We start from the raw sequence: 576,716 nt of genomic DNA on the forward strand, positions 1-576,716 counted from the left end.
CAGGTACAGTATCTTCCTGGCCAAAGAAAACCGTAGGCAGTAGTATCATTAAAGGGCAAATGGATATACCTAAGAAGACATTTCTGTTTATTTAATTTAATTGGCATACAAATATTTAGGAACAAAAACACACACACAAGAATTCCACACAAACTGTTTCTCCTTATGATATCAGACAATCAGGAATGGGAGAAATTCTTGGAATTTCACAGAGTGCCTTTGGAGACTCTGCAGGTGTCAGGGAGGAGGTGCAGTACTAATTCTGGCTCTCTCTTAGCTAAGAGAGGCTCTAGTGCCTGCATGGCAGAAATGAGACACACAATGCACTGGCAGCCAGGATGTAACGTAGAAACCTGGTTTACTTCATTGCAAACAAATGGACAATATATATTGTACAATATATAATAAAAATACAGCTGATACAAGTGCCACTAATTAACAAAAAAACTAATGTTAAGACTTAAAAATGCTCATTTTTTAATATATACACTGCAGTAATAAGCCACAATAAATACATCAAATTTCATATCATTCATAATAAATACCGAAAATATAAATACGGAAGAATACAGTTAATTTGAATAAATTATTACAACGTAAGATCTAGGTTAAGTTCTGTTGAATATTATTGTAGCTTATATTACCCTTTGGCATCTTTGATGTTACAACTTGTTTAAAAAAAGAAATAAAGCAAATGTGTAGTTCATGAAGCTTAAAATTATTTCCATATACAGATTTTAAGATGAACTTTCCCTTTGCTTCTTCAAACAGTTTAAAAGCAGCAGTCCAATTAAATATCTTGCTTAACTGTTGAGACCTCCATAATTTTAGTATGCAAGATCATCTGTAATGGAAAATGTTAAGTATGTAACATAATTATTTTTCTCAGAAATCAGTAACATTAGAAGTAATGTACAAATTTTAAATGAATGGCTGCAATTACACATTTTTACTAGTCCCAGTTGAATGGATTACCTGTCTGAAAGACCATCAACTTAAGTGCTTCTGAGTTTATGCCACAGTATACTATTTACCACTTGCCAAAACAAATTTCAAAAGAAATTTTATATTCTTGTGGGGATATCTATATATATATGTATGTATACAGAGAGAGATGAACCTGCTAAAAGACAGGGCTGGACTAGACAGTGTGAATGTTAATACAGTCTGTTAATACAAAACACTTTAAACATATAAAAAGTAATGTGTTGGTTTTGTTTTTTTACAGAATCTTTACTAGTTGTAGATTGAAACAAATCAAAATAACAAATTGCCATGTTTTATGTTAACAGGTATTAACCAGTACATTTGTATTAATAATTTTATTTGTAAAAGGTTATTACACCAGAATGCAATTTAACTTAAAAGATCAACTTTACTAAGACAATATTACAGGCTGAGGATCTTAGGAACAGTTTTGTAATCTACAGATTTTGACTATTTTTGCACTGTTAAATGTCTAGCGCTTATTTTACATCAAACACTTTTAAAACATATTTCACAAACTACATTTCAGACGTATTTCCATAGAAGTGCCTACAATCAGTCAATTTAAAAGAAGTGCCCAGCTATTAAGCCTTGTTTACATGGGCATTTGAGACCTGAAGTTGTGGTATTTGTGTGAAATGGCTTGAAAAAAACCAATATGCTTGCTTCTGGTTTTAAAAGAACCAGCTGCCAGTGCACATGATGATCTTTTCAAGAAGCTGAAAACTGGTGCTGAATCTGTATCTGAGACCCACAAATGGTTCTTTACAGTGATTCCTCCATTACCCCAGCAAGGCTAACCTCCATCCACAATCCAACCCAAAATATAATTCTTAAGAACTTATTTTAGAAGATGGAGAAACCTAAAATAATTACCTGCCATAATGTACTAACCTGCAATTGAAAATGCCAAGATAAAATGCTGAAAAAAGGATATTTTTTCTTTACTTTTAGCATCTCTTGCTAGCTGAGAAACTGAGTGTAGGAGAATATGTGCCTGGGAGCAGAGTTAACTAAAATGATTCTGAACTTGTCTTTGAAATTGCCATCAGCAAAGAGTGATATGGTAGCAATGCTTCTAGGGTGTTGCTTTTTAGTTTTTTTACCTCATGCATTTGGATAAGTCTTTTATTTAATGGCCACCCGTATAACTCTGGTCTGGAAAAAATGTCAATTCCAGTTTCCACTCAGTTCATGTTTGGTTACAATATATTGTATTACAGAAACAATATTATGGTCTAACATGGGCAAGCTTGTAGTGAATGTCAATATACTTTTCCATCCATGTTCTGAGGAGATCTTAATTTGCATTTTTCCTTCTGTTGGTTTTTTTTTTTAATATGCTTTATTTTTCCCTTTAGAAGAAAAAATAATCCTCATCAATCTGCCTCCTGCCTTCATCTTTCTTTTCCTCTAAATTGTTCTTCCTATCCTCCCTGCGCTCACTCAAGTGTTTGAAGACAAAGGATGATCTTGATCCTTATATTAGAATAATGATGTGCATTTGTACCTTCCACCATTTTCCCTATCAACAAAAGCTAATCCCATATTCATGGTTTGTTGGAAAAGGAAACAGAACAATGTACGTGAGACAAACTTTTTTTGACTTTGGTCTACTGGACATTCATTTATTAAACAGAAGTGACATGGCTAAGCTCCAAATTAAAATAATTGTATTAATAAAGTACAAAATCTACCTTTCGACTTTTTTTTTTGTTCCACCTCCAGCCTTGGATGAAGGACTATGATCTCAACTGTGAGAAGGTGCAACACAGAGCACCAGGAATATGGTTGTCCAGTCTGTGGGACCTTCTGAACAGGGGGTGTCTGCCTAACCTTAAGACAGCAGTAGGGCAATACGTATTTCAACTCTTAGAATCACAGAATGGCCTGGTTTGGAAGGGACCTTAAAGACCATCTAGTTCCAACCCCCCACTAGTTCATATTGTTCAAAACCCCACCCATCCTGTTTTCAAGATATCATTGTCAGCACAAAGTACAGCAGAGTTGCCCTTGTGCTTGAATTTAATGAAATGCCTTACTTTACAATGGAGGGAGGGAGGGACTAAGGCTGCAAAATAGGTATTTCATAAAGTGGATGTTCAAATAGGGTAGCAGAAAAGTTCTCAAAAGATGTTATAACTTTACTCCTTAAGTGGAAAAATCTGGTACATTTATTAGCCAGAATTAAAAGCTGCCTTGGATTTAGGGGAGGGAAGAGACAGTGAAAAGGAAGAACTTGTGAGTTCACTCAGACATCTTTAAAACTACATTGCACTTCATCACTTGACAATATTTATACTTTGGATTTGACACTTCTTGGAGAAAGTAGACAATAATTTGCACATGGACAATGATTACAGAGAATAGTAAAATTAAGGATAAAAAAACCCCCTTGAAACAGTGAAAAGGCCAATGCTGAGATTTCTCATACCAAGGAACAAGTAAGTGAACTAGACTCTTTTGAAAATAACAGCTTTCTACCATTTTAAAAAAATAGTAATCAGATTTAATATTTTAGAAATAAATTCTATAGAATATATTCTCTTAGTTAATTCTAGATTTTCAAAGTATTTTACATCAACTGTTCTGCAACCATTATAAAGCAGATGATAGAATTACTCTTTAGTCTCAGCAGGAAAACGTAACACCCCCAAATGCTTAAGGATTTTCTGTATCATCCTCTTCTGTTCCTGACTGTTTCAGGAAGTAAAACAACTGGCACAATGAACATCGGTTTATAAAAGTCACGAGCTGTAACAGTGGAGATCCTTATTTAGCAAATGCCTTTTAAAAGGATATCATGGGTCTGTCTTGCTTTATGTTTAAGTAAGGACACCTGCATTGCTACAGGAACAGCCTAGAGAAAAGGAGTTGCAACTGAGAATTCAGCTGGTAAAAGAACACAACATGCAGAAGAGTAAGACTGTCTGTCGCTGCCAAGTATGGTGTTGCAGGAAAACTACAATCTTGCTGCTCAAATGTTAAGCACTAGACAGGTAAATGTTGTATATTCAACACAGCTTTTATTCTAATTTTTCACTGTGAAATTTACTTTTTAGCTTCTGCCCATTAATCCAGTCCAAGGAAAGGAGAGCTCATTTCAGCTGTGTTTCATGTTAGTGAAAAATTTCTGGTCACTTCTGAGCTGGGCTAGGCTTCATTTGCAAAGTGGCATAGTCTGCAGTAGAAAAATTTACTTATGATGCCAAAACACGAGAATAAAATGGTATTTTACCTGTTCTACAGAATAATGTTTTATCACAGTATCTCCAAGTACATAACAAACCAGAGCACAGAGAACGCAATGACACAATAGGACAAAGGCAAAGTCTCCTCTGCCTGAGCCCAGTACTCTCTATCCAATGTATCACATTTCTGTCAGGAACACCTGAACTAATAGAAACCTTTATACATGCTTAGTTTTGCATGTATATGTCTTTTAACAAAGCAGCTGTGTTTGTGAAGGTACTGCCTTCACAAAGGAAGGCAGGGAAAGCAACATGATCAGTTTATTAGCACATTTACTGAAATAAAACATCCAGATCAGGTTAGAAACTGGATCTGGACAGGGATCAGTCAGCAGTCTAGTGAGTAACAGTACCACCAATACCTCACAGGAATCCTGCAGCACTTGGACTAAAGGCAGGGTCCCACTATTAACAGCAGGGGAGCAGCTGAACCTTATCTATAGCAAGTGATAGTTACTATGGAGTGGAACCAATGACCTTAAAATAAACAAATGTCAGCTCCAATCATGATTCACTAGCAAGAACTTAAGTAAATGAAAAACTGTAAAGCTTTACAAATCTAGAATTTTCTCATCTAAGTAGCATACAGCTCAACAAAGAATATTTGAAACTTCTACTGACCAGCTTTTAAGGACGTTTCAATGGACATAAGTTAGAGCTCTTAAGCAACAATTGCAATTGCTGTAATCGTGCCAGTGAAATTCTAATTTCATGTCTACCATCAATTAAAGCTTTATAAATATGTAACAATTCACCTTTTTCCAAGAAAGGTGAAGTTCACCTTATAAGCAAAAAGGCATCTGCTTTTAGGTCCTGTTCCAGTAACAGTCTGTGTGAAAATTCCAGTTTGTTTCAAGAAAGGGAAATGCTTTTGTTATGACTCATTTTTGTGAACGATGCAATATAATCACAAATATATACCAGGCTTCTTAGAAGTGTTTATCAGTAGCCAGATATCTTAGAAATAAAGCTGATAAAGACTATCAGTAAAGTAGATATTTTCACAAATAATACACTGTGTTGATACAGAAGCAAATACTGCTGGTTATCATTTATAATACTTTTATCACATAGAAACAGCCTACCCAAAATGAAAGGACTGGTAATCAACATGATTCCCAGCTGGGAAATGGGACACAGCATGTATTATTATATACTAGCCCAGAAAATAACACTAAAATATTTTCCATCCCATGACTTAAGCTTGCTTTTACTTAAATGAAGAGTATGGTTTTTGTTCCAAGAAATAAAAAAAAAAATTAAAAAAAATCAAAGTTTAATCAAGTGATGGGGAACTTGACTCTCATGTTTTTTACATCCTACTCTAGATTTCAGCTAAATTTACCTACCTGTTTTGGTCAGGATTTAAACTATTTTTTTTTTCATTCTAGTCAATGCTAGAAAAGCGTTTAGCTTTGTTATTTACTGGCATGGATTTGGCTGGGCAACAGGTTTAACCTGTACTGAAAAAAAGAGAGGTTACTGGGTTTTTTCCTCAGTACATCTCTGTTAGAAGGCTTGATAGTACTATTAATAATAGCTACCAGAAACTCTTCATTAATTATAATGTCAAAAAGACTTGACTTTATAACTTGCTGTAAGAACTAAAGACTTTTTTACTTTGTATCTTGAGATCAAATCTTGATCACAAAATACCGTATTGCATCAACAGTATTATTACCTACATTATCACCACCTAGCCAATTAGGAATATTTTTTCAACTTAAATCTTTACTTTTTTGACTTCAAACATGGAAAAAGAATGTATCACAAATGCTTTATGTAGTCCCTGCTCCCTCTACCTCTCTCTTACAAGGTACTGCCTGTTACCCTACGCTGCAGACTTTAGAGAATTTGGCTGTATTCACCCCTGATGCCCCAATGGCAGGGAACATACACGTCCAAATACTCAGAAGTTTTTACAAATGCTATTATTACAGAGGACTGGGACCAGATATCTGTGCCAATGGAAATAGTTATAACCATCATCTCAATATCTAAAGCTAGCTGCAAAGTATATTTTATAAAGTTAATCACTTACTGTGCTTGCTGACATTATTAAAGATATTTTTCATGTGAAAGCACAGGGGCCAAGAAAATAATTTCTTATTGCTTAGTAATGGCATGAATAACAAAGCAAAAGATTTCACTTAACTTTCCCCTGAGAGAAATACCCCAGTAAAGTGTGTGTGGTTCTCCAACACACTCTGAAGTTAAAGAGCTGCTACTGATGCTCATCTACGTCCCAGCTCAAGCAGAAGAGATTTGTGCTTTTGGTGCTGGTGTGAAGGGAGAGTGCCCAATTTAAGCCCACTGTTAAAGCAAGACCCCTTTATACACAGGGGTATGTTACATTTGCCCTTAGAATATCTTGAACAGAAAAATTCATTCTTCAGTGCAGAGCTTTAAGGGCTAGCACATTTCTCTTTAAAAATCATGGGCATTTGCTGTATGGCATTGGAGAATACAGGCACTTACCTGGCTACTCAGCCTTAGAGAAAGAGACTAGAGTGGTCTGTGACTGCGAGGAACAGAGGCTGTGGAATTTCTGAGCCAGATAACCAACATGAGTGCGCTTTCCCAGGAGATGGAATATGTTGCAAGTTTGGAATCCAGTCCCTAGAGAGCTAGACTTTTCAATGCAGTTCATATAAAACATGTAGGACTTCTTGTGGAAACAAGTAAATAAAAAAACCTTTCCAACTACTACATGGAGTAAAAATATTTTGCTAATTTAGCATAAATATGAGAAATCACTTTGCCCAGATTTCATACAAAAACAATTAAGTTAGCTCTTTTTTTTGAAAAGCGTATTTTACATCGGCAGTTTTTCTACTGGAGTACTGTACATGATGTTTTAAAGAGCTTCTAACCAGAAGAGTCACTGTTACAGAGATAAAATTTACACTGTGTTTACATGCACACTGTTAACCATCTAGATCTGACACAGATAAAAACTAAGATGCTGATTCTTATTTTGACAAACAAGACAGGCCTATATTTCAACTACTTGATGTATAATAAATGAAATTTCAGTATCAGAAGAATAAAAATGCTGAAATAGATTTTGAAATCAAAATAAGGCAGTGCAGAATTACCAGTGCAGAGAAAATCTGGTTCCTATGCCTCCTTTTCTAGACAAAAGCAACATTATTTAATAAATGTACTTTCATTCCCATTTCACTTAAAAACAAGTGGATCACAAGGTAATGGAAATCCATATGATGCACATGTTCTTTTGCTTGCAGACTTTTGCAGATACAAAATTGCTGAAGCTATTTTTCCTCACTGAATGGACTGTTTCCTAATAAGACCAAATGGTACTAAATTTGATACAATCAGAAGTCCACAATAGCCAGTCTTGTATTTCATAAAAATTTAGGCAATCTAGACACTTCCACATTTTTTTTCCATGCTTTATTTAAACTTTCATCAGTAAGGCTCTGCTTTTATAAATTGCATACTGACATATTCATAAACTGGCTTGGGAAAAACATACAGGTTTTGTTACAGTGAATTTGAAGATCTTACATTGCCTCAGGATCTGTAGCTATGGCATTTCTCCGAGAGGTTCACAGTTCCCACAGTTCGTACAGTACTGCAAAGTGGCACTAAAGTGCGTAAGTATCTGAACGGTGGCTGGGCTGAAGGTGCTGTGTGAGCTTAAGCTACTGCTTTGCCATTATATACAAGATCATTTTTCTTTGGGAAGGGGGTACTAGTTCTGGAATGCCACTGATTTTAGTTTTAAATGGAGGATTGTCTACCATTCTCTATTCTAGAAGATGTAACTGCCCCCTTTCTGACTCTTCTGTTTGTCAAGAACAGTAAAAGAGAAAATAGTACACTCTAAAAATATGTTTCAAGATGATTTATCAGAAATGGTATTAAGAAAAAGATAAGAAAGAATACAAGGTACTCCAGATGAAAAATGGACATGCTCTTCATAAGCAGCTATGGGTCTTCTGCTCAAATGAACATTCTGTTCATTTTTATCAAAACATGAATCTTAAACTACCATAAATAAAATACATACAGTACAGAACAATTAAAACTTTTTTTTTTGTACAGTAGTTACTTTTACATTAAACTTACCATCTTTTCAGATATGTTGAAAATTAGGACTCTAAACATGATTATTTCAAAGTATCATTTTTAACAATCTTGCACAGGCCCGACAGTCAAAAACATGAAGCTTTGATTCAGATAGCTTGGCAGGTTTCACATACTTTCATAGGTAGGCTACTTTGAAATATGTTGGGTGTGTTTTTTTAATCATCTATTTTATTTTTATCAAAAAAAGTATTTGATTATTTTTATTTAAATCTTTACATGAACTGGTTTTGTGCAATATCACTGCCAGTGTAGCTTGAGAAAACAAAATGTGTCTGGAACATTGACTATAGTCCAAGTGCTGTCTACCTCTTAAAAAAGTACGTTTCTAGGAAAATCCAATGGGAGTGAATTTTAACACAGGAAGTCAGTCCTAGAATAATTTTAATATTAAACAGGTACTGTCTCTACCACTGGTGATTTGATGCACTCTTCGTGCAGTCTGCTCTTTTCTGGGAGGTTTAGTGAATTCTCAGCAGGGTGTTCTTGCACATGACTGTCACCATTCAAAGCTGAAACAAAGCCATCTTGAGAAGGACCTTTCAAGTATGAGTGAAATTCCACTGGCGGGTGACTCGGCCTATGCTCAGTGTATAAACTGTTACAGGGAGCACTGCCATCCCCTTCAGAAGATGAGCAGCAAACAATCACTGAGGGGTTTGCAGAAGGGTAATGAGGGCTGCTAAAAGTTTCCTCTGATTGCCGTGTGTAGTCAACAAACTGTTCTGAAGTCATGTTGTAAGGCACCAGAGAAAGACTACCGTTCTTGACAGCATCCCTTTCTGAGTAAGTCTCACCGATCTGGTTAGCAGTGCCAGCAACGTGGTTCTCTATTTGGTAATACAGAGCTGAAGAGTTAGTATAGTATGAAGCATTTTTAGAGTGGTTTTCATGCACAGCAGTTCCATCAGAGTAGCAAAGGACAGAAGGAAGAGGCACCATATCAGCATGGGAGCTCATACTTTCTACAAAATCATCTGCTTTTTCTTCCTCCTCATCTTCCTCCTCATCTTCCTCTTCCTCTTCATCATCATCTGATTCACTAGGGGCTAAACTCTGTGTACTAGAATCTGTAACTCCACTACAAAAGCTACTCCCATCTTCCTCTTCCTCCTCTTCCACTGGGCAGTCCAACTCCTCGGCTGACTGGGAATGCATAACTGCAGCCGGGGTTTCAGTTTCAATCTCAAAATTTTCTGCAATTGAATATTCAACTGGATGGGGTCCTGGACTCATGGAACTACTGTGTGCACTTATCTCAGTGTGACAGCCATTGAGTGCTGGAACTTGCTGCTCTCTATTTTTCTCCAATTCAAGTTTCATTATCGTGTGCAAAAAGTGAGTCCGTACACGGATAGGGTTAAATTCGATTCTACCTGCTGTATTGCTACACCCTTCTTTAGTGCAACCGCATGGAAAAGACATACGATCCACCTTTTAAAAAAGAGAATACAGATTAACAATGAGAAGCAAAAGCCTCGTGACATGACAGAGCCTAGACAGCCTAGAGAAATATAAAGGTGAGGTGGGATGCACCTTGAGAAATGCTGGTAGAATTAGTCAAAGCAAATGATCATTCAGAGAGTCAGCCCTGGAGTTTAGCAGTACTGAGAGAATAGCAAGGGGCCTGGACATGCTCCACTATTTCAGAGAAAGGAAAAAATTATTCTGTTCCATAGGTGAAAGTATTACACAGTGGAACAAATAATAGTTAGTTTTTCAATTTCTTGATCTGCTACAGCTTTACTTCATTTTGTACCCAAATCCAGGCAAAAGCATTACCAGAAACACCTTAAAATTTGGTAAAAATCATGGAAACTAGACACTCATTGAAACAAAATTAATAATATACAGAAACTTTTATAAAGTTACCAATGGGGACAGCTGATCTCAGAAAACAGGAGCAAAAACTTAAGTGCATTTTCAAAGATAATTGAGTCAATTATAGATGCAATACTGTAAGCCTAACAGACTGGGCACAGAACTTCTACATCTGATATCTTAAATTTCTGAAAATGTGACTGAACCCATGTATTGGCAAGCTTGATTAGACAGCCTAAGGTCTGTGACTTTCATCTGCACCGTAACACCTGAACATCAAATATGTACAGGAGAACTGCACAACACAATCCAGTACATCTTCCCCACAGGTGGAGATGAAAACAGGAATAGCAGAGAGAATGTATTATTTAAAATAGCAGAGAAAGTTTAGCTTGGATTCATGAGATGATGAAAAACACATTCAGGAAGAAAACTCAGCTGCACAACAGCAACTCAGCAGAACTAGCAGAAATATCTTTTAGGGAACATTTTGGGACACGTACAGCTGACGCTATGTAGATGTACAATATGAAATACCTCTTCAGTCTGCAGAGGAAAAACTTACCTGCTATATTAGCAGATATCTTTTTACTGCCTACATGCAAATTTGTCATGCATTGATTTTTAATTATCATGCATGTTACATAAAGGACATTTTCACAGAATATAATTTATTTATTGTATGGAGTTTGGACTATAAATCACATTTGGAGTGTTTGCTTATTGTTTCTAAAATAAAAGGTAATATCTCTTCAGAAATCTGCGGGCTACTTATTCTTCTCTTGTCTGTATCTGCCTATTTAGATAAAGGCCTGAAAGAAGTATAGGGAGCAGAATACTTGTGTAGGAACAAAAAAACACCCTAAGCACTGTATGTGCCTAAAATACCACTAGAGATATTTTAGGAGATTGTATTGATTGCCCACTATATACCCTTAAAACGGGACCTTACAAAACAGGTTGGACATCCACAAGTGTTATTGCCTAATACTTAATTTCCAATAGTATAGCTTCAAGAACAGAAAGTACACATGTGAGCATGGACTCACACCCTCCCCCCGCCAAGACAATTAAATAATGACAATAACATAGACATTTACCTGACATTTTATGCCTGCAAGACTGCAGGTGCAAGTTTCTGGGTCGCAGAACACACGGCAGTCACAGCCACAATCCTCTCTGGACAGGCGGATGGCTCGCAGCTCGTGCTTTTCTTCCACATCAATCTTCTTCACTCCAGAAGCTCGCAGCAATGCCCGCCGCTTTTTTGTAGGCAGGGGTTGGAGAAAAAAGTACTCATCTACTTCAGTGTTGTCTAGATCAATATCATCATCAGAAATGTCATCCAGAGTCAGTGTATTGGCTTCCTCAGATTCCACCGTACCATTCTTCGTCATCTGTTGCACAGAAGAATTAACAAAGTCCTTAAATGACAGTCACACTGAAGCCATGTCATAGACATCAATATGTGAAATGCATTATCAATGTAAAAAGCTGTATGAAAAAATGCTGCATTACTGCCAGGAAGTTCCAGAAATTGTCAAAGATAGGGTGACCAGGCATTTCTTTCACATTCAGCATATTAATTAAATACACTTTTTTAATACCAAGTTTGTAATGAAGGTAAGAAATTACCTGTTCATTATTTACCTAAATTTACTGCTTGCCATTAGCTGCTAGATCTCAACGCTTTTCTGAAATTCTGGTCTTTTCCACATTGTTTGACAAGATCATTTTTGAGACCTTAATTGATTCCTGTCTTTGAGTTCTCTGAAATTCTTAAATATCCCTTTTGAGAGAGCAATGATACCACTGACATGGGTTCAGACCACGATGTATCACAGGTTTTTAAAATGGTATATTTTATGTACTGCTCTGTTTTCTGACACACATTTCACATTACACCGGTAAAAGGGGGTAATAGCTCCCTAAACAGTTCTGCCTGGCCCTGGGACAGTGGGAAGATTATTTACACCAGGTATTTCAACATATTAGTTCAGTAAGGTAGAATAAGCAACATTAGAAGTCATCCTTTTTCCTGCACATTCTACAGAGAGAGAGGTAAATCCACACAGGGATTAAATGCATCTTGAATTAGCTGCCCGAAGCTAATACCTCACCATACACACAACTCAGCCTGAATATTTTAATCCAGAATGGCTCTCTTGGTTGTATCATTTCATTTTACGTTAGCAAGGTAAAACTAAGTAGATTGTATTTTTGTTTCTTTGATTTCCTTGTTTGTTTGTTTAATATGTAATAGGGGAATGACCTACCTAAGAACTGATTTCTCTAGTTTAATATACACAAGGCTCAATCCACTCCTTAAGCAGATCACTGTTACTTAATCTAAGTTAATAGGGAGGGAGAAAAAAATAGGAGGGAGAAAAATTCTAATCTCTGCTTCTGTAATTAGTTTACTATTTTATTCAATTCCTGTTTAATAAAAAAAAAAAAAAAAAAAAAAAAAGCTTTTAGGGCTCTTACCCATGAGGTGGATGCTGTAACTGGTCAGTACACAAAGGCACCTACAGAACCATCCCAGTCCTGTCATGCATTTCTCCTCCTCCTCCTCCCCCTGCAAATCTTAACTAAGCTTCACAGCAGTAGAGCATGAAGGACTGGCCTCCAGTGATGTGCTGAATGCCACATGCATCCAGCAGGCTGGAACATCAAACGCATGGCATCAGCCAGCAGTTTGCCATTTCAAAGCACCTCAGCTCCTAACTCCTTTGCAGGATGATTTCCTTGTTGTCTCCTCTAATTTTTTTTCCTCCATTTTGATACACAAAGAACAAATAAATTACTAAAAGGAAAGAGTCTAACATTTCTCAAAAAAGTAACTGGGAAACTACAGAGAGACTAAGATTATCAAAAACCACCAAATACATTTTCCAGAACTTCAGGGGAACATTAAGCTCTCTTGATTGTCATAATACTGCTCATCTGAATTAAACTTGATATGTAAATGGGTACATTTCCTCATAAATCTAAAGGTTAATGTCATAAGCACAGAACAAAGGCCAATGAATATGTGAAGCCTTTGGGTGAAATTCAGTCCCACTCGGTAAAACAGGAAAAATGTAGGATGGACACCTCTGCCTTACCCTAGTTGGAAGTTATTCCTTATGACTTCCTGCAAGGGAACCTACTGTGTCCACAGACCAAGGAGCCTTAACATCACTGGTCTCGTGCTAATAATGTTAATTTCAGGAGACATCATGAGTAAGCACTAAGGTCTCTTTTAGATATTTTTTTCTGCTTACTCATGTTTTCTCAAATGATTACCTTGTACCTGTCACTTGATAAGATGCCTTTTACATCCAGGATTTTCACACTCTGCTTCTAACAAGTGTTTATGCTCCTGTCAGCAGTGTTTACATCAAAGTACTGGTATGAAATGGCTTAAGTGACTTGAACGTGGTTTCACAGTCTTTATCTGCTTTTAATTAGAGGCGTTTCTTATTTGACCCTTTGCTTTTAGAAACTAAAACAATAAACAGTACCTCATATTATGGAAACTCAAAACATATTCCTTCATTTTTATCTCTTTTAAACAGGTTCTACAGGAGTAAATACTTTCTTCCCACCAATCTGTATATTTTAATGCAATATAAAAATATTTTTTTAAAAAATCCCAGGGAAACTGAAATTAAAAACCACACTGAAAACTTTCTATTTATATAATGTTTTTCAAATAGAAAAACCTCTGACTAAACTTCATTCTACTCCATTTTCTCAATTTCTTCATTTTTCTCTGATGTAATTTTTAGGCAAATCCTGATTAGGACATTTTCATTAAATGTATAATAATTTTGCTGACATAACTGCTGACACTGTCACATTAGAATGCCACATATCCTTTTTTCTTCATTTAGAAACTGTCTGAATGACCAAACAGCTCTTTCATCTCTGTAACGAAAAATTAGCAAGGCCCTGTTTTCTTAAGCAAACAAAACATCCTTGGTGCTTTACAGTGACTCTTCACTAATTCAGCAAGTCCTGAATTTTCTTTTCATGCTTGAAATTCTTTTTTCAAACCCAAGCACATAATTAGGGATGCAGCTAAGCTGAGGTTAATGGACTAGGTAAAACAGGAAGTCTTCTGCTGTCTATGTTTTTATACATGCTCCAGATAAAGAGGAATATTTTACTCTAGTAAAAGATTTAACACCAGTACAATGCAAATAAGGAATGCAAACAAGGCTCTCCTTATTCACTGAATACTTATGAAGAGATCTTGCAGAAACTCAATAATCTTAATAATCATCCACTCAAACAAGTGACTGGGAAAAGCATGTATTTGGAAAACAAGCAGAAGATATGGTCTGTGCCCCCAAAACAGACTGGGCTGAAGTAAAATAAGGTAATAAAGAACAGAGATCCATCCCAGCCAAGAGGAAGGTTAGGAAAGGATGAAGAGCCAAGCTCCAGTTCATAAAGGCTAAAAGGCCTCATCTACTCTTTCAAGATACATAAGATCTGTGCTTTTTCTTGATTTACTTTCTAGCTAAGAAAAGAAAAGTGAAATATTTGTGTGCTTGACTATTCTTTACTCACTCTACTGGGGATTCCTCTCTTTGAGCTGATTCCTGGAAGTCAGCCAAGGGATCTACAGCTAGTCATCAGTTACACAGCACAATTCACACTTGATGCTCTGGAAATCCTCTGATGTGAGATGTTACAGGTATAACCTCTTTCAAGGGGTAAGTCACTAACACCACTTGCCTTTAGTTTCTAGCCTGTCCAAATATCTGTCTTTGATTTGCCTTTGTCCTGAGTGGTTTTATGTTTGTTCTGTGACAGTTCAAATTTTATGACCTTATGAATTTATTTAAGAATCCATTTAGCTATGAAAAAAAACCTGAACATTTAGATGACTGAAAAAAATATATTCCAAACGTGAAGATCATGCACACTTCCTCAGGCCCTGAAACACAAAACTCATGAACTCATGTGTTCATCCTATGGAGAAAATGCTTAAAGGCATTTATTAAACTTGGAGGGTGCCACTGCTCTGCACAACTATAGAAACAGAGATGCAGTATCATGGAAGAAGTGGATGTGCAGTACAGAAGCTCAGTTATAGTTCTAAACATTGTTCACTTTTAATTAAGGATTTATCTGAGAAAGAGTCAAAAATATATGCAACACAATCCATGACACAAAAAACCAGTTCTGTCACCAGTTTTAAAGCAGCATAAGGAGCACTCCTATTCCCTGCTCTCCTTTACTCAAATACAGTTTCTTTCCTCTCCTCTGCTGTATTCAAAAGGACAGCTTTATTGGGAAGCTGACCCAGGAGGGCCAATGGTATCCTGGCTGCATCAAGGAAGTGTGGCCAGCAGGTCAAGGGAGGTGATCCTGCCCCTCTGCTTGGCCACATCTGGAGTATTGTGTTCAGTTCTGGTCTCCACAGTTCAAGAAAGATAAGGGACTACTGGAGAGGGTCCAGTGGAGGCCACAAAGATGGTTTGAGGTCTGAAGCCTCTCTCTTGTTAGAAGAAACTGAGGGAGCTGGGCCTGTTTAGTCTGGAGAAGACTGAAAGGAGATCTCATTGATGCATGTGAATATCTCAAAGGGGTGCCAAGACCATGGTGGCAGACTCCTCTTAGTGGTGCCCAGTAGCACAATGAGGAGCAATGCCCATAAACACAAGAAATTCTACCTCAACATGTGGAAGAACTTTATTACACTGAGAGTGGCAGAGCACTGGAACAAGCTGCCTTGGGGGGACATGGATCCCCTCTCTCTGGAGACATTCAAAAAGCACCTGGACACATACTGGTGTCACCCCCTCTAGATGAACCCTGCCTTGGAGGGGGCTGTTGAGCAGATAATCTCCAGAAATCCCTTCCAACCTTGAAAATTCTGTGATCCTGTGAAAACTAGCCAAGATTTGTTTTGACTAGCTAAACTAATATAGCTGGTTAATTTATCAGACACATTTCTTCTTTAATGGACATTCTTTGGTGAAATAATACAGACACACAATCACTAAAATTGGTATACTAAGAACAAAAACATTTTAGTATCACTGTTTCTTAGTTCTTCCCAAATTCACTCAAGTTGGTTAAGAAAAGAAGTTCTTTCACTTTCTGTACCTATAATGTTACCATTCCTTTTCTAAGACATTGTTGGGCTTAGAAAACTCATTCTCTTCCTGGCACTTCCAGACTTCTGCTGGACACCCTGCTCAAGGCTAACATCCACCACCCTCTGCTTTTATTTTCCTTTCTGTAAAAAACAGAGAGTAAAGAACCTCCCAGTAAAGCACTTGGAGGTACACAGCAATGACAACTACAGGAGCACTTGGTATAATCAAACAAAAACACATCTTCAAAATTAGAAAACCCCAGGAAAACATCCATTTCAAGTGCAAATGGAGCTCATAGGAGGTGATAGATTTGTTTAATGTACACACCTTGGGCCCATATAGCTATGACACTGTTCATTTAAATTAGGACAGAGATCAAAGTCTTAGACAAGTTTTACCTTTAACTTTAGAGAATTGAGTTTTTCCTCCCTTAGATGCTCTCTCAACATCTCTCGATGAAGCCTCTCCTGCTCCATGGCAAACTCCCCCAGTGTATACTGGCGCACACTGTTGTGGCGAGTGGACATTCCCAGTGTGCTTCCTCCTTGGCTGGGAACACTGGTGAAGCCTTGCCTTCTCGTGAAGTAATACACAGTAACACAGTTAAAATGGACATTTTTTGTTCTCTTCCGTTTCTCTCTCTTCAGGATTGAAGATGCTGGAACAGAAGCAGATTTCAGTGTGAATGGTAACTTGCAGTCAGGCAGCAGATGTGTTAAGGTAAAGGGAACTGCACAAGTCAGAATACCTGACTAGACAGACACCACATTCCAAGGTGAGAATAAGGAGGAGAAATATTAGAAATATTTACCACATATGCAACTTACCCACTTAGAAGCCACTACAAACTGTTACAGTGATGGACACTACTGTGTCCTTCAGAACAGAAATACATGGTGAGGAATGTTCTTTCCTGTCAGATCATAAAAATCTTTTATCCTTTTACTGAGGAAGCAACCAAATCCCAGCAAAAGAAACCTCTTTCATTGTCACCACACAGATGATGATCCACTGACTTACACCTCTTCTAAACCCTGCCAACAAAGTGGCACAAGGCAGCAGAGATCCACATTGCTACAGCACTGAGTCACACTGACAGAAAAGATTAGTTTTTCCTATCATCTAATTTTTTATAAATTGATGTTAGAAAAACTGTAAAAGCAGTATGGTTGTATTTCATACAGTTTCATACTGTCTCAAAAATTCATACCAACATCATCACTACTGAATGGTATAGAAATAATTCTGACTAGCAGTCACACACACTTTGTTTTTCTTTACCTTTATCCTTCTTTCTGCTGCCATCCACTGAATATGTGTGTATAGTCTAACATGTAGAATTTTGACAAAAATTTAAATCTCATATTTTCTAACTCTTTTCTGATTCCACTCATACCTGTGCTCAGGTTTTTAAATAAACATATGCAGTAACATATGAAACTTGTTTAAAAACAAATGCCAAATTTTAACTATTAAATATTCTTCTTTTGGTTCTACAGACACTTAGCAACTCTTCCCCATGATACTGATCTATTGTTTCTCACTGATAATTAGCTGCATGCCTTTAGAGGAAACAAAAAAGGACACACAAACCTTAGAGAAAGGTAAGGAACACTCCTTGATTTTTAAAATGAGCAGTCCAATTAATTTGATTTGTTGCAAAATAGCAACAAGTTTAGAACGCAGCTTCTAAGTCATTGCTTTGCAATTTTCATAGGCAACAACTGCAGGTATATGCAGGTATGAATGAGAGACCTCACTGCCAGAATTCAGGCAGTAATATGATATAAATGGTGCCTGACCACTCTTGAATGGCTTTGAATCGTTCTATAAAAGCAGTAAGAGCAACAAGATGTACACTGATTATCTAGAATTCCACCATTTCTAGAGATGGGACACACTTGACCTTCAGGTCTGGTTTTGTAACATGTCTGGTTCATTGTCACAGGTAAAACATAGTTCAGTCTCTATTACTGTTATGTTGTGAAATGTTAATTGCCACAAACATAAATCCACAAACTTCTACATGATGTAAAACTGTCAAAACCCCCAGCATCATCTCCCAAACTGTGTGAAAAACAAGTATTTTAGAAAATAAAGCCCTTTATCCAAATTACTGTGTATCCTACAGATATTACCACAGAACTCTTTGTGGTTCACTGAAACATTGCAACAGGATTCCTAAATACTAATAACCTGCTAAAAGTATGGTTTGCTATATAAAAGGCACTTCAGACCTCTTTCAGGTATGCTGCATTATAAATATAAAACAGATTAATAAGATCAGGTCCTGTTACTCACATGCTCCCAGTGAAGTGTGTTACAAAAAAGGTGTAGGATGTACAGAGGGAAATCAAAAGACAAATTCTGTTACATTAGGAATGTTTAACTTATATCCAAGTTGAAGCAAACCTTATATAAACAGAGCTTGTAAAAAATGTTTATAGGAAACCTTTAGTGAGGGAAGAGGGTATTTCATTAGCAGACTAGTTGATAGGGATATGCTTCAATTTTGCATGATATTAAATATAGTTTTAATGTGCTGTTCTTTTTCATATATACCACAGTTCCAAAACAAAACGACCTTTAATAAAACAAATGTTTTAGCATTTGTAAGATGGGGTAATTTTCATACTGAGACATTCTCTTTCAATGTAACATAAAAGCAAATACTCTAAATCAGAACCTGCACTGCCAATATGCTCTAATACATAAGAAAGTGCATATTAAAAAAACCACTTTTTCTGCTGAAGGAGGTATCTTAACGATACTGGGTTGTATCCAATTTCTGATATAGTATCAATGTTATTTGTATCTCAACTGGGTTACACCTCTATTTCAGAATAAATACTGACAGCTACAGAAAGGCAGGCAGCTTTTTTGCCATATAAATGAACAGTCACAAATGAAATGAGAAATAAAACGATTGTAAAATACCCAAGGAAAGGGAAAGTTGCTCTTGAAAAAAAAAAAATATATATATATATATATATACACACATACGTTTCATGAAGAAATTGAAGGTAATTGCACCTGTAAATCTCACAGGTTAGAGAATCACACAAACCTTTGAATCCTCATCTGTAAACCTGAGTATCTACAAAACAAGGTCTGTGGTGACAGTAATCTGGTTTAGATCTTAGCTGTGGAACTCCTGACAGGGCTACTTTAATAGCAGGAATGACAAATACAGCAATAAAAGCACTTCTGTTTTTTCAAGTCTGTCAATCTCTTTATGGTAGAGATACTATTTTCACACTAATAGCTAAACATAAATAAATTACTCTCAAGTTTTATTTACACACTACCCAGTATCATTAATAGCTAAATGAAGCTAAGCAGAAGAGTCTGTGATCTAGTTACTCGCAGATGAAAAAAAAGGATGTAATCTCTGATAAAAACTAGATACCATGCATGAGCTTTCAGACTACGTGCATTTTTGTCCATGTGTGTGCATCAAAATTTAGAACATGAATTTCACGCACTGCCATACATTTATGCCTAGAAGTTCGGTCAGCAGTCTCACAGTTGAGACTGCAGATGTCATCAGCTGTCTTAAAGAACCCACAAATGCATGTCTTCAATTTTTTACAGTTCTTATCATTTTCAGTAATTGTACTGTCAATGCCATTCCATCAGTGTTGAGTGTTTGTGGAGGGTTTTTTTTGATATACCAGTGATTAAAACTGCGACAAAATAGAATTAAGCTGAATTTCATGAAAATGTTGACATACGGTAACTGCACTGTCACCATCACCATAAATTCAGCACTAGATTGTATGAAGACAATGTGAGAGCTGACAATGTATTTGTTGCAAATTCCATTTTATGACATATGCCATTATATGACAATCTGTAATTAAACATGCATGTAAACATTCAGAGCCCTCAGAATACATGGGATTACTTTTTCTGGAACACACCCTATCTTTTGGTAGAGCTCATTAGAGGGCAGAGTTAAGGCCCTGTGAAGAACCCCATGATCATCTGAATGCTACTGTCAGGAACAGTTAGAATATATTCACATTTATGTCAATGTTGCTTACAAAAACAGATCTGGCAGGAGTTGCAGGAGCTTACAGGGTTGTATTTGATTACTCAAAAGCACAGATTAGAATAGCTGTGGAGACTGTCGAGGAGACGTGAGAACTGTGACCACCTCAGCTACCAAGGATATGGGAAGAAGCACAGTCAGCACTGCAAAGCACTGTGTTCTTGCTCTATTACACTTCCTAAAAATCTGAGCAGAGGGCTGCCTTGATGTGAGCTCAAAAATATTATTAGATATTGAATGGAAATGTTGAACATTTTCCAATGTCAGGGACAAAGTTCTCTATAACTGATTCAAACCCTTTGCTTCAAGCCAAGCATAACAGAACTACCACCTTATCAAGACTCAGGGACATTCGTTATTTTGCATGCACTGTACCTTGCACAGTATGTTAAATCTGCTGGAATCACTGCTAAGGACACTGCTTAACTCAAGATAGAGCAGAAGAACACACAAAATACTATGTTCTGATCTATTAGAAAGTATGAATATACACACAGCAAAATTTACTGAAAATTTGAAAAATTCAGGTTTTATCATACTAGTCATTTCAAGTTTCATTTGTATAAGAATAAATTATAACTGATGCAATAGGTAAGCAAGAGCAGTAATATGCTGGCAGACTGAAAAATTTTCCTGACTTGCTCTCATACATCCAAGGCACTATGCAGCAGCACTGTCCATTTGCCCTTCAACATCCTCATTTTCCAAGCTGGACAGTGGAACTGCAGCAGAGTGAAACCTGTGGAAGACAAAGCACTTCCTTCTGCAGGTTTAGTGGCTGAAACGGAATCCAAACCTCCACTTAAGAAAAGCACCCGCTGAAGCTGTATTCATCCATCAAATGCAAAATCTGCTTCCTAATTTTATACAATCCTGATAGGAATGACATTTTAAGCTCATCATGTTTTTCTATCATTTTTTACCAGAAAAGCAGTAGTTCTTTGATTACAAAACTTAAATGATCTCAGTTCTGGCTGAACTCCAAGACATAAGCACTTTCTTCTGCTGTCTCAGCTATTCTCCTGATGTCAAAGACACATTAAAATAAATGTGAACCATATGGCTCCCCAGCAGATTACTCACACTCCTGCATCAGTGAGGGCAAAGCAATTCATTGTCACCAGCGCAGAAATATCTTAGGCACGTGAAAATTTCAAGAGGCTGGAAAAAACATGTGTGAAGCAACCTTTTGGATTAAAGCTCTATCTTAGACCAGTGGAAATGCTGCATTTCTTACACTCTACTACCCATTGGTCTGCTTTTTTACATACTCGGTGTCATATAAACCATTGTGGCAAGAAGGATTAGCACCATTCTCCACCTGCTCCATGACCTTCCATGCAGTGTTTCATCAAGTCAAACACCACATAACAGCAAAGCCTAATCCCTCCTGGTAATCCAGGTCAGAACACTGCTTATAAAAGCCAGCCTGCTTCCAAACCCTCACAGAAAACAAAATCTAGGAAAAGACTGTATCCAGAAATTGCTTCTACCTCTTACCTCTCCTTCCAAAAGGTATTTTCTAAGCATCTCCATACACTCAATTTACAAGTTTCCAACCCTGAATGATAAAACACTTTTCCTACATGCTGGAAATCTACATTAAGAGGAAATCCTGTGACATAAAATACACCCTCCAAAAGAAACATCTGGCATTGAAGACAAGGGAGGTATTTTCTAGAAGAATTTTGCATCTGTAAGTCTTGAAGGGAACTGCATATTCAGTTGCAAATTAGTGAAAATTTGAGAGAAGAGGGACAATGCTGTGGAACACCACCACCTACCTAGAGCACTTCACTGCTCTATCGTTCTAGTACCTTCCTTTAGGGTAAGCCAATGCTAAATTCACCTCACAGGAGGAGCTGGATGGGAATGCTTGCCTCATGCCAGATTTAATTCACATTTGAAAAGGCTTTTGAAAATTATTAGCTCACAGACAAAACTGATATGAATAGACAGGACTTAATTTGTAATTTAAGCATTTTACCTCACTGTCAAGAGTTTTGTCTGAAATCTCATAGAAATGTTTAATTGTTAGGATGCATACTAGAAACTGTAACTTGACCACTAAAATTTCAGTGAAAGCTTTCAAGTTTACTTCCTTAGCCCCCTCTACCTCCAGAGTGCTTTCCTGTCACATTCATCATATTAGTTCCAGTTTCTCCATTCTGCAAATATCATCAGCCTGTGGGAAGGAGTAGAGATGGTTAAGCACTCTGTGCCTCACCATCTCTTCTAAATGCCAGCTGCTGTTCCACAGATGATTATTCCTGACTTTGGCCCCAGCTTGGTGAGGAGGAAAGTCCTACCAGGGATCCCTGTAGGAACATCCATGCACAACAGCTGCATTCCCTGAGCTCTCCTATGATACTACAGGCAGTCCTTTGTCCCATCCTATGTGTGACTTCTGTTGAAAGGCCATTTCATACAAACACAGCTACCCATCCAGCTGACTGACACTCTGCATTTACAAACGTATTTTATGTATGTATCATGAATATCTTCTGACAAAACAATTTTGTTTGCTCTTTCCTAAGTGAACAAAAACATCATGTAAGGCAAAAACTGTGCCTCTGATTGTATTGTCTGCAAAATGTACTAATTTATAACAGAGGACTTATTTAAAAATATAGAAACATAATTAGTTGCACAAATCATTCTAAAAACTAGTGGGAGCCTGCCTTATAACCTCTCTTCAATTTTTAACAATTCTCACCACGGTATTCCTTATTCCAGATGAAAAGATGCTGTCATGGTACACCCTGATCTGTCATTCTGTGTGAGTTTGAGCAAAGACACTGCACTACATTTCGCTGAATTTATTTGCATTTCTTGCTTTTTAATGCTCAGATGAGCCAACTTATTTTAAAATCAAATACAAGAACCTCTCAACCTGCTAGCATTTCATAACATGAGTCAACAAATCGCAGTAAGAACACATTCTGCATTAACAAGGAAATTCCAAGCCTGGTTGCTGGCAACATAAATAACTGCAAGATGCCATTTAAAAGGAATGCCTGCATTTAGTTACATGCAAGTGTTGTCCCATAGCAAACCAGCACCACCACTTCTAACTCATTTAGATTTCTACCATTAACCATATATTAAACATGCAGCTTATGTTCAAAACTCCAATAGTGTCTTGTGCTATTGATCTTACACCCAAAAAAACGTTATCCTCTATAAATGTAATTCAGGAGAAGCTACACCTTCCTAAGGATTTCCTATCTTCTTTCACATTATGCATGGCCACAGAGATGAGGGAATCTCAGTAAACTAGCAACTCTACAAAATTCAAACAGTGCTTTACGGGGCATATTGAAGGAACTGCAACAGGGATGCATTTGTGTTTTCAAATTCCTCATTATTTTTAACTGCAAAATCAAAAGATGGCAAGAGCACTAAGAGACCAAAGGGTTTCCTCAGAGCCCTCAGTGACCTGCCCCATTCCTAATGAACCTAAGTACATCCAAAAGTACTCTAACTACAGTACCCTAATTAGCAGAATGACGGGACCTATGATAATGGCCGCAGGATAACCTTGCTCATGACAGCAATTCTGTTAATGGCAACAGAGAGATAACTGATAGAGGATAGCAGCCAGACTGTGTAATGGCACCACCTCCTGTTGGTGATAATCACCTCATCAGATAAGATGCTGCTGCTGGCCATCTCATGTGACCGCAGTCAAGGAACAGAAGTAAAGTTTCAGCTACAGGACACTGAAGTTGAAATGGCAGAGGAAAGCAGCAGCTCCTTATGTTTCTTAAGGGGTACATCTGTGATTAATGTGCTATGGGGAGTTATTACCAGCACCAAAGTGCGAAAGACAGGACTTCACAAGGTTCCCAAAGGTCTTTCAATTGTACACGATTCTGTAAGTTAAATCTGAGTTATCATTATGTATCAAAAAAAACCCCACCAAACATTTAGAAGCAGGTACCTCACCAAAGCAGGGAGAATCACAGAATCATCGAATTATTAATGTTGGAAAATACCTCCAAGATCATCAAATACAATTTTTGACTGAATACCACCATGCCCTTCAAACTATATCATGAAGGGCCATGTTTACTTGTTTTCTGAATATTTCTAGGTATGGCAACTTCACGACTTCCCTGGGGAGCTTGCTGCAATGCTTAACTATGCTTTCAGCAAAGCAATTTTTCCTAATATCCAACCTAAACATCTCCTGGCACACTTTGAGGCCACTTCCACTTGTCTTTTGAGAAAATCCTGACCCCACAACTTGCCACAACCTTTCATGGAGTGTAGAGCAATAAGGTCTCCCCTGAGCTTCCTTTACTCCACTGAACACCCACAGCTCTCTCAGCCAATTCTCATAGGATTTATGTTCCAGACCCTTCATGAGCTTCACCACCCTTCCCTGGAAGAGTACATATCCCCCCACGGCTGAGCTGGAATGTGGAACTCAGTGTTCCCCAGTGCACACAATATGGGAATGGTCAGGGTGTTGTACTGCCATCCTCAATAGCAATTCCAGGTTTTTCAGCTTGCTGTGGAGCAGATGAAACACAGCAGTGGGGTGCCAGAACTGAGCAGGGCAATTGGAAGGACCTCAAAAGGCATTGTGAGTGCTCCAGCCCTGGGCTCTGTGTATGCCTAAGTCCTGACTAATACTGTACATGCACGCTTGGACTGCTACTTGAAGATGAACATCCTCCTTTCTGATATGAAGGCAGGGCTGTGAAATGGGACAGACATGTAGACTAGCTAGTAATATGCTCTGGCATCCATTAAAGTAAATCTGCAATGACTAATGACCTGCTGAATCAAACTGAAATTGCTTCAATAGACCAAGAAAGGTAAGTAAAATATACAACAGGGATTATATCCGCCAACCATAATGAAGGTACTACATCACCATTTGCTAAGAGATTTAAAAATATGCACATCTGTAAAAATACACACATCTAATCAAGAAAATGCTAATGGTAAAAGTTGTCTATTCAACTGTAATTAGACTGTAATTTTTATTTACTGATTCAGATGCCTGCAACTTAGGCTAGGGATTTATTAATTTCTTCTTGTTGCCGTCTTTATTTGTTTAAATGGATATATTGTTAAAGAAACTCTGTACCTATCCTTTAACAGTCACAAGCAAAAGCACTTAGGGCCATCTCAGTCATGTGTTTTCTGCCATCATACTACAGGGTTAATTGCTAAGAACAAAGTTATCTTCTGGTAGTTCTCCCCCACCTGAATGATCCACAGTGTCTGTGTGCCTCATTTAGCTGGCAGGTTAAACTAAGACTAATGGAGCAGAATTCTTGCTAGGCTCCTGTTTATCTGACCCAATACATATAGTTTAAATAGTTGTGTAAATAAAGGGATTCATCAGATGTGCTACATGCATTTATATACCAACTGCCTGCTTGCTAAAGTGATGAAGTGGTTGTAGTTACAGGCAATTTAGAATAATCTCTTTGTCAGGTCAATTAGAAGGAAAAAAGAAGGCTCAGAGGACCATGTTAGTTTTTTGAGTTTTTTTAAATTCTCAGTTTAAGAATTAATATATAGATCTTGATGTTGACTACAGGTCACACAACTCTCTCCCTCTTTTCCAGTCAGTAAAAGAGAGTTTGTAGTGAACTTCGTACTCACCTATATGAAAACATACCAGAAAAAAGACAGTACACAGGATCTGACAGTGTCTCACTAAATAGAACAGAAAATGGTATAACATGTCAGAAAATAGCTTAGGAAGATAACCTCCATCAAGGAGGTATTCAGGCATATCAACAGAGGCAAGGAATCTCACCAGCCTTTTTTCTGCACTGGCTCTTTTCAGTCTGCTCACTGAAAAAGTCTCACAGAACTCACCTTATACTGAGATTCAAATATTCAATTTGGAAAAGCTCTTGTCTCTTGTCTTTTATTATGGAAGATGAATGATGATGAAAGCATGAACAGAATACCTTCCAATGTACACTGTTAACAGTTTTTTTAGCATACATTACATGTGCATGCAATTTTCAGGTAAGTATCACTTAATAGCTCTTAAGTAATACAGGGGTTCTGAATTTGATTTGGGCTGGAATTTAGGCATCAATATTAAAGACAATACTTTTTAAAAAATACTATCAATGTACACACTAACTACTTGCACTGTCTATTTCTGTATCACCTATGGATATATACAGATGTATTTTTTAAAAAATGTAATATGTACAATTTCTGTATGTGTGTGAGTGCACCCACAGATAAACATTTATTACTCTGGCCACAAATATCTTGGTTAGATAAATCATTAACCATAACACTGAAATACTGTAGTTTCTCTGAAAGAAAGGTAAGTTCCTTTAAACTAAATTATTTATTATGTCAGCTACAATTAAAGTTTATTGTTAAATGCATGTACTACAACTTCCATGAACCATTCCCTTTCACTGTATCACCTGTGCATGTATTCACACTAAAACTGTGGTCTTCTGTGTGGGTGGGAATGACTGTTTGATGTAGAAAGCCTGTTTTCAGTCTATAATGAATAATCACCTAACTTCTTCAACATATGTAAATGTTAAAAGTAGCAGCATGCAGATATCGTCACCAAGATTTCTAAATACTACCGAAGAGGTTTACTGAGTCACTTACTCCCTTGTGGTGTTTCAATGAAATAGGTCCCAGACTAGAACTGCATCTTAAATATCATACAGCACCTCGAGAGTGTTCCATGTAAACCCATTTCAAAAGTCATGCCTGTCCCTCCTGTGCGCAGGAACGTTCCCTACCACAGCAAAGAGGATTGAGACCCTCACATCCAAACACCCGCACAAACGGACCAGCAGCATCTGCTAGGTAAGTCAGTTGTAAGAACTTTCATATCACATGCTACAAACATGATTTCCAGGCACATCCAAACCACTCAATTACATGGACCACATTCTGTATGGGCAGCAGTGAGGAGCCTCACCTACTCCTTGGCTCACAGTTATAAGGAATAACTCCACAGAGGAGATCTAAATGCAACAGAGTTGAAGGAAGCAACTTTTTAGAGGATGCCATTCACTGTTAGTAAATAATACAACCACCTAAAACAAGTATCATAAACTGCAAACATAAACTGTAAATTCATAATTCCCAGAAATATATGCTACAAATGTAGCTTTGATAACTTAAGACCAAATTCTTATTTTTACACAAAACCATTGTGAAGTAGAGAGAGATATCCTCTGGTATCTGAAAAATAGAAACTATTGAAATAACGTGTACCATACACAACATTCATCACTTCCAAATAAAATAAAAGTTATATTGATTTTAGAGAAGAACTCCCACCAATATTGTATTACAGAGCGTTGGCAGCTGCAATACATTTAGCTAAGGAAAATAAACATGCTAAGCTAAAGCACTTTCCCTAGAGTACCTGTTTGAAATATTTTGAACACAATTCTTAATATTAACTACAAACAGCTACATAATTCAAATAGCAAATAGGTAGGAGCTTCCAAAAGACTACAAACTTCTACAACAGTCAGACAAGAAGTCAAAAAAATGTAAGAGTATTTTTAGTACTAATTTTTTGAGCAAATCACAAACTGAAAATCATGGAGAGGCTGTTATCTGCTGCTCAATTAAAAATCATCATGCTTATCTAACCACAAATATTATTTTATTTTGAAAAACAGGAATAATTTTTTGGATACACAGAGTTGATACTTACGGGTAAAATGATTAGAAGTGGATGGATTTACACTATCACCACTGTCAGCACTTTCACTGCTAGAAATATCATCATCTGATTCCCTCACAGAGGAACAAGGTGAGGAGCCATCAACTTCTTCAAACTTCCTCTTTAAAATTCCACTCATTGCTGCAATGCTGTCACATGTACCTGTAACAGGAACAGAGGCAATGAGACACTGAAACATCCAGCTGCAGAATATGCAATCATAAACTCCAAAGTAATTTTTATTTCAAAATAGCAGTAAATTGCCACGTCTAGTCTTGAATAATCATTTAATATGACACATGACTAATTAGGAGAGTGAAGCCATAGAGAAGAAAAAAAAATCTTAAATCCTCTTCTAACTTGACATGTATGGAGATGATTTTTCCACTAGAATAATCTGTAATAGATTGCTTTCAGGGAGTATTTTCCCATGATGTCAACAGCATTCCTATCTTCTTGGAGGTTATGTTGTGAAATTTCAAACAAATTAAAAAATTACTGACTTGGTCTCTCCCTTGGCTGCCACAGGAGGAAGGAATGTTCACAATCACAAATGAAATTAAGAGGTCATCCTGAACACTACAGTTCCCCATGGTAAATATATGCGATGTAACCAGTGTTCACATCACCCTTTAAGAATTCCATCTGATAATGCCAGTGTTAAAGACAGATAAAAGACAGTGAAGGCACAAAGACTATATATGAATTTGTGGTCAATAAACACCTGGATTTCAGAAGTTACCCACACCAGTTAAAGATACCAACTGCCTCCCAAATGTTCTCCTCTCCCAGCCACCATGAATTTATGAAAGGCAGGTCGCCCTTGATTAAGCTGATCTCCTATGACAACGTGACCTGCCTAGTGGTTGAGGCGAAGGCTGTGGATGTTGTCTACCTGGACTTTATTAAAGCCTTTGACAATGTTTCTCAAAGCATCCTCGTGGAGAAACTGACTGCTTACATCTTGGATGGGAGTAAAAACTGGCTGGGTGGATGGCCCAGAGAGTGGTGGGGAATGGAATTAAATCTAGCTGGTGGCTGGTCACTAGTGTTATTTCCCAGGGCTCAGCTGAGTCCAGTCCTGCTTAAATACCTTTATCGGTGATCAGGACAAGGGGATCAAGTGTCTATCCCTTCAACCAGTTTGCAGACGACAGTAAATCGGGAACAAGTCCAAAGAAGGGCAATGAAGCTGGTGAAGGTCCAGAAAGTGACTCATAGGAGACTCTGGAGAAAAGAAGACTGGGGAGGACCTCATCACTCTCTAAAACTCCCTGAAAGGACTTTTTAGCCAGGTGAGGGCTGGCCTCTTCTTCCAGGTAGCAAGTGACAGGACAAGAGGAAATGGCCTCAAGCTATGCCAGACGAGGTTTAGATTGGATATTGGGAAAGATTTCTTCAATGAAAGGGTGGTCAAGCATGGGAATGGGCTGCCCAGGAAAGTCACCTCAGAGTCACCATTCCTGGAAGTATTTAAAGGACACGTAGATGTGGCACTTGGTATATGGTTTAGAGGGGGACTTGTCAGGTTAATGGTTGGACACAATGATCTTAGAGATATTTTCCAATCTAAATTCTGTGATACCAAAATTAAGAAATGGAATGCCTAATATATTCCTGATGTTGAGTAGAATATGATAAAGCTAAGTATTCAAGCAGAAATTTAGCAGTATGTCCTGGTTCCAGCCAGGACAAGGTTGATTTTTGCAGTAGCCCAGAGGGGGCATGGCCAGGACACAAGGTTATTCTGTACCACCTCCCATCTTTACTGGGGGCAGGGGGAAGGGAGTCTTTTCTGGGGAATAGAAGTTCCCTTATGTCTCCAATTCCAAGCCAGAGGGAGTGGTGTTGTCTACTGTGGGTTTCCACAGTGAGCAATAACATTTCTTTTCTTGTACTCTCTGTCATGAATATTGTTGCCCTTATTGTTCCTTTTCTTATCTCACTGCCATTTCCACTAAACTGTTCTTATCTCAACCCATGATCTTCACCTTTTGTGCCTCCCATTCTCCTCTCCAGCCCACTGCAGGGGAGAGGGAGATTGTGGGAGTGAGTGAGGCATCCTGGAGTTTCTGTAGGAGCACTAAATTGGGGAGTACCCCTCCTAACCCATGAAGCAGCTGAGGTGGAAATATTGCATGTAATTAACTAACTGAGGAGAGATCAAAAACAGCTGGAGCCTGCCCAGAGGATGTACAGCTGCCACCATACTGCCTGCAGCACTGCAAAGCTCCTAACACTAATCCAGGCAAAACGTTTGTCTGGGACTGATGACACACTGTTCTTGTCAGGGACACACAACCCAGCACTACAGACATGACAAAGGGTTCTGCCAAACCCCACTGAAAGGAGGAAAAATAAAAAATTAATTTACATTGCTCATGAAACAGAACTATTAAAATCTCTACAGCTACCTTTAGGATTATCTTAAATCTGGGGCAGCCACATTCTGCTCCTTCCTGGAAGCTGAACTACATACCCTCCAGGACTCCCTTCCAACCAACATTTCTATGGCTCTGCATTTAAAACCCATTTAATATCCAGGAAGAAGCTTGCATAAGCTGGGCTAATTGGCTACTAAAGAAGACAAGGTTAAAGGCAGAGATTCCAGTACTGGCCAAAACGTTTAACAATTAGCACATTTCAGGGTTTTGGCTCAGACCACTTTGCGCTCTCCTGGATAATGCAGGATGGAACAGGTGCCAGGACCATTCCCAGCAGGGAGGCTGGATGAGGGCACCTGGGTTTTGGCAGAGGTCTGACAGCTTAGCCATTGTGGACAAGAGTTGTATCCTGCCACTTGGCAGCAGAAGGCAGAGAATGTTGTCCCTATCCCGTGTCTTTCTTATTTTTTCAATTAAGTACAGGGGCAGTCTCAGGGATGTAGCCGCTGTGTGCTGATCCTGTACAAGCACAGCACTCCGGCAGGTTCTCTGTTATCTTTGCTCACACTCGGCCTCATACTAAGTAGTTACAATGTCTCCTATGTATTCTATAGTTCCCTTCAAGCGCCAACACCAGTTTCTTTCCTGGAAAAAAACAGCGACAGTGTGAAGAGAACTGAAACTTTTCAGCAGGGTATGAAGTCATAACAAGATAAAGGTGGGTATATGAGAATGAGAACTATCAAAAAAAAAAAATTTAAAAAAGAGAGAAAGTAATAAGAAAAAGCGAGTAGGACTCACCAGTTTACAAAATCTTTAAGACAAATTCAAAATCATAATTCTCAAACACTGAAGCCTGTCTATGTGAGATTGACGTGTTGAGGTGGCAAGAACACAGTGGTTTCTTCACAGTGAAACAGAAATTTAGTTCTAATTACTTGTTTTGCTTCGCTGACAAAGCATTTTACCTTGCCAGACAGCTCCTAAGCACAGCAGGAGGGACTTATGAGCAGGTTTAAACTTGCCTTTGTAAGTCAAAACTAGAAATTTCATGTACATTATACAACATTTTTATGATATTATTAAATTACAAGGATTATAACAGAAGTTTTATAGTAAGGGAGTTCATTCACTTCTTAAGAATCAAAAGCTCTAAAAAGCACACATGCGATTGGACCAAGTTTAATATCCTGTCTCCAGCAGCAGTCACTATTTAATGCTTCAATGGACAGCAATGGGATGCAAAATCCAGCCCGAACCACTACAGATACACAGCTCTGCTTCCTCATCCTTGCAACCAATTTCCCCTAAGCATGAGACTGAAATGTTGCTATATGACAGTGCCTAGCCTCTAAGAAATTCACTTGACTTGGTCTCCTGAGTTTCTTATTAGTTTTCTGTGTGAAGGAAAAAAACACAACAAAACACATCTGAAACTATAGCCACACCCCTTCAAAATCACTGTAGTTTCAGTCTACAATATTTTGGACAGTAAGTAGCAAAAAGGCATCAGCATGCTGTACTAGACAGAACTACACAGGTACCCCCCCACAAAGTGGAGACTGCTAAAAAGAAGTCACTGACATCCTGTTGCTGCATTCCAGTGGTATTTCCATTTCAGTGGTGATTACATTACATGGGAGGCAGAGTGCATCTGCTGATCCTGTAAAGAACTAGGAAATGCCTTTGTATCTGGGGGGTATGCAGGGAGGGAACGGCGACGGAAACACAAACGGAACTGCACATGAAGTTCCACGTCCCAAAGCAATGGCTGCAGTTGCTGGAATGTTGGCATGTTCCTGCCTACACTCTCAATCTCACAGCTGTGCAACCCTCAAGAGCCTGCCTCTGGGGAGCTCCCCAGAGCCACACAGCCTCTTGCTGACACTACTCCACTTTCAATGTGGGAACTAAAGCATTCATCAGCAAGAACAAGGAAGAGAAAATGAGCAAGAAACTGTGAAGGTCTGAAAACACTTGAGCACTTGTTTACTATTCAGATTCTTCCCAATTCTGAATTAATGATCCCCAGAACAAGATGCAGATTCCCATCAGAAGTTGTAGTTTGTGAGAATAATGTAGAGGGAGTGCTGGCTGCTAATACAGCCAACACGTGTCTGCTCTGGGAACTGGTGCTGTTATTTCCTAGGGCTAGAAAACAGCAACAGAGGGAGTGATGTGCCATCTCAACAGGTACGCTTTGGCACCTCACAGCCAAGTCTTCCCCCTGCAAGGGCACAGAGACATACAAAGGGCTGATTACTGCCTGGTGACTGAGCAACAGCTGCTTTCACTGGAGTAACTAGAAGCTGAAATTACTCCAACATCCTTGTCATTGGTCATCCCTCATAGCAAAACCCCTCTCCTAGAAGGCTCTGCCAATCTGTTACCAAATTGTCTTCTTCAAAGGCATGTGAGCTTTTCCAGGGACTCACTTTCAAGTTCCCCTAGCATAAAGGCACTTCTGCACATACCCAAAGTTACAGAGATTTGAGATGTCTGAATAAGTTCCTGTTGAGGTCTCCCTGGGAGCCTGAAACTTTGTGTTCTTCCAAGTAAGGTGTCCAAGAACTAAAAGAAAATCTCTTATGAGTGCAAAGCATCTTGGGAAGGAAAAGGGACAGAAAGGCTGACCCATGAGAAATTGTTTATATACCCAAAGGCTAGTAAATACAGTACAGCACTTGGCTGCTACCTGTGCCCACTCTCTCTGGACTATGAATCTGCACCAGTGTGGGTTTCTTAGGTATTCTGCTGTGGAAATTCACAAGAGACCCATTGAGCAGCAGATCTTTACAAGAAAGATGTTTTGAGAGGAAGAGTGACCTATGCTCTGCTCTTGAAAGTCTGAGTACCTCCCTTCAGGAGCAGGCACTGGATTGTGACTGTGCAGCACAGGGAGCTCCAAAGCACGAGCTATGGTTCCCTGCTGAAGGGTAACCACATGGACACTGGGGATCAAAACACTTCTCTCTCCAGCATCTAACCTCACACTGCCTTGCTTCTTACCTCATTAAAGGAATGTGACTTAGAGACTAATCCTGAAACCTTACTCAGAAGCAGAAGACCTCAATGGCCACAGCCAAACTTCAGCACAAGAGAAAAAAGATTTCTGCACAAAGAGCCATTGGAAGGACAGGGAATTTTACAGCCATCTCAACACTGCTAGAAAATACACACTCCTCCATACACTTTGCACCTCTGCATCAGTAACATCACTGTTTTTGCTGGCCCTGTAATTCTGCCTTGTCTTCAAATGCAATGGGATTCTGCTCTATTCTAAAACACTCCAGAAGGAAATGTTTGATACACAAAGCAGATGTAATAAATAATACAATCTCTGGGGGAATGACAGTTTGGCTTATTAATTTTCAAAATTATTTTTATGAACATAAATTCCCCCCTCCTCCCCTCTTCAATAAAAGGCAACTAAATTCCTTTAATTTATCTTCTGGACACCTTAAAATCAAATCTTCTCTCTAAACAGTCTTAATTACATCTTTAAAGTATCACATTTGCACATCCCAGATAACACAACATCAAAATTACAATTTCAGTATCTAGTCAGATATTGAAGTCAGGTGCATTCCCTGTGAGGAGATACACCTTGTACTACACAATGCTTGCTTTAATTGAGAACATTTTAACTCTTGGGATTAGAGTTACACAGTATTTAGTTGTAGCCTACATGCTTTCTTTCAAAAATATTTCCAGTCATTATGACTTCAAATGCAGAGGAAGTATAGTGAAAGTGTCAACAATAAGACTGCCAAGGGCATGGTCGAAATAAATGGCTACAACAATTTAAATGGCTAAACAAATATAGGCTAAAAGTCAAGTCAAGGGTAAAGATATAAATTCATACTGCCTCTGGCAGGAATCAATTATGCTGGCTATTCTGACCTCTAAATGGGCTCTTCTGGAGAGGGAACATGAAAAGCTTGCTCACACTCTCTCTCTCTTTTTACCTATTTTCTCTCATCTTCATTACAAGTTACATATGTATGTTCACATGTCTAAACTTGGCAAAAAATTTTTAAAATTAAAAAGAGATAAACTGTTTTATCTGCGTTAAAAAATTTTGCAACTGCAGTGGTTGAAAAGCATTCTCACTCCAAAGAACATTACTAAAAAGACTTGAAATTCTTAGTAGAGACATTTTGAGAAATGTCAAAGATGTACCTAAAAACATGAAAAATTGCCTAAATTAGTCGGTTCTTGAAAATGGTAATACAGACTGAGTAATACCACAATTAAAGAGGAAAAACTGAAAAAAGACAAAAACATGAGAAGGTCTTGAAGCAAATGGTTATGAAAAGATTCCTTTCCTACAGAACTGGGACTCAGACAAAAACACTGAGTTTCAAATTTCCTTCACTATTTAAAACAAATATAAATGAAATAGCAAAGCCATGCTCTGTCATGATCCCTGGAGGCCAGTTATAAATGAGAAGGTATACAAGGCAGACACAAAAAAATACAGGTGTCCTCAAAGTTACCATTCAGTGGTATTCACCTGTGCTATGTATGTGAACATACAGCTCAGCTCACTTTGAACGTGCAGCACAATCAGCAAAAGCAGATCAGCACTGCTAATATACACAGCTTCTGAGCAGAACTCATCTGTGGAGCAGAATACTGCCCTAACACAGAGCATTTGCAGCACACTTCTGAAATACATCTTTAGATTCAACAGGCATCTCAGAAGTATAAATACACGTGTTTGATATCAAAATAAATAGATGGTAGCAGGTCATACGATGGAAAAATTATGCTATTTAGTAATTATTCTTAACTGCAAATTTTGTTGCCCTTCTAACATAGGTGTTCTTTTGTCATACACCGGTAAAATTTAATTATATATATACATTAAAGGTACATGTTTACTATGCTTTAACAAATATTGGTAATAAGAATTCACCACAGAGGTGGCATGAAAAAGGGTCTTAGCTTATTATGCACCAAATCCTGTGATATTAAAAGACCTGCCTGTGCACAGCCAGCAGCCATTTGCGTTTCAGTACTGCTGCAGCGTTATACAATAGACATGCTCAGCACGTTCCCTAATGGACACTGTTTCAACTTTTCTCAGTTCAGCGTTCAAATTCCAGCTTGGCAGATGATTTTGTCCACCCTCATGCCTTTGCCTTGTCACATCCACTCAAAAATGGCACAGCTACAGGAACACCTTCTATTCCTATGTAAGCACTGATGGATCTGGGTGCTCCAGGAGTCTCCAGGTTCAGTGAGGGAACACATGAAAAACAGTGTGGAGCCCCAATACTTCAACAGTCAGATTATATTCTTTTGACTTCAGTAACAAGACATTTAAAATTCATGGTATGATCTTGGTTCTTTGCATCCAACGAATTATAAGCAACTGTCGTGGCTTTAAAGCAACCAATCAAAAGATTGTTGGCTGATGAGCTTTTTATTTTTTCCTTTACTTTTTTTTTTAAACACCAAAAGCGTAAAAATCTCCCATAACAGCTTGTTTTTATCTTTTTAATAAATGTTGACATTAGAAAGAACATAATTAACCCAATTCTCTAATAAAATCACAGTGCTGTGCACATTTTTAAGACACCAAATAAATATTTGGCACAGTTATTAGTAGTCATGTAAAGCTGCAGACTGGCTTCGCTGGTAGCCCAAAACTCTGTTGCTATTTTGTACTATAAAGCTGAAAGAAAATGGTAGAAGCCAAGAAAATACCAGAAAATGTATTATTTTTGTCAGCAGAACTATCAGATGAAGAATAAAACAGGACCCTAAAATCAAAAATAATTTTGGTCAGCAGGAGCCAACACGTAATTGCCACCAACAAAAAGAATGTAGCTCCATAGCATGACGGTAAAATCATGACTTCATACAAGGCTTGGCCTCAAGTAAAGCCAAAATTAGTAAAATATGTTTAAGTGCATCTTTCTCCCAAGAGAATAAAGTCAATAAAACTATTTTTACTGGAAAATATAAATTATTAATATCTACTGGAAGGCTGTGATGTTTTGAAATTACTATCTTCAAAAATAGCTTTATGGCTGTAATAATTCAAGCTTTCTATCTAGATCAAGGACAATGCACAACCAAAATATAATGCTACAGTCTGCATTTTTCATGCACACCCAAGACAGTCCTAAGAAGGCATTCAGGCCTACAAAAAAATTACACAGAAATAACAGATGTAAAATTGCTATTTGTTTCTAGGATTTGCTTTTTGACTTTGCATCATACATGGTGTATCTATTCAACTCTGAAAAACAATACATTTATTTTTTAAAAACATGGAGATTTTTAGAGATAATAATATTTCACAATTAAACACTGATGAGAGAAATTCAGCAAAAAACCCCACATAACATACACAGCAAATTACTGAATGCAGGAAACAGTGAATTCGTACAACACAGCTGTGAAGTTTTCTGCCACTGACATATATGTAAGAATCAACAATTCACCTTCTCTTCTAAGAAGAGAACAAGGTAAAAATAAGCTACTCAGCTATCAGCTAAAAATTAGGAGAATTTAATTTCAAGTTTACAAAAAAAAAGAAACAATGGAACTTGATTATTTATGGATTTGTCTCTTCTGGATGGATTACCCAAGGCACAGTATGAGGGCCGCTTCACTGATACTCTTCCCCAGGGTCATGGTGTTTAAACTTTCCTCTGTGTGGTTAGTTTGATAATCAGGGTCTTAGTCACAGTGCAAATTTTTCACTGCTGTGAACTAGCAATCTCTCACCATCCATTTGCACAATACTTGAAGAAGATTGACTGCTTCTGCTTCAAGCTCAGCTGATATCAGCTAACAGGTTAAAGAACTAATTAGGAAAATATGATAGACATATTGAACAATACGACAGGCACCGAGAAAGCATAACTGCATAAACCTAATTTCCTTAAGAAATGAGTCAAAAAGATCAGTGACACTAAGATTTCAAAGTTCTAGATTTAGTGACAATGGTATCATAGAATGAGTTTTTTTATGAAGGCAGACAAAATATGTGCATCAATAAACTTAAACGTTTTTCTGCAAATCAGCAGTCTTCTCTGTAATTTCAATAACTGAAAACCTCAAAAAGGATTTTAAAAGCATATATTCAATTACAGGCAAGATTTCCAATAGTAATTTCGTATTTGTAACCAGCAAAAATTACCCATAGGTCCTTACTCACCTGTACATGTGTACCTGTGTATAATCAACACAAAGGCACCCAAAGGAAGCACCTATTATGCTAAAACAGCATGACAGATCACAGTAAGACTGACCTAAAATTACATTCCCAGTTGCGTTAAAATTGAATATTGACTCTCTTCACATTTTTTCATACTAAAATAAATCAAGAGTTTATGCCTGTAGTGACTTGTATACTAGAAAAACATGTCTAAGAATTCTTTTCAGTTCAGTTTATAATTCAAAGCTGAAAACTTCACTAGAAAGCTGACAGAAGAGCTGCAGGTCTAATAGTAAGTACATACCCATCCAATTCCCAGGGCACCCTTGTCACTGAGACAGTGATGAATAGAAGCTGAGCAGTGAGCCCACTGCCATCTCATTGCCTGACTTGTAAGCACCTTATGACCATTCAGCACCACTTCAGCCAGGGATGTCTGCTGGGACAAAATTAATTAGCTGCCCTACACTCTCCTGAAAAGCAGTGCTATGAAGGTACGTGGCTTACTCTTCCAACCTGAGGTGGGTTTTTATATTCTTTGATATATTTTGCTTTATTAAATCTCCTTTTCCAAAGGAGCTAAAAAGGTTAATACTGTGCAATTTCCAGTTTTCCATTTTATTGCTGAAAGATGTTTGTTCAGAAGTAAGAGTGAGTGAGAAGGGCATAATAGTAAACAACTGAGCAACTTAATTGAAAGCTACTAAGTTAAACCTCTAGCTACTCTGAAACTGAATGCTTCAACAAAGACTCTCGTACAACAAGAGAGCAAAACAATGGCAACCCTGCAAGTCAATTCCCCCCTGTGTCGTGGGGTTTCCCTCCTCCCCAAAAATGAAATATTTAAAAGACAAAAACGTTTGCTTGGAAAAGCCTGATCAGCTGTCACAGTTCACGTTGGAAGTAAGCAATGCTACCATTTGTTATCCACACTATAAACAATTAACAAATACATTTTGTGGCTTACAACATTTTTTTTGTTCACCCTATCTAGTAATGGCACAAATGGCATTTACTAGAGATGGCTATCGCTTAGGAAGTGCAACTAAAAACATTTGTAATCCAGCTTCCTTTTTAACATATTCACTATACATTTAAAACAGACTTTGTTCAATAGTGACAGAGAAGAGATTTTAAATCACTGAGCAGTTCATCATCAAATTCACATCCCTATTCAAAAAATCCAAGCTCTTGCTGAAGCCAGCACCATGTTGGCCTGTTTCATCATCCCAGAAGGATCAGGCAGGTGCTCCTCAGGTGGGACACGCCACAGACACCACACAGCCCTGACCCCACTCACAGGCAGCCCGGGAGGCGTGTTTGAAATGGAAGCCTTCTCCCCGAGCTGGGATCCCTAGCAGGGCCTGGGGGATCTGTCACCCTGCCCCTCCAGAGCCGTGCTGGCTGTGCCACAGTGGCTGCAGAGCCAGTGCGGCAGCCCCGGCACCTGAAGGCGGCCGCAGCTCGGGCTCAGCACGCAGCCTTCATCCCCCCTAGCAGCACAGACGGGAAGGATCACTTAGTTATCGGCATGCACAGAAATTATTTGCCAGAACTGAATAAACAAATGTAATGAAGGGGCAGCATGCTAATGGGAGCTACAAATACCACAGAGGCTTATTTACTCTGCAGCCCTCAACGACATAATGGTATCATTGCTTGCATTTCCTCATCAAAATCCAACAACTACGTGAGATGGTGAAGCTACAATCGGTAAATGATGTTGTAGTTCCTGCCCGTATCCCTCAGAACGACTGATGAGGGTCAGGTTCTATACTACGCAGCCCACATTTCCTACTTCACATTAGACAATGGAATAAATATGCAAATCCCTACTGCTTATGAAAGAGGAGGATACAAACCAGCTCCAAAATCAATCAGGACTTCAAGTTATATATTCCATGAAATTATTTATGAAGTACTAAACAAAAGCCATGTTATCTTTTTATCCCAAAGCCTGAATGCAAATGGTCCAATGCATTTGGATGCTTGTTTTTAGGAAGTATTCTTGCTTATAATTTTGCATTTAAGCATTGAAAAACCTTAAAAAACTCAAGCAGCTCCTCTTCCTTTTATTGTTAATTTCACAGTATGAAAGTTGTCCAGTTGCATACATTTAGTGAATTTTCCATCAAATTGTTATGGCAATACAAGCTTTTACTCCTTTTCCCATTTTCCCTATTTTTTTGTGGAAAAATTGTATGAAGTGATGGAAAACTGAAGCAGAGGTGCAAAAAATGCAAACCTCTTTTGTAGGGTGGAGAATAAGACTAGAGCTGTAGGAGAGAATTATATGCAAATGTGAAGGAAGAAAAAGGCCAGAATTTTCCAGTTTGGTTTTTCTTTCTGGTATCAATTACTCACATCTCCCATTTATCACAAGTTTCATTAGAATATTGTATCCATTTCTGTGGGGAGATGGAGAAATTAAAGACATGCTATTTATCTCAAAGCTGTTTTAACCTAGTAAATATTTTCGGCTTCTGTACGTAGACAAATGGGTCGTATCTGTCTTTTATCTACACTCAACCCCTTTTCCAGGGTCAAAAAAGCCTGCAAAAGAACAATGAAGCAACAGTGATCAAAACTCACTGGTAGGACTTCAAATAGCATCAGCATTTTAAAGATGCAATGGTGTTTGGGGATATTTTATTGAGGAAAGGGCACATCCATAATCCACTTTTTCTCATCATCATATCTGGCTCAGAGCAAGGGCAAAAAGAGATACTGACAGACTGCATGTAAAATTATCTTTAAGACATCTTTACCAATGCTGCAATATATTATAGCTGCCTTGCTTCAGCCAGTCTTTCCACCTGCTTGTTCAAAGGGAAATCAACTCTAAACTTCAAGGTTCAGTTATTAGAAATACATTTTAAGAGCAAGTAAAAGTTTTAGATGAGACAATCATCTGTTGCTATCTCAGAGAAAATATTTAAGTTTTGAAATTGGTTTCCAAACATTTGCCACTGTGTACTCTGAACCATGACTTACATGTCTTCAGTTTATAATGAACTTAAACTTCATTTAGTCAACTACTGCATCTGTTCAAAGCAAGATGTTTTACAATAAATGCAAATTTCTGATAAACAAAGGAGACCAAAAAAACTACAATATACAGTAAACACTGCATCCTTAAACCAAAACATTGCACAGCAGATGTGGGCTCCTCAGATCCAGAAGTAAATTAAGACAGTATAATTAACACAAAATTTCAGTAACATGAGAGATCAAAATCATGTCTCTGTCTCCAAAATGCATACATAAAGATTTGTATGATTTCCATTAAAGATTTCCATTTATGATTCTTAAAGAGACTCCACCATTCAAGTTGCAGTATAAAATGTTTACATAAACCACACTTTCAATAGCGTTTAGATGGAGTTAAGAAAAGTATATCTTAAAATTACCATAACTTGGTAGCAACACAAAACACCTTTTTTCTTCAGGTTTTTTTTCTCTAAGCTTTCCTAAGAAACTTGATACTGGAAGTGTTTTAAAACACGAAGAGCCGGATCCACAGGAAAAACGTTTGGGTTTTTTGTTTCCTCCCTATATAAATAGACAAGACAGGTGTATTTCAAAGTTGTGATTCCTTTGTAACTGTGGGAATGCTGTTGTGTAGGGACTCTCCTATTGTTATTTTACTGCACACTGTTAATTTTATCTCTGTATGCACTTACTATCCGTACCTAACTGCCTCATAAATTTAAATTTAAAATCCACTGTACTCATTTCAGACGAATATAGTAATTATATGATAATTGCACGACTGTATACTGCCATATTTTCTCCATTTAAATTAGCATAGAGTGACACGTTCAGTGTTATCTCATCCAATCTTATGGTACATATTGCAGGTGTTACTGCGATATTACCAGGGTTTCCTGTTAAATAAATCAATAGCTGCAAGTATGGTGAAGAAGTACTTTTACATATCCTTTCTGATCTATTGTCTAAAACACGAACAGGCCTGCGTTCTAAGATGCCGAGCTCTATCAGGATTGTAACATAAAATTACCTTTTACAGGAGAACCGCTTAAAAGCAGAGACTGCAAAGCACCTTCGCTTAGGTATCAGCAATATTTGCAACTGGAAAATGATGCCCTTAAAGCCCAAGCACATTTCCGACGGCGAAAGCGCGCGGGCTGCGCGGCCCGAGCCGCAGCGGCCCCGCCCGGGCCCCGTGTCCGGGCCGCGCTCCCGCGGAGGGGCCGCAGCGGCCGCGGGGGCAGCGCCGGGGCCCGGCCCGGCCCGGCCCGCCGTACCTGCCCGCGCCCTCCGCGCCGCCGCCCCGCCCCGCATTTGCATGGCCCGGCCCCGCCCCGCCGCGGGGCATGCTGGGCAGGGCCCCCGCCCCTCGCCCCGGGCCCGCCGGAGCCGGGCGGCAGCGCCCGCGCCCCCCGCCCCGAAACGGGCGAGCGCCGCCCGTCCGCCACAGCGGTTTCCTGGGAGACCCGCTCCCCCCGGCCCGGCTCTGCAGCCGGAACCCGGCGTCTGCGGCCCTTCTCCCCCTCTTTAATTACAGACGGCAGGGAGCGCGGGCTCCGTGTGCGCGCAGCCCCGCACAAAGCGAACCTGGACGGGCGGACGGCTGGAGCATCATCGCTCCAGCCCCGGCGGCGCAGCGCCCGCAGCGCCGGGCCCCGCGCCTCCCGCACGGCCACAGCCACAGAATAAACGTGCTATTTATAAAGCACATTCCTCCCCTGAAATCATAAGTACGCATGAAAAGAGATACTGTCCTCTGCATTTCGAGTTTTGTTTGTTTATTTCCCCAATCGCTTTTCAAGGGTTCCATCTCCTTCCTGAAATGCTGTAATACTCCCCAAAAAATCAGCATATCTAATTTACGATCTTCAGCACTCAGAAAAGAAAGAAAGACACCAAACCCAATACTGTAAAGAGATTTAAGGATTAAAACTTTTACATGGTTAATTTCTACGTGATGTGAAACCACCGAGAATTTGCGCTTCTATCCTCTGTAAGGCAAACACAGGCCACAGGAATCTTTGGGAGCAGTTTTCAAAAAATAAAATAATAATGTATAATTAACTAAGAACAACCATAAGAAATAATTACTTCCTCGAAAAACAGTAACATATTTTGCATTAACAGTAGAATGAAATGCATGCAGAGGGTTATAATGTATCACTCCCATGTGTATACAATTGCATTAAAAATAACACAAAACACCACTTCCAAAAATTTCCAAGAAGAATGTGGAGGAAAAAACCCCATGTAAGTGCACTGTTAAGATATGCTCCAATGTTACATTATTTTTAACCAAACACGACACTACAGATCTCCTACTGAGAAAGAATTAGTCTCAAATACATAGCAGAGTAATAGATTGTTGTTACTAAATATTTCATGATATTGGTAAATGATCCATCTAGAATAAATTTAATTTTACTTGCTATCCCATTTTTCATGCACAATTGAAGTTTGAATTGCATGGGAATAATGGTAAAAACATTTTTACAATTAATTTGATCACAGAACTTACACAATTTATTTAGTTTGGTATCACACTGATGTGCATCCTTCCAATCCCACCTTACAAAATGAAAAAAACCCCAGCTTTATTAACAATAAAGAAATAGCAAAAACCCCATTTATATTTAAAACACTGAAGTGTGTGAAGAATCTATAAAACAACTGACCTGTTCAAATTGTTGTTTTTCCAATCCATGCACTGTTTTTATTAATTAGGACCCAAACCAGATTGATCGTCATTTTATAACGTTTGACATATTCACTGTCTTCCCACTTCCAGCAGAATCTTCTTAAATTTCCCAGCACTGTGTTTTATTGCTGGTACCATATGCTTTATTGTTCAGCCACAAGAGCTTCACTCTGCACAAAGACTCATTACCTACTGCTTGCTGAGCAGCTTCAGGCTCACTGAGGCTGCCTGTGTGATCACATGGGAGTTTTGTCTGAGAAAGCCAGGCATGCCACAGATTTCACCAGCTACGGATATTTTTATCAGCTGAGGTCTACTATGAGGAAGGAATAACAAATTCTAAGGCTTCTTTAGTTCATTAAGACAGCAGTTGTTATGGAAATCCCCTCAACTTTTTTTTTTTTTTTTAATTATTATTATCATTGCCACTGTAGCATTGGTACAAGAAAAAATTGAAGAGATTTGTTGAAAGTAATTTTTTCTTGTGGGGAGTGGCACGAGCCATGCATTGTCTGCATCGCTCTGCACACAGTACACACTGAAATTAATATTCTAAAGAGGTAATATTTTGCCAACACTTAATCTGCCAATGTTTATCTTTTATGTGGAGGACGAGCTTCCAAATGAAAAAGTGTACCTAAAAAATAGCCCCTTAATTTAAATTTGTCTCATCAGTCAAGGGCATTATCCTGTAATCTTTGGTCATAAAATGAGTTTTGCTGGCTTCAGTGAGGCTACTCAGGTGAGTAGGAATTGGCCATTTGAGCAGGGATTACTCTCAAATCCAAATGACAAATTATGTAATACAATGAAGTCTAATCTCTTCTTGGTAGTAATTGTGATGCTCTGGGGTTTGTTTTCGTGTGTGTGTGTGCATTTGGTTGGTTGGCTTGGGTTTTCTTATTTTAAACAAAATAATATAAATTTAAATAAAATATTATAATACTTAATTTAATATCTACCTGATTATTTCATATTAGAATAAGTGAATATCTAAATTCAAATTACAAAAGCCCTTACAGTAAAAGGTAAACATTAATTATTTTTTTCACTGATCCATTATCAGTATCAGGGTTCCATGCTAGAGTATTTGGAGATAGCTTGATTCCTACTGCAGAGTGAATTCCCTGAATATTCTAATTTAAAGCTAGCTTTCTACAAACAGCTACTGATAATAAATGAACATCTCTCCTCCACTCTGAAAACTCGTACCGAACACACAATTATCCATAATATTAACATTGCAAAGATGCAGCTATTCTACAAAACAGTCAATTATCTCTGGAATAATTCAGAGCATTTTGATAACATGAGATAGCAAAAGAAACTGTTTTCTCATTAACATTCCACAAATCAAATACCTCCTTATTCCATTTAAGATCTCTCTCATTAGAATAAATGACAGCTTGTAGCTCATGGTTGGCATTATTCTGGTCCTATCAAAGTCAGTGGAAGTTTTGCTGCTGATTTGCATGGAAGAAGGGACAAGCATGACTAACAGATTCATTCGCCTTACCGTGTCATCATGCAAATCAATGACAAAACTCGTTTCTTTATTGTTCTTGGCATCTTGCTCGGTTTGTATTATTAAGGTTTTGTAACAGTTGATATGCAGTGGCTGTGATTACACTGAATTACACAAGATGGTTAATAAAGGATTCAGAATTACCCACAACTAAATCCAGTAATGAGTATCTTCTACGCTCTCACATTCACTTCAGTTGTTAAAAAATGCCATTATCAAGAGTGAGTGTATTTTGAAGTGCCACCATTTTCATCTACCCAAAGACACGGACTGAGCAGATGTTTTTGTGGCTAAGAACCTTCCATGTCTCTTAGGCAGGAAACACTACTGTGTGTACATTAATGACAAGAAATGAAAGCAGACGACAAGGATTGCTAACGGACAGCTGGTTTAGTTACAGCTATGCATATTTTTTTCCCCTGGCAATACCACTGATGATGTCACAATGCTCATGGAGGAAGACATAAACAAAAGGCAGGCATTTTTGCTGCAGTAGCACTAGGGGAAAAAAGAAAACCCAAACGTTTGACAGATGGAAAGAACAAAAATTGGTCCGGAAAAGAGTACTATTGTCACATTTTTCTGTGTGTTGTTAAATACACTATGGAACAGTCCTCAAATACTGAAAGGTGGTTAGAAGAAAACATGTTCAAGGACATGATACAGTTAAACCAGTTAGCAGCAAAGAATTGTTTCTGCAGGAGACAATAGCAGCAAGCAGTCTCCATGCTGAGAGGCACCCTCAGTTAATCACTTCTTCAAGGTTGGTGGGGGGAGGGAGGGAAGCCTCAATCTTCCGTAGTGGAATTTTGAATTTCCTAAATATAACTTGACATTTTTAGGTAGCTAAATTTTATTCCATCCCATTCTCTCTTCTCACAGGATTATTAAATAGAAGGAAGTCTTTGTCAGAGCCACATTGCTGAATTTCTGCCCAAACATACTATTGAGAAAGGGCATTTTTGCCACCACAAAAGGGATTATAGATCACCCAAGAGATTCACAGGAGCCAAAACCTAGGCCTCCTGTGTCACTCCACAGAAGGAGGAAGTTCAAATGAGACAATACTTCCTGATACCCCTCCTGTAAGAGCCAAGATTTCCTCAAGAGAATACAAATTCGCCTCTCCTTGAAACAAGTGGGAGAATACGAATGCTTAGCAGTTTCTTCCACCCAGGGTCTCCCATGGGAGTCAAGGTAAGCAAAGGCTCTCTTTTCTAAAATAAAAGGTTCTTTGTGAATCCAAATGGAAACAGAATCAAGAACCTGCTGACCACCATCTGCAAATAAGGGTAAACCGTCAGATCCCACATCTACTTCACAAGAAAAACAATTAATGTGCTTTCCCATTTGCTAGAGCAAAAGTAAATGGCTAAGGAAATTTGGACTCTGAGTAATTAATAAGCAATCCTGGTTTATTCTACTCTATATGCATTAAGACTTGAGTACTTTATAATAAAGGTTATATGTGCATGGAAATATATATCTTGGACAGAATTTAAAAACAAAACAAAAACCCCAAACAAAAACCCAAAGACCCACAAAAACTCAAAACCAGCCATACATCACAAAGCACACTAAGTCCATGATTTGAACTTCAAACCATTGCCACCTAATACAACTACATTATTTCATTTGGTATCAAACTTTGTCTGCTGTTCAGTATCCTGTATCACAGTTGGATGAATCAGGTAAGAATCGATTATGGGAAGAGCACCGTTCAATTTCACGAAACAAAAAAGGGACAACTTGCATTCAATGCCTTGTTATTCTAAAGGCTGGAATCCTGTACCTTGCAGTAAAATGCAAGAGGTCTGGTTTCTTCAAGTACACCAGAAACGTAGTAACTCGCATACCAGTTAAGTAAACAGAGAGTTTTGCTGAAACTTTTACGGTCTTCTAGTGACAAAAAAGAATTGAAGTCCAGGATTTATAAAATGTATTCAGTGGACCATGCATGCTCTACTCCAGCTCCTACAAACAGCATGCTTCGTATGCCATGGTTTGCAATTTATGAGCTACAGCAGCAGCAGCAGATCTAAATGCCTCAGCACCGGCTTTCAGGCTTGGAAATGGATGATTTGTGGTTGCTTCTTCAGTAAGATCTATAAACCTTGCCCATGCAAACTCCTCTAAATTGAATTCAGGATGAGGCATAGCTGCAAATTTCCCATGGAACTGTGCTATTACAGAAGTTCTACAGAGTTAAAATAGCTCATCTAAGAGAAAACAGTGTAATATTAATTAATCTAAAGTTACGATCTGTAACACTGAGGTAGGATAATCTTAAGTATAAATTCTACATATTTCTTTCTAGACTAAATATAATTTAATCACATAAATTTCCTCACCCTGGCCCCAAATGTCTAGCTTTCAATCAAAATCAATTTTGATTGTTTCTAGCTAAACAATCACCAAGGAGTGTCAGGTTAGCTATTCAATTCCAAATACTGGGCCTTGATAGATTTCATTAGCCTGCCATGACAGGAGGAATGACATTCTTTGGGTTCCTGAACTGCACAAATATGGAAATATTACTCATTCATAAATGGCATTCTCAACAAAGAAATACAACCATGTTTTGAAATACAAGTCTAGTCAGTGAACTGAATGAAAATACACAGAATCTTTTTGAAAGGTGATATCCTCAAATCAACAGAGGGATGGAGAAGGCAGCTTGTAAGTGAGGGGCAGGCCTGTGAGCAGCTGTTCTGATTTCCGGCACTCCAGCAATCCCCTCACCAAACTTCATACAGTGACTCCTGGTATGTCAGTGTAAGGCTTCCAGTGCTGTCCTTCACTCCTACTTCCAGCACCCTTACCCTGCCATGCCCATTTGAAGGACACCATCTATAGTTTGCTTTTTTTCTGACTCTTAATATCTGCTTGACCAGAGGCAACTTTTTAAATCATGGGGTAAAAAAGTGGCAAAGAGTGAGAATGAATTCTCTTTACACATACTGTGGGATATAGCACATCATATCCCTTCTCAATGATTTTTAGCACAAGTCTTGAAAACAACCTAATTTTTAATCATATATTCTTGCTACATCTTACATAAACTACATTTTTCCAAGATAAAATGATCCTCTTCCAGGCTGATATCCCAGAGGAGAGCACACTTCCTTTCAGAAAACAGCACTGAAAAATACTGTGCTTCAGAAGAGCTACTGTACACAAACAAAAATATTCCTCTGCAGAATTTCTTTTTCCTTTCACAACCTTTCTCAAAACTGATAGTTAAGTACCAAATAAAAGAAATACTAACTTTTGCAGGCAAACTAGTGTACTGAGAGGTATATAGCCAAGTAGTAAAAGAATCTCAATTGCTATTGCTTTAGATGATATAAATAATCAAAGCAAATAATTAGTAATGCAATGCTTGATACAGCCATCGTTTACAATAGCAGAGGTGCACGGATTCTTTCAAATGAAACAAGGTAAGTTCTATTTGAAAGAGCAAAGTGGTTATTCTCTCAAAAAGAAAAAAGAAAAGAAGAAAAGAAAAGAAAAGAAAAGAAAAGAAAAGAAAAGAAAAGAAAAGAAAAGAAAAGAAAAGAAAAGAAAAGAAAAGAAAAGAAAAGAAAAGAAAAGAAAAGAAAAGAAAAGAAAAGAAAAGAAAAGAAAAGAAAAGAAAAGAAAAGAAAAGGAAAAGAGGACTTAGAAGGCAGATACTTGGAGAGAAATTGTCTGTGCTGTCTGGTGTGGCTTCATATGCTTTTCTCCATCCAGTTTCCAGGACACCTCAGACATTCCAACATGACACATGCTGACGAATAATTCAGAACTACACAGAGCTATGCTTGCTGTGGTTGGAATTTGTAAGACATAAACAGAAGAAACAAAGGTGCCTTTTGGCTTATAATTGACTGAAATACTTCTTACTCCATCCCTTTTCCTTACTTGGTCACTAATAACACCATTTCTCATAGTATCATTTTCCAACTTAAAAATTTTACTTGGCTGTTGACAAGTGTCGTGGTTTTAAAACCACGACAACAAGAAAAAAATTCAAATTAAATAAAATTAGAAGATATTTGAAGCAAGCATGATAGCTGGTATTTTCTCTCTCCAACTATTTGGTTCTTCTAGTTCCCTCTGATGTACCGTAGTAAACCGAAAAGAAGTTTACTGAGTCAATGCAGTTGGAACAGGAAAAAAATCCAGACAGAAGCAGACTGCCTTTCCTTACTGGACTTGTCATCAACACACCTTCCTAAAGCACCTAAACCAACAACATTACCTTGTTCCTTGTTTTCTCAGCTTCCACAGTGAAGCAGACAAGCTCTTTAGTTTTCATCTTCCACAGAAAGATGTATTTTTTTATTGTTAAAACCTTCAAATTTGTTCCCATCTACCACAAAAACAAGTATTCTGAGGAGACAGATGTGAAAATATACCAAACACACAAATGCATCTAAGCAGCAACAGGTGTTTACATTTTACAGCAGTTTATGAAGCACTCCAACTTAAAGCACACTACATTGTCAACATATTACTTAGAATAAAATACATTATGTTAAATAGTGGACTTTCACTCTAATAGACAAGAAGTTATCTAAACTCTAAAATAAAAGGTGCCTGCCTGGAATTGCTGAACATCAGCTCAGGATCTCATTCCACAGGAAGTGAATTTGCTACAACACTTATTCCCACCTGTGTACATCCCACATACAATCATTTAAAGCTTGAAAAAGCACTGAATTCTAGGTTGTAAGGCTTTCACTGTTTCAAATAACATTTAAAGAATAGAAACTGATTCTTCTTTAATAATTCTGTCCATTTCCATTTGGCCAGCATTGATTTCTTGTGTATCCAGGAGAGCTTGAAAATAATTTTTATTTACTTCTTTGTTTGTCTACCAGCATCAGTGATAACATCAGCACAGCAATGGGAATTTTATTGCTTATGCTGAGTTTTCTCTACTGGCACAACACAACACAATTCCCCCCCAGATTCCACACTCCCCCCAGATGTTCCATGGCAGCAGCCTACATTAATAATGTATCAGTCTTTTGCAGGTAACTTCCCTTTTCCTATCCTAAAACCACAATAATGATTTCAGTTGCCCTAACATCATTGTTAAAGAAATTAAATGAAAAATCTTTTCATATATTTGAGCATCCAAAATAATTTTCCTAGCATATATACATTTTCTATCAAGCCAGAAGCTGAACTGCTGTACTTTCACAGCACACTTTTTACTATGTCACTGTAACATTCTAAGGTTTCTGAAAGCACATGAGCCAGCAGTGTGCACTCAAAGCCCAGAAACCCAAGTGCACCAAAGAGAAGTGGCCAGCAGGTGAAAGGAGCTGATTCTGCCCCCCTGCTGCCAGAAGAGTCCATCTGTGGAACTGAGGCCAGCTCTGGGGTCCTCAGCACAACAAAGACACAAACCTGTGTCTGTATCAAAAAGCAGATCCTAAGGAGAGACACAAAGATGAACAGAAGGCTGGAGGACATCTTCTGTGAGGACAGGCTGAGAGAGTTGGGGCTGTTCAGCCTGGAGAAGAGTTGACTTCAGGAAGATCTCATTGTGGCCATCCAGTACTTAAGAGGGGCTTATGAAAAAAAGGGAGGGTCATTTTTTACATGGACCAATAGTGATAGGGCAAGGGGGAACTGTTTTAAACTAGAACAGGGGAAATTTAGATTAGACATTAGGAAGAAATTATTCAGTGACAGGGTAGTGAGGCACTGGAACAGGCTGCCCAGAGAAGTTGTGGATGTCTCCTTGGAAGTGTTCAAGGTCAGGTTGGATAGGGCTTTGAGCCATCTGTTCAAGTGGGTAACATCCCTGTCCATGGCAGAGGGCTTTGTATTAGATGATCTTTAGGGTCCCTTCCAACCCAAGTCTATGATTCTATTCTACAAAAGTAAGCCAGTCCAATTCAGAAATATGCTTCCTAAGGAATACTGACTGTCATTTCTTTCATATAGGAAGAAGATGGATAGCAGTATTTAAGTAACTACATTCATATTAGAAAATTGGTGAACAATTCCAGGACTGTCTCTGGTATAACTTCAGAGATCAAAATGGACTGATTTATAATTTGATTACACTGTTTTCAGCTGGTGTTCAAAGTTCAAAACACTGTGGTTTTGGTCTAAGTTTCGAAGAGCATAAAGGATTAAGTGTAGTAGCTACATGCACTGAGACTGTGCAAGGATCAACATTTCTGCAACATCATCAAGTCTGGAAGTTCTTTTGTAGAAGTACTTTTGAGTGACTGTTTTATCTAAGACTTCTACCTAAAATGAATCAGAACTAAATAAAGACTTTAATTAGAGCATTTTTATAGTGCAAACATCTTTCAAGATTTCAGCATTTCAGAAACCATTATGATTTTTTTTTTTTAATTAAACTGCTTGAAACCTACCAGCTGCAGAACTTAATGTTTTGGATAGATTTCTGGTTCACAATATTAAGTAGACACACTTATCACCCTGACAGCAGTACAATGGCCAAGGGTTGAGGATGTCAGACTACAGTCCCTAAAGACTGCAGCCTCTTGTGTTGGTGCACTTGCAGAGGAGAATTTTTTTCCCCCTTTTAAAACCATTATTCAATATATTTTCCAGTGAACACCTTAAAAAAATAAATTAGACTTTCAACTAGGATTGCATTTAAACACTTTGCATTAGGATCACCAGTTTAGGGCACAGACAAAACCACAGGGAACTCTGATATCACCTGATACAAAGTTGCATCATCTGACAGTTTCCTGTGTTGCAGAAAAGAAGCAATTACCAACTCAGTGTGGTTTTTGGCATCCCTGCAATGATTGTGACTTCTCAAAGAGATTAATTCTTTTGGCCTAACATCTTTAGGCACTGAGGATAATATTGCTTCCATCACAATATTTTCCCTTTTAGGAACATGAGGACCATGTTTATTTCTGCTATATTAAGTTGAGACAATACTAGGCTTGTCAGATATTTAGAAATACTGTAGTCAGTGTGTCTGTTTTGACCTTCCAGGTCACAGCAAAGGTGCAAGCTGACAGCACCAGCTGTCATTTGCTGTTGACAGACTTTTACCACATTAACAGCTCCAAGCTCATAGGAAAACTCACCAGGTTTGTGACTGAAGAGCAGGAACTCAAGATCCTTGACTGTCTCTTTCCATCTTCTGGAGTGGGCAGATTTCAGTGACACTAGCACTGTTCTAGCTGCTGGTCTGAAACTGCTTTCTTGCCCTATGTCTACTTACATAGACTCTAGGATACAGGATTTCAAATGCAGACTTCAGACATTTCAGATTTCAAGAAATACAAAGATTTGCCAGTGCCAAATGCTCTACTTTTTCAGAGCAAAAGACATTTTCACTGCCCTGGATGTCTTGGATTGAGAGACAGGAGTGGCCCATTTACATTCAGAAAACATATTTTGTGTCATTTACAATGGCAATGAGTTCATAACTGTGCAGTGTGTATCCTGCAGTTTTTCTTATTATCTCCAGCACTGTGAGAATTCCTGAAAAGCTGTCACATTTAGCTCGCTATATACTTAAAACAGCAAATTGGTACATGCTCTGTGCTGATCTTACTCTTTCCTGTAGTTGCAAAATTGCAAACAACTAAAAAATTGCTTTATGATCATAATAATACAGGAACCAACCCAGATCAGCAACTTCCAGCCTTGTCGTGACATTCATTGTGTCAAGCAATGACATAGGCAGTTTGTAGAGAACAGCAGTATCTTGAAGTAGACAAACTGAGATGAGCAGGAAAACCAAACCCTTTGAGGACATGAGAAAGGGGTCAGAGGCACAAAAGCCTGCCTACTTTTCTAGCTGTAGAAGCTAATCTAATTAAAAAATGCTAATTTCCCCACAAACCTTGCCTGATGCCTTAAATTAGTGTACCACAATAATGACAGCCTTAAAAGCTATATATAACCTGATATATATATACAATCTTAGAAGCTAAGTATCTTAAATGTCAAGCAGGAAGCAACGATGGATTCAAAGACCTAGCATTGCAGAGAAAACAGAGCTACCACTTGTCATCTTGTAACAGTTATTTTTCCATGACAACTGACAATTTTATACACATAATGACAAAGGCAATTTTTAAAAGATAGTTAAAAAAAATAAATATATTTGCAGGAACTGCTCCAAAACATTTGAAACAGCATGGAATTTAAAAATTTTAAAAGTTACAATATTAGTGAACCCTGACTGGTAAGTGGACAGGAAAAGACTAAAAAACTTGCCTCTGTTTCAAGAGGCAGAGACAAAGAATGCACATTTATGACAGTAAAAAGTGATGCTAATGGGGATACAAATAGATTCATCATCAGATCAAATTAACATCACTTTTAAAGCAATATTAAGATATATGAGAGAACACAGCAATAATGCATTTTTTAAGGCCAGGATTTTGTGATTCAGAGATGAAAATTGCTAAAAAGTAATCACAAAATATGATTTTTCCTTTGCTTCCCAGCTGATTTCAGTCAACTGTCTTGGAGGAGAGACAAACTGCTTACTAGAAAACAATCCTACAGTAAAAATCTGAGAAGGGTACATATGTTGTTAGCACAGACATTATACATAAGCTTTTCTTTTTTTTTTAGATTAACCAGAAAAAGTACAGATGGGAATGAAAAGGCCTCTAAAAATATAACTTTATAGAAGGTTGTAAGATATGGAAGGAACAAAGTGACTTTTTAAAAATAAACTGAGTAGCAATTAGAAAAAGAAAAGAACCAAGAGTGGAAAAAAGCAAGCCAACATTTCAGAAGATGAAATACTGTAAATTCTTGAACTGTGAAAGATGAGGCCAAAATGTTTATTTTGAGATCTGAGAAATATATTTTTAGCTAATATACATGTGCTGAAAATAAGGCACATGGGTCCTGAAGTAAATTAATGACAGAGAAAAATTAATTGAATGAGAATACCAGAAATACCATACTGTTGCACTGATGGCAAATTTATGCTAGAAACATAACTCTATCTATTGAAAGAGAAAAAGCAATAAAAAGGAATTCCCTTGCATCCTAACCCTCCAGCAAGCACAGTGGCAAAATTCGCAAAGTGCACTGAACACGAAGTGCAGGATTTGAAAGGTTTCACTCTGCTACAAAAAAACAGAGAATTCGGTGAAAATATACCAGTGACCTCAGACTGCTATCAATGGGTGTGGGAAATGCCAAAACCCAAATACTAGACAAGATGACAGCTGAGTCAAATACAGCATGAACCAGAAATGAAAATTCCTGCTTGTCTGCACAGCCAGTGTTTTGTTCCACGCATACAAATAAGGTGAATCTGCCAGTGGTATCTAGCACTGTGGTCTCTATCCAACACCCAGTCATCAGCCAAAGCCAAATTTTCAGAAAACAAACCCAAATGTTGAGACACCCATATAATAAATGCCAAAAAAAATGCAGAGGAATTTTTAATTAGACAATGGGTAACCAATGAGGACTCTCAAGCCATAGCCAGTCTGCCTACAATTCAGCAGTAGGAACAAAAACTGGTAACAAATAGGATGCTAAGAAATTATTAAATGCTACACTACTCTTTTTTTCAGCATACAGGTGTTATTAACTTTAACTAATGGTGGTATTTCAAAATTTTTCTCTGTATTGTGAAAAGAATATACTGAACTGCTAGCATTGGACTAGAAGTAAATATGTGAAATCAAGTTTGCATGACCAGTTGCATCCTGAAATCCATTTATAACGATGAGTTCTGTGGGACTTTGAGCAGTTTAACTACACCATACCTCGCATCTCCATTTGAAAAAATTAAATAAAATTTAAAAAAACCCAAATCACATATGTTATGGTTACCCATCCCTCAGCTGTTACAAGTAAAAGGTTTGCTTCAAGACCACCAGCTAGAGAGAACCTGTTTCACTGAACAAGTCAAAACAATTAGAGGAAGAAAATATTTTGCACTTTCAGCAATAATAGGTGATGGGGGGAGGGAAATTTTAACTTCAGGTCTGGAAATTTAAGTCTGGTAAGAACTTCAGGATTCTATTTCTAAGTTAGATCAGTAAGTGGATGGGAAAGTACTGTTTCTTCTGATACAGAATGATATCCTGACACATGAATTTAAAAGACAAAATAAATTCTCCAGATGGGAAAAATTTAAAGCATCTAGCAGTATTTTAGTATACATGAAGCAGTTAAAAGCCATTTATTTCTCCTCTCAAAGATAATCCCTACTAATTGCTCTAGTTGTGGAAATACATTTTGTGGGAAAGGATAATGAAGCCTACTTGTCAAATTGCTCATGTCATTATTTCACTGCAGAATGCAAATACTATAGCCAGACCCATTCACAGCATGCTGAATATCAGCCTACAGAAAAGGACCCTTGCATAAGCCACTCTGACCCTTCTTGCTAGTTTCTTCTGACCTTTCTGACCTCATTAGACTGGTATAAAGAAAATAAAGGAGCTGTTGGGTACTCTTGATGGATTAGAAATAACAAGAATGTGTCTAGGACTTACTTAAGTACTAAACCAGACCACTGAATTATAATGCTTTTCAAACAATCAAAAGGATAATAGGGATAGTGATGAAGAAATAGAGGTAGAAAGAAATAGATTCTTAAAATATTGTGAATAGTATGCTTTTTGGAAATTGTTCATCAGCACCCTTAACTACTTATTCTGCTGCCATTTTATAAGGTTGATTTTTTAAGGCCCCATTTGAGTGAGAACAAATATTAGAAATTAATGGTCCCAGCACAATTATTTTGATTAACCATGAATCCAACTTAAGCACCTTGCTGAAAGAAGGCTTTAATCTTCTCTGGTCAGATTTATTTAATGAATTCTTCAAATTCCCAAAGGAAGGAAACTCTAGAGGATAGAATGCAAGTCTCTGAATTCCCTGTGTCACATTTCAAACACTACCATCATACTATCAACAAGAATCTGTGTCTTACCACACAAAAGGGTACTATCAAAGTGCTTATTCTTTTCATAATACATACCTTCTCCAGTGGAACTACCTGGGGTTTTTAAACTGTCTCCCAGCCCTGAAATGGGCAAATCATGCATTTGTATAGCTTACATCGTAAGAAGTACAAAACCTACAAATTAATTTTGCTCTCTAGATAGTGGTTTTTGTCAACCCCAGAAAATAGTTATTTATTTTTAGATAATACCGGCACCTGAGCAAAACCCTCAGAAAGGAAACCACAAGCCTCAGCTTATAACACAAACCCCAAGTACTACAACATAAACTTTACAGCAATTGCAACATGGGACAGATGTCTTTTTAACTTTTTATTCTGTATTTCTAATTTCTAGGGAAAAAAGTGCTATGAGGGAATCTAGTCAGAAATCTTCCAAGTTCCCATATATTACAATTTCTAATTAAAAGCTCTTGAATTTTATGGGAAGAGAACTTTTTCTTTATATGCTCAACTACTACTAAAAGAAGACACAAATAGATAGGCTGACCTCAGCCAAAGGGTTCAGGCTTTATTATGCTATGCATTAAAATGCAGGCACCACCACATAAAATTAAATTATGTCCCTTTTAAAAATAAGACTGCGCCATCATTTGTTCCTGAAATATCCTCTGTTCAGCTGTCCTGCAGTTTTATAGATCCTGACATGGGAAAACTGTTGCATTTGTGATAGTGGTGATTGTTCCCTTCAGAAATTTATAGCCTTTGGTAAATCTATGTACGTCTCACATCTCTCCTGCACCAAGTGCACAATCCAGCCTCAAGCCAGCACCACTGGAGAGGTTGCAAACACTGCATTTGTACAGGAACTCTCATCAGGCTTCATCCCCACAAGCTAAAATGTCTTAAAGCTGCCACTGAATCCAGATACTGTCACACTGCACACAGAGCTAAGTTAGATGACACAGTGGTTAAAAAACAACTTAATCAGGTTGCTAGCACAGATTTCATGGTTGCTGTATCTGGGCAGCTGTTCTAGCACAATTGGATTAGTGATTTATGCTGTCTCTCCACTCTCCCTGTTTTAAAACAATGGGTTGAGATTTGAACATGCAAATTTTTCATCCTCATTACTCTTCAGACCTTGTGAATGCAGCTATTTCAAGACCTGTAGAAAGGTTTTAGTTTGTTTTTTTGTTTGAGGGATTGTTTGTTTTGTTGTGGTGGTAATATTTTTTTCCCTTTGTTGTTAGCCAGAGATTGTGGTGTAAAGATAAATGGTGGACAAGGACCTTGTGTTTGTATATTTAAAATAAACAAACAGCAAAGCCCAACAAAAACCAAACCAAACAAACAAAATCAAAGCAGAATTGCAGTCAGCTCGCAATTCCTTCCTCTTACATGTGATATGGGTAAAACCTGTTTCTTCAAAATTGTGTTTGTCATCTTACATTTCCATAATTTGTCTTCCGTGTAACTGAAAGAAAAATTCAAAAATCCACCTATTTGAGGTTAAATTACTCTTTTTCCACCTTGACATTGTTTTGGACTATGCTTATTCCTGTGAGTTCACTACAGCAGTTAACCTGCCATTTGAAGAGCACATAGAGCAAAACTGCTCTTCACAAAACAAAGGGCAAGGTGAGCAAACACAAAAAACCCACCATGCCTGCTCTTTTATCATTTTATTTATCCTATTATCTCATGTATTAGATAGGTTCCCTATGTTCTTTACTAAATAAAGCCCAGAAAAAGAAACCCTTTAACCTCCTACGTAGACCAGAAACCTAACTCTGAGTACCAGAGGGAGAAGTGGGGAGGGGGTGGTAACTCCTATCCTTCCTCCACACCTCAAATCAGAACAATATGTCAAATTTTCACACTTAGACCCACAAAAATGAGACAGGTTTAATGTCTGCATTTGTATCAAGGTTAACTCCTAAATCAAACAAACCCTTCAGAAGATGGGTTACCTACAGTTGTGCTTTCTGATTTTTCCTTCATCAGTACATGTAACATTTAAAAATAACATTCTAATAAAAATTAGCATTTTTTAATAAAAAACAAATAAAAGATAAATACCCATTTTCCAGTATCCCAGTAAAGCTTATATGAAATTATGAATTAGTTAACGAAGAGAAGATGCTATCATTGTGTTTTTGCTATTTATCAAGCATTTTAAGTTACCTTGTGACATTATTAAAATATTTTATTGATTACATGCAGTTCTCTGAACACATTTACTACTTGAAATGTGTTGGCCAGTTCTTTGTGACTGAATAAATCATATCCCTTACTTCCAGTCTCTAGAAAAAATAAATCACATCATGATGTGACAATTAAAACAAAAGCCTTGAAAGTACCTCTTCAGATAACTTGGTGTTTCCCTTTCCAAAATATTAAACAGCCAGTACTTTTGCAAGCAAGTGACAAAGGATGCAAATATACAATAATAATTTATGTACAAACACACACAGTAAGTTAGGAACATTTTACCTGCATACATCTAATTTCACTGGAAGCTGCCAATATATGCTAATTCAGTTGGTTTCAGCATGAATTTTGAGCATTTTTAACACAGAGGTGCAGCTGGAAAACTGGTTTTTTTTACTTAAGGTCTTCCAAAAGTGCTAATCAAAATCTCTGCAGAGATGTAAAATACAGCATCATGTTTTGTACCATCAAATGGTACAAAGTAAAATTGGACTTGTATAACTGTAGAGATATATGCACATGAATAACTGCTACTGTACTACTGACCTTGTGATCTCAAAGAACACCAGTTTCTCTCAGGAGGTTTTTAGACCTCTGAAATCATGTTTTCAGACTGTAGACATTTCCTTAATCTGTCCTTTAAAAAATGAAATTCATGTCTCATTACTGTTAAAATGATACCAACAAACTCTTAGAATTTCTATCAAAAACAATGTGATGCCATATGCAAACTCACAGAACAAACAGAAAATTTCACTTGTTTACAATGAAGCCAAGTCACTATATTAGGGTGAAAAAAATTCAGAAGAACATACTGATACATTAAAAAAAAAAATGATCATACAACCTTTGAGCACACAGCCAGTATACACACATTCGATTTCTGGTACACATCAGGTATTTCTGCTCTGACACAACAGGAAGTCTGAAAACCTTCCTGTATTTCACTGAACAGGGCAAAATTCAGTAATTGCAAGGACAATTAAACATTAATCCTGCTTACCATGGCAGGTGACAGACTTGCCATCTGTTGAAGTCCTTAAAGTGAGGTTGGATATCTTTCTAAAATACATTTTTGGAAAAGCAGAACTAAAACCAAACTAATATTTAACCCCTACAGTGAAATTGTGGTCATCATATAGAGAGAAGGGGCTGGTGGCACAAGGCAGTGACAGTAGCAGCTTTGCCATTAGAGACGCCTGTTTGTGTCATGGTTCAACCCAGCCAGCAGCCAAGCCCTGGGCAGCCACTCACTCACTGCTCACCAGCAGGATTGCAAAGAGAACCAAAAGGTATAAGCTGCAAAACTCATGGGTTTAATAGGGAAAGCAAAGGCCATGCATGCAAGCAGAGCAAAACAAGGAATTAATTCACTGCTTCCCACAGATAGGCAGTCTCAGCCATCTCCAGGAGAGCAAGACCCCATCAAGGGTAAGGTTACTGGGAAAGACCAAGGCAAACACTCCAGATGTCCTCCCTTCTTCCTTCTTCCCACCCACTTTATACACTGAGCATGATGCCATGTGCTCTGGAATGTCCCTTTGCTCAGCTGGGGTCACCTGTCCCAGCTGTGTCTCCCAGGCACCCCCAGCCCCTCTCCAGTGTGGCCGTACAAGGAGCAGAAAGGGCCTTGGCTCGGTGCAAGCCCCGCTCAGCAATAACAAAACATCTCTGTATTATCAACCCTGTGTTCAGCACAAACCCAAACACAGCCCCCTACCAGCCACTGCTCAGAAAGTTAACTCTACCCCAGCCAAAACCAGCACAGTGTCCCTTTCCATTCTGCCCCCAACACTTGTGATCCGGCTTCAAAAGAGCTTAATTGATCTTAGCTTTGGTACAGACTCCAGTTAGACCTCTGGTGATTTTCACATTCTGCTTCAGCACAGGCCTTAATTCTCTGGGCATACAGCCCTTCGACATTGTCTTAGCTATGATCTTGAGAAGCGGGGCTGGAATGCTTGCTATTGTGGCATTCTGCTTAAGGGATACGTAACAATTTTTAGGATCAAAATGATTTGAGGAAAAAAAGGTTTTGATCATGATATAGGAAGTATAGGTGATAATTAAATTCAGCATCATAAAGGCAAATTACATCAGATCCCAAAAGCATTTAGTACTGGCTGTTTCACACAAGTAATTAATATTTCTTGCTTATACTGCTGGTGCTGTTTGCACCTATCACAGTGTACACAGATGGACACAGAGCATACAACTCCAGCTTTCTGAAGCAGGAAAGAAGGTAATAAACAAAAAACATTTTATTTTTTGAGGTACGCAAAAGAATGAGTCTATACCTAATCTAATAACACATGACTGAAGTGGTGGTGCAAAGCGTGCCATGCAGTATGGATGAAACTGAGTGGGCTGTATAAACTTCAAAGCAATAAACAGGCTACAAAAGACACGTGGGCAGAGAGGAGAAAATGGAAAATATAGTAGACATAGGGAGGTGGTTCCATTATCAGCTGCAGAATGCATATGATGTTGCACATGGGAACAGTGAGGAAGGACTGCAAAATATGGATCTGAATAGATTCACCACCTCAGCCTTCAGCAGTCCCACTAAATGCCATGATAGACTCTCACGGCTATGACAGGGTTTTAGCAATTAGTAGGTGATCCATTACGTTATGAAAAATAAAATTTGTCTCAAAAGCCTCCATTGTAGATTTCTCTATCATTCATTTATGTGAAACTAAAGATTCCTTCACGCTACAAAGCACAATAAACAAATAAAAGTAGAACACTGTACTTACCTGAATACTACCAAAGTCAGCTCAATTTAAAAAATAAAATAAAATAAAAGCCCCTTCTTGAAGAACCTATTTTAAAAAAATGTCATGAAAATCCAGGCCTGGCTCATCTACAAGCCAAAATTCTAGAGAAATCACAACTTTTAAAGACTTCCTTGGGAACATGCTCTGACCCAGTACTTCCCCTTCTGTGTTAATCTTATTTTGAGATATGTATATTTAAAATGCCAACTCAATTTTTATCTGAAATGTCATATTTTGTCATCTCTCCTAGCTGCTCTTCTGTCTGTCTGCAGAACAGTCTAATTTTTTGAGAAAATTCTCACTTCCTTAAAGGCAATGACAAGATGAATTTACTATAGCCAACAGCATTTTTGATGCTTATTCAAAGTCCAAAGTTTGGGTAGCTTTATTCAGACCATAGCCTACTGACTTGGAATGTTAGTGAAACAGATAAATTCACAACAGTGAGTCTTTCCACTGCAACCCATTATAAACCACACACTTCTAGGCATACAAATAATACATTATTTTAATGCAGCTGTAATTAATTAGTTTTACCTTCTTCCTAAGAACATACAACTAGGAATGATACCAAAGGTAAAAATCTCTACTAATTTTAAATAGTCGTGTAACAATGAAATGGCATCTCTGCTCCAGAACGTTTTAAGTCTATTTCACATTAATCACTCAAAATTGGTACTATTTAAGTAAAACAGTATGTAAAAGATGAAATAAAGTAGTCTACTAAATAAAGTAGTCAATGGGTATGCTCCGTTAAAAAAAAACAAAAACAAAACACACATGATCACTTTTTGGTAAAATGTAGGTCACCTATGGTTGCCATAGTAACCACTGCTGAACTAATGCTCTACAGATGACCACTGCCTATGGCTGCTTTCTTTGTGAGTCATACCTCAATTTAAATAAGAATAAGTTTGGAATTGACTTTAGTTTAGTTGCAAACTCCTGCTTAAACACTTTTAAAAGCCTTTCCTAACATCGTTGTCTAAATAAAATACTCAGATAACAAGTTGAGAACACACAATTCCTACTTTTCAGTAGTGAAAAATCTGTTCTTTGTCTTTATCTAAAGCCTGGAGTTTCTGAAATGGAGAGAAACAATTTCACAAGAAGTTGTAAATGCAAAAAATATTTATACAGAGCAATTCACCAAACATCAGTAACTCAGAAATTCAACAAGCATTACCATCATGTTGAACTGTCTCTGATAATCTCACAGCAAGTCCTGTGACAGTGCATTCAGTACCTTCACTGCAAGTGGGGGTTAATGGCTTGGCACATTATTATTTTGCACACAAGCACCCAGTGAAAATGAGTCATGTAACAAGGCTGGAGCCAGGGATAATAACAGTTGAAGCCTCACTTGGGATGAAGTCATTGAGTCTTCAATCAGTTTGATGGTGAAACTCCCTTTCTCACCACTATTACTCTGGGGCATACATAGTTGATGATGAATTCATTAAAATACAAAAGACTCCACATTACAAAAAGAGTCTTAATTGGCTTTGATAGTGAACTGAGAAATAACAGGACGACAAGCCAATGTCCTTGATAACTGCTAACTGGTTTTCCCCTTCAGAACAGTCATATCACTATTATGTAAGTTCAGAATAAATGAGCTGCTTATCTTCTCTCTTTTTTGTTTGTTTTCTCTGGTTTTTTGTTATGTTTGTTTGGTTTTGTTTTTTCTTTTTGGTTGGTTGGGGTTTTTTGTTTGTTTTTGTTTTTTGGGGTTTTTTTACTACAGGTATTATAAAGACTCTGAAATATAAACTTTGAGGTCTGGATGCTAGTCCCTATTATGAGGTGTTATCTGGATGCTATTAGTACTACAAATACATTGTGGTAGAGTAGCATCAGTAGTCACAAATCAGAACACCAAAAATGCTGCATATTTAGTGAACAAAAGAATGATGATCAATATTGTTGAATACCATCTATATGGAATCACATCCCTCACTTGCTTTAAATTCTTGAAAGCTCAAAACAGACAGATGAACAGGTAGATGAACACAAGACACCACAGCAAGACTGCTGGGAAGCCAAATAGACAAACCCTCACGGAACAGAGAATGTGTGAAAGCTTTAGAATCAAACAATTAATGTAACTGGTTTTAATTCACTGAATTGGCAAATTCCAAAGAAATGACAGCTTGTTTACAGTCTCCTAACTGCACGTGCTGAAAACATCACTATAGTATTTTGTAGGAGGGAAAGGATTCATACTTAATTTCTTTATATTCCTGCAGGGATCAGGACCTTAAATACACCTTCTTCACACTCAGTGCACACCAGGGGACTACCCTGAGTGCCAAGACATCTCAGCAAGAATAAAATACATATGGGAGATGGGGCTGGTCTACAGAGGAAAAAGAAAGGAAGAAGTCAATACAGCCTCCAGCAAGCAGAATATTTTTCTTTCTCCTTAATGTTTCAATCAAAGTTCTTGAAATCTTTGCCCATGGGTCAGTAATTTCCATAGATTCATTCCTCTCTGCAGTTTAAGACAGCTACCACATGCATTTACTGTATGTGGTTGCTGTCTTATATTGGAGAAAAACAGTCTGTATTTCCTGTATGCAGATACAGGCTTTCATCTTAAGCAGGTCCAGGACACCAGTAGAGCCAAAAAGTCCTAATACAATACAAACAATGTAAGAAGAAACAGAATATAAAACTCAACCATTGAAGGCTGGTAAGAGTGCAAACAGAGGTAGAATATAGTTGCATCTTTCTTGTAAGCATTAGAATGGTTTCATTACGAAGCACCAAGATAAAACGACTAAGTTCATCTGCTTGTTAATTCTGCTTAGCAAGCAGAACTGCTAGTCTATTAAAACAAATCACAAAAAGACCAACCAAGTCAAACCACACAGAAGGCTGTTCGCCAGCTCAGTGCTAGACTTAAGATCAGCATGTTCATACAAACAACAGCTGTATCAATTGATAGAAAAAACCCCTTTGAGCAGGGACAAGCCCCTGGAAGGAACTTCTTTTAGAAGATCCACTACCAGAAGAATCTGTGCCTCTATGTTGCTGTCCTGACGTTAACTCCCCACGGCCATTCCTGTTGCTAAATCAGTGCTTGGCTACATCAGAGCAAAGAACAGCACAGCAACGTTCAGAAGGGAGAAAACACTGCAGAATGGTGCCTCTATTGAGCATGCTACAGTCTGAAATTAGTTATAAAGGTCACTGTAATGGACAATCACAGAATGGTTTGGTTTGGAAGGTGCTTTAAAGATCATCCAGTTCCAACCTCCCACCCCTGGGCAGGGATGCCACCAATAAAGATGAGGTTGCTCAGGGTCCCATCCAACCTGGTCAACAAGACAATACACTGTCAAAAGCACTGAATCTAATTTAGCTTTAAATTTCGAAACATCTTTAAAACCATGTTTACAAAGACTGGTAGGACACACTGTAGACTAGTACAAAATGAAGAATATGTACTAATCATGGCACCAGATGAGGACAGAGGATATGGCAACAATACTCCTGAAGCTTCATTTGCTTTGTAAGAGCACATAAAGCAATTCAAAGAAAGCTGCTGAAGGCCAATGGGACTCACATGAGGAATTAAAGTGAGCATTAGGATACAGCAGTCAGGAGAAAGCAAGCATGAAACTTTTTTTCAGATAAAAATTAATCTATTCATAGTTATAAACTGGTAACAGAAAAATCCATTTTTCCCTTCTCTGTGATTTGATTCACCAATTACTTCCCTACAAAAGCTAGTGTAAGGGTATCAGGCCACCCACAGCTTTCACTGGTATCCAAATGTTGTCATAATGCTTCCTTGTACCTGAAAAAAAGGACAGCTACTTTTAGTACTCAAGACACCTTAAGGCTTTTTTACCCTTAGAAACACGTTTTAAAATTCTGATCTTATTTGACAAAGACCATGGAGCAAGTCTTCACTAAAATAACTCACCTACTTCCCAATCCTACCATTTCTCCAGAGAAGGATTTTAGCTGAGACTAGTTCAAATCCAAGCTAGAAGTTAGCTGAAAAAAAACTTCTGAAAAAATTTGAAAATCTGTGAGCTTAGGCACATTCATCCCTCTCTGTCAAAAAAACCATGGTCATCATGATTTTGGATTTTTAAAATTATATGCATCACTGGTGAGAGAAAAAAGAAACTTCATATTCTTTGACTTTATAAATGAGACTGTAAAGTTATTAAAATTATTTTACATATTTTAAAAGCACCTAGAGACAGAAACTGCTATAAAAAATCTAAAACCAGTGGCTAAGAGATGATCTGGTACAATTTTAATTCCAGAACAAATCAAGGATAATACCTAACCATCATGTTTAAATTTTATCCAATCTCATAGACAACATTAGATCATCAAATAGAATCAATTCCATACACTGTGTTAGCATCAGTCTGAACTAAGAATTGCTGGCAGAAGATGGTTCCAGACCCACTGACAGTGCACACTCCTGAATACAGACCAGGCCTTATATATGTTCTGAGTGCAAGGTGCTTTTCTCTAATAAATGCAGCACAGATACAGATGTGCTGCAGAATCAAAATCAACATTTCCCAGTAATTTTCTAATTTGTTTTTGAAATATATTCCATATACACCAACATAGCAAAAGAAGATGAGTCACTTTCAATGACTAAGAATTTGCAAACTCCTGGAGCATTAAATTCCTTTGATTTTGATAAGCTGTCTCGTTCTCATTCTGTTCATTAGCCCTCCCCTTTTCCCAGTTTTGAGCCAGCCAATCTGTAGCCCTTTCTGCATGCTGACATATTTACCAAGTAAAATCTGTTACCACTGCTTTCCTGCTCTTACTGAAAAGCACCCTGTTGCTTGTCAAGCTCCTCATCTTGGGGAACCTCCTTCTTTCTTTTCCTTCATACATAACATAGTCCGCAAGCTGCCTTCCCACCGTGACAAGCTCTTCATTAGCTCCTCTCTGTATTTCCCCAGTAACCACAAACTGTTCACCTATACATTCTGTTCATCTCTTTCTTTTTCCACTCCCATATAATGTAATTTCATCATTAGTTCCCAAGTACCATTTTGCTGGTGACTTGCAAAAAATTTCCTAAGAATCTCAGATAACAATCCAGTTGTGTTGCTTTGAACCATGTCTTGGTAAGGGTTAACCTGGCAATGTCAATACCTACATGATTTGAAAAATAAGAATGTAAGAATGTCTTAAATTGTAAGCATAAATTATCATTAATTTTCCAGAAAATTATTTGGCAACTGTAATAGGGCTATTTTCTCATCTGTTCTATCTGAAAAATTAGTGTATGTAGAGCCTGCCACAAGCAGGTATCCACATTTAGACAGCAACTCAATTTCAATACTGATTAGTGAAAAGCATCTTGATATTTTCACTCTACTCCTTTGATGGAAAAATACTTTACAGCTCAAAAAAATCCTTTAGTGCTTGATTCTTTACCAATCAAAAAATCACAGTTGTCATAGAAACTGTAAAAACTGAAGTCAGTCATGACATAACAACAGAGCAGTGGAAAATGTCTGCAGGCTCAGGTTTTTCTGCTGGAGATATTTCTGTAAGTTTAACCATGGAGTCCACAAGTTTCCCAAATCTAACAAAGAATAATATATCAACAGGTATTATTTTTTTTTTAATCTATTCAGAGTCTGGAAAGTAATAGCATTTATCACTCCTGCTCTATACGCTGGCTACATTAACAGCAAACACTCTTCTCAAAACATTCACTGCAAGCTTATGCTGTAAGGGGACTGAATTTCTCTGATTACACATCTTAGATAGCCTGCAGGGGCTTTTGGTCAGTGTTCTCAGCATTCCTGAGATCCCATTTTTGGCATTTCTAAACTGACACAAACCACTTTAAAAATCTATATTGCCATTAGTTTCTGTCTTTTACAAATGCTGTTCAGAAAAAGACTTCTATCTGCAGGCCTCTGCCCCACACAAGATGGTTCAGCTCCATTTCACACATTATTTCTGGCTTTTTCCCTATGACATGAAACTCTGTAAAATATAAGTCTAGTCCTGACTAAGGCTACAAGAGTCTTCCCCTCTCCATCTCCCAGAGCTAAATCATAGACCAACTTCAATTCCAGAGTTCTTCCTGCCTTTTACTGGAACCACTTGACACTTTATAATTACTAATTGACAGGGCCGCCTTACTGCAAACACTTGCCCTTTCAGAGATCACCCTGCTGAAAAGAAAATAGTCATAATACACAGGAATATTACTGGACTGGCCTCACTGCAGGTGAGCAAACTGATTAGCTTAACTACAAATAACACAAAAAGCAGCAATGTGGATGTACAAGTACTCAGATCTTAAAATAACCACCTCAGAAGCCTTGAATTAAGTTTTATGGAGAAATTTAAGGGACTTCTTTTTTGGTTAGCTGTTTTCCTCTCACATATTGACCCTCTGTACCTTTAATTTAGTCTTTCAAAATAACTAGATACACATATTTTGAACAGAGAGCAAACAGGTATTTGGATTCCTTATGCTTTCCTAGAATTGCTTTAAATAAACTCCGTTTTATCATTATAGCATCTAGGACTTTCCAGACCTGCTAAACAACTTCAGATGCTCACACCACACCCCTGGTTCCCATCCTGCTTAAGGATTACATATAATGGTAGGGTGAGCACACGTGGTGTGTAACATGCTTCAGCAGCCTACTGAAGTTTAACTGACTGACATACACAGTGAAACTTTCCAGCTGCACCTAAAATAAAGTTTGAGACAGCAAAATTTGCCTGTTAACTTCCCTAACTATGAGTTTAGGAATTAAAACCAAAGTGAAATCCTGATTCCAGTAAAATAACCAACAAACAACCCATGAGTGAAATAATTTTTGCAAGGAACAAAGGAAAATAAAACACAAATCAAATACCCTTAAAAAGAACAGCTTGATTTATTTGTTTACTGCATTATATGCAGGATACTTATTAGAAGAGTACCTCATCCACACAAATCTGTAAACCTCAGTGGGAGAGAGACAAAAATATTTCTTCTCTTACCACAGTTGGGACCCAAGTCAAAAATATGTATAAAACCCTGTAGCTTCTCACTCTTCAGTTCTATGGCATTCTGTCACAGACTTTACATTTAAAATATCACTCAAGGCTTCTGTATGTCAACAGCACAACTACTGCACGAGTGCATACATATGTACACAAGCACATGTCCATATATGTCACTTGAAAAAGCACATACACACATATACTTATGTTTTTCTCACACTAGAAATGTGTATACCATGCAGGCAGACTTCTACCTTTAATTCTGAAAAAGGCACATTCATTTCGATAGATGCCACTGAGGAAAAGAAAATCAAGATAAGACTGCTATAATCATTTAATTGATTTGGATATGTACAACATTTATTTTTGAATAGGACAGGCTACCACAGGAAAATAAATATAAATATACATATTAAATATATTAAATATAAATATAATATTAACTATTAACAGCAGCCTTAATCTACATGCAGCTTATAAAATACTGTTATAACATTCTACTATCATAAAGACTTACTCTGTACTGATGTGGTTTACTGGAGCTCATGACTTAATAGAAGATTTTTTAGATTGCTGTTGTGTGTCTCAGCAGTCCCTTAGACAAGAAATTAATCTGCACATGTATTGATAAATAAGAGTGGAAAGAATTTATATGAATATTTTTAGATTTTTTTTTGAACAGCAGAATGGCTTTGGGCACACAGTATGAGACCAGACTCCATGGAGTATGCGTACAGAATAAACACATTACTTCATAAGGTAGGCTGAAGGGGTAAGAACTTTACACTGAACTCAGATGAGGCTAGAGCAAACATCTTACATATTCTAAAAGCCTGCTCCTTTATATATATACTCACTACTATAGCATATACTAGTGAGAAGGGAGTTGTCTCCAACAGCAGCAAGGCGTGTTTTCTTGTTTTGCTCCATAATCAAACATTATGCAACTCAAACCTGCAACCTTCTCATGGAAAATATTTGAAAATATTCTTACTGGATGTAAATATTCTTATTAGATGTAAAATTAATATTCTTGCAATATTCATTTTACATCTAGAGATTTCTGACCGTTAATAAATTTGGCATTTGGGTTTTAGAGAAGCTGACGACAAATAGAAAATAACCACAACAGAGGACAGGAATCTGAAAAGCACTACTATCAGAATCTGGTTGTAAAGAGATGTGTTCTAATAGAAAATGAGAAATTCCAGAGCCTCTGAAAAATCTTAAGTAACAATCTGTTACAGTGCTCACTCCAATAAACCCTTTCTTCCTATATAAAACTGTACTGTAGCTATACTATAAATACCCTCTCAGGCAGGATTACAGTTTTTTTCCTCTGTTTACCCCTGTAATGAGTGAAAGAAAATGCCTTAAAGCTGTATGGTTCTATTGGCTTAGGTGGCAGGATGACTGATCAGATTCTGTCACAGACTGTGTACACTATTCTCAACTCTGAACACACAACACCAAGCAGAGGCACTCATTGGCCTCCAAATTAGTTAGTGCCAATATTCCCCCTTCCCACAAATGGAAGACATTCTCCTAACATGTCATACTAACTAGATGTGAATGATAGGGCATAAACATGGAATTTTCTCTGAAACTCACTCTGACATAAAATTTTCACAGAAACAATTACCAGAGGAAATAGTTATTTTTTCAAAAATAAGTACTTCCTCACAGTGCCAGCATTTAAATGTAATAAAGCAGAAAAAATGCTTCAAAAAAACCCCAGATTGCTCTCACTGTATTTCTAATGAGTAAAACAAACCTTTCTTAGCATGTATAAGAAGCAGTATCATGCCTTACACACCCCTCTAGTACTTACGAGAAAAATGATTAGAAGCAGATGGATGGACATTACTTCCACTGTCAGCACTTTCACTGCTAGAAACATCATCATCTGATTCCCACACACACGAACAGGGAGAGGTTCCACCAACTTCTTCAAACTTCCTCTTTAAAATTCCACTCATTGCTGCAATGCTGTCACCATGCACCTGTAACAGGAACAGAGGCTATGAGGCACTGTAACACCCACCTGTGCAGGTTTCCCAATCCACTTATCATGAAAGAGTCCATGCATCAATCAGATACTACTACCTGCAGCTAAATGCGTCCTTAACCAAGAGTTTTGAACAACTTTACCAAGAAGGAATCAAAAAACCCTGCAACCTAACATCAGTATATTTATCATCTCACTGACTTTAAGACAGAAGGTAAATGCTACCTGTATTCTACCAATGCAGATAATTCTATATCCAATCTCATACATAAAAATATATATATTCAGTTATGCAGCAGATTTAGGTCAAGCATAATACTCCAATGTAATTAATCAAATATGGACTTTTATACAACACTTAAAAACATCCTTGGCACCAAGGAACATTACATTAAAAAAAAGTTCCATAATAAATATAGTTCAGAAAAAAACCTCATTGTCTCTTTTGATTTATTTTAAGGGTCTTATTTATGTAATTCTCAGTATTAACAAATGCCCATAATAACAATTAGATTTGAGAGCTGTATGAGACACTTTGCATCTTTCCAGACCAGGTCCTGCGTAAACATTTTGGCTGGCTCATTTTGCCATTTTAATTTACTCAGAAGTTTCTTGCCTAGAATTTTTGAAATTCAGATACGAGTACTGGCACACAAGTAGACTATCTCCATTCACACAAGCATCAAAGGACTGGGTCCATCCTTAAGAACCTGACTTTATAATCACATCGCCCAGCAAAGCCAGAGTCATGTTGAACATTCCTTATTGTTTCCCTTTCATATATACAGCTGATCTTTGTATCTCCATTTATGGAATACCAAGCAGAAAAAGATCAAAATATTCTTAAAGCAATTTTAAGATAATTTTAACACATCTGATAGGTTGAAACAATTTTCCTCTAATTTAAAAATAGTTTACTATCACCCTCATTACTGATTAATTCCTCCTGCAGACTGAAAATTAATTCTAAGATCTTAAAAGTTACAGATAATATCTACACTCTATGCTAATCAGTGAAATTCTGCTGTAAATTGCTGGGGAAAAAAGGCTGCTGTTTGATGCTTTTAAGCTTTTAGTATCAAAAATTCTCATCTGATGCCACTTGCCTTCAGCTTGTTAAGCTGCCAATTCAATTCATCTTATAACATAGTTATTTCTTCCAGTAAGCTTCACTCTACCTTTATGGATGTGTCTAATTTAGAGAAAAGATTTCAGTTTAGATGTGGAATCCTGACATAATGCTAAGAACAGATGTTGCATAAGATGATCTTCAGCACCAAACTTGTTTGCATGCAGAGCACGCTAAAAATTAAATAATAAATACATTAGGCTTCCATACAGTCAGTCACATAGACTGTACGAAATGTGAGCATATATACGAAATATGTGCTCACCATGATGTTCTCCGCTTGTTTTACTATTTATGAAAAAAATGTTTTCTGGAAAGCTATTTCCTCAGGGTAAATGTATGACTCAAACAGAACTTGCTTAGATCTCAACCTTTGCCCTTTTGTCCAAAAATGAATTACTATAAACTGCAAAGAAAGCACTGCATTTTTATTCTGAGGACATGGAAAGGATAATTTAGTATCACATTGTAATAACCTTTGCAAAAATGTAAGAATGAATTTTTATGAACCAGCCTCTAATAAAAACACATTTGCAAAAAAGAAAAAAGAGAAAGAGATAAAAGAACTAAACACACACATATTTAATCACCACAATTTTTAAGTCACCCCCTAAGTACAGGTTCAGAAACAGCTCCTCTATATTGTCCCCCATATCCTCGCTATCTCTTGCCAACCACCTTTTGCATTGTCTCCTGCAGTGCTTACAGCACTGAAATTGTGAAATCACCATTATTTCCATGGCAACAGCCTGCAATATCAAATCCACAGGATTATAGCATGACTGTAGAAGAGGGTAGAGAAGCAGCTGGAGTGTGAGAAAGAAAATGCTTACACTCAAACATCTCAGTGAAGTGAGTGAGAAATGAGCTGACAAAGAGTTTACCGTACAAGTGAGACCCAAGTCAAATCTATGTGTGCACTCATTGAAATTGTGGCTACAGGAGTCATGAAGTTCCAGGTCCAAAGAATATAACTGCACTGCAAGGCAAATCTAGTATCTGTGATCATCGTGAGTGTGCAGCCAGTCACAGAGCAAGAACTCATCTCATACCCTGAGGTGACTTCCAGAAAAAAGCCCTTTGGTCAGACACTGTCTCCCACCAGCAAAAGCACCCGGTGACTGGATGTCTAAATGGTGTCTTACACATCAGCAAAGTTGCTGCACATAGTGAGAGTGTCAACAGCCAGAGCTGTTCCCAGCTAGTAGCAGAAACAAATATTTTTTACACCAAAGGGTTTTAAATTTGCCTGGTTTTAGCATAGCCTACATATGCAACAAGTGCCACAACCTGGGAGCAGCAAAGCCATTTCATTAAGATAATTTGTATCATGAACCATAACAAATGGGCCTCAGGATCCTTGGAAATGACAAAGGTTAGCTCTATCATCTAGCTGATCAAGATAAGGTACAGGAGGTGCAGGGATACTGCAGAACCACAACACAAAGAAAACACAGCTTAACCATTACATATATTGAGTGTGACTGTTGCCTGATTATTGTTCTGAATCTCTTCTAGGAAGATTATTGAGAAGGTTGTTTGATAAAGTAGCTGTGATAAAATTTAGGTGTTGCCACATTCCTGAGATCTGTTGATTCTAATCTCTCTGTAATCAAGTCTCCCCAGGAATATGTTACATGGGGGAAAGGAGACACTTCTATTACTCAAGAGCTTGGCTATCACAGAGAGAGATTAAAGAGTATCTAAAGCTGTTTGTACACACTATGTACCAGCAGGAGATCCCTTTAGAATAACATCTGTATAAACAGATGCCGCTCCATAAGCCAATATTCTTCAGAAAGAAGCACATCTGCACAGTAGTGCACAAGGCATGTTCTTTCTGATAGCCTTATTTACACAGGCACCCTGCAGTACCTGAGCAAGATCCACATCTACAGGAACTAGGACATAACAAGCATGGGACACACAACCCAGTGCTGTTTATGAAAGCATTATTTTGCTCTTTGCTCATTGTGTGATATATCCCAGCGGAAGACACAGATATATTCCAAAGACCAACAGGAATAAGCAACATTCAAACATTCTAACAGCAGTGAGGCCACAAAGTTAGTGATATCACTAAGGGTTCCTAAGTGCACAATAGGGAAACCAGGACAGAGAGTTCATCTGAATTGTTCTCTGTCCTGCACCATAACTACAATTTAATAGGTAAATTCAATTTTGGGGAATCAACTGAAGCAACTGCTGTCACAAAGAAATCGAAATCCAATCTCATTTTAACAGAAGACCCCAGAGGTAAGTCTAATGGTACAAGGCACCAAAGACTTACACAAGTCAAATTTCCAATACATGAATGGAAAGCAGAACTATAAATCCCATAACTGATAGGAGGAATCGTAAGGCTAATGTAACTATGCAGTGATACAATTTTGCTAACACAAGTCACTTATGGTATGTGAGACTACCATTATATAGGATGGGAATACTGTTAAATACACAGAAATAATTCAGCAACAAGTATATTCTGAAAAGAAGGGAGCTAATGTATATAGGTATAAAATGCAGTGGACAGAAGTCCATGTCTGACTATAGGAACCAAACAACAGCACGTGACTAAGAAAAGCAAATGGATGGTCAATCAATATTCTTGGACTTCCACTAAGGCACCAGTGAGGTTCAGCCTTCAGAGGCTGAAAAATAACCGCCAACTACAGGTAAAGAGATATCATACTTACCCATTTGGTTAAAAAGGGCAAAAGTTGGCTGGAAAGGTTCAATTAGAAACGCACCTTTCCAGACGATTACTGAACAGCTGTCTATTAGCTACAGTTGATTTGGAGCAGCATCCTTTCAATTCACACAACTGAACTGAACTGGAATCTTTCCTGTTCATAGATACATCCTTCACAACAAAAAAAATCCTTGCATAGCTATGTGATATATCATCCTCTGCCATCCATGCTTGTGTGGCATTAGTCCAAAGCAAGGCAAAGCAAAGTTAAAACAGAGGGAACAGTATGAAAGCAAGGAAAATAAGCTAACACATTGCTATGAGCTCTAGATTAAACACCAATTACCTAACACAGTTACGGACTCTTCAAGAAAGTGACAACTTGACACAGCAGAAGCATATGATGGCTATGGGCTGTGAGAAGAATGATCTTTCTTACAACACCCCCCATCCATTTTTTCATCCTTTACTTCCTAGTTTCCCTCCACCCTGATCAAACTACTCCTACAATGAGATCATTTAGCCAGCTCTCTAGCTGCAGGTGTGCTGACAGGCGAAGCAAGTCCTCAAAGCTCCATGGCAACAGGCTTTGCCTTCCTACGATGCCAGATAACTGGTAGGCACCCGATATTTAAAAATTTCAGAGGCAATATGTTATTACTAGAAGATAAAAATCCCATGTAAATGTGGGAGATACATTTCACATTGTCATAGTACTATCTGGAACCTACAAAGTAAAATAACATAAAAACCTGGCTGGTTTGACTTTCCCTGGTACTAAAAAGGCTGGAAATTTTAGAAAATTTTGATAACAATCTCATTGCAACAGACCTTTAGAGATCTTCTTTATACAGCAGGTATCTCCAAATCCCAGTGAAAGGCCTAAAAAGAGTGATGTTAGAATTACTGAGTGAGAGGACAGGTGACAGTGCATTCATTACCTGTGCTCCCAGGAGAAAATTTTTCTTATGAGACTGTGGTAACATACACTGCCAAACTTGTTCTACAAAACCTAATAAGTTGCCATATCCTCAGTGTCTTGCTGACACCCACGGGCAGTTTACATACTGGGCATGACATTCTGTGCTGTGGAATAGCACTGCCCCTTTGGCCAGTCTGGGTCAGCTGCCCTGATCATGCCCCCCCTCAAGCTCCTTGTGTAGCTCCTCACTGGCAAACACGGCAAAGCCCTTGACATAAAGCAAGCACCACTTAGCAACAGCCAAACCATCAGTGTGCTGTCAATATCATTTTCATACTGAATCTGAAAAACACAGCACTGACCCAGCTACTAAGAAGAAAATTAACTCCATCCCAGGCAAAACAAGGACAAGTCACAAAGACAAACCCAATTTTCACCCTAGCCAAAATTTTCAAATAAATGTTTTGCAAAATTCACTGCTATAGTATACAGCTCATACAACATCATCTGGGACATTGAACAAGTACGGAGCACGCCTGTGAAGAAATAAACATCAAGCATGTACCATATGCAGTAAACATTAAAAAAATATATGAAATAATAAAACAGAACCTTATTCAAATTATATATCATCATGATTTAAAGAAAAGCCTCACTACAGAAATCAGTTACTGACTAAAGCTACAGAAAAATCAGGAGGAAAAAGAGCTCAAGAACACATTGGCATTTGGAGTGGAGGGGACTGGGGGACAGGGTGTAAGAAATCCAACTACTTATTTCTTTGGTTTATTTATGAAACCTGATTTTGTACTAATTTCCTCTTGAGACTTGATTACATTTCATGATAAAATCTACCTGACTAAAAATTCTCATCTGAAAATAAAACAAAAACTAAACATCAAAGGTGGGCATTAAATAAATAACTGTCCTATGTGTCACACTGCATTTTGCTTGTCTCAAATGCATCAACTGAAAGTACAGAAAAATATAAAGTCTGTAGCAGCAATACAGATTCACTTCTGAACATAAAACACTTCTATGCAAATGACTGCAAACTGAACTGAAGGATACAGAAAACAGATGTTACACATTAAACATTACTGCAAAGTACTCATCACAAACAACTCCCACCCACTGGCCAGTCAGCATGTACTATAACATTCTAGGGAGACTTGGCAAATAATTTCACAGTCAAATCACGAATATTGATGCTCACAAGCCAAAATGTTTGGGTTATTTGTGATTAATAATCTTTCTGAATTTAAGTCTTTTTCTTAGCCTGCGAACAAAGCTTCATTTTTTTTAAAGACATTTTTCTTACCTGTTAAATAAATGCCAGCAGCAGAGATGATTGTGAACTAATCAAGGTAGTTGCTTGGCTCCATATAATGCACTGAATTATTCTGCTCTTTGTGTAACTGACAGTTTTAAATTTGGGAGGGGAGGGGTAGTCAAACCCAAAAGCACCTACAGTGACATCATCATTCACACAAAGAATATTACTTGCTTGTGAAAATGACTATTCACGTAAGGAACTGCATTAATGCAGACAAAAAACCATTTGCATGAATGCTTGCAAACAGTGAACAACAGAGGTACACGAACATGAATCAAACAGCTGTTCAGAATTCAAATTAATGTTTGCAATACATGTTTTGCTGTATTTGGCAGCTCTAATCATAAGCACCAGTTGCCAGAGGTAGGCTCTGGTAGTTTCAATACTACAATCTGTAAAATTTACAAATACATAGCAAGCTAATTCCAGTTAAGAGACTACACTGTATAGGTACAGGGAATACCATTGGAATAATCTGACTGATATATATTTGCTTACAGCAGCAGTCAACTTACACAAATTTAAAATAGGTGAACTCTTTCTCTCCTCATTTGCTTCAGCCTAGCTAAATGCACAGCACCAAGTAAATCCTTCAGGATAAGACTGCACAATTCAACCTGGGGAATCTGTTCTGGCACTGCAAGCCAAATCCTGCCAAGTCTACTCTTTGCAGGGTTTCTATACCATCACTTTACAGTACTCCTGATTTCACACTTGAGTACTAATCCACTAATCTTCTAGACTGCCTACACATTGTTGTACACTCTAACACATGCCACCTAGCTCCACTGGCAATGAATTTAAAATGCAGAAACGATGCTGGCATATGCTCACTGCTCGCATCTACAAGCACTACAGATGCTGATAGATCTGGCTCCTTTATTCTTCCAAAAGCATCTTACATGGTCCTACATGAACCAAGCATGCAAATATCCCCCTCTCCATCACCCAGCACAAGACTCCTACACACAGCAGCAGTGAAATGGCCTTCTAATTCTTAGCTACATCAATTGATGTCAACAGTTGAATGAAATGCTTGTGTAATTCAGGCAACAAAAGAAAATTATGTGCTAGTTTTCTTAAATTTTCTCTCAGCATGCTTCCCAGAGAATAAAGTAAAATGAGTAGGAGGCAGCATTAATTCAACCAGGAAGCCAGGACCTTAGCATTCAGGTCTCCAGCAATGAAGGTCCAAGATGGTAGAAACACATTGAGAGGAATTCAGCAAGAGGGCCCTCCTGTCAACCAGAGATTAGTCCACAAAACCTATTTGAGCTTGTGTTTCATTTATAATAATTTTCTAAGCTTGCTACAGCAAGTCCTAGAGGAAAACAGGAGATTCAGGAGAAAGCCATCCTGAAGCTGGGTCACACACTCAGATTCATAATGCCTAACATCCATGTAAGTCATCTAGGACACTTTTAGCAGCACCTGTCAAAGTCCTTTCCATAGTTTTCAGGTAATGCTACTGAAAACCTGGTACTGGGCACTTCTCTTCCAGGTTTTGAGATTTCATCATGAAATTTCATAAATTAAAAACCTTTCACCCAAAATCTCTGCACGAGACTTTCTTTTACCCTTATTAGAGAAAAAAAGAAATTAATACCTGTATCCTAGAAGAAATGTTGAAGTTTGTATAGATGCTCCCAGAAAAGGCTTACTACTATTGGCATGGACTGTATTGCTGGACTGCTTGCAGCAAAGGTGTGGCCAGAAGTCACAACTGTTTCTAAAATTGAAATGTGAAAACAGAAAATCACTAGTGCCACAGTAGTCTGTCCTGTCTGTTACCTGGAAGACAGCATACTACCAACACATCTTTACTGCACCTCTTTGCAAAAGGACATGCAACATTTGGCTTGCTTAGCAACTTCCCAGCAACTGGAATGACGTTCCAAGACTGGCAGCCGTGTATTTGGCACAGCAGCTTTGCATTATGCTGCTTCCAGCTGCAAAAATGGCAGTAGGGCCCAGCTTGTAATGAAGACTGGAATGCTATCAACTTCTTGAGTGGCCTTTATTATAAATTTTGCCCAGATTAGCCCATGTAGTAATACTAACTGGCTCACTGCAACACCTTTTCATACCATTTCAGTACTGATTTTCCACGCTGCTCCTTCATGAACATCAATCTTGCACCCTGCCTGCAGAGGAATGGCAGAACATGGCAGGGAATCCTGTGTATCTCCTGCCAAAGTACAGCATGGCCATGGCTGGTACAGGTCAAAGGGACCTTTCCCCCTCTCCAGCCCCAGTACACGTCACTCAGCTCCCTGTTACATGCTGCATTAGCACATAGTTCCTTTGGCACTACCATCAAAGCCAGTAGAGAGAGAGAGCATGAATTTAACAGCTCTCCTCTTTTGCTCCATGTTCTCTGCATCTTGACACAGGGGGCTGCCACTCTCTACTCTGAAATACTTAGTGTTTAATAGATTTTCAAAAATACAACCAATGAAAACAAAACAAACAAACTCACAAAAACACTCAACATGTCCAAATTCAGAAATCTGAATTCCAAAAGCAGCAGCATGAACTTGTAACACAAAACTATACCGAACCATATTTGCAAAACTCGCCCTGAACAAGGTTTTCCTCTTTTTTTTTTTTTTTTTTTTCTTCTAAAAATACAGGAACAGATTCTTCCAGTTTAACTGTGTAAGTACTAAAAGGATGTGTGCACATGACCAAGTGGTGACAGGGAAGAGCAGATGCAAATTGTATGTAAAAAATGACCAAATATTTCATACCTTGTTCTGGCCAGTTTTTGACAATAATAGTAATACTTCTACATGGCAAGATAAAAAAAGGACTAACTTTAGAAAATTACAGTATAAAACAAGATGAGTGGGTATGTTGGAGATTTTCTGCAGAGTAGCAAACATGGTAAGATTGTCTTCACCTTGTGGTCTGATATTAACTGTACAGCACAGTATTCTCTTCACACATGAACAAGCTATGCTGAAAATTGCTGGAAAAATCTCGACTGGCAGAATCCTCAGCTCATCTGTTTGCAACTTGCTATAAAAAAAGCCAAACCAAACCAGGAAAAAAAAAAAAAAAGCTGCAGTACTTCCTCCATGTTATCATCACTATCTTTCACAACCTAGACATCACAGGCAATATGTAATAAACTTTCTCGTTACTATTTTTACCAGATGAGAACCTCCGCTTCTATATCCAAAACCCAAAGGATTCATGACAAATTGGCACAACTTGGCTACCACTATAAAATGCAAAGATGCACTTCTAGCAATGTATCACACCTTAACTTCCTCAAATAATGTTTAGATTACTTATTATATCCATAGAATCTTAAACTACAGATACAGGAAAAGGAGGTTTAAATTAAAGCAACTCAGGTTTTTCCACCTTAGTTGAAAACAAATTATTCTCAAGAAGACTCATAGAAAAGTTGCTATAATCCATTTAATTATTTGCTTTCTTAATATGCTGATAGTCTCATATAGAATGAAAGATCTCTTTCATTCCTCATATCCTTTCCTCTCACTTGTTTTGCTGGGTTAAGAACTGTCTGGATGGATGGATGGGCCCAGAGGGTGATGGCAAACACTGCTGCATCCAGTTGGTGTCCTGTCATGAGTGGTGTCCCTCAGGGATCAGTGCTGGGCCCAGCACTGTTTAGTATCTTTACTGATGATGAGGGGATTGAGTCTACCGTTAGCAAATTTCCGGTTAGGTCAGGGTGTCGATCTGCTTGAGGGCAGGAAGGCCCTGGGGAGAGACCTGGGCAGGCTGGATCGATGGGCCAGACCAGGGCTATGAAGTTCACCATGACCAAGTGCTGGGTCCTACACTCAGGATACAACAGCCCCATGCAGTGCTACAGGCTGGGAGCAGAGTGGCTGGGAAGTGGCCCAGTGGGAAGGGTCCTTGGGGCACTGGTTGGCAGTGGCTGAGGGAGCTGTGGGTGTTTAGCCTGGAGGAGGCGTGGGGGGACCTTATCACTGCCTGCAACCCCCTGCAAGGAGGCTATAGCCAGGTGAGGGTCGGTCTCTTCCCCCAGGCAAGCAGCAACAGAACAAGAGGTCACAGTCTTAACCTGTGCCACGGGGGTTTAAGCTGGACATAAGGAAGAATTTCTTCACAGAAAAGGTGACTAGATATTGGAAATGACTGCCCAGGGAGGTGTTTAAGGAAAGACTGGACTTGGCACTTAGTGCCATGGCCTAGTTACCATGGTGGTGTTTGGTCATAGGTTGCATTCAGTAAGCTCAGACATCTTTTCCAACCCAATTGATTCTGTGATTTCAAGTAATCAAAAGCAAGTACTCGCTTTAATTAACCTTTGGCACTTGTGATGCCAGTTAAAAATGGTTTTAGTATTAATTTGCAGAGGATTAATTATTATTATGTGTCACAATACCTTGTAATATTTTAATGCTGTCTTTAAAACATTTCATAACAGGAAAAATGCACTTTTCAATGATGAAAAATGAATCAGCATACTGACTAACATATGCTACCAGAAATTATATACATACACCAAGAAAATAAAAGAATAAGAGAGGTATATTTAGCTCACTAAGAAAATGTTTGTTATTTGTTCTGTTTTCTAGGCACTAGCAGGAAGTCATCCAATGGGAAAGAAGCAGAAACAGAAAAAAACTGGTATTTTTAATTTATACTGAATACCAGCAAACAACAAAACAAGTTATGATATGTGGAAGGGATAAATAATGAAGAACTGGATTTAAAAAAGTAGTATGATAGAATATCCCAGGTTGGAAGAGACCCACAAGGATCACTGAGTCCAGTTGCTGCAGGGAACAGTTATGCATTCTTAACTGAAAATAATTAATTCCTTAAAAGATGAAACTGCTCAGCAATGCTAAGTAATTGAATGCTATTTCTTGCTTGTAACAAAATTTTTAGAGATACAGGTTTTGGCTTTTGCTTAAGATAATTTAATATTTTACTTAAAACTCTCTGCATGATATTTCAGTCATCTGCACATACAACTGATAAGGAAGCATTCACTAATCCAATAAATAAAAGAAAAAAAAATTATTTCATTTGCAGGTTGTTAACTTACAAAGTCAGTGCTTAAGCACACTTTTTCTATTGACTTCCCTGGGACTAAGCCTATATCTTCAAATATTATACAACTCCTTAGCTGCATCACCACTATGAATTTTTTTTAACCAACTTTCTACCTGCTTTCTACTTTATCTAGTATACCTCCCACTCACATGCTCCCTTCTCAGCAGGGTCTCCAACCAAGGCTAATGAGCTTATCTCATTTCCATGGAGCTGGTGAATGCTGGCAGCAGCTGACAGTGAATGCTGGACAGAAAATGCAAATCTGTAGTTCATGTAGAATACCTGAATCATTAGAGAACTTTAAAACTAGTGACAGCACAGTAGTTTTATTCAGTATCTTTCATGCTGTCATTATTAAGCGGTAGATATTTTTAGCCACCAAAAGCCAAATCCATCTGCAGCAGAAGCGTTTCCAAGGAGACAGAATAATTTAAACACATGTGGAACTACATCTCTGTTTTCATCAACTCCTCTCTGTTACTGGAGCATTTCTGAGTCAGATTTCTCATTTGATGAGGGGAAAGCGATTGGAATACATGGATTTGAGACTGTAATTTAACAGTTGAGCTTACGCGTTCAGATACATATCCATTACCTACAAATAACAAATATTAGCATACAACTCCACTATTTTTCAGTCAGTGTTATCTACCAGTGTTTACACTGGTAAACAGTGCCAGTATAACAAAAAAAACCCCAACCCAACAAAAGGTACAGCTCACCAGTCTTCCAGAACAATTTTGTGAATCACTGACATTTGCTGCAAATTACTAATTTTTTTAATTTTATTTTTTTTTTTAGCAAACATACCAGGCTCCATTTTCTGAAGAAACAGCTAGGAGAAAAGGACACCACTCCCAATGATAAGGTACATAAGTAAGTGGACAGTGGACAAAGCTTCTTCCAGTCCTTTTTAGCATTCATAAGAGTTCTATTGACTTGTTCCAGTTTTTTTTTATGGGACAAATTTTTACTAATTGTAGGTCTGCTTTCAGGGAATTCTCTCAGTGAATACAACAAAAATAGATTCATGCATTTACTGATTTTAATCTCTGAAATCTATTAAAACTAAATTCCACCATTTTAGCTTCAAAAATACATATACACTCAAATAAATTGTAATCACAATTTATTTACATCAATTAATATTTTTGCTTCAAACCAGAAAAAGAGAGTCCTGTATAACAATTATTTCCTACATGTAAAATGTAGAGGTAAGTCAATAGAGAGCTGACTCATTGAAATCCTTGCCCCAGTGAGGTGAATAACAAAATATCCTAATATACCCCCCTGTTTAAGTGGGGCAAGGACTTCTTTCTACCTGTAGTCCTATAGTCTCATATAACATGACTTGATAAACAAATCTACTTTCTGTACCAAACAATTCATTTGCTGCCTGCCATCTCTACACTGTGTGAACTAACAGCTGCTGCTAACACAAACTCTGCAGAAGCAAGCTATTTCAACAATTTATTAAAACTCTTACGTAAATGCTGTAGGTACTACAAGATTTATCTGCCTCATACACATAATTATATGCACCTTTTTTTCTTTTATGACAAAGATTATTTTATACCTGAATTATCAACCACATTCATTCCAAACCTAAAAATAATGAAAAAAAGCTACAAAATCCCTTTCAGTAGTTCTGAGGAGCCATTCTTACTGTTTGTCCACCACTAAATAAGACAGTTTCAGAAGCAGTTCATTTTTCTATCCAAACTCAAAGAAAACATTTTCAGATCTTCCAGCACTCTCTTCCTGTTGGTAGCATACACTGTATTTCAACAGTGAGTATTTCCATCACACAAAATGACCTCTTTTCCTACAGCTTACTGAGCAACTTCAGCATCAATGAGATGCAATGCGTATCCTGTCACATGAGAAAGCTGCCAGCATCAGGCATGCCTATGATTTCACTGTTTATGGGTCTCACATCCGTTGAAACCTCCAAGGCAGGAGAAATAATAACGGGAAAAGCTGCTTCAGAGTCATTTGTGAGGAACGAGCAAGATGTTTGCACATGCATTTTTATATCCAAGAAATGTTGTGGCAAGGATCAAGAATAGATATTCATAACAGGAATTTTTTTCACCCTTACCTGTAAATCGGGTTTCTGTGTTTCAGCTCTGTCAGTGCAGAATGAAAGGTTTACTCCCCTTTTTCCATCCATCAGACAGCAGCCATCCAATAACTGAAGTCATCCTGGCATCCTCTGGAACATGCTCTCTCCCTTATTTCCCACTCCCCACCCCCATCTGCATGCCAGCAAAATGGGAAAACAGCAAGAAGAAAACAACAAAAAAGCACATCTAAAAACCAGCTTTAATAAGCTACTTAGTAGTCAGTGAGGACACTCGGTACTAAAAGGTAATGACAAAATTTAAAGAGAAGGAAAAAAAAAAGTCTATTAATAAACCTTCAGCTCCCCTACTGAATAGGAATTCTCCCTTTCAGCTCCTTTTTGTAAGGAAAAAACAAGCAAACAGCTGTAGGAACACAGTTACTGCCTGTATACATTCTTTGAGACTGACTCAGCTATCCAAATCTTCAGTGAAGAGTGCTGCTGTGTATTTAGGAAAGCTTGTGATTATCAAAGCAACAGTGGTGCTTTTTATACAAACAAGGATCTGAAATCTCAATGCAAATTAGAATAATTCAGAGACAGATGCCAGGAATTTCCCACAAAATAAGTGGTTTTTTCTGTTTGAGGCAGTATTTATAAAATACCTCAAAAAGAGTAATTAGTAGATACTTTTTCTTGAATGTTAGCTATGTAAAACTCTACCTGTCTAGCTTGTGCACGTGCATTTATTTTACTGCATTTATAATACAGTAGCCAACATTCAGTGTGCTGCATGAACTTTACACAAAACTTCCTACCTAAATTAAGAATTCAAATGCAGAGAATGACTAGGTGAACAATTTTCAACTTACATGCCTGAAATATACTCCTAACCTCTTTGTAGCCTCTTAAATCTAGTTTGAATTTTTTTTTTCCAAGAATAGAGAATTTTTATTTTCTACCTTTCTATATAAATCAGGTAGGTATCAGCTCAGTTGAAGACAACAGCATCACATTTAGTTTATGACAGTTTAATTACATTTAAAATCAAAATCATACATGAGTCTTCTTAGCTAAGATGTCATTTACTGCCATATCAAAGCATTTGTACTCTGGGATTTCCCTTTTAAAGGAAAATATTAAGCAGCAGAAGCTGACAAATACCTTTGTGTTTACAAATTTTAATCTCCCGCTATAGCTTTCCAATAAAATTAACTGTGAATTCTTTTAAATACAAGCATCTGTTCTCTTCAATGAATTATTGATCTTTAACCACAGCAAGACTATACCAATTAGCATACTTTCACTACAAAGTGATAGCTGATTTAGCTTCTAAAAAATTAGCTGTCAGTCTTATCACAACAAACTGCCAGCAGATCCTGTGCGTAATATTCAGATTCTGTCTTTACAAGTAAAATAGGTGTTTTTTAACCACATTACCTCAGTTTAACATAAAATCTCTTCTTAGATGCCTAGAAAAATGGAAATCCCTTCCTGCAAGGATTAAAAAACTATTAGGTTTCAAATCCAAAAAATCAATACCATTTTCTTTAGTGGGGAAAAAAAGAGAATACTGAGGGACACCTAAAAAGACATTTTGCCCTGATAAGCAATTGGTTGGAAGACTTCAAATTTATTTTCTTTTTGATCTGCAGAAAGAAATTTGGAGTTGAGCACCAATACTTCACCTTTAAACCAGCCTGAGTGCTGAGAGAAATAAACAGACATACAGAACTGTAGTGCCACAACTAGACTTAATAAACATTTTTTAAATAAAGATGCAAGGTGCAGCACTGTTCCATTCCCAAAACACCATCAGAATAGCTAGTCAGAAAAACGGGCAGTATAAACAAGTAAATTAGAACGCCTTGCAAAATCTACTATTAAAATAGGAGAGTATTACCAACAAAAACCCCAATAGCTCTACAACAGTCACAGAATGAAGCAACTCAATACAGACTGTTTCTAAAGCAAAACACAAACAGCATTGCTGGAAATACTGATTAGCATTAAGTAGGCTGCTGATTTTCCCATACTCCACAAGGGCTGCACAAAAAGCCTCCCTAAGCAGCAAGCTCTGTGCAATCTCCAGAACCTTCCCAGTTTCCTCAGATTTCTGTGTAACATCAGACAGTCCTTCCGTGGAACTTGCCCCAGTTTGCACATCAAGAATTGAGGAAAGTGGTTTACATGATAAATGCATTTTAAATGTATGAAATTCACTTCTGCAGGGTGCTGAGGACATTCTCCAGTGCAGGTTGGGGGCGTTTGGCTGCCTGGGCACAACGCCAACCTACAGACAGCACAGCCGGTGGCCCTGAGAGAGGAAGGCAGCAGCAGCCCCTGCCCACCCTTCGCCAGGACCCTTCCTTCAAGTTCAGCCTCTTGCCCCTGGCCCCTGCTGGAGCTGTGCTCCCACTGCTGCAGCCCTGCTGGGACCTGGCCCCTGCCCCCGAGGGATCCCAGACCTGCCTCCCCACCAGGCAGCCTGGCAGCCACCCCCAGGCCTGAGCTGCTCCACACTGCTGAGCTGCCCTCGGCTTCTGTCTCACCTACTCCTTCCAAGCCACCTGCTGCACTGGCTGCTCCCCGGCAGAGCACCTGGACCCGACTGGCCCTTTCCAGAGCCAGCACCTGCTAAATCCTAGCAAAGCTTTCCAACTCTAAGCGCCATCATTGGAGTAATTAACCACATATACACAGAGATGGAGAAAGGGAAACAATCCAGGTTTGTACCTAGTCCCTGCTGTGACTCAAGGAATTACTTTTTGTACTTGTATTTGTTTGGGTATTTCTCCTCTTTTTTTAACTTACCTATACTTGATACTCTAAACAACACATATCTTTTTTCTCCAGAGCTATTACACTGGAAAAAAGGAAAGCTTCACCAGAAAGCAGCAGATTCCAGATTCCTACACCAGAAAGCTGCTTCACCAGATTCCTGCAACAACTGATTATATCTATTGCTACTAAAATACTTATTTTTGTTTTCTCTGACTCTACAAAGAATTAACTTTCTTTTGGTAATCCCTGTAAGAAATAGTTCAACAGGATTGCCTCCTTCCTGAATAAACCTTCAGGCTGGGGTACTGGGTAGCATCTTCTTTACCATCTTAGTTTCTTCTGAAACACAAATCTTTCCAAGCAGGAGAGAAGGTAAAGCAATGGCTAGGAGCAAAATGGTCTTGTAGATGTACATATCTCAAAGAACTCTGATTACTGATAACTAACATCTCTTGATCTCCACTTGATACACTGCACAGGCCCTCACAGCCCCTGGATCCCAGCAGGTATCCTCAGGTTATGTAACCTTATGATAGCTTATCACACAGTCCTTCACTAAAACCAATTACTGTAGATCTCTCCTGTCAAGTGCAAGAGCAGCTCTAATATCCTTCATGAAGGCACGAGTGGAGCTTGATGTTTAGCGAATGCTCCAGGCAGACTTTTGAGACCCGTCACCAGTCTATTCACCAGGCTGACTGCAGGCTCAGGCATTTGCCTAAGACAAGCAGTGGCTACTGGCCAGCTCAGGAGCAGAAAAGCTATCACCTGACCTGTTGTGAGAGGTCAGGTCTCCCACAGCAAAATTGCTGTTCTGTAAGATTGTTCTTTGGATGTTGAAACAAATGTCTCCCATGGGACTACAAATAAGACCCTCATTCATGGTTCTGCAAACAGGACCCCAGGAAGGTGTGTCATGTTTCAGATGTTAGATCTAAGAGATCTCCTGAATGAGAGATAATCCTTGATAAACAAAACCAAGGAAAACCAAACCAAATGTTCTTCTTAAGATATATGTAGAGAGCTTGTGTGAAATCAAGTAAAATTAAAGCCAAAACCAACCAACCAAAAGGAAAAAAAAACAAAAAACCCACACCACAGAAACCTCCGTGAAAATAGTGCCAGGTGAGAACAAATCTCGGGCAAGACTGAAAAACATATTCAAGGCAAACTAATTTTAACCTCTTAGAAATGCATGTTACATAAATTTCAAGTTTCTCAGACTCCCACCCACTTACCAACATTCAATTTATATTCCTTCAATCAGCTCAGAAGTATAGACATCTGCCTTCAGTCAAAACAGAAGTCATATAGCAAATGACACAAAAAGAGACAAAAGGTAAGCAAGAACTTTTGCACAAGAATATACATGACTTTCTATTAACTCATCTGTGACTATCATGTAAAGCAGCTTTCTACCATAGAAATTATTTCCAATTTTGCTTATTTGCATACCGACTTAGTCAGGTAAGCACTTCCCAAAATCCAGAATTGACTTCTCATAACTAGATAACAATACAAAAGCCTAAAACATCAGACCTCAAAAACAAGCTTCTCTTGAACCATAATCTACGCTTCATGAAAGGAAAAGTTAAACAAACCTGAAAAAGTTTATTAACCCAGTTTTTATTAGTGGTAAATAAAAATTCTTGGCTTTCAGCCTTATCTGCTGGAGCACAGCACATTAATGGAAAAGAGGAGGTACTACCCCTTGTTGAACACAGACAGACTGACAGCTGCTAGGTCAGGGAGGAACACCGCTTTTCACTGCTGACACAGGCATCTTACGAGATTTTACTTAGTCAACATAGCTGAGTACCTGAAAGATTAATAAGGGTTCTTTTTCTGCTTATTTTGCAGGCAAGAGTTTCTTCTTTTATTTATATTCCTCCTCCTCTACTAATGCACTGACTTGATGAAGACGTTAAGGTTAATAAAACGTACAGAAACATCAATACATGAAGCCAAATATTACAAGCTTAAGCAGCTGTACCACAATTAGTTACAAACATCTAATTCAAACAGGAGAGGTGGGAAAACATTAAGAACAGGGATAATATATAAATAAATTTCCTCTAAACATTTAATGCTTACCCCAACTCTGGGCATCTCTCATTTTTTTCAAGAGTAAAATTAAAAATCAACTAGATTTAGATAAATTTTATGCTAAATATTATCATCCTGGTTTCAATCACATGATGGATTTCAACCAATCCTCCTAATTTTGTTTTTCCTGGCAAGTTTCTGCCCTCTCTACCCTGCCCAGCTTCATTCATGAGTCTACAACTATCCTATCTTCAGCCTTACCTACTGGTTATTATATTATTCATATTCATTCATGCTGGTCACTAAAAGTAGCCCTTAACCTTTTAGTTTTATTGGGGATTATGGGGCTGCCCACAGTCAGTTCACACAGATTACCAGAGGTCAGAGGGCTGATATTTAAAAGTCACCCTTCTCCTGTAGTAGACTTTGGATTTTGTGCCACATGCTGCATCTATCCATGTGCCAACCAGTGAACAAAAGAGGTATCAAATGGTGAATCAGCTCCTCAAGTACATTATACAGGCTTTATTTTTTTTATAACAATTTCTGGTATAAAAAATGTACATTGTTTTACATTTATACCAATAAAAGTACTACATTTTTAAATACACGCGCAAAATTTAATTCCAGAACTGACTGAAGGAGCTCCTCCTTTACCCCATGTATACTTTTAAGAAGGGCCATGCACTGTTGCTATTGACAATACTCAGTGTTTCTTCCCCCAGTACTGCTGATGCATAGCTCACCAAAAGAGACAAAGAAAGAGACCCAAGGAAATCATGTCCAGTTCACATGGACATGTGACTAACCAGTAAAACCAGCCTTTCATACAACCACTTCCTCGGGGCCATTCTCATGCCTGTTCCATGTATGGTTTTGTCCTAATGTGTGTTTTTCATAACGTAATTAGCTCTTTAAAGAAAAATCACCATTGTACATGAAACAAACGTAAGAAGTTATGCATCACAAAGATTAAAGATCTTTAATCACAAAAGATAATGAGTAGGGCATTAAGTTAAGCTATTGCATGAACAGTAAGCAAATTTAAAGCTTCTAAGTGGCAGAGCTGTTAGAAAAAAGTAGGGAAAAATTATATGAAAGACCAGTTGCTTTTTCAGAAATTCAAAGTGTGTCTAATTTGTCCCCTTGCAAAATGAAAGGTCATCATTTACCTTTTTGCTCCATCATAGCCAAGGTGGAATTCAAAATGTACATAATATTGCTGATAAATTAAAATGTCCTCATTCCCCAAGTGACAGAAATTTCAGCTGCACCGAAAAAAGCAGTGCCCTGCAAAAATCAACTTGTGTCTTCACAAACTGATCTGCAAAAGCATTCTAGAAGAGAACATTCACTTGGCAGGGAACAAGAGTCTAATCCCTATTTCCAAATCAATCTTGCAAACAAAAAAGCCCAGCTATCCTTACACACAAGTGAGTGATCCAGTATTAGAGCGTCATGCCCCATTTCATCTAATATCAACCAAGAGAAATGGCATGCCCTTGCTTAGCACTATCCCCCCCCACATTATTTTCTAGCTTGTTCATTACATTGTATCTCTGAAAGATGCAGGTGTCAATTTCAACACTTTCAGGCCAAGAAGAAACAGTATCCAAGTCTCTCATTTTCTTAGGAACTGCTCTCAACTATAACAAACAAGTATATGTCTATCACTGGTAGAAGAGAAAATCCAATTACATAAAGAGTTCACCCATAGAAAAGAGATCAATGCTTTGGCTTTCCAGTGCACAGAGCTGACTGTACTCTAAAGCTTACAAATTCAGATATCCTACGGTGCTAGTATATTCATTCCAGCAAGGTGGAAGCCCCAGTGAAATGCAGGATGACTGCATTTCTCTTTACATGTTTTGCAGATACAAGTTCTACTGGCTACGTTAAAAACACAGTAAGCATTACTTTAAAAGCTGTAGCTGCAGAGAGACATCAAATGGATTTCCTGACTTGCAAATGCTGTTTTAATCACCATCATTGCAGCAGCAGGCCTGAAAGAAAACGCTTTGCAGAATCAAAAACTTTGAAGGAGCCATACCAACAGGACGTCAGGATTGGCAGTGAAAAGCAAGGTAGTCAAAAACAACAACCAGGAACTAATTTAAACAGCTGTCCTGATTTGAAAGACAGGTGTCTGCTAAGGAAGGTAGGAGCCTCCCTTGAAATGGAAAGTGTAAACCTCGTCCCTCCAAATTACTGCAGTTTTGAAATTAAGGGGCTCTCAGGCAAAGATATTGAGAATAGGAATAATAGCTCTTTACCAGGAAAATTAAAATACAAATGCAGTAGTACAAAAATAAAAAACACTGACAGTCACAATATACCCTGACACCCTGTTGGTCTGGGTGTTGGTAGCAGTCCAATTAAATGGTGGCTGCAGTCCTCCTGGAGTGACAGATGTGGTTCTGTTGAAGCAGTGATCCTGTAGAAGGGTGACGTTTTCCTCTGAAGGTCCCGTGGTTGTGTAGATGGGTGTGGTCTTCCTCTGGGAATCCAGTGGAGAAAGGCTGGCTGTGGTGTCCTGAGTCTCATTGATATCCAGGTAGGAATGCTTGGCTCCTCCCCCTGGGTGGAGCATCTCACAGTAGGATGATGACATTTTATCAGTCATGCTGTGAGGCTCAATGGCCCCTCAACAGAAGATCCTCCCCCTGGAGGGAGGATGGGTTGTAGAAGGGATAAAGAACACTGCCCTACCTGGTTATAACAGATGGCAATAGAATACATACTTTCGCTTACATCCTGCATTACAACCTAAAACAACAGCTTTCTCAAGACATGTCAAACAAGGAAAGACAAAAAAAATTGTCACTGGGCAGAGAAAGCTCTTTTCACACAGATCAGCTTCTGAAGAGAGGTTCTGGAAGAATCCCAAAGTTGTCATTAAAACCAAAAAAGCCTCACTTCTTACACAAATTGTTAAGCCTTAGGCTAGGAACGATTTTCAAAGCAGTGACAGAGTCTGCTTTATTTTGCATCATTGTGAACAGATAATAATTTCTGGTGAAGTTAATGAGCAATAGAAGCTGGAGAACAGGCTTCCCTTCAGTGTTCAGACATACAAAATCAGAGTCATATGCAATGAGAAGTCATTCAAGCTATCCTTTATTTAGAACAAGTGTTTATATTCAGTGTGTTGGCAAGGGAGAGGTGGAGACAATGGTCTCCACAATCTTCCTACTGTATCCCTTACAGATCTTCTTATACAAACTCAATCAAAAATTGTCTGAAAAACCTGTCCAGTCAGGTAGCTTTGTCCCACGATGAGATATGCAGTGCTTAAATGTAACTGGAGGAACTCTGGGGCAGAAGAAATCTGCCTTTGATGATCACATGGTTCCTATCTCACAGGTAGGTGGTGTGATGAAACAAAGATGGCGTCAAAGATGGAACCCTTATTCAGCTACATCAAACAGGGAAAGCACTGAAGGTTGGCCGTTAGACAATTCCTTCAGTATCTCTGCTACCTGCTGAATATGTAGAAATAGAGTGTACAGCACAAGTCAAAAACTTTGTCTTTTGTTAACTTCTCTTATCTATTTAGCGTGACCATTGGCACTTCCCGGAGGGTAAGCTGGAACAGTTCTAAAAAAGGCCTCACTTGTAAACAGATTAAAAGGGTAAAGGGTATCATCCACTCAGTGTTATGGATTAAAATATAATAGGAGAAGTTCAAAATAAACTGGAAGATACAGGAAAGCCATTTCAAATATTTTCATATATCACATGAATGACTCTTTGCTATTTTAACCTACTACTGTACAGTTCTCACCAAACACTTTCACAAGCAACACAAAAAATACCCATTTTGGAACAATTTAAATTTCTAGATGAATGATGATCACTCTATATAGATTGGAAAGACGAGTTCCCTAATAATCTATCACTAAAACTAAACTAAATATGAATTTAGATCTGTTTTAAAAACTTTAATCAATTTTTGTAGTGCATCTTTCTTAAAAATTTAATAATGAGATGTAAGCAATTCAATATATTCTAATAAACATTACATTTCATTCTAGGGGAACAATATGATAAGAGAACAGAAAACCAGGCAGTTTTAGCTATATTCATGGGGCTTTCCTCCTCTTTGACTGACATTTTCAGATTTGATCTTTAACATCTCTTAAAGAAAACAATAGTTTTGATAATAATTAAGTGAATGTACTCATTTTACAGATAATGTATCACTATAAAAACTACAATTTTTCTACAAAACAACAGGAATTTAGGTCACACCCAGGATCAGCAGTAGTACAAGTAGAGCATTTCATTAGTAATATACCAGATGCTGACAAGAAAGCCTGATAGTGATCAAGTCAGGAGCTATTCTAGGTCTTTAAATTATCTTTATTAAGCACAAAACATGGTAGCAATTTTATTTTAATATCAGCATTTTTATCAGACTGTTCCTTAAAAAAAAAAAAAAGACTGAAGTAATTAATTTTATTCATTAGTTATTCTTAAATGTAATCCACATTGCATTCTGGAAACAAAAGTGGGAATTTTCTTTAAAATCCCTCTTCATAAGGGAGGTACCACAATCAAAGAACTCAGCAAGAACATCAGTTCGGCGCAATCAGGCACTGACACCTAGTGAACGCTTGCAGTTAATCCTGTTGGTTATTTCCCCATCGCCAGTGCACAAGTGTTACCAGCACACTCATACTGACAAGATGCTTCAAATGCAACATTTCCCTTGTTCCAATTAGGGGACATCAGGATGTTCGATATTCCTTGTACACGAGCATGAGAAGACACATAAAGCTCAAAACCATGCATGTCCCTGTAAATGAGTTCCTACTTTGTTTTATTTTTCATGCATAATGGCAGCCTAGTGACAAGCGCTCAGTATGGCAGTGAGAACAAGCAGACAGACAAGTTCTTCGAGATGAGATGGATTTTGCAAACCCCCAACTCTACTCAGGGAGTCAGCTGGCTCCACACACAGCACAATTGTTTTCTTTCCATTATGCAGCAGATGGTGCTGGAGATGATCTGAAAAGCCCTTAAACGTGAACGGCACATGCAGAGAAACAGTGGAGACTGCAACCAGAGGATTTATAGCCGAGAACAATCTGGGGTCAGTGATTATGTCATCACATTGTCACTCCTAATGTGTCTCAACAGAGACGCAGAAGCTAGCTGTTCAACCCATTCGTCGAGCTTCATGCAGAATCATCAACCTCACATCCTCACAAGAAAAAACAGAGAGTTCCTGACATTGTTACTGAACTCCTCTTATTCTTTAATTGCATTTAAGGGATTCCTTTTCCCAAACTTTCTTATTTCTTCAGCCTAAAACCCAAGGCAGCAATTCTCTGTTCTCTTGAATTCTCAGGGAGCACTGGACAAATTATTCAGTGAAAAACTGCACTGCCTAGTATTGCAAGCAAAGCCAGAAAAACAAATGCCAAAATAAGCCTTCAAGCTCTTATAAGTGAGCTGAGGTTGTAGGCAGGGGAGGAGGGGCAATGCAATACATTGCCAGATGCTATCCATCACCATAAATCTTTTCAGACCCATGTCCAAAATTCCAGTTTTTACAGCTTGAGTTTCTTGAATTTCCAAACAGAATGTTCCAGAATCACATAGAACATTATGAATTATATACCTCTGCAGCCTGTAAGCATTTTTTCCAATATTAACTCTGAATTTACTTTGGTGGAAGGTAGTTAGAAGAAAAAGTTAAAATTAGTCATTCCAGAACTTCTAGTTTCACTTGAAAAAAATGATGTGTATCCAGGGTATTCATACTTGGCTCTGGGTGCTAGGCTCAATTTCTCTCTCATGTATATGCAAGAAATTTTGTTACAGCTATAAAGCATACAGGTGCTAGCAGTAGTGAAAAGTCTTTAACATTCAGATGAAGTTATTACTAAATACTGGGTTGCTCTTCCCTGTATGATTCTCCTCCAGCAGAATTGCTTGTCTTTGGATAAGTAGCTCTAGTTGCAGAGGTCAAAGCAGTGTCTTTTTCTTTTCATGATTTCATAATCCTGTATATGTGTGTGGTGACAGTGGCAGGGGAAAACAGAGGTCTCCCAACCCAAGACATGAAGATCAGCAGGCCATTGGCAGCTGCCTTTATCTTCCAAACTTGTTTTAATACATCTCCAAATTACCCATGACATGTCTTAAGGATAAATTTCTTAGATGTACTATTCAACATTAAATTATCTAGCTTACCTGCACTGTTTATTTCAGCAGCTTTATAATTCCTTTTCCTTTTTTTTTTTTTTTTTCACCAGTTACAAAACAAAACAACCCAAACTAAACTGTGGGGGCTTTCTTTAGTGAGGCAGGAACTAGACACATCTAAATTACTGGCTTCTTATTTTGGAATGAGTGCTCAGAAGGAAAAACAACAACACAGAAAACCTATCTAACTTAGACAAAATGACCCAAGCAGAGTTACTCTATCAAAGCTTATCTTATAGCTTTACTTGCGAACATCCCCTGAACACCCCATACCACTTGTGCTCATCTGAGACGGTGAGGAACAGACACTGAAAAACACAGAAAATTATTGCTACTGTTACTAAACTATAGTTTGCGAATCGGGTGCAGTAATTTGAGACCCTTCACTTAAAAAATCTAGTGTGAGTCTGTTGAAGAAGTAAATATTTTATGAATGGATCTTGAAAACAAGTTCAAGCCAAAGTAAACTTTAGCAGAAGCATGGCAAATCCTGAGCAACTAAACTCTCCTTACTTTATATAAGCATATACAAATGTTCAAAAATGCATAAACGTTCAAATTTCTAAGTAATATACAGTGTTCTCCTGCTTGTAGAGACTGCATCTGGAAGACAGCATGGTTTTTTCTACGCTATCACAACAGTAAGGCTTGACAATTTTTTCATAATTCCCTATATTATGTTTAAAATTAGAACACGTAATTGTTCTTGTCAAATAGGAATTCACATTTAGGTGCAAACACATGGTCAAAACACAGATGATTAAGGGAGGAACCTGAGGGGGAACAGCAGAGTTCCTGATCAGCTTTCAGTGATCAGAATTTCTTTTGTAATAAAGAATATTTATACCCCCTCAAACCAGTATCCTGCTTTGCAGTTCAAAAATCCTTGTTGCCATGGGAACTGCAAAAGAAGCCAGTTGTGACATAGCAAGGCTATAACAGAAACAAGTCTGCTGTGAAATGACCAACAGTCATTTTGTATAAAAAATGCTTGAGCATTTTCAACCTGAAAACAAAATGCTGCCTCAAATCTTACTTCCAAATCTTTCTTCCACAAATACTTTGCAAATTTTCACTAAAACCTGATCATACATATAGACATTGTTCATACAAAATGAGGTAATTTGTAAAATTTGTAATTCATATCTGCTACATCCAGTGCAAAAATACCTACTTCCATATGTGTCTTTTCCAGATATATTTGGTACAAAGTGTATATTAGTGATTTACATTACTGTACTTTGTGTAGAGGGACTGAGCAAACAGATCTCAAAAAAACAGAAGAGACAAAAGACTAAAGTACACACACAGAAAAAAGAAAAATACTGCATAAGACAAACTATATAAAGGAAGACTCCTAATGCTATTATATAAAACAATATTTCAAGGGTATACATATAATTTGCCCTTTGTATCTGTTCTCACCAGGTAACAAAAAACAGTGCTTGATTACTAAAATAGAACATCATGCCTTTTGAGAAAGCTGTTGGCACTTCAAAGCAAAGTGAAAAGGCAGTGTCAAACCCAGAGTCATGCAGTTCCCACTTGAACACAAACAGTTTGCAGAAGTGTGAATAAAAAAACCCAACAGGCTGATCAAAGGATCCATGTAATAACATGGAATTCATATTTTCAAACATAACCCCTACAGCACCCCATTATAATCTTATTGAGGCAGTAGATTTATTTTCCTGTCAAACATGTATATAATACAAAATGTCTTGAGAACATCACGTGATAAGTACTGCACTAAAATGGTGTGACCTTTAGGTCACATATGCTTATTTGTGACACAATAATGAATTGGAGAGAACTCTGAAGAAAACAGTTTTGCAAAACAGTTACCTACAAAAACTGCTTTCATATGTCAAAGCAGTCTCATATATGTTTAAAATAACTTTGAACATTATAACTACTGAAGTATCAGATTATGACTAATTTAAACAGAATCCCAGGAAACTAGGTACAAGTCTTATCTGTAGACTGGCTCATGGTTCCAGATTGCTTTGCAGAACCATTAATTATGAAATACTTTCTTTTTATCTGTTCTAACAGCACTTGTTTATCAGACAGCACGTTATACAGAATATATTATCACTGAAACCAATTAGTTTGGATTACTTTCATTTCATCCCCCTCCCTGGAGGGCAGATAAGAGCAGCTATCTCCATTTTGGCCATGCCCACTTTCCTTTTTGACCTAGCCTGCATACTCTGGCACAGAACTGCACAGTTGCAAAGTGCTTGTAAGTAACTGAGGATGTAACATCAAGTAACTAGGATATTGAGAGTAATGGAAGGCATTCTCAATGGAGAAAATGGCCTGGGAAATGAGAAGTGCAACAGGCTTTTTTTACCTGTCAAAGCCATGGAGCAAACAGGATGAGGAGATGAAGAGCAACAATATCTGCATCTTTATTAAGGTCTGCAAAAGTACTTAAACTGACCTCAAGAAGTTAAGCAATTTACAACAAAGTCAATCAGTTTAGTAAGAAAACCTTTAAAAGGTAAAATTTTACTTTCAGAATGGCATGGCATTATTCATTTGACAAGCTTTTAGAATTAGCAAAAATATAAGCTTCCTTAAATGGGTTGTGAGGTAAGAAATCAACTAATACAGTATAATGATGCATACTAGAAACAGCAAAAAACAAAGGAAAATATTAAATCTTCTAGATCATTTTACATGCACATATCAGTCCTTCACTTACCACTTCATCTATTTGATGAATCCTTTTTCCTTTAACACAAATGCTCTATTTTTATGCCTTTCATACGCGCATTAGGAAGATGTCTTCACTGCCAGAGACATCTGTGAGAGACTGGAAAGACTGATATCTAGAGAGACTCTGGAGTGCATGTGTGAGGGGGCAGGGGCAGGTCAGGCCTGCTCCATGCCCCCCACCCTCAAGCCTGTGTCCCAGCCCTGCTGTGGCTGCCAGTTCCTGGCACAGGGGAGGCAATACTCCACACCCCACCTCTGGAGCCCCTAACCCAGCTCCTAAGGGGCCAAATGACCAGAAGTCCCACCTGGGGGAAGGGCACAGGAAGGCCAAGGGGTATTTAAGACCAAACACAAAGCAATCAGATGTCTTGACCCTACTTCTTGGAATTTTTATCTGAATACCACTGGAATCCAGGAGTTGGTACTGATATGTGTCCTTTTCTGTATCTTTTCTGTCTTTCTTTCTTCTAATTCCCTCTTCTTGGAATTTTTGAGAACTTAAAACTGAACTGGCTTAGAGTTTGCTAAATTGAATGGGCCAAGTTAATGCTTTGAGAAGTGTTTTATGTTGACGGAATGCTGCATTAAACCCTTTTCAAAGTTTTTTTTATTTTCTAAAGTTGCCAATAAAGTTCTTTGTGCTGTTTTGATGTCTTGAGAATACCTTGTCAGTACTTTTCCTGTGGGTCTAACTTAGAGAACATGAACAAGTGTAAGCCCTTTTCAATGGCTCATCAAGCGAGTTGCTTGGGGCCTTTACAGCATTCAAACCTTCTTATTCTCTGGCTCAACATTTCTCTAAATTATTGTGTGGGGTTTGGGTGGGAGAGAGTTAAATTTCTTCATAGCAGCTTGTATGGCGCTGTGCTTTGGATTTGTGCTGGACACAATGCTGGTAATTCCAGGCTGTTTTTGCCATGTGCTCACACAGAGTCAAGGCCTTTCCTGCACCCACACAGCCCTACCAGTGAGGAGAACGGAGGTGCACAAGGAGCCGGGAGGGGACACAGCCAGGACAGCTGCCCCCAGCTGTCCCCAGGGACATCCCACACCACACAGTGTCACTCTCAGCACACAAACCTGGGGGAAGAAAGGGGAAGGGGGGATGTCTGAAGTGACAGTGTTTGTCTTCCCAAGGCACCGCTAGGTGTGGTGGAGCCCTGGCTGTCCTGCAGATGCTGAACACCGGCCTGCCCATGGGAATGGTGGATGAGTGCCTTGTGTGGCTTTGTTTGTGTGCACAGCTTTTCCTTTACCTACTGAACTGCCTTTAGCTCACCCACAAGTTTTCTAACTTTAACCCTTCTGATTCTCCCCTCTCCCACCGCTGGAGTGAGCAAACAGCTGTGCAGCATTTAGTTGCCAGCTGGAGTTAAACCAATACCATCAGTCACTATCAACCACCTGTAGAATATTCTCCTACAGAAAGGTAAACCAAACCACAGTTCAGCTCCATTCACCCCCCTTCACTTTGAACAAACAGACTGATGTAGTACATCCGTGCAGTAACATCTGTCTGTGGTTACAGCAAGCTGTGCTGCCAGTGTGACAAGTGCCAAACAAGGCTGTCTGCTGATCTGTAGCGTCTCTACAAGGCCATTTGTTTCCAAAATACAACAATTTACAATAGTGAATGTGTGTTGCAATACACATTACAACCTCCTGCAGTTGCTTATTGCTTATTTCCTCCACAGCCATTGCGATGCAATCACAGAGGCAGGAAATAATTTTAAATTGTCATTAGAACAACCTCACAGAAACAAAATCTAAATACTAAGACACAAGACCTATTACAAAAATAAATTCACAGCAAGATAACAGTGTATGCTGCAAACACTTTTCAGACTATTACACAAGTAAGGGTCCTCACAAAGTCAAGAAACCAGTCTACATACAAGTGTTTTATATTCCATATATACTTCCTAACTCGAAATACAGATTTCCCAAGGTTCAACCAAACTTCTACCACATATTGCAGAAACTTCTATTTATTTCATAGTAAAAGCTAAATAGACCTAAAAAGCTTTATGATGTGTAAGAACACTTCAACGCATGCTTAGTCACAAACCATCCACATTTTCTCATTTTGCTGCATTTAACTGCATTCTCTAAAACACATTATGATGAGATTTTTAGTGACCAGTAAGAGATGTCGCTGAGCTAACCTGATCTACTGTTCAAACAATAAACACGAAAATAACATATTGAAACAACAGCCACAGATAAGAAGAGGCATACAAAAGGGGCAGACTTTTCCTTATAATCAACTTTTAAAACCTGTATTTTAGAAACCACTAAAGTGTCTGCTTTCCTCTGACAAGACTAAAAAACACGTAAGTTGTTTTGGAATCGCCCTAGGGTATGTCACTCCAGCACCTCTGCCCTTGGATCTTTATTTACGTTGCCACTTTCCAGGGTAAATATACTGAAATTTACAAATCCCTTGGAGCTTTGTTTCTTCCACATACACTACGCAAAAATGCAATCTCCAATTTGCACACTGATAAGATAAAGGTGACTAAAGCAGATGTGAAATCTTTTATGGCAGACTTTTGTTAGCCACCTTTTCCTAGTAAAACATACCCTCATTCAGAACACTGCAATATATGGTGGGTTTAATTTAATGGTTAACCACCCATTAAGTGTGAAAGAACATGGGAAACTGAGCATGTTTTGCAGCCTGAAGCAATCTGTTTATTATTTAGCTCTACTGGTCTGGGTCAGCCACTGGTTCTCACAACTGTTCGTCTTCCTGTCCACTTAGACCAGATGTTTTAGACAAAGAATGAACTGGAGGTATCTCGCTGCTCCAGAGTTTGCCGTGCTGAGTGGGTACAGAACACAGTTTCTCACACAGGACTAGCAGAGTCTTGCGGCACCACAGGACCCATACAGAACCACAGATTACACAGAAATCCCCTGAGCCGTTTCCCATTATTCGCAGTGCCGGGGACAGCTGGGGCTAGCGCAGCTCTGTCCGTGCCCTCGGTGCAGCGAGGCGGCCGGGCCCGGGCGCTGTGTGCCGGCACCCCCGGCCCAGTGAGGCCCGCCCGGGCAGACACACACACACTGGGAGCTCCGAGCCGAGCTGCGAATTGAAGTGGCAGCACCGAGGGACAGCCAAAACCCAAGTGGGGCACCTCTGGAGCCCCAAAGAGGTGCTGCAGGCCACCTTACCTCGCATCCCTTTACGCCTGAGGTGTCCCAAACGCCAGGAGAGACAGGCGGTCTTACAGGCGGGGATCCAGTAAGCCTCCGGTTTGGGGACGGCCGCTCTCTCCGGGTGACCACAAACGCAGATGCCAGCGGGGTTTGTTCTCCTCACCCAGATCTCCCGGTTCCTGGGCTGGCAGCGGGAGCGCCGGGCTCCACCGCCGCCTCTGCGCCTGCCAACGCGCACTGCGCCTGCGGGCCCTCACCTGAGGCACCGGTGCTCCAGCGCTTCCTGGCGCCTCGCAGGCCCGCCGGCCGGCCCCGCGCCGCCAGCCGCCGCCAGCCGGGACGCCGAGCCCCCGCCCTCCATCGCCGGCAGAGAGCGGCGAGCGGCGCTTCCGCAGCTCCGGGGCGGGGTGACCCCGAGCGGCTCCCGCGGGCCGCTCCGCCCTCCCCGGACCGCCCTGGGGAGCTGCTCGGCCCCCGCCTCCCGCCCGGGGCTGGCGGTGCCCGGGGGGCGGTCGCGCCCTGCCCGTGCCCCTCACCTGCGCTGCGGGCCGGGCCGGGCCGGGCCGGGCCGGGCGCGGGGCCGGGACAGCAGCGAGCGCTCCGAGCCGCACGCACAGCCCGCGGGGATGCTGAGGGGACACGCCTGAGCATCCCAGGTGTCCCATGTGTCTGTCACGGGTGTTTCCAGTACAGCTACAGATTTGTTTACAAAACAAACAACAAAGGAAGGGGTGCCCAAGCAAAACCACAGCTGCTTGTTGTTTGAGGCATTTAATAATTTCTTTCTTTGTGCTAGTTTTCTGGTAAGCACAAACCCCTCTCAGACACATACTGATTATCTTCAGCATAAGTCAGACAAATATATTACTTATGTACCTGCAATTTTTTCAGGACTTTTCCTTCCGCAAAACCAACCAAACTAACATGAAAGTTCTTCTTTAATTACACTGCCTGGATTTTGGATTTTTTGGATCTTGGATTCTCTCATCTCTCCCTATCTCAAATCCTGCCCTGACAATTGTTTTTTTTTTAAAGCTGAAGTGAAAAATCTTAACTGAAACACTGCAGCCTAAGAGCTCACCGCATGAGAGTAGCAATACTCATTTTTAGAGTAAACAACCTCAACAGACCATCGGTGGCTGAAAATGATGGAGAGAGCAGAGGAAAAGCATATGCTATCCTACTGATCCATTGCAAGTGTTTCTCCTGGGGTGCACACCCAAAGCTCGAAGTTCCACATCACAGATCCCTGTCTACATCTGGTTTTACCAATACTCTTCAGAGGATCTGATGTAGGATACATATCTGCACATCTATGATTATTATTAGAGTTTGTGCTTTTAATTTGTTCAGTGTAACCTGCATGGCATTACTTTAAATTTACAACAGAGAAAAGTTCTTTTTAGAAATAGCACTCAAATATGATTGCTACCTAAAAATTTGGCTCTCATGTCTTAGCACAAAATAAGAAATTACACTTAGAAAATAATGAGATAAATATTTTTTTCTTTATAAGACAAAGATAATTCTTCACTTCAAATGTAAAATATAATTAAAATGATACATACATTGCAGCCTTGGTAGCTAAAGACTTCCTTTAATATCTGTTTTTTGAGTTGTCTCAGAATACCTGATATGAAAAAGGGATTGAAGCATCATGAGCTCTTAGACGCTATCCTACTAGAATCCTGAGTAATATTAATAACCTCAAGAGTGTAAGTGCAAATCATGTTTAGATCTTTCAGAAAGGATACAGCTTCCTTTTTTATTTTTTTTTTTTTACTTCTCACAGATCTATTTCTAAAATTTTATATATTTATATTTTATTTTCATAGCACTTCTTGATATCCAATAGTTTTTAGTGGGGAAAAAAATGAAGACAAAACCATAAAATACAATAAAAAATGAAGTCTTTATTCTTTTGGCTCAACTGTAATGTGGTTTACTGTTCTTTATGGTAATAGCATTTTCCTGCATGCAGTTCACCGACACACAAGTCAATATTTTTGTAAAAGGAGGAGTCAACATCGAATTTTTGCTTGTGTAAGAAACACAAAATGTCCTGATGTGATCAATTATACAAGTTTTCTATTTAATTCCTGTGGAAAAAAAAACATTGTGGATCCCATATCATATTTAGAACAGTTCTAGTGCAGCATGAATCAACAAGAATAAGAATAGGCCATGTAAACAAACACTGGTAAAGATTTCATGAATAAAAAGACTACCTTGAAACTTCTGATGCAGGCAGTGCTAGAATTTTAAACAAATCCTCCCCACCACATTTCAATTACAAGTTATATCTATTTGGAAGCAAGTGCATTTTGGACTCAGTTTGAAACTTATTTAACATTAAAATGTGTGCAAAAATACAGTACTAATAAAAAAGCAGAAACCTAAAGCTACCCCATTCTTTCCTTTGTTTCTTATTTTATGAAGTTCTTGAATTAAAAAGTGCTATGGATAGAAAGTAATAAAAGTGACAGTAACATCAACCTGAAGATAAGTCTCATTTCTTATTTTATGTACAAAACGCTGAAAAATAAAATAAAATGGTATTTTTTACAGTATTTATATTTTCTTAGAAAATTCTATCCATGTAGTTTTCAACAGATTAAGCAGTTTGCAACATATCCTGTACAGTCTGACTATGCACTGTACAGTAGTCACTTAAAATTTCAGAATGCAAAGCAAGAAGCTCTTAAATAACTGCAAACTATTGCTTGATGTCGTGAAAGAATGATGACCAATTGAGCAATTTATTTCACTTAACCACTGAGCTATGGCTTCCCATATTAGACTCTTAACAGTGGAAGGAGTAAAATTACAGCAGCAAAGGCAAGATAAACATGCATCAGTGATAGCTTCCAAACTATCTATAATGGTACAGAATACTTCATATTAGCTGTTGAGAACTTGCAAATTACACTTACTGTGGTACATATTTGATGCAATAAATATTGTGCACGTCATTATTTGTTTGCTCAAACATGCACCACGGGATAAAATAACTATTTACATAGAGGGTACTTTTTTAATCAACACATACAATGTCAACCTTGCTGAGAGCAGAAGATGGCTAAATGATACTGCAGGGTGAAGCAGAACAACTTCATAATCCTTATGTTTTGCAGGTTTTTGGTAAACTCAATTTCCCAAGGTCAGGTAAACTGTTTTCCGCAGAAGAATACTTAGAAGTGGACTCTATGTCCCTTGGTAGAATTTTTATGCAGAGATTGTTTAACTATTGTTAAATGACTTATGAAAAAATAAAACATCTGTTCTATTATTGTAGACTCTATGGGACTTTACAGGCACATTAAGATTTGTCTGGATGAGATACTAGATGGATACTGTTATTAAGCACCTCAACATACAGAGCCACCCTGAAACATGGAAGTAGTCAGACTGCTGCTTTGTGCGACGTCATGTTTTCCCATGCATGAACTACAAGTGCAGCATGCCTTCATGCAAATCACTTCTGTCTGTACATTATAGAGAATCCGAGAGTAGAACACCTGGTCCTCATACCCCCTTCCCCAACATAAAACCCATTTACAAAAATAGTCACATATAATAGTAAACAACCTGTGAATTAAAAAATGATAAGTTCACCAACACTGATTTTTGTAAAAATATGGCAAATGTGACTGTTGAAATGCTAACAGTGGATACAATTTTTGTACTGTGTGTTTCATGTTAAACACAGAGATTCATAGGTTTGCACCTTTTTTTTTCAACTGGTCCCTACAGTCTGGTTGGCCATTTTATCATCTCTTCAGCAGTGTCAGCTGGTACTAAAAACAACAACCTCCTGTCAAGATGTTACCCTGTTTTACAGAGTTGCAGTTTGATGACGAGGGGTCACTGTCTTGCTATAGGCACTGACCTTATATATATATAATTATATATATATATATATCTATATATGTAAAAACTGACAGTTTGGCATGTACCTCCTACAGGAGTCCTGTTGACACAAATACATACTTTTTCAGGCTGTAAACAGTTTATTACAAGCAGCGTTTTATGTTACTTTTTACTTTCCCTGCTGTCTTTACCTTTATCTTCTTTTTCTGATTTGTCTTTTTCATATTTATCCTTGTCTGGCTTTGTTACACTGTCGTAAGAAGGTGGGGAGGTTGTAGATGGTGTCATATCTGTTTTTTCTGGAGTGGAGTTCTCATTTAGTTTATCCATAATCATATCTTCTTTTGTGGGCAGATCATCTTCCTCTTTACCTTTATCCTGACTAAATATACATGATACTTTTTTGACTTTTTGCCTTAATAGGTGACGTCTGTAAGCACGCTGAATGATGACAGCAGACACCTCCTCCTGCTTTCGTTTCAGTGTGGTTGTAATTGGTTCATAGGAGACTTTAGAAGGATTGGCTGCCATAAATCGATCTTCCATCTGTATTCTGAGGGCATCCATCTCCCCACTTTCCCCCAGCACACGCTTTGTGAAAGCAAACAAGATGTCAAGGCAGTGAATTCGGTCACCGCTCACCATGGGCAGATCCATTGCAATAAGCTGGACTTTGTTTGGTTTTGCTATGAGAAGAGGTGGATCTAATGAAGCTGCAAAATCAGATAATTTACTGAATTCTATGAATTGTGTTGCATCGGGATCAAACTTCTCCCAAACCTCATAGAACATCTCAAAGTCATCCTCACTCAAGGGTTCAGCACTTTCTTCAGTAGCAACACTGAAGTTCTCCAAAATCACAGCAATGTACATGTTCACCACTACCAGGAAGGAAATGATAATGTAACTCACAAAGAAGAAAATCCCAACAGAAGGGTTGCCACAGTCACCTTTCACAGAGCTCCCTGGATGATCTTTATGGGGGTCACAGTCTGGCTCCCCACTGTTAAGGATTGGGGCGAGCAAACCGTCCCAGCCTGCGGACGTGGTGATCTGAAACAGGCAGATCATGCTGTTGCCAAATGTTTCAAAGTTGAACATGTCATCAATCCCAACTTCCCTCTTGACATAGGCGAAGTTGGACATGCCAAATATGGCATAGATGAACATGACCAGGAAAAGCAGCAGCCCAATGTTGAACAGAGCAGGAAGAGACATCATCAAAGCAAAAAGCAGAGTGCGGATTCCCTTAGCGCCTTTAATGAGGCGCAGGATTCGACCGATTCTGGCAAGCCGGATGACTCTGAATAGTGTGGGAGATACGAAGTACTTCTCAATCATCTCAGCTAAGAACATACCTAGGAAAAAACAAGTTAAATCAGTAAAATTTTTTACATTTAAAAACCATTGCAAAAGATGCATTCTACAAGGATTGTAGAACTTTAGGAAGAGTAGGATAATTAAACAGATTTTTAGGAATTAGCCATTTGGTTTTTTTTATAAAACCTTTGTGTTTAGTATACTTTTTTAGGACAAACTGGTAACCAGAGTATATATATTAGCAAATACTGAGATCAGAGGAATACCCTTTTGTTTAATGGTAGCAAAAATAATCTTAGTTAATCTGAAGAAAAATCATATTCACAGTAGAATTAAAATTCCATGTAATCAAGTTAGGTTATGCAAAAAAGTATGTATATTTGAAGAGAACTGTGACTTCTTAATCATACATAAAATAACAAGAACACAGGTTTATTTCTAATGACACAGAAATTCTGAACATAAACAAACTGATAAAAGGTTTGTTATAGTTCATAGAAGAATGAAAGAATTGAGCATTGTATTATGTATTAAGCCTCAAAGCAGAAAAATAACTTTTTTGATACAAAAATAGAAAAACTGATTTGCATATTAAGGAGTACTTAAAAGTTAAAATAACACAATTTTTACCTGAGTTCTTTCAAGTTTGCTGCTCTATATAAAGCAAAGGTAAGTGGAGTCATTATTTGTTACTACATCTACTTCAGCTCTGATTCTCCAGTGCTCACTCCACCTCAGGCACAAAGCCTCCCAGGATCAAACAAAATTGAAGTAAGCAAATGGTTTAACCCTGCTGTCTGGTGCATGCATCCTACCCTCATAACAGTTCCACGCAGATTTTGTTCTTGCATTTTGTATGTCTGGAATCTTTCACCTGCAACTGTCACTGTAACTTTATATCAAAATTGCCTTTCATGTATGAGTTGGAAACTCTACTGATTTTGGAATAAAGATCTCATTTCAGACAATAAAAAAAGTAGGTGTGTGAAACCTCTTGCTAAAAAAATTCTTACCATACTTTTCAGTTATCCTATGGATAAGACTTTCTAATGATAAAGTTGAACCAAAATATAAATCAATTTTACACACTAAATATATTTCCATTTTCACAGAACTAGACATTTCATAAAAATGAGTTGCTCTTACCTACTATGGAGAGAATGACAACCACAAAATCAAAAATATTCCAACCTATAGTAAAGTAGTAATGGCGAAGTGAAATCAATTTCAGGACAAATTCTCCAGTGAAAAGTACGATAAACACCAGGTTAATCCAATATAAAATGTTTTCCATATCTTCACTTTGATCATCTGTTTCGACCATCATTGTGACCATGTTAAGGCAGATAAGTATCATGATACTGATATCAAATGCTTGTTTTGTTACAAAATCAAAGACCATGCCTTGGAATTTGTTCTGTTGTAGCAGAAGAAAGAAAAAAAAATGATATTTAAGATTAATGAGTCTTTTCTTATATAACACTTTTTTAGCTTACAATTTATTTCAGCCTAAGGCATAATAGAAAAAATACAATTTTAAAATATATTTAAAAATAACGGAAAATATTTTTAGTCTTACTGCTGGTCGAGGTATAGGCTTTTGTGGTTTCTTTGAACCCAATTTTTTCATTGCATTGTAGTATTTCTTCTGTTCTTCTGTCATAAAAATGTCTTGACCTCCAAAGTAAACCCAAGAGACAAAAACTAGTTACAATCATGTATCTTTATTGATTACTTATAAATAATACTAATGATCATTCTTGCTCACATTTTCATCTGTAGGAACAGACATAAAAAATCCTCCTTTATGTTTTTTATATTAAATATTAAGCTTCAGAATGTGTTGAGTTCAGCAGCTGGAAAACTGATACCTTTTCAGGCAGTGTTGACAAAACCCAAAGACTAAAGAGGGCACAAATAAAGATAATACAATGTTTTTTATCAAAGTTCAGAAATCTATACTGCTGAACTCTGTGACATGAAGGTAGTAGAGCAAAGAGTTTTTATAGCTACATTTAGCTATTTCAATGGTTAGCCTTTTGTGAGTCAATTATGGCATCAGTCTCAAATCTATATCTTTACAAAGATGATATTGAGTATTTCACTAACCATGGAGAGTCATAAATGGTCACTTGTCCATCAAACCCTCATCAAGCCAAACCTCAAGCTTTGATAATTTAATGTATTTACTTTGCAGCGCTCTTAATTAATTTGTCATAAAAGAATCTTATTAATAAAGTAGTCATCAGTTGACCAAAAATAAGAATATTTCATGTTCTTTTCAGAATAACAATGAAGTACTTATCTTCTTTTTCTGCTGGTTGAAATTGTCTATGATGACACCAATAAAAAGGTTCAAGGTAAAAAATGATCCAAAGATGATAAAGATGACAAAGTAAAGATACATGTACAGGTTATCTTCATACTTTGGCTGATCCAAAACCTGCAAAAAAAGGCACAGAAACTGCACATTAGTTTAACAGTGAACACAAGATATCTGCTGGATAAAATTTAGGGCTCTATCACTGTGACCTTTGGTTCTTATGATCAAATCCTGACATATAGTCCAGTGATTTTCAATCTACAAGAAGTTACATTCTTGAAAAAAGGCTTTGCTATCAAACCTGATATTTCACTTTTGAAAATGTAACTAGCCTGTACAAATGTAGAATAAATACTGAAAACACAATTGGTTTAAACTTGCGAAGTTCCACCTGAGTGTACAGACAACCAGAAACACCAAGTTTTACATCTGCAGAATTTTCTGTAAATCTTCTGTAAATTTTGTTACAGGGAGGCTGTTGTTGTGGCCTTGTGGAGATTTCACTGCTACAGGCACTTAGGAAACTTCACAGGATTATGGAAGAGAGGCATCCAAACCATGTTTAGACTAAGCATATTTTCTTGGTGTAGCTATCCATTTTCACTCTACAGCAGGCCTGCTGTGATTGCAGCTTACCAAAACAAGATGGAGCTTTATCAGTATAGTTTATTCAATTGATTACGTAGACCTAGAGGAAAACTTGCACCAAGTGAACAAAGCGCAGGCAAAAGGATAAGAAAACACACAGGTCTAATTAAAAATAAATACTGTGCCCTAAAGAAAGGAGTCAGGCACCTTGCAGAGCACAATGGAAGTCTTAAGAATAAATAAGATCAGTATTGCAAAAAAAACCCCACTCTCTCTATCGGTGTCTGTTTCCAAATATAAAGACTGGCTTAATGCAAAATGAGAGGAGGAAAAGGTATTTCATAGCAATAGGTGTGTTGTAGGATTAAGGAATTTTGATTTGTACCATAGAGAACATGGAATCCTTTAGGACTGCTCCTCTGCTTTCCTCATTTCTTGTATTTTTCCCATGGTTTCCATTTTCTTTAACTACAAAATCATAGTAACTCTTTGTTCTTTCATTTTTACTGTAATTTCTGAAAGATGTTGAAATTACAGTCTCAAATCTTTGAGCTCATACAATCAAAACAAATGGAGTCAAGGGACTGTACTTACATTACGAGAATCCACTGCTGCATACATGATATCCATCCATCCTTTAAAAGTAGCCTATAAAAAGAACACAGGTGTTTAGGTCACAATTTCCTGGAAAACGGCTTGTCAGAAGCATTTTTTAGGAGCTGAAGACTAAGTGTCTTTAGTACTCATCATAAAAATCAGCAGAGTGCAATCCTATTAGCTGACTCTTGCCTTCTATTGTATGTTTTATTCATGTACAAGAATTGCAAGCCAGTTCTAATATCTGAATATAGAGGACACAGCATCCATTAAGAACTTTTGTCTATTATGAATAACATCTGATGTAAAGATTATTTTTTCTGTGCATGAGCATTAGGGGTTTACTTGATACAAATTCAATACATCTAAGGTGTATCAGATTTGAATTACACTTTTTTTTCATAGTCAGTATATCCTCCAGGCTTTGTGTTATTTCTGTAGTCATGGATTTATCCCACACTTCATAATTCAAACTAATACTTGAGAGACTAAATTTTTAAATTAAAAAAAAAAAAAGTAAAAATCTTTTTACTTTTACAAGTAAACAATAGAGATATAGAAAGAGAAATAGAAATTAAGGACTGGTGACTTACCACTTGGAGCAGAGAAAGGTAACCAAGGCCTACGTTGTCAAAGTTAACCTTCACATTCTTCCACCTGGCAGTTTCATTGTTTTGTATGAGCTCCTCACATTGACTGAAGTTGTTAATTTGGCTGATATCAAATCTCTCATCAGTTGTAGTGTTAACACAGTAGTAAAACTTTCCAGCAAATAGATTCACTCCCATGATACTAAATATCAGCCAGAATATAAGGCAAACAAGAAGCACATTCATAATAGATGGAATCGCTCCTAACAGGGCATTCACCACAACCTGGGATATAAATGAAATCAAAGAGAGACACTGTAAGAACACAGGCACCAGGATCTTACAAATGCTTCATCAGCCTCTCTCAAATGTGGCATGCTATTATAATTCTAATGCCTGTGTTACACTTCAGTTGTTGAGAGTAACAAATTAGAAAAACAGTATAGAGAAAAGATAGAATGCCAAACTTAATTAGCAGGAAAAAATACAAGTAGTAGGAAATGGTAGCTTTAAAGAATGGGTAAAATAAGAACCAGTAAAATAAACAAAAAAAAAAAAAAAAAGGAAAAATAAGTATTTATCTGTACTTTCTAGAATATTTACTTAATGTATGTCTGCAAATACTCTATGTAATCACTGATTGAATCAAACAAACCAAATTTTTAATATTACATGTTTACTGGATAAACAAATCCAAGTTCAAATCTATTACTGAGCATATTTCTAATTGAAATTAACTTTGAGTCTTTTTGAAAATAAAACCCAGTGATGTATGCATATTCCTTTGGATGTTTACATATAGAATCAGAAAAGTAGAAATGTTCAAACCAGGAAAACTACTGAGTATCTGAACACATCAGAGTTGTTAGTGTTCAGGAAACTGGCAGATAAAGAAGTCTCTTGAAAAAGAGACTTGATTTAATTCCCAACTGAATTTTGGGAAAAATCAGGCTTCAGGAAAGAAAAATGTGAAAATGAGTTCATATGTGTTGATGAGCAACAATTAAAACATGCCAGAATGAAAATAAAACACTAAGGAAAATAAAATTTGGGAGAAAGTAGGTCCATTATGAATGAGAATTATTAATTTAATGATGGAATCAATGATGCTAAATTAGTTAATTCCTATTTTAATTCTCTCTGCAAATAACTTTAAGAATATAATTTTTTTTAAGTAGAGACCACTGCCACCAACTTTGCCAAAACAAATGAATCAGATCCTTAAAAGTAAAGTTTGCTTATTTTTTAAATGCAAAACACTAGCTATTACTTTGATACCTTTTTTGTAATAATTTATTTTATATGATGTAAATACTAGGGCAGATTATCTAGCATGATAAGCTTGTTTTTTCTGTTTGAACTATAAATATGTAGTGAAGGTCTGTGAAGTATTTTGGCATAACTGTAATATCTGCAACTATATAATATCATCCATAGCAGCAATGAATTATAAAATTAGTCACCCAGGTAGATGGGCTTTCATTCCTTGCCTTTTACAGAACAGAAAATAAACCCTTTGAATATTAGGTAAGTGATGAGCCACCATCACATACTATAAAGAACTGGGCTGAAGAAAAGGATAAATTCCTGTTTCACTTTCAGGGCCCCGTTCCTACCAAAATACCAGCTCTTTTGGGTGATACCTACTTTGGACAACATTTGAGAGCCTATAGGACTTCAGTGAAATTCTTGTTATATTTTAATTTAGGAACTGAATTAAATTAAGTTGCTTTCAGTGTAAGCTACTCCATGACTCTGTAAAAGCACAGAATGGTGCATGAAGTCCAAATCTTCCATGCTTTTTTGTTTGTTTGTATCTTTTTCTCCATATATGTTAAATCAAATTATTTTTACAGAAATTTGGAATAATAAATGGCAAGATAATTTTTTTCCCAATTTGGGAATATTTTCCAAATATATTAGTTTTATAAAATTTAAAGTTATCTCAATTCTTATACTCAGCAAATGTAACTAGATTTCTTAAATGTAATAATATCATCCATCAGGAACGATTCTTGAGATATAAAGAGATAGTTAATGAAGTGAAAATATTTGTCCTCAAGCTTTCAGTCTCAGTATACCAAAGAATTCTGTTCCTCTTTCTGCTGCAGCTGCAGGTCCAGTTATGTTCTTTCTTTAATTGCTGGATTTCTACAGCTGACCTACTTTCTCTGGTATTAGTCTGAGTCCCGAAGCTATAAAGAACCAGCTTGTGTTACAAATCATTTGAAGACACTCAAAACATATGGTTGAGCATCACTGGAAACACTGATCCCAAACCTTCCAGCTTCAACTGGTAGTAAGGGTGTGAGAAAAGGGGGCTAGGCCTGACAGCAAATGAAAGCAGGGGAAGCATAAGGAAGACATCAAACTCCTTGTTTTGTAGTTGAAAGAAAAAGGTATTAGTGCTTAGCATCATATAGCAGTGAGTGATACTGCTTGGGAAAAAGGGTGGACAGATTAATTATATTCCCACAGGCTATTTTAATAAAAGTGTCAGTTAAAGTATGACTTTCCTAGCAATGACAGTGGTGGCAAGATGCAGGGAAAAAAACCCCACTTTTTCATAGGGGCAATTTTTTTCTTTTAGGTACTAGTTTGGGCAGGCATAAGTCCAGATCCTAGAGAATGGTACAGTGAGTTAAAAATTTTATATGTATTGAACGGAATTTCCTGCATGTACATGGGAAGTATAATGCTCAACGGAAGTAAATTTATATTATAAGTATAAATTTAAATTATAAGTTTATGCAAATATATGCATTATACTGTATTGCCATATTTTCATATAATAATAATATTATATATACTATAACAATAATAATATTGTCGTATTTTCAGTTCATACATGATAAAAAACAATTGAATGAATATGTTATGGACAGACATCTTGAATTTCCATGTATCAGACCTTAAAATGTTCTTATACTAATGTCTTCATCAACTTGAGCTACTGCATCTTGAAAGACATTAAATTTGGAATTAATTACTTTAAAAGAATCAAAATTCTTTACATCCATTAGACTATTTCAATGGTTAATTGCCTAACCAGTGAAATGATAGGTCACATTTCTAGTCTTAAGTAAACTAACTTCATTTACTACTTTTTATTGGGTTTTTTTTCTAAATTCATAAATCTTTTCCTCATCTGGGTATTGTACAAAGAGACACAGTTGGCAGATCAGGAGCAAATCCATAGGTGAAGTTTACACCAACATGGAAGGCATGGGATTGACAATTATTCATAAACCTTCATGACAAGGTTATTGGTTTTTTCCTTGCAACAATAAACTTCCACTTAAGCAGTTTTACATAAAATTTTAAATATTTTTATTTGGGTTTTTTGTTTTGCTAATCATTGTCATAACAAAAAAACCCAACAGTTAATGTGGTTTTAGTGAAATAATATTGATGCTTTAGAAAGGCCTTACCTCTGATATAAACATTCCAAATTTTAAAATTTGCTTTAGTAAAAGTCTAGAAATTTTTCAAAGGCAAAGAAATGCTATTTCCTGTTTGAATTTGTAACATTTCATCAAAGCCCATTTCCTTTTTGGTTGAAGTCTCTGCTCTTACTTTCCACACACAGAGAGCATGACATTTTCTTCATAAGGTCACCAATTTGTAGTTGACTTACAAATTAGCTAATCAGCTTATCACCTGGGGTGCCAAAGAATAGTGATCGCAGGAGGGAGCATACACAAGGATCCCTTTTAATTATGGCAGTAGGGTTCCAGTTCAGGTGCATCTGCTGATGCCCACTATGGCAGTATGTCCAAGAGAGACAGATGGACCTTGAATGTGTAAGCCAGACATCTTCCCGTGGCTGGAGCTAGAAATATCTACCATATCTGGTTGTTCACTACAACTCCTGGGAGAAACATTTCTAGAATGTTCGAGTCATAGCAGAGTACATTGTGTCTTTGTCCATTTCAGTGCACTAAAGAAGTGATTTAAACCAACCACTTTGACTTTGCACTGAGACAGACTGAATGTGCCCTGCTGAGCAGCTCAGGGTCTCAGCTGTGGTAACTGATACAGTGATAATGAACAGCTGGGGACAGTAACTTCTCAAATATACCAGCAAAAGTCTAATATATTTTCACATTAGTCTTCAATGTTTTCAGGCTGTTTAGTGCTCCATATATCATAATCAACATTTTCCAATCAATATGGAAAGCAGTAAGCAACCAGAATCATAAAGCCAGCTCTATCTCTGACATGCTAGAAAAGTTTTCTTAAACAGAACGCAATGGTTCTAATATGAGAGAAGGTATTTTAATAGAGAAAATTTACTTATTAAAATACAAATTAATTACAAAACTTTTAGTTCTAAAAGACATTCCCAATTTATATATACAGAATACTATGTTAAAAGATATAGACTATGTATGATAGTCTAAACTGGTATAAAATACACATGTGCATGCATACATGGCTGTATGTGCACACTTTTAAGAGAAAGTATTGGAGTTTTTTTAAACTGTTCTGACTACAGCAGGATGTGTTTGTATAGGATAAATTTAGTAATATTGCAGAGATCCATGCAGTTGATAAATCCTTGGGCCCTCCATGAAAATATGAAACATGGTGAAAGGCCAAGGAGCCTCATAATGTGTAACAATATGTGCAATAACACACGAATTCATATAAGCAGATGAAGCCTTTTGCTTATATGTTAGTGATAAATGAGAAATATATAGGATGGTAGTGTAGCATTTCTGCATGGATTGGTCGTTGATTATTCTGCATGCATTGTTTCTGTGGATGCATGCATTATTTCAGATTCTTTCACGTTGTCTTACCCTCATCCCTTCAAATCGCGACAAGGCTCTCAGAGGTCTCAAAGCTCTTAGTGTCCTAAGGGATTTAATCGCACCAAGTTCTGAGTAGCCCAAGGCATTAGCTGTTAAGCTAACCAAAGAGACCTACACAAAAACAGAAAGGCAATATTGCTCATTCATCTTTATATCCTTTTGATAAATATGGTGGGAATGATGTGTGCCCTGAACTTCTCAAGAAGATTCAAGGCTGGACCTCTTTCTCCAGGAAATCCTCTATAATGCAGAAAAATCTTTATGTCAGACAAAGTAGAATAAAAATATATTCTAGGTACCTGTTGATGAAATCATGTTGGTAGAATGGTTTAAAAGTGCCTTCTATATTCACATAAACCAGTCAACATTTGGTGGGATTTAAAGAAAAATGAAGTCACATGCAAAAACAAAACACCCAAAAGCTGGGTGAATTGGAATGGACAATTTAAGTCAGGACTTCCCATGGTATCTTCAGAACTTGATGAGAATGTAAAAGCTCTCAAAAACCACATCCAGACCTTGTTTTTGGTCAAATGTAACTTTCTAGTGTCCAGAAAATCTTATTCAACAGCCATAGCTACCAGTGCTGTTCAGATTTAACCAGACTAATCAAGACTGAGAACCAACTGTTAGACAATGGTAGAAGCTTCACTGTAAGGCATATCCACACTTCATTACATTCCCTGTGACTCCTTTAACCACTTCATCAATTCTGGCTTGCATAACGCTGGTCTGGTCTGCAGGCAGATGAGTAAATAAACTAGAATAGCTGTAAAATAAATAATACAATTATCTTTCATCAATAATCCTTGGAAATGTATTTCTAATAGCCATTGGGAAGGAGTGGCCCTAATAAATCCAAAATAAAACAAATCACCTTCTATTTCTGTCCATTTAATGCCCTTCCCTTCCATCCTGCCTGTTCTCTCAATTCCTTCATTTCCAAATTGTTCTTTTTGGTGTTTTTAATTTCAATTCCCTGATTATAGATTAAAAAGAATGCTTCTCATATTATTTTTTTTCTTTTAAAAATTGCACCAAGGTAGGCATGGTGCAATTGGCATGAAAAACTAATAAAGTTATTTATAAGGGTCACAGAAGTAACTAAACCACAGATTATCAAATAAGAATTAAATATTTGTTGATAAATACAAATTCTACTGGTCATGGCAATTTACACATCGGTTGATTGAGCCAATACATGTTTTATAAAGATACAGACTCAATCATGAAATACTATATGAGCATATAGTCATGTCTTATCAAAGGATTTGGAATGTTGGTCTGGATTTACAAGGTATAGTGTTTTCCAACCTTTTTGTAGTAGAGATCTCATGAGGATCTATCACTGTAGTTTTAGATAGTTATTTAGAAATTTCTATAGAATTCTGGTGCTTTTTATAATGCGCAGTAGGTAGTTTAAGACATACTCTTGGATTCCATGGGAATTACATTTGTGGAACTGAGAGATGCCTATTAACACAAACAGAGGTAAGTCAGGCTATTGGGGATGGAAGGGAAATGACTATCTGCTCTATGGTCAAAGATCTGTAGTTTCCCATTTATGGTACCCAGTACTTTACATACATTGTTGAGCATGTAGACTTGAAATTACAATGCACTTCGCACTAGGTCTCCTTCAGACAATGTGTATCTGCCTCTTGGTAGTGCAGCCTTTGGAAAATCATGTGGGAACCCATTCTAAGGGGGCTTATCTACAGTTCTCTGAAGCGTCTCTTTGAGGTCACCCCCATGATACAGTGAAAAGTGCAAGGGTACTGAATAGTACAATGGAATTGACAATTCCTAGCAGTATTTTCCTTTCATATTGCACAGAGGCAGGACACTTAAAGTATTTGATTAGAATAATTAGAAACAGTTTGAGAGATTGCTTCCATGTACAAAAAAACTGAAGAGGATGAAAGCATCTTTTCTATACCACCAAAGAAAGATAGTAAAAAGCATCATTTCAAGAAAGAATTAAAACTTCATAAAACTAGAGAATTTCAACAAAACATCTCTAGAGAAATAAGTATATCCAAATATTTTTTTCCATTCTGAACAGAATTATAAACCATATCACCACTGCAGTTTAAATAGAGTTGAACAGAACAGAAATCTTATCCTGAAAACATAATATTCTGATTTTTAAAGCCTATCATACAGGATATGAAAAAGAATACATACGTCAACGATGAGGAAGTCCAGCCAGCACCACGCATTAGTGAAATAGGTTTGAAAGCCATAAGCAACCCATTTTAAAAGCATTTCCAGAATGAAGATATAGGTGAAAACTTTGTCAGCATATTCCAGCATGGTCTTGATAGTTTTACGTTGCTCTATGTAGATATCTTCAAATGCCTGTGAAAAAGATTTTTGAAGATATATTTAAAAGTCTTCACAATTTGCAGTGTCGTATAGGAATGGCCAGGAAAAAATTTGAATTGAAAAAGTATACATGATGATAAGGCATGTATCTTTCCCTCAAGCATAACCTGGGCTTTCACCTAATCCAAGCTGGGACCAAACATTGTTCTTTCAGCTGAGCTGAACTTACTGTAAGACTACTCTTCAAACTTCAGTTTGTTTCAAACTTTAATTTGTTTCCATGGATAATGTTTGTGTGACCACGTTTTGGTAATGGGGGAGTTAGAGGGGTGGATTATGTGGGAAGCTCCTCCATGTCCAGCAGATCCAATGCCAGGCTCCAGGACAGACCCACTGCTGGCCAATCAGGAATAAGAGAAACACCTCTGTGCAATATATTTAAGAAAGGAAAAAAAAATATTGCACAGGTAGAATTGCGGGCAGAGAAGAGTGGAGTGAGAATATGTGAGAGGAACAGCTCTGCAGATACCAAGGTCAGTGGAGAAGGAGGGGCACAAGGTGCTCCAGGTGCCAGAGATGAGATTGCCCTGCAGCCTGTGGTAAAGACCATGGTGAAGCAGCTGTGCCCCTGCAGCCCATGGAGATCCACAGGGATGCAGAGATCCACCTGCAGCCCCTGGCAGAGCTCCATGCTGGAGCAGGGCTATGCCCAAGAACAGGCTGTGAATTTGTGGGAAACTCATGCTGGAGCAGGCTCCTGGCAGGGACCTGCAGACCATGGAGAGAGGAGCCCATGTTGGAGCAGGTGGCCCAGGAGGACTTGTAGGACCAGGACTGGATCAGGCTGTGCCTGAAGGCCTGCAGCCCATGGAATAGTGACGCACACTGCAATAGGGTTTTGAGAACTGTTGCCTGTAGGATGGACTCACATAGGAGAAGTCCATAGAGAACTGTCTCCCATGGAAGGGGCCCCATGCTGGAGCAGGGGAAGGACTCCTCTCCCTGAGCAGTGGCAGAAGCACTGTGTGATGAACTGACCCTAACTCCCATTCCTTGTCTACCTACTATTGGAAGGGAGGATGTAGAGCTGAGAATGAGGGAGAGGTGGGGTGAAGGTGTTTTTAAGATTTATTTTACTTCTCATTATCCTTCTCTGATTTTGTTAACAATAAATTCAGTTAATAGCCTTAGGCTGAGTCTGTTTTGCCCGTCACAGTACTTGGTTGCTGATCTCTCCTGGGCCTTATCTCAACCCCGTGAACCCTTCGTGATGTTTTTTATCCCCTGTCCACTTGTGCAGTTACAGAACACCTTTGGTGGGTACCTGACATCCAGCCAGGATCCACTACAGATAGCAAGGGTCTACTGACATAAGGATTTCCTTTGTGGAAGTTACATATTTATATTATAATTATATGAGGGATTTAAAATTACTCTCTGATACAATATTTTTGAGGAATAATTGAAACCAAACTATGTACACTAATCCAGAAAGCAATCCTAAATAGAGAGTACTGTCTTGTCAAAAGAAAATGTACACGTTGACAGTGAATCACTGTGCATTGAGCCAAGTGTACCAAGATTATTATATTCTGTTCCTGCTATGAGAAACTAATTACTTCAATACCTACTCAGTGCACCTGATTTAACACCAATCTCTAAACTATCTAATGGAATTGTTTTGGTACTTTCCTCCTCAGTTTGACAATTTGAGTTGCTGCTGCTAAATTCATAGCTCAGCTGTGTTTTTATTTAAATTTGTATCAAAAAAAAAGCTATTATCATCAATATTAAGACATGTTAACACCAGTCTGATAAAACTAATTTCTTATTTCCATTAACAATATATTTTGAACTTGCCAATTTGGTTCACAGCCCACAAGCAAATTCTTACATGTCCTACAATAGATGCCAAATACTTGCAAATATATGTTTATATTAGAATATTCATTAATTGGATATCAAATTCTAATTTGTTACCTGTAGCTATGTGATTAATTTTAAATAATGCTTGCTGTTTAAAATCACAATAGTCACAATAGTTCCACACTTAATTTACCAGAGCACCGCTGCTGAGAAGAATCATGAAGACTATGAAGGTCTCAAACCAGTTGTGTTCAACAATCTTATAGCAGGTTTTCCTAAGATTCCACCAGATTTTCCCCTTTCCTTCTTCTACACTGACTTGACAGCATTTGAATCTCCGTACGCACCCTAAATGTGATAATAAATTTTGAGATGTCAGAATAAAGTAAATATTATTAGGAATCACAATTTATGGTAATCATTTGACTTATTTCAGTGCTACTGCATTAGATCCTTATAATTCCTCTTTGAGTATTTTTGTTTAGTATTTGAATTTAAAGCTTTTTATCTTTCTCAATACCTTCCAAAGAGAGAGAGCGAGTGTGAGAACAGTAAATCTATGGCAGTAACTCTGAAAGAGTTACTAATACAAACAGATATTACAGCTATAATCACTAAATTTTGTTTTGCTTTTGGATAAAAAGAGAATCCAATCCAAGTCAATACAATTAGGTCTATTTATCTTGCATTTATTTTGCTTTGCCTACCTTCTGTAAAACAAGCTTCTGGCTCTAGAACTTCTTCAGGTTCTGCTTCTGGCTGTTCACCTTCTGGAGGTAGTCCAATATCAACTGTGCTGCCTTCTGATGAACTGGATGCATTCAATTTCTGTGAATGAAATCCCACATAATTATTTTTTTCCAGTTTTATTATTCTGAATAGAAATTTATGTTGGAAACGTATCAAAATATTTTGAATGTATTCAGTGCTGTGATATTAAAATAATTTCTTATCTACAATCTAAAATGCCAAATTGCTCTACTACAGGTGAGGTCACAAGATTAGAAACTACATAATGTACATTTTCCCTATTGAAAATATTTTGATATTTTCATACAAGGAATTGCTGAAATTATTAGAATATTATTCTGTGCCACATATAAGAATTTTGAATTGAAATTTCAGTAAGGTAAGAATGGGTGCTTTCCACATTTTGTACTGTTTAATTATTCCAATCATGTGGCTGCATTTTAGGTTACACTTCAGATAGCATGTGCTAGTACAAATAAATTTCCAACATCATGACCAAACCAACAGCAAGCTGCACAGATGTATTTTCATGTCTCAAGTAAATATTATTCTAGCAAGTCTGTAAAAAGCTAAATCTAAAAAGTTTGAATATAATTTTTTCATTATTATTGACATGAAAACACATGTTATGAGTTTCATAGGATAATTTAGTTATCTTTATTTCCAAAGGAGCAGCACATTACTTTAGGAGCAGTAGCTGATATTTTGCATACTCACTTGCCAATGCATTTTCTGAATTTACTGTGCATTTTGAAACTACTTATTACTTTGGAACAGTACACATAGATGTCCAATTACTATAAAAGGCCAAAAAAATTTTGAATTACTAAAGTAAAAGCAAACGCTTTTAAAACAATACTGAAATAATACTGCACCAATAAATCATACAAATATTATAATCCAAATCTTAAAAATTATTCTTTCACGTCATCATATGATGTTGGCAACAGACAAATATGAGTACTATAGTAAGTAAAAGTAGTTTGATTACAGCATTCTATGACTCTTCTAATGTTATCACTATATGGAGTATAACATCAGTAAAATGGCTGCATTGATAAATAGCTAATCTTACAAAGGGAATGATGTAAGCAGATTTAGAATAGAATCTATAGGGAATTAATATTAGACAGAGATAGTCTATGATAACATTAAAGATAGATATTTTTGCTGACACTTAAATCTGAAGTTAGAGGCATTATTCCTTTAAAACATTTCTGAGTAGCTTCAAAGTCTATACAGTTTTTTGTAAAGGAAATGTAAACAGTATTAGTCTGTGGATACAGAAAGTAACTTGAGACATTAATGGAATTTTATATAGCAACAAATATTCAGCATGTTCTTTGAACAAAAAGAAGATTCATTCCTTTCTCCCCTATTCTGATTCTATTGACTCACAATATATTCTGCTGTGATTCTGACAGCAGCTTAACTTAGATTTTTGCATACCACGGTTCACTATAGAGCACATTTCAGAGGAAGGCCAAACAAATGAAAACCTGTATTGGAGGGTGTATTGTGCACCTAGTTTCAGTGATACTGCACACCCATTTCATCTATGCATTTTTGAAAATCCCAGTTTAGACATTCACGTTCATATTTCTGCGTGAGCTTTAACATCTGTTGAGGTCAGGTCCAATGTACAAAGAGATGGATGCATGCTTTTCTACAGATTAGTATTGACAAATTTCACATTGCAATATGTTTGAACTATAGATAATGCATGGCAGCTTGGTTATTGTGGAATACTGCCTCTAAAATGGAGAAACTGGAAAGTATGGGATAAATACTGTAGTCCTCAAGGACCACAGGATTTAAACATCAGTTTAGATTGGAAGTCAATCATCAGTTTGAGAAAAGGTCAGAAATACCATAAATGCAAGGTACATTGAAAAAAAAAATAATATATTATGTTAAAAATTACCATTTATTAATACAATATATTAAATAATTTTTAAACTGAGAAGTGACTGTTTTTATTGCATAGTGTTTTCTTAAAATGTTGCTTGCATCATTCCAGTCTGGAGAGCATTTCTAGCAGAATGCTGTAGTAGTAGCAGAGCAAACAAAAATTATGAACTGGCTGAACTGTAAGTTTGAAAGACCTACTGTCCATTCTTTAACAGGAAAATGAAGAGTTCAGTGACTCAGATATTATGCAGTTAGTTTAATAAGCACAAAAGGGTAATGAATTCCTATTATCGAAATTACTTAAGACTAACAGTTAACTCAACATGGAAGATTAGATATAGCCACTATAAGAAGAGATCACAAATATCAGATAGAAAGGTAAAAAAATTATCAATAGAACTGTCAATTATCAAGAACATCAAAAAGACGACTTCATTTATGTGGGGCACTCTGTATGGTGAGATGTATCTTTCAAGTCTCTTCTCACTAAAAATCTGGTATGCTTCATTTACAAAGCTGTAACAGTGATCACAGGAGTTAACTGAACAGAAAAATCCTAAATTGAATCAACAACAGCTGATACTTGAAATGCAACAATTAAATGCCTTATCCCACTGAAAACTCAATTACTCTCCTGTTGATGTAACGAAGTATTTCCTTAGCATGCTGCTCTATTATACCCGAATTTAGCCCAAACCAGATTGGTATATAAAGAAAAATATTATACCATTATTATAATTATACAAATTATTCAATAAATTCAGTCTGTAAGAATTCAGCATAATTTGATGAATGAGGGAGAGAAAAAAAAATTTCAACAGTATAATTTCTTTTTAAATTTGTTATTCTTAACATTGAATTTATTGTATGACACTATGTACAAAATTTATAAAATTTAGTATGCATTAGAAACACCTGAGAAGATTTTATGATACAACATCTCAAGATTTTATCAAATCAATTAAGTTCAGTATGCTAGGGAAACTTTTCAGTAACATGTACGTATTTCCACAGAAAAGTTATGCTCTGGTATAAAACAACTGACCCAGGGACTTTGTACTGATTTCTGTGTATTCAACACATGACCTGGGAACGGACCATGTTATTGCTATTATGCTTTTCCATGCCTTTACATAGGAAAACTTCTTCTAGCATTTACTGTGACTTGCCAGTGTTCACTCATATGGAATCCATAGCTGGCTAGCTAAACTACCCCTAACTAAAGAGCCCCTGATACGTTAGGTATGTAGCATATACCCCAGTTCTTTATCTAAACATATCTGAAAGTTACCTTTGTACCTGGTAAATTGCTCTCTGCTTACCAGCATTAAAAAACCTGGATTTAGGCTATTTACTTTACACATATATAGCTTTTTAAAAAAATTAACCTACAGAAAAAGATAATTATCAAACCCATGCATTACCTTTGATCTAATAGTAAGTCCATTTTAAGATTTTTGTTATACCATGATTCTAGATTCAAAAGGATTCAGTCATGCAGATTATAAGAGATGTTTTAGGATCAAGCATTAGACACTCTTTGAAAGTTATGAAGAAAATTTTCTGAATAGTATGCTAAGAAAATTATTCTCAGAGGAATCTGTTTTTCAAAACCTCAGAATGTACATACTCCACCTCCTTTTCGAAGAAAACAATAAGGGGACAAAAGTAGTTACATGTTTCTAAAGCAGCAGTATACCGATTATCATAGAGATATAAATATCTTTTACATCACATGTACCAACAGCCTTGCCAGTCATGCTTTAGTCAGCAATACAGAACAGTATGAGATACAATTTTTAGTTTAGCTTTCAAGATAGGAAAGCAGCTTGCCTATCAGAGAAGCATTGCAAAAAGCAGCAGCAGCCAAGATAGGTCAGGAAGTTTTTGACATAATTACTTTCTGAACCTTGACAACATCACATAGATTCATACAATTCTGCTTCACTTACAGCCAGGCCACTCTTAACTTCTATCATTCCTTTGTTCCAAAGATGATTATCTGACAGTAACTGGACAGCTCTTAGCTTAACATTTTTAACAAAGCCTGAAATTCCATGATTGGCCAGGATACCACTAATAGATGTTGAAATCATGATTTAAGGGACTGAAGGAGCAAAGAGCAGGACAGACATTAGAAGGAAGATGGCGCCAAGAGAAACCACCACTTTGATTTCGATTTCAATTTCCTTTCCTCCCAAACACCCATGAAAACGCTAAATAATGGAAATTAAATTTGTTTTATTTTCTCAGTGCTGTGTGGATGTCAGTATGAAAATGAAAGGTTCTGTGATATAAATGGCAATATTATATGCAAACTATCCAGTCTTTTCCACTATTTGCAAGCTGTATCATCTATAAAATCTTTAGATTAGAAGTGGTAGATAGCATTGTGATTCCACTGGTGTAATTAAGTGGAATCTGGATGTCACTCTTTCTAATGCTTATACAGTTAGGCAGAATATGAGTACAAAAATCCAGAACACTGTAAATCAAAGCAAAACCATTTTGTGGTGATTATTGGTTGCAAATACTGCAAGAACCCAGTATCCCTAAATTATAGTCTGCTCTGGACTTTCTTGATATTCATAATTCCTTTGATCTACTTATTCATGAGAATTTATTAAATGAAAATATTTGCAAAAAAAGTTGTATGAAAGCAAAAGCATTTTAAGTAGCGGTGGAAATGTGCTCCAGTGGGAAAAAGCTCTCCCACCAGAACCTACTTAAAAAGGCTCTTTAATTCATACAAGCAATAGTGAAAGGATATTTCTGAAACGGAGTAAGGGACTGCTGTTTGCAATTAAGCAAACTTCAGTTAACTCTAACAATAACAACTTGATATCATCCACAGTGAATCACAATATTCCAATACAATGTGACCAATTCACAAAACAAAGCCTAAATTTCTCAGACTATCAAAGAATTTTAAATAATGAATATTTTTAAATCAAAATACATCTTATCAGAATAATTATTCTTTACAAAATATAAAAGTAAAAGCTCTGGAGCAAGTATATTTTAATTCTACCAGTTTACAAAACTGGAAGCAGCAACTGTGGCGTTGTAAATATTATGGCATTTTTTAATAGGTGAGATGTAAATAACACTGAAACTGGTGAACTTCTGGACATTTTGATCCAAACTCAATAGCTTACTTACTTATTTGAATGCTGAACTCTATTTATTACCAATGAGATGAGAATAGCTTTAAGTTTCTCAAGGCAGACAATTTTAAATGTTTGGGGAGGTAATACTTTTTTGACCATAAATTAAAGAGCTATATCAAGATTGAATTGGGCCACATCTTGCAATCAGCGCTCTCTTTGCACCTCTGCACCTAAGCATGAGTGTAAGTAAGAGCAGAACTGATCTCTGAATGTTTAACCAGCCAAATAATTGGTTTTTTGTATGAATTCTTTCAACCAAATCATGGTCACATGCTTTGACTTCAGAAATTAAATTAATTTCATGCTTAATGGTGCTCCAAATACTGCATATTAATCTCCAAAATAACTAAATGCTTGCACAAGTACTAAAGGAAAGCACTTCTAAAACAAATGTGAAAAATAAAAACATGACTATGCTGAGTTTGCAGGTTACTTCCATTATAAGTTAAAATACAGTAGTATGAAAGTTTTCTGAAACAGCTAACAGCTTTTCATTATCAACACAATTTACAGATGGACTTATATATAAATATAAGCTTCTGATGAGAAATGTAGCATATGCGTTACATATTCTGCCTTCCCTCAAAACAAAAGAAAACCCTTCAAAAACAGAATTCTGAATTCTGTAACATCAAGATTGGGAAAGGTACATAGCATGCACTGCAAAATACTGTTAGAATATTATGGAGAGTTTCAGAGCCACAGAAATCTTGGGGCTGCCGCTCTTGCCTGACCATGCTGTGATGCGAGTCCCGTGGCTCAGCAGGGAGCAGCTGTGCATGTTGGTATTTATTGCAATGAATGGGACAGGATCGTAGCTGAAGAGCATGCAGGCCAGTCAATATCTGCTAAAGGGTGATTAAGGAGGATATAGAGAGATGGATAACTTGCTTAGGTAACCTGTGTAAAACTGGTGACACGATGCTCTGCCTCGCTAAAAGGCACCAGAGCTGCCCGCTTGACTGATCCAGCTTGGTCCTACTCCTGTGAGAAGTAAGAATGGTAGGAAATGAAGTTCAGGACACAGCACCTCTGGCTTTTTGCGCTGAATATTGCTTAAAGTAAAATATACATTATTAATGTGTCTTCAACAGCATTAGGACGTCCCATTTTTTTCAAAGCATTGAAAAAATATTTTGTCATTGGTATATCTTGATGCTATTATTGGCCTATAAGTTACATTTAACAAAAATTAATTATTACCCGCTCTTATGATTATTTTAAATAATTATTATACAATCATGTACTACAATATTTTCCATATAAAAGATCCTCATAGTACTTAAGAGCCTAAAATGGAAAAAAATATATTTATAGTTTCTACACTAAATAGCAGTACTGCAGCTCAGATCCATAGACCTTTATTTATAGGACAATGTACTCAGCACAGTGGTCCCACAATTATTAACAGCCTACTTCCATGATAAAGTTTTATTTAGTATTTGTTCTCTAATTTCCTTATTATACTGTATTCACCTACTGACATTCTTATGGACAGTTTTTTTATAATTAAATTTATTTCAGGTTTCAGTAACTTTCTAGAAAATTCCTTGTTAATTCACACCTATGAAGCATGTACAACATTATATGCATTGTTTCTGCAAAGGCACAATCTAGTTAACATTTCTATCAAACTACTGGAAGATACATGTGTTATAACAAAGAATTCACCAAACATTAACATGCTAATTAGAGCTTGCTAATAAATAATTATTTTTTTGGAATTCTGCTCATTGCCCTAGACAACAGTGAATGCATACATGTATTTGGTTGTAGACACAGAAGCAAGCAGAAGCACACAGACACACACTCATCAGCATCTGTCTATCTTATGCAGTGTCCTCACAGCACCAGGATGCCTTAGCTGCCTTTCATCTGCAAATCTGCTAATTGAACACAGTTTGATGGCAGCCCCTGACTTAGATTTTTTCATTTGTCGTGTAAGCAATGAAGTGACTGGCATATCAACTTGGCAATGGCAGTATCATATAAATAAGAAAACACGAGAGGCAGAAATGCAAGGCACATGGCAAAAAGAAGGAAGCCTTGTAAAAAAGCCATTTTTTTTAATTTAAAAAATGCCTTCTTTTCCTATGGATCATTTTCATTACAAGAGTGTTTCTCATCTCACTAATAAGCCAACACTCCACTATATGAAAAATATAATGTAATATATAAATAATGTAAAATATAATATAATAATATATGGTGGTTAAGAGTATCTAGTGAAGAGTAGGAACTAGGATTAAGATTTTAATGCTTTTCTGTCATGCTTCTGTTACTCAAATCTACTTGAAATTTAGGCACTTTTATAAGAAATATGCTCACAATCTTTGCCTACTGCTGTGTCTCGAAAAATCCCTTAAACTGATAAGTATTCCCTTCAACTTTTCACCTTCAGCATCTGCATTAGTAAGAAATTTTGGCCCCAAATATGCTCAGCAGAGTTTCAGACTTGGCCAGTCAAAACTGCTTGGCAGTAGCTCATCCCTGACTCAATATGCGTTTCTTTGTCTTATCACTTGATCAGTTTGCAGCTCCTGAAGCACAACAGCATTAAGTGCCTCCAAGAATGCAATGAAGACACTGCTTTCTTTTAAATATGGCAGGTGGAGTAGAAAAAGCCTTTCTTTTATGGTGGAAGCTTAATGACTGGAGTTTGTGCCTCAAATGTGCGATAATCCACTGTAAAACTTTTCCTATAGGAAGTCAGTATTTTTGTCACCTTGTAGAATAACCCAATGAGGATCCTTCCGTGGGAAGAAAAGAAAGATTTGGTTAATGCAAAGAGTCAGCAGCCACATCATGCAGGTCTACAGTGAAGTTAGAGATGCACCATTGTCATACTGAGCCCTGCTAACAACCAGCACAGAGGTTTGTATAAAGCTTATCTTCCACCTCTCCTACTGACAGAGCTCTTGTGCAGTGAAGAACAGAGCAACTGAAGGTTAAACTGCAACAGATTTGTTCTACACCTAAGTACTAGTTTTGAAGGGTAAGATAAATATTAATACAATCAATCTGAAAAAAAAAAGAATAATAAAGACATTTGTGATAAGAAACAAGAAAATACAACTAAATGTGTAATGCAGTTGGTACAAAAAAGAATCTCAGGAGAAAAATTACTAGAATCTTACCCATATTTATGCTCTCAGATTCAAGTAAGAGAAAATCACTAATGAAAGCCTTTATGTTATTTTATGTCTACCCCACAGCATGCAATACTGTTCAAAAATACCCATGCTAATGCTGAATGAGCTAGCATCAGTACTAAGCATTGCACAGACTTACTCCACTTGAGCTGATGTGCCTCCAGCACCCTCAGTTGTGCAGGACAAAGCAGTGGGTTAATAATACACACACAGTAATAATGCCTTGGCATCCACTATAACTCTCAGTGCTAGCTTGGATTTATCCACTTGGCACCACATTGGGCCAGAAAGAGGTACATTTTATTAGTCACAGTAGGTAACAGATTCAAATATCTTAAAGCTTTGAAAATAACAGTGAGTAGTCAAATGAAAGGATTTTATATTGGGATATTAAGCTCTGTAACTTTTTTACCATAAGGCCATTACTTCAGTGGTTCTGCTACCATCAGATGGATTATTAGTGATTTATATGACAACTTCTTAGTGATGCTAGTCCAGTATTCAAATGTACCTACCTATGATGTATATGGATGCATTTTCACTACATAAAAAAGGTAAAAACTTCAGAATGAACTGTTAAAAAAACAGGTTAAAAAAGAAACTGCTCTAATGAAATAAGCATGGAGAAATTTTCACCAGCCATACACAATTTGTATGGCTTCTGGTATCTAGGACTATTAAACTGGTTCCTTTTCTTTTTAAGGAATTAACTAAATAAAATAGACAAAAATACTGATTTTCTAAAAACTTTACTACACATCTTGATTTTTACTGTAAATGCCATATTGTATGACCATCTTCCAAAACTCACAACCTTACATCAATACACCAAAAAAGCATTATGAATTTGCATATGCTGTTGTAAAGGAAGAAAGATTTGAATTCAATGATAATAACCTTGGCAAAAAAAAAGAAAAGCCTCAGAGTATTTTAAAACTAGAAATAGGCTTACCTCTTTGCTTTCTTCCAGGTCTGATTCACTGCTGAACTCCTCTGTGTTTAAATTTTCAAAATCTGATTCTCCAACAGCAATGGGCACTGTCACGGTGAGACTTGGATTGTTTATGAATGACATGTAATCACTTTCATCAACAACATATTTTTCCACACTGCTGCCTATGCCACTGGTAGTTCCATTCCCATCTTTGAGATAGGCAAGGTTTTTACCTATGTCTACGATTGTATGGTTGGAAATACAGCTGTCTTTTTTATTATTTAGGTCTTCAAGAGGCTTGATTTCATCTAAAACTTTCTGCTTTCTAACAAAGGCTTTCTGGATGAATTCCCGCACTTTTCTCTTCACATAATCTATGCCTTTCTGAATCCTTGCCACAGCAATCTGGAGATTGTTCATTTCATTATCATCGTCTGTAGCAGCAAGGTTGTCTGAACTAAAAGAGCTCAGCAGCAAGGCCAGAAATAGGTTCAATACCTAAAAGAACATAAGGAAAAAATTACTCTTATTTTTAAGTCATAAAAGAAATGTCATTATGAGTTTTTCAATATGAGATAATTTTTATTTCACATGTAACACTTTATTTCTACACACCGTCCTGCTATTCTATTTGGTTCATAATCCCTATCCCAAACATTTTATTATCTTGCCAGAAGATAATAAACTTTTAGCTGGTTTAACTTCACTAATACAGGTGAAAATCTGAGCTGTTCATTGACTGTCTCCTCCACAATCTGCACTAGTGCAGGTCTGCTCATCAAAACGGAGAATGACATAACGAGGCAGAGTACAACATAATGTAGTGATTTATGCAAGCTACATCCACTGCAGTGTTCATAGGCCAGGGGAATGTAGGCAAATGCCAGTCTTCTACAGTTGAACAGACCATACTTCTGGTATCTCCACTTCATATTATAGTAAAATTTTGCATTGGCAAGTATATATGAGCCTATCTTGGTTCTGGGCAGGAACACTAGCTAAGATATAAAGTCCACATATGGGATACACCTCAGTTCCAAGAAGTTATTTCAGACTTTCTAGCATGACATTTTATAAACATACAAGAGAAATTTGGATTGTATGCAATTATGACCATGTGAAAAACTGATTAAATATAATTTAATTAAAAATCAGCTAAATTATATTTGTCAGTTCTTCCTGCTCAAACTTGCAGAACATTTTATAATATATGTCACAAGGACTCGCATTAGTCTGGTGAGACATGGCAGTGATGACTGTGGATAAGCATATTTATAAAATTTGTGGATCATACCAAAAAGAGGAAGGATGACAGCACTCAATGATAAAGAATTGCAATTAAACATAACCATAGTTTATGACAAATTGGTGAAATGATTCAAAATCAATATGTTTAATTCTGAAGTACTCTTGTGGAAAGGATTGTGAAGAAATATTAAAAGTATATATACAGAAGGTGTGAAAACTGGCAAGGTGGAAACACTGCAGAAAGGGACACAGAGGCTGCATCACGAAAGCAACGCTGGTACAGAAATTTCATGTGTCATTTGGGCATGTCCTGCAAGCAATGCTGAATGTAAGAAATTAAAGAATCATTATTCCACATTATTCAGTACTTGTGTCTTTATTAAAAATGTTGCTTGGGAGGAATTCAGACACCAGTAGCAAAAGGGATAAGCCATTTACAAATCATCGCTTAGGAGAAAAAGAGTTATGCTTGTTTTGTTTCACAGAGAAATAACTGAAAGTGAAAACAGTAAGCTTTTAAGTATTATAAATATTGTCATAAAGACCAACAGTTTTCCATCAATTTTGAGACAATTTAGTTTACTTGGCTGCAGAAGGTGATTTAAATTAGACTTTTCTTAAAAGGCACTCTTAACTATAAGCATAATTCAGCACTGATCTTACTAAAGAGGTTATTAACTTACTGAGATTTAAAACAAAAAGTAGACAACATTTTTCATAGACAATCTGTATATATTTGAACCTGGTGTACAGAAAGGGCAAGTGAACTACATGATTTCCTGAACTCCTTCTCTACTCTTTGTTTCAGATTTCTAAATCATGAAAAATAGGAGATATGCCCTAAGAGTTATAAAAAATCCCCATGGATTACATACCACCAGGTTTCCAATCACCATGACCATCATGAAGACTGTAAGGCACATGGTTTGGCCAGCAACCTCCATGCAGTCCCACATTGTTTCTATCCATTCTCCACACAGCACTCGGAATACAATCAGGAAAGAGTGGAAAAAGTCATGCATGTGCCAGCGAGGAAGTTCACAGTCGCTGGAGATCTTGCAGACGCATTCCTTGTAGCTTTTCCCAAACAGCTGCATCCCAACCACAGCGAAAATGAACACAATGATGGCCAGCACCAGGGTCAGATTCCCCAGAGCCCCCACAGAGTTGCCAATAATCTTAATCAGCATATTTAGGGTTGGCCAAGATTTTGCCAGTTTGAAGACTCGAAGCTGCAAAACAGAAGAATGGTGTATGGTTCTTCGTTATCTAAATGTAATGAAATTACTGCTATACATTTTATATTTCAGCTACTCTGTGTCTACATCATATCTCTTTAATCTTTAGAAGCTTTAGTTACAAAATTTCTGTTTCCAGGTCTTTGTACAATACTATATATCAGCAGCGTTAAGTCCTGATTCAAGTGATAAGAAATCAAAAATGTCTCTGCTCATTTCAATTACATTGAAATTTTCACAAAGACTCTAATTCAGACTTTGACTCTTTTGGTGACTTCAGGTATTTATAAAGAAGTTGTACTTGTTAAAGAAGTTGGACAAAACAGTCTTTCTCCTCTGAGAAAATATTACTAAAAATAAATTAGCACATATGAAATGAGATCAATTTAACAGGACTGTAAGTGCATAGTCACTCCCAGTTTCTTTCATTGTAACAGGCAGTGAGATGGAGGAAATGATTTTCCTAAAGAAAGAAGCAAGCTAGAGTTGTTAATGACAGACATAGAGGTGATTTGCAAGTATCTTTAACAATATATTTTTCGGTAATTTAAAATAAATGCAATGTGTCTTACAAAGCTTGTTATACAACATTTAGGAAAAAAAAGCAAAGCATTATATTATTAAGTACCACTTGAAGCACACAAAAATTAAATTATTGGAGAGATACAGATTTTTTTCAGACAATTGAAAGAGGACAATAATAAAAGGAATATAAAACTAAATATTATTTCATGTGGTGATTTTATGTTTTATAAAGAAAATACACAAATGTCAAGTTAAAACCAGAATCTACAAATGAGAGAGAAGTCAATCCAGACTGAGATTAGACTTTAGGTAAAGTACAATATAATGCTATGCAGACAACCAGAAAACACATATTTAAAACCCCTTATTTCTTAAAAGGAATATATTTAACTTTCAAGTTAAATATATTTTTTTTTATTTAAGGCAGAAGTTGAGTTTGATGACCAGGACCTTTAGCTTCATATCTCTCACTGTGTAGGTCTTTTCTGAAGAGTGTTTGGACACTGAATTGCATGCTAGTCTAGTCTGAAGCAAGACCAAGGTTTTTCAAGTTCCTATGCATGAAAGAGGTATCTAATAACAGACAGAGACACTGTACTGACTTCTGAGCAGAAAAGCTGTTACACAGCAGACAGACCCTTGCACAGGATAGTAGGAGAAAGCTGGTAGGGATGAAAAGCCCCTGAACAATGAAAAATCTTAACATTACTCTCTTTTAAAACTAAGCAAGAAAGGCAATTGGTAATGGAAGTCTATAAGCTAAAATTGTCAAGAAACTTTTATTAATTAACCTATTATCTACCAAGCAATTCACTAATCTTCAATCACAAGTACTGAGGGCCCTGTGGCTCTTGCTTTTTTTTACTCCCTCATCCAGGCAGACGATGCTAAGAATACTTTTATTATAGAAGTTAATCCTTTAAGCATACTTTCAGCAAGAATAGAATTGATGTTGACAGTATCTTGAAAGAAAAATAGACATTAATAAGATAACATGCAAAACAAACCTGACATAATATATACATGTGCCATCTAGCGAAGATGCAATTTAGCATTTTCTAAGTTCTAAAAAGATCTGTCTCAGCCAAATATTCCATTTGAAAATGAAAAATGCACAAAATATATATGTACAAATAGAAAAATTTAATATAGAAACATATTTTAAATAGTATATTTACCAATCTGAATGATCGAAGGACGGATAATCCTTCTACATTTGCAAGGCCAAGTTCCATTAAACTAAGACTCACAATAAAACCATCAAAAATATTCCAGCCCTCTTGGAAATAATAATAAGGATCCATGGCAATTATCTTGAGAAACATTTCTGCTGTAAAAATTCCAGTAAACACCTGGAAGGAAAATACAGTTTCTTAGTCCAGTTTAGGAAGAAAATATTTAGAAAGTAAAACTAATGGTATCAACATGTGCTAAGATATATTTTCAACAATAAATTAATGATAAATCTGAATATCTTCTCGATATTTCCATACACTGGGGTTAGGAATAAAATTCATATTTGAAGCTCACATATGCATCAAAATGTTTGAGTACAAAAAAATAAGAGGTAAATGGGAAAACACAGTTTTTATCTAACTTGCTAATATATATGTATGCCAATACACAGAATATAATCTGATTTTAATACTCATTTTTGTCTTCTTAGAGCTCATCTTTGCCCTTATACCACCTTTTTACTTCCAGGGATAAAGATAATTGTTCATATTATAAACTTATTTTATTAAGAAAAGAATTATACAGAAAGTTGAGCAGAACTGTTCTTCTTCAGGATGGCCTGTGGAAAACATTACCATTCTCTTTCATCATTTCCTTACATCTGCCATGCTTACTGTGTCTTTCCCCTCTAAAATTCCTTGAACACATAGATCCTTAGGAGGTGCTAGTGAGGAGCAGAACATGTATGGGAATGGATCAGAAAGTTTTTGTTATTTGTAACTATCCATCAAGAAAAAAAATTCTTTAATGAGCTTCAGTGACAGAAGACGAAGATTTTAAAAATCAAAATGCACATTGACTCAGTACATCTTTGCTCTATTAAGGAAGACTGGCAAAATTTACAAATGTCAACAAAAAATTTAGGTTCAATAATCCCAAACCTCTAGTCAACTTTTTCTTTTACATGAATGCGCATAAGTCACAAAAGAACTGAAGAAAAATGCATTTTACATACATGGCACATCATGAAAGACTTACAAGGTTTCCTACTGAAAGCACACCACTGAACTGTTCTGTCATTGGGTAGTGCTCCATGGCCATGAACAGGGTGTTTAGGACGATGCAGATGGTAATGGCCAGATCAACAAAAGGGTCCATCACAATCAAATTTACAATGTGCTTGACTTTCAGCCAGGGAGTACAGCAGTCCCAAATCAAGCAAGTGTTAGCAAATTTATACCAGCATGGTGGACATTTCTGTCTGGATTCTTCCAGTTCTAGAAAGAAAAATGAAAATAACATTTTACACGTATTTCTCTATTCCAGAGTCGCCTGGATATTTCCTTTAAGTCTAAATTCTGTTTTCCAAGGTACATCTCATAAACTGTGTTGATATTTTGAAACTAAGACTGCTTTCAGTTAAAAGAAATCACAAGTTAAAATTACTAAATTATTTAAAATTTAATTATTAAAATTATTTTAAAAAAAACAAACCCAAAAAACCAACAAAACAAACACTAAAAAAATCTCCCGAAAAGCACTCAATACAATTATACTGAAGTTTCAGTAGATAAAAGAACCATTCATGAGCTAATGTTATATAGAATGCAAAAGATAAATTTGTCTTTGAAACCTGTCATAAGGCTGGGTGATGAGGGGGATTGAAAGCAGCCCAGCAGACAAAGACTTGGGGTTATTGGTGGCTGAAAAACTGTGTGTGAGCCAACCATGTCAGTCACAGCCCAGAGAGCCAATATCTTCCTGGGCAGCATCAAAAGCAGCATGGCCAGCAGACTGAGGGAAGGAGTTCTCCTCCTCTTCTCCAGCTGGAGTGCTGTGTTCAGCTCTAGGGTTCCCAGCACAAGAGCAGGTTCAGAGGAGGCCACAGAGATATTCAGGGGCCAGAGCATGTGGCCTGTGAAGACAGGCTGAGAGACCTGGGGCTGCTTATCTAAAGAGAAGGCTCCAAGCAGACCTTATTGCAGCCTTCCAGTACTTACAGGGGGCCTGCAGGGAAGATGGAGAGGGAGCCTTTATCTGGGAGCAAAGTGATAGGGTGAGGGTTTACAGTTGTAAACAGAAAGAGGGTGTGTTTAGATTAGATACTAGGCAGAAATTCTTTACTGTGAGAGCGGTGAGGCCCTGGCACAGGTTGCCCAGGGAAACTGTAGGCGCCCTATCCCTGGACATGTTCAAGACCAGGTTGGATGGGGCTTGGAGAAATCTGCTCTGGTGAAAGGTGTTCCTGTCCATGGCAGGGGCGTTGGAACTAGATGATCTTTAAGGTCCCTTCCAATAAAATATTTTAAAATTTCCTCATGAAAGATAAGCATTTAGAACAAGCCTGAAGTCCAACAAGTATTTAGGCAGCATTATGGTCCACATGTGCACAACTGCTCATTATTACCTTCCAATTTTCTATTTTGGGCATAGCCATTTAAGCCTCAACATACTGCTTCACCCTTTCTCACAAATAGTTGCTTAATTCTATGATTCAAAGTAATTGTATTTAACCTTACAGAAAGAAGAACATGATCCCTCTTTTGTGAAACAGCGAATCTATTGAATTGGTAGAAAGGGATTGTTCTACTTCAAGAAACAGCCATTTCAGCAACCTAAAAAGAGCTTACCCCAAAACATAACTTCACTAGAGAAAGACTACATTGAATAATTGGTTTTGCTTCCATTTAAATTGGAAACTTGCTACTTCTACCTCAAACTTATTAGTATAAGTTGTAAGCTTGACTCTTTTCCCAAATTTATCAGTCCCAAATTAAAAAAAATAAACAAACCACAAAAAATCCCACCCCTAGCTCCATATAGAAATCTCTTCTTGTCTATATCCTCTAGGCTGAAATAGCTGTCTTAAAACATCACTACTGCTTAATGTAGCACACATTTAATAGCAATTTTAAGGCACAGTCATACAAAAAAAACCTGTGTTACATACCTTCCATTGTGTTTGTAAGCATGCTGGCTATACTCATTGCTCTTTGCCTTGCACTAGGGTCTGTTAGGTAGTCCATAGGAACATGGTAAGAACTAGAATGTCTTTTTCTTAAGTCAGTTTCTGTAGTAGTGCCCTGAAAATAAAACACTGATGAAATAGCTAATTGACTGTACACATAATAACACTGTAAGTTACTGTAGGGGTCTACTGATTTAAACACTGCTGTCCCACACTATACTCCAGTTATACTGAGGCTTCCCAACAAACTAAGGCATGCCTGACTGTACAGAAATAGTCAAACACTGCAGTGTATTGCTTGTGTGCCTGAAGAATATGTTTTCAAGTATTTTGCTGGAACAGGGCTGAGATATTAAAGCAGTTTTCAGACTAAAAAATGTTCCACAATGCTTGTCAATGAGCTTTGCTGTAAATATCTTTCCATTTAGGCAGTGAAGTCTTTTTCTAAACATGAAAATGCACAGCCCACACACCTAGTGGTAAAGAAATTAAGCATAAGTGTATTTTCTTAAAATAACTCTTAATTTATAATAAACCAGGAATTTCCTAGCACATTTTTCAAACAAATGAAAAAATATTTAGTAATGTTGATATGAAAAAACCCATTAAAAAATTAGCTATATTACAGGAACACTATCATAACCCTTGAAAATCGTACTACCAGGGTAACATCAAAAGTTTCACGTATGTACAGCAGGAAGCTAAATACTTATTTAATACATTCAATTAAGTAAATGTAATTAATTTTTTTTCCATTTTGATATCCTTTCTGATATACAAGTACAGAACCATCTAGTTAAGTCCAAGCATAATGAATCAATGGGTGTAAGACTACACAAACTAAATTTATTCAGTGGTTTACTATGCTATTCTGTTCCCAGTCAATTCACATGCATTTTCACATATTTTATTAATGAGAGTCGGAAAATTTCAGTTTCTCCTTTAGCTTATAGCTGGAATATATAAAAGAAGCATTCACAGCTTAGCCAGAAAGGTCATCACTGCTGTGTGACTACATTTTGTGGAAACAGTGACTGATCATACAGGGAGAGAACATCATGCCTGAGCTATTGCAGACTTTCTTACATTGCTAGCAGTGGCTGCTTTATCAATCATCACCTCTGGCAGAAGCTGTCCCGTAGGCGATGTCAGAGCTGGTGGCCCACCAACTAAAGAAACCACTCCATTGCAATCCACAGTGCTGTGCATCTTCCCATTTGCTGGAAGTGCAGGTACTGTTCTGGATGACCTACTGGCCTGGCTAATGTTACTGTTGCGCCGTTCACCATGTCTATGAGGAACAAAGAGAGAATCTCTCCTGCTCTCATTGTCTTCAAAGGTGCTGTGCTCATCATCAGCAAAGTCATTCTCTGATCCTACGTCTTTTGCTCGACCTCTGAAGCTGAAAAGACTTGTTCTGCTGTTGCGCCTTGGGGAAAACAGGGAGCCACGAATGCTCAGCAAAGACTGCAGGTAAATAAAAATGATTATTATCAGATGAAAATCCTTTAAAATACAACATTTTCATACAGAGGAAAAATCCACAATGTCTTAAAGGGTAAGGTCATCTACAAAGAAATGAACTGGCACAGTCCCACCCGCCCCCCTAATACACTCCCTTTTGGGTACTAAACAAAGAGCACATAAGTGACAGACAAAGACTAGTTATTTTAGTGCTTTGGATATATGAAATCAATCAGTTTAATTAGAGTAAAAGAAACTGCTTGACAGAATTGTTTCCTCTGCTATTCTGCCTGTGTTATTACCAACTGTTCATAAACTGAATAAGTATATCTGGACACTTTTTACCCCAGTCTGGCATTAGTATGACAGGCGGAGTAAATAAAAATTTAGGCAAGTTTTCTGTGACTCAGTCTGCACACAGAAGTACCTCCCAAATACTGCCTAGTTTAAAAATATACATATCTTTTCAGATATTAATCAAGTAGGTCATAATAGGTTTCTTATATTTTTTTTTAAAGTCTTAGCTATCCTGAAAATGCAATGTTTTGCCTGTAATTTTGTATGAACAGGTTTGCTAATCTTTATCAGTTAACTCATAGGAATAAATTTTCTATCATAGGAGTAAATGATCAACCTGCTATTGGAGGAGCTCCAGTATTAGAGTCAAAATAATGCTCTAATCTTACAATTAATTATACACATTCTTAATTTTAATTCATATCAGTAATTGCCTTGACTGCTAAGTATTAGCACCTGATTTCACCCAAGACCTCTATGAACAGCAGAGATGATACATAATGAAGCAGTGTCTTTGTTTCTCTTCTGCAACTTATTTTTGTGGACCTGAGCCCCATTGTACTAGGGACTGCAAAAATGCAGAATAAAAAGGCACTCTGTAAAGAACTTATCATTTAAATGTAACACAACAGATGGATACATAAAGAGAGGGAATACACAGAGGCAAAATTGATGAGTATGATAAACAGTCATCTTAGCTCACCTGAAGTCACTTCCCTGTCAAGCTTTCTGTAGGCAGCATGGTAAAAGAGAGTTTTAAAGAGGGATTTGAGGAAAGCAATGAAGTGTTCTGTGAAAACTCATGGGAGCTTCTTCCAAGCATGAAGGGCAGCATACCAGAAAGAGCTCAAAGAAACTAGTTTGAAAATTTAACAGGAGGTTATGAATGCTGGTTTGGGTCGGTCAGAGCTGGGACTTGTTTACTGTAAGTAGACAAGGTAGGTTGGGAACTTTAGGTACAGTATATTTTATGATATTAAAAAAAAATAAAATTCTTTAGGTAAATATGTTTACTAGCAAATTAGAGAAAAGCCATGGGATAGGTTAGTGCTCTTTGCAACAACATTCTTGATGAATACAGCAGTAAAGAGGTCCAAGTTAAAAATGATTCACAGTTGTGGGTCCAGATTAGAGTTAAAAAAAAAAAAAAAGAAAAAAGAAAAGAAAAAGAGAGAGAAAGGGGATCTAGAAAAAGACCTTGAGGAAATCCCTTGAAAAACTGTCAAAGGGGTAAAAGGAGCTCCTAAAGCACAACTAAAGCAGGAGAATTGAGAGGAGACAAAGTCATGAATGTTAGGAAGAATAAGATTTCAAGAGGAATAAAATGGTCATTTACATTGAAAGAAAATGAAATGCCAAGGAAAAAGTCAAAGATGATATATAAGCCTGAGTTTTCTCAAGGAAAATGGTATTAAAAAATGGTGAGTGGCACTTCTGTTTAGTGGTTAGAATCCAGAGTGAAAAGGAACTAGGGCTGGAAAACCAAAGGGGAGGTGATTTCTAGACTGTCATAGTCAAACAATTGCAAATGAACTTAGAGATGAAAATGTTAGAAGAACAAGTTGTATGAGGAATGCTTAATTTCTTACAAGATGGATTAATTGAGCTGCAGTTGAATAAGGCTGCAGTTTGAATAAAGAGATAGGCAAGATTATGCACCTAGGGGATCAGATGGATCTTCAACATGAAGTTGAAGTCAATTGACATGTGTGAAAATTCGTATAAGGAACAGAATGAATCATGAACTAAATTCAGTGATGAATCTCACAGAGATTAGTTAGACAGTTAACAACATAAAACGGTGGCAGACCAAGGAGGTGGGGTGGGGGGAAGGATGCATTACTATTGATAAAGGAAATACATTAGGAAGTGAGTGGAAAGAGTGGCAGAAATAGAAAGCCAGAAACAATATATTCCCACCACAGTCTGGTCTAAGGAAGACATTCTTTAGTAAGAAAATATTGGATGAAGAGGTCTGAGCTTCTTTGAGAATGGGAGGCTGGAGAAAACAATACATGAAGAGAGTATGAACACTCATAATCTATTAAGGGATGAAACAGGCTTTCCAGAGACAGAAATAGAAGAGGATTAAAAAGGCAGGAATGAGTTTAGTAATAATGACTAAAAAGAGGGAGAAAGCAAGTCATAAAGACCAGGGAAAATTGCGAAGGTGGAGATAAAAGGAAGAAGCATATTGAGGCACAAAAAGGGGCAGAAAAAGGAGAGAATGTATGCAAGATCTGCATTTGCAGTGCTAAGGGGAGAGTGAGAAGTGGGCAAATGAAGAGGAGCTTTGAAAATTGTAGGAGATAACATTACAAAACTACCAAATGAAATAAATGTCTGGATGGGAGATGCAGATGGCACTCTGAGTCACTGGTGTTTCAATGTAAGAACACATGCAAAGACACATTGTCACACACATTTCCACCTTAAAAAAAAAAACCAATTAATAGTCTCACATCAATTAATTTCTCAAATTTCACATGAGCATTAATGTAATTTCTATTGAGCTTTTTGCTTCCCAAACTTTAATACTCTCCTCATTTGAAACATTACGTTTTGTATGTATGCACCATGTTTTGAAGCTACTCATCATGCTGAACACATCCAACTCTGTGGGGAGATAGGCCCATTTTAATTAAGAAGCTTGAAATAAAGCTCATATTAATTAATATATGTAATTTTGATTTATCACACAGGAATTCAGAGTAAAACCAAAATCTCTCCAATTCTTACAGTTTCATATTTGGCTGCAGTTTTAACTTGGTTAATATTTGATTTAGGGTATTAATGAATCTGTGGTATCTTGCAAGAATTAACCAAACTACCATACAGGGCTTTCTTTATATGATGAGTAGACAAAAAAGGTGTTTAAGAGGTAATAATACTATGGTACCTGGTGTGGGGAAGAGAATCTCTTTTCATATGTCAGTCTATTCCCCTCAATGGAAAATCGGAAACCTTTCTTTTTGATGCTGTCCTCTGATTCAGATTTGTGAAATTCTTCCCCATCCTTCTCCTCGCCTTCAGACTGTTCTTTTTGCTTTTTTTTCTTTCTTCTATTCCTTCTCTCTTTAGCACTCTTTGAGCTCAGTTTTGATGCCTCAGAAGAACTTTCGGAGAATCCACCTATTCCACCTACTCCACTATAATCTCTGGAGTCAGCTGCTGCAGCTGCTGCCGCCGCCTATACATACAAGCACATGTGCAATTTACAGCATTTATACAAATACATACACCACTCACTATTTCACATTTATTGCCACTCTTAAAGAAATTATTATTTTGAAATAAAAGCAATGTTTCCACTTCACCAAACCCAGCATATCATAAGAAGTATAATTTGTGAAATACCACAGGAACCATAATTTGCCACTGCTCCATAAACCAGGAGCAAGAGAAACCCATGGGAAAGCTGTGCTGTCAAAAAACTGAGTTAAAAAGCATCTGTTTCAGATTGAAGCAATATGTCGTGATGAATTTTTCATCTGAAGTACTATGTAAAAATAAAGAATCAAGGCTCAAACAGGTGGTAAAATCCCTGTTAACAGGAAGAAACACTTTCTTACAACATTTTGATGGGTTTTGAATACTCCCTTGTCTATTAAAGATCTTGTGTAATATTGATATCTCAGTTTTGCAAATAATAATCAGAGATTTGTGTCAAACTACACACTATTACATACTTGTTGCTGTTTGATTTTCAAAACATGTGGAGCATTTTATTAACATTTATTTACAAGCTGTGGTAAAAAAAAAAAACAACAAAAAATTCCCACAATTCCCCCCCAACAGGTAGCAATTGACCAATGAAACAAAAAATCCTGACTGCTGACTTTAGTCATGTGCTTATATGGAAGACATAGTTCAACTTCTGCTCTATGTCACCACATGCCAAGCAGACATTATAAATTTTTCTATTAAAGACTCGAGAGCCTTCAAAAAATGAAAAGGAATTTCAAAGCAGTATGTAATCATTACATTTGTACCACAGAAGTGTTTTCTTCGGTTTCTCCACTTTTTCCAATTCTCTTTAAAACTGGAAAGCTATGGCTTTCTGCTGTTAGAGATGGGCAGGGAGTAGAAAAAGCCAAATATTGCTGAAGCACCATCACCTACAATATTTTTGCTTCTGTTACTTATTTAAGTAAAATTACTCTTTGAATTTTTTCCACATCTCCACCTCCATTTCAGACAATCACAGAATGGTTCAGGTTGGAAGGAAACCTCTGGAGGTCATCGTGTCCACCTCTCCAGCAGACAGGGTCACCTAAAGCAGGTTGCTCAAGGACCATATCCAGATGGCTTTTGATTATCTCCACAAGCACTCTGGGTAACTTGAACAAGTGCTCCATTAAAAAGTTAATTTCGATCTCCAGTTTGAAAATCCAGCACTTTAGCTTCTTGGTTATTATTTTTGTCACAAAATTAACAAGTTCACTCAAACCAGCAAAAACAGTGCAGTGGAAAACATTAGAGATTCTTTACAATACGAAGGAATTTACGAGACACAGTAATACATTATTAGGAGTAGGGGAGTAAAAATTATTCTCATGTGTGGACATAAAGCATGACTGTTCACAGTCATGAACTGAAGAAGAAATTTTACTTTACAGGGATACCTGAGCTTCTTCCTGCTGCTTTTTCAGTTGTTCCAGCATTTGCTGAAATTCTGCCTCTTTCTGCTCTGCTTCTTCCATTGTTGCTTGATTCTGTTCTTCATAGGCCATGGCAACCACAGCCAGGATCAAGTTAATCAGGTAGAAAGAACCCAGGAAAATGACCAAAACAAAAAATATCATGTATGTCTTCCCAGCAGCACGAAGAGTCTGGAGAAAAAGAGATAATACACTTTTTTAACAGACTTTAACTACTCTTGAATATTTTTAGCCTTTGCATTATAATCTAGAAATACATTCCAAGATTGATTTATGTTAGCACAAGATTATTTAGTTACTTTTTCCTTATAGAAATTATATTATATTCTGAATACATATGGAAAATTTTTGTGTCTACTCTTGTCAAGGTAAATCCAGTTCTCAATAGTTCAGAACTTGTACCAGTAAGAATCTATACATCTACATAACAGCCTTTAGATTTAACAGTAGGTGGGGCCACTGATCAGCATCTTACCTTCCTGTGTCATCAGTCCCAAACTACACTGCCACATTAAAATAAAATTAAATAGTAAATAGTTTACTATTTAAAATACACATTAAATTACATTAAAATAGTACATTATACAAAATGTTACGGTGGAGAAAATTACAGTCCTTCAGGTAAGGATATGTGTAGTTCAGGGACAAGATGTAACCTTTTTAAACAAGACATATTTTTACTAGACTGCAAATCAATTTAACACAGAATCTACTTAAAGCATGTTTAGATAAGAAACTTTAACAACTTAAATTCTTTTATTCATTGAGGTAAATAAAACCATCTTCATAAAATAACAGCTACTCCTTATAATGTATTTAAGAAGCACATGGTAACCTAAACCATGAATAAGGGCCTTATTGTTTTAGACAACAATTCACATATATGAAATTAGAAATGAATTCTGTTCCAAAGGCCTTAGGGACAAGTGAATGAAAATAACTATGCAAGTACTATGTAGTAATGGTATTGGTGATGGTGCTGTTTATTTTAATAAGTCCTCACCAGCTGGTAAAGATTCTCCCAAAAGTCCTGAGTCATCAATCGAAACAGTGACAAGAATGCCCAACTGAATGTATCAAAACTTGTGTAGCCATAGTTGGGGTTTCTACCAGCTTTCACACATATATATCCTTCTGGGCATTGACTACAAAAGAAGAGGAAATGCTATTTTTAACAACTACGCTATATTACGATATGCTGCAGTAAAACAAAATTGTTCAGGAGTACCAGTTGCTAACGAAATTATGAACAAGTAACATGATATTCTACATACCTAAGATAAAAATATATAGCTTATTATTTTTCACTTTTTAATTCCACTTCCTAATAATATTTCAATGCTTTAATAATATAACTAATAGTATTCTACCCTTCCCCACAACTTGTTATAACACATTTTCATCAGGACAAGAGAAAAACATCAAGTAGCATGGCTGATAAACAGTTGTTAGCAAGTTGGCAGCAACATTTATGCACAGATCACTCATGTGGTTACCTTTACAAAAGTAGCCTAAGAGGCTGATGGAAGTGCCTGTGTAAATTCAAATCACAGAGATGGTTGTATTCAGGTATAGCTTCAAATGCAAAACATTGGTAATTTGCAACTCTACAGTACAGTTGATATTAAAGTTGACTGCCTGAGCTATTCTAAGTAGCTAATTATTTTTCTTTGATGCATAATGAAAAATTATGATCATTTTCTTACCCTGCATCTGAACTATTGCCACACAACAGTGCATCATTTTGTCCTTCCAAGAAGTAGAAATGACCTGTTAAAATAAAAAAGAAAATCAAAAAGTTGATGAGAAAGATAATATTTATGCCTAATGAAAATTGAACAATCATATAGACTTTTATACTTGAAAGAACTTAGCAGAACTAAAAAACTGTTCAACTGCAATATATAGTGGTTAGGAATGAAAAAAAACCATGGGAAGCATTGTTTTGACAAGAAAATTACTTTCTACAGAATCTTCAAGTTAGCCTTTCTTTAGAAAATTGGAAGTTAGTTATGCAGTTAATTCTTAGCAACCTAACCAAATTATAAGATACAAGGGGTGGAATACCAAATTATGTATTTTAGCAAATCAAAAAAATACCAGGAAAAGGAGCTAAAAGATGAGGGCAATTCTGTGCCTTTTTTCGTGCATTTTGATACATAACATTTAGTGCTATTAATTTATAATTATCAATTACATATTTTTTTTATCCAAGTGTTCCTTGAAAAAAACCTGAAATATTAGGGATGAGATTTTTTTTCCCTGTACTCAGCACTGGTGAGGTCACACCTCGGGTGCTGTGTCCAGTTCAGCGCCCCTCAGTTCAGAAAGGACATTGAGGTGCTGGAGTGTGTCCAGAGAAGGACAATGAAGCTGGTGAAGGGTGTGGAGCACAGGTCCTGTGAGGAGCAGCTGAGGCAGCTGGGGGTGTTTCGCCTGGAGAAGAGGAGGCTCAGGGGAGGCCTTGTCATTCTCTACAGCTCCCTGGCAGGAGGGTGTAGCTGGGGGTGTTGGTCTCTTCTCCCAGGCACTCAGTGACAGGATGAGAGGACTTAAGCTGTGCCAGGGGAGGTTTAGGTTGGACATAAGGAACAATTTCTTCACAGAAAGGGTGATTAAACATTGGAATGGACTACCCAGGGAGGTGGTGGAGTCAGCATCCCTGGAGGTGTTTTAGGAAAGACTGGATGTGACAGTCAGTGCCATGGTCTAGTTGACAAGGTGGTTCAGTCATAGGTTAGGCCAGATGATCTCAAAGGTCTTTTCCAATCCCATTGATTCTGTGATAACACAACATGCTCAAGAAATTTCTAATTGGATCTTGATTTGAGGAGCTGGGAGAAAAAGCAAGCATTTGATGTACCTTACACAAAACTAATACACAAAATTCTGTAGCAGGTGAATGCACTTGAACATTTAGGCTAAATATTAAGATGAGGTAAAATGCAATAAAAAGAGACAGAAGGCCTAAAAGCCCCCATCACACTCTTCTATTTTATTTTATTTTATTTTTCTTTCTTTGCTGCAGAAAGGGAAACACATTTTGCCATCAATTCCTAGTTTGCAATTCTTAGGGTAAAATGGGAATCAATAATGGAGATTTTTGGGTCAGGTGGCACATTAAGCTAAAGATGCTAGAACTAGGTATGTTCTGGCTGTTCTCAGGAAACAGATGGTTCCGTGAGATTCACTGCCAGCTGGCATGGACTAGCTTAGCTGGCGTGAACTAACTGAGGGCTAATGCTAAACAGACAAGCAGGGAATTGCAACCAGTTCCTATTGACTGCTTCTACTCTGTCACCACCAGTATAAGATAGAGGCAGCATAAAATCTGCTTATTTTAAACAGAGATAGAAATTATGTCCATAATTTATATATCTGCAATTCTAATAGTCTCAAATATCATACAAAAAATCAGTGTATTTTCAGATATTCTGGTGATCACAGCCAGACTCTGTGAGACATCTGACCACTACTTAAAAATAAATTTAAAGATGCAGACAGGCTCCAAGCAGAACTTGCAAAATTGTCTGTGGGCCTAATTCACATTCTTATGTGGCACAGGTCCACTTTCAATCCACTACTTTGGAAAACAAGTAAGATTTTTTTAGTACAAAAATAATAATGATAAAGTAATAAAAAAATTAAATATGAGTTTGCAGAAAATATGCCGTATACAAAACTATTCCTGTCTTCTGCCAGCTTAATAATGGAACAGTCATGGGTACAAGTCCTATATGACACTTCCAGATACAAATAAAGGAGATATGTTCTGGAAATACCACAAAATACTTGAAAAAAGTTAGCAGAGAGCCGCTGTCAGTGATGCAATGCCAATTCATCAGGGCATCTCTCTGAAGATGTCCCAGGTATCTGTGCTAGACATGGTTTTCTAACAAGTTCCATTACCAATTCAAGACATGAAACAACAGAAAAAAAACCAAGATGCATCAAGTATTCTGAAAACATAAGGTTAGGAGAAAAGGTATCTGAACTTTAGAATGACCTTTACAAATTGACAGGTTTGTCCAAAAGCAATTGGATTTATTTCAATAGAGACAAGCGTCAAATGCTACACTTGACAAGGCAAAATCAAATACGGAAATACAAAATATCAGGATGTGGCTGCAGCCACCACTGTACAAAAAGATGGAATAACTGCTGCAAAATAAAAATTGACTGTGAATCAACAATACAGGGCTGATATAAAAATGAGGTAATTTTGAAATACGTTAATAGGAATGTTGCATATATGGCATGAGGTAAAGATACAAATTAGTAGTAATTACTTGAGGAGTTAGCACTCAATTTGAGGATGTCGTTAAAAACCCATGCAAAAAAAAACCCCAAACCTATAACAAAAAAAGGCAAAATAAAAACAAAAACAAGGAAAAAATGCCAGACTAATTGGAAAGATTAAAAGAAATAAAAAAAAATTGGTATTGAAAATGCAAAAGAGAAAATAGGATTGCTTGGCTTAGGAAAGACCAGAAATGCAGAGGATAAGAGTTTTTAAAGTGTATAAAGACTAATATAAAGTTGTCTATGATTTTCTTGTTTCTAAGTCCACAGCAGATGTAGTAATATATTCAATCAGAAATTAGGAAAATGTAAGTCATGTACTTAGAAAAAAACCCTTTCTATTTGTGTGACATGGTACCATAAACAACTATAGGGAAATAGAATGGATTCTGTTCTTCACGTGGCTTTAAAAATAGGTTATCATCCAAAATTCCTGCATGACATTTGTATATTTCAAGTGTGCTGAGATGATAAGTATATTAAAAGATTATAAGACAATGAGACTTGGATCCAAAAGCATTTCATTCTTCAGCTGAGGTTTCCTAGCTTTCATTCATATAGTCACCAGTTAAAATACATATACAGACTTTATAAAAACCTATATTACTCCTAATTATGAATATATTAAATATAATAAATATAATAAATAATACACTAAAGGAAATAGAAAGGGCTGAACAGATAAATGGGAGAGATTGACAATACTATTATGAAAGACAAAACAGCCATCTACTATAGATATGTTCAGAGTTGTTCTATCTGAATTTTTAAACAAGTTTTGTTAACACAGTACTAACATTAACTACTGAAAATAGTAGAAATAGCATAATATGAGGTACAAAAGAAAAAAAAGTGCTCATTTCTTGATTTTCCAAAGATAAGAAATAAATTAAAATACATAAATATGAAATTTAGTTCTTATTTTTCAAGAAAGAATCTTGGGGTAAATCAGCAATGTTCTCTTAAAGGTGTGTCTGTGCTGTGCAAGGGCATGTGGTGCAGATCCACTCACCCAACTCCAGAAGGAGCACTGTAGCCACATTTATGTGCTCTGGTGGGATTCTTGGGCTAGCTGATGTTCAGATGTGGGCTTATGATATTGGGCACTATCTTGCACTAACCTAGCTACTACATTTCAGATCCCATTTCAGGAGGCCTGAAGCTAGCACAGAAATTTCTGGTTTATGCTGCAACATGATTTTACTCCAAAAGTCATATTCAGTGAAAGAAAAAGATATTTTGCTAATAAGTATAATATAAGTGTTAAATTACATAATGACTGTGCTTTTATTTACTAGAGAAAAATGAGTAGTATTATGTTTCTTGCCATATCACACACTTTTAAATGCAAGGGAAAGATATTAATGTTCTCAAATATGTTTAAATCAAGACCATAAAATCAATGCAGTAGATGATATAATTAACACTTACTTTTGTCTTCGATGTATTCATCCCAGTTAAATGTTGTCATTGTTGCATTAATAAATGTACCATTTTCACCTATAGAGCTATTAAAGATGGAAATAACCGTTGTTTCGAAAGTAGAATTGTCTGGAGGCCACTGCAGGCATTTATTCCTCAGGTTGCCCATGAACAGCTGCAGCCCTATCAGTGCAAATACACTCAGACAAAACACAGTCAGGATCATCACATCCGAGAGCTTCTTCACAGACTGAATCAGGGCTCCCACTATAGTCTTCAGGCCTGCAAAGAGATAAGATTTTTATTATGATGTTAAATAGATACTAAACACACACAAAAATTCGTTACTTTTTTCTTGATAAATATCTCATGCAAAAAGACTAGTAATTTGTGACACAGTAATTTTAAAGAAAAGCCTTATTATTTGGACAGATGAATGAAAATATGTAAGTTTATACTTATTTTATAGTGTACAAAAATAAAAAGTAGATAATACCATTGTTTTTGCCAAAACAAGTGATTTTATTATTCATGCTATATCTCAACCCTACATAGAATAGCAATGTTTGCTTTTGTTGATGCTTCTTGCCCAAACCTTTCTTTTATGAACTTTTGCAATGTATTCTATATTAATGAACCCCACTTTAAAGACATATGTACATATTGAAATGATATAATAATAATCTTGTTACAATATATGAGGGGTGATGGTTTGGAGAAGAAAGACATCTTTAGAACGATATCCCATGCATGGCCCATGCTATCATTTAGAGCTTAATTTTTTTTACATAACTTAAAACTGAATTAATTTGCTATATCAAGTGCCCTCAATAAATGAGAAAATTTGCATCAGTATGAAAGCTTAAAATTAACTTATATTTAAAACATATAAAGGAAAGCTTGATGTTATAAGATGCAAATCACATAGGCTGTTTACTGCAAATATCTCATGCAAGAATTTGTTAAACTCAAAGGCTGATTTTTTTTTAGAAGAAAATACAACTAATACAAGCATGAATCAATTTAAATAAAATTACATGTCTTGATTCCTGCTTTTTTTATTTGCTGACAATGTGTAGCAAACAAGGCTTATGCTTTGAAAATGTGAGTACAGCCTTTGTAGAACAAAAGTCAGCCTCGGTGTTTAACCTCGCTCTCACCTGGAATGACTGATATTGTTTTCAAAGCTCGGAGAACTCTGAATGTTCTCAACGCTGAGACATTGCCCAGGTCCACAAACTCTGTCACATATCTGTAATAGGGGAGTTCACACACAAACACAATGACAGCACACAAATAACAGTTGGAGATACGAGGGGCCTAACACCTTACACCAACTACTTCTTACCTGGAATTACAGAAATAGTTTTCAAAGCTCTCAATACTCTGAAAGTTCGAAGAGCTGAAACATTGCCTAGGTTTACAAATTCTGTTACATACCTGTAGGATTAAATCACAATTACTCAGAATTGAGGCAGATTTTATTCTATTTGCTTGGGTCTTTGAGCAAGACCTTTTCACCGTTCACTGTATTTTGCCTGTGTTATAAATATGCTTCTGGCCATAAAATTAAATTAAGTTTTATCACAATAAACCACATTGACTTGATGTTTGAAAACTAATCTGGTCAGCTATTAGCAGGAAGTCAAAAGGATTCCTTTAATTCTGGTATGCAGAAAGGAGACAGGATATGAACAGTTCAGGGTGATGGCATTCACATTCCTAATGGGCTGGCACACCATGCTGGCCTCCGCAGCACATACTTGGCTAGAAATTCTAAAATGTGTAAAAGAGGTAGAAGAAACATATTGAAACTGCAGGAAGTCCAGGCTCCAAATATTCTGGCTGACAAGACATGAGGCAATTTTTAGTCACTAATCTCATGCTACCAGGAAGAATTTTTATTAAAAAAATAAGTAGAAGACTTACGCAAATGTAATGACAGTGAAATCTAGCCAATTCCATGGGTCTCGGAGAAATGTAAAATCTTCTAAACAGAAGCCCCTTGCAAGAATTTTAATAAGTGATTCAAAGGTATAAATTCCAGTGAATGTGTATCTGAGGAAAATATGCAAGACAGAGTTTATAGATCACGTTATTTTTGCACTTTATGCTTTCGTTGTTTTATTCTAATTTTCTTCTCTTTAAGAGGCATAAGAAATAATGGCAGTTACAACCAACTTCAACATCTGTATGATTTATACCATAAGGAAAGAGGAATGAAATTAGGATTAAAAGACTGATAACTCACATCTTAAATTTAACCTCTATAATCTATGCAATAAAACAGATGCAAAATTCTCAGTTGGTTCATTGGTGCATGTTTAAGACTAGTCTGAATCCATGTTATTAAAAAAAACCCCACAGATCGATTGTGTTAGGGTTTTAGAAGTTACTTGAGGCTAAAAATTCCTTTCTTCAATGTTCTTTTTATGCTGAAATGTTGCTTAGTCTCAAGAGTAGGCAAGCACCAACACTCATCAGTCCTCATTTCTCTGTAACTGTGTTACAGAGTAGATATATCCAGTGCTTCACCTTCAGCAAGACAGATGTACTGGAATCAAACAAGTGCAAGAAAAACAAAAATTATTTACAAATGCCAATAAAATTCAGGTACTCATTTTGACTAAAAAATGTTGCTGAAATATAAATTGAAAAAATATTTAATTCTTCCATTCTGAGTAATTTCAATCTTCTGTGTCCAAATGACGTCATCCTGAAATTTAGTTTAATTTATATCTTCAATGAAAAGGAATTCAAATTAAACTGCTTAAAAAGCTTACTCTAACTGAGCTCACTTGAAAACAGCTTTCTGATATGAAAGTTTTCCATTCAATTACTAAAAGATTTATTTCCTGCAGAATTTTACTCCGCAGATGAGGACATGTGCTGTAACTCTAAATGGCACAATATATGGACATGAAGAAATATTCAAGCAACGAATCTTTATCATAAATATTTACTACATGCTAGATATCCTGAATACATAGATGTTCACATTGAACTCAAAATGGGAATGTCTTTGTTGACCTTAATAGGCCTGTGATTTCACTTTTGATTTCTGAAGATTAAACAGTATGTAATCAGCCCAAGCATTAAGGAATGAAGAAGCAGCAGAAAGAAAGAACCAAGAATAGTGTTTCACACTGTGTCCTGCAGCTTTGGAACTGTTATCGTGCATTGGCACCTCGCAGCTGACATCCAACCGGACCAATTAGCCAAGCTGACATCATATTGCACCAATGATTAGCTAACCATTTCAATACTTTTTAATAGCTTATTTTGCATACAAGTTTTCCATTGCTAGATTGGTTTTGGTAAGAGAAAGCAGCCCTGTGATCAATACAGCCATCCATAAGATGATCCCTTTATCTGTAACGGTTATCACAACAGAGATGAAAGACTGCATTTCCCTGCATTCTTGCACAGATGTGACACAGAATGCAGTCAAAAATATTTATAGTCCACTTTTCCTGTATGATCATAAGAATAGCTTTTCTTACATTTTCCATCTAGCACTGCAAACAGAGGAAGAACTTGTCATGAGACAATTATGTGTATTTAATGTTAGAGCAAATGAAAGAGCATCAGAATAGCTGTTGATAGGATGTCCCAACAAGGTAGCTACTGCCAGTGGAAGCCATCCTAATATAATTTACAGCAGTTTATTTCTGATTACTGGATATTATTCAGAGAAAATCCATTTAACTTACTCTACATTCTTTGTCCAGTCTGGAGGGTTACTCATGGTCATAAATACGCAGTTGGTCAAAATAGTGCACATGATAAGCATGCTGAATAATGTAGGCTAAGAGTTAAGGAATGTAAGCCAGAAAATCTCATAAAAAGAGTATCAAATAACACACTGCTTTGGTAGATTTGCACTATCAGGAGCTATCCCTTCACTGCTCTTTTAATAGCCAGGGAAAAGTCCTGAATATGTTAAAGCTTTCATTCACTGCTTTATAGCTAAAAGAGAACAAGCATACACTAAAAATTATAAAATCTGAAAAGTATTTTAAAAAGCACCCCAAATCTAAATTATTTTTTCTTACTGAACAAAAATGTCAGCATTTAAAGTATTAATTTCATGGAATAACACAAAAACTATTTATTTTAGATGATCCAGACAAATCTGATCTGCTCATGCATGCAAAGCAATGAAAAATACATTTTCTTCACTTTAATATTTTATCATAAAATTAGGCATGTATCAACATTTTTCCTTATCACTATGATGCACTGAAAGCTAGGTGCCACATAGTAGGAGATATGGAAATCATAGGAAAAAAAGTATTTTATTGCTGTTTGTTTTATTATATGACTTCTGTAATATAAATGCTGTTGGGAGGAGAAGGCACATGTGAGTCTCAAAAAAATAAATCCAAATAGAATTCCAGAACAGGTCCAAGTCATAAATAATTTCATATATTTGACCAGAACCACTCTAAATCTACAACCTTTTACTCTCAGCAATGCTGACATTTTTCTAAGATAAAGAAATAAATACAATCACCAAAATGAAAACCATGCAGATGAACCATGAAACGCCCACATGATGGCACCAACACCTAAAGCTTCAGAGAGGACAAAGCTCTAGTTTGAGAACAGCTGCAGGTTCATGTGTTGCTCCTAAATAGAAATCTGAATATAATGGGGTGAGAAGTACTGTGAGGTTCCCCTTGAAAACTTTTCTTTGCATGTCTACATTAATTAAAAAAAGTGATAATGATACCTCTACCTTCTGAACTGTCAAAAAACTGAGGCATTACATTCAACAATTCTTTGGGTTTTCTGCACAATGAATATATTTAAAATCCTTTACTGCGAAACTATCTTTTCTTTATGTAATTCATATATGAACATAGCAAAAGAGAAATAAATATATTTTTGAAACATTAAAAAACCATGCTACAAGTGTTTCACCAACCTGTATTTTACACAGGCTTTCAAAATCATTTTTGATGAAATGTCCACTTACCCTCACTATGCTTTCATTAGTGGAAAGATAACTATAATATACCTCAACATAAATTTAAACAATGTGTTTTAGCATTCTGACTTTGGTGACTAGCCCTTCACCACCACCTCAGTCCCACAATCTTCTATTATTCACCATAACTCAATAATGCTCCAGAATACTGTAGAGAGTGTCATATAATCGAAAAAAAAATATTTGTAGTGGCACCTGTAGCAAGGGAATTGAAAACTATGTGCTAATATGATTGCTTTGGAAGTCATTTGTAGGCCAGCCATTGATAACAACATCCAACACATACCAACTGCTGTAATTATCAGTCTTACAGTAGAGCAAGACTGAAAAAAGTCCGCTCAAGATTTAGTCTGCATAATCTCAGGATCCCTATATGCAATGCTAACACAAAACTTCTTTCAGTGTGCTTATGACTTCTGTAAATACAACTGTGCAAACATCTGTATTTGCTCCTTATTAAGTAAGCTGGCTTTCTGAAGTCAGTGCCCTCATCGCTCATACTGGTATTTGGGATCAGACCACTGGGATGCCTACTATAGTCAGCTATTAAAAAACTGAAAAAAACAAAATAATAGTTAAGTAATTATAATAATTTAGCTTTTCAAATCTCTACCTGCAATGTGAAAGTCTCATGACCTTCTTGAAGACTGAAATTAAAACATCAATAGGCTTATAAGTGTATAATGCAATAATGATCAAGAAATAAAACAGACAGGTGGGATACATACAAGACTGAGAATGTGTAACAAAACAAGAAACCTCAGCTGTTCTATGAATCTATCTTTCTGTTAGTATTATCTGAATCAGAAAATATAAAGGAATAATGAAACCATATTTTCACCAAATACTCATGCAAGCACAGACCTGGGATCAAAGATTTGATTTTAATACAGAGTGTCAGGGAAGAACTTAAAGTATTCCGAGCAATGTATCTGCATATATATTTATGAAAAATGTGGAGGAGGGGAAAAGACGAAAAAAAGATGTGATGATTACAGAAAAAAACAAGAGGGAAGGAAAAATTATGTGGGTGAAGAAAGAAGACACAGAAACTGTAAAGGATGATGACTGGTTGTCTGGCTTCTGGTATTACTATATTAGGATCCAGCAATGAACAGAAATGTAAAAGAAGAAGGAGAAAAAGAACAGAAGACAGAAATAGTAGAGGGAAGAGGGACAAAGCACTACAGATCATATTGATCCTGGGACATGTGCCAGAGAATGATTTAAATACTAAGTAACATCTCATTCATTAGTTCATCAGTTTTAGACTAACCACTTGAAAAGGATATGAATGTACCAAAATCTTAATAGCTATTTTTCTAAGAGGATTGAAAGGAGTTAACATGTACAGGGCAGAGGTGGCACTGAATCGGAATATTGCCTTCCCTTTATTCAATACTATAAAGGTCTGGAAAAAGAAAAAGAGAATGAAAAACAGCATTTAGATGATACCAAGTTACAAACCCTGAATAATTTTCATTTCATCATCAATCATATTTGGTCAATACACTCTTTTGTCATTGACACAATCCCCTTGTCCAGTTCACACATTGTAGAGTCCAGCCAAATTACTATAGATACAAATAAATGAACTTAAATGCATCTATTTAGAAATCAAAAGTAATCCTGATATTGCTAGCTAGTAAACAGAGACAAACATAAAAGTAACATAGGCAATATTTGAAGAATTAGTGTACTTTTTGTACAGTATAATATATACACTCAGGTAACTGTAACCAAAATGAGAGCCATTAAAACTTCTACTTCAATCCCTAAATCAAATAAACAGCATAAATTATCAAATCAAATTACTAAGACAAAAGTAACTCAAAGTTATCTGAGTTTCAAGTGATCATGAAAATACGGAAATCAAGAGTGTTCAATAATCATTTTTTAACATAACACTAGTGTACTCAATTTTTGCTGTACTCTGAGAGTAATGTATTACTCCCCTTTCCAACTATTGCTTGTGATAGTTCTGTACCTGCAAATCTATTTTCCTTGTCATACTTCACTTTCACCTAATACAGAATTCACTGTGTTCACTGCATCCATGTATTTTCACTTTCTCTCCACGGTTTCAGCAATGACTCATGCATATATATCCAACATTTCCAGAAGCATTTCTAAATGTAACAGTGTTTTTAAAATCCAAGAAATAAAGAATGAAACCCGTAAGGTTTTTTTAAAAAAATAATTTTGATTCCCACACATCTGGGGTATGTTCTGTCTATTTCCATCATCCCTTCTTTCTAGACAGGGATGAAAGCTCATGCTTTTTGAAAGGAAGTGGATCTAGACAGCATTGTGGCAGTCCTGGGAAGCCCAAAGGGCACATAAGTCATGCAGACCTGGAACACTGCCAGCAGCCATGATCTGCCTCAACTGAAATCAGAGGGCAGCATTTGTCAAGATTACGTTCTACTTTCTGAGCAGGTGTGGCAAATGGAGCAGCTGAAACCACAATGCCTCTCCCTGCCTGAAATAATAAATTATAAAAATCAGTTCTACCAAATGTAACATGTTTCCATTCTCCCATACTTAATGATTCTCAAGCTGCATTTTGATCTTTTATTGTACAGGAGTCTGTAACATGCTCTTTACTATGAAGATTTTTCAACTCTCCTACGATTAGTCCTGTAGTTAATGAAAACAGGACTTCTAATAATCTTCTAATAAGAGTTCTTATGTTTTCTGCTCCCTTTACTCTGACAAAACTGCTGATGAAGTGGCATTTGTGTTATGCTGACTCATCAAGTTACGTTAAAAAATGAAAACGAAGCCTGACCCAAAAAATTATGTTCAAAAATATGCAAAGAACGCTAAGAAAAGAAAAATAATAGAAAAAATTATGATTGTAACATACAGTTCAAAGTTTTGCTTCTCCTACTGGAAACCACAATGCTTTTGGAAAAGATCATGACAACTGCTATGCATTTCTCAATCAGGAACAATCAATCCAGCAGGATTTTACTTCCTGTCCACACTCAGTTGCAGAATTACTCTTCTAGTTTCCAAAGCATGATGGTACATGCTCTAACTTTACGATTTCTGATGCTGAATTCAGATTTTTTACTGCTACAGAATGTGGAAAGAATTATGAAAAGGAATTGGTATTTGACCCAAATTCCATCTGCCTTCCAGACATCAACAGGGTAAATCACTTCAGTAAAGGGAGCAAAAGATAATTAATTGAAAACTTTGTTTTCAAATTTAACTCATTATTCTCCATACATTAATTCAGTTTTAGAAATTCTGCAATGAACACTTAAGGTACAACTGATTTTTTTTGAGCTCTTCTGCTTAGCTCTTCTTGGTATGCCTATATTGTTATTGTTTCAACATATTACTGATGAGGCATACCCCTAATTCCTGCAGGAAATATCTTCATTTGCATTTTTTCTCTTATTCTGAGTTTGAATCATAACAATTCTTGGAGTTTCTCTTCATTTTTCTTTGAAGCAGTTTCTTCACTTTCATGGGTTTTGTTTTTTAATTCACCTGTTTTTGTTAGCTAGCTAGTTTCCACAGGAAAGAAAAGAAAGCAGGAGAAAAAAAATTATGAAAACAGAAAAAAAAAAAAATTATTTCTTCTTTACTAGTAAAATAACGGGACTGAATAGATATGATGCCAAAATCAAAGGGACTGAAAATCTGGAGGAAACCCAAGGCCATCTGGACACTAGTCTAAAGTTCAACACTTTTGTGCTGGTCACAGCAGTTGTTGTTACTTTAAATCAAAGCAAATATGTGGATCTATTTTTTTTAAATTAACATCTCCACAAGTATTTTTAATTATGTAACATTCTGTCAACACTCCAAGTGCAATTGCTACCTCCTCTTTATTTATGTCCTTTTTTGAAACACCTCCTCTTTGAAAACAATCATGGAACAAAATAGAACTGGATAAGAAAATTTTTTCACCCAGAGTAATTTGGATATATGATGCCTCTACAGAGTAAATATGGATCAGGATGATCATCATCATATCCTGAGAAATTACTTTTACATATTTCCCTATCTTTCCCAGTGACAAAAGAATGCAACCTAAACTTTTCACAACAGTGAAGAAATCTAGTAAGAAGATGTGTAGCTACCTTTGAGATGGATTTCATATTGAAGACCTGCTCCTTTCACAACTGTAGTACAGCAATTAGTAATTATTCTAAAGATAACCCCTATGCTGCTACCTCAATTCTTCTGTGTGTAAAACACTGAAAGTTATAGGTTTTATTAAAATGCCAGGTTTATAAAAAAAAAATAAAATTAAGTGTATATCTACTGATCTATAAGGTCCCAGAAACTTGCATTACTAATTTCTGCTCTTCGAGTGGAGATTTCTGCCAATCACACCATTTATGGGGGAATTATTATATGGAAGCTCTAAGTCAAAAATAATAGAAATACTACATCTTTGAAGGGTTCTTTGTTATTTAGTCTTCTTAAAGTCTTATAGAAATATACAACACACTCACTTTTTTATTGATATAATATGGGTCCAGGTCTTCCAAGGGCTCAGACACCATTCCTGGAGGTATGTCGCCGTAAATAAATGGCAGTGTCTTTCCTGCCTCCAAGTCACTGTTTGGCTTTGGGCCATCTTCATCATCATCATCTTTGCGTTCTTGCTTGGATTTTTTAGCTTTCTCTTCATTGATACGCTGTTCAATAGCTGCAAGTGATTCTCTTGTGAAATAGCGGAAGCTGTCAGGTCCTGGTGGTACCAGCACTGATTGTGCCATCTTTTCATCCTGCACCTCTTAATTACTGCTTAGCCTCTCTCATAAAAAAGTGCTAAAAATATAAAAAGAAAACAACAAAAAAAAAAACACAGAAAAAAATTACAGCAACACAGCTACAATGTAAAGCAATATACCATCAAAGAATTTTTTGTGAGACATCTTGTTAAATTCAGTAATTATCATCCAAGAGGAAACTGTCATGAAATGAATTTTTAAATTTGTTTTTATTTCAAGACAAACCATTTTTGTTTTCGGCTTGCCTCTTAGAGTTGGCACAGAAGTATCAATCCTTAAAACATTTAGTTTAAAGTTCCCTTACTGCTTGTACCAATAGATTTTCAATTCTACAGGCTGGTAAAAAAAGTCATACACAACACAATAACATCTTTTGCCTTTATCAAGGGTAATGTTATCCATTCCCATGAATAAAGTAGGAGATATTTTCCACTACATTCAGGGTGAGGAAGTTCTGAAGTATTTGGTTCAGTTTTGAGGAATGAGACTCCAGACAATGTAGCTCCTTATTATCCTGAGAGTTGCATCTTGGACCAATCTTCCCTCTAGCTATATGGACCAGAAATGACTCTTAGAGTCCACTACTGCCACATAAAGCCAGAAGGATCAGTTGAAAGCAATACAAGATGCTTCTTCACTTCGAGTACAAATATGCTGCCTTTGCTGAACTGCCAGCTCAGGAAACAAGGTTTAGGCATAAGCACCTGTATTCAGATCCCCTGCCTCGCAACACACTGTGCACTGGAAGAATTGCTGAATTAAACAAAACTGATTTTTAATCATTTTATACTGCACTTAGATCTTTTATGTCTGTTATCATGTCAATATTTCACAAATTTCACTAGCAGGAGCAGGACCATCTCTTAATGTCTCCAGGCAGCTCAGTTAAAAAGAACAAGTGAAAAATATTCTCAAGGCAAATACTTTGATCTGAAATCACAAACAGGATATCTGCTGTAGCCTACAAGAATTTTTCTCAAGCATCCTTCTGAGTAAGCACATTTAAAATATTGCAAATGGAATAAAGTAACAAGTTCTGAGTAAGACAATATACCCAGAAATAATTATCAGATTAAAATGATACAACAGTTTGAATACAATTAGCCTGATCCTATTTTACTGTCTCACTTAGCACACATACTCCAGCACAGCCGCAACAAATTAGTATTTTTGAAGGCTGTTAAATAAACTGCAACATGATGATTTCTCCTCCTTTTCAACCATATGCACACAGCCACTTCCACCTACACAAACATCCACACACACATCCCAACTCCTGCAGGTCTCCCTGTGAGCATGCTCTTCCACTGCAGGCAAATCCACCTGGTGCATTCTGTCATGGATGGTCTGTACCAAACTGCTGCTGGAAGCTGCACACACTACCAGCAGCAGAAGCATTCATTAGGAAAATGAAAGTGGTCCTGCAGCAGAATCCTGTTAGATTTAATTTCTAATTATAGAGGGGAGGAAAAAAAAAAAAGCATAATTCTGTTTTAATATTGCAGGAAACAATTAAAAATTCATTACCAGTGAAGAATCTTGCAGTTATGTGGGTTTGGAATGGCACCAGGGAAGACTGCAGTTAAAATTCCATCATGCCTTTTCCTTTTTTTTTTTTTTTTTTTTCTTTTTTTTAAAAGTCTCCTTTTACGGACCACACCTAACTTCCTGCTGGAGGATCCTGGTTATTGAAGTAAAGTCTGGCATTTCCTGTGCAAGCCTACTGAGTGCTGTAACTCTTATTGCCAGTAGATGGTACTGATATATACTCATAAATTCTCCTCAGAAATGGTAAAGAATTTTTGCATGCTTGAACACTTGCTTAAACTGAGACTCTTGGACTAAAATACATGATTTTATATAACCATTCAAGTCTCAAGATACTCAAAAATTCTTTTGAATACATAGCAGCTACTGCTGATGTGACCATAGCTGTTAAAACTGAAGGTGAGATAGAAAAAAAGTAGGAGGGATAGCAAAGTAAGAGAAATAAAAAAAAATGGAGGGTACACAGGCAATTGCTGAAACTGTATTATCAGCAGTCTGGATTACTTTAAACTGTAGCTTGTGTAAATATACTAAAACAAATGTATACAATATGTTCACTGTGCATTCTTTCTAAATGCAGATCAGCCAGCAATGGGAGGGAAGGAGGGCACGTCTGAGTGTTCACTGCAACAGAGTTCCTGTACAGAAGTCATCTATTCTTGCTCCCTGCTGCAGCAGGTGGTTGAGAACACTGTAAGTCACTCTCTGTGGCAAATCAGTAACACATTCCCGTCGGGCACCATTCCACCAGAACAACATCCTACTTCTTTCTACTCTTCTGCTTGCTCTGTATTTTCCATGCTTACCTATTTTTGTACTTTTTCCTTCTGCTGCACAAGTAAAACCTCTTTATCTCTCCTACCTCACCAGCAACCTTCTGCCCTTCCCTCCTTCTTTCACTCATACACAAATCTCCTCCAAACTTTTCAAGCAAGACACATTGGGGTATCTATACGTTCAAATCTTCTGGCATTTATTCTCTGCCATCTCCTTTCCTTCAGCCATGAAGATGACAAAAAAAAGGGTGTGGAAAGTAATAAAAAGCAGAAGATCAGTCTAAAGTGAGAGATGTTGGAGAAGGAATTAATAGAGGGTCTGAAGAAGTGCCAATGTGGCTTTGAAGAAAGAACAGACAGTGAAGAGAGGTGAAAATATTGATAATTTTTTCCTTTTGTAACTGTGGTGAGAGAATGAAGAGTTTGACTTGGTCAAAAAAAGTCTTTTGAAATTTTCAGAAACTAGGAAAAAATGTGCCAAATGCAAACTATAATTGGACCACATGAAAAGTATCAATTTGGTTTTGATTAATTTAACTATTATATAATATTTTAAAGTAATGTTAAAAAACCTCTTAGAAAAGTGCTTAGTTCGATAAGAGTTTTCTATTTTTAGAGATGATTCAAAGAAATCAACAAAAAGTTTACAAATTATTCCATGTAACCAATTTTTTGGCTAAGAAGCTTTGGTTGAAAACTTCTGGACGGCTCTAATTAGGACTAGGGTTTACTTGGGGATGTTCTGAAGTCTCAGAATAAGAGGATTGTGAGACAGCACAGATCCACAGGAGGAGTAGAGGAGCTTCTAACTACAAAAGCATTTTGATTATTTATTTGTATAGAGAGGCATCTGATTATGAATGAAAATTAGAGTAAATCAAGTACCTGAAAAGCTGGGCTAATTCACACAATATGGAAAAGGAGCTTCATTCTTCCATTAACAGTATATTAAGTTAAAGCACCTGATTATTTGTTTCTTATTGTAAAGGTCTGAAATTACCAGAGATCTCATTTTGATTTTCACCAGTGCTATACAATCTACAGGCACAGTGTCAGGAAGGACAGTGAAAAGAGAAGACAAAAAGGAAATAGCCAGAGGACATTGTATCCCATTGCCTTAGAGGCTTGGGTCTACAGTCTTACTAGGCTGTAAGGAAAAATGAACAAGTATTTTAGAGAGACAGACTAGACAGGAAATGCAATATTAGCTTTGCAGTCTAAAAGGGAAATATATATACTTCCAAAGAGGAGACAACAATAATACATCTAGAGAAGCTGGTAGCAATCCTTAAAATAAATTTGATACTACACAGAGCTATAATAAATGTAACAGATAAAATTATTAGAGATAGAAAGGGAAAATGAACTCAAATAGCAAATATCAATGAAAATGCAATCCAACACAGCCTATGTTTAAGAACTATTGTGTGAACATGGTAAAAACTTACCTCAAACATAAACATGAAATAAGAATGGCAGTTCTGGTAATAAGTTATTCCAGCTGCTGTCTATCTTCCCACCTACAGCCATGGGTACATTTTACGAACAATTTTATCACTGATGGTATCCCTCTTCCCTCTACTGTGGCATGTGTGAAAGCTTGAAGTGGACCTTGTAATTTAATCATCTGGTAAAACACAGGGCCCACAGAGAGGTTAGAGATGAAGAAGTGTTCAGTGTCCTATGTAAAGAAACTCTACATGAGGATGAATGATTTTTGACAGGACAGAGCCAAGAGGAAGCTCCAAATCTTTTCTTGATATCTTAGGAGCCCTCATTTACAGACAATCCTGATTAATAAAATTAGAAGGAAAACAGATTACCAATTCTTCCTCAGAAACGTGTAAAAACTGTCTTTGTTCAATGGCAAAGCAAAACATTAAAATGCACAACTGGCAACTTGCCATCATTCTCTGTGGTTCTGTGATCATTTTACTCTCCAGCTGTGTGTCCCTGTACTATATTAGATTGTCCCTAATTGCATGACTTTTCATTTATAGTTCTGAATTTCATCTCGTTCCAGTAACACCAGTCATCAAGCTCATCTAGTCCTCTCTGTGTAACAGCTTGCTCAGTCTTTGACAATGCCTCACCACTTTGTGATAGGAGCAAATTACATTGGCATATTTCCATTTCTTTGCTGAAACAATAAATTAAACTTTAAATAAAATCTGCCCCAAAATTAAAAGAGTGGCAAGCAACTTTGACCAAAGTGTAGGTTGCTGTGATACTTGTTGCAGTTTGCAAAATACGTTAATACTATTCGAAGACCCTTAATCTTAAAAAAAACCCCAAAACATTAAGTTTGTACTCAAAAATTAAATAGTATTTTAATTGAAAGAGCAAAAGACACCTAAGTGGAGCTTTTTCTTCTTGTAAATAGTATCCATTTAATCAAATACACTGAATCTGAAGAGCTCCTGTCACCTCTTCCCCCCCATGATACTTACAATACTTACAATACTACCAAATTAATCATGGTGATCTAGGTGACTGAAAAATATGTTTGCTAGCTTTGAGATGACAAGAAACTGGGAGGGCTACAAGTAAACAGGAAGATAGTATTAAAATTTAAAATGTCTTGACAAACAACAAAACGGGCTCAAAAAATGATGCAATTCAAGATATGTAAGTTCTACATTTTATATTTAGACAACATAGAAAAAATTCAGACCACAGAAATAAAACATCCAAGGAAATGTAGAATCCAAGAGATCCTTCATTTGAAAGCTTCCAAAGAGATGTAGGATTTGAGTTCTTTCTGTCTTAATTTTACATTGAAAAGATTGATTGAAGACATAATGACTGTCTTTATATGTCCAAAAATCTCTTTCAAGGAAGAAAAGGAATTTGTTTTCTTTTTATCTAGCATACAGATAAACAGGTTGTGGTGTTAAACTGCAGCAGGATGAAAACTTTTTAGCAGTGAAAAAAGGAAATTAACAGGGTAGACACACAGCCATCTTTCTAGGACTTTAAGAAAAGCTAGACCTTGGAAGAAAAAGCTCAGTGGTGAGTTTGAGTTTTGTACCAAAACTTATCTGGATAAGAATCAAGAAACTTGTAACAGGCCTTCACTGTTTTAGGGTCTTAATAAGTGTAGGTTTCTGATTGTTTTGTGCTGCTTCATGTTACATTTCTCCCTAAGCCTCAAGGAAGCTGTCAGCACTCCACAGAACTGCATGAAAGGTTGTATAACATGGGATTGCCCTGTTGGAAGATGGTTTAGAGCTGGTGCAGTACCTCTGCTAAGATTTATGTTTTTGCTGCTCCACTGCTGAAATTAGACAGCAAATAAACATCAGTTTTCCTGTGTCTGAAATTTGCTTTGTGTTTCATATAATGCTACACTGTCTGTTCAGTAGCCACAGCTGAGAGAGGTTCCTCAAACAATATCGATGTACTTGAATTGTGCACTTTGAACAGTAGGTGTTCCTGCAAAACAAATCTTTCCAAATGGCTCTTAGAAGAGCTATATAAAAATACAGCTTCCTACACATTTTCCAACATTTTAGATGGATGTATAACTAACAAGTCACCTTTGAAAATGCAGTTACTTGAAACCTTAAGCCAATATGAGATAGCTCTGTCAGAAAGGACAGCTGCATTTTCCACCCACTCTTACTCTGCTCATTTCCCACTGTGTTGGCCTGAGCATTCCTGCATTTTAGCCAGATCACCTCACTAGGCTTACTGAAAACTGTAAATAACTGGGCAGATTTCAGAAAGATCAAAAAGCTGATCCATCACACTTCAGAAAATAAATTAGGAGTCTTTGTCTCAAGATGTCCTCTCACTTTAGAATGAAAAAGACTAGCTGACTACCTTCAGTGTCTTCCAAATCATAGCACTTCACCTAAGTGCAAGCTCAAAAGGCTTAAGGCACCAGAATATGAAGGAATGGATCTCCAGAGTTTGAACAATGGAGCAGAACAGGGCTCTAACAACTGTTGTCAACAAATATTGGCGTAGATCCTGTACCTGGTATAGAACATAGTATAATAGAAAAAAAAAACAAAAAAAAACCCAAACAAACCCAAACAGCAAAAAGGGTTATTAAAATGCCTAAACAGTAGCAAATCTAAGGATCAAATTAGGCTACTATTCAGCTACAGCAGCCTCAGGATTCCAAGATCAGAAGGTGACCAGGACCACCTGTTTCCTTTCAACATGGACATCAGGACAGCGTTTTAAGAAAAATGTGCAGGAAGGATCATATAATCTGAGAAGAGATATACAAAAATCCACATTGGGAAAGTTTGGGGGTCCTTCAAATCAATTTTCTTACTCTCTTTAGAACTTATTTCAGGAAACTACCCAAACACCTGGCAATATTTCCTCCAAAGAAGTATGAAAAACACGTTGGTAAAAATCAGTTGTTATCTTTACTTATTGTTAACCAATAAATGGCAATGACTCGCATTTGTTAAAGTTAATCCATTTTCCCCTTTTATCAGGAATGGCTTTTGAATAATTGCTGATTTTCAATCAAATATCAGTGCATGAACAAAAAAGCTACTTGTCTTTCCAGATAAGAGGCCCTTAAAACTTTCCTTCCAGTATGAGACAATTTAGACTTTTCACTTGATGACAATACCATTCTTAACTTTTTTATTTAATACAGTGAGATAAACTTTCTGCCAGACTGCAATGATCTCCTCCAGTGCTCTTTGACCACAGGAAAAAAAACAAGGCTGATGTAAATCCAAGAAAGGTTCAAAACAACCACTCAAGTCAAGTATCCCTTGACAAAAAGAGAAATATTGTCTTCAAGTCAAACAGCAATGTGGGAAGACAATGCAAGAATATTCGCCAAATCCCTAATGAAGCTGATTAAGTGATTATGGCCTTTCAGCTATCTAGCTGCAGTGGGCTCTTCTTCGATCTTTGCCCTGATACACATCGTGAGAAAGTATCCCCACAAGTAGAGTCTTGTGTAAGTGTCAGGCTAGAGATATATCCATTTTTAGTGTGTTTGTGTGGGGAGAGTGAATATACAATTCAAAGATGTAATGATAACAGAAGTGCCATATGTATGGGATGAGCTAGATATTTCCAGATGCCTGAATAGGAGAATGTGCTGACTACTTATGCTGTTAATAAAACATGCTGTGATTTCTTTCCCGACAAACCAGAACTCAGAATTTAGCATTCCCAGTATGGGCATTATGCAAAGATGTTTAGAATGAAATCACTAATTAATCTCAATTACAGCACAGCCACGGAAAATTCATATATAATTTATATCCTTCTGGCTATAAGGCACCAGGTAGATGGGAGATTGTAACATCCCTCGAACATCTGTCCAGAAGTTTTGGATGAACAACATAAATAATGATTCTGAACCTACTGACAAATTACTGTGGGAAGTACTCTGCGATTCCACTTTATAGCCTCGTGCTGTCTTTGCTGCAACATAGGTTGCAAACACAACATAGGAATAAGACTGTGCCCTTTCAGTTATGGCTTACGTAAGCCCAGGTCGGGCTCCGGCAGGGAAGCCAGGCGAAGCTTCCCCCGAGCCAGGGACAAAGGGCCACGGACCGAGCCCTCCCATCTCCATGGGCTGCTGCGAGCAGCTGCCACTTCCACGCACACATTTCCACCCGCTCCTTGTAAACTGGCAGCGCCAACATGCCGGCACGGCGGGCGCTGCGGCGAGCTGGGGGAAGGTGGGAAGAAGGCAGGCGGAGAAGGCCGGGAGTAAGGCAGGGGAAGCAGGGCGGAACCCACCGGGCGCCGCCGCCCAGCCCGCCCCGCCGGCGGGCGCCGCAGGTGCGGCAGCCGGGCCGCCGCCCTGAGCCTCGGCGACCCCCGTTGCCACAGCGAGGGAAGACGGGCGGGCCGGTGTCGCTGGAAGCGACGAGCCCGAGAGAAAAGGCGGCTGGGGAGGCGGGCCGGGAGCTGCCGGGCTCCGCAATGGCGCGGCGCCCAGGGGAGGTTGCCAGGCAACCGGTCCGGCGGCTGCGGCACCGCGCTGCGCAGGGGGAGCGCCGCCGCCCGCGGCTCCGGAGACTCCCGCAAGGCCCCTCTGACACACGGCCTGTTCCAGAGGGACAGCTGCCCCCGGCAGCACCAGCCGGGCCCGGTCACACGGGAGAAGCAGGAGGGACGGGAAGGAGCAGGTGTTTAGGGCAGATTGCGGCAGGCGAGGCAGGAGTGGAGGGGGTTGCTGAGGAGAACCCGCCCTTCAGAGCCGCCAGTGAGGAACAGGGGAGGCCCGGCGGGCCAGGTCCCTCCCCGTTGTCCCAAGAGCAGGGCTAAACAGCGATGGAGCCAAACTCAGGCTTTACCACCAGGGCGGGAAGAAGCCGGGGGGTCACCATCCCTCCTTCAGTTCAATCTGTGTACCGTCTGTATTGAATGCAGAGAGTCAGCCATGCTGCCTACTGCCTGCAGCCAGCCAATTCCCCTGCTCCGGGTGGGCGGGTGTGTTGTGGGGCTTTTTTAAATAGGAAACGGTGACTGTAAAACCATAGAAACCGACCAGGAGAGTGTGGTGCTGGGACAGTTTTTACATCATCGCCACTCATTTCAAGCTGTTGGTATATTTTTGATAAAAAATTAACCTCATCCACTACATGACAAAACCCCTGAGTTTTTACTTGGTATATGTGAGAGGACATAAGGGGGTACGTGTCCAATTTGTAACTTCGCAAAATAAACAAAGAGAACCTGGATCTAAACGGAGAATTTTCTAAACAGGCTTGCATTTGCAAAGATAGCTGACTAGTGACAAACACAACTGCCTCTTGAGAAACTTCCAAACCCAAAACACAATAGGCACAGAAAGCATGAGGACCATCCCACATGGGGGAAACAAATATCTCCATGGATAACAGATGAGAATTTCCCCCCTGGGAACTGTACTGACACTGACAGGCTCCCTGCAGCTGCACAGCACCAGCTGCCAAGGGGATCCTGCAGGAGTTAATGCAGCTTGAAAGAAGCATTAACTCCCTGGATATCTATCAACCTTCAAGGGCAGGATGCCACAAAATGTTTCCTCATAAGCACTACTCATGCCCCTACTATGTAGCTGCACCTGGAAACATATCTAGGTCTCTAAAGGAGATAGAATCACACACACAAAAAAGCACAACTACAAAAAAAGTACAACTTCCTTCCTCATGCATCGTCCTCACCAGATTCCCTTTGCCGCTGTAATGGAAGAGTTGGATTAGTTCAGTAAAGTGCCACTTCAAATAAACCAGAAACAAAGTGGTTGCAGTGATTCCGGAAATTAAGTCACAGATGAGGTCCCATATTTACTTTTAAATATTATTTTAGTCTTATGATGGTTTATGGTTAGCAGTTCTTACTATATCTTTAGGGACAGAGTGCAGATGGGGCCAAGCCAGCTACTAGTTACAGGTTGTGATGTCTCATGCTAATTGCCAGTGGGGCTGACTGTATACTGTTTATTACTGAAATAGTTGACATTGACCTGCCCGGTTTTCCTTTTTCTTTTTTTTTTATTTCTTCCCCCCTTGTTCTTTATGCCAATATTGAAGTGTTGGGCTAAAATTTTACATTTTTGCCTCAGACCAGTTTTTGAGGGAAGCTTCAACTCAAATGAAACTATTTCTAAGAAAAAGGCTACATATATGTATTTACCCGTAAAATTTTGTAACTGCCAATTTTAAAACCATGAGTAAGTCACATCCTGAATTCAGAACTTTTTCTTTTGGAGGGGTATCTATAATACTTTCCCAGAGTTGAAAGATTTTGAAAAATTAATTTGCATTTATTTAAAAGAACCCTCCAGAGATTTAAAGGTGCAAATTACAGAGATAACGCATTTTTCTGTTAATGTTTTTTTGTCCATCTGAGGGGATTTTCCTTCAACTGAAGTCTGTCTTTGTGGACTCTGCTGACCCAGGAGTGGGAATGTTTTTATCTTTTTGTTCTAAATCATTCTGTATCTTGGTTACTAAAGAAACAAAACAAACAAGAAAAAAACCCCAAAATATAAAAACCCAGAAGGAAATAGAGAAGGAAAAAGGGGCATTTAGGGCAAAAGGGAGACATATCTCAGACTGAAGACCGGCATCGTAAGAAACCTCCAGGGAAATGATACGTGTAAGAACTGTCTGCCTGGATAAAGCAACTGTCTCAAAACTGGCTGCAGTAGTCCTGCAGGCTGGTTGGAGAGCCATAAAAAACTCAAAGACTTGTAGATTATTATGATCAAGAAATTAATCTAGATTGATCAATTTGAAATCAAATGAGACCAGGCTGGGGAACAGTCAAGGAAAAGGGAAGCAGGGGAGGCAGTATAATGGAGCAAGCAGGGATCGGAGAAAGCAAAAAAGCTTGAGATGAGTGGGCAAGAGAGGGAATGAAAACCTGAGATAACTGGACTGGAATTAATTGGAAGAATGGACAGAAAGATGTGAAAATGAGTTTATAAATGTGAGAAGAGCACTGTGAAGTATATGTAAACATGTATTCAATAACTCATTCATATGTGTATCAATATGGTCTCCCTAAAATTGTGTACAAACACTCCGATAAAAAAGCACCTATTACTGTAGGAAGAAGGACTGAAATGACAGCATAGAATTGAGACTGCTTTAGTTTTGGTGCATTTGTCAGTAGATACTGTAATGCGATGTTCACTGTCTGATGTAGTATACAATATAGATGAGCTCTTAAAAGCAGTGAGATTTGTTTGAAGGAGACTTCCTTGATTCATTGGTGCTGCACAGGAATTGGGAGAAGTGACTAATGGGAAGGGAAAAAGAAGGATAACTATGTATCCTTCATGCAAGGTCTGTGTACTGTCTTGGAGAACTGGCCATGCCACAAATAGGGTTTGCCTTCTCTGGCATCAAATGCCTGTATCTGTTGGCATCTGCACCTAAGCAAATCTGAACTCCTTTCATATTTCTGGAGAAAAATAGGTCCTGTAAAAAGCAATTCTTCTGACCTATTTCAGATGTCTACCTTATGACGAGGCAAGTTGTGCCCTAGAAGTGCCTGTCTCTCTGGACTGACTAGAAGGGGTAAAAGATGAGTACTCACTATTGCCTGATGGCAGGCAATTCACTCAAACTGCTGTTTTCCCAGGTGGCTACAAATCATATGTGAGATTTCTAGAATGTAAAGACAGCCTTAATTCAGTGTTCTGCAACTGATTGCTTGATTCTGCCACTTACTAGCATACTTTTAATGTGATTTTTTAAATATGAAATATGGGTCCTTTTACTTCCACATCTCCTTGCTAAATATCAGCCACTTATTTTTCACCTATTACCATTGTTCCCATTTTGTGTTTTAAGATGCAGAACCACGTGTGGTTTGGGAACCAGAATGACATATGAAAATGTATGTGGTCTGCATTCTGATGCACACTGACAGAGAGAGGGGGAGAATTGAATATTCCTGCTGTAGTACTCAACAATATGTATTAATTACTGTAATTGTAATAGTTATCATGTATTAAAGTTCTGCCAACTGTCCAAAGCTTCACACTACAGGCATCTCTACAACTGAGTACCTATGTATTTTAAATGAAGATGTCATCAGTGGGAAACACATAAGGCTGGATATATATTCAAAATTTGGCAACCAAAAGGGAAAAATTAAACCAAACAGCATGAAATTAGATCCTATGATGAGTAATATGGTTGGTGATTTGTGCAGAACACAGCCAAATGGTTATATAGCATTTCCCAGACCATCATACAGGAACTGTTAGAAAGCTTTAGAGCTGCACCTTCATCCCCTCCACATCCCATGCAAAGGCACAGGGCAAATATCATTGCTCCTCCCTGGTGACCTGACCAGCATGTTTGTTTCCCTGGGTAATGAAAAGCCCAGTCAGATATATAATATTAGAAAGCATTAAACAAGTCTCTATTAAATGCAGAAGATTTTGCTTGATCTGAAAGGAAACAGAGTAGTTAATTGGCCCACAATTAAATAGAAATGCCATTAAAAAAATCCTGAAACAGTTTGCCAGGCGCAATTTCTGTTTGCCTTTTATAGCGTCCTCAAAACCTGTCATATCAAGGCATAAACAGAATATTCTGAACACTATGAAAACATCTTTATAGATCAATTTATCCTGAGGGACAAAGTGCCTATGGCTGACAAATGCAGTTAAGAGGAGGAAGGTAGTATCACTATTCCATGAAGAAACTTGAAAGGCCTGAGGGAGCAATGCAGATTCATAAGTGTAGGATCAGAGGAGGTAGTTATGAGTGTTTATTCTGATGTTTGCACTGTTTGGATTATACTTGTCCCCTGATTTAAAAAGAGTCTCAGCTAAAACACACCAAATTAATGAGGGTTGTAAGCCTTATGGCCAAGTATTATTGCAACAACACAGGTGCCTTGCTTCATACTTGGACATCACCTTCCTGTTAATGATGTTAGGAATAAAAAGGAGAAGTGGCACAGAAGTGTGGAAATGTGCCAGAAGTGGAAAGCTGAATACTTACATATCTGCCCCAAACTAATTTTTATAGCTCCTGATTGTTTTTTATAAGAGGGAGAAAACAATTTACGGCTTTAAAGTTCAGTCACTTTGTTTAAAAATGCAGATTCAGTTTCAAGGTAACTTTAAATAAAAATGACTGGAGGCTTGTTTGTTATAGTATTTTATAACTATGGGGAAAAGAAGGATTGCTGAGGACAATTACAAAATTCTAGGCTAAAATAAAACTGCAGACAATTGTAACAGGACTATATGGAGATGAAATTTGTTCAGTGGAGTTTGACAATTTTTTCCAGTTCAGAATAATTTCCTAAGTGTACAGGGTTTTTTTATATACTCCATTTGCATTTGTTGGTATGTGTGAATAAAACAACAGAGCAGATGTTGAAAACCTCCTCAAGAGAGTTTTCCCATTCCCACTATATTTGAGCCAGCAAAAGAGTTTCTGATTAGAGGGAATACAGGAGCTCCCCGAAGAGTTCTTAGAAACATTCTGTGCTCACCTGCAACTTGGAGCTGTACCACTGCAAGGATGTTTTCCCACAGGAGCTGTGCACACCACACCGCTTATTTCCATATAGAAACATGGATGTGTCACTGTTTCCTTTACAATGTATTAAACTCTTTTTTATATAAACTCAATTTGTATACCCTTCTAGAATTTCTCTTTCCACCACCCTACATTTGACTGCTTCTTGCCCATCAGTCACTGTTTTCTAAGTTCCCAGATGATATTTCCTCTTCTTACCACAATTCCGGAGCTGTTTGCCCATCCTCACAGTATTTATATCAACTCACCAGCTCACTCCATTTCTGCATCATATCCTTAATCTTTCTCACTAAGGACAGATTATTTTGAGAATGTGTGAATATGTGAACTTATTTGAAAGTGAGGTCAGTACTGAGAAAAGCTATATAATCCCTTTCCCAGCAAAGGAGAAGGCTTCTCCAGAGTTCCCAGCCTCTGCCACTCCACAGAGCAAGATATGAACATGAATAATAACATCCAAGTGTCCCATAAAACACTAAAGGTCATCATCATCATAATCATCATCATCATCCCCTGAAGCTTATGTTCAAACTTTTTTCCCCCTGAAGAATACTAGTGGAGTAAAGTACCGAATTTCTCTGTGTGAGAGTGGACTGCCTTCAGCTTGGCTTCGAGAGCCAAGATCAAAGATCACGATATTCATAAAAAATTTCATCTGGCAAAAGTGCAAGTATTTTTATTGTGACAAATGTAAAGGCTGTAAAGCACTTTAAATGTTAACTCTAACTGAAAATATCATAAAAATTTTGAAACAATAAATCATGAAAATGTTCTGACTGTTGCACATGCTTAGCCAACAGAACTACAAAAGCAAACTGTTTGCAAGATGTAAAATGTTATTCTGTTGAAAAGTCTCTTTTAAGTGTGGCTCAGTAACATTTACAGTCTATTTCTTTCTAATCAAATTTACTTTCTTAATAACTTTAAAGATTTCCATCTTCATATTGCTTCTGAGAGTAAAATTCTGTGCTTTCCATTTCATCTATTAGTATTTTCCAGAAATGAAAGTAGAGCTCAACCTGCACTCCAGTATTTTCCAAGCATGTTCTAATTGCTTCACTAGGAAAACTTTTCAGTAGTATTATCATGGTACTTGGGAGGCTGTTTACTGTCAACGCTTTTGTGGTGCTTCCCATTTTACAAAATGGAAAGCAGCCTCTGCACTGAAAAATCTAACCTGTGTGAACGCATTTGCACAGGGTGTTTATGCAGCCATCACCAAAGTCTCAATCTGCAAACAATCATGCAGTGTTTGCCCCGTGTCTGCTTTCAGGTTAACACAACTACAGATGGAAGATTTTTTCATCTTGCCTGGTGTCAGTACTTATCTTTTCGTTTCCATGGTTGCATTATTGACTTTCAGCAAAGAGAAAACGCATGGAGTTCACACACTCTACAAATACACCTGTTAAACTCTTTGGATACAACCTTGCATGCTAGAGTGCCAGTTAAAATAACTTTGCCAGAGACTTCCAGGAGGGAAGACTTATCTAACAAAGCTTGCCTTGTGGCCCAAGAAGTAGGATTTTCCACTGGTTTGCCTTTGGTACAAACGTTTACTTATACACAAAATAAAATTAACATACTTAGAGATAGGCTGTCAAGTTTCAGCTATCCTGGGCAGAGTCCTTGTTTCATTATTGTGTTTGTTTAGAAATTCGCTCTTTACTTGCCTATAAGCACATGGTTTGTTTAGATACTCAGGTTCTGGCACCTGTTTATGGAATTCATTTTTAAGCAGCAAATTCAGATCCCAGGGTCTAGGCAAAGGACGTTTGTCTCTAACCTTGCTCCCCAGTTTATGATTCATTAAACTCTGGCCATTGTTTTTCTTGAGATTGCAGATTGTCATTTTTTTTGCATGTATCTGTCTCCATTTTGTATACATTTATGGAATCCAGCTCCTAATATATCTGTTATCCTACTGAGACAAACGGGTGAGTCTAGAACACAGTGTATTGCTTTAGAGAACTTGAGTCAGACTCCTTATTTCAAAGTGAGTCATTTATATTTATCATCAAACAAAACTACATTGGGGTCAAAGTCTGTGGAGAATTTTGCAGTTACACTGGGGATGGTGAGACATGGTGAAGATGATATAGGAAAAAAAAAAATAAATGTATAATTACCTCCCATTCAGATAGAAAGACTGTTTCTGCCCCACTCTGAAAGCCTGCTGGTAATAATTCAACTAAAGCAGCACTCACCCTGCTGCAAGAGGAAGGACAATGGTAGATGGGGAAACATTGTAGCTTTAACTGAGTTACCTCAGTGTCAGTGACCAGAAAGCTATGGAGTCAGAAGTTAGAAGGCCAAAATAATCAGGTAGGCTTGTACAGTTCCATACAGCAGAGATGCTGCCTTTGAAACCTAAGCTGAAGGCTGGCTGGACATGCTGCCACATCCTGCTTTTTACTGCAGTGTTGAACAGTACCCAATATTTTGGCTAGAGCAGGTGGTTTGATGTCTGAATAACTCAAAACCTGTATGTTACAACTCCATTTAAGACCAGAAAATCGGCACCTTATGGCATAAAACCCAGACAACCCCTCTCATATGACAAGGCCACACCAGAAGACCACTTGCTGTACGTTCAAAACCTGGACATCCATCATCTTAAAATGCATGCCTCCTCATGCTATTTGTTATCAGTTTGTTCAGGTAAGGTAGCTGCACCCTGCATGGAGCAATCATTATCTTATTGAACATGATCCTCTTTCTTGTATGAGGAAGTTTGCATTTTTAATGCATAATGGCAACCACCTGTGAGGATCTCCAGAAAGATCCTGCATTAGCTACAATTAGGTACATTTCATCTGTGGAAACCAAGCAAAGAATCAAGCAGAAAGTAGGATCACAACTCAAGGCCTAAGAAAATTTCACATAGAACAACCACTGGACTTTGGCTCAAGAGACATAAAAATAAGTTATTGCTAATCTTTTATTTTTCAACTTTTTTTCCATATAGGATGAACACCAACAGAATTTTGTTTAATGTTTCCATCATGTGAATCACTTCAAAATGCTTTCAGCTTTGCCAAATATTAGTTGTTGAGACATTTCTTTAATAGCACTATAAAAGGTGAGATAGTTCTTTCAGTGAAATTGGAAAGAAAATATCTTCACAATGCAGATTCATGTATCCTCTTTCAGTTTGAATGCTTATAACAACAAAAACCTCACCATTTAATAGAAAAATACATTTTTTGTCTGCTTATTGGGAAAAGTTTTACAATATTATTTCCCTAATCTACAAGTTTAAAAAACAACAGTCAAAAATGATGAATCCCTGTTGTTGGGTTTTTTAATAGGGAGATTAAAAACTGGTTTTGTGTTTCTTTAATAAGTATGGTGGTAATACTGCAGCATTAAAATGTATTTCCAGCCAGTTTTTTTGAGAACTTCTACTACAAAAATGGATTGTGTAAAGTAGGATGCTCAGGCAATATACAAGTTTGAGTCTTGTTGCTCCTGTTTAAATTTATTGAAATCTGGCCATTCAACACTTCTCTAAAATAATTTCTAGATATGCTCAGAAAAAGCTTCTTATCAGCTTGTAATAAATACTTAGAGAGCTGCCATGTGTTGCCTGTGTTTCTACTTTAGCAGCCCCTTCAGTGCAGTTAATACTAAGAAGTGCTGAGGCACCCAACACTGAAAGCAGGAGAGGAAGCAAAGCCCTTCTGCTGGTCCCAAAGCAGTCAGAGAAAGCAGCTGAACTTCAGTTGGAGGTAAGGGTCAGAAAAGGAATGATAGTAGGTTCAGAAGCAAAATAAGAGAGGTAAAGTTGCAAACTCGGAATTTGAACTGAAGAGTGTGAATATAGTTATTCAATGTTTCTTTAAATTGTCCTCTGTCAGTATTTTGGTCCCAAATATTCTTTACAACATATTTTCCCAAGTATGCATTAAGTACAGAATGATTAATTTCCTCAGCTTTTTTTTTTTTTTTTTTTTAAATCCTTAAGGCTTTTAGTAATTCACAACATCATTTGCCTCTCCTCCTTACCACCTCTGAGAAATGAGGTGCATTATTTGTCTTTCAAAGAAATTAACAGAGGAACAGGAGATACAAGTGACCATTGGCAGAAATGTCTTCTCACACAGCATTTCTAAGATATTTCTAAGGTGGATATTCATGAGATGAGAGAAGGAACAAGAAATGGATTTATTCGAGTGACTTCAGGAAGCCTCTAGAAAGGAGGCCCTGGGATTCCTGATGCCTGCTTGGCAAGCTGGGACTGAGGGCAAAGAGAGAGAGCTCTGATTGGCAAGAGCCCACTTCCACTCAGGGCCAGGGTCTGCAGCTGCAAAGGGTCCACACGGGTTTGGAGAAGCTGGTAGGAGCATGTCTATGGCCTTAAAACATTGGAAGCAACACAGTCAAAATCTTGCTTGAGATTTTTCATGCTCCAGCCAAGAGCTGAGTGCATAACAGGATTACGATTGCATTTCTTGCTACCAGGTATGAGTCAAGCAGATAGACTATATTGGATTTCAGTGTCCTCTCCATCCCTTTGGTGGGAGAGTTTTTAGGGCTACCTGGGGGTGGAGCAGGGCTGCAGGTAGTGACCACAAAAATCTATTCATCAAGGTCTGAGATGAAATCAAGGAAGCAGCACTGACAGCATAACCGATGCTGGGCTCTTGCTGCAGGGTGGGTACACCAGTCTCTGCTGTTGAGATCTAATGCTTATATGAGTATGATGTACACTTCAATGAGAGTAATTCAGTACTCAAAAATAACAAGAAAGCTTTAATAGCCCCTATACTTAAGTTTCTCACAACATAGGGAGAGTCAGCTTTCTCTTAGGGTCAAGTTTTGCTTGAACTCTTCAGAAATACCCAACTTTATTCCTAGTGAGAGGTAACTGGATCATGCTTTGATATGATACAGCCATTTATATGACTCTATTTCCCAAGACCTAATGTTCACAATAAATATACTCAAAATCTGTAAGAATTCTGCTTCAATAATTTCCTTTAAGGGCTATAATATCTCAACTGATCTTATTTTTTAAGCAGAAGTGTTAATCTAAAGACTGCCTTTGAAGATACATGCCCATTTGACCTACTAACAGCATTTTATGAATACTGAAAAATTTCTGTGATTACAGATATTTTTTCTCTGAAAATTGTTGCAGTCTAAAAATCAAGAGAACAGAGCCAGGTATTTATCCACTTGCCTAATATTGAGAATGTGAGTCATCCCATTGACATGTCTGTTTGTTGTTGAAGTGGGGCCTATAGACATATGAGAGCATCATTTATTTAATGCATTCATCACCAGAGGGAATTGCAGATCATTTGAACATGATCATTCATCATTTCTCCAGATCTGTTCAATAATGAAGGAACCTATACCATCTAGTGAAGAGACCTTTCAGATGTTGCAGTGGCTCAGCCATAACCAGGTATGCATATTGAAAACATCGATCAGAAAAATGCAGCTAAGCAGGCAACCTGCAGAGATGGCGAGAATGTGAGTGAACCTTCTTGTTTCACTTGTATCTATGGAATCATCTAAAGCCAACACAGCATCAAGCATTCAAATCCCAACAGGCAATTTTCTGTTGCTTCAGTAATCACCACAAAAAGAAAAAAGTTTGCCTTTACACAGGTGTGTGAAAATTTTGATGAAGTGCTACTTACCACCTTATAATAGAAAGCAACAGGAAAAAAAATGATTGCACATTCTCTGTTTTTTCCACAAACTGGTTACTGAACCCCTTCTCTGATCTATGACTTTGTAAGTCACTGCATTTCTGTGTTGGTTTTTCCAACCAAAACCATTCTTGGTGTATTAAGAGAAGGTAAGAAAAAAGACCAGAAGGTTTGAAAAAAGAGTCAGGGGGTGCTGCATGAGCTTCCCACCTCCTGAGTCATTCTGCTGTCTCTCCCAGTGGGTATCATGCTTCTAAAAAAATAATGAAAGGAATATTTTTTTCTCTCTCATGCAATATGGAATGAAGTTTCTAAATAAAAATTTCATTCTTATATATATAAAACAATTCACAAAACATATGTGTTTCATATGGTATATGCAGCAATGCAAAACCATGTTTAGTCACAGACAAGTCCTCCATTCTGTCTTCCATCAGGGAGAGGCTGTTTTGGGAGATGAGGGAGGGGAGAATCCTATAAATCTCCTATGCCTCACAGAAAAAAAAAAATGATGAATTTAGGAAGTAAAGAGAGCCTCACACTGAAAATGCTATAAAGAAGCAACAGTACATCTCTGCATCAAAATTGTGCAATCCCACGGTTGCAGTTTTGTGCTTTAAAACACACTCCAATTTATATTCAGAATACAGGACCAATATAGCCTCCAGTAGAAAAAGAAAACACTTGTGGATGACCACCTTAAAACAACAGCAACAAATTACCACAATTAAGATGAAAAACACAAACTCAAAAGTAATTGTTATTACAAACATGCAAGCTTAAAAAACATAGGACCAGAAACCTGCAAAGAGCAACATTATTTTTCATTATTGTGCTAAGACCCAATTAAATGCTGTGAAAAATCCATGCAGTGGCAAAGATGGCTATTATTTCCTCTCCTCTTGCTCTATTAATATTAATTGAAAACTAGGTGTGGCACCACAAGAGAGGAATCTTGGTAAAAAAACAGCTAAAATTTGTTGGTTTGTAGCATTTTAATTAAATGTAAGGTTGTCTTACCTGATTGAAAGAGAATTAAAAATCATAGCATAAGAAATATCCATACACTTGTAGATAGATGATGAGAGCCTCCTTCTACTGCAGGTACAGGTTCCTGGGCAAAGAAGCTTGTAAACTCTTGATTTCACTGAAATGAAAAAGGAAAGAAATAAAGAACCTCCCCATAAAAGCAACAAAGGAACCTCTGCAGTATTCTGTAGTCTCTTCGCCTGCTTCCTGTTCTGAGATTCATTCCTTGAATCCCAGCATCGATCAGAAAATTGGTTGTGGGGGAAAAAAGGAGGGGGGAGAGCGGAGAGGGAGGAAACGAAGCGGCAGCGGATTCCGTGCTGGCTCCACCTCCTGGCAGAGCGAGCGCGCCGGAGCCCGCACACCCTGCCCGCACAGCTTGTGCGCCTCCAGTACACAGCTTTAAATACAGGAACTCTGAGCACTGCTCACCAATGCTTGAAAACTGCCTTGACATATAGAGTACACAACATGATTTGTTTTTCTTTTTAATTACAGTGAGGTAAGGATTTGAGTACATCAATGTACATGTAATTGCAGAAAACTTGATGTTCTGCCTAATACCTTTATTTTACTATGAACTAATGCATATTCTGTTTAGAAATAAAGAAGTAATTCTTTATGCAGAATTCTCCACTACATAATGGTAAAAAATAAGAGTGCTGTTTTTTTCCTTTGATTATTGATCCTGCAAAACACAAATGACATTTATATGCTTATTAAAGTCCAGAGGGGAAAAAAAGTTAAGTAAGACAGAGGGAATGGATGCTTGGATGTAGCCAGGACCATTACGTTATTATAATATTCTTAGTTATTTAAAGTACATTTATTGTAATAAAATATTTTAAAACTCAATAAAGAGTTTTTAGGGTGATCTGTTCTACTTTAATCCAAGGCTCCGTTTCATTTTATAGCATCTTAGAGCTGATCTCTTGTGTTCTGTATGCTATTAGTTGTAAAAGACAAATGTACAAATTGACTGTCTCACCCCAGTTGTCTCTAGGCACAATTCCTATAATAGCAGTGTTGGATTTAGTGTTACTAAAGGATACCTTATACTGGAATGCTGTGTAGCTGACTGTTTCTACTTTTATCTTCTATTTCTATCACGTACACCTGCTCTGTCACATCACACAGCTAGCAGCCACCTGCATGTGGGGTTGGCTCAGCAATTCTCAGCTGTGGAGGAAAATTTAATCATACCAAAACATGGGGCCTGGGGGAGGAAAAAGTGCAAAATTAACTAGGAATGGATCTAGATGAAAACCGTGGACTTTATAATTAGGATCCATGGTCTAACTCATCACAAAAATCAGTGTTGTCAGCACAAGGGAGTAGCTGAAGAGACAGTCCATTTGAGTAACGACAGATATTTGTGTCAGCTTGAACCACTCATCACGGTTATCCCAAAGCCTTGGAGTGTCCCAGGAAAATGATCCTTTTTCATGCTTGTTCAAGCCCTACAATGGGATCTTGGACCCTGAAAGGACTCCAAAATACTAAAATAGTGCAAGCAGTGATAATAGTAGGTCAAAACACCTATAGTGTGAGCATGGACTGAGCATCTTAGAAATCCTTTTTTCACCAAAAAATGTGCTCTAGTTTGGCTCTGAGGAATTTTTTTTCCTTAAAATACTGCTATATACAGAACTACTCATCCTTGAAAGGGGTTTCCCTGCTAAGCGCCGCCGGTGCTCCCGTCAGCTGGCGCTGTCCGCGGTGCTGGAGCTCGGCCTGGCTCCACTCTGTCCTCAGCGCCCGCGCTCCCCGCCGGGCCACGCAGCCCCAGACACCTGGGAATATACTTTGACAGCTTTGTATAAATACAAAAAAACATCATTAATACATTTAGGCATAGTTGAGATCGAAAACGTTGAATCTGATATTTGAAAGCCTAATTAAAAAGTCACTTTTTGAATGTATTTTTCACAAAATTATAATTTCGTTGGAATATGTATTTTTAAAAGTTTTTATGTGAATTCAGCTTCATTAACTAACCAAGAACTATGCTATCTAAAAAAAAAAATAAAATAATTTCAATTAATAAAATCTGTAATATTAAAAGCGAGATAAAGCTGTTAAAAAAATTTGAAAATTCTATGAATCTTTATAACTTATCATAGTACTAATATGTAATTCTTTGCAAGAGACTAGTAATGTAGATAAAGATGTACTGGTAATAAACATTAATTTAATCTGCATTATAAAAAATATACACACAGAGAACCTTTTATTCTGTAATCTTAATCCTTTTACTCACTTTTCACTTCTATAATCTGTATGTATATAGCAATTACATCTTAGAGGTAAAACTCATTGTCAAAGTGAGATTTGATTTTCTGTATCTTCCGTGAAAAGTACAATTAAAATGAGATATTATAAGATCTCACATATATCACAATGAAATGCCACAGTAAATAAAAGACAATAGACTTAACTGCTGAGATCCTCAGGAGTTTTCTAAGTTTTTATTTTCCCATAGTAAATAAAAGACAATATACTTAACTGCTGAGATCCTCAGGAGTTTTCTAAGTTTTTATTTTCCCATAAAAACTGGATTTTTCACAAAGTGGCACAAACTTTCAAACAGTTACACACCTGTGAGAAAGTAAAGAGTTTCTCCATGAAAATTTCAGAAGAGATCCAGAGAGATCCTAGAAAATCCCTCAGAGCTGATTCTAGATCTGTTAAACCTATCCAAAACCACCTACAAACATGATTTATTCATGGTTTTATTAATCATTTTAATAGAAATTATAGGAACTCCATAGGAATGAAAACAAATATGCGTTGAACAAAACTCATTTTCTGATTTTTTTCGAAGTCCTAAAACGAGGATAGCTGGAAGAATTTTTCTGCTTATTCAACCATGCTGATAGAGCTCATTTCTACCAGAAATTTCTCTTTGCCTCTTAGAGCATGGCTAACAGTCATCTGCATAAAAAATAACCATTCTATTAAATCATGCAAAAACATTTGCCCAGAAGAGATGGAGCAAAAGGTCAAACTCCAGTTTCCACAGTGCATGGGATGTTAAGCTTAAGGAACAATGCTTGGAGCTATTCTGGCCAACAGATACTTATGTACGCCTGTCGTTTACATGCCTGAAAGAAATAGCTGTTTCACATATGTAGAACTCTTTCTTTTCATTTTTTTTTTTAATTCACAAATCTCTTAAGTCTCAAACTCTAGACCTAAATCGGTAAATTGCCAAGGCAAAAGACAGGTCTCCAGATTGAACAGTGGTTTATTGATGTGTCATCTTTTTAAAAGACATAAATTAATCTCAATCAGAAGTTATTAGCTTTTGTTTAGTTCTTATGAAATCACAAAGGCTATTATTCTTGCCTTTAATGTCTGAGAGTCACTTCTGCAAATTACTTATTGAAGTGAAACTGAACTTTAATGTTATTCTAAATATGAAGTATATTCTCTTCCCAGTTCCAGTTACTTTAAGAGAAACTTCTTTGGTGACTTCTAATCATTAGCAATTTTTGAATTTTGTTACATCTCATTCTGATCTTTGCAAAAATCTTTGCATCTGAGGTGTATTAGTGCAGGCTGCCAGATTTTACTGCTGCCTGAAGAAAAAAGCTTTGGAATTTAAAAGATTTCTGAATATTTTTCTACATAATGAAAACTCTTTGGTCTTGGTAGTTACTTTTGAAGAAGAGACTATTCTATATCACATTTATAATATTTTCAAACTTTACAGCCAGTAATGCCTGAGGCTAGCACATTGGTCCCTTTTAATGACCAATGCTGGATACAGTTTTGACAAGGAATAAGTACAATGGTTTTAGAAAGAACATATCACTTCAATCTTTGCTCTCTGTGACATTGTACACCTGTACTTTGCAATTCAGTGCAGCAAACAGTTGACATGTTCTGTATCCTTATCATTCTTGGACAAAAGCAGATCAAGTTACAATTATTTTTCTTTAACATGCTAGAGTAAATTGTTTGAAATGTTTTGTCATCTTTCTCAGTGCAATATATTTTCACAGTTTAGTTATAAAGTTTAGTTAGAGTTTAGTTATAAAGACACTATTTTTAGTGCAGATAACTGCTATATGTACTATGAGATGCAGAGAAACTTTCTAAAGCAAAATCAGCTTGGCAAGAATATGTTATTAAACAGAGCAATTATTCTAGGCATTCCAGCTTTTAAAGACTAGCAAATAAATAAATCATAACTTGAGGTTTGCTTAACAAAACCTCCCCTCTCTCCAAGTGATGATTACCCTTCATCTGACCAATTAAACCACATGACTCAGTAGCAATAAATGGAATGAAAACATATGAATGCAATCTCTCTGTTTATAGGTGTCCTGGGAGAACATTATTAGATTTTGTTACTAGCTCTGAGAGCACACTAGTGCACTTGTTGCTGAGGTATCATTTAATTCATTTCTCCACCTCTTAAAATCTGCCTACCTTAAATTGTATTTGTTCACTCTGAAATTGATTGCTTTTATTTCATCTTTGTTTATTGGTCTTGGAATATATATGTTAGATCCTTTTTGAATATGTCCACTGTCCTGTAAACATATTGTGCTTGTAACAATAGCTTCCTAGTCCTGGCTGGGCTCTTTGGACATTACAAGGAATAACAAAATATTTCTTCACCCTTGATCTCTACAGTTTTGTTGCCTAACAAAATGAATTTATACTATAGTCTCTTCTTACTCAGTTCAGATTATTAGTTGAAAAGCTACTATGTCAGGTCTATGGCGTATAAATATGCATTAGTAGCTGGTACGAAATTTATTAAAAGCAGGTGTTTCTTTTATTTGACACACAAGGGATAAAATGAAAAAAAAAAAAAAAAAGAAACTGAAGAGATTTATACACTTATGTCAGCCAGTGTTGAACTTAAAGTCATGTCATTATACTTAGCTAAATAGTGCAATTTTTTTTTCGGTCTCTTTCAAAAGGTAATGTTGGTAAGTAGTTGTAGGAATAGTTATAATATGTTTTATATCTTGGTGTCTTTAAGTATGTTAGTTCACAAAAGTGCCTGAGAATTACTAAGGAGAATTTTTGTAAAAAAATAATTGTATTAATAAAATAAAATATTTTATGTTGAAACAAGTTGATGACTTAACTGCTGAAAACTTACATGTGAGCTATGTACAGGGCCTGCCCTTATGAAACCCCATACAGGGGCTGTATTCATTCATATTTAACACTTCAAAATTCTTTTTCTCTTTGGAACTAAGGTATTTCAACATTTGTATTTCAGCTGTTCAGTTAAAAATGACTAGATAGCTTTGCATTTATTCAGTCTTTACTGGGAGCAAAACTGCACCTGGGGCAGGATTCCCAGACAGATTATTTAGAAATGTCAGGGCTTTTCAAATTACATTTTTAAATGTAATTTCTGAGTTGAACTTTCAGTGATGATTCATTAAAAGTTGTAATCATAATTTAAATTAAAACAAGTGTCTGGCTGGAATTGTTATAAATTACTTTTGTCAAAGCAGCCTATTTGTTTTTGTCTTTTGAATGGCCACTTCTGATTTTCAGGTCTGGCAGTGGAATCTAGTGAGACAGAGGAATGGGAGGAGAGAGATTTTGTATATATACTATGTATCACATATATACATTCTATATAGAGGGGTTTTTATATTTTCATATTTAAAAATTCAGGGTTTTCAGGGGAGCTGTTCCATACAGATGGTTCAATGCATTTATATTATAAATGTATATAGCTATTTGTTTGTGCCCTGTTGTTCCACTGACAGATTTTAAAGTTTTTAAGAACATTATTCAGAGTCTGTACATGATTAGAGAAGAACATAGGCCATACATGAGCTATGTGTGATCTGGGCCTGGTTAGCCTGGAGAAGAGATGACTGGGAGGGGATCTTATCAATGCATACAATATCTTAAGGACAAAGAAGATGACTTCCATTTGTGCCCAGTGACAGAACAAGGGACAGTGAACAAAAACTGAGACACAGGAAGTTCCATGTGAATATGAGAAGCACCTTCTTTACTTTGAGTGTGACAGAGCACTGGAACAGAGTGCCTAGAAAGGCTGAGGAGCCTCCTTCCCTGGAGATATTCAAAATCCAGGTTTAAGTAATTCTGCAACTTGCTCTAGGTGAGCCTGCTTTAGCAGAGAGGTTGGCTTACAGGATTTCCAGAGGTTCCTTCCAATACAACCACTCTGTGATTCTGTAAATGAACATTTACAATGACCTTGTGTGGCATGAGCATTTATACAAACAAAACTTAGATTTTCTGGATTCTTCTTTTAGTGTGAAGATTGATAATTGAACTGTTATATTAAAGACATAGCATTTCTCTAATAGCACACCTACACCTATGATAATACTGTCTTTGTATAAGCAAATACATTAAGTATAGTCATTGTGCCAACTGACATATCACAGAAGATTGCAATAAATATAAGGATGCTACCACGAAAAAGCAGCACTGAGGGTTCTCTAGTAATTTAATATTAATCTAACCATTTTGTGGAACATTAGTTCACAAAAATTAGCTATTCTAACACTACACTCTTATAAAACTTGACAAAGAATCAAATCTCTGAACCAGCTCAGGTTCAAAACTCTTTTTCATATACCAAATTCTGTTGGAATTTCTGCTAGTATAAAGGACGATGCTTCTTATTTTTAACAAAGTTGAAATAGCTTGTTATTTAGATTAAAATTTCTTTATTTTTCCAGGAGAAACAGATTCAAGATGTATTACTCCCCTTTAACTCTGATGTTAATTATGATGACGATTACCTTTGGACAATGACATAAAGACTTTCTAAATAAAACTTCCAAAGATCCCTAAGATTTTTTTTTAATATTAAAAATTATAAAAATTATAAAATAAATGTAAGCATATAAAAGTCCTTTTCAAGGATTGGTTTGATTTCCAAAATATGATGTGTTTTCAAAAATATGTTCCCAAGAAATTTAAAATGCAGACACCAGCTTCTCATCATTCATGGGTTTGCTAAATTAACATAATCACATGAAAGCAGAATGTATGCTGTAGAGACAATGAACACTTTTTAATTAAAAATATGTTCCTTCTCAACTTCTGGAGGTTTATAATATTAAAATAAAAAGGAGATTTTATTTTTACTTTTTTTATAGGACTGTGGTATATGTCCACACTCAGTCTCTTTGAAGCAAACAGGGGGCCTAGTGTGAGCAGTATGATCAGGAGTGTCCCTTTATGCTGCATATTAATAAAACCCAAACATTTTGAAGGTGAGGGTACATCTCTTTTGCTTAGTACACAGAGATTATTCTGTACATACAGAATGCATACATCCCCTGAAAATGTATTTCTGTTTCCTGCCACTGGATTCTGGAATTTGGTATTTATATCTGTCAAGCACACAGCAAGTGTAGCTAAAATCTAAAGGACTACTCACAAATTGGCACAAATGTTTTTGGTTTTAAGCTAACTGAAAAGGGGATATCTATTGATATGAGGGATATGGGACATGAGTTGTAGGCAGTAATCACCACTCCTACTGCTTTGTGCAGCTGTGACTTGGTAGGGGCCCTCAAGGTGGATATGTGCTGGCTGCCCTGGGGTTCTTGCTTCCAAATCAAACTGTGTGACCAGGGGACAGAGAATGGGGCTGTTTAAAGCTCTGCAGAAGAGGCATTTAAAGGAACTGCAGGAGCTACAAGAAAGCAAGATATTAATTGCTTCTTATACTCATTTATTCTTGTTTTGTGGAATCATGTTTGTTTATTAAATCCCACATGACTGAACAAAGCTTGTAGCCTGATTTTCAATTAGGTGGGATCCGCAGTGGCCTCCACCCTAAGGCCGTGAGTCATTATATTGCACACACTTGCTGACGCTGCTCAGCATTTCTACACCTCACTTTCTGCAAACACAACACTCCTCAAACAGCCAGGCAGGACAAAACAATATGATATTCACCCCATGCTGCTGCCCATGGAGCAGGTGGTGCTGGAGCCGCTGCTCTAATAATTCTTCCCAGGATGTCCAGAGGAATCCTAGGTAAGCAGATATAAATCTGCACATGCTCAGGAAGCCTGTCTAAGGGAAAGACTTTGAGCTTTGCTTTTTACATAAGCATACTACATTTTACACACTCGAAAGACACGAACATAGTGCCAAAAATACGTGGTAGTATTTAATGAATAAGAAAGTATCAAGATAATTAGCAAGTTCCTCATACACCAGTTAGGGAGGCAGTCAGTGTCTGCGCTCTGTTATTTACACATTCCTCCGTTCCCATGCATTTTAAAGGAAACAGCACGTTTAAAACCAAATGCTCTGTTCAGTGTACACGGACACGTGTTTTTAGACGGAATTATTTTAAGGAGAAGGTGCTGTGGAGGGCTGTTCAGCGCTCGGCGCGGCTCTGTGGGCCCGGCGCGGGCGGCGGTGCGGCGGGAGCCGGGCGGCAGCGGAGGCCGGCGGGCCGCGCTCGGGATCGCCACCGGTAGGTGGAGCTGCCACGTCAGGTGCTGCGGGCTCGTCACTGCGCCCCTGCATCCCCCTGCATCCCCCTGCCCGGCCCCCCTCCGCAGAATAAGCTGTTTTCTCCTCTATGTTGGGTACCACAGAGTGACTGAGAACAGGAAGCGGAGGCAGAAGCAGAGAGGATTCTGGAAAGGTCTCTGTGTTTTCCACCGAGAATACAGAAATTACGATCAATTAGTAAGGCTTTGTGGATGGAAATCTGGACTGTTTCAGGAGGAGACACATATTACATTAATTTTGGATGCTGGGCTTTGCAGTGATTTTTCATTCTCTTTCAATCAGGTAAGCTGGCAAAACATTTAATTTTACCTATCATCAGTCATGGCAACATGATCTTTTCCACATTTTGGAACTGGATTTTTCCCTCTGGTTTGCTGTTAAGGTAGAATCAAAGATGGAACGGGGAATTCAAAGCCATTTTGTACTGACTAGATTGTGATGATGGTGTGATTTTTTTTTTTTTTTCTTTTTAACCCCGTTAAATCCGATATCTGGTCTCTTACTCTGAATGTGATGTTGTAACGCAGTAGTCTTCCTCACAAAATCAGATAATTTTATAATCATGATATACAGCATTAATTCCAAGCATTTTATAGAAGTGACCTTGTTTCCTAGGAAGAAAAATCTGGTGATATTCAGACTCGGGAAGAGAAGGTCTCATAAGATTCTGAGCATCTCAGATTCTGATGATTCAGGGATAAAATCTACATTGTTTTTACTGCTGTTTATGTGGCATTTGAAGAAACTGCCTTATTAGCTAAATCTTGTAAAAATACATAGGGACATATTTTCATTCTGTGCCATTTTTTGCATGGTTGTGTGTAGGAGAGAATGGACTCACCAACTGTTAATTAACCAGAGGTCCACACCAAATGTATAGTTCACATTTTGTCTGTAACGTTAGTATCAAGCTTAATATATGCTTCTTAATAGGACTGTTTGAAGATATCAACACAAGAATTACTATATTTCTTCATTTCATTGTCCATTCATCTATTGTCTCATTCATTGTTATCATAATAATTAAAGCTGTCAGTTATTAAAGGTGAAAGGAAAATATCTACTGAAGACCACTTGAATACGTGAATTCTTTTTTTCACTAGTGGTTCTACAGATACACATAGACATTAGAGATACGTATGTTATGTTAGTATTGATTTGGAAATTATTCCAAAAGAAAGCACTAGGGGAAAAAAAAGCCAAAAAAAGCCCATACAGCAGAATAAGGAGCCCACAGTTTACACATCACCACCTCAATCCATATATATATATATAGAAAAAAAGCAGGATTGGCTCTCAGGTGTTATTCGGAGAAGCAAGCAAGGCCTGTACCTGAGGCAGTGATGTGAAAGAAAGAAGTTTTTAATTTGTATTCTTTATGGTGCCTGGGGTATCCTTGTTTAACTCCAAGATAAAGAATCACTAATAAAGATGCTTGTTTTAGAAACGTATCATGTTTGCGTTTTCATAACTGACTTGTAAGATAACAGTTTCAAAAGGGACTTTTAAACTCTAACAGTTTAATATTTAATGTTTTCTCTCTTGCACATCTCCATTTTGGGATGGAAGGTTTCTAAAGACAGGAATGTGAGCTGCTGCAGTAATTTGAAGCCTCGTAGCACCTGTTAAACAGATATGTTGTTTATTAGGCCGTGATATTTACAGAAATTATGCTTGTGTCGTCAGTTTACAATTTTTCCCTCAATGAGCAGATGTTAGATCCCTATACTGATTTTCTGAGCTGTGCCAATAAAGCTCAGTATTGCAAAGTTCTGTATAGGTAAATACTAGATGTTAGCAAAGCAAGACAATTTTACATTTTCAATGAAGAACATGAAACAACTTCCCTGTGCCCTCTGAGAGTGTCAGAGTGGTAATTTGGTCATTTCCCCTTATTATCAGCTTACCTGGAGTGGGAATTATCAAGGGAAAGAAGAAAGCATAAAAAGTAGGGTGTGTTTAATCAATATGCTGGTGATACCTTTTATGCTTTCATCTCTTTTTCTTCACAGATGGCATTAGATGAGTTAACTTTTACATTATGAAGATTAGGCATGGAGAGAAATTTATTTGCCATCAAAAGAGCAAGGATTTTTTAAGAAAAAAAAAGGATAGTGGGATGTAAGATGGAACTTTCTGGCTGATGATATCCATTTCCTTCTGCTGCTCCCATTTCAGCCCAGTATAATTTGTTGTGTGTATGCTATATACTAATGACATTACTGCAGCCCCACAACTTTTGATGAATCATTGAACAGCAGATACTAAAAGAGATCTATGTACCAGGCAATCAGGTTGTGACCTTGTTCTCTGAAGTACTGATCTTGGCCCCTTTTATCTATATGCTCTTCTTGCCATAAGATGACAAAGGAAAAGAATTGCTTGAACTCTGCTTCAGTTAAACCTAAGGAGAATAAATGCAAGTTTGTGATATATGGTACTTTATTTGTGTGTTTTCTGAATTCTGACAATGATTATTGTAAATAAGTTTCAGAAAGTGGCATTTACTCTGTTCTTTATCACAAAATTCTATTTAGAAGTTAGAAATTTAATTTACGAAATTCTAGTTAGCTTATTTTTCACTCAGTATAACTCTTCTGTTTTGTTTTTTTACCTTACAGCTGTTAAACAGTAAGATATACTGTTGCCATTTGCAAGAAATACTGTTTTTTTCATCCTTACCTGAATAAATGAATGGTTTAAAGCATCACAGTAAAACTGATACCCACTAGTTCAGGCTGCTTACAGAACACATGTATGTCCTCTAAGCTGTGGTATCAATCAGTCCATCAAATCAACTGCCAACCACCATAAAAATCACCTGTAGGAAAAAGGCATCCTCTTAACTGGAAACCTGATATTATTCATTACATCTCCTTACATTCACTATTCCTGACTAAAAGCTGTGAAGCACCTTGTAATGGCATGTCTGAGTCTGATACTGACCAATAGGACCTTGATACTGGAGCTGGCATCATACAACCTGTTCATCTGCTTTCATCAAAATTTTCTTTATGAACAGCTGGAATCCCCAGTATATTACTGTGATAGTGTTATTGCTTGACTTTCCTTGCCTTATGATGAGGTAAAGCAGAGGGAATAGGGATAAGAGCAGCTCAGGCAGGGACTGTGATACTTGAAAATATAAATATAGATTATGTACAGCATATGCTCTTGAGTAACCATGTAAGTAAGTGTGTACTACCACTGTAATCCTAAACAGGAGTAAGCGAGTTAAATTCTACATCACAAAAGTATCCAGTTTCTCATTTTTTCGTTACACAACCCCCGATTATTTCTTCACAGTACAAACAAACAAACAAACACAATAAACCAACAACAGCAAAAAAAAAAACAACCCTAAGATCCAGATCTCAAACAAAAAGTACCAGATAATCCACCCCAAAATGGTGATTTCAAATTGTTACTAAATTTTAATGTGGTCCCCAGTCTTGGTAACATCTTATTATGAAAAATTACTGTTCATTTACTCTATCAATTAAGACAGATCACAGAATATGTTTTACAGTGAAAAATGCAACTAAAAAAGTTAATATTTAATTAAAGAGATGAGGATTTTTCACATGTATAAGCTTAAGGAAAGTGTTAATCAGATTAAATATTTGTCTAGTTAATAATTTTTATTGCTATTGATCTTATGACTGAGTAGTTTTACTTAGGTAATCACAGAGCTACCATGTGCACAGGTCCCTTGTTCAACCTGGAATTGTTTTTCCTATTACTTCTCTGGGTCAGCCTTCTGGATGTCATATACCCTTACCGAATGGTCATATTTTGAATATGCATATATTGAGTGTATAGTCCATATGCTTGGGTCTGGCACATGCCAGATATATCAATTGCATACATGCTGTACCTGCTCAGGGAAGCTGCTGTTTCATGGGTGCTGAAGTTACACCATATAGATCAGCTGAAGAGCACATACAGCTGACTCCCTGTCCCTGAGATGCAGCAGGGACATCCTCATATTTCTTTCCAAGATTTCCTGAGTGAACGTAATGAGGCACACCGGTGAGTCTGAGAGGATATCACAGATTCCAGTAAGGAAAACGGCTGGGATGAGCATCAGCACTACTGGTTCTGTGATCCCCTTTACCATACATACCCATTATAACCACACAACAGGAAGATCTTGGGATAAGTTTATCCAGCAGGCAATTCCTATTTATAGATAATTTATACTTAAATTAGATGTTGCTTATTTAATTTTAAGACCCTCCTTTTTGGTGTGAGAGGGGATCAGTGTTCATGGTCTTTTAGCATAATTTATTTTAAGAACAATGTGAAGCAAGAAACTTCCTTTATCTGCTTAACCATAAAATATTATTATGTATGATTATATAGGATTCTAGGAAGTTATAAGTTTGTGTTCAAAATCACTATAGAAATGCAGATGAAGGCAACCAGGAAATGAAATGTTCACGGGAAAAATAGTTCCTTTTATGTAGGACAACAAAGCACTATGTGGCCTGGCTACTGTATTAATTGAAGAAAAGTCTGTCACCATTTCTCATAAATTGTGTCCTTTCACTGCCTGGTAGTCCTGGAATAGAAGCAGAAATTTTTTGAATCCATGTAGCCTGAATTCAGGCCCACATGTCCCAATTTCTTGCCTGCCTAGGTTTGCAAATCCTGAAAACTCTGTCCTTTCTTAGGCATTATTGACTATCTTTTAATGTTTGGAACACACACTGAGGCATTCCAAATTTGTGTTGGTTAAAAATAAACTCATAGGAACCTAAATTTCTTGGTTCAGTTTTAAATACATCTAAACACAAAGTTTTCAGATGTTAAATGAATGTGCCTCATTGCCTTCTCAAAAGCCAGTCTCAGAGGACAACTGTGCAACTGTAGCAAGACTCTGATACAAGAATATTTTTATCCCTTTTTATTAATATTTGAAATATACATGTGACAGTCTTGGAAACCTGAATGTGAATTTGTCTTTGTCACACTTTTAAATGATGAGTGAAGGTATACACCTAACTTAGACTCTTGCACCTTACCAAGGAGCAAAATAAATCCCCCTCATCGCAAACAGCTTTGAATGTTTTTAAATTTTCTTTAAGTTTATTCTTACTTAATAGCCCAATAATCTTCAAAACTTATGACAGATGAAAGCAGAAGTACCAGGCTTTACAGGTAGAAAGGCAATCAGTAATGTTATTTTTATGTCTGAGTTGTGTAAACTTGATGACAGAAATAAGTAGGCAATTTCAAAAGGGCCCAAGAGTCCAAGGTCAGATTGAACTGAAGGAGGGCAATCCTAATGTTTACTGTCATTTAAATGAAATGTCTAAAGAAAAGCCTGTCACTAATATTTAAAGCCAAAATGCTCGCATGAAGAAATCTGACCTGAGACAGAAGTTCTGACCAAAATCAATATGGATAAAATTCAACCTGTATTATGAAGGATTTTCCTACCTATTGAGTGAAGCTGTAACTGAGCATTAAAGGAGTCTTCCTGAAAGGATTTTGCTAACACAATTTTATATTACTTGCCATGTATTTTCTACATATCAATTTACTTTAGTTATTATTAGAATAGGTAGAATACTAGAATTCTAGCAGCTGCTACAGCACTAGCTATCATTCCATAGCATATATCACTTAAAACTATAGGCCTCTAATTAGTACAATATTTTGTTAATATACTGAAATTTCAACTTTATAAGGGATAACTTTTAGAGAGGTGGTAGAAGTTGTAACTTAAAGGGTTTGCACCTTTAGATTTATTACATGCAGATAGAGACTGAGATCTAAGTCATACTTCCATACTCCACTTGGAAAACATTCCAGAATTAAGGCTTGATTATATTTTATTAGACAGTTCCATGACGCCTGAATAAATGCCTTGGAGAAATCCATGCACATTTCTCATATGCTGTGTTAAACCTTGGGTATAAAGCACTCTATTTTCGTGTTGACTTTATGTGCATTTTCTTTCTTGTGTAGTAACGATTGCATTCAGCCAAGGACTCTGTGTAAGCCTCTCAAACAGGAGGTCCAATTTTCCTCCTGTGGTTTCCTAGACAACTGTCAAATTCCAAATACAATCAATGAATCTTGTGTTACATGAAGTTTATTCTTTCATATTTTGTATCGACTTGTTTCTGTGGCGTAGTGAGTCTAGAAGTGTTTCAGCTGCATAGTTCTTAATGAGTCAATTAATTTCCCAAGTTTAGTTTGTTTTTCTTAAATTCATAAACCGTGTTTTCTGTTGCAAGTGCATTTTCGTAAGTTTCCCTATAAAAATTTAGAAAGGAGTACTACTTTACAAACAGAGCTTTCTATTTCTTTTATACAACAAAATCAATATTGTGATGTATTTAGATATTGCTCACTGATGTTTTATTGTAACTTCTTTAACATTTTTCCTGTGGATACTGTTATATGTACCAGTGTTTCAACTGTCAGCACATTTAAATTTTGAATACGCAAAGTATTAGGAATTTGTTTAATTTGGACGATTAATTTTGTGGATAACTCTTTTTCTTGTTAATCTAGAACTGGGTTAACACTTTTATAATTGCTCAACACCAGATATCCATACAGCTGCCCACAATTCTGTTCATTGCATTTGCCTCTAACATGGGATTTCACTTAGGTGGCACCATCACTGGCATATTGTCCTGTAATGGTCTTCTAAGAAAATCTCATTTTGAATAACCCCATTCCTTTATTTTCCAGTTTATCATTATATTGTAAGGGAACTGAAGAGCATGAGGATATAGTTTATAACATTTCTTTGAAGCAATATCATGTCTCAGAATTTAAATCTTTTCTAACCAGTTTTAGATTAAATGCTTATGCCATATATGCAGAAGACTTCAGGAAAGAGCCTTAAATGAAAGAATCTATGTAATCTATCCATCAGGAATCACCTCTGACTAGGCCTGAGATTTTACCTGTGCTTAATTCTTGGAATATGAATTAAGATAAGCTGCCCTAAATAAAAATATTTTGGTCAACAAATTATCAGCCAAAATAATATTCTATCATCACTTTCAGCTACAGTAAAACTGTGTAATCTGGACCCATCCATGAAAATTTCTGGTATTGGAGTGAGAACCAAGGATATTAAATCAAGAAAAAAACCCCTAGAGGTTTGGGGTTTGTTTTTTTTTTAATTTGCTTGGAGTTTTTTTTGTTTGGTTGGGTTTTGGGTATGTTTTCTTTATTTATTTGTTGGGCTGGTTTCCTCCTCTTCTTCTTCTTCTTGTTTTTTTAGTGTATTGCAAATTATACAGAAAAAAAAATATGTTAAAAACTATATGAGATTAGATATTGGTTGAAATCCTGTAATGAAATTACACTGACATAGCGTAGGTCTACTATAAATTCAAGACAAAGGACACACAATTCAGCCAACCTGCTTCCTTCAAGTTTTGCTGTAATTACCACTTATACTTCCATGATGCATAGAGGTAGAGACAAGATTTGGGTTATATATGAAAAAGGGCTCTCTGCCCTTTAATTCAAAATACAGATTTGTTAAAATTATCTAGTCTTCTAGTGTTATTAGTAATTCTCATATTAAAGATGAATTCCTCAACAGTTTGCACACTAGCAGATATTTTACAACTGGAGAGAAGTTACACTTCCTTTTTGGAAAAAATTTGTCATATGAATGTTTAGTATTAGTGATTGTTCTTTTATTAGGAATTTTTAGAATCCCTTTCATATTATTTTGAAACTTGTGAGCAAAAGCACTTAAACATTTTGCTGTATCTGACCATGAGATCAAATCTCAGCCACAGTGCTGCTTGAGAGGCAGAATCCAGATGCACCCAACAGTCAAAGGGATGGGAAAGTCCCATCTGTACCCCCAGGGAAAGCTGCATTCAGTGTAAAATATGCATTGGTGGATAAGTATCAATGGTGGCAGAGTCATGATTCCCTGAGGTCAGTACTGGAAACACAGCTTTCACATGTCTTCAGTGGAGCCTCTCCAGTAGTGAGTCACCACAGCAAAATGTACTGAATCAGTGCTTCGCTCAAAATGACCGAGGAACTGAAAGAATTTGTTCTTAGCCATCACTGGGATGAGTTTATGTTACATTATGAAACAATGGAAGTCTAATTATGTTACCACTTATTGTATATTTGGGAAAATACAATTCTAGATTGATAGGAAATAGTACTAGGCAAATTTTAGGTTAGTTTTTGAAGCACATTCTCTGTACTTGAAGTATTTGGAGATCCTCTTTCTTTAAGAGTAAGAGGAGCAGTGGTCTAAGAGAAAGATTTCACTTTTTGTTTTCCCACCTTTTGTGTTTTCTCTGACCTGATCTGTGTCTACTCAGATTTTCTTTATTTTACCTACAGAGTTTCTACAGTGGCTGTTCATTCTCACTGTATTTGGAGAAAAGTATTATTAAGAGCTGCTTTGGCAAGAGCAGAGACCTAAAAGAGAGGGATGTCTTCTTTTCTTCTCTAGAAGTAAAAGCAAAATAACAACATTAAACAGTAAAAAAAAAAATAAAAAATAAAAGCCAGAAATATATCTAGATGAGATATCCAAATGAGAATAAATGTCTCAAAGACTGCTCATCTGAATCTCAATGGCTGAAGACTAATATGTGTAAGATGTAAGTAGATTATTTAAATTTAAAGAACTGGATACCCATTAAAGGCTGAGAAAGACATGGCCAACTTTTGGCCAGCTCTTGTAATGATGCAAGTAATATATACTGAAGTACCTGAAGAATAAGTGTTTTTATGATGTTATATTCCTTGGCAGGGAAGAAAAATTTTGTTGCACAAAGAAAAGCATTAGTACCAAATATCTCTATGATAGATAACTTGAAGAAGTACCCATATGTTCATGCAAATATAGAGTTAATTAGCTTCCATGCCTGCTTAAGGACAGCAGATCTATTGGGATTAATGATACACTGTTCAGTTCCCCAGGTGAGAACACTTCTGTTAGTCTGGGAATTACTGTCTACCATGTCTTACCCCATGTCTACCAAAGGCTGTACTAGTGATGCAGTCATTCCAACAAGACCCATTTTTCCCTTCTAGTGAAAGCAAGCAGATAAAAGATGAGGTGGAGTCTTTGAAAAGCACACTTAAAGAATATTTTTAAATGTATTTTTGTCCTGTATTAGATTTTGTGAAATAACTAATTTTCAATTGTTTTTCTTATTTCTCACTGCTCCTAGGTTGGAAAAATATGTCTATGTGGATATGTAGACTTACCCTTGTCTACGGAAATTAATTTTTGATAAGCTTTGGACGTAGGAACAAAGAATGAGAGAGGCTTGAAGGAACTGCAGTCTTGAAGAAGCTTCAGGTCTCGAGGAGAAGCCTTCCTTACCAATTCATTTTCTGCTAGAAATGCAGTCTTTTTCTTTTCACATTAGCAAAAGATGCAGAGGTTAAATTCTGAGATTTGGCATTTCTTAGAAAAATAAAGGTAAGACTGTCTTTTCTTCTCAGCCAGAAATAATGTTTCACTGCAAAAGATGGCTAGTTGATATTCTGCTACATATCTTCACTAAAATACCAGTGAAAAAATGATAAAAACACTTCTATGAGGTCCAGCTGTAGAAATCTGTGTTACTTATATTGGAGCTACTTTTCTTTAGAATTTTAGGAACTCTTATATTGGAAGGTATTTGCAAGATGTTGATTAGAGTACAATATTCCAATGAGGTTGATGGACTGAGAAAGAGACCCTTCCTCTTCCTCTTCAATTGCATATGGTCTTCATTTGTCCTTCTTTAGGTTTCTCCAATACTTCAAGTGTTGACACTTGATCTCTTTTTCCCCATTCTCAGAGGCAACTCATGGTGTTAATGAAAATACAAGGCAGGTTAACTTTTAAAGAATTCCTAGAGGTTTTGGTCAATTTTATCTATAAGATTGTCGTGGTTGGGTCAGATAATTTATTTTGGGAGTTCTACAACTTGCAGATAGATATCTGAGGAATTCAGGTTTATCCCTTTACATAACTGAATTTTTGATTACTAAGAACTGAAATAAAAAATAAGAACAAATTAATTTGAAAGTAAATGTTGGAGAGAGGTTGAAGGAAGGAAAGGGGTGACTGGAATGGCAATGGGCACAAAGAGACAAATAAGTGAGGGAAAGGCTATCCTTAGCAATGTCTGGTGAGAGGGAGTAGTGTCCAACAATATTTTCCCAAGAAGCAGCTTCTGGATCTTTCAGACAGGTCTGAAATTGCTTCCAGTCTGTAATCTAATCTGTTTTGAGTGTTTTCCCATCTGCCTAGTCTTTCACCAATCAGACAGAACCTCATGTAATGTATTCTACACAGATTTCCAAAGTCTGATAGTGTTCTCTTTTGCTGAGGTTGGGGTTTTTAAGGTTTAGTTAATGTACTTTCACACCTAATTTCAAGTCATCAGTGAGAACATGAAATAAAATTTCATGCAATACCCCTGAAGCACCTGAAGCTTTTACTACATTTACTGTTCTTTGGCCAGGTTTCAGCCTATGTGAGTTACCAGTTCACATTCAGCCACTTATTTTAAATCACTGTATTCTAAATCATTTTAAAGCAAGTTTATATTAAGGAATATTATTTCTGTGACAAGTCCTTATTAGTTGTATATAAGTTGTATATAAATATAAGTATTTTCATCTTCCGGGATTTATTAATTTTATTAATAAACACCTGGTGGTGATTTCATTATTTTTATTTTGAATTGTTATGTAACACTAATGCCTATAGGCTACTGAGGTTGACTGTACAAATACAGGCAAAATACAAAACAGAAGTACAGTCATTGTTACAGATAAATTATAGTCTTAAAAAAGGACACAATGTATCAATAGTAAATGTTAAATTTAGTGGAAAAAAGGAAAATAAATCCTATGTATTAATCAGGGGGGACCAATAATAACAAATTGTCAAAGTTTAAATTACTAGATTGCAGTTTAAAGAGTCAGGTTCTGACCAGGTGCTAAGTTTTGGAGGCTGTTTTCACCTTTGAGAAAATCACTCCTTTCCTTGAAATACCTGTTTTTATGAAACCAACTTTCATGCATTCCTTGCCTTAGGACCAAAGGACAATTTTAACTGAATGTCTCTTTAGATATCTCAAAAAAATCTGCATTGCATTGCATTTACCACTGTGAACTACAGCAGTGACATTTTGAGTCTCTTTTGATCTTTTTGTAATTCTGCTTTTTTACTAGAATATTTTAAAGGAGTAAAAAATAGGGTAAATATGCCAGGATAAATGGCAAACAATGGTAAATGTCAGTTTAAAAGATTGAAAAGATAATGATCTGTAACTTAAAAAATATATATTTCAGACCACACTTCATGAAATTATTCTCTGTGCATAAAAGCCATGAGAACTGTCAATAAAAATATTTCGTTTTAGTTCTTCACAAGAAACTAATACTTACAAATCCTTTTCTTTCTAGAACAAATTGAAGGCAGCATTTCCTGATTTGGAATTTGATCGAAGCACAGTAACTTAAATGTAACTTACCTTCTCTTTCAGAAAACCAATATCTGAATTTTGCAAAGCAGCTTCCCAAACACTAAGAGCAGGAGCTAGGATGACTCATTTTTTCAGACTGTCCCAGGATATGTTCTTTGTATCTCTTTCCTCGTAGGGACAGTAAGAGCTTGAATTGAGGTATTTTTCTGATATCAGCACAGAAGAGCTGCACTTTTTATTTCTGACCTGCAGAGAGTAATCTCTAGCTAATGCTGAGGTGGTGCCACCCTGTTGTTTCTGTCTGTTCCGCTGTGGGAGAACCATTCTTTTGATTTGGACAAATAGTTTTACTTCCATTGAAGCAGCTGGTCTTATTAACACTAGCAATTTAAAGGGAAGTTTTTAATCCAGGCTTTAGCATCTCAGAGGTTGTTGCAGGGTTTGGCATAGGGGAGCATACTTGTTCCAAGATACAGCTTCTCAAATAAAAGATTAGCATAAGAAAATTAGGATAGCTGGTCATTTCACATATTCCCTTTGCTATCTGCATACTTACTTCAACCCTAATCAAGTGTTTCAGTTCTAATGGAATGAAAATCTCAGTAGTCAGCTTTTTCAAGGTTTTAGCAGCCAGTACTACCTGGTACTTACGCTGGTACTTTCACTTTTACCATTTGCCCTATTTAAGATATCATAAAAATAGATACCTTCAGGCCACTTCTTCTGGCTTTTTCAGAGATACAGGAAAATTAATTTGACATTGTTAGCGAAGATATTTTACTTACTTTCAGACTCATCTTCTGTAAATGATGAGAAGATTATTATATTAAAAATAAAATTTAACAAGTTATCTGTGGACATTAGATAACTAGCTGAAATATGTGTAAAATTAAAAACATATAGATACTGTTGCTCAGTCTTACTCTTTAAAGGTAGGGACTGAAGTAAAACTGGAGAAGGATTTAAAAAATGCAATGCTCAATTATAACTAAATGGCAAAAGCATGTCTTTAATAAATGGGAACTTCATTTTCTAATGCAATGAATTAAATTATAGAGCATTACATATATGATATATAGGCTAGAATTTTATTTCAAATACGTGAAACTCTCTCTGCTGAGCAGCAGAAGGTACAGAGGGGCCTGGACCACATGTAATTTTGAGACTTTTTCTTTAAAGACTGTTTTCAATGACAATTATTCCGAACTATTAGATATACAGAATGTCTGAATTCTGCCTAATATCATTCATATCCTGGCAGTTTAGTGATCAGATAACAAGCGATTTTAAAACCAGTGAAGGAAGAAGAGGAAAGCTATTACTAACAAATGAGTTGTTCATGATTCAAGGATTGCTAAGAGCTTGTTCAGGGCTCAGTACAGGCAGCAACAAAACTTTTGTTTCATTGATCTATTAAATTAAGGCATGTATAGCAACAGTAATCAGATACATATTTCTGTGTTATTCTGTTAAGCTTTGTAAGCTAAATGAAAATGCTTGGGGCATATTTAGTATAGGAAAAACCTTCTTGTGTAATAGCAACAGCAAAGACAAGATATAATTGCACTAGACAGTAATGGAGGCAGGTCTCAAGTAATGTTTCCAACTTGTCAAGAAAACTTTTTTAGGGCATGTTTTTTTCCCTGAGAAATACAGTGAATCCTTAAGTCTGCCAATTCTTTCACCAGTAAGTCATTGGCTCCTTTGTGGATTTCTAGCAATACAAATACATATCTTTTAAGTGAAGACAATTCATTTTGTTATAGCATTCATAGCTGTAACTGTTAATGGATGAAAAGCAACCTAAATAAATGCACTGAACTATAAAGACAAGGCAGACATGCCGATGACTTGATTTAGATGCATCTTTTGAGACTAGTTTCATAGAAAAGGCACCTAGGGTGACAAGTTGAATCACAGACCTGTAAAATGGGGAATAAAGAAATGAATTATTCAGAAAGACCAAAGAGAAACCTCAGACATCTTCTTAGTTCATTAATCCTGCATGAGCAAAAGTAGTAATCAAAGGGCTGTATCCAGAAAATGAGTATGCTTTTAATTCTAAAAAGAAGGGACAAGTTTGAGTTTAGGATCTTTGTAATTGGGAGTTACATTAATTAAAAAAAGGGATTAGCAAAGGCATCATCTTGAACAAAGAAAAAATTAGTAGCAGAAATTTCAGCATAGAAGCCTGTGATAAGGTTGCCTGCTGGAGACTCTGGCTGACTTTATAATTTATTTTTCCTTTTATACTTCATCTGTGTCTCCAGCCACTCCAAGGTCTCTGTCATTCTGCACATTACATTAACTCATAGTTCTCCAGGATACTCCTTGAGAGAAATTTTCTTCTTTGTGTCTACAGTACAATGTGTTTTAATTATGAATTTATGGTCAGGTATCCTTGTTCTGCTCTTGTATTACTTCTCCACTTGGTCCTATGATCTACTGACTAAATTATTTCAGTGACCTCAGTGCTGATCATACACACTGATGCTGTGCTGTGAACCCACTCCAGAGACAGACTTGAGGTGGTACAGGAGCACGAGTCTTTACTGTGCCATTGGATTGGTTATTCAGATTTAGGAAAGTGAGTACTCAGATTTAGGAATCTGAGGAGTATGCTGTTTCATTTCTTTCCTCCTTTTTCTTAGTCTAGGTTTTTCAAGCACTTTTTAACATCCCCTTCTGCCTTCACATGTAGCATTTTGTGTGTCTCTGCATGTATCTATTTCTACAAACTGCTTGAGACAGACAAGAAGCTTTAGCAGAAGGACTATTGAACGAGTGCAAATGAGCAGAGTATTATGTCTCAAATTTAGATGTGGCATCTCCAGGATACAGATGTTGCACATTCATGTAGCAAAGGTTACATGGCTTCATGTAACAGAAAACATAATTAAAGCTCATTAGTTAAGCATTGAAACTCACTCTTGAAATTGGTTCTCATAATTAAAACTTTTGCATTTTTTCATGCCATAAACTCTTGCAAAGTAGACACCAAGTAAGGCTTTAATTTCTTCCCTGGTGGCAGCACTCTTTAACCATATCTGCCTTCATTTTGCCATTCTCTCCCTCCAGCTATTCAAACTTCTCAACTGTGCTGTACAGTACATCACTTTAAATAACTGATCCTGCTGCAGAAGGACTAGGAAGAGAGAAAAATAACACTGCTTTCAGTTGATGCACTGCAGGACTTCATAAAGAAACCTGCTGTACAGTAGAGAGTTCAAGGCAGAGTGCAGGAAAAAGCAGCATCATCCACCACTGGTACTAAAGACATTCAGAGAGAACCAGAGTCTTAGATTTTGGACTAGTTTCAGTCTGAAATAATACTATGGCACTTGTCTTGAAAAGAATCAGAAGCAGCATCTTTTCCCACATAGCCTTGATTGTACATGCTGTTTCCTTTTACTTAAAAGGCCTGTGGTTTTGATTCACAGCTGATGCTCAATAAACACAACCTAAGCTGCTCTGGTATCTAATATTAGCCTTCACCACAGTTAAGTGTCAGTAAGAAAGAATTATGCTTGTTCCTCCCATAATTTAGTTGCTGTAATTTAAGCAGCACAGTCGTGCAGAATCTTTTAGTTTAATGAAAGTATTGATGTTTGGAAAGTTGTATCACCGATGCTTGAGAAAATATGGAAAGATAAAATCTATTAAGCAGTTGAATGTAAAATTTTCAACAGTGCCTCACAGAATATGCACTTATACTTGCTGTTAAAAAAAAAAAGCAAAAAGCTGGACTGTTAAAACACTTGTGTCAGCAATTTGCTCTAACTGGGAGTGTCCAAGGACACAAGGCAAAGCAGTATCTGTGGGTAGAAATAGTGTCTTTTTCTGGATCAGTAGGAAAAAGCTGAAAAATAATTTATAAAATACCTAAATAAATTCTGAACAGTTGCTTTTAACTGCCATTCAGCTTTGAAATATGCTGCTTCTATTTCTATTTAAGCCTGGAAAGAGTTTCTGACCAAATGTTGGGGTTTTTCCTATTGGTACAATCTAGCTTGACTAAATTATTTAATTTTCTCTTATAGGTCATTCTTATGCAAGAAGCTAAAAGTAATTAAATTTGCAGGATGAAAACATGGCACAGGCACTGCTGGTACCACCTGGACCTGAAAGCTTCCGCTATTTTACTAGAGATTCTCTCGCAGCTATTGAAAAGCGTTCTGCTGAAGAAAAAGCTAAAAAGCCCAAGCAAGAACATACAGATGATGATGATGAAAATGGTCCAAAACCAAACAGTGACTTGGAGGCAGGAAAGACACTGCCATTTATTTATGGTGACATACCTCCAGGAATGGTATCTGAACCTTTGGAAGACCTGGACCCATATTATATCAATAAAAAAGTGAGTGAATTATGTTTGCACAAAATAGAATATAACTTTATACACTAGAAAAGTTTAATCACAAAATGTGGTTGGAACTATCAATCTCCTGAATATCCAGAATCATCCTTTTATTTAACAGAACTGATTTATGCTCTTCCATACTGTGACCGCTTCAGTTCCGTTGAGTTACTTACTATTTACTTCATTGTAAGGAGGATGTGTCTTCCTTGATCTTGCCTGAACTTGAGCACAGAATGATTTTTCTTGATGTCAATATAATAGTAAGACTGGATATGACAAAAGAGATGTTCCAAGCATGATTTTGCAATGGAAATAGTTGTAGATAGCAAGGTAGCATCCACTCAAGTTAGTGAAATAGAGAACTGTAACCATAGTCTTTGTTTCTATATATAGCTATATATCATATTCAAACATACATATGAAATGTGTCTCTATATATGTAGCATATAAAGACTCTGTAAATGTTGGCTCATATGAAAATACCATAATGCAAACTATTGCTTGAGGTGCTTGGGTTTGCTATGATAGATCTCTACAGGAGAGCTGTCAATTAGAACTGTCTGGTAGACCACGGAAAAGCTTATTTTTGAGGAAGGAATCAAAAAAAGACATTTTTAGTGTTCTGAAGAGTTTTCATACAGAAAGACCAGAGCAGAGTTGTGAAATAAAAGCAATGTACTAAGTTACATGTGTGGGGCTGTAGCACAACAGGACCATTAGTAGCAAAACTCTGCTCTGTGAAGAATGCAAACTCCTAAAAGAGATGTATTTTTCCTTCTTATATGCACAGTCATACACAGTCCTCCTTTTCACATGATCCCCAAGTCAGGGACATGGAGATAGAAAAGGTAGCTCAGACAGATCCATTCAAGTAAAAAGTCTGACTTTTTTAAAATCAGGGTCTTCAGCAGTGTGTATGGGTTTTGGTCTTGTAGCAATGATGCATGTAATTGGAAGCAGACTGGTGTTATTTGAGTTAGGAGAAAGACAAGATAAAAACAAGAACTAGTAGCTAGGATTAATTGTAGACTGTTTTAAAATCCTCCAGGGTCTGAAACAGTCCAGCCTGGGAACAGGTAAAGTACATTAGGTCCTGCACTGATTAGTGAAAGTACAGGTGACAGTAAGAGACAGTTTTCCTCTATATTCTTGTTTATTTCTCTGTGCTTCTTTAGCAGCATCAAGGTATCCTCTCAGTTTCTGATAGACCTCAAAGTGTTGTGGGTAAGGAGAGTGAAGGAAGATGAAGAGGTGGATAACACCCCTTAATTAAAAATTGGAGAAGGTGTTATATGAAGAAGTACTTGGGACTATCTTTTCCCATCTCTTTGAAACAGGAAAAGAACTGGACACAGTTACTCTATTGATGGCTTGAAGCATTCCAGGCTGCCATCAAGAGAAGAAACTTGATGCTTAGCCACTATAAAAAAAAAATCAAGGCATAAAATACTTTAAACTCCAAAGTAAAGTGGTTTGCTAGGAAAAAATCATGCAATACTTTTTGTGGCTAAATTTGTGGTTGTCTTTGGTTTGTAAAATGGGATTAAAAATTAGGGCCTTGGTAATGGGAACAGAAAATAAAGCAGAATCTTATGTAATTGCATAACCTAACAGCTGCCAAAAATAAATCAACAATGCTGTAGATAATAAAAGTATGTATATCATTAGGGAAATGTAAAGAAATTAAAGCTCAAAGAAGTAGCATTGCCAAGAGTTATTTAAATTTATATGGATTGGGTTCCATACTGTTCCATGCAAGTTCTTTCTTACAATATAATTGTCAGTACTAAGCCCTTTTGTGGTCTAGCTCCAAAACTTCAGGAATAAAGTTGCATAAATAAGTTCAGGGATAAAGTTTTCTGAATAAGTGAAGTTTCAGAAAGCCTGAGAAGTTCTGAAATATTGTTTCTAACCTCCATTGATTAGAAAAAGTAGTCAGATTTTTTGGAACAAAAGTGTAAAAGCTCACATTAATGATGGATTTCTTGGTATATGAGAGCAATTAGTAAACTGTAGGATCTTTAGTCACAGATGACATCTGTGTTTATATTACCTAGCAGTATAATTATGCTCAGTGCAAAACAAATGGACATCTTAAATCATGGACTAGAATTAGTCATCCCTCCTCTGGTGTATAGCAGAAACTACCCTTAATCATTGACTTGTCAGCGCAGAGGAAATCATATGTGAATTTAGTCTGTCTTCAGGCTCAGCTGCAGCAGTGACCTTGGGACAGGCAACATCTTTCTAGCATTTCCAGCTGGGTGAAGGACTGTAGGGCAGGGAGAAATCCCAAGGAGTGTGTGTCCATTCCCTGCCACCCTCAGTGTTAGCTTGATGTTATTCTGTGAACAGGCACCTGCAACACTCCTTTACCCACCGTGGAGAGGTTTGCTTTCCCTGCCTTGGATGACTGTCCAAATAGGCAGTAAAGGCCATGGAGAGGGCAGAATTTTTCTGATCACAGCCAAGTTTTTACAGAGAATGGAAATCAACATGGAGAACAGTGATACTATATAGCTCTGCAGAGAGTGTAACAAAGAGTCTATTATGTTAACACAAAGCAGAGCCATTACCATCGACAAAGAGCAAGAGGAATGAAGAATAGTTATGTCCTGAAGAAATTTCAAGCAGCACCAAAAATGCAAGTAAACCTCATTCACAGACAAATACACTTAGGCAATGACTGCCCACAGAAACATAATAAACTGAACACAAACCATAGGTTTATCAGACCAAATTTTAAAGGATAATCACTAGCTAAATTTTCTACTCACATATAGGGAAAGTAAGAGCATATTGTTAACAAGTAAACCAGCAATATTTTTTTATAAAATATTTGTTGTGATAGGATGTCAAATTCTGGTGTATGTTTGCCTCACATTGCTGAGAATTATGTTAGCTGGCAATATATTAATAATTTTATTTTTTTCACAGATATATATTTTAGAAGAGGCATATAACTGCTATTGGTAGTATTTAAAACAGAAAATGAAAGCAAAATTATTTTTAAATTGTGGTTGATTTTGTAATGACAATTTCTCCTTGTCACTATATATATGGTGCATATAATTCTGTCAAGTGTTTGCTCCAAATACAAACTGGCATTTAGAATTGTCCTTTTGCTATTTTGTTTTTTTTGTGTTTGCTCACAAGGTGGAATGTATTTGATAAATTTGAAGCTCTCACTTTAATCAAAGACTTCATAAGAAATAAAATTGAAATATTTTATTGGCAAAATCCTGCATTTTGCTTTTATTGATAAACTGCCATTGTTTTTTGTAATTTTCACCAATTTTATTAATATCATAATTCAGTCCACATGCTGGCAAATTTGGCAAATTGGAGAATTGGCTGTGGAAGGCTTACACCATTGTATTAATAGAAATCAGTTATTTTCCTACCACAGGTATACGGTAGAATGGAACTTGTACCTCTCAGGTGGAGAATGGAAAAATTTAGTAGGAGGTGAAGATATATATGTATTCAACACTGTATTTTAATTTTGTGTTTCTTTTTTGCAGACTTTCATAGTATTGAATAAGGGAAAAGCAATTTTCCGATTCAGTGCCACATCTGCCTTGTATATTTTAACTCCTTTTAATCCCATCAGAAAAATTGCTATCAAGATTTTGGTACATTCATATCCTTTTTGCTTAATGTTGATTTAAGTGCTGCTATTTAAAAATACTTAATGACTGAAATAATACTTTTCATGTGGATATACAAATTGTGTCTATGGGAGTGAACTATGCTAAATAAATATATGTTGCTCACACTTTGAAAAAGGAGCAATATCACATGTGAATTGCAGTATGATCTTCATCCCTGCTGAGAGAATTCTCTACTGAGCCACCTAAATCTGTCAGAGTTTAAATATCAGGCTTTATATCTAAAAGGAGACCTGATCCCATACTAAGCCCTGCAGCTAAGGCCACATTAGTAACAAACCATTGCACTTGAACATATCTAAGGTCACACTTTTACCAAGACCAGTAGTACTATTCATGAACTAGACTCACTTAGCAAGGACAAAAGAGCATGGGTAAAGAGCAGCTTTTTCAGCATTGTGTTTTCAGCATTGGGATAGGTGTCCTATAAAAGATTTGGGATAAAGGAGAGTGTTTTCAAATATATTTCAATCATGTTCAAAGAAAAACTTGAGCCTGAAGAACCATGCACTAGAGATCTTCTAGAACGATCCACCTGTATTAAAACAATAATTACATTTGGGTAGTCATTTCATGATTTACAGTTAAAGATATATTTAAACTTAATTTAAAACATAAACCTGCCATAATTACAAAAGTATTGCCTTTTTTTACAAAAGTGCACCATAATATCCCAGATGGCACACCATTTAAAATATATAAAATTATGTGCAAAGCTTTTTTTTTAGGCTTTGATTAGAGTGTCATGTTGTTTGTTCACATTTGTAAACACAACATTTTTAAGTTATTTCAGTGTTACAAAGCTGTCCTACTTTTTTGACTTATGTGCCTTAACTCTAACCTACATTATTCAGCATGCTTATAATGTGCACTATTTTGACCAACTGTGTATTTATGACCATGAGTAACCCTCCAGACTGGACAAAGAATGTAGAGTAAGTTAAACATTTTTACTTTATTTATATGTCTTTGTTTTTGTGTGACTCCTAACAAGAAGCATTTATAAAAATGTGAATGCCAGAATGGGCTTGTCCAGAGTGAGGAAGAATCAGATTCCATGAGATCATCAATATCTTTCCCATTTTCTCCTGAATAACTTAAATGATATAAGAGTAACACCTTGTTTGTAAAAGTTATGCCTGAGGAATACCTGAACTTCTGCTGTATAGCACAAACAGGAGCTCTTGTCCTTGAATATTCTGAGCTGTAAATCAGACAAGGAGTTACAGATGAGCATGTAAAACTGTGCATGTAAAATGGTTGCCATACCTTTCTTGAGTATCCATGATCTCATCACAGTGGGTCTTTTATCGTGCCTTATTTATTTGACCTCGTAAGTGCCTGCCACAACAAGGACAAACAACCTGCAAACCACAAGAAACTCAAACTGCAGTGGAAAGGGACTTACCTATGAAAGAGTAACAAAGAGCTGACCTAAATAAGGAGTATTTCTCTTGTTAATGGTTAAAAATGCATGTTTATTCTTTAACAAAATACAGATCCATGTTTTTCTCAGAAAGCTGTAGAATCATAAAATGGTTTGGGTTGGAAGGGGTCTTCAAGCTCATCCAGTTCCCACCCCCTGACATGCATGGACACCTTCCACTAGGTCATGTTACTCAAAGCCCTTTATGTTTTTATTTGAAATTATACTACTCATGAAAAACCTGCTTCTGATCACTTTCTGCTTCCTTCATTCCCTCCTTTTCTCAAAAAGCCATTGCTGATATTTATTTATTTATTTCTCTGCTTTAATGAACCTTACACTGAGCTCTGTTTAGAAACAGCTACCATTAACCCATTCCCAGTTAACAGTGACGATGGCTTGTTAGAGTTGTTGAGAGTCTGAAAGGAGAGCAGTAGTGTCTGTAGGCAGAGTTCCTTTTTTCTGGAGGTCCACCAGAGATCCATGTGGGTCTCAGGAAGTGTCTGCATTATGCTGCTTATAACTATTCTATGTTGTTAAATGAATGGCTGTTCCCACACCAGGTAAGCCGGTAATCATGCTCCCTATCTTTGAGAATTACAGTCTGGGCTTTCTTTCTTATATTTGATGATTATGTATGAAATAAACATGTAATACAGGCATTAGTATAGTTATTATCCAGAACTGATTTAGACATAAAAGACCAATTCTTCAGTTTTTGTAACACTTAGACATTTACCTGATTTATGAATGCAAGCAAAGAGGCAACCCTGTGAGTACTAAAGAATGTACATATAAATATCAAGGTCTAAAATGTATCCATAAATCCTAGAGTCAGAAATTATTTGTAAGCGCAAGAAGTGAGATTAAATTAACCTTTTAGAAAATGAGTAGCATATATATCAGGTTCAAATTTCAACAAGGGCTGAACAGGAACTACAATATTTAGGGCAAATGAAGTTAATAATTTACTCCTTTCACCTCTAAATACTTTTTCTTCTAAGTCATCTTTGCTAAAGAATGGAACTGTCTGTAAGTGTGTAAAAATCCATTATTCCTTCTCTGATGATTTTCAGGTACACTTTCACTGGAATTTATACCTTTGAATCACTTATCAAAATTCTTGCAAGGGGCTTCTGCTTGGAAGGTTTTACTTTTCTGCGAGACCCATGGAACTGGCTTGACTTCAGTGTCATTTTAATGGCGTAAGTGGTCCAAGAACTTTTTAAGCTTTTAGGGCATGAAATTAGTGGTAAATATTAATATAATAAATGCATTTATTTAAACATATTTAATTTTTGCAACCTTTGAAGTTTAGACACTGTATCACACATTTAAGTATTCATAAATCAAAGAAAAATATGGCAGAAGCCAAAATGGAGTGTCAGCCATAGTGTAATTACTGCTGAAGGACACTAATTTCATGTCCTACATTTTTCTGCTCACCAGAAATGAAGCCATCCCTTTGACTTCATGTTACTGTCCCATTACAAGCTAATTAGTTTAACTAGATGTTCCAATACAAATCAGTGAGTTTCACTTCAATGACATTTAAGCAAAATTGATGAAAACAATTATTAAAGTGAAATGTACTGAAGAGACAGGTAAATTTTGAAGAATGATTGCTAGTATTGCCACAGAGGTTTTGAAGACCCACGTAATTAGTATAAGCTCTGCCTCAATTCTGAATAACTGTGATTTAATCCTACAGGTATGTAACAGAATTTGTAAACCTAGGCAATGTTTCAGCTCTTCGAACTTTCAGAGTATTGAGAGCTTTGAAAACTATTTCTGTAATTCCAGGTAAGAAGTAGTTGGTGTAAGGTGTTAGGCCCCTCGTATCTCCAACTGTTATTTGTGTGCTGTCATTGTGTTTGTGTGTGAACTCCCCTATTACAGATATGTGACAGAGTTTGTGGACCTGGGCAATGTCTCAGCGTTGAGAACATTCAGAGTTCTCCGAGCTTTGAAAACAATATCAGTCATTCCAGGTGAGAGCGAGGTTAAACACCGAGGCTGACTTTCGTTCCATTGAATTCACTTCCTCTGAGCATAAGTCCTGCTGTTTGCTGCTCATGTTGCCAAAAAAAATTAAATTAATAAAAAGGCATGGATCATTAACATAGTTTATGATTCTTTGCCTTTTCAGCATTAGCTTCTTTTGTTTTGCAAAATCAGCCTTTGAGTTTAACAGTCTTGCATGAAACATAGAATATAAAGCCTATGGGTTATTTTGCTTTGTTTTTCTGCATTTTATTGTGACAAATTGCCTCTACATTACAAAAGCTTAGTGCTATGGCTTTCTTGGTTTTGAAATTTTTCCTTTTTTTTACAACTTAAAATTGACATTAGTCTTAAAAATAAGCAAGTAACAACAAAAGAAGATAGCAAAGAGGAAAAAAATAATGCACAGGAAAATTTATCAAATGCAAATAATTTTTTTTTTCATTCAAAATTACTAGCAATTCTATCTCATGATGCTTCACACTGTTGTGAAGTCATGTTTAGAATTAACTGGAAACTGAATTATTGGCAGAATATTTAGTGCAGAGAAAAATTAGGAAATGCAATCAAAGCTGTACTAGGAAAGCATGATTGATAAAGTTTCCTGCCTGAGAATATTATATGTTCAATTTATTGGAATATATGTACATTTCATACTCATAAAAAGGAATCTTTTTCTTTCATTCATCTTCACAAGCTCTGAGGCTGCTCATGAAGCTTTACCTTTCAAGGACAAAAACCCTTTTTTAAGTGTCTGCATGGCCTCTTAATTATATGGGAAGGGCAAAGATACTCTTTGATATTTCCATGGATCTTTTCCCTTTGCAGGCCTGAAGACTATAGTGGGAGCCCTGATTCAGTCTGTGAAGAAGCTCTCGGATGTGATGATCCTGACTGTGTTTTGTCTGAGTGTATTTGCACTGATAGGGCTGCAGCTGTTCATGGGCAACCTGAGGAATAAATGCCTGCAGTGGCCTCCAGACAATTCTACTTTTGAGATAAACATTATTTCCTACTTTAACAGCACAATGAATGAAAATGGTACATTTGTTAACATGACAGTGAGCACGTTTAACTGGAAGGATTACATTGAGGATGAAAGTAAGAATGTCTGGTATAACTATTTTAATATATTTGTGGCTAAAATATGTAATTATTTATGACCAAAGAACATTGAGGGGTTTATATTTCTGCCTTATGTAGAACTGCTTACAGTCACTGATTTACAAAGATTAAATACATACAGTAAAAAATACAAGAACCAGAAAGGTTCCTAAACAAGCTACAAAGTGATTAGTAACTAGCCACTACATTTTAACATAATTTATGTTTCTTTTACTTTGTAGAACTTTCAGGTTTATGTAATCTATTCATATGTATTTCCAATGCTTTCTACACAGCTCATTTTTACATTTTGGAAGGACAAAGAGATGCCCTACTTTGTGGTAATAGCTCTGATGCAGGGTAAGACCCTTTCAAAAGTTCTCTATTATGCTCTGTAGAAAAGGAACATAAGATTTTGTTACAACTCCATATTTAGCAGGGTTACAGAACTTAAGGAATTTTGCAACTAAGTGAGAATTTCTTACTGGAGTCAAAATGTTTTACACTCTGGCTAAACAAAATACTAATTAATAGCCTTTTTCCTGCTTGATTGGAAAATGAAGTTGGTTTTATTGATGAGATCTGAAATTTTTAAAATCTCATTTGGTGATTTACTGATTGAAGAAAGTAGGCAGAAACAGAAGTTAAAAGTAAGAAAGAGAACATGGAAAATATTAAGAAAGCATCAGTGACTTCATAGTTCAAGACCGTGTCTGTTTTTTCAAGCCTAACCCTTTCAGTTCTGGTGAATTCTGTCATTTACATGTGCCAAATTATAAGGCTAGAATTGTTAGCTGAACTTGGATTGACTGGCAGCAGTGAAGAGATTTACTAAATATATATATATATCAGCAATATGTGGGAAATCCCTAATACTACAATTGGATTTACCTTTTAATATTATTTATTCTGTCTGCAAACTTAACAGCATTTCAGTAGTTATTTCTGCCAGGAAACAATTACTTTGGAAAAAAGATTCTATTTGCAAAATGTAATTGTGGAGAATTTTAATATTTAGGTCATCTCAACCAGTGAGTGGATGTATCTTTCATTTACTATGTTATTAGTTAAATTCTTGTGATTTTTTTTTATGAATTAATTTAATTGTAATCTATGAATTTGCGGATGAAAAATAATGCACATTCTTTCAAAAGATAATACATATTTTCTAGAAGGGAATAAAAACTACGACTAAGTGCCTCCTATTTGGTTTTCACATAGGCAATGCCCAGAAGGATATATATGTGTGAAAGCTGGCAGAAACCCCAACTATGGCTACACAAGTTTTGACACCTTCAGCTGGGCTTTTTTGTCACTGTTTCGGCTAATGACTCAGGACTTCTGGGAAAACCTCTATCAGCTGGTAAGAAATTATTATGACATAAATAATAAACTGTTGGCGATGTCCAAAATTACATAAATAGGTTTATTTTTGCATGAGCTGAGATAGATAGGTTGTGGAATAATATATGGATTTGCTTTCTACTCCCTAGACACTGCGTGCTGCTGGGAAGACATACATGATATTCTTTGTTCTGGTGATTTTTCTGGGCTCTTTCTATCTGATAAACCTGATCCTGGCTGTGGTTGCCATGGCCTATGAAGAACAGAATCAAGCAACAATGGAAGAAGCAGAGCAGAAAGAGGCAGAATTTCAGCAGATGCTGGAACAACTGAAGAAGCAACAAGAAGAAGCTCAGGTAATGAAGGAAGCTGGACTTTCCGAACAACCTTGCTCTTGAGGCAAGGAAAAAAACCTTTTATGATTAAGAACACAAACAAATTGTGCAATGAATTACAGAAAATAAAAGGTCTTGTTTACCATGCAAGTTATAAAAGTGGAAATGGCCAATGAAAACCAGGAACTAACCAAATAGTTAAGAAAACAAGCTAATGGTACAGAAAAGAATGTTACTTCATTCACCAAAAGACTGTAAAAGTAAAACATTTGTCATAAGAGTGCTCTAGAAACCTGACTTTAAGTAGTCATAAATAATGGTGCTTTTAGGTTACAGATTTTATAAATAGCATGAACAAAGCTAGTGATGTTACTTCTGGTTTACATCTGACTTAGAATTGCCAAGCTTGATGTACTTAATAATTCTCCCTAAATATTCATCAAATAGAGAGAATGATTGTAATCAGTGTTCTTCTAGGTTTCTCTCCATCAAGATAATTAGAAATATCCCTAATTGACACCGTAGTAAATCAGAAGTTTATGTATCCTTAGAGCAGACAGGCAATATTCAAAAACAGATGAACAATATTCATAAGAAAGATATTACTTCAGAATTCCTTTAAAGTAATCTTGGTTTCCTTTGAAAGGAGAAGAAAATTATTTAAATTTTTATGAGAAAAAGACGTTTTAATAGATACTTTTGTGAAAGATTTTCTTACCTGAAAGTAAAGTATATGCAGGAGTTCACGTCTGTGAGTCAGCCATCTGTCTAATTTCTGGACTGACTTTCCACTGCTTTTCAAATGGCATTTAGTCATTTTCAACAGGACAATGTTTATAAAATGCTAGCAAATTTGAAACTCCTACGAAACTCTATTTTTGGTAGTACTTTACAGGTACTTTCACTAAGTTAGAATGACTTCATAAAGTGCTAACAAAAAGACAAACTCTTTGTCCTTTGCTTGAAAAGAAACCTTTATGTATGACTTGTGAAATCTAATTAGCATATCTTTATTTTAATCATGAAACTTTATCCTGTCCAAATTACTAAAGAGTAGAATCCTGCAAAATTCAAATTTAAAAAGGCTGAATGTCACCAAAGTGTATATTGCTGGGTTTTTCTTAAATATGATATTGTAATGCCATAAAGGCAGTAAATCACATACTAAAAGATATCAGCAGCCTCATCTAGATGTTTGTGTATCTGAGAGTGGGGAATAATGAAGTTGATTCGGACTTAGAAAGAAGAATCGAATAAGAAACATAGATTATAAGTAAGGTGAAAGAAAGACCCTGGAAAGTAATATTTTTTTAAAATGAGCGACCTCTACATTCATTATAAGTAATGCATTATTGCAATCAGGATCCCTTTTGTTTGTGAAAACATTAGCAAAAAGTAGGCAGTATAAAGTGGATCACTGGAGTGTTGAATTAGTTGCTAAGGCAGAAACTTGTTTGGGACCCATCTCTTCACCCCCTTGACACTGAACCTATTCATCCACAAACTTAAGTCATCACAGTAGTCTTTGGATTGCTCCACTTGTTTGACCTTTACTGTTAGTATTATGAAGTAGATGGGTGAAGACTCAGCATCTGCTGCCTTTGTTTGTTAGAGTCTTTAAAGGATGATATTCTGAACCAGTATGACAAAATTTTGAGTATTGCTCTTTTATTTTCTAAACACTTCAGAGTCCTTTTAATACTCCATTTAGCAGAAAAAGTCTGTATCAAGTCAGCTTCTATAGCATGGGTTGTATATTGTGGCAAAGAAGGACATTAATTGATTCTATGAGCTTTCAAATTGTCCTTTCCTGCTGTAAAGAGATATGTCATCATTCCTGAAATACTTGGCATTGAATATAATATATTTTGCTGGATAATTACTAGTCATCCTTGTTATATAACCCTAGTCCCTTGCCATTTATCACACCACCCTTTTTTGTAAGCTAAGAGCAGCCTATCATCTCCCCAAAGATATTACCACTATGGAATTGCATCGTAGCCTCACACAGGATGTTTCGAGGAACAGCACTGAACATACTCTCAATTCTTCTTTTTTTGATGACTGAGAACTTTTTTCTAATGAACCAAAATAAGTAGGCTGACCTACTTATTGATACTGTAAAGATACTGGTCCCGAGTTTTGGGATGACTCTGCTCCAGTAAGTCATCTCGCCCCTTTTCATCAGAGAAGAAATCAAAAGCTTTTCTTCTGTCACGCAGTAACACCAACAGGCAATAAATGCACCTTTGCATGTCTTTAACAAAGACTTAGAGTGCAGATGCAATGGCACATGTGGGAGGGGAAACATGAAGAAGGAGGAAGGGCTTGGAGATGTGTCTGGAGGTTGTGCCTGGTACCAGCAAAGGCACAAGGAAAGTAAAGGGAGTGTTCTTGCTGTGAAGACAGTAAAGAAAGGCTGGATTGAACTGCTTTCAGGGTGCTAGATGGTTTTTTGACACATTAACTCATGATAAATGCTATGCATTACTTTTCTCCCTAAGAGCTCAGAAGGGATCAGATGAGTTAGACCATGATGGGGGGGTCTCAAGAGAAAATGGAATAACAGATCTGAAATACATGAAAGAGCACTATATTAACACTTTTCTGACTACTTTTATTTCAGACAAGGGTCTTGCACAGCAATTCTTTAACAAATAGTTTAGCTATTGTTCTACTGAAGTTGGTGCTTCAAATAGCTCATGCTGCTAAACAGTAAGGACCTGTACAACTCCATAGTTTATCTTCAGTACAATTTCTTTGGGTATATTTACATATTCAAGAGTGTATGCAGAGCATTATTATCACAGTGATAATAAAAACCAGTTGATAAAAGACTATAAAATTATTCTTTTTTTTGGCTTACTAAGAATACCTTGCTTTGTAACCTGACAGACAACAGCAGCAGTAGCAGCCGCATCAGTTGCATCAAGAGATTTCAGTGGTGTAGGGGGATTGGGAGAACTCTTGGAAAGCTCTTCAGAAGCATCAAAGTTAAGCTCAAAGAGTGCTAAAGAAAGAAGAAACAGAAGGAAGAAAAGAAGACAGAAAGAAATGTCTGAAGCAGAGGACAAAGGAGATATTGATAAGTTCCCAAAGTCTGAGTCAGAAGACAGTATCAGAAGGAAAAGCTTCCGCTTCTCCACAGAAGGAAGTCAACTGACATATGAAAAAAGGCTCACTTCTCCTCATCAGGTACAGCACTTTATTTTACTAAGTCATGTGTGTTCACTCTACTTTTATTTTCCCTGATATTACAGCAGTTTTACATATTGGAGCTTATGTAAATGGTAAGTGAAGAAAAAATCAGTGGTAGTTCCATTCACAGGGTAACTTTGAGATGGTTTGACTCATTCTATTAGCAAAGGGATGAAAACAACTTACCAAGAATACTTATAAACTTAATTAACACATTTCAGAAAATGTATTTCTGAGGATGGAGAGAGAAAGATTAGTATTCATATATATGCATTAATGAACCATACGTTCTCTGTTCTGGATCCATTTCAAAACTATACAAATAGGTTTTCTGCAGTTTTTGGCAGATTGCAACATAAAAATATTCTGCATGGGAAATCCCACATTACCATTAATTTCTATTATTTTCCTTAATTAGCTTCTTTAATGTGAAGATAATGAGAAAAGTAGCACCAGTACTGCACAATAAGGACAAACTACACAGGGATCTTTTGAGCCTGTATATGTAATAATTCAGTCATACATTCCTTTTCACTAGGAATCAATTATACATGATGGAGAATCATGGCAATCGTAGGAAAAGAAGCAGTTTGTGAAGGATCTGTGAAAATCATTTAATCCAAAATTCTAAGCTCTACTCCCACAAATCAAAGGGTCTCTTCTGTCACTTAAGGGTATGCATTCTGTACTTAGCCACACCTTGAATCCTGCATCCAGTCTTGGGTGCCGCAGTATAAGACAGACATGGAGGTGCTAGAGCAGGTCCAGAAAAGGACTGGTGAAGGTCTAGAGAGTGAGTTATATGAGGAGAAGCTGAGGAAGCTGAGGGTGTTTAACCTAGAAAAGAAGAAGCTTAGGGGGCACCTTATCACTCCCTGAAAGAATGTGGCCAGGCAGAGGTCAGCCTTTTCTCCCAGGCAACCAGTGACAGGATAAGAGGAAGTAGCCTCAAGATGTGCCAGGGGAAATTCAGGCTGGATATCAGGAGGAATTCCTTCATGGAAAGGATTGTAAAAAATTGGAATGGACTACCCAGGGAGGTGGTGGAGTCATCATCCTTTGAAGTGTTCAAGAAATGACTGGACGTAGCATTTAGTGCCATGGTTTAGCTGAAGAGGTGGTGATCTGTCAAAGCTTGGGCTTGAAGATCTTGGAGGTCTTTTCCAGCCTGATTCTGTGCTACTTCTGTTTATTTCAAGACTATACACAGTTACGGCATTTATCTAAACCACTACACATTTTTATAAAAAATCACTCAAAATTCATCTCTTCAAAATGATAATGTGTGGTCTGAGCCAATAGATGACTTTTATATATGAATACCACCCAAGTTAGGAATAACTTATTAGTTAAAGATGCTCTTCATAATTTTTATTTTTTTTCAGTTGTAACAAAGCTTTGAGGCAAAGGTTGTCAGCATACAACTGAAACTTAGGTGCCACAAGAGCAGAAGAATTGCAAACAGTAGAATTGGTAAAGGAGGAGCTCATTTGTTTTGTTAGCCATGGAGAATCTCCCTGGTGAGACAGGGTCCAGAGAATGAAACAGTGAGGCAGAATGGTCAGGGGAGATAATCTGCTCAGTTGGGCCCTGTAAGAGGTTTTGTCCTTTGATACCATATTCCACATGCAGATGGATGATGCTGTTTGCCAGAGAAGTCAAACCTTCCTTTCAGTCCTTACTTTCCTGTAGCATGTAGACACATATATTTCTGCCTCTACATGTGTAAAAATTGCAGCCATTTTGGCTTATATCTTTTGTCTCAGTGCAGCAGGGACTTGCAGAACAGGCATTACTTCTCCCAAATCCCTGAGGGGGCTGATCCAATTAGCTGTGCTCAAAATGTGGCAACACATACTGGAAAGATTGGCCTGCAAATAACACATAGCAGCCATGGGAACATTCTCTAAAAGAACAAGGGTATCACTGGTAGTCAGATGAAACCCTGGTGAGCATGTAATTTTTTGAAGGAATGTAGGTTGGACAGATATATTTACAAGGAAATGTAGAAAGGGTGTACTAATTAGTTTACTGCTCTGTCAAAATTCAGTGTCATATTCCATAGAAGCTAGGGGGTTTTTTTTGAATAAAATTATCTTTCAGTAGAAGCAAAACAGCACTTTTTCTCCAGCCAAGTTTATATAAATGGGTTAGCAAAATCATTTGGCTGATATTTTTCAAGTAACTCAGCCTGAGGCTGACAGCCAGCATAGAAAATTTCAGCCCAAACTATTAAAATTTGGTATAGCTGTAAGAGTAGGAAAAAATACATCTCGTAATGGTAAACACCTGACAGGCCTTGTAAGAGGCAGTTCTACCAGTTCAGCACATATATAATGTGTGTGAATTTATATACAGAGGTACATATGTGTAGATATATGTATATATACAGTGTTTGGTTTTCAAATCATTAAAATAGGTTTATATAATATAGGACAGTTTTGACTTTCACTTTAATTATCCTGGGATCAAACCCATTGTTATTGCATATGAGGACTTTTCACCTTCAAAAATAGTGAAAAAGTGACAATAGTCTCAAACTGGGTTTTTGATGAACCAAGATGTGAAGATTTGTGCAAATGCAGAGCTGAAAAAGGCTGAATGCTAGGTTACTTTTCTCCACAATTAGTACTTATTTTATTTATTCATGAATGCTGTTAATAAAATATGTAGCAAGGGAGAAGAACACTTCATTAACTGGCTTCTACTGTAATTAAAAGATGAATTACCAACAACCACTGATTTATTTTTCTCACTTGTAAGATAATATCTTTAGGTAACAGTGTCCCTGGTGAATACTTGCTTTGAGCTGCCCTATAACCAAGGGATACCTTTTGGTAGGTGTGTGCAACCTGCTATGGCCCCCAGAGCTCTATGCCTAAGAGTGCTGCTGCTGTACATCCAAAGCTTCCCCAGGCTGCCCCTTCTGCCTCCTAGTTATTGTTCCCACACTATTGAGCCTATTGGGAAGAGGTCAGTCAAGTTCCCTATATCATATATAATCCCTCTATATATATTTAGAGGGATTTCAATGGCAAACTTAAGATCACTTCTGAATCTACCAAAAAAACAGAAGAGTGATTGGCGAGCAATATTAGTTATTATCCAGCACAGTCCATGCCAGTTCAATGCATCTTTTTCACTCAGAACTGTTCAGCCTTACTTATGTCATCTGCCCAGCTTTTCCTCAGTCTTGCTACATTACCTTAAAAGAATTTTTCCCCTCTGCTTCAGGTTACCTGGTAAACACATTCCCCTAGTGGACACACTTATATTATGGAAGAAAAAAAGTGACTATTCTTTGAAAAGCCAAGAACTTACAACTTTAGTTCTAATGCTGTTTTGTTTGGTCTGTTTTAAATCTTTTACAGTCTTTGTTAAGCATTCGTGGTTCTCTGTTCTCACCAAGGCGCAACAGCAAAACCAGCATTTTCAGTTTCAGAGGTCATGCAAAGGATATAGGATCAGAAAATGACTTTGCTGATGATGAACACAGCACTCTTGAAGACAATGAGAGCAGAAGAGATTCTCTCTTTGTTCCAAATCGACATGGAGAAAGGCGCAACAGTAACATTAGTCAAAGCAGTGTGTCATCTAGAGTGATTCCAGCCCTTCCAGTGAATGGGAAGATGCACAGCACCGTGGATTGCAATGGAGTGGTCTCCTTGGTTGGAGGGCCTTCAACTCTAACTTCTCCTACTGGTCAGCTTATGCCAGAGGTAATTGTAAGCAAGACAGTATTTACAGTTCAATTCAGGCACAGAATTTTCTCTTAGTCCTCATCTCTGTATTCCTTATAATTTCTTAAAGAAATAATTTGCAATAGTTTCTGAATAAGAGAACATAAAGAAAAAAGAGTCCTCAGCCTACTATGTCTAAACCTTAGGAAAGTATTATATTCTTCTTGCTTTCAGCAAGACATCTACACATAGAAAAAAAATTATTAATTTAATTTGACAATTTGTTTATAGTTTCACTTCAACAAAGGTAGATATTCAATGTATAAATAAGGCTATAGCTTAGAAATATGTATAGGAAAACTCCTATAAAATTAAACAGAAGATTGTTAGCACTCTCATGATAGTTATTAAAATATTCCTTTCTCAATTTTTCTCAGGGACTTTTTCTCATACCTTTAATGGGAAAAATTTGTACAATTCCTATGTACCTTTGAAATTGCATAACACTTTAGTCTCAGTTTCAAACTTCTGTAAGCTAAGATGCTCCTTCAAACACTCAAGCAAGCCTTATCCATACATTGTATTTTATATATTAGTATTACCATCATTATCAAGGAGGTACTGAGCAAAAATTTTGTTCAGCCAGTCATTTAAATGTGAACCACCTTTGGTCCCACACTGTGTTGATATTGGGCCCTCCAATTGATTATTTATAGCATTGTACAAAATTTTCACTGAGTTCCTCAAAGAAGAAATCCTGACAAGAATGGAAACATTCATTGAAAAGTGTAGTACATTGCACAAAGCCAATTTGATTATCCCTAAAATATTTATGCAGTAAATACTGTTATTTGTTCATTGAAAAGGATGGTCTAATTCCTCAGTATTTCATTTACAGGGCACCACTACAGAAACAGAAATAAGGAAAAGAAGACTGAGTTCATACCAAATTTCCATGGAAATGCTGGAAGAGTCTGCTGCAAGACAAAGGGCAATGAGCATAGCCAGCATACTTACAAATACAATGGAAGGTATTTGGTGCATTTTATCTGACGAGCAGTTCAGTGAAGTTCTGCTAACTACATGTACAGAGAAATTTACATGATTTCCTTTGTAAATGTAAAACTGGACATGTGGATTCTCTGAACATCAGATACAAAAGGCTTTTAAGCACTTCTAAGGTCATTTACACAATCTGAATGCTTAACCATGTTTCATGACACCTTCGAAAATATTATTCTACTGAGTGGACTAACAGAGAAAATAATAGTAGCTAGGGGATTGCCAGAGCCTCAAACAGAAAATAAAGGATTATTTTTTTGATTAGACATCATCAGGAAAAATCAGTTAAGATAACCCAGGAATTGCCACGATAAAGGTGGTGCTGTGCTAAAGCAGTCATTTCCCTTAGGCTTTAAATCCAAGGATAGACAATAGGAAATTGGAATGAGAAATATAAAGGGGAAAAACCCAAATGTAATCAACCCATGACAATACCCACAAAGTCTTTAAAACATTTCTTAAATATTTGTAGCTATAAAAGATAAAAAAATATTGTATTTTCTTTGGGAAGAAGCATGCTTTTGGGGATATTTTTTTGCCTATTTAATGGAAACTGAGTATGCTCATTCTCCATACATATGCCATTAAAGTATTTTTGTAAGCTTGAAGGATCTATCAACTGGATAGTGGAAAAGTGTGGCAGATGTTATAGTCAGACCAACCTTACAGATTCAACATATATTCTAAAAAGATAAGAAATTACCAAGAAACTTTACTGTGTTGCTAAGAGAGTATTGAAATATAATTTTAAAGTGAGTTCTGAAGCCCCTTGCTCTCAGATAAAAAAACAGATCACAAACTAATTGTAGTCAGAAATATAAGTCTTATATCCCCTATTTTCTTCTAAATAAAATAGTTCTCACAAACATCTATCTTTATTAATGCAAGTGTGAGCTGTTGGTACCTCTTAAATCGTGGTTCTCCTCTCTGTAAACAGGCTATTTCCTTAGAGAGTGCTGCATTCTTCCTCCAGTTAAATAATTTGTCCTTCCAGTCTCCTGACCAAAAAAAAAAGCCATGGCAATGTAAAAAAAGTTTTCCTGATAGTTCACCTCATTACCCACATCTGGTGTTTCCAATTTCAAATTTCTATGTGCAGCAACAGAATCTGTGTCAACTCAGCATCCAGTGTGAGTGGTCACTTCTGTCCAAGGCCAGTCCTATTCTGCCTTTCAACATTCTGAGCTGCATGTTCAGAAATGTGATTATACCACCCAATCCATATATTCCTTCAGAAATACTGTCTCTGTTATGGTTTATAAAGACTATAGAAAGCTTTAGCTGCTTATGATAGCTTTTTCTGCCTGGAGAACTTGTTTGTTTCAGTAGTTTGAAAGCTTTTAACTTCCAATAATTCCACCCATATCGGACAATATTAGATGCAGAAATCAATCCACTACCCTCAAAGTTTATATTTTTGCAGTAAATATTTATTAGTAAATCTGTGAAGCAGCTATTGTATCAAAATCATCCATAAGTGTCATTATGGTGGAGATCTCTCTGTGCTTTAAGGGATGCCTGAAAAATGGGAAATTTCAGACTTGGGTTGATGCCACTATGCAGAAATTTAATCAAAATTGTTGTGGACATTTCTTACATATTTTATTGTCTAAGTATTTCTCACTTGAGTAATCAACAATCTTCCTTCTACACTGTTGTCAAATATCCCATCACATTAGATATCCATCCTTGTTATTAACTTAGAAGAAGTTACTATTCTTGTGTAACTTTGACAATATTGACAGTGAAAAAGAAGAAAAAATACTTTCCAAAGATTCTAATTGAGAGCAATTGCTAAACAGTTGTTTTGCTAATACAGATTTATGTTTTTCTGTTTCTCAGTCAATAGACACTGCAACAGTACAAGACATTTTCAAAGCAAATTATAATTTAAAAATATTAAAATAGGCATGCAATATATTTAAAAATATCATTTCAAAAAAGAAATTATAGACATGCACTCCAAATCATTTATCTGATATTGTAGTGGTTCAGTGAAGTAGCAAATATAACCCTTTTAGTATCTCAAATCAAAACAAGTACTCATGTTACATACCACAAAAAATATGAATCCTTTATGAAGGTTATACCAAGTATATATAGTAGATCATTGATGAGTGAGTCCTGTTGACTTTTAATATCTGAAATTAAGATATCTGCTATAAGCAAGTCAAGTAACCTAAACTAAATGTGTAGCTTCTTCCTACTGAAGAAATTCTTAAAGATTCTCCCTGGGAAAGACAAACACATTTTTCCCTTTAGAGAGTTGTCTCACATGATTTACTCTTTAGTGAATGGACTTCACTGTCCACTGGTGGTAGAGGATCTTAAATAAATTGTATGCCTTACTTTAAGGTGGATAAACATCCACTTTAAGGTGGACCTTATGGTGGGTGAGGGAAATCTCATGTTCTTGAGAGCAATTTATTTGATTGATATAATCTTATTCCTTATTTTAAACAAAACTGCCAGAAGATACATTTGTAATATTAATTTTTTCTTTTTTTTTTTTTTCAGAGCTTGAAGAATCCAGACAGAAATGCCCACCATGCTGGTACAGATTTGCAAATACTTTCTTGATCTGGGATTGCTGGAGTCCATGGTTAAAAGTAAAGCATGTCGTCAATTTAGTTGTGATGGATCCGTTTGTTGATCTTGCTATAACGATTTGCATTGTTTTAAACACCTTGTTTATGGCCATGGAGCATTACCCAATGACAGAACAGTTTAGCAGTGTCCTTTCTGTGGGGAATTTGGTAAGTAGTTTGTCATTTTTAGTATAAAAATACCCTTTTTTAAAGGTTTCTAGGAAGAAACTTATAAATGTATTGTATTTCTTTAAATCTATTTCAGAATGTCTTTTTATAATCATTTTAGAAATGGTATATATGATTTTCACAGATAAAGTGATTTTTTACTGGAGCCTTTATCTTTCACAAATGTATTTTTTAACGACTATAATGAAATAACTGAATATGTGTGGAAGTACAGTCTTCACTGGAATGCCAGATTTCTTGATGTCTACCTTGGGCTTTTTCTTTCAAATGTTAAGGTAGACTATGCTATTTTTACAATGGTACTGATATAACATCACAAAAAATATTTTTCTTCTGTACAAAATTGATTAAATATTTAAAGTCAGAATTTTTCTTGGATTTTTTTTTTTAATTACCCTGCAGTGAAAATACTTTTACAAAAAAGGCATGCTCCCAAACTTTTTGTTGTGCTGCATGAACCACTAATCACTACGCAGTGCAAGAAAGTGTTGAGTTAGATTCTGGACTTAAAAACACTAAGATGCATTGATAATTTCACTTTTGGTGCTTGGAGATATTTCAAATAACATTATCATCCTGAAGTTCATTTTCCTAAAAGGAAATAGCTGTCACACAGCATGGCAACTATGTGTGAACCCTCTATATTCTTATAAGAAGCACGGTACAAGAAACTCCAGCTTCCCCTGTCTACAAGACAGACTTTAGAGAGTCTATACTTAGACACTCTGACATTAGAGACTATCATCTCCTTAGACTGTAAGCTAGGAAAATACTTGCTGTCAAGTCTTCTTACTGGAACCATCCTCATCAAGCAGGACTTAAAGCACCAGGTCACATCACATCATCTGCTGGATGGATAGTCCAGCACATACCAGGGACCAGTTGATTGGTCAGTAACTTTTTAGATATTTATATATTTATCCTGATTTAATTACTTGTTTTCAGTGTTTAGAATTAGATGTCACTTGAAGATAGCAATCAGCTGTTTTTTTATAGTAACAGGTAAGAGAACTCATTGGATTAAGAAAAAATTACTTGGGTATATAAATGTCTCATAACAATTCATTTTGTTTTAGGTATTCACTGGAATATTTACAGCAGAAATGGTACTAAAGATTATTGCCATGGACCCTTATTATTATTTTCAAGAAGGCTGGAATATTTTTGATGGTATTATTGTTAGCCTTAGTTTAATGGAGCTTGGTCTTGCAAATGTTGAAGGATTATCTGTTCTTCGGTCATTCAGATTGGTAAATACCTTGATAATTAAATATTTGCATGCGATTGTCTCACTCAAAAAAATAAATGTGCTGGTGCCTATAATAATTACCATATTTTGTAAATACATATTACAAACTTCAATGACTCACATTATTTTTCATATGTGCCTAATTTGCAAGTCATGTTTGGTAAGCACAAATTTAAGGTATTTGATACCTTTTACTACCAAATTATCCAACTGATCTTCTATCCAACTTTGTCAACATAACATAAACTGCTACCTTTTAAGAATTCTGTGAATCTTTACACTGACTCCATCAAGAATAATAAAAGCTGTGAATACATGCATAGTGTCACCAGCACAAAGAATCATAACATTTTTCATCTTTACATTATGAACATTACTTTGTGTTACTTTTAAAGAACTTAAGCAGATCCTCTCTTCACATTTCTTTTAATGGGCACCAACAATAAACTTTTAGTCACTCCATTACATATAACAGAGTCATAACAAGCTGACTTTAAGATAACATTAAAATCAAAATATTATTGAGCTTCTACTAGAAATGTATTTTTTAATAACAATTAGTATTGTTCACCAACTAGTTTATAAATATGTTTACTAGAGGCACAAGATTAATGATTTAAAAGTCTTTATTACCAAATTAATGTGTTACCACATTACATGAAAACCTTATCTCCTAGTACATAGAGCAGGAAGAAGTGACTTATTTAGCACTACTTGCAGTGGTACCCAACTTCACATAATAGCTTGGGTAATTAATATTATTTTTAAGTTAGTGTTTAAAATTTGAATGGACATTACAATGTCTGCATCAAGTTTTGCTTAAAAAATTGGCCTCTAAGCATGGAAGGCTTAATGTAGTGCTGAGGGAAATGTGGAACCAAGCCAGCATAGAAGGTGTAGTGATGATGATGAAAAGAGTAGAAACTTCTAAAATATCTTTAAGAATTTTTCAGGAATCTGCAAGTGGACATTCAAAAACAGTAAAATAAAATACCATACAAACACAAATTATGTTTTTTTTTTTACTATGTGCATCACTGAAATGAAATGATAAACAATGCATTTTTGACAAATACTCAATGTTCCCTGCTTTACTTTAAAATAATAATGTGGTACTACTGAAGAACAAAGTCATCTACAGAAATTGGTTTACTCTGCTAAACAACTTGGACCAAACTTCTATTTCGTAACTAACACTAACGGTTCATATGCATTTTTGTTTTGCAGCTTCGAGTCTTCAAACTGGCAAAATCTTGGCCAACCCTAAATATGCTGATTAAGATTATTGGCAACTCAGTGGGGGCTCTGGGGAATCTGACCCTGGTGCTGGCCATCATTGTGTTCATTTTTGCTGTGGTTGGGATGCAGCTGTTTGGGAAAAGCTACAAGGAATGCGTCTGCAAGATCTCCAGCGACTGTGAACTTCCTCGCTGGCACATGCATGACTTTTTCCACTCTTTCCTGATTGTATTCCGAGTGCTGTGTGGAGAATGGATAGAAACAATGTGGGACTGCATGGAGGTTGCTGGCCAAACCATGTGCCTTATTGTTTTCATGCTGGTGATGGTGATTGGAAACCTAGTGGTACGTGATGAACATTTTTTTAACATTAACTGTGATGCAGATGACTCCAGGACTTACAGCTAGGCAATGAAAATATTTGTCAACCTTCTGTTCAGAATTAAAAAATTAATCTGAATGTGCTAAATTTGGGGTAAAAACACATGAAGATTTCCTTTTCCTCTTTTTTACACATTTCTATACACTGAAGTACTCTTACTGTGGGTAATTTAGAAGGAAACTAAAACGTCAAATCCAACATCCTATCGTGGAAGTGCTGCAGCTAATTTAGAGGTGCTGTTTAATTTCTAGTACTGAACTTTTTGGATTGTTTATATGTAAAAAACAAAAATGTAACCCAGAGTGATTCACCATCTGGCTTAAAAAGGTGTTAAAAAGCTTCTAACTCAAGATTGTACAAGGAACCTTTATAGAAAACTTTAAATTCAAGCTGACAAGTTAAAATGCAAAATTTCAATTGGAAAAGATTGAATTGATGAGAACTTCCTAGAAATAAATATTATAAAAGGGATGCACCATTTACACTTTGACTTTATTTTTAAGTTTATTTTTCTATTAAAATTTGCAGTCAAAATTTTCTGTCAAAATTCTCTTCCTTTAGTGATATTTTTAACATTATTTAAATTTTTATAAAATAAAATTCAAAATGTTTGTCTCTTAGTCATTTACCTGACCTTGCAATCTTGACATTTTACCAGCAAAAATATGCAGAACCCCAAAAAGTTATTTTTGATCTGCAACCTGCTCTTCTGATTTTTTTAGAATCATGAAATCATTTATATTGGAAAAGGCCTTTGAGATCATCATGTAGAACTGTTAACCTAGCACTGCCAAATTTAACACTTCTGATATGATTGTATTTACTATATAGCTGTATTCTCTCATTTTTTAGGTATTGAACCTATTTCTGGCCTTGCTGCTGAGCTCTTTTAGTTCAGACAACCTTGCTGCTACAGACGATGATAATGAAATGAACAATCTCCAGATTGCTGTGGCAAGGATTCAGAAAGGCATAGATTATGTTAAAAAAAAGATACAGGAGTTCATCCGAAAAGCCTTCGTTAGAAAGCAGAAGTCTTTAGAGGAAATCAAAGCACTTGAAGAGCTAAACAACAAGAAAGACAGCTGCATTTCCAATCACACTGCTGTTGAAATAAGCAAAGATCTGAATTACCTTAAAGATGGGAATGGAACCACCAGTGGTGTAGGCACAGGCAGCAGTGTGGAAAAATATGTAATTGATGAAAACGATTACATGTCATTCATAAACAACCCAGGCCTCACTGTGACAGTGCCCATCGCACTTGGAGAATCAGATTTTGAAAATTTAAATACAGAGGAATTTAGCAGCGAATCTGATATGGAAGAAAGCAAACAGGTAGGATTTTTTATATCTTAACTATTAAATTGTAGACATACATTTACATGTTTTAATTACATACTTAGAATTTTTTAAAAACTGTAATATCCCATGTAAATATATTTTCTGATTTAGAATTTTATGTATTGCCTGCCATTCAAAAAACAATATCATGGTATAGTAGAAGATTGTTAGAATTTACGTTTTTAGTATTTCAGTTATTAAAATTTAGAAGTTATTTGATTTTAAATGTGATTATTTCTTTCATGACTTTATGAGGTTTTAGAACTAGTAAACACCTGATAAAGAACTCTTTCTGTGCTACTTACATGTGATAAGAATTTATGGAATAAGGGTAGGAGGATAAGAAACAATTAAGGAGCTTTGTATACCAAAGCAAACGTAAGTGGAGAAAAAACATTTCTTTCAATATTTAGAGTACTTTTGAAAATTAACCCTGAGACATCACAAATCAGAAGTGTATTCTAGATGATCTAAAAAGTTTTGTGAGTAATATTTGTACAGACTTTGGGTTCAGAGACTATGGCTGACTGAAATAAAGTAATCTAGTCACCAATGAATGTCACAGTAGGCAGCAGCTCAAGTTATCCTGGAGAACAGGATGACCTTGTAGTATAGATGCATACAGAAACAGCTTACTTAAAGGCTTTATGCTGTTATTACTGTGCAAAGTGACAGAAATTGGTCTAAAAAAACCAATTCCATGTGTTTCAAACTCTAAGTGGCTCAAATACCAGAACCTGAACAGATGCTAATGGTACTCAAGGAAAACTTTGTATATTGGGGTAGTGATCAAAGAGAAGCTAATAAATGCATTAGCAGAATATAATTATATTCAGTGCCATTCGAAATTTTGGAACTTTGAGGTTTAAGGGATCAAGAACCATGGATAAATTTGTTTTCAATTAGATTAGAAACTGTGATGTTATGTAGTAACTCATCAATCCAAAAGGGTTTGTTTACCATGAAGAAAGCTGTCCTATAAAGAAGCCCTGCATTCATGACTTTATCATAACTGTGTGTCTGGCAAATTTGCAATAATGATGTATTCCTCAGCAATATCAATCTACACCATATTACATTAAGGCATAGCCATGATCATGCTATGGGGTTTTTGCTAAAGAGCATCAAGAGTGTGTGTTTATTTGCAGCTGCAAAAAATGCTGCTCTGTGTAATAATTGTTACGATGAAGAGCAAGATATTTTATCATCTGAGTTTCTCAGTTATGAGACAAAGTTTCAATCCAGATGTAGAGGACAGTATAGTAGTAGTGCTTATCCATGGTAAATTTAGAATGTAAAAGATACAGGAAGTGTGAAGCAATTGTAAATTAAAAGTATTAAAAAAGCCCCAAAACTTTCAGGGTGATTCTGGGTCTGAGAGTTAAGCATTTTTCATATAAGCTGACCTAAGAAAAGTTGGTTTTAATTTCCAATGAACCTGTATCAAATTCTTATATGTCTTTTCATATATTCTGTTTGGTTTTTTTTAAATGACATTACACTATATATCTTCTGCTGTCCTTGTGGCTAACTTTGATAAATACTATTATTAGTGCCTTCCTATTAAATCTCTCCAGTTACAAGCCTAAAAGGTTGCTGAATATGTTACTTTTTAAAAGGTTTGTAATATGCATTAGGAAGCTGGGGGGACTGTGCAGATACTGAATTTGTGGTTACATGACATGTTAGCCTCTGCACTAATGGAACTTGGGAAGTTCCCATCCACTCCTGGCTAGTGATCCCCTGGCAGCCTTTGCCACTTTCTCTGCCTCAGAGAAGGCAGGTGACTGGTTGTGCCACAGGTATTATTGGTTTATTTCTCCTGCAAGGTAGATTGAAAGGCTCAGTTTACAGCATACTGCCGTATATTCTATCAGAACATCTGAGGAATATGATGTATGTACACCCCTAGAAAATGGAGTAAAAGCGTAAAAGCCCTTTCTGATGTGCTGACAAGTTCTGAATACCAATTTCCAGGTGATTTTCACAAGTCAATTGCTCTGTTCAGCCCCAGCTTTGCCTGTTTGAGGCATCATGCCTTTATTTTCTAAGGCCATCCTGAAGTTTCTGGGCAGTAATAAATCAAAAGGGATTTTTCCCTTTTTAAAATGGACCAGTATCTATATGTCTCCAGGACATATAATAAACTAATGAACAAAGCAATTTGATTAATAAGCTAATAATACTAATACACTAATAAACAAGCAATTTGACAGTGAAAATTTCAGGTGGCTGTGGGAAATCCAGCAGTAAATGATGAATGGTATTTATATGAAGAAATTGTGGTGAAATTTTCAAAGGGGTTAAAATAGGTTTAGGATTTCCATGCTGCTTCAGTATTTTTGTAGACTGTAGTAGTCAATACCATCGGTAAACTGGAGCAATACTATTTCTATACAGTTCTGCTCACACACAAGTTTATTGTTCAGCTGTCTGACATGTATTCATACAGTGCAAATGTGCATATTGTGAACAGTATCTAATCAGACAGTATTCTGAAAATTGTGAATTCTATATTAATTTCACTTTCTGCTCTGGATTCCTTATTCCGTTCCTTCTGGATGATTTCTATGGAAAGATTCAAGTGGGGTTATTTTACTGTGTGTGTAAAAATCCACTGGCTTTTGGAATATAGGAACAGTTCTGGCGTGTGACAGGAATTTGAAGTTTCCCAGTCTTCTCCTACCAAAACAACAGTACTGTTGAATCTTTTGCTGCCTTCTGATTGTCTTTAAAGGAAGATAAAGAGTACATTGGTGCAGTGTTTAAAAGTTACCTCTATAGAACAGTACACCATCACTTGCTTTGTTTTGCCTCTCAAGGGGTCCCACTGAGAAAACATTCCTGCTAGAAGGCCTGGTCTGCAAAAGGAGGGGTAAGAGATGGGGCAGCACTTTCCCTGCCTTATCTGTGGCAGTACCTTGCACTTAAAATACCCTGAGGAGGTATCCCCTAAGATTTTATTTAACCACAGAGCTGTGGGAAGCTAGATCTGCACAAGGAACTGTAAAATGAGTATTTTTTTTTCTGGCTTCTTACTGACTTTCACTGATATTAAGAGCAGAATGATTATTTGAAGTCTATCATGCTAGAAGTGGGGCATGGCCTGTGTTTCCCTGAGGAATATACCCATAGCAGGTAATTACTATAGACATTGTAATTGGGGGTGAGTGAGGAATGAAATTTAATATTTCCTATTTTTTTTATCAGATATGCTATAGTAGAAAAGAACTCTAGCCATCAAGCTTCTTTTGGAAGGCTAGGTCTTTTTTTATCTTTTTTTTTTCCCTTTCATTCTTCCATGAAAATACTTTCTAATTAATTTGCTAGTTGATAACTTCCAAAATCTGCCAGAACCTATTCTGCAACCTGACTGCAAATTCCAGACCTAAACAAGATCTTTCTACTACATATCACTAGAAATTTGAAGAAATCTCTTTTTGAGTGAAATGGAAAGATAACACTTATTATATTAGATTATAATGTTACTCACTGCTTTAGAGTAATAATTGGCTGAAAGTAACTTCAAGAAGTGAATATTTCATTGATACTTTGAAGGAGGATTTTTTTTTAATAATCAGAAAAGAGAGGTGCAATACATAATGAGATAATCATTAGAAAAGAAACAGATTTCTGCTTTGAAAAAAAGATACTCAAGATCATTAGCTTTGAAGATAAAAAAAATTAGAAATAGCTGAAGGGGATCATTTGGTGGGTTTTAACATTAGCATTAGTGGATGCTGTTTCTGTTGTGAAATGAGTAACTATGTTAATCTTTCCAAACATAAGACTCCTGACTATTGTATATAGTATACCACTTAACAACTGTTCATTACAGCTGATTGCCTTTATAAATATAGTTTTGCATTTCAACATGGGAAAATAATTTCAAACATATTTCACAGTTAGGGAAAACTTATTATACAACTAAAGAAATAGATATACCTACAGGTCTCAATCACTCACAGTTCCAAAAACTTTTCTATCTACAGTGTATGTACAGTAAATACAAATTCAGATTGGAGAAATAAGGCTATTCAATTGACTTTTAATGATCACAACGGATGATTTTGATAAAATTTAAAAAATCCTACATCAGCAAATCTACTGAATTTTAAAAATAGTGAAGAAATTCAGTTTTTCTGATTGGCTTCATCAGGGCCCTTGTGTCTAGATGAAGTGAAAAATACAACAGAGTTATTGCGTTCCCAAAAGATAAGCATTTTTATTGGGCTCCAATAAATTTCTTAGCCAAAATAGACTCAGCAGGATTTCATCAATTTGCTGGATGATTTTGTTTCATGCTTAAAATATCCAACAATCTAAATTTTTTTTCTAAAACTGACCAGCTCTGGGACAGTATCTTCAGAAGTGACAAATTATTTAATTTATGGAATAGCTGTGGTTAATGATTTCAACCATATCTCTGGATACACTGATGCTCCACTGTCCAGGCACTGATACAATCCTCTTCTGAAACAACAAGATAAAGATTAGAGATTCAGAAGTGTATAGCATACTAAATCTAAACTAGAAACTTAAACAATGTGATAATTCATCACATTTAAGTTAAGATAAATTAAAGATGTTTATTTTTATCAAGATCTAGGTGTACTACCATTATTAGAGGATGAAGAAGGAATGGGAAGGCACACATCTTCAAAGTATTTTGCTTCCTGTATGTACATGTTTTTTTCAAATAAAAAAGATAATCACATAGCCAGTTAAACAAAGACTAGGAAATGAAGCAAACAAACAAGACTCTTAAAATTTTAATTAATAATCATTAAGGACTATATAAATACAGGAATAGTTTCCAGATTTGCTAACCATGTCTTTATTAATTTTATTAATTCCATTTTTATTTATGAATCACAATTTTTGTGTGCAGATTGCTAGTTCTAGCTTCTGTATCTCTAATTTATTTAAAATAAACTAAAAAACTCTGTAGAAAAGTTTGTTGAACATTTCAGTTGGTTTGTATTTCCCTTTTTCCAGCTAATAATAAAATATTTAATAATTATGTTTTAATTGTGTTAAAGCCGTGTTTGAATTAGAGATTCCAAAAAGAGAAAAACTAGTGATCCTGTGTCTTGAACTTCACTACCTACCATTCTTACTTCTCACAGGGGTAAAACCAAGCTGGAGCAATCAAGAATGCAGCTCTGGTGCTTTTTAACCAGGTAGAGCAACGTGTCACCACTTTCACACAGGTTACCTAAGCAAGTTATACATATATATGTATATATATATATAATCACTTTTTAATGGATTTTGACTGGCCTGCATGCTATTCAGCTATGTACCTTCCCTATCCATTGCAAGAGTAGAAACATGCACAGCTTCTCTCTGCTGAGTCATGGGACTCACATCACAGCATGGTCAGGTGGGATTGGCAAACCCAACATTTTTTAACTCCGCTAATGGTACTTCTGAATATTTAAATACAGTATTTAGCAATAACTGCATGCTCTTCAGGTTTTGAAGTATGGATCATAAAAGTACTGGAATGTTTTATGCTAAAGAAGCCAAAGAAAAAGGGAGCATGCATAGTTTTTAAAAAATAAAAACAACCCTTTTTGATTCAGCCCTTATAAATGTAAATAATTAATGATATGTGTTAAGTGATTTTGAAATAATTACTGCCATGAGTTCAACTCCTTAATGAACAACATTTGAATTATTGCAGCAGCTACTGGTGTAAAAATTACAGTTATACTTTTAAATCTACAATGCACTGTAATGCAGATCTTCAAGATGCTACAAACCGCACTCTATATTCATTTGGACAGTGCATATCTTGAGTTTTATAAACTGGAAGCAAAGCAAACAGTTTCATAATTGCTAAAATTATGCTTAACAAATAGCTCTCCTTAAAGAGCCAAACATTTTACAGCTCTTCTTTTCTTAAACCCCTTTATAAATAGTGGTGTTTGGAATGTATTTCACAATAACATTCTGTAAATGAGTTGGGGGACTTACTTGTGTAAATTAGAAACACTACAAAGTAGTCAGCATCATTTTTATAAACTGCACGTATATTTATTTATGTTAGGGATTTTCTTCATTACAGGCAAACTTGCTCTCCATTGATGAGCAATTGGCAGAGTCTTCAGGAATACTGACAGCTATTATTGCACAGGAGCCAAAGTTACATGAAGCTAAAGAGGTTAAATTATTCTAGTAAAACTAGGCATCAAAATTTGGAGGGGATTGAGGTTTCAGTCCTCAGACTGAACGGAAAAGGAACAGAAAAGCTGTTTCCTTCAGGCAGTTTCACTGGCTTCAAAAGGATCACCAAATAGTTCATTTTATACCCTTGAGTATATTGTGGCATGATTTACGTATATTGTATTGTGGTTTAAATTGTCCAGTGATGCCAAAAAAAAAAATATTGGTGGGTATTCTGTGAGAATTCTCAGATTTTAATGAATATTTTTTTAACCAAGATATGCTTCAAACACCAAATAAAACTCTAAGGAAAGAGATTTTAAAATTACATTATTAACATTATATGAAAGTCAAATATCGTAAGATCTGAGATTTAAAGTCAGTTTAGAATCCCTTTGGAATCATCAATCTCCATTATTTTATATTTTTCTCATTCAATTACAGTGCAGCTTTCAAGATTGAAAGGATAAAACCACATGGCTGAATTACTAAAGGCAATTTGTAATGGCTGAATCCTTTTATTTTGTCACTTGAATCATGAAGCCGTTTGTAAAGCTTAAAACTTCAGTAGCCTGCTCTTGCTCTTATTGAAATCTAGAACAGAATCAAATGAGAGCAAGACTGGGTCTTAAGTGAATGCATTTTCTTGTAAATGGGCACATTAACACGCTGTTGGTCAAAGCTTGTTTTAATGATCGAAGCTGTTGATAAGAGATGCACTGCTCTGAAAGAATATTATGGAGGCTGATTAAACATACATTAACCAAGTATTTGGGTGGGTGATGAAGCTTTTTTTCATTTATATTCTACATAATAATATTTATAATACTGTTTTCAGTAAAATATAATTCCATTGAGATAGTCTGATTGTTTCTTTTATTTTTGTGTGTGATTTGGACAGTATTGCTCAGGCTTCTGCTCTAGTGAAGCATGTTGTTTTGCTGATTCAGGCCTTGAGAATGCTGCATCATAAGCAATTGCTTTCAAATGTTTCCTTATAAAGGAAAATGTGATATCATTGAAGATGCAAATATATATTTACAGGGCATGGTGTGTTCTAGAGGTTGATAATTACATTTATGAGCTGATAAGAAGATTGATTGTGCTAATCCATCGTGTATCTCAAGCTTCCTATTAGTTTTATTAGCTTTATTGCTAGAAAGAATATCATTAATGTCACCTTATTTAAAATGTATTGGTTCTTTCCTAATTTAGGGTCTTGAAGCAAAGAAGAGGAGTTTTATTAAGTAATGACATTTTTCTCTTAATAATGCAGTTGTTTGATAGTATATGAAAAATAGTGAAGTCAATGCTTTATGTGAACATTACTGGAAAGAATTATAGTAGTTTTTGTTTGAATTGGTTATAAATTGCACTTCTGTCACTTGACTTCTAGCAGCCATGCTGACAGAACTATCTGCAGCAGAGTTTACATGGGAAGATGCAGTTAAAAATTTGACTGCCTTTTAATTTGCACTCATAGATTTATAATGGATGCTTACTATGAATCTTTATCTCGCTTCTATTAAGTCAGTAATTTATTTAATGATGATGGATCAGACCATGAATTAGTTTTACTTTTTCTAAGTTGAATGTGACAGAAAATTATTTTTACAATATTTGGGTTTTATTTAATGAAGAAACTGCCTGTCATTTCAATGCAAGGTTTCTTATTTCTTGGTATTTCAATGATATATAATAAGAGAGTTAATTCACAAGTTTTATTTTAAAAGCAAGGCAGCCTTATGTGTGGACAATAAGGTGCTCTGCTAATAATGTGTAATACAGTGTACATCACTGGGTATTTTGGTTGTAGTTGTAATAGAGAAAGTGAAATTTAAAACATTCTCACAATGAGATACACAGTATTTTATCTCAGGCTCACAGATTTACATGACCAGTAATAAAATTATTCCATTTAGAGGCAACATGGCTGTAGGTATTTTACATATATAAATTTTGGAAATCAGAGGAAGTGCAGTATGACAAGTGAACCACAATATTTTTGGTTACAATTAGTAACAACCATGGGACCTGAGGTCTGAGAGACTCTACATTGACTACATATTGTGTGTACGAAAGGCAGCTTCTTGAAAATTACACCTGAAATTATCCATCATTCAGCATGATTTTTGTTTAAAACTTCATTCATACCATGTAAAAGTTAAATATGAGGAAATAGTTCCTTACAAAGCTGTATTAAGAGATATGTGCCACTTCATTTCTGGCAGAAAAAGCCTTTAGCTGCCAATACATTTTCTTGAAGAGACTGAGTTTCAACAGAAGAGTTAAGTAATTAATTTTAATTTTCAGCAGTCTCTCTGAAGAAGAGGAGAATACATGGAAGTGCCTCTTTCAAGAAACAATTTACTGTTTATTATTTGTTGCAAAATCTGAACAGTAGGGGATTTTTATATTCTAAAAATGTTACTGTCTTGAAAACGAAATGTGAATAGTTGATATTAAGTACCGTCTCAGCAAAATTGTATAGAAAAGTCTTCCTGCTTTCTAAACATGACCTTCCTCCAAAGGTCAAAAGACAGTTCTGCTTAGCTAAAAGCACAAATATACTCATTGCTGGAATTCCCTTTTGTTACATCAGTACCTGTACAATTTAAAGTATTTAAGTGAGAGATGCATTCTTCATTCCATGTGAAATTCCTATGTACAACTGCTATGTATGATAAATCAGAAGAATTTCAGCACCACGACTTCTTTAATGTTGCTTTCTGATTACAAGACTTATTTCACAGTAAAAGAGGAAGAATTTTGGATGAAAAAATTACAAGAGTACAGCAGTACTGTCAACTGAAAACAAGTTACAAACACTATGTCTGATTATTGCATTTGTTGTTTGCATCTTTAGCAAGATATTCCTTTCAAAGTATGCTTTCTTAAAAGGGCAAAATCATGGGCAGTCTTGCGTGACTGATAAATTGTATGACCTGATCAGATTTTTAATGTAATTGGTAAAAATTTTCTTAATTTATTTTCTATCACTCTCCAGTTCTTGTGGTTTTCAGATCTAGAAGTGCTTTTATTGTAGTAAGGACTATAGTATTCCACTGCACAAAAAAGCAGTAGAATAACAGAAAAAATTGGGATGGAAAGTACATCAGGAGGTCTCTCAATAAGCACAGGAGACCAGAATGCAAAGAAGATGTTTCAGCTCTGGTAATTTGTGCTTTCTGCAAAAGTTAAATTGTGCAGAAATTTGCTATTAAATGCTGTTAAACTTACAGCATTTTAATCCAGATAACATGTGTTTTACCATACCATACGTAGTGGACAAGAAGATAAATGTGCAGATTTGTGTTAGTTCATTTTGCTAGGAAGACACATTTTCCATGTAATCAAGCATGATAGTAAAGAAAATGAAATAACCTGAGAGTGCGGTGCATGCAAGCTCTCCAGTATTAATACTACTCAGAATACTTCACCAGTCATATACATGGATCAGGTTAGTAGCCAAATTGTATTTAATTATTCCCTATAAGAAGGTATACTGGGAAACAGAACTATAAAATTTATATGTCGTTACTGTGGTTTTACTTTTAATGATGCATATTTATAAATTTGCCATTCTTTGAAAGTTAGACTGGCATGATTTGATTCAGACCATATTTTACAGAATATGTATCTAATGAGAAAAAATTTTTCTGTGGAACTTTGCTTACAGAAACTAAATGCATCAAGCTCATCAGAAGGCAGCACTGTTGATATTGCTCCTCCTGGAGAGGGCGAGCAAGCAGAAATTGAAAGTGAAGAAGCTCTTGAACCAGAAGCCTGTTTTACTGAAGGTTGTAGAATAACTGTTGACTTAAGAGATGTACTACTAAAATGACATTGTTATTAGGCATATTTAGGTTCTTGAGGGTTTCAAATATGGTGTATCTTCATGTCCTCATAAATCAAAACAAAATATTTTTAGCCCAGAATGCTGGAAATTAGCTGGAAATGAAAAAACAAGGTTTCCCTAGGCTTTGAGTAACTTCATATACCCGGTCGCTGCATACAACTTGTAACAAAGAAACTTCCTTAACTTTTCTATTGGTAAAATGCTTTTCAGCTATTTGAAAGGGCCCTTGAAATTTGGAAAAAATAAATTTTTGTGTGACTCCATCAACAAATAGAACAGACAGATGCCAATAGCCAAAAATATTGATGTTTTTGGATTGCCTTATTTCATAATTAAGTATACTATGTATCTAGTTTCTCTCCAGATTAGTTTTCTTAATTCCGATAGTCATCATCCTGTGTGATGTGATAGCCTATTGAGCATTTCAGTGATTGCTTTTTTAAAAATCTTATGAAATTGGTAAAAGCCGACAATAATACATACCACAGTAAATATTGACTTCGAAGTAATTGACTTTGGGATAGTAACTTCTCTTAATCTAATGCAGGTTGTGTGCAGAAATTTCCATGTTGTCAAGTAAGTATAGAAGATGGCAAAGGAAAAACTTGGTGGAATCTTAGAAAAACCTGCTACAGCATAGTTGAACACAACTGGTTTGAGACTTTCATTGTATTCATGATTCTCCTCAGCAGTGGAGCGCTAGTAAGTAGAACAAAATTGCAGATGCTGAAATATTTCAATGTCTATTAGGAGCAACAGCAAAAATCAAATTTGCTTCAGAAAGACTTGCTTTTCTTGGAGCTGTATAAATCTCGCTGCATTTCATCATTCCAGGATGGAATGATACTTGACCCAAACTTGAAAAATACATTTGATACATTTCATATGCACTTTTTCAGTCATCCTTTTGCCTTGCTGCTATAAAATGGTGCCATTTTCTTTAAAACAGCATAGCTACTCAAAGTTTAAATTGCCTGCCAATTTTCAGCATGCTTGTCAAGAGATTTGAGTATAAAGGACTATTGTTAACTATGAATATATATAGCTAAGTATATGGGTTTAAGTCTTTAATTCCTCCTAGACTGATCCATTTTTTAATTTTGCTTGTGAAAGACCATGCTTAAAAAATGGAATAATTACTTCATTCTATTCCTATTTTGAAGGCAGTAAAATATGGAAGAGTGCAGCAGCAAATTAAACATAACAACCAGTATCCAAAATGATTTGCATTACCCACCTTCCCAGCTTTCCTCAAGCTGCACATTTGTTACAATTTCAATGTGCATAGTTGTACATTCTAGCAAATGCATTGCTTTTTGATTTGATTTTTTTAGACATAAGTTTGATCTAACTGCTTTATAGAAAACAATATAAATATCTGGAACAGAAGTATAAGAAAAAGGGGGTTTTGTGTCTATGTGAAAATTTCTTAATACCACAGAGGATAAAAAAATCATGCTGTAACTTTCTTCATTCATTAGTAAAATAGAATTTTTTTAAAAATTTTTTTTCAACTCCAGACAGGTCTTCTGTTGTTCCAATTAATAGCATGGCTAAAGATGAAAAACATATAAAATAAGAGAATGAAGAAAAACAAGGGGAAATATTAGCTCTGCTCTAATTTTTTTTTTATTCTTTATTCCTTAATTTTATCATTCATATTTTGTGAAACAGTAGTAATACCTGAATGTGTTTTTATAGGCTTTTGAAGATATATATATTGAACAACGCAAAACTATCAAGACCATGCTAGAATATGCTGACAAAGTTTTTACATATATTTTCATTTTGGAAATGCTTTTAAAATGGGTAGCATATGGTTTTCAAATATATTTTACAAATGCCTGGTGCTGGCTGGACTTCCTGATTGTTGATGTAAGTACAAATTAATATTGTAGAATTCCCTATGGTAAAGTTTTTGTGTTGTAAAATTCATTAGAACTAGAATAATATTATAAATGTGCAAAATTAATTCCCTTTTTATAGTTATACTGCATTAGTAATGGCCTGCAGTGATTTGGAGGGGTCATTTAAAGTCCATTCATATGCCAAAAGTAAAAGGATGGCTGCCTATCAGTTTGTCCATTCTTCATGGTTAATACTTTTATACAAAGGATGTATCAAACTTGAGTTTTCTGAGGAAAAAAACTAGTTTTTAAGCACGCTTTCTATCATTAACGGACTTTGACAGGCTACCTTATTCCTTAGAAAATAAGGCAGTTCATTGAGTTTCTTCTTCGAACGCTGCAGCTTTTCAAATGAAACAATTCTTTTGGTCCAGATTTCATCTAAGTTATCAGAACTCTCTCACTGAAAACTATCCTGTAATCATTTCTAGTAAAAACAGAAAGACAGTAGATATTTGATCTAAAAAAATAATTGGTTTTAATGGACTGACAATCTGCAATAGCTAAATCAGCTATGACGTGGCAGGGTTTATGATAGAGGAGAATACAAGGTTTCTTGGCTGCCTTCCCAGCTGTGATACACTACTGTGCAAAGGCCTTGCTTATGTTGTCAGAAGAGATCAAAGCTGGTTTTGCTCCCAGAATATTTTGGTCTCTTGCCTCACACATTATCTGACCCAGTTCATTGGCTATACTTGTCCTCAGTGTAGAGCTGAGAGATGGCATCCCAAGGCAATTGTGCATTTATAGTAATTTCTGCACATGCTAACATACTTGAGATATTTGCATAAATTCTGGTCTCATCAATACTTATTCCATATGTATATAGAAATTTATCATATTTGTAACTCCCACAGGAAAAAAAACCTCTCTCTAGATTGGCCCATAATTCAAAATGGACTATCTTTTTTTTCTAACCCTCCTGAGTTAGTTTTGTAATACAGTTCATCTCTAGCTCTGTCCTGAAAATCTACACTAGAATGAAGCAGAGTGAATGGTTTTCCTAAGAGGATGTTAATGAAGTAGAGAGATACACTCTTATAGGATTGCATTAAAAATTGATTTTTTTTTTTAAGATAAACTAAAACTCATATTTTAATTATTCTTTTTGCATCTTAAACCTAACCAGATTATTTTAAGCTATACTCCATGGTTTCCTAGTTTAGCCTCAGAGATGTTATCTGAGTAGGCTTTAAAACTTAAAAATACATCATTATAAGTAGATCAGCTTATGTTGCTAACTTTTTGCCATAGTTTCTAATTCTATAAAAACATGAATGAACAAGATTGGACCTTTCTCCTTTTGAAGAATTATTTTCAGTGTTCTAGCAAGAGGTAAAAAATTCCTTACTGTGTTTACGGCTAACTCTGCAATCTCTTTAGCACCACCAGGACTTGAAAGAAACGTGAGTTCATGTTATCTTCCTATAGAAAAGCAGACTCTGCACTGCTTTAACTGACACTTGAAACAGGTGTGAAGCAGTGGCATTCTGCCAGTGAGAACACCAATGTCTCCTTCATTAGAAGTGACTGAAGTTAATCAGATTGTTTAATTCCATTCTCTAAAATTATTCAGGAGTCAACACATATAATCCTTTAGGGCATTGACCTTTAATATCTCACATACCTGAGTCTCTCACTGTGACAAGTAGCCATAGTTTCTCTTACTGATTGTGAATAAATTAGATTTTGATAATTACACTAAGAAATAGTAATTTTCAGCTCTGTCACAACTAAGACAGATGACCCTTGGTACATTTGCCTACCTCAGTTTAAGATTCTATCATGTCATCCTTCTGTATGGCCTGACTGAAGATCTTGAGCAGGGCTCTCACTCCTAAGCTTCTAAAATTTTTTTGGAACAGATAGTCTATATTAGAAGACAAATGAGGACATAAAATCATTCAGTTCTAGGTGATATATCTTTCTACCATTTTGAGTTCATGTTCATTTCTTAAAATTACTGCATCTGCATACATTAATCTATTTATCAGTGTACAGGGACATTTACTTTCTCACATACTAGCAAATATACAGGTGGAACGGATGAGAGAAGACCAAGTTAACAAGACTGAGATCACCAGAGAAGTACAGAACAGCTGTATATACAATAGAATTCCAAGCAAAACTTTGCATCCCATATGAACTGTCCAGAGGAAAACACATTTTTATCAATAGATAAAGTATTTCTTTAAGAAAAAAACTTATGGTCTTTATGGTGTAAGAGCACTACCACCATGGTAAGAAAGCTGCCAATTATCTGAAATAGGCAGAAGAACAAATAAAACTGAAGAATTTTACAGTTAGAACCTAAGAACAGTCAATACACTCAGTGCCACTGAAGGCTTTCAGGAGTTGCTGCCACCTTACATTTTGGAAGGGCACTTGTTTGTGAAGAATAGGTAAGGCACACTGCAAATTTGGGGAGAAAAGTATAAAATGAAGGAGCCATTAATGTGAGTTCAACTTCATACGACACTTCACTCTCCCAGTGAGAAAGATATTTTTTAAATTATTTGTTTCACTGTTTATTTTTAATTCATAAAATGTGCTGCCTTTACACCAAGGGTTATTGTTATGCCTGGGTATCTTGTTGATTTGTGTGAATAAATGAATATTCTATTCAAAACACAGAAAATCCTATGTCGTGTTAGCTCAGGAACATATTATGGGTGGCTAAGGATAACAAAGAGCTATCTCACTGTAACATCACTGGAAAAATAAATTTTATTAAAGATAATTAATGTCAATAGTAAATGTAATGTTGGAAACATAATGTTATCTCTTGTAAGTGAACAGACTTCCATTACAAACCAAGAAAATCAGTAAGATTTCCTTCTTAATATTCTTATAAATCACAGCAAGTTTCATTTATCCATTAGAGCAATAACTCTTTCCTTTGAAAAAAGAGTTAAATTCTGACATGAAATCCAGTTGAAATGTCCAGAAATATGAATTCACTAAAAATTCACTAGTTTCTGTTTTTATATATCATAGCAACATAACAATGAATAATTTATTTATATTTGCTCCTGGACTGTCCTTCTTAGGATCTTGTAACTTTGTGACTTGCCAGGCAAGTGAGAAAATTCCATCTATTTCAATACATATTTCAGTGATATCCTGGTTATTGTTGATATGAAATGTTTCATTCAGAACTAATATTTATAAAAATATTTGTAATTAGCTACTAAAATAGTTATATCATTAGTGTTTGTAGATATTCAAAATATTGAGAGAGGTTAATAATTTAATGTATTCAGAATTTTGAATTGTTTGAAAGGTTGAATCTTAATGAAGTTACAGAAAGTGTGGCTATTTTGTCTTTAAATATTCCTGAAATTTTATCCTTCACCAACAGTATGCTTCCATATGACTGTTAAACCTATCCAACCATAATAGATAGACATTTAATAACATATATTCCTTTTTCATCATGAGACCTCTTGCCTTTCCAGCAAGTACAAAAATGATGGCATTCTACAGTTTGTCACTGTTGATTTGTTGCTTGAATTTGTATTCTTTTTAAATAAACAGTGTAGAACTATTTTTAATTTTTTTTTTCTGTATTTGATAGGTTTCATTGGTTAGTTTAATAGCCAATGCTCTGGGCTATTCTGAACTTGGTGCCATTAAATCGCTACGGACATTAAGAGCTTTAAGACCTTTAAGAGCCTTGTCACGATTTGAAGGAATGAGGGTGAGATAAAATGAATGAGCCTGAACAAATGTATGCATATAAAAATTGATGTATTAAATGTTACACTCACGCTTTCTTCAAAGAACTCCATAAAGGGAAGGCATGCACAAATGTGTGGAAAAAGGCCTCTCAACGTGTCCTTACAAACAAGACCTATGTATACCCTACATTTGGAAATTAGACCTTGAGCTCATTAAATTTGCCTGCTCACTGCTGCATAGTTGTGCTTTCCCAGCCCCCTGACTCTTAAAATTTCCATTGATTTGTGGATCTAGAAAAATAAAGACATGACAAATTTTACAGTAGAGGGCTGAAGGTTTTTTCTGCAGTTTATGTGTGAAATTTTTTTACTTGGTTTCTGTAGCTAACTTCAATTCTGTGTTAGTTTGTCAGTGGTTCAAGATGGAACATGATTAGCTGGAAAACAAACCAAACCAGCAAAAGGTGAAAAAGCTGACAACAATGACACACTAGAAACTAAAGCTTCACTGTGTCTCCCTATCTACCTGTCTGGAGAAAAAAATTCCCACAGAAAATGCTGTAGTATTAGGGAAAAGTTTTTTGAACAGACACCTGAAATAAGGAAAGGTTTAGAAGTATAGAAGGGGAGAGACGGGAAATAATTTTCGCAGCTAGAGACTTTTTACTTCATATGAATGTAAAGGGAGCTAAAACCCTTCTGTTGAGGAGATTGTAATTTTCATATTCTGCCAATCTGACAAAAACAAATCAACCAGCCAAAAAAAACCCTCCTGGAAAAATCATATTATAGACTAGCAAATTATGCTACTTAATGAAAATATTGACACACAAAAAATTAACAAGAAAATGTTATTGAGAAATCTCCTTTAAATCTTTCATCTCAAAATACCCCAATGCCACAATACATATTTATAGTTCAGTCATAGTCTTCATTTGCCAAATAAATAATGTGGTTCCTGTCTGGGCAAGGCTGCTGATATCCTAGAGATGGCCACACCTGCCAGTGTAGGGAAGTGTGTCCTTCACCATCACCATTATATTTTACTTGATCTCCAACCCAAACAACTCATTAAGTGCTATCTAATAAGCAAGAAAAACTTCTATTGATGTTAGTCTACTTTTGGTCAACTCAGTGGAATGAAAAATACCACTTCTTCAAAACCATACATAAAAAATTGCGGTAGTCTCTACTGATTTGCTAGGAAATTATTGTTTGAATATCTGCAGCTTTCTTTTAGTTGAATCACAATAACTAAAAGAAAACTTTTGTCCAAGCTTGGATTTCATCTGGTCTTTTTCTGCCACTTGCCCATACACAGTAGCTCAAGGGAATTAAATGCAACCAATTAAAAAGAAAAACAAGGATAAGTGTAAGAGCAACTACAGTGACCCAGGCAATTTACAGACCAAGACTTAGAGCAGGTGCTGTTAATAAAGATTAAATAAGACATCCTTAATTATGTTGCATTCTATATGGATGCTAAAATACACTGATGCCAATATATATATAATGTTTCTAAGAATAAAATCATTAGTAATGATAGTTTTACATGCAGACATTTTTATTCAGTCTTCCACATCATCATTGTTTGAGCTTTTTCTTGTTTATTTTCTATTTATAGATTTTAATTTATATTGCTGGAATTTAATATTTATTTCTCTCTTTTTCTCTAGAGCACACAAATTCTAAGAATCCATCTTGCTACTAACAGGTTTTATTTTGCTTTTTGATTTTTTTTCAGACTTTTACATTGTCTTTGTTTCCATCCCATTTTATTTCTTGCTTTTTGCAATCTCATTAGCATTTCATTAAACCTTAATTAAAATTTCCCCCACAAATTTTATTGTAATATTTGAACTGTCCATCCCATAATAATACTGTTCTGACACTTTTAAAGTATTATACAGTATTTTTAATTTTCTTTTCATAAGCTAAGTGGCTATTTTGTCTAATTTGTACACTAGGTGGTTGTAAATGCCCTTGTAGGAGCAATCCCGTCTATCATGAATGTATTGCTGGTATGTCTTATATTCTGGCTAATCTTCAGCATCATGGGAGTAAATCTTTTTGCTGGAAAATTCTATCACTGTGTCAACACCACAACTGGTGAGATGTTTGATATCAGTGATGTCAACAATTATACTCAGTGTGTGGAACTCATAAAAAGCAATCAAAGTGCTCGATGGAAGAATGTGAAAGTAAACTTTGACAATGTAGGAGCTGGATATCTTGCTCTACTTCAAGTAGTAAGTAAATGTCTATATTGTCTTTTTGGTCTTTTAAAGATATCTAGGAAAAATGGGAAAGTTAAGACTTAAGTAGAGGAATAATCTCTTCATAGAAATAATTTACAGCTCATCATTGTTTGTTGTAATTTTTTTTTTTAATTAGAGTAGAGAGATTTTCCTTTCCAAGACTAGGGAATACAGTCTCATGATGATGATGATAATAATAATGTAAAATGTGAAACTACAGAAAATAAAAGAACCTCTTTAGTGGTTGTCCCTTCTATCTCTGAGAAGGTCAGTATCTCTAGCTGAGACAGAGATAGCTTTTAGTTAATTCCAAAATTAATTACCTAGGTTAAAATGTTTTGCCTGTAAAGGCAATGTGACTCTTATGTGCTGAGTGATAATTCTGAATGATGACTGATCTGGCTTCCGATCTCATTGCTACCACTGCCTCTGAAAATGTGTAAGGAAAACTGCTTCTCTTAAAGCTGTGTGTGAATGTCATCTGTGTTGCACATCCAGACAGTCTAGGTCTTCAATAACTACTTCACTCTCTCTCTTGGGGTTTTTTGGGGTTTTTTTGTTTGTTTTTTTTGTTTGTTTTTTTGTTTGGGTTTTGCTTTTTTTATTTTTGGGGTTTTTTTTTCGTTTTTGTTCCGATTTTTCATAATTTTTCTTCTCAAATATTCCTTCCCCTAATCTAATCACAGAGATTAAGGGATCTTTGAGCACATCTTGTGTCACATCTTCATTTGATTGCCTCCATTAACATTTTCCCTCCACTCTTCTGTATTTATTGCTCTTACCTAACTCTGATCTTTTCCTAATATTGCTATGCAAAGCGCACCAATTGCCAACTGAGCCAGAAAGATTTGTGAAGCCTGGCTGTTTGAAGCATACCTTCTTAGTAATTAATATTGCACTGCAAGATTCAGGAGGATACAAATGCTTCCAGAGTGCAAGTTTTCTGCTGTGGAACCTGTACCAAAGTACCAAACCTACTTCCAGCAAGCACAGATGGAAATATATTCCTTGGGTTCCTATCCTGAAACTCCTCAGGAGTGAATGCTCTTTTTTCATCTCACACGCCTTTTAGCTCTTTATTCTTTATTGGGAATAAGCTTGGAAACCCTGGCTAATGGTTGAACACTCACACTTTCAACTAGCATGTCACACTAACTTTGGTGTTCCTTAGAAAATGGACATCCTGCATCCATTAAAATCACCTTCTTAGAGCAATGATAGCAGATGTTTTTTACTCTTTTCTTGAAAAAACTCTCTATAGGAACTCAGCCAAATTTTTATAGACGTCAATTACGTCTCTTTCACAGCTGAGTTTTTGGTCTTCTGTAAAACAAATCTCTCAGGAACCAATGTATATTTTAACTTTGAACAGTCTATTCCTTTTCACTATGTGGGATTAAAACATTTCTAAAAATACCAGGTCAGTTTAGACACAGAAAAAAAAATTCAGATGCAAGTTGGTTTCTCTCCAGAAGTTATATTACTGATTCCATCAATTCATGTTGTAAACTTAACAAAATGTTAAGTTTTGGCTGTGGCCATGAGTGATTCTATTGGTTCCTACCTAAATATATCCAGCATTAATGTCTATCTAAATCTATCATTCTTCATCTGCATAGTAAACATCTGCAGCTCCAAACATACTGTTGATTTACTGAGATCTTCAGTGCCTTTGATATTATTTGAATAACTAAAAAGAAAATGGTCCAAAAAAATAGTTTTACTATGAAAAATATTTCTGATGCCTTTGTTGTCAAGCGTGGTTAAAAAATTTAGAAGTGATTTTATTAAAAGTGGAGGTCCAGATAAATAAATAACCTAGTTATTGTAGAGATTATTGATTTTTATGGGGAAGATAAAAAACTGTTTTATTTCTAGGCTACTTTCAAAGGATGGATGGATATTATGTATGCTGCTGTTGATTCACGAGATGTAAGTGTAAATCATTCAAAGGTCATCTGTTAATTATTTTCTTATAAAGAATAAAAATTTTAAACAGCTACACACAAACTAGAACAGTTACACACACAACAAAGAATTACAATCAGTATCAATACATATTTTTTGAATCTCAGAATTTTTACTGGAAATAATTAATTCCACTTCCTTCTGTTTAGCCAAAAATGCTAAATTAACTTAACTGGATTTTTTTTTAAGGATAATGTTAATGTAATAAAATTAAGAAGAGGTTTTTGACAAATCCTTTTGTTAATCATAAATATGAATTAATTTAAGATTATATGATGCAGTTATTAAATATAGAATATATTAATCAGGTTTTATAATTTCTAACTGTGCATTTCATTATTTCCTTAGGTTGAGCACCTGTGTTGTCTAGAAATTTAAGTGCAATTAGATTTTAAGGTTGAAGAATACCTGTTAAGCTTTCTGGGTATTAGAATTTTATTTTGACTACAAAACTAGTACTCTCTTTAACTTATACAAATAGTCATGTTCACGATATTGTCTCCCAGAGTTAAATATCCTGTTTCATTATCTCTAGCATTCCTACACTCAAGCTTATGTTGATGTAGAGGTGCAGATGCTGGGATATGGCATCCAGAAAAATCAAGACAATAATAAAATCTTCCTTTGAAACTTCCTCAATTTAATGGATTTCACAAAACATGTATTCACTAGAAATTTATTGAAAGCATCTGTTCCTAGTCGAATGTAAGAATGTTCATGCAAGACCAAAAGAGTTCCAGGGAGATTTAGGCAATAGTAAAATGTATTGATTCTGTTGCATGATAATATACTGAACACAATATAAAATATTTAGATTTCTGCTATTAAAATTTTAAGTATTAATGACTGTTCTGCATCCCACATTTCTTCTTTATTCTGTATGAGGAACTTTTTATATATGTACATACACAAACATATCTGTGGGAACATTTACTTTAAAATTCCATATGAGCAATAATTCTGTCAGCTTCCAGTTCTCCAAATATTGACTGGAATGGACAAGTTGGATCTTTTTAATAAATTAGTGCCATTCATAGACTTTCTATCTGAGATGGCATATACCTAATTCTATATTATAAATATTGCTTTTTACATCTAGTATTCTCATGGGTAATAAAGTTTTTTATATTTTTTGTAGGTAAAAGATCAACCTAAGTATGAGGACAACTTGTATATGTATCTCTATTTTGTCATTTTTATCATATTTGGATCATTTTTTACCTTGAACCTTTTCATTGGTGTTATTATAGACAACTTCAACCAACAAAAAAAGAAGATAAGTATTTAAAATATTTTCATATTTCTATGAATTACTAGGTATAATGAATTAATAAGTCATTTCTGTAAGGCTAATAAAAATCAAAAGTCATTTCAAGACTTTAAATAAAGTGTATTTTTTTAATAATAATATGTGCTAAAATCTGTTGATGTGATTCTGAACTTTGCATTTTTAGCATTTTGACAAGTGAAAAGTTAGTTCATAATAATTTGAAAATTGAATAAGTAGGTAAAATGAAGATGTGAAAAGTGAATATGAATTATTGGTTTGATTGCAATATTATTTGGCATGAAATAATTTCTTTTTCAATTGACTCTAAAGAATTAAGATAAATTGAGGTACATTAATTATAATTACCCTTACAAACTCTTGACACTTAATGAAGACACAATATGGCATTGTGTTCATACAATGAATAATGGATCTGCAAACTGATTAAACGGTAAATTAAAAGTCAAATAGACTTCATATGAATAGGCTTGTAGATAAAAGTAAAAATGTGTACAGGAGGGGTTTTTTCCTAACACTTTTATGAGAAATGAGATTATTTTATTTAATTTCTTTGTTATTAATTATTAATATTAATACTATTAATAATAATAATTTTTATAATTGTTAATGTATTAACTTATTAGACAGAAATACATATCTAATTTCTTATAAGTAAGGGATAAGGGAATGGTGGTTTCTTTCTGTATACTTTTGGCATACAAGTATTTTTAAAATATATTGATAATGCATACAGTTCAGTTTTAAAAACTTTAAAATATAAAAATACAAATACTCACATTTAAAATAGTTTTAAGCCTCACAGTTTTTAGTTTTATATTCCAGGGTCATTCTAAATTTTTTGCATGCTGTGAAAAAGCAGTTTTATATATTTTCTTTTTTCCAATCACCAATTAAAAACCAGCAATACCAGACAGAATCTCTGGTAAAAGAAAACTGTGAACTACAGAAATTTTTCCCTGCGCAGATATTCTTTAGCTTCCTAAAAGAATCATAAACATGTCTGGGGTTACTATCAATTTTGTGATGCTTCAGGCTGTGGTAGCCAATTTAGCAGACAGTGATGCTGACATTGTCCTTCCGTCTGACTTAGTGCAGATTCATCAATAAACACGATTTACTTATACTGGAAGTCAGTCAGTCAGTTGCACATCTGACTGGAAGTATTTGCATCTGCAAACAAAAGCTGATTTGAGTTCATCAACATTCCAGTGGTATTTTAATTTGCTGTGGCATGACATGAATTACTTTTCTTAATTTTACATTAAAGGTGGGGGGTTTTTTTTGCTGTTCAAACCCACAGATTAGATACTAATACACTCTCCTAGCACATCTTGTACCTCAAAGCTACGCCTCTCTTAGACCTATCTGTAATCTTAAAAAATTATAGAGAAGAGAGGACGCATGAGGCACTATTCACACTTGTATTCACTAAATATATCCTAACCAACAAGTTATTGAACAGCATCGGTATCGCAAGAATGCTTTTAGCCAATTCAGCAAAAACGAGCATGAAGACATTGCAAAAACTCAACTTTCAAGCTGACAAGACACCAGTAATGGGTTTTTCCTGTGTGTTAGAAATGTATATGAGCATCCACGCTATAAACACCTGGAAGAAAACCCTTCCTTTTTTATATAAATTAAATATAACTTAAATATTATAATAGAGAGACATACTGCAGTGAAATATTTCATGTGTGGACATGATACTAATTAATTTTGATATTATTTCTTTACTTTGGAGGTCAGGATATATTTATGACAGAAGAACAGAAGAAATATTACAATGCAATGAAAAAACTGGGATCCAAAAAGCCACAGAAACCTATACCGAGGCCAGTGGTATGAGTGATTTGATTTTCACACCCCTAATATTAAATACTCATTTGGGAATATGATCTTGTCCACAGGATAAGGTTATAGGCCTGGAAAGAAAGTATTTTTTCCATTTATTTTCTGGTAAAGGTATAAATTGTCCCATTTTGAATCTATCAGATTAGCTCATTCATACTCTGTTTAAAAACATACACACTGAAGTATGAACAAAATTATCTAATAATGTTAATATGACACATTTCAAAATTCCCTGCCTACGTCCTGGAAAACCACAATTCATTGGTTCATTTATTGGTTCTTGTTACCAGGGATAAACTTCATTTTCTGTTTTTTCTCCTCACAGAGAATTTGTAGGGAATGGGGATGCACTGGCCCTTGCTGCTGAAAACAGAAAAGGGCACTGGTAACCCAATGGGAAGGACAGATGCAGAAAATCTTACAGAATAAAATAATGTCCTAGGGAGTAAAGCACAGACTAGGATAAATTTGTCTCTAAGATAAGACACTACTCTTGTTATTTACTGAACTCCTACACTGTTTGAAAAAATAAAATACTTGTTGCACCTTATGCACCAGGTGGTTAAAAATAGACTTTCTAAGGAGAGACATATGGCAAAAAACATTGAGCTAAGCACTCAAGAAAAACTAGCATATTACAGTCATGGTGTATTTGAGACATGTGTCTTCAGCAACCCAATGATCTCACCAAGCACAGTTAAGTTTAAGGAAGAATGATGGTTAGCATTCAAAAACAGTCTGAGAATAAAGATAAGATAGTTTCTATTCAGCTGGTACTCTTGTTGGCTATCAATTTACATCACCTATTTTACCCCAATAATATTAATTGTCATTGTTATTACTCTTATTATTGCACTATTTCCCTTCTTGTCTCTTCAGCCAACAGTGGTGAACTTCTTGATTCACTCTAACAGGATGAGATATAAACCAGCATGTGTTTGGCTTGTATTAATGCCTGTATTGTGAAAGAGTCTTGCTCTACACTCCTGAGTCCTGAAGGGAGTTGTTTTCTCATTTGGCATTTTAAAAGACAATTATTTTCACTGTATAAACTGTATTCTATCTTTGTGTTTGCAGAACAAATTCCAAGGCATGATCTTTGATTTTGTAACCAAACAAGTATTTGACATCAGCATCATGATACTTATCTGCCTTAACATGGTCACAATGATGGTAGAAACAGATGATCAGAGTAAAGAAATGGAAACAATTTTATCCCGGATTAACCTGGTGTTTATCGTACTTTTCACTGGAGAATTTGTCCTGAAATTGATTTCACTTCGCCACTACTACTTCACTGTAGGCTGGAATATTTTTGATTTTGTGGTTGTAATTCTCTCCATAGTAGGTAAGAGCAATTCCCTTTCAAGAAAGAACTAGTGGAAGAAATAGGAAACATTTGTTTCAAATATGTTGATACTGATTGTAGAATTTCCTATTTCTGAGATGATTTTACGTGTTGATTCAGATCATACTAACTAGCATATAATATATGCAATGTTGCATGTAAGATTTTTATCTCTCCCATTAGATTCACTGTCATTTTCCACATCAAAAGACATAATGAAACTGTTTGGCACATTAGATTAATGTGTACAAATATAAAGAGGAATGTTTAGTGGTATGTGCAAACTAATCACAGATTCACTTTCAGTCCTAAAGCTGAAAATTATGTGAAATGGGTGAGTTTTTTTTACTTTTGCTAAGATTTGTCAGTGAAAAGCTAGTGACTGTCCAAGGCACAAATGAGTGACACATCTGAGAAAGACTGTGCTGATAAAACGAATATCTGTTAAAGAAATCTCTGACTTGCAGAAATTAAGCTAATATCGTAATTCATTAAAGATAGTGGTTATAGGCTCAGTTTCAATAATTAACTGTATCTTAGATATAAACATCCCTTTCCCAACCATTTTAAGAACTATTGAAAGCTTAGACAGGGCCTACTTCCCACAAGCAGTCTTTATTTTACATATTTACCTTCTCTAGGATAGCATTTCAACAGAAGGAAAGATGCTTTCACCTTATTAACAGCTTTCAGTAAAAATATAATAACTTGGATAATTTTTTGCTATAACATAGAATCCCTGTACTGATTATTTTGGCAAAAGCAATAATAAATATTTCTATAATTAATTAATTAATTAATTACTTTTTTTATTTTAATAATTCACGCTTTTTCCTAGGTATGTTCTTAGCTGAGATGATTGAGAAGTACTTCGTATCTCCCACACTATTCAGAGTCATCCGGCTTGCCAGAATCGGTCGAATCCTGCGCCTCATTAAAGGCGCTAAGGGAATCCGCACTCTGCTTTTTGCTTTGATGATGTCTCTTCCTGCTCTGTTCAACATTGGGCTGCTGCTTTTCCTGGTCATGTTCATCTATGCCATATTTGGCATGTCCAACTTTGCCTATGTCAAGAGGGAAGTTGGGATTGATGACATGTTCAACTTTGAAACATTTGGCAACAGCATGATCTGCCTGTTTCAGATCACCACGTCCGCGGGCTGGGACGGTTTGCTCGCCCCAATCCTTAACAGTGGGGAGCCAGACTGTGACCCCCATAAAGATCATCCAGGGAGCTCTGTGAAAGGTGACTGTGGCAACCCTTCTGTTGGGATTTTCTTCTTTGTCAGCTACATTATCATTTCCTTCCTGGTAGTGGTGAACATGTACATTGCTGTGATTTTGGAGAACTTCAGTGTTGCTACTGAAGAAAGTGCTGAACCCTTGAGTGAGGATGACTTTGAGATGTTCTATGAGGTTTGGGAGAAGTTTGATCCCGATGCAACACAATTCATAGAATATAGTAAATTATCTGATTTTGCAGCTTCATTAGATCCACCTCTTCTCATAGCAAAACCAAACAAAGTCCAGCTTATTGCAATGGATCTGCCCATGGTGAGCGGTGACCGAATTCACTGCCTTGACATCTTGTTTGCTTTCACAAAGCGTGTGCTGGGGGAAAGTGGGGAGATGGATGCTCTCAGAATACAGATGGAAGATCGATTTATGGCAGCCAATCCTTCTAAAGTCTCCTATGAACCAATTACAACCACACTGAAACGAAAGCAGGAGGAGGTGTCTGCTGTCATCATTCAGCGTGCTTACAGACGTCACCTATTAAGGGTAAAAGTTAAACAGGTGTCTAGTATATATAATAGAAATAAAAACAAAGAAGGAGATGGACACATTATAAAAGAGATAATTATTGATAAACTAAAAGGGAACTCCACTCCAGAAAAAACAGATGAGAGTTCCTCTACAACTTCCCCACCCTCTTATGACAGTGTAACAAAGCCAGACAAAGAAAAATATGAAAAAGATAAAGCAGAAAAGAACTACAAAGGTAAAGACATCAGGGAAAATAAAAAATAATGATCTAAGAATTTTGTTAATGGGACAACTTGTTTACAGTCTTTGAGAATGAATCATCAACTGGACTCCTGCAGGAGATTTATGCCAAACTGACATTTTTAAACATATATATGTGTGTGTGTGTGTGCGCGCGCGTGTGTGTGTGCATATATATACATTATATATATACTTAAGGTCAGTGCCTATAACAAAACAGTGAACCTCCATCATCAGACTGTAACTCTGTTAATCAGGGTAAAAAACTTGACAAGAGGTTACTGTTTTCACTACAGCTGACACTGCTAAGAATAAGGAAAAGGTGGCTCCATGGAGAAGATGGAGCATGAAATGAGTGCGAAAGGAGACTTTACTTCCACAACATGTAGAACAGTAATTCTCTTCACTGTTTGTAATGCAACTGCCACATTTGTCATATTTTTACAAAAACTGTATTAGTGTATTTATCATTTTTTAATTCACAGGTTGTTTACTATTATATGTGACTATTTTTGTAACAGGTTTTATGTTGGGGAAAGAGGTATGAGGACCAGGAGTTCTACTCTCAGATTCTCTATAATGTACAGATAGGAGTGATTTGCATAGACATGCTGCACTTGTCAATCATGCATAAATAAAAATATGACGTTGCACAAAGCTGAAGATTTTAAGAACTTCCATGTTTCAGGTTTGCTCTTAAATGCGAAGTATTCTAACTACTTGTATGGCTGCATCCAGATTATGTGCATCCAGATTAATGTGCCTGGAGAGTCTCCTCTAATTTACAGGAATCTGCAATGACTTATTTTTATGTGAATGATTAAACATGAACAAGTTCTTGTTTATGTTAAAATATTTACAGCTCAAAAAATATTGTGCAGTTTCTGCACTGGAAAAATAGCTTCACCAAAATACATCTGGGAGTTCTTTTGTTTTGTTTTTAACAGCTCAATTTGGTTTTTTTTCCTGGGCTATTCTTTGGTTACTGTCTTATCTCATTATCTCCAACATCCAGACAATCCATAAAATACCCTTTTCCATGTAAATATTAACAATATACTGTTGTGCATATTTGATCATAGAATTAAATAGCTTTCCTGCATTGAATTGCATCAAATATGTACCACAGTATGGTTAATTTTCAAGAGCTCAACAGGACATGTTGTATTCTGTGTCATAGTTAGGAGAGTATCACTGATGCATGTCAATGCTTTTGCTGCTGTACCTTGCTCCTTCCACTGTCCACAGTCTCCACTATAGGATGCCATGTGTCAGTGATGAAGTGAATCAAGTTGTCCAACCAGACCTCATTATTTCAAGTCATTAAGCAATAGTTTGCAGCTATTTATGAGCTTTTTTAGTTTGGCATTTTAAATTTGAAGTGGCTGCTATATGGTGTAGAATCAGACTGTACAGGCCATATTGCAAACTGTTAAACCTGTTGACAATGTGGTTAGCATATATAAATAATGTAAAGAAATACCATTTGGCAACAGTTCTGTATATAAGAAAAGTGTCTTCAAGTTTAGATCACTATTTCTTATATTTCTTTCCTCATTCACTTGGCTTATTTTCTAACCACACTTAGAAACCAAACTGGCATCATCACACTATGAGAAAAAAAAGTGAGTATTTGTAGACTATCTTGTTTTAATAATATATTTGCATATATTCCAGTGTGAAGTAAATTGTGTAAATCTGGAACCCAGCTTGTTTCCAAATAGTTACAGGACATAGCAAGGAAAGCATTAGGGGAATGTGCGAATTTCTAGCAATATTTGCATCAGAAGTTCCAAGATAGTCTCATAGTTGATTAAATCCTTGCTATCTTGCAGTGTCTGTTTACATAGTCTACTCTTATTCTTTTTTGAATCACAGTGCACTAGGCTTGTACAAATAAAATATTTCCCAAGAGAAAATGGCACATTTGTATAATTGAGGACATCAGGACATTTTGTGTTTCATACACAAGCTAACATTAAATGTAGAATCTTTCTTTTACAAATGCTTTTGACTTGTAATGTGTTGGTGAAATGCATGCAGGAAATTGTTATTATCATAAACAACACAAACAATATTACATATGAGCCAAAAAATAAAGATTTCTTTTTTTAAAATTGTGTTTATTTTGCTTTGTCTCTGACCTTCTGTTGGTGAAAGCAAGATGAAAACTGACTTCGGTGCAAATAAGAATTGCTTTCTTTTTCCCCAGAGCTAAACACCTTATTCTTCACATTTTAACTTCTATGTAAAATAATTTTTTTAAAAAAATCTGAGAACTTTGCTCAAACTCCATTTCTACTTCTTTGTTATCAGCATATTGTCTGGGAATAAAACAAGACACCCACACAATTCTACCGTAAAATGTCCTCTCAACCTTCAAAAGCCCTTCTCAGCCATAAAGGCACTGCTCAGTACTGCTATCAAAGTTGCCCATGTTTTATGAGTCTTAAACATGCAAGCAGACTTTCCAATGAAAGTCTGCTTTCCAATGACAGTTTGCTCATTGCAAACAGATAAAAATTGGTTTTAGTTGCATAGTGATTCTTTTTATTCAGGTAATTCTCAAAATTAATAAATCCCATCTCATCTGATCTCACAAGTAAGGGATAACAATGTCACTCAGCTGTGACAAGTAGTGCTTATAACCAACGTATCTTGATGTAACACAGTTTGAGTTAATATGGATGTCATTAAGCTGTTCAAGGACAGAAAGATTTAGGACATTGAAACACATCATTATATATTATATTATATATATTATATTATATATATTCCATTCTATTCTATTCTATTCTATTCTATTCTATTCTATTCTATTCTATTCTATTCTATTCTAATATTTATTTTATTTATTTTATTATATTTATTTTATTATATTATTATTTCATTATATTAATTATTGACTTTAAAATATATTATTATATTTCAAAATTAACAGTAAGTAGAATATTCCTGGAGTTTTCTCACTGACATGTTTTCAGTGTTCCTTATTCTGTGGACATTATGCCATATTAACCATATTTTGGCTAAATATTAAATTGCTCCTATAACCATGAGATAACTGATGGACCATTGTAACACTACAGCCTATCAAAATCTCTAATACACTGAGCATCAGCAGTCGCTGCAGCTGTCTCTGAGTTGGACTTCCATGCAATAAGGAGCCATATTTCACTGGTTAACAGAAAATGCTGATTTGAAAGGGACCCACAAGGATCATTATGTCCAACTCCTGCCTGAGAGCATTGTTCAAATCTTCTTGAACTCTGTCAGGTTTGGTGCTGTGACCACTTCCCTTGTGAGCCTATTCCAGTGCCCAACCACCCTCTGAGTGAAGAACCTTTTTCTAACATCCAACCTAAACCTCCCCTGACACAACTTCAGGCCATTCCCTTGGGTCTGTAACTGGTCACCACAGAGAAGAGATCAGTGCTGCCCCTCCTCTTCCCCTCACAAAGAAGTTCTAACTGCAATGTGGTCTCCCCTCAGTCTCCTCCAGCTTTAACCAAGTGCCCTCAGCCAGGCCCCATACAGCTTCTCCTCAAGGTCCTTCACCATCTTCATTGCCCCACTTTGGACACTTTCCAATGGCTTCAGATCAGTCTTATATTGCAGTGACCAAAGCTGCACTAATATTCAAGGTGAGGCTGCCCCACTGCAGCAGAGCAGAGCAGGGCAATCTCTCCCTTGCTCAGCTGACAATGCTGTGCCTGATGCCTCCCAAACATGTCTGTCTCTCTTGGCTACCAGGGCACTGATGACTCGCCAGTGACCAGGACCCCCAGGTCCCTCTCTGTGGCACTGCTCTCCAGCACCCCATTCCCCAGTTTATCCATTCATCCAGGCTTGCCCAATCCCAGGTACAGAATCTGGCATTTTCCCTTGCTGAATTTTATGTGGTTGGTGATTGCACAGGCCTCTAATTTGTTGAGATTTCTCTGCAGGGCCTTCCTGCCTTCAAGGGAGTCAAGAGGCCCTCCCAGATTTGTATCATCTGTGAACTTGCTTAATACCCCTTCCAGTCCTGTATCCTGTATCCAAGTCCTTTACAAAGATGTTGAAGAGAACAGGGCCTAAGATGGTGCCCTATGGAACCCCACTAGTGACAGATCACCAACCTTATGTCATCCCATTCATTACAACACTTTGCACCCAACGTGAGCCAGTTGCTCGCTCATCACATGGTGTGCTTGTCCAGCTGTGTGCTTACATGAATGGCTTCCCCTACATCAGAAAAATGCCTGACTAAGAATTGTTTAGCCTTCTCATACCCTTAGATCCTGAAGATGGTCTCTGGCCCTCTTGGAATACAGGGTTAAAGCTCAAGAAATGGCCTTCCCTAGCTGTCTGGGCATACTTACAAGCACCTGACCTGCAGGCCTAAATGAGAGACTCCTCTAGCTTGTGCTAATGTCAATATGTACATCCTTGAAGTCAAAGTTGCATATATTATTTATTCCACTGCTCCTCTGACTAACTCATCTAACCTTATAAATGATTCAATTTCTTCCAGAGACTTTTGGAGCTCTTCTGCTTCTTCGGTTCCTGACTTCAGTCTAACAATTTCATTTTACTCTTGTCTTTTCATATTACCTGTTCAAACCAACACCTAGTTGCAAAATTTGCAGAACTTTTTCTATGTGAACAGGACAGCACATGTTCTGATGAGGAATGAAGGCTCATCATTCATTTTCAGGAACATGGAGTCTTTTACAGTACTCTGAAAAAGTGGGGTTTTTATGCATCCATCTTTTTTATTGCATCCATCTTCACTACCAAGCACTGTATGTGCAAAACCACACGCTTTTGGGGTGAACTAGCAGAAATGGCTGAGGGTCTTGCAACCCTCTTGAACCCTCTTGGTTCAACCTGGTCTGCAAATAGGATCACTTTGAGGGCACATATGTCCTTCTAATTACCCTTTGCTGCTTCTGTGAACAACTTCTTCCCTCCTACCTATTCCTTTTCTTACAGAAATCAGTTGAATTTGTATAATTTAAACCTCACATTACTCCACTCTCATCCTTCCAATGCATTTGAATGGAAAATGCACTTGGAAGAACTCTCCACATGCTACTAGGCAAGTCAGTAGTGATGGCTACTTCAGTCAAGCACAATTCTATATTACTACCATATTGTGCTGGTAGTCCTTCCCCACTGTAAGTCCTCCATTGTTTCCAGTCAGCAAAAGATGGTTCCTTATTTTATTAGCTCCTAAAATCCTCACTGTATGACTATACTGATCCACATCCAGGTGAATTTTCAACATGTCAAACCACAGACAAAATACCTTCCCCTCTGTATTAAACTTCTTATCTGACACATATTGCCTAAAAGAGAGCATTAGTAATGCTGACAGTAGAGCTAACTCACTCTCCTAGTATAAGTTCATTACTTGGTACTTTTCCTTAATGAGTTTTCAGATGAAAAAATTTCCACATGGATGCTCAGAAAGGAGACATATTCCTGCTCAGTACATTACAAATTAATTCATAGGTCAGCACAGCTTAATGCTGTTCCCAAGCAAGTGTTCCCAGAAGTCCCAGTGCCTCACATGAGCTAATGCAGCAGTACTACCATGTGCACAGTCATAAAAGAGTAACGAGCTTGCAGAATTAACTGGAGCTAATTCAGCACTGAAGTAATTTTAACAAAGAAGAAAAGTCCAGTGTGTGGTGGAAAAAACCCCCAACTGTTTCCTCCAAGAAGCCAACTGGCCACAATAAAGACAAGCAGGACTGACATAACGGGAAGTTAGGATCCTGAGTAGTCAAAGGTATTTACTGTGAAATTCATTAACGCATTAAAGGAAGTGGTGAATACTCAGCACTTCTTAGTCCATTATAAATTGCATACTGTATTTAACCGAAAAAAAAAAATTAAATCTTTTGGAAGGTTAATCTGAATTAAAAAATAAGGAAAGTCCTTGCCCAGAGGGTTCATCATTAGTATATGACATGATACATTATTATTATTGCTACATTATATGTCACAATTGTGTGAAGATATTTACATTTCCAAGCTTAACTCTGTTGAAGAGCCATTTGTTGTGATTTTTATGTTCATCTCTTTAGTTCTTCATCTAGATACGTAAAATGGAAAAAAACACAAAGAAATCTGAGCAGGAAAGATTACTGGACTAACAACAAAAACCTCACACTTAAAATAAGTTTGTATGTTTTCTTATTTTTTGCCAGTTTGGAGAATGCTTGGCTAGAAAAAAGAGAAGCCTTTGAAAAGACAGATAATACCATGAGAGTGAAGCTCAAAACCACAGAAATTCTTAATTGTAAGTAGACAAAGAGCATAGAAAGCAGAGTTCATTAGTCATATGTCCAAATTACTGAGCTTGTTACAAGGGATGTTTTCTAAAAGATCATGATTAATTCATATAAAATTTAATAATAAGACAAGAAAAGGTAAAGGAGAATGGTGAAGTACTGTGATATGTTTCCACTAAACACCACAGAGCAGGGATGTGTTTCATCTTTGTAATGTAACACATACTCTGCACCACTTTACAAATTAAATACCTCACCCTCATAGAAGAAAACATACTGCAACATGAGGCTTTGCTAAGCTAAGAGAAAAAATTGTAGTGCAGTATCCTAAGTAAATTGAAGCCAATTACCATCTCTCAGGAGAGAAGACAAATCACATGCATCTCTGCAGCAAGTGCTATGTTTGATGCATATATGAAAAGACATATCATGAACAATTTATAACAGTAAAGCAGGCATTGGTTCCCAAGCATTCCACACTTCAAGTACATTTCCTGTATAATAAAAGCCACATAATGTTTTTTGTCTCATAACCTACATTAAGGGGTAACAGGGAAAACACTATCACCCCTAAAAGTATTCATTGTTTTTATAGGAAACACACATAAAAATAAAAAAAGCACTTACCAGACCTTACATAGCATTACTGGTTTTTTCTATACCAGGAATTTCAGTATCACAGGGATATTTACTCTTTATTCTAAAACCCTAGTAGTCTGTAAATGGATCACAAACACCGCCTCACCATTTTCCTGATAGAGAAGTGTTTAGTTTGCTTTCAGAAGGCATAGCCTCAGGTACATGCTTATAGTGAAATACAAGCAAAGTACAGTCTTAATGAGTGAAATCTGTCATCCTATATCGAAGTGGGTCATGCCATTTTTTCCCTCAGCCTAATGCAGTGATATCACATCCAGCAAACCAAAAGAAGCAGTTTAACAACATATCATATAACAGCAGCTATACTCAAAGATAATATGCACAGGTTTTTTAATTATGTTACACAAACACTGTAAATTGTATTAAAAATTTCTTTCCCAGAGATTTGGACCTGACTGACTGAATTGAACAGCCAGAAAAATTTACACTTCTTCAATTTTTCTTCTTGTTGCTGTTACAGGGTATGACAGTGATGGGTCTAATTTTATGACTGCAGGAAGCTCAGTCCTGGTATACACTTCAGAGATCCCAGCTCTGATCTAAGGAGGGAAATTGATTGACCCAGAAAAAAATAACAGATTTTATCTCTGCGGAATATCAAAAGCCTTATCTTACCTCTTCATGCAAATATGCAGAGAAAGATCTGAAAAGCATGTGAAAGCATGCAATGTGAAAATTGTACAAATTTTCTCTCACTCAACTAAGAAACATTAAAGGAAATGCATAAACACAAAAATACACAGAGGGTAAGGGGATAGTAGTTTTAATTGATACAGTCAAATCCTAACATGTAGGACATGTACCATAGGTATCATTTATTCTTTGGATGGGAATTTGTTACTGCAAGTCCAGGGAACAGCACATTCTTTTCAAACTCTGAAAGTGATGAAACAAAAGTGGCAGAGCATATGCTACTTCCATGAATGTGTGCTGTGTAGAAAGGATGTTACTAACATCTCCCATCTGCACCAGGCACATCCTTAATTCATGTGTTGCAGAGATTGTTCAGAAATTAGGACAAGCAATAGTTTTTATTTTACTGTAAATCTTCACTTCATAATGCAGCATTTCAACCTAGAATCTCATTTACACATGCATTTTCAATTATATGTTTTAGCCTTAAAATCTATAACTTCTCCATTTAGCTTCTTCTTTTTTTCTTTTTTTATCAAAGAATAAGAATAAATTACCTGGTACATCCAGGTTGTGCAATAGGCAGCAGTAGTATTTAAATCACCTGCATTCTCTACCATGCCTTCTGAGTTCCTCACACAGCAGAATTTCAAGAGTTCCACATGGGGACACAAAGCAACACCCTGCTTGCTGCCCATATACATTGAAATCTATAGAGTGCAAATAGCTGGAAGGGGTACTTGGCCTCCATCGAGTGGGCCTATAGGGCAACTCTCAGTTCCTAGATCCAGCATGATTAGCCTATCTTCATACTGTGATCTGAGTTCACCAGAACTCTGACACTGACACCTTGTATGTCTTCATGATTGTCATGAAAATCAAGTCATAAAATTTAGTAGGCAACTAAAATACAAAGCCCCCCATTTTTTAGTTAAGCCCAGAATAATTGTCCATAGCATGCAATGTTTTTTAGTTAGGTGATTTATACTGTCAACGAAACAGGCAATTTGATGGCTGGGTAGTAAATTCTTAAAGTGATTTTGTGAGCCTGTATTTTTTGTTCTAACAATTATAATTCTATTTTTCAGACTGTTCATATATACAAGAATATAAAAGCCCTTTGTTTTGCTTCAGATTAAAATATGTAACCGACAATGCTGTTTGCTGGCTTGGCTGTTCCCAATACACATTCTGCAGAATTTGTCTAGCTGAAGCTAGAAATTGTAAATATTTTACAGTAAAATGATATTCCTATATTTTCTAGGTCAATGCTTTTTTCTGTTCCCAAATCAGGGAACAAACAGCAAAGTGAAGGAAATGCTTCATCTGAAGATGGAGTACAAAGGAGACCAATTGTTCTCTGCAGCTCACCACTGCTCCCACACTGCTACACAGCAGTGAAAACATACACAGAGCTGCTTCCCTTGGGAAACTAAGATCCAGATAGTAGCTCTCATTTAACATGGGGACTTAAATTCTTCAAGGAAGTAGTAGCTGGAGTCCTTTCTTCCATTTAGTCAAATCACTGTAATTAATTCGCCATTAAAAAGGTAGGATTTCTTTCCATCTTTACTCTCTCAGAGCTCTACATTCTCCTTTTTTATGCCAGGCTACATTAATCTGAAACAGGGACATTTTCCTGTTGTCTGTGTACAACATTCCTGGCTGAACTTTAGGCTGAAAACTCCAACACTGAATAATATTACTAATATCACAGAAAACAAATTCTTTTCCACAACCCATCTTCACCAGGTATTATGTGTAGACATACAAAGTGACAGCTGCAAGGTCCTTAATATAAAACTTCACTCATGCAAACCACAAAAACTCCCAGTTTTTATTTACCTTGTTCTGGATCCTTCAAGTCTGACAGTCCTTTACCTTTTTTGAGGTTATGGTCTCTTACATGTCTCTCAAGTTTCCTACTCTTTACTCAAGCACTTCACTTCCTCCTCTAGCAGAGGTGTTTACTTGTGCTGCTGCAAAGGAGGAGTGGAATTGAAAGGACAAGTATCCTGCAGCAACTCCAACTCCAGCTGTGGTCTTGGCAGATCGCAGAAGTTTAAATGAGGCCACTCCAGGTCAAGCCACACAAAGCATGTGGAAGGAAAATACTGGCAATTCACTAGGTGGCACTTTTATGACCCACTTGAATCTGAAGCCAAAGAAGATGCAATCACATTCTTCTGCTATGACATCAACAAGGTCAAACCATATTTCATCACTGAAAATTCTGTAAGACCTCTTTCACAAGCAAAAATCTGCGTCCTAAGCAAAACCCAACCTCATCTTTCTACTTACCTGAATTCCTGGGATATACTGAAGGAAGACTGAGACAAAGGACTTTTCCCTTCTATTCTCATTAACATTTCCATGGGTATCTACTTTCGGCTGCTAGAAGTGGTCATAGCCACAGAGTTCTTATTCACACCAGTGCCCTAAACCACTGCTTTATTAATGTGTTTTCACCTCAGCATGTAGGTATACCTTTCCTTCTGAAGCGCCTGACTCTGGGAAAAACTTTGGTCAATACAGCGCAAAAGCTAAGGCAGTCCAACTGTCTCATGATTGTCCTCTTGCCTTTCCAATCCATGTAGAGATTTAAAATGGCAAATGCAAGCAGCCTCTATCACACTGTCTGCATGATCGATTCTTTTGCATTTCTGCAGTTGAGGGAGTGCACACACACATAATAGGGTAGACAGGGTAGGCATGTAATCATGTGTAGCCCATACAAAAGAAGACACAGCTAAAAGGAGAATATCTTCATGCCCTTCCCCCATTCAGGAATTACTATCATCTTACAAGAGCCCTCCCTAAGGGCTGTATGTAGTCATGGTGACAAGACATCACCACCTGTCTGCCCCTGCAATGGAGGCAATGAGCCAGAATGCAAAGCTTTGTTTTGCTGCTGCTGCTGCTGAATGCATACAGCACATTTCCGAATAGCCTGATTCAAACAGATACCAGAGAAAATGACAACACTTTTCAAAACATAAAATCTGAAGAAAGTTTCAGATTTATTAATAATGGCATATGAAAATGAATCGATAAAACAAAGTGGCTTGAAAATCTACATGAATTAACATGCTTCACACTCTTCAAAATGCAATTTTAGTCATAAAATCATAAAAAAGGAGGCTTTATGACGAAAAGCTGAGAATGCCGACATTAGAGAAACAGAATTTAAAATAGGCTGCAACTGTTAACACACATCGCTTTTATTCCTGTGAAAACACACACAGACTATTACATACTGCTTGTCTGCTCTTAACAATGTCCAGCTTGCAGCAATTTGCCAGTTTTGGTATTGACTCCAAATATTAGCTGACCAAAAATCACAGAGAAACTGGCTAAAGTACTAGCACAACACCACTCAGAGAAGGGAAGCAGTAAACACTATAAATAATGAAACAAGCAGGTGAAATGCATCCCAACAAAGAAAGGAGACAGCCTAAATGTAACGGGAGCAGAGTATTTCCTCCTTATGCCAGATATCTAGCCTATACCTCAGGTTAGGCACACATTTGGCAGCACCTCACAGTTCTCACATGTGGCTGCATGCCCCTACCTCAGGCTGAGCTTGCACTGGGCAACCACAGTGGGAGTATCTCCTTTCTCTTATCTTCCCAGAACACTGGGCTTCCTCAAGGAAGAAATACAGACTGACAAGGATTTTTCAGTGTTCATCAAGTTCCCTGAAATGGGTGGAGAGTGAGGACTAAAAAGCAAGCTACAGAATTCTCTGTTTTGTGCTTGAGATTTACCATCAGGGATGGTAGATAAGTTTTCTGAGTTTCACTGTTGAATTGGGCTGAATCTCTATTTTCTTACATGGGAAAAAGCCACTAGACACCTGGATCTCCTATGGATCTACTCACTTGGGCTGCCTCTTCTCTGCATATGCTCCAACACTTCAATGTCTTTCTGGGAGAGAGAGGCCCAAAACTGAGCACAAGATTCAAGGTGTGCCCTCACTAGTGCCCTGTACAGGGTGTCTGTCAGTGCCCTGGTCCTGCTGGCCAGACTACTGCTGATGCATGCCAGGATGCTATTGGCCTTTTTTGCCAGCTGGGCACAGCTGGCTCATGTTCAGCTGTCAATCAATACACCCCAGGTCCTTTTCTGCCTGAAAAGATTTCCAATCACTCTGTCCCAAGCCTGTGGCACTGCCTGGGGTTGTTCTGCCCCAAGTGCAGGACCTTTCTCTTTGCCTTGCAATTGACCTTGGCCCATCAATCTAGCCTGCCCCGATCCCTCTGCAGATCCTTCCTGCTCTCAAGTAGATCAACACTCCCATCCGACTTGGTGTCATCTGAAAGCTGACGGAGGACGCACTCAATCCCTTTGCCCAGATTATCAAAAAAGATATTAAACAGTATTTTCTCAGTACTGAGCCCTGGGGAACACCACAGCCAACTGGATTTAACTCCATTGCCCACCACTCTCCGGACCCAGTCACCCAGCCAGTTTTTTACCCAGAGTACACACACACAAATCAGGAGCAGCAAGTTCCTCCAGGAGAATACTGTGGAAAACAGTGTCAAATTCTTCAGTAATACCCAGGTAGATGACATCCTCAGCTTTTCCTTCCTCCACTGAAACACCTTGTCATAGGTGTCACAGATTGTATCAGATGTTCTTCCATCAATTACTACATCATTTGTAAACAGAAACATTTTATCTTTCAAGCGGTTAGCAGGAAAGGCATAGTTTTGATAAAGCAAGGAGAAATTAGGAGTGCTTCAGTGTTCTCTGATACTAATTCTTTCAATTTTGACTAATCCTTACAACTGCACAAAGGTGAGGTGCTTATGCACCCTGCCCATAGTCACTCTCCCAATATATACCCATTTAACAGGGAGACAGAGGCTTTCTGGCATCAATAAACATAAAATCTTCATGCCCACACATATTCAACATATGCTAAAGGTCACATGTGCTAAAGTTAATCTGCCATCTTGTGGGTATGTATTACAATACACTTTTTTTATTATCAACCATGCAATATATTACAGACAAGTTAGTGTCTTGTATTTGTACATAAAATACCTAAAGGTTTCTAAGTAAAAATGAGAGACACAAATACAACCTACTATCTCGTAAATAAGACATACACAATGAGTATTGTAATTCCTAAAGAAGTAACCATAGAGGAATATTACCCAAGATAGAGTTGTAATTCTAGTTGGACAGACATTCTAGGCTGGAAACTTGGTCACTTTGAAACAAATAACAACATAGGTATAAATTAAGATTTAAGTTCATAATAAATTAGTGTAATTTTTAAAAAACAAACAAAAAAACCCCTCTTTTTAAAACACAGGAAGAAAGATTGGCCATGAGGTGCTGAGTAACAGCTTCATTACTGCTTTGGCTGCCAGTTAAATTGTATACCACATAGAGCAAGTGCCAATCCAAAGGTAAAGTCCAAATGGCGTCTGCAGTGGTACAAACATCAAAATTCTATTTCCCTATAGATATATAAAAATTGCTAGAAAATTATGACCATCAAAGAAAAAAATTCTTAAATGTACTTAAATATAGCTCTAAAACGCAAACAACTCTTTCTATTCTGTGTGGAATATTGTTACATTAATACATGACAATATAATGAAATTATGTAAGTTTAGTTGGTGATTAACTTCAACAGTGTCATGAAATGTTGGTCCCTGGCAGAAACTCACAAATTTCTATCACACTTCATGTTCTTTATTTGTTCTTACTCTAATAAAAATCTCTCTCTAGTCATGAATTGTGGAAACTCTTTATATAATTAGAGGTAAAACATTAATTCTATTTTGTATACAGATAATTTATTTCAGTGTAATCCATCAAGACACTTTTCTTCATCTCTGATGATAATGACTATTTGCAAAGCTATAAGACTCTGAGGTGCTTTCATAGGAATATTCCTACAAGATAGAAGTAATACACGAATATAGAGACATCATGTGTATAAAACACTTTGCTTTTTTAACTAAGTTGGAGATCAAAACTCTGGTTATGTCTTTGCAAAACGTATTTAGTGTGTTTCAATAAAAACATTTAAATGGACTCAAAGGAGGGGCAAATAGCTTTCTAAACCATCATTGTTAGAGCCATGATGTGTATCACTCATGTAAGTATTGTGGTAAGGATTCACATTTTTCTTCAGCAGAACTGAGGATTTAGCTTCATTCTTAGAAATGAAACCTGGAATATTTATGGGCAAGCCTCAGTAAAACAGCCATCTCCACTTCGGAAAAGGAGAAAATAAATCTGAAGGAATAGCAATAAAAAGTATGCCTCAATAGTTTATGATGTCCCACCAAAATGCTTTTCAAGAGGAAAAAAAAATTTCTAATGAACACTTGGGATGTTTTTTCAGACAGAAAAAAGTCTACAGACAAAGATAATCTAAGCAGTAGATAGACATGAAAGCATTGCAGATATTCTGCTGTTTTGAGTCCTTGCATGAATTTGCCTAGGTGCAAAGCTATGTCACAGGGAGATCAAGATCAGCAGAAGACTTGCTGATCTCTGAAAAAAGAAGACCCTCTTTTGGGTCACCTTTTAACGCCAGTGTAGCTGATTTGGACAAGGAGATGTCAGGGGGCAAAGGAGAGGTAATTGGTAAATATAATAATATTCTTGGTTTAATGATTACATTAAATATTTTCATAAAAGACTAGCTTGGTAGCCTGGTGAGTCAAAATTTTGCCTTCCCCCATGCAAAAAATTACTATACTTACCAGGTTAAAGATGAGAATGCCTTCTTCCACTTTTATAAATTACTATAACAGACACTCAAATTCAACTATGACACAGATTTAGAAAAGCTTTTGTTAAAAACCTAGTCATCTGGTGAAAAATAGAACTCTATCAACCTAGTCTAGCATTTTTTACAGATTTCATCTCAAAAAATAAAATTAATTTTCTAAGTGAACAATGTTCTAAATAACAAAGTCAGCTTTCTCCATTTCTCTATCACCCTACTGCATTTAAAATTCTACTGTTTTGAGTACACTCACTATCAGAAAGTGAAGAAATAAAAAATAAACACAAATAGTACATCATCTATTTACATACATTCATATCTAAAGCAGAAAGAAGCAGACAGGAAGATATCAAGCAGAACAGGAGGAAGCAGGGAAATGAGAGAGCCTGGAATGTGGACAATATACTCAACCTAACAAGCATTGCAGTAAGATTCCAGGGTAATTATTCCTATCTTATTTCTGAGTAATAAAAAGATGACAAATACGAAATACAAAAATTGCAAAAGGGAGATAAATCTTGAAGACAAACACTGAGGCTTTTGAATTCATATTAATATGGATAGTAGCATGAGAACTCTTCTCATTTACAGAATCTGAGATAAATAACAGAAGAGTTAAGACTAATAAAACATTAACAATTTTCTCTCAGTTCTCATATAGCTTTGTGTTATTTATTCTGAAAAAGACTGGGTATTAATAAGGGTAAATGAAGCTCTAATCTTGCGTTATTTACAAAGATGATATAAAAAGCTCTGAAATCCAATAAAATTTTCTTAATATCTTTAATATTACTGCCATAAAATGGTAAGAGAGTCCCAGAAAGAAAACAAAACCCGACTGCTAGTAGGTCTTCATTAAGAAACCAGGCTGCACTTTAACTCGCTAGAAGCAATTCACAGATGATGCTGGATGTGACCAGTCAGAACAGATAAGGAAGAAAAAAATTTTCAAAAACTTCACCATGCCTTTGTGTTTACTCTAGTTTACTGTATGTAATCCTGAAGTTTTTTACTCTCTCTCAGTAAGCAACAGCTTAAATCTAAAAATCATTTTTAGCTATGTACAACCTGCTACCGTGACACTTAAGATCTTTTTCATGTCTACTTGTGATGTCACCATTTTACCACTTATCCTCTACTTCTGATTAAAGGTCAAATACAAGATTTTGCAGTGAAGAGAAAAACTGTTGGCCTGTTCATGCACCACTTTAGCAAACTGAATGGCTGACAACTTATGGTCTGACTAATGTGAGGTGACCGAATGAAGGATCTTTAAATCACCACATTCTAAATTAATTTCATGGCTAAAACAATATCTGTGTAATGACCACACATAATTATGTGGTCTTGCATGACCCTGTTCTCTTTGTCAGGACCTATATAAAGGTACCCTATAAATTATTTCAAATTATGAAAACCATGGGATCAGTTCTGGTTAAATACCAGTCTTTGATTCCATGGATTACATTTTTAGTGAAGAGTCTCCTTAAAAACTAGCTATCATATTCTGAATTGATAAAGTAAACCCAATTAAGCAAAAACCAGAATTACAGTAGGTCAACAACTAATAAAAATAATGGTTATTTCATGGCAACTTGCAATAAGGACACTCTAAAATTCTTATTGACTTGCCTAATCCTAGTAATATCCTTCTAATGTGTTTTTATAGACCATAACTCTGCAGTAAAGCAAGCAGAGTTTGTGCATAAACAAGATGACCTAGTTTTCAACATCTGCAAGTCTTAGCTTGAAGCTTGTTTGTTACTTGAAAAGGCAATTAAAATTTAAACAAGTGTGAAAGAACAAACTTATTTTCCTTGAATTCCTGTGAAAAACCCAGTTACACATTAACTAATATTTAATACAAAGCCACATCAGAACTCAAAATAGCGGGAGATAATTAGTATTAGTATTTTTTAGAATAAAACAAACCACAGATAGATAATAAAACATACTTGAAAACACACAAGAGCAGTAGGGGTAAATGATTCAGATTAGGTTGGGCAATTCCTTTCAAATTATAAACCATGTACAGAAAGTATAATTTCACAGGACATTCTTCAAGTAAGAGATAAACTGTGAGTCAATGAACTAAGTGACTTGTGTACTATTGTATAGAATTCATTAAAAATCCAGACACTCATCTTGAAACAGATAAACACTCCACATAAAAGGTAACTTTCAAATATCAATATTTACAGAGATAAACTCATTACTGTTTTCCTCTGACAGCAATTTTTTTAAATTTTATTTGCATCTTTTACTATTTAACTAGGATGGATTTGCTGTTAGTTATTGAACATGATGCTTATTACAAGCAGAAAGGTGATACAGATCAAAATAATTTCTGTTCCGAAGAGCTTGTAAACCAAACATAGGAAAACACAGGAAACACTGCCTAAGGACCAAAGGACATTACAGCACTCATTTTAAAAGGAAGCTAAAGAATCCAAGTAATTTATACATCTTCATGTCCTGAAAAATGTTCTAGAAGACAAAGATGCAACACCCTAATATACATTATACTAAAAAACTATACTGAGTAAATTCAGCTCCATCCCTGTCACTGCTCCAAAGGATGGCGTTCTAGTTAAAACACAAATGCTGAAGTAAGCAAGATTGTATCCAGTTACCAGCTCTTCTGCAGGACTTCAGACTATTGGCTGAGACTGTTACTCATTTTCTTTACTTCCATCTGTGTTCAGAGTCCAAATATATGTGTTACACAAATATATGTAACATCTGCATAAAGAAGTGTTCTAGACTCTCCCCATGAAAAGTCTACTTGTTCTATGTAAGGCATATAAATTATTTTCATGACAGAATGTGGCATTCTACAGACAAGCGCTCAATACTATAAACAAGATTTCTGCTTCCACAGACTATAGCATTCATAAAAGAAATAACTGATAAAGATGAAAGATGGGAAATAGAGTAATCTCAGGACACTAACACACTTTTAAAATTAAGTATGTATTGCCACTCTTTGTGAACATACATTTAAAACACAAATATTATTCAAAAATATAAATTAATTATCTGATTGCATAAATATCTGATCTTGGTGCATTAAAGGAATGTAGAAGAACAGGTTGCCATTAGCACAGAAATATTATTTCCTTATTATACAGTTTTATGTACTTTCTGCTCCTTATATTTTTCTAAAATTCAGTCTTCATATTGTTGTGATTTCTTTATTGTTTCAATTACCACCTACTCAGACCTTTTACTCATTTTAATACAAAGTATTTTCAAAGCATGAATACACCAGACAGCATATAAATATATGCTTTTACTTTGACACTGATACTGGGTAAAATCACAGAATAGAAAATAAAGACTGTGGTTTGGAACTGGAGATGTTAAATTAACTGATCAACATCAAAACAGATCAAGGAGAACTAAGTCTCACCAAACATCACTTTTTTCTGAATACGGGTTTATTTGATCAAAGTAACTATGTTGACATCAAATGCCTTGCAGAGTCTTCTAATAGGCTTATATGACATTCTGAGATACAGAAAGAAAAAATTAGTAATATATAAACTACAGGTACCCAGACATAAATGTAAATGAGAGGCTTCTAATACAATGGAACATTTCCAAGCAGATTCAAATTGGCTGGTTTTGGCAAAGAGTAATACAGACCTAGTTATCATAACCTAGATCATGGTCTTGCATCACATTCTGGCATACTCACTCAAGAAGAAAAGAAAAGAAGTTGAAAAAGTTAAAAGATTCTAGAAACAATTTTAGACCTTAATAATGATAAATGAAAACTGTTATTCACACACCAACTATTCAACTGAATACTGAAGCAATGTGATTATCATCTACCTATTATATGCAGAAGATATTCCTTCTACATTCTTAAAATGCAGTGAGATAATATGGCTTGCATACTGTTCTCTTCAATATCATAATATTGTAATAGATGCAAAACCCAACACCCAATCTCAGAATATCTGCATAAGAGCTACAGCCCTATTTGCTATGATTTACACAACTTACTTTACTCTCACAAGGAGGAGTTATTAGAATTACTATTAGAATCCTAAAATTAAAAATAACAGTCAAAATCTCTTCAAGAAACATAAAACAGCAAGAATTAGAAGGTTTTTTTTAAAAAAAACCCATACATAGAAACATCTCTTTGGATTCAAAGGTATTATCACACACATGAGATTATATGCTTTGGAGTTCAAATTTCCAGAATTCTTTTTCACCAGTAAAACAGCTTTACTTATTAACAGATATTTCTTTAAGTCACATACATCTCGTTATTGAAGAATTTTGTCTTAGAGTAATTTATGTTCGGATTTTATCATTCTACATCCTTTCTTTCTCTTAGACAATTAATTTGCTTGTGGAACCATCTGAGAAGAGATTGCAGGTTAACCTGGTGGCTATTAGCCAACAGCCAGTTTCCCTTCCAAGACAGCACCTCTGGGCACATGGTCAGGCAAATCAGCTCACTCCAGCCTGACTCTCCCCAGACAGGGACACAAATGATTCATTCCTCTTGACAGATAAGCTGCTGACATTTCCATCTCTGTTTACTGGGTTAGCTGACAGATTGCTGACATGATCCCTTTGTTTTCTCCCTATTCTCCTTACATTAGAGCGAGGAACTCTAGCAGGTGAACAGCTACTCTCTGCGACAGAATAGAAGCACCATGTGGAGTCCACTATACAAGTGGTTTCATTTTTAGAGTATAAAAGTTAAGCAATCATGTCAAAAATATACATTGCAAAACTCAGTTTGACAAAAAAGTATCACAAGTCGTGATACATACTAATTTCACATACAGATGTTATTTTTCAAGGAGCACAAAAGGTTTTGCAAAGATTTCAGGAGGTACTGCAAAAACACTTATGAACAGATCTTGATTCATAAAGAAATTAGATCATACCTCTTTTTTAACTTGAATGAGAAGCAGTTTAAATTCTATAAGCTAAAGTATTTTAATTTTGGAACTTGTGAAAAGAAATACACCTTTTTATAGTAAACAAGTGACTTAAATAGCTTCAGGAGTCTAAGAGTCTGATCTAAAAGTTTCTCTGCCTATACAATCTGTATATACTAAAATTTTCGTGCTGCTTTCCAGATCCATAAACTTTAAGCAAGTTAAGCTTGACATTACTCAACTGTAAAACCACAAAAATATTAATTATATGTAGGATTACACAAATGAATCTTCCTAGGAACAGAACTTCAAAACCCCTACAGGACATAGAGAGAGAGGACAGACCTAAATACAGGATTTTCAGAATTTGAAAAGATCACTAATGCTCTGAGAAGCAGAAAAAGCAGTGGACCCATAAACTTTTGACACTGCTAGACCAGACATCGTGGGGCACACAAAAACATGGAAAGCTATTTGTTTATTCATTGTTCACTGAAATCTCACTAATTTGTGACAATACACTGGGCTTTTTTTTCCAGAGAATAAATCATCATGGGCAAAAGACATACAGCGTTCTGCACAGAGGTTTGTCTTACAAGGATAGTTTAAAACCTAGAACACATTCTACACAAAACAGCTTTTTTTAATACACTATGCCTTTAATATGCCTATTTGAATATACTCCAAAACCTGAAAAAGTTCCAATGTGCCCACTCCCTCTTCTCTCTGCTACCAATCCCATTTTTGCAGCTTCTTAGACCTAGTAAGTGCTGCTTGCACATAGCTAAAAGAGTCTCTATTAAAAAAGAAGCAATTAATGATAGCCTTCTAAAGTAAAACAAAATTAACTTTCCCATATCTTTAAACTCCTTTCTCAATATATTTGTTTCTTGCCAGTTTTAATGGGAGAAGGTGAAAAATGGCACTCAGCACTGGATCTGCCAGAACTTTACAATTCATGACACAGCATCTAATGGGAGAGTAGAAGAGAGTATATTTGAGTAATATAACTTTAAAAATGGGCTAAGAGTGGAATAGACAAATTTATATTGTGAAATAAAAATAACTTTTAATTCCTATCAACTTCTGAGTTTAAATTTTATGTAGTTTTGAAAAACAATTCTACAGGTCAATCTTTGCTTCCCCCAGTATTCATATCCCATACTGAACCTCCTGTCTTTTACAGAAAAGCAAGGGTTTTCCTGATTCCAAATGCCTTTCAGTTTGTCTTAGGAAGACTTTAAAACACAAAACTGATTTTGGCAGAAATCTTTTTATATTTTATAAAATGGAGACCTGCAAGTAAATTCAATTTGTGGTCAAAAGAGACACAATGTTTCCTTCAAATGCATGGTGGGATAGCTCAAAGTGCCTGTAAAATGTGCTCACTGATGCAAATGCTTAAAACATTATCTACTGCCAGTAGCTGCACCACTGGCAGTAGACTACAAGTGCAGAAAATGTCTATCTACTATAGCAGAAAACTGACACTTTATAACTGAGCAGAAAAAGCCTAGCAAAAGGAACAGAATAATTTTTAATATATATAACAGTAAAAATCAAGTTTTAGACAAAAAATTTCATCTACTATAAAATCTTGTCTTACTAAGAGCACACAAAATAGGAGCTATCTAAAGATAGATTTAAGTTACTGTGTCCTCAGTCTGTGGCATGAATTTCTAAAGAGGTTTTTGTACTGGGTTATCTTTGTACTATTAACAATACTATGCATATTTTATCACCATTTCCCTTTTGACAGAACTAGGACTCCACAAACACAGAAATCTGGAAGCAGAGTGTAAGCGTTTTAAAGCAAACATCTAAAATATAAATCTAAAACACTACAATTGGTTTCACCATTACTGACCTTGTGTTACATAAGGAGGTTATTCTGGATTTTCTTTCTGGTATTATCTAGTATTGCAACAAGAAACCAAAATTTTAAGGCTCCTGGAAGCAAATAAAAGTCTGTCATGAATCACATTTTCTGCTTTGAACTGCTAATAAGGCATGTAGGGAGCATGACCAAATTCTGACTACACACTATGGACCCTTGCTATGAGACCAGAGAGTTTTACTATTCATAATTCCACTTTTTAGTTAATTTAAGTCACATACAATTAAATATTTTTTTTAAGACCATTACCCTTCATTATTTTGAAGTTAGTGATGTCACATTTCTGGCATCAGGATTTTCTGCATGTAAGTTTAGGTGCTCCAACACCATGAAAGTCTGTGACACTTGAGTTTTAAGTCCATTTAGTGACCTTTAGAAAAAAGAGATCTAAAGGCAATTTTAAAAAATTAAAATAAATTAAAAAACCCAACACCCTGGTCCATTCAGATTGCTGATATAAAGGGAGAAATTAAGTAACAACCCAAGAAACAATCCCATCCTTGTGAAAAAGTATTTTTTAATCCCCCATGCCTTAGGTGCTTTCAGGCAGCTCAGGAAGGACCAGGTCAACTTCTGCAAAACTAAGCAGAGTTCTGCTGTCAAGGATGTATTACTCATCTTACTTGAGCTCCATCTAGCTCAAGACATAGAGAATTTCATTTTGTTAAATCCAATGTATGCAATTATCAGGGTAAATGGTGAGCTATATTTCTGGAGCCAAGGCTAACCAATAATTAGATTAATATTGTATAAAGTGACCCCTTGCTATTTATAAGTGATTTGACAAGTACTGTAGCAGGCATTTTACACATGTGTCTGGGTGGGTCATTCTCTTCTCACTCAGAGTATTTATGCCTATTAGGTACTGCAACCTAAGTGTGTTGCAGGACTAAACTTTATGTCTTAATACCCCAAAATGCTGCACATACAAAAGCTGCTGTTAGTTTAAGAGAAATAAAATTTTCAGAAACAGCTATTTTTCTTCTCTTAAAAGCAAGCCCACAAGGGAATGCTTTTAAGACGTGTCACGCTAGATATTTTCTTTGTAGACCTTGTTAATCTTCAGTCAAATAAGTATTTGCTTATATTATTAAACATCAATTAAAAAATGTATTGCAGTAAAATTTATTGAAACACACAGCTGCCAAATAAATATGGAAATCGTGACTGAAGTATCTTACAATATGAGAAGAAAAAAATTAATCAAGTAACTTTTTTTATAAATTGTACATACATACACAAAATAAAAAGTTGAGACCAATAAATAATAACACCAAAAAGAATATTGCTCATTTATAATATCTACTGAGATAGTTTTACATATTTCTTGTTTGTAAAAAAACTGTTGAGGCTCCTACACTTAAAATTAGACTTACTATATCAGTTTTGTTTGTGTTCTTGGCTGCGACATCCTTGGCTGTGCAGCCCCTACACTGCACTCTCGTGTGCTGGTGTGGTAATGCAATAGCTGGCTACTACTTGTTTTAATAGTGTGCTATCTCTTCTCTACAGACACACACCATGGGAAAGGAGTGACATAGAAGTTACCAGCATGGGAGAGAACTCCTTCAACATAATTTTTTTGCTGCTGGAGGATTCAGCAAGAAAAAAATGATTAACACACCTGCAAGTGTTCTTTTCTGAACTGGCACTACTAAATATTCATTTTGCAAATGAAATTGACTGAAGAGAAAGTAGTCAGACAAGCTGTTACTATCACATTATGGTTCAACAATTATTATTCATAGAATAATAATAAAACATTTTAAGTGGAAAGAACCTACTGTAACTCCTCATGCAATTCCATGTCTTGGCTGTAACAGGAATTGAGATACCCAATTCCTTCAAAACAATAAGTGTTTCTTGGCTTTATCAGACCTCTGCTTATCCTACCTATAATGACTGTGACCATATTGGTGCACTTCTGGACCAAATCTAGTGAGCTGTTGACATGGTGGTGATTGGTGAAAGGTTGGACTCAATAATCTTGGGTGTTTTTTCCAGCCCTAAGGATTCTGTGATTCTAACTGCACAGTACCCTACTATCATCACCTCAGTCCTGCCATCACCTCAATCCTGCAGATGTTTCCAAATTTATAATCAGTTGTACTTATGCTTTTTAGGCAGCGCCAGGAATCTTAAAATAATTTTTAAACATTTGAATAATGTGCTATCTCTACTGCTATGCTAAAAATCAACATTTAGAAACCCTGGGAAAAATTGTTTAGCTAATTTTTGATTATGCAATTGTGATGCTTATTTGCAAGTATTATGTTAGTAAAAAAAATGTATTGAGGAAAAGAGGAAAGGGATTGATAGAGGATCATCTAAAAAAGCTATAAAACAGCTATAATCCAAAACAATGTCTAACAATGGAAAAACTCTGGCTGCAGTCCTTTCTGCAATGTCACTAATGGTTGCTGTGGAAATAACTGTCATTAATCCAAAACTGAAAGCAGGGAGCATCTGGGAACTCACAGCTCAGTCTGCAGCATCTCTAGCGTTAAATTTCTAATGTAAAAATTTCTCACCCATACATCATATTCTCTCAATCCTTTTCTGCCTCCCACCCGGCTGCACCTCCACCCACCCTACTTCAAGGCTGTACTGTTTGTGCAAGGTAATGTTCATCGCTGCATATAGTAAAATGATTCTACCTTCTGTTACCCAACAGTTCTTCTTTTTCAATCCATATCATTAATAGTTAGTCACAGAGCTATTATTCATTCTTTGAACTGCTAAAATGAGATATCACTGATAGGTTTATATCCTTAGCAACTGCACATAATATGGAGAACTGTATTTTGCTCAGCCATATCATCACATGTTCCTATTTCTGCTTGCAAACAGATTTTTGTTGTTGTTAAAGAACGGGTGTCAACAAGAGGCTTCAACAGGGTATTTCATACCAGCTAATATGTACAGCATGTCTTTACCACCCCAGCAATGTCACTAGTTTGAGTGACTACAGTCTTTCAGCCCAAAAGTATTTCTCTACCAGCTAGTACTTATTAACCCTTGGTTCTACTGTAAAAATATACATAAGTACATATATATACTAAATACATATATGGATTTCTCTTAAATAATTCTGCCTCCTTATATGTAGAAGTAAGGCAGATATGTTAAATTGACTAAAATATTTGATTGCATAGTGATAATTACACCTGTAAAAATAGATGCTTATTTTAAAATGTTATATTTACTATATTTTACTTTAACTATTTACTATATATTCCTTCATTTTATTCCATATGCACAATAGGGAATACACCAAATAGGAGAGATAAAATTGTGACATTCTTTAAAGAAAATATAATTGTTTAAATAGTCATAATCAGGTTTATTATGTACTAGGACAGAAAATACAGGATATGCAAGAACTTTAAAAAATAACATATCTAAATTTAAATACACATTTGCATTAACATACTTTTCTATTATAAAGGAAGAGGATTTGGAAGACTTCCTTCTGTTATAATAAACATGAAGGAAATTCAGTAGTGAGTTGGTCTTTCAACATAGACCCAAACTGGACAGATCCTCGTCATATATAATTTATCCCTTTTCTAAGACGGGAACAATGTTCATGAATAAGGAAAGTCGTAAGGTCAGAGAATTCTACAGTGGCACGACTACTTAAAAGCTGATATCTCCATTTAAGTAAATTCTCCATGTGATAAGGAAGATTTGTCCACTGTTCAAATCTCGTGTCTTGTTTCTGGATACTTTTTGGACAGAACTGACCGTGGATTTCTTGCAATTCTACATTCCTTTTAGGTCAACCATGCTTCAGAAACACCACAAGGAATCCAAACTCCACAAACTTAATACAACTATTCCCCCCTTACAAGGGAGACTTTTGTTCATGTGATGCTAGAGTAACATTGTGTTCCATACACAAACCTAGCTGGTATGGTCTGCTTTCCATTTCCATATATGCGACCATGTTAAAAAACAAACAAACAAAAAAAACAAGCCCAACAAAGCTTTAAAAAATCATATGTGGCATTATTTATTACAAAATTTTGTTCCATTTGTCCCTCTTTTTGTTTTTCTTTTGCCAAACCCTCACTTTCTTAAACATTTCCTAAAGAAAATCAGAGCCATTACATTTCACAGTCAAAAATACTTTACCTGAAAAACAAAGAGACAGAATGACTTGAGTTTTGAATGAAGGATATGAGAACTACAAGATTCAGGCTTCAAAGACAGCCAGAAAAGTCCATTACCCTTTTCTCAGAGGATATTATCGACTCAGACAGCACATGGTGGTTTTCTGTAGGCCTAAGTCTTCTGAAGGAAGGCAGAAATAGGGCAGCAGATGAGGTAGTGTTTCTTGAGGAGCATAGGATAAAGTCAAGTCAGGGTTCTGAAGGGATACCATTAATAGCAAAATGGGACAAAGATATGTGGGGAAGTACTTAACACTTAAACTAGAGTACATCTGTCTATATTTTTTTAAAACAAAGAAGATTAAATTACAGAGAGGAAAAATTAAATAAATACCACTACCATATTACATGCCACCCCTACTCTTCAGGTATATATGCACCTGCTATGCCAAGATCTTCAAAACAGTGTCTCTTCAGTAGCTCTCCCCTGAAAAGAAGTATTTTTGTTTTGGCCTTGAGAGGTGGAGGATTTCTTGTAATATCTCCAGCTGAATTTGTCTGTTTAACATAGATATGTGTATATATATCATGCATATATTCACACAGTTGCACATACAGTCATGAATCTTTCCATTTCTTCTTCCTATTGAAAATGCTACAAAAGTCTATCTTGTCAGTTATCTTTACTGAAAATAGAAAAGGATTGTTTTTATTAGCAAATACTTTATTGTTATAATTGTGGTTATCCATTCCTTTAGTTAGTTGCTATTACCAATGGAGATTTTTCTCAGTCTTTCCCCAGTGACGCCCTATTTGTCACTATTCCGGGCATTAATCCAAGTCCAAAGATAGGAATGAAAATTATAGGCTCTTCCTACATAGCTTTCCTTTTTAGCAACTTCATGCAGGCTCTACATTAGCAACTTCTAACTTCTCTCAGATTTCTTCCTACATAAGTCATTCTCCAAATTGATCAAAAGTGGAAAAAAATCAGCTCAAAGCTCAAAGGAATATTATGCTTCAACTTCTTACTGAAAATACTTATTTTTCCTTTTTCTTCCAAATTCATATAAAGGTAGTAGATTTGGGGGGGAGCAGGGGGTTTGGTTTGTATCCTTGAAGCATTTTCTATAACACATACTACATTAATATCTGAGATAAAATATTAATGGATTTTTCTTCGCAGTAGTTTCATAAAATTGAAAATATTGTTGCCCTCACTTTAGCAGTAGAGAACTCATGAACAGATAGTGAACTGCATGAGCAACATCATAAGAAAAGTATATGCTGAAATCAGGAATACATTTCTGAAAATACAATCCTTTTAATTCGTAATTCTTGTCATTGTTTTGGAAAATATTGCTATGTATTTTTACTGTTGTTTCATGATGTTTATTAAATGGAGTGTTGAATGCAACTTTTTTATTTGATCTAATTCATCACACCATATTAAGGGATAGAAGCTCAGTTATGGGTCATGATTTATTCTGCCAAGTGTTAACAAACAAACAAGTTGGAAAAGCTAATAATAATATGTATTAAGTAACCAATAAAAAATAGATAACCAAATTTTATTCACTCCTAGTCTGAATTATTTGACGGCAAGTCTATTTTGAAGCAGGAGACAGAACCAAGGTGTCACTGTAACCATCTGTCATATATGCTTTGACAAAGAGGAGAGATTTGTAAGGTACATCTACATCCTACTGCTAATGGAAAAATCTCTGTATGTTATATGGAGCCCCTACATACCAGTAGAAGTACGTTGGACCAAACATTGATCTCTATACGTTTACCAAATCCCTTGGTTTATATCAAGTAGATACTTAAAAGGAGATCTACTATTTTACTGAACTTCAAAGGAAAGTACATTTGCATGTAGCTCTTCAACCTCTAAAGTAAAATCAACAGCTCCTGCCAGATACTTCTTGGCTGCATTTCACAATGTAATGTTTTCATTTAGGATTAAAATTAGCAATCAGATATGATTACAAAGTGAATAGTGATTGGGAAGCACTTAATCACCTAACTAAGAAAAAACATTAGGATTGGCAAATCAGAAAATGCTTCTGAAAGAAAAATAGAAGAGGTTGCAAATGCAGTCAAAAGAGAAGCTAAATGGCAGGGAAGTCATTAGCAAAATAATACTTGATAAGCCTGATTCCCTTCTACTTGTTTTTGCCCAACCATTTAAAAATTATCCCTTCTCACAGTCCTTTCTATCTTTCCCCCTCTTTCTTCCTTCCCCTGGCTAGTCCTTTGGTGGAAGAAAAACTACTGTTCTTCCACTCCTTTTCAAAAGAAATCAGTCTTTCCCTTACTAACGGGTTCCAAACTTGCATTACTGCAGAACCAGCCACAGGATATGTACAAACAACTATGTCACACCTACAAATAACAAAAAAACACAAGAAGCACATCAAACTAATCCATTACATCCTGCAGGTATATGGAATTGATTAGCTTTTCTGCTACATTTGTACAATACCTTTGAGAATTTAGGAATTTCACTACTGACTGCTCTTTGCCCAAGATTTCTTCATTAATACTGTTTATATAAATAATATTTTAAAATAATGAACAAGCAAGAACTTATGGGGAGTTCATAGTTTCCAAAAGGATAGCAAAAATATTCTGCCCCTTGGTACATAATAAATAAACTATAATCAGTTTACTACTTGTAACATTTTACACCATAAAAAAGTTAAATACTTACGTCATTCAAACACCAACTTCATTGATCAGACTTGCAACATATTATCTCACCACTCTGCATAAAAATAGAGAGAAAGATGAGTTTGAAAGTGGTCAAGACTCATAACTGGACAGGCAATTGTAAGGAATGCCAACTTGCAAAGGTGGTCCTGAACAAGCCAACAGGCAGGAGTTTGACTAATCTCTGACACAGTCATCTTAGTTACTCTACATAAGTTTTGTCATGTTTTTATAATCTATCTCTATCACTTGATTTTATATTTATTTTCCATCCCTGATAGATCTTTTCGAGCATGGCAAACCGCCCACAGTGGATTCAGCGGCTGTGCCGAGCCTCTCCTCGCGGTCGGCAGCGCGTCGGTGGAAAGCCTTTCCCTCCCGTGCGGGGCCTCAGCGCGGTGCCGCAGCGGCCCCTGGTGCCCCGGTGCCGGCGCAGCGGCTCCGGCCGGGGACATTTGCGGTGCCGTAACGCGGAGCTCCAAGGCCCAGCAAAAAAACTGCGCTCCTTAAGCCTTGCTGGGTGAGGTGCTCGCGGTGTAAGTTTAGAAATGAACTCTATGAGGATATACCTGAGCAAGAACCACTCCGTTCTCCAAAGAGGAATTAAAAACAAAGCAAAGAACTTCAGGAAAGAATCCGTATTATGTATTAGGGATACAAGGGATTTGCATGTCAAAAGATGAGGAAAGGGGTCTGTTTATACTCAACAGTGTTCTAAATGAGAAGAAAAATGTTGAGTAAATTTACCTTAGTTTTTCAAATAAACCAGGAACTTACCATATTAAGGGCAACATTTTTATGCTACTACAAGTAATCAGTTCACCATCCACTTCAGAAAACACATGATACATTCCCTAAAAAAGAAGGGAATCGTGCCATTGACTAGGATTTGTTCTGAAGACATTCAAGGATGAAGGGACAAAAAGTACAGCTGAAACAACAAGCACTGGAAACAGAAATTAATACTGTAACACCTATTCTAATCCTTTGAAAGTAAGAGCACAAAAGCAGTAATCAAAGTAACTTGGTTTGTTTCCATATAGGATCTGCTAAGGCATTGGAAAAATACTATAATAAAAGCTCTAGGATTGCACATGCACCTTACCAGTGAATCAGTAACACCAGCAGAATACCAGCACATGCAGTATTAGCATCTTCTCCTATAGCTCAGAAATAGAACAGAATCAAGCCAACAAATGGGTAACACAGTGCCATAACACTCAGCATAAATCAATATCATGCTTGAGGAAAAGAAACTAAGAATACTGCACAAAAACACCTCTAAATATAATGTAAATATAAATATAAGTCTGCCAAATATGCCTCTATGGCCTTACTTTTGTTCTCTGAACACGGAATGCCTTCAGGCAAGCTGATGGCTAGTAAGTTATCTGTCACTTATACCTTACTTTTTTGCCCCTAGTTCTACTTCTCTTTAGATGTTTTAATCTAAAATCTGTTACAGCAACACTTCAAGAAAATCCCAATTTTTGTAACTTCCTCCTCACTCAAATTCTAGCTCATATACAGTAAACAATCAAGGAGACACAACTGACTCCTCAACTTCTCTTTTCCCCCCCAACAAGGGTAGTTCAGCAGGTAAAAATGTTGTATCCCCTTTAATCCTAGAACCTTAGTTACACACAAGCACAGTTAGCTGCTAACCCACATGCTGCCACAGCACTCATCTTTGGGTAATTGGAATATTAAACAAGCATTTATTCTCATAATTACTTTCTCAATTATGTTAAGGTAACAATAGTAGAGATGCCATGATTCAAAAGTACACAAGGAAAAATCTTCTAAGCTTCTAGAAAGATGAATGAAACTTCTAGGAAAGCAAATAACTGGCTCTTTTGGACTCATACACTTTAGCTGAAGAGTTACAGGGTGTAACACAGCAAGGCAGTTCCCAATTCAGTCAAGGCTTCTTAGTACAGCTCTCCAACAGCAGTGTGCCTGCTCTCTAGGTTTCATTGTGGATATTTTGAACTAGAAGAATTTCAGTTTTGATTTTCCTAGCTACAGATCTCATGAGTTAATGAGTCAGAGAGACAAACAATAAGTTTACATTTCAAATTTATAGTAATAAAAAATCATATGTTAAGCTTCAATTTCTCCTAGTTGGTTTAATGTGAGACTTAAATTAAATAAACAATATATTATTTGTCATAACCAACTAGTAAGGCACAGCCAGTTGCAGTTTAAGATTTTGTTTTCCCTCCATATGCTTCCTTTGACCATAACGGTGTAGGATAGGAGGCAGAAAATGTAATCAGTAAGACTGAAGCTGCAGGATACAAAATGAGAACCATCAATGAAAGGTTACCAACACTGCCTACACAAGACATATCAATGATAAGCTTAAAAACCCTGTTTCTCCAAAACAGATTATGGCACCTTCAACTCACAGGAGAGGAAAATTTGTACTGATAAATTCCAGGTCAGTTATTTAGCTTTTGTCCACTAACTTCACAAATACTACAGGCTCTTATGAGGGACAGCTTAGACATCTTAGGACATAAATCAAAAAAATTTTCCTCAAACCATAATTCTTTTGAGTAGTTTCTTGTAAAGCTCTATACACCCTTACAGGAGACCAGGTTCTTGGTATTTATTAAGCTCATCAGCTAAGCAACACAGTCAGACCGTCCACAGCTGTCATATTAGAAGGTTGCACTCCCCTGTAGTCCTGATCATCCATACAGGGGGCACAATATAGCTAGACAATTTCCACTCATTGCTCACATGCATCACCAAAGCTCATTTCTCAACAAAATCTTTTTTTTTTTAAATAGTCCATAATCTCTTCCTGGCAGATTGTTATGTATCTCACAGCTAAATTAATTTGCTGTTGAAAACATTAGTCCTTTTTAATATGCTTACCTCAAACACAAAGACACGATTAAAAAGTAAAAGGTTACTGACCTTTTTATTAAGGACTAAAGAATCTTACATAAAAGTGTCATGTGATTATAACAATAATTCCTTACAAAAATTTCTCATTTTCTTCTGTTTTATTCCTTCATTTAGAGATAAAAGGAAATGTAGTCTTCTTTATATGTCAATTTGCATCACATGACTTTTTTTCTAGGCCTGCTTTGTGTTTATTCCCATATCTTTAATCTTATATGGTTTCAGATGATTCAGACATTCTTGGAGTACACAAAGAGCTTATAGTATTGACTCTTTGTTCTTGTTTTTTTAAATGCCTTGTTTGCTTTGATATGTTTAATGCTTGTGAAAGATGCCAATGCAACTGGCATTTAGAAATCTAGTTCTCAAGCAGTAACACTGGCAAAGCAGGAGCTGTAACAGCGCAGGCTTCTCCACAAAGCTCTGCCAACACGGTTCAGTGCCATCTCATCCTATTATTTATTACAGTTTGTACACCTTGTCCAGTGGGGATGTCAGACATGTTTTTATGTAGTTTCCTGGATCATTCTTGGAGTTCTTTCAGACAGCCATATTCATGGCACATGTGCCATTTTCCAATTCCACAAGTACCATTGACATTAAGCAAAAACTTATCACTACCTTCTCCAGCCACAAATTAATTTATGATTCCAAGATGAATATATCTGATCATCCCAAATCATTACTGCTTATATTTTCCAGTCATTGTATTGAAAATTCAATTTAAGGCATTATCTCCTTGTGTTTAGTTCTCCTTGTGGAAAGGGTTTTGCCATGGAAAATTTCTCAAGATACTCTCCAGTAAACAAAAAAAAACTCCTTTGCTTTGTTCTGGTTTTACTGTGATTGCTCTTCCCATACAACCTTAAATTTCTGTGGATCTTCAGGATTCTCTTGCAGAATTTCTGGTCATAGATACTACAGGTACTAATAAAGATTCCTTTTTGGTGATTGTTGCTTTAACTCCTTTTGGCCTCCTTAGGCCCCCTTCTGCATTTCATGAAAATTTATGGTTCTTTTTTTTTTCATTTTTTAGACAAAAATCTCATTGTGCTTATCTTTTTTGAAGGTGCCATCTGTTTGTCTGGCTTTTTTTTGTAATTGTCTCCAGTGTTGGCATCCTTCAGAGCTTGATCCTGCAGCACAACCAGAGGGATAAACAATTGTACAAACTGTCCTACAGCAAACTCCCGAAGAACACAATGTAAATAGTAGATTATGGTCTTGCAGTGCACCCTGCAATTTTATTCACAATGTACTGCAAGTCTTAATGCTAAGACTAAAACCAGTATAAAGCATTCTATAAAATAACCACATTCCAAAACAAACAAGAAGTACAAAGCAATCCAAGTAATCAAAAACTCTCATAGAATAGGAAAAGCATCTCTCCACAATCTTTTGGGAAGTGCCAATTCCTTTCCCTAATTCACTGTTACTATAATGAATTTAAACTATTAAGTTCATAAACACTACTTGGAATCATGCCAATGTGACCAATTGAAGTAAAATTCTAGGACTCTTAAATAGCTGGGTGCCACATTCAGGCACCAGCCCCCTTATGCACTAAGAGCTGCATAGTGGGAGTGGTATTTCATTTATTAAAAAAAAGCCTGGAGGATGTATCTAATTAATTATAAAGTTATACATGAGAAAGTATTTGCACAAAACAGAAATTATTTTCTAAGGTAACTAATGCACACTCCAAACAAGTATTAAAACAAAATCACGTTATTCAGGGCACTGTTTTAGAGCATGTGGCTGTTAGATACAGAGGCCTTATGAGGAAATGGCTACAGTACTAAACATAGAGAGCCTGGTAGCAGACTGTCTTCAAAACCTACTATATGCTTTATTACATTCTGTTTTAAGACAGCTTAATTCTCTGGTTTTACACAGAATTCATTGTACAGTCCAAGAACAAATAACTTTGCTACAAATCATGGGAATTGGATCTTAGTCCTCTCAAAGTTTCTTTGCTGAGTCATGTCATCTGACTAGTCACACAAGAATACATGTCAGCTTGTAGCTTGCCATGGAGATGATTAGAGATTTTTTTCTGAAGGAGCTGAAGCTAATGTGCTTAAGCAGCTGAACAAAAATGTCATATATGCTCTTTATGTGCACTTTGTTCTCCATATTAAATCATATGCATCATAGATCTTTAAGGACAAAATTACTGATGCACAGCACATGTGCTCCTTTAACCATCACAGTTTACCCTAGCAAAGTATTATCAAATATAGGAGTTTTTAAGAAAGGAAATTAGCACGCTCTATTTTCTCTGCTATTTAGTTGTCATCTTTCTGGCATTTTTTTCCATAATGATTTAATCTTGTTGAAAATTTTAGGTCCACATTCTGATGATGCCCTCCAGTAATTGGAGTAAGTTCCCAAAGTTAGGTAGATTTTATTACTCATGTATGCCCTACATTTTTTGTCTGGCAATACTTCACAAAATTAATGAATGCTTCCAATTTTTTATCAATGCCTACAACTTTCTATTGGTTTTGGTTTAAGATGTATGTTTCTTTGTGCGGCTTGTTCCACATTTCCAAAGCATATTTCTGCTGGATGCTGCTTGGTCTCAGCTCACTATCTAGCGACTAAACTTTCATTACTGTCACTTTGCAGCTTTTCATTAGTTTGGCCTCTTCCCATAATTTCACTAGAACCTCAGTATGTTCTTTCTCTGATTCATCACTCTTTACAGCAGATTGCCCTCCCTGAGGAGAATAGTGAGGCCTTGCCATCAGCACCGATATTAAAGAGCAACCACAAATTAGCAGCTAGGACATCGGACCCGGTTTTCATTACACATCCCACCGAGAAAGCTTTCCTGGTGCCTCGGTGTAAACGAGGATTGGGTAAACTCGAAGTCTCACAAATTCAAGGCAGAGAAACGCTTACTTTCTGGAATGTTTCCAGTGAAGGGGCCGCCCGGAGGAGGGGCCGCCGCCTCACAGCCCCCGCCTGCCCGTGCGAGCCCTGGGCTCTCCTCTGGCACCTGACCGCTGTCCAACAGGTCCCTGCAGCCGCGGGCCGGGCCGGGCGCGGCGGGACAGGGCACACCCGCCTTTCCCACACGGCGGCGGCGCCGCGGGACCGCTCCGAGCCCGCCTGAGGGGAGCCCGTGCCGGGCGCGCGGGCCGGGCGGCACCGGCGCCCCCAGCCCGGCGGCGCCGCGAGGGACGGGAGCGCCCGGCCCGGGGCCGCAGGCCGTGGAGCCGCCACCGGCCATGGAGCCACAGCCGGCAGCCGCTCGCCAGGTACCGGGCGGACACTGGGGGCGGGCGAGGCGCGGGACTCTGAGCACCCTCCGGACCTGTCTCTGCGCCCCGCGGCCCCCGGGGATGGGTGTGAGGGGCACCGCGGCCGGTTGCGGCGGCTCAGGGCGACCGTCTGCTGGAACGTCCCCGCTCCGCCGTCCGGCGGGCGGCAGCGACGGCTTTTCAATCTCTGTTCAGTTGCGTCTCAATTCGTAGGAGGAAGAAAGAGCGATAGGTACCACGCAGCGGGAGAGATGCGGTCTCGGGGGCCTCACCTTTGTGAAGCAGGGGAAGTGTGGCTGCTCGGCACGGCCGAAATTGGGTGTGTGGAGCAGAGCGTGAGAGCCCCATCATCTCCTGCCGCGCCCGCTGCTGTCGCTGCCGCAGCGGGTGGCCTCGGCCGGCCCATGGCTCGCAGGGGGCCCCGGGAGAGGACCCTGCGAGAGGCAGACGCTCATAGCACAGGAGCCGTTTCACCCGTGTCACAACTTTTTGTGCCCTTTCTTTTTGCCCATTTAAATATGTCCCTTCCAACTGGGCAAAGGGAGAAGGGTTTAGCAGCGCGCATTGTGTTAATTTCTTGTAACAACTGAGGAGGGGAAACTGGACTGTTCTATTCAGTGCGATTTTGCCTGTACTGTACTGTTAGCAAAGAGCATTAAAATTTCAGGAGAGAATGACAGTGATGTTTCTGTTGCTGAAATCAGCAGTGAAATAAAAATGTAGCACAAATCTAGATAAGAAACGACTGAGCGAAAATGTTACTTATGAAACCATGTGATACAAAGAAGATAGGAAGTAGCGGTTAGTTTGCCTTTTGTGAAGACACAAAAAACTTGCGGACACCAAGAGAAAATACTGAACGGTATATTTAGAACAAATTAAAATACCTGTCTCTTTTTAGAATGCATAATTAAAATGCAGCATTCACTGACACACTATATGGTAGGTGCTAAGAGTTATACCCAGTTTCAAAAAAGGGGAAAATCAAGAAGCAGTGTGTTAAGAGGTATGACGCACCAAGAACACAACCACTTTGAGAAGTCCAAAATTCATAAACTGAGGAAAGCTGGGACAGGGAAGTTATTTGCTAACTAGCTATTTCCTATGTTCTTATGCTCTTTCCTAGGCACCTTCCATGGTCATCACTCAGAAATGGGATACCACGCTATACTGGCGTTTGATCTGAGACAGTATTACCCTTCTTATGTTAGTGCTGCTTAAGGATTAAAGGTTCCACTTCAATGTGTAACCTCCTAGAGGGAGGCAATCTTACGCTTGTCAGTTGATGTGTCTACCCGCAGATGACTTCAGATCATGACAGATTTTTCAGTAACTTTATTTTTTTCCAGGAGTAGTAGTAACAAGAATCTGAGTTTATACTACCTCCTATGTATGTTAAATAGGCTTCTGCATCCATGAAATAGTAATCATACTTAGTACACAGAACAGAGGGAAGCATTTTATTTATTAAATGCTTGTTCCTTTCTTGAATTTCACAACTTCAGTTAAAATGCGGTCTTTCTAGTGAATAATTCTAAAATGTTCTCTGGCAGCACAGTGGTAATCTAAGGAGAGGATTATTGCATGTTTATTAAAAAGTTCTTTTATGAAGATACAAATGTTAATTTTTGAAGCCACTGGCTACATATTGTGCTTTGAACTTTGGTTCTTTCCCACAGAAACTTTCTGGGACTAGTTGATTTTGTAGTGTCATTAACTATTCATAATTAATTAAACCATTGGCACAGAAACAGTTAAAATACGGGATAGAACCTTGGGTTAGAGTATGTTAAGATGTTGGCATGCTTTACTAGGAAGTCTTGAAATTAATTTAATTTCCTGGATTCAGGAATGTTTTTTACTGACCAATTTGTATTAACCAAAATATTTTCAAAAATACTTTATTCATATTTCTGACTTTGAAACATGGCTAACAATGTCTTTATTTATCCGCCTACCTCCAAGTTTAAATATATCTTTGTCCTCCACTTATTATTTTTCAGAGAATTACAGAAGATTATGGGTCAGACTTATACAGGAATTAGCTGCTTAATACCCCTTTGATTTCTCAAAAAAATGGATTTATTTATCAAAATACCTCTACATATCTGAGTCTATGACCATTTTTTAAAATTTTTAATAGACTGTGTGCAAAATCCTTGTTATCACCCATTTTTCTCATGTATAATGTTTTCCTTGTTTTTGTGTAACAGGTAGAAACAGATGACCAAATAGCCCTCCTTAGTAAGCCTAGGAATAAAGGAGGAAGCAGTGATCTCGCATCAGCTGGGTTTAACATTATTAATTCAATCATAGGATCAGGCATTATAGGTAAATCTACTTTTCTTCACTATTCTATATTCAGCCTTGTTTTTTCATGTGTGAGTATCCAGCTTGGAGAATCACACTGACTCCTTACTTTCTGCTGATGTTTTTAAAGATTTTTCTCTCTATTTATTTGATTACTTTGCAAAAATGCAGAGATGAGACCACGCTTCAGTGAAAAATACCCTAGAGTCTCTTGGACATAATGATCAGAGAAGTTGGGCAGATGCTTACTGAACTTCATACTTAAGCAACACTTTGTCCACTGAAAATTATTGTTTTGAGGTTATTAAGCATGCTGGTCCAAATTGGGAGATTAGTAGCATTCATTAAAATCTGAATTTTTCTTTATTTTGATTCTCACAAATAAATATTTGGAAAGTCTCTTCTAGAATCTCTTCTTTTCTGCTTTACAGGATTGCCATATTCGATGAAGGAAGCTGGTTTTCCTCTAGGAGTACTGCTTTTGTTTGTGGTTGCCTATATCACAGGTACTCTAAAGGCAGTCTCTGTTGTAAAGATAAAATCAGCCCTTCAGTATCTTAGCTGATCTTGAGCTTAATGATACCTTAAACAAGTATATCTAAGACAATAAAAATGTCTAATTTTTTCCTTACCTCACTAATCCCTTGAGCAGATTAGTAAAAGTCAAGAATTACACTGTACAACATATGAAGCTGCTTTTTGACTGCATTTATTTTCAAAAAGCCTTAGTTTCCTAGTTGAGGTAACATTTGAAAGAATGTTCATATTTGTGCCCTCATAATAACCTGTTTGAATCCACTGTTTTTATGTTAATTAACTGAATCTTGAGTTTTAAAAACAGACTGCAGAGTGAAAACCTTTGATTATACCATGATTTAAAGTATCTTTCTTCCAATATGAGCTTATAGCTCTTGGGTTTGGTTGGTTGAAAGATTTTGTGAGATTTCTCACCCCTGCTCTTCCTAGTGCCACTGCTTTTCTTTTTACAGTCTTTTTCTTTTTAGAGTAAGAGAAGGTGAAAAGCAATCAACCACAAGTTGGCTCATATTATCTTTTAACAGTAATTTTATATTTTAACAGACTACTCCATTATATTACTGATCAAAGGAGGAAATCTGTCCAACACCAAAACCTATCAAGAGCTGGTCAAAGAAACATATGGTCTTGTAGGTTATCTAATCCTTTCAACTCTCCAGTTTTTATATCCATTTATTGGTAAGATCACATAAAATATAAATGTTTAAGTTTTATAAGTAACAAGCTTCTTCACATTACTTAATTGTTTCACTAATTGAATATTAAGAACTATAAGAAGAATGTATTGTATTTGCTTCTTTGCTATTTAAAAAAAATTAAATTTATATTGTGGGTTCTGACAAATGACTGAGGAGTAATTCAATGAATTGAAGGATCAGAATAATAGAAATTAATTAAAATGTAATAGCAGAGAAATTAGTGATCACACATACAAAAATTAATGACAAAAATAGCTAGAAAAATAACAAAGGAGATTCTGTTCTGGGTCAGGTAGCAGAGCATCAAGCTAATGTATCTTAAACAAAAGGAAAATACGAATTTAGGAGTATACTGAATTAATATTTCTTTCAGATATACAGTGTTATGGTAATTGGGGAAGCCACTGTTTAGCTCTAGCTAGAATATGATGTGCTGTCATTGCTCTTCAAAAGCATTAGTTCAGCCAATGAGATGCTGGGAAATTAGGCAGTCAAGACCCCTCTGAAGAAGAAATAGTAAATGAACAAAAAGGTATAATCTGGGCAGGAATTTATTAGGCCAGAGGTTAAAGCTATATTCTGAATCTGTCCCCAGCTGTAGCAGCATAATTAAATCACATTTTAAATAATGTTAATATTTTCACACATGGAGCTGCAAGACATGATGACTTGAGATATCAAGAGTCTGCACTTGGTGATCACAGTCACAGATCAAAATTCCCATTTTGGTTCTGGCTACAGGTACCTGAGACTTTTAAAGATGTCAAGTTACTGTTACTGCAGGCATTTAATATACTCCTTTGTAAATCAACTACTCCATTGATAATAAAATTGTAAACTCCATTTACAATTGAGAATTGTAAAGGTCTCAGTTCTTACCATAGAGCTATGGTTATGCTCTTGTATGTGTTTGAATTAATTTATATTAGTAGTGACTTTTTAATGACTTAAAATTTCACAACACTGAGTATTTGTGTATAGTTAAGGTCAATACCTACATATATGCTGTCTAAATGGTGAAGACCATAGAGTGTATATCTTGTGTGTATGTATACACACGTGCACAAATTTACACACTCTTAGTGTAGAGTTAGATAAGAATGAAATATGAGTGTTAAGGCCACAGCACTTAATAATGAGAGGGAATAGGGTTCCATATCTGGTATCTTAATCTGTTTTCTTCTTTTTTCTGGTTTAAAGAGCTTGCTAGTTTTTTGCATGAGCTAGAAAGTCCTTTGCATTTCATTGCAGAACTGATTATTAGACTACCACAGGAGTTTTACTAAATAGAAACAAGCATTTGAAAATAAACTGACAAAGAATTGCTATTTGAAACAGTTATAGAAAGCCTTTTTTATCCTCTTCTGAAATAAGTTCATATGGCCTTGCTTATCAGGCTGCATTTTTGCTTAGGTAGTACCTGTTAAAAAAAAAAAAAAGAAAAAAGAAAAAAACAAGCATTAAATAATTAATTTTTTTTAACCTGAAACAAAACCTGTTGCTGCTATCCAGAATTCATATTAGAGGGATAGTGGCATATAATCCTGAAGTCTACAAAATGTGTGTATTCAGTGTTAATCAAATATTAATCAAATATTAAGTGTTAATCAAATATTTTGGATATGACTTGTACTAATAAAAAACTTATTTTCTTTAAGCTATGATCAGTTACAACATAATAACAGGAGACACTTTAACTAAAGTTTTTCAGAGAATTCCTGGAGGTAAGATGCATTTAAAAATTTTAAGAATGGGGGATTATGTATTGGATAGAAGCATAGCATAAATATTTTTGTAATTACCTGTAATTTAGCTTTTAAATTATTCTTAAATTTAGTTCAAATCAAGAACTTGAAGCATGTGTCTATGAGTGGGGTTTTTGAGTTTGTTTTTTTTCCTTTAATAAGCCTTTCCCAAAAAAACCCCCTATGAATCCTAGCCCTTGGCTATCAGTGGACTCAGTGTCAGTGAAGAGACCAGATGCTTCAGTGAAATACTAAGCAAATAGAAGTGAGTTTTCCACAGTTGTGTATTTACAAGATTATTGGATTTTGTAATTTTTTTTAGACAGTTCCTATAATAATAATAATTTAAATAGTGAAACTGTACTTCATCTAGTGAATAATTCTGGATAAATTGCAAATAATATAATGAATGTAATGTTTTTTAACTCATGCCCCATTCTTTCCCTTCCTGTGCTCTAAGTTTCCACAGCAGCATCAGTGGAGCAATTTCTGTATATGTTTGATATCTACTTTAGCACAAAAGCAGCTAAGATAAAACATTCTTCACTGGGAAATTAGACTGAGAGAAAACATGTCTGTAATGCAGTGGAAATTTGTATTTGTATGAACTGTTTCATTTCCACAGAACTGTGATTTTCAGCATGTGAAACCTGAAAGGTGTGGAGGTAGTTTTAATTGTCACACTCTGTTGTTCTGTGAATACCTGATCAAATTGATAGTGACAGTGAATATCTAATAATTTATACATAATATGACTTCTAGGGGGAATCACCAGCATGGAAAATCTTATTACCTATCCAGTAGAATACCTTCCTGGAAAGAGGTGGAAAAGCATTATAATTTCCCAAAGAAACGAGGGAACGGAGCACCAAGTTTTCCATGTCAATTACCAGTCACTTTCCAGCCATAATTATTCATCAAGTATTCATTCAAGCCAATGATTTATGGTGGCCTCACTGAAATTTGGAGATGTTTTATTTTAAGTTGCCATTGGTTTGAAAAAACCCACCAGTTATGCAAACAAATCCCACTGATTGCATGGAATATTGTAACAGCACTGTTGCCTTCACATTGTAATCTACTTTGCAAGTGGAAGCCAGCTGCTGACAAGAAAGGAGGTGCTCAAAAGAAATCTCAAAATTAACTTATTTTAGGCCACTTCTTATAGAACACTGCTGTCCTAAACAGCACAGTAATTGATGTCAACCCACAGTATAAAAAAATTGTCAAGACTCAATGGCAGAAAGAAGTAGTAGAATTTTTTACTTGCAGTCTCCCAGCATTGACCCAGACATGATGAAACACGTTAAAACCAATCTATATGTAGGAATCCAGACCTTGCAATTTTGATTTAATATATCCCATATGTTATGCATTTGGTTTGAATTTGCAGAATTCTTGTGTTTATGCCCATGCTGTGCATGGCTTTCTCAATGTTAGTTAATGCCTAGTTTTCTGTGTTACTTAGCTTGAGTAAAGGGTATCAAAACTTGATCACCAACAGTTTGTTACTTCTAACCTTTAAAATGTAGCTAATCTTTTTCTCAAGTTAGTCTCTTAAAGAAATAAATTATTTTCTTTTCTGCTTTAGTTGGGCTGGATAACGTGCTTACCGACCGTCACCTCATAATTCTTCTTACCACCATCATCTTTACCTTACCTATATCTTTATATCGAGACATAGCAAAATTGGGAAAGGTAAATCATAACAGCAGTTGATTTTTGCTTTATTGTTCTGTATGCCATTGAAAATAAGTGCCAGTCATAACTTTGTGTAAATAATTAATAAATGCATTATACTGCCCAAAGGACAACCTTTCAGCAGCTTACTGACTAAATTAATGTTTTCACCTTTACAGATATCTCTTCTTTCTCTGATTCTAACCATTGTCATCCTGATTATTGTGATGGTGAGAACAGTAACCTTCAGTCCACAAATGTGAGTATTCTTACACTTGCCACAACATGAACTTCTATTCATATATAATCTGTTATTGCATTTACCTGCACAGCTGTGGAGCATGCCTGTTTTGGAACAGACAGATAATTGAAAAATCTCTATCAACAGTAATGCAAAATGAACAGCTAAAAATCCATCATCCTTTTTAATTTTTTCTTCTATTGGGTATAAGCAAATTTAGAGAAAGTTTCAAAACCCTTAGAGATAAATGGGAAATTATGTATGACTAATAGTAGGGGGTCCTGAATCAGCATGTGAGATTGTCAGTCATTTGAGATATTTATTTTTTCCACTATTGTCAGATTGCCTATATTTACAATCTTAAAATAGCTACTATCCTAGGAATATTTATTTTTCTGATAAAATAAATATAATAATTTCATAATAAAAATCATATACAAAGACTGAGAATTTTAGAAAGTAATACAATAATAAAACCTTTATTTTTTTATTTTGTATTTTTGAGAAAACAACTGTATAATATGAAAAACTCGTACTCTGAGAGTAGTACTTAACATTGGACATTGGAGTGTTCTAGACAATTTAATACACATACGTATGTGTTGTGACAATATTTTTATGATTATATTGCAAGAAAGTGTTATGAATCTATTGTTATTTCTTAAAGGCTTAGAAGGGCCATCTTTTTTCTCATCCTTTAAATGTATAGTCATATTAATAAGGATGACAAATTCTATTTCTGAATGTGCTTTTTTATTTATTGGAACAGGTTTATATGGTACTTCTTATGTTTCCCTAAGTAGATTCTTCCACCAGGATTTTATTTCATCAATGTTAGGCCCAATAGTTCATTTGTATTACTGCTGTGATACATGGGTTAATTGCAGGGTTTTCAGGTTTAATGGTAGGAAGATGCCTAGAATAGCAGTTTCTTAAGTTGTACCAGATGATGTTGTCTATCATCCACAAAATCTCTCCCTCAGAACGGTGTGGAACTTCCCTCCCCACCATATTTCTGGAGCAGCATGTTTTTCTCACTGTGTGTCAAAGGGGTATTTAAAAGGTTAATCTCAAAACTCCCTGTTAAAAAAGGAAGAAGCTATATATAATAGTTACTGATAACCTTGTTACTATGGTAACATTTCTTCTCCACAGTTGTGATGAACTGAAAAATATGGAATGCATGGTTTTATTTTTTTATTACAGTACATGCTGTTCAGTTTTGAGTGATTCTTGAAGTTTTACTTCTTAATTCTTTAGAGACTTACATTTCTGCCTTTACACTTCTTGTTTTCAAAAATACATCTAGCAAGTTGATAAACAGCTGGTAATATTTTTTCCTCACCAACATTTTGTTAGTCTATTTTTACTATCTTTGCTATTTTCATTTTACAGTTAGACATACACTCTAATTGCTAAAACTCTCTTCTATTTTGTTAGTTGTATAATGGTATGACTTTTTTTTTTGCAATGAAAATAAAGAATAATGTTACATTTTAATATGGGTCTCATCGTATTACAAATGAAATGAGTTAATTAACACATTTACTGTGAATTCTTATTAAAATACAATAGAAGTCAGAATTCTGATCAAATCAAAGAGATTTTAAAAATTATTATTATAAAAGCACAGTCCTTGTATCTGTCTTATAGAAAAAGAATTTGTACAATCCTGGATAAAGGTTTGATGGGGACAAAAGTACTTAATCCCACCAATTTTTATGTGACAGAACTGATTATGTGCCTGCCATTGATGACAAGTGATTTCCAAGAACAAACTAGACAATTCCACGGTTTCCCATTCCAACCCTTAACTAGCCTTTTCTCATGAATTCTTCCTAAATGTGTATAACTCCATTTCATATTGGTTGCTTCTTGGCCTAAACAAGGTGGATATGAACGGCAAACTATGCTTTTTCAAGTGCTTGAAAAACACTTGTAAAAAAAGCTGTAATTTGTCCCTCTTTGAGGATCCCTTCTATGGACAAAACCTTTGGAGTTTCTCTGTTTGTCATTTCCTCTGCTTCTAATCATGGTCAATGGCTGCCTTAAGTTTTCTGCAAATTAAAGTGGAATCATTGTATTCTACCTGCCTGGGATATTCACTCTGAGGAGCAGAGAAGAAAGATTGATGTATCTTAAATGCAAATGCAAATAGGTGTTGTAAGGTCCTTTTCAACTGTATCCCCTGGGGATCCCATGCCTCTGTTTATGTAACCTACTTTAATGCTAGCCTCTTTGGAAAATAGCATGATATGATGAATGTGCCTTGAGTTTAGTCTAGTAGCAGTCTAGTAGAACTACCAAGCATGAGGTCCTCTGCAGAATTGTTTGCTGGTGGATTTTCCTTTCTTTAATACTCTTCTCACAAAGTTTAGGATTTGTTTGTTTGTTCTTCCTGCCTTGTTCTTGTGAAGCCTTTTTATCCTCTGCATAACGGTAGAATTTGTCATTTCAGAATTGAATGCTGCTTCATCAGATAATTTCTCCATTTACCAACATATTTATGATTTTTCTTTTTTCATCCCATTCTCTAGCATGATCATGCTAATTGCACATTTCATGCTTTCCATTAAAGGCACTTTTACCTCTTTGTTCCGTCATTCAAGTCATTGCTGAATACATTCAAAAGTACTGGACTCAGGTCAGGTTCCACTGGTATCCCATTTGGATATCTTCTCACTTTGATAATTACTTTCTGAGTAGTAATCAGTTTTCATTTACCTTTAGATTTTTCAAAGTGAATACTTCTTTCCTTTGAGAGGTACAAGATCATTACGTGGAAATGATGAAACTTTTTTTGCTTAAATGCAATCTGTTCTCTAGTTGAAAATTTAATCTTATTTGGACAACAAAGCAATAAAGGATTTATTGCTATTGCAATAATCTGAAACTTTCTGCAATGTTATAGACCATCAGAGAAACAAAAATAATACTACTATTTTAAACAGGAATTGCAAGGTTTTGAATGTTGCTTCTTTTTTTGTGTTTTCCTCTTTATTTGCTCTGAGTTTGGGTCAGGTTGTCCAAGGACATTTTAAGAATGTTACTGTCACATACTCATGAGAAAAAAGTAAGATGCCAGATTACTTGGTTTGATTTATTTCCTCTTATGACAAATATAAAACTGAGATACTTCTTTTTTTCAGTTTTGGTTTTGATAACTATCATCCAGATGATTGTTGATAACTGAATTAAATAATAAACCTGCATATAGAATCCAGTGTTCTGGCTTATTAAGAGTTCTCTCCCAGTATTTTAAGATGTTGGATAAAAATACATTTTGACCTGATCTTTATTCCCATCTGTTTATGGCTGGGTATTTACTTACTGTGATTGTAAAAAAATAGGTAAGAATTAACTCAAACTGTAAAGCGCAGCATGCTAATACTGCATGGAATAACTTCATGCTTTCAACCTGAAACTAACATTCCTTGTTGTAAAAATATTTTATGTAGCTTATAAAGAGAGATCATTTTAATTTAATTTGGTGTTCTTTAGCAAGAATGTTATGATGTCAGTGTCTCCATAATACATAAATGTCTATGAAATACTTCAAGAGCATCTGCTACACATAAAGAGGATGTGAGAATTACTCAACTGGCAGCTGATCACAGGGATAAAACACCAAGGGCTCAGGAAAAAACTTGAAAGTAAAAAGTTGATTCTTTCCTTCATATAAAAAAATCCAATAGTAAGGAAAGGTAAACTTTGTGTGATGAAATTAAAAAACCCAGCTAAGCTACTTTATATTTACAGAACTGTTAAGTAATTCATTAAGGAAGAAAGAGGAGTAGAAGTAGCTGTGTCTAAGTTGGGCTGACATAATAGCTTTGCCTTGTCTGTGTTCTTTCACAAGATGACTTTGATTAATATAAAATCCAAGGCTAACATGAGCTGTACTCATTTTCTTTTCATTGTATTGATTAAAGTTATATTCAGCATCTATGAACTTTTCAGTATTTTTCAACTTTTGAAAGTTTGACTTTTAAAAGTCAAAGATACCTAGAAAGTTATTTTACCTTAGAATAGAATTAAATTGAATTGTTACAATTGATTTTCTAAATGTTTAAATCATTGAATTAAACCTGAATGAATCTGTGAGATGATTCTGGATTATATTGTTAACTGCTGGTTTGCACCTAAACTTGGCAGCTGGACACTCATCTTCAATCCAAAACAATGGTAGTCTTTTGCTCATTCCAACATGTAGCTCCCCTGTCAAACGTATTACTTTGTTCTTCTCCAGAAATGACCTTTTTTTTTTTTTTCAAGTCAGTGTTTCATAGCCACAAGGTGGTTGAGATCAGGGATATTTATTTCTCTTGCCTTCATTAAAGACGTTTTGTTTCTCATGCACTCTTCTGCTGCAGCTTTTATATAGAAATGACTGAAAAGACTTTAATATCTTCATTGATCCTAAGATGGAGACTATTATGCTGAAAGTGTTTTACAAGAAGTAAAAGGCCATCTTAGACTGCCAGATTTTCCCAACTCTTACTCATGATCTGCATGCTTACTCTGTTAGGATGGCTTATCCTTTGCCTGGTTCATCTGTTCTTCTCAATTTCCCTTTCTTATGTAAATTAGCTTTTTAGAACTCATGAATTTGTTTATTATGGTACATTTTCACTTACATGTACTGAAGACTGAGTAATCTTATTTTCTTACCCTCTGGGTCTCCATTTTTAAGCCTCACTACCTTCAGTCTGTCTTGCTTTTGTCTTAGTTTCAGCTAAAACTTTTTCCTGTATGGGAACTCCTTTAGACTGTCTTTTTACTCAGTCTTTTACTATTTTTGTTCCAAGAACTACAGGTAAATCACATCTCAGTTTTACTCTGTGTTTCAGCTTCTACTGTATATGATAGACACTACAGCTGTCAGCATTTAGTTCAAAAATGTATTTCTTCTCTTCCCTTTCATTGTTTCATCTAACTAATACTTCTTCAATATGAAAAAACTTCCTGTTCATGCAGGCATAGCCTATGCTTTTATACATGAGTGAGAAGTGGAGAGCTAACTGGTTTTGTCATTCATGGATTTTCACAGCTAATGCTATTCTTGTATAAGCAGCAGTTAAAATCTTCCTGTAATAACTCCTAACAAGAATGTAGGTCAGAACAAAGGTCAAAAAAAAAAAAAAATCATCTTAAATTGTAGCAGCAGGATCGAAAAACCACAACAAGTTATCCTGTATTTTTGTGGTATTCTTTCAGTGTTTGTATGCATCTGCCTACAGAGATGCATATATTTATATCAATGTGTGTATGTTTACTTTGACAGATGATGTTTCCATTAACTGCCTTTTGATTTGTGAGTGATTTTCTGTACTTGTTCATTATATGGCTCTTCCATAACTCACACTTACTGTTTTCTGACAGTTTTCTCTTTCTGAGAAGTCTTTTTATGTAGTCTTATTTTATATAGATGCTTTCATGTCACCTGCACCCTTTCCCAGGAGCTTTTCATAAGTCTCTGTATACTGCAGACTGAACTTGGGGGCAATTTCTTACTGATGTGATCACAGCTCTAGAACTGTTGACTCTCAGTTCCAAACACTCAGAAGTGAAATTTCTGGCTGTGCTTTCACTGCATGAGATCCCTCTATTCCCACAATATGAAAATGTTTTTCAAAGCACATGCAGCATTATGAGTTACTGAAGAAAATAGTACATCTGTATCAGCATACATGTAGGACATAACAAGCTGTTGATAGTGTTCAAATCAGGGATCTGAAATTCTTCCTCTATTTTGGAGCTAGAATGGAAGGATTTTATCTTCTTAGGCTGCTAAATAAGCAGGATTTTGTTCTTTTGGATTTTTTCCCCCAAATAATACTCCTAATCTGATTTGTCATTCACTGGTAGAGCAAAGCAGTATCTTGGTCTTTTGCATATTTCTAGTGCATAAGCTAACGCTATGCAAGGTGAGAACCAGCTCCTGTGATTTGTTTTTTTTTTAATTAATAGGCCACTTTACTAAAAATGTATCAAGTGAAATTCCTGTGCTTTCTGAATTCCCTTTTTAAATCTGTATTTTTAGGTGCTCATAATATAGCATTGCTCAGGATGTACCATTTTCAAAGAAATTAAATGTGTTTCAGGTGAAAGCATCCTTTTTTTTCCTGTGTATTTAAAATATTTTATCTTATAAGGTATTAGATAATCTAACTTAAGTATTACTAGGAAAGAGTCAAAGAAAACTGATAAATTCTGCTGTCAAAGAAAAATATAAAACAAATTTTCATTTTGTATGTTTATTATCAAAGCTGACCTCTAGTGGTTACAGAATGGAAAAAGTAGAATGTTAGCTTCCTTTACACTCTTTTTAATTTGAAATATTATTGCAGTTTTCCCAATCATATATGAATGTTTGAATGTTTTCCTGAAAAATTTTACATTCAAAATTGTTAATGTTGATTTTTCAGACACATCACTAGGTGTAGTGATTTGAAATCTGTGGCACTATAATATTAAGGGAGCATATAAGGAACAACAGTAGCTGTAGAGGGTCAGAACTCCTGTTTCTCAAGATGAGTACCAGATAGCTCCATTTCATCCATAGTACTTTACATCTATGTGCTGAGTCTGAGGATATTTTAGGAGGGCCATATTCAGCTGCTTAAGGCTCAAAGCAGTATGTTACAGCAGTTCAAGACAATATACTGTACCTGAGGACAAAAAAAGGGAACTTGATTTTATATTCAGTTTCTGTTAACTTCAAAGTTAAGCTTTACAACTACAGCTTAAGAGCTGAAAAGTCTGAACTGAATGTCCATTAGGTACTTTAAATCTGGGTCTTATTAATATGGAAAAGGAAGGATTGACTATTTGAACTCAAGAAATAGTAAGATATTCTGAAATAAGAGTATAAGAGTTCTGAAAGAGGAAACTGCAACTTTTTTTACTTTATTATTATTACTTTTATTTTAATCTGTTTATTTTTAGGGGCTGGAGGTGTAATTTAAACATTTGAAAGCAATGAAACTTGGCATAGCATATGCCACTACAGCTGTCAAAACCAGCAAGAGGGAGAGATCACCAAAGAGAGGGAGAGATAAAGCTGCCATTGTTACCTTCACAGGACTGGCCTGAGTGCCATGCTGCTTCCTAGGGCAGCAGGAAAAGAGCATCTTAAGGCCCCAGGTGACAGCAGCTTTCCCCTAAATAAAAACAGAGCAATCAAGGTTAGCAGGAGCAAACTTTTTAAGAGCAAGCTTCTCTGCATTGTTTTTCATTGTCTTTGCTTTAATATTACAAATTCAGTATTTAACTAGCTTGTGAATTTCATTTGATGTTTTTTAGCAAGTTGTATTTCTGGAAAAGGCTGGTGTCCTTCCCTATTTTTTCATTTTGGCTCCTTATTCCAAGATGAAGTTCATGGAGTAAATGGCTTTTAACAAAGTTTGCTGATGGTCCTCCCATAAGCATTGCAATTATCAAAGGTTCAAATCTGTGAGTGTATCTTAGAGGAGGAGGTGTGGGGAATATTACATTCTTGCCTGACTGTAAAAGTCTCCATGTACTCTTACGATTTCTTTTATGTTTTGGGAAAAGTAACAGAATCTCTTTACTATGATGAACAGTTGGAAGAGGTGTAAAGAAAGGTGAACTCCCTCACTTGATTTGTAGCCTAGTAAAATGGTGTCTCTAGACTGCATTGATTACATATCTCAGTTCAAAGGTAGAAATTGCCTCTAAATAGTCAGAGTGCATTTTTAGTTGAGATAACCTTAGTCAGAATCAGTAACAGCTTTTACCTTCTGTGTTGCTGTCTCTTGGTATATGCTGACTTGAAGTGTTTATTTACAAACTGAAATTTTTGTTTCATTTTTTGTTCAAAGGCTGACATTTTTGATTGTAAACACTGGTTACCATGTTTGTTTTGAATCAAAGAAAGGGAGATGAGAAAGGTATCTCCCTGGTTGCAGCTTGTTGATAAACACTGGGGCTATTTCAGAGAGTTCTGGAGATCTGTCTAGCAGCAGTTCTGTATTACAGCATATTACTTGAGTCATTTTTAATAACTGATAATTGAAAAGAGGGTAATCTATTTAAATGTCTGTTTTAGACCCAAATCAGAAAATGCATGGATATTTGCAAAATCAAATGCAGTACAAGCCATTGGGGTGATGTCATTTGGTAAGTGTTTTTTGCTTTTGTTGGTTTTTTTTTTTTAATATTAATATTTTGAACAAAGATTTTTCTTTAATCTTCATGTTAAGAAGATTAGAAAGGTGTAGAAAAATAAAAAAGAAATTGACTGAATGATCCATATGAATGTCAACTGTTATTGTGTAAGACATTAACCTCATCCATTGTCCATTTGGCCCTAGAGGCTTGCCACTGTATCAGAGACAGTGTGCACGTGAGTCCAGCTCACCTGTGCAGATAGATCATCCTAAAGCCCCTGCATCATAGGGTTCATCCAACTGATAAACTGAGGGAGCTGGGATCATTCTGCATTCCCTTGGGTAACCTCTAACACAAAAGTCCTCATTCTGAAATCTGTTCCTGCCTGCAGGATCTGGTATATTATTTCTTGTACACATTGTGATAATCTGAGTCCTCCCAATGATTGCTGCTGCCTTCAATGGATGCTATATAAAGTCTGACACTAGCAAAAGGGTCTGTAGATTTTTTTAAAAGCTTCTCAAATCTACTGTTGGGTTCTTAAGAAGAGCAGGAAGAGGAAATAGCTGTGGAATGGAGATGTGGAGGGTGTGAAATGGCATAGCATTTAAGTAATGTAATCAGAATCATCTCAGGATGAATATAAACCTTCATCAAATCAACTAAGCAAGAAAGGTTCAAGTCATTTATCTTTGCACTCATTGCAAGATTAATGTTTGTATTTAATAATGAGTGGATTCAAACTGTGCTGTGTCTCTATGCATTTATGCATGAATTTGTACATCAGCTTTAACTATCATGTGTGTTTCAGCGTTCATCTGCCATCATAACAGCTTTTTAATATATGGGTCTCTGGAAGAACCCACATTAAAGAATTGGTCTCAAGTCACACATATGTCTGTGGCCTTTGCTCTTGTCATCAGTGTAGCGTTCGCTGCCTGTGGATATATGACTTTTACAGGATACACAGAAGGTAAACTACTTGATCCCTCAATTTTGGTGCTTGCTATAATCCTTATATTTCTGCCTTGTCACATCTCGGTGACTATAAAAATGCAAAAATCATAGTATATCTGGGCAGAAATAGGACATTCCTCATAGTTACCTAACAACTAAAACAGGATCCAAAATGTCACCTACATGCTAATAGCTGCTAGATTCTTAAGTGTAAGCCTCACCAGTGGAAGTCCCCTTTGAATACTTCCACCATTAAAACACTTAGAGGACACTTGTGAGGACTACACAGCTGTGATTTATCTACATAGTCCAGCAGCAGCGAGCAGCAAGAACAAAAATTTCCTACAGGGTATCTGGTGTATATCTGTGTATATTTTCTTACTTTTTTCCTGTCTGTAGTAATACAGTATCATAGAGATATTTCCTATTTTTGCAACAGCTGTTCTGGTGTTACTAATCCTACTGTCCCCTTTGTGGGCATATGAATACACGTAACTATATATAAGCAATGTTGCATCATGCTATTTAACATTGTTTTCTTGAAGTGAAAAAGATGTATTCATAAGAACAGGGTATAAATTGGTTTCAGTGCATTACTTTCTATTGGGAAAATACATATTTCATAAGCAAGTGTATTTTCTGTTACTTAATAGTGACATTCTGGATTGTAGGAGGAGGCTTCCAAGCTTTTTTTCCTTATCTGATGAGCAGCAGCATTTAGTTGTGAACAGAGAAATTGTAGGATGGGGACTCCTGGTTTATTTGTCCTTTTTTCCTGCCTCCAGTGCTTACTCCAGCAGAGTAAGTCACTGTCCTAGATGAACTGTAGGTAGACCGAGTTCAGGCTGGCTGTGAACTTTCAGGTACAGAAAGCTCTGCCTGCATTTCTTCCTCAGCTGATGCCTCTTGTGTTAGCAGGTTCCATCTCACCTTCTGTCTCCCCTTCTGTCAAAATCTTTTGGCTGTTTAAAATACACCTTCTTCAGTGCCATTGTGATCCCTAAATTAGTAAATCATGCAACAGTATCATAATCACATAAAGTAGAACTGATGGATCATCTGGTCAGTCTTGCATTGTCTCTTGTGCCTCAGAGACCGTTATTACAGATTCTTTGTGGTAAACACCAAGCAAGATGACTTGAATTTAAAGTGGTGCTTTTGTTTTTAGATATAAGAAGATTTGCAAGGTAATAATCCCTATGTTTATAATGGGCTTTTGGGGTCAGAATACTTGAAATTCTTCATCTTATTAGCTGTGATTAGATACTATCAGGGAAATGCAGTTCTCCACAGGTAACTTTCACCTTTTTTTGTGTAATTGTTGTTCAAGAAGTTTTTAGGGAAAATTTGTCTTTTGCACATAAGCTTTCTTTCTGAATCTGTCACATATTTATTTAATCAAACACCGGCATTTCATACAAAATCTGTGTTACAGGAAAGATAACAGATGACAAACTCTGATATGAATATTTTAAAATATTTTTTGAAGATAAATGCTAGTTGAGGTAAAAACACTGCTACCAGCAGCAGAATAAGGTGAAAGTTGTTCCTGGACATAACTTGTGACCATAACTAGTTTCTACTCACATACTTACATAGAAGAGGGCTTCAGAAAATCTCAGTTACTTCAGTAACTCCAGTAACCTGTACTTCAAGTTGCAAATATAGGTAAATGTTGTGAAGTTCAAGCTAATTGGTGCTTTGCTATACCTCAGGAGATATATTTGAAAACTACTGTAGAGATGACAACCTTGCTACATTTGGAAGGTTTTGCTATGGAGTTACTGTAATTCTGACCTTCCCCCTTGAATGTTTTGTGACCAGAGAGGTAAGAATTTATTACATTTTCCTTTTAACACTGTTGTTATATATTAATAAAATTCTCACATCATTAATACATACTGTAGCTGAAGTCTATGGTTGATCTGTGATAAATAGTAGCTTATTTTATCCTGCTACATGCAATGAGTATGGGGCCATATAATGTTGTTTTACATTTATTATAGTATTAGTCAACATTATTTTAATAATTAATAATATCAGGACTGCTTAAAATTCCAAGTTTGGCATAAATGACACTGTTGTTACTGTTTTGAGAATAGCCAAAAATGCATACTTTTCATTCTTAATAGTTTTGCTTTTTAGAAGTATCTCCACATAGGAAATCATTGATTCAATAAATAATTGTAAGTGGATTTATTTTGTAATGGGCAAATGAGAAAAGAGTAAATCCTAAAATCCTACTGGTATAAGTAAGTCAATTTGGCAAGTGTTCTGCAATTTTAGTAATGGTAGTTACGTGTTATTTTTGGAAGCAAATTAAGATGTTTTCTTGAAGCAAGGTAAGTAAAATCCAGCCAGTGTATTCTCACCCATTCCTTTAGTTTCCTAAGGTTAGAGGGTTTGGAGTAAGCTGTTGGACAGCATAAGGAGAAAAATCAATGTTTAAAATTTTGGTTCTGTTTCAGGTGATTGCCAATGTGTTTTTCCATGGGAACCTCTCAACAGTTTTCCATGTTGTTGTGACAGTAGTTATTGTTGCTGTGGCGACTGGTATATCGTTAGCGTATGATTGCCTCGGAATAGTTTTAGAGCTGAATGTAAGTGGACCTGTGTACTCTTTTATTTATTAAATCACTTATTAATAACTCAGAACTTTGTAAAATCCACAGCTCTACTGAAAATCTTACGTAATTTGACAGTCAGAAGAAGTGTTAGAAGAAGGAATTCTTGCTTCAAAAACAGATAAAGAAAGGTGAAAGCAATTTCAAGAAGTAAAATTCATATGGTTGTAAAATTCATATGTTTGTGGAGGGTTTAGTTTTGTAGATATGACAAGTGGCTATGACTTACCAAATGTGTTTAAGCCGCAGCAGCAATCACTAAAATACTCATCCAAACTGTATAGTGGTACTGAATTTAGCATTTCTCTCTCTCATCCCTGCTTCTGATGAAGTTGGCAAATTATTAAACACTGGGGCAGATTCTAGTGACTGATTTGTGTCAAAGGGGCAAAAAACAAAGAGGGAGGTAGAAAGAAAAAAATCAGCTATTGCTGAACCACAGAGATGGTCACTGGAAATACACAATTCTCTAAAAAGCAAGAATTTCATCAATTAAGGTTTTTTTTTTCCTAAGCAAATTAGTCAGTAAAGCTGATAGGTTTATTCAGTTACAAATAGAAGTTGTAGCCAGGCATTTGCATGGGTAGCTCCTATATTCTAGGTTTTTTTCCTTTCAAGAGAGAATTTAACAATACAGCTGTGGGTATTTACTGGATGTAATAATTGTTCTCAGAAAGATTGTTCAGTCTTGTTATCAGCATTAGGGAAAAATGAATAGACAGAGTGTTTACTTATGAAAGAAAGGTGGTCTGTCTTTTCAGCTGTCTTTCTGTCCAGCAGAAGAGCTGTCTTTTGGCTCTTCACCACAGATGGCATTTGATATGGTTCATCTGACCCTACTTACTCTTTCCCTGCTTGCTGGTTTTAGAACAAAACATGAGCCGTTATGTTTGCCTGGTGGTAATTCCCCAGGGAAACTGTTGAGTCATATGGGAGTCGAAGAGCCACAGAGTTTTCTTTGCTATTCTTTTACTGGGATGCTGGTTTGTGTTACTTCACAGACCCAAATCTTAATTTTCATGGAGAAGATACTTTGTGCTTATACCTATTTCTGATGTCTATATTTATCACTGTTAACAGGTTCTACCATACAAATATTGGGACTTTTGTACAAATGATGATGTAAAGTTATTAGTTAGGCTGGATTACTATCTCACCACCATAATTAAATTGAAACATAGTGTTTGTTAAGTATGAAACAAAATGAATGTTCAAAATTTCTACATATTGCTCCCTTTTGACATGTAACTCATATGCTAATCTGCAGTAGCTTTACTATAAAAAGAATTTTTTTAAGTGTTTTTGTTTGTCCATTTCTAAGAGAGCATTTAAAGAGGAGCTGAGTTTTTAGTGAGAGGAAAGGTTCTACTCTGTCAAAAGGAGCTTTGCTTTCATAGGGAAGTCAACCTAAATCAGGTTATAAATGTCAAAACTGATCAGAATTCTTTGAACTACTACATGATGCTTCCACTTTTCAAAAGATTTTATTCCTTTTAAAAGCAGTGTTATATCTAAACTCTTCCATGGAATTATCTTAAATATTTTAATTCAGTTCCAGTACTGAAGTACTATGTTTGGACTATATCTCTTAAGCTGAGAAACTTTGGGTAATGAGATTTAATGCTTCTTGCAATGTTAAAATGTTATTCTGTATTGGCAAAGCAAAAGCATTTCAATGAATCTGAATTATTTCAAATAGTTTAACAGATATTTTTGAATATTATTTGGGACTTTGAAAGAAAGGTTTTCTGTACAGCAACATGTGAGAAGGCCTTTATCATCTGTTTTTACAGTTGCATCAGTCTAATCACAACTGCTTAAAAAGTTCAGGTTTTTGTTCTTCACATGTAAATAAACATGCTTATGAGTTTTTTTCTATTGCTCTTTCCCACACACAGGGAGTTCTGAGTGCTACCCCACTTGTTTTTATCATCCCATCAGCGTGTTATCTAAAGCTGTCCAAGGAGCGGTGGAACCATTCAGATAACCTCATATCCTGCCTGATTCTTGTTCTTGGTGTGCTGGTGATGGCAGTTGGGTTTGTCATGACTGTCTTGCATCCCCAGGAATGTAGCCATGGAAAAGAAATGTTCTACTGCTCCCCTAGTAATGTTTCTTTACACAACAGCACACTTCCACCATAGCACACATAGGCAGCACACCAACCTCCAGACTAGCTCAGGCACATCTCACAGTGAGCCATACATGTCAGTTTAAAGGAGAGTGGAACAAAGACTTTTCATGTTTTAAGATGCACTAAGAATTTTAAACTTTAAAATTGTATTTACATACTTGATTTTATGCTGCCATCCTTTTTCAGGTAAGAGTTCAGTTTTAACTGTTGAAACACAAAATCTCAAAGGTGCCTTTCAGTAGACATTACTTGAATAACTTGCAACCCTACCAAAAATATTGCATTTTTTTAACTTAGTCTTCAATGCTGTTTAAAAGCTATAAATTAAATATTTTGGAATATAAAGCTTTTCCATGTTTCATTGATTTAACTTAGCTTTTATTAATTTTACAATCCTTCATGTATATTTATTAGCACATTATAGTAGGGAGCCTTTTGAAGTCCTGAAAAAAAGTGTGTCTGAATCTGTATCACAATTCTGCTATTAAATACAAACATCCTTTTAAATTCTGTCTTTGATTTTGCAGTAATTGTCCTTTAGTGCTGAAAGCTTCCCTTTTACAGGATCTTTAGTCAAAGGAAATTTTGTATTCTGACTGAATTGTAACTGTTACAATATGTAGTCTTGTAATTAAAAGATACCACACGAATAAATCCACAAGAGTGGACTTAAAAAGATTCAACTAGGCAGTCTTTGTAAAAATTTCAAGATTGACAAAGAAGGAAATTACATTACAGTTCAATTCTTATATTTATAATGCTATTCATTATTTCTGAAACTTAATTGAAACTAACATTCTAAACCTGATTATCATTCTAGTCCTCTGCTTCTTTTCAGGATATGACTAATGATTTTGTCATGGTTTGTCAAATTTTGGTGATTTGTTATGTTTTCCAAAATTCATTTAACATCAAGGATTCATGTATATGTATGTATGTGTATAAATATACATATATACATAAGTATATATAAAAACAGACTCACGTGCCTATAGAATAGGACTAATTTTAGGTTGAGTAATATGAGAATCCTTAGTCAAATCAATGCTGTCATTCTGAAAATGTTTTGTTACCAAATCAAAATGTGTACTTGGGTTAATTTTGGCATTCTTGTGATCCTTGTGGTTTCCCATTCCAGCTAGATGCATGATGCTACTTCATTTTTACGCTGCTTAATGGGGATGGGTTTTGTTTTCATCTTGCATGATGCATTCAAGACTTCTGGCTAAACAGAATTGTAAGCAAGGGTCACTAGATAGTGATAATACCTGTAAGAATAACACTCTTCTTAAAAGTAGTGCTTCCAAAATAAATGCTTTAAATATTACTGGGGTTTTTGGTTGTTTCTTTGGCTGTTTGTTTTTTAAGTTGTAAAGCCATTAGAGAGGAGTGTGGGTATTATTCTGCTTTCATTTCTCAACATAGTGTCAACTTTGAGGGTGATAATTTATTTGTTCTTCAGGTGCCTGATACTGTTCGCAGAGAATATTTCTCAGCAATTTAGATTCAGTAATAGCCGATTTTTTTCTTGGCTGTGGGTGAATTGTTACTGAATAGATTCACTTTCTTCTATGCCAGATGGGTTAAACCCAAATAATATTTCCTTGTGACAGATACTGAGACCTTTTTGATCAATCATAATTCTTTCATGAGCTTTGTTGGGTTTTTTTCTTATTTATTTTTTAACTTTCTGTGCTTTTCTACTTTGTAAATTAAAATGTAAAGAATTTTTTTTCACCATTTTTTTTAATTCTTGAAGTATAAAGTCTGAAATAGTAATGGTCAGTTAAAAGTTTTCATTGCTGCTAAAGCTTCTCTTGCTCTTGGAAGTTTCTTTTGCCAAAACTAATTGAATTCATGTAATCATATGCTCAGTGGTTTTCATTTGTGAATTTCCCAGGTGATGATGGGGCTGTCCCAGCCATAAGTATATTGAAAATAGGAAGCTGGGTGTCACGGACACAAGAATTTAAAGTTAACTGCTATTTGTCTAATAACTTTATAAAACCTATGGTCCCTTCCTTTCTAATATTACATAGGGCAATCTACCTTTATTGAAATGACAAGTGATAGCAATCTGGTAAATCCTTTCTTAGAACCTAGGAGGTCCAAATACAGAAAGATAATACACCATAACAAAAGTTGTGATAACCATCGGTTTTTGTAAACAGTTAAGACTCCCCAAAACAAGACTGTAAAATCTATTAGGAACCTCTCACTGACATGAGCATGTGCAGGATCTCACCACAGTCTTGGTACTTCAAGCAGGAGTGTGTTGGGAATAGCAATATCCCCAGCTTCAAATGCTCAGTGGTGACAGAACTTCACAGAGGCAGAAGAATGTTCCACAAGCACTTGCTGGCAGGATTTTCACATCAAAAGCTGGTAGTGTGACTCACTATTTCTCCAAGTTCCTCTCTCCAGCTGAGAAGGCATTTCAGGACACCAGATGTACAATTACCATTCTCACAGTAGCTAAGCTGACAGTTTATGGCTTTCTAGAGCAGAGTGCTTCTTACCAATCACAGAATTCTGAGCATTCACAAAATACTTTCTCCTGAAAGTTTGTCAGATGACCAAACCCCATATACTGCCTGAGACTTCCTGGAAAATTTTCCCTCCTCCTCAGGTTTCTCTCCGGAGGTGAGCAAAATGGTTCAAGTTTGCTAAGTAGACATATTTCTATATATTTTTCACATGCAAAATCTTTATATCTCATATAACATACATACATTATGTATATTTTCTGCCTCTGATGGGGAAGGATATTTATTTATTAAATACACTATTTTGTTTTTGTGATTCACTGGAGAACAAAACTTTAAAAGTAGTGTAAGGATTTATTTGGAGTCTGATGGGAAAATGGGGTAAAAGGTAGAATGTCTACTCTGAAATCCACTGCAACCATGCCTAAAAGGGCAGGGAAATGCAGAAAGATGCAAGGAAACTTGAAACAAATCTTTCACTTTGGCAGCTTCTGTTGCTATTAAACACCAGGTGAACCAGGAAATAAATATAAGCATTCAAAATGCAATAGAAAATAGAAATAATAGATAGGAGTACTATTTCCTCTAATACACACATAATATGTAAAAGTTAAGAAGTCTGGACTTCTTGGAGCAGAATTTTTTCTAAAAGATTTTCTGAGGTCTGTTGCATGCTGCTTTATATTATTAATTACTGGTAGTCTCTTCCCACCTTCTTTTATTAAGAGTGCAGTTCTTCCTTAGGTGAATAGTCCATTGTAATTTTTCTCCCTTGGAAGACTGTGAGACTTATAGAGCCCTTCCAAAAGGGCTTGCATCTTGGAACTAAAGCAGCATGCAACAAGAAAAACATCCTGAAATTTTAGTAGGACATCAAAAGAGGAGACTCCTCGAAATGAGTAAGAAACTTTGTTGAAAACTTGCAAGCACCATCAGCTGATGATTTAGGCTTTCAAAACTAGAGCAAAAAAAACCTCCAGCATTGTTCTTGTTGTTCTTTAGTTAGATGTTAACTGGGAATTCAAGAATATGTTTGTAACTTCAGGCATTTTAAACTTCCAAATACATCCCCTCTATAGACATTCATAATTATTTGGTTGTTGTTTTAGAAGTAGACCAGCAGATGGTGCTCGAAAATTAGTTGCATCAGAACTGAGTGGTGCATTTTCAGTTCATTTTTGTTTGTTTTTATTTGTTTGGGTTTGGTTTTGTTGTTTACAGAACAGTTATTACACACATTTCTTCATTAAATGAAACTATGAATAAGGATGGAAGAACAGAATACCCAACAGTTTGTGGAATTCTGTCTCTGTGTCCTTACTGGGTCTTTTTCCTAGCAATAATTTTTAGGTTTAAGTTTTATTATATTACTTAATCTCTGTTCAAATAGTAATAGCTTTATCTTTAACCTCTGTATCTTCTCTGAGATGCTTTGTCTTGTAGATTTAAGCATAAATATAATAATATTTAGAGGATTGATTGTAGATGCAGATGATGGTTATTAACTTTTTTTAAAAATCCAGAAAAATTCTCTGCTTGAACTGAAGTTTAGCTTCAATAATACACAGTAATCTTAAGGGCCTTGGGAATTTTACACACAGTCCATTAAATATAAAAACTTCTGCAAATCAGAAAATCCAGTGTTAATGTTGTATTAAGAAAACAAGCATTGGCCTGTGTTAAAATGCAGTAATTTCAACATACTCTACCACCCTGCTAACTCTCAGTCTATGGCTGTGACAACCTGTTGACATGCTATATTGCAGATTCTGTGAATGGTATGCCCAGGTACTTTGAAACTTGGCAGCTTTACAGTCCATACTTTCTTGGATATTTCATGCGCAGACACCTTGATAAATTCCCACTTCAGTTTATGTTAGAGTGTGAAGATGAACCTAACTTGGGAGCTGTGTAAGCCCCACCCAGGGTATAGAGTCTATTTTTAACTAAATGTATTGGCAAGTTAATGAAGTTAATGAAGATGTTTTGTTTGAACAGTAAAAGCTTTACATTGGCAGCAGCTGCCTTGAGCTTTAGTGGAATGGAGAGAGAGATTTGGTGAAAAATAAAAGAAGTGACAAGTGGTGTAGTGGTGGTGGCACTTTGTGCAGAAGGGATGAATTAGATTGCTCTTTGGCAGAACAGCCCTGTTGTTGCATGTACTGTGCTAACTTGCATATCAGTGGAGACAGCTACAGAATTCACTATTAATAGAAGAAGTCTCTGACAAGTAATGAAGTTTGGGCTTCATAATCTCCAAGAAAATGTAAGTAATGTGCATTACACTGGAGACTGGGAAGTAGAAATTTTATGTGGGCACACATAAAAAATTAAAACCACCTGTGCATTCTTTGGAAAGCAGAACATGCAGCTTAGAAACAAGAAAAACTTGCAAAACAACATGCAAATGAAACAAGGTACTAGTCTTTGTCTCTTGCTGCTAAGCCTATTGTCATAGACTTAATCTTAAAATAATCTTTCCATTAGTGTTTCAACAAATTTGTCAGGGGAGAAAAAGTAAAGATTTATCTGTTCTCTTAGATTGCACATAAAAGGTGGGACCTTAATATGAGACCTTCAAAAGAGGATTTTCAAGTAATCACAGCTTTCATAGTTGATCTGCACTCACCTTGGTGAGCATCCATGAGAAGTATGTTTCTGTTAGTTATTCTGATGTCAGCTACAGAAACTGCTGCATTTCCAGAAAAAAAAATAAATTGCTGAAATGTAAATCAGGATTCAATTCAGAACTGTGTACACATACATACAATGTGATTTTCGTGGAACTTAAATGTATGACTCAAGACATTTGATAAACTGAGAATGAATCACACTACCCAGAAAGTACAAAGCAGTGTCCATGGACTTGACTGGTAAGCTGTAAGAAAAGTATTTTTGTAACTGCCATGTCACAATAATCCTATTTGGAAGTTACATATGCTATGACATGTCTTTGAACTCAAAACTGATCAAATGGTTTTCTATTCCTCAGTTCTTATTCTACTGGCAGCTGAGGCTCCTGTATGTAGTATACCAGCCTTTGCTTTCTCAGATACAGGAATGAAGTAATTTATTCAAGTTTTTAGTAAACAGACAGGCATTGTAGTTGTGTGTACTGATTTTGTGAACTTCTGTGGCAGAGTTAGGGACAAGTACAAGCAAGTAATTTGTCTGTACATGTGGACTCTTTGTCACCTAATACTCAGCTGCATATGAAGTTCGAGCTACAGCTCACGTGCAGCTGGACATCGAGGCCATCAATTCGAGTCAATCTACCCCAAGGCAAGATGTTTTGGGCATATTCTTATGAAAGAAGTCAGGAGCTCCTGTGAAAATAGCAAAAATTATGGTGACTAAGTTAAGCATAGCCACAGATCTTTCTCTGTCACACTGTCATCTTTTTCTGTTTTTGATTGTTAGTGCTTTTGTTCTTTTGTTATTCTGGTTGCATATGACATTTACTGTGCTCCACATGATGTTCATCAGTCTTCTTGTTCCAGTAAAGACTCTGTTTAAAACTTTGTTTCCTGCTCTGATTTCATAATTATCTTCCAACAGTTTTATTCACATTCATCTTTGGCTAAGGGATGAGATCATCCTTCTCTTAAACAGAGTGCATATATTTACATTTTTGTTGATCTCATCCACAGTATACTTGGCCAGTCAGAAAACCAGCATGAATATGCTGAGATGGAGATCATGGGGCTGAGGGTCATGGAGTTCAGGCATGCAATTGTTGCTGACTGCTGATTTTCTGTAAAGAATAGGAGATTGCTGTGACACAGGCTCTGAAACCTCTGGCAACATGTAGTGGACAAAGACAGCAGTAGGCTCAGAGCAGGCCCATACAAGCCTGGTGGTTTAGCATCTTTTTAGATAACAGCTTCAACAGGAAGCTCTTTTTACCTGTTGCTTGTGTTCTATCTAACATATGCTGTCCCACACACTAAATTTTCCTTTCAGGAAAATGCAGTATTGATTTTTTCAAAACCTGGCTCTTGCAGTAGGTTATTGAGGTTTTAGAAAGGGGGGACTGGCCTCTATATCAGAGGCTAAAAGGCACAGAATTGGTTTTATCCACGATAGGCATCAGTTGACCTTTGATGTCCCCTAGACAAAATAGAGCATTGCTCTGGCTTTAGGCATAATTTATGTGTGCAAATATTTAGAATTAAGGGAAGGATGCACACCACCACCTGCTACTGGTAAAGACTTATAGGTAGCATTATACAGAGAGTATGGGAAAGAATAATAGCTGGTACAGTGAAACCACACCAGGGCTTGATCTGGCTCTATGTTCCTGTCTAATTCAGCAGTATAGACACAGGCTGCCTTGGTGGCTGGTGGAAAGTGTGTGATAGATTAAAAACTGCCTATCAACAGTATCTGGAGACGCTACTGTTCCATTTAAAATTGTCAGACAATGTCAGAGCAGGCTGACAAGGAGTAGTAGACCTGTTTATGTAGCTCCCACTTAAATAGGCAGACACAAAAAAAGTCCAGAATTACAGTGGTTTTGTGTTCTACCTGCAGAGGGCATTCATACTGTTCAATACATCATTACTCTCTATTGATAGTGAAAGGACTATTTATGGTTATCTCAGTTAAGAGTGCATGAATCAGAAGCTTTATGATAATTGGTTTATTGAGCATACCTGTTTTCTGTGAAGATTGAGAACTTCTAGCTGAGTACATACGAAACAGATGAAAAATGTGGTTGTGAGAAGAGTTATAAAAGCTGTTCAGAGATTTTCCTGATCAAAAATACATTTTGATAGCTGAACTACTTTTTCGTTTTAGTTATAAAGTGTTTTAAATTATTGTTCATTTCTAACCCTTTGCATTTTAATAATTTTTACACATAGTTTGTTTACAGTGCAAAATGCTTAACCTCATTCCTAATAAAGCTACTCCACAAAGCTTATACTGAACTTGCAGAGAGTGGCAAAAGTTACAAATATGAAAATTTTGGAAAAGACATAATGAAGTCAAGCTAGAATGTAGAAAGGTGATATTTTATTTTCTTGGAACCAAGAAGCATAAGAGGAAAAAGGTATCAGGGCTGTTAATCAAATATTTTTCAAAGCATTTGTTTCGGTTTTAAATCTATGATGAAAGTGATTATTGTTTTTGAAGAGGGGAGCATGCCCCTTTGGCAGGCTCAGGAAGTATCTTCATAAAGTATCTCCTGATCCTGGAAGTGGCAAGGACAAGGAATGTAGACTAGCTGGAAGAACAAGTCTGATAAATGGTAACCCAGGCCTATTGTATCAGACAATGGCAACTGCTGAATAAACACTGGCAGAGCAGTATTAGTCTGCACAAGAGACAAGCTGAAGCACAGAACACTTGAGAACCTATTCATAATATATAGCTGTTGATCCGTGGATGCCTCTGGAAGTGATGATGACTGTTAGAAAGTTAGCAGTCTAACAGCTGAGAACAGATCTTTAAGAAACAGGGAAAAAAGAACAAGAGGAGTCTCTGCCTCTTTTTGAGACCAGGCATTCTATTTTTGGGGATTTGCTCTTAGCACAGATTATCAGACAATATTCTATGAAGTCTGTATTCATTATGTGAAAGTGATTATGAAGTATATAATTGAGAATCCAGGGCATTGAGATGAAAATAAGGTGCTTGTCAAGAGGTCATCCTTGTCAGAAAACACACCTGGATTGCAGTACACAGAATTGCTAGAACTGCAGTTTCCTTTCATGTAATAACCCAGTGTGTATTCATGAAACTGAGAGTGACTGAATGCTGCATTTCGAATTCCACTGCCTGAAAGCTCCACCTTGCATGCATACATTTCTGTAGTCTCTTTATACTGTCACAAGCTGCTTGACACAGCTTTCTCCTCTGAACTCTCCTCAGCTCACTGATGAACCTCATTGACTATTCTTTAGTGGAACTTACATAATAAATATTTGAGTATGATGACTGCAGATGATGTGCTAAGACTTACTGCTCTTAATCATATTTTTAATACTGCAACCCTTCTGCTTATTCATACTTCTAGTAAAAGGGTTTATGGGCCTTATTTGAGAAATGACTAGGGTTACAGTGAATGCCAGGTGGAAGAAATTCAAGAAAGCTTTTATTGCTGACTGACACAGGTCTTTTTCTATAGAATCTACCCATGCTTATAATGGGCTCTATAATACTGGGTTTATGGTGCCTAGTACATGTATTTAGTACTCTTAGGCCTTCTGGATCAAATGTTGCTAAAGAGATTAAATTGCAGCAGTTACCTGACTTTTGTACGCCTTTGGGTAGTGAAAGGGATGACTGGAGGAGCTGTTGGAACTTGCTGTTTGTTCTAAGTTTGGCAAAAGATTCTGCCCACCTTTTCTGTTTCATGTATTGCAGATTAAACATGGGCACCATTCAGGAAGGATCTGCTGGTAAAGTTGATCTTGAAACAGATGAGAAGTGAGATTTCCAGCAAAAAAAGGAAAAGGCATTAACACCCCATGTAGTAGTTCAGTTGTTATGATTGGAAAGGGCTGTGAAATTCATTATCACAGTCACTGTGAAGAGAATCCGCTCTTAAGAGCTGTGGCAATTATGTGTAGCTAAAAGACTAAAACCTGGAAGCTCACTCTGATGACTGTGAAATCAAATATCATCCAAGTAAAAATCAGGAGTACAGCACAGAAAAGGTATTCAAGTTGAGTACGATATGACAGCGAACACTAGGAACCTGTGTAATGTGCTTAAACCATAAGAACTTTAACCTGATGCTGGAAAGAAGAAGGTGAAATAATATTTCTTAAGTCCTTCTATGCAAAACAGCTTATTTCTTGTGTTTATCCAGCAAGCTGGCCTTTCCAGAGATCTCTCCAGGTTGCACCAGATAGCAGTGAGTATCACACATAGCAAAATGCCATAGCAGACTGCCATCTGATTAGAACTGTACCATTTCATTTGCAAAGTCTACTTCAGTTACAGATTAACAGAAAGGATTTAAATTATTGAAGGAGAAAATTAGTAACTGGTAAAAGAAAGGTAAGAAAAAAGCATGCTGGAAATCATAGGGAAACAACAGAACTTGATCATACTATATGTTTTCGCTTCTGCATACAGTTTATCATTTTTATGTGAGAAGTCTCATCAAGACCAAATATACTTTCCAGAGATTATTAACTTGTCCAATGAAAAAACATAGATATTTAACTGAATTGTAAGTCAGCTCAAAGCCTCTGAAGTCAAGTCTCAGGCATGATGAAAAAGGTAATGCTTCCTTTTAACCTTGATAAGCACAGTCTATGTTTCAAAACAATTTCCTTCTACCCTCACAGAAATCTAGCTTCTGGACCACTGTGCAGCTTTATCTTCCTGTTCTTTTTCATTCAATATTCCAAAAATTTTCTGCCCTTGGGCCAAGGATTTTCTGAGGTGCATCTTGAATTACTTAAAATGGGTTTTGTGGCAGGGTTCAGTTTGTAAAACCAGGAGACAAGAGTTCACTTAGAATGTGTTTGTGTGACTCAGCTCAAATTGATATAATTTTGATCAGAGTCTACAATTGCTTATTTCTCAAATGCAACTTCGTAAGTGTTAAAAAAAAAAAATCAAACTATTTGAGTGACTTTATTTACCCTTTCTCTCTCCTGATTCTACATCTGGGCAGCTCAATCCTGTTTCAGTCTTTTCTCTTCAGCTGTTTGGCCTAAATACACTCTGATGCATTAATTAGCATATACATGTTTATCTTTGTGAATCTCGGTCTGGAATGAAGCCTATGAACTTGTATTTGCCTATAATGGCCTGACTTTTAAGGTTCACCCCAGTCAATAAGCATTTCATACACTGCTAGAGAGAGATAAAACATCTCCTTGTCCTGATGCCATCTCTCAGGCACGTTGGCCTCAGAGTTGTTAATGAGGCCATTCAGCATCACCACTTCACATAACATCTAAAATCAATACCCAAGTAAGTCATTCAGCAGAGCTGTAATTTACCTTCTAACACCACCAAACTGCCTTCACCAGCTCTTTGAATGCTTAAGTGCTTGAAAGGTGTGGTGTGTTACAAAGTAAAAAATAAGACTGAAGGCAAAATCTTTAAATAATAATTACAGTAGGTTCAAAGAAACCACATACATCTATAGCACTCTTTTACCTTTATTAAAAAATGAGGTCTTGCTGTTTTAAAGTCAGACTTCCAAATATATCTAAAGAACCACAAAAAGTGAGAGTGGCCTCTCAGTGTCAGACTGAATGTCTTATCTAACCTTGTATCCTTTCTCAGACAATGTCCAAAAATGAATGTTGAGGGGACACTAGAAAAGGAGGGAAAAACATATATATTCCCATAAATATTCATACCATCAAGCAGTCTGTGGTTCAGGAACTTCCTGAGCCAGAGAGGGTGCTTTGTATTTCAGAACTCTTGATGAATTTCTGTACTGTTAAGTTTCCCTGTCTTCTCCAGGAAGAGTCAGGGGAGATAAAATGAGTGCTCTTTTAATTTTCTAACCTTTATTTCTGAGAAAAACATTGGCCCCATTCCACAAAGTCTGAAATAGCTGTAGTGCTGTTGTAGCAGCTCAGTGGTCTATAGCTCCAGTTAGAATGATAATGGCAATTTCACATCTGCTGGCACAAATGCATGACACTGGAGCTACACATTGGTCATGGAATAGAACTGACTGATGAATTCAAAAGCTTTTTGCTGTATTTAGATGAGTTTTTCTTTCAAAGGAAAAGTTTAAAAACACCTTTAATGATCTACTTAAAAGCTGAATCTTCAGATGTTTTAATTGTGCACTCATACTGCAATGACTAGAACATTGCACAATCTTCTAAATCTGGTCTAATGCCCCAGTCAGATCGGGTGAGCTAAGGGCATTTTGCAGATTCCATATGGAGCATTTAAAGCCCTGTTCTAGTTTGTTTATATTTTTACTTTATTTTTAATGAAAATATTTGGACAATTTCATGCAACTTTTTGTTTCTGGTTAGTACACAGTACTTAACTAGAGTGAATTGATAGATGTTAATGTACAGTAAAAAGCAATGTAAATTGCTGCCTGAATACATAGCAATTAGCATGTGAGAATTCTAAGCAATGTTTGTTTTGATGCCATAGTAAACAGAACAAATCCAAACTAGATTGTTAAGCCTTTTTTTCCCTCCTGATTGTGGCAAGATATGAATAAAACTTTCCAAACTATGCCTTACTCAGTGGATAGTAAGCAATGATTTTAGCTCAGCAAGTTGGAAGGAAGGAAGATTGAAAGAACAGCATCTCTGGTGCCAGGAAGAGTGCACCCTATGGTGTACAGACAAAATCCCTCCATTAAAAACAAATAGGAAAACTAGTGCTACAAAATTCTTCAAACATTTCTTAAATAAAATTATATTTAGCTAAAACTTAGCTGCTTAAATTAGAAGCATTAAATAATGCTGAATATGTACACTGCAGTTTGGCACATCAATAGCAAATAGGTATGGATACAAGTTATGTTTTTATACAACATCTCACAAAGGCAAGACAGCTTTCTCACTCTCTTTTGCCAGGGGCATATTCTTATATGCGAGGCTACTTTCCTGCTTAATTACAATTTTTTGTTTACAGGGCAGATATAGTGATATATTTACTGGTGGATTTTTACCAGAGAATATTCCTGGAGCTATTCTATCCTGTGTACCACTGCTAAGCATAGCCAAGGAGAGAAATAATTTCACTTCTACATTCTACAGAAACCTGGCTCTGAAACTGAGCTGTTAGCCTGAGCTGAGCTTCACGCATATGCTAATTTAAAATTGCCTTTGACATGTCTGCACAAGCTGTGTTGACTATGCATAGATGCTCACTAAAGAGGTAATTCTACAAGGAGACAATGGCAAACTGCAGAAAAAAAGCAGTCAAAGCTGGGCTTTGAAATTACTTGAAAATATTTATGCAGTCTCTCAAACTCAGAGCAGCAATAATTTTCAGATTAAAACCTCAAAGAATTTCTGTAACTAATGTTTTATCTCCCCATGATGAAGCTTATACTAGACTTAAAGCCACATTCAGTTGTAATACACAGCCTTGGGCTCCTGTCCAGAGTGTTTGAAAAGGTTGGTGAACTCTGCCAGGTATTCTGACTGAAACCTTTGTGTAAGTATATGTTCATGACTTTTATTCAAATGTTTATTGGGGGGGTGGGGGGGTGGAAATCCAGCTTTCTAAAAGCTTAGAACACTAATCATTTCTGGATCTATGAAGCGGAATATGTGCCAACAATGTGACTTGAATATAACTTGGTACAGTGTTGTATTTTTGAAACTGCCAGCATGTGAAGGTGGGATGAGCTTTATTCCAAAGAAATACATTTCTCCAGGTCCTTAGAATTCACTGTGTGCACATATGGGATGAAAACTATCTTTGATTTGTCTGTGCTGAAGATCTCAGTACTATCTCATGTTTAAAACAGACATGATGTGTCCCTGGAGCTCCATTGTGGGGCCCGTCCCAGCCGTAGGTCCCTAAAGCACACCTGAATAAGCACACTGCACACAGAGCAGCTTCACTTTCTTGTTAGCATTCCAGAGGAGGAGCGCCTCTTCCCACTCTCCTTCCCATTTGTTAAGTTGTCTAATCAAAGTACACAGTCCATATCATCTGAGTGAAATGTCTAACTCCCTCTCCATGCTTCCAAAGCATCTTAATTTTTATGGCATTAGATTCCACTATGTGTATGTAGCACCTCCGGGGCTGTCCAGAAAGCATGAGGGCTGTAAAGTTACCTAGGCTCAATTCTGAGCAAGCCGTAGCAAGAGATACAAATTTGTGCAGTATAAGGCTTCTCACTGGTTAATACATCTTGTTTTCATGCCATAGTATGACCATAGCAATATATATTTCAAAACCTAAAATAACTCTTATGCTTATAACTTAGCTATTGCTACATTTTCTCTCTGTAGAAGAAATCCCCAATTTCCTTTGTATCTAAGTGTATTTTTCTAATATGAAAAGGGGATAAGGTTTCTTATAGTGTTATATGATACAATAAGCGATAAACTAATGAATTACTTATCAATTGAACAGATATTATGAATGTATTTCTTTCTAGAAGTGATTTTCTTCAGAAATATTTTTTACTGTTTAGACTTTGCAGACTTCAGTGTTGAGGATTTTGCACACTATGTGCATTCAAAATGTGGAAATTCAGTGAATGAGAGCAATTTAGTGAACTTGTAGTTTCTTCTACACCTCAGCTAAGATTCACATTTAAGTTAATTCTCATCTATCTTACATTGCAACTACTGTGACTAACATGTTTTGAAAGAATTAGACAAAACTGTTTAAAAAATAATTAACTTTGCAAGGATACTTCACAGCATATGTGATTCTACACACTATATCACTCACTACTCAGCATCGTCTGAAGCTTTCTAATATTACTCAATTGCAGTGTTAATCCACATGAATACCTCATTAATTGTTATTTATTGCATCCCCAAAAATACTGCTTAGTCCTATGTCTGAAAGTGTATGGGCTAGTTTTTTGTAGACTTATTTCTACTTTGTCTATCAGGCCAAAGTTGGATTTGCCCCAGCACCTGAATGTCTTTCTTGTAGTTCAGAAGAGAGCACAGGATTGCTCTGAGTGTATGCTCAGCAGTGCTGTGTACAGGCAGCAGTGCTCTTCAGTGAAGTGCACAGTTTAAATGGGCTCCCAAACCTGCCCCTGTGCCTGCAGCAATGCTTTCTGTAGCTTTGTACATGTGTGTGCAGGCTCCCAAAAGCTAACCCGCCTTCTGGAATGCAAACACACAAACAGCAGCTGTTCAACAGGATGCAAAGTAAGCTGATTGACTGCTCCGCAGAAGAAGAATTACATGTGGATTTGGTTTTGATTTAAACAAAATGAAGAATTATATAATATTTCCTTGCTTTATCTTTATAGTATAGGTGTAAAAACCTGATTTTTATCATGTATCCTGTACATGATAAAATGTATAGAATAAACTGCTCGGGTTTTAAATGTATTTAATTATGCATTCAGAAAAGTAACTTAACAAAGAAAACACCTTTTAATTCTACAATCTGATACTTACCTGGCACAATAATGTTCAAAACAACTATACAGTGACACGGTATGATTTTCAATGTACAAAACCACATTAAGAGTGCATTCAGGTTGCATCCTTAAATCACAAAATGTCACTATAACCTGTTATATATTAAGAAATTTAAAAAGACCTTGTAAGCAGACCTTTACAACAGTGAAAAATATTGTAGGGCTCCTGTGGCCTATTTAACACTTCAAAGAGCTTCCACCTTATGCAATAATGGTCATACCTCTTGGAAAACTATATTGTCCGTTACATTTCTACAGCACCTTTCATTCAAAAATATTTGTATTCACATTTCTGGCAACCTCTGGAGGAGAGCAACCAGAAGGACTGAAGCCATCTAGGACAACTTCTGACTGTTATGAAGAATGCCATGAGATATTGCTGCTTTTTTTAGAACAGCCAATGCTTTGTTTTTAGTAATTTAACTCATATAAAAATCTCATAGTTAGTAATACACCTGGAACTTCTACATTAGGTAGAACTTGTCCTTCAAATATCACTTGCAGTTCTCACTACCTGCATAATTTGAAGGTTATGCTAATAGCAGTCAGAACTGGGTATTAATCTGCAAATATTTATACTAAATATACAATAGCACCAAGTACATTTACCAAGTGCAGTGTGTGGCAGCTTGCCACGTGGATTAATGCCTCCAGATAAATGATTGTTTTACCTCAAACCACGGAAAAAAGATGACATTATTGCAATGGTGCAATTAATAACCTACCACTTCATTAATTGTTACAATGATATCTGATTCATGGATCAGCTTGAAAAGCTGGAGAACTTCAAATGTTTTGTTGTGGGTTTTTTTCCTTTGGCTATTCAGCAGAAGAGACAATGAATAGTGTGTTAACTTGGTATTCTCTGATGCAGCCTTCTGTTTATTGTGTAAAAGAGTTATGTTTGATTTGTATGAACAATGTCTTGAGCTCAGGACAAAATTGGAAACTTTATAAAAATAGAAGAATTTTAAAAAGAGCATTTGATTCTGTCAACGTCTTTTGAAACTCAAACACAGAACTGATTTTCTATTGATATGGAAACAAAGTGCCATAGGAGTCCAAAATCTGTCTCTAAAAACTGAGACCCCGAGGAGAAATGGTATCTCCAGTACCTCATAAACCCAACTATTCTTATTGTAGTTATTGTAAAACTGCCACGGCAGAACATGGCCTGCAGGCACTCAATTTAGAGCCTACAGTGTTTCTAGTGATCAGAATTTCAGATGTGTTTAGTTAACAACTGAGATAAGAGTAAGATGGGTGGTAGTGTAAGACAATAAGCATAGCCTCTTAAAGTGAGATTGGCATTATTCAGTGAACTGCTTCTTTAGGTAATCTACCAGTCTCTATTGGAAATTGTCACCACTAATAATTTTTTTTTAGGCTATTTCCTAAATGTCACTTTTCTGCCTGGCATTGCTGAGTTTCTATTATGAGCCCATGTGAGCTATTCAATAGATTGGAATATTTGTGGCATTAATACTTGCCAAAAGAATTAGACTATCACATATATTGGCTTTCAAATGAGATTATAAAGGGAGTGGTACAACAGCTCCTTACCTACTGGTGGTGAAGCAAAGTTTATTACAAGGGATGACAACACGACACCAATATGTGTAATTATTCTAAGTAATTAACAATCAGCTACAGGGTCTTCAGTTGAAATATCATTACATCTCACACTTTTGCAGCATGGGAGTTTCATTACAGTTTAGGAGGTGCTGTCACACAGTGGTTTTGCACAAGAAGTAGCTGTCTGGAAGTGGAGAATTCTTCTGTACTTAAACTAATGCTACAAACTGGATGCAGAAAGTTACCATGCCCTGATTTCAGGAACAGTCAACATACAAAAGAATTTATCAACCTTCATCCTAACCTAGGAAGTGGCTGAACAATTTGAGGAGTGTGAGAAAAAAAGTAGACTGTCAAAAGAGAAGTGTGTCCAAAACTTACATAAGGTTCTCAATGAAATTCTTCCTGAGATTCTCAATTAATTGAACACTGCCTCTGAAAACTGGACCATGGAAAATACATCTGACTCACCAGTAATTATTTTTTTTGTTTAAGTAACATACAGAGATTGATGGGGTGTGCCTGATAATGGCATGTTATTCAGGGTGTGAACAGCCTCTAGGGTCTGTCACAACAGGTGGTTTCAGGGTTAGTCCCCAGTGGAAAAGCAGAAAATCAGAAAAAAATCTTTATTAAGAAGCACACTGCAGATGAGAAGGGCATATATAGGGAGAAGCAAAATGTTACTGAAGTACAATACCTCTACAATGCTATATACAGTATTGCACTAGCTAGGAAGAATATTAACATCGAGTATTAGGAATGTTAACATCGAATGGTCAATTATATTAATTTTTTTCCAGATATATAATCTTAGAACTAGTCAGAAAAAGAACTACTTAGAAAAAAAGAAAGGTATAAATGCTTTGATGTTGGCTATTTTTCAACTTTTCCTAAACACTGGGAAAAATCTGTATAAAGAGTTGTATGTACTGGACAACATCATCTGGTCCCACAGCACAGCAGGAACGGCGCTCTGTGCTGGCACAGGTATGCAGAGCGTTAGTGCGCGATCTGCTCAGTAGTTACTGCATAGGAAAGGTGCTGTCATGCTCAGCGAGCAAACTTCAGATCAGCCTGAACACACTCCTGTCTTGGGAGCTCGTCACCCGTGACACGGCGGGGCTCAGCCGAGTCCCGGGCGCGCTCGGCAGCGGGCACAGGGCTCTGTTTGCCGAAGGGTGCCGGACCCCACCGCATCCCGGCCCCGAGCTCCGCGCCTGGCGCTCCCCACCTGTGGGGGTTTCGCCTCGCACCCTGCTGGCTGGAATGGGAATGGGCTGAGCCTGAGGCGGCCGCCGGGACGCTTCGCTCGGGGAGAGGAAAATTCCAGCCGAGAGGAGCGGCCCTGCCCCTGCTGGCCGCTGAGAGCCCGCGGCCGGGGCCGAGCGGAGTCCCCAGTCCGGCCGCAGCTGGAGGGACAACCGGGTGTGTGGGGGCGGCGGGAGGGAGGGAGGCGCTGGGACGGGAACAGGGAGTCTCTGTGTCTCTGTGCGTGCCGGAGCGGGGAAGGTTCCGCGTTTCAAGTTTCTCGCCGCGAAGTTCGGTTTTTCTTTTTTTTTTTTTCTTTTTTTTTTTTTTTTCCCCTTGCTTCAGTGTTTTTTTTTCCCCTACGCCCAAGGTGTGGTTCCGCGAGCGGCAGGAGCCTGGCGCAGCCCGTGACCGCCGCCGCGGGCAGGCTCCCAGCGTCCGCGCCGTAAACAGCGGGGAATGCCCGGGCTCGGGGGCGAGGCGGCGCCGGGGGCTGCGGAGCGGGGCCGCCCTCCTCAGCCCGCCCCGAGCAGGTGAGGCGGGGAGCCGCGGCTGTGCGGGCGGGTCCCCGGCTTGCGCCCGCCCTGCGCTCCCTCGGCCGCCGGCATGGACGGCCGCGCTCGGCCGGCGGCAGCCCCGCCACCCTCCGGGTAAGCGCAGCTCGGGGCGCGGGCGGGAGCGCGCCTGCCCCCGGCTCCGGAGGGGCAGCCGGCGGGAGCCGGGGCCGTGCCGGGCCGTGCGCGGGGCTGGGTGAGGTGAGGCGAGAGCGAGGGGGCAGCTCGGGTCGGGGAGGCCGGTGCCGTGCGCGTCCGGCAGTGAGGTGCGGCGCTCGGCAGGCGGCCAGCGGCGAGAGGCGGCTCCCCAGCGGCGGGGGCGAGCGTGCTCCTGCGCCCCTTCCCGGGCTCCTGCGCCCCTTCCCGGGCTCCTGCGGCGGGGGGAGGCGGAAGCCCCGGGCAGATGGAGCGGCCGTTAAACGGCTGCGGGAGCGGCGCCTCCGCCGCACCTCGGCCGCTTCCCCTGGCAGGGGCTGCGGGACCAGCCCGTCCGGCCGCCGCCCTCCCTGGCCGTGCCCGAGCGAGCAGCGGCTGCAGCGCCGGCCCCGAGCCGCGGGCAGTTCCCGCAGGGACGAGCCGCAGCCCGCCCGCCGGCGTTGCCGTCCCGGTGCCTCTGCCGGACTGCAGCGCTGCCGGCGCGGGACCTGCCGGGTGCACGGCACTGCCGGGATCGGCGCCTCCGGCACATCCCTGCAGGTCGGCACTTGCCGGTCGGAGCATCCTTAGGTGAGCGGAGTCAACTTCCAGCGCTCCGGGTGAGAGTGGCGGCGGTTTGGGAGGGCTGCGCCCTCCTCGGTGCTCTGGGAATTGCCGATGCTGAGGAAAAGAAAATAAACAAGCAGCATCTGTTTGGAGTAGTAAAAGGGCTGGCTTGTTTCTTTTTACGTATTGGGCCCCTGTGTTTTTATTTTGCTTATGGCAGAAAATCTAACGTTAAGGAATATATTTTTTAAATCCTAAGTAAAACTACTCCATTTATAGATCAGGAGGAGGAGGATTTTCCTTAACTAGTCAGGTACGTTTGAAGAAAATTAGTTTACTCAGTGACTTCACTAGGAACTAGAACGAATCAAAATACTGGTAAGACTGCTGAAGCTATCTGTAAATAGAATAGACAAAACACATGATGTATTTTTTAACATGAACATTTTTGTGAAGCTTCCATACTATTTGCAAAAATGGATTACTTGGATTGCTGACCATGTGGCTACAGGATAAACAGGTGCAGATGACGGGAATTTACTGTAGTATTTGCAGCAGTAAAAAATCGGTTTGAAGTCATGACTCTAGTGAGTGTGGAAGACTCATAAAGGGAGGGGTATTTATTCACTTAAGGCCTTGCACCATTCCGCATTTATATGTAGCCATTGAGAAACCATATTGTTAATCAATGTAGAAGGTATAATTACTGCATTTTCAAGACTCTGTGTACTTAAGCAGTGTTGGAAGGACTGCGTGGGGGATAATAGTGTTTTTTTCCAGGTTAGGGAGTGGCAAAAACAGCATATCTTAAAAGTCTTCAGTTTTGTTTGTGAGCAGGAACATAAAAACAGTCAAAAAGATGCAATTAAGCCTTTGGCTATTCTGACAGTTTCTCTAGGCCTGTTGCCTGCCATAAAGCTATTTGGTACAGTGAATTTTGGCTGCTGCTTGACATCTAAGTTCCCTTTATGTGACTTCAAGCATCTGCCAGCATCCACTTCTCAGTTTTGAGAAACATGTAGCTAACAGTAGTGCCCATTGCATTAGCCCTGCTATCAGTTGTTCACATAAAATTTGGTACTTAGAAAATCAAGTTGCCATACCTTCCTTGCTACAAAAGTTCTTTATTGACAGTCTTAACTATTTCTGTAAGATGGTCTCATTTGCTCATGATATGCTGGATTTGAGGAAAAAAATGTGAATATTTTTTCTGTCCACCAGAAAAGAAGACAACTCCCAGTTTTACTGAAAATAGTCCACAGATACATTTTTGAATAGTATGCAGTTACCATTCCCTCCCTGAGATGATAGGAAAATTTGTGCAATCTGGGAAGAATTTCAGTTGAAATAGTGTTTTTTCTTTAAGTGTACTACCAAATGATGTAATATACTGCATTACATCTCTTTTTAACTTGTCTAGCCAGGTTGTTGTTAATCTGCAGCTAAAAACTTGTTTCTTAAATCGATTTATTCTTAAATCACTGTTGGAAGTTCTGTGGAGTAATTGCTGGTAACTCTTACCAGCTGGGAAAGCTTGTTTACGCTAACTGCTAAGAAGGTAGTGTTTTGTAAATTTTCAAGCACTGATGTTAGTTAAAACTTGGAAATCCTATATAACTTGATCACTGGTGGCTCTTTAACACAGAATTTTGTTATCAGATCTATGGGGACAAGTTTTGGGAAAGGATCCTGACATCTTTTTTTTTTTTTTTTTTTTTTTTTTCCCCTGCGTGCAGGATTCTGCTTTTCTATTGAAAAATTATTTATTAAACCTGGTTGTGGATAAAAATCTTTGTAAGAAACATAAGTACTAATATGAATATAATAACAAAACAGTAACATATTAATTATTAATAATTAACATAATAGATAATTATAACACTATATTACAGAATTATATAATATAATCCACAATCAAAATTATTATTAATATATTAACAAATATTACAAATATTAATTGAGAAACATGCTCATGTTATTCTCTCTGTACATTCAAAGTAAATAAGAAAATAATTTTTAAAAAATGGCCTTTTGGTTTATAATACGGTAAATAGAGAGTGTGCCCAGCAACTGGCTGGAATATTGGAATATGGTGAATAGGAGGTGTGTCCAGTAAGTGGCTGGCCATGACACATAGTTTCTTCTTCTGGCAGGAGAAACTTGGCTGGACAGTTAGGCAGTTTTATAGCTTGTGTATTTTAGCCTGAGTCTGAGCAGCACTCACAGCACAGAGCTCCTGCCACGCCAATTGACAAAGCCTGCTCCTGTTCATCACAGAGCTGATTTTACTTTATGACATGATAGGAAGATGTGTGATTTGGTACATATAAATAAAAAAAGAAATGCCTATACTTGGCATCCTAACTTCTGAACACATTTTTCCTGCTGTTGCTGGACAGCAATCCCATAACCTGAAGTAAATACTTTTTTACTTTACAAGTAGATGTCAGTAGCTGATAAAGGATTTTACCATGACAAACTGTATTATGGCTTAATATGCCATTAGAGTATTGGAGCAAATGAGGGTTTTGGTAAATATAATATTGATATCCTTTGAAATACTAGCTTTCATGTTGAGATCCACCTTTAATTTAATTGTAATATTTCTGAGAATTTTGTGTTCTTTCATTTGTTCCCGTAAATCATATTTAAAGCTATATGCTTACATACAAAATAACAGCTTCTGACCTACTTTACTCAAGCGAACCCCCTTTGTTTTTATCATTTTCATTGTGTGTCTAACAAAAAGGTGCTTAGGAGATGGAGCTGCTCTCCAGGGGCTGAAGATAGAGCTGGTTGTGTGGGGAAAGGGGCAGGGCCAAACAGTTTCGATTAGCTTAGCGCCAGAAACATTTCTTGTGTGTGTCTTCAGGTTCCTATTCACTGTTGCTTGGTGTAGTGGATGTATTTGAAAATTTTAAGGAGAACAGGAGAAAAGTCTTTCTCACATGATTTCCAGGGCTGCCTCAGGAAGTGAGAGATGTTTTCAGAAAACCCAAGAAATTTACCTTTTCTCTTCCATGTAACTGAGTTTTTATCAAATCATTTCAGTCACATTACGGAGACATCAGCTGTGGCACAGTGTTGGCAAATGTCTGGTGTCAGGCTCAGAATACTGATTTGAACTCTCTTCCTTCTCTTTCAAGTGTTCCTGTGAGTCAGCTCACAACATAGCCACAGGTTTGTTCAAGTGTAAATGAAAGTTCTTCCTGTTGGGGAGTGTGGGAAGGCAGCAAATGTGGCAATATCTGCAAACCAAGCATTCTATGCCCCAGCCACAGCCCCAGAGTGGGGGTGGGGACTTCAGTATGCGTCTGAATTTGCTCAGTTTGGTGAAATTTACGTAAGGGTGAAGCTACTTTTTTCTCTTGCAATGAATTAACTGTTTCCACTGCGCTGTATATTGTATACACGTGTCTGTCATTAAATGCAAGACCTTTTGTACTCATGCTGCTAAGTGGTAGCCCTGTCTAGGATCAGAGGTTAGGCCATTGTGGGTCTAACAAGTAGTCCTATCTTAGATGTGCTTCTGTTTCTTAGACCAAGGACTTCAAGATAATACTTAGCATGTTCTTCTCACCCCATGACCCTGATGAAGAACAAGTAAATTAGCAATGACAAAATGGAAAGAATTTTGAGAATTTGGGACTGTAGAGCTTGCTGGATGTTTGAAGCAGGGAATTAGCTCCTTTGTGGGTGGATGCCCATCAGGAGCCACTTGAATAGTAATCATTCCAGGGGCCAGTTTGCTAGCTGAGTTCCAAATGTACACATAACACTTCTTGAGGTGATTTTGTTGTTATTTTTAATGTATCTGCCTAAAGCAAAGCAACCTCAAATAGTGGAATGCCATTGCAGCCATTAACTGAATGTTGTATTTAAAAGCTGTTTACTCAAACTTTGTCAAGTCTGAAGTCATAGCTGGGTGCCTATGGAAGAGTTACTGGTAATGTTCCCTGTTGGAGTGTGTTGCTGTGGGAATGAGATCAAGAAAACATTAGGGGGTGGAATGTGGATACTAGGGTGAAAAAATGTGTAGGAGGGTAATACACAAATAGAGATCAGAGTTATTTCCAGGCTTTGTCCAAGTGTGTTGATATCCTGTGAAAAAGAAAAGTGAGAGCTAGATAGTGAGATATCAAAAGCATTTGAGGGGAAAAAAATGCTTGAGACTGGAAGGTGGGCTTTGGTGTTACCACAGGGTAGGTTCTTTTCTTTCTGCAGTTACTGGATTTTTTTTTCAATATACTTTAAATGGGACCACAGTATTTACATAAACCTGAAGATCACTATTTGTTTTGAGTAGGCCCATCTGTGTTGGGTGGAAGAAGAGTCCATTGTAGGGGACCAAAATCTTAGATTCCAGAGGAAATTGAAGGTCTTTACAGGACTTCTGTCATCTGACAGACAAAACAATTGAGTAGGAATATTTTAAAGTCACAAACAAATTGTTTCTCCTGTAATCTGGCAACACCTGAATATGTCTCCCTTCATAAAGTGCAGTACCATTTCTGACTGTCTTGACTGTTGCTTTGAAAAAAATTTCTGAGCATGCTGGTTTTTCAAGCCTGACTGCTGTTGTGAGCTGCCACTGTTGTAGTTTTGTGTGTGCTGGGGAACAGCAGATGCCAGATTATCCAGCCAGCCATTGGAGCTGTAACAAGGTTAGCAGGCTCAAATAAATATTTATTCTTTTATTCTAGAAATTAACAAGTCAGTATAATGAGTTGCTGTGTTAACATAGTTGATACAAGGAATGCCAGGTGTTCTCTTTTATGGCTGCTTGCAAGTTAAACCAGATCTGATTGTGTACTTTCTTTTCTTCTCACCTGGCTCTCACTTGCTTCCCCAGCAGCTGTCCTGCTACTCTGACTTAAGTTCTCATAGCTGTCTGCAGTTTGAGAAAGTGTTCTTCACTGTGAGTATCACTGTGTACGGCTCTAAAAGAGCTGACATCAGGGCATTAGAGGATGACAAGAAGCTGAGATGTTGGCTCCTAGATTCCTGTAGAGAGAGTTCTGTGGCTGTGCCCAGCATTGGCACAATGAAGGGGAAACTCTGACTGTGCAGCTTGCAACAATGGAGGGCTCAAGGGGGAAAACCACCCTGCTGTTCTGAGCTGTAGCAACCAATTAAAAACTTGATGCTTCACCTGAATTCTCTCCTAAGATAAGGTCTCACAATTAATAATGCAGCTCTTTATGAAGTAAATTTAAATACTTACCTACTGGAGTTCCAGTAGGTGTGTTCTGACTTAAAATCTTCTTGTGATAGACTGATATAATTGCATTTTTTTCATGGCTTAAGAAGTGGGATTTTTTTATGCAGAGATGGAATGCCATGGAAATTCTTACAGAATTCAGAGTTCCTGGATTTGTTTTTATTTGCTAGGAGGTTATCTGGTTTCGAAGAAGCATGTGCATTTGTTTGGTTGTTGTAAATGACCAGAGTGCCACAGGTGGTTAAAGGACGAGTCCCTAATCTCTCTGTGAAATATCTCGTGTGGGAACTTGTATGAATGTTAACTCTGCTGCATGTCTATGGTTATCAGGATTACTATTTTCAGTTAAAGAAAATAGAGCATGTGAATATTTTTAGCTGGGCTTAAGCTTTCTTCTATGAGAAAGCATTGGTTTTCTTGCAAGCTTTAGCTCTACAGAGGTTCTTGTTAAAGAAATAGTACAGCTTGGAAGCTTTCTTAGTTGTGTTTTAAAAATACTTTCTGCATGTTTATTTGATTTTCATTTCTCTTCTGGAAATAGAGCTACTTGCTTCGGAATCTTAATAACGGACAAATAAACCTCTCTTTCCCAAATAATGCAAAGTGTTGCTCTGTGTTAAACAAGAAATGTTGTGAGCTTGAATTTTCCTCCAACAGAAAGAGACAGAAAACCTACAACAAGGAAAATATCTTCCTATCTCAAAAGAACAACATTAGAAATATAATGCCCTTTTCTTTAAAATCAATTCAATTTTCAATCTAATATTCCTGAGTTATTGATGTATTGATTTAACAGTGCATGTTTTATTTTCATGGGCCTTGGTTTTCTGTTGACAATTAGTTTTCCCTTCTGGTATTTCACCTTACTTTGATGTCAGAACTTCAGATTGGTTTTCTTCCAAAGACTGAAGCTTTTCCATATGTGTGGCTTGACAGGTAACTTTTAAACCTTGTGCAGTGGGAAGATAAACATTTCCATCTCTGCCCTTAATACAGATTTACAATTGACAAAGTTGTCTGGAGGAACTGCTCCTTCTATTTTTTTTTTTCCTTCACAAAATGAATCACATTTTTTTGTTTCATTCAGCTTGACTGTTTGTTTTGTTTGGGTTTTTAGTCCTTCCGTGTTCCCTCCTTCCTCCCCTCCCTGTCCGATGTGCTGGGATCTTTGCTGAATTAAATGAGTTAAATAAGAATGTTCAAAGTAAGAAGGGCATTGGGGAAGAATATGGTGTGCCAAGTTTGATTTGTGTTTATTTTCTCATTCACTGGTTTGCCATTTTTTTTTTAAGTATCATTGTATTGCTCTTGACTTTTGTAAAACCTACCTGTCCTTCTGTACTGTCAAACTAGACTGACAAAACAACTGGGCCTAATATGTAGGTATAGGATAACCTACTGAGCTGGCTATTGTTTAACTGTTCGTGTGACAGCAATGCTGAAAGCTCTTTTTATTTGGGAGGAATAATGCTTTGTCTCTGATCTACTAAAAAAGAGAGAAGCCAAAATATTATTAGTAACGAAGTTGAAAAAAACAAATGTTTACAACTTGTTGTGTTGGATATAACCCTTTGAGGCAAAGATGAAATACTTCTTTACTAGTAGCTATGAACTTCAACATTCTCTCCTTCTCATTAAAAAATAAAGTTCAGATTTCAAAATGTAACCATTCTGGCTTTGAGAGTATAGAAATTATTTGCATTGATGGATGAGTTTTTTACTTCTTCAGTTAGTAAGACAAACAAGGTGTGTGTTAGTTGATGACAGTAGTGTAGTCAATGGAATTTCTAGAGAGGGAATTTCTGATAATTTTCAGGCATGTGTATAAAATCAGAAATTCAAACCCACAGCAGTAATTTGAGCTTTGATTTTTAAAATCTTAATTTTTTTTTTTAAAAAAAATCTAAAATTATAATATTTAATTCCTCATAAATCAGATGTCATTATATGTTGAAAGTTGTTCCCAGGTTCCCAGCCTTCGTTATTGAGGAGTTATTGCTTTTTCCATTTACCCTCTGAAGTCTCCAGGCATAAACTTTTCTGTATCCTCTGCTGGTCTCTGATTCATGGTCTCCTACTTCCCCTTGCCTGCAATTTTGATCTTCTCCTTCCACCCACATTACAAATCAGCCTCACTAATTCCATCCTTGGCACCCTCCCTGACCTATATTTACCTCATTCACTTTTTAAAGTACTCACTACTTGGAGTAAGTTCCTTTTTGCTCAATCTTAAATAAGTTTGTAAGTCTACAACTACTAATAAAGAAAGATGTACCTCATTTTTGCCTGAAGGGGTAAGAACCCAGGAATCTGAGTGGATCTTTTAGCGTTCTGGCTTTGTGCATTCTTTTAAATCTTTGGATTTAGAAAAAGCCTGGCCTTTCAGCTTGGTTTTTCTATGTATATGTATAATTTTTTTTTCTTTTTTTCCTCCCTGTATCCCATTCTGCCTGTATCTAATTCCTCTTCCCTGACTTCACTCTGAAACTATAAATCCTTCTTTTTATAAATACGGTTTTGTGTTTAAAAATTGTATATTCTGTTTTACCTAGGTCAACACATTTTATTCCCTGGTATTTATATGGGCATTGAGAATACTTTTAACTATACTTTTGAAGGGGAGAAGGGTTTCCCAGGCCCTTTTAAATGGCATTTTAAAGTGGGTTTTTTGCAGTTGCTGATCTTTATGTATAGTTGAGCGATGCCTTGGTCATTGCAGAGCTTGAAGGTCCTAAGGCAGTCAGTGATAGCTACAGACATGAAATAGGAGTGTTTGTTTTTTTCTTTATTCAAGCAAGTCAGAGTTTACCTATGACTTTTTTGGGCCAGTGTCAGTCAATTTTATGTGAATTTCATTCACACATTACATGCTGGCCTTTATCAGAATTAGATACATATATGTAATTTGACATCTGTATGATAGATTAGCAGGAATTTGTAGAAATGACCTGATGGAACTGGGTCAGATGTGTCTTTACTCCTTCAGCTTCTTCATGCTTCTCTCTCCTTTCCTGATGGCTGTTTGGAGTAGGGAGAGGGCTCTGGTTTTCTGCCAAGTGATATGTGCAGGGATCAGAGGATTTTGGAATCTAGATAATTTTTGAGATTTGTTCTGATGGTTCTTTTGCAGTGCAGGGCACAAAATCCCCCCTGCCCCTCCTAGGTATTGTTGTGATATTCTCAATGCACCAGGCAATGCTTGTTCACTTCTGTAGAAAAGCAAGGTGAAAATGTAGAAGATAGGGAAAACCAAAACATTTTATAAGCACTTCTTCAGAGCTGGTTTTCAGTAGTGGGGGTATAAGAGAGAATCTGAAGAGGCTTATTTTGGAAAAGTAATAAGAATCTGACATCACTGTCTGAACTGTTGGAATCTCTGTCTGATTTCTAAGCATCTTTCTTTGACTGTTCTTATATTTCCACTGCCCAAACATTCTTAGAAACTTTCCAGTCTTCCTCCCAAAATACACTGCTGTAATGCATCTTTATCCATAAATGTTAAGTTAATAAAGGAGGAGAGAAATGCAATGAATTGTAAATGTTGGATGAAACCTTAAAAGTACACAAGGATTTATTTTAGAAAAGAAAAATGAGGACATGATACTGTGATAGAAATATTCAAACAAATCAATTGGTTCTTGTTTTTGTTTTGTTTTTTTTCTGATGGTCTTCTTCAAGGTACTGCTTATAGACTCCTGTTGTTAGGTTTCCTTCCTGCTTTTACTTGCCCCAAAATTTTCCTTGATTTTCTAGTTATAATACGTAAAGCCTGCCATCTAACAGGTTTACAGGAAGTTTATTTTTTTCTTGAAGACTGCTTGCCAGTACTTAATCCAGAATAAAATCTTACATTAAAGTTGAGGCTGCTTGGAAATAATGACATAAATGCTGAGATCTCATCCTATACTATACTACTCCTGTAGATGGAGTCTTTGAAATGACTTGGTACCCTGACTGAGTGGTCTTTGGAAAGATCTCTGTAGTGTTGGTCACCACTCTGCCCCTCTGCATAAGAGGCAGCTGTCCTGCATTCTGTCTCCACTAGAGAAGAACAGCTGGATATTCCTTCACATTTCCTGAATGAAATCTGTGTATCTCTGACAGGCTGACACTGCCTCTTCCTGCTCATAGTGGAGATGGACAGTAGGAAATGACGTGTCCACTGAATTGTTTATTTTGTGAAGATGTTTGTCAGGGCCACTTGGAAGAACTGTAACAACTTAATGTAGAAACGCCCTTGCAAAATTCTACCCAGTTCATCGAGAAGTGTGCAGTTAATTTGCCGACAACATACTCTCAGTAAGGAAAAATGGTTAAGTATTCAAAGAGTCCTTCTGTTACCAGAAAACAAAAGCTCCAAGTTTAGAAGTACTTTATAATGTTTTAACTTTCATTTAAAAATAATTTTAAAATTCTAATGAGATCTGGAAAACTCTATCTACACTTTCTGGCCTTTCCCACATCCTGTCACATCATATTTCACATCTCAGTCATACACTGACTTTCCTTTAGTCAGTTTGTGGTGTCATGTGAATAAATGCTCAACATGGTTGAACGATCTCCCGTGTGTCTGTAAAAGACCATGTGATCCTTTATCAAAGACAGAAAGGCATAGCTAAACATGGCATAGCATTGTTGGAATTCTAAACAGTCATTTAACTTAAAAAACTTTTGGCTTCTGATAATAAAATGAGATCCATCAGAAAATGTGAGTCACGTTCTCAGACTGACGTAGCTGTACCACTATTGCGTGCCATTGTGATTACCAGAGACTTTGATTAACAAATATTTTCACCTAAATATTTAAGTGACAGCAAGAAAGAAATTACTTGGTCTGTGAAAAGGCTGATTCATTCAAAGATCCAACACTGGATGTGGAGGTTAGTTTTTCCTCTTCCCCCCATTTTTTTTGTTTCTTTGTTTGGATTTTGATAGTCATTGAATTACGTGACAGAGGTTGCATACCTCTCTCCCTCCCTTCTGGACTCTCTAGGCAGAAGGAAGTTTGTGTGTCTTGTTCTCAGCTGAGTAGGTTTGCTGCTGCTGTTGAGCTGATGGATTCAGTTTGTTGCAGCTTCATGTCTTCTTCTTCAGTCAGAAGAAGCCAGTGATAAGTTGCTGATAATCAAATGATGGAAGTCTGGGGTAGTTCCTTTTTCTGTTTTTAATGTTAAACAGGGCTTTTGTTTCTTTATCTGTGTTCACCTTAGGATATTGTAGTTTGTGATGTTTTTGAAGTGTCAGCTTTGAATTTCTGTATCCATAGAGCCTTTCTGCTTTAAGCTTAACAGCATTATGCTAGTGACTTTGTTCATGTAATAAAAATTTCTAAAATTCTGATCATTGTCTTTTTATGTGTGTCAGAAGAACAGTGGGATGGCCATTAGCCACAATTTCAGTCTCTTCTCTGATAGGAAGCCAGAGTTCTTTCCATGGATTTCCTCTGTTGGGAGGCATTCAAAACCCAACCCATACTTACTGGGAGAGAGAAAATGTGGTACTTGAGGGAGGTCAGTGGGCTTTAGGTTACTGACACTTAATTTTACTCAGCAAGGTGAGGGTGAACTTTGAAAAAGTTCACAGAGTTGCAGCTGAGTTTTAGTGCTCCCTTGTTTACGTCTTGTCCTACCTTCTATGATCTGTATAGATAGCTGCTCATTAACTTTTTATCCAAATTGACTGTTGTGGTTTTCCACTTGTTGGCTTCAGTTTTATGGCAAGAATTGAAGCACTGATCTGCTGCAGTTAAATGAGGGGAAATCATGACAAATTTTAGTTCATTTTCCTAAAATCTCCATCTAGAGCTTGTCCCTGACCTATCTCTACAACTAAGGTCAGGAGTAAACACTCTGGTCAAGGTGATGTTCTGATCTGCATCCTTGTCGCTTTGTCTTCTGCTGTACAGCATTGGCAATAATTTTGCCTGTTCTTTGCCCCTACCACAGGCTGTTTTCTGGCCAGACAAATCCAAGGTTTTATATTGCTCTTGAATCAGGGCCATTAACTTCTAAATAAGAAGTTTGCTCTATACTGGTGTTAGTAATTACCTTTTTGTTTCTACTGAGATTGTGCTGACACTTGCTTGAAGATAAATGGGTAAAAAATGTGGATGTCTTATAGCTAGCAAAAGTTTTCTTATTTTATAAGTTTTTAGTGATTTAATGTATTCAATAAGCAACAATTTCTTCTAAAACTTTCGAAAAAATGAAGTGGCAAAGAGTTAAGCATTCTTGGTCTTTCTATTTCTGAAGTGTGACAACATGTGAATGGCATGTTCATGAGTTACTGCATGGAGTATGAGCATGTAAATCATTCAAAATGCTATTTGGCTGGTTACTTTCATGGGTAAGAATGTGAAAACTACTGCATTTCTGACAGGATTCCAACTGTTGTGGTAACACAGGATACAGAATTATTAAATAATCCATGTTAAGTCTGATCAAATGTTTTAGGCATATATTCTTTTAGGCATTTTTAGGCTGTTACATTCAGGGAAAACTTCTAAATCCTGGGAGAACTTAAAGGGATGGTTTCAGATATCAGGAATTTGTGTGTTTTACAGGCTTTAGGAGGTCTGGCAGCTTAGATATTTTTGTCCTTTCCATTGAAATCCATGAAGTAAGAAAACCCTTTTTGGCTGAATTTTCTTGGGTGGTTTTTTTACAGGACTTCCTGGGTGGGAGAAATGTGTTACTGTATTTAGTTAACATTTATGAATTTAAGTCACATTGTGTCAAAGTTTGCAGTAAACATGTATGTGCTCTGTAGGTCAGGTAGGTACTGTGTAAGGATTTTCTTAAGGAAAGAACCAGGAAGATAAAATGCTGCTAAGTTGAAGGGTGCTGTTTCTTATAATGACAAGGCACTCAGTTATGAGGATTCTGATAAATAAAGCCTGTAGACAAAGTGCCCAGCTGTACTTTAAGATGAAAACAGGATGTTGGTTGTGTTGCTGCAGGACTGCTGTATAAATCAAAGGATATGCTGTTATTGCTGTTTAAGGAAGCTGTACTCCCTTAGAGTGGTTCTGTATATAAAAGAATGGTAATTGCTGTGCTTATCAAGGACTGGCAGTTCTCCTTTTCCAATTGTGACCTGGTGAATCCACCTCAAGCTCATGACTTAAATAAGCCTTGCCAGTTATTTTAATCCCCTATTCAATAGGACAAACAGAATGGGGTTATTTTTATCTCTTTATGATTGCTCAGAACAAGTAGAAAACCCCTTTGCTATATATATGGAAGGGGTGGTTTTACTCAGGAGGATGTGAAATATTTCCCCAGTGCCTGTTAAACCCTGTTGGTTCAAGTTGTGTCCAGTTAGTTGTGGCATCTGGAAATGGCCAGGTGGCTTTCACTCCATGCCACTGTCCTTGCTGGTTTTTTGGTTTTTTTCACTTGTAGCCACTTTAAATTTTTGTTTGATAGCCTAAGCCAGTTTTGGTTTGTTCTCATATTCTCCTTTCAAGGATTTCTTTGCCCTGTTTGTACTGTTCTACTGTTTCTTAATGACAGCTAGAATGATGTTGCCTTTGTTTTTAAAACTAATAGGTTTTATGCTTCTAAGCACTATATCCACATATACTTTCCTCAGAAAGAAGGTATGTCAAAATACTTTTCTGCTTTTGATTTCCACCAGTTTATTTTTCTCTTCAGGGAAATAATAGAATTATTTGGCCTGGAAGCAACCTTTGAAAACCTTTGAAGATCATCTACTCCAACCTCCATGGTAGATCTGTAGTGCACTGTAGTATGGCCTAGATTGGTTTTTAGGAAATATAAATAAGTTTTTCTTAGGCAAAAGTAGCTGAATCTGGAACAACATTAAGTACCTGGATAAAAGTTGAATTTGTATTCCTGTAATATCCATGTTTTTATAGATTTTTTTTTTTTTTTTTGATAAGTCCTCAAAGTCAGAACTATTTTGGTAGAGTGATTTTAGCATAACAGTTTACACTGATTAGTGGAGTGTTGTCATCCTCTTAGCATTTGTACTCAAGCAGAGAGTTAGCCTCCCTGCAGTGAGAATCCTGACCACCATGCTGCTGATGGAAGGAGAGGAACAGACGGGAAAAGGCAGCAGTGGTGAGTCAGGTATGCAGTACTGTGGGGAAAAGCAGATAAAATTCACTCCTGAAAGAATATTCACACAGCACAAACTTTATTGTTTTAATTTCCATTGTGCTTTGAACACAAATTTATCTTTCAAAGGTGTAGTTTTCATGAAGTTTGGTGCTCATAATGACTATTCCATTATTTACCATCACTTATCTTACATCTCACTGAAGTTCTATGAGGGAAGGATATTGCTGGAACTTTGTAGGCAGCTGTATTTAGGCTCTTGAGATACCAATAGGTATCTCCTTTTCATAATTCTTGATTCCTTATGGTACCCACTTTTCACTATTTTTTTTATCAAAAATGTTCATAAAATAACTTTTTATTTAAAACTAGGATTTGACTGTATTCCAATAACAAGTAATGGATGTGTTTTTAAGAAGTAAGGCCTCTCCAGTCTGCTTCTTTCTGCTTTCTCACAGAGGAGGAAGAAGTCTCAAAATCTTAAATATGTTTAATTTCTTTACTACTTGTAAAGGAAGTAATCAGGTAGGGAGTCTTTTTTGAAACACAAGGAGTTTCTGTGGTACAGATCAAGTTATATTTGGTGTACTTGGGAAGATGTGATATTACATACAGAAATAAAAAACTTCCATTAAGGGCAACCTTTTCTGGAGCCAGAAACTAATTTTTGAAAATATATTTGTCAGTTATCAGATGTCCTAGTGTCCTATTGTCTCTAGCAGTGGTTTATTGAATAAGGATAATGTTTTAGGGTTGGAAAGTGGTTTTGGAAAATCCACATATCTAAATTAAAGATAAACTTTAAATTCTAGCTGTTCATATAAATGTGTGGTTCTTCAACAGGCCAGAAGCATGGTTATCAGGAGACGTGCTGTGGAATTACCCTGGTGTGACCTTGTAACTGATGGATTTGAAAAGCATTAAGCATTATTTGAACTGGTTCAGTACTCTGAAGGTCTTTTAATTGTATTGCCAGTATTCTTTTTCTTAAAACTTGTAATGAAGTGGGACGTATTCTGGAGTGCTTGTCTCAGTTACACACTCAGACAGGCAGCTCTCACTCTGCACTTGTATTGTACCTTAAAATAATTGTGATTTGTTTCTTTGGTTTATTTTAATTTTGAGCAAGTGCGATGACTTTTCATCCACAAAACAAATAGCTGTTGCTTTTGATTAGTAACTTAAACCTTGGCAAGCACATAAATTCCTCAGCAGGGCACTCGTTTTGAAGAGCTGCTTATGTTCCAGGGGAAAACTTTTGAACAGATTGTTTCAGAACATGTGATTTTTTAAAAACTTTTTTCCTGCTTCTGTACTACATTATCTGCACTGATTTACTCCTTTCCTCCAGGAAACACATTTGCATTAAGGATCCGGTCTTCTGTTTATTTAGTTCTTGCTGCTTATTGCTTCCATGGGGTCCTCTTCGACCTTACAATTAACAGGAAAAAACCTGATATTCTGGGAATTAAATCATGAAGAAATTAAGTACAAGGAGCTGATAAATTCTGATGGATTCTTTCACTGATCAAACTTTTTTGACATGCTAAGATACTCAGTAGTAAAAATGAAGAAAAAGATTAGGAGACAGTTCTTCATAGAACCTCTGATGCTTCACTTAAGGCTGAAAACTACAAGAGTCAGGGATATTACCAGTTCCTATTGTTAAATGTTGGCTTTGTCATCAGAAAATGTCAGTATTTTCTGGAAGGTACTCTAATTTGAACTGAATCAATTCTTATTGATCTGAGCTGTTTTGACTAACTGACTTTTAGGCAGAATAGTTGCATTGCACCATAACATTTCATAGTCCCAGCTGATACACCCTGAGATCTATTTTAATTTGTTCAGTGGATGTAAGGACTTCTGCTGCACCTAGTGTAATACTGAAATCATAGTAAGTATAAGAGATCATTCAGTGTGCTTTTAAGCTTAATGATATACAGCAAATCCAGGGAAATAACAGTGAGAGTTCTCCTTTGTTAGTTTATTTATATTGTATTATGTTATTATAATTTTGTTGGAAATAAGCAACACTGGTGAGAGATAAAGCTGTTGTATCAAAGAATTAAAAGGCCTGACCACAATGTTGTCTGTTTAATGTCACTTTAAATGTCCAGGCTTCCTAATTTAGTCTGTCTTGAACATAACAGTGGCATGTTTGGAGACACAGGATGCCAAGAAAGGAAGCAGATTATTTACATCCCTTAAGCTTCTATAAGTGGGAGTTTCAGATTTGAATTTGGCAATAAAATATTGAGATTTTTCAAAAAGAGCTAGATGATAAAAGAAGATGGGGTACCAAGGCCTGCAAGTTGATGATAAAAGAAGACGGGGTACCAAGTTGCCTTGGTAACTAAGCTTGTATGTATGAAATGGAAGGGATGATTGCCTTTTATCTTTTTATTATTAAAAAAAAATAATTAAATAATATGAACAGGAGTGGACAACCTGAAAAGGCAGTTTCATCCCTCCAGTGGAGAAGATAAGAACCTGGAAGTGTTAAGTTTATGGGTGGACTTCATAATCTTAAGGGTCTTCTCCAACCTAAATTATTCTATGCTTCTGTTGTTTCCTTCACCGAGTCACTTAGCTTCATCACTTAACATCATGATAAAGTTATGCAGTCATGTAATTTTAAAAAGATAGAGAGAAATGATAGCTTGGTGTCCTAGCTCTAAAATTTTTCTTGCAATTTTCTCAGAAGTTTTTTGCCATTGTTACTATTCATTGCTTTTGACAGTCACCTGATATCCTTATTAGCCACCTTTGATACCAGAAGGCTAATGGTATAGAATATTCTTTGAAGGCTGTTGGGTCATATTTTCAGTTTGAGAAAATGTGTCACACAGTCTGCAATGTTACTGTGGCAGAGGTATTCCCCATTCAACCCAGTTTCACATCAGCAAGTATGCAGAAAATGCAATTATGAGAATATAGATGATGGTGAGCTTGTGAAACCTTGTGACCTTAATGGACAGAAAGTGTTTGGTGAACATCCATTTTTAGCCAGGTTAGGGGTTTTTTTGTTTATCACAGAGATTCAGCTGGGCTGCTGGTGAGTATTTAGAAGGTGTGGTCTTGTGACTTGCACCAGGTTTAGCAGTGGGACCCAGTGAGGTTGTGTAGCCAGTGTCTGATCCTTAGATTGAGAATGTGGTGAGAGGCTGGTGAACCTTTTGAAGAGGCATCCAGAGTCGCTCAGTTTCCTCTGTCTTTACCTACTGTAACTCCTAATTTGACAGGTGAATTCTGGTATCTCTTAGCAGCAAGTCACATCTTGTTTGAGGCTCTTTACCTAAATGAAGTGATAAAGATGTGTCCTGTTTCTCTGCTCCCTGTCAGTATGTCTGAGCCAATACTAGACCAGCTTTGTCCAACAAACTTAATTTGTGGCTGTCCCAGAACTTTCAACACAGAACCACTTACGTATTATGGTTGTGGCAGTAACATGATTACATCAATTTTCCATCCACCTTCACTCCTCTGTCCTCCTGAAATTGTTAAAGAAGTCTTCATGACTTCTGAGGAGAAACTGGGACAAGGACAAGATTATAAAAGTGTGATAGGGCTTCTGCATCACAGGTTTTGGACTCCTGCTGGGAGGATTATGATGATAAGAGTCAACTGTCTTAAGTTTTTAATTTGGCAGAATTTGTACTCATAAGATCATTTCACTGAACATTACAAAACTGGCTTTGCATGTGTGTTTAGCTTATGCTGGAAAGCATGCCATATAGACAGATATTTTTGTCTCTTCTGGATTTTTTTTTTTTTTATCATGTAGTACTTGGTTGTTCATTTAAAAGAAAATATTTGTGTTCTAAAAACAAATGACACACACACAGCTGCGTAGCCAAGTGACCCAGAGAAAATGAATTCCCATGATCTATGTGTATGTGCAAGTGATGGGGACCAGAGCTTGTTCTCTGTCCAGTAATTCAGTTGTGCCTGGCCTCAAGGGAACATGCAGCCCTGCTCCTCATCCTGTTAACTTTCATGGGAATGTAAGAATGTGCCTTGCAGTGCTGGTTAGGAATAGTTGTGTGCAGGATTTTGTTTGGCTTTTATCTTCTTCTGTCTAAATTCATGTGGGTTGTGCAGAAATTTGGACTAAATATTGATTGAGGAAGAGTGTTAAATTGTGTGATACTGCAGTTTTTAAGAACTGGACATAAATGTTTTGCATTGCAGTGACAAGAACTATACAGCCATTTATTTTCAGTCCTTTATGTTCTTGAACAAATACTTCTGTTCAAGGATATTTGAAAAATGAAGGGAAATATTTAGTCATCTGCATAAATAAATAACTTTGAAGTTCTCAGATACCCAAGATGTGAAAACATAGATTATATTTGTTTGGTTTTTTGTTTCACTTTGGGTGAGACAGGACTAGGATTGGTAGAGTCCTTTCTTTGGTATTTGATTTTATGAGACAAAATTTGGCTGTTTGATTTTTATTTTTTACTCTTGGTGGGATTGTATGTGTGTGTGACCTCTAATCCAGAACTGAAAATTCTGTAATGGCATATCAGAGACCAAGTGGTGTTCCAGTTACTAATATCCAACTAGGGAAGCTTAATGCTTTGGCTAGTTTCTGCTGCCCAGAAACATTATTCCAAAGCTGTGAAAAATATGTACAAATTAACTATGAGCAGTAATATACCTTAAATAAAGAAATTAAAAAGCAGAAAAAACCCCATAATTCAAACAAAAGACATGCTGGTTACTTCCATATGTCTTCTTAGATAGAGCTTCCTCAAAGCCCATGCTTTTAAGGATATGGGCTTGATGAACAATGTACCTACTTCACAAATTTGTCCACTTTCACTTAGCTTTCTATTAATAATGGCATAGATGTCAATATAGGGGCACAGTGTGGTCTATTGGAAGTGTATTAGATTGCATCCAGTGTGTCTATTTTTTTGCTTAAATAGTTACTTTATTTAGAATTGATGGAGTTCACTTCCACTAGATGCATTCAGCACATGACCTTGCAGTGTTTTGTGTAAACAGTATCATGCTTAATGTTGAACTGATGAACTGGGAAGTTCTTGTATGAAGTGTTGGAAGTACAGTTACTCAGTGTCTACACACCAACAATTCAAGAGAAGCCCTTGCTCTCCCATTCCAAGCAGAAGAAATAATAACAGACAAATCTTGATAGTAGTAGGAATTTTCCTTTGAGTTTTGTGCCCTAATTACTTTTTTATTAAATACGTGATTTTTAAGCAATATTGACACCTGGCACTGATGTTTTGGTACCAAAATTAATTTGTTTTTTCTAGCTCACTAACTTAAATTTAGTCTTTGTCAGGCAGAAACCCTTTATTAGCGTGCAGAGTGCATTAGTATGAGTCCACAAAGTAGGCAAATATGTGCTCAAATAAAATTTATATAGCTTTGGCAATCAATACTATTACATAATCATCTGTCTTATCTAATGTTAAAGTCACAGCATATTTCTTTGCCCATATATTTGTTATTCTGTGTAATAGCAAAATAATCTCCATATACAAACAGTTTTAAAAATATAGGGAACAATCTTCTAGCAGAAAGAATGCCTTATATTTGTTTGTCATTTGGAATAATTGCCAGTCTACTCTTGAACTTCTGTCTGAGGGGAAAAAATGAAAACTTTCTCTTCTTTAGAATCCTTGCCCTCTGGAGAAAGAAAAAAATTATAGCAGATGAATTTATGTTCTAATTTATATTATGGTGTAACTGAACTAAAATATACCTTGCTGTTTATTTTTATTTGTTATTGATCATACTTTCAAACTCAAAATTTAAATTGATCTAGGACTTCAGCGACTAAAATCGTTGTGTGTAGTCCTATAGTGTCTGTTAGTTCAGAATCTACTGAAATATCAAATTTATACCTTGAAGGGACCTTTTGTTTTATAAAGTAGAAAGTAACTTGCAATCCTGGATGAACTCCAGCTCTCCTTTGAAAATTGTTTCTTTCACTAAATGTACAGGAATAGCTCTTTTTGCAAGTGTTTCTGCTTTAACTCAAATGGCAGGGATTTGAAATTTGGGAGACAAGAAGCCAACAAAGCAGATTTAATAGACTTCTAAGTTTAGCTTTGAAATACTGCTGCACTAAGTCATCTAGTTTGGATGAAATTAACTATTATTATTATATATATTGAGAAGGAAAGTGTTTTAAAAGCATATGATAGTATTGAATGCTGTGTTAAGACTTTTTCATATACTTTTTTTTAAAAGTTAATACTGTCCTTCCTTTCACAGAGAGAGATCTGTTTGAAATTTTGCCATCTCAACATTGATAAAAAGTCATGGTATGAAGACAATTCTTTAGCTTTTGTATGAAAATGCACATGCTTTGGGAAGATTTTTTTTTTCTTGAATTGTTTCAGAATGAACTGACAAACCCAAAATAGGTAACAATTCTTAGCCTGTCTTTACAATAGCATTCTTGTGCTAATGCCCTTAAATACCATTTTATGAATTTATAAAATACTTTTACAATTCTAAAGTAGATGCCTCTTTTATGATGTGATTTATATTCTAGGGATATGTTTTGCTGGAAAACAGAACACTGGAAGAAAAACTACTGAACCACTCTCCTGTTTTATACAGATGGGATTAGATATGCTCTGATTTGTCTGGAAAAAAATAAACAGCCAAGTAGTTTCAAAATACAGCCTACTTGCAGTGCCACCCTGTGGCTTTCTTTTTTCATGGCTTCTATTAAAGCAGCAGTTTCTGTTGCCTCATCTCCAGCAGGAAAGTTACTTGTGAACTTAAAAAATGTCTGTGCTGCAGACCTGGTCTAACCAGGATAGTACAGCACATTTTTTTGTCTATCTTTAGCTTCATTTGTCCTTGCTGAAACCTGCTTAGATGAGGAACCAGAAAGAGAATTTCTGAGCAATACCAGTTCATTAACCTACTGCATCGAGTCTCTAAGCAATGCCTGGTTTGGTCATTGAAAAGGAAAGATCAGAGTGGAGCTGGAAAGCAAAATGTGTCACTTCTCAGCAATAACTTGAAGGACTATGATCATTGGTCTCATCAATTCCAGCAGTGTTACATATGCAAATATTTTATTTCCAGGTAGTCAGTTTTCTAGGCAGATGGTTTAACTTTAAAATTAGGTTGTCTAGGTAGACACAACAGTGCTTATGGAGGTAGCTGATTTTATTTTGTATTCAAGACATTTGTTGATTTAAACTGAAGGATGCAGAGAGACTTTGTTTTTAAAAGCTGCATTATGCTTTGAAGTAGTAGTGCTTTGCCTTTCACCATTTTACAGAGTTGCTCAAATCTTGGTGAGATAAGTACTTGAATGTTTAAGACTGATTTTCATATATAGGAAGTAATATAATGTGGAAAATATTATACACCAAGCAAACACATAAGGAAACAACTTTTCAGCAAGCACTGCACCTGCTTGGCATGTCTTGGGGAGGAAAAGCTTTCCTTCCTTACAGCCAGTTTAGGATTAGTAACATCTCTGCATGAAAGGCAGGGGTTCACCTGTCTGTATTTTCTTACTGTCGTTCTGGCAGGGAACAGCAGAAGAGCCCTGCTGTGCCCAGGTGGGAGCAGTAGCATCCCTGCTGAGTGGGGCCCCGGCAGCATTCCCTGGGCTTAGCCACGGCCCAGCGCCTCTGCCCGCACCCCAAAGGCTGGCCTGCCACTCCCTAGGCCCTAGCGTTTGGATACCCATTTGAGTCAGTGCTCTTAGTGTTGTAAGTTTTTATTGTAGTACTTTGAACACGCTTTCAGTATTTTCTTGCTGCAGAGGTATTTATTTTAACGAAAGGCACTTCCCACGCGTGCTGTGCTGTTGGGCCGATGGCGCTGCCTGGGTTTCGCTGCCTGCCCCAGAGCCGCTCGCTGCGGAGGCAGGGCGGGTGACTAAGGGGACAAATCAAGTCTGGGCTAGCAAAGCTTCAGCAAGCATTACTGAGACACCTCTGGGCTGCAGCGTCTTCACTGAGGGCTTTGTATTTTTCAGTAAGAGAAATGAAAAATGTGGGAGCATGGTAAGTATCAAGCTGCATACTTCATGTGGCTAGGCTTTTCTGATAAGCAGGTGCTTTCATTTACATTTGTCTCCTAATTACAAAAGTTGTACTTGGTCTTTTTTTTTTTGAAAGTGGATGCTTCTTATTCCAAATTAACATATTTTCTGTGTAAATTTTAAGTAGAGCTGTATGAATGTGGTATCTGAGTTCTTGCATAATCTTAAAACCATCAGTGGAAATATCTGATGCTACAGTCTGTACTTGTAGTTGTACTGTTTGTTGGAAAGTTTTGTAGTAAAAGTTGGAAGGTCTTAAATAGTGAGAGGCAAAAGTGCAGTGTTGTCAGGAGGATTCCATTCTTTGTCAATCAGGCTTGTGCTTTTTTTATTTATTATTTTTATGATAAATGCAGTGTGTATCTTAGGAAAATTATGAACAAAAGGCTTGCAAAGAAACAGTTAAAAACTGCACTTTATTTTTGTCACAGTTTTGAGTGCTAGAATACTTGCAGTTAAACCCTCATTTTGTTAAGTCTGGATTTCCACATAGGAACAACCAAAGGTGGAAGTGGATGTGAGGAGCAGGGACAGAGAAGTTTCTAATTATTTGTCTTTATTTAGGAAGTTTGTTTGGTCTTTCTACTGCACATCAAGCTTCTGAGGTAGTGGGGGTGTGCAAACTGAAGTGTCTGTGATTTAAGTTAGTTATTGCAGAAGTCCTTCAGGCTGCTATAGATTGCAATGGAAGGAACAAGTTAATTGTACTTTAGATTTTGGGTTTTGTTTTTAAAATGACTCAAGTACAAGTCATGGACAATTGTGACTACTCCTTCTTAAACAGAAGACAGAATATGGAAGTGTACACATAAATGTACATTCTTTTATATCACAGGTCCTGACTTGAGTCCTTTCTGTATTAGAATTTTGCCTGGCACAATGTTTCCTTCAATACATAGATCATGAAAGGACTGTAATCGTATCTTAAGAAAATGTATTTCAAAACTTGTGTACTCTGTATCAAATTCTCATTAGTCTTCAGTACTTTGAATAAAAGCCTGTTGGTGTCTCTGGTGACTTTTCACTGGGAAAGAAAATCTCTGCTTGCTGTTGAGAAAGTGAAATTCATGATTGTGCTATAAGCCCTGCCATATCCTTTTGATAGTTACTTTTGTTTATGCCTGTCTTTAAAATAAGATTTAGAAAATTGTCACAAGAGCTTACCTCTGAAACTTTGTCTCTAGGAACCTTTATGAAAAGACATATTTTGGATTATACAAACAGCCAACAAGGGGAGAGGAGAAAAGCAAAAAGGCCAAGGAAAAAGACCTATTTTTGATACATGCTGTTCCTTGAGTTCTGGGATATGCTGTCTAACTTGGATTGTTTGATGTTTTATAGGAAAAAGAATTGCCAGAAATAGTCACTTACTGTAACCGTTTGCCTTTCTGTTGAAGGCTTGCAATGTTTACAGGGCTACAGTAAAACACTGAGTCATAAAAACTTGATGTATTGTACTCTTAAGTTTAAAACTAGATAATGCAGATAAAGCAGACCAAATGTTCTGTGACTGTAATCATAATAATGTAATGCTTTTCTAGCAGCACATCAAGACAAGGCTCCTAGAAACGTTTGTGCAGTTGCTATGGTGTAAGAGGCCTATTACTGCACAAGTAAATATATTCCTTTTTCTCGCTTTCTCTCATATTTTTCTTTTTTGTTTTTTACATTTGGTAGAATTTCAGTGTTTGTAGCCCACACAAATAGAAGTGTTTGAATATTTGTATCACCTCCTCTTTTAATCTTTCTGGAGTAGGTAGAAAATCAAGGGCATGGTCCAATTATGTGAAGAGCTTTTTAAGAATTTGGAATTTATTAGTGCACAATATTTTGTTAAGCATTTCTGTGCCATTACACAGAGCAGACAGTCTGCACAGGTGGTGTGGTGTGATGAGCTGAATGCCCCATGCACTGAGGGAAGGTTATGGAGCAGATTATCTAGAGTGATATCATGCGGCATGTACAGGACAATCAGGGGCTCTGTCCCAGCCAGCATGGTTTTGGTAAAGGTAGGTTCTGCTTGACCAACTTATTGTACTCCTAAGACAAGGTCTAGTGAATGTTGCTTACCTGGCCCTTAGCAAAGCTTCTGATACCATTTCCCACAGCATGCTACTTGAGAATCTGTGGCTGCTCATGGCTTGGGTGGGTGTACTCTGTGCTGGGTCAAAACCACATGTAATAGAGACTGAAAGCACTTGCACTTCTGAATATTAATCTAGAATTAGGGTTTGAAGCAGAGAAAACCAAATGAGCCTTTAATTTTTTTTTTTGTACAAATAACGTCTTCATCATGCTGACCTGTTACATTTGACCTTTGAGATATTTTAAACTGTTTTATAATGGAACCACATAATCTCCTTATCTTTTTTTTTTTTGCTTTGTTTATTTGAGCTTTATTCTACAGAATGACTGAGAGAATCCCCAGACATGACTAACTGCCCCTTCCAGAAGCTGGTGTGATACACTCCCAGTTTAGCTGTCTGTGATACTCATTCCAAAGATAGATGCTTATCTGAATTAAGGAGGTTTGTGTGTGTGCATTAAGAAAGAACACTGTATTGTTCTTCCTCATTCCTGTCTTGTGGGTAGCAGGGAACCTAAGGCATGTTCCTTCCCACATGCTATCTTTATAGCCATGGACTTTTGCTCACCCAGACAACTTCCTACCCCTCTGGAATGAAGACCCTCTTGTAAATCAGTTTCAGCTTCTGTAAAGGAAAACTCTTATCAGAGTTGTTTGATGTCATTATTAAAAAGGGGAGGACTTTCTATGCAGATTTTAGTATTTATGCTTGTAGTATAATTAACTGTATAATTTTTCTATTGTCTTGTGTTCACTTTGAAGAAGTACCTGAAACTGGCATGACAAAGTTTATAACTGTAATACAATAATAATCAATGTTTTTCTCTTTTCTCTTTGTCATCTGATAAGCCCAGAAACTCAAAACATTAAGAGAACTGTTGAACCAGATGCACTGTTCTGAAGAATGAAGTGAGGGAGTGCTGGGTGAAGCAAACACAAGGTGTCCTTGCTTCACTAACTGCTGTTTAGCATTGAAACATTGCAATTATTTTTAACTTTTTGTTTTGGAAGGAGACGAGCGAGTGTTACTGAACTTAACCAGAGGTACAGGTTTATAAAAACTGCATTATACCGTGTGTAAATATTCAGAACAAGAAACTTGTTTAACTTCTTACTAAAGCTACATCTAAATATCTTACTGCAACACTGCCATAGAAAGATCTGTCACAGTACAGACTGTTCTCTCAAGGAATGGATATGATTATGGAAACTTGTATGTGAAACTGGATCTGAAGGTTTCTGAATTAAAATGTGGAATTTTTCCAGAAGAAAATCATTGCAGGAACTTTATTTTGTCTGTTATTTTTTAAAATTTGCTTTCTAGGCCTCTGACAGTGATTTAAGTAAGCACTGTATCTCTGTTTGGAGCTGTAATTCTCGAATCTCTAAAAACACTGTGGGTTTTTTCAGTTGGTTTCTGGGTGTATTTGACTGCTGAACCCAGTAGTGACATTAAGTCCAGAAAGTCTTTGCAGTACATGGCTCATTAAGGAAGATAATATTGCTTAAATTCTCCTTAATGTCAAGATAGATTATGAAGAAATGGGAGGGATGCAAAATCTCACATCATCATCATCATCATGATCATGTGTTTATTAGAGAATCCGAATTCTCTTTCCCTGTCATAAGTGAGCTTGTTGGGCTTAAAAGATATTTTTAGCATTACACATTTTTAAATACTTGGATACTGTCTCTTTTTAACTATGTAGCTTCAGTTACAAGTCAGGTTTTCCACATTACATTGCTTTCGTGATGGTTTGGCAGTGGCTGTCCTCTTTTGAAGCTTTAGCACTTCAAAGAGCTGTAGGGTTGTTTCCATTTGTGCTTGGTAACCAGGGTGTCACAATTTCTCAATGTATTTTGGTAATGGTTAAAAAAGGAAGAAAAAAAAATCAGCAACAGCACTCAATAATATTTTGGGACTTGATTCTGCCAAGGCACTTGTTCTATAGCCCCGTGTGTGGGTGTGGGTTACCTGGAGGTGTGGCTGCACCACCTGGCAAAGGCACAGCTGGCCAGGGTATGGCTTTGGCTGCAGCCTGAGCCTCACAGCATAAGGAGCACAGTAATGAGGGCACAGTGTTACCTGTTAGTAAGTAGTGTGTGGTTACTAAAATCCAGATGGTTTTTAGTGCTGAATTTCACATCTTTCACTACTGGTTTAACCATACTGTTGATAACACAACTTACAGCTGGCAGCAGCTTAACTTGCACCTGAGTGCAAGACTTGTGGTGGTTCTGTTTTCCTTTTCCTCTTTCTAGATCAGAGATTTAGGGATATCACAGTATGCTGTTAACCATATGTCATATTTCAAGCTTTGGTAGATGATTATAAACTGGGATTAAAAAGAAGTTATTATTTAAGCATTAATATACGATCTTATGATAACATTGTAGCAATAGACCCATACTTGTTGATCCTTGCTTTTCTGTAGAGGGTTTTTGGTGTAATGTGTATTGGCAGAATTCTCTAAGTTGGTATCTTCAAAATAAAAACAAGCTGAAACTTCCCAGAGGCAGCTGAATTAGGCCTGTTCATGGCTTTCCTGCCCACGTGCTCTGCTAAATAAAATAATACAGTTGTTTCACAAAACAAGGGAGAGCTTTAAAGGTAGCTTTACTGTGACATTAAATCTGTCTTGAGAGCTTTCCCAGAAATATGACTATAGTAATTATATGATTAAAAAATAAGGAAACTTTTTGGGTTGTGCACTTCCTCAGGCTATTAACCTAACCACTAATTAACCAACAGGAAATTCCAGACCTGAAAGTTTCATTATTGCTATACTGAACTGTGAAAATATAAGTGTGTTAATGAGGATTTCATTATAGCCATCTGTAACTTGTTTTTGAATTGTGTCAAGGCAGGAAAAACATAATATACCATCTGTTACCTAGCTATATCAAATTGACATGAAAAATATTGGAAAAAATCCCCAGTTTACAGCCCTGGTTGTCTCTTATTCCTTATCTTTTATTCCTGGCAACCATTAATCCCATGTCAGTACTACCTAGCAACGTGTAGTGACATGGCATTTACTCCTTAAATGATGTATTTGGTTCACTTAGACATTTCTGTATTGTAACTTGAGTACCTGGGGGGGAGGAGATGGTGACTTCCCAAAATGATAATTTCTGGGTGATTAATGACCTCTTAATTTTAGTGTCATGTTCTCTCAAGTATGTCTGAATCACCAAAACTCAGAAGTTGAGGATTGTCTTGCAATTTGCAGTTCTCATTGCTTTGAAATGAACAAAACTTCTGTATAACATCTATTAGTATGCTCTTATTCTCTGACCTTGTGAGCATGAATTGAAGCATTTTGCTCATCAAACACTGGGGTTTTGTTGCTTTTACCTTAACCCTTGTGCTCCTCTGTAGAGCTTAACTGTCACAAGCCATCCCAAGTCCCTTGATTTCTGGTTCTCTTTGACCTTAACAGTGAGGGAAATTGTCATGCACTCACCAAGAAATAGTATGGATTCTTGATTGCCAGGTGTTTGTATGTGTAATGCAAGTGGAGTCATAGGTGAGAAGAAGGTGGTGGTCCCGTGGAAAAAGTTACAGAAATTGCTCTTGGAGGGGTGGAGAAAATTGGCACAGAAGAAAATGCTTAAACAATTTCGGAATAGTGAGGCAGAGCCTTTGCAGTGATGAAATAATGACTCAGTAAGGTCAAAAAATATGCTAGTGTTTGCATATTAACTTTTGTGTTAGTTGGATCTATAATCTTAAAATGAGGATAAAAGGTTGTAATTGAGGTAGAGAAGTGAAAGGGTCAGGCACCAATTTATCAAAGTCATACTGTCAGCAGGTGGCCCAAAATATAGGCTTGTACTTTGGCCCACAGTTTTCTGAGTAGGCACTCTTTTTTTCTGAATTTGCGCAGCAGCTAGGACAGTTTTGCTAAGGGCTCTTGAGTATTACCTTATTCAGGACAAACTAAATTTGGTGGCTGAATTTAACATTAAAAACCTGTTTCTCTGCAGACTCAGGCAGCAAGCACATGAATCAAGAATAAAATGAGGCGCTCTTTGATGTAGCAGTGTATCTACAATGTAAATGTCTTAAGGCTGTGGAAAGAGAAAACAGTCTAAGGGCTGTGCTGACCAAATGTGTGAGGAAAAGCCTGCTGGCACAGTCATGTTTGTCCTTCAAAAGGCGTTTCCTGGTCTCTACCCCAAGGCTTTTAAAGAAACTAAACAAGCATGGCATAAGACAGTAAAACTTGCATGGTTGTATAATTTGTCCCATAATAAGAACAGTGATATGGAAATGTTCTGCTTTGAAGGTGAGGGCATGCCACCTCAGAGTTCCATAGGGATTTCTCCTGGAACTCTTAGTTCAACATGTTAATAATCTAGGAAAGCAGCTGAATATAAGGTGACACTTTGATGACAGTAAAGCGTTATTATTCATTGTAATAAGAGGATATATGACTCTGAGGACTTGCAGAAAGGTTTTTCTAAAGTAAATGGATAATAAAATGAGATTAAATTCACTTTAGATTGGCTTACTACAAATCAGTTTGCCATGTGTATTAGCAAAGGAATAGAGAACAAAGGGGAAACCAGCATGTCTCTGGTGTATAAATCTCTAATGACAATAAAGTGCATGGTTCTGGTCTCTGCCATATCCACAGGGATGTAATAAACAGGAGAAGGTTCAGAGAGGATCAAGAGAGATGGTCAAAGGTGAGATATGGCTTAAGGGACATGGGAACTGAGGCCATGTTGTGTTCTTACATTTACCTTTTGTTCATGTGTCAATTTGTCCTGTTTTGTAACTGTTCCAAGTAAGTGAAAAGAGAACATGCAGCAGAATTGTCTAATGATGATGCATGAAATCCTTAAACCAAATGTTAACTAATGGTAAAATAATTAAGACCCACTTACTGTTGAGTGATGATACAATCTAATATCAACTTTCCTCAGTGATGTGTGACTTAAGTAAAAGAAGTTCTTGGTCTACTTCCAAGCCTTTTGGAAGCCTCTTGTCTATGCTCTCTTCTCCAATTCTTTTTGATTTAACAAAACTATTTGCCTTTCCATGGAGACTTGACTGTGTTGGTCCATCACAGATGAGATGTCAGCTCAGTAGGTACAAAGCAACTGAAGAAACAGAGTATTTAATAAAGCAAGAATTTAATCTGGAAGAATGCCATTCTTACCCTGGTAATCTGTGTTTCCTGCTATTCTTGCTGCTTTCAGACTTCAGTTTCTCATGGAGGATTATTTTTTAAAAAAATAATCATTACTATTTCAGGGTTAGATGAAATATCAGATAGTTTTAGAAAAAAATGGTATTTTATTTATAACAATAGAGACAATAGGTTCAAAGAGTTCCCAGCTTCACTGATATGTCCCTATTGGGGATTTTTAAAACCAGATAATTCTGAGCAGCTTTTCCATACTCACATTACTGATATATGTTCATTGAATTTTAACAGTGCATTGGGCTTTTTGGAGTTCTGGTTTGAGTTTTTCTTTTTTCTCCCCATTGCAAAGGTACTAAATGCTCTGAGTAATACAGAAAAAAGAATCTGAAAGTATTAAAGATCTAAAAATGAGTACTGGGAAAGTTGTGGATTATTTTCCTCACTAGTACGTACAAGTCTTAAGCTTTTGGTCTTGGAAACAATTCTATGGATTGAAGAGCCTGAAAGATCTGTACTCAAATGTGACCTGTACAGGGACTTCTTTGTATTTTTTTTAAATTTTGTTTGAAGTGTTTTGTATTTAGCCCTATAATGTCATTCTATTTAGCAAAGTAGAATTATTTTGCTTCTTTTAAATATACACACTAGAAATCAGAAAAGAAATTGCAGTTTATGGTGCATTCACATACATTGCCTTTCATTGCTGATACTGATATTCAGTTGATGTTTCAGTTTTAGGAAGTGTTGCTAACAGCAATGCCAGGATTTGTGATTTAAGTAGATGCTTCATGAAAAAATGAGAAGCACATTAAAATTCTAAACCAAATTCTAACAAAACATTTAAATTCCATTCCTTTATAAGGTGGTTTTTGTTTTTTTTCCCCCCCTAATTCTCTGTGCAAGCTCTCCTCCTTCCTCATCTTTTAAAGTCCTTATAATTTTACCTTTCACAAGTATTCATGAAAGGAAAATGGCCAGGTACATACTTGTAGAAATGGAAAGTTTTTCTGTCCTTTCAGGTTATCTGAAATGTTGAACACTTGATTGTGATCGGTAGTATTAAATTCTGCTGGTCACTCCCTGAATGAAAGCTTTATGATTTTTCAACAGGGATAAATTTACTGCCTAATCTGTGAGAGCCATAAGGAGGCTATTGCTAACTAGATTAACTGTATGTAAAATAACCACAAGATAACAGCAGGACCAAAAAAACCACAAAAAACCCAGATGTTTTATTACTGTGAGTATTAATTGTATATTTCTAGCTGTAGCCCTTAGACCCGGATAAGAATTACTGCCTCCAAGTGAAATTCTCAAATATTGTGTCCTGTGTGGGACATACCAGCCACAGGCAATATGTTGGTGTTTTAGCCAACACTGATACCCTGTATGCACCAAACTTTTCCTACAGGCAGTCTTGTCCTGCCAGCCTGGCTGCCTCTGCATTATTGCCTTCTCCAGCTTATCAACCAAGTGAAAGGATTTTTATTCTTCTATTGTTAACTGTTGCAGTTTGGTTGCAGAACACAACTGATTCATCTAATGGTTTAATTAAACCTTACACACGTTTAGGCAAAGCTGACTTAGATTTCTGTTTTGTCTGGCATTAATGTGGGATGGGTGCTGGTGATAGGACTTCTCAGGTAGGAAAGGTTAGATAAGGCAACGTCACTAATGTTGTTTACTCAGCACACAGGTACTCGCACAGATGTTTCCCTCTCACTGAAGCAGTACTCAAGCTACTTTGAAACACACTGTGGTCTGATACAGATCTAGAAGCAACACTTACCAATGATTGAAACCTGCAGGATGTTGCCACTGATGACAGCACTTCCCCAGTTTGTTGACTGCATTCCTTCCCAGTCCCTGGGCAGACTCAGCTACGAGCAGCCCTCCCATGGCTGAACGCATTAGGGCTGACTTTGGGAAGAGGTAACTGAATCAAGAATTGCTTTTAAGCTGCTTTTAAGCAGCTTCTGGTTTTAATTGACAATGAGGTCAAGCTTCTGTAAATTATCCTACTTTAAACACTTCTGAGTTGTTTTTGGTTTTGTGATAGCGTAAATATTGTACTTGGCTTGTGAAATTGATTTGGAAAAATCTTAATTTTCAATAGTTTTGTAGGTAGTACTGATGATCAAATTAACTGGATGTAAATGGGTATTTGCCTCTGTTGTCTAAATATTCCATTAATCCCAAGAATATGCTCACCTGAGGTGCTTAGTTGGCTGTCTCACAGGAAGAGGAAGGCTAAAAAGCATGGATGGAAGGACTAGTCCTAATTCTAAGAATTCCCATTTAAACTTGTTTTGTGCAAATATAAAGGGGTGCGGAAAACAGGATTGGATTCTTTTTATGGTATAAAGCCACAGAAGACATAACAAAGCTACTTAATACTCTCTTTTGAATTGGCTGAAGTAGATATGTCGGGATTACAGGCTGTACAAATCTCTAGATGTACTCTGTAGGCTGTTTGGTCAGGTGGTGGGATTATAAATAGGTAGGCTTACTGATGTCAGCAGTAGCAGAAGGGAGCAACAGTGAGCTTGCCATGCACACACACACACCCTCCCTTCTACCTCCATATGCTATTGAAGGAAACTCACCTCATATTAATGGAGAAGAACCACCTGTGCTGTCTTGGAGGTAAGCAGAAAAGCAGTGTAATCAATTTTAGCTATTATTCTTCCTTCTCCTTGTTTAGTGGCTGAGCAGAATGGCTTCAAAGTAATATTTGTCTTTTGCTGTCCTAACACTTGTTGTGAGGAAAAAATATTTACCAATAATTATGTACCTGCAGTAGCATATAAATCCTTGCCTCTTGGAGAGAACACAGAATTCAGGTGTAGGGCAGTACTTAAATTACCAGAACTTAAATATAGGCCTGCATGAAGAAAGAGGAATTAATGTCTGTTGTCCTTTTTCAGACAAAATATGCAATAATTCTCCACAAGGTTTTTACAGTCCTATCTCTGGCTAAGAGATGAGGGTGTGTAAAAATGTTTATCCATGTGGACAGACTGCTGAAACTTCTGTGGTACATTTCTGGGTATAGAAGCTGTTGCCTATTTTATTTTAAGTTGATATTTGGTGCTTAGAAGCTCAAATGAGGTTTTTGAGATTATTTTAAATGAGGACTGCTGTTATTTCATGCAAACTGTAGAGCTTTTCTGATTTCTTTGATTAGCATTCATCAGATTTTGATTTAAATTTTTTTTGGGGAAAAAAGCCCCACTGTTGCTTGTAGTACCTTGTAAAAGTTGATTCTTTTAGTGTCTAATATGGTAGAGTCCTTGCTATGTATTCTGTGTGTTGTATACTGGTTTCATTTGTCATGGAAAACATTAAAATATTTTGTAATACCTAAGTAGACTAAATTCCTAAATAACTGCACAGTGCCAAGACGGACTTTGCTTACAGCAGCAAAGAATTTAAGAAACAGTGTTCAGTTGAACTTCTTGTAGATGTCAGTAGGCTGCTGGCACTGTATCATCTGTTACCAAGTTAAAAACTCAGTGGTGAAGTATATTGCTGTAAACTGGCTGTGGTGGAGAAAGTTGAAAAGAATGCAAGGGTGAATGTAGAAGTGAAGTATAGTACTTAGAGCAGAGTATTCATTAGGAAAGTTTCTTTACAGAAACAGAGCAGACTGCTGCTGATGATAATAATTATTATATAAATAAGAAATTTTTTTTCCTCTTTTATATTTAATGCTGAAGCCCTGTACCTTTTTATGGAAAGTGCAGAGGCTTTCAAATGGAAGTAGCTGGTCATCCAAAATAGCTTTGGTGTTACCATCATGAGGGGAGCCAGCTTTCTTCAAAGAAATATCTTCTTTCTTCCTTGCCTCTTGCTCGTTGCAGGAATCCAGTAAGAGTGGATCCAGTGGATTTTGAGCGTGCGGATATAAGCAGAGAAAGGGGATAATGACAGCCCTTGTGTGCAGATGGGGATGAGTTTGAAGAAAAAAATAAGAGCATTCATTTGGGGCCCTGAGCTGCCAACCAATGAGGGAGGTAAAGTTAAAGTAGGACAAAGGGGAGGGAGCTCCTGCTGTCAGTGGCTGTAAAGGTGGCCATGAAAACTGCTGGTTGGGTTTGTGCTGTGCAGGGAGATGAGATGGGACTTGTGGCTCTGCTTCGTAGTGCCCACTGCCCCTCACAGAGTGCCTAGCGCCTGAGATGAGGCTGGGGCTCCAGCAGCAGCACTGGCATTTGAGGAGGTACTAAATGTGACCTTGTTCCTGGAGGTAAAAGGTTTTTCCACTCTGCTTTCTGAGGAAAATGCAGGCAGGAGAGTGAATGCTGAGGAGGCAGCTATAAAGGATGAGCAGGAGAATCTGGTGGCAGGTGGGTACTCAAGGCATTTGTTAGTGTTGCAAGCAGCGTTAGCCCAAGATGCGCGGTGTTTCTGCTTGGGGAACTATAGCTACCATCCTCATATGTTGGGAGAAAACTCTTTATTACATCAGGCTTTTCTGGATACTAACTGCCAAGATGCTTCTCTTGAAATCTAGTAAATAAAATACTTGTTTTAGTAAAATTTCTTAGCCTAAGCAACTTTTTTTTTTTTTTTTTTTCCTCTTTTCTTTCCTGTAATGAGCAAGGATGCCTTATTTGCTGACCTGCTTGTGTGTGTAGGAACTCCATACATTCATCATGTGTCTCATAGCATCTGTGTATAAATGCATACAGATATATACACAGAGATATTTATATTTAATCTTGCTCAGGATAAGAAACTCTTCCTGCATCCCATTCCCTTCCAATACTTAAAGTCATCTCTGTTCTTCAGTTTAATAAATTCTTCTACTTCTGGGTTATGTGATTGTACCAAAGATTTTAAGTGTTACAAAACTCCAGGTGGATAAAAGATATAACTGCTAAGAGGGAGTTTCTGGAGAATGAAGAACTTTTTAAAAGGGAGAAAGCTTGTTTTGTTCAAAACACCTGTAGGAAAAATGAAAATAAATTGCAGTGCTTTCTAAAGTTGCGTTGCTATGCTTTCTCAGTTATTCTTGCTGTATCTAAATTTTCAGCTGGGAAGTGCTGCTGTTGTAGTTGAACCCAGCCTTCCACAGCAGGTAAAGGGAGAGGGGTTGGATTTTGTCTTTCCTGTTAGTGTAGAACTTCTTAGCTGCTGTCCTGCAGCACTGAGCTGTTACCCACCTACATCTACACCCACGTACCGGTATTTGAGGCATGTATGTCTGAGGGAAAAGGGAAGGGTCTGTATTAGCCTCTTTCCTGGCTGCTATGATACTGAGCACCTCTGCTTTTCTTTTCCTTACCTTTCCCAGCCTCTATCTGTCCAGTCACTGCCTCCAGTGTTACTTCTAAAACATGATTTTGAACAGGAGAAAAAAGCAGCGGCAGCAAAGCTCAGATAATTGACAATTTTTACTTCTATTGATGTTCAGAATAGCAGCTGGAAAAGCGAGGAGCAGAGCTAGGTGCTTCATCTGCAGGCTTTGAAAAGACAGTGGCATTATCTGTGCTTTCATGACTGGGGGTAACAACCAGAAGGACAGATTCAGGTTTTGTTCTATTTGAGAGCCCTTAATTGAACTTACTTACTAGTCATTGGAAAAAAACCTCAGCTGTATGAGCAGCCTTTTTAGCAGTTCTTGATAAAGATTTGAGGGTTTATTTTAGTTTATTTTTATGTTTGCTTGAGTTTTAAGTATTTGTTAGATTTATTAGTGTATCAAAGGTTAAGCTCCCCCTTTCAGATCAAGCTGCTCTTTGTGTTCTTTTCCTGTTTATTCAGCCAGTTATTTATTACTCAATTACTGTTACAGATTTACTGCTTTCTCTTCCCTGCTCTCCTTGTTTTCTGTCAGGCTGTTTTTGTAACTGTAAATATAATAAAGGCTAACTAAGGTTTCAAGGTTTTGAATGCCATTCAGAATTTTTCTTCTTTCTTTCAGTAGCAAATCTAGGTTACTTTTTTGCATTTTTTACTTTGAGAAAAAGTTGCAAAACCAGATAAGTATCCGCTTTCTGCAGCGGTATGTCACACATAGACGTGCCAAGATTGTATTTGTATTTTGTGTTAGCCCTATTTACTTCAGAAGTCTAAGTTCTCAACCTCTTTAGAAGTAATGTCATTGGAACTAATTTTCCACATAATTTTATTTGTTAGGGTTTTGTTTTTTGTTTTTTTGTTTTGTTGTTTTTTTTGTTTTGTTTTTTTCCAGAAGAAAAAGAAGCACTTCTCTTGGCACAACAGAATTTGTTGTAACAAAACTTTTGTATCAGAACACATTTCTATAATCCCTCAATAATAATAATAATAAACAACTTTATGCTAATTCAGAGGAGAAAGTATTTTTCCTTTTTTTTATCCTCTCTTGCCTGCTAGGATTCTGAGCTTTTGGCTCTCTTCCAAAGAGCAAAGAGATTCTTAAGCCTAGAGGGGAGCTAACTGTGTTTTGTTGGATGGTACAAGACAGCACTAAGTCAGCAGCTTTCTGTTCTCAGGAGTTGGATCTTTCATATGTTGTAAGTGAGCTTGAATAGATCATTGTACTATTAGTTATGATTTGGCTTTGAAGGGCAATGAATTATTTTTTTTTTCTAGAAAAGTTTTAAATTTGTACTTCAATTAATTAAATTATATGTTTATACCAGAGTTAGTTCCCCTTTAATGCTAAGAGGGGCAAAATTAAAAACATGCCCATAATACCAATTTGTGCTTATGTTGTCTCAGAGATGCTTCTTTTTCCTTGTAACGATAGAAAACATTTAATGAATTATGGCTCAAATACAGTCGCTTCTGTTTCCAAGGCTGTCACTGCCATGGGGACAGATAATCAGAGGGGGCAAGTGTCTGTTCCAAATGGTCTGGAGGGAACTGAAGGATTCATTTTCTGCTTTCTTGCTTTTAGTGTGAACCAGACATCCAGAGATTCCATTGAGCTTTCACCTTACTGTCATGGTTACTGTCCCAGTTCTGTGATTTATTTCTCTCTCGGATAAGACTTAAAAAAAAAATCTTCTGAGCAGTGAGGCTAGCTAGGGGGTAAATCCACACATCCCATTGACTAGAAAAACTTTTTCTCTCACAAGATCTTTGAAAACATGTCCTGATTCCATGGATGCCTCCTTTTCTTGATCCACTTCATTTATTGAGAGTGAAAATCAATTTTACCTCTTTTTTGCTTTCTCTATAGCAGAATAAATGCATAAGTAAGAGAACATCTGCAGATGATTTGTTGTTTGTTGGAACCTCACTGACTAAATCCATAGAGATCATCTTCAAAGATCACCTAATTAGCAATACTATCACCCATAGCATTATTACTGCCATGTCAGTTGATATATCAGCTGCACTATGAGTTACTGTGTTGGCAGAGACCTATACCCAGTGCCTTATTTTATGCCATGTTATTTTTCTCTGTTATTTTTAAAATACCAGTGTCATTTATAATATTTGTATCCTCTCAGTCTTGGGAATTGTACATAGAAGTGCCCTGTAAAATCACCTGTTATCACAAAAGATTAACAGACTACTCCTCTCCCTGGAAATTTAAATTAAAGTGTGTTTCTGAAGTTGGTTTTTTTTTTTTGGTACCTATTGAGCCACCTGCTAGACTCAATATCTGTACAATATGACCTCCCATTTTTCCCCAGATAACTAAATGGATGAGTTTAGAATCTGAAAGATCATATTTCTCTCTGGAACAGATACAGCAAGTATTTTTCCTTTATATCGTCCTACATGTATCATAAGCCTGGCTTGAAGGGATAACCTAAGAATGGACATTGTTTGACTCTCATTGATCCATACCTTGATCTTAACATCTAACTGATGCTTTTATAGTAGAAATAAAGAGAGAGATTGTATATCAAACAGTGATATTGATGTTGAGATGAAAGCCCAGTATCAAGGCTGATAGTCATGTTACATTGATGCTCTGGGGCTGGCACAGCAAATATTTGGGCTGCTTAACAATAAGGAAAAATTTTAGAATACTACCATATGTCTAACTTAAAAGTAACCTTTTTTGAAGCACTTAGTGGCACTCCAAATTTTGTGTAGAAAACTGTGTGCCTGGTAATAATTTAGTGAAGATGGATAGAATTTATTTTTAAAGTATTTTTTTGTCTATACTTAGGCCTGTAATATATAGGAGTGATTTTTTGAGTGACCTGCCTTGACAGCTGCAGTCATGTGCTGGACTATGAGGAGCAGATCAGATAGTAATGCTGCAGTTGTCTCCAAGCTTTTTCCTAGCAAGTAGTGTTTGATCTTGAAAACTTGCAGTGGTGATGCTGTGAAACCATTATCCACAAAAAGGGAACAGAATAAACTCAGTCTAGAAGACAAATTTGTTCTGTGAGCGTTAAAGATGAGTATTGGGCTGGGGATGCTTATAGGTGTAACTAGGAGCCTAAATATTTTGTATACCTGTTGGCCAGAATTGATATATCATTGTTACAAAAACCAAATCAATGTTTTTAATACAGGCCTGAATTCTTGTTCAACTGTTCCTTGTTAGAGAAGATTATGTGTGAGTGTTTGGCTGTCTGCTTCTATGACATGGCAGTGAAACAGCATTATTGTAATAGGAGAGCATTATAATAATTGCTTTGGATGAGAGGTTGAAGACAAGAAAATCTCTTGAAGAAGCTTCATTATAGTGGACTTTTTCCTGTCATGATATGATCTTAGTAGAGTTAAATCCTTTTCTGACTCTGAGTGAAAATAAAACATAGTGCTGCTTGTAATTTTGGAAAATGCAATTTTGTAAAGTTTGATTTAAAAAAACCAACTAGTTGCTTTTTGAATAAGCAAGTGTTCTTCATAGTGCCTTAAGTCAGATTAACCAACTGAAGTGTATCTGTTGTGCTTAGATTTTTAATGCACTTTGTTTAATGAACTATTCCACTACCTGAGAGATGACTGAATTGCAAGTGAGAGCCTTATGGCCTTTCTTGTCCTGGGTGAATGCTATAGGAAGTTTGAGAAAATGTTCTGATGTTAGAGGTTAGGTTCAAAATAATTTCAGTGAGAGTGCTATCAAGCTGTCTTTGTATAATCTCATGTAATTGTGTTCCAAATAGGAAGTTAAGTGCTGTAAATAGTAATATTCCTTGATGCTGTAGCCTTTGATTGTACACTAATCTAGCAGATAGATTTCCTCTTTTTTTTTTTCCTTTTTTTGGGAAAGAGTTTCTTATTGAAAGGAAATGCTGGTGAAAACTGGAATACCCAGGTCACTGTAAGTTCAAGTATTTCTCATTATTTTATAGTGCCTTTCTCAAGTTACTGATAGTTAAAAATATTCTGCTTCTAACTTCCTAACAGCATTTTTTTGAATATCAAATAAATAGATGCGTTATTTATTTGCTGTGTCAGACCTTTGTTTTAAAAAGGCTTCTATGCATTGAGATCATTGACACTTTTTTCTTTGCAAGGAAGAAAGTTATTGAAATCCAACAATGACATTTTATTCTGTTGAGGTGGGATCTGAAGCACATAAAATGTTGACCTCATAGTCTTGGATTTGATTTCAAGATGCACTGTTTTTCTTAAAAATTGTAGTCTTCTATTTGCTTTTAGCTGAAAGAATTCTTTAATACAGGAATTACATTGTCACAAAGACTGGCAGGAATTGTAGGTGGGACTTTGGAAATTTAGATTTCCAAGAGATATGAATCATTTTTCTGGGAAACAATATAATCTCCACTAGATAAGAACCAGCTGAATGCCTTGGCATAAAGCAGTGGGCTCCAGGTGCTGTGGCAAACAAGTGAAATAGAAACTCTGCCCAGGCTGCAACACCACCAGGTGGTTTGTGGGTCCCTGCGAGGCGTTGTGGATGTCCCTCTCACAGCCTTGTCCAGGGCTAGGAGGGTTAGCCAGTTGTTGGGACTGGGACCCATAGGGACAAGGAATGGGTGAGGACCCACATCCTGTAGGATACTGGAACACAATTTCCAAAGGAGTTCATATTGTTATTGAGTTGTGACCTCATTTGATTAGAATTTCTCTTTCAATTCCCTCTATATTAACTAATTCATAGCTAAATAAGCTGCACTTTGATTCTTCCTGCAACTTTCCTGTAATTCTACAGTAGCCATGAAAATGAAGGCCATGGTTTTGGTTGTTCTAGCTTCTTCTCCCGTTTATTTTGAAAATGAGAACAGGTTGGCTTAGGTTCTAGTACATCTAGAAGCTGTCTGAACATGAAAGGTGCTATGAGTAAGACCACTTACTGAGCACCTTTCTTCTGGCCTCTGAAGTGTTGTTTTTATGTGATGGGGAATTATTCTCTTTGTTATGATTGTATTTTGCCTTACTAAAAGTAACAGGGTTTTTTTTAGGAGAAGAAATTAAATGAACATCTTTCTCTGTCTTTTTAGCAAAATCATTACAAATCAGCAGCTCTCCTGGTTTGCTGAGTACCTGGTATAGGTTAAGAGGCAAGAGAGAAACAGACTTTTGATGGTTCTTTATGATGGAGAAGTATTTGAATTGATGGTATAGACTTGGAGATACTTTTGGTGTTGGGATAAAATGATTTGTGGAGGACACCTTGCTAAGCAAATCACTTACATTGGCTTCTTGAATTGCAGAGTAATGAGAGGAGGGTTTGTAAAAACTACCTCTGCAAGTGTATTTCCACCATCACCTGTCTATGTAACCATGGTCACCTGAATTGTTTCTGCTACCCAGTACCAGTTCTGGGTCAGGGACTGCAGCCCAGCCTGCCTGTCAGGCAGCTGCTCCCCAATAAGGTAGGAACACAAGCTGAAATAAGGAAAAAAACATGAGACCAAATGCAAATGCTTTGGGCTGAAAAGGAGAGATGAGAGAATTCGTGAGAACTGAAGAAGAATAAACAACATGGCATCTGGAAACAGAAAGTGAAAGCATTGGGATCCCAGTTGTTTAATAAGAGGTTGCCAAAAACTTGGCATGACTTCTGAGAAAGTTCACTTGGGATTTTTCCTCCTTTGTGTGGGGTGGGACAGGTAAGCATAACTAACCATAAACACATTGACATTTTCTAGAGATGGGTGGGGTAGGTGGTGCTGCAGTGGGGGACACAAGACTTCAGTGACCTTGTTAGACGCCTGACCGTGTGTGTGTGTTCTTCATAAATATGTGGAACTTCAACTGTTGCACATGTGTTTTCATAAGAGTATTTTGTCAGTTTTAGCTAAGTTAGACATTGTATGAATAAACCACATTTATTTTTGTGTGTTGTTAAGCACTCTGGTGGTGGTAGAGTTCCAGTGATAAAATTGCATTTGTTTACCTAGTGGAAAATAGACTCCACTAGCATTTGAAAAGAAATTTTTCTGTGACACTTCAAAGATTAAATTCTGTGATAAATAGTTTTTAACAGTCATTTGAAGTTAAAGATGTATGAAAGAGCAAAGAAGGGAGGACAAGCAGTACTAGTTCACTTTGGGGTTTTTGGTATTAATGTTACAGGGTAAGTTTTTATGGTTTGGGGATTTTATTTATTTCTAGTAGTTCTACTGATGCTCTGTACTAGCTAATAATTTATATTTGGTTATATGAAAACTAAAAACCTTGCAAGAAAACCCCCAAAGAAGCTGGGGAGGAATACAACGAAGTTTGATTTACACATTTTGCAATGTTCATGTTGTCCTCAAACAACCCAGGCAAGCTGCTGTAGAGACCAAAGTCAAATTTTCAGCCCATGTTGCACATCGTATAGAACACACCAAACTAATTTAAAACATTGAGAGAGAAGGTGAAAATTTTGAATGTGGATCCTCATTCAGTGTTTTTGGAGGCCTGTGAGTACTCCTGATTAGCTTGGAGGGGCTGTGAATAGTTAATTATTCAGCACAGAGTTCTGAAGTTCAAAACTCTAAGCACTTTCAGCAACAGATCAGTCATGTGAAGCCTTGTTACAGTTGTTTTTTGCAGTGCTGCTGTGGACCTTGTTTGTTCTTCATTGTGAGTGCCTTTAAACTTTGTTTTCTCAAGAGAGGTGTGTGTTTCTGGTCATATGCTAGGTTTTTTTGGTTTAATTCTGTACGACAGTTATAGGGGTTAATTTCTTTCCTTAGGTTTAAAGTAAACAAACTTTGGTGTAGCTCCATCTAAATAATGAGCATATTTTTGGAACCTTTGTGTATTATATTGAAAGGTATTTTAACTTTCTGGTAATGTCGCTCCATTCAAGAATGTTTATAAGAAATTCAAAAGCTTTTATGAGGTAATGCATCTTGACTGTGTTTTGGTTTTGTTTCTAATGGCAAAATTCTTAATAATCGTATATTTTCCTTCTGAATATATTGGTTAATGTGGGGAGTTATTGAAATAAAGGGGCATATTGGACTAGATGTTGTAGGACATGAGAGTCCTGCATTCAGAATTTACTGTAACATATATATATTAAGATATATAGAGGGATTTATGCTGTTTTCTAATTTTTATAAGTGAAGTAAGTGCAGCTTATTTAGTGATCAGTCCTTGTATTCAAGAGTAAACTGGTCACTGACATGGGAAAGGGTATAGAAAAAAATTAAAACCGGGGATCAGCATAGGCTGAGGAGAATATATGAAAGCATATTGTGAGTGAAATATTACAACACAGTAAAAATTTGTTATACTTTTAGTTTATTATTGTATAGAAGTTAAATACTGTAGAACTGGTGGGATTTCTTTGAATAATTTTAATAACCAAAGGAAAAATTTGAGGAGGAAAAGTGTCATTATTTGGTCCAGTATCTATCCTGTATTAAGCACACTGGTAAGTACATTTGGCTTCATACTGCATACAATAGTACAATATTTCTGTTTATACTAATCCAGTAAATCTCTTTGGAGAATGCACAAATAGGGTCTTTGCATAACCCAAGGGAGAAAAAAACAATCAACTAATTTAGTCTTTATGGCACATTAAAGAAATCTTTGACTTGATGTTTATTGGGTGCTTTTTGCTTTTTTTTTTTGTGATAGATACCTTAGCCTATTTTGTCTTCTGTCACCAGTGACAGTCTATTTAAGATATTCTCTTATCCCTTTGTTGCATATATTACTTTAGGAAAGAATAAAGTGTCATTCGTTTCTCTTTTGAGACTTGTTAGTTTGCCAGTTTGGAATCGTATGTGTAAATGCATATTTGATTTTTAATTTTTACCTGTTTATTTCAGAAGAAAATCTAAAGCACCACCTCCTCCACCTGAAACAAAATCCATTGCTGTTTCTCCGTTTGATAACACAGAGCCAACCAACCTCATCATGGAACAGAAAGAGAATGTAATCGATAAAGATATTGAATTATCAGTGGTCCTGCCAGGAGATGTGATCAAGTACACTACAGTTAACGGAAGGTATGTTACACAGAATGACATTTTTGTTTAATTTTCCTTTTTTTGCTCAAGTTTGCCTCAACCTTCATCCAAGTTATAATTGTTTGGTAAAATGCATGATTTGTGTAAGCTTGAACATGAAGTGTGTGCAAAGAAGAGGAGCAAAATGAGGTGTCAGGATCACAGGTCTTAGGAGGGTTGGGGTTACCGAGGGAGCTGGGGCTGTGTAGCCTGGAGAAAAGGCTCAGGAGGGACCTTGTGGCTCTCTGCAGCTACCTGAAAGGAGGTTGTAGCCAGGTGGGGTTTCTGTTCTCAGAAGTAACAAGTGATAGGACAAGAGGAAATGGCCTAAGGGGAACTTTAGATTGGATATTAGGAAAAATTTCTTCATGGAAAGGAAGCATTGGAACAGGCAGCCTAGGGAAGTGAATTAGTTGCCATCCCTGGAGGTATTTAAAAATGTGTAGATGTGGTACTTAAGGACATGGTTTAGTGGTGGACTTTGCAGTGTTTGGTTAATGACTTGATGATCTTAAAGGTCTTCTTCAACCTAAATGATTCTGTGATTTATCTATGATTTTTGGGTAGATATGGAAACATAATCTTTATACATTGACCTACCATTTCAGAAAGACTGTTTTTTTTTTAAGATTCAGAAATTCTGTATGATACCTGTCAGTATGTGTAGCCACATCATTTGTTTTTTCTAGTCACTCAAAATCTCTAATATGATGTTGATTTGTATGATTTAGTGAATTTTCCCACATAAATTTTGCTTTTTAAAGACTTAGTTCAATCTATTTGGCTACAAAGTTGTGTTCAGCATTGCTCAGCACTGCTACCTGTAGAGTACCAGCAGCCATCAAAAAACATGTCATTGCTTCAGCCAAAATCTGTAATTCTTCAAAAAAGAAATTATAGCTACAGCTTTGAATTTCTTTAAACAATAATGTTTTGCTTAAGCTGGTTTTAATTTGAAATGCATATTTCAGGCTGTTAATTGGTAGGATAGATTGCACATGTAACTCTCAAGTCACCTTTTCTTCAGAAAGACTGGAACATTTACTGGTGAGCTGAAATCATAAATCCTGGGACCTAAAATGTAAGTCTGCTATGAAGGGTCCTGTGCAAGGCTGTGTATTGATCACAGTAATTTGGATGCCGGTTAGTTGCTATCCTAAGCTGAAATGAGACAACCTATCTATATATTGTCCTTGTGTTATTGTATAGCCCATGTCTCTCCTACTGAAACCAGGCAGGCTGACTTATTTATTCATTCAAACCAGGTACTATAAATGTGTGCTTATACCTCCTTCTCAGTGAGAGATGAAATCTGGCTTGAGTCTGTTTGCACACTGTCATTTGCTGGAGTTCATGAGGTTGTTGCTTAGACATCAAATATCAGGTTGTTCACCAGAGCTGCAGTGGGTCTTTTTACACCTCCCCCTACTCTGATTTTCAGGATAACATAAATGTGAGATTTTGTTTCTCAGAAGAAATTTTCTGAAATAATGTAAGTACTTGATGCTTTATGCTGGGTTTTTTCAGCACATTTAAAGCAAGGAATATTGCAGTTTGTAAATATGATGCCTTCCTCTGTTTTTACACCTTCTTAGGCATGAAGGCTCCATGTGTACGCTGTCAAGAGCTTCTTGTTCTTTTTGCTCCCTTTTTCCACACTGATGAGTACCATGAGCCCTCTCTCATGCTTTGCCCAGAACAAAGTGCAAGAGAGGAATGTTGCATCTATTTTCACTTGGTCAGATTACATTGTGTATAATTACTCAGTTATAAGAAATCAGTTTTCAAGACAGGCCTTACAGGCTTTTCAGGAATTGCACTTGTTTCCCAACCAGTTCTATTATCCCACAGTTAATCTACAGGATTTTTCAATCAAGATGCTGTATGTGATTGATTTCATAAGTGACTGTCTTGCAAATAAGAACAAGTATTAGTACTGTTCATCTCAGACTGAGGGGAGATGTGCAGGACCTGACACATGACCATGACAGCTCTGAAGGTCCCAAGGAGAGAACACCTTTTAAATCTCATAGTAGAAAAAGATAAATGGTGAGTTTTAACAGCTGTGTGCTCAAATTCCATAGTCCACTAGAAGAAACTTTTCTTTTTCAGATTAAGTTGGTTTGGTTTGCTCCCTGCTTTGGCATAGTGGGTAGCAAGAGCTACGTAGCACAAAGCAAGGTGTTAGTGATATAAAAATCCGCATTATGCAGAAGTCAGAATATGTCAAAGTACATTTACACTCAGAAATTTCCAGAAAACCTAGAGTAATTTGATGAAGTTAAGTTGCAGATAAATATTTTACTGAAGTTAGATAAAGGAGGACAAGCAGATGATGTACTCTGAGGTAGCTGACGGCCTCTTCTTGGTGCTTTGCTAAATATTAATTAGGGAAGCTGTTAAATGTACTGTGATATATGTATGCTTCTACCTATAATTCTCAAAGGCTTTAGGAAAAAGGAGTTTTGCAAGTTTTGGACTTTTTCTTGTGGTTACAAGAAAAGCTTGTTTGGATTTATTTTTCATCACTGAAGGAAAATCTTTCTAAAGCAGTTGTTGAAGAAGGTATCTTGCCTTCAGTGGGGTCTTAAAAGTCCATCATCCTCCTGTCAAGCAGTTTGTTTCTGGAAGCACCGTTGAAAAGCAGATTTGCACTGAATCACTGTTCTGGTGTACTAATTTGCATGTGCCTGTTGTTTGTGAGCAGCTGTTTCTCACTTACCATTCTCACTTGTCAGTCACTCAGTGTGGCTGATTAACATGAGGGTGTGCCCCTGTCACTGTGGTGAATTTCTATAGGATGGCTTTCTGGGACCCTTGCATGTCAGTTCTTGCTCTGGTCATCTTTGATGTTCTTACTCCCCTCCAGTAACTGAAGGGCAGCTTTTAAAGACAGTCAGTGTATAAAAATTCACCAGAAAAAAGGTAATGAGTAACTTATTGGATAAACTGGTAACCAGAGGTGTCACTACAGAAGTGGGGTTTGCAGTCTCCTCTGGCTTCCTCCTCCCTGGCCCTGCCCTGCTCTGCCCCCGGTGAGATGGGGGAATGATGAGATTTGCATTTGCAGCCCTTTTCTTCTTACGGTGGGATGGATGTACTTATTTTATTAGGGATTAGAAGTACAAGAAATGAAGTATTCCATCCTATGTCTTGTAAATGAACCAGGCTGTGCTATATATATATACAGGAGATGATGCATTGAAATAAACTTTCTGGTTTAGCAATGTGAAGAGGGAGGAGCAGTTATTATTCTGCATTTCTCATGGTATTCAGGTTGTTACATATCATCTAGATGAAAGCATGAGTGTTTTATATTCTCCTATACCTCTTCAGACCATGTGGTAACTGCTTTTTCACACACTGGAAGCAATCAAATGGTATGTATTAATACAGGGTTTGGATGGTATGGCTTTGTCAGAAATCTTAAATTCCACATTTGGCTGTGCTACCAGAATGCTTGACTCTGTTATGAGATTACATCTAGAATTTAAGATTTCCGATAAAGCCATACCAGCCAAACCCTCTATTAATTTTCTCAGAGACACTTCAGCATTTTTTTCAACATACCATTTGATTGCTTCACAGACTTTTATTTTCATAATATCGTTGTGAGACAGAGCAGGTGATGGATTTCCTTGTTCATAGCTCTAACTGAAAGATTCAGAGGGTGTCACAATGAAATTGCCCTTACCCAACTCAAGAATAATTATTGAAGAATGATCTGATAGTGCTATAACCTGATTCAGTTCCATAACATGCAAAGTTAGGACATTCTCCTTACTTTTGGTCTATTTAAACATCTATAGCATTTCTATTTATAGTATGACTTCATTAAATGTGTTTCAGTAGAAACTGGAAATACTCAGCCTATCTTAATACTCTGTTCTGCATGTTCTTCATCAAACACTGAGGGAACAAGGACATACAGGTATTGTCTACTTCTGACAAATTCTGTTGGTCATTCTTCATTGTGGGAAGGACATCTTATCACACAGAACTTCTCAAGAAATGGCATTTGCTACTATATTGTCATTTAGCTTATTTCTCACTGTTAGTATTAAGCACCTAGATAATTCTGGAATCCCTAATGCAAGACCTGCTTAAAATGTGACTTTCTCAAACTTTATTTCTCCTGCATCTTCCCAGTGGCTCATGTACAGGCCTCCTGATAATAAAGTCCCTTGTAACTCAAAATGGAAATAAAAATGCCAAACTTTGTAAAAGAACTGTTCTTAATGAGTATCAGAGTATTTATCACCACCGTTAAAGTTCCTGCTAAATGCCAAAAGAGGTAACTAATCCACATTTGCCTGTTGACCTCAGGAAAAGCTTCACACAACAAGGAGTTCCCACTCTGTTCAAGTATTTGGCATAATCTTGTGCAAACAGTTTTCATTCTCTTTTTAGTGGCTTTTTTTGAGGGTTGGCTTTTTTTTTTAATTATGTTTTTTAAAGCTCAAAGATATTTAAAGTTGGTGTCTAGCAGTAGTTATTTAGTCCTAGAAGGGAAAGGACGACTTAAATTAAATGTTTAGCAGCATGTCTTGTTATAGCCTGCTTAATTGTCATCTGTTGTGACAGTTCCATTTGTCTTTTACAGGAAGCCCATGATGGACTTGCTGATCTTTCTCTGTGCACAGTATCATTTAAATCCATCAAGTTATACCATAGAGTTGGTATCAGCAGAAAATAGCCAGATTAAATTCAAACCCAACACACCAGTGGGAATGCTTGAAGTGGAAAAGGTGATTGTAAAGGCAAAACAAATGGATAAGAAGAAACCTGCTCCAGTTATACCAGAGGTGAGAACTAAAATTAAGCATATTGAGAAATTAGAATTACTGCTGTATTCAACAAATCGAGCTCATCCTCTCGTTTCAGTGTTTCCTGTTGTCTTTCATCTTCTCACCATAGAAGCTCTCTGAAATGCTTTAGTCTGTTTTTGATAAGCATCTCTTAGGTAAAATGCATCTCAATTTGTTGCAGCAAATATCTTTGCTGCTGAAAGAAGGAAATATCACAATATTATTTAAAATCCCATGCTTTATCGGCGTTTTGAAAAATTCTGCAGATGAAGTGTGGCTGAGTACAGCCTTGAACAAACTGAGAATCAACATCTTGTACCATCTGTCATGCTGTGATATATGTACCCTTCTGATTGTATGTTCATCTCCCTTCAATACATGCTGTTCTCTCTCAGCTTTTTTTATATACCCTGAAGAGGGAGGAGCTTTAAGAAGTACTAAACCATTTTCTGGACGTTACCTAAATCTTTCCTTCCACCTTTGTCGTTCTGCTATGTAGAAGAATACTGACTTTTAATTTACCTAAAGCACTTACAGAGGGCCAGGAGAGCTCTTCTGCCCTTCTGCTTCCCTCCTACACACGTGTTCACAGGCAGTGGCTCGTGGCTCATCACCTGAGCTCCACAGCTGCCCAGGGGAGCCCTCCAGGCACACACCCTGCTGCACAGGCAAATGGCACTGCTGAAGGAGAAAGCAGTCTGCTTCACGGGCCCTTTTCTCGAGTGGGAGGGAGTAGCAAAATAGTTCTTAGTTTCTTATGCAATATTTCTGAACCTGCAGCACTGGTCAAGTTGGCCATAAGTGGAATTCTGGTGATTACTGTGAGGCTGCTGTAAAGATGCCGTTTCTTTCATAATTGGTGCTGGTATTTATTGGCGTTTTCTTCTCTTTAGCAAACAGTAAGGGTAGTGATAAACTACAAGAAGACACAGAAAACAGTAGTAAGAGTTAGTCCACATTCACCCCTTCAAGAACTCGTACCAATTATCTGTAGCAAATGTGAGTTTGATCCTTCACACACGCTGCTACTGAAGAGTTACCAGTCGCAAGAACCCCTTGATATGACAAAATCTCTTAATGAGCTCGGACTACGAGAACTATATGCCATGGACGTCAGTCAAGGTAAGATAACTTTTGTAAATTGCTGTTAAATAAAAGATAATAATTGTATGCATGTTGTTTGGTTTATTACTTATGAAAATATTTTCTAGAAATTTGTATCTCATTGGTCTTCGCAAAACTGAAACTGACTCATTTGTACCTGGACTTTTGTTTACAGAAGTGCTGTATAAGAGTTTTACTTTCTAACCAAGTGTTCACTACCAGCAGAGTTAGCTGAGTACAGATCCTCATTTAAACATAAAGCCTTCTTTGCTTTCTACCCTCACACCTTCCTCAAAAATTTAAACAACACCCTATTTCCCTTGGCTCCTACATGATATCATAATGACCAGAAAAGAACAGAAATGTTAGAGAAAATTAGTTTCTTCAAAACAATTAAAAATTTTCAGAGCATTAGAGTATTTTAACTGTCTTTATGTATATTTCTGAGTACTGCTTGGTAATTTTATAGATTGTGAAGGTATAGTAATTATCTTTTTAATTCCAGTCCAACAGGGACACAATGTACTAACTTTCTAATATTTGTACAGATATTTCTAGGCCAGATTCTAACTTCATCTGGAGAGGTGACAGGTTTACTATACTGTAATTAAAAAATCTGTACAGTGTGGCTTGTTCCATTTCAGACATTTCTCGCAGGAAATTTTACTCAGTGTAGAAAGCAATAATATTGATTGACTTTCTCCTGGTACTGACCACTGTTTTATTTGCTTGATTTAATTTCTATGTAAAACTTGTGGGGCTTGTTGGGGCTTTGTTTGTCTTGCCCCTCTTTCTACTTAAATATGGACTGTTTGGCGGTTACAGTTTCAAGAGTTTTCTCAGTTTACTTGCTAAAGGTCAGAATGACAGATTTGGACAATATTTCACTTTTCTATAGTATTTTTTAAACAAAAATTAAATACTTTTCCACACTGGAAACCAACATATTTTAACTTGTCTAAATGTGTTGACTACGTGTGCTCCCAAGTGCATTATTTGTTTTTTGGTCTGGTTATTTACTGCTTTCATCTACACATTGGAAAAGTTGCTTTTTGCATGATATGATGTATGTTTCACTTGAAGCAGCACCCAAAAATCCTTAGGAGGGCATACCAGGGCATATATACTTTCTACACAGCAGTGCCCTACTAGGAAATTCAGATATTTTTCAGTTCTCTTAATATGAAGTAGTTCAGCATTTCAATTTTACGGGAAGGTTCAAAGCTGTGAATTTTCCATTATCTTTATGAAAGTAAATAGTGAGGTGTATCTTTTACTTAATAGAATTCAAATTCAAATTTTATTTTATTAATATTATATTTTAATTATACATTTCTTTTTGTTTTCCAAGTTTGGACTGCCTAACCATCCAAACCAGAGCAAACTATTCTACATACTGATTTTTCTCATTGCTTCAGAAATATGAGTGAAGCCTCCCTACTTATGTACACACATATGCAGTCTGTGTTGCGTATCTCCAGGCTGAAGTTCTTGAATAATTTAAATAATAGGTGGTAAAGATGTCCATTCTTTTGCTTCTGCAAAGAACTCAGTTAATTTTCCCTGATGTTGAAGATCCAGCTTGGCTTCTTGTGTTTATATGTTGTCACTACATCCTTGATTCAGATTCACATTTTCTGTCTTTCTTTTTGTCTTTCTGTAGCTGCATCACCAGTTGATTTAAATTTACCATCTTTTCAAGGTATGATTTACTGAAATAGGCAGTGAAACTTAGCACTTACAGGCCATTAGCACCTGCTGCTATTATAGCATCTGCTTAACTGCGACATGAGTAATATCTTTGTCCTATCTTAAATGCATATTGCAAATGATAGTACAAAATTTGATATACAGAGCTATATATAAAAAGTATTTTTGTTTGGTTTTATCCTAGATTAATTTATTCAGCATAGGGTCATATTGATACTTTTACAAGACTTGCTGATTTCTGTTGCTCATTACATGTACATTCAATGGGATTTCTTTAAGAAAGTTCATTCTAGTAAATTTAAAAAAAAGTCAGTCATGAGATTTACAAATCCTTTGCATGAATAAAGCAATTTAAGGAGGATAAATACTGTAAGATAATGAGACTAGATTTGACTATCTTTACTATGACTGCCATGCAGTTATGTGTGCACTTGATTGAGTGTTTGGGTGATCTTTCTCCACAGTTACACCGTGTGCAGGCTGGGGCCTGGCTTGTCCCACTTCACACTTTGCCATAAATGTAAGCCAGTAGGAATGGAGAGTTGAGAAGTCTGATGCTCTTTTCCCCTTTTACTACCTTTGTGGTATGAACCATAGCATATGACAAGTGGGGTGGGCTGGATTAAGTGCTGGTATTAAGACAGCTGAAACTCATCTGCCCTGAGTTCTGAGAAGGAGAGGAAGAACATGGGTGATAGGCAAACTGTTCATTTTGCAGCACCTAGAAAAAATGTTAATATAGGTGATTTCTGATACGTTTTGTGTATCTTTGCAGGAGGTTTATCACATGATGAAATAGTAAGAATGCAGACAAATAATCTCTGTATGAAATAACATCTAGAACTATTGTTCTCTGTTTCAGGCTCCTACCAATCTGAAAACATAGATGTTCTGAAGGAGAAAGAAAACAAAGGATTTTTCAGCTTTTTTCAACGGAACAAGAAGAAAAGAGAACAAGTAAGGTGTAACTTTGTATAAGGAAAACTTATACAAAAATAAACCTAAAGTTTCTACAAATATGTAGAAACATATTGAGATTGATCAGTTAATACTGTTGATTATTTCCCGCAAAATATGTGCAACTTGGGTTTCTTTTTATTTCCCACACCTCAAGGCTGCCAGTGCCCCAGCAACTCCACTGATGAGCAAGCCAAGGCCAACATTTATCACGAGATCTAACACTGTCAGCAAGCAGTACGACTCAAACACTCTGCCAGCTGAGATGCCAAAGAAACGGAGAGCTCCTTTGCCGCCCATGCCGAACTCTCAGAGTGCTCCCCAGGAACTCGCACGAGCCCAGGCCAGACCTACATCTGATATTGTGAAATCCAACAGCTTTGATAGGAATGAACAGGTCAGAATACATTTGCTTCACTCCTCTTAAAAAGTACAGGCACCATAACCTTGATAGCTTTGTTGTTAATATATGGTGAGGCTTGAAATAAATGGAAAATAAAAGTGGAATAATTCCTTTAAAAAAAATTAGCTAGATAATAACTATAGAAATTGAATGATGTCTTCCTTTTAAACTTTATAACCAAAGTAGTTGCTGCATTTTGAAAAGGTAAAACCAACTTCTCGTATAAATTGGTCTTGTAGGCACCCTTTTGTTCTTTTGGATGAATACTTTATATATTTAAATATGAGAAGGTGGTATCACTTTATTATAAATAGTAATTTGGGTTAATTATTCCTGTTAATTTTAAATGTTTTAGTTACACAGGATAATGAGTAGATTGTTCTTTACACTATATTGTAGAAAAAAATGGACATGGGGAGCAGTCTAAACATTGTCCCAGCAAGTCAACGTAAGATTTTTATTTTTAAAATTGGGCTATATTTTATTGAAGCTGCGAGGTCTGGGCTATATATTTGAGTGACCTTTATGTCCCATGAGATACAGAAATTCTGCCAATAGAATTTCTGAGAATTGATGCATTAACTGCTCTCCTGGTATTGCACATATTGTCAATTGTGAATTCCAATCAAAGATCAAAGTCAAAATTTTTGTTTTATATATATTTAAATTTATTTCATACTTTGCTTTAAATATAGTATCTATAGGTGTTCTTTAAATATGAGGTTATTGACATGCTAGAAAAATTAAATGCAGAAGCAAATGAAATCCAGGTCTGAGGGATTAATTTTGAGTTAGACTTGGCAAGAAATTTCAGACTGTGACTACCTTTATCTTTATACAATGATTTAGTCTTTCACTGATGCACAGAACCACAAGAGAGCACTGTTTAACAGAAGTTCTGCCTTTGTGTATTGTGTCCTGATGAAAAGCTTTATCATTTGAAGAAGACAAAGGTTTCTTTCTGAATTTTTGTAAAAGAAACCTTTGGGGAGAGTAAGAAAATAATGACTTTTTTTTTCTTCACCATGTTTCTCTTTTAATTTAATTCAATGTATTAAAAAATAGCTTATTAATGTAAACATGCTTTAAATGATTAATATCCTATTTTGTGTAAAAGTAATGTATGACTGCTTGGCTGTCACTCAAACAATTGCTTAGATTTATTATTTTGTACTGACATTTCTTACTGATCTAAAGTGATCTGACTGAAGATGAATAGCTTACAAAGAGAGGACATCCAGATCAAGTTATATTTTTGTGTATATTTTCTTCATTTAAAACTTAGAGGCCTTTGGCATACTTTTTTAAGGTGCCTTTTCTCTCATTGGGATTTGATTGCATTTTGATTTATCAAAAAATGTAGTTCTTGGGACTTAAATGGGGACAAATATTTACTCTTTCCTTTGAATTTTATTAATTCAAGTACAATATTTTGTCTTTTGGTATCTACCTTCCTATCACCTAATGAATTAATTTGGCATGTACATATTGCTCAACTTGACCAGGGAACTCCTCATAAAGATCCTGTGGGAGACTTCCTTGGAGAATAGTTGCTGCTTGGAAGAGTACTGAGATATTTTCAGAGACAGCCTTCCTGCAGTACAAGAGTAGTCCATTCTCCTAAGTGGGAATAGGAATAGACAGAAAAACAAGCACTGAAATGTTTTTAAACAATCTTATTTAAATGTGCTACTGAGAGAACTCAAGTAGGGGACAGAAAGAAAATACAGAAAGAAAATTCCCAGAAAGAAATACATAGGTACTTCTTGGACATGCAGAGGTTCTCTTGGGGAAGCAAAAACAAGCCTAGTGCTCCAAATGGCAGAAGATGTCAAGAAATTTGTAAATTAGTGACAAGCAGAAATCCAAGAATAAAGGATGAGGGTCATCTACCTTTTATTTTAGCAAGGTGTTTGTCAGAGTATACCTCAAAATTTTTATTGAAAAAGTGAGAAACCGGAGAGATGAAACACAAGATAGGGCTAAAAGCAGCTGCAGTTCAAACAGTGGGGGTAATGACTCCAAGTCAGACGGGTTGTAATGTGGAGTACCAAGAAGTTGGTAGTATGGCCAACACTGTAAATACATTTATAAACAATCTACATCATGGAACTGAATCCACCTTCAACAAACTTGAAATTGGCTCTGAAATGGATGGAGAGGTGGGTACTTAAGCCACCACTCAGAGAGGCAGTGGCAGGCTGAATGAGATTTAAAGGAGATGCATATAAAATTCTCTTTCTGGATCGAAGTAATCCCCAGCACCAGTACAGGCTGGGATCTGGTAATGTCATCACCTTGAATGCAGTGTGCTCAGTAATCACTGCACTAGTGTGTCCAGATTTGTTTCCTGCAGTTCAAGACAGAGATTGAAAACAGGATATAACCTTTGTTTAAAGGTTAAGAAAATGCTGAGAAAGTAAATGTTTTAATGGAAAGAAGGCTCAGTATCTAATCACGTTCTTCTGATATCTGGATAGTGTTAGAGGGAAATCTGGGATATATTCTTTATAAGATTGCAGGTGGCAGGATGAGAACCAGTAGACATTGGCTTCTCCAGACGAAATTCCATTCAGACTGAAGAACAAAACTCACCACTGTGAGTTTCACCCATAAGAAATGGCAGAGGCTTCTTTGCTGGAAATGTTTGAGATGTTCTTTGATAGGCTCTAGCAATAATCAGTAATAAAGTGGAAGAACTTGTTTTCAACAGAAGGTCAGATCAAATGATCTCAAAAGGTCTCACTTAATCCAGGTCAGCTCTCAGTAAGTGAGGCCAGTACAATGGTCACACTAGATCACAAGTATTTCATTGTAAACTATATAAGAATTTGGTCTATCATATTCTCTGCTGGTGAAAATGTGTGTCCTGCTGGTAGGACTTAGTCTCTCTCAGGTTGCTCAGCAGGCTGATTGGTGTGTTCTCTGGGACATTTAGTATGTCTGGGAATTTCACTGCAACTTCAGTGTCCAATGAAGTTAATTTACAGAACTGAAGATAAACTTTTTTTTTTTCTTATGGGTTACTTTCTACCTCCTTTTGCCTTACAAGAAGCATTTCATTGCAAATCATACTGCTTTTAACAACGCCTAAGATCTGTAGCCTGCCCTTCAGCTTCCTTGTCAAACTGGATGCATACTTTATTTCTTCTATGGACCAGGATGACCTTCTGTATAGGCCCTATTATGGACAAATCTCTTTTGTAACATCCACAAGGAAGACAAAGTGAAATGTCAGTTTTGCCTGGATGAACTGTCTGCCTAGTTTTGAGAGAAATGTGTCAAAGTAGTAACATCAGACAACAGTTAAATGAACCAGCTTTAAGGGAACAGAGTTCTTACTGTTGTCTTTCCTCAAATTCTCAACATATTGCAGTCCAGTTTCTCACAGTGTGAAAAAGGGCTCTAATGTTTACCACCTACAGCTACTTTTCCATTAAAGAAACTGCTTTCTCTTTTTGTGAGTAGTTACACTCTGATATGAAGACTGGAATTTTTTCTGCCTCCGTTTCAAGGTGGTTACAGAATTCATTTTTAGGGACATGGTCCTATTTTTAGGGGAGAAAATAGTACAGTGGATGTCAGGGTACCTTTTACAAGTTATTACATAGCATGATTTGCTTATTTTTCTACATGAGACTTGAAAGATGCCTAGTAAGCTTAAATGGTTAATGTTTGTCCAGCAAATTTTTATGTTCAGTCAGGTGGGAAATGAGCATGTTAGTCTCTAATATTGAAATCCCTTATTTGCCAGTTCTAGTTCTGAGCAAGATGACTCTTGTCAGAAGCATGTTTAGAACTAGCAAGTTTAAATACACTTCCAAGTAGACAGGACTCTCAAGGGTTTTTGCAAAATGTTGTTGTATAATTTAGTGTGTGTGTCTTCACAGTTTTCATAAAAGTGGTTGCAATTTTCTAGTAATAACCCTTCTTTAAAAGAAAAGCATCTGAATATGCTCAAAATGCCATGGCTGATTTTCTTCCTACTGCTTTATTTATAAAAGCTAGACTGATACATCTGCATTTTACCCCATTAATTCTCTCTACCCTGTTTACAGTTATTGTTAGAAGCATGCATAAACTATGCTTGGGTAGGAAAAATTAAGTGGAGATTTTTAGTTAAAACATTTACAGTTTAAAATAATGGATAGAACTTCTCAACTGTAGAAATACAAATTGCTGTTACTTACACAACCGTAGCTCTTAAAGAAAGATAAATTTCCAGGCTACCTCTTAAAAAAGAAAGGGAAGAAGAAGAAGATGGAGAAGGATGGGAAGCAGCTAAACCATAAAGTACTTCTGGAAAGATTTTTTTAGCCATTGTCACAGAAAAGGTTAGTTAGGATTTCTGTGAGGGGTGTGTTCCATGCTGAAGAAATTACACCAGAGGCTTGCTTGCCGGCAACTTGGTGGTCAGCTCTTTAAAGAAGTCGGGCAATGATGCATTGAGCACTATGGAAGTAGGGATATTTTGGGTAGAGTCAGAGTTACCAGGAAGAAGAGAGTGCTCAGGGCTGCCTCAAGTTTCCATGAAGATAATCAGATATTATTCTGAGATGTTTCAGAATTGGTGGTGAATGTTGCATGCACCCACTTTTCAGTAGGTCAAATACATAACTTTATTTTACTACTTCTTTATTGTATTTGCTTCTCTACCAGCAAGATAAATCCTAGGAGAAAATAATCATATTGGTTGTTGGGACAGAATATCACCAGATGAGTTTCTCCAAACATATTCTATATGTCTTTTCCTTCCAATAGATCAGAGGTGTAATACTTCCTTTGTAGTACTTAGGATAAGTTTTAAGTATTTTGGGAAACTTAAGCCATGTAATGGAAATTGAATGTATGAATCACTGTAGGAGCAAATACATATTTTTAGCTGTTACTCCTTGGACGTTTTATACGTTTGCCTGCATACACAAAGGGAAGAAAGAAATATTAGCAATATGAGAAGCAATGTGCTTTGCTATCCCTACAAGATACAGTCACCTATATATCTCTGTTAAACATAGATAGGTATGGAGCAGAATAGGGTGGTAATATGAAAATCTCTGTCCAGTGACCCTTGGTGTGAAGTAGGCTTTCCAGCGCACTGAAGTACTCCACTACCACTATTCTTCTTTTACAGTTCCTTCCCAAATGCTTTTTGGCTTTTTGCTTCCATTGCAGCTTCAAAATTACTGTGCCTTAATTACTTTTATTTGCTTTTTTGAAATGATAAGGGCAAGGCACTATGTCTGCCACTGCTTACAGAGGCTGGGACTTGGGAAGCACTGGCATCTACTAGTGTTTTCTTTGGGTGGGATTTGGTGCCAAATTTGAAACTAAAAAAGTTTTCCTATCCACCCTTGCGTTTTGCAGGATGAGGAGACTGTATGGTGTTAAAAGCAGAACTCCTGCATATGTTATAGAAGTTGTGACAGAGTTCACTGGTGTTTCTGCATAAACACAGCTAATTACTTTAGTGATCCTAACAAGAATTTTAATTTAAATGTAACTGATAAAGCACTGGTTATCATAGGCAGTTGGTATGACACATGAACACCCAGATGTATATTCCAAAGCTTTGTCAGATATGTCTTAATAACATTATTTTAATTTTTTTCCATCTGTTTAAAGTACTATTTTCACATTACAGCCTTTGTTAGGATTTGAAAGCTCTTAATATTCATATGTTGAATAATTCCTGAGAAAATCTGTTCAACACTTGAACCTTAACTGGAACATTTAGTACTTTCTTGAAATCTCTCTTTGCAAATTGTTTGTTTCTTTGGATGCAAAGGGCAGTAGAAAGGCTTATAAAAATCTTCTAGTAGCATTTGTGCTCTTGTGCTGAGAACATTTTTCCCCCCCTACACACACACTTGTTGTGTGCAGAAGGGAACTCTGGTGACATCTGCTCAGCCGAGCGAGCGTGCGCAGAGCTCGGTGCCAGCCGAGTCACTGAGGGAGCCTGTGTGAAGCACAAGAGGTGCAGACCTGGGAACAGGGAAATGTGGCTTTGTGCAGAGCAGAGAGGCTGCAGCCTGAGCACAGCTGCCAGAGAGACTAGCACAACTGCCCAACTGCGAGGAGGAAATACTTCTGCCAAAAAAAAAGCCTCATTGGGGGAAATAATATTGCATTTGATATCCTCTCCTGAATACATTCAAAGGCTGAATACTATTAATTATTTTTACTTTTTAAGAACTATTTTGGAACTGTGAATAATAAATTATAAAAGTGTAAAGTGTTTTTTGTTGTGTGACATTTTAATCTAGAAACTCGTTTGAAAACTACTCAAGCATGCAAGCATTTTTAATTAGGAGTGCTGTGTTCCTATCCTCTGGTGTTCTTAAAAGAACATTTCACCTTGTGCTTTGTGTTTTTGCTCTTAAACCCTGACTTGCTTTTCTGTAAAAAGTTTGAGTTGGTTGCTTTGGCATCAGAATGATGGGTAGAATTGTGTGTATGTTTTTGGGCAGTGGTGCTCCTTATAGTGTAGTATCTGTGGATCTGTTGTGCCTGATACCAGGGTGGGACAAAGCAGATGACTGAGGGTGCCCAGGGTGGCTCAGAGGATAGTTTTTTGTTCAAAGCCCTCTTCATTCATTCAGGTATTGTTCTGCAATCTCACGGGAGCTGCCAAACACTGCCTGACAGACACCTTGTGCTAGTATATTTTCTGTTGTAATTTTCTTTATAGATTTGATTGTATACAGCCAAATACTCTAGGTTTTGGTCTTTAATATCCCACTTACTGTGGAATCTTTGGGTATTTGTTCAGTGGTAGCTTTCTAAATGATAAGCATCTTTTTCCATGGAAATTGACACGGTCAACAATTCTATTGTCTGATGTTTTTGAAAGGATTTTCAGTGAAACAAGAATATGTAGGTGTCTTTATGCCTTCTCTGTTCCTTGATATTGTGCTTTGTGAAGTGGGCTGGTTAATTGAAGCACAGAGAAATTCTCTGGAGATGACCCTACACCCAACTGCTGTGTGGATCCTTCTAGACAGAAATGAATGTCACTGCAGGATTTTATTATACTGTTGAGTAGACAAGTGATAGGAATCAGAATTACTACAGAAACAGGCAGCTGTGTCCAGTTCCAAAATACATTTCCTTTATTGCTGGGGTCCTGAGCATTGTCCATTTAGTACGTGTGGATATAATTTATTTCAGCATAAGGCAAACTGTTGTTGAGAATGGCAGGCAAATTTACAACTACTGTCTTTCTTAGGCAGGGAAGGTGTTTCTAAAACAGCTTAAAATGCAACTGGACTGCTGTATCATAAAAATATGAGGTGTTCAGCAGGTATCCTTTGTCCATTTTTTAACTGTTTTGATTATTTGTGAATTAAGATTTTTTTACTTTTGCTACAGTAGTGAGGACATTACTATGCTGTAGGTACATCAGTAGGTACTACAACTTCAGTTTTGCAACTTACTGAATTTAATTTTGTTAAATAAGACAGTTGTACTTTATAAGTTTTGTTTTGTTTTGCTTTAAGACAGTTGTACTTGATCAGTTTTGAAATTGGGCATTCCAAAATTTTTTATGAAAGTTCAGGTATTTCAAGGAGGGAAAGATGTTCATAATAATTATGTATACAGGCCAGTTAGGACTGCTGTTGAAAGAATAGAGAAGGAAACACTGTGTTATGTCATTGTGGTGGGGTGTAGTTGAAACTTCTTTCCACAATGAATTTAATTCCTTTTAGAAAAGATTTATTTTGGGTTTTTAGAGTAGCCTTTGGGCATAAAAGTACTCAAATTCTTTTGCACTCTATGTAACAACTGATTTTCTTTTATTGCTCTATGTTGCACCTCTGTGAATAAATTCAATTACTCGAGAAAATCTTTTTTTTTAAAAACAACTCCTTGGAGGAATTAAGATGAAAAACACAATACATTTGGTAATATGTTCTCTCTTTCCCAAATGTATATTATAAATACTTTTGGAGAATAATTACTGGAGCTATTTCACTATTTTTCGCTGATTGCTAATAATCTTGCTGCCCTGTCTCCCTTGGCAGGCCCCTCTGGGATTAGTGCGGAAAGGCTCCCTGCCGCTCAGTGACACTGCTTCCGTGAACTCCTCTCTGCGCAGGATGAAGCGCAAGGCGCCCTCACCACCCTCTAGAGCACCAGAAGATCAAAGTGAAAGCAGTAATGAGCCTGGTAATCTTTTTATGCTGTTTAATTGGAAGGCAACAGAAAGTATAGCTGGCTAAACATTAAAGTAATGCCACCTCATGAGATAAGAACCTCAAGCGAGCAACCACAAAACTGCGAATGCAAAGAATAAATTTACTTTTGCTATCTCACCAACTGGGGAAGCCTGAAGCAGCAGCTGGGCAGAGACACCCAAGTGGGAACACCGGCACCGCAGAGCTCGGTCCGTGCCAGACGATTGCCAAACCTGCTCCCTTCTGTCTGTGTCAGGGATTCACACAAGTGTATTTACAACAGTGCTTTGATCTCTCCCACAGCAGGGCAGGAATCTCCAGCATTTCCCATAAGATGCCACCTAAGTCTATCACAGGCATATGTTATCTGAACACAGGTGTTCCACTTGTCACACACACAAGATTAAAGAGCAATTAATATCATATATGTGGGGTTTTGCACCCCTACTGAAAGTCACTTGAGTGTGATTACAATCCTCACCAATCTTCTGTTGTTTTCCCACAAGTGTGAGCAAGAGAGGTATTTAGAGCATGCAGATCAGGAAAAGACACAGACAGTACCAAATTAATTATAGTTAGGTTAAGTATAGAATTGTGTTTATGTTACTCAGGTGGACTGCTTGGGTGGGGAGAAAAGATTAGGTTCTCTGGATCAGAGAGAGTGTAATAGCAAATGGACTGACTAGAAATACCATAGAGAAAGTCCACTTGTTTTTCCGGTTCAAAAATACCTAAGAGTTGAGATTAAAATATCTGGAAAATGTGACAGTGAGCACTAGTTGCTTCAGAGGAGTTTCTTGAAGGAATCACTGGTCTGTATGACCACAATCTGACATTTTATCTGCAACTTTTGTTGGTGCAGAAACTAAGAGGTGATAAGGGTTGTTGTTTCACTTTTTGCAGTAACAGAGTCAACAGAATCAGCCTCCACTAAAGCGGAAGGAAGAGCCACTGAAATGCAGCCTGAAACAGGTTGGTTCTTTCTACAAAAGTATTGATAAAATTTATTTAATAGCAAGTCACTATAACTCATAGCAATAAATTACTATGCTATAGATGTGTCATAAGTACAGAACTAATTTTAATGCTTCAGATCAATTAAGTTTTCCTTTGAAGTAAAAATAGGGCTTTCTAAAATAAAGGTATTTTACCTTTGTTGTCTACAGACACAAATAGAATATGTTTTGTATTGGTATCTGTGTTTTACATCTAATAAACTAAACATTATCCCTGTTTTCTTTCCTTCCTCACAAGTTACAGAGAAGAACTATCCAGAATTTCTGTGATTTTTTTTTTTTGTACATAACAAGCTTTTCAAAAGCTAAAGCCCAGTGTTGTTTTTAGAGTCCTGCCTTGTGCTGCCCTTGACCTGCATAACGTAGGGGCAGGAGCAAATCTGTGCCTGGCTTTTGGTTGGCATCTGAACAGCCTTTGAAAACATAAGTTGTAAATCTAAACTGAATGCATAAATAGTTGTTTATACATTAAATTATTTGTTGGGTGCTATGGGAAAAATGTGATATATGAAAGTATAGCTGTTTAAAATACAATTATTTAGCTGCTGAACATAATGCTTTTTTAAATTTATGCAGTTTGTACTGTGAAATACTGTTGTTTGTAAGCACCAGACTGTAGGGTTCAGTTACAAGATACAACATCTAGAAGTCTTCTAAAATTTGAAAAAGCTTTTAGAATAATCAGTGCCAGTGCAGTCTGAAAGAATTACTCTTCAGTACATTTAATAAGAATGAAGTATATAAATGCTAAGCCTGTGGAGTGCCACTGTCATTATATTAGGCTAAGCACTCAGTTACTGTGATAGTTGACAAGAATTTTTAAGTAGTTTTCCAGCTGTTTTATTCTGGATGCCAGTCAAATTGTTTAGAGTGGTAAAACAAAAATGTACCACAAGAGCTGAAAAATCATCTGCTAGGATGCTAGGTGTCTGGCAAAGGGGGAAAAATAAAAAATCAGTAATCAGTGAATTTGGGCTTGGTTTGTATTTAGGGGAATTCATGTAAATTATTGGAAAAGACATTAAGTAGAAGCAATATGTAACATAATAAATGGGAGTATGAACCTATACTGTGGAGCCTGGGGTCGAAGATCTAACAAAGTTGTAACCTTACCTTGTCCTAGATGTTGTAGCAGATGAAACAGAACAATCAGTTCTGAGTGAGTGGTTTGTTTATTAGTACTGAATTTTGTGTGTTGAAAACTATATCCACATGTAATGGGTCTAAGATGAGAAAGTGTATCATGCTGTGATTTTAAATCAAGTTCTTTTGTTTTCTTGTACTTGTTTCTGTCTTAAGATTGTTGATCTGTGCTAGAATTTTTGCCTTTCCCATCACTATAATGTCCAAATGCTGTGTAGATAAACAACCCTGCACATAAGAAATGGCTTATTTATTTTTCCATAGGTTTAGAAACTTCTGCTTGAGGCATTTGAGTCCTGTAATTAAATATTTTAATTTAAGCTGTAATGGAAAGAAATAGAAAAAGGTACTGGGCTTAAAGCAGCCTGTGTTGAGCCCTTGGATTTACCTCTGCAGTTAGTGACAATCTTCAGTCTCTGGTTTTCCTTGTGTCTTCACACAGTGCCCTTTGCTGAAGACTTAATGTAAAGCAGTTTTTTTAAATGTACATACAAGTCACATAACACAACTTCATCGATTTTTTTTTTTTTTTTTTCTCATGGGATACTGCTGCTCTCTGGTGGCATCTCTGAAACTGTCGTGAGGCCTGTGTATAAAGGGTCCTTTTAGCAAAGCCCCTAATGCCATGAGAACCAGTATTAACCTGTAGCAAAATCAGATGCAGCACACCTGTCCTATTCCTAGTCTGAAAATTATCCATGTTTGGATATTGTTTTAAATGGATAAAATAGTTCAGTATCACTTAAATTGCGAAGTTGGACATAATTTTAACTTTACAAAAACCCAGGAGTTCCTTCCATATGGGTTCATATTGCTTCAATTGTCAGGCGTCTGGGAAGTATTGTGAGTGAGTTTTTGTTCGGTCGTGACTGGCATTCCAGAGTGGTTCTGTTATGCAGTGCTACTTCTGCAAATAAGCAAAAAAACCTAAGCTGCAAATACAGTGTTACCTTTTGCTCTAAAATGAGCCATTGCAAATGTCCAATTTGGTGTCTGTTAGCCATGCACTACTTAGACACACATATATTAAGTGTAGCTATGTAGTATGGAATAGGCAACATTTCTCCTGTGAAATGACAGTTTTCCCATGGTGTAAAAACAGTGTGTACCTTGACAAAAGTAGTTTGAAGACACGCATCTACCAGCATAAGCATTGGCAGAGAAGTAATGTGAACATTTTGAAATTATAAACACCAATTATCTTTATTAATTATGATTTTTGTTCACCTTCCCAAAGTTTAATTAATGCTTAATCTTTATTTTTCTAGGGAAGGTGGTAAAACAGTATTCAAAACAAATTTTGAAATTAGAGATTTTTAGAAAAGTTTCCATCAGACAAATCCCTGGATATAATCCTATTGGTTACTGTATTTCTTAAGCACCTTGTTGGGGGCTATAGAGTCAAGAGCAGATTTGCAGGATGTAGTCAGGCTTTCCGGCTCTGGTGCTTATGAGCGTGAGAGCTCGCAGAGTAGCACCGTTCTGTGCTGGGCAAAGGGTATTCTTTCTGCTCAGAACAGACTTGCAGCTGGCATGTCAGTCATCAGGGATGTGTGTGTATATATATATGTGTGTGTACACTTAGATGTTTATCTACCTTCACAGTGATACACTGTAACTCTGGCTTTATTGGTTGAGGGCTACTTAAGACCCAGTGACTAATGTTTGAAAAGAATAAACTATATGCAGGTAGAAATGCAATTTATATTACATGTGGAACTACAGATAGGGTGTATAAGCAATAAGGCAGCGGTGTATAGCCAGTTCTTCCCAGAAACATCTTGCATATAGAAGTTACAGACTGAGGGTTTGGAAACAAATCAGAATCTGAACTGCTGCCCTAGGGAGTTACCTGCATGAAGTAAGTGAAGGATGGTTGTTAAATGTTGTTTGTGTTCAAATGTATTCAGATTTTATTCTGCTGCAGCAGTGACAGCCTGATCTTATGCTGATCTTATGCTGACAAATGAGGTAGAGCATTTTTGAAGAAGTGTGAGGGCTGTTGTTTTTGTTTGGTATTATCCATTTGTAGGTCAGTTTAGTCCACCCCAACGCTTGGAAGTGTTTCTAGCACAGCAAAGAACAGACTTTCACATAGCAGGAATGTCAGGAATGTCTCCTACAAACCCAAGCTAAGTTTCCATCCCAGGAGTATAGATACAACTCAGCCTTTGTTACACTCCTCTCCAGAGTAAAAGCAGCAGAGAAATGACAGCAGTGCCTGGGCACAAAGCCATAGCAGCTCCAAAATGCTTCCATTTCTCTTGTCAGAGTCCTGGATATTCTTTGTTGTATAATTCAGGTTTCCATAGAGTATTTAGACTGAAAATGTCAGTCTTTGTTTCTGTAGCTGGTGATGGCTCAGGCCCGTGGCATAATAGGTCTCACCAGTGAAAGAGGCAATGTTCTAGGGAGCCATTTATGGGCTGTGGGACAATCTGAGCTGGTTTAATATTTGCTCACATCTTGCTGTGCTTTGTTTGTTCATTTTGACATATATATTTAACTTGTCACACATGAAATCATACTGCCATCACTAAAACTATCCCCCAAAGTATGAGGCTGCTGGGTATGAGTGTTCCCTAGGTGGAAAAGGGGTTGGTGGATGATGAAAGGAAGAGAAGGTCCTTATGACTAGTAAACCTGTGGGAGTCCCTGTAGTATGACGTATTTGTATGTACCTGTGCTGAAACCACATGGAATGAGCTCACCTGCACCACTTTGCAGTCTTGCCTTTCTTTCCTTGGGGATCTAAACTGCTTCTGCATTCAGCTCTATGGTAGGTGCTGATCACATTGCGTAATGTGTAACTACAAAGCACTGTTACAAGATTGCAATATAAAGCCAAGAATTAAATAGTAAAATGTTTGGCTTTTGTAGTTTTCTGTAACTCTGAATGAGTAGCTTTGGTTTTACTGAACTCTTAACTAATGACCTTATTGTAAACATCAAGGTTTTTGTTCTGTACTGAGCCTTTCTCCAATACAGACATCTTCTCACTACTTTTCTGTAACACTGTACATCTCTAGAGGTGCTGGAAGCATTCTGGAATACCAGCTGCTAAAAATGTCTGTCTAACTGCTTGTTTCATTTTGTTTTTGTACTCTGGGATCTGTGAATTCCCAGTATTCCTTTTTGTTTTCTTTGTTGACTTTGGTTTACACTTGGAAATTTATTGATACCACTTAGACTGAAACCTGATTGTCCAAGTGCAAGGCTCGTTCCTAACAGGTGTCAGTGCACGCAAAGCTGATGGGAGTACCCCAGTCAGGTGTAGTTATTAGTTCAAATTTAACTACACTGATTTATCTGTGTCCTAATCCAGCAACTCAGCCTTTTAGTTTAACTATGCTCAGGCTGCAAATGTCAGTATTTTTATGGATTAGCACTTTTCCGTGAACTTTATTTTTCTACTTTAACATGAAGCACAAGACACTGTAATACACTTGTGATGGTTATGGGAAATTTTTGATAGTGACAATGAAACTTGTTCAAACCATGGGCAAAATTGATATTTCTGTTACTCTTTAATTCTTGAAAATTTCTACTCTGATATAGAGGAACTGTGTGTTTTAAAACTCTGGAGAGCTAATGGAAGTACAAGAAGTCTGGGTAAAAGCAACAGTCCACCTCCATTAAATTTGGGGTTATGAGATGAATAAAAATATATTTAACAGTCTTAATTCAATACATGGATTAAATATGGAAAATATTTTACACTAGGTAGAGATGCAGAACCAGATGGACAGTAGCATAGTGGTCAGCATATTCTTGTGTCAAGAGGGAGAATTGAAAAGAACCAGAGAATTCTGTGAAGTCTGGATGAATCTCTTTTTTAAATTATTTTTTAAAAATTTATCTGAATTATGAAAAAAAGTCAGTTTTCCTTCTTCAAACTATTTAGGCTGCCTTGAGCAGTCCCTTTTAATATGCAGCCTGCATTTCAAGTTGTGAGTTGGTTTGGATTTTATTGGTTTGGGGGCATTTTTACTTTCTTTTCCTTTTTTTTTTTTTGGTTTTTTTTTTTTTTTTTGTGAGTGTAGATGTGTACAACCTGGAAGAAATTGATGAAAGGGAAGAGATAAGTGTGCAACAAGGAGAGGACAGTGGAAGTACCAATACCTCTCCTGGGATAGGAGAGGTTACTGCAGGCTTCAGCTCTGCTGAGGTACCACTGGAAAATGACAAAAATGATCCTGCTTCATCAGCTCCTGTTCCTGGCAGTGTTCCCACAGACAACTTGCAAAGCTTCAAGGAAGAAAAACAAGAAAATATGAGCACAGATGGCAAGTAAGTACGTTTTGTGACAAAGAAAGGAGCATTGGGGGGACAATGGGGGAGGCAAATAAAATGCAGAGTGCTGTTTCATTGTGAAGCACAGAACAGAGAATTGTGAGAGAGGAATGAACTTTAATGTGCTTAGCTTTCATTGTAGCACTCTTCTATGCACAGTAATTCATGAAGCTTTCCAACAAAAATGACAATGAAATGTTCTGCAGTCTATTCTGTTTAATCTTCCCTTTCCTTACTACTCAAACAGCTGGAGCCCAGAAAAGCTGGACCCAGCTCTAAAATGCCCAGTGTGTTTACTAGAGCAGCATGCTGCAAAAGAATTTAGATTGATTAGTTAAATGAAAATATACAAATTCATTCTTGCAGATGGAGGACAATAGATACATCAGCCATTTCTGTTCTTTTGGGCCTGATTCTTACTGCCTGCATATTTGTTTTCACTTTCATTTTTATTTTTTCTTTTCCTTATATGTGGTCTTGACCTGTCTCAATCCATTTGCTCTCAGGAAAACAAGTTAATTCAGCTTTTTTAACGAATAAATACATTAGTTTCCTTAACCGCTCTTTTTCCCTTCTGGTGATGCTGTACCTTTGCCCTTCAGCATGTTTGTTAAACTACCTGACTCAGCAGGTTTCCAACATGAGTTAGTGCCTGCTTGAAATAAATGTTGATTGTCCAGAGAAGTCCCATTGTGTTAATGTAATTCACTATTTCTCTGTTCCCTGGGGCAACTAAGCTGGCTACTGTTCCCAAATTAAATTGAAAGAACTATTTCGATTATTGTACTGAAGCCAAAACGTGTGACTGCCCTAGTAGCCAAGAACTTTCAAGGTAGTAAAGAGAGGTTTAACTTGTATTTGAAGGGACATTTTTGTTAATCCAAGGCCAAATGTGGCTTTGCAAAAGTCTTTGATACTCTGTCCTGGGGAATATTGTCCCAGTTGCTTGGATGTTTCTCCTCTTTGAGTATCTAATAAATTGTCTTGAATTTGTAATTTATCAGGCCTGTGTTATGGGGCCAGTTTGCCTAATTGTCCAGGGCATGTTTCTTTCCCTTCCTCCCTATGCACTGGTAGTAACCTTTCATGTCTTACAGTCCTGGTGACAATCAGCTAGAAGGTACTGCACTCTGGCTTTAGAGTTTGGCAATTGCTTCCTGAAATATCTTGGGGATTACAAAATGAGGAGTAGAATTTCTCTGACATGATATTTCTGGAAAACTTTAGATCATTGTGATCTTATATATAAGATCTAGTTACTATGAGAAGTGGTTTTTTTTTTTTTTAATCAAACCAGAGATATATGCAAAATATTCCAGTCAAAACCACTAATTGCTATTGTGATATTCCGTGGTGTTTTGGGGTTTTGATTTTTTTAAAATTCCTATTAAAAATCTAGTTCAGATTGTTGTTAAAAGCCTTAGCTCAGTCACCCAGCTGTGTTAAAAGGAACGGAGCTAAGCAAGAGTAGAGTGCAGGACTGAGCTTTAACCTTCTTCTGGCAATAATTTTGAGAGCATGTGCTCCTGTTCAGTGTTTTATGGCACACTTACAGTATGTTTGGGACTATACAGACAACACAAGCATGGATGGTTATTGAGAAATGTATCATTTTCAGTGATTCAAAGCAGGTGTGTCAGCTCAAGGCACTGATTCTGACAACTAATCCATTTCATGTGGCAAATAATTTGGAATTGTCACAGTATACCAGTATTTCTAACTACATATTATAAAAATATCTTGAACAAAGTTTGGTGTTTTAATAACTTTTTATTAAGAAATTATTTTTGCCTTTTTCACTTACCTTTTGAGGCCAAGGACTTAATATGCCCCACCCCGCCCCCAAAAAGATGAGTTGTTTATTCAGCATTTTTGCAGTTCACTTGTCCCCCATGAAATGAGGGAAATAGATATTGTATGCATTTCCAAGATGTTTAGTATGCAAGTGTGTTTCTTTGCTGTTCTCAAGGTATTTCTTGAAAGGGACTACTTTGAGAAGTCTGTACTGCTCAGTTCACGGGTTCATACACAGCAGTGTCTCATGCAGCGTGGTGGGGACAAAGTCAGGGATACATTTTGGATTGGGGTGTGTCAGAACACTTTATTATGAGTGAAAAGCATTGTGGCTTCACTGGAATGGAGTTGCTGTTGGAAAGGTATCGCATCTTGCCGGAGCTTATCTGGCTCTATCACTTGGGCCTGCGACAGGAGTGGGTCACACCCCAGGAGCAGGATGACCCCAGGTGTGACTGGAGCACTTGCTCTACGGCTTTTAGGCTGTCAGTCTGCGCTCTGAGGAGACAAGGACGAGAGGGAGGTCTTTGGGATAATAGAGGATTTATTGCTGTGGGGAATCTTGGGGGCAAAAGACAGAAAATGCACAACAGCTGAAATAGGGAGGCGGCTCAAAGGGAGGGTATACAAAGCATCAGCTAATCAGAGATATCCTGGGGAGGGTAAAAGGCAGGGTTCACAAAATCATCATCCATTGAGGGAGGTAGGGGGGAAAGTTGGGTCACGTGGACTAATCAAGCGTTGAAGTTTAGGGGATTTCCGAAGTGGAATTCCAAGCATGCGGTGGGCCTAAGACAGATTGACAGGAGACCCAGGGTAGATTGACAGCATGGCGTGGGAGGGTCTCATTTGGACCAAACCAAACTGAGGTAATAACTGAACATACCATTAACAAGAAACACACTGCAACAGAAAGTGGCTTGCTCAAACTGCACATGTAAACAAAAGGAGGGGGAGAAGAGAAAGGAAGACTGATCATCTGCTTACACAGAAGCAAGTAGAGCTGCATGTCATTTTGGTAAAATATCATGGCAGCATTTCCTCATGTTTTTTCTTAAAAAAATCGATTCTGTCGAGTATTCCAGTGTTTGGCAGAGTGGTTCTGTCCATCTGTGTTTGGAGAATATTGCCAATTCTCTTGCATCATTTCTTGTGTTTACTGAAATGAATGATACCAGCATATTTAATGTACTGTTGTGCTTTGCAGAGGACTACAGACTAAAATAAGCAGTGAGGATGATGGATTTCAAACAGACAGGAAGCTTAAAATTTTAGATCAAAATAAAACTGCTGGTGAGTAGTTCCCACTTGTTGTTAATACTTGAAGCTTGAACTTTCCTAATCATTTGAAGAAATAGTTATATAGTGAACTCTTGAATTGTTATCAACAGATTATTTTCTTTACATGTGCTTTAGCTCTAGTGTATTTTTTTTTTTGAGATGATGTGGCAAGAATTGGCTGCAGTTTTGGGTTTTTTTGGGTTTGTTTTTAATATAATTTAGTTTTAGCAGTAGTTAAAGCTGCATTGTGCTGTTATAGGATGGTGTGGGTGGGACAGTGCTGAGGAGGGGTGGCTGGACACAAAGGTAGTCCTGCCATGTGGAGTGACATGGCTTCCACATCCCACTGGGGAAGAAGAATCCATCAGTTGTACTTTGCTTATGAAATTAGGGTGAGTTTTCTACATGAAAACGCAAATATTTTTAAGCACAAATAAAAGAAAGTGACACACTGATCTGAAGCAAAATGACGACATCCTGTGTATCTAACGGGTCATAAATTTCTCTGTGGATTTAGCAACCTGAGTGATTTATTTTACTCTTTTGTGAAAATGATTTTCAGATTTATATGTTAGGCCTTCTATAGTCTTTTACACTCAGTACGCCTCTGTTAATAAATCATAACAACACAAGTCCTTTGTATATGTGATATAAATTTTAACTGCCATTTTCTAGCATACAAGAAATGAGGATTTTTATCCCCCCCACAAAACGCCACTCCCATATAACCATTCCTGAAGAATTTAATTTTTTCCAATCTTGTGTTTAAAACAATTTGACTAAAATATTCATGTGTTTGGGAGATGACCACATGTTTAGTCCAGGGGTAGAAAACTGAATTACCAGACCAACTGAAGCATAGGAAAAATAGGTTTGGCAGATTGCTCTTGTCCATATGTTTTTCAGTTGTTTCCTTGTACAAATACGTAAGGTGTAGTTGACAAGATTTGTAACACTAAAACTAAAGAAGCCACAAATATGTGGAACTAAATAAAAACTGCATCTAACTTGATATTGAGTAGTCCTTGACCTCTTGAGTCACTGATGCCTATATAATGAATTGAAATGCATTAGCACTTTCTAAATTGGTCTAGACTAGTTTTTTCTATCAAGAGAATACATAGCATCTGTAACCTGTTTATTAAGGAAGAATACCTGAATTAGAATACAATATTTGGCAATATTAGTCAAAAATGAATATATCTTTAAATAGCCTTTAAAAGAGAAAATTAGGGAAAATGTTAGCATCAGTGAGACACTAGTCATTGTTATTAAATAACACTGAATGCAGAGCTTCATGATGGAAGTAATTGAATCTTTCTGGCATTTGTATTAATTCTGGAATCTTTCTTTAACTTAAAGATCACAGTGATACGAAACTCCTTCCAGCAACAGAAGAAGGGAAAGAACTCGAGACAGCTGAAATTAAAACAGTAGATTTTAGAGAAAATAACAAGCTTGAAGTTGACAGACTATCAAACTGCCAGGCATGTAAAAATGACATCTCTGTAAGTCATAGGAATTATCCTCAACTGATTTCAGAAAAGCAAGATGACAAAACAAATCAAACTGGCTTGGACACAGTAAAAACTCAGGATGTTGGAATCCAGACTTTGGATAGCAATTTGGGAAGGACTGTGCAGAAGGAAATGATTGTTTCTCAGGGTGTTGAATCATCCACATTTAGAGAGCTGGTCCCTCAACATAACAGAGAGAAGAACAACTCCCTTGTTCAAGTGATGCACAGAATGCATCAAGAAACTGAAGATGCTTCAGTAGAACAAAGTCTTGAGACACAAGAAGTTACTCATAAAAAAGTAATTCCAATAAAAGACCAGAGTCACATCTGTATAAATGGTAGTGATTTTGCTTCACGAGAAACAACTGCTGAAACTCCAGACGACTCTTCTGTGAAAGGTCACCCTTTTTATAGACAGGACACCAAACCTAAACCCAAACCTGCTAATGAAATTACAAGGGATTATATACCAAAAATTGGGATGACTACTTATAAGATAGTGCCTCCAAAATTCTTAGAAATGATGAAGAGCTGGGAATCAGAAGTTCTATCAGATCATAAGGATCAAGAGGTATCTACTTTGGAAGACCCCAAAGAATTAATAGTGCAAAGGGAAATTCTTCATCTGTCAAAAAGTGTGGGTCCTTCACAAAATGAAGCTGCAGCAGCAAATGGTCCACTGCAGAGAGTGAACAACATTTCTGAACATACTGTGACCTCTGGAGCTGACATTACTACCGAGAGCAACCAGACAGAAAGAGAGTCTTTGAAGCAGCGTGTCCCACTGATGCTAAACTTGGATAATACAAATGCTTCTTCTGAGACTCAGGACAAGTCAAATGCATTAAGTCCATTAAGTCCTACAATGAAGCCTAGTTCTTTTTATCTGCAGATGCAACGAAGAGCTTCAGGTCACTATGTGACATCTGCAGTTGCCAGAAGCACAGTTTGTGCTCCTAATTCAATTCAAAATGAAGTTAAGAATACAGAGATGGGTAAAAAAATCTCATCGCCTGATTTGACTTCTTTGGCTTTACAAAAAACAAGTATTCCCTCTCCTCCTGCCGATCAAGAAAATGCTGATGATGGAAAAAACACTGAATCTTCCACTGAATCTCCTGTTAAAAGCAGCAAGCCTTTAAGTTTTCCCTCCTGTCCTCCAGCACCGTTGAATCTAAAAACTCTCAGAACTTTTGCAGTTCCAAAGCCGTACTCCAGTTCAAGACCATCCCCTTTTGCTCTAGCTGTCTCATCTGCAGTCAAAAGGTCGCAATCATTCAATAAGACACGTACGATCACTAGCCAGGCACCGAGAGAGGAATTTCCAGTGGAACACTCCCCTGTCCCTTTGGCAGCTGGATTCTCCTCAGCTACCTCTGTGCCTGAAGTGAAAAGTCCTTCCTTACAGACCATAACAGCGGGGTCACAAAATAGTCAAATGGATAAGGTAAACTTTATTCGTAATACTAATTGACTGGACCCAGTGCCATCAAGTGCAGCCAGTGTAAAGGCTTGTTTCTGAACTGCTCCCTGGTCAGAAAGCGCTGTAATTGTGCAGGGAGAACAGCCTGCGGTGTCCACCAGTAACACAGCATTCTATTGAAGTGCAGGAATACAGGGAATGTTAAAAATGAGAGCAGCATCATTCAGATGATTTGAAATAATAATTTCCTGCCATAATTAGCATTCCCTACTTTAAAGAACTGTAAATTAAATAGTCATTTATCCTGTGTAGTACTTATTTTTATGTTTGAAGCACTTACGATTTGTTCTTTATAGTTCTGTGTGTTGGTTTCTTAAATTTAATTCTGAATGGTGTGATCCATTCGCCTTCAAATAGTCATGCCACAAGCACACTTGAATGAAAAGATAAAGTTTTGTTGGCATAATTACTTGAGAGAAACTATGTGCTATGCTGGAAGTGTGGCTGATCTCAGAAATCTTGAACCAAGCAAACACTAGAATGGCAGCAGTTTGCTATGCGCCCTTGTGCCAGGTTGATTCAGATTTCCATTTATAACTAATTCAGATTAAAATTTTTTGGCTTCTTTTCCTTCCACTTCCTCCCTTTATAGAAAGGCAGCCATGTGCACAGTGAGCAGAAGAGTCAGGCGCAGTCAGGTGCTTCCCCTGACCACCCACACCCTGTCACTAAGAGACAAACCGCGATGACGCTCCCGCGCGCTGACCCCGAACAGATCCACCAGAGCTTGCTGGCTGCAATCCGCTCTGGAGAAGCTGCTGCCAAATTGAAAAGGGTGAGTTTTCATCATTGCATCCAAAACAAAGAACTCATGGTACTTCCTTCAAAATTACCATACTAATGCCTGATTCTAAAAGCAGTTAGTTTTGGCACATACTGCTGCCACGAGGTCTCTTAAAGATGGGAAGGGAGGTGGGGAAGAGGGTCAACTTTGCAGAATAAACTGGTGAATGCACCCACAGAGCTTCAAATGTCTGTATTTTCTTACAGTACAAATGTAATCAAAATCTTCCTGAAATGAAATAGAAATCTCTAGGTTATCAGTTAAGTATCTCATCCATAAAATCTGACTTGTGTGTGTTTACACGGTTTGAAATGGTATGGCTTTACAAACCTGCTGAGCAGCTTTGTTCTAGACCTGAAGTGGCTGCAACTTTTGGAGGCAGATAACACACAGTTCTGAAGGCTATTTTCCTATTTATTAGACTTTATCAGGTCCTTAATCTGTTAGGCATCATAACTAAGATATCTCTCAATGTTTTGTCAACAGTCCTGGAAGGACCATCTTCCCTCACCCTACTCTGGTTACAAACTTTCTCTCCTGAAATTAACCTACATATCTTTCATTGTGTAAAACAGTCACATTTCTAAAATCTGCGCTGTTTTAAGGTAGCAACCAGACAATCATAATCCCACAAAGTTTTCTTGACCTCACATTAGTATTTTGCATTCTGTTTTGAGGAATAATTTTTCATTGCAGAAGGTCAAGAAAAATCAGTGTTTTTTTGTTTTCCTTCCCTTTTCCTCTTGAAAGAAACCAGTGATGTGTGGTAGGTGGATACAAAGGACATTTTTGTTTGTTTTATGGAAGTCTTTGATTCTCTGGGGTCAGAATCTCACCGTAAGTGGTCAGATAGTGGAACATTCCATTTCATAGATTTTTTTTCAGTGTAGTAGTGCAAGAGCCTCTCTGAGGCTTGTAAATCTCCCATCCTTTCTATGGTGAATAGGAAGACTGGGTTTCCTGGAAAAGTTGCGAGCATGCTCAAGTAGCGTTTGATCTCTAGTCAGTAAAAATGGTATATAATACACTGTAGAATTGCTTCTAACTACATGTCAATAATCATAATACAAACAGGACAAGATTAAGCAAATGCTGGATTTTTCAGAATCTGTTGTAGGTAAAATCTGTTCTACCAGAAATACTGTTTGGATTTTATTTGTGTATATTTTTAAGAATTTTTTTTTCTAGTGCATAATTACATTTTGAAAAATATAACACATCATTTGTTTATTCATTCTTTTTAATAGAAATGTTCTTAGTTTAGCATTGACCCATATAGTTTTTATCAGTCTAGGTACAAGAATGGCATGGGTAAGGAAGGAGAGAGATAATGACTGAAATTGGTTTTCCCCTCCTTTTCTCTTTTGTGGGTGGGAGATGTGCTTTGTCAGTAAATTACATGTTGAGACTGGGGTGATGAAAGGGCTGTACTTTTTAAGAAGAAATTATAATGATGAAGAAGCTGTAACCATAAAGAAAGGCAGTCTGCAGCACAGAAATCTGAACCAGGCTTAAAAAAACCCCTGGAACACAAACAAAATGCAGTGAAGAACTCACTGAAGTTTTGCCAAGCATAAAATCGTACATGCTGTTCTTTTCACTCTCAGAGTGCATATGCTGTGGTACAGGTATGTCTGACAGCAGAAAGAGATTTTTTTGGCCTACAGCAAATTTAATAAAAACATGGTCTCATTTTATGTTTAACACAGAGAACTGGCCGCAGTAGGACAAGGAAATGAAGCATTTCGTATCAATAAGTTATTTGCACCCAAAAGTGCTTTTGAGAATTGAGAGGACTTGCAGAATGCATACACCTCATAGCTTCCAGTATCATGCTGCAGTCAGGAAAAGGAGTAATAATCTTATCTGTTTGAATAATGAGAGATGTCTGTCAGGTGCTTGCTTCTCTTTTTACCTCTTACCACACACTCTCTCCTTGCAGATCTGAGAGTCATTTGAAAAATAAAATCCTGGCACCACTTGCCAAGTTCTTTAATTTTTTTACCCTCTGTTTTACTTAATACGTTGTATGTAGTGCTGAGATCTGTGGCCTTTTGTGTTGCTGGTCTTTCCTGTTCAATAGAGGCCTCAGTAATTACTAACCTAAAAAGGGTCAAGTGAGGTTTCTTTTTAACGATTTTTCTCTTGAGAATGTTTTCATTGTGTTTAGTAAACCGTGTGCTGTGGTATGTGGTTCTTATGGCTGTGGAGCATCTACAGCTCCCATTTACTCCAATTGGAGCTGTTGGATTATGCAGTTCCACTGAAAATCAGGCTTTGGCTATCTGTGCTAAAAGTGATGGTTTGCTTCTCATAGAAAACATTACCAAGGTATAAAGAAGTTTTAGAAGATTTATTAAGAAATCGGGTCTTTTCAACATTTAATAAAAATGTTTGGTTTAGTGATGTTTTTTTCAAGTACTTCTTTGCAACCAGGTGTGGAGAAGGACTAAAAATTATGTGTCTTTTGAATAGTTACACATGAAATTTTTAGTCAGGATAAAATATGTTCTAAAGTAATGTCTTCTGTTTCTACTTCTGTAGAATATATGCTTAGTTAAGAAATCATATAGGAGGTCTTCCATTGGGATGAGAAAAACACTAAATGAAGTAACAGTGTGTAACATATTAGAGAAATAAAAATCTGGAAATTTAGGTTGACATTTCTTTAATATTTTTTTCTTTCTTTTTTTTTTACCCCACCCTGCCTCCAGGTTGGTCCTCCATCAAACACCATAGCTGTCAATGGAAGAGCCAGGCTTAATCCTTTGTATTCTACAGAAGCTAAGGCTAATCCCTAGATATTATACCAAATATTTTGCACTTTACTACTGCTTCATAGGCCAACTTAATACTAACTACAAATTTTTGGAAGTGTAAATGCAAGTATATGTTAATATATTTTTGTCAACATTTATAAAAATGTCAGGCTGGGTCTTTTGATGCCTTGAAAAGATTATTAGAATATGTAAATTATAGTAATATTTTGCCTTTTTCTCTTTATAAAGCTGACTATGCTGCTAAGAAGTTTTAAGACGAGGTGTAGGTGAACTTTGCTTATGATAGAATCAGAACTGAAGATTCTTGATTTTAGCCTTCAAGACTGAACAATACGTAGCACTGTGCTGAAATTACAGATTGGAAGCAAGCTAAAAGTTTTAAATCAAATAATTAATTTTCGATTGTGTATTACTTTAACAGATTGTATGAACTTAAATCTACCACATGCTGCCTCCATATTACTTCAGTAAATTAAAATTGTAATTAGTAGAAATCTTAATTCAATGCAATACTTTGTTTCTGTCTTAAAAAATAGATGTTTTTGTTCCTTTAGCAGAGAGTAATTGGGATATGTATTTTGATTTTTTTTTTCTTTTTACTCTCCTGTAATTTTTTTTTCCTGGTAGCGCGCACACACAAAAAATCAGGACATAAATTATTGGAAACTTTTGTACTATTCAAAACCTTTTCTTAACAATAGCACTACATGATGTTTCTTAACTGTTCTTTAAATATCTGTATATAGTATTTACCTAGCATCAGATAAGCAATACTTTTTGTGAACTAATTATATTTTTAAGTAGTCATCAGCATATAGTCACTTACTAATGCAAAACAAATTCCAGTTTTGATACTTTATGAAATAGAATATTTTTTTCACTACAAGTATGACTAAAAAATGAACTGCTTTGGATTTATTCCTACAAAATATTTTAATCTTAAAACGGCACAAAAACACATAAATCATGCTTGTATCAGAGAACATCTATTTATAGATTAAGCATTAAATACCAAAATGGGAATATATATTAAAAGAAAATGTTTCATGTTATATTTTATCTATTTTGAGTTTCTTGTAAAGATTATACATTTTTGGGGAGGGGGTGGAAATATGATCACATTCATGATGAAATAGCTACATTAGGGATGCATGCAGCAATTATTGCCATATTAAAATATTTTTTTGCTGGACTTGATTTAAAATTAAGCAATTGTATTTAGTTTCTATTCTTTAACAATATATATTTTGTACTTTAGAAACATTATGTAACTCAGTTTCAGAAACTGATCTATATGTGCATTTTCAAATTGTTTGCTGCCAGGTTTTTGTGCAATAATCTCAAAGACGTCTAATTACTTTCCTAGTACAGAGTCAATTACCAGTTTCAAGTTATGGTGTTAACTTAATGCTGAAACCCTTTAATGAATGTTTTAGTAAATAAAAATTCATAAAGAGATCTGATGAACATTTTTTTCATTGCTGTTCTCTCCTGTTTTCTCTCCTGTATCTTAGTCCCTTGTCAATGTGTGTTACCACTTCCATCTTTTCCTTGTTCTTGCCTCCAGTCGAGAGTTCATTCCGAGGGTGGGGGAAGCTCACGTGGTAGTTCAAAAGATCTGTTTCAGGGTCTGACTGCAAAAGAAATTTTCAACCTTCACTTGAAAATAGTGAGATAGAAGATACAGATTTCTAGTTTCTAACGGGGGCTTACATTCTAGATTCCGCTGTGTCTTGAGAGATAGACTTGAAAATTGTAACTTGCTCCTTGGATTCTAGTCTGTGCTCACTGTGATATGTGGAGTCTGTGTTTTAGGCATTCCTATCCACTATGCTGATCTGTAACTGCCAGAGAAGGGGATGCACTTTGAAAAGAGTCTCTTCCTTGTACTTTGGGTATGTGGGGGTAACAGGGTTTTTTTTCAAATGTTGGTATTCTCTGCCAAGGTGACCAAAGTTATTTCATAAAGCTTTTTTAATCTCCATCTGTGTTAATACAAATATATGTGATGTTTCACTTTTTCAAACAAATCAACAAAGTCCATTTTCTTGTTTTGGGGAAAGTTCAATTAACTGTACTTTATTTTCTTTAATTTTGACTACAAAACTGTACTACTGTATGTTTCTTAGTCCCATAAATTAAAAATGAACTACCTTTTCATGTGAACTCCTGAAGGCAAATATCATCTTATGTGACATAGATTAAAACCATCTTGCTTGAATTTTAGGGTCTCTTCTTTGTGTAACTGAACTTGCTTGATAACTAACTGAAATGTCTACACGTGCTATATTACTGTGAAACTCTTCAATGAGACTTTTTGTTACTAGCTGGTGATTTTGTTTAACAAAACTTTCTATTTCCCTCTTCTTCCAACATGTGTATGTATGATATTTTTAAATCTTGCTATTGTATTTCTACAGATGCTTTTTTTCTTACACTCTTTTATTAAAGTCTACTAGAGAAACTCTTGTTAATGAACTTGACGTGTTTATTCATTATTCAACCATAAAAATATTTCTGCTCATGTAACAAGTAAGTGTTTCTAGTAACTGCAAGCCCAAGCTAGACAGCATTTAATTTTGTTGTGAATACCTTACATGCAGGGTAAACAGACTATTTTTTGAGCTCAAGAATACTTACAGTTTGGACAATGTGTATCACAGATGTCTTCCAACAGGAGGAAACTGGTTATATTTATATAGATTTATATATATATATATTATATTTATATAGATATCTAGATTCTCTTATAATCCCCTTGCTTTTGCATGGCAGTCAAAATGTATAGGAATGAAAGTCAGGGTACTGAAGAAAATGAAATGTCAGTGTAATTGTCCAGACAAAACAGCAAGCCCCAGTGAAGGTGCCTTATGACCTACTGGTACCAGTTCTTTTGAAGAAGCAGAAGGTATCCATATAGCACAGTGCACAGTTCACACTCCAGGGCTTTCAAGTTAAGGAGGGCTAGCAAAGCAAAGAGAGGTAGTAAAAATGATATTAGCAATTATAGAAGATACATTGTTAAATTTATTCTTCAGAAGAATAAAATTAAGACTACAGATGTAACTGGAGAATGGAGAAGTTTTGCTGGGACAGCATCACCAGTTAACTTTTGGAAATACGTGACTAAAGGTTGTAAGGCCAAGGTAAGAGCTCTCATACTTTGCAGCTGCAAGATGTTTGACCACTCAGTGTCTCTATTTTTGGGACGTACGTTCAGTAATCAGTGCCCTAGTTTTTCCAGCTACTTGTAATTGTAACATACAACATCAGGATCTCCACAGAAGACATGAAAATTATGTGAATATGGACCAAGAAGCATGGTATCACACGTAACAGCACCTAATACTTCATTTATTACAGGTAGCTGTTACCAGCCAAAGCAAACATTTTCAGTTGGAGCTGCTTAGAATACTATTTTAAGTTTCCAAAAGGTTTGCAATCCTTCTGTTAAATAGAAACAAGTAAAAAGTGCTGTTGAGCAGTAGGATGTACATCCTTGAATGCTTGGCCAGACTGCATCCTAGGAGGTGTTGGACAACTACAGCAAGGTAAAAGACTAAATGTAAATGACTAAGCAGGTGGGTTGGTAGCCAAACAAACTGAGCTCTTTGCATAAGGGAATGTGCCTTAATTTGTCTGTGTAACTGTGAAGCTGAAGTCGAAATGGTGTGTTTGGATTGGAGCTGCCACAATCGGGCACAAAACTCTGGGTGGTGTGAATGGTCTGAGGTTCTGGAGCTGTGGTGTTCTGTTAGTGCTTGGCTGCTGATGGCGCAGCTGAAATACCACTTCTTGTAGACAGATTGCTTATGAAGTCTATTTTGGTGATAAAGCAAAGCTGTAGCAATATCAATGGAAATGTTTCACAGCTTCTAATTAAAAGCAGGCATTCTATGGGGGATTATTTTATACATCCCAATTGGAAATCACAGCTAAGGTGGATGTTTTTTTCTTTAAAATTTCTGATTAGGTAGCTTTGTGAGAGGGAAGGTGTCCTTGTTTAAATGACATGAAATTTGCAAGTATGGGAAACTATGCTTGCTAAAAACTTAAATACTTAACTTCATTTTGTCTTCCTTGAAAGAACTGTGTGGTATGGGAACTAACACAGAAACTTTGTCAGGAGTCTATTGCAATATATTGTACATAAAGTTGCATTACTTTTTTGACATCTCTTCCTACTTATTAACACAAGCAATTTACTATATTTTGGTGGGTTTATGTCTTCAAGGAGCATATTTGGAAGAGATGTACAGTTTTCTCATTTTTAGCTGCATTAAACCTCACATTCACTAGCAGTACAACAGCTAGAGTTTAAGGGAAAGAGGAGATAAACATTTCTCACATTCCTCCATCACCTTGAAAAGACCACCAAAACTGTTAATGGAATAAATTATTCCTAAATTATTCAAGACAGTTAAGAGAAAAAAAAAAAAAAATAATGGTAGGGGGAAGGAGAAGGAAAGAGGTAGAGATAAAAGGAATTTTGCTTTTTTTGATTGGCGTGTTCCGCATTTGCCAACATGGTGATGGAAGAAAGTCTCTTAACATTGGGAAAAGGAAAAATAATGTATGCAAAAAGGGCACTAATAATTTAAGGAAATTTCAACTTAGTATTATTAGTATTATTTCAGAGTGATTGTGCATGTATGGACCTAAAAATAACAATGGCTGTATCATTCCCAACTGAAATAGAGCTCACGTGCCAAAAAGAATACCAAAAAGTTTAATTGGAATGTAAATTGCTAATTCCTCTGTGAACTTCCCAAACTTTGAGAACAGTCTTGTGCCTGTAACATGGCAGTGTTATTATACACAAATGCCAGTGATGTTTGCTTGTTGCCAGTTTGTGATTGTACAATGAGTGTATTTTTAGTAGCTGTTTTGTTGATAGCAGCTGTTCTGGGTGAAGAACAACTGTCTTCTGTTTCAACAAATCTGCTTGGTGGTTTCTAAAGCATTAGTTTCCGTGAGTGTCTGGGCATTCCCAAACAATGCTTATAACAGGAGTTTAGGGGTAAGGTGGAAAGCTTGTTCTTAAGTTTACCCTTAGTAAAAAGTGTACCAGTTGTTCTGAGAGTATTGAAATGACTGAGAGTTGGGTCACTATTAATACAAATAATAAACATGATGTGTAAGCTGCCATTGTTAAGACAATACTAGAATGCATTCTTCAAAAATTCCTAGTCTTCCAGACTGATGGAATAAATTTTCTTCAGCCTCTTCATCTATTTTACCAGCTGTTCTCAGTACTAAGCAGGGCAGACTTTGCTTTGCATGCTACTTTTGATGTCATCCCAGCCAGAGTAACAAGAACCTGCTAAAACCAGATATCCAACGAAATCTTCACAAGTGACAGAATAGTTTAAGGAATGTGAATATTAAAAATTAGGCTTGTGTATGTGGTGATGAACATCCAAAGGAGTAAAGGAATTGAAGCATACAATCAGCTTAGGGCAGAGGGAGAGTTAAGTTCACAGAACCTGTAACAGCTGTTAAAAAAATTTTGGCCAACAGTGGCTGTTTGCAAGTGCTAGTGTACTCAGTGAGCTAGTGCTGGTGTACATTAACCACTAGAGTACTTACTAACGGTTAAAATATTTCTAGTTTAAAAATATTTAATAAACTGTAACTGGACTCAGAATTTTGTAATTTCCCCATAGCTGTATGGGTCTGTCTGCCTGTTTGTAATGTCTCTTTCCTTTTATCCCCCCTATGTGATCCTGACCAAGACTACAATCTAACAGACTATAACACTTAATCTGAAGTGGCAAAGGAAGAAAAAATGAATTTATTTCACATTTGCTTAAGGCTTTATATAGTGCTGATTTATCAACAATACAATAAAAAAATATTTTAAATAGTTAAGCTGATTGCAGTTTTCTAAATTAAATACTTGAACTAAATGGGGAGATGGAATGCAGAAGGAGGTTCAATTGGTCACCTTCGGTTAAACAGCAGGATTGGTCTGATCAGCAGACACTATTCCATTGCTTCAATTGCTAAAAGCTAATTAAACACTTGCATTCTGCTAACTGAAGTGGATTTGGCCACCTGCAGTTTCAAAGTGCATGTACCAAAAAGGAAATCCCTATGCTATGAATGCAAGCTGCTGCAATGCTAAACTTCAGCACCTAAGTGAAACAAGGAGGTGAAGCAAAGGTTGAAGAAGTAGATTGCAGAAAACATCCTTTTTTAATTGCAGAGGACTGGGAGCAAGCTGGGCACCCAGGCAGCTGCACAGGTAGGTGCCTCACTGTCAAGGATCAGCATACTGTTAACCCTTCTCAAAAGCAGCACTAGTGCCAGGGTGGTTCCTGAATGGTCAGAAGGCAGCTGAGCTGCTGATAGCCCCAGCTCTTTCAGCATGTTTTGGCCATTTCTTCCACATCTGTATAATCTCTACCTGAGCTCTACTGTGAGCTGTGTTGAGAACTGTGTTCTGTTTAACAGAAGCTACCATGAGACACAAGCACAGGCTCTGTATGTCAAGTTCACCTAGGGCTTGGCCCCTCAGGAAAAGGAACTCCAAGAGAGGGAGGTCTGGGGGATATGGGCTGCAAGGTTCTACCTGTGAATGGTGACTTTAATTTTTTTCATTTTATTCAAACTCTGCTATTGTGTTCTTTTAAAGAAAATTTAAAGAAATAAGTATTTTAGACAGGTGTGCTTGGAAGTTCAGTAGACATGAAAGACATAGTCTTTGCTGCCAACTAAAGATAAAAGGCTAAAAAGGTGTAAGGAAGGGTCTGCTAGACCATATTGTCAGGAAAAGGAAGTAGGTGGTGTGTCTTGTGTAACTATTACATAACTTTAAATACATAATTTGGAGGTGCTGTGAAATATAAATTGCTTGATCATCAGTGGGAAAAATAATATAAGCAGGAATCAAACAAATCTCCAAGTGAAAAATGAAGATGTTAAAAGCAGCAGAATTTTAGAATTTTGACTCTTTGGATTACTTATCTAACAGTGGAAGGCAGTTTGGGTGAGAGAATAAAACAAGACCTTTAGAAACCATGTCAAGAGAGTTTAAAGGAATGGGGTTGCTTTAGCTAAAAAAAAAACCAAACAGATTAGGATGACATAACCATGTTTCAACACAAAAGTTGCTACATGAATGCAAGTGATTAATCATTGTATCTTCAAGCAATAGGCTGCTCTAGCTTTAGAGCATAAAGGAAGAATATGCTGGGTCAAACTAGGTTTATTTATTTATTTGGGTTTTGACAATGATCAAAAGTATATGCTTAGGGAAAGACATAAGATTATGAAACACACAAAGTTATACTTACCCCCAAGATGCTAAAACTTCAACGATTTTTAGCTTTGAGAATGCCAAAGTGAAGATGATTTCTATCTATTTAATAGTCTTAAATAGTCTTGTTCAAGAGCTTGGCAACTTATTTTTTCAACTCCCATAAATTTTGAACAGTGGCACATTCCTGTGTGACATGGAGTTCTTTGACCTAATGATACACTGTCTGTAAAACAATTTTTTGTCTGTTGTGAACTACTTGCTAGCCTAATTTAATACTCTCCACTGCTTTTCCTGAAAGAGATGTTAACTCATCAATCCCCATTCATGCTCTGTGCCATTCATATCCTTACATAACATCAGGAGTTGTCCCATAGGCATTTGAGGCTTGCACGCTTTTGCCATTTTATCAGCTATATATCATCGAGGTTTGCCAATATGTAGGTCTGAACATGCCTATGCTTTGTTTCTCTCAATATCTTGGGAAGAGGATTTTTTTCTCTTACACACATTTTTTTCAATGTCTCCTTTTGCTATTTGTTATTGAGAGTTACCTACAGGATATACCTATTCTGTACAAGAGAAAAGTTTGTGTGCCATGCTTCTAAAGCACTAAATATCGAGCTGAATAGAATCTTTTGAAGTCTTATTTATTCATAGATGTGATCACCCAATTCACAGGTGGTCTTTTCAGTTCTCTGGCCAGTGAACAAAAGAACTTAAAACCTTAAGATATGATATATACTTGTTCATTAAATTCAACTTAAAGACCATGTACTTGCATGATAAGTACTTTTGTCTGCAAATACAAGTAGTTGGCCAGAAATCTGGAACAAGGCAATGTGTTGCCTTTAGTGCAGACATTCTAGTCTGGCTTGTAATCAAACACTATTTTCCCTCAACTGTTTCTGCTGATTCATTGTTACCTTCCTTTGTATTGCAATGTTTAAGTGAAACATGCTGCTTTAACTGTCTTTACATGAACTACCTTTGTGGCAGTGTTTTTAGATGGGTCTTTTGATGCCTTTTTAATGGTACATTAAAACTTAATGAATGCTGAGTAACACTAGAATCCCCATGGAAGCACATATGGTATCTACATTAATACGAAATGAATGCATAATGATCAGTAGAATTTCAGTGATTTCCACATGAATCAACAGTGATGAGCCACTTAGTGTTACACTCAATTACATCATGTTTAATTTATGTAGCATTGTTTGGACATTATGTTTAAAATGTCTTTAGTAAATCATTGAAACTCTAATTGAGCCTCCATTTCAGGGACAAATTGCAGTGTAAACAAAAATTCATTTTTTTACACAACAATTAGTTTATGTTGAAGCCCACTTGCAAAGGGTCAACAATTTGATATATTCTCACTATTGCTCCCTGAAAAATGGAATCCTAGTATGAAAACAAATTGCAGTAGCTGTTAAATTGTTTCTGTTCCCTTTATGTTATGAAGTGATCAGACACTGGAAATGCATTAATTCTCTGAACTCTGGAAACAATGGCAATGCCTCACTATTTGACTGCTGGCAAGCAGTTCAGAAGACCTTTTCAGGTCAGAGTATCTTGCCCAAATCTATTCAGCAGACTCAGAAGAGTTATCCACAATGACTGACTAATATCACACCACCTTTCGTGTTTGGGAGGCCCTTCTGGCACATTCATGACTCCCTTGCAGCAATCTGTACCAAGAGCTTTAGAAGAGGGACCATGCCATCACCTGCCAGAGGTAGACAAAGCGATGGTGAGGGAACCTGCCCCAAAAGCAGACACTGTCTTCCAGCTGTTCTCCCACCTTGTGCTGTGGGATGAGGGAACAAACATGGTGTTGATTCCCTGTGCAGAGGAATATAATTTTGCCTCACTTCCAAAGGATCATAGAGGTATGAGGACCTACTGCCTCACTTCATCTCCCCCGTTCCACACTGTAGCACACTGAGCACGGGCTGTTGGTTGGCCCTGGGGTGAAGGCTGGAAAAAGCTGCCAGTGGCAGCCCTCCACTGGAGTCTTCCACAGTAACCACTACAGCAACAGTCTTCAAACAGGGCCCAGACTTAGCAAAGGATGCTGTGCTGGACTCCACCTTTCCAGACTGACTCCACGTGGAAACTAGAGATACACATATATCTGATCATAGCAAAAAATAATACAAATGAAGGTGCTTTGGAAGAGAAAATGGAAATAAAAGATGCATACTTCAACCCTCTCTGGGAACAGTAAACTTCATGGCTTCCACTTTTCCTGATCCCTTTCAGCAGATAACACACTGACACACTGTTTCTGGGGGTGTCTGCTTGAGCTAGTTTTGGACAGGTTCCATAGCAGGTCTGTAAAGATTCAGTCATAGAATAAAGTTGAGTTTGCCTCTTTTCCTCTATCAGCTCAGTTACTCAAAGAGCTATCGAAATTGGTCTGACTTGTGGCAGAGAAGACACTGCCTTCCACCACTTCAGAAGGGATCTTCTCCCAATCCTTGTCACTGTTAGTTTAGGCCAGCAAGGTCTTATGGCTTTAATGTTCATCCTTAAATCCCTGTTCCAAATACAGTAAGATGGAGAGGTCTTGGCCTAGGGGAGTTTCAGTTCTGTGAGATTGTCTGGGCCAGCTACCTTAACAAAAAGGACTAGAGGGAAAGAGGACTGTGTTAGGAGACACAGCTATCAGCTATTTACAAACAAATCCATTAATTTATTTTAACCTTCCCCAATTTTTCTGTTTGCTTCTAGCACCAGGCAGCACATCCAGTTACTTTAGTTTGTAGAGGATTGAACAGCTATGACTTCACAAAGCTATAATTTTAATATGCCATTCTTTTTAATCTGCTATAAGATTATCTGTTGGCTGGCAAGGCACCTAACAAACAGCTGACCAGCAACTTTGTTAGAATATCCATAGACAAAGAACTTTATAATGATGATAACAATACCTGCTCTAATTTCTCTGGATTGCTGAAAAATGCAAATTCAGACCTTTAATAATTGCAGCTTGGGCTTTCATTTCTGACAGCAAAGTGAGAGAAAAAAAATCTTTTCCATCCTAAGAAACTGTAAAAGAGGTTGTCAGAGGGTTTTTGTTTTGTTTTATTTTGTTTTGTTTTTAATTATAATTCAGTTCATTCTTGTTAAAATAGTTTAATAAATGAAGAGAGAAAAGATATGGAGAACCATTTTGTTTAGCTTTAAAAAGTTCTTTTTTGGTTTGTGTTGATCATTTCAATAATTGTTTTCATGATTCAGGAATTCTATGCTGTGTTAATTTAATTCTGTTTTAATCTGAATTGAATAAAATATATGCTAGCTTTTTGGCTATGATGATAAAATGCATGTACTGATTAAAGAGAAAGTGTCCAAAATATACAAAATAATCTGAAATTCACTTCTCTTCAATGTATGCCTAATAGATTTTAATGAAGTAATTATTTTTAATTTTTTATGTTGCTATATATTTTTAGAACCTGCCAAGTAAGAATATTTTTTAGAATTAGATGTAATGAGGTTATAATATTGCTATAGCCTTTGGAATAACACCAATATAAGGAACAGTAGAAGAAAATAATTGAATGTATGCCTTGAGCTACGTGATGACTGTTCAAACAGACTTCACAGAAAATTAGATTTCTTTGACTAGTGTTGTGGTTACAGTGATATAATTCATGTTTCATAACTCTGAAGAAATAATGAAGACATTATAACCAGAAATGTGTCAATTTGAATAAATTTATTATGAATTGCTTTGGTTTAAAAGCTCCCAATATGTTATAATAGAAGCCTACGTTCTTGCTCGAGAGCCAGCCAAACTAGGGTTTTAATATGTTAACAAATCACTTAATGGTAGATTTTTCTCTCCAAATAAACAAAAGGAGAAATGTTCTAAAGGGACTGTGATAATAAAAGATATTAAAATATACCTTTCTTACTCTCTAGGGAAATTTAAACAGCTTTTGCCTGAATCCAAGTTGCAATTAAGCAAAATTCAGCCCATGCAAGAATTAACTCCCTTCACCCATTGCTGAACTGCAATTACATTTGCATCGAATGCAATTGATATATGAAGCTACTCTACCTGCAGCTACACTGCAAAGTACCTTCTCCAAATAAAACCATGCAGGCAGGGAATGTTAATAGGACTTTGGTTAAGGGACTTGCACAAAGTTATCAGTTAGTAAGTTTCATATATCACCCTCAGCGATACATCTTGGCTTTAATATGATTAATAGGTGGCATTTGCTCTGTGGCCAGGGCTTGACAAAATGCTGAAATGGGCTTGAGGCCCTGAAGAGCTACCACAGGAAAAAGAATCCTCAAACCCACTTTGTTATTCCAGTTCTTTAAGAGACTTTTAATGGTTTGAACTTTTACCAGTAGGCTTTTTGCCAGATTAGTTACTCTCTGTCCTCCCACAGCCCATAATGAGAACACAAAAACCATAAAGCTACTACAGATTCTTTGTCGTGTGCTGTAGCAAATTTGACAGAACTGTGCCTGTGTGCTTAGTTCATCTGTGGAAATGGATATATCATCTTGAGTGACCCAGCTGCACAGGAATCCAGTCATAAGAAAGTATACCAAGTTTATGTCTAGTGTAGATGTATAAAGACATTATAGGAGGTGGTTCTTCTTGATAGTTAGGATGAAAGCTCAAGTGGATTTGAAGTCTGAAAACTTCACTGTTGCTGTCTTATAAAGTTCAAGTAGTGTGAAAAAGAAAAAAACCATTCTGCTTTCTCATATTATAATTCTGAGACAAGTATAATGGGTTGGGGTAAATTTATGGAAGTGGAGAACACTGAAGATGGAATTTGAAAGCGCTGGGTGGCTAAAATAATTTTCTTAATTTTAGGTATGATCTCAGTTTGCACTCCTTCTTCCTAAATACTTCAGATACTCCAAATGTTAAATTTTTTTGAAGTCAGGTGCAAATTATTTATGATCTTGTTCAGTAGCCAGCATTTTTCTCATTCTCATTCTCATTCTACCCTCTGCCCATCCGCCCCCATCCCAAGGGAAAGACTTTTCAACTGTTTTGTAAGACTTTTCAACTGTTAAACAGAATTTATAAGGTCACTGTGTGTAACATAATTTTCTGGAATTATCTTCTATGTTGTTATTCATATATTGTGGAGTATCTCCTTCATAAATACACAAAAGCAAACTAGGTGGTTGCTGACATTTAGTGTTATGAAATTGTCATATGTGTCATAGTGTTATGAATTTGTCATGATAAAATTATGACTATTAGAAAAAAAAAACATTTTTTAGTTCTAGTAGGTACTAAGCAACTCCAGAGCATGGCTTCAATAAACATGAAATCAAAAGAAAAGGTACTTTTTTCTCCAGCTCAAAGGAAAAATGCCTTTTGGACCAGATTTAAAGCTGATTTGCTATTTGAAGCGGCAAAGTATTAATGCATTTTATCTTCTTTTATTTTCAGAAACAAGAAGCCTTCATTAAACAAAGGACAGCCTGATTGTTAGAGTACTAATTTTGGACTTAGAGTTTGCATTTCTTACTGAGCCACAAATTCCATTAGATTTTGAGAAAATCACTTATTGCAAATTAATTGCATTCTCTAATTTTCAACACCAAACAGAGATGTTTAAGTCAGAAGGCAGTTCTCCCAAGGCTTTCTATGTATTCAGAGGAAACAAAAAGTTGTTCTGGGATGGTTGTCAGCACTAAACCCCCTGCATTTGTTAATTGATGTCTGGAGTCATCTGTTTCTCTCCTTTGTGATGGCCAAGCTAACATGGTATAGTTGTCTAAAGTCAGCTACTCTGAATACCCTCTTAGGGTTATTTTTTAAACATGTTCAGGCACATAAAGATGCAAGCATTTACTCATCTGTATGAAGGGAATAAATACATTAAAATATTAGGTGCACTGATGTTGTGATAATTAAGTCTGTAATAAATGCTGAGATTGGCATTGTTAGGCTTCCTGAATTACAGAGATTTGCATTAATAACCTTTTAATATAATAACTTCCAAGTAGTCAGCACAACACTTTGAAAATATGAACAGTAGGTTGGTTTTTCAAAGCTTTGTTTGGTATCTCATTTCCCAAATATAGATTTCTTGGAATAACTCTTATGATAGAGCAAATTACCTTCTCTGTTTGATTAATTCTTTCCAAAGAGTGCTAAATGTCCTACCAGGTGATGTATTTAAATGGTGGTAGGTATGTTATCATACAGTGGCACTACCTCCAGAATTCCAGCTGGACTGATGAGCATTTGTTTGGTTTCTGTCATTTGGCAGAAACATAATGACTCCATCATCAGGGTTCAGCAGAGCTTTCCATTTCAGAGTCCATTTTCAAGGCATTCTGAATTGCACATGCACAGGTAGATTGATTTGGAAATTGCTTTGTTCAATCAGGGCTGGTGCAAATTTGGGTGTGCAAATCGGGCTAGATTATTCCAGTGATTTTCGGAGAGAAAAATTCCTCCTTCCCTTACATGTATGCAGATATGCATATGAACACATTTCAAATTTCTTACTGTTCCCAGAATTATCTCCTTAGATCTGATGAAAGCTTTCAAAATCCAGTTTCACACTGCAATATGCGTGATGTTCCTAGACTTTGTTTCTTAAACCCATGGCTAGTTCTTTGCAAGCTGCATATTACAGAAGCAGAAAATAAATAGTGTGAGTGAAGTTTAGGCACCTAAATACAAGTGACTGGTGACATATTTCATACCCAATGATATCTGAAATATCCCCACAGGACAGACCTATGTGACATAGGCTGAACAGGAAATCTATGCCATTTTAGGGCATGGTAGAATAGGGACCTAAATTGGTATGAAATGTCTGCATTTAGGCAAACAAATCTCTTCACGTGAATTCTTCCAAAAACAGAATTCATTTTGTCTTTCAATCGCATACATCAGTCTTGTACTCTGATAACAGAAGTGCAGTGCTGCATGCCTTGAGTCTCACCAGGTATGTAGTTTCTTTAAGTCCAAAAGAAGTTTACATTTGTCTTCCTTTTTTTGCATGTATCTGGAGACTCTTACCGTACTTTGTCTGGTTCTATGGTTTCAGTGTCCTTGGCAGCAGCTCAGAAATGGCTGAGACTTATGAGTGGTGTGGCTGTTTGTGAAAAGTCATTTTAGCTCTACATTTCTTGTTTTTATTTTTTTGTGGTTGGTTTGTGTTTGCTGCGGGGTTGGGGTTTTTTGTTGTTTTGTTTTTAGTTTGTTCTTTTTAAAAAATATTTATATTTTGTTTCCCACTCTACAAAATGACTAGTTTTAAAGGATCTTGTATCTGATTTCTCAACAACTCACATTACAGAAACTAAACTGCTATGTGCTGGATAAACACATGGAATACCAGATAGAACAGTCACCTGCAACCTTCCTTCCATAATAATTACATGTTTTTGTGCAGTATTCTGAAGGCATTTGAGGTCAGAAATTATGTTTTTTGTGTTAGGTGGAGTTTCAGAAATAGGCCTGTAAAAAGTATCAGCAGTACTCTGCTGTTGTGAAACATCGCCTGTTTAATTTATCTAAATGGTTAATAATTTATGTGATGTTTAAAGTCATCCACTTGTCAATTCCCTTCCAGAAGATTACATCTAGTGCAGTAGCTGTTGTGGTACTAGGGGTAGTTATGGACAAATGAACCACATAATATACGGCTGCAGTTATTTCTGGAAGTGAGCACACAGCCTCCAACTACCATTAGATGCAGATGTAGCCACCGTAACCCCCACGTATGTAACACTCACCCTGGGCCATTACAGTTCTCTCTAGGAAGGAACTTTAGGCCTCAGTTCAAGGTTGGCCAGCACAGATTGCATCACCTAATGCATCGTTTATTACAGACGTTCAGTGTGACTGATTTCACGCAGCCCTAGTGCGAGGGAGCAGAAGCCAGCATGTCACATGTCTAACCTGCAGCTCACAAACCCTACGTGCCACTCAGTCAACCCTGTGCTGAACTTCATTATCTGCTCTTGGCTATAATAACACTGCAGAAATCACAAGCTCCTGATTCGATTTAATTTGATTGATTTGAATGGTATAATTCTTATTCTAGAAAAAACCCACAAAACTGCACAGGATTTCATTCCAATCTTGTGTTACAGTTCAAGGCAAAATTCCATCGGGGGATGTTCTGACAGAGCTATCATGGGGAATCACAGAACTTGCTATTGAAGTAGCAAACACTGTTGTCAAAGCTGGCAATAAAATCCATCTCTCTACTCAAGTTTTTTACAAAAGTATGCTAAAGTATTCATGCTTTTCAATTAAAAAAAACGAAAGTCCTAAACCAAACAACAGCAGAAAACAAGTGCAAATCTGCTTCTTTATCTAAAGAGAATGTAGTCAGGGGAGACACTGGAGTGTTACTGTGCTATGGTTTGTGTAGCTGTACAATCTGAGTTTCGGGTTAACAAGCAGCTTGGGGAAATGACTGAGACTGGTGGTACTGATTTAATCCCTTGGAACATTTTCCCTACCTGCAATAAAAGATACACATTTTGACGATAATTGTAAACTTAACATTCAGTGGAAGCTGTAGTAATAGGGAAGACTCCTCACAAAACATTCAACCACAGATACTTTTCAAAGACTTACTCACTACTGCCAGGAAGTTAGCTAGTGGTATCTCCATTTGTGGTCACTGGATAAATTGGCTCTCATGAAGTACTTGAGCCCATTTTCAAAGTTACAAATGGGCTTTTGAAATGCTCAAAAAGGAGCAAGAATGCACAGCTCATTGTATGCGAATGATTTGTTCAACACATTTTAAGTCCATTGAGATAATAAATACACATAAACTGGGGCATGCCTTTTTTACTGAACAAATGACTTTTTTCTTAGGATTATCCTCAGCATTACTGCTGATGAAATTTATTTTGGGGGGCTTTTGGAGAAAACTTATGGGGAGACAAGACATGCCTGATTGTAGCTTTGCACTGGAAAAAGTAGCTCTTTCTGTGGCTTCAATCTAGCACTTGAATAGAAATAACCCCTTTCTCTAATACTGTAGCTATGGCAAAAGATTGTGTAAAGGTATGATATTAGTTCTCTTAGGGTGGTGGAGCTTTTTGTGGTAAAACCATTATACAGACATTGTGAGTATTTTGATAAAAGCAAGGGGGGATGTGTGGAAGAGTGGCAAAAAAAAAATCCAACAAATATCCTCAACAGTTTTTGAAGATAATCAGAGGTAGTTTGGATTTTTTAAACCTCCATTTTGTAAGTAATAATTTTGAGTTTACTCTAATTAGAGACATAATTTTGTCACATTAATCAAGTGTTGTGATTCTAAATAGCATACAGGCTTTTGAGAACTGGAGAGCTTGATTTTCTGGAAGTGGGGTGCATACTGAATAGCTTGAATCTGTTGCAATTTTTCTCAATATATATTTCAATTTTACTTGATAAACACCTGGACCTGATTATGACTAAGAAAGGTAAAATTAAGAGAGGGGAAAAGCCAACTGAGTATTGAAGAATACAGAGAAATTTAGTTTTAGGGAAATGGTAAATCTTAGAACAACTGTGCTGCACAAGCACAGTAATTAGCAAAAAGCACACTAGACAGCTTAAATGTATTTATGGTGAAAAGGAAACCAAGTCACACAGCTCAACAAATGTTTTGGTGTTGGGTCTTAGCAGAAATCTTCCAGTCTTGTAATATCAACTCTATTAACTGTTCAGAGATTACTGGGTTTGTACTTTTTCAAAGAAGGAGTTAAAAAGGTTACACTTGAGTAGATTCTAGGTCAAATGCTCTCAGGTATCTTCAGCCAAGCTCAGGACACCATTTTTATTCTTACTGTTGTTTGCAGAGACAGTAAGGCAGGAGAACCTTTTAGTTTCACGTTCTCATGCATGCAACATTTCCAATGCTACACTGGAACAACCACATAGGTCCTTCTGTGCCTCAGTATTCCACTGACTGTATTTCCCTCATTCAGTGCTATTCCCAGAGACAGCAGCAAGCATCAGGACAGACTATGAGATACAGAAAAAAAAAAATTAAGTCAATTTGTTTCTTACAACATGCAAGTGAAATTATAATAGCATTACATTTTTATTGATTTTTTTCTAGAAAAGGCATTGTTGCTGTCATGACTAATTAGATAATCACCAAAGTTATTTTGAAAAATAAAGTATTTAATTTATTTGCTATTATTCATTATAATTGTGGTTTTTATTTGCCTGACATTTTAAAACAATTACATGACTAAGCCAAAGACACAAAAACACACCACGTATGTCAGGTTGCAGCTGTGTAACACGTTGCACAGAATATGTGAAAAGTCAAAATATATTCTTTTTGCAGCTGAACTTTTTAAATGCTGATGAATATCAGCACACAATTGCCACTTGCAGGTTTTAATCTCTTCCCAATCTCAGTTTTCTACCTAGAGCACCTATACCAGTTGTCCTGCCTTCTATTCTTCTGAAGACAATGAGTTTTAACATGCCACAGTTACGGCAGTGAATCAGTTAGGCAAAAAAACCCAGTGGCCTGGTCTTTGCGGTTTTGTAAAAGGATAGCTGTTCACAAGCAACGAGCAAATCCAGTCAATTATCTGACACTGTAAAACTCCCGGTATATTTGCCAGACTTTTTATATAAGAACTGTTAATCAACTCAGACTTCGACTTCTGTTGTAAGTGTAACAGAATGAGCTGTTCAGGGGACAAGGAATCCTTCATTACATTGAAAATTAATGTCCTGCAAAATCATCTGTGACTCAGCCAAAATGAAAACTCTGAGTATTGCTTCTATGACACAAAAATTTTTCTCCAGAATTGAAATCTCGGCTTGTGCATGATGATTTTTCCAGCGGATTTGGGAAAACAGCAAAGCATTTGCCTCAAAATATGCTGTATTTTTACCAGTCTCACATCTGTTACTGCCCCTGACAATGCCAAGGACAGTCAGGTTTCTACATGGGTCTGTCATCACCAGGGCCTTTCAGTTTTTGACTGTCAAATTGACTGACTTACACAGTATTACCCACTCTGCTTGGTGACATCGAACTGTTCTTCATACAGCAAGGGGTATTTTTTTATTTTGAAATCAGATGAACGCTGATAAGGACGGCCATGGAATTGCCACAGAGGGATTTATGTACATAAAGCAGAGCAGGAGCAGGCTGCTGGGGAGCAGCCCTGGGCACGAAGGAAACCTTTTCACATTCCGCTGCGCTCCAGGCTGTGGCTGGACGCGGGTGCTGGGCCCAGCCCGGAGAGCAGCCTCCTCACGAGCCGCTCCTCCGGCACGGGGTAACGGGTTTGTCCCCGGGCCTCGGTCATTCCCTATTTCTCCAAGGCATATCCATGAATTCCCGATGCACAGAGGGATGTGTCAGTTTAGTTAATGATTTGCCAGGCGCCGAGTCGCGTGTCAGGCCCGTCCGGCGGTGTGCGGCTGGAGCCCGCTGCTCAGCGCGGGGCAGGAGGTCGCGGGCCATGCCGGGGGCAGCGCTGCCGGCGGTGCCCCCCTCGGGCGAAGGCGCAGAGGTGCAGGGCGAGGGCCGGGCCCGCTCAGCGGGGCCCCACCGGGTCACGCCGCGGCCTCGGGTCCCGGGCCCGTACACCTGCCGGGCCCGCCCCGCTCCGCCGCCCGGCCTGGCTGAGCAGCCGAAGGGCACCGCTCGGCCCCCGCCCGCCCCGCGCTGCCTCCCCGTCGCAGCGCGGAGCCGGCGGCCGCCCGCCCCCGCCGCCGCCCTCGCACGTGTGCCGGGGAAGGCGCTCGGTGCCGCCCGGGCGGCGCTTCCCCCCGCTCCCCGTCGCCTCCCCCTCCTCCGCAGCGGGAGCGAGAGCAGCCTCCGCCCGGCAGCGCCGGGGCCGCTCGCCGCCGTGCCGCCCCGCCAGGACGTCGCCGCCGCCGATGGCCGCCCCGCTGCCCGGTGCGCCCGGCGCAGGGCGGGCGGCGGAGCCCGCTGGCGGCGGCCCTCGCGGCTCCCCCCGCCCGCCCCCCCGGCCCCCGGGGGGGGACCCGCCGCCCTCGCCCCCCGACAGGTAAGGCCGGAGCCCGGCGGGCGCCGCCGCCCTGCCGCTCCCTCGAGGGCCGCCCGCTGCCGTCGGGGGGCGGGCAGTGCCCTGCGGGCGGGACGCGGGGCCGGCGGGGCCGGGGTGCGGCGGCCTGGGGAGGGGGCGAAGCGCAGCATGGGGGGCGGCCTGGCTCTGGACCGGTCCGCGCTGCCCTGGAGCTCAAAAGTTGTTTCCCGGCCCTGCAGGCACTTTCCAGCGCTGCGGATGCGTGTGTGTCCCACCCCCCACCCCCTTTTAATTTTTGAGGTTTCTCAGTTTGAGGTGAAAGGAGCTGGCAGTGCCGAGCCTGCCTTGTCAGGCTGAGCCAGGCGCTACTTTATCCTTGCAGTGTCTTTCTCAAGAGTGTTGGTGAGATAAAACCTCTTCACCGGGAGCGGTGCCGCTGTCAGCGGTGTGCACCCCGTTTGTTACCTCTCAGGCTCTTCTTAAAGGCATTGGTCTCTATTCTTAGTAAAGGAAGCTATGAGCTGGGTTTTTCATGAGGCATCTGATGAGTTTTGGTAGACTGAAGTTTACAAAATCTTAAAATACTGCATTACAGGATTTTTTGCTCCTCCTAAAGCAAAATACCACTTTAAATGAACCAGTTTGGTGAGGATTTTCAGTAAGTTAAAATCTGTATCTTCATTCTGTATTGTTACCTTACTCTGATGGTTTTCCCCACTTTGTACTAATTACTGTATGAAATCTGGAATGATAATGAGGTGATAAAGTAAAATACTAAGCTTGGAGGCATCAACTCACACATGTAGAAAACTCTTATTATGTGTTGGCAGATGCATATACATCAGGTGGTTTGGGTGCAGGTATCCAGATGAAATCGAGTAGACAAAGTGCTCTTCAATATTTTATGTGAGAAAACCATGTACACAGCAGTCTAAACAACCACATTATTAATGTGACACTTTAAACCAGTGCATAACTGAGCTCTTCAGCAAGTACAGTAGTGATTACCTTCACTACTACTGCAAATGCTGCCTGGTCATGCTTCTGACACAATCCTGTTTCAGCAGACAGCAACAACTGAGACATTTATTTTCTAATGGAGCTGCAGAGATTTCAATACAAAACTAACTGGAAACAGAAATAAATGGATTGCTTTGCACTGTTTTCTCTTGTCAGTCACTTTGATTCGATTCTGGTTAAACAAAAGTTTCCATTTATTTAAAATACTGTTGTGATATACTTGGGAAGTTTTGCTGAGAAGTTACATACATCTACTGTTGTAATATGTGTACATAGGGAATGGCATAAACACAGGGACAACAAAATATTTACTAATGTCCTTAGAAGCCAATATAAATATATCTCTGCTCTTACTCTGCAAAGACTTACGCATATTCAAACAACTTTATATTCAGAGCTGAATACTTGGATTGCTTTCAAGTAGTGTTAGGCACTGTATGTTAATATATTCAGCCTACTGATTAAATAAAATAACTGCAAAAAAAAAAAAATAGCTAATTGCTGCAACCAGGAAGCATTGTGGTATTAGTGCCTTAGAAGTTCATATGTTGTGGTTGGATATTGCAATTTTATCAGCAGCTGTTACAATTATTGCTTGATATTATGTATTCTGTTGAAATAGGAGAAAAAAGGAAGGTGACAGTATTTTGGAGAACCCATCGATTCCAAATCCTTTTCCCGAGCTGTGTTGCTCGCCGTTTGCATCAGTTTTGTCAGCCAGTCTGTTGCCCAAGGCAACTTCAAGAAAAAAGCAGGTAAGAATTATAAATTATTATTTGACAGTTTCTAAATTGGTTAAATGAAAGATGGAGGAAAAGCTTAGTTACCTATTAAATTATTTTTCTAATAGAGGTGTTCCATATTTCTGTCATTTGGTGAAATTTTCTCTGTAGGTCATCAATGATAGTAGAAAAGGAGGTTTTGGAAACTGTGACTTAAGACATGACTGTTCTTTCACAGAGTCTATGTGTGGCTCTGGAGATTTTTCAGTTTAAGTGGAACCAGGGGCAGGCAGGCAGTACTATATGTCCTTAAATGATAAGTTAATTTCTTTTTCTCTTCCTCCCCACCTCCAATTACTGTCTTCAGTGTTATAGAACAGAGGGTTTTAGCAGTTACTGAACAGCTTTTCTGAAGTTCTGATTTTGCCAGGATAATGGAAGAAACCTAAATTGATGGGGAAGAAGCAAATGCTGTATACCTGGCTATGTTATATGCATGTGTGTTTTCTGTGTATGGCTAATGTTACTATATTTCCATAAAGACCTTAGAAGTGTAAGCCAGGGGAAGATCTGAGTGGGCAGAAAGACCTGGCAATACTGTTCAGACACAGAGTTTCCAATTAATGGAGGTTGCTGGTGTTGAAGATCATCTTCACTCTTTGAAAGCTTACCTGCCTCATTCTCTTCTCTCCTCTTGAGACTGGAAAGAGTTCTGACAGGGAACATCAGTGGGATTAATAGTACTCCATCCTTCACACACTCTGTTTTGGTGGTCTTGATGATCCCTGTTTTAACAGTTTTAAGGGTGATATTGGAGGTGTAAGGACTTAAATTGGTGCAGGTTATTCAGTATTTAGATTTGAGTGAAGAGTATGCCTGGAGGTTGAAGTTTCTTGTAGTTGTATTAACTATTCTGAAGCTAACCTGCCACAGCGTTTCTGTGCAGCTGCCACAGAACTTTGTTAGCCCAGTTGTGGCTAGCGCCTTAAGGAAGAACTTTCTCCTCACTTCTCCAGTGAAAAACATGTATGTGGCTGGGAAACTGCCCTAATTCAATCTTGCCCTATTTTGCATGTACACCATGTGCCTCTCTATAAGCTGTGGTGTCTTTCTGGACTACTATTATTGCTTTTAGTTCTTCTCCTACAATAATATTGGTAATATTATCTTTCAGAACAAAAGGAGTAAAAGTCATGTTTTTTAAAAGATAGTTGAAATTAGTCATGTTGCAGACCTAAATTGCAGTAATGGTGGTAATCTTTGGACTTGACACTGGAAAGCATGATTTAACACACAAAGGTCAACTTCTTTTGTGGCCAGTCATGTTTAACATTACTGACAGGCCTGATCAGTTAAACCAGCTAAGTGTTAGCTTCAGTCTTCCAGAAGTTGAAGTTCATATCTTTCATATCACTTTCATATCACTTTACTTCTGCTTCTTCATAAAGGTTCATGTGTACTTTTTTTGTGATGATTTCTGCTCACGCTCCTTCCATTTCTCCTGGACTTTCATTTAAGAATGTAGTGCTCTCTCTGGTAAAAGCAGGAACAAGAACAACTGGTTTCCTGACAGAAGTGAGCCAACATAATGCTGGTTTCTGTTGGAGGGCCTGACCTGTTTTTCAGCTACCAGAAAAATGAAGAGAAATATTCCTGTTACTTTTGTGGAGGCATTTTAACAAGACTATGGATTCTGTCACCTAGGTGTCTGTTCATGACCACTGCAGGGGAAATGATATTAGGCCAAGCAGACCATTTGTCAGATTCAGCATGATTGTTCTTACATACATTCTTCTTCTAAAATTATTAAAGTTAAGGCCAAATGACAGCTGTAAAATTAAACTTTTGTCCATGAAATTCAGGTTGAAGTCTTCCAATAGGTTAATAAAATTACTCAGGTTTTAAAAGAGAGGGAATGCTAAGCACATGTGTGGAGAAGTGAACTGGCGGTGACTTTGACTTCCCACAGGTGGCTGTGGAACTGTGCTTGGAAATGTGGTGTTTCTACCCCCTGTCCTTATTTTGTCAACTTTATAGCAGCTCTGTGTGCAAATACATATCTGTATACAAAAATTTCATGAATATTACTGTTACAGTTTGATAGTTTACTAACTCTTAAGAGAAATCAGCTACTCTTAAGAATTTTTTTTGTGCATAGCGTTGACAGCTGCCAGAATTCTTTCTGTTGCCTCTCTGATGATCTACATATGTTTTCAGTGATTCTTCTTTTAGATTGCTTGCTTTTGGTTTAGTTTCTTTTTCTGCTGTGCTTTTAATTTCAAGCATAGGGAAGAAAAATTGCAGAGTGAATTTCTACTTATGTCTTGTAGGTAACTATTATCAAAATGGGTGTTTCTAAAAGAGAAAAAAAAATGCCTCTTCTGTCTTGTTTTTCTCTCTGAAAAAGATTTTCTGCTTCTGTAGAAGAAAGAAGTTGTCATGAATATCTGCTCTTTTATTCATAGCACCTGTGACATCTGAAATCTTTCTACTTCAAAATAGATTATTAACATTATTTTGAATTCTTGTTTTTCTAAGCTGAAATTCTTACTGTCTTCTGATGATCTTTTATCATAAGCCTCTCAAAGCGTTGAACATGCTGCTTGAACAGCATGTTTGTGGGGCTGACTCACTGAAAATAAATTTATAAAAGCAAATTGGTCAAAACCACGTAGCAGAATAGTGATTTGCCTCTGTGCTTGGGAAGTAGTATGTCGATGTCTCTGAACATTATTCGGTCTGCCTCACCAACACCACCACAGCTGTCCATCTCTTCTGCCCCCTTGCAGTTTGCAAGAGATTTTTTTATATCATTGAATCACAGAATCATTAAGTTTGGAAAATACCTCTGAGATCCTTGGGTCCAACCTTTGACTGAACACCAACACGTTCAATTAACAAGAGCACTAAGTGCCATGTTCATCAGTTTCTTAACACTGCCAGGGATGGTGACTCTTCTGCCTCCCTGGACAGCCTGTTGCATGCTTAACATCCCTTTTGCTGAAAAAATTCAGAAAAGCTGGCAGTGCACAGACAAGTGCCCTCTTCCCTGGGAGAACTGTCTGCATGGCCAGGCTAGAGAGTGGTGGTAAATTGTGCTGCTGCATCCAATGGGTGTCCAGTCACTAGAGGTGCCCCCCAGGGAAGAGTGTTCAGCCTAGTCTTGTTTAACATCTTTACTGGTGTTCTCAGTGAGGGGTTTGAGCCTACCGTGAACAAATTCAAAGACCGTGGGAAACTGAGTCAGATTTTGATCTGCTGGAGGGCAGGAAGGTCCTGCAGAGGGACCTGGGCAGGCTGGAGCAATGGGCCAGACCAGGGCTATGAAGTTCACCATGACCAAGTGCTGGGTCCTACACTCAGGATACAACAGCCCCATGCAGTGCTACAGGCTGGGAGCAGAGTGGCTGGGAAGTGGCCCAGTGGGAAGGGTCCTTGGGGTGCCTGTATCAGGAATAGTGGTTCCTGCAGAGCCAGGGACTGTGCTTGGCACTGGTGAGGCCTCACCTTGAGTGCTGTGTCCAGTTCTGGGCTCCTCACTTAAAAGAAAGACATGGAGGTGTACTGGAGAGTGTCCAGTGAAGGGCAGCAAGGCTCATGAACGATCTAGAGAATGTGTCTTGTGAGGAGTGGCTGAGGGAGCTGGGCTTCTTTAGTCACAAGGAGTCTCAGGAGGGACCTCATTGCTCTCTATAGCTCCCTGAAGAGAGGTTGGAGTGAGGTGCGGGCTGGTCTCGTCTACGGTGCCTGCAGTGAGAGAACACTGTGTTCTTAAGCTGAGACAGGGGAAATTCAGATTAGATGATTGAAATTTTTTTTCCACTTTTAGGGTGGTTGGGCATCAGAGTAGGTTACCCAGGGAGGTGGTGGAGTCACCATCCCTTGAGCTGTTTCAGAGGTATCTGCATCTGGTGCTGGGTGGTGGTGTAGGGGTTACAGTGATGGTGCTGGGTTGAGGGTTGGACTGGATGATCTTAAGGTATTTCCAAAGCTGATGATTCTCTGACTCTATGAAATGTGTTCAGATGATTTCAGGGTGGGAGACTTTGAATAGGCCAAAAGAACCATCTTCCCCCTCGTGTCCAACACAACATGGTCAATTTGGTGGATGGTGAGAAGTGTTGCCTTCCTCTGAGGAATCTGCTGCTATTAGGTGGAATTGATGAACTTTTATGGAAAATCTATTTGTGGCTCAGAGCCTGTGTTCTTTAAGAAATTACAAGGAACTGAAAATATGAAACACTGCACTACTTTTAATTTTGATCAAAATAAATATTAGTTGGGAAAAATATGAATTGTAAGAAAACTTGTTCTGTTCTTGTTGTCTTTGGTCAAATGAATTAAGAAGAGGTTACTATAGATTTATGGAAGCTTAGTTTTTAATGCTTTCTGAAAACAAAACCTGAATATTGGCACTGCAGTGACAGTTCTTGCCCTGCTCAAGGATAAGCCAGTAAGTGTTTCATGACAAAAGTAGTTCAAGGTAATTAGTGCCTTGTTTCTTTAAATTAAATTAGAAGTGCAAAAATAAAACTCAAGTAAATCTCAAGGTGAAGAAAATCTCATATTTTACCTTGCTTCTTTTATCTTTCTTGATGCTCTAAACAAGTAGATATTTTTATCATGTAGAATACAAATATACTCCCACAATGTTCTTTCCAGGAAGTCAGTTCTATAGAGACGTCAAATACATGTGATTGTAGTGGAATTGACTTTGCTTTTTGTATTCATAAAGATTTTCATATAAAACTCTTAGACAGAGAAGAGCTAACAGGAACTTTATGTTAAAGAACAGGGTTTTTTTTTTAATGTGTGCTGTTGTAAATTTATGAATAATATTGAACATTGATTGTTGTAATTGGAGTACCATTTATTTTTTTACAACTATAGTTCAAGGTCTTCTAATGTATCTGCTTGGAGCCTCATTCTTCAAAACTGCATATAATTCTACTAGCAGACGTACAGGGCTAAGTCTTTGGTATTTAAATGTTTTCATGACAGATTTTTTTGGCTGAAATGTCTGTTTACTCTTGACTTTCAAACAGTGAAAAAACAAAAAGGGGTTTCTTTGAAATACAATGTTTCATAAGTTTCTAATCAATTTCCAAAGGTTGAGACAATTTTTTCCAACTAGAAGAGGCATTTCTTGAATTTACTCTGTAATTCCAGTCAGTGTGTTTCTTACCAGGTTTCCTTCCAAGCTGGAGACAATTGCACATGTTGTCCTTTATCAGTTCTCACATATTTTCTTCTTTGCAGCCTCTAAACATATATCAGTTTTCCTTATGTATTTCCCTTAAATTACGTAAAAAACCTTGGGATTTTAAAGTCAGAACGGAATGGAAAAAGTCCTTCCAGCCAGTTTACAGATTAACAGTAAAAACATTTTATACAGAACCAACTTAAAGAGCTCAATTAAGTCTCTAATATAAGGATTGCAAAAAAGGATTCAGTTGGATTCCTTTTTGTGATGTTTCTTTTGGTTGTCTGCTCCAGTTCCTGTGCTCTGTTCTTCATTTATATGGTTGTAGTTGCCCACCAAGGAAAGATTTATTGATACTACAGTAGATTGGAATTATTTAGAGCTCTATTAACACTTGCTATTTTAATGCAGGTACCTTTGTAATTAGACCAGTCATCTTAACACTGTGACAGAAAGTCACTTGTCTACATTGGTAAAAAACAGGAAGCAAGGTTGAATAGTTTCTTGTTTTAGCAGTCAGGAATACTGCCCAGTTTATACTGGAGATGCCCTATCACAAGCTGTCTGGTACATCAGCCTGGGGAAACTTCAGAATAATCACCTGTTTGTTTCTTTTTGTATTTTACTTCTTTACATTGAAATTAGTTGCTTTCTGTCAAACTTCACATCAACCCTCAATGTTTTCTTTCACTTTGTTACTGTCCAAAAACAACCCAAAGACTGTAAACATTAAGACTGTATACATTCTAAATTCACAAAAAATAGCTTTTTTTTTTTTTCTTTTTCTTTTTTTCCCGTTCTAATAGGCAAGAAAACAAAAGCACTCTAACTTTTGTGGTTACTATGATATTACCTCTGCAAGCTTGTTGCTGTCAAAGATTTTGGTAGACATTTTGCCAGTGTTTCTCAGATTGGAATGGTTTTAACAATCCTTTGGATTTTGATTGTTTTGGATTCATCAGCCTAAAAGTCAAACCTGAAAATGCTTATATTTTCATTTAGTTTTCTCAGTACAAGAATCTGCCTCATCTGTGCTCTTTGGGAAGTTTTATTTTGAACAACAAGCCTCTGTGATGTTGCAGTAGATCTAATAGCTTGCCTAGAAAAACCTCTCTAAATTTGTGAACCATAATTTTTCCAAAAAGTGAACCTTTAATATTTATCTCTTGAATTCTTCATTGACTAACTGGCATTTTGGCATTTGGTCTCTGTATCATTACAAGGTGTCTAGAACAGATGATGATACAAATAGTATCAACTTTGAATATCCAAGAGACTTGTCAGTTAAAGCCAGGTGGAGCTGCAGGGAACTGTTTCTCTAATGCCGATGAATCCCTTTTGATGAATTTACTTTTTTTAATGAATTTTGACTTTTATTGAATTTGACATTAAAATATTAAACTCTCATGAATGGAGCTTGAATCCTCATAATTTTCAGATGGAAATGAGATGTGATAGATGCTAACACAGTTTTTTATTTATAATTGCTTCCAGGGATGGGTACTTTTATTTAGTGTTAGACTGGAGAACTGAAAAGTTTGGGTCATTTTGTAGGCACTCCATACCTGCTATAGACAGATCCATGATTAAAGAAATATTTTATTGACAAATCTTTTCTGATGTTTCTTCTCATTGATGGCATTGTCAGTAAGTGATGCTGTGGTGAGGAGGGGATGCAAGAGGTCAGTGTTGTAACAGCAGAACACTATTGGCATCTTCCTTTTAGAGACCATTGTCTGAACTGTCTTTGATCAGAACAGATACATGTTCCCCTCTGACTTCCTGGGACACAGTCTAGATTAATCAGAATAGTGTTTAGTAATATTAATAAAATTAGATCAAGTCATAAGTATTTTTGTGTGGTTTTTTTTCTTCATTTTATTTTTCCTCAGTGTTCTTTTCTGGTCTTACAAAACTTCTGTAGTTCTGTTCTTTTGTTGTCTCATTGCCCAGTATTTTAAATACCTGGTTACATCAGCTACTGCTATTTTTATATCATATAACAGCTTATAGTTGCATTGAATGTGACTAGGATGGTCAATGATTAATAGTTAAATTACTAAAATGCTACAGGTTTAGTAAAGTTGACAACTTAGATGATTCCTAACAAAGGTTTACAACCCCTCTTGAATGAAAAGGTGTGTATCAGAAAGAGAAAATACAAGATACTTTACCATACATTTTAATTCACTAAAAAGTGTGTAAGACAACTGAATTTTCATGATTTTATCATCATAAAACTTAGTTATTCTAGTGTTGAGGCATTAACGGAAGAATGGAGCTCAAACTCAGATCAGTTTTTACTAGGAGTTTTGGTGCAGTTTTTAGCATATCCTTGGATTACTGCATTTATGATGTTCTGAGTTATTATCTTTTCAAATAAGAGCTTGAGAACTATAGAAACAAGCAGAGGCATATTCCTGTCCTACTTCTGTGCATAAATGTTGACACAATAAATATAATTTAGATTTTATATTAAAAAAAGCCCCGTGCCTCCATAAAAACACCACTGTTGAACCTGGTCAGTTTTCACCAGGTGGAATTAACTTGATCATCCATGTAGAGTAGTACTGAATATTTGTGACTGATAAAAGAATTTAATACTCTTTATACATTCATATTTTCTTGTATCTGTTTACAATAGATAACTGAGGACTTGTTCTTTCACATGATAATACCAGAGCCACTGGTACAGTGTGGTTGTTTCCCCATGATTTTTGCTTCATGCTCTTTTTAACTCTTTGCAGTGGTAATCTTTATGCTGTTGCAGTGTAATTAAGAGATCAAGCTAGAGTTGCAATCTGGATCAATTGGAGATGTCACTGTTGGGACAGGAAAAGGACTCATTTTTTTAAGGTGCCTGCTGATATCATGCTTCACTCTCTGCTTTCAGTTTCCCTTGCAGAACAAAATGTATAGAAACAGACAAGAACCCTGAAATCTCTCATCCTTCTTAACACCCTGTGTAGCAGAGAACAATTTATATCTGTGTCTTAACATCTGCAGATCACTTAGTTGGCTATCTTTAGGATAATAGTTGTTGGTGCTTGGATAGCAGGAGCGCTGATAGTCAAGCAGTGGATGTGCATCCTGTTATGGACAATTCGTGCTGATCTCTTCTTGTGTGTGTGCAGAGGCAGTAACTGATACAGCCTCCAGCTGGGGATTTCAGGGCTCAGAGTTCCCAAACTTTTCTAGCAGTTGATTATTCCTACTAACAAGATGGCATTTGCAAGTGGTCAAATTTGGCAATGATAAGTGGAAGATAACAGTTGACCAATGGCCATGTTCTCCATGTTTGTCTTCAGCATATTTAAAGCTGCTACTTCTACAAACATTCAAACTTTTTTGACTGCTCTTGATTTGGGAATGAACAGAGAGACTTTCAAGACAGAGTATTTAAGCATGCCTCTCATGTTTTAGTCCTAATGGGAGTAACCTCAAATGGGAAGCTTTAAAAAAAAATGCTAATCAGGCCAACAAAAATCTTTCAAGAAGGGCAGTTGTGGGAGGAGAAATTAAGAGGGAGAAGAAATTAGACCTCTGCTCTAGTAACAACATAAAGTTGCTTTTCTCCTGTTTCAGTCAGAGAACATTCATTTGCAGCTAATCAGCTCATATTTTAGCCCAATAGTGTACATGATATTTAATACTTAGTCTCAAGAGAGAAATGTATATCAGTTATCTTAGAGGTGTGCCTGTGCTTCTAATTAGGATACTGATGAGGTGTTCTTGCCTGGTTTTGATATGCTTATACAGCATACTGGTAGGTCTGTCTTAGGTTCTTTGCTTGATGTTATAGCCACAGGAAATCAATATACACTAGATTGTGCTGTGATCAGAGTGGGATTTTTCAATTACTGCATTCTTGGGCTATAAATAGCCTTTTTATATTAGTTACGTTATGATAACTCCTGTTACTGATTACATTAAGACTTGGTGTTTGTGAACAGCTGCAAGCTCTTGATAATGGCACAGAAATGGTATCAGCTGTTGAGAAACAGGCTGGAAGTTCACAAGAATTTATTCTCATAATTGCTAGAATTTACTGCTATGTAGCAAGAGGAAAGCCCATGCAATATGAGAGTTTTCTTAAATAATTCAGCTGACAGAACTTCATCAGTGTGCTTTTCTATCAGGCTTGAACCTATTGATTACAAAAATAGGCAGCTGAAAACCTTTGCAAGGAGCATGTGTAACGGTGCTTTAAGATCCCCCAAGTTTGTGAGGAAAATTGGTGAGGATGGAAGAACTTATGTTCCTTGTGGCTCAGACTTCTTTGTGAATTTCAAAGGTGCATTGTAAAGCAACGTCTATGTTGCTTTACAGGTAATAAAGTCTGTTTTAGTGCAACTGCATCTGCACCAGTCCTTATTGACCCTCCAAGAGGGTGTACTGTATGCTCTGTGTGAAGACTAAAATCTATTAGTTTTCTTTGTGTAAGGGACTATATGAATAGAAAAACAACAACTCAATCACTTTGAAACCTCTCTTTTCTGGGGTGGTTTTAAAGTAAGTAGTTATTTGTCGAGTGTATGTAAATGTACCTGTGCAAAAAACACCCTCTGTGTGTTTCTATGGTCACATATTGAAGGGCTCTTCTGCTCAAGAGACAAAGTGACTGTGCCAGGCAGACAGGAGTGCTCACACAAGGAAGGGCAAATAACACCATGAATAACTTACCTGATTTATCTTGGTCTTGTGTAATAAACTTCTGCCTTAGCTCAAAGACAAGTACAAAAAATAGCATCAAAAGCATTTATAAACCTTACTGGATTTATATTATCTAGATTTTTTTTTTCCATCTACAGAAGCAAAAGCTGAGTCTGTTTTGCTCTTGTTACCTATAAATGCTCACATTCCTGCATTATATCTGGCAGAGCTAGGAATAGATCAGCTCTTGTGACTCCATATTCAGTGCCTTAAGGACATCACTGACCTTCCTCTTCTAGCAGGATATCTCTATTCCATATGTTGTTATAAAACCCTTATTGGAGTTACTAATTTACTAAGGGCATTTCAATTCTTGCCCACTCCATTTAGTCACGCTTTCTTAAGTGGCAAGAAGTAGAAGTGGTTTGTATTTTGAAGTATCTAAAAAGTATCTGCACAATGTTTTCACAACTGTATCTGGTAGCTTAGTGACAAAAATAGGAGTGAAAAGCTGCATAAACATAGTCATTTTACAGAGCTCTTAAGCAAGTGAGCTGGATCTGATTTCCTTCCTGTCCACCAGCACCAGCAAAATTCCTTGCAGACCTGCCATGAACAAGTGAAATCTTTTATTTAGGGGGGGAAAATACAAGAGTGGCTGTATATGTTTCCCTGAAGGCATAATTGGCTTTCATAGCCTTTCTGTATCTCACATTTATTAGCAGAGCTCCTCTTGACTTTCACGTGGTGAAGTGATTCTGCAAGGCTTGCGCTTAGAAGTTTACTTGCACTTTAAGTTTTTTCAATGTGTGTTTGCGAAATTTAAGAAAAGAAAATATTCCTTAATGTTATTTTTAGTACTCTTGGGTTGCAACAATGTTTATTTTCACTAGTATAGATAAATTACTGTAATATTGTTACTTAAAACTTAATCACTATTTGAAGGATTTTTATTACTAAGTCAAATTCAGCACTTAAGTTTTTGATTACTTTCTGAATGGGTCTGGTCTGTTCATGTGATTGGAAAAGATACAATACAGATAATTTCACTGAAGAAAATAAGCCTTTGCTTCACCTTGCAGACAAATGGGTCAATTTTATTCATAGAGCAAAAAGCTGCACATGCTTTCAAAAGCCAAGGACCTTCAGTACCCAGGGGTAAAGAAAAGTGGCTTGGGTTATTTTTGTTTCTTTCCTGGTAAAGTCACTAATGCAGTGTTGCAAGTTCTGCAGTCACTATTGCCCAAACATTTTTTCGTAAGATCCAAGGGAAAAAGAGTAGAGGGAGGATTTTTGTCCTGGTGCTGCAAATATAAGCATGCCTAATATTCCTTGAGTAAATGCCTATGGGAGTGGGCTCTGATACCACAAGTTTTTTTCTGACTCTTACCGAAAAATTTTGGAGCTATATTATAGAATTTTGAAAACATGCTCCCACAGGAAATAAAAACTGTGTGCCTGAAAGGTAAAAACCTAATTGCAAACACTTGACATTTATCATAGCTATCTCATGTAGAAAAGGATGTTAATTCCAAATGTTACATAATTAACACTTTAAACTTGATCTTAGAAATACTTTTTTATTTTATCAAAACAATCATAAAGATATTGGAGTTGTACAGAAATAAAATGAAATAAATACCTTAAACCTAAAAGATCAGTTGCTATGGATCTCGTGCTGCTATAAACTGAATGTAAAAGGAGTCCAACTTAAAAGTGAACCTTTATTATGAGGCAAGGAAATGGGTTATTTAATAATAATGCTGTATTATAATTGGTTTATGGTTTTAAAGCTCTTGTTTTAAAGCTAACAATGAGGATCAAATGTCTGTATCAAAAAAAAAATTCTCTTTGTGGCTTGTAATCAGTTTCTTATCAGTTTTTTTCCATCCTGTGTGTCTCAATCAAGGACAACAGGTTTTGAAATTTTAGGAAAATATTTATCTTTACTTCCTATTCCATGGCAGTATTTCACTACTATTTGAGAGCTGCTGGTAAAATGCCAGTGCAACGCAGGTTTTAGTTTTTTGAGGGAGCTTTATTTTTTGTATTTCTGTTGTTTGCTCCTCTTGTTCACCAACAGAACTTACTTCAGCAGTACTGATTTTAGGATTTGAGTACTGATTTAGGATTTGGAAAACTCTCAAATCAGAATATCACATGAAATCAAATTGTTTATTTTTAACTTGTCATTGTACAGTTTCTTATGTCTTGGAGATGAGATTCTTTTCTATATACTTTGGTATTACTACAGAGTGTGCTCATTTCCAGTTACTGAGGGCTAAAAACCAGATAAATATGAAATATATTTAATTGAAATATATATTTTATAATATAGATGTTATATAATAGATATATAATAATTTATTTTAATATATATATTATTGAAATATAGTATGGATCATTGTAATATTTACTGAATCAGTCCTGAATACTTTGAGGACCTGTACATCAGATGTATGATCAATAATATACTTGCAGTGACTGCCTATGAAATTCAGTATCCTGCATATCTGACATGTTATTGTTCAAGACACTATGAATACTTAATACAAATATTTTTTTAAAAATGTCTGCAATCTTTGGCTACAATAAGCAGTTTTTCTGATGAGAATTGCTTGGTCAAGAATTACAAAAGAAATACCCAATATCACAGTTCTGTCATCTGTTTAATAACTTGGTTTACAACAGGAATATTGCTTAGTCATGCTGCATAACAGCAGAAAAAAAAATTCTGCTATTAAGTGCATTATGAGACCTTTACAAGAAGATTACAGCTTGCCTTATCATTTAAGCAATACAAAATGTTACCTTTTTTGACAAAGAAGGAAAGAAAACACCCAAATTTCCTTTGTCAAACCATGTTAATGAAAACAGATGTGTTATTCAGATATTTGATACGTAAAATAATTTTGTGAATGGGGTTGATCAAAAACTTGGGTTCATAAAACAGTCTTAAATTTCACTCCGTATAACATTTTATGTGCAACTTTTTCAGGCCTTGGTTACGTTGGAAAGGTAGTAATTGCATTACTTAAAGTAAAAGGGGTGTTTTGCTTCTGCTTTGAATTAAGGTAGTTAAGAATCATATAATTAAACTCCATGGATTTGTTAAATCTATTCTTATGCTCAGTTACTTTTCTGAAACTCTAAGATCAGAGGCACTGAAGAATATTTTGTTTCCCTGGAAAAAGCCAGAGAAAAAGCCCCAAGACTGTAACCATTCTGTGTGAAGTGTTAGAATGCAGTCTAAATAAATGCATTGGTTTTGTTTTGTTTTGTTTTGACAGTAAAGACAAAGCTCTGAGTGATAGAAATGCAGGTTGTTCTGCTTATTTTTATAGCTGGAGATAGTGTGGGCATTTCCAAGGACAGAACACACGTTTTCAAGCTCTTTGGTTGGTTGATTTCTGGTTTGTCCTACCCCGGTGTGTTCTGTCATTGGCTTTGAGTAGGGCTGAATTCATATAAATGGAATGACATTTATTAGAGCCTTAGTCTTTTCTTTGTGCTGACTCTCCAGTATTTAGGTTATGAGGAATTAGGTTTCAAGAAATATTGCTAACTACTTTGTTCTGCTTCATGTTATCACCTGGATGAAGGTTGGCAAGTTCTGTGAAAAGCAGACATGAGTTTGTCTTCCAGAAGAGTAACATTGCCTGCAGTTATGCCAATAACTCTGCAGAAAAGGGTATGGCATTTAAATCAGTATTTTAATTCTGACATTAGTATGGGTTGATAACAATGTTTAAACATGACTATATTTATTTTTTCACTTTTTAAAAATATCTCTAGTGTAATAATAATGTTTCTTTTCTAATAAATGTAGAAATTTTTTAATTCATTATGTGATATATGTTTGCTTATAAATATATATGTGTCCATAATTTAATTTTTTTACTGGTGCTCTTTTCTTTGTTACTATAATTTTGTACATTGTGCAGGAAACTATTTTTCTTACAGATTAATGTAGTTTTTAAAGTGTCATGATTGCATTAAAATATGCCTCAGTTGAAGGCTACAATGCTGTTCCTAATAGAGGATTACTGGAGTCTGCTTCCACAGGTTTTGCATGAGCCTTAAGTACAGTGTGCTTTTTCCTGACCTTTTCTGCCTAATGCTTTAATAGTAGATGGCCCATCATGTATTTTGGGAATGAGGGTGACACTGTACAGTGTTTTTCCATAGCTACTGTAGCTTGTCTTTTTTTTGTTATCTCAGTAAAAAGTGTAAGCAGTGCAAAATGATTACAAGCGTGTGTACTAGGATTGCCTAGTGTAACTCAATGCGCTGGGGGTATCTGTGAAGTTAAAAATACACACGGAAATGAAGTACAGAAATATGACTCTGCTGAGCCAGATATATTAACTTATGAGAAGTTATTTCAAACAAGCTGTAAGTTATTAATTAGTTTGATTTATTTTGTAAATGTGTAGATATTTTCAAAACCTCATTGTTGCATAATGTGCTTGACTCATGGTTAATAGACTCTTCTGTTACTCAGTGGCTTTGAATGTACCAGCATTGTGAAAAATGAAAGTTCACTGAAATATTACTACAGTATTAAAAGGTTCTCATGAGTAGTTTACGTGGAATGCAGCACATATTTATGGTATTAGTCCTGTAAGTCTAAAGAAATATATAAACACATAACTTTTACTGATTTGGGATATATGGTGCTCATTTATATTATTTCATTGTTTGAGTTGGAGGGGGAGCCTGTGAACATACAGTTTTATTGGTACAGATTAGATTATGCTGCTATTCTACAGCACAATAATATACTATTTTTCTGGTATAGTAACTTTAACATTTAGATACGTGCAAGATGCGCTCTTACACAGTGCTATCCAGCAGTTTGCAGTATCTCTGTTACACTTCTCAAAAATACTCCTTTAAGTATGGTGCTCTCATCCTCTCAATCTTTTGGTCACCTCCCAGTCCTCTCTTCCCCCTAACACCCCTTCCAAGCTCCAATCTTCAGTTGTCATAGTTATTTTACTTTTGTCTGGATTTTGTTAATTGTATGTTAGGAGAAGGAAGGTCTTTGTTCTTGCAGCATGTAGTTGTGTTAGACTCCTTTGGTATGCACATAGCAGTATTTGGTGCTGTGTGGGAGGGGAGAGGTGTAACTTTGCTCAATCTAGCATTCAGAAGGCTGGGAAACTCAGTTTTAAATGTAGTGTATATTTCAATTGATTGATTTTTCTTTTTTTGATGTTGAAAGATAATAATTCTCCAAGAAAATACAAGATTTTTTTGACAAATTCACAGTAAGATAATTTTCTGCACATTCTTTCATTTTTTTCCATGCTGTTATCAAATTAGCTGCCAACAGTTATTGTTTTTTCTTCTCTTTATGTACTTTGTAAGCCCAAAGTAAAATTAATGGAAGCAGTAGGAAGAAGCAGCACAGGGTGTTGCCTTAGGTAGGTAGCTATTGGGTTGCACACTGTTTCAAAAAATTCTTGAAGGTATGTGTCTTCACTGAGGTCTCACTGTGTGCCAAATTTGCTAGGCTTGCTAAGGCTTCTGATAGTTATATCTATGCATGTAAAATTCCTTCTAAAGGTATCTATTCTCTCTACAAAATGGGCTTTGTTATTTCCATATTACCTTCATTTCTAGAACAAGAGTACTGGAGGAAGGGAAAGCAGGAAGGTAGGCAGGAAAGAGCCATGCTGGTAAGGGGTGACATATGTTATAAATTTGTTCATATTTCTCATGGGCTTTAGAACCTTTGACTTAAAGTGGTGCAATTTCTATTTTTTATTGTACTTGGAGGTCCTGGAAAAGTAGGATTTTTGTAGTAACACTGTGTAGTCAAGTGAAACTTAAACATTAGCTCATGAAATACTGTTTTAGAGTATCAGTCATTACAAATAATTACTTCTTAAATTCATGGAATAGGTAATTGTGTAAAAAGTTTATTTTAATCACAATACTGCAAAAATTGCAAGTCTTTCTTTTTCCATCTCACAAAAGGTAAAATTTTGCATTGTCAGTGGGTTAATCCAACTGTTCTGCCAACTTCTTGAACACTTAGGTTTTCTCATTTTTATTCAAAATGTCTAATATGCTTTGGACAAAGTTATTTTATACTTTCTGTTTTAAAGTCTGATGTGAAATGCTTATCACAGTTGATGTGTTTTATTCTTAAATAATATGTTTTTAACTAAAGCTACAAGGCCTTGTTTAGGTTCCAAGAGGTCTTGTAACACAAATAGGAAAAATACATGCTTAACGAGCATGGGCAGTTATGTATATTAAGTGCTATCAAACCAGATTTATTGTATTCATAGACTAGACATATACTTAATCCAGCTCAGAGTAAATGTTTTTATCTTTTGTATTAATAACTTCATACTCTTCTAAAAGTAGTTAAAACAATAAGATTTGCAAGGTTATAATGCATTCAAGGCATTGTTTTACAGTCAAAGACCAATGATTTCTTCAATATAAACACCTACAAGTCTATTAGATTTATTACACAGTAAGTAGAAGACCTTGTGTACATAGTCAATATGTATTGCAACTGAATAATTTCCAGTAATTCTTGAAGAGATTGTATAGTGTCTTTTAAATTGAAGAAATATTGATCAGAAAATGAAGATGTGATTTTAGATTGCTCAAATCTAGGGCTGGTGTAAGTATGCAAATTTCAAGATACTCTTGCATCTTTATTCCGTCTATTTTTCTGGCCCAAAATCACATGCTGCTTTAATCAGCACTTACCCTCCCCCAAGGAAAAATGGTCACTTAAGCCAAATTGTACTGAGAATTAGTAATGTCTGTCTGCAAGCCTAAGAGCATGAAAGTAATTTTTCAGTTTTGCATTTGGATCCCTGAGATGAAAGGCCAGCATGCTAATCCAGGAATTTTACAAAAGGCACTTTAAGTGACATGATAATGGTATCATTAAATGGATACCTTTTATAAAATTACTGGATGCAGACCAAGCATTCATGTATGAAACATCTCTTCATAAGGACAGTTTGAAAAATAGTAATTTAAAAATGCAAAAACAATACCAGTGCCCTTTCTGTCTTGCATACAGTAATAGAAATAAAAGAAATGCATTAATAAATAATATAATCCAAGTCCAGGTTGGATAGGGCTTTGAGCAATCTGGCCTGCTGGAAGGTGTCCCTTTCCATGGCAGGGGCATTGGAACTAGATGATCTTTAAGGTCCCTTTCAACCCAAGCCTGTCTAGGATTCTTTGATTCTATAATACAGTAATAAATTATTTCTATAGTTCGGTAATGTAAGGCAGCGTCCAGCAAAGTTTTGAAGACAGCTGAGAGTTTTTAGAGATGGAGAGAGTGGGAGATGGACTTGAGTGGGCTTTAAAGGCTTTTAAAGGCTTAAGAAGCAGTGGTCAGAAAAACTGGTGGTTGAGGTGAAATTTTTGAATTCAAAATCTTTATTCAGAATGGAATATTTTCTTTACTGAATTATCGAGGGATCTGAGAGAAGGTAATTAGGATAATCACAGTTAAATCATTATGATGGGCATGACTGGCAATTCAGTACAGATTTATGTCTTACATATAAATTACTAGGATAAAACATCATAGTAGACTATAGACTACTTCTTTATCTGCAGAGTTTGTTGCAGATTGAATAAAGGTTTCGCGCCAGAAAAAGAGTTGAGGAAGGTTGAGAAGGAGGAATATATGTGGGGATGGGAAGAGACCCAAAGTGAATTCAGAAGAATGGTAGTGTGTTTTTTGAAAGAAGTTTATGTTTAAGATTGCTAGAAGGCCAAGCTAGGATTTACGTTTACAGAAAGGTCTTTCCACCTCTGTGTATTTAACATGTGCTAGGATGGCTACAGTTTGTTCAGGGAGATTGGGAATTCCTGCTTTCTTCTGATACTTAAAACTTTGCGAAACTAACTTTACAAGTATCTATCTCAGATCCTTGCTTGAGAGAGCACACAACTTCCATGTTAGCTCTGAAACGATTAATAAACTGCCTAAAATTCAGTCTTCTGTTGTACAGTACTTGCAGATACTAAGTTACCGGCTTGTGACAGAGGATGAGAGGCTCGTGATTCAATGATGGATGACAGGGAAGAAGGAGGGTTGCAGACCAGCATTTTCTGTCATTGTGGAAAATCTCTGGTTAGGTCCAGGGACTGTTTTGGAAAGAGCCACTGACAGAGCCTCCTCCAGGGAAGGCATTGCAGCAGTCATCCCCTTCCTTATGATATAGGCCAGATAAATCTAGATCTGAAACTATTCTTGAAAATAATTTTAGACCAATTTTTGCAATGAATATGTACTCCTTATACTCAAGCAGGCACCTAAAAGTGGATTCTGATGTAGCCATCATATATTGGTTGAGGAGTCAGTTCCTGCTTTGACTAGCATGAAGCCGGTAAAACTTGCTACTGTTTTTATTGTGTACAAAAATGATCCCACATATATAAGTGAAGTAAAAATGGGACTAACTTTAGCAGTCCCTATGGTTCAGGTGCAGGCAGGGAAAGGGAGTTTTTTTCTCTCCTTTGGAATTACAATCTCTACAAGCAATCAGGTTTTCCAGAGTGGTCTTGAAATTTAAAATGTAAAGCACTGTGCTGCATAGTTGCCATGAAGGGTAGATAGAGACGTATATGTGTATGTGCCCAAGAGAGAGTGAGTAGTAAGTGAACAGAGCTTTTTAAAAGTCTTTTAAAATCTTAGTGGTTTAATGCACTTGGTCATTACTTGTCCTTTGTATAATTTGACAAGGTTTAGTGGTACAATTAATGTTGCACTTTGTCTCCTCTCTGTCTCCAGTTCTTGAACAGATCTTTGATATGTTTTTTTTCAATTTCTTCTTGCTTTCTTTGAACATCTAACATTCTTCATACAGTAACCAAGGAAATTGGCAGTGTTTAGTGCCCTACTCTGCTCATAATCCTCTTCTGTGGGCAGAAATCCTTTGGGAAAAAAAAACGTTTTTTTCATCAATTGAAGAAAGTGCTTGGCCATTTTCTAGCTCTAGTACTTTAGTCTCCTCTTGAATAAATTAGGCTTCAAGAAGTCAGAACTTGACCTTCAGGCTGTGTTATCTGGCCTTGAAATGTATCAAGAGCTACTGCTGAATAGCTATTTCTGCTAAAGTAAACCCCGTACTGATTATGCTGCATTGCTGTATGTGAAGGGAGAAACTCAACAAACGGCACATAAGGTGTTGGTGTGAATCTCATGCAAAAGATCAAATTTCCCTTGCTTATATGTCTGTTACATGTTACTTTCAACATGCATAAGCAAGTGCCTGAAAAATTAGAGAATTTTCTTTACTTTTGATAAACTGAAGCTGCATCAGTGAACACAAAGAAAACTCATCACATTGAATCAAGGAATTATTCATATTTAGACATGCATTCTTCCTCATTTTCATGCAGTTGCTATAGGTACTGCCCATGCCCTGTTCTTCCTCACTCCTTGTTTTTCTGCCTGTTGGTCAGGAACAGAGGCATGACCAGCCCAACAAAACAACAGCCACCCTAAGGACCTAAAGAAGTTATGACTGTTTGATCATGTGTTTGGTTTGCATGGCAAGGTTTTGGTAACAGGGGAAGGGGGGCCCTCCACGGGTGGCTTCTGTCAGGAGCTTCTAGAAAGTTCGTCTATGTCCAGTGGAGGCAATGCTAGCTGGCTCCAAGGCTGAGCCCATCATCAGCAGTGGTGGTGCCTCTGGGATAACATATTTAAGAATGGAAAAAAAGTTGCTGTGCAACTGCAGCAGAAGAAAGAGAGAGAATGTGTGAGAGGAACAGTCCTGCAGACACCATGGTCAGTGGAGGAGAGGGAGGAGATGCTCCAGGCACTGGAGCAGAGATTCCCCCACAGCCCGTGGTGCCAACATAGTGAGACAGCTGTCCCCATGTGGGACCATGGCGGTGCTGAGACCACCTGCAGACCCTTGGGGGACCCTGTGCCACAGCAGGTGAATGCTCAAGGAAGGCTGTGATGCCTATGGAAAGCCCACAGTGCACAGGTTCTGGCAGGACCTGTGAGAAGGGCCCATGCTGAGCACGTGCAGAGTGTGAGGAGTCCTCCACCTGAGGAGGCAGGACCAGCAGAGACAGTGTGTGATATACTGACTGCAACCTGTGTTCCTTGTCCTGCTGTACCACTGGCAGGGAGGAGGTAGAGAAAATTGGGAGTGAAATTGAACTTTGGGAGATGGGAGGGGTGGGGAAATGTGTTTTAAGATTTAGTTTTATTTATCATTGCCTTTTTGTGGTTTGATAAAAAACTGTTTTCCCCAAGTTGAGTCTGTTTTGCCTGTGATGGTAATTAGTGAGTGATCATTCCCCATCCTTATCTTGACCCACAAGTTTTTTGTTGTATTTTCTCTCTGTCCAGCTGAGGAGGGAAGTGATAGAGTGGCTTTGTTGAGTGCCAGGTGTCTAGACAATGTCAACCCACCACAGATCAAAATGCCTCAACCGACATCATTCTGTGGTAACGCTGGAGATTTTAGCCCAGTTACAGTCTGTAAGTCTTTTACACTGGTTGTGACTGCCTAAATTGTCTGTTTTGAAGTTGTCTCTATTCAGTTGCTTTCAGCCCTTTATTTATGTTTACATTATTTCAAGGCAACCAGTTTTTCATAGTTTAAAGTAGTTATATAAGAGCAGATTTACTCTGCTGCATTACAGTTTATAATGGGTGCCTTGGGAACAGTACAAAGCAAGGCAAACTTTAAGTTACACTTTCCAAGAATACACATCCACCTTCTTCACCCAGAGTTGATAGGCTCTTGGCATGTATCTCATATTTTATCACATGTTTCTAATTCTCATATTTCATCTCCTTTTTCTGGCAGATCCAAGTGTTTGTCTTGGACTGCTGACCAGTATCTTCACCAAAACTCATGCTTGGGCATCAAAAATGATAACTTAGAGAGACATCTTTTATTCCTATCTTTCCCATGCTTTGCATATCCCTGCAGTAGCAACTTCTTGCAACTGGTGTTTTTTCTGATACCTTTTTTGTCTGGCACGACTAAAATTCATATGAGGGACCGAGACCTGGGAGGAGGTGTTCAGTTGATGCCCTTAATGCTTTATTTTCTGTTAGAATCCCTTTTTTCCCCCCCACTATTCTTTAGTGCTTTCTGATTTTTTTCACTGTCTTTTCATCATTCTAGTTTCATTTCATCACTCTTTGTATCATTTCTACTGACAACATTTGCCCAAACACAGTGTTTTGAATTTTTTTTAGAGCACTCGGGCTGATTTTCTGAGCTAGTCAATCCTGTTCTCCATGAGTTTAGCAATTAAATGATATCTAGATTGAATCGGAGTCCTCAGCTTGGCTTCTATTAGCCTGAAAGCCAGGCTTCAATAGCTCATCATACTCATCAGCTGCATATGCAAGTTCTCAATGTTGTCATTTTTCCTTTGGTCCTGTTGATTGTAACTTGTTGGATTGGTGTCTGTCACCGTCTTTTTGGGTATCCTGCTTGACAAGACTTGTAGGATGATCATAACAGAAATAAAATGCATACATTTATGGTAATATGAACATGGCTTGTGTGTGGGCAAGCGAAGCAGCAGCCAGACAACCCAGCAGACCTCTGAATGTAGGGTATCACAACAAGCGTAGAGATGGGAAATGTGCTGCTGGCTTCTCAGTTTTCTTGTATGACTGAAGACTGCTCAGTCTACGTATCTCATTTGCATTTTAGAACAAATGACTGGAGGTAAACTTTATCAAAATAGAGAAAATTTCTGAGATTATCACCCTGTTTTAGCTACTTCACCCACTTTCTATCTTCCTTTTTCACTTTATTTGCTTGTTTTACTCTGCTGCACTTGGTGGCTATTACACTTTTGCCAACAGTTACTGGGCAAAACAGTTACTGGGGCTGCTTTCCATGCCCAGATGCCCCTCATCTTTTTTTCTGTTCCTTTAGGAGTTTGGATTTGCCAACAAAACCCACTAACAAATCTGTAATAACACAACAGTGTATAGTTGAAGGTTTTATGTCGTTTGAGTAGACTTACTAGCTTTACTGTAGAATTTACTCTTTATTTCGATTTTATGCTTTTGCCAGAGGGAACAATGCTATGTGAATAAAAAAAAAAAGGTTCAGAAATGCTGAGAAATAAAATGTTTTGTCAGAATACCTATCCTACAACAGTTAAACCCTGCTCTTATATTCCACTGACTAGAAACAGGTACCCAGAGATGACAGTACTGAACAGGAAGGGTGTTATAGTCGGACCTAGCAAAGCAGGTTTTTTTGTAATACACCAAGTGACGAAGGATTTCAGCATTGTAAATCAACCATTTATTACAGTGGGTTACCCTACATGGCCTTTGTCATATTTGCTCTGGATATTCCTTGTACTACTCCAGAAATACAGAAAAAATTTCCAGACTGTATCTTCTTTGGCTAAAAATCTGAACTTTGCTTTTTCTTGGAGTCTACATTATTTTCTCCTCTAGTGACCTTCAGGGGAATTCACAGTTGATATAGCTGATGATAAAGGCATTCTTCTCTTTGAAGCTGTGCTAAAGTTCAAGCCAAAACTTCTGTTTAAAATGGTCAAAGTGAAAGAGTTTTAAGAAAAAATCTGTTCTCCTTTTTTTTTTCTTATTTAAAAAATCTATTTCAGGACTACTGCAAAGGAAATAGGAAGCTAATTGGTCTCTTAACAGTGTTATTCAGAGACTTGGTCTTTCTCAGCTTTGCAAGAGATCTGCTCTACTGAGAAACCAGCAACATGGTGTGAAAAACCTGGTAGAAACAATAGGTACTTCTTTTTATAGCTGGTATCTCTTCAGAAACATAGACTGCAGCCAGAACGCGGCAGTAACAGATTTGCTTTCTCTTGTGCTGGAACACAGCATTCTATTTATCTCTGACAAGCGAAGGATATGTTGGACAAACTGCACTATTAAATACAGAAAGCCTCATTTAAATAATGTTAGTGCCTTGACATAAATAGGGACACGCTATACAAACATAAGGCTGATAACATTTTGCCCTCATCTTTGTTGTACACAGAAAACAAAAAACAGCAGTGTATTTTAGTGGCTCCATATTTAAATTTCTTTCTTCCTCTGCCTTCAGACATGACTTCTTTGAAAAGCAGAGTAGGACGTGGATAATTTCTACCATATTTCTAGGCTGGGGGATAAAAACACTGGAGCACTGGTAACTTTTCTCATTTTCTGTTCATTTTCTATTTGACAAACTTTTTTTAAAAAGTGAAATACTTAAATGCCTTCTTAAGTCAGATTCTTTGAATCCTCCAGTGTGGTTGTTCCATCCCTCTTTTTAAGTCAAGTTAGTCTAACTGGATATTTTTTCATCTGTCTATGGTAAGTGCATTCTAAATATTGCTTTTGTATGTAGTAAAAGGTAAACCTGCATATTACTACTAAATATATATTATTATATATAATATATAATATGCTATTTAAAGCTAAGACTTAGCAGACAGTGTGGAAACAAAGGACTGAAGATAGTAATACCTTAAGTTTACTAATAAGGCTAAAAAGCTGATCACGTCCACTAATTAACTTTTCATGAAGAAAAGTTCCTGTGAACATACACTTTTATTAACCTGAATAATCGAGATTGGTCTGACTATTAATCTCTTCAAGTCAAACAATAAGGTTTTTGAACCTTTATCAGAAAGGGCTTGGTTTGAGGGCAAAAACTCTTAGCCATTACCAAGGAGATTTTCGTACCTTGCTGGTTATTTTAGCAATCTTCTGTGAATTTCATGAGAAATAATAAGGTATCTCTAAGTGAAAATAATGGGTCATAACTGAGCTGTGTTGGGTGGATTGTATGAGCTGAACTCTATGAAGGAGCACTGTGATTCCAACACTAGGATGTGGTGATGCTTGGCTTAAGGGAGAGTAGCCTGTGTACACTTACTCAGTGGTTGGATTACGTTATGGGCTCAGCTGAGTTTTGAAATTACTTTCCCTTGTATAAAGATTTTTATCCATGTTACATGGAAATTTCACCATTAATTAACTTATTTTTAGTGGCTAGGAAGGTGTAAAAGTCTCTTGCCTTCCTGATCATCCACGTACTGGGTTTAGATTAACTGAAGAGCCATGCATACTGTGCGCTGGAGTTGAGAAGGGACCTGTGTTGGATTAGCTCTCTTTAAGTGGTAGTCTTAAGAAGACAGGAATAGGGAGCCATTTATTTTTCCCTGAGCCAAGAAGTTTTGCAAATAGCCTTGTGTCAGATATTAATGTATAAAGGTAGCATTAATAATATTTTAATGAAAAATAACTAAGACTTCTTTTTATCATGGCTAGTAAGATCTGGTTCTTCCATTTTGATTTAAGCGTTAATATGAATAAGAGCCTGAAATTGTTTGACTATAGACAGCTATTCTAAAAATGAACTGTGCATTCCAAGTGTATATTATGTAGTCTCTTTCTTCATAACTTCTTAATTTTCATTATAGCTCTTCTTTTGAAGGACTTGGGAAAATTTACTGATACCAGTCAGTGTAAACTGCATTACCTCACTGAGATTTTTTAGAGTTATGATGATTACTCTAAATCAATCTAGGAATTGCTATGAGCAAGATGGAGAAAAGTTTTCTTGAATTTAAGAGTAGGTTTTCTTCTAGGAAGAGACAGATTTAGGTAATGTTAGTAGATTCTTTCTTAGCTGCCTGGTGATAGGCACTGGTGACTCACGAATTTACAAAGAGATACCCCAGAGTTAATCTGCCCTTGGGCTTTTCCACTTTTTCAGGTCTGAGCAGAACTTTTTACTCAGTGCACATCAGATGAAGTGACAGATGGAGCCTAAGCCTCCATTTCTACTGGTGCTAGGATAGGCTGAGGTTTGCTGTTTCAGTTTCTTGAAATTCTAGACTGTATAACCTCTTGTTAACTATTTGCCTTTTTATTTCCAGTGTTCCCTCCATTTAAACTGACAATTTTATTTCACGTATGAAGACTAGATCTGGGAACATATTCTTCCATGTCGGTTGTGAATAATTAATGTGAATAAATGATTTAGCTTCTGTGCGGTGTGTTTATCTTGTATAAGTGCTCCTTTGACAGCTTAATCATTTGGCAAATCTGCTAATTTTCCTTAATTTCTGCTGTTCTATGGAAGTGTATTATTTGAAATTTTTGTTGATAATATTTAAATTTCCTCACAACTTTCTAGTTATTTACACACAGCATTTGTATTTGGAGTATCGCTTTCACTGGCTTTGTTTGGAATCTCTACAGTTTGAAAAAAAAATTTTGGTAAGGTAGATTAACTTGAGACTCCTTTTTCAAATAAATTGTTTGATCCACCCCTACCTTTCCTAATAAATAATGTGCATTCTTTTTACAGAGCTTATTGTGGATTTTACTTCTGTAGGTCCTTTTGTATTTCTCCCTCCTGTGTGGTAATGGCTGTTGTTGGTGGTAAATCTTTCACATTAAATCTATTTATTGCTGCCATTCCTACTTAAAAGATGTTGAACTTGACACTGTTGCTATTCAATTCTTCAATTACTGTCATTTTTTGAGCCAAGTATCTTCTAACTTTGATACAGTTTACAAGAATCTCACTTTTTTGCTCTAAAAGTAGTTGTAGTATGAGTTAATTGTCCAAAATGTGTCAGTGGCTTTCTCTAGACTTTGCCTTTTTGCTCAGTTTTATACAAGGAAATTAAATCTTCTGTAACTTTTTTATTACTGCTTATAGCTGTACTTTGTTTTTGTTGACCAATATTGTAAAATCAAATGTATCAATTTCAGGATTAAATAATGATTTTTTTAAATTTTAACTTCCATGTTGTGTCTTTCAAACTCTGTATCTCTTCAGTTTTACTGACGTTGTCTCTGTCATGATTGCATGTCATATTGTCCTCATTCTGCCATTTTTCCCAGTATCATGATGTGATTGTCATAACCTTTGTTTGAAAGAACTTTGCTGGTGTATTTTTACACATAGCCTATTACAATTTGGAGATCTGCATAATTTAACCTCCCTTTTTATAATACAACATATTTACATGTCTAAAGCAGCAATCATATGAGGAGGTATAAGTGCTTTACCAATCTTAATGAGTTCAATCTGTTACCTTTCTGTACAGAAACAGATTTCATTTCCCCTGCCCCATGTTGTAAAAAGTGAAACTGAGGGACTAATTCTGACTTGCCCAAAGTCAGGTGGCAAGTATGTCTTTCAAAAGTAAGAATTGGACCTTTTTGCCTATAGGTAATATAAAGTATTTTTTGTTACTTCTTTGCATTGCTATTCAGTTTATATTTTTGGTGTAATTTTTTCATTCCTGGGATGGTCATGGGTGGTTGGATTAGGCAGGACATGGAGTTTGTACCAGGAGTCTGAAGGAGGGGCGTGACTCTGTGGGCTGCAGAATACTGATAGTTGCCATAGTGCCATAGTAAATATAGTGCTACAGAAGATTATTACAGAAAATAAGAAGAAATTGTTTTCATTGATAATATATGCATACTTTTAACATGAAATTTAACAAGTTTTTTAATACCTTCTAAAAGAATATTTAGGTCTAAAAAAGTTCTTCATATTTTGAGGCAACAAATTTATTAATTGCTAGAGAAACTGACTTTGTCTGTCTTCTTACATTGAATAAAGGCTGGAAATTAGCATTATTTTTGCTCTTTGAAATGTCATTTTCAAAAGGTTAGATTATGGAAAAGGTATGAGATTTTTCTAGGTTGTGGAGGGAATGATAGAAAATTTTCCTAGACTTTGCTCTTCCTAATTTGCACTTCGGTGTCATTACAAGACAAAATATAGGAGCAGTGTTCCTTCTGCCTCTTGAAGCTATACTGTGTTCCAAATGAGAAGTCGAGACATGTATAGTTAGATGTTGTATGTACCTTGTTTTAATGACAGGCGTAGATTTCTGGAAACTGCATGAATCCTTTTGGCCTGGAAATCTTCCCTTTGGAGGAAATATTGGAAGCTGACATTTTAACTGTAGACTGAGATATTTAAAGGAAAAGTCTTGCATTCACAGCTGATAAAGAGGACAGTAAACTTTACTAACATGTTATTTGTTTCTAACAACAGTTGTGACTTAACCTCTTCAGTATTTTCATGAATGAAGAATTATGCTGATTCTCACTAAAACCAAGACAGATTATTGCTAGAAGTCATAAACCAGTTCAAAATGCTAGAAGTTTCCAAGTGCCTCCATTGCAGTTAAAATACACTCCAAATTCTTCTACCCTTTGCCAATATCAATAAGCAAAAAATTTTGTTTAGCAGGCAGCAGGGTTGGGAGTTGGAGAACAAACGCTGCAGGCAAATAGCCTGTTTGTTAACACTGAAGAGAAGGGTTAGCAGAGTATCAGGCCAGCATTTCAGGAGAAGTGTGACACCCTGGAGTGTAAGACTTTCCAAAGCCCGGTTTTGCATACAATAACTCTGCATTTTAAAAAAAAGTGACTGAAATTATAATGTAAGTACAAAAATGCGCAGTGTTTTATATGGGGGGAGGGGAGAATAATTTTAGAAATCATAAGCTAAAGTTAGGTGCTTTTATCTTTATAAATGAAAGTGGCCTGATTTTTTTTTTTTTTTAAAGGTGCTGACTCTCCACTGTGTCAACGGCTATACAGAAGCATTAAGAATCATATAAATGTCAGGTCATATTGGAGTAGGCACCTAAATGTGGAATCTGTGTGCTAGTGGTTCTTTTTCTGTGGGTTCTACCTGGCTTTTTTCACACGTTAGGACTTTGGTTTAAAATTTTAAATTCCTCAGTGCAGGGCATATGTTTGTGCTGTTTCTGCAGATTGGAACTTCCGAAACAGATGGCATGAAGATTCTGAAGAATCAGACTTGGACACCCTCTCTTAAAAGTCTATGAACATATTATTTAATTATTGTAGTGGAAATGACGGTTGAGTCGGGAAGAAGACTTGGGGGAGTAGAGTCCAGCTTTGCTTCTCTTGCTCCTCCCTCCTCCCACACTGCTTACCTTATGTGCTCTTTTACTTATTCTTTTAAACAATTGCTGGGGTTTTTTTGCTTCTTCTGGTTACTTTTTAGTGTAAAAAATTATAGTCTTCTTTTTATTTTCCTTTGTTAAATATTTGATTGTATTTTTCAATATTTATTTTAGATTCTGAGCTCATTTGATTAGTGAGATATAAACAATATTATATTTCATTTTGAAGCAACGTTTCTTATAAAAATAATTTTTGGAGGGATAAAGATGCATTGCACATAATTCTGGAATCTTGGCTGATTTTTAGTGTATTGAAAAATGGAAAGGGAACATGTAGGAATGCTGTACCTCCTTGCCTGCTCCCATAGGCAGTGAAAATGATAAATGCTTGTCATACTGAGCTTGGTGTTTTCTTCTTATAGGAAGATCTTGGAGCTGCTTATTTCTTACTTCCAGTAACATAAATAGAAGGTATTGAAGTATTTCTTTTTCTAGCCATGGGAAAAAGTAAAATCTCTATAAACTAGACTGGAAAGAAAATTTCAGTGCTTCTGAAGCAACTTTTTCTGCCTACTAATAGGTATAGTCAAGGGAAGTGAAACAGCTTGCTTTGGAGCAAAGTTTGAGAGTGTAGAGTAATGAAAACTGTAATGAGAGCTTGTTCTCAATTAACAGCTCTCTTCTTGTGTGCTACTTCTCAGACAGTTTTTCAGGGAAAAAAAAAAAATGAAAGAAAGTGGAGATGACTGGCCAGTCAAATACATGGTGTGAATCACTAATAAAAATAAAGTGATCACTCAAGCTAATTCATTTCTATATGAAGCCATCATGGCTGCATCTGTAGCGTAGCTCTGCCACCCTTTAATTCTCAAAACATCCTCTGCTTCTAGGAAGAGAAGTATTACAGCATATTTCTAAGGAAAAATGAGATTTTGAATTTATTCTTTTTCATCTGATCCACTCCCCTTGGAATAAGTACATTCCCAGCGAGCTTACAGGAGACTTTGCTTCAAACATAGCACCAAGTGCATACTGAACAACTTCTAATTAAAAAAACCCTCAAAGATCACTCTAAGTGATGTGATTTACACCAATTCGTTAAGCAAAATGTGTGACAGAAGATGATGAGATTCCATTAGGTGACTTGTCTCCTTCTGCATCTGAATTCCTTGCAAGGAAGAGAAAAAGGTTACAGCGTTTGTGTTTTGTAAGGTACCCCATCATAGCTGTGAGCTGGGGTTATGTGTTCTCCTAGACTTGAGCAAGATTTATTTCCCTGTACTTAGAAAGCTGAGTGAGAATATTCACAGAGAATATAAACTGGTTTTTTTCCTCTCTCTTTTTTTTTTTTTTTTATTTTTTTTGGTGTTGTTTTGTTGTGCTTTAGCTCAGCTCCAGTAGTCCAAGGCCACCTCCAAGGCTTCCCACTCCCTGAGCTGAATGGCCACAGGCAGCTCATTATCATGATTTGGTTGCCGTCTCCAGCATTTTAAAAACTCTTTTTCTGTTTCTCTAGCAATAAGAGTGAAGTCATCTGCACTGCGACTCTTAACCCTTTTAAAAAGAATTTCTGTTAAAATATCCGTCAAGAGCCTCAGCATGGGCTGTACGTGCTCTTGCTGTAAAATAAGCATATCACTGAACTTGATGAGTGCCTGGGGAAAGCTGCAGTTGCTGCTTGGTGCCACAGAGTCCCTAGCCAGCATGCTAACATGGATTCGCACCCTGGCTTTACTGTGAGAATGTTAGGAAACACAATAGAGTATTTCAGCTGGAAGGGACTTACAGCAATCATCAATACTTGGAAAGTTGCTTCAGTTCTTTCCTTTGCTTTTACCTTCTCTTCTGTCTCTCTCATTTCTGGCATTTCAGCTTGTAAATTCCTTTAGGTTCAGCCTGACACAGACTTGCTGGACAGACGCATTAAGCTGTCCGTGACCTTCAGTGCTTCCCAGAGTGGGACCTCTTTTAAGGCAATGGGACCCTGTTTCCTCTAGTCACCCCTACAGCCCATCCACAGTGCACCCTGCCAGACACATCTTTTGATTTCAACTTTGAATCATTGTAGATATTGCAGAAATTTAAATAATACATGCTGATTTATCCTGAATGGCGAAACCTCATTTCTGTGTGACTGGAGTAGGACTCTGTGTGTGTGTGTGGAAACAGGCTCTTCTGCAAGCAGGCTGCATTGCTGCTGGTCTCTCTTGCTTAGAAGTGATGTCTTACAAAACCAACCAGCAGCCATCCCCCATGGCTGCTTTGGCAGTATTGAATTCCTTAGCAATTTGGTCTTTCTGCCTTTTGTATTAAATGGCAGTGCTGGGCTGCAGCTTAGGTCTATGGAAGCATTGGATCTTCTTTCTCCGAGGTCTGCCTATTTCTCTTGAAAGTTTCATCTTTGAGGTGGTTGATTCATGAGTAGGGAGAGGTTTTTCCAGCACTTTAGGAGCATGAATTTAATGTTTGCCATATCCTGAAGATTGTTGTTGTGGCCAGAGTAGCTGAATATTGTGCGGCGCTCTCTGTCCGCATTTGTTAGGTGCAATATTAAAGCAAATTATTATGGACTTCATGCTCATTTAATGTGCAGGGCCACAGTTTGGAACTAAACTTCTGTATCTCTTTAGTTCCACTAGGAAAAATAGGTTTTGGAGAGGAGTAAGGCCATCAGTGTGCTTTAAAATCTCAGTGTCATTTAAAAATTGAGTCCATTTTCCTTGATCTGATGTTTGGAAAGGACCTGTTTTTTTTTAAATTATATTTGGATTTTTTCTGTTGGTGAGAAGACACAGGTGGCAGGAGATACAGTTGGAATTCCTTGCTCACTTTCCTACCAACTCCAGAACAAACCAGAGAGGGAGCTGCCTAGACAAGTTAGGGCACAGTACATTTCTGGTTGTTTATTAGATGCTTGAAATGAGCATGTATTCGGTAAGGCAGCTGTTAAGAATGACTGACAGTAACAGGCTTGTTTGTCTTTAAAGTGAGAACTTGCATCTTGTTGTTTAATGATGGGTTTACAATGGTATTTAGGTTTTGTGCATAAATTTCAGGAGAGTTTTGTCTTGCATTCTCATGAATATGGATAAATTCAATAAACTGAGAGGAGTATTTTGTCAGTTAAAAGCATCTTGAACACCGTTTAAACTGAGGATGTGTGTGCAAGAACTCCAATTCTTGCTTGTCAAAATTTGAAGCCACTCTAACATCTCCTGTGTTATTGTATACAGAACTGTGAGCATCTTGAGTCTGACTGCCATTCTCTGAACTAACTCCTTTGTTAAATCTTTCTACAGTTCTGTAGTAGAGTCATAGAGTCTTGAGTCATAGAGTCATATAGTTCTTGAGTTTCGCGGTTTGTGCTCTGTGGTTTCTTTTTCAGCTTTCTTAAGGATGTAGTTTCACTGCATTTATTTATCTCTCCATTAATGTTTTTTTTCTAAAGACAATGCACCAGTCTGTCCAGTGTCCTGTGTCAAGGGATATCCAGTAGCCAAATTTAGAAATGGAATATGCTTTGCTTGGCTGTTCTGTTTTCAATTATGCCATTGCAGAGGAGAAGAATGTCTGTCTTTCATGTTGCATTCTCTGTGTGCGGGTTCTTGTCTCTGTCATGACGCTGAGAGAGCAATATATATGGAATAACAGAAGCAAAGATTAGCCTTATGGATATTTTAGAGCTTTTATTTATTGCAGGTAATCAAAGTGTATAGTGAAGATGATACTAGCAGAGCTTTGGAAGTACCCAGTGATATAACAGCCAGGGATGTGTGTCAGCTCTTGATATTGAAGAACCGCTATGTTGATGACCACAGCTGGACTCTCTTTGAACAACTTACCCACACAGGTTTAGGTAAGACTAATAATATATAATGATATGATGGTAAATAAGGTGTTTGATTGTCATTTTCACATGGAAGTACAATTGTAATAGAAAGGTTTGGAAGCAAAATGACGGGAAGTCTTGTGTGAATTTTTTCTGTTGTTGCTTCTGATTATTTTTGAAAGCATAGGTATAAACTAGATTTTTTTTTCATGGTATAGTTGCTTCACACTGCTTGATCTGCATCTGTAAGAATGATTTGAAAGACACTAACAGTTAAAGTTCTCACTGCAAATTCTTTCTTACTCTACCTTGTTTTTCTCTGGCAGTTTTTCCTCTCTTATGGGTGGTATTCACTGCTTATCTCTAGAAAGACTTGGGATATTTTCATTGCAAATAAAATCCTGTTTGTTCCCAACACACCTGAGTGGAATATCTGACATAGGGAACAGAAAGAGATTACACAGTGCTATTTTATCTTTACTATAGGACTCAGTTTTCAGAGATAATATCAGAATGGGCTGACATTATTTTCCTACACTACATTTGGTTTGGATAGGTTTATGGTGAACTCTGGGACAGTGCTACTTTAAAAGGGAAAAAAACCCCATTCCTCTAAACTTTCACACAGGACCAGTGTTGAAGCTGGTAGTAGAAGTATTGTAGTGTATGTGTAGTATTTTAAGTTGCAGATAACAAGATGTTCTGAAATCCTTTCACATCAGCAGTGTTCCTCTAGTGTAGTAAAACTCCTCTTTTTGTATTAATACAGTTCAAAATATGTAGTCTATGATTTCAAAATATAACTTCTGATCTCTGCTCCTTTTTGAAGTGTATAGGTGTACTTTTGCAGTATGAAAAACATAAGGCAAATTAATTGTAGGGAGAAAGGGGATGTTTTCAGAGATGTAAAGAATTCAGATTATAGGAAAGACTTTCCTTAGCAGGAGAGGAGTTCAGGAGCCCACTGCTGGAATGTAATATTCAACTGAATCTCAAGTTAGACAATCTTACTTGCTTTTACAGAACTGTGTTTCAGTATTGTGTATGCTTTTGATAGGAAATTATGTTAGAAAAAATCTACTAGAAGACAAATGCCAAAGAAAGATGGTTATAATTTCACATCACTCAAATTTCCATGTTATTCTTGAACTTTGGCGCTGTACTAGAGCTAAAAAAGGTAGTACTTCTGCAACTTCAAGGGCAGTTCCATCTGCTAGTGCAAAGTGTGGCTTGAAAAAGAGGATGTTCTGGATGCCTTCCTGCATTCTAAAATACATAGAAAACTCCATGGAGTTCTTAATTCTCAAAAGAGACTGCGCTGGTACATGGTAACTCCAGTGCTGTTGATTTTAAAAAAAATGTACATACCACAAACAAAAATCAAACACCCCCACAAACATTTTCCCTGGCCACTCACTCTCTCCCTTCCCCCCAGATATTGAAATATGGCTGAAAGCTATTGTTAAAAGTGTTTCTCTGGATGTATCTAGGGAATCCAGACTTGTGCATTTGTTGAAAATAAACTTGACTATGTATCTCTGACTCAATTATGTTTAACAGCTGTATTTTAAGGGTGAACTACAAAAGCTAAAACTATTTTCTGCCCTTTTATACTCCTTTATCCTATGAAGGCAGACACAAACGTTTTTCAAATTTCTTTCTTTGCTTTGTAAGATTTCAAAGACATTTGTAACCTTTGGAACTGGATGTATCAGCTGTAAGATGCTTCCAACACATAGTAAGGTCAGAGTTAAATCTGGGTTGAGGCTGAAAATGACTGCTTTAGAAGAAGAGGTAACAAAATGGCTTTAGAAAACAGTACTATATAAACAGCAGAAGTGTTTCCTATATTTTATAGTGTAGCTGGTGTTCAAGTCATGTAGTAACTATTGAAGAAGACACCTTTGAGAAAGCATGCCAGAACAACAATGGCACTGTGTTTTCTTCAATCTGGAGGATTTCTTGGAAGATTTCAATATCAAGTAATTAGTAAAATTGGTTTTCCTAATATGCTGATATTCTCGAAATTGCTGAAGACCTTCATTCATCATGCAGTCTTATAATTGCTCCAGCTGCTTTCAGTGTAATTCTAGAAAAAGGTGAATGCTTCATTTTAAAACTAAAATAATTTTCTAGATGTTTTGATTGACAATTCAACATTACTGGCCAAGAAAAGGAACAATTTGAGATATCACCTGTATATTTTTAGAGTACTTAACAATAATGGAGTTATTTTTATAATACTGTTTTAGATCTAGTTTTGTTAGAAAGAATTAACGGACTCGACCTGCTTTAAGTATATTCTTAAGCACTGGAAGAGTAGTTTGAACAAATATTTTTCAAATGATGGATTAGTTTGGGATTGTTTTCTATTTGTTATTGTTGTATGTTTTACCCAGGTAAATTTGGAAAGTCTTTTTCATCTCATAAGTTATGTGAATTTTTATTGAAAGGAGAAGTGCTGTGAGCAAATGTGTGTGTCTGTGTAAACTCCAGGATGATGTGGATTAATAATTCATCCATCAATTACTGAACATTTTCTTTAAAATCTAACAGCTGTCTGAATACTCCTGAATTAGATATAATTGCATGAATCTTAGTGAGCTGAGCACGGTGTTCTACTTTTAATCAAGACAGACATTAATTACATCACTGGATTGTGCCTTCGTTGCTGTGTGGAGGTATCTGCTGTGAAGGTTTAAAAAGGAAAAAAATCCAACAAAACTCCCACCTAAAGCAAAGCATGAACCCACGGTCTCTACATTTCAGTTTTCACAAACATATATGCCCTTCAGTGCAGAGCTCTCTTGTTGAACACGAAGGATGGTTGTGTCCTCACTGCACCTGGCCCACTGCTGCTGCTTTGTCAGCCAGCAAGCTCAGCCTTCCTCCCCACCTCCCAAGTTTTGCAGTAGCAGGGGTTCTATTTAAAAAAATCTGAATTTCAGCAATTATTTCAGCTCTATAAATCAATATATTTCAGAACTGTGTCTTTCTGGTATGTGTTCTTTTTATTCTAACATATTGAATTCAAATGCAATTTTGAATGGTTTCCACGACGTCTAAGATCTTTGAAAGCAGCTGAAGTGTGCCTAAATTTGGACGATACCATGTCATCCCTACACCAAGTACCTTGGTGCTGGGAGTCCCAAACTTCCACTGCAATTCTCCTGAGGAGGGCAGGCTCTGAAAACTGAACAGTTATCCATAACTGCTCTCCTTTGTAAGGGAAGTACTCTCTTCATCCAGAAATTTTTCCTTTCCTACTGAGACATTTTTGTGCCGACTGTAAACAGTTTTCTGTTTGCTTCTGCATCTGAACACACATGTTCTAGGGCTCCTCTTTTGAGTAGAGGGTAGTGCCTTGGCCAGCTTCATCATCAGTATCTTTCAGTCACACTTTGATTTCAATCTGCATTCTTTCAGGTAGTCTGTGAAGGCTGGGAAGGCTCATAAATGCTCATAAAACCTGTGCAATAGTGCTGAGCAATGTCTTTCTATTTTTTATTTAGTTTAATTTTTTTTCCCACTGGGTGGCTAGAGAAGAGGCTTTTTGAAGTGTGTTCTATCATGGACTCCAACATGAAATCTTTCATGTGCATTAAATACTTTCCATAGCTAAGGAGGCTGTTGAGGACTGTAGCAGGTGCTCCTCATGTTAGAGATAGCAGTAATAAAGAGATGATAGAAAGGGAGGTAGAAACTCTCCAGTCTAGTTGGCAGACAAAAATGATCTACCTAAACTGAAAGGCAGCTTTTTCATGTCACCATTTAGGGATTTGATTACAGGGTTGTTTTTTGGAGGGTACTCAGTGTTTCAGTTGCTTCAAAAAAGTAACTTTACTCAGTTATACATTCCTTGTTATTTTTTTTTTTTCTATGACACCTTAAAAATAAAGAAATATCAGCACCTTTACCCATCCTTTGGGGTGATGCACAATGTCATATTTTTCTACCAAGAAGTAAGTCTTGAGGAAATGGTGTTTTCTTAAATGTCACAATGCCAAGCATTTAAGAGTTTTAAATGTCATCTCAGAGGAGCACTTTCTATAAAACTGAAAGGAAAAAAATGCTGTTTTTAACTATGAGCTTCAGTTCTTCAGAGTCTCTTTGCCCTTGCATCTGAAGAATGTGTTTTGGAGTAGTACAACCTGTACAAGGTTTTAAAATGCTTACTTTACTTTCACTGTTTTTGGGTATTTTTTGGTTTATGAATTTCTTTATGGTTTTATTTGCTTCATTTAATCTGGTTACAAAATGGGATTTTTCATATAGCATTCTTAATCTCTACTCAAGAATTGGTTAAGTTCAATGAAGAATGAGTTAAAATCAATGGAAGTTTAACTTTGCTGCACTTTATCTGTAGATCATGAACTTAATATTTGCTTTTGCATTTTCTTTTACATTTTTTTGGTTATCTTATAGGAAGAGCTATAGAAGACCATGAATTAGTGATGGAAGTTCAATCAAATTGGGTAATGGAAGAGGAAACCAAACTGTATTTTAGAAAAAATTATGCAAAGTATGAGTTTTTTAAAAATCCTTTGGTAAGTCCTAACATTATGCATGTGAAGTCGTGTGATTACTGTTCCTAAAAAAGTCTTTTTTGTTGCACACAGATAGTCAGAGTTGAAGTTTTTTAGTGTAACAGGAGTCAAACGGAATAATCGAGAGGGAATATGTGAAATACAGGAATGTATTGAAGTGCATGTGATCATTGGCTGGTCCTTTTCTTACAGTTGCAAAACATCTGTGTTCATTTTTTATTTTTGGGGATGATGAGAGCAGCAGTGGGTTTAAATGTATTGAAATTTGTACACAGGCATAAAACAAAATTAAATTTTTGCAACTCAGTGAATTTTTCTTTGAGTGACAGCATATTATATAATGAAGCAGTGTGAGGAGGGGCACCTGTAGCAAAGATGATTTTATTGTTTAAGTGAAAATTGAATGTTCTGCCCAGCACTGCCCAATTGCAGCTTCTCCCGGCTGTAGCTAAATGACAACTGACACAAAAGGCATGAACAGCCATAACCTATTAGGGGTAAGTGAAAGTGAAGCCAAAGTTAGTGTACATAAGGAATGGAAAGAGAGGAGAGATGTCTTGTAACTCAGGGATGTTGCCAAAGGTTAATGCTGCTGATTCAGACCTTGGCTGATGGCAAAGGCCATGGAAGCAGTCCTGGCTCAGCGGAAGGAACTCACCATCTGGTTGCTCCATGGTGTATTTGGACAACTCCTAATGCTGTCTTTTATAAAGTCAGCTTGTTTCAGATGTAAAAGGGAGAAACAGCAGAACTGTGTGAGGGCTTAAAAGGTAAAAAGTGAAAGGGAACTCAGATTATCTATCTGTGAGAAGGATAAAAAGGTAAATATAAAGGTAAAAGAAAATAGAAGAGTTTTGGGAATTTTTTGTTTGATTGATCTGTGTGTCTCTGGACGAATGATAAATTTGTGCTTGAGGTGGTCTACAGTTAGTAAAGAAGCTTTCAGAATCACAGAATAGGTCAGCCTCCCTGCTCTAGAGTCATCCCAGAACACGTGGCACAGGATTGCATCCAGAGTGTTCCTGAATATCTCTATTGAGAGAGATTCCACAACCTTTCTTGGCAATCTGTTCCAATACATGATCACCCACACAGTAAAGAAGTTCTTCCTCATATTCAAGATGGAATTTCTATGCATCAGTTTCTTTCTGTTGCCTCCAAAAATAAGGTTTATGTACTGTTTAACCGGTGAGTGGAACCAGCTGTGGAGCATGGCAGACCTGCAGCTACACCAGCTTCAGCAGCTACAGCTAAGCAAAGTTCTTCGGGGTGTTCTAGTCCCAGCTGTAGCAGGAATGCTTTATCATAATGAATTAATATGAATTAACCCTACCAGCAGCTGATTTTCATGAGAAATGAAAATTTCTGGACATTGGGTGGCCAAGGGAATATTAACTTCAAACTTGTCCAGGCTTTGAGAAAATGTTACTTGTGATGGTCAAACCCTTGTCTGGTTCATATCTGCATGCCTGTATTGAGCACCCCAGCTGCAGGTCTGTCCCATAAATTATCCTTTGAGCTTTCCTTGATAATAAAACTGGCATTTTGATTGTAGACTTTTAACCCTACCATGTTGATATAGTCAGATTTTTTTTGTTAATTTGTAGAGTACATAAAATAGAAGATTAAAAAAAAAACTGAGACAACTTTTTCTGTGTTAGTGAAAGTTATTCCAAAATATTCTAGTGTAATGAAAAAATAGATAACAATACACTTTTATAACATACATGTTGGTATATAGCCTCCTTACTTTGTAGCATATTGAATCCTCAGGCAAATTTTATATGTTAACAGCATAGAAATTACTGCTAGAAAAGCAACACTAAGGGCCAAACATTGCAATGTGATTTGCACTGGTGTCTGAAACCCTCTTCTAGAGACTATCAATGTTTTCTCAAAATTCTATGTTTTTCAGCAAATAAAATATGGCATGTGCCAGATTTTGGGATGATATTAAGGTAAGCTTAAATTATTGGATCAGGGAATCTTCAGTGTCTTGCACTGCATTAAGAACTTAAGTTGCACATACAAAAGAGAAAGTTTTATATTTATTTCTACAGAACTTTGATACAAGTTCTTGTTGTTACAGAGCTTTTTTCCAGATCACATGATATCTTTTCCAAGTGAGACCAATGCAGCTCTAAGCCACTCTGGAATATTACAGGTATGTAATCCTTGAACGAAGATGAACCAGCACACCTCAGTATTTCCCATTATTTGTGTTGTGTGAGCATACTTCCTTATTGCTGTTGGATCTGTTTCTAGGTTTTGAATAACCCAAGACATGGCTAATAACATTTTTCCTCAAGAGATATGAAACTATATGTCCCTTCTAAGCAGCTATTTTATGTCCACACTTGTAAACTTAAGAATGAAGAAGAACCAAAACAGAGAAAAGACAGTGAAAACATTAAATATCTTTATTGCATATTTCAGGTGAAAGACCCTTTTTCCTTTAATAGGGTGCTGAATAGTGCTGAACAAACTTAGCAGCAGGCTGTGGTAGAATACCAAAGAATTGATGATGTGATACAAATGGATATAAAAAAGAGTTAAATGGTTAAACTTAATGGGGAGAAAATTTAGACTGACTAGTGTGATTTGTTAGCTTGAAGGCTACTGTAGCCTTCAAAAAAAATTATGGTAGGTCACTCGGCGTTAGTCATCTTTTAAGCAGACACAAGATTCTAATTTACAGTGGGAATAATGAAATGAAAATATAGAATGACCATATCAGGGATCATCGTCTTACTTTCAAAGAGGGGGAAAATGAGTAATAAAGGTGGAAACATACACATTACTCTTGTTTGCTTGTCATTAGAAAAATTAAATAATAGAAGAAGAACTTCCACCGGTTTTAAGACAGCAACCCTATGCATGAGTTGTGGGGATAAAGAATGATTGGAAAGGCAACATAATAACACAGGATATTTAGAGCAGAAGCAAAAGGAAAATAGAAATTACAATTTTTTAAAAATATATACTATAAAGTCTATTTTAGCATCCACCAGTAAATGAAAACATTTTAAGTTACTAATTCTCAAAGCATTCTTTCATATTAAATAGTTACAGCCTTCTAAAAGTGGATGTTAATCAAGATGTTAAGATTATCCCAAATATAGTAAAAGATTTTGCAAATTAAATTTGACATGCTAGATTCTGTAAGTAAATTTTACAAACCTAAATAAAATTTTTATGATTTCCAAACTGCTGCAAATGTAATGAAAATTGTTTCCCTTTTGCCACCTACATAACACAAATTTTGCAGTCTAGCATAAACATTTAATTTAGAAAATTCTGTCTCCTGTGTTTAAACAACTTTATATTTTTTGCTCAAAAATGTAATTTAGTAGTTAAAAAAAAAAATGAAGACTTTTATAGTAGAACTGTTTGCCATATATTCTTGTGCGGAACTTCTTTAAGCCCCATGTGAGATCTAGAGTATGTTCAAAGCTGGTAGATAAGATTAAGAATCATTCTGAACAGCTGCCATTTTGGTAGCTTGAAAAACATGTAGCAGACTCTCCTCTGTTGCTATTCTGTGTTGCATTGTATGTTTAATTGTATTTCATCAAATAAAATTTAATAGGCACAAAGTAAAGAATACCATGGTGGATTGTGTAGCCATTGTGCACATTTCAGCAGAAACTGTTGGGTAAATTGTTTACAGTGAGTCACTATTTCCTTGGAAACTTTCATTAAGACAAGTTAATGGGCTGCATTATTATTTGTGATGTGCTTGGTTAAGTATCAAAAGAGACATCAGTTTGACAATTCAATGCTTACAAGTGATTAAAAAATCACTTCTGATACTTTTACATCCTTTTGTGGTTTGAGCTGTAAGCAAGTAAAATGTTTTCAAGATCTTCCACTTTCAATTCTCATTGAAAGTGGAAGAGTATTTTGGCTGATGATTTTGAATGAGAACATCTTTGTAGAACAGAACCACAAAAACAGAAGAGAAGTTCATCTGTCTCCTATCCATTTAGCATGTGCTAAGTAAAAGTACTAGGTGTGGGATATAGAGAATGTCCGCATGTGTCAAAGACAGAGGTTTAATTGCTGCCATGAAGATCTTTAGCCTACAAAAGAGGTGTGTCACTGTATTGATCAGGGTATAGCTGCTCTGAGGCACAGCACTGTATGTACATGTCTAGTGGTAGGCAGTCTGGGTCATTTGGAACTTGCTTTAGGCTATTTTTTGGAAATTGGATGTTTTAAAATATGTCAAAATTGAACATAGTATAAAGATTTTAAGGTCATTATTTGGAGCCAGGCTTTCATTTCTTTAATCTTTCTGCCATAGCAAGTCTCTCTTTCCCTAACCAGTTTCTCACCTGACTGCCATTCTGGGCTTCAGGCTGAAACAGACCTGCACTCAATTTCAGTCTCTCATCAATCTCCTGAATGTTGTTTTAATCTCCCCATTGCCTTACTCTGTCTTCCACTCTAAGCTTTGTTGGCATTCCAGTCTGAAACTCTTAGGTGGACTGGAGTCTATAGGAGACTTCAGTATTGAGATTCACAATCAATTCTTCCCTAGAATTACTTGGTGTCCCCAAAATTTCTCAGCAGGTTTAGGGTAAAAATCCAGCTCATTCCCAGTAGTGTTGGTCTGGATCATGGCTACCTGTCTTCACATATTTGAAGAAATCAGTCATCAAATTCAACATGATTCACAAAGTCTTAGTATACTGATGGCTTCTTTAACTCCCCAAAACATGCATAAATACTCAAGAAGCATCCACCTTAGCAGATATTGTTGTTTCTGCTACTGCAGCTATTCTTTCATCGAAAATGTTGAAGATGTAGACAAATAAGTTTTATAGTTAGGAGTGCAACTCTCTGTCTTTATCAAATTCAATGACATCAAGGATTTCTGCATTTTTCACTATTATATTCATCTGACACAGTGCAATGTTGTTGTTTTTTCACTTTCTGATTCATTTTTGTTTATTTGTTTAGGGTTGTTTTTTTTGCAACAAAATATTTTTATCTGCTTTGATTCTTGTTCAGATTGGTTTCAAATTAGTTGGTTTACAGGTAATCAAATGGTAATCAAGTCCTTAGTGCTGTGTATACCAGTATCTGAAAGACGTGGTGGCATTTGACACCACTCTGCTTATCAGGGTATATATTTCACTGTGTGGGGAAAAGGGTGCAAGTTTATTTCTGCATATTGTGTGATCAGTATCCCTGTCTGCAGCATACTATCATTTAGCTCTCCCCTCTTCTTCCAGTATTAAGGATTTTTCTTATTTTTATTTGCATAAACAGGGCTCCATTCCCTCCTGTAAAAAACTTGTATGTACTTTCCATTAAAAAAAACAACCAACAAAACATGAGAGCCCCCAACCTGAAACAAAAACCAACCTGAAAAAAAAAAACATCACAAGGAAATTTTCTTTTCTACTATCATTCATTTTTGGCATTTATTACAGACATTCAGTTCTCACTCTGAAATATTTTTACTGCTCATCTTTCTGACAGTTAATGGTTTTGACTACAGCTTGTTCATGTTCTATTTTCTCACACAGTCCTCAGCTGTCTTAGAAAGGAAAAGATGGATTTAAGATTGCCTTTTTCCTAGCATTGCTGCTACTTTGTTTTAATTGATAGCATGGGTACAACAGTGACTGGTCGAAGCTTAGCATTGTATTCTCCTCCACTTTGGTCTGCTGAGTAAGAGAAGTGTTTTTCATGACAGCATTTCTGGTTTTAAGCTCTTATGGCATAAATCCTGGGGAAGACACTTGTGCAGGCAGGAAGCCAACCACTCCTTTTAGTTTCAGCAGAGACATTAAAGCCTAAAAAGATGCTCTTTTGTTTTTGCATACATTGACTCATTTAGATTTTACTAAAGCTTTCATTTGACTTTGTTCATGGATTTTGTACTTTTTTAGTTCAGCCTGTATATTTCCCACCAGTGAACCTGTTAGTACGTGGCAAAAGGGAAGATTAGCAGCCAGAACATTTACCAAGCCCTGCCTGTCTGCTTCAGCGTGGCTAAAATAGCTTAAGCTGCATTTGCACACAGCTGTGTGCCAGCAGCACGTGTAGATAGATGTATCTAGGCTTACTGTAATTGAACTGTTCAGGTGAATAGCAGTGGAGCTGCTCATAATGCAGTCCTGGTAGTGGGCTGGGGCACTCCCCTGGCCGGTGGAGCCCTGCTCATGTTACTGCATTCACACCAGCTCAGGTTGGTCTGCACCTGCTACAGTCATGCATCTCACTGCAAGGCAGGAAAACAATAAAAGTCAAAGAACCCTTGTATATTTTGGTTGAACTGTATTATTTAGTGGCCAGAGAACTTGGTGTGCTTCCAACATCAGGTTCACTTTTTAATTCTGCTGGAGTCCTGTACTGGCCAGTCCATATCTCACTTTGTAATCTTTTGTTTCACTCCTCAAATAAGATTTTCTGGAAATAGAAGTGGATAGAAGGAAAATTCAGCAATGAAAACTGCAGATACCGAGTAGAAAATCCTTTGTGCCATACCTCTATATAAGCCTTGACAGAATTTATGATACCAGAGAGCAGTCCTGGGGCAAGGTTCCTTGAAGAACTCAGTAATAGTTTCTGTGGCATATACAGAAATAGAACAATTCTGGGTTAATATGTTTAGAGGCATAGTTCTGAGTAGTGTTATTGGAAGAAGAGTGATAAAAATAAATGCATTACATGGAGTTAGGGTAAAGTTAACATGGTTGCTCATTTTTAGTGGGTACTTTTGCAGACTGAGTAGACCTGTCTAAGCCTCAGCAAGATAAGAGCTGTGTTGCACTCTGACAATGTCTGATGAAATGGCTGAAGAGAAGTCACAGAATAGCCTGAGTGGAGGCAGGAGCTGTCTTGGGGATTGGTGCAGTCTCTCTGATTTTGGTTTAACTAAAGCTCCTCCTTAAGCACCTTTCAGGTGCAGAGAACTTTATTCCCTCCTTTTGAAAATGCTAATATCTGCCTGACGTGCATGGGTTTGTAATTCAGAGTTTATGGTTTGCTGAATTAATTTTAACTCAGGTCGTGTAATTTTTCTGGTTTGTAACGTGGTGGGTGAGGGGAGGGACGTAACTTTTTTCTTCTGTTGTTAGCCCTGATTAGCAGTTTTATATAAATAGGGTCTGAGGCATGGGATCAGTACTTCTTCCACTGGTTTAGTTGCAGAAGTTCACATATTGCAGAAGTAATGCTCTCATTTCAAACCATATGGTTACATATAAATATGTAACTTGCTTAGCCTACCTTGGAGTTGTGTAACATTCTTACATGCCTTAAATCAGAGAGGTACTGTTAATAGGATTAGATGCAGTCATAACTGAATTACTGTGGTGTGATAGTGTCTTTAGGAGTTATTCCCCTTAGCCCTGAGTATGGTAATGAAACACAAAGCTGGTTTCAGAGGAAAAGAAAAATGCATGTCTGATACTTTCTTTCAGATGTTTCTTAGCTCCAGCACATATCCTGAGATTCATGGTTATTTGTATGCAAAGGAGCAGGGGAAAAAATCATGGAAAAAATTGTACTTTCTTTTGAGAAGATCTGGCCTTTATTTTTCCACTAAAGGTACATCTAAGGTAAGGGAGGAAAAAGAGAGAGAGCAAGATCTTTGAAGTCAGAGAAAATATGTATGTATTTATCATTTTGTTGTAATAATAACAACCAAAATTTATAACAAATAATTAAACTTATAGTGATAAAAAATAAAAAAATAAATTTAGTTATATAGATAAAATCTAGAGAGATATGGAGATAAAAAACTGGGAAGGTGTTGCCTTAGAAATTGTAGTTTCTTTTTGCCTGGTAAGTTTGCTTCATTCTGGTTGATATTTCTCATAACAGAGTACCCTGTTAAAATGAATTTTCAAATACTAATTAAATTTCTGAAGTATGAGTAGATTTTCTGAAAAGTAGATATAGTAATTAATTATATAAAATAAGAATTTTTATAGGACAACTTTGTGAATTCTCAAAATTTGTCACTGGACAGTTTTTCATTTTACTAGTTCAAATTTTTGATGGTGATATGTTTAGCCTTATCATATTAAACACTGGAGTTGAGAAACCTTTTATATAAATTATTCAAACCAATGTTTATTCATGTTTTGGATTTTCTGTAATTACCTGCCAAAGTTTTCATTGAGCAGGTTTGTATCCTTAGGCAAATTTATTTTGTTTCTTCCTTGACATATATACCTTATTATGTCAATACTAAGGTTATTATTAGAGGGTAGAGATAATGGTTACAAATAGTACTGTGCAATAATTCTAACAGTGTGTTGTTTTTCAGTTTTTTTGTTTTGATGTTTGAAATGCATACTGCTCTCAAAACTTGCCTCCTACTCGAAGTTTATTATTGCTTGAATTTAGTGGAAGTTTTCTCAGAAATTATATAACTTGTAGTCTGAGGCTTTTTTGCCCTCTGGAAGAATAAACTCTTTGACTGGTTTGATTTTTTTTTCCCCCTTTGCATTATGAAATGAATATTGAGTTGCTTCTTTTTAGATGTCATGATGTCATGGTTAAAACTGCAATTTGTAAGACTGTATTTTGGAACAGGATAACTACTGTACTCTTCCAAGTTTCTTATCTGGAGAGGCTGGCTAAAAGTAGTCTAACTGTATTACATTACTTTTCTTTTTAGGAGCCAAGGCATCTGCAGTTTTTCTGTGAATTCAGCAATAGTGATATGTACATGTCTTTAACAGGCAAAAAGATTTCTGGAGCACCAACAAACTATGGATTCTGCTTTAAGGTACAAACTTACTATTCTGATACATATTAAAGCAAGCCACAGCTTTTAGGTAAGCTTAAGTTTCTTTAAGGCTTTGAAAGCAATATTCAGCTGTCTGTTATAAAATAGGAGAATTAGTGGCTTTTATTTCAACAGGTATTATCTTCAAGATATGCTTTAATGCTAAAAAATGTGCTGTGGCCTTCTAGCCTAACAAATCAGGAGGAACCAGAGACCTGAAACAGCTCTGTGCAGATGATGAACAAAGTAGGACCTGTTGGATGACAGCAATTAGGTTACTCAAGGTAATTTTTTTGCTTGGAGTTAGCTTCTTGCATAAGTGTGCTATGTGATATTTTGCTGCTGTGAGTAGAGAGGTAACATCATTTTAAGTTCCCATGCAATAGCAGTATCAATTTTGTATGAAAGCAGTTTTTTTTTTTTCATCCCAACAAGAAGAGACAGACCAAATCCTGGAATCATTGTAAGGGATGGAATGATGCCTCAGTTCTGAAAATATTTAACATTAAACATATGCTTCTGTGTAACCATGTTGAATTCAGTGAGATTGCTGAGTACTGTTGAACACAAGAAGGGAACTTTAATGTTTTTAAAATGTGACTGTTTGTGACAAAATAGGAACAGGCCACTTGGTATATTAAATGGGTAGTATTTAATGCAAAGTGTACATTTAGAAAGGCAGCAGCAGCAATGTTGATGTAAATTTCCTTAGCCTAACATCTTTTGTCCCTGGTTTTAAATGGTAAAGAAAAGCGTGTGGTATCTTTTTCATCTGAAAAAAACACCTTGTTTGGCTTAGGTTTATAATTTAAAATGCTAACCATGTTATTTTCTGGTTTTAGTATGGGATGCAGCTGTATCAGAATTACATGCAACCATATCAAGGTAGAAGTGGCTGCAGCCCTTTGAATATAACACCTATGGTATGTCCCACAGTAGCTCCATGAATAAATACATGTTTCTGCCATTGTGCTCTTTTCAAGTAACTTGTGTCAGTTACACTACTGACGTGCTCCTTCGAAACCTTGCATGTGCAAACGCTTGCCGAAATATTTAGGGCTGCCAGGGTTGACTAGAGAGCTAATTAATTAATTTCCTTCAAACAAATGAGTTTAAAGGATTTTTCCCTATGTAAAATCTCCAGTATTTTGGGAGTTCATTGGCTTGGTACTGTTGAATGAACAGAAGATTTTGAACAAAGCAGCAGAACCGTAAATGCATTAAAAGAGAAGCAAAGTGTTTAAGGTTACATACACAGGCTGATGAATAAGGGTTGTAACAAATCCTTTTTGATATACTTTCTCTTTTAATTCTAAAAAAATTATATAAAATATTATGTACTTGAGATGAATTTCAGCTGATGTAATACTGACTGGACTTCAGAGAAAAATCATGATTTAGCAGATGGTCTACCCTGTTTTGGAGAAAAAACAGCCTATACTATACATTGTGTCCATCTTCTCAGTCAGATAGTTGGAATTGGATGAGGTTGTCCATTTCATAGTATCTTATGTTATCCCAGCTCTTCATGAGTCATTTGATTTCAGACTTTTTCATGGATGATTTATATCCCTTTTGTGGTTTGTGTTGGCTAAATTGGATAAAAATTACTTGTTGCCGAGATACGTGATAATGAGTTTATGGTGATTGTTTTTTTAGCTTTGCCTTTATTATAGTTCTTGCTGATAAAATGCCTAAGAAATGCATTTGCTATCACAGGTATTCACAAAAGTAGCTTTCAGTGATCTTGCTAATAAGCATGGCTTATTAAGCATGTGCTTAATATGCTGCCTGTGTCTTACTTTGTGTTATGTGAAGCTACTGCAATAGCCAGCTGCTGCTCTTATGATGGATCAGGGAACCACAACTGATTCTTTCCTCTTTCACTGTTGTGTGCGTTTTAGCTCCCATGGCTTCTAAGAGGCAGAATCCATACCCACTGCTAACAATGGCACTGTTTTTCTACTCGTGTATAATTCATGAAATTGAATAATCTGGGGATTAAGTACACATGCTAATGCATATACTGCATAAGGAATCCACTTCCACATTTCACATTCCTTAATTTCTCAACCATGTCAGCTAAAAAGGGTTCCCTCCACTCTGCTAGAGGCAAATATTTTGTCTTAATTTGCCCTTGTTTTTTCACTTCTGCGAAGTTCTTTACAGGTTACAGTTACTCAGATAGATCTTAGTCTACAGAGTCAAGAATTACAGTGAACTACAGAATTGCTGTCTTCCATTTCTAGTTATAATGCTTGTAACCAAGCAAAAAAAAAAAAAATAAAAATACCAGAGCTCCTCTGGTTTTGGACTGGGAGGCTACAGAAATCTGGGCCTCTTGTGTCCAGATGTTGCTTTAACTTACAGAGTGCTAGAATGCTCTTTTATTTATTACATATTCCAGTGCCTGCCAACATTTGAGCCATCATGATTCTAATAAAACCTGATTTTGTAAACCTTGGTTTCTGAGAAACATTTTGGTGATTTTTTAGGACTATTTTGTCAAACCTCAATGTTCTTATTCAGTTTTTAAAAATTTGATCTTCACTGAGAGGAAAAAAACACAAGCATTTTTTTGTAACAGATGCTGCAGTTTTTGAGTCTGTGATTAGAGTTAGAAGAGATGTATTAAAATAGAAGTTATATGCTATAGAAATTGCTCTTTTCAATGCTTAAATATGGTAAACTGAATGGTAATTTATATAGCAAACCTATAAATCCAATATATTTCTAATGAAATATCTTGAATATTTTTTAATTTCATCATTATATATAATAATTTTGTTTGTTACCTTTTTTTCCCTTTTACTTGGACATCTTAGTAACAGTTTCCTGACCTGTTTGACATGGAAAGGGCTCGTTATAGTTAAAAATATAAATACAGTTTATGGTAAAGTGATATATTTGTCATCCATTGCAGTAATGCAAAAAGATGGTCTGTCCTGCCAGACTATAAAATTGAGCTTTGCAGCAGCATACTGGAATTACAAATGCTCCCCAGGGTAAAATGAGTTTGGCTCTGATGGGAAACACTGCCAATACTTGAAATATCACTTACAAAACATAATGTTTTCTCAGAAGCTCACTTTTAAATGATGAATCTTGTAAAAAGTGAGCAAACTAAACTTATTTTCTTTGTTGCAGAGAAGCATTTCAGAAAATTCTTTAGTAGCAATGGATTTCTCAGGACACAGAAGCAGAATTATAGAAAATCCAACAGAGGCCCTTTCAGTTGCAGTTGAAGAAGGATTAGCATGGCGGGTATAAAAACCTTTGATTTATCAGAATAGTTTTTTCTGGCTTGGTGTTTTGGTTTGGTGTTTTGTTTGTTTGTTTTTTTTTTTTAAAAAAAGAGCTTTGTAGTCATGTTTTTGCTTCTCTCCCATACAGAGGAGAGGGTGTCTCCGACTCAACTCTCATGGTAGTCCTATTGCCATGTCTAACATGGGTATGTGTGAATTAATTCCTTGTCCGAGAAATGCAAGAAATGCAATAACTGATTCTTTCAATAAAGGGAAAATGTTTTCTCACTGATCTTTTTTTCTACAGCTATACACAGATCTCAGTCATGGTTCCATCATAAAATCTCTAGAGAAGAGGCTCAGAGACTCATTTTGCAGCATGGACTTGTAGATGGGTAAGTTAATTCTTTACATAGCTTCTCTGAGACATGCTTCTAGCCAACAACTCCTATTTTCATATGCCTCTTACTGGGAGGAGGTTGAGAAAGAAGTTTGCACTTAGCTAATAGGAATAAAAATTCTTTTCTATAGGGCTATCTGGGGATCAGTTGGTTCCTATTTTATATCATTTGGAAACAATGAAGTGGTGATGTAAAACTTCGATTCTGTCACTGTCTGATTACTCATGTCCATTCAGAGCCAAGCACTAGAGCTGTGTCTTTGCACAGGATTTTCTGGGAGCTGTCAACCTTGGCAGACATCGCTGTCATTTGTATCTCTATTAGTGATGAAAGAGTGAAAGAAGGCCTGAAAACGTTATTCGTAAGATGAACCGTACTGGGACAGACATTGAAAAAAGTATGTTTTTTTCTCATGAATTGGCTAAAAATTGTGTCATCCTTTAATAGTAAGCAATAAATGTTAGGATGAGACTTTAATTTTTTAAATATTTCATTTAAATATTAATTTAAAAAATGACAAAACAAGTAGGTGTTTTATATTCAAATCCTCCTGCTTTTCATTCCTGCACTTAGTCCTGTATGAAATTTAAACTCAGGCCTCCTTCATTCAATGAGTATTTCTATGAAAGGCTCAGTTTCTTTGAGTCTGCTTCCAGTTAGGTACCTGAAACATCAGATTGCTGGTTAAATTCCATCAGTTTTAGAGTAAGTCTGTTGTAGTACTACTTTCTACATCTACAGAAAGGGCTTCAGGAAAAAAAAATAAAGGGAAGGAAAGGGAGACAAATCAGGTCATAATCAGCACAGGGACGATTAGTTGGACTTCCACTTTCTTATTTTCAATTTTTAATTTTTTTAATTTCCGGGGTGTTTTTTTAAAGCCCGGCTTATCATCTTGAAGTTAGTTCTGTGCTCTGCATTTATTTTTGCATTTGATAGAAGAGTAGGACAGGCCATGGGGATGAATCCAACATATATTTCTGAGCAGGATATCATTCCAGGCCTGATGCATCTTCCAGTGTATTTCTTACACACACAGAGTGAAATGAGAAAGTGAATAAGACATTGTTATCATTTGTTTACTCCAGAGTTGTTTATGCTATATTATTGGAGCCATTCATGGTTGTGCAGTGGTATTTTGAGAAGGATGATGCTTTTGTGTGGACTGCCTAGAGTTAATTTGAACACTGATAGTAGGAGTGCTTATGTGCTGTCAGATAGATATTCAGGAGTTACTCTGAAGTAATGATCACATGACATCATGTGTTGACATCATTTTGATGAGCTAAAAGCATGAATTGTCACCAGAAATACAGCCATTTTTAATGAGAAAAACAAGACTAGTTTCCAGAGTGAGGGCAGAGAAAACAATCCATATTGATCCTTTTAAGGTGATCCCGAACAAGGAGCTCTCACACATACAATGACAAGGGATAGGGCCTCTGTAATACTCAATGTACCAACAAATATGTTCATGATGGCTTTTACAAGATAAGGAGGCAATTATATAAACTAACTACAGTAGTTGTAGTATTTGGATAACCCAATAACAGATTTAGGGACAGCAACAATCTTAAGGCATGCTATGATGGAAGAAGGTTTTTGGATCTGGTGTTAAACCAACTTTTTAAAATAAGTTCACATGGTGATATTGTAGATTTTGTATTTTATCCCCTAAAGTATGTTTGAAGACTTTTCAGTGGTAAGTTGTTGGCAGGATTGCAAACTGATCAGCATCTGATTGATGAAGGGGTAAGAGCATTACCAAAAACCCCATGGAAAGGTCTAATTTGTTGTTCAGAGAAGTTCATGAGGCAGAAGTTGACCAGAGTCATCCAGCATGTCTAAAAAGCTCCTTCCAGCCAACATTTGAGATTCTGTGAACTACAACTCATTCTTCTTAACAAAGTTTTTAAAAGCTCTTTGACAACTTAAGTAGATCTATTGTGATTATGTTAGAAAATAATAAAAATCTTTTTATCTGAAGGAGAAGACATATTGCTTATATTTGTGATAAAACAAGGAAAGCAATAAGAAAATGTTCTTGAAAGAACTGTTGAATGGGAACTTAAATCCCAATCAAAGTGATTACACTGTGTATCATTTAATGTGGATCCTAGTAATAGGGTATAGAGACCCCATTTTAGATATCTGCAAAGTGGCACACTGTTACGGTGTAATTTTTCTGAGTACAATGAAGTGGCAGTCATTGATGAGCAATGCATACGCTAGGAGGTGAGTGCGCAGGGTGTGTGCTAGCCGCTGTGAGCAGTGCCGTGGGTGTCCCGGGGAGGGAGGTGAGGGCCCGCTAGGTGGTGGGAGCGAGCCGCTGTGAGCGGAGCCCGCGCTGCCGCCGCTGCTGCCCGTGCCGAGCGCCGAGCCGGCAGCAGCCCTCGGCACAGCTGCGCCTGTGCGGGGCTCCCAGCTAGGCTGCAATGCTAATGATTATGGGCTCCAAATGGCTTCATTTCAGGTATTTTCTTAATGTGTAAAAATGGAACTCTTAAAAACTTTGAGAATGAAGTTAGTGTTTAGAATCCATGCCGGAAGTCAGTGAAAATCCGCTGCAAACCTTTGGCTGTTTTTTTTTTTTAACTTGAAATTCTTTTCCTGTGGTAGCTGGGCTCTCATTTCTGGTGTGTGGTGGGGCAAACAGTTATAATTAGGTGATCACTAATGCTCGTTTGCTTAAAACCTGCAAGTCCATTTTGCCCGTTTCTTTTCTGTCGTGAGGGAGAAGCGTGCTTGCCAGTGGCTGTCCCTCCATTTCCCTTCTTTTGGCACATTGGTCAGCTATATCTGTTCCAGAGCTGCACAGTACAAGCAGTTCAGACTCTTTCCACTCCAAAGCTATCTGTCAGGTTCTTCCCTGTCCTCAAACTGTTCTCTGCCAATATTCCAAACCAGGTGATTCAATGCAAACTGTCTCATGCTGGTAATCATCCTGTGCCGGTACCGAGTTATCCTACCAGGACTATGGCAAAGTTACGTTTGTCCTTGTTCTGGTTGGAATAAGCTGTCAGTGAATTAGTTGCAGTGGCACTGTTGGCCATTCAGAGTGTTATGATTTGAATAATGATTCCATAAAGCAAGCTGAATGTAGCTCTGTCTTACTGGGAACTTTGCTGGTGTGCAGAAATGAGAGTGCATTTATGAGGATTGGCCAGATGTGAAAAACATTCTTGTTTTGTGTGCCTTGCATTACCTTTTCTATAAAATTCCTGTTTAACTACCTTTTGAATTTTCCTTATAATGCTTGTGATTTTAGAAAATTCAAGTTTTCTCTAGTCAGAGTCCAAAGAAAAATTTTGTTCAAAGCACAAACTTTGAGGGTGCTTTTCTGTCTGAAGAAATGTATTGTAATTCTATGCAGTGTAAAAACTAACGCCTACAGTGTCATTTATTCTGAGAATGCATGTTTTTCACATAATAGACAAGGTGAAGAAGAATTTAAGAGAAAGTATTCCCAGTGACACATTTGCAGAGAAATGCTGATTAAAAGCCTAACTTACATAATTGATATTATTTATGCTTTTCACTAATACTTGCTGTAATGTATTTAGAACAGTTTTAACTGGATGTTAATTAAAGGATTTCAAATTATCTTACTTGGAAATTTTTTGATCTCTTCTAGGGTATTCCTGGTACGTGATAGCCAAAGTAACCCCAAAACATTTGTATTGTCACTGAGTCATGGATTAAAAATAAAACATTTTCAAATTGTACCAGTAAGTAAGTTTTTTTCACTTTATTTATGTAGTTGTAAAACCAAACAATTGAATAACTATGACAGACTATTGAAGAATTTTTTTCTTCTTTTGTTGTTTTATGGAAGACGTAAACATACCTGTATCATTAAATATAATTAGTATACTTTAGTAGAGTTGAACATTTTTGAGCTTTGCTATTTGATTTGTTCTAAAGTTTGACTAGTAGTATGAAATCCTGAAAAATTTCTTGAAAAATGAAGCAAATCTATTTCAACTGGAATAGAAGCAACCCTGATGGCATGAAAATCATGCATTAATAGAGTTTGTGCTTCCTTTTACTTTTCAGTATGTACACAATTTCTTAGTCATCTATTTTGGACTGCCTCCATTGTGTGTCCATATCTCAGTCTTCTGTTAAGGATAGTTTCAATATTTGTAGTCAAACATTTTGTTGACCTCTCTTATTGTTACTGTGGTATATTCATGTACAGGTCTTCTTCAGGGGAACTACAAAAAAAAAAAAAAAAAAAAAAGATTATTTAGTCCAGCTGCTTTATAGGTAAGCTGAAAGTTATTAGCTGAAATCATATTTTTATTAGTTTCCATTGAACAAACTGTACAGTTACCCCGCCAGAATGGTTAGCCATCCTCATTGCTTCCACTCTTTCACAAGGTGGTTTATGTGGGTTTCTTTACATGCTGCTTCTCTTGAGATGAGAAATACTTGAGCATTTTGTGTTTTGGCTACAGATACTTGACATAACTGAGCAGACCCAGAGCTTTTTTATCTCTCTTTACAAGAACCTTTCTTCCAGATCACATAATACTTTAGCCTCCATATTTCTTCCTGCTGAAGTTTCCAGCAGATTGTGCTCTTTCTCAGTAGAAATTAGTTAAGTGGCACTATTTTTTATTATTTTTTTTTCTTTGATCATCGATTCTATCTGATCATTCACCAAATTTCTGTATGCCTTACCTACGGCTTTAGCTGATATCCTCCACTAAAAAAAGTTCATGTAGAATAAAACTGAAGCATTATTTGAGAGGAGGAAAGAAGTCAATCAGATTAGCTGTAAGACTTGTCTAGGATTTTATTGTGTTTAGGTATAGAATATGGAGGATTCCTTCATCCAAAAATGGTAGTTACTCAACATATCCCATGGGATCATCAATGTATAGTACTCGATAGAAATCCTTGGTATAAGATCTCTGTGCATTCATTGACTCTAGTCACTTCCAGTATTTACTTTGGTATAAGTGTTGTGTGGTTTAGAAAACCTTCTGAACTCCATACAAAGAGTGTATGATTCTACTTCATTGGGATGTCCTTTAACTCTCAAATTTCAGAGACCACTTTTTGTATCAGGGAGACCCTCCCTTCTCTAAGCACAGGTGTTTCAGTATCTTTAGTTTCCTCTGAGATGGATGATTCTCTTCTTCCCTTCAGAAGACTGTGCTAAAACCTTGTTCTCCTGTTGTGGGATCTTTGCAGGAACTAGAAATTCTTAGTTTTGATATAAATTGTCTACAAACTTGGGTCACATTTTCCATGCTGTTCATCAAGAAGACCTGTACCACTTCATTGCAAAACTTGACTTACTTGAAGGAAATGCTTTTGAATTGTTTTTTAACTAAATAAATTTCTCCTATGCTAGTAACCAGAAAAAATAAATTATGATGAGAACAGCTTAATCCAGAGAGAGTGTGTCAGCATGTTAGCTGTTTGTCCCCCAAATATTGGCCCCCCCAAGTATTTCAGTTCCTTTCTTTCAGTTTCTGGTTGCATTCAGTAACCTTATTCCGTTCTCAATACCCTAACTTAAATGTGCTCTTTTTTTACTAGAACAGTTCTCTTTAAAGATTTCAGAAAATTTTTGTTTAAGGGAGGAAGGGTTTTGGTTCCAGTTGCTGCTGATCTAAATGATGTGATCATTTGCTAAGAAACAAGCCATTTTGTATTATTGTGGTAAATTCATTACTTATTAGTTGAAGATCAAGGTTACCTCTTTGAATTTTGAAATTCTACTGTTCTTTTAAACACTTAGCTGTTTCCAGCCATTGTAAAGGCAAATGTTCTTACTAAATGTAAACAAATAAATGTAATTTACAAAGCCTTTTTACAAGGTTAAAACAATTAAATCTCTAAATGAATTATTTTTCTCTTGTATTTTAGGTTGCTTCAGGTTATGCTGCACTTAAAAATGTCTCCTTTTAGATAGGGTATGCAGCCTGCTAGTTCATGTCTCACCCAGGTAAACAGGTGCCTCATGTTAACATTGGTAACCTGTGCAACAGGTATTGCAGGTGGGTAGTAGTTTACAATTGATTGTAAAAAGTTCAGAAGGAAACCTTTGGAATATATTTGGGATCCTGTACTGTGAAAATTGGAGAGCCTTTTAGTTTAAAGGTATTTTTCAGCCTTCATGTTCTGAGCTGATGCAAGTTCACATCAATGGATTCTATCCTGAAATTTCATCCGTGTGAAAGACGAAGAGTTGATACACAGTTCTGGGACTGTCTTTTTCTAATGAATGTTTTCTCATAACAGCCTTCTTAGCTTGCAGAAGATGCTAGGTTCTTAGGCAACAGAACTTTGACATAAGTTTTTACTTTGAGAAATATTAATAGCTTTAGAATTAGCAGTCTGTCTGGTATTAATTTCAAGGTTTGGAATTAACTTGTTAGGAGGATAACAGACATTTGAATTGTTAACTTTCCTTGCCTACAGTATGTTGGCAGGAAAATTGCATTCATAAAGGAAGTCAAATGAATGTTAATCCATTTTCAGGTTCTTGGCTGGAGCACAGGAATTTTCTCACATTGGTAATTCCTTAACTAGCAGTGTTTGACTGGTTTGACCAAAGTCTGAAAATAAAGAAATTGCAAACTACTTCCAGTCATGGTAGAAAGGGGTAGAATAACTAGGAGTCACAAGCAGTTCAGCAGCTGCTTCAGATAGAACATCTTAATTACAGGTAAGACAGCTAATTGTCTCTTCTCCCTTCCCCTGTATTCAAGTAGGGTAGTTCCATCTTTCTCTAGCACACCATCTGCTTCTCTGTGCTAGCCCTACTTCAGGATCGTCTGTTCACTAATCTTTCAATCTTGTATCTTTTTTTTCCCTTTTCTTTTTAAAAACAGTTTGAATAGGTTTTTTCACCCTATATTTACATGAATACCAATTAGTCACTATTTCAATAATCCTCTTGATATTACACATATCAGCAGTTGAGGAACTAAATCAAGAAATTGTATAGTCAGCAGTGCAAAACAAATTGTACAAGAGCTAACATTCAGTAACTTAGAAGAGGGAAATGGTGATTGCAAACTTTCAAGCATCTAAAACTCAAAAGGAATCTTTCAAGGTATCTGTTGAAGTTTCTTCTTTTCTGTATCTGTGCTAATACATGTTTGGAGCTGCAGCAATTCCTCCTACAACAAAGAACTACTAGAGCAAGTATGTCACTCTTGTGATGGGCAGTGTCTTGTGTAGCTAATACTACCCAGCACTCCACAGCACTGGTGTTTAGCCTCATCATACTTAAAAAAAGTGATAGAAAATCATGGAAGTGAATAGAGAAAAGGTTGAAATATATGAGTAACCTCAAACTTGGTTGCTTAATGTCACTTTGTAAGAACTCAGGGTTAGTATTAACCCCAGCTATCATTCCAAAACAGAGGCATGAAGTAGTATTGTTACTGCAGGAAGAGTATTCCTATACTTATTTAACTGTTCTTTCCTTTTAGGTGTGTGCTTGAAGTCAAATAATACATTGGTTTCCTATTGTTTTGGGGTTTTTTTGTGTAAATTATCACTGTATTTTTTATGCTCACAGTAGTTGTAAGATTATGAATAGATTGGTGTGTAAGAACACTTCTCAAGCAAGTGTTCCAGTCAGAAAGCATACCATAGCAAAAGAGGATATAATTGAATCTTGTTTTTCCATTTTTACAGTTGGAAGATGATGGGAAGCTATTCTATACCCTTGATGATGGTCATACCAGATTTACTGATCTCATCCAGCTAGTGGAATTCTATCAACTTAATAAAGGAGTACTACCTTGCAAGTTAAAACACTATTGTGCACGGATTGCTCTTTAACCAAAGTATTTGTTGTTTCATCAGAGGGATAGGAAGATACTAGTATACTTTTACCTCCTAAAGGCAATTTGTATAGCAAAAAGGGGGAAAAACACATTACATTGTAAAGATTCTATGTTTAAGCTGAAAAAAATTAATAAAAAATAATATCCTATGTAGATAAGAACTTTGCTTTGTGATTGTCACAGCAAAATTAACTTTATGGTTTTGAAAAACCGTTCTTTCTGATGTAATTCTTTAGTGTTGTCTTGAAATTTCTGGGGTTTTTTTTCAACTGAAAACAGTTTTGAAAAATACTGTGTAACTCCTACAAAAATATAACTGAAGGAAAATCTTTGTTCTTAGCTTTAAAATTAACTTTTTTTCTCTATACATGTTTCTCATATTTTCTGTTCATTACATAAAAGAATAATGTTTACTGTGGCAAGGATAAAAAGCTGAACTACACATTTTATTTGTAAATAAAATGAATAAATATTTTGCACTATATTTTTGAATGCTACTTTGAGGATTATCGTATCCAAAAAGTGAAAAGTCATTAAAACCACTTATAACTGCTCAGTTGTATTGAGTTGTGCTATTCTTGTTGTAATATTTTAAAGGATTTTTTCTCTAATCCAGTGACTGAATCTACATCTCTATGCAGAGCTGGACTGTCACTTACTTGGCTGTGAAATGTATAAACTTGCATAAATTATTATGTAGTGCATAATGTATTTTAGTGTATATCTATAATCTCTGACGCAAAGAGAGGCAGAAAGACCTTTTAAGTACTGTGACTCTGCACAGTTGAGGAGGGAATCTAAAAAAATAAGAGTAGTGTTATAATCATTGTAAATTATCAATAATTTACTTACAAATAAAGGTAAATCCGGTGGACTTAGCTGAAAACCTCATGAAAGTGTATTTGCAGTCAGTTCCTAGCTTATTTTATTATTTGTTATAAAATAAAGATGTCGATTTAACTACTAGTGAAGCAATCCTTACAGATTACCAAGTATCTAACATGCCAGCTAAAAAGAACTGTGCCAGTAGGCCAAGTCAAATTTTGGACCACAGCATTAGAACAAATTTTGGTATTTGTATTTTGAAGAAGAGTTGATACTGCTGTATCCTTGGACAAAAACTCGAGTGGAATGGGACTTGGGAAGGAGGCATCCCCAAACTGATGCTTTGCTGTCCAAGAGATTTGATCTTGTTATGAGGGTTCAGGACATTGTCCTGGGTATCTTTACAAAGGGTAAAGGCTGGAGTAAAAGTGGTGTTTGAAGATGGGCCATCACACTGAATCCAGCTCCCCCTTCCTATGCTTGCTTGAGTTCCCTGAGTGCCAGGCATAGCAGCTGCTCTGCTGTAGGGGGAGGTGGGAGAGAAGGTAAAGGAGGCCTGGGTGAGAGATGGAGCCCGTGGGCCCGGAGGCACAGCGGTGCCAGGACGTGTCAGCCGACAAGGTCATGGACATGGAAGCATGAGAACAGTACGGTAACTGTAGCCTGTGGTTTTGTTATTGTGTGTCTCTGGAAGGCAAGCATAATAACATAATACTGTGATACTTAATTTACCGACTTGATCCACACATCACTGACCTTTTCCTCTGGTATGCAAATGCAGTTTTTAAAGCTCATTAAAAAAGCAACTCTTCCTAATGTGTACCAAAGATGCAACATATGTGGTGCCTAAGATCATTACATTAGGAAAGCCTTGTAAAACTCTTTACAGTCTAATAAATACAACTCTTAAAGCTCAAACATGATTTCAAAATGTACTTAAAAAAAAAATAATTAAAACCTCTTCAGGTTCTGTTTAATAACGTGATTACTTCTCAGGTAGTTTTATTTCAGATGTTGATGTAGAATAAGGAGAAACATTCTCTGCATCCCTTATTTGTAATCATCTCTTGACAAGTGTCTGTTGTCTATTTTAGTCCATTTCTCCTCGGGACATGTGAAAGCTTCGCTATAATTTTTGTTTGTATTTATGTATGCATGCTTGGCAGAGAAGCCAACTGCTCAGTGAGTGAGTACCTGTCACTGTTGGACCTATCAGAAGAGAAAATAATGTAGAAATTATGTCACATGGTGGAGAGACATCAACCATCAAGAAGCTTTGCCCGCTTTTTCCTTTTTGTTTCACAAGTGAAATTGAAAAACAAAAAACAAAACTCAGCCAAAATGATAACAATAATAAAACCTAAGTAAAATGAAGTATTGCTTAATGAGCATGGGATTTGGACATTTGAACTATCAAGTATTCAAAGCTTTCTTATACTGCAAAGCATTTCCTCCTGCATTTTGACAGCTCTCTTAATTAAAATCCAAACTGAAATGTTGCTGAGAATACATAATCTCTTTTATATGATGTGTATACCTTTCCTGAACTCTGTTGTTTGTGACCATGCCAGAAAACAAACCAAACCAGTAAAACTAATAAAATCTAGTTTGCTGTTGAAATGACTTCACAGGCTACCTCCTTGTTTAAATATTACTGAACAAACAACCATGAAGGAGGTAGTCTTAATGTGTAAAAGCAAAGAACCAAACACCACCCTTTAAAAGTCAAATATTCTGATATCCCAGACTTCTTTCTAATGTACTAAATGGTACAAGTGGTTGATACATGACTTTCAAGATCCTTACTTGCAACGAGTCAGCAAGGAATTTCTGTGAGATCAGCCAGGATAAGTCTGACCATAAAGTTCTTTGGGGGTGTAGGCAATGCTGTTTAGACAGAATTTCAGTGTGTTAACTGTCACTTCTAATTAGGAATACTACACGTTGGTGCCCACCTTCACAAAGAGAATTGGCTAATCATGAGTTGCTAACAGCTCAGGAAGAAATCAGTACTATTTTGGGCAAGCCCGTCTATCTGTCTCCAACATTTGCTTCTCTACAAAATGTGGACAATTATATCTACCTCACAGAATGTTTATGGACTGATTTTTAAGAAAAAAGCCCAACGGAACAATAGAAACTGGTGTTACTTGCAGAAGGGTTCTTTAATACTTAAAATGGTATGTTTTTACCTTTACTTGATGGAAATTCAGAGCCAAAACACCTAGGTATGAAGCATAGCATTTGAAAAACTCTTCATGTTTTCTTCAGATTTAAAATTTTATCCTTCTCTGAGTGTTTATGTGTAGTGCACTGCCAGGAAGAGAGAACTGAGCTTGCCATGTAGAGGAACCAAAAGCAGTGTAAGTGAACAAGCCTAGCTTGCTATCTGGGGTAATTAGCCCTGCAGGGGTACTCTGTGAGATGTGAGCTAGTGCAGAGATCATGCTGAAGCTCAGCATTGTATTTGTTGGCATGCCCTTTGTGCCTTAGTTTCCAATCTAAAAATCTTCTTGGCTCAAAGGAGATTAAAAGTTAATTCACTGGTGTTTCATAACGCATATACTTTCATGGCTGGAATTAAGATGCACAGGCAGCATTAAATGACATTTTTAAACTTCTGAGTGTTTTTTCTCAGCAATCTTATTAAGTCACTGGAGTTTTTTGAAATGTAGTTAGTCTTCGAGTCATCCAACTAAATGTTTTGAAAGAGAGCTTTAACCCATTAAATAAAAGAGGATTATATATGTAACTAACTACAAGTGGGATCTTGCGAGGATAATTGAATTTCTGTCAAATGTTGTCTGTTACATCCTGGTTTAAGAATTGTAGCATTTTGTGCTTCCCTGGGGGTAGAATTATTCTATAGTGTGCTTGGAGTATCTCATTTTAAGTTAAAATCAGCTTATTTCAAGAGGATAGCCTTTTTTTGTTGTTATGTTGTTTAAAAGCTACTCATCTTCATCTAAATAGAAGCCACTCATTCACCAATTAGTTTTAACTGTTTAAACCCATCTATTAGCTTTGGCTTGCAAATAAGTCTAGCATTTGTCTGTAAGAAATCTTATACATAATTCTTCTTACCTTTATTAAAATAGTTTAGAAAAAGACAAAGCAATTTACAGTTTACATCAGTGTGTCTGTTTGATTGGAAAAATAATTATTTTTATTACTGTTCTGTACTATCCTAGTATTCACACTGTAATGCATTCCATTTCTAATTTCAACTTTGTAGCTGAAATCATCGAAGATGGGACATACCCCATTACTTGAATATACTTGCAAGCTTTCAGAGGTTAAACACTTATGGTCTATGCATAATCAATGTGTATGGTAGCGCAATTAATGTTAACTTTAATGAAATGCATGAATATTTAAAACTTAATGAATCTGACTTTACAGCACGCTTTACAGCCTGGCTCACATATGCGAACAGTATTGACTGTTGGCCTCTGGATGTCAGCAGTGTATCACGAAATTCCTGTAATCAGCCGCTGTTTTCATGCTTCCTCCCAGAAATATCTGTGACTTGTGGTCTCTGCACACCTCCAGAACACCCAGTGCTTTTTCCTCTTATAAATTATTCACTTACTCTGTACCAATTAGTTCTACCAGTTGCTAGGTTTGTTATCAAGTTAAGCTTCAAGACAAGAACCTGAACTCAATGAGTGATTAAAAATTTATTAGCAGAGATGATTAAATATGCAGATAGTCTGTGAAGCTTGTTCTTGAAACCATTATATTACCTTTTTAATACTAATGATTTGTATAATTAATTTTATAAAAGCCTGAAAGTCTTTTAAAAAAATTCAGAGTAGGACATAAAAGGGAAGAGATTAAATACAGAGGAGGCAGTGAACCTGAGCATTAAAACAGCTCATTCACATGTATAGGCAATAAAGTGATTTCCTTACAGGAATAGTTTGTGGTTTTTCTTCCCCTCTGCTAAGTTGATTATTTTATTAATCTTTTAAGCAATTTGGGAAAACTCTTATTATCTAGTGAGTCGTATTTTCAAAATAGAACTTGATGTGATTAACACTGATAATATAGCTGATTCGCTGAAACTTTACAATTAAAACTCAGTTCCTACAACATTTAAGCACATGCTGGATTTAGGCATGTGAAGAGCCCCGGGGCTTCCACGGGAAAGAAGATAGAGGTGCATTACCACCACAGGGTGCCACTGGGCAGCGTGGCCAGCGCCAGGCGAAGTTTCTGAGGGAGGGGTTGCCCTCATGCTGTGTTTCTGAAGGGGAGGGAGGTGAGCAGGGCCCCAGGCTGTGCCCATGGCAGCAGCCAGGCCTGTTTGGGGTGTGGGCAGCAGGACTCCCCAGAGCCCGCTGGGAGGGGAGCAGCCTGGTGCTTTGAACCTGCAGGGCTGGCTCAGGAGCTGGGCCTGTCCTCCTTTCCATGGGGGAAAAAAACCAAATTACTGCTCTGTCGCTCTATTGGGAACGGCGAGAAGAACGACACAGACTCTCTTGTGGAGTCAAACTGGAGAATTTTCTCCCGGTTTATTACCTCAGGCCTTTTTTATAGACCAATACGTGAAAAGTACAGAAAAGAAAACTCTTATTGGTTAGTAAACTAACACATCACCATTATTGGTCAGTGAGGTTCACCACCCCTCGACCTTCTCTTGCAAGAAAACAACAAACAGCACCTGCAAGGAGTGTTTCTGTCTCTGAAGATTGTTTTAATTCCTCCTTAAGATTCCCAGGCCACTTTCCCAGGCAAGACTGAGAAAGCTATGCGGCCTGCAATGTCCACAGGCATTGTGCTTCCTGCTTCACAGTTAGCATCCATACTGCTCCTTAAGGGAGTAGCTAGAGCAGAAGTCAGTCCTGGAGCAAGGCTTCTTGCCTTCCATGTTCCTGAGAGAAGCGAGCCCTCAAGGTGGTAGCTATGGCTGCAGGGAGTGCAGGCGACTGCTGCCAGCCAAGGGTGTGGACATGGCGCTGCTTTTGGCAGCTGCTCGTACGTGCAGTGGGGTCTGAGTTGGTTTGTACCTCTGTGAGCTGGTTTGTACCTCTGTGAGCTAGTTTAGGAGGTAATGAGACCTGGCCACACACTGGGAGCTGGTATGCTGGAGATGTGAGGGAGGCCTAGGGGTGAGCTGTGGGCTGCCATTCCAGCAGGGCAGGCAGCGCTGGATGGGCGCACAACTCAGCACTCTGCAGCAGGGAGAGCCCAAGGTCTCTGTTCTCTCCCTCTCCTTCCAGCTCTGCCTGGTGCTGTGCCACCAGAGGCCACAGCTGGTGGCCCCAGGCACACCACAGGAATGAGTTGCTGTGAATGAGGCTTGAAGGAAGATGAGGGTCTGGACAAAGTGAGTGTCAGCAGCCCAGCCTCCTGGAAAAACAGAAGTTGCCCCTCAGGTGATGCTGATGAACCCCACCAGCTGGAGCTTGTCAGAGTTAATGTGTTACCCTTAAGAAGTATGTATGAGCTGGCTTTGAGTAGTAGGTGTGTCCTGGGTTGAGGGCTGGTATGGAAAGTAAGTGGAATTTTTATTTTTTATTTTCAAGGCTGGGGCTTTGAGGTGGGAAAATAATGAGTGGAGATTGTCATGCATCTGTTGTATTGCCCCTTTCTTTCTTTTTATGAAGTAGGGTAGCCTTTATTCTCAAGTGCTAAGCTTTATGTACCAATATTTAGGCCTCAGTTCTGTGAGGTGTAGTTTGTGTTTCTAGCCCTGGTTGTGGAAGGCAGCAGAACTGTAGCATGGACATTACTAGAGTGAAACCCAACGATAGTGTTTGCATTGCTGTCCCCACTGAGCTTGCAAGGCTAGGAGCTTACTGGGAAGGAGAAGTCTAAGTAAAAATGATTGTTCTTAAGGTAAAACAGAAGGTGTACCTCTTTGATGGTAAAAAATTAAGACTAGGAATTTCCTTAGCAGAAACTAGTCTTGGGAAGCATTTCTGCAGTGCTCCTGGAGATGCATTGTACTCAGATGTCCTTGCTCTGAGCTAACTCAAAACACCACTTTTGACAAAGGTATTTCAGCTTCCCCTTCTACTGTACCAGTCACCTACTTGGGGACAGGGAAGGAGCAGATTAAAAAGCAATATGCTAGAGCAAGAACGTTGATAGAAAAAAGTTGAGAGCACATTGACCGAGGTGCTTCCTGCTTTTCTCCTTGTGGCTGAAGCTAAACAAAGAATGAGTGCTTAGTCTCCCATTCCTGAATATGGCATAGAATGCTGTGTTGCTATGAGAGGGTTTTAATGCCAGTGAAAACTTTCTAAAATGAAAAAGGAAGTCCTTAAACTGAGGGAAATGAAATATATAATTTCAAGTCCATTTGCAATGTGAGCAAATGCAGGTGGGAGAAAAAAACACATGAAGCTTTCACAGGGTTTTTTTAGGGTTTTTTTTTTTTTTTTTTTTTGGGTTAATTTGTAGTTTGATGTAATTTTTATAAAAAAAACTTGTTCTGATAAATAGTGTGGAACTTTACAATTGCCAAATCTGCAGCCTATGCTAAATGTTTAAGTTCTAGGAAATAACTCATGGAAAAATATCTTCTGATGATGGATGTGAGGTCAACTATGCAAACTAAAATATTTTTTCCCCAGTTATATGGTATAGGGCTGTGGTGCTCAGACCATATGCATAGCTAGTTATTTTTAGGCATTTAAGGAGAATGTAAAGGAGGTGATATGTGTAGGAGGATGGAAGGGTACTGAGAGAATTTTAAGAGATGCTAACACTTGGAACAACAATAGATATGCTATTGGAGTGATTTTTCCTAACCTGTACACATCACGTCTGGAGGGGTTTGCTTCTGTACTAAACAATTAATGAAGTCTTCATTTTTAAATGATGCATGTACTTCTTTGTGTGCTGCACATAATGCTACAGATTTCTGTATGCTTAAGATAATGTGTGTAAGTGTTGGCAGGATCAGAGTCAAAGATGTCAAAAATAACTTGGAGGGCTTGTGGAAATTTACAAAGTGTAATAAGGTGATACTTCAATTGGTGCTGAAGTGGAAATTGTAGCTGATATTATATTTAATGACGGACTGTGGTCACTGGGTTCACTGTGACTGAACAATATCCATCTCTATTTTTGAAGTAAATGAATATCAGTAGATGAAGTTGAACTAAAAATTAAGAATGTTTTTCTCTTGTACATTGATAATGCTCTTTAGCTTATTATCCTGCATTGTGTGTGCATAAGAAAAAGAAACACTCAAAAAACCCAACTAAACCTCCCCCATGCTGGCCCTGAGCTTTCCATAAGGAAATAATTTGCAGTAGGAATCTATATTTGTAGTGGCCTTGGCCTTGTGAAAGTGTAAGATGTATGACACTTTTAAAGAAAAAGTTCTTCATTCCTCATCACTATAGAGTTAGGAAATAAAAACCATTAAAGGAATGAACTAATTATTTCTATTTCTTTGCTAGAAATAAAACTAACATGCTGATTCAAAGTACCATAAGAACAGGTGATGCTTAAAAGGGCTTTCCCCATGGAAAAGAAGTACAGCTGAATTGTATTACCCCTTGGTAAAGATAATGTGAGTTTGCAACAAACAAATTCTAGATTGTTCTGTGGTGAAGTGAAATGCTTATTTGTCTGTAGGAATGTGTGCTCCACTTGTGCTTCTACTTCCACTTGAAATAAGGCCATATCACTCAGCATGGATTTAGAAACACAGGGAAGAATGAATATGCTTTTGCCATCACATTTATCCAAGGACTTGCAGGAATGTTAACTATTGATGTTCTTCTCAGCTTTCAACTTATGTTTTCTTGTGTATATAATTCTTTCTAATTATATTTTTATTAGCTGCAGAAATTAATTCCTCAAGTATTTTTTGTCCTTAATCTTCCTAGATATTTTCAATGAAGATTATAAGTTCTCTGGACAAATTTTTGATGTAATCTAGAAGCAGCACTGGTTCTGTGTCAACAGTTGCCGAATCTAATGCTGAAAATGTGGTATTTAATGGATTGACACACATGTACTGTTCACATGTGTTCCAAGTTGTAACAGTAAGAGAAATGTGTATTTGATCCAATACAGACTGTGATGCTGGACAAATTGACTAGGTTATACAGATTAAAAAAAAAAAAAATCAGTCTTGAGGTAGCTGAACATCTTTATAGTGGAGTGGTTCATATATCACAGTGTGGGGAGTACAAGAGAAGAAAGACTAAACAAATAGAGATCTCCCAAAGAAGAGAACAGTGATGCTGGATCTGGAGGAAACAAGCTCCAAGGAAAAGCTAGAGAATGGCTGTTTAGCTGGTCTGTAGCAATTTGAACCCTGACAAGCAGAAAAGTGAATGAGAAAATGAAATGGAATACCTTAGAAAAAAACAACTACTTCAACTGCTTGGGGCAGAGGAGGAGTCTTAATCTGGTAATATGTTAATTAACATATCTTAATCTCAATGTGTTTGACCCATGATTGAGATATTCTTGCAGGGATGTGTATGAAGCAACTCGCCAACTCTGTCAGTAACTTGTGGAGGCTCATGGAGCAATTCTGGTATTTTTACTGGGTACTTCTCAATCATCACTTGGCAGCCTGATGTTGTAGCGGAGGTTTTGTTCTGAGGGGGTTGTGTGGATTATTGGAACCCAATATACTCTGCCTAACAGAAACAGCATAAACTGGAGACAGGTGGAAATATGGTGAGACAGAAGAGAGGTGTACACATTGTACGGATTGCAATTATGAGGCCTGAGCAAAGATGAAGAGACTAGTAAGAAATCTTATTTCTATTTACTAATTTGGCATCATTTGGTGTGTTGGTATATAATTGTAATTAAAATGCAGTTGTCTTGTGACTATTCAGATGTAGGTTTCTGGCTGAAGAAATGGATCTATGCTTGTTAGGAGTTAGCTTTGATAAATGTTACTTGTAAGTTTTACGGGAAGCTGACTATGAAGTGTTGAAGTATTTGAATGTGAAGTTTACTTTTAAACTTTGCTGTGGAATCTCTGCTGAAGAGTAGCTTAGATATTTTAAAAAAAGTAGAAAGGTGGAAACTACATATGTAAGCATGTTAACTTTTTATTAAAAGAAATCATTCCAGGAGACCTCATTAAGCCAGGACGGTATTCTAAAAGTGAATATACATGTTGACAGCTACACCCATAAATTTGAAAACTGCAAACATGTTCAGCATAAAAGCCATTTTTGAAAAAAGCTGTTGCTCTGCCCTTGTACTAATTTAAGAATTGTTCATTCATTCTGATTTTTATAGTTGCTTTTCACATATATAACTGGGACAGTTTAAAAAGTGCATTATAGAATCGTTCATGATGTCACAAACTTCATAATGCAGATGATTATTTTTAAAAATAGTTTACATACAGGCTCAAAGTATCAAATAAACTCAATAATTCCATTTATTTCTCTTTTTTAAACAAACAAAATGACCTGTCCATAAACTATACCTCTGTACAGTATTCTTGCAAAGAATTTCCGTTTCCCAGGAATCATGATGTGAGTTTAGATTGCTTGGCTCTAGCAGTAGGTTTGGTGAAGAGGTTCTCTTGTTCTATTCCTACTCTATCTGGACATATAATAGTCTTCACAGACAGCACAAGATCATCTCAGACAATCTCTTCTTTTGGTGCCTTTCTGCCAGAAGACATTCAAGGTACACCCATATTTAAGATGATTTCATTGAAGTAGGGACTTTGTTTCAATGTAGTTTGTAGAAGTGTAATTGTTACAAAGGGAGAGGAGTATTCTGCCTGTAGATGCAGATTCTGAGGCAAAATAAACAATCAGTCCTGACCTCAGGTTTGTTTTCTCACTGGTGTGGGAGGAAGGAGGAGGAACGAATCACTTGTCTGCTCTGTGTGGGAGGAACCAAGATGGTATTTAGGAGATAGAATAATTTTAAGTGAAGATCAGTAATCAGAAATCCCACCAGAAAGAGCACAGGAAGATGGCAAAAAGTCATCAGGTGATGGAGAGGATCTGAGCAAGGGACGAGACAAGGGGTTGAAATGGTTCTTGGGCATTAAGAAACACAAAGTATGTTTTTGTTTGTTTGTGTTTGGCTTTTTTTGAGGGGAGGTGGGTCCCTTTTTATTTTTTTGAGTAGGTAGGTATTTTTAATGGTTATTTTTCATATCCAAAATGTGTGTGTACAATCTAATTACTTGTATTTTGTCATATTTAGCAAATAACTTCTAGGTTCTACATGATAATACTTTGGGAAGGATTTGCTATTCATGCTTAAATGTATGTTACCTTAAATCTTCTGACAAATGGCCAGGGCTATGTTGTTTTCCCTACTACTTGAATTAAAATATTTTTCATAGAAAATAAACTTCTCTGAATTTTCTTCTGGACAGTGATATAACAAGGAACAGGGGAGACAGGATGCCAAAATAATTTGATGACATTTGAGATGAATCAGTACCTTGCCAACAGAAACAGTGTTTGAGAGATGCTTTGATACATTGACTGACCTGTCATAGTGTAGTTGTTCAAAACTTTTGATAAGAGGATAGTATGTTTAAAATGATGACAAATGAAAGGCAGTGGTGGTACTGTCCTCAAGGAGTCACATTAATACGTGCGCATTTGTATATTTACAGGACTCCAGTTCAGACTTTGTCTTCACAATCAAAAAAACCAGTTTTGCTGCAGAAAGGCTGTCAGGTATGTTGAACTGCAGAAAATAAATCTGCACAGAGTAATGGAAATCATAAAACCTACAGAGCTCCTGGATAGTACTGACACAGAATCTTTCTAATGAAATTAATTGCAGACATAGTTGTGCTGTTTCTTGCCTCCTCCAATCTAACTGAATGTAAGCTCCTCAAACAGGCTTTTATTAGTGAATATTAGTGGAAACCATCTGGTAAAGGAGAATCTGTACAAAGCACTTCTTTATCTCTAATTAGTCTCAAACAGATTTTCATATGTCATTATACTATATGTTATTTGTGGGTAGTGAGAAGAAGAATAAGATTAAATTATCTCAATCAAGTGTGTCAGCAGCAGTTCTCAGTGAATCCCAGCATTTTACTAATTTCCTGTGTGTTGAATTAGACTGCTGCCTCAATTTTATTATTTGTAACACGTTCTGGTGTCTTTGATATGAGCAGAGCAGGAAACAACCATCAATCTGAGTGGGTTGTGGTTTTTGTTTGTTTTTTGAGGTTTTTTTGGGTTTGTTTTGGTATTTTTTTCTGGTGTTGAAAAATAAGAAGTCAAAACCAAAACTTATGCATCTGAATTAAAATGTCCAAAGGAAGGCCATGAAGGATCTGGAGGGGAAGCCTTATAAGGAGCAGCAGAGATCAACCTGGAGAAGGGGAGGCCTCATTGCAGTCTTCAACATCCTCTAGAGGAGAGGTGGAGGGGCAAGTGGTGATCGCTTTTGTGACCAGTGACAGGACCTGAGGGAATGGCATGGACCTGTGTCAGGGAAGTTTTAGGCTGGAAATCAGGAAAAGGTTCTTCACCCAGAGGGCAGTTGAGCACTGGGACAGGCTCCTCATGGAGGTGGTCTCAGCACCAGCCTGACAGAGTTCAAGAAGCATTTGGACAATGCTCATGGGCACATGGTGACTCTTGGGGAGTGTTCTGCGCAGGGCTAAGAGTTGGTCTTGATGATACTGATGGGTCCCTTCCAATTTAGCTTACTATGTGATACTATGAGATTATTTATATAGTAGAAACCCAAGAAAAAGTGAGGCTTCAAGTAGTAGTGGCTTTTGTGCTTTGCTCTGAGCTGATACTTCCTAAATCATGTAATGATTACACTGTGACCACCTGGTAGGAAATCTTGAATGTTTCTGTCCAAGTTTTTGGGCTTGGGATAGAGGCAATGACAGATCTAGACAAGGGCAACTAACAAGTTAGGAAAAAAAATAGTGGCAGAGAAAGGTCTAGATTGATGCTGTATGAGGATAAGCAGCACTGGCTGAAGGGAAATAAAACACTGTAGCCTACAGCCAGTAACACATTAGTCTGACCTAAACATTTCTGCGTTGCCTGGTGTTTGTGCTGGAAAAAACATCTTTAGAAGGAAGAACAGTAAAGGCTTATCATGTCAAGTTGATGAATGTGGAATAAATATAGTGATTACAATTTTTTGTGGAAGATTTTCTGCCAACCGAAAAAGACTAGGGTTTTCTGCAGAGGTAATAGAGAGCAGGAGTACATGAAACTGTGAAAAAGAGTACCAAAGAGGTAGGTGCCTGCACTAAGGTGTCTTCCACTTAAAAACTGAGATAACTGCCAATTCATTTACTGCTGTTCCTGGTGATAGATGGAAATGAATCATGCTGGTGTGGTACACTGAGGTCAGAGAAGGAGGTGTGCTTTCAGTTTGCTTTTCACTGAACATTAACTAAACTATTATAAGACAGCAGACTCAAAAATAATTCCAGGAACCATGTACAGGTATTGGACTCTTGGTACAATTACAATACAGCAAGACATATTCTAAGTAAAACCTATGTACTGTGTATAAACTAACAGAGCATAGGAGTGTACCAAATGTGTCAGTGTGATGTTAGTACATTTAGTGGCATTTAGCTGTGACCATTATGTGCAGACTTTTTCATTACTATAATGCAAAACATGGTATGTCTTTGAGAAAGCATTCATGTTATTTTTTCTTCCAGCCATATACACAAGTTATCAGTTATATAAGCAAACAATGATGTTTTTATATAGGCCAATAGGTCTTTATGTCATGCATTATACCTAGACTAATATCTTTCCATGTAATGGTTTGTAGGCTTGATTCTGGTTTTGTTGTTGTTGGGGTTTGTTTGTTTTTGTTGTGCTTGGGTGTTTTGTTTTGCAGGTTTTTTATTGTTTGGTTTTGATTTGTTTTGTTTTTTTTTTTTGTGCAACAAAAGCTGCCCTCATAAGGGAGAAGAAAATAGATGGAGCTGGGGAACTGAGCAAATATGACCATATGGCAGCATATCCTAGTATATTCTTCCAGATTCTGCTGTGGAAATAATAGCAGTAAGAGTTCTATGTTATAGGATAGGTTCTATATCTAGGCCCATTTTCTTAAGAATAGTTTAAAAAAACCACAATCCTTTTAGTATTGATTTCGTATCTAGTCAAAACTACCTAGATGTGTACAGTTCCTTGTTAAACTTAGTTTTCCAGTTAGCTTACTTTAATTTTTCAATACTTTGGCTTTTAACTGGAGGTATAGGCCCATACAGGTGAGTTAAAGGCTACTTTTTCCTTTGGGTCAAAGAATAATTTTGATGCATCCTCTTTCCTGTGAAACCTTCTGCCCCATACTCTTGCATCTGGAAAACTGTTAATGATTGTCAGAGGTAGAAAAGCAAGCTGACTGGTTCTGAAGGAGAGATGGAGAAAGCACAATGGAGCACTGAAGAGATGAGATTAAAGAAATTGAAAAGAGGAGTACCCTTTGCCTTTTGGAACAGCTACTTTGAGAGTAAGGGTTTCTTCTCCCCTCATCCCCAAAATGCTGGATCTCCTTTTGTAAACAGTATATAATTAGAGAGCTTCTTTTGGTGGGCTTCATCTTGTCTGTTCTTAACTAGTTATTACTGGACTATGAACTGTTGGCAGCTATTTGGTCCCATTTATACTCTTGACTTCCACCCCCTCTCAGGCAAAGAGTTGCACTTCTCATTATGTGGAGAAAGTTCTTTGAATCTTTTTAAACATGTTTCTTGATATGTTTACCAGATGTTTATAAGCAACAAGTGGTGAGGCAGTGTGTGCTTTACTTCAGCAATTCTTACTTTATAAGATATGGGTGAAACTTCAGTTGAAGTGTTGAACTGTCTCCATTGTGTTTTTTTGTATTCCTGTTGGCTCTTTAATGAGGTAATCAGAACTGCATTTAAAAGAAAAGATTTGTGAGTATTTGGGTTTACAAAACCATGTAATATTTTGCTTGTTTTTGTTTTGTTGTTTTCCCTTGGTTTTTTTCTTCAGTTTTTAATACTATTTATTTTTTTGGATCTCTGAAAATCGAACTGGTGCTTTCACAGTGGTGGTATCTGACTGCTGACTGATCCTTGCATATGCATGCCTCAGGGTTTTTCTTCCCCATTACTTTGAATTTAATGACACTTTTTTATCTCCCATTTAAAAAGAAAAAAGTTGTTACTGCAGAAGTAGATTATGGGTATACACGAGAGAGGATGTCATCCTGCCTGGTGTGTTGTCCAGTGTCATCCTTGGTGTTGTCTGATACAACTTGAATATTTTAGTAGAGAAGATGTAAAATTGGGTTGTCAGTGTTTGGAAAAAGTCCAGTGAGGCAGCAAAGATAGTTGGATATTAAGGAAAAGGGAAAATAAATAGGATTTTTTTTTGTTTGTTTTTTTTTTTTAGGACAACTGTCTAGGCTGGCTTTCTAAGTCAAGAAAGGTACTGATCCTGAAAAGAAAGGCCAAAAAATCTAGGACTCTAATGACGTGAGTGGATGAATGAAGCTGCATGAACTTTGTCTGGAAGGAAAGTGGAGGAAGAGATGGCTTGATTACAGAAAAGTTTGAAAGTAGAAACTTTTTTTTTCTTCTAATTTGGTTCATTGAATCATTTGTATACACTTTTACAAATGACCAGTAAATTAAACTCCTGAAAACTGCCATTTGTAACTATTCCAAACTGCCAGTTTGAATGGTCTATGAAGATATCTTTCCATCCACACCACTTCCCCTGCCACTTTCAGTTAAGATTGGATCCTGATGGATAGTATCATTTTGTCACATTGTGGCACTTTTTATAAATAGCATAATGCAGTGATGTACAGTGCACTGACAATTGCAGTTTTAGTAGCTATTGGGAGAGCTAAAAATGAACATTTTCCATAATCTAGATCGTTTACTTTGGCGGCCGGGCTTTCTGCACATCTCCAGTATGTATTCCCATAAGATATTAAAAAGGATGTATATGTTTTTATTATATTGTGTATACACTTTGGTAGGTGTAAAATAAGTTTACATTTTAAATGCATTTGTGCTACTATCAGAGAAAAGCAAAACAAAATAAATTGATGCCAGGGGAAATGTCAGGCATGCAACACAGATTTGTTAAATAAACATTACTGTGTGGCATTAGCTAATGTTATTACTTTGTTTCCCTAGTGGCTCTTTTTTTGATTATCTGCATTTCTAAAGACTGTGCACGTTTCATACACACTAAGAACAGACTACAAGGATTCTACTTACATGAAGAGCCTTGCAAAAAAAATACAGATTATGATGGCAATTTTTTTATTTACAGCTCTGCTAAAAGCATAGGAGTTTTTCAGTAATTTTTTTTGTACAAGGGATGATGTGAAGGAATTTCATTACTGAACTTTTTGAAACTCTGTGGCAACTGTAAGTAGGAAAACTTACAAAGCAAAATATAATTTTAGGCATGCAAATGAGAGTAAAAAGTATACCACTTTTTTTGACTATCTTTCAGATTAGAAACCAAGATAAAAATGTTTATTTAGATTTTGTTTAAAGCACTGGATATGCAATGGGTAGCACAGGTAGGCTTATAACTGGAAGGTGATTTCAGAACTTTCACTTGGCCTTTTACATGTAAACTCTGCTTATTCATAAGAGCAGGGCTGTTGAAGCCAATAAGCAGGGTAGATAATGCTCATAAACAGTGTAAATTTAGGAAATCTTGTGAAGAACTCTGTTTATGGGAAATCCCTCCTCCTGTAGCCATTCACATCCAACACCAGAGACTAGAGTACCTGCAGTTCCACTGCATGACTTATTCAAACAAGCTGGATTTATTAGCAGCAATGCATAGTAATGCCAGTTAGGGGTTGGCCTGTTTATATATTTGCTGTTGCAATAGTAGATTGCATAATGTATGTTTATCTGAAGAGTATAAGGCTTATTTTCAGGGTTTGCATAATCAGCATATTTTGATGCAGAAAAGTGACCAGGATAAAAAAGAATATCAAAGCTGAATGTTCTTACCATCTGTTCAGTTTATTTCATATACCATGTTGCTGGTCTTAATCCAAGTCCAAATAGTCTTGTATCCATACTATAGCTGACATCAGCTGGCCTGTCTTTTAGTTGTTGGTAGAGAAGAAGGAAGTCTGAGGCAAGAGAACTGATCTCGACACATTGTCTAGAGTGTCTAGAGGGGGAAGTTTGCACTGACATTACCTTTCCCAGGAAGAGAACTTCATTTGAACTCGAATCAGTTGTCTTGCATGACTGTGTAATTGTCAGGACTTGTTTAATGCATTATTTCCTCCCTTTCTGAGTGTTGACTTGGATGCAGGACTCAAAGGTATATTAAGTCTGTTGATGATGCTAAATTAGGAGGTGCTCTTGACTTGCTTGAGGGCAGAGAGGCCCTGCCAAGAAATCTTGACAAATTGGAGAGATGGGCAACCACCAGTCTGTATGAGGTTTAACAGGGATGAGTGATGGATTCTGCAGTGCTGGACCTGGGATGGGCTAACCCTGCCCATACATTATAGACTGTGGAACAGAGATGGGACTGCAGCCCCATGGAATGGGACCTGGGGATCCTGGTTAATGGCAAAGGGAACATGAGTTAGCAGTGCCTTGACAGCCAAAAGGGCCAACTCTGTCCTTTGCAGGTGCATCAAGGTGCATCAAGCCCTGCATTGCCAGCCAGGCAAGGGAGGGGATTGTCCTACTCTGCCTCACCTTGAATATTGTGTGCAGTTCTGGGTGCCACAATATAAGAACAATATATAAAGCTATTAGAGGGTTCCCAAAAGAGGGCTATGAAGATGGTGAATGGTCTTAAAGGGAAGTTGTATGAGAAGCAGCTGTAGTCACTTAGATTTTTGGCTTTGTTAGGGGAGAGTTCATTGCAGTCTTTAGCTTCCTCATGAGGGCAAGTGCAGGAGCAGGGGCTAATCTCCCTGGTAACCAACACTAGGACCCAAGGGAATAGCCTGAATTCACACTGGGGGAGGTTTAGGCTGGGTATCAGAAAAAGGTTCTCCACACAGAGGGTGGCTGAACACTAGAATAGGCTCCCCAGGGAAGTGGTTATAGTGCCAAGCCTGACAGTTTGAGAGTTTGGAAAATGCTCTCAGATATATAGTGTGATTTCTGGGGATGTGCAGAACTGGAAGTTGAACTTGATGATCATTGTTGGTCTCTTCTAACTCAGGATATTATATGACTATGCAACCTAAATGCTGTTTGATTATAATTAATTGATCTTGAATTTTAAGTAGGGAACAAGAGAAAAATTATATGTAAGGAAAAAATATTGACTTCTCTCTTGACCAATCCATCAGGTACAGCCTACAACAGGAATCTACATTTGATTTAATGGAGCATCTTGTAGAAGTGGCAAAGAGAAATAACTCAGAAGATTTCTATTCATCTCTCTTGATGAGCAATAATGTAGAAGCAGGGATTTGTGAATTTTTGGGATTGTATTTTTGATGTATGTATGGTCTGACTTTCAATTTTATCTATCAGACTCAATCTTGTGGCTGTTGCTGCTCTCCCTTTCTGAAAAGTGGGCTGACAAGACATTAGTCTCTCCTCTTACTCCTGTTTTTTGGCTTCCTGAACAATGCATTGTTTCCTTCTGTAATATAATCATATCTTGTATGGGTAAAAAGAAAGAATGGTCTTTCTGCTTTCCTTCCTAGCACCTGCCATACCTGAGGGATCTGCCGCTGTCAAGGAAGCGGTGTGGCAAGTCTGACTTCTCCACATCCTAATAGGTTCAGAGCGAACATATTTTCTGAGGACTTAACCAGAATATGGCAATGATCATTTCAGTATGTGCAAATTAAATATAATCCAAAACTGTGTAACTTTGCTAGAACAGGCGGAATTTCTGTGTAGGTTAGGACAAATCACTTTCCCATATTTCATGTTTATTTCCTGTTCTTCAAGGCTGAAGTTGATCTCTTGTTTCTTTGTTTCTTTATTTTTCTCCCATGAATTAAAAACACTGAAGCAAGAAATTACCTCTCTGGGAAAAAATATAACTTCAGAAAAGTTATGTTCTGGTGAAGGTATCATTTTTTGTTGGAGAATGCGGTACATTTAACTACCAATATTCTGTGTCATTATTAACCATGTTCTATGGTGTATATATGCTAGAAATCTGCTGAAGAGAAACCCTTTCTTCTTTGGGCATGAGGCAGGCCTGGATGGACATCTGTGTCAGAGGTTCATCATACTGAACATGTACTGTGTCATTTTTAAATAAAAACCTCTAAAGTGTCCTGAGCCTTATCCAGATGAAGATGAGTTGGTATATTATTCATTAATTTAGGAGATGGATCATGTCCTAAGTTTCTTCCTTTGTTGCATAAAACTGAAGGAGGAGAAATTCAACATGTTTTGCTGAAGGTATAAAACTAATTGCCAGCACTGTAATTTCTAGGCTGGTTTTCAACTCTCTTTTTAAAAATGAACTATAAAAAAAACCTTTCTTTTTTGTTATTGTTAGCCCTATTAATGGATTCTATTACCTAGTGGAAGGACTTTAATCCTGTCATCCACCTTTTCTCGTAATTTTCTTGAAATCTATCACTTGCAGCATGTGGCAATGGAGACTCTTAAATAGTCACATATATTTATCCTTAAGAAGCAGGTTTTGCTGGGGTTCATGCTTGAGTCCGTTTTTCTTATCTTCCTCAAATGGCCAAAGTTAACTGATTTGAAAGGGCCTCATTTTAAATTACATTCATTCAGTGAAAACAGAAATTAACACTTAGAGACATCTATATGCTAATGATTGTAGCTCAGGGAATACCCTTCTAACCTTTTCAAAAGGAGTTGGTAAAAAGCCATTTCACTTGAAAGCAACTTAGTAAAAATGGTAGATTAATTAAATACAATAAAATTTCCCTAAAATCTTTATCCCATTTATCACTTATCATTATTTTTCCTTTTCACACATGGTACCTTAGCTCCAAACTGAATGTTCCAGGATGCATTTATTAAAACTGTTTTTCTAGTGACATCTATTAGATGCTGAAAAACAGAGGTTAATAATGTCGTGAGTTTTAGGGATGGCATGCAAACAGAGGTGGAAAAGAGCCTCATATATCACAGTACATAAGATACTAAGTGTATGAATTTTGGCAAAAGGGTCAAAAATGTGTAAAGGAAAGATTTCTTATAGCCTTTCCAGATTCTAAGAAATAAACTGAATGAGAAGATCCCAAGCTTTCAGGTCTTTTGAGGACCGTGTCCACATCCATTAGTGAGTTTCCTGTAAATGCAGAATATGACGGTATTGCTGCTTATAGACAAATTTATGATAGATGAACTTTGTGTTTTTTCTTGACTCTGTAGGAGGTTAGAATTTCTGAAGAGGATAAATCGAGTATTGCACATATTAAGTGCCTTGTGCAGACTGATATTTTGCCTCGTAGTACCTTTGTTACTGCCTTATGTGCAACATTTCTTAGATGAGGTCACTGCTGTAGAGGCCTTGCAGGTCCTTGAATCACATTCCTGTCTGGGAGAAAAGGAAAAGCTTGTGGAAACAATCTTTGTTGTTCTTAAACTGACTACTGTTCATATTGTGCTTGTTCTTAGAGGAAAAATTTCTAAGGAAAGGGCCTAAAAAGCTAATGCCTGGTGCTTCTTTGAAGCTACCCATCTGATTAGTCTTGTAGATCCAGATATAAAGTCAAACTAGGGTCAAATAAAGTATTAAACCCTGGAGTAAGATGTGTCTGCCCTAGGCTAGAAGCAATTTGCAACTCATACTTGGTTTAAATTTAATAGCAGAAAAAATCCTATTGAAACAAAATGTGGCAATTATCATAGCAGAGATTCCAGTGCGGGAGAGACTGGAGGAAGGTCATGGATCTGTACTTGGTTTACTGATGAAAAAGTGATGCGAAAATCCAAAAGGATCACAAGCTTTAGTAGTACTTAGTTAAGCAGGTGTTACAGAACAACTTTCTTTCCACCCAAAAGAGAGGCCTAGAAACCTTCCCAGATGGCTGAGCAGTGTGTCCACAGGCTCGAATGAGGTGGGTGTGAAAGACTGTGTTCAGTTCTGCCTCAAGAGAGAATCAAATGCCCTGGGCAAGCAGTCAGGAGAAGATAGGTGGTGATGGTCCTTGAGCAGAGAGGGACATTTGTGACTTGGGGATTGGAGGGTGAGATTTTTCTGCAGGAATTGATGGAGGAAGGTAAAAGACTGGGTGATAGCTACCTCCTATAAAGCAAAGGAAGAGAGAGTGGGAATCTTTTGACTAAGAGCTGCTAACAGGTAATATATGATTAAAAAGGAGTAACTGTGCCTTGAACACGCACCAGGAGATTATGTGGGGTGTGAGAAAATGTCTTGTGCAGGCTTTATTAGCAGCTCAACTGTACCCTAGGTTTTTTAGTGTTATCAGAAAAGTAATGATCTACACTGCTGTGATTTTGTCCCCCTGGTTGGCAGAAAGACAGTTTTTAAGCAGCTGTTGCTTAATGCCACAAAAAGCTAACATGACCTGGGATCAGAGCAGTTATGAACAACAGCTTCTTTGTTTTTCACTGTTCTGACTAGGGGCTGTTCTCTGCTCTTATGGCTTCAACTTTCACCTGGGTTTTAATCAAAATGATGTCTCTTAAAATTCCTTGAAAAGGAGAAAAAAATCTCACTTAAGCTGGCAGGTTTTAGTGTGTGTGCAATAAGGCACATATTTACAATGTGACACTGTCTTTCAGTCTGTTGTTTCTCCACCTCACACCAAAAGCCAAGGCAAGTGTTAAAATTGCCGTTCTTCACCTAATCAGTTTTGGAAACGGCACTTAATTCAGTGGCTGCCAGGAAGAAATTCTTTTGTGCACTGTTATGGCTCTGAATAAAACACAGTAATTCAAAAAATTTCCTTAGCTAATACAAGAATGTCCTTTTTTTGGCAGTTAGTTCTGTGGGTTCTAGGCTGGTCTAGCTAGATAAAAGCCCAAGGTGCTAGACTTGGCCTCTTTCTCGGAGGTGTCAGATATTGCTTGTCTTCAGCTTATGAAAGTAAACCCACATCGAAGTCCCTCTGGCACAATAATAGGGATTTGCAGGAGTTCAGCAAGCTAAAGCAGATCCTGAAAATTGAGCAGATATGCATTTAAAGCCATGGAAAACTTGACTGGGGGAGTTTCATAAATCCTGGTTGCTGAATATATCACTAAACCAGTTATTTGGTTTGCTAGGGTACGAAAATGTAGTTAGGTGAGAGAGTTATCTATAACTTGAAGGTTGTATTCCCTGCAGAAAGATCAAAACTGACTGAAGTTGATAATGTTTATGTTAATGAAGATATTTTTAAATGGAAATCATATTATAGTTATGAATTGTCATGGTTACAACAACAGAAAGAAAAAGCCTATCAAAAACCTCCTGCATAAAGATAAGTGTAAAATTTCAATCATTTAAGAGCTTATTATAAAAACAAAACAAGCGTCTTTTGTTGAAGTCTTCTTCTCAGTTGGTGACATTCTGTTTGACTGTACTTTCACAAGTTGTGGCATAGGCCTCTAGATCTAGAACACATATAGACTCCATCATGATAGGGAGAAAAATGCTGTGGTGGCTTGCTGTAACTACCAGCTGATGTTACTTTTTAATGAAATTATGAATTTAATTGGAATGCTATATTTCAGCTTTATTCAAATGGTGTCAGTAGGATTAGATTATATTGTCTCTCTGTGTCACTGACAGTGTCTGAAAAGAAGTCTTTAAAGTACTCCACCATTCCCCTTAATAATTTTGGGACAATATTCAAATTGGTACTTCAGTTGTAATGTGTAAATTTGGTACACTGTGGTAGTTCAGCTACTGAAAAAATTTACCAATGCCTTTAATCACCTGTTCTAGATGCAGTACTTAAGTGCTTATGCATCCTTTTATAAATCAAGCATTAATTATGTGATAAATTATTTCATTGCCTAAATAAATATAGATATGAATGAAAAATTATGATGGTTATGTTTAACAGTATATAATGATATATTATCATATATATGCAAGTGTCACTAGCATAAGATTTCATACACATTCAGAAGAAACAGAAGAAGAAACAAAAAAGATAAATTGAGTTTTTAGTGTGGTGGGATTTTCTTGGGTATTCTCTCTCTTTTTGGAGATTGCAATTGGAGTTGAAAGTAATTTCCCTGCTTTCATATATTTTTTCCTGTGAACCTTGATGTAGACTTTTCTATTGTAAGCGTGCCTGTATTTTTTAAAAAATGTATCTTTAAAGTATAAACACAACTTTTTGTTTTCAGTAGTAGCAGACTTCTGATACTGCTTCTAATAGTATCTATATCTTCTATAAGGATCTATTTTTTTTCCTCTGCATCTTGGTTAAAGAAACATCCATGTTAAATTACATGTACTTTTAGCTGATTGACTTGAAAATAAAAACAATTAGTTCTCTTTGCTTCACTGTATGTAAAACTTTCAAGTCCAAGAAGTTGCTTACTATAAGCTAGTCATTTAGAGTATTAGTGGAATGGAAATCAGCTTGGACAGGGTGATGTGTGTTCGAATCAAAATGGAGCATGCAGTTAACAAAAAAAGGAGATTGAAAAGGATTTCCTGCATGCATAAACAAAGCAGCTTACAAAGTAGCTTACAAAATGTAAGTGAAGGGAAATGTGAGTTTAATCAGCTGCTATGTTGCCTACTTAGTTCCTTTCTATTCTGGCTCTGGTGGTAGAAATTTGTCTTTGCATGAGGTTTTAGGTATTCTGCTCCTATAGTAAGAGCATAGCAGAGCCATGTAAGGATGAGGAGAAACTCTCTCAGGAGGAAAGGAGGACACAAGGCCAGCTTTGAAGGTTTGGGTCTCCCATGCTGTAGCCAGGCACAGAGCCAAACATCCAACTGATACCCAGTGCATCACATATAGAGGTGACATTGGGTTTGTAATCCAGCCACAACAACATTAGCTAGTGACATAATGAATTAGAGCGATCTGTAATTTTAATAAGTGTTTTATGGAAATAGATGCTTTAGTGAAATTCAAGGGATTGAGCATTTTCATACAGGAGACTGTGATGAGTTACATAAGAAAAGCAAAGCTCAAGCATACCCAGGGTTTGGATTTTCACATATGCTGTATATAGTCACGTGATTGTATGGCTCTTTGCACTAGCTTTGTGTGGGTGTGTATCATAGGTACTTGAGTCTTGAAGCTTTTTGGCCAAACTGTAACAGTTCCGTTTTGGAGTGCTCACTCTCCCTGTTCTATTTCCCCTTCCCTATCTCTAAAACAAACCTGAGAGTTACAATATTTACATTTAGACATGTAGGGGGATGCTTCTTGCTGACACTGCTTATGGTAGGGCTTGCTAACTAGATAGCACCTTTAAAGGAAAAGGTAGATTCTGGCAAACATAAATGGACTTTTTTTCCTGCCTCTTCTTTGACTCAGCTTTTAGGCTCTGCAAACCACACCGAGGTTGCTATTTGTGTAAAACTTCAGAGGTTTTTGTCCACCTGTCCCTTTCCTATTTTCCTCCAACTCTATCCTACTAAGTACTTGCTGTGGATGGTTTGGAGATTACCAAATGTAGTCCATTCAGTACAGTCTCTCCAAGCCTACATAACTGAACAGTATGTGACCACAGAAAGTATAATCCATTGGATATTTACAAAATACTTCCTGCTAATCATAATACCCTCCTCAAATGAATTAACAAATCTAATTTTTCACTATCTTCTTTTAAAAAATTAATCTCAGCTGAAATCAGAGGCTAACAAGTAATCTAGTGTTTTGTGTGTGCCAAAGTAGTTACTAAGACCTTGCTGATATCCTCCAGTATTCTGTGTGTTCTGTGCCTCACAGGATAAAGCTGAAACCTGAGCTATTCTGTATTTTTGTTTCCTATTCTCAACCCCATCTAGGTCTTTAGCACTAGAGTAGATCTCTGACATGAATTTGACTGTGAGCAAAGAGGGTGAAATCTGGTCCTTGTCTTTGCACTGCTAAGGTATCAGATGCCAGGTAAGAAGTTCAGGCATGGTGAAGTAAAATGCAGAGTGGGGTTGCTAATATTGTGGAGTATCACAGATATAGACAAAGAACTTTGCCATATTTTTTTGAAATTGGAGGGAAAACTTGGTTTTTATGATTAAAAATACAGTTCTTCTGGTTCTATCCCTGTAATTAATCCTATTGACATCTCATTCTATAATTCCCTGATCCTAACCTGACAGTTCTCACTCAGAAATAATTTAACTTTGGAATTCTGTTATCTGCCAGTGATTCTCAAGACGCAGAGTGTTCCAAGGAGGGATGCATAAAAATGCAAAGTGGTTCACACAGAAACATTTGAAATAGTGACCTCATCCTTCTTTGCAATCTCTTCTAGTTTTTTTCTGTGATTGTCATTTATAGTGAAAGTACTTTTTTGCAGTTTGATAATATTTTATCTATGTAAAATGAAGGTAACTTTTAGAGCCATATATGTAATGGGCCATGTGATATCATAACCTCACACTTGAAGCTCCAGTTTGTCCATGTTTAAAAACAAACCAGAGGCTTTTTGAACAGCTATACACACCTTGCATCCTGCTAGACAGGAAATCCATACTAATTTTTCCCTTCAATAGGAAATTTCTTTAAAGTCTGTCTCATGATGATAACATCTATAGAAAAATGGATCCTTAACACACACTTCTCCTGGCCTATGGATAAGCTATCTATTACCAGATAAAGACAGCTATATATTTTGTATTTTAGTAATATATAGTTCAGCTAATAGAAAGTTGTGGATGCGCTGAAGAAAGTTCAGTTTATTTGGTCCTACTCTGTGATTCAAACTAAGGTTTAATGCCCCTCTTGAATAATTCTTGTAACATTAGGATGTGATACAATACACCTTTTTGCACTAATGCAAAGTGTTTGTTTGCAAGCCACTCAGGATATGGAAATGAACATACACACTGAAAAATAAACACTGCATATCTTGCAATACATATTTTACAGTTAATATACTTGCTGTAACTATATGGAGGAACACTTATACTATTTTGTACATTGTGTAGTGGAGCATACTTTGCTGAAAATGTGGAATTTCCCTCCATGGCACATCTTGGAAATATTGTTGATGTTGTGACCTGAGGTGTTATGTTGCTCTGAATCTGCCTTGGCATTGTGCTGAGATGGTGTGACCTATGCCAACATATGCATACAGTAAACAGCATTCCTGCACACTGAGATGAGATGAAAAGAACAGTCTTGGGGAAGGACTGAAGGGAAACAAACAGAACTGGAATAGCCAGGAGAACAGGTTTTAAATACTCTGGGGCTTGTGGAATGTGGTCCTGATGGTTCAGACATTTTATACTGATGTTACTGTTAGTTATAAAGATCATCCGGTGTGATGGTAAAAACATCTGCTGTAATTACAGTAGGAAAACAATTTTTCTCCAACATCTTTCCTCTATACTTTGGAAATTTCTTCATGCTTTTTAGTGTAAGAAGTGTGGATGGTAATTTTTTCATCTTGCTGGAGAAATGAAAAAAAAAAATTAGCAATAGGTTTTTACAAGTGATATCTCTGGCAAAGAGACTAATATTAAATATATGGGATGAAAGTATTATTTTCAGTTGTTTAGAGCTCTGCTACTGTCTACCAGTCTTGAACTTTTGGTGGTCTTGTATCATTTTGCAAAGTCTGGGAACTGGCAGCATAATGCAGATACTTCCAAAAAGGCAATATGCTTACTAACTTAAAACTTTGTAATAAATAGATTTGCTTCTTTTTTTTTTTTTTTTTTGGGGGGGGGTGGGGTGGAGGGGGTGAGAGGGAAGCAGGGTTTATTTTGTTTTGCTTATGTTCTGACTGTGGTATGAGAATTAGCTGCCTACAGCATTAAAATTAGGACCTAAAGTGTTGTTATTAGCCTCAACAGAAATGCCAAAGGATTACTTTTCTTCTGCAAACCCTCAGCCCTTTGTATTATACTTAAGACACTACCTTAAAACTGGTTCTCCCTCTTTGTAATTTGGGAAGGCTCTTTTCTTTCATTCAGCTCTAAGTTTTTCTTAAGGGGAACATGATAGTCTGCCCACTTATCCCAGACATGTTTCTGCATTACTGCAGGTAACGAGTCCAGCACTGAGTTCCAAAAGGTGAAAATAGCCCTAGAAATAGGAAGAAAAAATCCAAGATCACATGTATCCTATATATCTGTAACACAAACAATGCACATTTTTTCTTCCCCTAAACCCAACTGAAATTCTTTGGAAAATGCTTTTTGTATTCTGCCTATGAGAGTTTGGACAGAAAACTTTAATTAGTTTGTAAGAATTTTTATTATTTTATCTCTGTTCATTATTTTTTCTCAGTCTATGAATGTTCTCTATTTTCACCATCAAATAGCTTGCTGGCTATTTTTGTCAAACAAGAACCCTGAAACCATTGCACTGGAGTGCTGAGCCTATCTGCCCATTCTGTCAACAGGATGAAAGTGAATCTCAAGCTTTTTTAATTACAAGGATAACATGTTCGCTCATCTAATAATGAAGATGGTTAGCAATTTTAAATTTTAATAATCAATTACTGAAAGTAATTCTCCATTAAACCACAAGAGAGCCATTAAGTCTCAAAAGATGGAACATGCTGTATGTAACAGTGGCAAAATTTCTATTTTTAAATATCATTAGGGAATATCTGATTTTCATTTCTCTGCTTTTCTTTTACCTTTTTCCTCATGCAGACCATCTCATTTTCAGCAGGAAGACAGCACATGATCTTATAAATAATAAAAGAAAATCCTTGCAAGACTTGAACCAATGTCTGAAATATGTGCGAAAATCTAATTTGTTTCAGTCCAGCATATTTTGACTGAATAATAAGTAAAGTGACTAATTAATATCTTAATACACTGAGGGCTGGGTGGCATGGTGGACTTGGTACACTCTCACCTCATGAAACCTGAGTCCAGATTTTATTGGCATTGCAGGTGCTGAAGAGAGTTTGGTAGTTTCTATTTTACTGCTGGTAAAGCTGCTGGCTAAAACCATGACATTAAGTACTAGTGGCAGCTTCAAATGTAAGTAGTTGAGAGCTGGAAAGCAGGGATACCACAGCTCTCAGCTTGGTGTGTTTCTGTGAGCATGCCTATCCAGTGACAAGCAAGTTGGCAAATATAAATCAGTAGTTGCTTCCAGCAGAAATAAAATAATCCCAAAGTATTGAGACAGGAGGGAAGCAATAGGTGTTGGTTGTCTAATCTAAAAAATAAACATTTTTCTTTCTGGAGTTTTTAATATTCCAAGCTACAGAAACGATTTGGAGAGGTTTATTGATATTGGATTAGATTTAAAACATTGTGCATGATAAATTTGTACATTGAATTACTTTGTATGGGGAAAGGACTAGAAACAGTCTGAAGGAAAAACAGTGATACAACTTGAAAATGATATTTAGTCTCCAGACATAGCAGACACTGATATTACAGTGCACATCCACCTTTTCAGAAGACAATAGGGTGTATTAAGACTTAAAAGGTTCCTCTTGATTCTTTGAACCTTATCACTGAATTATCCTGTCTCGATGCGTCCGATGGCCAACACCGGAGCAATGTGTGCGATTGAGAGGCTCTTAATGTCAGCTGGCTCTGGTTCCCTGTACTCATCAGGGAAGGCCTGTGTCTCTGATGGCTTGGCTTAAATCACAATGTGATAAGATCTGCAGAAACTTTATCAATCTTTTCAAAGGAGACAAGTTACCTTAGGAGACTAAGATTTTTTGGAAAAAAGGTGGAAGAAGGTTTAAGTTTTTTTTGGTTTGGGGTCATTTGGTTTGGTGGAGTTTTTCTTTTTCAACCTTTTTCTTTAGTGTATGTTTGGGGTTTTTTAACCCATACTTGCGTATCATCAAAACTTGGGCAAAATATTGTGTTTTGCTTGTCATAAAGCCTGCTGCTGCAGCCTTGATAAGTCTGGTTTAGGGTGGAATTGTCTTAACATAGAACTCTCCATCAGTCTTAGGGCAATTATGATTCTCTGAGATTCACCTTGCTCTTTTGTTTTTGTTGATACAGAAAAAATAATTACAGAAAACTGTGGTGCTCTCCTATGTCTTCCTCTAGAACTTCAGGTTACAAATATAAATTGAGTCTTGATGTAAAATTTCCACATATATGAAGGCTAAGTAATACGATAATGATGTGATTAGATAGTTAACTAATTAGTTAGTTAAAACTAATTAGTTAGTTTTAACAAATTTTATTCCCCATCTCAAACTCTTTGATAAGACTGCATCTGTATCAGCTTATTTGTTACCAGACTCCTACAGGAGGTACAAACAAGCTTTTGAACACAAAGCCAGTCTCAGTATCTGAAATAGAAGCAAAACCCCTTCAAAATTAAATATAGGTAGAGAACAATTGCTCTGAGCTTAACTTGATTATGTTCATCAATTAGGCAATTTGAAAGAAAAGGTGATTGGACCTGTGGAGCGAAGGGGAAGTATTAACAAGGAGAGGAGTGACAAGGTCACTAACCTTCATGGCACAGAGAGAGAGACAGATAATTAGCATTTCTGAAACATTAAGGCAATATTTGGGGGTAGAGGGTTAGTGAATAAACTGTAATATTCCCAAAACACTGTTGTCACTGTAGAGCTATGAATGTTAGTTCTGGTCTTGTTTCGTGCTTCTTTCTTCAGCTCTTTCTCAATTCAGGGTTGAGATGTTACATATAGAATGGTTCTTTTGTGGAAAAAATATTCTGCAGTAATTAGCAATATATCTATCTCTTTTATCAGCTCTTGGTTCACAGTGCTGGCTAGGAATTAGCTGAACCTGTGGATAGCTTTGTTATTGGTATAAATAATTTTAGCAAATAGTTTTAGGTATAGTTACGGCAATTAATGGCTATCTTCTGTCTTGACTGCTCTCTGATTGCTGGCTTCCTTTAGGTAAAGGATGACTTGTGGGACATATGATTCCAGTCATGGCTTTTACTTTAAAAGCAGAATCTTTCACAGTGAGTAAATTTCTTGGCTTGTGATCTTCCCCTCATATGAAATTTTAAGGAAGTCTGGTAGATGACAATTTAGCATATAGGCACCCCTTAAATCTTGAGTATGTACATAATATAGTTTTGGAGAAGCCATGTGTCTTCTAGAAGAGCTAGGAAAGTCCCAAGGGTCTGTGAGAAAGGAATTATCTTCAAGGTGCCCTTAAGTTGGCTCAAAGTGTTCTGAAAGCAAGTGATGCAGAGTATGCTCTAATTTTTGATATGTTTGAAGGCCTGGGGCTTTTGTGGAGTAGGTCCACAGGGTCTTTTAGGGTTTTTGGAGCTAAATTAGATTGGTTTTTTTGTGCTATTGTTTTAGAAAACATTAGAGGGATTAGATCATTCTCCCCTTCCAAATAATCAAATGAAGCTTGGATAGCTCACAAGGTAAAAGTTGTAAAGAACAGATATCCTTCTTCAAGTGTTTTGACTGGTTTCTGGCTTCTCACCTTTGTTAAAAATCCAATTCTATGTAGTTGATTCAAGTGAAATTTCCAGGGAAGGTTTGTGTCTTCCACTTAGGACTGTGGAACGTGATGAGCACAGAAGAACCACTGTCACCGCACATAGTTGTATAAATACATTTGGACATGCAGATCTTTTCTTTGGTTCTTATTGTGCATGTGCTCAGGGAAATTTTGCTGCTGGACATCCTGTCTGTAACTGGTAATGCTGTCACACTCTTAGTGTGCCTGAAGAATTGCTATATGCTACTCTTTTTGGTTGGTTTGGTTTCTTTCTTTGGGTTTCTTTGTTCACCACGGCCTTCATTCTTTAACTCCTGTTGTTTTCTTCTTGTGAAATACTTGTCTCCCCTCTCTGACATATTTGAAAGTGTATGGGTTTTTTTAAATTTATTTTTTATTTTTTTCTCAAACTGTATTTTTCTGTCTGTACTTTTGAAAACTTGAAGTTTATTACATCTAATGTCTTCTATCTTCTATGCAGCTTCCCTGTTAATATGGCTCTGCTAACCTAGCTGGTAACACAGCTCTTGCTTATTTTGGTATCCCTAACCTTGTTTGAACCTCTTTTCTTCTCGTTGTAGAGTTAATATAACTTTTGGTGTACAGAGTGAAGCTTTTAAGTGTACACTTAAGTATTGCAATGGCAAGAATCCTAGAAAAACTTACCTATCATGCAGGAACACAGCAAAGTTTAGCACAGCTTCACATCAGTAAGTGTTGTCCAACCACTGGCAGTACAATCACAGCATTGCTCTGGAATTGCTGGAGAGAGCCTTATGCCAGGCTCCTGGAGGGAATGATTAAATGCTTTGTTAATGATGTGTGAATGGAGCTGCAACAGTTGACCAAATATGTGACTGTCCAGGACTGCACATGAAGAGTGGTGTAGAGCGGTTTCCTCATGCCAAGAGATAAACAGTGCAAACTTAGCTTAATTGAAGCTATCTACAGAAGTATGTAAACATAAAAAAGGAGACCCCCAGGCCTACATATGCAACAACATGGCCTGTTTCTATTAGCTAAACAGGGACAACTTTTTTTAGGCATGACTAGGATTTTCTCTATAAAGATATAGACTTTGCTAGTTTGATTTCCTCCTATTGTATTCAAATAGATGGGATTATGTTTTGTGTAGTAAGTCTAATGGCTTAAAAAAAAAAAAAAGAAGAAATACTTAGAGAAGTAAAGCCTTTATCTTCAAGAGCTTATTAACTCAGAATAAAGCAGTGCTGAAGTCTAGCCATCCTTCCCATCCAATCCTAGTTACTTACAGTAATAAGCCAAGAGGACTTTGTCCAAAGAAAACAATCTTGTTGGGGATATATGTGTGGGAGAAACTGACTTTTGGAGAGAAGTTAAAATAATCTGGTTTTTAATGACATGCAATGAAATATTAGATATGGCAGGGATATAAAAGCAAGCAGCAAGAGGAAAGCAGAGCCTTCAATATTAGCAAAAGGCTGAAATTAGGAAAATGGATTGCAACAAATGTTTATGAAAGTGTTCCACAATAAGGCTGATGTTGCTTGAATATGCACAATTTTTATGTCTCGCCAAAGACTGATTGCATGTTCAGTTGACATAAAGATTTCTTTATGGTTTAAGCAGAATTTAAATTCTTTTGGTGAGAGACAGGATTTGAGGAATGGGACGGGGGAAAGAGCTGAATTGGATATTCTGAGATGGATACAGTTTTTGGAGGAATAAGTTTCATTCTGCACTTCTATCTTCCCAGGATATCCAAATGTATCTATCTCTCACCATTTTCCCAGAATGTATATTAATTCTGCATTAGGCACCTGCTTCCTCCAGCTCCTACATTGTCTTTGTAAGCATGAGTTCTGGCACCTGTCTGTGCTGCTGAGATGCACAGTGTTGTGTCTTATTACAGGGAGAGGAAGGGTTGATCCCAAAGGGAACCGACAGAAAACTTTTCTTGTCACTACTGCTACTAGAGTTTTGGGTCAGGAATTGCTTGACAGCTGCTTCTTGAAGCGAAGACTTCAATGGATTTTCAGTCCTTTCTCTTGGTTGGAACAAGAATCCCCTTTCCATGTTCTGGGGCAAGTGTCTGTTGGTCAGCCGCATGGATTGGTTTATCATTTAGAGGTTGACCAGGCATTGCATCAGTGTGTTGTGCTCAGTGAATGTTATTTATGGAATAAAGCAACTAAAAAATCCCACAGCTTTTCTCTACTCAGTTTCCAACGGCTTTGAATACTAACATAAATTTTTATTAGTACCATCCACTGCCTTCCTCTTTGGCCCTCATAGTACATGCTCAAGTGTACATACTAACAGTGCATCATGTTCTGTGTTTTTCTCTACATCTGTTTGTTCTCCCACTCCAAAATCTTTGATTTAATAAATTGGTGGTTCTTTATTCAGACAAAGGTCCAATCTGCAGTGAGGATATATAAAATTTCTGTAGCATAAAATTAAAACATCTAAAATTATTTATTTTAATGACTTAATGAAAAATGCTTATTGAGTTTCAGTCCAGGGATCAGATTGTGTGAGATTTTTATACAAGTCTGCCTTAACATTTTAATTTAATGATAAGAATTACCCCTTTGTCAGTGCAAGCTTTTCTTTTATTTCATATATACTTGCATAACAATTTTCAGGTCTTTGAGACAAGATGTAAATTCAAGGTCATTGACCACCTGTGGTTACCAAAGTCTTTCTCTTCCTAAAAGTGTCCTTGCTGTTTAAAAATAGAAAATCTGTGCTTCATATTCTTCCCAAAATCACCTCTTGGTAATCCTGAGTACTATAAAAACATTCAGCATGGACCAGTGAGGGTTCAGCATAGGCAGAAACCCTTTACTTCTCTCTATAGAGCTGTCCACCTTGTGCTAAACACATGCACAGACAAATAGCTGAAAGAAGCTCTGTGTAACTCGTAGTTCAAGTTTGAATATCAGCATGTATTGTTTCATGATGAAGACATTGCATATCTTGGAGGATTTTTGCTATTTATCTCATGTTTTTTTAAGAAGGGTTCAAAGTACTTTTAAAAATGATTGCTAATATTTTCTGTAATTTTTTTCTTTATTGCCATAAAAGCACAAAAAATGTTCAGGAAAATATTTTGATATTTTCTAGTGCTACTCTCTTTCCTCCAGTCCTTTTTCATGTTAGGAAAGTACCATCAAAATATAATCATGAAGCAGCAAATGCCATTGTTTTCTTGTGTGATTCTTTTATTCAATAATGCTAAAATAAAAATTGTTCAATGTTCGGTTGTTCAGACAGTGTACTACCTTCCACCAGCCTGTTGCTATTTAGTACACATATATTTTGATAAGAAATTTCCTGGAGGGTTACATTTATGAGTAGGGAAAGGATGAGAATACATGGGAGGTGATTAAATTTCTTCATTCAGCACAGCTTTGCATTTAAAGGCAGGCCCTAAGTAAACAGCAGGTTGTATTAATTTCAAGTTAAATTTGTCTATTGAGTATCTTTTAAGCTGTGTAGCTAATGATTAGGCGCTGAAACATTTGCACAAGGGTGTAGTTGTGTCATGCTCATGAGCAGAGTTGGGCAGAAGTTCGTGTGGTGTGCTGGGATGTGCCAAGGGAGAACAGCTTATTTGAAGAACTTGATAAATGTTTTAGAACTTCTCTAACCCAGTTGGTCTAGTTTGTTTTGCCGTTTTGCTAATGAATTCCCTGTACGCTCTAGCCTTATAAATAAAACCAACTTCACTATAAGCTGAAACTAGCTTTCTCTTTAAAACCCCGTACTACAATGAAAATTGGATGTAATACACCAGGAATAATTCTAAAGTTTGTACCCCATGTGTATAATCAGTGGAGCCTACTGTGTTTCACTGTATTAAAATTATATGCTATCTAAAAATAAGAAAAGAATAAGTAAATCATCAAATTCTGTAATGCTGGTGTGATGGTTACTACACATACATAATATAAAAGACACATGATGTTTTTCAGTCTGATTGTGATAAGACATAATGTTTTACTGCCAGGTTGCACTTTTGTTAAGTAAAACTTGCAAATCACAACACCACAAACTTTGGAAATGCAGCTTTAGCATTGTTCTGTGTTCAATAATTAAATACGAAATGCAAGGAATTGCCTTCTTGACTTTCAAATCATACTTTTGCCACATCCAAAATGAAACACAACTGCAGGGTACTAATAAAAGTAGGCATGACTAGGCAAGGTAATTTCCTCCAGCATTAATCTTAAAATCTTTAAGAGTCATCAGAGTTTTATTTCACTGGTTCTGGTTTAAATGGCTGAATTTAACAGCACATTAAAACTTGCAGTGGGGGATCAATTTCAAACAAATGCTCCCTTTGCAGTTGTGCCTGTATGGAGAAAAACAGTGTGTTTATCAGAAATTCAGTGTGCTTTAAACAGCTTTGGAAATGACTCTCCTGTAAGTTTAAAGTGGGTTGGGTGCTTGATATCCCCTCATTTGTTAAGGAGCTGTTTAATTTTAAGAGTAAGTACTCAGAACAGGGCTTACTTCTGCTCCGAGATGCCCTGAGCACAGAAGGGATGAGTAGCTCTCAGGGAGCAGGTTGTAAGTGACCACAGCAAAGTCCTGCTGTGCAGTAGATCACGCATAAGCAATTTTCTTTTCTTCGATGTGACAGTGGCTATCTCGGATTCCTAAGGAATCAAACACTTCTGATTTGCAAATTTACTGTTCATCTCCTATGGGCTCCCTTTTGCTAGAGGGTGATGGGATATAAAGGAACCTAATTTAATTTCCTGAATTAGGGAAAAGTCTGAAATGGGCTCTTTTCCATGCTTAGTCTTTGTCTAGAGAGGAGATGACCTTTTTTATGCTACAGCTAAAAATAAAATAAGGCAAGGAGAGTTGGTGTTGCACAACTCTTGTTCATTGCTGTAATCCAAGTATGGATAACTGCATATCCTAGTCAGTGGAAGGGAGATCAAGACATTTTGTAGTATTGTGAATGTCATCTTATGCCTTCACATTTTCACATTTGGAGATTATCTAGGCAATGAAATCAATAGATAAGAATAAATTATTGTGACGGCAACCGCACTTCTATATAAATAGTTATAGTGCAATATTTGCAACTATATACGTGGGATAAATATAATCACAGTCTGAACTTATTTCTGAATTGTGTTATCTGATGTCTGGAAGCAGTATTTGAACCAGGAGGTCAAACATAATTAAATTTGACTACTTCTGCTTAGTAGTATGTATATAATATCAAGTTTATGTTTAATTTTAAGTGTATTTCAGCTGACATCACTGCAGAAGCACTCAAGTATTTTTTCAGGGGAATTAAAATAGTTCTTGATAAGTCTTGCGTTACCTGTTAGTCTTGATTAAGCTAATTTGGCAACTGGCTATGCTTATGTGACAGGTACCTCTGTGACAATATAAATACCTTTATTAGGGCCATTTCTCATAAAAAAGCATGGGAGAAAATTTATACAGCTCCTGTCCTTGAAGGAACTTGCAATTTGGTCTGGGATGCTTTTTTAAAACTTTTTCTGGTTTGTATTTCATGGATTAGTCTCTCTGCTCTGAGGTTTCCAAGTGTTGCATCTTTTATCAATCACAAACATCCCCGCTCACCTCACACATTCAGCTGACTCTAGGCAAAGTCCATTTATTTTTACTATTTTCTCACAGGTTGCTAAAGGGTCAATTTTGTGAGCAGCAAGCAGGTGGCTTTATATTTATCTTCTGCATTTCCTACTGCATCAAACATACTTGGCTTTCTCTTTCTAACTTGGAAGTAGCAGGATTATTATAAGAAGGAAGAAGAGAAATTTCTTCAGGGTCTACCACCTACTATGTGTAGGTGTTGTCTTCCATCAGAAATATTTATGCACCATCTGCACCAGTTAGCAATAATACTACTCTAGTTAGCCAAAATGTGCCAGTGTTAATACCAGCTTCCTCCTTCGTTCTGACAGCAGCAAGCATTGCCTCTGCCAGCCTCTGACATCCTTAGCTATTGGAGCTGTTAATTTTTCAGTCACTACAATAAGTCGTCAGTGATTATTTCCAGACAACTTTAAAACATGCACATTAGGTAATTAAATTTGCAATAAATGTCACTCTGTTATGCTAATGTTAACTATGCAACCCTTTCCTTGTCCTTCAGTATTAAGCCTTTTCTAAACTGATGTGTCAATAACTAATTTTTTCCAGCTGTTCTAGATCAACAGTTATTTTCTGAGCCACGGAGTAAAAAATAAATGGATTTATAGTCTATACTCTATACTAAAGAAATGTATCATCTTCAGAAGTCGCTTGCATTCAGGTGTAATAACCTAGTTTCTAATATTACTTTTATCCTTTACTACCACTTAGAGATATAGACTTGTGTTCCTTCAAGTTTTGACCTTTTGAATATATTATGATGCAAGACTAACAGACTTTTCATGTGGGAATGAGTCATAAATTGAGAGACTATATTGTACCCAGAAAATCTAATTGAAAACAATAATGTTTCAAAATTTTAGAAATATTTCCTTTTAAGTGTCAGTTTTTCACTTCAAATATTTTTTTAAGGAGGATATTTTTCTTGTTGGGGTGGGTCAGAGCTCAGTCTATTCAAAAGGCTGTTTCTGAGGGGTTTTTTTTTTAGGTTTCCTGGTATAAGACTCTGACATTATTTTTAATATTACTTAGTTTGTAGGTCTTTGTCATAAATGCTAGACTTCAACAGTTGTTGAAAGAGAACCTGACTATGTGTGTATATATATATATATATGTAATAATTTTTAATAGTGGATTTGACAGTGTTAACAGCTGAACTCTATATTTTTAAGCATTTTTTCCAACCTAATGGCTTGGGTTGGAAGAAACTTTAAAAATCATCTAGATCACCTAAATGAGTCTGTGATTCATCAGGATTCTACTAAATCCTGGCTACTTTTGCTATTCCACCTTAAATTGCTGCTTAGAAGCAGTAACATTGTGTTGATAAAAAATAATTTTCCTTCAGCCTTCATTATTACAGAATTTTACAGAATGGACAAAATTCTGAGTCAGGATAATTGGAACTGAAAAGCTTTCCTTGCTAAAAGATGATTGTTAACAATTTTCAGGTACTATGGAGTTAAGATGGACCTAAATAATTTTCAAACAATTTTCTGTTTCATGCATTTTCTCGTCCCAAAAAATGAAAATGAAAAATTGTTCTTCCTCTTGAGTAAAACTATTTCTGAAAAGCAAAGTTTTCCTTTAACCAGTAGCTCCGACAGCAGTGCCTACTAACACATTTGATAAAGCCTGGCATGGTCCTTGTAACATATTTTTGACTGTGGTATTCCCTGAAGATGTAAGTCTTTATGTGCCCTGGCAAGCTCACGGACTTATGTAGCAACCATGGAACATATTTCTTTTCAGCTGTCAGCTCGGGCTCCCTTAGACACCACAAAACAGGTGGGAGCAGGTAAATAGGCATTCAGGAGAATGAAAGCATAAAAGGGTTGTTGCACTCATTTTTCTAAGATGGCATTCTGTATTTTACATGTACATTTTGGATGTTCTAGAAGGTTTTCTTTGCCTGGAATACCTAGCATAAGATGCTACATTTGTTTGCCTATAGAAAATATATATTATGACTGGAAAAGAAAGAGACCATGTATTTCAAAATGCTGTAATACACTTGCATCAGGGTGCAGAGCTCATGTAGTGTTTGCAGTCTCCAGCCTTTCCACTTCCTGATTGTGAGTTTTTTTTGCAGCACAGCTGTAATGGGAAGTGCTGCATCCAGTTATCAACTTGCTCATCCAAATATGTTCAGACACCTTTCACGTAACCCTTTTGATGTAATCTCATATAAGGCGATCCCTATAATTCTTCTTTTTAAAACAAAGCAACTTTAAAATTAACATTGTCCCAGAGCCACTTTCTTTAAGCAAATCAATATCTTGGCTTGAAGAATGAAATGGTGAATGACTAAGCACCACTTCTAGAACTTTACAGTACAAGTCCTGAGCGTATTTTAACCAGAACAGTGACAAGGTGATTGCATGTCTTGATGTCTTCCTCAGGACAGGAAATAGATACATTTTTGTGAAGAAAGGTGCTGACTATCCTAGTTTTCATGTTAATATAATTTGGGGGATAGGATGTGCAAACAGCTGATCCCAAAGGAAAAATTCTTTATGAAGATAGTTTGCTTTGTTGTATGTGTTTAGTATGCAGAGGAAGGAATTATTTTTGTTCACCTATCAGCTAAAATCAAAAAACAAAATCTCTAGAAAGACTTCAAAAAAGAATACTGTTGCTAGATTTACCCAACATTATAAGATAAGCTTATAAAGAAAGCATAGGTACCAGTGATATAGAATTTTATTTATTAAAAAGAGTCCCACAAAAACATGTAGAACAAAAGAAAGCTCATGTCTTTTACTTCTTTAGTTGTAATTGTATTTTTTTCATTGCCTTACTTTGAAATATTACAAAAATTTGCATGATGACATGAGTCCTCATTTCCAAAGGCTTCCAGAGGAAGCCCTGTGACATAAGAGTTAACACAAAGTTAGTCACAAGGCATTTGACGTGAGAATTAAAGTGCTTCCAAGTCTTCTGTATAGTCCACACGATTGTATATTTGGACCTGCAGGTGCATATATGCCTCTAAAGGGCACAGTACAGCTGTTATGACACTGGATGTGGAAATACCTGACATTTAGAGGGTCTCATTTGTGACATGAAATCTCTACTTTGACATGTGACTGATAGAGGTTTACTGATAGCATGAACCATCAAATCTTCCAATTTCTTTAAATGAAAGACATGTATAAGGTGACTATCTAAATCAGTCAATAAGAAATCCTGATTACAAGCAGTATTGAAGCACTGTATTAATTTTTCAGACCTTGAACATATATCTTTATGTGATATTTATAGCCTTAATTTTTCTCTTGGTGTTTGATCCTGGGAGCTGTTTCTTTAGAAAAAGCAAAACATGATATTATTTTCTTGAAAGAAATTTCCTTCCATTGGTGTGAGGTGCTCAGCAGAAGAAGCATCAGTCTGACTGCCAGAGACTTGAACCTATATCAGATCCCGTGACTCCTTTTTCAGCGAGAGGCCTCACTGTTATATTATATCTAGGTTGCTGTTCCCTTCCTTCTTGGCAGGAAAAAAGTGTTAGCCTCAAGGGAGTAAGCAGGATTCCTGATGGGGTATTCTGCTAGGAATGGGAAATCTGTGCTCTGCTCCTTGTTCCAGGGACTGCTTGTGTTTTACCCATTAATGGTTTTATATAAAGTATGTGAAATTTCATTCATAAAAGCATCTTCCCACTGAGCTGTTTGAATACAAGGTTGTTCAGTGCTCAAGAATTAGATGCTTCCAGGTGTATTTAGAAACAGAATAAATATCTAAGTCTCCGTAGCCTAATGAAAGTTGTGAAGAAGTACCGGAACTGCAGGCTAAAAATGTGATACCATAATATCTGTGGCTACTCTGGCTGTACTCATCATCACATCTCAAGAAAGCTAATGAGATCAGATTGCTTCTAATATCTGAGATGCCCTGGGATTATGGGCTACTGCCAGTTTAACTGTAGGCTGTGTCAAATGTAGATACTTGATGTTGCTTCTGTCTCAGAGCATTTGACATATCTGCATTTGACCAGAAGATACACTAAGGGAAATCCACATGTTTCTGAAGTGACATGCTGGAGATCAGATAAAATATCCTAGCATTTCTACAAAAATACTTGTAATGAAGTGCAACTGAATCTCATTCCTGGCTGAGTTTTGGACACCTATGGAATTAAGCAAACATCTAAAGTTTGCTGGATTTTGAAACACAAATCTGTCCTGTCCCTCACCAACCAGCAAGTATGTGAGAATGCTTTACTGAAATGAAAGGGAAAGGATAAGCTGTGCTTACTGGCAGATGGCTGAGCTGTCCCCTGGGGAGGTAAGAGGTATGAATTTGAACTTTGTCAGACAGAAGTGGAAATTGATACCTTGCCACAATTTAATAACACACTTGAGCGTCTGCTCAAAAGCTCCTGTTGCGAGTGTCTGAGTTGCAGAGTGGATGCTCTTCGTGGTGCAACTTGCAGTCTTATCCCCTGAATGTCAATGGAGTCCTTCTGGATTTAATGTGAACGTAAGGTTCTATCCAAGGCAACCCTTCTGAAGACCTCTCTCCAACCTGCAATCAGAATACAGCTTCATATGTCAAGGTTCCAGGGGGAAGAGGAGATCATTGATGGGCTGAGGTTGTCTCACTAGGTTACACCATGGTGTTGATAAAGCCAAGGTTACAGGTTTGATCACTGTGTGGGCCTTTTGATGATCCTTGTGGGTCTTTTCCAACTCAGAATATTCTAATGCCATAACTTGCAGTACAAGAACAAGTACATGAATGCATATGAAATCCTGCTGTGCTTTACCCATATATATTTTTGCCTGTGGATATGCATACCTAAGTGGCATATGGACAGATCAGATGTTTTTAACATGGTCTAAGCTCAGCATACACTACAATATCTTTGTGAGCAGGGGTGCAGGTTTTCATCCTTCTTCAATGATTTAGTGTAACTGAATCATAATGAAGTTCTGTTCATAGAAGAGAATGTTATTTTCAATGTGTCTGTTTTGCTCCAAACTACTCAACTCTGAGATCTTAGGAGGACCAGTCAAACCTTTGCTATTTGTAGGAAAAGGGCTTTACATGATTAAAACTCCTGTGCTCCTGGGGTTTGGAATCTAGTTTGAAATTAAAAGTAATATTGTAGTTGTAGTTTTCCATTGAGAATGAGAGAGAATAATAAAGCTTCTTTGTAGATTTATGGTAAAATTAATCTTAAATATTTAATTGTAAGAATTGTGAATCTTCTAGTGTGCTTTTGTATTGCAGTGACATGCAGTTTTCTCAAGGTGAAGACATATAAACCGTACATATTTTCAGGATAATCCCTTTATTTTGTTTTTTTGTTTGTTAAACCAAAGGTGGAAATTATGATGAAATAAGCTTTAAACGTCTTTTTTATGTTTTTAGCTCCCTAGTACTGTATGAACAGCTCATTTGGGCAATAGCTATAAATACATAGTGGCAGACAAACTGCACAAATGAACTTGGAGCTATATATATATGAGAGTGTTTTGCACAGGTTAAAGGAGAAAAAGGAACATTTTCCTGTGATATCAAAATACAGCTTGATTGAAGATATGCACAGGCGTAAAAGCACACATGATTATTGCTTGAGCTTATGAAAATGGAGCTCTTAATATCTGTTCTAACCTCCATTAGGAATATTATAGATCTGCAGTCTGCATCTATATTGGTTATTTAGCAGTGATAGTGCATATTGTAATTGATCTAGATAAAGATGTTAGTGTAAAGTAGGCAGATGTGCTTAAACCTTATGTGCCCATGAAGTCATATTGGCCAAAGATGGCTTAATCTTTGAGATTAAAATGTACAGCTCCACATTGTAGCTTGGTATAACTTTTAAGTGAAAAATGCCTATGCACCTTCATTTAAAGTGACAGAGCTTTTATCAAATAATACAGATAATTAAGTGCTAAAACTGAAAACCATGTCCAAGTGAAGAATTCTGCTGATTTTGTGTGTGATTGTTTACAGATTTTGTTCTCCGTTTGCTCCCAAAGAATACACTTAAACACTCAATCAATGAATAACCTACAGCAGTTTGTTGTAGATTCAATAATGGGGAATGGTGCATTGTACCAGGATAGTCAGATATACCCATAGGAAGTGTCAGTGGTCAAAATGCTTCCATTGCCAGAAGGTAGTCTGAAAATGGTCTAGAAATTCGATACGGCATTGACCTTACATTGTATACATGATCTGCAGTCTGCTTCTCAACCTTATTTCAAGTTTTAAACCAGCCATTTTAATCTTAGGATTTATAATGTGTTTGTGCAAATTTATATTCTGGTTTAAAGCTGTTTGTCTATAGCTATGTTTGAGGTATTCATGTTTGTTTTTCCCTCTATATCTACAACCTTCTTGGTCTTTTTTAGCATAAGCATTTAATGACAGTGAAGTTTCTGAAACTGCAGTCTTAGAAAATTTATACGTACTCCTCTTCATTGTCAGGTATCTCTACCTGATACAAAATGTTTTTTAAACGCATAACAATACTAAATTATAGAAAACGTGTTTCTTAACTTCCTGAAAAGCTTTAGCTCCTCTTCATATGAGAAAATGTCTTGATATGAGAATCCTTTCTGCCTCTTAACATAGATGTTTGTTTAAATATTTCAAATTAAAACAAAGAGTGTGTATAAAATTTTAAAAATGTAACTTGAAGATTATATGTCTTACACAAGATTATAAATTAATTTTATTATAATAAACTAAACTTGTTTCAATCTATAGAATTTTTTTTTCTCAGTTTTTATTTATTTTTTTTTTAGAGTGGCCGTGTTGATTTTCTTAATCCCACCTAGGACCCTGCCTATTCCCTATACCCGAATGGATCTTATGCTCCAACTTGGATGAAACAAAAACTTTCTGCTAATTGACACCACCTTCCTCCTGTCTACTGCCTATTCTAGGTAAGTCAGACAGACACTTTTATTGTGCAATGTGTTCCTTGTTTTCTAAGTTGCCAGTGAAAATCTTGCTAAATGTGTGCTGCCTTGCCCTGTGCTTCAGACTGATGCATATTAAAGTGAGCATTGCTAATAAATACTTGGAAAAAGGCATTACACTTAGTGCCTTGAGTTATGCATATGACCATAAAGTGAGATTACACCACTTGCGATTTTTAATGTACAGTGTCACAGGCTGGCTTTCAAAAATGAGCACACAGCTCTAGCATTTGCCTCTTAAATAAAAGTCTACTTGTCCTATTAAAATATCATCCATCAACTTTTTGGTTTAATTCAGATTTTTAAGAAGACCTTCATCCCTTGAGGTTGTGTGTATGATGAAATATTTTAACTGTATCTTATTTAAGAGATGCAAATAAAACCTTTCAGCTTTTTCCAAAGCCTAGAAGTGTTTTGTTTTGCCAGCTGTCTATGAAAGTTCAGTGCATAAAATGTTAGGAGCCTGACTTTTTTCTGTCTTGTAGATCTTTGAAAAATAGGTTTTTGGCATGTCATACATCATGTATCTAAGACATATGGGAATAGTTAGAGATTAAGGTAAATAGACAAATTGAACTGCTTTAAATCATTTTTCCCTGTTTCACTTTTATGAAAGAGTTTATGAACAAAAGTTGACATTAAGCAATCACAATAGGCTATTCTATATGTTTTAGACAGTGGTAAAGACTTTAGTGTCAGAAAGTGTTGCATCACTGATGCTTATATCAATTTGATTGGTGTCCAAGTTTTAAAAATGTTACTTTGTCAAGTCATAACCTTTTCTGAGTCTTTCATTTGTCATTGTTTTTATGATTATATCTTAAGAAAAAAAAAAGAAAAATGTTCTGTGCATCAGAAATCATATCACAGTTCATAAGGCTTAGCAATTTTTTTGGATAAAATTAGCATTTTTTTTGTCTTATGTGATATGATTGCTTAAATGTTTCAGTGTAAAGGTTCCATTTTAAGGACAAAGATCAGCAATTTTGCTCAAAAAAAGTTTGTTAGAAATGCATTTTAATGAAATGTCGGCATGGCTTGCAAAGTCATTAATGAGAATACTTATTCACACATAGCCACCATACTCTGGCTGTTGTTGTTAATAACAGTGCAGTAACAGGGGGCTTCCAGACCAAGGGGAAAAATGGTGACCAGGCAAGGTAATTCAGAGTACGAATTTGATATAAGCAGATGAGTACTTTTTTTTCTAGTCCTCAACGGCTTAACAAAATGGTACTAATCTGTAGACACCAAATAATTAAGAGGGAATGGACCTGTTTTGCTTGTTTGTGCTTTTGAATCTCTGCAGGAACTTAAGAACTGAGAAACAAAAAGGAATGTGCACTAAGGATAGCATCCATGGTTTAGTGTTTTTTCCTTCACTTTGCGATTTCAGAGCAATTATTTATGTTGTCATTCTGAAGGGGTGGAAGCTGGGCTGAGTGTTCAAGATGTTTCTAAGATGAATTGTCCACATCTAAATATTTCTGTGTACTTACAGGAAGCTTTAGCGGGAAACAACCAAGTTACAATATTTTATTTTATTCAGATCCTTGGGGGCAACTTGGTCAAGTGATCTCAAGTTAAAACACCCTTTCTTCAAACTGTCTACTAAATAGAATGAGTGTTATATGTTTACAAGTATTGTATTTATTTCTTTACAGTATTTACTTGTTATTTGATTGTAGGGAGACTCTTGCTATGCATAGATTGTAGGCCTTATATTTGTATTGGTTTAGTACTAGTCTTGTAATAATAATAGTAGCAAATTACAAGTAGTCTTGTAATAATAATAATAGTAAATTTGGTTTATTTTTGGATGCTTTAATAGGCAATACATCAGCAGTTTCTCTGATCATGCTAGAAACCAGTGTTTTCTATTTATCTGTTTATGAAGTTCTAAAATATCTATTCATTTGCAAAAGGTAGTTTTATTCTCCATAAAAATAAAATAATACAAATAAAAAAAAGCATAGAAAAAAAATAAGATTTAATTCTGGGAATGTTCTTTTCTGTAGCGAGGTAATAACGTTGTTTTGTAACTATTTTTAGTGTGTCACTGATTGTTTTGAATTAGAGGATGTATTTAGGACTGGTTTTATACACTATCTAAAAACCAGGCACTGATTATTTTCAGTTCTATGGGTACAAGTGGAGCTTTTAGTCTCTTTGGTGGGAATGTGCTTGTTTCCTGAAATCAATGGCTGTCTTTCCTGTCTGTCAAATTAGCTATATAAACCAGGTAACTGAACAAACCCCTACACTACTGAAAGAATTTTTTGGTGTGTTATATTCCTTAAATTGGTGGAGAAATGGCTCTTTACTTTTCTTGATTGGATTTGTATAATAAACTTGATTATTAAACTAAATGCTGACGTTTTGTGTAAAAAATATATATATTAGCAGCTAAGGCTACGTCTCTTTCTCTCCTTTTTTTCGTATTGTGTATGGAAAGAGTGCCGTAACCTTAGCCGGGCACCCAGATGCTGCTCGGTTTAAGCAAGGGAGCTTTGGCACTTGCATCGCAAGAGGGAGCTGTTGGAGCTCAAACTGCTAAGAGCTGCGCACCTACGTATTGCCGCTTTAATCGATACCTCTCAGTTCTAAATATTTAATGAAATACATTAACAATTATTAGTTTCCACCATCACACACTCTGACTACCACTGACATGCATTTTCTGAGAGAAGTATGAAAACAATAATTAAAGTGAATAAACCTACACATTGGCAGTAATATATTTGGTGTGTGTGTGGGAAAAACACCCAATCTTTTCTCCTTATGTTGGTGACAAGCTTAAATCTGCTTCAAAGCAAATAGTCTTGTCAAGCATTGAAACATGACTTTCGTTATAGAAACCTTTGTTATTCATTTATGTTGTTGTGTATCAAAAGTCTGAGGGTCCAACTTTTCCAGTGTCTCTCCTAGGAAATTGAGTGCACACATGAATGTCATATAGTGAAGAATGTCAGTTTATATGAAAATTGAAGAATTATCAGTGTTTCCCCTGCAGTTATGCACAAAGGCATCATTGTCAGTTGCCTTTCTTAGGCCTTCCCTGCAGGCATGATCAGACTCAAGCAGACAGCTATTTTCCTTTAATTTTCCACAGCAAGGCAGTAATGCTTATGATTATTGTGAAGTCAGGAAAAGTTTAGTTTCATCAAGTGACATGTAGTGTTGCAATTAGTTACTTAAGCACTTCTTATAAAATTTTCTACTACAGTATCTGGCTTGTCAGATGCAGCTAAACATTAGCATCTCGTATTAAACAGGAGGGTGAAAACTCCTAGCAGAAAGCCCAGCTGACAGCTCTCAACATGAGCTGAATGATCACTCACAATTGTAATCGATTCTGTAAGTACTGAACACAAACCCCCAGGCAATTGAGGAAAATAGGATGATGAAGGACTGCAAACTAATACGTTACACATCTTCATTGATTAGTCATTGATTAACCATTATTTTTCTGAATGACAAACAGCTAGTGGTAAAGTAACTGAAGCTGATGATTTATTTACATGTTAGACAGAAGATGACTTCTTTATTCAGCTGATTGTGAGCTAATGTGAAATGAGAGCACAGCAACAGTTTAAGAGTAAAGAAAGGTTTATTATAATTATTTCTTTTTTTACAGCATTCCTAGATTCAAAAATATTTTTACTGGGAAGAAATTTAACTAGACTTTAAGTAGCACATAAAATTCAAATGCAGATTATCTACATGCTACCTGTAGTATAACTACATTTAAGGAAATCATTTTATAGACTTGGTATTTACAAGAATATTGATCTGTGTTTATTGAATTTTTAATTTAATTCTCTGTTTTGTCCAGTGCCTTATTGGCAATTAGACACAGCTGCAGAAATGGCAGAATAATGGTTTGCAATATAACCACTGTCTTTATTATTCTGAAAATATCTCTAAACCTTAGCTTTGAACACCCCATGGTAGGAATCACATAATTAGGAAACAGCCTTTGCTTTTGTGATCAGGGTGTTTTTTTAATATATATATATATATCAAATATCTAATTATGATCAGCTCCTACCAATGCAGTATGAAGTGGAACTGATTGCAGTGGACTAGGGGAGGTGTTGAACTAAGGTTTCTGCCAGTCCAGGGGACATTTTCCCCTTATGGTGTGGCTTTTTGGTTGCGTGTGGGTTTGGGTTTTTTGTGTGTTTTGGGTTTTTTGTGGGGGTTTTTTTGTGCTTTGGTTTTTTTTAAAACATTTTTCTTCCCTGAAAGGGTAGCAAATCTATTCAATTAGTTTAAGAAGCATCTAGGATAATGTCTGAGATTCCCTGGTACAGTCTACTCCAGCTGTGAAAGTATTATGGACAGTGCCTGTTATTTATTAATGACAAATCATTAGAAATCTTCACTTTTTTCTACCACAGTATTAATTGTGATGAACTTCGTGTAAGCATGTGGGTATGTGTCTTCATAGGAATTATGTTCCAAGTTAACAGTAATTAATGTGTACTTAATCTAGAGTGCTAGTTATCTGCAATGTGTATTAACCACTTAGAGGAAATTTCAGTAAAAGATGCATGCTTTCAGGAAATATGAATGTAGAGTAACTATTTTAGTGAAATTCATTACCATAATGGTAAATTATTGTATCACAACCTAAATAAAAAAAGACAGCAGTGTGCCATAGTATATTACTGCAGTTGAAGTGCACATGGGATTGATAATACCTTTAGCAGCTGTCCATTATTAGACAAAAAATGGTACAATTCCATTGTCTCCTGGTTCTGCAAATTAATACAACTTCTTAAACATCAAATTCCTTCCCCCATTTTATGGTGAAAACTTATTGTAGATTCTTATGCTCTGTATGTGACTTTGAGAGGCTTACTTACAAGTGGATAGCAACTGATGTCCAGCTGGTATCTTCTGAGCACGTTTAGTATGAACCTCTGCGAAACTCTTAGCTTTATGTTGAAATGCTTGTCAGCTGGAGCTAAGCATGATCTTATTTCAGGGTCTGAGCATTTTTCACATTAAAAAAATAAACCTCTGTGCTCTTTCTGTTCAGGTTTGTAACTTGCTTACAAAAGATCTCTGGGACAGTGATGAATTTATGCTATTATTACTTTTGACTTTCTGCCAAGAATGTTGAAGCAGTTTGCCTCTTGGCACATCAAACCATCCCCTAGTTTCAGGACTGGGTTGTACTGGGCAGCAGAAGCATTTTACCAGGCGCCAAGTTGCTGCTAGCTAGGCACTTCCATGTTATGAGCCCTGAAATGATGGTGCATACCCATTTGAGGCATCTTAATTACAAATCTCCACCTCCTCATGGCTAATCAGCCCTGTGCATTTCCAAGGAACCTGCAGCACTCCTGCCCTCCCAAGCACAGCCTGATATGCTGTATGATGTGCATTCATAACTCAACACTGCTGATTGCTTTAAGTCTGCAAAATAACAAATGAAAAATTCTTTTGCAGTAAAACCACAGGGAAAAGCCTCTAGGACAAAGCATGAAAATACTCACTTCCATTGCTCTTATGTGTATTTTTAATACATACTTCTGGTTCCTTGTATAAAAGTAAGAAATATGCGAATCCTTACAGAATTTTGTGGGTCCATACTCTGTTTGTGTTACCCCTTCAAATTGCCAATTAAGGGGTCTATTCACATGAGCAGGAGTTTGATGTGGCCTATTATGTAGTGCTTGTATATACTTTGTAATTGAAAAAAAGAAATGTTTTGGATTTTGCATCTTATCCTGAGTCCAGATGTGTTATCACAACTACACACAAGTTACAATATGTCTCAGTGTCTTCAAGCATATTTAGTATCTTTAAATTTTTAAATGAAAATGTAGCTGTCAATTTTAAACTAATTTGGATGGACAGCAATAAAATGCAAACCTCACTTCAAATTAGAATTTTCAGTGAGGATTTCTAATGGAAAGTAATTGCTGACAATAGGAAATGACAAATTACTAATTACTTAGTTCAATTAGACTTTTGTGCCTTTGGTCCTAAGTGGCAAGCATACAGCAAATCTTGCACTTTTATAACAATTAATGACACTAAAACTATTTAAACTGCCAACAGATGTGAGTAAGAAGACATGAATTGAAACTTACTTAATTTACATACTATCCCAATTTTATACCAAGTAAATGGTGTTTAATTTTTATGTTACAATTAAATATCACCGTCATAGTGCGATTTCTGCAGAACTTCTCTGAATAAAATAGTTTTACTGAAATGCTTGTGCTAATGCTTTTTTTCCTCTTATCACAGCACTATTTATCTTAAAGTGACTCTAAAAAATATAGTGGCAGTGAATGGAATATAATTTTTTGTAGAGTTTGTGCTTCCTAAGGAGTTTTTCTAAACTGGGCAGTAGAATTGCATCAATCTGGCCTCTGTGATGCAAGATTTCAAATTCTGTCTCTAATTTACAGGTGATTACAAAAATTCATCTAGTTCATACCATTCAGAAACAGTCAAACAGCCTATGTATGTATTTAATTCCCAGTCTTTAAGAAAAAGCTTCCAGGATATGTGTGTTAGATATTGTTTCTTGATTTATGCTATAGTGACTTAATCCATTTGTTAGCAAAGACTGGAATCTTTATTCTTTTTCACATTTTGCAGTTTAACTCTTCTGAATTGCTTTCAGCTATGTTTCTACTGAATATGAAAAGTGGCAAACCTATATTGACTGCAATGGTTTTTGTGTGGTCATTAATATATTTATAGACACATATGTCTTTGTGAACTTTACCATAATTTCTACACTCCAATACTTCTAACACTTGTTACCTAAAGTTATTTGCTCAAATTAGCCTTTTATGCCTTGGGAATGGGTAGCTGCTTTCTAAAGGATTCCATATGATAGTTATGACTTCTTAAGGTGTTTAACAGTTTTGAGAACTCACCACTTATGTCTGAATATATGAATGCCTACCTTATATTGCACAACAACATATTTTTAGTCAACCAAAGCAGAAAATTTTACCGAATTGTGGAGTGATGAATCCAACAAAACTCTGTTTGACTCTACAGATTATTTTGTAAAAGCCTATTTCTAAACCTCTTCCCTTAGATTTCTTTTTGTTTTGCCTAAAGGCAACATTTAAAATAATTCATTAATGTAATAGTGATTTATGATAATTTAATTTGCCAGAGAAATCTTGCGGGTTTTTTAGCAAGATATATGAAAATAGAAGGTTTTGTATCAATGGATGTTCTGCTGAAAAGATGTATAGAGAGAAAATAATATGCAGGAATAGAAATAGGAATGGCTTTATAAAAGAGGAGGCTACAAGACGAAATGTAGAACCCAAATAAGGAAAGATTTCTAGAAGTGCCTACATTCAGTTGCAAGGAAAAGGTGTTTAGTAAGGTACATTGTACAGGTGGATAATTTTGTCTTACGAAAGTGTAAGAAGAACACTCTTTGTTATTGAAGAACCTTAATGCAGTGTACTTCAAGACAGACCAAGTATGAGACTGAATATACAATTATGGCATTTTTTCCTTACTGTGCTTTTATCTAAGGTCTTGGCAAACGACTGCCAATTGATTGTCACTTTATTTAGTCTTCCTACACTTTATGGAGTACTGCGAACAAAAAAAATTCTCCTAGATTTGGAACATGAGGATTCAGAAAATCTGAACTGAATAGATGTAGAGGGTGTGTGTTACACAAGAGGGTTATACCATACAACTATATACTTGAAGAGCTAGCTCTTCACTTGGATTATGTTAGTGCAGTTTTGTTAGCGGAGATGCTTCAGTATAGATCACTTAAGTCTAGCAATTTCTGTTGAGTTGTACTATGTTATAATCCTCTAAAAAGCAACCACCTAGCATAAGCAGTCGATAAAATTTCTAGCAAAAGGATTTCTTTAAGTGTATTTCCCCAGGAGATTCTCATTTTGTGGTTGGTTTGGTTTGGGGTTTTTGATTGGTTTTTGTTTTGATTTGGGGGAATTTGGGTGTGGTTTTTTGTTATAGTGTTTTTTATTTTATTTGGTTTCTAATTTTCCAGTAATTAGGGCAATTATATTATTACTTCAGAATAAAGGTTCTGACTGAATTGAATTGACAGCAGTAGTTCTGGACTAACCTATGTTGTTTCACCACAGCTGTAGTTTTCTCTTCCCAAAAGCTCAGTGAACTTTAGAGCTTGAAATACAAGAGAGACCATACCTCATAATAGAGGAGAAAGGAAAAGCATAGGCTTTTCCCCATAGGGGGTAGGAAGCCTGGGCAGGGACAGAGGAAAGAATGAGTTTCACAAATCAGAAAGGGAAAAAAATTGTGGCATTGGTATTGTACTTAGAAAGAGATAATGTGGAAAAGAGGTGATAGCAGGGACAGAAGTATACCTGGAGCAAGAAGGACAGGAAAAAAGAGAAAAACCCAGAAGTGGCCTAATTAGAAGAAAAAAGGAGAGAGACAGATGATAGGGGGTAGGGTAGGGGGGAGCAAAAGAAGGGTCAAAAGTATCAGGCAAAAAAAATAATGAAGCTAAGGAAAATTAGCAGGACAGATATAAGGCTAAGAATATGGTGTCTTCATTCATGCCACAATGAATCATGAGAGTAGAATGTTTAGGCTGATTTAATCATCCGCAGAGTGTATAATTTCCTTTATAGCTCCATCATAATTATTGAGGCACTGCAACAGATGAAATATGCAGTTCTGGATTGTTTGGTCTACTGAGAAAAATGAAGAGGGAAAGGATGAAAGGCTGGAATACAAAACCTAGTCATGTTTAATTGTAGTTTGAATGGAAAGTACAGGTATATGGGTACATACAACTGAAGCTGAAGATACCTGTGTCTTTAGGGGTACATTAATGTGGAAGCTAGATTGTTAATGACAGTATTGTGTCAACTAAAAGTACTGAGAGAATGATAATCTACTTTGCTGGTGATATATTGGTTTAGTTGTAGAATATACTGAGTTGAGCTGAGTTTCTAAAATGGATTAATACCATTATCATTGTATACATTTTCTTTGGTAAAATATTAATTTCTTTATAAGCAAAAAGTCTTTTTGTAGGAATTGGGAAATATAAGCACCAAAGGTCTTTCAGGATTTAATAAGAAAACAGAATGTCTAAAATTGCCGTAATCTCTTAGCACCTGTGGCCCAGAATATTTCAAAATTGCATTTGTCATTATAGAAACTCTTAGTTGTCTGACATGATTATTCTGATGTAGTTTTCTCCAAAGTGGCAAACAATATGAATGGATTTGTACTGAGCTATTTTGCAGATAATTTTCTATTATCGTGGCAGTGAAAATTAACAATACAGGATAATGCTGTAAATATTTTCTAGTGTCTGGAAGTAAGTATGCTGCTAATCTATTAGTTGCCTTATTATTCTTCATCATGTAAATTATATATTTCCATATTATTTATAAGACTAATGACTCTTAACAAGAGCAAGTCTACTGAAAATTTCTGATAAAGATAGATCTCATCTTTTTTCTTTCCTTTGTAATATTCCACTGCTTCTGAACGGGTAAACAAATTCTCTTAACACCACAACCACCCCCTCCTATTTTTTTAAAGAGGAAATTTGAAGTCCAAAAAGAAAAATTGGTATAATTTAGAACTAAGACCCTGATTCAGCAAAAATCAGCTTGTCTCATGCACTGGGCAAGGCTGCTGAAGTCCTGAACAATAGCTTTTCATAGCTACGTGGGCAGTGGCAGACAGCTGTTTTGCTAAATGGGTCTGGGCATCTTAAGTATGCTTAAATAAAATAGTTTTTAAAGAAAATTTCATCTATATAATAGCACTAAGTAATGGTTCATTATTAAGCACTTTTTTTATTTTTAACCTGGATTAACTGTTATCTTATATTGTGAGATCTGACAGTTGCATTTTTTAATGATTTAAAAATTGGTAAGATTTCATGCATTTCTTTAAAAAATTGCCACGAAGGATGATGCTTTTCAGAGAAAAAGAGCAACTACAGAATAAAAATGGAAATAGGGCAAAATGTGGTTATTTTACAACTCTATTGAGGATAAAGGACTGCTGTAAGTAAAAGCCAAAACTGAATATGAGCCTTGGAGGAAGCATCTGTTCCTTTGAAAGTATAACTGTATAGAACAATAGTAGAGTAAAGAGAGCAACAACCTCTTGGAACAAATGTGGGTGGGAGGAGATGTTTTTAGAATCGATAGGTTTTTAGAGGGATGTTTTTTTCTTTTCTAGCTAAGGTAGAAGCTAATGGCTGGAAGCTGGTGTACCAATACAATCAGAAAAATTGCAGATTATGGATATGGATTTTGATATTGCTTTTTAGAGGATCTGATGTTGATGTAGATGAAGTATATTAATCCAAATGCCTTCTTAAGAAAACAGAGTATAGAATATATCGGTGCATGTAAAAGATTGTAACTATGTCTTCATATGTGTGTCTTCACTAAACAGATTGTAGTCGAGAGTTAAATTGGGGATTTTTGGCCTATAACAAAGCATTGGCCCTTGGAAATAAAGTACTTATATGCTGTTTATATTGGCAGATATCTGGAGTGGTTGTGAGTAAAATTTTACCTTGATACTATATTACTGGAGAAAGAATCTAATGACTGATGTTAAAGCAGACTAAGCGAATGTGTTTTGTAGTCAGTCATCCATGAAAGTTAAGGTCAGATTTCTTCTTGACAATACTCATTTTGGCCAAATACAGCAAAACTGAAACTCATATGTTCTTCTTTGTGTTTTTTTCCAATAATTATGAGGGGGCATACAAATTATCTCCCTCATGTTAGCTTCTAAATAGTTATTGCCAGACTAAAGATATCAAAAATCAGTTATTTCCAAAATCATGAACTTGTCTAATGTCTTTGTGGTAGTGTGAGCTGAGCTTATATTGCCCTGTCTTTTTATTTTTATTTTTCCTTCTTTTTTTTTCATTTTTAAACAAAAATATATTTTAGAACCAGGGGTTTTATAATAAAAAAAAAACCAAAAAAACTGGTTTGTTTTAAGAGCTCAATACTCAGAGCACTGGACCTGGCAATGCTGAAAGTCTTTGCCTCTTGATGTGGCACATACTGTAATTCATCTTGAGGAAGTAAGAGTGAGTAAAGCTTCTTAAGTCTGGGCTGTGCTTTTCTAAAGAGTGTTGCTTACTGACATCTCAGAGAGGTGGAATCAGCTGTCAGGCTGTCTCAGAGCCTTCTGGCCCTACCAGAAAAATGGATTTGTGTGGCATTAAGTTGTTCTTGCCCCCATTAGGTTGCATCAGTACTCCAGCCAAAACCTGCTTTTAAACTTCTTTTGTATTTGATCCCCTGACTTACGTTCTCTCACTGTTGTAAATTGCTTCTTTTGGGGAAGGAGAAGGGCTGGCCAAGTCTATGCTTATGGCTCTTAGTAACAGGTATGTTACACTTCCTTCAGTGATGATTTATCTTTTTTTTTTCTTTTCTTTTGAAGTCTCATACAGCATCTTTTTTCTTTGTTTTGTTGCAGATTAATACCAATTAATAGATTTAGAAATTACTGGTAGCTTTCTTTAATAGCAGGGAGTGTCTGAGCTTTTGTTTTTTGACTTGCAAAAATCTAATCTAATATCACTGGCAGATAGGTGTGTTAGTTTGCCTTGACTGTATTTGCTACAATTTGATGTTGGGTTCTGCTCCTCATTATTCTAGAGTAAGTCTAATACAAGTCTTCTGAAATCCATTGTCACTGGGGATTTACCACAAGAACAACAAGGCAGATCTGAAGAAGAATTAAGCCCTTACTCTAAAATAGTGAGTGCATGATATCTGGCTGTGTGTCCTGCTACTTGCCAAGTCGAATGGGCCTTCAAAGAAAGAAGCAGCTTTTGGTTCCCAAGTTTCTTCCTTTTTCCTTCTATTTCCTCTTTCATCTTTCTTTCAAAAATCTACACATTCTTTCAGTAAAAATACTCACAACTTAGAGATAATCCTTAATTGCTTTTGATCATGTGTTATTTTCACTAACTGTATTCAATTGGTTTTTTGGGAATTTTTTTGGTGTCTTTTTGTTTTGTTTTTTTTCTGGGAAGGGTTGGCTCATGCATTGTATCTGCATATTTCTACAAAAATGATTCTCTTATTCTATGAAAAGATGAGAAAGTCGTGAGATGACAGGAGTTTATATTAGGCTGAGAAGAGTAGGATCTGTTATATTCCCACACTGAGAAGAATAATTTTGTCAAATAGTTTTTTCCTCTCAAAGGTTAGATAGCTTTAGGACCCACGCTCTGTCACTGCAATCTACCTTTTGTACCAGGGCAGTGTGAGTGCTGGTACACACCAAGCCTGGGGGAAAGCAGTGCTTGCGGTACAAGCAGTCTTTCCAGTTTTTCTATATTTTTGCTTAGTCATTAAAGGTACCTTAACACTGACTTTAGTATGATCCACAGGGTTTTGGCAGAAGTTTATTGATTTTTGTGTTTTATTTTTTATTTACTTCTCTGAATTCCATATGGCTTTCGATTTAACTGTACAGGAAAAGGACAAAGAAAAATCCCACTATCTGGTATGTCAAAAACTATACTTTGACTCAGTAGGGAATGATAAGGTAAAGGGTGAAAGACTTTTTTTCTACGGGCCTACAGAACATTGTAGCTGTTTCAATAATTCACAAAACCACTGGTTATTATAAACCATTGTCTCGTACCAGGACATGGAGTGTATACAACTGCAATGAAAGGACAGATCCTGCCTTCATAACTGTTTGTTCCTCATTTGTCTATTACAGCTAGTGAATCCCTTTGTTTATTGATCAGTCATTCATCCTAGCTTATATTAATGTTAACACTCAAAAAAAAAAAGTGGATTTTTTTTCTCCCCTTCTTCCTGAGAAGGCTAATTTTCTTTCAGGACTTGTTGTCCTTCCTCTGTTACTGAAACAGCTTTCAGTTTCCAGGCTACCTAGCTGAAAGACTGTTTGTGGCTATAAAAGAGCCAACCTGGGGCTCAGTACATGGATCTGAGGAGGATTACTAAGGATTCTAGGGCATTTTGCCTCTGTCCAAAATTACTTTAAGGCATTGGTGTCAGATAGCTTGGCTGTGTCTGATGGATCAAGGGGACGGAGTGAGAGTGAGAAAGAGAGGTGAAAGGGATAAGGAAAGGATTGAGGACAAAAGGAAGATCAGAAAGCAGTCTGGGTAGTGAAGGGAGAGACAGGAACAATATCTTACTTGTGAACTTCTATTTCTAACTCTTTGAATACCAAAGGCGATTGAGAGCATTTCTTCAGACATATTGACACAAGCTGGAGACAGGTGACCGGCTTTAAAATTCATTGCTGATTGTGAAGTGTCTATATAATTTTAAGATTTCTATATTTGACAGTCTTTAAAAGTAGGAAGGTGTATATTCTTATTGTGAGTCATAAATAAAAATGAATCGGGTGTTTTTCACTGTGAGATTATTTCCTTTCAATTTCATTCATTTTGACAATTCTTGGTAGTAGCTGTTCAAAAAACATTCAAACCCACAATAAGCAAGTTGGAGGTCAGGACTGCAGTGTGTTTTCAGAGATGCATGTTAAGAGAAGCATCCTGACCGTGGTGTGAGTGGCTGTGGGTGCTGAACAGGCCATGGGCTCAGTGCCTGCTACTGGGAATTTGTGTTAAAGTCATCTGGGGAGGTGCTATCAGAGCACCTGCACTGTAATGCCGGTGCCCGAGTCTCACTTGCTGCCGTTGCCAATATCTAGCACTGTGACCTTTGAGACAAGGTGCATAATTCTGTGTTTTCTGCAGAAGTACAACTTAGAGTAATTTTACAAAAACCCAAACAGGAGCTCCAGAGTTGTGAAGTTTTTCCTGGACCCTCTTCTTTTGAATAAAACCAAGACATAATTTTTCTAGTATAAGTCTGTGAGTGCTGGTTTATAAGTATGACCAGTTTCCTTATCTCACTGCCCATCCATCTATGGATATACAGCCAGAAGAGAAGGCATGTTTTATCCATGGACAAGATTGTCTTCCTATGAATCTACAGGTGTTCCTTATAATCTCTGGTTCACGTGGGACAGAATGATGGTGATAGTCGTGAGGGCTGGAAATGGAAAAGGCAGTTATATATATAATTATTTTTAGTGCTTAGATACCAGGGTCACTTAAAAATACTTGCAAGGTCTAAACAGACTGAGTCATCAAGAGCCGGTCTCTTAGGAGCATTTGCAGCACGCTGGGGAGAGGAATGTGAACTTTGGTATTGTATTGGTATTTGGTATTGGGCCAAATGTTTTCCTCATGTATTTTGGATTAGGTCTGTGTAATTACTGCTTTCTGTGTGTTTTGATAATTGAATTCATACATGTAGATTTTTTTCCCCTCTGGCTATAACTGTAGCCCTTTCTTAATCTTCTTCTATAACAAAAAGCACGTCAAAGAAATTTGTATTTTTGGAGTATTACTTCATCCTGCATCACTCAGTGCTTTGCCTGAAACGTATGAAGTTATTGTGCAATCCAGAATTTTTGTTTGCAGAAGGTGATGATAAAAAGCCTCTGAACTTTTGAAGAACAGTTTTTATTTTTTGCCCAGGAAATAAAACTGGGGGAATCACCAAACAATACAAACCAGTAGACTGAAATTTTGGTATTTGCATTTATAAGAATGTATGAAGTGATAAATACACCCTGGTGGAAAAATAATGAAGATACCATTAAGCTTACTTTCAGAAGTAAATGGTTAGTGAAGGCCTGATAATCCAAATTTGGGTCACATTTGGCTAATAGTTACAGAAAATGTATATGAATTTATATCTGAAATAGATTTAGGGGGAGGGGAAAGAACCCACATTAGTATCTGAAACCTTGTAAAACTCTCTCCTGAGATAGCAGTATGGCTAAGAGCAAGCTACATATATACCTATATTTATGATTTCTTGTGCTTGGCTTATTTACCAGCAGAGAATTTGGAATAAAGTAATAAACAAAGCTGTGCATAGACTTTTTTTAAGCGTTGTTGTTGTTGTTTAATCCCCTATATTTTGTCAAACTGCAGTTTCATTGCTGGATAATATGGTAAAAAGATTCTTTGTAAGGGTTATCTAACACTGGTGGTGTTGATGAATAGTTGCAATTAATACATTCCCTTAATTAGTCTGATACCCAGAAGATGCACCTGGCAGGTCATTTTAATACTACAATTGATTTATTGCTGCTAGAAATGATTTTACCAGCTATCTTCAGAGAGCACAATTAGAGAGTATTTCATTTTTTTTAATGCATTTTCACTGAGGAATAAACATAAAAGGTCTATGTAATTCAGAACAAAGCAGCTATAATGTACTAATGGTTTATGGATTTTATTAATATTCAACTAACATTACAGTCAATTTTAGAGAACAGCAACCTATTTTCTATATGAACTATCCATTTTTAGTATGAGTGTTTTATTTAAAAAAACAATAAGACCATGATATTTTAAATGAATTACTATTACCAGATAAGGGAAATCTTAAAAATGCTCTAACAGTAAGAATGTATCAATAGATGCTGCATGTGATATATGTGTCAGATGCACTGAGATTTAGGAAAAGCTATATATAAGCTATTCATATGTATTATATTTTTTGAATCATGATGGTGTCCCTTTAAACAAAGAAATATTATTCTGAGGTTACTATAACAATGTAACTGAATTAATGTCAGCTTAGCCTGTCATAAAAGTATCAACTTCTGCTTTCATGTTTTTAAATCTGCTGTTAAAATTGATGTTGAAATTAGCTTGTTCTATGTTTTTTCCTTCCACCTTACTGTATTCTTCTCCATTTTTAGTGCTGCAGCAGACAGCATGGCTGCCTTTTGTTAGCCTCTCTGCACTAATATCACTGACACTGTGGAAATGTCCAGCAGGCTCCTTTTCTACATGATAGGAAAAAAAAAGTAATTTCTTCAGTAAGAACCTGTTAATTCCCAAGTTTTTTCAAAACTACTTTTTTTGTCTATATTCTAAATGAAAAAAATGTTTTCCCTGATGGGGGGTCATGGCAGGGGCAGTAGGGAAAGACAAAATTGTTCAGGATTTGGACTGTCTGTTGTTTGTATGCCCAAAATCTTAAGTAAAATGGGAAATTTTTCATGCAGCAAATATAAGGTTTCCCTTTTTTTTTTTTAGGCTATTCTAGATTCACCTCAGCTTTATCTGTCTTCCAAACATCTTTTGCTCTCCCTGTGACTTGAGGGGCCATACCTGATACATCAAGTGCATCACCACAATCCTTAATGTGGTGTTAGGGTGTGGTGATACTATCTGCTCTCTCAGCCATGGCATCAGGAATTGAGTGATCTACATTTGGAAGTGAGGGCCTGTTTTTTTTTAAGATCTCTAGTAGAATAACTCCTGACCTCACAATAAATGTGCGAGAAAATAATTATAGTTCAGTAATTATGGTTGGTATTTAGCCTGATGTGTTATTTTACATCACTTCAGAGTGCATACAAGGTGTCATATAGAAAAAATAAGAAAACGTTCCCCTTCACCTTTGAATCTTCTGATCCATTTTCAACATGACCTAAAAAATGGCACTGAGCTATAAAATAAAGTAGGAAATTGTTACTAAACAAGGATGTTATTTATAGCAGAGTTAAGACTTGGTTTAAGCCTGCCTGAACTCAAGCTCCAAGTCTGGGATCTCTGCTTTGAAAAGATGTAGCCCAAAATGATGAAAATCTGTTATTACGACTAAAATGTTCTGGGCACATCTATACGTTGTTTTTCACTAGAATTACTGGCAATTCTATGAGGAATGCTTGACCATGAACATCTCAGCAGCTTAGCATACAACCTGTCCTGAGGGCTAGGCAAATACAGTTGGTGGAATGGGAGCACTCCTCAGTAGCAATGTAGGTTCGGACAACTCCTAAGGGAAGGAGAAGAGCAGTTTGGAGGTGACAAAATTGTGATAGCAAGAGATTTTCTACAAGGCAATGCTGTAAGTAATGTCAAGACCTTCAAGCACTGTCTTGGGGGACATGGTGAAAACATTCAAAGTTGTACCTGTATCACAGCCAGATAAAAAGGACCTTCCACTATCTGTTGTTTTTTTGAGACTTGGAAGGAGGGAAACGCTCAGCATTCATCAGGGAGTCCAGAATAGATGAAGATGCAGCAATCAGTGATAATGAGTGGCTTTAAGAAGTTTTGGCTGAACAGAAATCACTTCCTTTCAGTTTAGATGACAGGGAAGCTGATGGATATTAGAAACACTTTGAATAATAAGGTCAGGATATGGATGCTGTACACAGGAGGCATAGGTTAAAGTTGAGAAAGAATTAAACAGTGAGTTAAGTTGTAAGGCTATGTAGCATGGAGATAACACCTCTGGATGTTTGGGTTTGGTTTTTGGCCTTCTATTTTTCCACAGCAAAAAAATTCTACCGGGGCATTTGTTTTTATTTTATTTTTACTTTTTTTTTTTTTCTCCCCAGGCTCAGATTCTTGTTAGATTTGATACCTAAGGTGTAACACAAAGCCTTTGGATGCTGTCTATTTTGCAAGCTATGTGTTAAAAACTGTCTCACCAATTTTTTTTTATTTTTTGTGAAAACACTGTGCAATCTTTTAATCTTTGTGGAGAATGCAGAGGTTTTTCTACAATTATTACTTAAATGGTATCAATTGAAATAGTGTATAATGGTGTGTTAATATAATTTAGCTTTAGTTTTTCAAGGCCTAAAACTACTTAATACAACACATGAAAAAGTATATAAAATAAAATCTTATTAAATTAATAAAATAATATCCAAAAATACTTCACAATATTTAATATAGAACAAAAACAACACAAGCACTTCCAGTTGCAAAGTTAACACCAACATGTATGTGGTGTGGTGTTTAGTTTTTTTATTTTGTTTTGTTTAGTTTCTAAGGGATTTTAGTGAAGATTTAAAATTATCATAGGTCTCAGTGCAGTTTGTTTGCTCCCCACAAAAGCAGAGATGATTTTTATTGACCAATCTTTGATCCAAGAGATTAAAGAAAGTACTGTAAGAGCAGTGAAAAGGATAACACTGTGGGGGTCAATAGGCTTACTGCTACTTGGAAATGAAAGTGAAGCATTCCATTGGGAGAGGGGGTAATTTAGCATTCTTACTGGGAACTTGAGCATTTTTGCTTTCCTATTTTTTTTTAAATTTTATTTTTTAAGGGAAGAAAAATTATTCAACTTACTTACAGGTTTCTCCATGACTTAGTACCATGGCCATAATATGAGGTCATTTAGAGGGCACTAGATTCACCCAACATAATTCTGCACAATGCTTTTTAGCCCGAATGGCCTGGCTGTCACATACTCACTTCTTGATTGAAATGTTTCTGGTAGACTTTTGGAATGCAGTCTGAGGGCTTAGTGACTCAATATTTTCAACATGAATACATTTTCTATCTCATACAAAGTTTGAACTACTTGAAGTAGTATGAACTACTGCAGAGTTAATGTGTCTTTCTATTGTTTCTTGAACTGCTGTGAGCTTTACGCAAATCTGGTAAAACTGCCCGAGTTAAAAGGAAATGAATGTCCTAGCTTGATACAGTTTTATTTTTTTTATGGCATCACCATCATCATGGCCCTGTTTTATGAGGGTATCAGAATGACTGCTGAAAAGAAAATTTTTCTTCTTGAAATAGTCATTAATATCCCTTTCTTTTCCTGCTGCGTGTTGTTTTGTCTGGTTTTTATTTTTTTCCCCCTTTCTGGTCCAAGCAGTATGATTTTTGTTGTCTTTTCCACTGCAGAGAGTAAGTGCAGGAAGAGCAACAGCTGGTATGACTTTGATTGGGGATGCGCTGAAGTGCTTTTGTTTACAGAATATTCAGAGACACATGAGGCCTGGCAGGGTACTCGTGGCACGCTTCTTCCCATCTTTGAAAAATTGCCAAAGAAATCTGATTGAAATTGGCCAGTTGTATTTGCTTTTCTGTTTGCCTGAGACAGGTTTGCAGGCTTAGAATATTTTAACATTTTGTTTAGTTTCCTACTAGCAAATAACTGATTAACTGATTTTAAGAGGAAAGGGGGGCCCAGAAAATTCTCAGAAAGCCTCCTGTGTCCTATGCATCTGTACAAGATATTGCTTATCATTTCACCTAGGAGACTGATTTGCTTTGTCATAAAGAATATCCATAGTTAATTTAGCTGTTATAGCTTGTGAAACTTGGCTTTTGTGCTGTTGCAATGTGAAGTAAATGTTCCTTTACTCTAAAATCAGGAAACACCTGTCTCTGCTTCTAACAGTCTTCCAAAAGCACTAACGAAAGTGTAATTCTACCAAGAGTAATGGCAGAGTCCTCATGGACCTAGCAGAAATTGTGACTCTTATTTATTTATTTTTAAGAATTTCCTGCTGACTACTAACCGGATATTTTGATAATCATATAAGAAATAGACTTAAATTAACCCTTGAAATTCATGAAATATTGAGATAAAATGCCCATTTTGTTTATGATTAGGTGACATGAGTTTTTTTACAGTTCATTTACTATTTGCAAGTCTTTCTTTGCAACATTAGCTACATTCTTGAAATTCTGTGCTAAAACGTATGCTTTAATGTGTCTGGTTCACATCAGGTTTTCTACAAAATCTTCAGCCCTGTCGTCATTCAGTATTTGGGTATGAATGGGGGTGTGTGTATTCTTGGTGTTTTGTTTGCTTTTTTTAAGCTTGTTTGCTTTGGTTTTGTTTTGTTTTTTTTTTTTGCATCCTTGACCTTGACTGTTCAGGAACTTGTAGTTCTTCATTTCCTTAATAACCAGCAATGTGTTGAAGATTGTTTTCAATTAAAACATGGTGTGAAAATCAAGCTTTATGAAAGTTTACAATCCATATTTATTCTTTCCTCTTACTAATTTTTAGCTTCTGTGCTCTGTACTTAAACCTTTTTCCTGATTCTTTTTCTGTAGGTTAAATTGCATATTTTCCATCTCTTAGCTGTAGCAATGTACACCGAAAAGTAGAGACCTGAATGAATTCTAAAGTTTCAGAAACAAGAAGAGAAAGAGTGAATCCCAAATGTACTATGGAGAAATAAAGCCCTTTTGATATGGAAGGACCTAACTTTTTGAATGCTGCTGTCTTGGGGTGATGTTCAGTGAATCTGACACTGTTGCACAGTAGTATATTCAGGAGGTGGAAAGACCACAAGAGTAGCAGCCAAGATTAAGACTTTTACTGCAATGTTAGAAGTAAAATAGCTTCTGTACTCAATGCTGTCTTTTGGTATAATGGACAGGATGTGGTATTAAATTTTGTGTGCCTTGAAAGCACAATATTTTTGTATTTTCTCCAGCAGCAAAGGGTTTTTAAAAAAGGTATTGGTTTTTTTTCTTTGGGGATTTTGTTTGGGTTTTTGTTTGGATGTTTGGTTTGTTTGAGTTTTTGGTTTTTTTGTTTCTTTTTTTATTTTTTGAGACAATCTGTATGTGAAAGATTGTAAAACATCTGTGTAAGATTTCTGCTGTGTTAACAATTAATGGGCATGCTCTTAAGATCACTTGTTGCTTGGAGAGGGTTTTGTCGATGTTAGGCATGTTCCTGAAATTCTAGTGTGATCTACAGGTATTTAAAAAAGAAAAATTGAAAATAAGTAGCACAGATTTTTCTGGGTAACTTCATTATGAATCTCTGATTTGTGCAAAAATAAGCAAGCTTTTATTTTACTACATTTTGAATTTAAGACATACACATTTTCCATGCTTTGCAGTGTGGTGTTTTGGCTGTGAAAAACTGAAGGATATATTGTGTGTTATCAAAAATGTCCATTTTTGTTTTCCAATTCAAAACTACATGACTTAATATAAGCAATACAGATAAGAGATAAGAATGTTAAATTGAGTTAACTGAATACTGTCAGAAATTGTGAAAGACATAGAAAGCAAGTGGAGGACATCACTGAAAACAAACTAAAAACAAGGTGGAAAATATTGCACACTGGATTTGTTCTTATGGGTTTTTTATTCCATTGAAACCTTTAGGTACCAAAGGCTTGCTAGTTATAAATACCAACAGCAGCTGACTTAAATTCTGTCCTGGGAATTTCCAGTTTAGCCAGTTTTTGTTATTGTCTTTCAACTTGCATTGTTCCACTCAGGGATATGAGTTTGGTTGCCATAATTCATTAAATCATAGGTTTTTTGTAATTTAATGAATTAGGTTGTCACCAAAATATATCCTCAAGGGCATGACAGATATTATAAAATGGTCAAACCAAAGTGATCAAGACTTAGTTTAAAAATATATACTTATTATTTCAGTTGGTGTGAAACTTCACAGACTAAGGTGGGCAGTTTGGAGGTTTATTTTTTTAATTTTTCCCAGTCTCTAATTTTCAGAAGTATTTCTTTGTCAAGCAGGTTTAACTTTTAAGTTCTCCTAAGCTTTTTTGTGTGTTTGACAATTTAGTATTCATATTTCAGTATCCCATGTTCTGTCCGAGGTGATGAGGAATAAAAGGAGTACCTTTTAATGATCTACAAGATTATAACAGATTAAATTCTGTCAAATTGGACACATAATATAGAAAATGTTAATATAGCAAATATATCTTGGAGTTTCCTCAGTGGAGTGGGCATGAGGTGGGGGAGGAGAGGAGTGTTGCTGCTCTGAAACTGAGTCCTTTAGGCTGTCAACTTCAACCAAATTAAAAAATGTGTGCCAGCCTTAAGTTGGCACGCTTGAGTTCACTTCACTCCAGTCAATGAGGCACCTTAGCGCAGTAAGCACAATAGAGACAAAGAGATGCCTTGCAACTGACAGAGAGAGAAAAGAGTCCTTTGAGATGAAATGTTAACATAAGAAGTGAAAATGGTTTGTGGTAGTCTCAAGCTGGCTCTTTTGGGTTCACTTTCCTATAGTTACTGAACTATAGTGCTGTACCTTAACAGAGGAGTCTCAATAAAATTAGAAAGATATCCTAAAAAGGACAGAAGACGAGAGAGAGTAAAAGAGAGTGAGAGAGATGGAGAGTTCTTTTGATAAGGAGCTTAACAAAAGTGGAAAAGATGGTTTATGTGAATGTTAGTTTTCATGGCAGTCTCAAGCTGACACTTGGGCTCCCTTTATTACAGTCAGTAAGCTACTTTAGCAAACAAAGGCGAATGGAGAGAAGGATGGCTGGAAACAACAGAGAAAGAGAGAGAAAAAGAGACCTCTTTGACAGCATCTAACACAACATGAAATCTCTGCCTCTGTGTTTCCCTTTTTAAACATTTTTGTAAGGCAGAGAGAAACAGAAATAGTAGAATCTTTGTGAAGATAATTCATAGATAATGAAACAAATATTGAGATTTTAAATTTGCTTGAGCAACATAGCACCTTAATTGTGCTCAATGGGGTAAGGGCTGTGAATTCCCTTCTTATCTCACAAAAACCATTTTTTTTTCAGCATGCTGCTTTCAGAAATTAATAAATTATATCCAATCTAAGAAATTCTACAGTAGGGTTGAATTCATTTAATATCCTCTATATGTATAAAAATGTGTGGGAAAAAAGGTAACTAGAATAGAGGTGTGGATTTCTTAATATGGTACTCAGTAGTGCTGAAAACTAAATGGCTGCTGGCTTATATATGCATTGGGTAGATGATGAGTGAATATAGCTTTCTAAACAAGTGAAAGATTTTTTTTTCTTGATTTAATCCAGTCCTTTGATTTTAGTTATTTGATTCCACCTAATATTTCAAATTTTAGGTATTGCAGCTACAGCCTTTTAGTTCTCAGTGTCATTGGAATGGAAATACATTTGATTAGCTTCCACAGATTTAAGCTTTGCAAGGTAAATATGTGAGTAAAGAAGATTTCAGGCCTTTTGTACCTGTTAGGTAAATATGAGGCAAACTAAACCATGCCCATCAAAGTTGTAATTAAAATGCCCATGAAAATTGGCATATTTTGCACATCATCTATTCACTGTGAAATGGGCCATTAGATATCTGGCTGACAAATGTTTTCATTCTGAACCTAATGTGCTCTGCTCATACGTCATCTGCAAATTCTGTAGAGGCACACTTTGGAAAGGAAGGGAAGTCACAGTCACAAATTATTCTTGCTCTCCATTAGGCAAATTGTCAACTTTGTAGAATCAATGGAAGATTCTTTATAATATACAAATTGGTATGTAGCCATGAGCGAAAGCATTGGGAAAGCCAAAGATGAAACTTAATTAGAAAGCAGAACTTGCTTTTAACAATATTGGATATAATGAAGATGCAGTGTTAAGCAAACAACATTGAGGACTTCAACATCTTCATAATTTTGTAATGTAAAATCCATGGCACTCCAGCTCTACTTGTTTTTATAATGAAATTATGTAGAGAAAAATTATTTTTCATAGCTAAATGTTAATCTGTTAAACAAGAGGATTAAGTTTATAGAAGTTTATAGAAGTATTTTATACTGACATTACACTATTCAGTAACGTAGTCTGAATCTATTAATAAATAAATATTAATAAATACACAAGCCCCATATTTGCAGATAGCCAGGAGAGTAGGAAAAAAGTGACCGCAAATAAATTTGTCTGTTTTTTTTTAAAATTGGTCATTGCGTCTTATGCTCTCTTAGCTATTACATGATTGTTCATTGAAGTCATGTGACACCTTTTCTGCTCTGTAATGAGCTAGTTTGAAATGTTTGAACATGAGTTTAGCAAGTAGAAAATTCCATTATTTAAGAGGATATATTTATTTCACAATAAGAGTAATAAAACTTCTGCAATCCAAAATTTTTCATTAATAGCCTTCTGTAGATCAAATATTCCAAAACAGCCTGAAAGATACTAGAAAATTTAATGATATTACCAATTCTTATTGGAAAATTATTTACTATTTTCATTAATATTCAATGAAAACTTGTGTTTGTCCCTGACGCTGGCATTTAAGTTACTTGTTCAGATGGCTGTTCAAAAGCCTCTGTTAAAGGCTGGGGATAGCTGAGGATTGAGTTCTATGTTTAGATTATAGCCAAGAATTACAATTACCTTGTATCTGGAATCCACAGAAGATAGTGTTTTGTGTATCTGCAACCTAGCCAATATTACTCAAAACATGGAGAGCATGTGGACAAAAACTGGTGAAGAAGACAGAATTTCTTTCAGCAGGTAATGTGTGCTCTCGTGTTTCCGATTAACAGTGGTTCTTTGGGTTCTACAGATGACTCTGATGTTCACCCAGGGCTGCCATATATCCACAGGGTTAGGCGAAAGGTCTTGTGACCAGTCTTCTCTTGTTTGTTTTACTAATCCCTTAAATTTTGACAACACTCTGGACTGACTTTCTATCAGCTCATTTAGTGCTGAACAATGGAACAATTTAACTTGTGATGGATGAAGAAGCTAGAGTGGTAACTGTACAACTATGCCAAAACTTAAAGAATAGAACCAAAAAGGAAAAAATTGGAGAAAAGTGAAACAAAAGAATAGGAGATAGAGAGACTGGAGAAGGAAAGCAAAAACCTAGTTATTGCAAGATAAAGAGGAATATTTTAGTCAAGCCTAGAAGTACTGGTCCTGCATTTTGGAGTTCCATAAATTCTTCACTACATTTTTATTTCTATTCCTTTTGACTTGATGAATTACACAGTCCCCTAATTTTATAGAAATAATAATAAATAATAATAATAAAATAGAGCAGATCTAAATCAATCAAGTTATTAACTACCTGTAATATGAAAACAATCAATTTTAACTGGTAACAGTAAAAACAGGTAGTGAGAGTAAACTTTTAGCATCAAATTAAAATATGGAGGTTTTTTCTGCCTTGCTAATGTGGTGGTTTTTGTGTAAGAGAGAGAACAAGTGACATCCATCTGCTTGGACTACAGAGACTAATGTGAACAAACATGCAGCATACTAAATGGTCACCTCAAGAACCAGCACTTCTGTTTAGCATTAATGTGTGCCATCCAGTTTTGTAAGCTGTGGAAAGACAGACCCCCCAGACAGTTAATGTAAATTATGTTAATGACTACTGTCCACTCTCTGTCAAAACTAGTACTGATAGTGCTACCTTTGCATCATGAAATCAGTTCTTTCCTTCTGGTCTCTTTGTAAGGAGCCTTAAGGTGAAACCGCATCAGAAAGCAGCCTCTCCCTCTCCTTCCTCTGTATATTTTGTGGGATTGTTTCTGGTGTGAAGGCTCTAGACCTTCAAATTGGATTTGCTGTCAGTGTGTCCTTTTCCAAGAAGTAAAGACACATGTTTAAGTGTCTAGGTGAAATTGGTAAAATTCTAGGGGTTTAAGGTACATCCTCTTTGCTGCTTTGATTTTTCACTTTATGATCAACTGTATCCCTCAAGAGAAAGTATGTTGAGTTACTGTTGATGCATACATTATGCTGGGTGTGATGCCTAGAGAACAACTTTTCTCCTGATTGTAAGGAAGGAAAGAGAGGACTATGGATAACATTCAGGAGTAATATAACTAAAAGACCCATTTTTGTTTCACCTAATACTAACATAATGGAGAGGGAATGTCTGGTAACCTAGGTCTGCATGATAGCTCATTTTTGGCTAGGACATAATCAAGCTGTCTTAGGTGTGCAGTTGCTTGTCTGTGTCTGTATCATGCTACTGTATAATGTCCAACCCGAATTAATACAGCTGGAGCAGATGCTAAATGACTGTATCTAAGTCACTAGTGTCCTATTTTACACTTCACTTCATGATCTGTGTGAGGCTCTGTGAACATTTGATATTCATTTTAGAGTCTCACCATATGCCCTCACATTTATAGGCTATAAATCCATAATCAACTACTCTGTTGATATTGGCATCGCTTCTCTCAGCTGCATATGTGAAAAAAAGCATTTGGAAATAACCTTTATGATTAAATGTGCTTGCATGAATTACTACTAAAGAGTCTGAAATGTTCCATATAACACTACCAATGGGCAGAAAAAAAAAAATAGGGAGCTAATTAAGTTTTTGGATATTTAGTGTAAACTTCAGTGAGAGTCCCATGCACTCTTTTCACAGGGTTTGGAACAAATTCTCCAAATGTGCATACAAAACTCTTTTATTACTGCATAACTTCCTGTAGGAAAAAGAATGATTAAAAAACCCTTTCACTATTGTCTTTTAAGAAAGAGTCCTTTTGTCTCTGGTAGAAACCAAGAAATGATGTTATTTTCTATGTCTTCCCTTCCCACTGGATAGTCAAACACCCTACACTTATCTGTTCTTTATTCTGCAGTTCTTTGATAAACAACTCCTTTTCCCTTATTGTTTTCTTGTGTCCAAAGTAAAAGGTTTGTTAAAACAGTAGTTTCAGTTCTCTGTCCCCTTCCTGCTCCATTAAACACACAATATGTTATTTCGGATTATTGGAGATTCTCCATAAAAATTTTTTTTTCATTATTAGCAGTCATTGCAAAGAAATGGGGAGTTTATGCCTTTCTGAGCAGACTTCTGTAAATAATACTTTAGACAGCAGGCAGTCACCCTAATTTTCAGTTGTTTTTAGACTGAAGTTTCCTTCTGTGGTTTAATGTTATATGGTTTCTAGAGTGATCACCCAAAATGAGTTTTGTAATGTGGGGTGGTAGTAAGGCACAGTATAAATATTAAGAAATTGCTTTGCCTTTTTGTTTCTCAGAATGTTCCATAAAATGTGCTTCAATACTGGCAACCTCTCTGAAGTACTGTCAGGATTAGTAGAGTGCTGAAAAATGCTATTTTCGTATATAAGGTAGATCATGTTGTGCATCAAAGGCCTCTTCTTGAAGGAACACATGATTAATCTTTACTTAGGTGAGTAGCTGTGCTGATTCCAGTAGGTTATAGTATTGGTGCATGGCAATACCCAACTGCATATGATCAGGTTTTTTGAGACACTACTTTTCACATGAATTCTTTCTTCCTCTGTCTCTTTAAGAAATTGAGTCTTCATTGACTTACAGCTGAGTGTACTGGATTCATAAAATAGTCTTTCACTTCTCTCTGGGTATATGCTGTATCATGAATTGTCTCCTTAGAGACAGCAGGCCACCTCATTATGGTTACAATAGACAAATTCCTAAGCATGTGGTCTGCTTTTATGGCCTTGACTTGTACATCTTTTACCTCCGAGACTTGCCACTCATGTTGACACAGATTTGTTGTGTGTGATGAAGTGATAAAATCAATGAAGAGGACACACATGCTTCTCTAGCTTTCAGAAAGACTTTATTATTTATTGTTTATTGTTGTAAGTTAAATGTACTCAACAATTTTCTGCAAAGGTACATTTACTTTTTGGATTTGTTTTATTCTGCCTGCAGCTTAGAAGTGGCTCTTAGTGAATACTGTATGTGTTAGCTTTGTAAAAGTTCCACTGGAAAATAGAGTGAATAGAAATGTATATGTCTTGGCAAGAACAATACCCAGGGGGTGCAGGAGAAGCATTAAATAAACAATTTTAGAAAAATAAGCAACCTGAATGAGAAGCATTCTTGTGTTATTCCTATTATATTTCTTCCCTCCAAAACACATTGCTATTTAAAAGGATAGAGAGACCCAAAAAATTAATTTAATTTTAATTACTGTTTTAAAACCTACAGGTAGTCAGGAAAATGTTATGTCAGGGGCTGAAGAAGGAGGAAGCTGTTTTCTGAGGAAGCTGAAAGTCAATGGTATTCATAATTCTGGGCAGCTGAGAATATCACACAGCAGCTGGATTTGTCAATGCTGAAATTAAATTTATTGGAAAAAAAAATCTGGAATAGGCTGAATTATAGGAACTATGCTACAGATAGGTGAAATATGGCCATAGAGAATTTTGCTGACCAGTTGTTCATAGAACTGAAGCTCAGTTATATGTAAGTTAAGATTTGAAAAGAACTTCCATGGAAAGTGTATTTTTCTAAAATTAAATATTACACAAGTATTTCTAGGAAGAGAAATCCTATGCTATTACTAGTATTTGTAGGACTAAGTGTCTCAGACCATAGTTTTTTGTTTTACCTGTTCCTTGAGTGATTTCTCCTGGTTTCTCAGACCTAAAAAACATAGGGACAAGTTATTGGGAAACATTTATAATCAACCTATGTTGCTGAGTGTCTCACTGATTTGGTGAAACAAGAATAGGTGTTAGCATTTTATTGTTATTTCCAAGTATTTTTAAAGTTTTTTATTAATATAAGGGCATTCTCAGCAGTTGTAGACTGCTGGACTTTTCTCAAGTGTACTCCTACTTTAGCAGAAAAAGTGACATTAGAAAAATTACCTTTTCCTTGCTTCTCACATATATAGCTCAACTTAATCCATATGATCTGCAGAGTCCATTCAAGTACTATTTGATGGAAGACTGAAAAGAAATGGAAAATTTTGATCTAAGTGATTTTTGAGAATCTGAATCTGACATAGCATAATGTAGATGACTGGCTGGTGTATTTAGAAGACTTTGTTGGTAAATGTACAAATGATTGTACTTAAAGTAGTCTCTTAAAATATAGATTGTCTCGAAGAAATAAAAGTAAGGGTGAAAAACAGTCTTACTGTGAATCAGGAAGCCAGAAAATATAAAAAATTTGAGAGACAAGTAATTCAAAATTGCTGAAAGACTGATTTCTGCCTTGATTCAGGACATCTGATCATTGGATTTTAAGATAGTGTGATACAACAGGGTTCTGCCCCACTTCTCTCTACCCTAGGACACACATCTTGTTTTTACTATCTCTGATTAACCAGTAATTTTACAGTTGAGGACCTTGCTGAGGTATAAATACAGACGACTGCAATACCTTGCTTTACCGCGGGTTGAATATGGTGGGGTCTCAGAAGCAGCAGCTGAGGCAGCACGCAGGAGTGTGGTGCAGGACATGACAACAAGAGTGAAAAACATGGGCTAGTGCTCAGAAAACTGCATTTGTCGTCTCCTTTGGTAGATTTTTTAAAAAAATGTTTAAAATTAATCTTACTCTAAAGCCTGTTCTTTCCTGCCTAACCACATATAATTCATCAGGAATTTTACAGTGAAAAGGTCAGTAATAAGACTCCCCTTCAGAGGGATGGCTCGGAAGTGGAAGGATCTAAGGTACTTGTTCCAGAAAATGGCATGAAATCACTGAGTGAGCCCAGACTGTTCTTGGTCTCTGGTAAGACATTGCCATCAGAAGCTTTTCCCCCAGTCTATGGAAAAATTATGCAGAGATTATCAAATAATTTAATTTAAAAATATTCATTGTCTAAGTTTTTTGACAGCAGATAAGTATTGGTGAAAAAGGGTAGATATAGGTTAGGAGACAAATTAATATTCTAATGAATGAATTAACACTAATCACATTTTTTTTTTTTTTCCATTTGCATCATCTTAGAGAATGTGTAGGTCTTTACAGCACCAAGCCTTAAAAGCTTGCTAGCTTTTATCTTGCTGTAGATGGCCCTGCTGAATCTAGTGAGACTATCTGGCAGTATGTGAAGTTAGGCATGTGCATACATCATTTGCGAAGTCAAGACACAGTTTTAAATTAGTGACTAGAATACAGAGGCTGGGGTTCTTGATGGTGACCCCCTGTGCTGTGCTCCAGTAAAAGAAGTTACTTTGTCTATGAATTTCTAATAAGTTCTGAGAATAGAAATCCTGAGGTGCTCAAATCCAACCCACTATAAATTTCAGGGCTTGCAAAATAAGGCAAAACATTTCTTAAGCAAGTCACCTCCCACCACCCCCATCCCTCAGCTGTGTGAAACATTTGAAAAAGAGTATGTGCACGCTGTTTAGTGTGCTCTCAGAATGTAAGAGGGATGTGATTATTCTCCATTGATTCACTTAATTATCTACAGAATTACAAAATATTAGAATACAAATATCTTGTTTTATATTTTCAAGCATCATGAGGATTTGGTGGGGCAGGGAACCCACAAAACAAAAACCAAACCTGCACTAAAATGGGACTAACCCTATTTGCAGCATTGCATGCTTTGGCTCTTCAGTGTTCCACAGCATTATCCAATGCTTTTAGAATGATTTACTTATCAATTTATTTTGAAATGGCATTGTTTTTTGGTTGGGTTTTTTTTTTTCATTGTCTCTAGCAACAGTTTTATTTGAATACTCATGTTTACTTACTGAAGTGCATTTCACTTGGAATGGAAATGCAAAACATTAGTGCAGGCTTTGTGAAATTTACCACTTCTCTGATATGTGAAAAGTACTTGAGATAAGGACATCTTTTCAATAGTTGTAGGCAGGAGCGAGGATGTGGGGGGGAGCCCATAAGCTCTTCAAACAAATATAGCCTGCTTATTTGTCAGTGTTGTCAGTATTTAACAGCCTCATTGATTCTGTATGCTTTTTGTTAGAGATTAATTCTACTGATTTGTTCAAAGATAATATCGTATTTGTAGCTGTGCTAAACTATTTTTTTTCACTGTGCTGTTATTGTCAGTAAACAAAAATGAAAAACGAACATACCAAGGGAGCTAAGCAATGAAGGGCTGTGCAAAACCAGAACAGGTACACAATTTTAGGTTTTTACTTCATCGAAGCATTATTTAGCCAAATCACTTGATGTTTCCTCCATTGGGAGTTTGGCACAATCATTCTCTGATTTTTCAATATTTCTGTTGTAGAAATTAGCCAGGCCCTAAATCACTATTTTGTTTCAATACTAAACGGAAATGGCATTTAAAATCTACAAAGCATTAAAACTGCTAACAGATTACTTACATCATTGGCTTATAACCTTTTTGATTTGTTGATCCCCAAGTACTTTTCAGCAGAGGCATGTATCTCTGTGCAGCAAAAGTTAACTTACTGCAGTAGGCTTCCTTTTCACAGCAAGGTCATGTGAACCCAAAGAGTCTGCAGACCACATGTTGAAAACTATTGATCTACATTATTTATATATGACTTGCTCACTGCTGATGTGTTCCTGCTTTTGAGATGACTCAGTAAGACCATGCAATAGTTTTCAGGAAGGAAATGAGAGAAGAAAATGTAACCCTTGAAAGGGGTGGTTTAGGTTGATAAAATGTTTCCACAAATCAGGAATTAGACCTTCTTGCCAGTAGTGATACAATCTCTGAAAATTAAGAATGGATGTCTGTTTTATACATGATATACTACAATATTTTATTGGCATTATGGAATCACTGCAACTGGATAAAATGGTTCAATGCTTATTAAGAAGGATGGGAATTCTGTCACTTGGTGGCTGCCAGACAGTGGATTCCTTGTGCGCTAAGCTATTTTAAAGGTATTTAGATTATGTCTTCCACCTGACTAAAAAGGTCATGCCAGGCATGTGTCAGACATACTTCTACTTTGTGCCTTCATTGAATTCTATCAAAGCAAGTTGTGGATTTGATCTCGAGACAAACAAAGCATTTCCCTGCCCCTTAAATTAAAGGCATAGAGTTTTGGGGATAAGATTCATTCCTTTATTGTGCTCAACAACAAACAAGCTGAAATTCAACAGCAGCATAACAAAGTTGTAGGTTCTATTTGCCAGCTTTTAAAATGACTTAGCTTCTCAAAATGTCTGCTAGGAAACAGGCTGACATGTTGAAGATATGAGTTGTGGTTATACTGGTAATATTTAACACATGAGAAGCTTCTCATAATGGTGAATATTTAGAGCTGAAGGTGTATTGAGTAAAGGCAGGTACAGAACCTGGTGCTATTGTGTGCAGTTGGAGATGCTCGCACCTCCCCGGGTGAGTTGGCTTCACTGATGAACAGTTATACAGCAAGCATGTGACCTGGGGGCCTTTGGCAATTTCATCAATTTTTTAGTAGTCAAATAAAGAAAATATTTATAAACATTTCAATATGAATATCAACACTGGCATGTTAAAAGAACACTTTTCTCCTCCTGATATCCATGTGAGCAAGCAGCTAATTCTCTGGTATGTTTCTAAGACTACATTCAGTAATGCAAGAGATGGAGTTTCACGTGATAATGAAGCCGTTGTTTTTCTGAGTATATTGTTTTTTGAGCTATTCTTATGCTCATGCTTCCTAGTGTGCCATGTTGTGACATGAAATTCTTTTAAATGTTGAGCAAATAGATTTTTTTTTACTTTGTTCTTTGATCACTTTCTGATTTGTATTTTTTTTTACTGGCTTCAGAACATGATAAAAACATTTTGTTTTGAGGCATAATGGCTTTTTATTGTAGGGGTATGTATAAGTAAAATGCTTATATCTTAAATATTTGTACATAATATTTATATTAACAAAAGTTGTTGTATAAAATGAGAATGTTTTTCCTAGAAAAAAATCAGATGATTTGTTTATAACCATAGCACATTTATGGAAAATTACTTTTTAGTATATTGAATTTCTATGTTTTATTAATATGTCACATAAGCTTCTCTGGGCATCTTGTTGCATAAGCTGCCTGTCTGCAGGCCACACTCTCTAACAGAAGTGTCTGTATAAGCAGTCATTCTGAAATGCTGATTCTGTTATTTGATTTGGGATTAAACAGTCTGTTGCAAGCCATCTGTTTCCCTATGCATGTGTCCTTGAAAGGTTAGATTTCCACAGATATTGCCCCATAACTTTAGCCAGTGCTTGAAAGATCAGAATTAGGTGAGACATATGCCACTGAAATTACCTCTCTTATCCTAGAGGACTGGCTGGTTTTTGACATCAGTGCCCATGTTGGAGAAAAGTTTACTCTCTCTTATTGCTGCTGATTTAGAACCCTGCTGCTTTTGGCCAAATGCCATGAGACTTAGGAGCACATCCTTTGAGGGTATTTGAACAGTTGATGCTTAGTGAGTGCATGGAAAGTTCCATCAGCTTTCTAAGCTGCAGCTCTCCTGAACCAATTCTTTCAATAGATCACTTGCGTCTAACTCCAACAGCATTGCTGTGGCTATTAGGGTCAGAAGACTGGTGTGGGTTCACAGATCCTTTAGAGACTTCAAGAAGTCTTACATAAGATTGTACCTTTCTATTGTGAAATATTGTTGGTTTTCATATTTTTTTTCATATTTTTTTTCCCCTTTACAATTATTTTTGTGTGCCTGTTCATGCATCAGCCTGTGAGTACTGGATATGTGTGCATATGACTACTAAAAGACAAGTGTCATGGTGGTGATCTAGCCCTGTCAGACTGATTTAGGTGTTAAAAGAAGCTCAGGTTAGAGAGCAGTGCTTGAAGGCACTGTGGAAGCTAGCATGTGAGGAGCTGCCTCTGGAAAATGTTTACACATATATAATTTTTGTGGTTGCTTAAACTTTATATTCTTAAGATGCAGATTTGTCATAAGCCATACAGGGCCTTACAGGTCTGTACCAACCCTCTAAAAGCTATCTAGAAAGCCACTGATAAAATGCCTCTTCTAGATCATAAGTCCTCTTTATTTCAGCTCAGCTAGAAATCAATTCAGGTTTTCTCCAACTCTGGTGTTCCAGAGGCTTAAGGATTTCAGGATTGGTTTCATACCACAGTCTGTAAAATTTCGTTATGCTTTGCACTGCAAACCATTTATCCATTAAATGTGTCAGAGTTCAATAGTGCTCTTCAGCCAATCTTTTGCAGAATTATTTATTTTTGCTCTTGAATGTGTTTATTTGAAGTCCTGCTTGAGATGCTAATTTCTAAAAGTTCTGGAAGATATGGATTCAGGATAAGGTATTGTTGAACTGGTAAGTCCTATTGAACCTTATGCCATTTTTTGGTGGACTATTTTTTGTTCTTTAACGTTAGACTGGTTTTGAAATGTTTTTGTTTTTACTCAACAGTCTGACTGCAGAACTACTGATGTTTCTACACTTCTAGCTGGACATTTGCCAGCTCAAGCATTGCACACATGACAAATCTGAATTTGTACACACAAACCAGATGATTGGTCAAGTTAGCATTTGCAGACTGCCCTGTTTATTTGCACAATTGTAGTTTTTATGTGTGCAAAACTGATGTGTTTGCAATTCTGTGGGTTTTACTAAGGCAAGCCAGCTATAAATGTATCCCCTAAAATTTAGTTTTTGATTAAAAATACTTACTAGGCAATTCTCCTGATAGAGTTTCCAAATTTACATTTCCAGGTGAAAAGGAGGCTTTAAAACCTTTAAAAGCAGCCATGGAAACAGAAGCTGCACAGAGCTAGGCAGTGACATAGGGCATTACATCTAAGAGGCACATTTAAGGGGGAGCTTGTCAAGAGCAGAAAATGATGCTTGCTCTCTCTCTTACTGCAGAATACTGGACTGCTGACGTGATCCATTACTAGAAATATTAGGATGTGAAAAAAATGAGAAATTTTCATGGAAGAGAAAAATCTACCTTTTAGGAAGAGTTGAGCAACTCCTACAAGCAATAATTTCACCTTTGAATAATCAGTGAAAGAGTATTGAAATCTTAGTGAAATCTAAGAGAATTATTTTAAACAATATGCAACAAAACACACATTTTTATTTGTAACACAGCATACAAAATACATTTTGAATTATGCAATCCTAGGAATTAGTATTTCCTGTTTGTAGAATACCTGGGTGTGAATAAGCCTGTCTGCAGGTATTGGGATGCACTTCAGTCAAACCAAATGAAAGATTTTGTATTGTTGACATGCAGAAAAGTGTTTGCTCTTGTTTATGTCTGATAAGTCTCTAATTAAAAAAAAAATAACATTTCTGTAAATACTTGATTTTGGTATCCATAGATGCTGCTAATCCTTGATGGAGTACTATATTAACTCCATAATGAGTAATAGAGATGAAAATGAGTCTTTCCAATTTTTGAGGGATGCATAATTTTTCCACTTGTACAGAATTCCATTGCAAGTACTGTTTCTGAGCTGCATGTAGCTCACTTTCCTGTGAGTTAAAATTGCAAGAAAGCATTCTATTAGTCATCAGACCTTTTCCTTCAGGCTCTTTAGCATCTTGAATGCAGTGTGATGCTATTGCCTTCATACATCATGATATTGGGCTTAAAATGTACATAATTTGCAGCAACTTAATTAATAGATATTCCCAACAATATTTTACATGAGGCAGCTAAATTGTGTAGTGTACTTTCTTAAAGAAAGACTAAAATCTGATTTTGGAGATTCTTAAATTTTCACTAAAAATTCTGCATTTAGGTAGAATTTGACAACAAAAGGGACTGCTTTTCTTCACCTTTTAAACTTCCATCATGCTGTACAACAAAGGACTTGTTCCAAGCAAACCAATGTCCTGCCTGTAGGAACATGAGGGAACCTTGTGTGATAGTGATAGTTTTATTCTTCTTGTCTTAATATGCATTCCCAAATGAATGCTACATAAAATATCTCCTGCATAGTTGTGGTATTGTGTTTCAAGGATTTGGATGCTCATCTTGTAAGTCTGGAAGCTGCTTGGTAAATGAAAGAAGCAGGAAATGGCTCGTTACAGACAGGGGATCTAGTGGCTTATCTTGTTTTGTTTCTGATGGAAAGCATCAAAACCTTTTCAACCCCCCACCCCCCAATATATTAGTACACTGAAGGCTTAATTTAGAGAAGCTTGATTAGAAAAAAGGGTACATTTCCAAGAAAAAACAGTACTTCCAAGAAGAAATGATGTAGAAAAAAGTTCTTTGAGGAGTCTTTTCATTTGTGGTGTGTTCCAGCTGAAAAATTATTCTACTCATCTTGTCTATCCTCATGATTCTTTTCCTGTCATCCTGAATTTAGTGGAATAAACTGTTTCACCTCTTATGCCTTAGAGCTCATTATAATTTAGTTGAATTAGATTTCTAGGATTGCAGCACATTAGACTGGAATTTTCTCTAACTGGTATCTCTTTTTGTCTCTTCCTAATTTTTTCTAAAACAATTTCTTCTAATTTGGAAAAGTAAGAAAAATGAAAGAGATGATACTTTACTATGTGCTAGATAGGCATAATTTCTGTAGGAGAAATTTATATTTGTGCAGCAAGTCTACATGAAATTTCTTCTGCAGATGTGCCTGACTTGGTGGTCCAAAACGGGAGAGAAAGCTTTTACTGGACTTTTGTGTAGGGGATAAATCCTCCTTAGAGAATATGCAGGGTGCTCAGGGATATTGTACTTTAAAATTTTTGTGTGTGTGAAGTCAACTTAAAATAATGATGTACCGATACCAAAATGGCAATTGACTTTAGGAAAATATAAACACAGTTCATTTTTTCTTGAGTTTTTTTAGCAAACAGAATATAACAGGAATTAAAATCATTGTCTTAGATATTTTTGTTATTTTAATATTGTATTTTTATTCTGTTTTGTTCCACTACCATTTATATACAACACTGATAAAATAATTCTTGGCAGGTTTGATGGTACCATCCATTTATTATAATATAAAGCACTTACTTCCTCTCTCTTTTCTGGAGATATTTTCATCAATACTCTTTCAAGTTTAGTCTTAATTTTTTTGTGTGTTTTCATCTCTGCACTTTATTGAGTAAATGGTAGGAAATGTGACTCACCATTCTATTCTTTTGCACCTTGCTTATTTCTGTCAGTAAGGAGAATAGAAATGATCTTTCTAAATTCTTTATTTGTTATTCAGTTTTTCTATTTGTAAAATGAACTCTAAGAGTATTAAGTAACTATCTCCAAAATTAAATGGATTAGAATATGTTGAGCAGATTCCTTTATGACATAATGAAGCATCAAAAATATTTTCTTTAAAAAAAAATTATCTGTCTTGAATTGAATTTGCAATTAATTCCAAGGAAAAAGAAGAAAACTCGATTCCAGGCAGAAAACCAGTCGGCTGTGACTTAAAACACTTGCAGAGGAAGTGGATTGTTTAGTATGGGGAATGATTTGTTGCTATTGTTTCCATAGTTTTGGTTACCAGCCAGAAAGATTTTCCTTGCATTTATTCTGTGTTGCCTTCTAGCAATGCCTATGGCTTAGAACTATTTCCCAACTCTCTCTCATCTGCTTGAAAGGTGGCTACATATGATGAATGTTTGTCACTATTTTTTTGGTGTTTTAGGTTCCTCAGCCTTCGTGTCCCCCTGCCCCTTGCCATGTAGCACAAGCACTACTGGATGAGCCAATGTTTTAACTCAGTCACTGGGAACTGCTTGATGAGAAAGGCTCACAAACTGAGAGCAATCCTCTTCACTGCCATTTCTAGATTCATTGCTCACAGCTTGTTAGCGTTCTCACAACAGTTAAGACCAGACACCTATGCTGCTATAGGTTTTTCTTGATATTTCTTGGGTAGGGTTGGTTTTGTATGAATGCTTGTAGTGTTTCATCTGATATAATGGGATTAGACCTGAGGGTGACTGTATCAGAGCTCCTGACAGGTTTCCGCAATATATTGAGCATGAACAGGTCCAATATATATATTTTCCCTCTGGATTAATAGATTTACAAGCATTATTTTTGTTCCTGCTACGGCATATTCTGAAGGTAAAACTCCTCATTTGTCATGAATATAAAGTAATTATTATTATTTGGGTTTTTTTTCCTTTGCATTGCCTGTTTTACTTATCGGTTGCTGTCTCTGTCAGCATTTTTATTCTGTTTGTGCTTTGCAGTTTGTTGAAGGGGTAGATGTATATTCTGAAAATAAACTTGAATCTATTAAAGTGGCTAACATACAGTGATGTCTCTGTTTTGTAAATTGAGTTCAGGCATAGGCTATCTATCTCTTTGGCAGCAGTGGAGGTGCCTTTTTGCTTGAATTTTACTGTTTAAGCTTTTAGAGTCTCTTTCGAAGGTGGAAGAGGGGTCAGGGTAGCATCAGATTCACACATTACTGTCTTTACTGAATTTATATGAATGACCTCCTTTGAAGATTGAAGAATGTGGCACGAGTATGCATAAAGCCTCTCAGACTTTGAGGAATGTGATCTTTTGTCTTTTGTTCATGATCTTCTGTTTGGCTGTTGATACGTTTTGCTATTCAGGGATGATGAATTTGGATACATTTGATTAAAGGAAGAAATTAAAATGTGATCACCTCCACTTAGCATCACTGCACCTCTGCTTGAAGGCTCTCTAATATTGCTAAAATGACTGTAAGGTTAACCTTGGTTTTGTTTTATTATGTTTTAGCCATGTCATCCAGCTCTGGCACTGGACCAACTTACACAGGCTACTGCCTCTTCCATCCTTCAGCAGGCAGTGTAGAGTCTCATTCAGAGAAGTTTATCCAGTGGGCACCAGCACAATTAAAAATATTTTCTGCTTTTCTTGAAGAATTGTAATACATAAGGGACAGTCAGCTTTACTCATGAAATTGCAGGCACCAAGGAGGGCTTAATGCAAAAGCAAGTGTATCCCATTATCTCTTTCTCATTCTGCATATCGCAGCTAAAGCCATGAGAAACTAAATTCTGCACTTATGGCCTAACCCAAACTAAAGTCTGGTGCGTCTTCTGATCCTTAGTATCTCCAGAGCAATGAAAACAAAGGACCAGAATTCTCTATTTTCTTCTTACTGGAAATCAATGACAGATATCTGAGTTGGAAATAAAGTGAGGGCAAAAAGGGCAAGTGCATTTTTTCTTTACCTAATTATCCTTTTGCCTTTATTTCTGATGATTTGCCCACCCCATACAACTGAAGTAAAATACCTCATATATGGCCTTTTCTGCAGCTGGAGTAATGGTAACGTTTTTCCCAATGGGTAAGTGACACATAGGAGTGAAGTTTTTGTTATAAATAATAAACAAACTGTTTTTGTTAAGGTCTTTGTTTGATTTGCTCTGTTTGGGTTTTTTTTTGTTAGTTTGCTTTAGGGTTTCTTTGGGGGGGTGGGAAGAGAGGAGATTGCTGTGTGGGTTTTTTTTTTTTTTGTGTTTGTTTTCATTAATTTGGAAAGAAGACTCACAAATTTACTGTTTATTCTTAGAACATTTGACCATACTGTTAATATACTTCTCAAGTGCTTGCTGATTTATTTCAGTTCTCTGTTTAACCTGTCCATGTTTGAATAGACAATTCACACAAAAGTATTACTGAAAAGTATTGATTGTACATAAAACCCACTCTAACATTCTGTGCCATAAGAATTTATAATTATGGACTACTTGCGATATTTTATCTTTCTATCAAAAATGAAATACATTACCGGGCAAGTCGAATTTTGAGAAGTAACAATGATTATTGAATTCTGTCACAGAGAGAAACCTGGATGAAATGAAGAGTTCCTGTTGACTCAAAGATGAATTGAGTCAAAAGTTTCCATTTAGCTTTGTGGGAAACTCTCTGAATTTGTACATCCTGTTACCAGTAGGAAGAGTGCTGTCATTTTAAATTTATGCAAATAGTTTTCTTTCATCTCGATACTGTTGTATCTGGAAAAAAAAAATATAGTGCTGATCTTAGTAGTCAGAAAAAAATATAGAAGAGCCTAAGCCTAAGGAGAATTGACAAAAGGCATTTCTCTAGTGTGTGTTTTATGTTTCTTCATTTCTCTTTTTCTGGTTCCCACTGCCCTTGGTTGGCTTCTTCATTCAGCTGGGGAGCTCTCAGATGGAATTTCTTCAGCTGCAGTGCCCTGCCAGTCAGCACCTGCATGGCTTGAATCACTGTTGCTTATATCATGGAGGAAGAAATCCTTCCATCAGACCTATGAAGCTGTGAGACTAAAATTTATTTTTCCCCTTCCAGTGAAAGCATAGATAATTTTGGGTGTTTTTCTTCTAAACGGAAAAAAAAATAAATTGTAATATGAGACTAGAATTAGAATGAAAAAAATAAGGGGAATTTCTTTCATTACTTGGCAAATTTCAGGGTTCTTAAGAAGTTCTTGTTAAATTTTTTTTTGCTTATAAGCAAATATGAAATTTTTGAGGCAGCTCTGATGCACAGCTGGCAGCTTGCAAAACATATACAATATGGACAGCAAGATAAGGTGAAGGCTCATTAACTTAAGAAACTAATATCAGATGCCTGGAATTTAAGTAGAAAAGCACAGCAATCACATCATTTGAACCTATGCAATATACACAAATATATGCATATATGATATACGATTTATTTATGTATATCTCTGTGTATTCTCATGTATGAATATGAAAGTATTTTAAGCATTGCGTTTTTATAAGTTCTTGCTATGCCTATATTGAAAAACCCTATTTGATGTTTTTCCATACTTGCATTTTTTTTGCTTTTATGTTAAAATTAATTCTTTTTGTCTTGAGGAATAAAGATAGGACCTTTTCCTTGGTGTAGTTCCAATAGGAGATAACTTGATGCTTATAACAGCTTGTCAGTCTGAGAACTGTTAAAATAAGACTGAAAGAAAGAAAAGCTCCATTTACTGTGGAAACCCCTAGTGGGATGAAAACTATAGTTCGTTTCTTTAGATAACAAAAGACACTTCCATGTGCTCCTCACTAGCAACTTTTTTTTTTTACACAAAAGGCAGAATGAGGGGGCAAGCAATACCCTAATTATAACTGCTTTTCCTCAAGAATTTTACCCTACATTTCTTACTCTGGCTTAGCAGGACATCCTGCCCTGTTTCACTTGAGTAATAAGCAATTTGAGTAAAGGGTTAATTTTCCCCGTTTGGATGAGGTGTGCATTGCTGAAAGAGGGACAGCAATATGCAATGCAACTTTGACCTTCTCATTGTTCTATAATGTCATTGGCTGGTTACTCCTGCACGCTTTCACAGCCTCAGCAACTTGTGCTGTGACAAGGAGGGGTCATCAGTGACCAGGCAAACACAGAATTAAAAAAACATTAAAAAAATTACAGGTTACTTTAGACCTCAAAATTGATATATTGTTCTTTTATAAAGACAAAAAAAGGATGTGACATTCACCTGTTTTTATACATTTGTGTTGGGAGAAGGAGCAAAGTCAGCAGGAATTTTAGTGAGTTAGGGGTAGATCTTGCTTTGCAAAAATATAAGTATTTTTTAATATATGTGTGTGTCTATACTGTTATCATTGTTGAAGATGTGTATTTTGTCATCGCCTCCAATGTTATAAAACAGCAGACATCTTGAGTCTGCTGAAATAATTGTCAATATTTCCTGGTGGGAAAAAAGTGGTCTGTTTTGTCACTTTTAACAATCTTTATATCATTAAGTTCTTCAAAATTCTTGCTGCTACTGCTCCTTTTTTTGTTCTCTTTTAATGTTGGTGTCATTGCCATGAAGGGGTAGGATAAAACATACACTAAGATCAAGGTTAGAGGGTGGAGAATTTTGTTCTAACACCTCTGTTCTGAGGATTGAGCAATGATCAGGAAGGGTTTTTCTTAATCTTCTAAAAAGGCCATTATGCGCCAGAGAATGGGTGAGTATGAAGCCAAAAATGCAGCAGTGGAAATAGAAGTAACCCTCCAACTTCACTTTAATAACCGCAGTATGTACAGATATAGGTTTGCCAACATATATATATATGCTCAAGTAATCTGTCACCTCTAATGGCAGAATCTGCAAACATAGAATTTCTGTAGGTGCTTTACATGGAAGGGATTAGAAGAAGATGGTTGATGGCTAAGGAAGGCCTCAAAGGAAGAGGACAGGTTTCTCCTGGTCTCATACTGAAGGACTATGTTCCACTTCTGAAATGTGAATTTTAGTCATCTGTGTTCTTTATGTATTGTTTATTCCACAGTGTCAATAAGAGGAATGCTATCCTGAGTTGCATGTCAGTAAGTGAAAGGGAATCTAATGGTGAAGATCTGAGACAAAACCCCAAGTTCTCCAGTAAGCTGTCTGTAACAAATGCAAATGACATGCACCATAAAGGAAGAGGTGTGCATAGCACACTGTGTACCAGACTAGACCAGTAACCTGTTTTTCCATGAAGTAGCACTTACATGCTACAGTCTTAGGAATAAGAGTGTCCTTTTTCTTTGCAAAGTTCACTGTGGTTCATCACAGCATGAGCTTGTTGTAAACATGCTAGCTTAGTACCAACTACAGAAATCAATTGGAAGAAAACTTTCGGTTGGGGAAAAGTTAAGGAGAATAGCAATGAAGCAATGAAGCACTGTTTGTCTTATTCACAATTTTCCACTCTCAAAATCAAATTATTTTGTAGGAAATATTGCAGGGATTTTCCAAGGTATTTTGGTTACGCCTCTGATACACTTCAGTTTATCTCTCAACTTTGTGGATTTCGTGAAATCCTCATTCTTATGGAAGGTTTCAAGCATGGTTTAGCCTGGATGGCATAAAAAAAGATTGTATCTTGTAAGGAAGATAATTGCTAGGAAGCAATTAAGTTTTATATCCCTTATCTTTTGAAGAGTCTGTTTCTAATATTGTTGTCAAAAAATGTTTCTCTGTGTCTAAAAATCTACACTGGCATCAAGCTAGTCATGGTGTAATACAGAGTCCAAACATACGGTCATTTGAGTTAATTTTGAACAAGTGAGATGAAAAAAAAGTCAGCCACTCCCATCCCTTTGTCAACGTAAATTTTTTTCTGTTTGCTTGATTCAGATTTAATTGTACAAAAAGAAAAATCTTCAGTCATGGTCTCAACTACGTATCCACAAATTACTATTTTTGGGAAGCAACATATTGATGGCATGTAGTTTCATGTGAATCCTTCTTTTAGCAAGTTGGTAATGACATCTTGTGCGACATGTGTTCTGTTTTTCGGTTTATCTGAAGCATTTAGAAGTATGATGCACTGGTACAATATGTGCAAAACTGTATCTAGTAAGGGCTGCACACTAACATCCTTCCAGAAATCAGTGATTCCTTAAGAAGCTGCTAAAAAAGTCTTTACTTCTGAATCTAAGACCCAAAAAATCAACAGCTTTGGACATAGATTCAGAACCATGAGTATTCTCTCTGGTGGTTCTTGCATTCTTAATTTCTACGTTTTACTCTAGTTTCATAAGAGTGAAGGTGTTTCCTATCAAGTCAAAGGTCTTGTAGACTAATGGTTTATGCTATTTATTTTTATGCTAATAGTAATTTGAAATAAGTGTGTTCTCCCACCCTGGAAATGTGCTTGGCACTTTACTTAAAAGATTGAAGGTTGGTTCTTTCTGTATGAAGACTGTAAGATAATAACCATTATGTAAGCAATCAAAATTTAGTTCAGAATAAAATGTGTGTATTTTTAGTTTTAAAAGCAATGCTTAATATATTAAGCTAACTAAAGATACAGTAAATGACTTTGCTTTCATGTTTGATTGTGGAACTGGGAAACTTGACATTCAAGAGTAGTGACAGAAATCTCATCATTTACAAAATTTTCAGTCTTGCAGCCATGTCATGTCAGCAGTTGGGTAATGGTAGCTGCTGTATGGACACCTCTATCATGTAGAATTCCAATATTCCACCACATTGTCCAAGAAAGCTATGCCACTTTTTTTTTTATTATTATTTAAATTTGGACAGGTTTATAAGATAGTCCTTTTTGTACTCCATTAAATCCTGTCTAGAGGGCAACTGTCTTTCATGGGATAAACTGTCTTGCATGCAATTCTTTTTCACTCACGCTAACATACTAAGTTAAAAATGAGTCTGCAATTATTGCGCATTGGTACCTGGTATACCACGTATATGTAGAGTGTCCACATCTGTTCTATTTGAGAGACTTGAAATTATCTATCCCCAGAAAAAATGTATTAAAAATTTTTAACCTTGAATTTTATGCACTTATTGCCCGTTTGATTTGTGATGTTGTGCTTTTTAATGTGAAGATAGTCACAAATTATACAAGTTCTTCCAGTATATATAGATGCTGCTGTTTGCAGTATGAGCTACAAAGCATTTGAAATTATTTTGGCTATTAATGTTACCCACTTGTTAAGATACACCATTATATAGGCTTTTATGCTGAAATTTAATAACCAGCTAAACCATGAATAAGTACTTTGTTTATCAGAAGTGTGTCTACAGATTTGTTTGTGCAAAAACCACCTGAAATTTGGGCCTATGGGATGGAAAAGAGTTTATTTATTTATTTATTTATTTTGCCTATCTTGCTGAGGTACTTTATTGCTTGCCAAATAGCAGTAATAGTTTTTTATCTGAAAATTTGGAGGAGAGTTAAGATTAAATGGGAAAAGGGCAGGAAAATTGAGTTTTGAATAATGAAATACAGGCAGAGAGCACAGTGAAAATTTTGATTTCAATTTTATCCATTTGGTGGTGGCTTGTTTGCTGGAGAAGCACATACCAGAAACCACTGCAAGTTCCCTATAGTTACTATAAGCATGCACACAGTGTATGACCTGCAGAACGTGTTACTCATGATAAAGTACAGATTTTAATGCAAAGTAAATATTGCTATGCTGGGGCACTGCATATTTCTTTTTTGTCATCTGATCATGGCTTTTAATGCAATCCTATGTGTCAGAATTGCAGATAGTTATTGCAATCATGGCTACAATTGCTTTTAAATTTTTTTTTTTAATATGTTCTTCTGTGTGCTCTGCAATTATATTTTGTTTTTTCCCTATTGCTTATAATTCCATAAATTGGGGTAAGTTTTAGACGGTAATTGCTAAACTTCATAATCGTGATATTTTTAGTCTTGGTAAGGAAGAGGGGGGAGAAAGGGAGGATATTTCATACCTCTCAGATCTATTGGTCTATTCTCCAAATGACAGGTTCCTGACTGATCAACTATGCCACCTGCTACTAAAGCTCAGTAATATTAGTCTGTGCAATGGCTTCACTCTCATCTCACACCTCAGAGATCTTGAGCTCAACCCCAGGCATCCCCTGTGTGTTTAAATCAGCTTAACGGCTCATACAGTGTGCTGATTTCCTTGTAGGCCTCTGTTTTCTCAAAAAGTGATCACCTTTTGCCAATGCCCTCAGGATTAAACAGGGCAGTCTGGTTTTCCTTTTCTGCATTGGCTATACCTTTGTAGTCAATAAAAGACTAACTAGAAAAGAATCAGCTGATGAGAGAATCAATCTTCTGGAAGCCTCCCCACAGTTTTCTCATCATTTTTGTGCCGTCTGTCATCTCAGATTGTAAAATGGAAACCAAAACTCAGTATGTGGGAAGACTTTTAGTGCTCCTTGTTAACAAAAACAGTAAGACCAGGGGTTTTGATCTTATGAGTGTATAGGTAAACAGTAAGCTGTAAGTGTGCACTCTTGAAGTAGCTTTTCCATGTTTCTAATGGAGGTCTGCGAAAAATTATCAAAGAAGTATCACAAAGGTCTCATGACATACTGTAGTGTAGATATCCATTCTGAGTAGGTCAGGTTAAATCTGAAGTTCTTCTCTATAACAATACAGGGGTATCTTACAGAACAGCTGTACCATTTATCATGGTATAAAAGCTGTATAAATAGAAAAGGTCTTTAAAATACAAGTGAAGCTTTTTTCCTTTCACTACTTGCTAAGTTAAAACAGTGGTCTGTCTTGATAACTAGTATTATGCAACTAATTTTAAGCTTTTTGAATAATAGCCTACTTCAAGTTGGTTTATAATGACAGATGGACAACTTAAAAAAGAATTGGAGGTTCATCATAATCATAATTCTTTACAGTTCTAAATTTTTTCATTCAAATATATCACAGTAGTTTACAAATATTAATTCAGTGTTATAATCACCCACCCACGAAGCAGGTCAGCATCCTAGTTTTACAGAAGTTCAAAGCAGGGTATCAAAAGGTTAAGAGCTGTGAGGAATTAAGGGGTCTGTTGTTATGCACCATAAGGCTCATGCTGGGGACTCTATTTTTTCCACATCATACTTCAAACTTCATTTGAAATCTGATTTTCTTTCCTGCACTGAAAATCCAGGGACAAGTAACACAGAATGTGAGGGTTATATTAGTGACTGGTTGATAGTCATGCTGGAAGCACTGAGAATAAGGAGTGTTTAACTAGAATCACATGAAGTAGCAAAGGTGACTGAATCACCATCTTCAGCAAGAATTGTCCTGTTTCTCTGTCTGCAGGTGCTCTGGGCATTGCCATACTGTTCTCTACAAAAGGGGAGCTCTCAAGGTTTGCACATTCTGCAAAAAGTCTGTCAAATATCACTTGCTTATGGTGAAGGATTGTGGCAGACCTTGGCTACTCAGTCTCATTTGCTTGACAATCGACAGAGTATCTAATGTGAATGAAAAAGTTTAAATATGTTACCTGTGGCTCTTGTACAAAAATTCAAGTCCAGGTCTCTGTCCCAAAAAGGGGGCTAATTGCCAGAACTGAGATGTATCCCTCTTGCAGTTTTACTTGCCTAAATCCTTGCTAGAAATTAGAAAATTGCTAAGAACAGTAGCATTAAATAGCTTGTCACCAGCTGTACATACTGCAATGCTTTTATATCAAAAATTCAAAGGTGAAGAAATGCGATTTCCATTCTAGGGAATTTAATTTCACCACCTTGAACCAACACCTGAGAAATTCAGAAACAAGGTAAAGAGGTACCTGGCTCTGTTCCTCCCTTAAAAGGGGTCTGGACTATGAAATATTTAGCAGGTATTGGCTCCATTAAAAGCCCAGGAGATATAATTCCAGATCAGAGTTGGCTCCCTATTAAGACATTGTCTGAAAGCTTTCAAACTAACTTTCATTTCAAAGCTATAGAATTATTGATGGGTTAGGTCTCAGTTGTGGATTCCATAAATACAAGGCATCCCTTTGCTTGGGGCATGGTGTCACCAGGGTGAGCATAGCTGTGATGGCTTTTCGTAGCAGTCATGTATTGCTTCATTCCTTGGCAGCTTTAGATGGTCACTCATCATGCAGAGTTGCTTTTAGTTATATTTCAGAGACCTTTGCTAGAAAAATTGTTCTAGAGGACATATCTGTTGAAAGGTTCCCATCTTTAGACAAGCTCTTCAAGCATTATTTAGGTGAGGAATTTTCTTTTTTGACCACTGTTTTTTTCTTACTGCAAGTATTACTTTTAAGTATAGGAGAAACAAGAACTGTAACAATTGCATGTGTTTCAGGGGCTAGCCAACAATATAGCTGGTAGTATCGTGCAGTGAAATTCTTGATCTCAGCCTCTAAAGCAGTTGCTGGATTCATGATGCCTATTCTAATAACAGATATCAAACCCCCTCACACCTGGCAGATATTCAAAATGAGGGTTCCACCAATAAATAAACTTTCCCTTTTAAGTCCTTACTTTTTGTTCTCCTTCAGCATATGTAGAAATTTGTTTTGCAGTCGTATCAGCTAGCTATCTGTCAGGCTGCTCTTTTCATACTCCACCAAATCGAAGTTTCTCAAGGAATTGTTACAGATTTAACTGCTGGCCAAAGAATGTCTTCAGGGCCGCTTCAGGTTCATAGAACTACAATTATACTCTGGAATGCTACCTAGACCATCTCATTTTGAAGTCTGTTTATTGGAGGTTTATGTGATTTTTGTACACATGCTGGGAACTATTTTGATGAATTACTTAGTCCAAAATTTCATCCATTTTTTGAATGTACAGTTTACTTGATCCATGCTCTGGGAACAAATATAATCACATGCTAAATATACCCCATGCAAAGTTTTTCAGCTTGCTTTATCAATTATTTCTAGTCACAGACAAATATTTTGAAGAGGTATTTTAAAACATATCAAGAGGGGCAATACAGTTTATCTAATTTTGTAACCTGTTAACTGGTATACTCCCCTAAACATCAAATCACACTTTACTGGTGTACAAGTAGCATGTTCTTGTATTGAGGAGCCAAATCAGAATCTGTAAAGGAATGTCACAGTATAACTCACATTCCTACTGGAAATATTTTAATTCAGGACTATAGACTGATATTTTTCCTATGGTTTAGTAATCAAATGAACTTTATAAGTTTGTAATGTTCAGATTGCCAATACATGGATGTATCTCCTAACATTGCAAATACTTTTTGGCAATTTGCCATTTATTTCCTTTTACAATATTTCCTAACCTCATATTCTGTGTTTAAATCAAGTCTGACAGAAGTTGGAATAGCCTCTATTTCCAGGATAATTGTCATATGGTGAAAACATAGAGTACTTGATTCATTAAAATAATTGAAAATTGGGCTCTCCACATGGTAGGGAAGAAGGACAGATTTTTCTTAGAGCTGCAGTTACAATGATTGGACCAGAATACCATGAGAAATGTTGTCTGCGTAGATTTGTTCCCAGTCGGTTGAATTTGTTACATTCTTTTTTACCTGTAAAATAAAACACAACAAACCAGAACTGCAAAGCGTAACAGTGGGAGGTGCAAACTGCCCAGATCCATGACCTGTGCCAGTCTGGTTTACCATTCTCAGATGCCAAAATTTAGAAATGAGGAGTGGACTGCGATCATCTACTCACCACTTTTTTTTGTCTGTTTGGAAGTGTTTATAACGCACATCTCTGACTTCTGTATCAAGGTCCTGCCAAAACTTAGAGCGAAAATTTCTTGTCATAATTTTTGCTGTCTGTAATTTGGTTAGTCTTATACAACTTGTTAAATCTAGCTTTTTCCCTGTTGTGCTACACAAAAATGATTTGCTCAGGGCAGAATTCAAGATGAAAAATATTCTCAAATCAAAACCACTTTAGACTTGGTTTTGATTGTCCTAAGGTATTTTCCTGTTGCAATTACATTTTTTTTGATAGTTTGCTGAGAATGTGCTCTCCTTTCACTGCTAATCCAACCTGATGTGCCATGGCATCAAAATCTCCCACAATTCACTCCTTAGAATACTCAGAAGCTAACATCCAATTAAATCTAGTAAAAGTCTTCCATCTCCTGAGCATGAATTTCGTGGAGGATCTAATTTAAAACAGGCTATGGTATAGGTTTATCTTGTCAGGCATCTTTTCTGCATGCAGAGCAGTCTTGTTAAAATGAGCTACCTATATAAGCACAAAAAACCTCCAGGTATATCTCAATTAATTGAAGCTAGGAGAATTGTTCTTTGGCTTCCCAGGAGTCACAAATCATGGCTTTTACTAGCAGGCATTTGCTATAGTGGCTACCATTTTTGTAACCTCATCAGAGAATAGTTGTCCAGGTGTGTTCATTGCCGTCTGTTCATTGGCACAAGGATTGGATTAGGAGTGCAACAAACAACTCATTTCTACACTGGAGGGAAAAAATGAATAATGCTAAGAAACAACTGAATGGATAAGGATTAGCATTTACTCTGTGAAACAGTCAGTCCAGATTGCAGAAATAATGGTGTACCTGTCAATCATTGGCTTAGCTAAAACGTTGCCTGCATCAACATCTGCCAGCGCTGTCACATGGAACCTTTCAGAACATTATGTAAAGAATAGAGATCATTGCTAGAAGTGTCTTTATTTTTTTCTTGTTTGAATATTTCTCACATATAGTAAATATAAAAGGATAAACTGAGCAAATGGAGTGCAATAAGGATGGAGGACAAAATATAAAAAAAAGGCTAGAGAATACAGTGTCTCTATGGCAGAAAATAAGTGATGGATTATGAATTTGTTAAAATAATGTTACTTACAGTTGAAATATATTGAACTGCTTCTGTATCCACGGTAGACAGTTTAAGTTTATGTCAGATTGCATCACTACAGTCTTTGGGAACAAAGCATATTTTTGTGGTCTGTAAAGGAGGTGGGTGTCTTGCACTTTGGTGCCTGCAAACACACTCTCCTTCAGCAGACAGGTAAACTGACCTGTTGCAGGATGAAGTCTTGTGTGCTGAAGTGTGTGGCACTCCTTCTCAGTGCACCTTCATCTACTCTAGTAAGTAACTGTTGGAATTTTTCACAGGAGGTGAAGCAGTAATCAAAAAAAGAGATTCTTGGGCAAAAATTTACTTAATATTTGTTGAGAGATCGCATTTTGCTGAGTTTGAATGAAAATGAAAATGAAAAGACCAATTTTTGACAGTGTCAGGTGATGTCTTGTTTTGGTCTGGAGAAAGCATCTTTTTTTTTTCAAGAATGATTTCAGTTTGGGTTAAAACATCATTTAAAAGACGAGGCAATTATAGCATAAAAAAAAAGCAAAATGAAGCTGTAATTTCAGATTGTTAAAACAAGGAATGTTTTGAGTAGGAAAAGAATTCCTTTTGTTGTATTTTATGCAAAGATGTATTTTTTATATTTCTGATTATTTCATCAGAAACAGTCTGATATAGGGAAAAAAATACTGGAATTTCTGTCAGGATAAGAAAACAGCTTTCTTTCAACTTCTTCCTGCTATAACATGTTCTATTTTGGGGGTGAGTTTCTTTCTAGTTTTGTCACCATTTCCACTGATAAGTGGAAAGACAGATTGTTGCTTCCCCTTTCCTTTCAGAATTAATCCCAAGTATTAATTAAAATATGGTTAACCTTTAAAACAAACTTGTGTCAAATTTCAGAGCTAGAAAAAGCTTCTTAATGTAGAAAAGAAATTTTGTTCTCCAGTTGTTTCTGAAAAGCATTTCTGTCAACAAAAGATGTGAAAATTTCATGCGTGTAGGATGCATGCTAAACTACAAATAATAAGAATGGCAGTTCATGTTCAAAAGTAAAATGAAGAGAGACCTTATCACCATGTTAGGAGCCTTGTCTTTCTGATCCATCTGTCCCCATCACCTCTTGCCCTTGTAGTGACCATATGGGTTAATACAGAGTCAGGGTTGTGATCAGAGATGTGAGAGAAAACTGCTCCCACATCTCTTTCCAGGTTCCTGTACTTCTTCCTCTTTCCTTCTTTGGCTTTCAAGATAGAACAGGTAATAGCAAGATAAATGTGGAAAAACAGTATTTGCACTTACTGTAGTGTAAAATTATTTTTTATTTATTATCTTAAAGTCTTGCTCAGTTTTTTAACACTATCTCTTTTTAGGCCCACTATTTTCCAGCATCTTTTTCTCCTCACTGTTCTTTCTGTTTCTGGTCATTGGGCTACTTTTTATTTAATTAATTTTTTGTTTGTTTGTTTTTGCCTAGAGTAAGGGTACTTTTTCTGGTTTGGTCTTCTTTTGTTTCAACTTCTTTGTTTTCATCTGACATAATTGTGAATAAGGGCTTTTGGCTTTCTTTTCTTGATTTAATTTTTCTTAATCCCCTTGGCTTCATCTAAATTTCTTTTCTTTTCAGCTCTACCTTCTCTTTTTTCCCTCTGGCCTGCACATACCTATTTCGCTTTTACCTGCACTTTTATTATTTTTTTAAAAAAAAAATTGTGGGGTTTTATTTTGTTTTTCTTGTCTCTTTTCCTCTCATTGCTGTGAGTGTCTTTTTGCATAGGTGAAAGGCAGCCTCATCAAACACCTGTTCAGCATCCATGCAGCAGCTTCAGCTCACTTTGGAAAGGACTATGAAAGAGCAGAGAAGAGTTAGGAAAAAGATTATGCCTCAGATGTCCTAAAAGGACTGGGGAGGGGAGAAAAAGAGAAGAATTAAGAAAACAAGAATATGTGGGAGGAGAAGAGAGGAAATCCAGAGTGACTATAGGGAAAGAGAAAAGAAGTAGTGATGAGTATGAGAAAAGTGATGGGAGTCTGGATAAATCCAGCTAGAGAAAACCTTCCAGTAGAAAGTAAGGTAGAAAAATAGAAGCTGTGGATTCCACAACATAATTTTGTTTCTCTCCTTTTCTGTCCTTATTTCAGCCTTCCAATACCTGAAGGGAGCTTACAAGAAAGACTGGGAAAGATTTTTGCAGGGACACATAATAGAACACGGTTGAATGACATTTAAACTCAGAGTAGATTAGTTAAGATATTAAGAAGAAATTCTTTACTGTGAGTGTGTGAGGCACTGTCCAGAGGAGTTATGGATGCTCATTTGTCAAAGTGTTCAAGGCCAGGCTGAATGGGGTGCTGAGCAGTGGTCCAGTGAAAGGTGTTCCCATCGACACCATGGAGGTTTGAACTAGAAGATCTTTAAGGTTCCCCTCAATCCAAGGCATTCTATGATTCTGCTGGATAACATTAACTCAGAGGCAGGGGGACAAAGTACATGGAGGTGATTCACTCAAATTTGACATGCTTTTTTTTTTTTTGGTCTGGCTCTTTGTCTATCAGGGTCTTTTTTTTCCTGCACTCCCTTCTAGAGGAGATCAGTTCTGCAAGGTCATTTGACTGTTCTCAGAATTGCTGAATGGTGCAATGATCTCATAATTATTCAGTGACTGTAGTTACTTCTGAGGTTTTGTTGCTTTGTATCAATTAATTTAAAATGTTATGAAGTACACAATCAAAATACTGGAGAAGGCAGTGAAGCACTAAAAATAACAGAAAATGCAGCAGTATTGTTGAGATGTTTTTACAATTGTTTTCTTCAGCCACGATTTTTTTGTCTCTTTCTTAAAAACTAGATAGAGAACACTTTAGAGACTCAAGGGATGCACAAGAGTCTTCCACTGAAAGTCAAGGGAGCCTTTGAAATTGATCCTTATATGTATAAAACATACTCTGTGTTTTGTATTGTGATAGAAATTGAAATTTATCTGTTTGGTGGAGTAGATCTTATTTATTGCATTAAGACCTAAAATTCACTTGGTCAGAAAACATTTTGGGGCTCTTAGGCAAAAAAAAAAAAGAGAAATTTAACTTTGCATAATTCATATTTTTGTATCATTTAAATTATAGTTGTACTTCAGAGACTCTGTGAAGACACTGAAATTTCACTGTGCTGTGTTTTGTACAAATACTCAGAGCAGTCTTTGACACAGGGAATTTGTTATCCAAATAGGTGAGGTGGACAGGAGAAGCAATGAGTATACATAAGACTAGACTGTTTTCTAAAAAATCAGTCAGTAAATGAATGGTAGAGGAAAAAACATATGATCTGTGTCGTCTTCAATCTAATATCCAGCCCTAGGATCACATCTGTTCTTCCCATGCAGTCATATAGTGTATTTTTCCAACTGCTTGTTGTTTTCCCATCTCTGAAGCCTCAAATTTTTTACACTAATCCACAACACTCTACTCTTTCTGCCTGCAAAGTTGGTTATTGTATTCCTAGTTTCTTAAAGCTTTTGTAGAGCCCTCTACTTGGCATACACTTGTTGATGCTCCTTCAAACCTCCCTAGCACCCACCTTTTGTGTAGGTGGCTTTGCTGTTCATGTGGCTTCCAACACCTGCACCAACAACATTGATTTCAGAGTTGTGGTGACAGAAGAAGCAAAACCTTCTTATGCTAAAACTGAGTATTCAGTCTGTGAGCTGAGAGTCACTGTGATGAACTTACTTCACTGGCAGCGGCTAGAAAATTTATCTTTTTTTTATAGCAAAATGCAAAATACGTTTTTTAATTTTTTTGGTGACTATTAACAATAGAAGAACTAAAGTAGTCTTTTAAGAAAAGCAAAAAACATATATCAGAAACTTGTGGAATACAGTCATTTTTTTAAACTAGAAAAATTAACCCACCAAACCAGAAAAGAAATCCTCCCTTGCCCTGAAAAAAGAAATAAACAATTGTTCAATTAACTTAGTATTGATAAGATTTAAAAGAGCTACATATTAATGCACATCAAAATTTTCAAGAACTTCTCTCTGTTTCCTAGGAATTTATTTATGAGACAACTGGAAATAAAAACACACTCTCAGTACACGTGCAAATATTGTTCTGGTATTACCACATGGCAAATGTTTCAATGCTGCATATACATATAGTGTTTGAGCACATAATATGCTATTTTATGGCTTAGCTACTGTCTAGTGGTCCCCCACGGACAGGATGTCAGATCTATTTATGTATTTCATTAGGTACTGCCCTGTTAGCCTAGTGCTAGCTTGGAAAGAGGATATGCTCCTATGCTGCTGTTATAGAAGGGATGTTTCCATCGTGTAAGCAGAAAGATGCCCTGTGCTTTTGGAAATGATGGCTGTGCACAGTGTTCTCCAAGCCACACACATATACTGGCTTATGTCCATGCCTGTGTGCCTTCGGCCACCAGCTCCTATGCACAGGGAAGCTTTTTCTTCTGAAGAATTTCTTTGTTCTGTTTTTATTTCTGTAAACTTACTAATATTCCCTGAAACTCATAAGCATACACAAACCTGAGCCACTTCACCTGCTGTCAGAGATATGACAAGCTTATTTTCAAGTGTACAGTTCTACAGCTGCTGTACAAAAGATCATATTTATAAAGCCGATCTCTTATCTCAAGGAGTAGCTTCATTATTCTACTTCATTGCCTGATAGCCCCGACTCTGAGAGCTGTGTGAATGGTAACCACAAAGCTGTTCCATTATTTAACTCTAAGCTGCTCTCCATGACTCTCACTGGGTTGATTTCATCATTTTCCTCCATGTAGGATTTTTTAGTTTGTTCATATTTGAAGGAAAAAATAAAGAGATATAGTGAATAAAAAAAAAAACTTGGTAAGGCAAATTTTACCAGTATTGGAGCCCCTGCAAAGCCATTCATTTGGTGCCCTTGATTATGGTAAAGGTGAAAATGGCCACTTTCATTCCTTTTTCCTTAAAGGTGCTTTGTTTTAAGTGAGAGCACAGACAAAAGTCAACACTGGCTTTCAGGTTTGAGCTGTATAGGCTGAAATTCTGACCATTTCATTTTATGTGAAAGTATTTGGAATTCTTTTCATTATTGAGGAAAATAAAATGTTTATGGGATATTTACAGGTAATTACTATTATTTTTACACACATAAATAGTATGCATTTCTGGGTGGCTTGTAGACAGTTTAAATATGGCTATTTCTTTCTGAGTTTAAAATAAGACTTGAACCTAATGTTAAAGTAAGTTCTCATAATGTTAAACTGATTTTGAACAGATTTATGATTTATTGACTTGTTTTTATCTGTTCTATACAACTGCTTATATTTTACATCTTTTACAAATGAACAAATTTTTCAAATTTAGATTTGATATTTACAGATTAAAGCATGAAATTCATGCAGGTTTTTTTTGGAATCTGATGTCTGGTAAATATTATTCGTGTAATCACACAACCTGAATTCCTGTATTTATTGCAGGAGTAAAGGGTTGATAACTTTCCATACTAACAATTCACGATATCAGCAATGATATCTCCTTATCAGCACTGCCCAAGGCAGGCTGGGAACTCCCCAAGTGCTGCAGTATTGGCTGCAGGTCTCCCCCCTTCGCCAGTTTACCCTGGGGTTGCTGCTGTGTTCAGTGGTGCAGTCCTTCCCACATGCCTCTAAGGCAGTGACGAGGCTCAGGACCTCAGCAAATGGCAAAATCCC

The 576,716-nt window shown here is 36.7% G+C and overlaps 7 protein-coding genes and 2 long non-coding RNA genes across 80 annotated transcripts in view; 5 read left to right on the top strand and 4 right to left on the bottom strand.

Moving 5' to 3' along the window:
* Positions 1 to 341: 341 nt before the first annotated feature.
* On the bottom strand, positions 342 to 100,202 carry CSRNP3 (cysteine and serine rich nuclear protein 3). 10 transcript variants are annotated; one of them, XM_086898110.1, is made up of 7 exons: positions 99,840 to 100,202; positions 69,511 to 69,682; positions 28,009 to 28,179; positions 16,669 to 16,928; positions 11,273 to 11,569; positions 6,717 to 9,785; positions 342 to 844 (listed from the first exon to the last, which is right to left on the bottom strand). In XM_086898110.1, the coding sequence occupies exons 2-6, from the start codon at positions 69,656 to 69,658 to the stop codon at positions 8,742 to 8,744; spliced, it is 1,920 nt and encodes a 639-aa protein (XP_086754236.1). In that variant the 5' UTR covers positions 69,659 to 69,682; positions 99,840 to 100,202; the 3' UTR covers positions 342 to 844; positions 6,717 to 8,741. The 10 variants fall into 10 exon arrangements, with proteins under 10 accessions (XP_086754236.1, XP_086754235.1, XP_023786856.2 ...); XM_086898109.1 differs by lacking the exon at positions 99,840 to 100,202 and adding an exon at positions 82,932 to 83,418; XM_023931088.2 differs by lacking the exons at positions 342 to 844; positions 99,840 to 100,202 and adding an exon at positions 77,373 to 77,495 and having other exon boundaries at positions 8,095 to 9,785.
* Positions 100,203 to 103,768: 3,566 nt separating this feature from the next.
* On the bottom strand, positions 103,769 to 177,480 carry SCN2A (sodium voltage-gated channel alpha subunit 2). 2 transcript variants are annotated; one of them, XM_086898119.1, is made up of 27 exons: positions 177,096 to 177,480; positions 156,813 to 157,131; positions 153,625 to 153,745; positions 151,055 to 151,142; positions 149,271 to 149,399; positions 148,502 to 148,593; positions 147,351 to 147,623; positions 143,324 to 143,387; positions 142,621 to 142,762; positions 141,582 to 141,788; positions 139,856 to 140,146; positions 136,282 to 136,662; positions 135,178 to 135,310; positions 133,266 to 133,504; positions 132,230 to 132,403; positions 130,164 to 130,520; positions 128,059 to 128,538; positions 118,831 to 118,951; positions 118,317 to 118,471; positions 116,117 to 116,290; positions 113,918 to 114,040; positions 109,116 to 109,397; positions 108,520 to 108,573; positions 107,320 to 107,457; positions 106,594 to 106,698; positions 106,161 to 106,431; positions 103,769 to 105,052 (listed from the first exon to the last, which is right to left on the bottom strand). In XM_086898119.1, the coding sequence occupies exons 2-27, from the start codon at positions 157,077 to 157,079 to the stop codon at positions 103,857 to 103,859; spliced, it is 6,057 nt and encodes a 2,018-aa protein (XP_086754245.1). In that variant the 5' UTR covers positions 157,080 to 157,131; positions 177,096 to 177,480; the 3' UTR covers positions 103,769 to 103,856. The 2 variants fall into 2 exon arrangements, with proteins under 2 accessions (XP_086754245.1, XP_086754246.1); XM_086898120.1 differs by lacking the exons at positions 153,625 to 153,745; positions 156,813 to 157,131; positions 177,096 to 177,480 and adding an exon at positions 148,690 to 148,781.
* Positions 177,481 to 185,599: 8,119 nt separating this feature from the next.
* LOC111932130 (sodium channel protein type 2 subunit alpha-like) lies at positions 185,600 to 254,682 on the top strand. The gene is made up of 29 exons (XM_086896812.1): positions 185,600 to 185,885; positions 193,953 to 194,215; positions 194,792 to 195,045; positions 201,088 to 201,404; positions 204,932 to 205,050; positions 205,924 to 206,013; positions 207,581 to 207,709; positions 208,404 to 208,495; positions 209,337 to 209,609; positions 209,909 to 209,972; positions 210,834 to 210,975; positions 211,106 to 211,312; positions 214,187 to 214,486; positions 217,861 to 218,208; positions 219,068 to 219,200; positions 221,749 to 221,987; positions 223,085 to 223,258; positions 224,485 to 224,841; positions 225,731 to 226,216; positions 236,073 to 236,193; positions 236,800 to 236,954; positions 237,954 to 238,127; positions 241,737 to 241,859; positions 243,807 to 244,088; positions 245,976 to 246,029; positions 247,204 to 247,341; positions 249,094 to 249,198; positions 250,288 to 250,558; positions 251,397 to 254,682. The coding sequence occupies exons 4-29, from the start codon at positions 201,138 to 201,140 to the stop codon at positions 252,587 to 252,589; spliced, it is 6,036 nt and encodes a 2,011-aa protein (XP_086752938.1). The 5' UTR covers positions 185,600 to 185,885; positions 193,953 to 194,215; positions 194,792 to 195,045; positions 201,088 to 201,137; the 3' UTR covers positions 252,590 to 254,682.
* On the bottom strand, positions 187,147 to 287,655 carry LOC111932142 (uncharacterized). 5 transcript variants are annotated; one of them, XR_015288972.1, is made up of 6 exons: positions 286,994 to 287,655; positions 280,538 to 280,591; positions 220,136 to 220,229; positions 188,286 to 188,424; positions 187,887 to 188,007; positions 187,147 to 187,225 (listed from the first exon to the last, which is right to left on the bottom strand). It is a non-coding gene; the product is annotated as an uncharacterized LOC111932142 (long non-coding RNA). The 5 variants fall into 5 exon arrangements; XR_015288973.1 differs by lacking the exon at positions 286,994 to 287,655 and adding an exon at positions 286,360 to 286,595; XR_015288976.1 differs by lacking the exons at positions 187,147 to 187,225; positions 187,887 to 188,007; positions 188,286 to 188,424; positions 220,136 to 220,229 and adding exons at positions 277,160 to 277,843; positions 277,939 to 278,044; positions 278,262 to 278,308.
* Positions 230,420 to 241,737, bottom strand: LOC111932143 (uncharacterized). The gene is made up of 2 exons (XR_002865955.2): positions 239,926 to 241,737; positions 230,420 to 230,695 (listed from the first exon to the last, which is right to left on the bottom strand). It is a non-coding gene; the product is annotated as an uncharacterized LOC111932143 (long non-coding RNA).
* On the top strand, positions 286,602 to 309,107 carry SLC38A11 (solute carrier family 38 member 11). 5 transcript variants are annotated; one of them, XM_086896839.1, is made up of 12 exons: positions 286,602 to 286,718; positions 288,935 to 289,052; positions 289,463 to 289,537; positions 290,112 to 290,246; positions 291,925 to 291,990; positions 293,603 to 293,709; positions 293,871 to 293,950; positions 302,004 to 302,074; positions 302,877 to 303,038; positions 304,738 to 304,850; positions 305,491 to 305,622; positions 307,545 to 309,107. In XM_086896839.1, exons 1-12 carry the CDS (start codon positions 286,689 to 286,691, stop codon positions 307,788 to 307,790), a joined length of 1,335 nt encoding a protein of 444 aa, XP_086752965.1. In that variant the 5' UTR covers positions 286,602 to 286,688; the 3' UTR covers positions 307,791 to 309,107. The 5 variants fall into 5 exon arrangements, with proteins under 5 accessions (XP_086752965.1, XP_086752966.1, XP_023786865.1 ...); XM_023931097.2 differs by lacking the exon at positions 286,602 to 286,718 and adding an exon at positions 286,735 to 286,953; XM_023931095.2 differs by lacking the exon at positions 286,602 to 286,718 and adding an exon at positions 287,759 to 287,927.
* Positions 309,108 to 324,940: 15,833 nt separating this feature from the next.
* COBLL1 (cordon-bleu WH2 repeat protein like 1) lies at positions 324,941 to 404,079 on the top strand. Of its 27 annotated transcripts, XM_023931098.2 has the most exons (15): positions 356,138 to 356,267; positions 356,717 to 356,959; positions 368,173 to 368,352; positions 372,956 to 373,157; positions 374,054 to 374,282; positions 375,928 to 375,966; positions 376,837 to 376,931; positions 377,089 to 377,328; positions 385,356 to 385,500; positions 386,412 to 386,480; positions 391,711 to 391,957; positions 394,962 to 395,047; positions 396,398 to 398,001; positions 398,630 to 398,812; positions 401,536 to 404,079. In XM_023931098.2, the coding sequence occupies exons 2-15, from the start codon at positions 356,925 to 356,927 to the stop codon at positions 401,620 to 401,622; spliced, it is 3,441 nt and encodes a 1,146-aa protein (XP_023786866.2). In that variant the 5' UTR covers positions 356,138 to 356,267; positions 356,717 to 356,924; the 3' UTR covers positions 401,623 to 404,079. The 27 variants fall into 27 exon arrangements, with proteins under 27 accessions (XP_086752952.1, XP_086752944.1, XP_086752943.1 ...); XM_086896826.1 differs by lacking the exons at positions 356,138 to 356,267; positions 356,717 to 356,959 and adding an exon at positions 324,941 to 325,345; XM_086896818.1 differs by lacking the exons at positions 356,138 to 356,267; positions 356,717 to 356,959 and adding an exon at positions 325,470 to 325,701 and having other exon boundaries at positions 368,176 to 368,352.
* Positions 404,080 to 420,740: 16,661 nt separating this feature from the next.
* GRB14 (growth factor receptor bound protein 14) lies at positions 420,741 to 479,535 on the top strand. Of its 10 annotated transcripts, none has more exons than XR_002865961.2 (16): positions 420,966 to 421,508; positions 422,493 to 422,625; positions 454,085 to 454,241; positions 458,640 to 458,761; positions 460,851 to 460,925; positions 466,201 to 466,338; positions 467,406 to 467,516; positions 467,705 to 467,800; positions 468,359 to 468,439; positions 470,664 to 470,780; positions 470,910 to 470,967; positions 471,069 to 471,156; positions 474,797 to 474,890; positions 477,046 to 477,176; positions 477,661 to 477,847; positions 478,828 to 479,535. XR_002865961.2 is itself a non-coding variant. In XM_086896852.1 (14 exons), exons 1-14 carry the CDS (start codon positions 420,741 to 420,743, stop codon positions 478,972 to 478,974), a joined length of 1,548 nt encoding a protein of 515 aa, XP_086752978.1. In that variant the 3' UTR covers positions 478,975 to 479,535. The 10 variants fall into 10 exon arrangements, 7 of the variants coding, with proteins under 7 accessions (XP_086752978.1, XP_023786869.2, XP_086752980.1 ...); XR_002865962.2 differs by having other exon boundaries at positions 477,046 to 477,124; positions 478,828 to 478,947; XR_002865960.2 differs by having other exon boundaries at positions 477,046 to 477,847.
* Positions 479,536 to 485,247: 5,712 nt separating this feature from the next.
* Positions 485,248 to 576,716, top strand: part of FIGN (fidgetin, microtubule severing factor) — a 369,233-nt gene continuing 277,764 nt past the window's right edge. For 4 of the 19 annotated variants that reach the window (XR_015288982.1, XR_015288979.1, XR_015288980.1 and 1 more), the window contains exons 1-3: positions 485,248 to 485,304; positions 490,387 to 490,450; positions 521,617 to 521,757. The gene's annotated coding sequence lies outside the window, so the exon portion shown is untranslated. Of the gene's footprint in view, positions 485,305 to 488,426; positions 488,531 to 490,386; positions 490,451 to 494,140; positions 494,879 to 497,411; positions 502,174 to 521,616; positions 521,758 to 555,295; positions 555,365 to 555,916; positions 559,276 to 561,143; positions 565,260 to 567,535; positions 571,068 to 576,716 lie in introns of those variants that run through there. The other 15 variants (XR_015288981.1, XR_015288978.1, XR_015288977.1 and 12 more) reach the window with 15 other exon arrangements.

Source organism: Cyanistes caeruleus, chromosome 7 (genome assembly GCF_971803275.1).
Source record: "Cyanistes caeruleus chromosome 7, bCyaCae1.hap1.1, whole genome shotgun sequence".
Classification (NCBI taxonomy): domain Eukaryota; kingdom Metazoa; phylum Chordata; class Aves; order Passeriformes; family Paridae; genus Cyanistes; species Cyanistes caeruleus.

What these genes read in the sequence shown, in the direction of transcription:
- COBLL1 (XM_086896813.1), top strand. Translation starts at nt 326,126, where the DNA reads ATGGAGCGGCCGTTAAACGGCTGCGGGAGCGGCGCCTCCGCCGCACCT. An exon ending in AATATGAGCACAGATGGCAA is followed by an intron (nt 391,958 to 394,961) that starts GTAAGTACGTTT and finishes TGTGCTTTGCAG; the next exon opens with AGGACTACAGACTAAAATAA. An exon ending in AAAATAGTCAAATGGATAAG is followed by an intron (nt 398,002 to 398,629) that starts GTAAACTTTATT and finishes CTCCCTTTATAG; the next exon opens with AAAGGCAGCCATGTGCACAG.
- SCN2A (XM_086898119.1), bottom strand. Translation starts at nt 157,079, where the DNA reads ATGGCACAATCAGTGCTGGTACCACCAGGACCTGACAGCTTCCGCTAT. An exon ending in ACCTTTCTCTGCTCCAAGTG is followed by an intron (nt 108,574 to 109,115) that starts GTAAGTCACCAG and finishes TTCTTTTTATAG; the next exon opens with GCTACTTTTAAAGGATGGAT. An exon ending in TCAACCAGCAGAAAAAGAAG is followed by an intron (nt 106,699 to 107,319) that starts ATAAGTACTTCA and finishes TCTTGGGTTTAC; the next exon opens with TTTGGAGGTCAAGACATTTT.
- LOC111932130 (XM_086896812.1), top strand. Translation starts at nt 201,138, where the DNA reads ATGGCACAGGCACTGCTGGTACCACCTGGACCTGAAAGCTTCCGCTAT. An exon ending in TCCTTTCTGTGGGGAATTTG is followed by an intron (nt 221,988 to 223,084) that starts GTAAGTAGTTTG and finishes ATTTTGTTTTAG; the next exon opens with GTATTCACTGGAATATTTAC. An exon ending in ATCTTGCTCTACTTCAAGTA is followed by an intron (nt 244,089 to 245,975) that starts GTAAGTAAATGT and finishes TTTTATTTCTAG; the next exon opens with GCTACTTTCAAAGGATGGAT.
- SLC38A11 (XM_023931095.2), top strand. Translation starts at nt 287,826, where the DNA reads ATGTTCTTATGCTCTTTCCTAGGCACCTTCCATGGTCATCACTCAGAA. An exon ending in GACAGTATTACCCTTCTTAT is followed by an intron (nt 287,928 to 288,934) that starts GTTAGTGCTGCT and finishes TTTGTGTAACAG; the next exon opens with GTAGAAACAGATGACCAAAT. An exon ending in AATGTTTTGTGACCAGAGAG is followed by an intron (nt 304,851 to 305,490) that starts GTAAGAATTTAT and finishes GTTCTGTTTCAG; the next exon opens with GTGATTGCCAATGTGTTTTT.
- CSRNP3 (XM_086898109.1), bottom strand. Translation starts at nt 83,003, where the DNA reads ATGGATGGAAAAAGGGGAGTAAACCTTTCATTCTGCACTGACAGAGCT. An exon ending in TGCTTCTAATCATTTTTCTC is followed by an intron (nt 28,180 to 69,510) that starts GTAAGTACTAGA and finishes TTCCTGTTACAG; the next exon opens with GTACATGTGACAGCATTGCA. An exon ending in CACTTCTAATCATTTTACCC is followed by an intron (nt 16,929 to 28,008) that starts GTAAGTATCAAC and finishes CTTCTGTTCCAG; the next exon opens with CATCTTCAATCCTGAAGAGA.
- GRB14 (XM_086896852.1), top strand. Translation starts at nt 420,741, where the DNA reads ATGGCCGCCCCGCTGCCCGGTGCGCCCGGCGCAGGGCGGGCGGCGGAG. An exon ending in CAACTTCAAGAAAAAAGCAG is followed by an intron (nt 422,626 to 454,084) that starts GTAAGAATTATA and finishes TATTTATTGCAG; the next exon opens with GTAATCAAAGTGTATAGTGA. An exon ending in ACTATGGATTCTGCTTTAAG is followed by an intron (nt 467,517 to 467,704) that starts GTACAAACTTAC and finishes GTGGCCTTCTAG; the next exon opens with CCTAACAAATCAGGAGGAAC.